Below are 574,053 nucleotides of genomic sequence, written 5' to 3'. Positions count from 1 at the left end.
TGAAGTATTGGAACAGACTGCTTCTCTTTCAGAGAAACGCATGTGAGTTTCTGGTGAATGCTTGTAAGTAGCTTAAGGCACTTTCAATGAAAGTGATTTTCTCTGAAAGGACAGCATTTAGAAAGTGAAGCAACACTCCATTCACTTCGCACAGTGAATTGAAGTGTTGGAACAGACTGCTTCTCTTTCAGAGAAAAGCATGTGAGTTTCTTGTGAATGCTTGCAAGTTGCTTAAGGCACTTTCAAAGGAAAGTGATTTTCTCTGAAAGGACAGCATTTAGAAAGTGAAGCAACACTCCATTCCCTTCGTGCAGTGAATTGAAGTGTTGGAACAGAGTGCTTCTCTTTCATAGAAACGCATTAGTGTTTCTTGTGAATGCTTGCAAGTTGCTTAAGGCACTTTCAAAGGAAAGTGCTTTTCTCTGAAAGGACATAATTTAGAAAGTGAAGCAACACTCCATTCACTTTGCACAGTGAATTGAAGTGTTGGAACAGACTGCTTCTCTTTCAGAGAAATGCATGTGTGTTTCTGTTGAATGCCTGTAAGTAGTTTAAAACACTTTCAAAGGAAAGTGATTTTCTCTGAAAGGACAGCATTTAGAAAGTGAAGCAACACTCCATTCACTTCGCACATTGAATTGAAGTGTTGGAACAGACTGCTTCTCTTTCAGAGAAATGCATGTGAGTTTTTGTTGAATGCTTGTAAGTAGCATAAGGCACTTTGAAAGGAAAGTGATTTTCTCTGAAAGGACAGCATTTAGAAAGCGAGGCAACACTCCATTCACTTCACACAGTGAATTGAAGTGTTGGAACAAACTGCTTCTCTTTCAGAGAAAGGCATGTGAGTTTCTTCCTAATGCTTGCAAGTAGCTTAAGGCACTTTCAAAGGAAAGTGATTTTCTCTGAAAGGACAGGATTTAGAAAGTGAAGCAACACTCCATTCACTTCGCACAGTGAATTGAAGTGTTGGAACAGACTGCTTCTCTTTCAGAGAAACGCATGTGAGTTTCTTCCTAATGCTTGCAAGTAGCTTAAGGCACTTTCAAAGGAACGTGATTTTCTCTGAAAGGACAGCATTTAGAAGGGTGAAGCAACACTCCATTCACTTCGCACAGTGAATTGAAGTGTTGGAACAGACTGCTTCTCTTTCAGAGAAACGCATGTGAGTTTCTGTTGAATGCTTGTAAGTAGCTTAAGGCACTTTCAAAGGAAAGTGATTTTCTCTGAAAGGACAGCATTTAGAAAGTGAGGCCACGCTCCATTCACTTCACACAGTGAATTGAAGTGTTGGAACAGACTGCTTCTCTTTCAGAGAAACGCATGTGAGTTTCTTCCTAATGCTTGCAAGTAGCTTGAGGCACGTTCAAAGGAAAGTGATTTTCTCTGAAAGGACAGCATTTAGAAAGTGAAGCAACACTCCATTCACTTCGCACAGTGAATTGAAGTGTTGGAACAGACTGCTTCTCTTTCAGAGAAACGCATGTGAGTTTCTGGTGAATGCTTGTAAGTAGCTTCAGGCACTTTCAAAGGAAAGTGATTTTCTCTGAAAGGACAGCATTTAGAAAGTGAGGCAACACTCCATTCACTTCACACAGTGAATTTAAGTGTTGGAACAGACTGCTTCTCTTTCAGAGAAACGCATGTGAGTTTCTTCCTAATGCTTGCAAGTAGCTTTAGGCACTTTCAAAGGAAAGTGATTTTTTCTGAAAGGACAGCATTTAGAAAGTGAAGCAACACTCCATTCACTTCGCACAGTGAATTGAAGTGTTGGAACAGACTGCTTCTCTTTCAGAGAAATGCATGTGAGTTTCTGTTGAATGCTTGTAAGTAGCTTAAGGCACTTTCAAAGGAAAGTGATTTTCTCTGAAAGGACAGCATTTAGAAAGTGAAGCAACACTCCATTCACTTCGCAGAGTGAATTGAAGTATTGGAACAGACTGCTTCTCTTTCAGAGAAACGCATGTGAGATTCTGGTGAATGCTTGTAAGTAGCTAAAGGCACTTTCAATGGAAAGTGATTTTCTCTGAAAGGACAGCATTTAGAAAGTGAAGCAACACTCCATTCACTTCGCACAGTGAACTGAAGTTTTGGAACAGACTGCTTCTCTTTCAGAGAAACGCATGTGAGTTTCTTGTGAATTCTTGCAAGTTGCTTAAGGCACTTTCAAAGGAAAGTGATTTTCTCTGAAAAGACAGCATTTAGAAACTGAAGCAACACTCCATTCACTTCGCACAGTGAATTGAAGTGTTGGAACAGACTGCTTCTCTTTCATACAAACGCATTAGTGTTTCTTGTGAATGCTTGCAATTAGCTTAAGGCACTTTCAAAGGAAAGTGATTTTCTCTGAAAGGACAGCATTTAGAAAGTGAAGCAACACTCCATTCACTTCGCACAGAGAATTGAAGTGTTGGAACAGATTGCTTCTCTTTCAGAGAAATGCATGTGAGTTTCTGTTGAATGCTTGTAAGTAGCTTAAGGCACTTTCAAAGGAAAGTGATTTTCTCTGAAAGGACAGTATTTAGAAAGTGAAGCAACACTCCATTCACTTCACACATTGAATTGAAGTGTTGGAACAGACTGCTTCTCTTTCAGAGAAACGCATGTGAGTTTCTGTTGAATGCTTGTAAGTAGCTTAAGGCACTTTCAAAGGAAAGTGATTTTCTCTGAAAGGACAGCATTTAGAAAGTGAGGCCACGCTCCATTCACTTCACACAGTGAATTGAAGTGTTGGAACAGACTGCTTCTCTTTCAGAGAAACGCATGTGAGTTTCTTCCTAATGCTTGCAAGTAGCTTGAGGCACGTTCAAAGGAAAGTGATTTTCTCTGAAAGGACAGCATTTAGAAAGTGAAGCAACACTCCATTCACTTCGCACAGTGAATTGAAGTGTTGGAACAGACTGCTTGTCTTTCAGAGAAACGCATGTGAGTTTCTGGTGAATGCTTGTAAGTAGCTTCAGGCACTTTCAAAGGAAAGTGATTTTCTCTGAAAGGACAGCATTTAGAAAGTGAGGCAACACTCCATTCACTTCACACAGTGAATTTAAGTGTTGGAACAGACTGCTTCTCTTTCAGAGAAACGCATGTGAGTTTCTTCCTAATGCTTGCAAGTAGCTTTAGGCACTTTCAAAGGAAAGTGATTTTTTCTGAAAGGACAGCATTTAGAAAGTGAAGCAACACTCCATTCACTTCGCACAGTGAATTGAAGTGTTGGAACAGACTGCTTCTCTTTCAGAGAAATGCATGTGAGTTTCTGTTGAATGCTTGTAAGTAGCTAATGGCACTTTCAAAGGAAAGTGATTTTCTCTGAAAGGACAGCATTTAGAAAGTGAAGCAACACTCCATTCACTTCGCAGAGTGAATTGAAGTATTGGAACAGACTGCTTCTCTTTCAGAGAAACGCATGTGAGTTTCTGGTGAATGCTTGTAAGTAGCTTAAGGCACTTTCAATGAAAGTGATTTTCTCTGAAAGGACAGCATTTAGAAAGTGAAGCAACACTCCATTCACTTCGCACAGTGAATTGAAGTGTTGGAACAGACTGCTTCTCTTTCAGAGAAAAGCATGTGAGTTTCTTGTGAATGCTTGCAAGTTGCTTAAGGCACTTTCAAAGGAAAGTGATTTTCTCTGAAAGGACAGCATTTAGAAAGTGAAGCAACACTCCATTCCCTTCGTGCAGTGAATTGAAGTGTTGGAACAGAGTGCTTCTCTTTCATAGAAACGCATTAGTGTTTCTTGTGAATGCTTGCAAGTTGCTTAAGGCACTTTCAAAGGAAAGTGCTTTTCTCTGAAAGGACATAATTTAGAAAGTGAAGCAACACTCCATTCACTTTGCACAGTGAATTGAAGTGTTGGAACAGACTGCTTCTCTTTCAGAGAAATGCATGTGTGTTTCTGTTGAATGCCTGTAAGTAGTTTAAAACACTTTCAAAGGAAAGTGATTTTCTCTGAAAGGACAGCATTTAGAAAGTGAAGCAACACTCCATTCACTTCGCACATTGAATTGAAGTGTTGGAACAGACTGCTTCTCTTTCAGAGAAATGCATGTGAGTTTTTGTTGAATGCTTGTAAGTAGCATAAGGCACTTTGAAAGGAAAGTGATTTTCTCTGAAAGGACAGCATTTAGAAAGCGAGGCAACACTCCATTCACTTCACACAGTGAATTGAAGTGTTGGAACAAACTGCTTCTCTTTCAGAGAAAGGCATGTGAGTTTCTTCCTAATGCTTGCAAGTAGCTTAAGGCACTTTCAAAGGAAAGTGATTTTCTCTGAAAGGACAGGATTTAGAAAGTGAAGCAACACTCCATTCACTTCGCACAGTGAATTGAAGTGTTGGAACAGACTGCTTCTCTTTCAGAGAAACGCATGTGAGTTTCTTCCTAATGCTTGCAAGTAGCTTAAGGCACTTTCAAAGGAACGTGATTTTCTCTGAAAGGACAGCATTTAGAAGGGTGAAGCAACACTCCATTCACTTCGCACAGTGAATTGAAGTGTTGGAACAGACTGCTTCTCTTTCAGAGAAACGCATGTGAGTTTCTGGTGAATGCTTGTAAGTAGCTTAAAGCACTTTCAAAGGAAAGTGATTTTCTCTGAAAGGACAGCATTTAGAAAGTGAAGCAACACTCCATTCACTTCGCACAGTGAATTGAAGTGTTAGAACAGACTGCTTCTCTTTCAGAGAAATGCATGTGAGTTTCTGTTGAATGCTTGTAAGTAGCTTTAGGCACTTTCAAAGGAAAGTGATTTTCTCTGAAAGGACAGCATTTAGAAAGTGAAGCAACACCCCATTCACTTCACACAGAGAATTGAAGTGTTGGAACAGATTGCTTCTCTTTCAGAGAAATGCATGTGAGTTTCTGTTGAATGCTTGTAAGTAGCTTAAGGCACATTCAAAGGAAAGGGATTTTCTATGAAAGGACAGCATTTAGAAAGTGAAGCAACACTATATTCACTTCGCACACTGAATTGAAGTGTTGGAACAGACTGCTTCTCTTTCAGAGAAACGCATGTGAGTTTTTTGTGAATGCTTGAAAGTAGTTTTGGGCACTTTCAATGGAAAGTGATTTTTTTCTGAAAGGACAGCATTTAAAAAGTGAGGCAACACTCCATTCACTTGGCACAGTGAATTGAAGTGTTGGAACAGACTGCTTCTCTTTCAGAGCAACGCATGGGAGTTTCTTCCTAATGCTTGCAAGTAGCTTAAGGCACTTTCAAAGGAAAGTGATTTTCTCTGAAAGGACAGCATTTAGAAAGTGAAGCAACACTCCATTCACTTCTCACAGTGAATTGAAGTGTTGGAACAGACTGCTTCTCTTTCAGAGAAACGCATGTGAGTTTCTGGTGAATGCTTGTAAGTAGCTTAAGGCACTTTGAAAGGAAAGTGATTTTCTCTGAAAGGACAGCATTTAGAAAGTGAGGCAACACACCATTCACTTCACACAGTGAACTGAAGTGTTGGAATAGACTGCTTCTCTTTCAGAGAAACGCATGTGAGTTTCTTTTTAATGCTTGCAAGTAGCTTAAGGCACTTTCAAAGGAAAGTGATATTCTCTGAAAGGACAGCATTTAGAAAGTGAAGCAACACTCCATTCACTTCGCACAGTGAATTGAAGTGTTGGAACAGACTGCTTTTCTTTCAGAGAAACGCATGTGAGTTTCTTCCTAATGCTTGCAAGTAGCTTAAGGCACTTTCAAAGGAAAGTGATTTTCTCTGAAAGGACAGCATTTAGAAAGTGAAGCAGCACTCCATTCACTTCGCACAGAGAATTGAAGTGTTGGAACAGATTGCTTCTCTTTCAGAGAAATGCATGTGATTTTCTGTTGAATGCTTGTAAGTAGCTTAAGGCACATTGAAAGGAAAGGGATTTTCTCTGAAAGGACAGCATTTAGAAAGTGAAGCAACACTATATTCACTTCGCACAGTGAATTGAAGTGTTGGAACAGACTGCTTCTCTTTCACAGAAACCAATGTGAGTTTTTTGTGAATGCTTGAAAGTAGTTTTGGGCACTTTCAATGGAAAGTGATTTTCTCTGAAAGGACAGCATTTAGAAAGTGAGGCAACACTCCATTCACTTCGCACAGTGAATTGAAGTGTTGTAACAGACTGCTTCTCTTTCAGAGAAACGCATGTGTTTTTCTTCCTAATGCTTGCAAGTAGCTTAAGGCACTTTCAAAGGAAAGTGATTTTCTCTGAAAGGACAGCATTTAGAAAGTGAAGCAACACTCCATTCACTTCGCACAGAGAATTGAAGTGTTGGAACAGATTGCTTCTCTTTCAGAGAAATGCATGTGAGTTTCTGTTGAATGCTTGTAAGTAGCTTAAGGCACTTTCAAAGGAAAGTGATTTTCTCTGAAAGGACAGTATTTAGAAAGTGAAGCAACACTCCATTCACTTCACACATTGAATTGAAGTGTTGGAACAGACTGCTTCTCTTTCAGAGAAACGCATGTGAGTTTCTGTTGAATGCTTGTAAAAGCTTAAGGCACTTTCAAAGGAAAGTGATTTTCTCTGAAAGGACAGCATTTAGAAAGTGAGGCCACGCTCCATTCACTTCACACAGTGAATTGAAGTGTTGGAACAGACTGCTTCTCTTTCAGAGAAACGCATGTGAGTTTCTTCCTAATGCTTGCAAGTAGCTTGAGGCACTTTCAAAGGAAAGTGATTTTCTCTGAAAGGACAGCATTTAGAAAGTGAAGCAACACTCCATTCACTTCGCACAGTGAATTGAAGTGTTGGAACAGACTGCTTCTCTTTCAGAGAAACGCATGTGATTTTCTGGTGAATGCTTGTAAGTAGCTTAAGGCACTTTCAAAGGAAAGTGATTTTCTCTGAAAGGACAGCATTTAGAAAGTGAAGCAACACTCCATTCACTTCGCACAGTGAATTGAAGTGTTGGAACAGACTGCTTCTCTTTCAGAGAAACGCATGTGAATTTCTTGTGAATGCTTGCTAGTTGCTCAAGGCACTTTCAAAGGAAAGTGATTTTCTCTGAAAGGACAGCATTTAGAAAGTGAAGCAACACTCCATTCACTTCGCACAGTGAATTGAAGTGTTGGAACAGACTGCTTCTCTTTAAGAGAAACGCATGTGAGTTTTTTGTGAATGCTTGAAAGTAGTTTAAGGCACTTTCAAATGAAAGTGATTTTCTCTGAAAGGACAGCATTTAGAAAGTGAAGCAACACTCCATTCACTTCGCACAGTGAATTGAAGTGTTGTAACAGACTGCTTCTCTTTCAGAGAAACGCATGTGAGTTTCTTCCTAATGCTTGCAAGTAGCTTAAGGCACTTTCAAAGGAAAGTGATTTTCTCTGAAAGGACAGCATTTAGAAAGTGAAGCAACACTCCATTCACTTCGCACAGAGAATTGAAGTGTTGGAACAGATTGCTTCTCTTTCAGAGAAATGCATGTGAGTTTCTGTTGAATGCTTGTAAGTAGCTTAAGGCACATTGAAAGGAAAGGGATTTTCTCTGAAAGGACAGCATTTTGAAAGTGAAGCAACACTATATTCACTTCACACAGTGAATTGAAGTGTTGGAACAGACTGCTTCTCTTTCAGAGAAACCAATGTGAGTTTTTTGTGAATGCTTGAAAGTAGTTTTGGGCACTTTCAATGGAAAGTGATTTTCTCTGAAAGGACAGCATTTAGAAAGTGAGGCAACACTCCATTCACTTCGCACAGTGAATTGAAGTGTTGTAACAGACTGCTTCTCTTTCAGAGAAACGCATGTGTTTTTCTTCCTAATGCTTGCAAGTAGCTTAAGGCACTTTCAAAGGAAAGTGATTTTCTCTGAAAGGACAGCATTTAGAAAGTGAAGCAACACTCCATTCACTTCGCACAGTGAATTGAAGTGTTGGAACAGACTGCTTCTCTTTCATACAAACGCATTAGTGTTTCTTGTGAATGCTTGCAAGTAGCTTAAGGCACTTTCAAAGGAAAGTGATTTTCTCTGAAAGGACAGCATTTAGAAAGTGAAGCAACACTCCATTCACTTCGCACAGAGAATTGAAGTGTTGGAACAGATTGCTTCTCTTTCAGAGAAATGCATGTGAGTTTCTGTTGAATGCTTGTAAGTAGCTTAAGGCACTTTCAAAGGAAAGTGATTTTCTCTGAAAGGACAGTATTTAGAAAGTGAAGCAACACTCCATTCACTTCACACATTGAATTGAAGTGTTGGAACAGACTGCTTCTCTTTCAGAGAAACGCATGTGAGTTTCTGTTGAATGCTTTTAAGTAGCTTAAGGCACTTTCAAAGGAAAGTGATTTTCTCTGAAAGGACAGCATTTAGAAAGTGAGGCCACGCTCCATTCACTTCACACAATGAATTGAAGTGTTGGAACAGACTGCTTCTCTTTCAGAGAAACGCATGTGAGTTTCTTCCTAATGCTTGCAAGTAGCTTGAGGCACTTTCAAAGGAAAGTGATTTTCTCTGAAAGGACAGCATTTAGAAAGTGAAGCAACACTCCATTCACTTCGCACAGTGAATTGAAGTGTTGGAACAGACTGCTTCTCTTTCAGAGAAACGCATGTGAGTTTCTGGTGAATGCTTGTAAGTAGCTTAAGGCACTTTCAAAGGAAAGTGATTTTCTCTGAAAGGACAGCATTTAGAAAGTGAAGCAACACTCCATTCACTTCGCAGAGTGAATTGAAGTATTGGAACAGACTGCTTCTCTTTCAGAGAAACGCATGTGAGTTTCTGGTGAATGCTTGTAAGTAGCTTAAGGCACTTTCAAAGGAAAGTGATTTTCTCTGAAAGGACAGCATTTAGAAAGTGAAGCAACACTCCATTCACTTCGCACAGTGAATTGAAGTGTTGGAACAGACTGCTTCTCTTTCAGAGAAACGCATGTGAGTTTCTTGTGAATGCTTGCAAGTTGCTTAAGGCACTTTCAAAGGAAAGTGATTTTCTCTGAAAGGACAGCATTTAGAAAGTGAAGCAACACTCCATTCACTTCGCACAGTGAATTGAAGTGTTGGAACAGACTGTTTCTCTTTAAGAGAAATGCATGTGAGTTTTTTGTGAATGCTTGAAATTAGTTTAAGGCACTTTCAAAGGAAAGTGATTTTCTCTGAAAGGACAGCATTTAGAAAGTGAGGCAACACTCCATTCACTTCGCACAGAGAATTGAAGTGTTGGAACAGATTGCTTCTCTTTCAGAGAAATGCATGTGAGTTTCTGTTGAATGCTTGTAAGTAGCTTAAGGCACTTTCAAAGGAAAGTGATTTTCTCTGAAAGGACAGTATTTAGAAAGTGAAGCAACACTCCATTCACTTCACACATTGAATTGAAGTGTTGGAACACACTGCTTCTCTTTCAGAGAAACGCATGTGAGTTTTTTGTGAATGCTTGAAAGTAGTTTTGGGCACATTCAATGGAAAGTGTTTTTTTCTGAAAGGACAGCATTTAAAAAGTGAGGCAACACTCCATTCACTTGGCACAGTGAATTGAAGTGTTGGAACAGACTGCTTCTCTTTCAGAGAAACGCATGTGAGTTTCTGTTGAATGCTTGCAAGTAGCTTAAGGCACTTTCAAAGGAAAGTGATTTTCTCTGAAAGGACAGCATTTAGAAAGTGAGGCAACACTCCATTCACTTCACACAGTGAACTGAAGTGTTGGAACAGACTGCTTCTCTTTCAGAGAAACGCATGTGAGTTTCTTTTTAACGCTTGCAAGTAGCTTAAGGCACTTTCAAAGGAAAGTGATATTCTCTGAAAGGACAGCATTTAGAAAGTGAAGCAACACTCCATTCATTTCGCACAGTGAATTGAAGTGTTGGAACAGACTGCTTCTCTTTCAGAGAAATGCATGTGAGTTTCTGTTGAATGCTTGTAAGTAGCTTAAGGCACATTGAAAGGAAAGGGATTTTCTCTGAAAGGACAGCATTTAGAAAGTGAAGCAACACTATATTCACTTCGCACAGTGAATTGAAGTGTTGGAACAGACTGCTTCTCTTTCAGAGAAACCAATGTGAGTTTTTTGTGAATGCTTGAAAGTGGTTTTGGGCACTTTCAATGGAAAGTGATTTTCTCTGAAAGGACAGCATGTAGAAAGTGAGGCAACACTCCATTCACTTTGCACAGTGAATTGAAGTGTTGGAACAGACTGCTTCTCTTTCAGAGAAACGCATGTGTTTTTCTTCCTAATGCTTACAAGTAGCTTAAGGCACTTTCAAAGGAAAGTGATTTTCTCTGAAAGGACAGCATTTAGAAAGTGAAGCAACACTCCATTCACTTCGCACAGTGAATTGAAGTGTTGGAACAGACTGCTTCTCTTTCATACAAACGCATTAGTGTTTCTTGTGAATGCTTGCAAGTAGCTTAAGGCACTTTCAAAGGAAAGTGATTTTATCTGAAAGGACAGCATTTAGAAAGTGAAGCAACACTCCATTCACTTCGCACAGAGAATTGAAGTGTTGGAACAGATTGCTTCTCTTTCAGAGAAATGCATGTGAGTTTCTGTTGAATGCTTGTAAGTAGCTTAAGGCACTTTCAAAGGAAAGTGATTTTCTCTGAAAGGACAGTATTTAGAAAGTGAAGCAACACTCCATTCACTTCACACATTGAATTGAAGTTTTGGAACAGACTGCTTCTCTTTCAGAGAAACGCATGTGAGTTTCTGTTGAATGCTTGTAAGTAGCTTAAGGCTCTTTCAAAGGAAAGTGATTTTCTCTGAAAGGACAGCATTTAGAAAGTGAGGCCATGCTCCATTCACTTCACACAGTGAATTGAAGTGTTGGAACAGACTGCTTCTCTTTCAGAGAAACGCATGTGAGTTTCTTCCTAATGCTTGCAAGTAGCTTAAGGCACTTTCAAAGGAAAGTGATTTTCTCTGAAAGGACAGCATTTAGAAAGTGAAGCAACACTCCATTCACTTCGCACAGTGAATTGAAGTGTTGGAACAGACTGCTTCTCTTTTAGAGAAATGCATGTGAGTTTCTGTTGAATGCTTGTAAGTAGCTTAAGGCACTTTCAAAGGAAAGTGATTTTCTCTGAAAGGACAGCATTTAGAAAGTGAAGCAACACTCCATTCACTTCGCACAGTGAATTGAAGTGTTGGAACAGACTGCTTCTCTTTCAGAGAAACGCATGTGAGTTTCTTGTGAATGCTTGCAAGTTGCTTAAGGCACTTTCAAAGGAAAGTGATTTTCTCTGAAAGGACAGCATTTACAAACTGAAGCAACACTCCATTCACTTCGCACAGTGAATTGAAGTGTTGGAACAGACTGCTTCTCTTTAAGAGAAACGCATGTGAGTTTTTTGTGAATGCTTGAAAGTAGTTTAAGGCACTTTCAAAGGAAAGTGATTTTCTCTGAAAGAACAGCATTTAGAAAGTGAAGCAACACTCCATTCACTTCGCAGAGTGAATTGAAGTATTGGAACAGACTGCTTCTCTTTCAGAGAAACGCATGTGAGTTTCTTGCGAATGCTTGTAAGTAGCTTAAGGCACTTTCAAAGGAAAGTGATTTTCTCTGAAAGGACAGCATTTAGAAAGTGAAGCAACACTCCATTCACTTCGCACAGTGAATTGAAGTGTTGGAACAGACTGCTTCTCTTTCAGAGAAACGCATGTGAGTTTCTTGTGAATGCTTGCAAGTTGCTTAAGGCACTTTCTAAGGAAAGTGATTTTCTCTGAAAGGACAGCATTTACAAACTGAAGCAACACTCCATTCACTTCGCACAGTGAATTGAAGTGTTGGAACAGACTGCTTCTCTTTAAGAGAAACGCATGTGAGTTTTTTGTGAATGCTTGAAAGTAGTTTAAGGCACTTTCAAAGGAAAGTGATTTTCTCTGAAAGGACAGCATTTAGAAAGTGAAGCAACACTCCATTCACTTCGCATAGTGAATTGAAGTGTTGGAACAGACTGCTTCTCTTTCAGAGAAACGCATGTGAGTTTCTGGTGAATGCTTGTAAGTAGCTTAAGGCTCTTTCAATGGAAAGTGATTTTCTCTGAAAGGACAGCATTTCGAAAGTGAAGCAACACTCCATTCACTTGGCACAGTGAATTGAAGTGTTGGAACAGACTGCTTCTCTTTCATAGAAACGCATTAGTGTTTCTTGTGAATGCTTGCAAGTAGCTTAAGGCACTTTCAAAGGAAAGTGATTTTCTCTGAAAGGACAGCATTTAGAAAGTGAAGCAACACTCCATTCACTTCGCACAGAGAATTGAAGTGTTGGAACAGATTGCTTCTCTTTCAGTGAAATGCATGTGAGTTTCTGTTGAATGGTTGTAAGTAGCTTAAGGCACTTTCAAAGGAAAGTGATTTTCTCTGAAAGGACAGCATTTAGAAAGTGAAGCAACACTCCATTCACTTCGCACAGAGAATTGAAGTGTTGGAACAGACTACTTCTCTTTCAGAGAAATGCATGTGAGTTTCTGTTGAATGCTTGTAAGTAGCTTAAGGCACTTTCAAAGGAAAGTGATTTTCTCTGAAAGGACAGCATTTAGAAAGTGAAGCAACACTCCATTCACTTCGCAGAGTGAATTGAAGTATTGGAACAGACTGCTTCTCTTTCAGAGACACGCATGTGAGTTTCTGCTGAATGCTTGTAAGTAGCTTAAGGCACTTTCAAAGGAAAGTGATTTTCTTTGAAAGGACAGCATTTAGAAAGTGAAGCAACACTCCATTCACTTCGCACAGTGAATTGAAGTGTTGGAACAGACTGCTTCTCTTTCAGAGAAATGCATGTGAGTTTCTGTTGAATGCTTGTAAGTAGCTTAAGGCACTTTCAAAGGAAAGTGATTTTCTCTGAAAGGACAGCATTTAGAAAGTGAAGCAACACTCCATTCACTTCGCACAGAGAATTGAAGTGTTGGAACAGACTGCTTCTCTTTCAGAGAAATGCATGTGAGTTTCTGTTGAATGCTTGTAAGTAGCTTAAGGCACATTCAAAGGAAAGGGATTTTCTCTGAAAGGACAGCATTTAGAAAGTGAAGCAATACTATATTCACTTCGCACACTGAATTGAAGTGTTGGAACAGACTGCTTCTCTTTCAGAGAAACGCATGTGAGTTTTTTGTGAATGCTTGAAAGTAGTTTTGGGCACTTTCAATGGAAAGTGATTTTTTCTGAAAGGACAGCATTTAAAAAGTGAGGCAACACTCCATTCACTTGGCACAGTGAATTGAAGTGTTGGAACAGACTGCTTGTCTTTCAGAGAAACGCATGTGAGTTTCTGTTGAATGCTTGCAAGTAGCTTAAGGCACTTTCAAAGGAAAGTGATTTTCTCTGAAAGGACAGCATTTAGAAAGTGAGGCAACACTCCATTCACTTCACACAGTGAACTGAAGTGTTGGAACAGACTGCTTCTCTTTCAGAGAAACGCATGTGAGTTTCTTTTTAATGCTTGCAAGTAGCTTAAGGCACTTTCAAAGGAAAGTGATATTCCCTGAAAGGACAGCATTTAGAAAGTGAAGCAACACTCCATTCACTTCGCACAGTGAATTGAAGTGTTGGAACAGACTGCCTCTCTTTCAGAGAAACGCATGTGAGTTTCTTCCTAATGCTTGCAAGTAGCTTAAGGCACTTTCAAAGGAAAGTGATTTTCTGTGAAAGGACAGCATTTAGAAAGTGAAGCAACACTCCATTCACTTCGCACAGAGAATTGAAGTGTTGGAACATATTGCTTCTCTTTCAGAGAAATGCATGTGAGTTTCTGTTGAATGCTTGTAAGTAGCTTAAGGCACTTTCAAAGGAAAGTGATTTTCTCTGAAAGGACAGTATTTAGAAAGTGAAGCAACACTCCATTCACTTCACACATTGAATTGAAGTGTTGGAACAGACTGCTTCTCTTTCAGAGAAACGCATGTGAGTTTCTGTTGAATGCTTGTAAGTAGCTTAAGGCACTTTCAAAGGAAAGTGATTTTCTCTGAAAGGACAGCATTTAGAAAGTGAGGCCACGCTCCATTCACTTCACACAGTGAATTGAAGTGTTGGAACAGACTGCTTCTCTTTCAGAGAAACGCATGTGAGTTTCTTCCTAATGCTTGCAAGTAGCTTAAGGCACTTTCAAAGGAAAGTGATTTTCTGTGAAAGGACAGCATTTAGAAAGTGAAGCAACACTCCATTCACTTCGCACAGTGAATTGAAGTGTTGGAACAGACTGCTTCTCTTTCAGAGAAATGCATGTGAGTTTCTGTTGAATGCTTGTAAGTAGTTTAAGGCACTTTCAAAGGAAAGTGATTTTCTCTGAAAGGACAGCATTTAGAAAGTGAAGCAACACTCCATTCACTTCGCACAGTGAATTGAAGTGTTGGAACAGACTGCTTCTCTTTCAGAGAAACGCATGTGAGTTTCTTGTGAATGCTTGCAAGTTGCTTAAGGCACTTTCAAAGGAAAGTGATTTTCTCTGAAAGGACAGCATTTACAAACTGAAGCAACACTCCATTCACTTCGCACAGTGAATTGAAGTGTTGGAAAAGACTGCTTCTCTTTAAGAGAAACGCATGTGAGTTTTTTGTGAATGCTTGAATGTAGTTTAAGGCACTTTCAAAGGAAAGTGATTTTCTCTGAAAGGACAGCATTTAGAAAGTGAAGCAACACTCCATTCACTTCGCAGAGTGAATTGAAGTATTGGAACAGACTGCTTCTCTTTCAGAGAAACGCATGTGAGTTTCTGGTGAATGCTTGTAAGTAGCTTAAGGCACTTTCAAAGGAAAGTGATTTTCTCTGAAAGGACAGCATTTAGAAAGTGAAGCAACACTCCATTCACTTCGCACAGTGAATTGAAGTGTTGGAAAGACTGCTTCTCTTTCAGAGAAACGCATGTGAGTTTCTTGTGAATGCTTGCAAGTTGCTTAAGGCACTTTCAAAGGAAAGTGATTTTCTCTGAAAGGACAGCATTTAGAAAGTGAAGCAACACTCCATTCACTTCGCACAGTGAATTGAAGTGTTGGAACAGACTGTTTCTCTTTAAGAGAAATGCATGTGAGTTTTTTGTGAATGCTTGAAATTAGTTTAAGGCACTTTCAAAGGAAAGTGATTTTCTCTGAAAGGACAGCATTTAGAAAGTGAGGCAACACTCCATTCACTTCGCACAGAGAATTGAAGTGTTGGAACAGATTGCTTCTCTTTCAGAGAAATGCATGTGAGTTTCTGTTGAATGCTTGTAAGTAGCTTAAGGCACTTTCAAAGGAAAGTGATTTTCTCTGAAAGGACAGTATTTAGAAAGTGAAGCAACACTCCATTCACTTCACACATTGAATTGAAGTGTTGGAACACACTGCTTCTCTTTCAGAGAAACGCATGTGAGTTTTTTGTGAATGCTTGAAAGTAGTTTTGGGCACATTCAATGGAAAGTGTTTTTTTCTGAAAGGACAGCATTTAAAAAGTGAGGCAACACTCCATTCACTTGGCACAGTGAATTGAAGTGTTGGAACAGACTGCTTCTCTTTCAGAGAAACGCATGTGAGTTTCTGTTGAATGCTTGCAAGTAGCTTAAGGCACTTTCAAAGGAAAGTGATTTTCTCTGAAAGGACAGCATTTAGAAAGTGAGGCAACACTCCATTCACTTCACACAGTGAACTGAAGTGTTGGAACAGACTGCTTCTCTTTCAGAGAAACGCATGTGAGTTTCTTTTTAACGCTTGCAAGTAGCTTAAGGCACTTTCAAAGGAAAGTGATATTCTCTGAAAGGACAGCATTTAGAAAGTGAAGCAACACTCCATTCATTTCGCACAGTGAATTGAAGTGTTGGAACAGACTGCTTCTCTTTCAGAGAAATGCATGTGAGTTTCTGTTGAATGCTTGTAAGTAGCTTAAGGCACATTGAAAGGAAAGGGATTTTCTCTGAAAGGACAGCATTTAGAAAGTGAAGCAACACTATATTCACTTCGCACAGTGAATTGAAGTGTTGGAACAGACTGCTTCTCTTTCAGAGAAACCAATGTGAGTTTTTTGTGAATGCTTGAAAGTGGTTTTGGGCACTTTCAATGGAAAGTGATTTTCTCTGAAAGGACAGCATGTAGAAAGTGAGGCAACACTCCATTCACTTTGCACAGTGAATTGAAGTGTTGGAACAGACTGCTTCTCTTTCAGAGAAACGCATGTGTTTTTCTTCCTAATGCTTACAAGTAGCTTAAGGCACTTTCAAAGGAAAGTGATTTTCTCTGAAAGGACAGCATTTAGAAAGTGAAGCAACACTCCATTCACTTCGCACAGTGAATTGAAGTGTTGGAACAGACTGCTTCTCTTTCATACAAACGCATTAGTGTTTCTTGTGAATGCTTGCAAGTAGCTTAAGGCACTTTCAAAGGAAAGTGATTTTATCTGAAAGGACAGCATTTAGAAAGTGAAGCAACACTCCATTCACTTCGCACAGAGAATTGAAGTGTTGGAACAGATTGCTTCTCTTTCAGAGAAATGCATGTGAGTTTCTGTTGAATGCTTGTAAGTAGCTTAAGGCACTTTCAAAGGAAAGTGATTTTCTCTGAAAGGACAGTATTTAGAAAGTGAAGCAACACTCCATTCACTTCACACATTGAATTGAAGTTTTGGAACAGACTGCTTCTCTTTCAGAGAAACGCATGTGAGTTTCTGTTGAATGCTTGTAAGTAGCTTAAGGCTCTTTCAAAGGAAAGTGATTTTCTCTGAAAGGACAGCATTTAGAAAGTGAGGCCATGCTCCATTCACTTCACACAGTGAATTGAAGTGTTGGAACAGACTGCTTCTCTTTCAGAGAAACGCATGTGAGTTTCTTCCTAATGCTTGCAAGTAGCTTAAGGCACTTTCAAAGGAAAGTGATTTTCTCTGAAAGGACAGCATTTAGAAAGTGAAGCAACACTCCATTCACTTCGCACAGTGAATTGAAGTGTTGGAACAGACTGCTTCTCTTTTAGAGAAATGCATGTGAGTTTCTGTTGAATGCTTGTAAGTAGCTTAAGGCACTTTCAAAGGAAAGTGATTTTCTCTGAAAGGACAGCATTTAGAAAGTGAAGCAACACTCCATTCACTTCGCACAGTGAATTGAAGTGTTGGAACAGACTGCTTCTCTTTCAGAGAAACGCATGTGAGTTTCTTGTGAATGCTTGCAAGTTGCTTAAGGCACTTTCAAAGGAAAGTGATTTTCTCTGAAAGGACAGCATTTACAAACTGAAGCAACACTCCATTCACTTCGCACAGTGAATTGAAGTGTTGGAACAGACTGCTTCTCTTTAAGAGAAACGCATGTGAGTTTTTTGTGAATGCTTGAAAGTAGTTTAAGGCACTTTCAAAGGAAAGTGATTTTCTCTGAAAGAACAGCATTTAGAAAGTGAAGCAACACTCCATTCACTTCGCAGAGTGAATTGAAGTATTGGAACAGACTGCTTCTCTTTCAGAGAAACGCATGTGAGTTTCTTGCGAATGCTTGTAAGTAGCTTAAGGCACTTTCAAAGGAAAGTGATTTTCTCTGAAAGGACAGCATTTAGAAAGTGAAGCAACACTCCATTCACTTCGCACAGTGAATTGAAGTGTTGGAACAGACTGCTTCTCTTTCAGAGAAACGCATGTGAGTTTCTTGTGAATGCTTGCAAGTTGCTTAAGGCACTTTCTAAGGAAAGTGATTTTCTCTGAAAGGACAGCATTTACAAACTGAAGCAACACTCCATTCACTTCGCACAGTGAATTGAAGTGTTGGAACAGACTGCTTCTCTTTAAGAGAAACGCATGTGAGTTTTTTGTGAATGCTTGAAAGTAGTTTAAGGCACTTTCAAAGGAAAGTGATTTTCTCTGAAAGGACAGCATTTAGAAAGTGAAGCAACACTCCATTCACTTCGCATAGTGAATTGAAGTGTTGGAACAGACTGCTTCTCTTTCAGAGAAACGCATGTGAGTTTCTGGTGAATGCTTGTAAGTAGCTTAAGGCTCTTTCAATGGAAAGTGATTTTCTCTGAAAGGACAGCATTTCGAAAGTGAAGCAACACTCCATTCACTTGGCACAGTGAATTGAAGTGTTGGAACAGACTGCTTCTCTTTCATAGAAACGCATTAGTGTTTCTTGTGAATGCTTGCAAGTAGCTTAAGGCACTTTCAAAGGAAAGTGATTTTCTCTGAAAGGACAGCATTTAGAAAGTGAAGCAACACTCCATTCACTTCGCACAGAGAATTGAAGTGTTGGAACAGATTGCTTCTCTTTCAGTGAAATGCATGTGAGTTTCTGTTGAATGGTTGTAAGTAGCTTAAGGCACTTTCAAAGGAAAGTGATTTTCTCTGAAAGGACAGCATTTAGAAAGTGAAGCAACACTCCATTCACTTCGCACAGAGAATTGAAGTGTTGGAACAGACTACTTCTCTTTCAGAGAAATGCATGTGAGTTTCTGTTGAATGCTTGTAAGTAGCTTAAGGCACTTTCAAAGGAAAGTGATTTTCTCTGAAAGGACAGCATTTAGAAAGTGAAGCAACACTCCATTCACTTCGCAGAGTGAATTGAAGTATTGGAACAGACTGCTTCTCTTTCAGAGACACGCATGTGAGTTTCTGCTGAATGCTTGTAAGTAGCTTAAGGCACTTTCAAAGGAAAGTGATTTTCTTTGAAAGGACAGCATTTAGAAAGTGAAGCAACACTCCATTCACTTCGCACAGTGAATTGAAGTGTTGGAACAGACTGCTTCTCTTTCAGAGAAATGCATGTGAGTTTCTGTTGAATGCTTGTAAGTAGCTTAAGGCACTTTCAAAGGAAAGTGATTTTCTCTGAAAGGACAGCATTTAGAAAGTGAAGCAACACTCCATTCACTTCGCACAGAGAATTGAAGTGTTGGAACAGACTGCTTCTCTTTCAGAGAAATGCATGTGAGTTTCTGTTGAATGCTTGTAAGTAGCTTAAGGCACATTCAAAGGAAAGGGATTTTCTCTGAAAGGACAGCATTTAGAAAGTGAAGCAATACTATATTCACTTCGCACACTGAATTGAAGTGTTGGAACAGACTGCTTCTCTTTCAGAGAAACGCATGTGAGTTTTTTGTGAATGCTTGAAAGTAGTTTTGGGCACTTTCAATGGAAAGTGATTTTTTCTGAAAGGACAGCATTTAAAAAGTGAGGCAACACTCCATTCACTTGGCACAGTGAATTGAAGTGTTGGAACAGACTGCTTGTCTTTCAGAGAAACGCATGTGAGTTTCTGTTGAATGCTTGCAAGTAGCTTAAGGCACTTTCAAAGGAAAGTGATTTTCTCTGAAAGGACAGCATTTAGAAAGTGAGGCAACACTCCATTCACTTCACACAGTGAACTGAAGTGTTGGAACAGACTGCTTCTCTTTCAGAGAAACGCATGTGAGTTTCTTTTTAATGCTTGCAAGTAGCTTAAGGCACTTTCAAAGGAAAGTGATATTCCCTGAAAGGACAGCATTTAGAAAGTGAAGCAACACTCCATTCACTTCGCACAGTGAATTGAAGTGTTGGAACAGACTGCCTCTCTTTCAGAGAAACGCATGTGAGTTTCTTCCTAATGCTTGCAAGTAGCTTAAGGCACTTTCAAAGGAAAGTGATTTTCTGTGAAAGGACAGCATTTAGAAAGTGAAGCAACACTCCATTCACTTCGCACAGAGAATTGAAGTGTTGGAACATATTGCTTCTCTTTCAGAGAAATGCATGTGAGTTTCTGTTGAATGCTTGTAAGTAGCTTAAGGCACTTTCAAAGGAAAGTGATTTTCTCTGAAAGGACAGTATTTAGAAAGTGAAGCAACACTCCATTCACTTCACACATTGAATTGAAGTGTTGGAACAGACTGCTTCTCTTTCAGAGAAACGCATGTGAGTTTCTGTTGAATGCTTGTAAGTAGCTTAAGGCACTTTCAAAGGAAAGTGATTTTCTCTGAAAGGACAGCATTTAGAAAGTGAGGCCACGCTCCATTCACTTCACACAGTGAATTGAAGTGTTGGAACAGACTGCTTCTCTTTCAGAGAAACGCATGTGAGTTTCTTCCTAATGCTTGCAAGTAGCTTAAGGCACTTTCAAAGGAAAGTGATTTTCTGTGAAAGGACAGCATTTAGAAAGTGAAGCAACACTCCATTCACTTCGCACAGTGAATTGAAGTGTTGGAACAGACTGCTTCTCTTTCAGAGAAATGCATGTGAGTTTCTGTTGAATGCTTGTAAGTAGTTTAAGGCACTTTCAAAGGAAAGTGATTTTCTCTGAAAGGACAGCATTTAGAAAGTGAAGCAACACTCCATTCACTTCGCACAGTGAATTGAAGTGTTGGAACAGACTGCTTCTCTTTCAGAGAAACGCATGTGAGTTTCTTGTGAATGCTTGCAAGTTGCTTAAGGCACTTTCAAAGGAAAGTGATTTTCTCTGAAAGGACAGCATTTACAAACTGAAGCAACACTCCATTCACTTCGCACAGTGAATTGAAGTGTTGGAAAAGACTGCTTCTCTTTAAGAGAAACGCATGTGAGTTTTTTGTGAATGCTTGAATGTAGTTTAAGGCACTTTCAAAGGAAAGTGATTTTCTCTGAAAGGACAGCATTTAGAAAGTGAAGCAACACTCCATTCACTTCGCAGAGTGAATTGAAGTATTGGAACAGACTGCTTCTCTTTCAGAGAAACGCATGTGAGTTTCTGGTGAATGCTTGTAAGTAGCTTAAGGCACTTTCAAAGGAAAGTGATTTTCTCTGAAAGGACAGCATTTAGAAAGTGAAGCAACACTCCATTCACTTCGCACAGTGAATTGAAGTGTTGGAAAGACTGCTTCTCTTTCAGAGAAACGCATGTGAGTTTCTTGTGAATGCTTGCAAGTTGCTTAAGGCACTTTCAAAGGAAAGTGATTTTCTCTGAAAGGACAGCATTTACAAACTGAAGCAACACTCCATTCACTTCGCACAGAAAATTGAAGTGTTGGAACAGATTGCTTCTCTTTCAGAGAAATGCATGTGAGTTTCTGTTGAATGCTTGTAAGTAGCTTAAGGCACATTGAAAGGAAAAGGATTTTCTCTGAAAGGACAGCATTTAGAAAGTGAAGCAACACTTTATTCACTTCGCACAGTGAATTGAAGTGTTGGAACAGACTGCTTCTCTTTCAGAGAAATGCATGTGAGTTTCTGTTGAATGCTTGTAAGTAGCTTAAGGCACTTTCAATGGAAAGTGATTTTCTCTGAAAGGACAGCATTTAGAAAGTGAAGCAACACTCCATTCACTTCGCAGAGTGAATTGAAGTATTGGAACAGACTGCTTCTCTTTCAGAGAAACGCATGTGAGTTTCTGGTGAATGCTTGTAAGTAGCTTAAGGCACTTTCAAAGGAAAGTGATTTTCTCTGAAATGACAGCATTTAGAAAGTGAAGCAACACAACATTCACTTCGCACAGTGAATTGAAGTGTTGGAATAGACTGCTTCTCTTTCAGAGAAACGCATGTGAGTTTCTTGTGAATGCTTGCAAGTTGCTTAAGGCACTTTCAAAGGAAAGTGATTTTCTCTGAAAGGACAGCATTTACAAACTGAAGCAACATTCCATTCACTTTGCACAGTGAATTGAAGTGTTGGAACAGACTGCTTCTCTTTAAGAGAAACGCATGTGAGTTTTTTGTGAATGCTTGAAAGTAGTTTAAGGCACTTTCAAAGGAAAGTGATTTTCTCTGAAAGACAGCATTTAGAAAGTGAAGCAACACTCCATTCACTTCGCAGAGTGAATTGAAGTATTGGAACAGACAGCTTCTCTTTCAGAGAAACGCATGTGAGTTTCTGGTGAATGCTTGTAAGTAGCTTAAGGCATTTTCATAGGAAAGTGATTTTCTCTGAAAGGACAGCATATAGAAAGTGAAGCAACACTCCATTCACTTCGCACAGTGAATTGAAGTGTTGGAACAGACTGCTTCTCTTTCAGAGAAACGCATGTGAGTTTCTTGTGAATGCTTGCAAGTTGCTTAAGGCACTTTCAAAGGAAAGTGATTTTCTCTGAAAGGACAGCATTTACAAACTGAAGCAACACTCCATTCACTTCGCACAGTGAATTGAAGTGTTGGAACAGACTGCTTCTCTTTAAGAGAAACGCATGTGAGTTTTTTGTGAATGCTTGAAAGTAGTTTAAGGCACTTTCAAATGAAAGTGATTTTCTCTGAAAGGACAGCATTTAGAAAGTGAAGCAACACTCCATTCACTTCGCATAGTGAATTGAAGTGCTGGAACAGACTGCTTCTCTTTCAGAGAAACGCATGTGAGTTTCTGGTGAATGCTTGTAAGTAGCTTAAGGCTCTTTCAAAGGAAAGTGATTTTCTCTGAAAGGACAGCATTTAGAAAGTGAAGCAACACTCCATTCTCTTGGCACAGTGAATTGAAGTGTTGGAACAGACTGCTTCTCTTTCATAGAAACGCATTAGTGTTTCTTGTGAATGCTTGCAAGTAGCTTAAGGCACTTTCAAAGGAAAGTGATTCTCTCTGAAAGGACAGCATTTAGAAAGTGAAGCAACACTCCATTCACTTCGCACAGAGAATTGAAGTGTTGGAACAGATTGCTTCTCTTTCAGTGAAATGCATGTGAGTTTCTGTTGAATGCTTGTAAGTAGCTTAAGGCACTTTCAAAGGAAAGTGATTTTCTCTGAAAGGACAGTATTTAGAAAGTGAAACAACACTCCATTCACTTCGCACAGTGAATTGAAGTATTGGAACAGACTGCTTTTCTTTCAGAGAAACGCATGTGAGTTTCTTGTGAATGCTTGCAAGTTGCTTAAGGCACTTTCAAAGGAAAGTGATTTTCTCTGAAAGGACAGCATTTACAAACTGAAGCAACACTCCATTCACTTCGCACAGTGAATTGAAGTGTTGGAACAGACTGCTTCTCTTTCAGAGAAACGCATGTGAGTTTTTTGTGAATGCTTGAAAATAGTTTAAGGCACTTTCTAAGGAAAGTGATTTTCTCTGAAAGGACAGCATTTAGAAACTGACGCAACACTCCATTCACTTCGCACAGTGAATTGAAGTGTTGGAACAGACTGCTTCTCTTTCAGAGAAACGCATTAGTGTTTCTTGTGAATGCTTGAAAGTAGCTTAAGGCATTTTCATAGGAAAGTGATTTTCTCTGAAAGGACAGCATATAGAAAGTGAAGCAACACTCCATTCACTTCGCACAGTGAATTGAAGTGTTGGAACAGACTGCTTCTCTTTCAGAGAAACGCATGTGAGTTTCTTGTGAATGCTTGCAAGTTGCTTAAGGCACTTTCAAAGGAAAGTGATTTTCTCTGAAAGGACAGCATTTACAAACTGAAGCAACACTCCATTCACTTCGCACAGTGAATTGAAGTGTTGGAACAGACTGCTTCTCTTTAAGAGAAACGCATGTGAGTTTTTTGTGAATGCTTGAAAGTAGTTTAAGGCACTTTCAAATGAAAGTGATTTTCTCTGAAAGGACAGCATTTAGAAAGTGAAGCAACACTCCATTCACTTCGCATAGTGAATTGAAGTGCTGGAACAGACTGCTTCTCTTTCAGAGAAACGCATGTGAGTTTCTGGTGAATGCTTGTAAGTAGCTTAAGGCTCTTTCAAAGGAAAGTGATTTTCTCTGAAAGGACAGCATTTAGAAAGTGAAGCAACACTCCATTCACTTGGCACAGTGAATTGAAGTGTTGGAACAGACTGCTTCTCTTTCATAGAAACGCATTAGTTTTTCTTGTGAATGCTTGCAAGTAGCTTAAGGCACTTTCAAAGGAAAGTGATTCTCTCTGAAAGGACAGCATTTAGAAAGTGAAGCAACACTCCATTCACTTCGCACAGAGAATTGAAGTGTTGGAACAGATTGCTTCTCTTTCAGTGAAATGCATGTGAGTTTCTGTTGAATGCTTGTAAGTAGCTTAAGGCACTTTCAAAGGAAAGTGATTTTCTCTGAAAGGACAGTATTTAGAAAGTGAAACAACACTCCATTCACTTCGCACAGTGAATTGAAGTATTGGAACAGACTGCTTTTCTTTCAGAGAAACGCATGTGAGTTTCTTGTGAATGCTTGCAAGTTGCTTAAGGCACTTTCAAAGGAAAGTGATTTTCTCTGAAAGGACAGCATTTACAAACTGAAGCAACACTCCATTCACTTCGCACAGTGAATTGAAGTGTTGGAACAGACTGCTTCTCTTTCAGAGAAACGCATGTGAGTTTTTTGTGAATGCTTAAAAATAGTTTAAGGCACTTTCTAAGGAAAGTGATTTTCTCTGAAAGGACAGCATTTAGAAACTGACGCAACACTCCATTCACTTCGCACAGTGAATTGAAGTGTTGGAACAGACTGCTTCTCTTTCAGAGAAACGCATTAGTGTTTCTTGTGAATGCTTGAAAGTAGCTTAAGGCACTTTCAAAGGAAAGTGATTTTCTCTGAAAGGACAGCATTTAGAAAGTGAAGCAACACTCCATTCACTTCGCACAGAGAATTGAAGTGTTGGAACAGATTGCTTCTCTTTCAGAGAAATGCATGTGAGTTTCTGTTGAATGCTTGTAAGTAGCTTAAGGCACTTTCAAAGGAAAGTGATTTTTTCTGAAAGGACAGTATTTAGAAAGTGAAGCCACACTCCATTCACTTCACACATTGAATTGAAGTGTTGGAACAGACTGCTTCTCTTTCAGAGAAACGCATGTGAGTTTCTGTTGAATGCTTGTAAGTAGCTTAAGGCACTTTCAAAGGAAAGTAATTTTCTCTGAAAGGACAGCATTTAGAAAGTGAGGCCACGCTCCATTCACTTCACACAGTGAATTGAAGTGTTGGAACAGACTGCTTCTCTTTCAGAGAAACGCATGTGAGTTTCTTCCTAATGCTTGCAAGTAGCTTAAGGCACTTTCAAAGGAAAGTGATTTTCTCTGAAAGGACAGCATTTAGAAAGTGAAGCAACACTCCATTCACTTCACTCAGTGAATTGAAGTGTTGGAACAGACTGCTTCTCTTTCAGAGAAATGCATGTGAGTTTCTGTTGAATGCTTGTAAGTAGCTTAAGGCACTTTCAAAGGAAAGTGATTTTCTCTGAAAGGACAGCATTTAGAAAGTGAAGCAACACTCCATTCACTTCGCAGAGTGAATTGAAGTATTGGAACAGACTGCTTCTCTTTCAGAGAAACGCATGTGAGTTTCTGGTGAATGCTTGTAAGTAGCTTAAGGCACTTTCAAATGAAAGTGATTTTCTCTGAAAGGACAGCATATAGAAAGTGAAGCAACACTCCATTCACTTCGCACAGTGAATTGAAGTGTTGGAACAGACTGCTTCTCTTTCAGAGAAACGCATGTGAGTTTCTTGTGAATGCTTGCAAGTTGCTTAAGGCACTTTCAAAGGAAAGTGATTTTCTCTGAAAGGACAGCATTTACAAACTGAAGCAACACTCCATTCACTTCGCACAGTGAATTGAAGTGTTGGAACAGACTGCTTCTCTTTAAGAGAAACGCATGTGTGTTTTTTGTGAATGCTTGAAAGTACTTTAAGGCACTTTCAATGGAAAGTGATTTTCTCTGAAAGGACAGCATTTAGAAAGTGAAGCAACACTCCATTCACTTCGCACAGAGAATTGAAGTGTTGAAACAGATTGCTTCTCTTTCAGTGAAATGCATGTGAGTTTCTGTTGAATGCTTGTAAGTAGCTTAAGGCACTTTCAAAGGAAAGTGATTTTCTCTGAAAGGACAGTATTTAGAAAGTGAAGCAACACTCCATTCTCTTGGCACAGTGAACTGAAGTATTGGAACAGACTGCTTTTCTTTCAGAGAAACGCATGTGAGTTTCTTGTGAATGCTTGCAAGTTGCTTAAGGCACTTTCAAAGGAAAGTGATTTTCTCTGAAAGGACAGCATTTACAAACTGAAGCAACACTCCATTCACTTCGCACAGTGAATTGAAGTGTTGGAACAGACTGCTTCTCTTTCAGAGAAACGCATGTGAGTTTTTTGTGAATGCTTGAAAGTAGTTTAAGGCACTTTCTAAGGAAAGTGATTTTCTCTGAAAGGACAGCATTTAGAAACTGACACAACACTCCATTCACTTCGCACAGTGAATTGAAGTGTTGTAACAGCCTGCTTCTCTTTCAGAGAAACGCATTAGTGTTTCTTGTGAATGCTTGAAAGTAGCTTAAGGCACTTTCAAAGGAAAGTGATTTTCTCTGAACGGACAGCATTTAGAAAGTGAAGCAACACTCCATTCACTTCGCACAGAGAATTGAAGTGTTGGAACAGATTGCTTGTCTTTCAGAGAAATGCATGTGAGTTTCTGTTGAATGCTTGTAAGTAGCTTAAGGCACTTTCAAAGGAAAGTGATTTTTTCTGAAAGGACAGTATTTAGAAAGTGAAGCCACACTCCATTTACTTCACACATTGAATTGAAGTGTTGGAACAGACTGCTTCTCTTTCAGAGAAACGCATGTGAGTTTCTGTTGAATGCTTGTAAGTAGCTTAAGGCACTTTCAAAGGAAAGTGATTTTCTCTGAAAGGACAGCATTTAGAAAGTGAAGCAACACTCCATTCACTTCGCAGAGTGAATTGAAGTATTGGAACAGACTGCTTCTCTTTCAGAGAAACGCATGTGAGTTTCTGGTGAATGCTTGTAAGTAGCTTAAGGCACTTTCAAATGAAAGTGATTTTCTCTGAAAGGACAGCATATAGAAAGTGAAGCAACACTCCATTCACTTCGCACAGTGAATTGAAGTGTTGGAACAGACTGCTTCTCTTTCAGAGAAACGCATGTGAGTTTCTTGTGAATGCTTGCAAGTTGCTTAAGGCACTTTCAAAGGAAAGTGATTTTCTCTGAAAGGACAGCATTTACAAACTGAAGCAACACTCCATTCACTTCGCACAGTGAATTGAAGTGTTGGAACAGACTGCTTCTCTTTAAGAGAAACGCATGTGTGTTTTTTGTGAATGCTTGAAAGTACTTTAAGGCACTTTCAATGGAAAGTGATTTTCTCTGAAAGGACAGCATTTAGAAAGTGAAGCAACACTCCATTCACTTCGCATAGTGAATTGAAGTGTTGGAACAGACTGCTTCTCTTTCAGAGAAACGCATGTGAGTTTCTGGTGAATGCTTGTAAGTAGCTTAAGGCTCTTTCAAAGGAAAGTGATTTTCTCTGAAAGGACAGCATTTAGAAAGTGAAGCAACACTCCATTCACTTGGCACAGTGAATTGAAGTGTTGGAACAGACTGCTTCTCTTTCATAGAAACGCATTAGTGTTTCTTGTGAATGCTTGCAAGTAGCTTAAGGCACTTTCAAAGGAAAGTGATTTACTCTGAAAGGACAGCATTTAGAAAGTGAAGCAACACTCCATTCACTTCGCACAGAGAATTGAAGTGTTGGAACAGATTGCTTCTCTTTCAGTGAAATGCATGTGAGTTTCTGTTGAATGCTTGTAAGTAGCTTAAGGCACTCTCAAAGGAAAGTGATTTTCTCTGAAAGGACAGTATTTAGAAAGTGAAGCAACACTCCATTCACTTCACACATTGAATTGAAGTGTTGGAACAGACTGCTTCTCTTTCAGAGAAACACATGTGAGTTTCTGTTGAATGCTTGTAAGTAGCTAAAGGCACTTTCAAAGGAAAGTGATTTTCTCTGAAAGGACAGCATTTAGAAAGTGAGGCCACGCTCCATTGAATTCACACAGTGAATTGAAGTGTTGGAACAGACTGCTTCTCTTTCAGAGAAACGCATGTGAGTTTCTTCCTAATGCTTGCAAGTAGCTTAAGGCACTTTCAAAGGAAAGTGATTTTCTCTGAAAGGACAGCATTTAGAAAGTGAAGCAACACTCCATTCACTTCGCACAGTGAATTGAAGTGTTGGAATAGACTGCTTCTCTTCCAGAGCAATGCATGTGAGTTTCTGTTGAATGCTTGTAAGTAGCTTAAGGCACTTTCAAAGGAAAGTGATTTTCTCTGAAAGGACAGCATTTAGAAAGTGAAGCAACACTCCATTCACTTCGCAGATTGAATTGAAGTATTGGAACAGACTGCTTCTCTTTCAGAGAAACGGATGTGAGTTTCTGGTGAATGCTTGTAAGTAGCTTAAGGCACTTTCAAAGGAAAGTGATTTTCTCTGAAAGGACAGCATTTAGAAAGTGAAGCAACACTCCATTCACTTCACACAGTGAATTGAAGTGTTGTAACAGACTGCTTCTCTTTCAGAGAAACGCATGTGAGTTTCTTGTGAATGCTTGCAAGTTGCTTAAGGCACTTTCAAAGGAAAGTGATTTTCTCTGAAAGGACAGCATTTAGAAAGTGAAGCAACACTCCATTCACTTCGCACAGTGAATTGAATTGTTGGAACAGACTGCTTCTCTTTAAGTGAAACGCATGTGAGTTTTTTGTGAATGCTTGAAAGTAGTTTAAGGCACTTTCAAAGGAAAGTGATTTTCTCTGAAAGGACAGCATTTAGAAAGTGAAGCAACACTCCATTCACTTCGCACAGTGAATTGAAGTGTTGGAACAGACTGCTTCTCTTTCAGAGAAACGCATGTGAGTTTCTGGTGAATGCTTGTAAGTAGCTTAAGGCTATTTCAAAGGAAAGTGATTTTCTCTGAAAGGACAGCATTTAGAAAGTGAAGCAACACTCCATTCACTTGGCACAGTGAATTGAAGTGTTGGAACAGACTGCTTCTCTTTCATAGAAACGCATTAGTGTTTCTTGTGAATGCTTGCAAGTAGCTTAAGGCACTTTCAAAGGAAAGTGATTTTCTCTGAAAGGACAGTATTTAGAAAGTGAAGCAACACTCCATTCACTTCGCACAGAGAATTGAAGTGTTGGAACAGATTGCTTCTCTTTCAGAGAAATGCATGTGAGTTTCTGTTGAATGCTTGTAAGTAGCTTAAGGCACTCTCAAAGGAAAGTGATTTTCTCTGAAAGGACAGTATTTAGAAAGTGAAGCAACACTCCATTCACTTCACACATTGAATTGAAGTGTTGGAACAGACTGCTTCTCTTTCAGAGAAACGCATGTGAGTTTCTGTTGAATGCTTGTAAGTAGCTTAAGGCACTTTCAAAGGAAAGTAATTTTCTCTGAAAGGACAGCATTTAGAAAGTGAGGCCACGCTCCATTCACTTCACACAGTGAGTTGAAGTGTTGGAACAGACTGCTTCTCTTTCAGAGAAACGCATGTGAGTTTCTGGTGAATGCTTGTAAGTAGCTTAAGGCTCTTTCAAAGGAAAGTGATTTTCTCTGAAAAGACAGCATTTAGAAAGTGAAGCAACACTCCATTCACTTGGCACAGTGAATTGAAGTGTTGGAACAGACTGCTTCTCTTTCATAGAAACGCATTAGTGTTTCTTGTGAATGCTTGCAAGTAGCTTAAGGCACTTTCAAAGGAAAGTGATTTTCTCTGAAAGGACAGCATTTAGAAAGTGAAGCAACACTCCATTCACTTCGCACAGAGAATTGAAGTGTTGGAACAGATTGCTTCTCTTTCAGAGAAATGCATGTGAGTTTCTGTTGAATGCTTGTAAGTAGCTAAAGGCACTTTCAAAGGAAAGTGATTTTCTCTGAAAGGACAGTATTTAGAAAGTGAAGCAACACTCCATTCACTTCACACATTGAATTGAAGTGTTGGAACAGACTGCTTCTCTTTCAGAGAAACGCATGTGAGTTTCTGTTGAATGCTCTTAAGTAGCTTAAGGCACTTTCAAAGGAAAGTGATTTTCTCTGAAAGGACAGCATTTAGAAAGTGAGGCCACGCTCCATTCACTTCACACAGTGAATTGAAGTGTTGGAACAGACTGCTTCTCTTTCAGAGAAACGCATGTGAGTTTCTTCCTAATGCTTGCAAGTAGCTTAAGGCACTTTTAAAGGAAAGTGATTTTCTCTGAAAGGACAGCATTTAGAAAGTGAAGCAACACTCCATTCACTTCGCACAGTGAATTGAAGTATTGGAACAGACTGCTTCTCTTTCAGAGAAGCGCATGTGAGTTTCTGGTGAATGCTTGTAAGAAGCTTAAGGCACTTTCAAAGGAAAGTGATTTTCTCTGAAAGGACAGCATTTAGAAAGTGAAGCAACACTCCATCCACTTCGCACAGTGAATTGAAGTGTTGGAACAGACTGCTTCTCTTTCAGAGAAACGCATGTGAGTTTCTTGTGAATGCTTGCAGGTTGCTTAAGGTACTTTCAAAGGAAAGTGATTTTCTCTGAAAGGACAGCATTTACAAACTGAAGCAACACTCCATTCACTTCGCACAGTGAATTGAAGTGTTGGAACAGACTGCTTCTCTTTAAGAGAAACGCATGTGAGTTTTTTGTGAATGCTTGAAAGTAGTTTAAGGCACTTTCAAAGGAAAGTGATTTTCTCTGAAAGACAGCATTTAGAAAGTGAAGCAACACTCCATTCACTTCGCAGAGTGAATTGAAGTATTGAAACAGACTGCTTCTCTTTCAGAGAAACGCATGTGAGTTTCTGGTGAATGCTTGTAAGTAGCTTAAGGCACTTTCAAAGGAAAGTGATTTTCTCTGAAAGGACAGCATATAGAAAGTGAAGCAACACTCCATTCACTTGGCACAGTGAATTGAAGTGTTGGAACAGACTGCTTCTCTTTCAGAGAAACGCATGTGAGTTTCTTGTGAATGCTTGCAAGATGCTTAAGGCACTTTCAAAGGAAAGTGATTTTCTCTGAAAGGACAGCATTTACAAACTGAAGCAACACTCCATTCACTTCGCACAGTGAATTGAAGTGTTGGAACAGACTGCTTCTCTTTAAGAGAAACGCATGTGAGTTTTTTGTGAATGCTTGAAAGTAGTTTAAGGCACTTTCAAAGGAAAGTGATTTTCTCTGAAAGGACAGCATTTAGAAAGTGAAGCAACACTCCATTCACTTCGCATAGTGAATTGAAGTGTTGGAACAGACTGCTTCTCTTTCAGAGAAACGCATGTGAGTTTCTGGTGAATGCTTGTAAGTAGCTTAAGGCTCTTTCAAAGGAAAGTGATTTTCTCTGAAAGGACAGCATTTAGAAAGTGAAGCAACACTCCATTCACTTGGCACAGTGAATTGAAGTGTTGGAACAGACTGCTTCTCTTTCATAGAAACGCATTAGTGTTTCTTGTGAATGCTTGCAAGTAGCTTAAGGCACTTTCAAAGGAAAGTGATTTTCTCTGAAAGGACAGCATTTAGAAAGTGAAGCAACACTCCATTCACTTCGCACAGAGAATTGAAGTGTTGGAACAGATTGCTTCTCTTTCAGTGAAATGCATGTGAGTTTCTGTTGAATGCTTGTAAGTAGCTTAAGGCACTTTCAAAGGAAAGTGATTTTCTCTGAAAGGACAGTATTTAGAAAGTGAAGCAACACTCCATTCACTTCACACATTGAATTGAAGTGTTGGAACAGACTGCTTCTCTTTCAGAGAAACGCATGTGAGTTTCTGTTGAATGCTTGTAGGTAGCTTAAGGCACTTTCAAAGGAAAGTGATTTTCTCTGAAAGGACAGCATTTAAAAAGTGAGGCCACGCTCCATTCACTTCACACAGTGAATTGAAGTGTTGGAACAGACTGCTTCTCTTTCAGAGAAACCAATGTGAGTTTCTTCCTAATGCTTGCAAGTAGCTTAAGGCACTTTCAAAGGAAAGTGATTTTCTCTGAAAGGACAGCATTTAGAAAGTGAAGCAACACTCCATTCACTTCGCACAGTGAATTGAAGTGTTGGAACAGACTGCTTCTCTTTCAGAGAAATGCATGTGAGTTTCTGTTGAATGCTTGTAAGTAGCTTAAGGCACTTTCAAAGGAAAGTGATTTTCTCTGAAAGGACAGCATTTAGAAAGTGAAGCAACACTCCATTCACTTTGCAGAGTGAATTGAAGTATTGGAACAGACTGCTTCTCTTTCAGAGAAACGCATGTGAGTTTCTGGTGAATGCTTGTAATTAGCTTAAGGCACTTTCAAAGGAAAGTGATTTTCTCTGAAAGGACACCATTTAGAAAGTGAAGCAACACTCCATTCACTTCGTACAGTGAATTGAAGTGTTGGAACAGACTGTTTCTCTTTCAGAGAAACGCATGTGAGTTTCTTGTGAATGCTTGCAAGTTGCTTAAGGCACTTTCAAAGGAAAGTGATTTTCTCTGAAAGGACAGCATTTACAAACTGAAGCAACACTCCATTCACTTCGCACAGTGAATTGAAGTGTTGGAACAGACTGCTTCTCTTTAAGAGAAACGCATGTGAGTTTTTTTGTGAATGCTTGAAAGTAGTTTAAGGCACTTTCAAAGGAAAGTGATTTTCTCTGAAAGGACAGCATTTAGAAAGTGAAGCAACACTCCATTCACTTCGCCAGTGAATTGAAGTGTTGTAACAGCCTGCTTCTCTTTCAGCGAAACGCATGTGAGTTTTTTGTGAATGCTTGAACGTAGTTTAAGGCACTTTCAAAGGAAAGTGATTTTCTCTGAAAGGACAGCATTTAGAAAGTGAGGCCACGCTCCATTCACTTCACACAGTGAATTGAAGTGTTTGGAACAGACTGCTTCTCTTTCAGAGAAATGCATGTGAGTTTCTGGTGAATGCTTGTAAGTAGCTTAAGGCTCTTTCAAAGGAAAGTGATTTTCTCTGAAAAGACAGCATTTAGAAAGTGAAGCAACACTCCATTCACTTGGCACAGTGAATTGAAGTGTTGGAACAGACTGCTTCTCTTTCATAGAAACGCATTAGTGTTTCTTGTGAATGCTTGCAAGTAGCTTAAGGCACTTTCAATGGAAAGTGATTTTCTCTGAAAGGACAGCATTTAGAAAGTGAAGCAACACTCCATTCACTTCGCACAGAGAATTGAAGTGTTGGAACAGATTGCTTCTCTTTCAGAGAAATGCATGTGAGTTTCTGTTGAATGCTTGTAAGTAGCTAAAGGCACTTTCAAAGGAAAGTGATTTTCTCTGAAAGGACAGTATTTAGAAAGTGAAGCAACACTCCATTCACTTCACACATTGAATTGAAGTTTTGGAACAGACTGCTTCTCTTTCAGAGAAACGCATGTGAGTTTCTGTTGAATGCTCTTAAGTAGCTTAAGGCACTTTCAAAGGAAAGTGATTTTCTCTGAAAGGACAGCATTTGAAAGTGAGGCCACGCTCCATTCACTTCACACAGTGAATTGAAGTGTTGGAACAGACTGCTTCTCTTTCAGAGAAACGCATGTGAGTTTCTTCCTAATGCTTGCAAGTAGCTTAAGGCACTTTTAAAGGAAAGTGATTTTCTCTGAAAGGACAGCATTTAGAAAGTGAAGCAACACTCCATTCACTTCGCACAGTGAATTGAAGTATTGGAACAGACTGCTTCTCTTTCAGAGAAGCGCATGTGAGTTTCTGGTGAATGCTTGTAAGTAGCTTAAGGCACTTTCAAAGGAAAGTGATTTTCTCTGAAAGGACAGCATTTAGAAAGTGAAGCAACACTCCATCCACTTCGCACAGTGAATTGAAGTGTTGGAACAGACTGCTTCTCTTTCAGAGAAACGCATGTGAGTTTCTTGTGAATGCTTGCAAGTTGCTTAAGGTACTTTCAAAGGAAAGTGATTTTCTCTGAAAGGACAGCATTTACAAACTGAAGCAACACTCCATTCACTTCGCACAGTGAATTGAAGTGTTGGAACAGACTGCTTCTCTTTAAGAGAAACGCATGTGAGTTTTTTGTGAATGCTTGAAAGTAGTTTAAGGCACTTTCAAAGGAAAGTGATTTTCTCTGAAAGGACAGCATTTAGAAAGTGAAGCAACACTCCATTCACTTCGCAGAGTGAATTGAAGTATTGGAACAGACCGCTTCTCTTTCAGAGAAACGCATGTGAGTTTCTGGTGAATGCTTGTAAGTAGCTTAAGGCACTTTCAAAGGAAAGTGATTTTCTCTGAAAGGACAGCATATAGAAAGTGAAGCAACACTCCATTTACTTGGCACAGTGAATTGAAGTGTTGGAACAGACTGCTTCTCTTTCAGAGAAACGCATGTGAGTTTCTTGTGAATGCTTGCAAGATGCTTAAGGCACTTTCAAAGGAAAGTGATTTTCTCTGAAAGGACAGCATTTACAAACTGAAGCAACACTCCATTCACTTCGCACAGTGAATTGAAGTGTTGGAACAGACTGCTTCTCTTTAAGAGAAACGCATGTGAGTTTTTTGTGAATGCTTGAAAGTAGTTTAAGGCACTTTCAAAGGAAAGTGATTTTCTCTGAAAGGACAGCATTTAGAAAGTGAAGCAACACTCCATTCACTTCGCATAGTGAATTGAAGTGTTGGAACAGACTGCTTCTCTTTCAGAGAAACGCATGTGAGTTTCTGGTGAATGCTTGTAAGTAGCTTAAGGCTCTTTCAAAGGAAAGTGATTTTCTCTGAAAGGACAGCATTTAGAAAGTGAAGCAACACTCCATTCACTTGGCACAGTGAATTGAAGTGTTGGAACAGACTGCTTCTCTTTCATAGAAACGCATTAGTGTTTCTTGTGAATGCTTGCAAGTAGCTTAAGGCACTTTCAAAGGAAAGTGATTTTCTCTGAAAGGACAGCATTTACAAACTGAAGCAACACTCCATTCACTTCGCACAGTGAATTGAAGTGTTGGAACAGACTGCTTCTCTTTCAGTGAAATGCATGTGAGTTTCTGTTGAATGCTTGTAAGTAGCTTAAGGCACTTTCAAAGGAAAGTGATTTTCTCTGAAAGGACAGTATTTAGAAAGTGAAGCAACACTCCATTCACTTCACACATTGAATTGAAGTGTTGGAACAGACTGCTTCTCTTTCAGAGAAACGCATGTGAGTTTCTGTTGAATGCTTGTAGGTAGCTTAAGGCACTTTCAAAGGAAAGTGATTTTCTCTGAAAGGACAGCATTTAGAAAGTGAGGCCACGCTCCATTCACTTCACACAGTGAATTGAAGTGTTGGAACAGACTGCTTCTCTTTCAGAGAAACGCATGTGAGTTTCTTCCTAATGCTTGCAAGTAGCTTAAGGCACTTTCAAAGGAAAGTGATTTTCTCTGAAAGGACAGCATTTAGAAAGTGAAGCAACACTCCATTCACTTCGCACAGTGAATTGAAGTGTTGGAACAGACTGCTTCTCTTTCAGAGAAATGCATGTGAGTTTCTGTTGAATGCTTGTAAGTAGCTTAAGGCACTTTCAAAGGAAAGTGATTTTCTCTGAAAGGACAGCATTTAGAAAGTGAAGCAACACTCCATTCACTTCGCAGAGTGAATTGAAGTATTGGAACAGACTGCTTCTCTTTCAGAGAAACGCATGTGAGTTTCTGGTGAATGCTTGTAATTAGCTTAAGGCACTTTCAAAGGAAAGTGATTTTCTCTGAAAGGACACCATTTAGAAAGTGAAGCAACACTCCATTCACTTCGTACAGTGAATTGAAGTGTTGGAACAGACTGCTTCTCTTTCAGAGAAACGCATGTGAGTTTCTTGTGAATGCTTGCAAGTTGCTTAAGGCACTTTCAAAGGAAAGTGATTTTCTCTGAAAGGACAGCATTTACAAACTGAAGCAACACTCCATTCACTTCGCACAGTGAATTGAAGTGTTGGAACAGACTGCTTCTCTTTAAGAGAAACGCATGTGAGTTTTTTTGTGAATGCTTGAAAGTAGTTTAAGGCACTTTCAAAGGAAAGTGATTTTCTCTGAAAGGACAGCATTTAGAAAGTGAAGCAACACTCCATTCACTTCGCCAGTGAATTGAAGTGTTGGAACAGCCTGCTTCTCTTTCAGAGAAACGCATGTGAGTTTCTGGTGAATGCTTGTAAATAGCTTAAGGCTCTTTCAAAGGAAAGTGATTTTCTCTGAAAGGACAGCATTTAGAAAGTGAAGCAACACTCCATTCACTTGGCACAGTGAATTGAAGTGTTGGAACAGACTGCTTCTCTTTCATAGAAACGCATAAGTGTTTCTTGTGAATGCTTGCAAGTAGCTTAAGGCACTTTCAAAGGAAAGTGATTTTCTCTGAAAGGACAGCATTTAGAAAGTGAAGCAACACTCCATTCACTTCGCACAGAGAATTGAAGTGTTGGAACAGACTGCTTATCTTTCAGAGAAACACATGTGAGTTTCTGTTGAATGCTTGTAAGTAGCTTAAGGCACTTTCAAAGGAAAGTGATTTTCTCTGAAAGGACAGCATTTAGAAAGTGAGGCAACACTCCATTCACTTCACACTGTGAATTGAAGTGTTGGAACAGACTGCTTCTCTTTCAGAGAAACGCATGTGAGTTTCTTCCTAGTGCTTGCAAGTAGCTTTAGGCACTTTCATAGGAAAGTGATTTTTTCTGAAAGGACAGCATTTAGAAAGTGAAGCAACACTCCATTCACTTCGCACAGTGAATTGAAGTATTGGACCAGAGTGCTTCTCATTCAGAGAAACGCATGTGAGTTTCTGGTGAATGCTTGTAAGTAGCTTAAGGCACTTTCAAAGGAAAGTGATTTTCTCTGAAAGGACAGCATTTAGAAAGTGAAGCAACACTCCATTCACTTCGCACAGTGAATTGAAGTATTGGAACAGACTGCTTTTCTTTCAGAGAAACGCATGTGAGTTTCTTGTGAATGCTTGCAAGTTGCTTAAGGCACTTTCAAAGGAAAGTGATTTTCTCTGAAAGGACAGCATTTACAAACTGAAGCAACACTCCATTCACTTCGCACAGTGAATTGAAGTGTTGGAACAGACTGCTTCTCTTTAAGAGAAACGCATGTGAGTTTTTTGTGAATGCTTGAAAGTAGTATAAGGCACTTTCTAAGGAAAGTGATTTTCTCTGAAAGGACAGCATTTAGAAACTGACGCAACACTCCATTCACTTCGCACAGTGAATTGAAGTGTTGGAACAGACTGCTTCTCTTTCAGAGAAACGCATTAGTGTTTCTTGTGAATGCTTGAAAGTAGCTTAAGGCACTTTCAAAGGAAAGTGATTTTCTCTGAAAGGACAGCATTTAGAAAGTGAAGCAACACTCCATTCACTTCGCACAGTGAATTGAAGTGTTGGAACAGACTGCTTCTCCTTAAGAGAAACGCATGTGAGTTTTTTGTGAATGCTTGAAAGTAGTTTAAGGCACTTTCAAAGGAAAGTGATTTTCTCTGAAAGGACAGCATATAGAAAGTGAAGCAACACTCCATTCACTTCGCAGAGTGATTTGAAGTATTGGAACAGACTGCTTCTCTTTCAGAGAAACGCATGTGAGTTTCTGTTGAATGCTCTTAAGTAGCTTAAGGCACTTTCAAAGGAAAGTGATTTTCTCTGAAAGGACAGCATTTAGAAAGTGAGGCCACGCTCCATTCACTTCACACAGTGAATTGAAGTGTTGGAACAGACTGCTTCTCTTTCAGAGAAACGCATGTGAGTTTCTTCCTAATGCTTGCAAGTAGCTTAAGGCACTTTTAAAAGAAAGTGATTTTCTCTGAAAGGACAGCATTTAGAAAGTGAAGCAACACTCCATTCACTTCGCACAGTGAATTGAAGTATTGGAACAGACTGCTTCTCTTTCAGAGAAGCGCATGTGAGTTTCTGGTGAATGCTTGTAAGAAGCTTAAGGCACTTTCAAAGGAAAGTGATTTTCTCTGAAAGGACAGCATTTAGAAAGTGAAGCAACACTCCATCCACTTCGCACAGTGAATTGAAGTGTTGGAACAGACTGCTTCTCTTTCAGAGAAACGCATGTGAGTTTCTTGTGAATGCTTGCAAGTAGCTTAAGGCACTCTCAAAGGAAAGTGATTTTCTCTGAAAGGACAGTATTTAGAAAGTGAAGCAACACTCCATTCACTTCACACATTGAATTGAAGTGTTGGAACAGACTGCTTCTCTTTCAGAGAAACACATGTGAGTTTCTGTTGAATGCTTGTAAGTAGCTAAAGGCACTTTCAAAGGAAAGTGATTTTCTCTGAAAGGACAGCATTTAGAAAGTGAGGCCACGCTCCATTGAATTCACACAGTGAATTGAAGTGTTGGAACAGACTGCTTCTCTTAAAGAGAAACGCATGTGAGTTTCTTCCTAATGCTTGCAAGTAGCTTAAGGCACTTTCAAAGGAAAGTGATTTTCTCTGAAAGGACAGCATTTAGAAAGTGAAGCAACACTCCATTCACTTCGCACAGTGAATTGAAGTGTTGGAATAGACTGCTTCTCTTCCAGAGCAATGCATGTGAGTTTCTGTTGAATGCTTGTAAGTAGCTTAAGGCACTTTCAAAGGAAAGTGATTTTCTCTGAAAGGACAGCATTTAGAAAGTGAAGCAACACTCCATTCACTTCGCAGATTGAATTGAAGTATTGGAACAGACTGCTTCTCTTTCAGAGAAACGGATGTGAGTTTCTGGTGAATGCTTGTAAGTAGCTTAAGGCACTTTCAAAGGAAAGTGATTTTCTCTGAAAGGACAGCATTTAGAAAGTGAAGCAACACTCCATTCACTTCACACAGTGAATTGAAGTGTTGTAACAGACTGCTTCTCTTTCAGAGAAACGCATGTGAGTTTCTTGTGAATGCTTGCAAGTTGCTTAAGGCACTTTCAAAGCAAAGTGATTTTCTCTGAAAGGACAGCATTTAGAAAGTGAAGCAACACTCCATTCACTTCGCACAGTGAATTGAATTGTTGGAACAGACTGCTTCTCTTTAAGTGAAACGCATGTGAGTTTTTTGTGAATGCTTGAAAGTAGTTTAAGGCACTTTCAAAGGAAAGTGATTTTCTCTGAAAGGACAGCATTTAGAAAGTGAAGCAACACTCCATTCACTTCGCACAGTGAATTGAAGTGTTGGAACAGACTGCTTCTCTTTCAGAGAAACGCATGTGAGTTTCTGGTGAATGCTTGTAAGTAGCTTAAGGCTATTTCAAAGGAAAGTGATTTTCTCTGAAAGGACAGCATTTAGAAAGTGAAGCAACACTCCATTCACTTGGCACAGTGAATTGAAGTGTTGGAACAGACTGCTTCTCTTTCATAGAAACGCATTAGTGTTTCTTGTGAATGCTTGCAAGTAGCTTAAGGCACTTTCAAAGGAAAGTGATTTTCTCTGAAAGGACAGTATTTAGAAAGTGAAGCAACACTCCATTCACTTCGCACAGAGAATTGAAGTGTTGGAACAGATTGCTTCTCTTTCAGAGAAATGCATGTGAGTTTCTGTTGAATGCTTGTAAGTAGCTTAAGGCACTCTCAAAGGAAAGTGATTTTCTCTGAAAGGACAGTATTTAGAAAGTGAAGCAACACTCCATTCACTTCACACATTGAATTGAAGTGTTGGAACAGACTGCTTCTCTTTCAGAGAAACGCATGTGAGTTTCTGTTGAATGCTTGTAAGTAGCTTAAGGCACTTTCAAAGGAAAGTAATTTTCTCTGAAAGGACAGCATTTAGAAAGTGAGGCCACGCTCCATTCACTTCACACAGTGAATTGAAGTGTTGGAACAGACTGCTTCTCTTTCAGAGAAACGCATGTGAGTTTCTGGTGAATGCTTGTAAGTAGCTTAAGGCTCTTTCAAAGGAAAGTGATTTTCTCTGAAAAGACAGCATTTAGAAAGTGAAGCAACACTCCATTCACTTGGCACAGTGAATTGAAGTGTTGGAACAGACTGCTTCTCTTTCATAGAAACGCATTAGTGTTTCTTGTGAATGCTTGCAAGTAGCTTAAGGCACTTTCAAAGGAAAGTGATTTTCTCTGAAAGGACAGCATTTAGAAAGTGAAGCAACACTCCATTCACTTCGCACAGAGAATTGAAGTGTTGGAACAGATTGCTTCTCTTTCAGAGAAATGCATGTGAGTTTCTGTTGAATGCTTGTAAGTAGCTAAAGGCACTTTCAAAGGAAAGTGATTTTCTCTGAAAGGACAGTATTTAGAAAGTGAAGCAACACTCCATTCACTTCACACATTGAATTGAAGTGTTGGAACAGACTGCTTCTCTTTCAGAGAAACGCATGTGAGTTTCTGTTGAATGCTCTTAAGTAGCTTAAGGCACTTTCAAAGGAAAGTGATTTTCTCTGAAAGGACAGCATTTAGAAAGTGAGGCCACGCTCCATTCACTTCACACAGTGAATTGAAGTGTTGGAACAGACTGCTTCTCTTTCAGAGAAACGCATGTGAGTTTCTTCCTAATGCTTGCAAGTAGCTTAAGGCACTTTTAAAGGAAAGTGATTTTCTCTGAAAGGACAGCATTTAGAAAGTGAAGCAACACTCCATTCACTTCGCACAGTGAATTGAAGTATTGGAACAGACTGCTTCTCTTTCAGAGAAGCGCATGTGAGTTTCTGGTGAATGCTTGTAAGAAGCTTAAGGCACTTTCAAAGGAAAGTGATTTTCTCTGAAAGGACAGCATTTAGAAAGTGAAGCAACACTCCATCCACTTCGCACAGTGAATTGAAGTGTTGGAACAGACTGCTTCTCTTTCAGAGAAACGCATGTGAGTTTCTTGTGAATGCTTGCAAGTTGCTTAAGGTACTTTCAAAGGAAAGTGATTTTCTCTGAAAGGACAGCATTTACAAACTGAAGCAACACTCCATTCACTTCGCACAGTGAATTGAAGTGTTGGAACAGACTGCTTCTCTTTAAGAGAAACGCATGTGAGTTTTTTGTGAATGCTTGAAAGTAGTTTAAGGCACTTTCAAAGGAAAGTGATTTTCTCTGAAAGACAGCATTTAGAAAGTGAAGCAACACTCCATTCACTTCGCAGAGTGAATTGAAGTATTGGAACAGACTGCTTCTCTTTCAGAGAAACGCATGTGAGTTTCTGGTGAATGCTTGTAAGTAGCTTAAGGCACTTTCAAAGGAAAGTGATTTTCTCTGAAAGGACAGCATATAGAAAGTGAAGCAACACTCCATTCACTTGGCACAGTGAATTGAAGTGTTGGAACAGACTGCTTCTCTTTCAGAGAAACGCATGTGAGTTTCTTGTGAATGCTTGCAAGATGCTTAAGGCACTTTCAAAGGAAAGTGATTTTCTCTGAAAGGACAGCATTTACAAACTGAAGCAACACTCCATTCACTTCGCACAGTGAATTGAAGTGTTGGAACAGACTGCTTCTCTTTAAGAGAAACGCATGTGAGTTTTTTGTGAATGCTTGAAAGTAGTTTAAGGCACTTTCAAAGGAAAGTGATTTTCTCTGAAAGGACAGCATTTAGAAAGTGAAGCAACACTCCATTCACTTCGCATAGTGAATTGAAGTGTTGGAACAGACTGCTTCTCTTTCAGAGAAACGCATGTGAGTTTCTGGTGAATGCTTGTAAGTAGCTTAAGGCTCTTTCAAAGGAAAGTGATTTTCTCTGAAAGGACAGCATTTAGAAAGTGAAGCAACACTCCATTCACTTGGCACAGTGAATTGAAGTGTTGGAACAGACTGCTTCTCTTTCATAGAAACGCATTAGTGTTTCTTGTGAATGCTTGCAAGTAGCTTAAGGCACTTTCAAAGGAAAGTGATTTTCTCTGAAAGGACAGCATTTAGAAAGTGAAGCAACACTCCATTCACTTCGCACAGAGAATTGAAGTGTTGGAACAGATTGCTTCTCTTTCAGTGAAATGCATGTGAGTTTCTGTTGAATGCTTGTAAGTAGCTTAAGGCACTTTCAAAGGAAAGTGATTTTCTCTGAAAGGACAGTATTTAGAAAGTGAAGCAACACTCCATTCACTTCACACATTGAATTGAAGTGTTGGAACAGACTGCTTCTCTTTCAGAGAAACGCATGTGAGTTTCTGTTGAATGCTTGTAGGTAGCTTAAGGCACTTTCAAAGGAAAGTGATTTTCTCTGAAAGGACAGCATTTAAAAAGTGAGGCCACGCTCCATTCACTTCACACAGTGAATTGAAGTGTTGGAACAGACTGCTTCTCTTTCAGAGAAACCAATGTGAGTTTCTTCCTAATGCTTGCAAGTAGCTTAAGGCACTTTCAAAGGAAAGTGATTTTCTCTGAAAGGACAGCATTTAGAAAGTGAAGCAACACTCCATTCACTTCGCACAGTGAATTGAAGTGTTGGAACAGACTGCTTCTCTTTCAGAGAAATGCATGTGAGTTTCTGTTGAATGCTTGTAAGTAGCTTAAGGCACTTTCAAAGGAAAGTGATTTTCTCTGAAAGGACAGCATTTAGAAAGTGAAGCAACACTCCATTCACTTCGCAGAGTGAATTGAAGTATTGGAACAGACTGCTTCTCTTTCAGAGAAACGCATGTGAGTTTCTGGTGAATGCTTGTAATTAGCTTAAGGCACTTTCAAAGGAAAGTGATTTTCTCTGAAAGGACACCATTTAGAAAGTGAAGCAACACTCCATTCACTTCGTACAGTGAATTGAAGTGTTGGAACAGACTGTTTCTCTTTCAGAGAAACGCATGTGAGTTTCTTGTGAATGCTTGCAAGTTGCTTAAGGCACTTTCAAAGGAAAGTGATTTTCTCTGAAAGGACAGCATTTACAAACTGAAGCAACACTCCATTCACTTCGCACAGTGAATTGAAGTGTTGGAACAGACTGCTTCTCTTTAAGAGAAACGCATGTGAGTTTTTTTGTGAATGCTTGAAAGTAGTTTAAGGCACTTTCAAAGGAAAGTGATTTTCTCTGAAAGGACAGCATTTAGAAAGTGAAGCAACACTCCATTCACTTCGCCAGTGAATTGAAGTGTTGTAACAGCCTGCTTCTCTTTCAGAGAAACGCATGTGAGTTTTTTGTGAATGCTTGAACGTAGTTTAAGGCACTTTCAAAGGAAAGTGATTTTCTCTGAAAGGACAGCATTTAGAAAGTGAGGCCACGCTCCATTCACTTCACACAGTGAATTGAAGTGTTTGGAACAGACTGCTTCTCTTTCAGAGAAATGCATGTGAGTTTCTGGTGAATGCTTGTAAGTAGCTTAAGGCTCTTTCAAAGGAAAGTGATTTTCTCTGAAAAGACAGCATTTAGAAAGTGAAGCAACACTCCATTCACTTGGCACAGTGAATTGAAGTGTTGGAACAGACTGCTTCTCTTTCATAGAAACGCATTAGTGTTTCTTGTGAATGCTTGCAAGTAGCTTAAGGCACTTTCAATGGAAAGTGATTTTCTCTGAAAGGACAGCATTTAGAAAGTGAAGCAACACTCCATTCACTTCGCACAGAGAATTGAAGTGTTGGAACAGATTGCTTCTCTTTCAGAGAAATGCATGTGAGTTTCTGTTGAATGCTTGTAAGTAGCTAAAGGCACTTTCAAAGGAAAGTGATTTTCTCTGAAAGGACAGTATTTAGAAAGTGAAGCAACACTCCATTCACTTCACACATTGAATTGAAGTGTTGGAACAGACTGCTTCTCTTTCAGAGAAACGCATGTGAGTTTCTGTTGAATGCTCTTAAGTAGCTTAAGGCACTTTCAAAGGAAAGTGATTTTCTCTGAAAGGACAGCATTTGAAAGTGAGGCCACGCTCCATTCACTTCACACAGTGAATTGAAGTGTTGGAACAGACTGCTTCTCTTTCAGAGAAACGCATGTGTGTTTCTTCCTAATGCTTGCAAGTAGCTTAAGGCACTTTTAAAGGAAAGTGATTTTCTCTGAAAGGACAGCATTTAGAAAGTGAAGCAACACTCCATTCACTTCGCACAGTGAATTGAAGTATTGGAACAGACTGCTTCTCTTTCAGAGAAGCGCATGTGAGTTTCTGGTGAATGCTTGTAAGTAGCTTAAGGCACTTTCAAAGGAAAGTGATTTTCTCTGAAAGGACAGCATTTAGAAAGTGAAGCAACACTCCATCCACTTCGCACAGTGAATTGAAGTGTTGGAACAGACTGCTTCTCTTTCAGAGAAACGCATGTGAGTTTCTTGTGAATGCTTGCAAGTTGCTTAAGGTACTTTCAAAGGAAAGTGATTTTCTCTGAAAGGACAGCATTTACAAACTGAAGCAACACTCCATTCACTTCGCACAGTGAATTGAAGTGTTGGAACAGACTGCTTCTCTTTAAGAGAAACGCATGTGAGTTTTTTGTGAATGCTTGAAAGTAGTTTAAGGCACTTTCAAAGGAAAGTGATTTTCTCTGAAAGGACAGCATTTAGAAAGTGAAGCAACACTCCATTCACTTCGCAGAGTGAATTGAAGTATTGGAACAGACCGCTTCTCTTTCAGAGAAACGCATGTGAGTTTCTGGTGAATGCTTGTAAGTAGCTTAAGGCACTTTCAAAGGAAAGTGATTTTCTCTGAAAGGACAGCATATAGAAAGTGAAGCAACACTCCATTTACTTGGCACAGTGAATTGAAGTGTTGGAACAGACTGCTTCTCTTTCAGAGAAACGCATGTGAGTTTCTTGTGAATGCTTGCAAGATGCTTAAGGCACTTTCAAAGGAAAGTGATTTTCTCTGAAAGGACAGCATTTACAAACTGAAGCAACACTCCATTCACTTCGCACAGTGAATTGAAGTGTTGGAACAGACTGCTTCTCTTTAAGAGAAACGCATGTGAGTTTTTTGTGAATGCTTGAAAGTAGTTTAAGGCACTTTCAAAGGAAAGTGATTTTCTCTGAAAGGACAGCATTTAGAAAGTGAAGCAACACTCCATTCACTTCGCATAGTGAATTGAAGTGTTGGAACAGACTGCTTCTCTTTCAGAGAAACGCATGTGAGTTTCTGGTGAATGCTTGTAAGTAGCTTAAGGCTCTTTCAAAGGAAAGTGATTTTCTCTGAAAGGACAGCATTTAGAAAGTGAAGCAACACTCCATTCACTTGGCACAGTGAATTGAAGTGTTGGAACAGACTGCTTCTCTTTCATAGAAACGCATTAGTGTTTCTTGTGAATGCTTGCAAGTAGCTTAAGGCACTTTCAAAGGAAAGTGATTTTCTCTGAAAGGACAGCATTTACAAACTGAAGCAACACTCCATTCACTTCGCACAGTGAATTGAAGTGTTGGAACAGACTGCTTCTCTTTCAGTGAAATGCATGTGAGTTTCTGTTGAATGCTTGTAAGTAGCTTAAGGCACTTTCAAAGGAAAGTGATTTTCTCTGAAAGGACAGTATTTAGAAAGTGAAGCAACACTCCATTCACTTCACACATTGAATTGAAGTGTTGGAACAGACTGCTTCTCTTTCAGAGAAACGCATGTGAGTTTCTGTTGAATGCTTGTAGGTAGCTTAAGGCACTTTCAAAGGAAAGTGATTTTCTCTGAAAGGACAGCATTTAGAAAGTGAGGCCACGCTCCATTCACTTCACACAGTGAATTGAAGTGTTGGAACAGACTGCTTCTCTTTCAGAGAAACGCATGTGAGTTTCTTCCTAATGCTTGCAAGTAGCTTAAGGCACTTTCAAAGGAAAGTGATTTTCTCTGAAAGGACAGCATTTAGAAAGTGAAGCAACACTCCATTCACTTCGCACAGTGAATTGAAGTGTTGGAACAGACTGCTTCTCTTTCAGAGAAATGCATGTGAGTTTCTGTTGAATGCTTGTAAGTAGCTTAAGGCACTTTCAAAGGAAAGTGATTTTCTCTGAAAGGACAGCATTTAGAAAGTGAAGCAACACTCCATTCACTTCGCAGAGTGAATTGAAGTATTGGAACAGACTGCTTCTCTTTCAGAGAAACGCATGTGAGTTTCTGGTGAATGCTTGTAATTAGCTTAAGGCACTTTCAAAGGAAAGTGATTTTCTCTGAAAGGACACCATTTAGAAAGTGAAGCAACACTCCATTCACTTCGTACAGTGAATTGAAGTGTTGGAACAGACTGCTTCTCTTTCAGAGAAACGCATGTGAGTTTCTTGTGAATGCTTGCAAGTTGCTTAAGGCACTTTCAAAGGAAAGTGATTTTCTCTGAAAGGACAGCATTTACAAACTGAAGCAATACTCCATTCACTTCGCACAGTGAATTGAAGTGTTGGAACAGACTGCTTCTCTTTAAGAGAAACGCATGTGAGTTTTTTTGTGAATGCTTGAAAGTAGTTTAAGGCACTTTCAAAGGAAAGTGATTTTCTCTGAAAGGACAGCATTTAGAAAGTGAAGCAACACTCCATTCACTTCGCCAGTGAATTGAAGTGTTGGAACAGCCTGCTTCTCTTTCAGAGAAACGCATGTGAGTTTCTGGTGAATGCTTGTAAATAGCTTAAGGCTCTTTCAAAGGAAAGTGATTTTCTCTGAAAGGACAGCATTTAGAAAGTGAAGCAACACTCCATTCACTTGGCACAGTGAATTGAAGTGTTGGAACAGACTGCTTCTCTTTCATAGAAACGCATAAGTGTTTCTTGTGAATGCTTGCAAGTAGCTTAAGGCACTTTCAAAGGAAAGTGATTTTCTCTGAAAGGACAGCATTTAGAAAGTGAAGCAACACTCCATTCACTTCGCACAGAGAATTGAAGAGTTGGAACAGACTGCTTATCTTTCAGAGAAACACATGTGAGTTTCTGTTGAATGCTTGTAAGTAGCTTAAGGCACTTTCAAAGGAAAGTGATTTTCTCTGAAAGGACAGCATTTAGAAAGTGAGGCAACACTCCATTCACTTCACACTGTGAATTGAAGTGTTGGAACAGACTGCTTCTCTTTCAGAGAAACGCATGTGAGTTTCTTCCTAGTGCTTGCAAGTAGCTTTAGGCACTTTCATAGGAAAGTGATTTTTTCTGAAAGAACAGCATTTAGAAAGTGAAGCAACACTCCATTCACTTCGCACAGTGAATTGAAGTATTGGACCAGAGTGCTTCTCATTCAGAGAAACGCATGTGAGTTTCTGGTGAATGCTTGTAAGTAGCTTAAGGCACTTTCAAAGGAAAGTGATTTTCTCTGAAAGGACAGCATTTAGAAAGTGAAGCAACACTCCATTCACTTCGCACAGTGAATTGAAGTATTGGAACAGACTGCTTTTCTTTCAGAGAAACGCATGTGAGTTTCTTGTGAATGCTTGCAAGTTGTTTAAGGCACTTTCAAAGGAAAGTGATTTTCTCTGAAAGGACAGCATTTACAAACTGAAGCAACACTCCATTCACTTCGCACAGTGAATTGAAGTGTTGGAACAGACTGCTTCTCTTTAAGAGAAACGCATGTGAGTTTTTTGTGAATGCTTGAAAGTAGTATAAGGCACTTTCTAAGGAAAGTGATTGTCTCTGAAAGGACAGCATTTAGAAACTGACGCAACACTCCATTCACTTCGCACAGTGAATTGAAGTGTTGGAACAGACTGCTTCTCTTTCAGAGAAACGCATTAGTGTTTCTTGTGAATGCTTGAAAGTAGCTTAAGGCACTTTCAAAGGAAAGTGATTTTCTCTGAAAGGACAGCATTTAGAAAGTGAAGCAACACTCCATTCACTTCGCACAGTGAATTGAAGTGTTGGAACAGACTGCTTCTCCTTAAGAGAAACGCATGTGAGTTTTTTGTGAATGCTTGAAAGTAGTTTAAGGCACTTTCAAAGGAAAGTGATTTTCTCTGAAAGGACAGCATATAGAAAGTGAAGCAACACTCCATTCACTTCGCAGAGTGATTTGAAGTATTGGAACAGACTGCTTCTCTTTCAGAGAAACGCATGTGAGTTTCTGTTGAATGCTCATAAGTAGCTTAAGGCACTTTCAAAGGAAAGTGATTTTCTCTGAAAGGACAGCATTTAGAAAGTGAGGCCACGCTCCATTCACTTCACACAGTGAATTGAAGTGTTGGAACAGACTGCTTCTCTTTCAGAGAAACGCATGTGAGTTTCTTCCTAATGCTTGCAAGTAGCTTAAGGCACTTTTAAAGGAAAGTGATTTTCTCTGAAAGGACAGCATTTAGAAAGTGAAGCAACACTCCATTCACTTCGCACAGTGAATTGAAGTATTGGAACAGACTGCTTCTCTTTCAGAGAAGCGCATGTGAGTTTCTGGTGAATGCTTGTAAGAAGCTTAAGGCACTTTCAAAGGAAAGTGATTTTCTCTGAAAGGACAGCATTTAGAAAGTGAAGCAACACTCCATCCACTTCGCACAGTGAATTGAAGTGTTGGAACAGACTGCTTCTCTTTCAGAGAAACGCATGTGAGTTTCTTGTGAATGCTTGCAAGTTGCTTAAGGTACTTTCAAAGGAAAGTGATTTTCTCTGAAAGGACAGCATTTACAAACTGAAGCAACACTCCATTCACTTCGCACAGTGAATTGAAGTGTTGGAACAGACTGCTTCTCTTTAAGAGAAACGCATGTGAGTTTTTTGTGAATGCTTGAAAGTAGTTTAAGGCACTTTCAAAGGAAAGTGATTTTCTCTGAAAGGACAGCATTTAGAAAGTGAAGCAACACTCCATTCACTTCGCAGAGTGAATTGAAGTATTGGAACAGACTGCTTCTCTTTCAGAGAAACGCATGTGAGTTTCTTCCTAATGCTTGCAAGTAGCTTAAGGCACTTTCAAAGGAAAGTGATTTTCTCTGAAAGGACAGCATTTAGAAAGTGAAGCAACACTCCATTCACTTCGCACAGTGAATTGAAGTGTTGGAACAGACTGCTTCTCTTTCAGAGAAATGCATGTGAGTTTCTGTTGAATGCTTGTAAGTAGCTTAAGGCACTTTCAAAGGAAAGTGATTTTCTCTGAAAGGACAGCATTTAGAAAGTGAAGCAACACTCCATTCACTTCGCAGAGTGAATTGAAGTATTGGAACAGACTGCTTCTCTTTCAGAGAAACGCATGTGAGTTTCTGGTGAATGCTTGTAATTAGCTTAAGGCACTTTCAAAGGAAAGTGATTTTCTCTGAAAGGACACCATTTAGAAAGTGAAGCAACACTCCATTCACTTCGTACAGTGAATTGAAGTGTTGGAACAGACTGCTTCTCTTTCAGAGAAACGCATGTGAGTTTCTTGTGAATGCTTGCAAGTTGCTTAAGGCACTTTCAAAGGAAAGTGATTTTCTCTGAAAGGACAGCATTTACAAACTGAAGCAACACTCCATTCACTTCGCACAGTGAATTGAAGTGTTGGAACAGACTGCTTCTCTTTAAGAGAAACGCATGTGAGTTTTTTTGTGAATGCTTGAAAGTAGTTTAAGGCACTTTCAAAGGAAAGTGATTTTCTCTGAAAGGACAGCATTTAGAAAGTGAAGCAACACTCCATTCACTTCGCCAGTGAATTGAAGTGTTGGAACAGCCTGCTTCTCTTTCAGAGAAACGCATGTGAGTTTCTGGTGAATGCTTGTAAATAGCTTAAGGCTCTTTCAAAGGAAAGTGATTTTCTCTGAAAGGACAGCATTTAGAAAGTGAAGCAACACTCCATTCACTTGGCACAGTGAATTGAAGTGTTGGAACAGACTGCTTCTCTTTCATAGAAACGCATAAGTGTTTCTTGTGAATGCTTGCAAGTAGCTTAAGGCACTTTCAAAGGAAAGTGATTTTCTCTGAAAGGACAGCATTTAGAAAGTGAAGCAACACTCCATTCACTTCGCACAGAGAATTGAAGTGTTGGAACAGACTGCTTATCTTTCAGAGAAACACATGTGAGTTTCTGTTGAATGCTTGTAAGTAGCTTAAGGCACTTTCAAAGGAAAGTGATTTTCTCTGAAAGGACAGCATTTAGAAAGTGAGGCAACACTCCATTCACTTCACACTGTGAATTGAAGTGTTGGAACAGACTGCTTCTCTTTCAGAGAAACGCATGTGAGTTTCTTCCTAGTGCTTGCAAGTAGCTTTAGGCACTTTCATAGGAAAGTGATTTTTTCTGAAAGGACAGCATTTAGAAAGTGAAGCAACACTCCATTCACTTCGCACAGTGAATTGAAGTATTGGAACAGAGTGCTTCTCATTCAGAGAAACGCATGTGAGTTTCTGGTGAATGCTTGTAAGTAGCTTAAGGCACTTTCAAAGGAAAGTGATTTTCTCTGAAAGGACAGCATTTAGAAAGTGAAGCAACACTCCATTCACTTCGCACAGTGAATTGAAGTATTGGAACAGACTGCTTTTCTTTCAGAGAAACGCATGTGAGTTTCTTGTGAATGCTTGCAAGTTGCTTAAGGCACTTTCAAAGGAAAGTGATTTTCTCTGAAAGGACAGCATTTACAAACTGAAGCAACACTCCATTCACTTCGCACAGTGAATTGAAGTGTTGGAACAGACTGCTTCTCTTTAAGAGAAACGCATGTGAGTTTTTTGTGAATGCTTGAAAGTAGTATAAGGCACTTTCTAAGGAAAGTGATTTTCTCTGAAAGGACAGCATTTAGAAACTGACGCAACACTCCATTCACTTCGCACAGTGAATTGAAGTGTTGGAACAGACTGCTTCTCTTTCAGAGAAACGCATTAGTGTTTCTTGTGAATGCTTGAAAGTAGCTTAAGGCACTTTCAAAGGAAAGTGATTTTCTCTGAAAGGACAGCATTTAGAAAGTGAAGCAACACTCCATTCACTTCGCACAGTGAATTGAAGTGTTGGAACAGACTGCTTCTCCTTAAGAGAAACGCATGTGAGTTTTTTGTGAATGCTTGAAAGTAGTTTAAGGCACTTTCAAAGGAAAGTGATTTTCTCTGAAAGGACAGCATATAGAAAGTGAAGCAACACTCCATTCACTTCGCAGAGTGATTTGAAGTATTGGAACAGACTGCTTCTCTTTCAGAGAAACGCATGTGAGTTTCTGTTGAATGCTCTTAAGTAGCTTAAGGCACTTTCAAAGGAAAGTGATTTTCTCTGAAAGGACAGCATTTAGAAAGTGAGGCCACGCTCCATTCACTTCACACAGTGAATTGAAGTGTTGGAACAGACTGCTTCTCTTTCAGAGAAACGCATGTGAGTTTCTTCCTAATGCTTGCAAGTAGCTTAAGGCACTTTTAAAGGAAAGTGATTTTCTCTGAAAGGACAGCATTTAGAAAGTGAAGCAACACTCCATTCACTTCGCACAGTGAATTGAAGTATTGGAACAGACTGCTTCTCTTTCAGAGAAGCGCATGTGAGTTTCTGGTGAATGCTTGTAAGAAGCTTAAGGCACTTTCAAAGGAAAGTGATTTTCTCTGAAAGGACAGCATTTAGAAAGTGAAGCAACACTCCATCCACTTCGCACAGTGAATTGAAGTGTTGGAACAGACTGCTTCTCTTTCAGAGAAACGCATGTGAGTTTCTTGTGAATGCTTGCAAGTTGCTTAAGGTACTTTCAAAGGAAAGTGATTTTCTCTGAAAGGACAGCATTTACAAACTGAAGCAACACTCCATTCACTTCGCACAGTGAATTGAAGTGTTGGAACAGACTGCTTCTCTTTAAGAGAAACGCATGTGAGTTTTTTGTGAATGCTTGAAAGTAGTTTAAGGCACTTTCAAAGGAAAGTGATTTTCTCTGAAAGGACAGCATTTAGAAAGTGAAGCAACACTCCATTCACTTCGCAGAGTGAATTGAAGTATTGGAACAGACTGCTTCTCTTTCAGAGAAACGCATGTGAGTTTCTGGTGAATGCTTGTAAGTAGCTTAAGGCACTTTCAAAGGAAAGTGATTTTCTCTGAAAGGACAGCATATAGAAAGTGAAGCAACACTCCATTCACTTGGCACAGTGAATTGAAGTGTTGGAACAGACTGCTTCTCTTTCAGAGAAACGCATGTGAGTTTCTTGTGAATGCTTGCAAGATGCTTAAGGCACTTTCAAAGGAAAGTGATTTTCTCTGAAAGGACAGCATTTACAAACTGAAGCAACACTCCATTCACTTGGCACAGTGAATTGAAGTGTTGGAACAGACTGCTTCTCTTTCATAGAAACGCATTAGTGTTTCTTGTGAATGCTTGCAAGTAGCTTAAGGCACTTTCAAAGGAAAGTGATTTTCTCTGAAAGGACAGCATTTAGAAAGTGAAGCAACACTCCATTCACTTCGCACAGAGAATTGAAGTGTTGGAACAGATTGCTTCTCTTTCAGTGAAATGCATGTGAGTTTCTGTTGAATGCTTGTAAGTAGCTTAAGGCACTTTCAAAGGAAAGTGATTTTCTCTGAAAGGACAGTATTTAGAAAGTGAAGCAACACTCCATTCACTTCACACATTGAATTGAAGTGTTGGAACAGACTGCTTCTCTTTAAGAGAAACGCATGTTAGTTTCTGTTGAATGCTTGTAGGTAGCTTAAGGCACTTTCAAAGGAAAGTGATTTTCTCTGAAAGGACAGCATTTAAAAAGTGAGGCCACGCTCCATTCACTTCACACAGTGAATTGAAGTGTTGGAACAGACTGCTTCTCTTTCAGAGAAACCAATGTGAGTTTCTTCCTAATGCTTGCAAGTAGCTTAAGGCACTTTCAAAGGAAAGTGATTTTCTCTGAAAGGACAGCATTTAGAAAGTGAAGCAACACTCCATTCACTTCGCACAGTGAATTGAAGTATTGGAACAGACTGCTTCTCTTTCAGAGAAATGCATGTGAGTTTCTGTTGAATGCTTGTAAGTAGCTTAAGGCACTTTCAAAGGAAAGTGATTTTCTCTGAAAGGACAGCATTTAGAAAGTGAAGCAACACTCCATTCACTTCGCAGAGTGAATTGAAGTATTGGAACAGACTGCTTCTCTTTCAGAGAAACGCATGTGAGTTTCTGGTGAATGCTTGTAATTAGCTTAAGGCACTTTCAAAGGAAAGTGATTTTCTCTGAAAGGACACCATTTAGAAAGTGAAGCAACACTCCATTCACTTCGTACAGTGAATTGAAGTGTTGGAACAGACTGTTTCTCTTTCAGAGAAACGCATGTGAGTTTCTTGTGAATGCTTGCAAGTTGCTTAAGGCACTTTCAAAGGAAAGTGATTTTCTCTGAAAGGACAGCATTTACAAACTGAAGCAACACTCCATTCACTTCGCACAGTGAATTGAAGTGTTGGAACAGACTGCTTCTCTTTAAGAGAAACGCATGTGAGTTTTTTTGTGAATGCTTGAAAGTAGTTTAAGGCACTTTCAAAGGAAAGTGATTTTCTCTGAAAGGACAGCATTTAGAAAGTGAAGCAACACTCCATTCACTTCGCCAGTGAATTGAAGTGTTGTAACAGCCTGCTTCTCTTTCAGAGAAACGCATGTGAGTTTTTTGTGAATGCTTGAACGTAGTTTAAGGCACTTTCAAAGGAAAGTGATTTTCTCTGAAAGGACAGCATTTAGAAAGTGAGGCCACGCTCCATTCACTTCACACAGTGAATTGAAGTGTTTGGAACAGACTGCTTCTCTTTCAGAGAAATGCATGTGAGTTTCTGGTGAATGCTTGTAAGTAGCTTAAGGCTCTTTCAAAGGAAAGTGATTTTCTCTGAAAAGACAGCATTTAGAAAGTGAAGCAACACTCCATTCACTTGGCAAAGTGAATTGAAGTGTTGGAACAGACTGCTTCTCTTTCATAGAAACGCATTAGTGTTTCTTGTGAATGCTTGCAAGTAGCTTAAGGCACTTTCAAAGGAAAGTGATTTTCTCTGAAAGGACAGCATTTAGAAAGTGAAGCAACACTCCATTCACTTCGCACAGAGAATTGAAGTGTTGGAACAGATTGCTTCTCTTTCAGAGAAATGCATGTGAGTTTCTGTTGAATGCTTGTAAGTAGCTAAAGGCACTTTCAAAGGAAAGTGATTTTCTCTGAAAGGACAGTATTTAGAAAGTGAAGCAACACTCCATTCACTTCACACATTGAATTGAAGTGTTGGAACAGACTGCTTCTCTTTCAGAGAAACGCATGTGAGTTTCTGTTGAATGCTCTTAAGTAGCTTAAGGCACTTTCAAAGGAAAGTGATTTTCTCTGAAAGGACAGCATTTGAAAGTGAGGCCACGCTCCATTCACTTCACACAGTGAATTGAAGTGTTGGAACAGACTGCTTCTCTTTCAGAGAAACGCATGTGAGTTTCTTCCTAATGCTTGCAAGTAGCTTAAGGCACTTTTAAAGGAAAGTGATTTTCTCTGAAAGGACAGCATTTAGAAAGTGAAGCAACACTCCATTCACTTCGCACAGTGAATTGAAGTATTGGAACAGACTGCTTCTCTTTCAGAGAAGCGCATGTGAGTTTCTGGTGAATGCTTGTAAGTAGCTTAAGGCACTTTCAAAGGAAAGTGATTTTCTCTGAAAGGACAGCATTTAGAAAGTGAAGCAACACTCCATCCACTTCGCACAGTGAATTGAAGTGTTGGAACAGACTGCTTCTCTTTCAGAGAAACGCATGTGAGTTTCTTGTGAATGCTTGCAAGTTGCTTAAGGTACTTTCAAAGGAAAGTGATTTTCTCTGAAAGGACAGCATTTACAAACTGAAGCAACACTCCATTCACTTCGCACAGTGAATTGAAGTGTTGGAACAGACTGCTTCTCTTTAAGAGAAACGCATGTGAGTTTTTTGTGAATGCTTGAAAGTAGTTTAAGGCACTTTCAAAGGAAAGTGATTTTCTCTGAAAGGACAGCATTTAGAAAGTGAAGCAACACTCCATTCACTTCGCAGAGTGAATTGAAGTATTGGAACAGACCGCTTCTCTTTCAGAGAAACGCATGTGAGTTTCTGGTGAATGCTTGTAAGTAGCTTAAGGCACTTTCAAAGGAAAGTGATTTTCTCTGAAAGGACAGCATATAGAAAGTGAAGCAACACTCCATTTACTTGGCACAGTGAATTGAAGTGTTGGAACAGACTGCTTCTCTTTCAGAGAAACGCATGTGAGTTTCTTGTGAATGCTTGCAAGATGCTTAAGGCACTTTCAAAGGAAAGTGATTTTCTCTGAAAGGACAGCATTTACAAACTGAAGCAACACTCCATTCACTTCGCACAGTGAATTGAAGTGTTGGAACAGACTGCTTCTCTTTAAGAGAAACGCATGTGAGTTTTTTGTGAATGCTTGAAAGTAGTTTAAGGCACTTTCAAAGGAAAGTGATTTTCTCTGAAAGGACAGCATTTAGAAAGTGAAGCAACACTCCATTCACTTCGCATAGTGAATTGAAGTGTTGGAACAGACTGCTTCTCTTTCAGAGAAACGCATGTGAGTTTCTGGTGAATGCTTGTAAGTAGCTTAAGGCTCTTTCAAAGGAAAGTGATTTTCTCTGAAAGGACAGCATTTAGAAAGTGAAGCAACACTCCATTCACTTGGCACAGTGAATTGAAGTGTTGGAACAGACTGCTTCTCTTTCATAGAAACGCATTAGTGTTTCTTGTGAATGCTTGCAAGTAGCTTAAGGCACTTTCAAAGGAAAGTGATTTTCTCTGAAAGGACAGCATTTACAAACTGAAGCAACACTCCATTCACTTCGCACAGTGAATTGAAGTGTTGGAACAGACTGCTTCTCTTTCAGTGAAATGCATGTGAGTTTCTGTTGAATGCTTGTAAGTAGCTTAAGGCACTTTCAAAGGAAAGTGATTTTCTCTGAAAGGACAGTATTTAGAAAGTGAAGCAACACTCCATTCACTTCACACATTGAATTGAAGTGTTGGAACAGACTGCTTCTCTTTCAGAGAAACGCATGTGAGTTTCTGTTGAATGCTTGTAGGTAGCTTAAGGCACTTTCAAAGGAAAGTGATTTTCTCTGAAAGGACAGCATTTAGAAAGTGAGGCCACGCTCCATTCACTTCACACAGTGAATTGAAGTGTTGGAACAGACTGCTTCTCTTTCAGAGAAACGCATGTGAGTTTCTTCCTAATGCTTGCAAGTAGCTTAAGGCACTTTCAAAGGAAAGTGATTTTCTCTGAAAGGACAGCATTTAGAAAGTGAAGCAACACTCCATTCACTTCGCACAGTGAATTGAAGTGTTGGAACAGACTGCTTCTCTTTCAGAGAAATGCATGTGAGTTTCTGTTGAATGCTTGTAAGTAGCTTAAGGCACTTTCAAAGGAAAGTGATTTTCTCTGAAAGGACAGCATTTAGAAAGTGAAGCAACACTCCATTCACTTCGCAGAGTGAATTGAAGTATTGGAACAGACTGCTTCTCTTTCAGAGAAACGCATGTGAGTTTCTGGTGAATGCTTGTAATTAGCTTAAGGCACTTTCAAAGGAAAGTGATTTTCTCTGAAAGGACACCATTTAGAAAGTGAAGCAACACTCCATTCACTTCGTACAGTGAATTGAAGTGTTGGAACAGACTGCTTCTCTTTCAGAGAAACGCATGTGAGTTTCTTGTGAATGCTTGCAAGTTGCTTAAGGCACTTTCAAAGGAAAGTGATTTTCTCTGAAAGGACAGCATTTACAAACTGAAGCAACACTCCATTCACTTCGCACAGTGAATTGAAGTGTTGGAACAGACTGCTTCTCCTTAAGAGAAACGCATGTGAGTTTTTTGTGAATGCTTGAAAGAAGTTTAAGGCACTTTCAAAGGAAAGTGATTTTCTCTGAAAGGACAGCATATAGAAAGTGAAGCAACACTCCATTCACTTCGCAGAGTGATTTGAAGTATTGGAACAGACTGCTTCTCTTTCAGAGAAACGCATGTGAGTTTCTGTTGAATGCTTGTAAGTAGCTTAAGGCACTTTCAAAGGAAAGTGATTTTCTCTGAAAGGACAGCATTTAGAAAGTGAAGAAACACTCCATTCCCTTCGTGCAGTGAATTGAAGTGTTGGAACAGAGTGCTTCTCTTTCATAGAAACGCATTAGTGTTTCTTGTGAATGCTTGCATGTTGCTTAAGGCACTTTCAAAGGAAAGTGATTTTCTCTGAAAGGACAGCATTTAGAAAGTGAAGCAATACTCCATTCACTTTGTACAGTGAATTGAAGTGTTGGAACAGACTGCTTCTCTTTCAGAGAAACGCATGTGAGTTTCTGGTGAATGCTTGTAAGTAGCTTAAGGCTCTTTCAAAGGAAAGTGATTTTCTCTGAAAGGACAGCATTTAGAAAGTGAAGCAACACTCCTTTCACTTGGCACAGTGAATTGAAGTGTTGGAACAGACTGCTTCTCTTTCATAGAAACGCATTAGTGTTTCTTGTGAATGCTTGCAAGTTGCTAAAGGCACTTTCAAAGGAAAGTGATTTTCTCTGAAAGGACAGCATTTACAAACTGAAGCAACACTCCATTCACTTCGCACAGTGAATTGAAGTGTTGGAACAGACTGCTTCTCTTTAAGAGAAACGCATGTGAGTTTTTTGTGAATGCTTGAAAGTAGTTTAAGGCACTTTCAAAGGAAAGTGATTTTCTCTGAAAGGACAGCATTTAGAAAGTGAAGCAACACTCCATTCACTTCGCCAGTGAATTGAAGTGTTGGAACAGACTGCTTCTCTTTCATAGAAACGCATTAGTGTTTCTTGTGAATGCTTGCAAGTAGCTTAAGGCACTTTCAGAGGAAAGTGATTTTCTCTGAAAGGACAGCATTTAGAAAGTGAAGCAACACTCCATTCACTTCGCACAGAGAACTGAAGTGTTGGAACAGATTGCTTCTCTTTCAGAGAAATGCATGTGAGTTTCTGTTGAATGCTTGTAAGTAGCTTAAGGCACTTTCAAAGGAAAGTGATTTTCTCTGAAAGGACAGCATTTAGAAAGTGAAGCAACACTCCACTCACTTCGCACATTGAATTGAAGTGTTGGAACAGACTGCTTATCTTTCAGAGAAACGCATGTGAGTTTCTGTTGAATGCTTGTAAGTAGCTTAAGGCACTTTCAAAGGAAATTGATTTTCTCTGAAAGGACAGCATTTAGAAAGTGAGGCAACACTCCATTCACTTCACACTGTGAATTGAAGTGTTGGAACAGACTGTTTCTCTTTCAGAGAAACGCATGTGAGTTTCTTCCTAGTGCTTGCAAGTAGCTTTAGGGACTTTCAAAGGAAAGTGATTTTTTCTGAAAGGACAGCATTTAGAAAGTGAAGCAACACTCCATTCACTTCGCAGAGTGAATTGAAGTATTGGACCAGACTGCTTCTCTTTCAGAGAAACGCATGTGAGTTTCTGGTGAATGCTTGTAAGTAGCTTAAGGCACTTTCAAAGGAAAGTGATTTTCTCTGAAAGGACAGCATTTAGAAAGTGAAGCAACACTCCATTCACTTCGCACAGTGAATTGAAGTGTTGGAACAGACTGCTTCTCCTTAAGAGAAACGCATGTGAGTTTTTTGTGAATGCTTGAAAGTAGTTTAAGGCACTTTCAAAGGAAAGTGATTTTCTCTGAAAGGACAGCATATAGAAAGTGAAGCAACACTCCATTCACTTCGCAGAGTGATTTGAAGTATTGGAACAGACTGCTTCTCTTTCAGAGAAACGCATGTGAGTTTCTGTTGAATGCTTGTAAGTAGCTTAAGGCACTTTCAAAGGAAAGTGATTTTCTCTGAAAGGACAGCATTTAGAAAGTGAAGCAACACTCCATTCACTTCGCACACTGAATTGAAGTGTTGGAACAGACTGCTTCTCTTTCAGAGAAATGCATGTGAGTTTCTTGTGAATGCTTGCAAGTTGCTTAAGGCACTTTCAAAGGAAAGTGATTTTCTCTGAAAGGACAGCATTTACAAACTGAAGCAACACTCCATTCACTTCGCACAGTGAATTGAAGTGTTGGAACAGACTGCTTCTCTTTCAGAGAAACGCATGTGAGTTTCTGGTGAATGCTTGTAAGTAGCTTAAGGCTCTTTCAAAGGAAAGTGATTTTCTCTGAAAGGACAGCATTTAGAAAGTGAAGCAACACTCCATTCACTTGGCACAGTGAATTGAAGTGTTGGAACAGACTGCTTCTCTTTCAGAGAAACGCATGTGAGTTTCTTCCTAATGCTTGCAAGTAGCTTAAGGCACTTTCAAAGGAAAGTGATTTTCTCTGAAAGGACAGCATTTAGAAAGTGAGGCAACACTCCATTCACTTCGCACAGTGAATTGAAGTGTTGGAACAGACTGCTTCTCTTTCAGAGAAATGCATGTGAGTTTCTTCCTAATGCTTGCAAGTAGCTTAAGGCACTTTCAAAGGAAAGTGATTTTCTCTGAAAGGACAGCATTTAGAACGTGAAGAAACACTCCATTCACTTCGCACAGTGAATGGAAGTGTTGGAACCGACTGCTTCTCTTTCAGAGAAACGCATGTGAGTTTCTGGTGAATGCTTGTAAGAAGCTTAAGGCACTTTCAAAGGAAAGTGATTTTCTCTGAAAGGACAGCATTTAGAAAGTGAAGCAACACTCCACTCACTTCGCACAGTGAATTGAAGTGTTGGAACAGACTGCTTCTCTTTCAGAGAAACGCATTAGTGTTTCTTGTGAATGCTTGCAAGTTGCTTAAGGCACTTTCAAAGGAAAGTGATTTTCTCTGAAAGGACAGCATTTAGAAAGTGAAGAAACACTCCATTCCCTTCGTGCAGTGAATTGAAGTGTTGGAACAGAGTGCTTCTCTTTCATAGAAACGCATTAGTGTTTCTTGTGAATGCTTGCATGTTGCTTAAGGCACTTTCAAAGGAAAGTGATTTTCTCTGAAAGGACAGCATTTAGAAAGTGAAGAAACACTCCATTCCCTTCGTGCAGTGAATTGAAGTGTTGGAACAGAGTGCTTCTCTTTCATAGAAACGCATTAGTGTTTCTTGTGAATGCTTGCATGTTGCTTAAGGCACTTTCAAAGGAAAGTGATTTTCTCTGAAAGGACAGCATTTAGAAAGTGAAGCAATACTCCATTCACTTTGTACAGTGAATTGAAGTGTTGGAACAGACTGCTTCTCTTTCAGAGAAACGCATGTGAGTTTCTGGTGAATGCTTGTAAGTAGCTTAAGGCTCTTTCAAAGGAAAGTGATTTTCTCTGAAAGGACAGCATTTAGAAAGTGAAGCAACACTCCATTCACTTCGCACAGTGAATTGAAGTGTTGGAACAGACTGCTTCTCTTTCATAGAAACGCATTAGTGTTTCTTGTGAATGCTTGCAAGTTGCTAAAGGCACTTTCAAAGGAAAGTGATTTTCTCTGAAAGGACAGCATTTACAAACTGAAGCAACACTCCATTCACTTCGCACAGTGAATTGAAGTGTTGGAACAGACTGCTTCTCTTTAAGAGAAACGCATGTGAGTTTTTTGTGAATGCTTGAAAGTAGTTTAAGGCACTTTCAAAGGAAAGTGATTTTCTCTGAAAGGACAGCATTTAGAAAGTGAAGCAACACTCCATTCACTTCGCCAGTGAATTGAAGTGTTGGAACAGACTGCTTCTCTTTCATAGAAACGCATTAGTGTTTCTTGTGAATGCTTGCAAGTAGCTTAAGGCACTTTCAGAGGAAAGTGATTTTCTCTGAAAGGACAGCATTTAGAAAGTGAAGCAACACTCCATTCACTTCGCACAGAGAACTGAAGTGTTGGAACAGATTGCTTCTCTTTCAGAGAAATGCATGTGAGTTTCTGTTGAATGCTTGTAAGTAGCTTAAGGCACTTTCAAAGGAAAGTGATTTTCTCTGAAAGGACAGCATTTAGAAAGTGAAGCAACACTCCACTCACTTCGCACATTGAATTGAAGTGTTGGAACAGACTGCTTATCTTTCAGAGAAACGCATGTGAGTTTCTGTTGAATGCTTGTAAGTAGCTTAAGGCACTTTCAAAGGAAATTGATTTTCTCTGAAAGGACAGCATTTAGAAAGTGAGGCAACACTCCATTCACTTCACACTGTGAATTGAAGTGTTGGAACAGACTGCTTCTCTTTCAGAGAAACGCATGTGAGTTTCTTCCTAGTGCTTGCAAGTAGCTTTAGGGACTTTCAAAGGAAAGTGGTTTTTTCTGAAAGGACAGCATTTAGAAAGTGAAGCAACACTCCATTCACTTCGCAGAGTGAATTGAAGTATTGGACCAGACTGCTTCTCTTTCAGAGAAACGCATGTGAGTTTCTGGTGAATGCTTGTAAGTAGCTTAAGGCACTTTCAAAGGAAAGTGATTTTCTCTGAAAGGACAGCATTTAGAAAGTGAAGCAACACTCCATTCACTTCGCACAGTGAATTGAAGTGTTGGAACAGACTGCTTCTCCTTAAGAGAAACGCATGTGAGTTTTTTGTGAATGCTTGAAAGTAGTTTAAGGCACTTTCAAAGGAAAGTGATTTTCTCTGAAAGGACAGCATATAGAAAGTGAAGCAACACTCCATTCACTTCGCAGAGTGATTTGAAGTATTGGAACAGACTGCTTCTCTTTCAGAGAAACGCATGTGAGTTTCTGGTGAATGCTTGTAAGTAGCTTAAGGCACTTTCAAAGGAAAGTGATTTTCTCTGAAAGGACAGCATTTAGAAAGTGAAGCAACACTCCATTCACTTCGCACAGTGAATTGAAGTGTTGGAACAGACTGCTTCTCTTTCAGAGAAATGCATGTGAGTTTCTTGTGAATGCTTGCAAGTTGCTTAAGGCACTTTCAAAGGAAAGTGATTTTCTCTGAAAGGACAGCATTTACAAACTGAAGCAACACTCCATTCACTTCGCACAGTGAATTGAAGTGTTGGAACAGACTGCTTCTCTTTCAGAGAAACGCATGTGAGTTTCTGGTGAATGCTTGTAAGTAGCTTAAGGCTCTTTCAAAGGAAAGTGATTTTCTCTGAAAGGACAGCATTTAGAAAGTGAAGCAACACTCCATTCACTTGGCACAGTGAATTGAAGTGTTGGAACAGACTGCTTCTCTTTCATAGAAACGCATTAGTGTTTCTTGTGAATGCTTGCAAGTAGCTTAAGGCACTTTCAAAGGAAAGTGATTTTCTCTGAAAGGACAGCATTTAGAAAGTGAAGCAACACTCCATTCACTTCGCACAGAGAATTGAAGTGTTGGAACAGACTGCTTCTCTTTCAGAGAAACGCATGTGAGTTTCTGGTGAATGCTTGTAAGTAGCTTCAGGCACTTTCAAAGGAAAGTGATTTTCTCTGAAAGGACAGCATTTAGAAAGTGAAGAAACACTCCATTCCCTTCGTGCAGTGAATTGAAGTGTTGGAACAGAGTGCTTCTCTTTCATAGAAACGCATTAGTGTTTCTTGTGAATGCTTGCATGTTGCTTAAGGCACTTTCAAAGGAAAGTGATTTTCTCTGAAAGGACAGCATTTAGAAAGTGAAGCAATACTCCATTCACTTTGTACAGTGAATTGAAGTGTTGGAACAGACTGCTTCTCTTTCAGAGAAACGCATGTGAGTTTCTGGTGAATGCTTGTAAGTAGCTTAAGGCTCTTTCAAAGGAAAGTGATTTTCTCTGAAAGGACAGCATTTAGAAAGTGAGGCAACACTCCATTCACTTCGCACAGTGAATTGAAGTGTTGGAACAGACGGCTTCTCTTTCAGAGAAATGCATGTGAGTTTCTTCCTAATGCTTGCAAGTAGCTTAAGGCACTTTCAAAGGAAAGTGATTTTCTCTGAAAGGACAGCATTTAGAAAGTGAAGCAACACTCCATTCACTTCGTGCAGTGAATTGAAGTGTTGGAACAGAGTGCTTCTCTTTCATAGAAACGCATTAGTGTTTCTTGTGAATGCTTGCAAGTTGCTTAAGGCACTTTCAAAGGAAAGTGATTTTCTCTGAAAGGACATAATTTAGAAAGGGAAACAACACTCCATTCACTTCGCATAGTGAATTGAAGTGTTGGAACAGACTGCTTCTCTTTCAGAGAAATGCATGTGAGTTTCTGTTGAATGCTTGTAAGTAGCTTAAGGCACTTTCAAAGGAAAGTGATTTTCTCTGAAAGGACAGCATTTAGAAAGTGAAGCAACACTCCATTCACTTCGCAGAGTGAATTGAAGTGTTGGAACAGACTGCTTCACTTTCAGAGAAATGCATGTGAGTTTCTGTTGAATGCTTGTAAGTAGCTTAAGGCACTTTCAAAGGAAAGTGATCTTCTCTGAGATGACAGCATTTAGAAAGTGAGGCAACACTCCATTCACTTCACACAGTGAATTGAAGTGTTGGAACAGACTGCTTCTCTTTCAGAGAAACGCATGTGTGTTTCTTCCTAATGCTTGCAAGTAGTTTAAGGCACTTTGAAAGGAAAGTGATTTTCTCAGAAAGGACAGCATTTAGAAAGTGAAGCAACACTCCATTCACTTCGCACAGTGAATTGAAGTGTTTGAACAGACTGCTTCTCTTTCAGAGAAACGCATGTGAGTTTCTTCCTAATGCTTGCAAGTAGCTTAAGGCACTTTCAAAGGAAAGTGATTTTCTCTGAAAGGACAGCATTTAGAAAGTGAAGCAACACTCCATTCACTTCGCACAGTGAATTGAAGTGTTGGAACAGACTGCTTCTCTTTCAGAGAAACGCATGTGAGTTTCTGGTGAATGCTTGTAAGTAGCTTAAGGCACTTTCAAAGGAAAGTGATTTTCTCTGAAAGGACAGCATTTAGAAAGTGAAGCAACACTCCATTCACTTCGAACAGTGAATTGAAGTGTTGGAACAGACTGCTTCTCTTTCAGAGAAATGCATGTGAGTTTCTGGTGAATGCTTGTAAGTAGCTTAAGGCACTTTCAAAGGAAAGTGATTTTCTCTGAAAGGACAGCATTTAGAAAGTGAGGCAGCACTCCATTCACTTCGCACAGTGAATTGAAGTGTTGGAACAGACTGCTTCTCTTTCAGAGAAACGCATGTGAGTTTCTTCCTAATGCTTGCAAGTAGCTTAAGGCACTTTCAAAGGAAAGTGATTTTCTCTGAAAGGACAGCATTTAGAAAGTGAGGCAACACTCCATTCACTTCGCACAGTGAATTGAAGTGTTGGAACAGACTGCTTCTCTTTCAGAGAAATGCATGTGAGTTTCTTCCTAATGCTTGCAAGTAGCTTAAGGCACTTTCAAAGGAAAGTGATTTTCTCTGAAAGGACAGCATTTAGAACGTGAAGAAACACTCCATTCACTTCGCACAGTGAATGGAAGTGTTGGAACCGACTGCTTCTCTTTCAGAGAAACGCATGTGAGTTTCTGGTGAATGCTTGTAAGAAGCTTAAGGCACTTTCAAAGGAAAGTGATTTTCTCTGAAAGGACAGCATTTAGAAAGTGAAGCAACACTCCATTCACTTCGCACAGTGAATTGAAGTGTTGGAACAGACTGCTTCTCTTTCAGAGAAACGCATTAGTGTTTCTTGTGAATGCTTGCAAGTTGCTTAAGGCACTTTCAAAGGAAAGTGATTTTCTCTGAAAGGACAGCATTTAGAAAGTGAAGCAACACTCCATTCACTTCGCTCAGTGAATTGAAGTGTTGGAACAGACTGCTTCTCCTTAAGAGAAACGCATGTGAGTTTTTTGTGAATGCTTGAAAGTAGTTTAAGGCACTTTCAAAGGAAAGTGATTTTCTCTGAAAGGACAGCATATAGAAAGTGAAGCAACACTCCATTCACTTCGCAGAGTGATTTGAAGTATTGGAACAGACTGCTTCTCTTTCAGAGAAACGCATGTGAGTTTCTTTTGAATGCTTGTAAGTAGCTTAAGGCACTTTCAAAGGAAAGTGATTTTCTCTGAAAGGACAGCATTTAGAAAGTGAAGCAACACTCCATTCACTTCGCACAGTGAATTGAAGTGTTGGAACAGACTGCTTCTCTTTCAGAGAAATGCATGTGAGTTTCTTGTGAATGCTTGCAAGTTGCTTAAGGCACTTTCAAAGGAAAGTGATTTTCTCTGAAAGGACAGCATTTACAAACTGAAGCAACACTCCATTCACTTCGCAGAGTGAATTGAAGTATTGGAACAGACTGCTTCTCTTTCAGAGAAACGCATGTGAGTTTCTGGTGAATGCTTGTAAGTAGCTTAAGGCACTTTCAAAGGAAAGTGATTTTCTCTGAAAGGACAGCATATAGAAAGTGAAGCAACACTCCATTCACTTGGCACAGTGAATTGAAGTGTTGGAACAGACTGCTTCTCTTTCAGAGAAACGCATGTGAGTTTCTTGTGAATGCTTGCAAGATGCTTAAGGCACTTTCAAAGGAAAGTGATTTTCTCTGAAAGGACAGCATTTACAAACTGAAGCAACACTCCATTCACTTCGCACAGTGAATTGAAGTGTTGGAACAGACTGCTTCTCTTTAAGAGAAACGCATGTGAGTTTTTTGTGAATGCTTGAAAGTAGTTTAAGGCACTTTCAAAGGAAAGTGATTTTCTCTGAAAGGACAGCATTTAGAAAGTGAAGCAACACTCCATTCACTTCGCATAGTGAATTGAAGTGTTGGAACAGACTGCTTCTCTTTCAGAGAAACGCATGTGAGTTTCTGGTGAATGCTTGTAAGTAGCTTAAGGCTCTTTCAAAGGAAAGTGATTTTCTCTGAAAGGACAGCATTTAGAAAGTGAAGCAACACTCCATTCACTTGGCACAGTGAATTGAAGTGTTGGAACAGACTGCTTCTCTTTCATAGAAACGCATTAGTGTTTCTTGTGAATGCTTGCAAGTAGCTTAAGGCACTTTCAAAGGAAAGTGATTTTCTCTGAAAGGACAGCATTTAGAAAGTGAAGCAACACTCCATTCACTTCGCACAGAGAATTGAAGTGTTGGAACAGATTGCTTCTCTTTCAGTGAAATGCATGTGAGTTTCTGTTGAATGCTTGTAAGTAGCTTAAGGCACTTTCAAAGGAAAGTGATTTTCTCTGAAAGGACAGTATTTAGAAAGTGAAGCAACACTCCATTCACTTCGCACAGTGAATTGAAGTGTTGGAACAGACTGCTTCTCTTTCAGAGAAACGCATGTGAGTTTCTGTTGAATGCTTGTAGGTAGCTTAAGGCACTTTCAAAGGAAAGTGATTTTCTCTGAAAGGACAGCATTTAAAAAGTGAGGCCACGCTCCATTCACTTCACACAGTGAATTGAAGTGTTGGAACAGACTGCTTCTCTTTCATAGAAACCAATGTGAGTTTCTTCCTAATGCTTGCAAGTAGCTTAAGGCACTTTCAAAGGAAAGTGATTTTCTCTGAAAGGACAGCATTTAGAAAGTGAAGCAACACTCCATTCACTTCGCACAGTGAATTGAAGTGTTGGAACAGACTGCTTCTCTTTCAGAGAAATGCATGTGAGTTTCTGTTGAATGCTTGTAAGTAGTTTAAGGCACTTTCAAAGGAAAGTGATTTTCTCTGAAAGGACAGCATTTAGAAAGTGAGGCCACGCTCCATTCACTTCACACAGTGAATTGAAGTGTTGGAACAGACTGCTTCTCTTTCAGAGAAACGCATGTGAGTTTCTGTTGAATGCTTGTAAGTAGCTTAAGGCACTTTCAAAGGAAAGTAATTTTCTCTGAAAGGACAGCATTTAGAAAGTGAGGCCACGCTCCATTCACTTCACACAGTGAATTGAAGTGTTGGAACAGACTGCTTCTCTTTCAGAGAAACCAATGTGAGTTTCTTCCTAATGCTTGCAAGTAGCTTAAGGCACTTTCAAAGGAAAGTGATTTTCTCTGAAAGGACAGCATTTAGAAAGTGAAGCAACACTCCATTCACTTCGCACAGTGAATTGAAGTGTTGGAACAGACTGCTTCTCTTTCAGAGAAATGCATGTGAGTTTCTGTTGAATGCTTGTAAGTAGTTTAAGGCACTTTCAAAGGAAAGTGATTTTCTCTGAAAGGACAGCATTTAGAAAGTGAAGCAACACTCCATTCACTTCGCACATTGAATTGAAGTGTTGGAACAGACTGCTTCTCTTTCAGAGAAACGCATGTGAGTTTCTGTTGAATGCTTGTAAGTAGCTTAAGGCACTTTCAAAGGAAAGTAATTTTCTCTGAAAGGACAGCATTTAGAAAGTGAGGCCACGCTCCATTCACTTCACACAGTGAATTGAAGTGTTGGAACAGACTGCTTCTCTTTCAGAGAAACGCATGTGAGTTTCTGGTGAATGCTTGTAAGTAGCTTAAGGCTCTTTCAAAGGAAAGTGATTTTCTCTGAAAAGACAGCATTTAGAAAGTGAAGCAACACTCCATTCACTTGGCACAGTGAATTGAAGTGTTGGAACAGACTGCTTCTCTTTCATAGAAACGCATTAGTGTTTCTTGTGAATGCTTGCAAGTAGCTTAAGGCACTTTCAAAGGAAAGTGATTTTCTCTGAAAGGACAGCATTTAGAAAGTGAAGCAACACTCCATTCACTTCGCACAGAGAATTGAAGTGTTGGAACAGATTGCTTCTCTTTCAGAGAAATGCATGTGAGTTTCTGTTGAATGCTTGTAAGTAGCTAAAGGCACTTTCAAAGGAAAGTGATTTTCTCTGAAAGGACAGTATTTAGAAAGTGAAGCAACACTCCATTCACTTCACACATTGAATTGAAGTGTTGGAACAGACTGCTTCTCTTTCAGAGAAACGCATGTGAGTTTCTGTTGAATGCTCTTAAGTAGCTTAAGGCACTTTCAAAGGAAAGTGATTTTCTCTGAAAGGACAGCATTTAGAAAGTGAGGCCACGCTCCATTCACTTCACACAGTGAATTGAAGTGTTGGAACAGACTGCTTCTCTTTCAGAGAAACGCATGTGAGTTTCTTCCTAATGCTTGCAAGTAGCTTAAGGCACTTTTAAAGGAAAGTGATTTTCTCTGAAAGGACAGCGTTTAGAAAGTGAAGCAACACTCCATTCACTTCGCACAGTGAATTGAAGTATTGGAACAGACTGCTTCTCTTTCAGAGAAGCGCATGTGAGTTTCTGGTGAATGCTTGTAAGAAGCTTAAGGCACTTTCAAAGGAAAGTGATTTTCTCTGAAAGGACAGCATTTAGAAAGTGAAGCAACACTCCATCCACTTCGCACAGTGAATTGAAGTGTTGGAACAGACTGCTTCTCTTTCAGAGAAACGCATGTGAGTTTCTTGTGAATGCTTGCAAGTTGCTTAAGGTACTTTCAAAGGAAAGTGATTTTCTCTGAAAGGACAGCATTTACAAACTGAAGCAACACTCCATTCACTTCGCACAGTGAATTGAAGTGTTGGAACAGACTGCTTCTCTTTAAGAGAAACGCATGTGAGTTTTTTGTGAATGCTTGAAAGTAGTTTAAGGCACTTTCAAAGGAAAGTGATTTTCTCTGAAAGACAGCATTTAGAAAGTGAAGCAACACTCCATTCACTTCGCAGAGTGAATTGAAGTATTGGAACAGACTGCTTCTCTTTCAGAGAAACGCATGTGAGTTTCTGGTGAATGCTTGTAAGTAGCTTAAGGCACTTTCAAAGGAAAGTGATTTTCTCTGAAAGGACAGCATATAGAAAGTGAAGCAACACTCCATTCACTTGGCACAGTGAATTGAAGTGTTGGAACAGACTGCTTCTCTTTCAGAGAAACGCATGTGAGTTTCTTGTGAATGCTTGCAAGATGCTTAAGGCACTTTCAAAGGAAAGTGATTTTCTCTGAAAGGACAGCATTTACAAACTGAAGCAACACTCCATTCACTTCGCACAGTGAATTGAATTGTTGGAACAGACTGCTTCTCTTTAAGAGAAACGCATGTGAGTTTTTTGTGAATGCTTGAAAGTAGTTTAAGGCACTTTCAAAGAAAAGTGATTTTCTCTGAAAGGACAGCATTTAGAAAGTGAAGCAACACTCCATTCACTTCGCATAGTGAATTGAAGTGTTGGAACAGACAGCTTCTCATTCAGAGAAACGCATGTGAGTTTCTAGTGAATGCTTGTAAGTAGCTTAAGGCTCTTTCAAAGGAAAGTGATTTTCTCTGAAAGGACAGCATTTAGAAAGTGAAGCAACACTCCATTCACTTGGCACAGTGAATTGAAGTGTTGGAACAGACTGCTTCTCTTTCATAGAAACGCATTAGTGTTTCTTGTGAATGCTTGCAAGTAGCTTAAGGCACTTTCAAAGGAAAGTGATTTTCTCTGAAAGGACAGCATTTAGAAAGTGAAGCAACACTCCATTCACTTCGCACAGAGAATTGAAGTGTTGGAACAGATTGCTTCTCTTTCAGTGAAATGCATGTGAGTTTCTGTTGAATGCTTGTAAGTAGCTTAAGGCACTTTCAAAGGAAAGTGATTTTCTCTGAAAGGACAGTATTTAGAAAGTGAAGCAACACTCCATTCACTTCACACATTGAATTGAAGTGTTGGAACAGACTGCTTCTCTTTCAGAGAAACGCATGTGAGTTTCTGTTGAATGCTTGTAGGTAGCTTAAGGCACTTTCAAAGGAAAGTGATTTTCTCTGAAAGGACAGCATTTAAAAAGTGAGGCCACGCTCCATTCACTTCACACAGTGAATTGAAGTGTTGGAACAGACTGCTTCTCTTTCAGAGAAACCAATGTGAGTTTCTTCCTAATGCTTGCAAGTAGCTTAAGGCACTTTCAAAGGAAAGTGATTTTCTCTGAAAGGACAGCATTTAGAAAGTGAAGCAACACTCCATTCACTTCGCACAGTGAATTGAAGTGTTGGAACAGACTGCTTCTCTTTCAGAGAAGTGCATGTGAGTTTTTTGTGAATGCTTGAAAGTAGTTTAAGGCACTTTCAAAGGAAAGTGATTTTCTCTGAAAGGACAGCATTTAGAAAGTGAGGCAACACTCCATTCACTTCGCACAGGGAATTGAAGTGTTGGAACAGACGGCTTCTCTTTCAGAGAAATGCATGTGAGTTTCTTCCTAATGCTTGCAAGTAGCTTAAGGCACTTTCAAAGGAAAGTGATTTTCTCTGAAAGGACAGCATTTAGAAAGTGAAGCAACACTCCATTCACTTCGTGCAGTGAATTGAAGTGTTGGAACAGAGTGCTTCTCTTTCATAGAAACGCATTAGTGTTTCTTGTGAATGCTTGCAAGTTGCTTAAGGCACTTTCAAAGGAAAGTGATTTTCTCTGAAAGGACATAATTTAGAAAGGGAAACAACACTCCATTCACTTCGCATAGTGAATTGAAGTGTTGGAACAGACTGCTTCTCTTTCAGAGAAATGCATGTGAGTTTCTGTTGAATGCTTGTAAGTAGCTTAAGGCACTTTCAAAGGAAAGTGATCTTCTCTGAGATGACAGCATTTAGAAAGTGAGGCAACACTCCATTCACTTCACACAGTGAATTGAAGTGTTGGAACAGACTGCTTCTCTTTCAGAGAAACGCATGTGTGTTTCTTCCTAATGCTTGCAAGTAGTTTAAGGCACTTTGAAAGGAAAGTGATTTTCTCAGAAAGGACAGCATTTAGAAAGTGAAGCAACACTCCATTCACTTCGCACAGTGAATTGAAGTGTTTGAACAGACTGCTTCTCTTTCAGAGAAACGCATGTGAGTTTCTTCCTAATGCTTGCAAGTAGCTTAAGGCACTTTCAAAGGAAAGTGATTTTCTCTGAAAGGACAGCATTTAGAAAGTGAAGCAACACTCCATTCACTTCGCACAGTGAATTGAAGTGTTGGAACAGACTGCTTCTCTTTCAGAGAAACGCATGTGAGTTTCTGGTGAATGCTTGTAAGTAGCTTAAGGCACTTTCAAAGGAAAGTGATTTTCTCTGAAAGGACAGCATTTAGAAAGTGAAGCAACACTCCATTCACTTCGAACAGTGAATTGAAGTGTTGGAACAGACTGCTTCTCTTTCAGAGAAATGCATGTGAGTTTCTGGTGAATGCTTGTAAGTAGCTTAAGGCACTTTCAAAGGAAAGTGATTTTCTCTGAAAGGACAGCATTTAGAAAGTGAGGCAGCACTCCATTCACTTCGCACAGTGAATTGAAGTGTTGGAACAGACTGCTTCTCTTTCAGAGAAACGCATGTGAGTTTCTTCCTAATGCTTGCAAGTAGCTTAAGGCACTTTCAAAGGAAAGTGATTTTCTCTGAAAGGACAGCATTTAGAAAGTGAGGCAACACTCCATTCACTTCGCACAGTGAATTGAAGTGTTGGAACAGACTGCTTCTCTTTCAGAGAAATGCATGTGAGTTTCTTCCTAATGCTTGCAAGTAGCTTAAGGCACTTTCAAAGGAAAGTGATTTTCTCTGAAAGGACAGCATTTAGAACGTGAAGAAACACTCCATTCACTTCGCACAGTGAAATGAAGTGTTGGAACCGACTGCTTCTCTTTCAGAGAAACGCATGTGAGTTTCTGGTGAATGCTTGTAAGAAGCTTAAGGCACTTTCAAAGGAAAGTGATTTTCTCTGAAAGGACAGCATTTAGAAAGTGAAGCAACACTCCATTCACTTCGCACAGTGAATTGAAGTGTTGGAACAGACTGCTTCTCTTTCAGAGAAACGCATTAGTGTTTCTTGTGAATGCTTGCAAGTTGCTTAAGGCACTTTCAAAGGAAAGTGATTTTCTCTGAAAGGACAGCATTTAGAAAGTGAAGCAACACTCCATTCACTTCGCTCAGTGAATTGAAGTGTTGGAACAGACTGCTTCTCTTTCAGAGAAATGCATGTGAGTTTCTGTTGAATGCTTGTAAGTAGCTTAAGGCACTTTCAAAGGAAAGTGATTTTCTCTGAAAGGACAGCATTTAGAAAGTGAAGCAACACTCCATTCACTTCGCACAGTGAATTGAAGTGTTAGAACAGACTGCTTCTCTTTCAGAGAAACGCATGTGAGTTTCTTCCTAATGCTTGCAAGTAGCTTAAGGCACTTTCAAAGGAAAGTGATTTTCTCAGAAAGGACAGCATTTAGAAAGTGAAGCAACACTCCATTCACTTCGCACAGTGAATTGAAGTGTTGGAACAGACTGCTTCTCTTTCAGAGAAACGCATGTGAGTTTCTTCCTAATGCTTGCAAGTAGCTTAAGGCACTTTCAAAGGAAAGTGATTTTCTCTGAAAGGACAGCATTTAGAAAGTGAAGCAACACTCCATTCACTTCGCACAGTGAATTAAAGTGTTGGAACAGACTGCTTCTCTTTCAGAGAAACGCATGTGTGTTTCTTCCTAATGCTTGCAGTAGCTTAAGGCACTTTCAAAGGAAAGTGATTTTCTCTGAAAGGACAGCATTTAGAAAGTGAAGCAACACTCCATTCACTTCGCACAGTGAATTGAAGTGTTGGAACAGACTGCTTCTCTTTCAGAGAAACGCATGTAAGTTTCTTCCTAATGCTTGCAAGTAGCTTAAGGCACTTTCAAAGGAAAGTGATTTTCTCTGAAAGGACAGCATTTAGAAAGTGAAGCAACACTCAATTCACTTCGCAGAGTGAATTGAAGTATTGGAACAGACTGCTTCTCTTTCAGAGAAACGCATGTGAGTTTCTGGTGAATGCTTGTAAGTAGCTTAAGGCACTTTCAAAGGAAAGTGATTTTCTCTGAAAGGACAGCTTTTAGAAACTGAAGCAACACTCCATTCACTTCGCACAGTGAATTGAAGTGTTGGAACAGACTGCTTCTCTTTCAGAGAAACGCATGTGAGTTTGTTGTGAATTCTTGCAAGTTGCTTAAGGCACTTTCAAAGGAAAGTGATTTTCTCTGAAAGGACAGCATTTAGAAACTGAAGCAACACTCCATTCACTTCGCACAGTGAATTGAATTTTTGGAACAGACTGCTTCTCTTTAAGAGAAACGCATGTGAGTTTTTTGTGAATGCTTGAAAGTAGTTTAAGGCACTTTCAAAGGAAAGTGATTTTCTCTTAAAGGACAGCAAATAGAAAGTGAAGCAACACTCCATTCACTTCGCACAGTGAATTGAAGTGTTGGAACAGACTGCTTCTCTTTCAGAGAAACGCATGTGAGTTTCTTCCTAATGCTTGCAAGTAGCTTAAGGCACTTTCAAAGGAAAGTGATTTTCTCTGAAAGGACAGCATTTAGAAAATGAAGCAACACTCCATTCACTTCGCACAGTGAATTGAAGTGTTGGAACCGACTGCTTCTCTTTCAGAGAAACGCATGTGAGTTTCTGGTGAATGCTTTTAAGAAGCTTAAGGCACTTTCAAAGGAAAGTGATTTTCTCTGAAAGGACAGCATTTAGAAAGTGAAGCAACACTCCATTCACTTCGTGCAGTGAATTGAAGTGTTGGAACAGAGTGCTTCTCTTTCATAGAAACGCATTAGTGTTTCTTGTGAATGCTTGTAAATTGCTTAAGGCACTTTCAAAGGAAAGTGATTTTCTCTGAAAGGACATAATTTAGAAAGTGAAGCAACACTCCATTCACTTCGCACAGTGAATTGAAGTGTTGGAACAGACTGCTTCTCTTTCAGATAAATGCATGTGAGTTTCTGTTGAATGCTTGTAAGTAGCTTAAGGCACTTTCAAAGGAAAGTGATTTTCTCTGAAAGGACAGCACTTAGAAAGTGAAGCAACACTCCATTCACTTCGCAGAGTGAATTGAAGTGTTGGAACGGACTGCTTCACTTTCAGAGAAATGCATGTGAGTTTCTGTTGAATGCTTGTAAGTAGCTTAAGGCACTTTCAAAGGAAAGTGATTTTCTCTGAGATGACAGCATTTAGAAAGTGAGGCAACACTCCATTCACTTCACACAGTGAATTAAAGTGTTGGAACAGACTGCTTGTCTTTCAGAGAAACGCATGTGAGTTTCTTCCTAATGCTTGCAAGTAGCTTAATGCACTTTCAAAGGAAAGTGATTTTCTCAGAAAGGACAGCATTTAGAAAGTGAAGCAACACTCCATTCACTTCGCACAGTGAATTGAAGTGTTGGAACAGACTGCTTCTCTTTCAGAGAAACGCATGTGAATTTCTTCCTAATGCTTGCAAGTAGCTTAATGCACTTTCAAAGGAAAGTGATTTTCTCAGAAAGGACAGCATTTAGAAAGTGAAGCAACTCTCCTTTCACTTCGCACAGTGAATTGAAGTGATGGAACAGACTGCTTCTCTTTCAGAGAAACGCATGTGAGTTTCTGTTGAATGCTTGTAAGTAGCTTAAGGCACTTTGAAAGGAAAGTGATTTTCTCTGAAAGGACAGCATTTAGAAAGTGAAGCAACACTCCATTCACTTCGCAGAGTGAATTGAAGTATTGGAACAGACTGCTTCTCTTTCAGAGAAACGCATGTGATTTTCTGGTGAATGCTTGTAAGTAGCTTAAGGCACTTTCAAAGGAAAGTGATTTTCTCTGAAAGGACAGCATTTAGAAAGTGAAGCAACACTCCATTCACTTCGCACAGTGAATTGAAGTGTTGGAACAGACTGCTTCTCTTTCAGAGAAACGCATGTGAGTTTCTGTTGAATGCTTGTAAGTAGCTTAAGGCACTTTCAAAGGAAAGTGATTTTCTCTGAAAGGACAGCATTTAGAAAGTGAAGCAACACTCCATTCACTTCGTGCAGTGAATTGAAGTGTTGGAACAGAGTGCTTCTCTTTCATAGAAACGCATTAGTGTTTCTTGTGAATACTTCAAGTTGCTTAAGGCACTTTCAAAGGAAAGTGATTTTCTCTGAAAGGACATAATTTAGAAAGTGAAGCAACACTCCATTCACTTCGCACAGTGAATTGAAGTGTTGGAACAGACTGCTTCTCTTTCAGAGAAACGCATGTGAGTTTGTTGTGAATTCTTGCAAGTTGCTTAAGGCACTTTCAAAGGAAAGTGATTTTCTCTGAAAGGACAGCACTTAGAAAGTGAAGCAACACTCCATTCACTTCGCACAGTGAATTGAAGTATTGGAACGGACTGCTTCACTTTCAGAGAAACGCATGTGAGTTTCTGTTGAATGCTTGTAAGTAGCTTAAGGCACTTTCAAAGGAAAGTGATTTTCTCTGAGATGACAGCATTTAGAAAGTGAGGCAACACTCCATTCACTTCACACAGTGAATTGAAGTGTTGGAACAGACTGCTTGTCTTTCTGAGAAACGCATGTGAGTTTCTTCCTAATGCTTGCAAGTAGCTTAAGGCACTTTCAAAGGAAAGTGATTTTCTCAGAAAGGACAGCATTTAGAAAGTGAAGCAACACTCCATTCACTTCGCACAGTGAATTGAAGTGTTGGAACAGACTGCTTCTCTTTCAGAGAAACGCATGTGAATTTCTTCCTAATGCTTGCAAGTAGCTTAAGGCACTTTCAAAGGAAAGTGATTTTCTCAGAAAGGACAGCATTTAGAAAGTGAAGCAACACTCCATTCACTTCGCAGAGTGAATTGAAGTGTTGGAACAGACTGCTTCTCTTTCAGAGAAACGCATGTGAGTTTCTGGTGAATGCTTGTAAGTAGCTTAAGGCACTTTCAAAGGAAAGTGATTTTCTCTGAAAGGACAGCATTTAGAAAGTGAAGCAACACTCCCTTCACTTCGAACAGTGAATTGAAGTGTTGGAACAGACTGCTTCTCTTTCAGAGAAATGCATTTGAGTTTCTGTTGAATGCTTGTAAGTAGCTTAAGGCACTTTCAAAGGAAAGTGATTTTCTCTGAAAGGACAGCATTTAGAAAGTGAGGCAGCACTCCATTCACTTCGCACAGTGAATTGAAGTGTTGGAACAGACTGCTTCTCTTTCAGAGAAACGCATGTGAGTTTCTTCCTAATGCTTGCAAGTAGCTTAAGGCACTTTCAAAGGAAAGTGATTTTCTCTGAAAGGACAGCATTTAGAAAGTGAAGCAACACTCCCTTCACTTCGCACAGTGAATTGAAGTGTTGGAACAGACTGCTTCTCTTTCAGAGAAACGCATGTGAGTTTCTGTTGAATGCTTGTAAGTAGCTTAAGGCACTTTCAAAGGAAAGTGATTTTCTCTGAAAGGACAGCATTTAGAAAGTGAAGCAACACTCCATTCACTTCGCAGAGTGAATTGAAGTATTGGAACAGACTGCTTCTCTTTCAGAGAAACGCATGTGAGTTTGTTGTGAATTCTTGCAAGTTTCTTAAGGCACTTTCAAAGGAAAGTGATTTTCTCTGAAAGGACAGCATTTAGAAACTGAAGCAACACTCCATTCACTTCGCACAGTGAATTGAAGACTGCTTCTCTTTAAGAGAAACGCATGTGAGTTTTTTGTGAATGCTTGAAAGTAGTTTAAGGCACTTTCAAAGGAAAGTGATTTTCTCTTAAAGGACAGCATTTAGAAAGTGAAGCAACACTCCATTCACTTCGCACAGTGAATTGAAGTGTTGGAACAGACTGCTTCTCTTTCAGAGAAACGCATGTGAGTTTCTGTTGAATGCTTGTAAGTAGCTTAAGGCACTTTCAAAGGAAAGTGATTTTCTCTGAAAGGACAGCATTTAGAAAGTGAAGCAACACTCCATTCCCTTCGTGCAGTGAATTGAAGTGTTGGAACAGAGTGCTTCTCTTTCATAGAAACGCATTAGTGTTTCTTGTGAATGCTTGCAAGTTGCTTAAGGCACTTTCAAAGGAAAGTGATTTTCTCTGAAAGGACATAATTTAGAAAGTGAAGCAACACTCCATTCTCTTCGCACAGTGAATTGAAGTGTTAGAACAGACTGCTTCTCTTTCAGAGAAACGCATGTGAGTTTCTTCCTAATGCTTGCAAGTAGCTTAAGGCACTTTCAAAGGAAAGTGATTTTCTCTGAAAGGACAGCATTTAGAAAGTGAAGCAACACTCCATTCACTTCGCACAGTGAATTAAAGTGTTGGAACAGACTGCTTCTCTTTCAGAGAAACGCATGTGTGTTTCTTCCTAATGCTTGCAGTAGCTTAAGGCACTTTCAAAGGAAAGTGATTTTCTCTGAAAGGACAGCATTTAGAAAGTGAAGCAACACTCCATTCACTTCGCACAGTGAATTGAAGTGTTGGAACAGACTGCTTCTCTTTCAGAGAAACGCATGTAAGTTTCTTCCTAATGCTTGCAAGTAGCTTAAGGCACTTTCAAAGGAAAGTGATTTTCTCTGAAAGGACAGCATTTAGAAAGTGAAGCAACACTCAATTCACTTCGCAGAGTGAATTGAAGTATTGGAACAGACTGCTTCTCTTTCAGAGAAACGCATGTGAGTTTCTGGTGAATGCTTGTAAGTAGCTTAAGGCACTTTCAAAGGAAAGTGATTTTCTCTGAAAGGACAGCTTTTAGAAACTGAAGCAACACTCCATTCACTTCGCAGAGTGAATTGAAGTATTGGAACAGACTGCTTCTCTTTCAGAGAAACGCATGTGATTTTCTGGTGAATGCTTGTAAGTAGCTTAAGGCACTTTCAAAGGAAAGTGATTTTCTCTGAAAGGACAGCATTCAGAAAGTGAAGCAACACTCCATTCACTTCGCACAGTGAATTGAATTGTTGGAACAGACTGCTTCTCTTTAAGAGAAACGCATGTGAGTTTTTTGTGAATGCTTGAAAGTAGTTTAAGGCACTTTCAAAGGAAAGTGATTTTCTCTTAAAGACAGCAAATAGAAAGTGAAGCAACACTCCATTCACTTCGCACAGTGAATTGAAGTGTTGGAACAGACTGCTTCTCTTTCAGAGAAACGCATGTGAGTTTCTTCCTAATGCTTGCAAGTAGCTTAAGGCACTTTCAAAGGAAAGTGATTTTCTCTGAAAGGACAGCATTTAGAAAATGAAGCAACACTCCATTCACTTCGCACAGTGAATTGAAGTGTTGGAACCGACTGCTTCTCTTTCAGAGAAACGCATGTGAGTTTCTGGTGAATGCTTTTAAGAAGCTTAAGGCACTTTCAAAGGAAAGTGATTTTCTCTGAAAGGACAGCATTTAGAAAGTGAAGCAACACTCCATTCACTTCGTGCAGTGAATTGAAGTGTTGGAACAGAGTGCTTCTCTTTCATAGAAACGCATTAGTGTTTCTTGTGAATGCTTGTAAATTGCTTAAGGCACTTTCAAAGGAAAGTGATTTTCTCTGAAAGGACATAATTTAGAAAGTGAAGCAACACTCCATTCACTTCGCACAGTGAATTGAAGTGTTGGAACAGACTGCTTCTCTTTCAGATAAATGCATGTGAGTTTCTGTTGAATGCTTGTAAGTAGCTTAAGGCACTTTCAAAGGAAAGTGATTTTCTCTGAAAGGACAGCACTTAGAAAGTGAAGCAACACTCCATTCACTTCGCAGAGTGAATTGAAGTGTTGGAACGGACTGCTTCACTTTCAGAGAAACGCATGTGAGTTTCTGTTGAATGCTTGTAAGTAGCTTAAGGCACTTTCAAAGGAAAGTGATTTTCTCTGAGATGACAGCATTTAGAAAGTGAGGCAACACTCCATTCACTTCACACAGTGAATTAAAGTGTTGGAACAGACTGCTTGTCTTTCAGAGAAACGCATGTGAGTTTCTTCCTAATGCTTGCAAGTAGCTTAATGCACTTTCAAAGGAAAGTGATTTTCTCAGAAAGGACAGCATTTAGAAAGTGAAGCAACACTCCATTCACTTCGCACAGTGAATTGAAGTGTTGGAACAGACTGCTTCTCTTTCAGAGAAACGCATGTGAATTTCTACCTAATGCTTGCAAGTAGCTTAATGCACTTTCAAAGGAAAGTGATTTTCTCAGAAAGGACAGCATTTAGAAAGTGAAGCAACTCTCCTTTCACTTCGCACAGTGAATTGAAGTGATGGAACAGACTGCTTCTCTTTCAGAGAAACGCATGTGAGTTTCTGTTGAATGCTTGTAAGTAGCTTAAGGCACTTTGAAAGGAAAGTGATTTTCTCTGAAAGGACAGCATTTAGAAAGTGAAGCAACACTCCATTCACTTCGCAGAGTGAATTGAAGTATTGGAACAGACTGCTTCTCTTTCAGAGAAACGCATGTGATTTTCTGGTGAATGCTTGTAAGTAGCTTAAGGCACTTTCAAAGGAAAGTGATTTTCTCTGAAAGGACAGCATTTAGAAAGTGAAGCAACACTCCATTCACTTCGCACAGTGAATTGAAGTGTTGGAACAGACTGCTTCTCTTTCAGAGAAACGCATGTGAGTTTCTGTTGAATGCTTGTAAGTAGCTTAAGGCACTTTCAAAGGAAAGTGATTTTCTCTGAAAGGACAGCATTTAGAAAGTGAAGCAACACTCCATTCACTTCGTGCAGTGAATTGAAGTGTTGGAACAGAGTGCTTCTCTTTCATAGAAACGCATTAGTGTTTCTTGTGAATACTTCAAGTTGCTTTAGGCACTTTCAAAGGAAAGTGATTTTCTCTGAAAGGACATAATTTAGAAAGTGAAGCAACACTCCATTCACTTCGCACAGTGAATTGAAGTGTTGGAACAGACTGCTTCTCTTTCAGAGAAACGCATGTGAGTTTGTTGTGAATTCTTGCAAGTTGCTTAAGGCACTTTCAAAGGAAAGTGATTTTTTCTGAAAGGACAGCATTTAGAAAGTGAAGCAACACTCCATTCACTTCGCACAGTTAATTGAAGTGTTGGAACAGACTGCTTCTCTTTAAGAGAAACGCATGTGAGTTTTTTGTGAATGCTTGAAAGTAGTTTAAGGCACTTTAAAGGAAAGTGATTTTCTCTTAAAGGACAGCATTTAGAAAGTGAAGCAGCACTCCATTCAATTCGCCCAGTGAATTGAAGTGTTGGAACTGACTGCTTCTCTTTCAGAGAAACGCATGTGAGTTTCTGTTGAATGCTTGTAAGTAGCTTAAGGCACTTCCAAAGAAAGTGATTTTCTCTGAAAGGACAGAATTTAGAAAGTGAAGCAACACACCATTCCCTTCGTGCAGTGAATTGAAGTGTTGGAACAGAGTGCTTCTCTTTCATAAAAACGCATTAGTGTTTCTTGTGAATGCTTGTAAGTTGCTTAAGGCACTTTCAAAGGAAAGTGATTTTCTCTGAAAGGACATAATTTAGAAAGTGAAGCAACACTCCATTCACTTCGCACAGTGAATTGATGTGTTGGAACAGACTGCTTCTCTTTCAGATAAATGCATGTGAGTTTCTGTTGAATGCTTGTAAGTAGCTTAAGGCACTTTCAAAGGAAAGTGATTTTCTCTGAAAGGACAGCACTTAGAAAGTGAAGCAACACTCCATTCACTTCGCACAGTGAATTGAAGTATTGGAACGGACTGCTTCACTTTCAGAGAAACGCATGTGAGTTTCTGTTGAATGCTTGTAAGTAGCTTAAGGCACTTTCAAAGGAAAGTGATTTTCTCTGAGATGACAACATTTAGAAAGTGAGGCAACACTCCATTCACTTCACACAGTGAATTGAAGTGTTGGAACAGACTGCTTGTCTTTCTGAGAAACGCATGTGAGTTTCTTCCTAATGCTTGCAAGTAGCTTAAGGCACTTTCAAAGGAAAGTGATTTTCTCAGAAAGGACAGCATTTAGAAAGTGAAGCAACACTCCATTCACTTCGCACAGTGAATTGAAGTGTTGGAACAGACTGCTTCTCTTTCAGAGAAACGCATGTGAATTTCTTCCTAATGCTTGCAAGTAGCTTAAGGCACTTTCAAAGGAAAGTGATTTTCTCAGAAAGGACAGCATTTAGAAAGTGAAGCAACACTCCATTCACTTCGCAGAGTGAATTGAAGTGTTGGAACAGACTGCTTCTCTTTCAGAGAAACGCATGTGAGTTTCTGGTGAATGCTTGTAAGTAGCTTAAGGCACTTTCAAAGGAAAGTGATTTTCTCTGAAAGGACAGCATTTAGAAAGTGAAGCAACACTCCCTTCACTTCGAACAGTGAATTGAAGTGTTGGAACAGACTGCTTCTCTTTCAGAGAAATGCATTTGAGTTTCTGTTGAATGCTTGTAAGTAGCTTAAGGCACTTTCAAAGGAAAGTGATTTTCTCTGAAAGGACAGCATTTAGAAAGTGAGGCAGCACTCCATTCACTTCGCACAGTGAATTGAAGTGTTGGAACAGACTGCTTCTCTTTCAGAGAAACGCATGTGAGTTTCTTCCTAATGCTTGCAAGTAGCTTAAGGCACTTTCAAAGGAAAGTGATTTTCTCTGAAAGGACAGCATTTAGAAAGTGAAGCAACACTCCCTTCACTTCGCACAGTGAATTGAAGTGTTGGAACAGACTGCTTCTCTTTCAGAGAAACGCATGTGAGTTTCTGTTGAATGCTTGTAAGTAGCTTAAGGCACTTTCAAAGGAAAGTGATTTTCTCTGAAAGGACAGCATTTAGAAAGTGAAGCAACACTCCATTCACTTCGCAGAGTGAATTGAAGTATTGGAACAGACTGCTTCTCTTTCAGAGAAACGCATGTGAGTTTGTTGTGAATTCTTGCAAGTTTCTTAAGGCACTTTCAAAGGAAAGTGATTTTCTCTGAAAGGACAGCATTTAGAAACTGAAGCAACACTCCATTCACTTCGCACAGTGAATTGAAGACTGCTTCTCTTTAAGAGAAACGCATGTGAGTTTTTTGTGAATGCTTGAAAGTAGTTTAAGGCACTTTCAAAGGAAAGTGATTTTCTCTTAAAGGACAGCATTTAGAAAGTGAAGCAACACTCCATTCACTTCGCACAGTGAATTGAAGTGTTGGAACAGACTGCTTCTCTTTCAGAGAAACGCATGTGAGTTTCTGTTGAATGCTTGTAAGTAGCTTAAGGCACTTTCAAAGGAAAGTGATTTTCTCTGAAAGGACAGCATTTAGAAAGTGAAGCAACACTCCATTCCCTTCGTGCAGTGAATTGAAGTGTTGGAACAGAGTGCTTCTCTTTCATAGAAACGCATTAGTGTTTCTTGTGAATGCTTGCAAGTTGCTTAAGGCACTTTCAAAGGAAAGTGATTTTCTCTGAAAGGACATAATTTAGAAAGTGAAGCAACACTCCATTCTCTTCGCACAGTGAATTGAAGTGTTGGAACAGACTGCTTCTCTTTCAGAGAAACGCATGTGAGTTTCTGTTGAATGCTTGTAAGTAGCTTAAGGCACTTTGAAAGGAAAGTGATTTTCTCTGAAAGGACAGCATTTACAAAGTGAAGCAACACTCCATTCACTTCGCAGAGTGAATTGAAGTATTGGAACAGACTGCTTCTCTTTCAGAGAAACGCATGTGAGTTTCTGGTGAATGCTTGTAAGTAGCTTAAGGCACTTTCAAAGGAAAGTGATTTTCTCTGAAAGGACAGCATTTAGAAAGTGAAGCAACACTCCATTCACTTCGCACAGTGAATTGAAGTGTTGGAACAGACTGCTTCTCTTTCAGAGAAACGCATGTGAGTTTGTTGTGAATTCTTGCAAGTTGCTTAAGGCACTTTCAAAGGAAAGTGATTTTCTCTGAAAGGAGAGCATTTAGAAACTGAAGCAACACTTCATTCACTTCGCACAGTGAATTGAAGACTGCGTCTCTTTAAGAGAAACGCATGTGAGTTTCTGTTCAATGCTTGTAAGTAGCTTAAGGCACTTTAAAATGAAAGTGATTTTCTCTGAGATGACAGCATTTAGAAAGTGAGGCAACACTCCATTCACTTCACACAGTGAATTGAAGTGTTGGAACAGACTGCTTGTCTTTCAGAGAAACGCATGTGAGTTTCTTCCTAATGCTTGCAAGTAGCTTAAGGCACTTTCAAAGGAAAGTGATTTTCTCAGAAAGGACAGCATTTAGAAAGTGAAGCAACACTCCATTCACTTCGCACAGTGAATTGAAGTGTTGGAACAGACTGCTTCTCTTTCAGAGAAACGCATGTGAGTTTCTGTTGAATGCTTGTAAGTAGCTAAAGGCACTTTCAAAGGAAAGTGATTTTCTCTGAAAGGACAGCATTTAGAAAGTGAAGCAACACTCCATTCACTTAGTGCAGTGAATTGAAGTGTTGGAACAGAGTGCTTCTCTTTCATAGAAACGCATTAGTGTTTCTTGTGAATGCTTGCAAGTTGCTTAAGGCACTTTCAAAGGAAAGTGATTTTCTCTGAAAGGACATAATTTAGAAAGTGAAGCAACACTCCATTCACTTCGCACAGTGAATTGAAGTGTTGGAACAGACTGCTTCTCTTTCAGAGAAACGCATGTGAGTTTGTTGTGAATTCTTGCAAGTTGCTTAAGGCACTTTCAAAGGAAAGTGATTTTCTCTGAAAGGACAGCATTTAGAAAGTGAAGCAACACTCCATTCACTTCGCACAGTGAATTGAAGACTGCTTCTCTTTAAGAGAAATGCATGTGAGTTTTTTGTGAATGCTTGAAAGTAGTTTAAGGCACTTTCAAAGGAAAGTGATTTTCTCTTAAAGAACAGCATTTAGAAAGTGAAGCAACACTCCATTCACTTCGCACAGTGAATTGAAGTGTTGGAACAGACTGCTTCTCTTTCAGAGAAACGCATGTGAGTTTCTGTTGAATGCTTGTAAGTAGCTTAAGGCACTTTCAAAGGAAAGTGATTTTCTCTGAAAGGACAGCATTTAGAAAGTGAAGCAACACTCCATTCCCTTCGTGCAGTGAATTGAAGTGTTGGAACAGAGTGCTTCTCTTTCATTGAAACGCATTAGTGTTTCTTGTGAATGCTTGCAAGTTGCTTAAGGCACTTTCAAAGGAAAGTGATTTTCTCTGAAAGGACATAATTTAGAAAGTGAAGCAACACTCCATTCTCTTCGCACAGTGAATTGAAGTGTTGGAACAGACTGCTTCTCTTTCAGAGAAACGCATGTGAGTTTGTTGTGAATTCTTGCAAGTAGCTTAAGGCACTTTCAAAGAAAAGTGATTTTCTCTGAAAGGACAGCATTTAGAAAGGGAAGCAACACTCCCTTCACTTCGCACAGTGAATTGAAGTGTTGGAACAGACTGCTTCTCTTTCAGAGAAACGCATGTGAGTTTCTGTTGAATGCTTGTAAGTAGCTTAAGGCACTTTCAAAGGAAAGTGATTTTCTCTGAAAGGACAGCATTTAGAAAGTGAAGCAACACTCCATTCACTTCGCAGAGTGAATTGAAGTATTGGAACAGACTGCTTCTCTTTCAGAGAAACGCATGTGAGTTTCTGGTGAATGCTTGTAAGTAGCTTAAGGCACTTTCAAAGGAAAGTGATTTTCTCTTAAAGGACAGCATTTAGAAAGTGAAGCAACACTCCATTCACTTCGCACAGTGAATTGAAGTGTTGGAACTGACTGCTTCTCTTTCAGAGAAACGCATGTGAGTTTCTGTTGAATGCTTGTAAGTAGCTTAAGGCACTTCCAAAGAAAGTGATTTTCTCTGAAAGGACAGCATTTAGAAAGTGAAGCAACACTCCATTCCCTTCGTGCAGTGAATTGAAGTGTTGGAACAGAGTGCTTCTCTTTCATAGAAACGCATTAGTGTTTCTTGTGAATGCTTGCAAGTTGCTTAAGGCACTTTCAAAGGAAAGTGATTTTCTCTGAAAGGACATAATTTAGAAAGTGAAGGAACACTCCATTCACTTCGCACAGTGAATTGAAGTGTTGGAACAGACTGCTTCTCTTTCAGAGAAATGCATGTGAGTTTCTGTTGAATGCTTGTAAGTAGTTTAAGGCAATTTCAAAGGAAAGTGATTTTCTCTGAAAGGACAGCATTTAGAAAGTGAAGCAACACTCCATTCACTTCGCACAGTGAATTGAAGTGTTGGAACAGACTGCTTCACTTTCAGAGAAACGCATGTGAGTTTCTGTTGAATGCTTGTAAGTAGCTTAAGGCACTTTCAAAGGAAAGTGATTTTCTCTGAGAGGACAGCATTTTGAAAGTGAGGCAACACTCCATTCACTTCACACAGTGAATTGAAGTGTTGGAACAGTCTGCTTCTCTTTCAGAGAAACGCATGTGAGTTTCTTCCTAATGCTTGCAAGTAGCTTAAGGCACTTTCAAAGGAAAGTGATTTTCTCAGAAAGGACAGCATTTAGAAAGTGAAGCAACACTCCATTCACTTCGCACAGTGAATTGAAGTGTTGGAACAGACTGCTTGTCTTTCAGAGAAACGCATGTGAGTTTCTTCCTAATGCTTGCAAGTAGCTTAAGGCACTTTCAAAGGAAAGTGATTTTCTCTGAAAGGACAGCATTTAGAAAGTGAAGCAACACTCCATTCACTTCGCAGAGTGAATTGAAGTATTGGAACAGACTGCTTCTCTTTCAGAGAAACGCATGTGAGTTTCTGGTGAATGCTTGTAAGTAGCTTAAGGCACTTTCAAAGGAAAGTGATTTTCTCTGAAAGGACAGCATTTAGAAAGTGAAGCAACACTCCATTCACTTCCCACAGTGAATTGAAGTGTTGGAACAGACTGCTTCTCTTTCAGAGAAACGCATGTGAGTTTGTTGTGAATTCTTGCAAGTTGCTTGAGGCACTTTCAAAGGAAAGTGATTTTCTCTGAAAGGACAGCATTTAGAAACTGAAGCAACACTCCATTCACTTCGCACAGTGAATTGAAGACTGCTTCTCTTTAATAGAAACGCATGTGAGTTTTTTGTGAATGCTTGAAAGTAGTTTAAGGCACTTTCAAAGGAAAGTGATTTTCTCTTAAAGGACAGCATTTAGAAAGTGAAGCAACACTCCATTCACTTCGCACAGTGAATTGAAGTGTTGGAACAGACTGCTTCTCTTTCAGAGAAACGCATGTGAGTTTCTGGTGAATGCTTGTAAGTAGCTTAAGGCACTTTCAAAGGAAAGTGATTTTCTCTGAAAGGACAGCATTTAGAAAGTGAAGCAACACTCCCTTCACTTCGTGCAGTGAATTGAAGTGTTGGAACAGAGTGCTTCTCTTTCATAGAAACGCATTAGTGTTTCTTGTGAATGCTTGCAAGTTGCTTAAGGCACTTTCAAAGGAAAGTGATTTTCTCTGAAAGGACATAATTTAGAAAGTGAAGCAACACTCCATTCACTTCGCACAGTGAATTGAAGTGTTGGAACAGACTGCTTCTCCTTCAGAGAAACGCATGTGAGTTTCTGTTGAATGCTTGTAAGTAACTTAAGGCACTTTCAAAGGAAAGTGATTTTCTCTGAGATGACAGCATTTAGAAAGTGAGGCAACACTCCATTCAAATTGCACAGTGAATTGAAGTGTTGGAACAGACTGCTTCTCTTTCATAGAAACGCTTTAGTGTTTCTTGTGAATGCTTGCAAGTAGTTTAAGGCACTTTCAAAGGAAAGTGATTTTCCCAGAAAGGACAGCATTTAGAAAGTGAAGCAACACTCCATTCACTTCGCACAGTGAATTGAAGTGTTGGAACAGACTGCTTCTCTTTCAGAGAAACGCATGTGAGTTTCTGGTGAATGCTTGTAAGAAGCTTAAGGCACTTTCAAAGGAAAGTGATTTTCTCTGAAAGGACAGCATTTAGAAAGTGAAGCAACACTCCATTTACTTCGTGCAGTGAATTGAAGTGTTGGAACAGAGTGCTTCTCTTTCATAGAAACGCATTAGTGTTTCTTGTGAATGCTTGTAAGTTGCTTAAGGCACTTTCAAAGGAAAGTGATTTTCTCTGAAAGGACATAATTTAGAAAGTGAAGCAACACTCCATTCACTTCGCACAGTGAATTGAAGTGTTGGAACAGACTGCTTCTCTTTCAGATAAATGCATGTGAGTTTCTGTTGAATGCTTGTAAGTAGCTTAAGGCACTTTCAAAGGAAAGTGATTTTCTCTGAAAGGACAGCACTTAGAAAGTGAAGCAACACTCCATTCACTTCGCACAGTGAATTGAAGTGTTGGAACGGACTGCTTCACTTTCAGAGAAACGCATGTGAGTTTCTGTTGAATGCTTGTAAGTAGCTTAAGGCACTTTCAAAGGAAAGTGATTTTCTCTGAGATGACAGCATTTAGAAAGTGAGGCAACACTCCATTCACTTCACACAGTGAATTGAAGTGTTGGAACAGACTGCTTGTCTTTCAGAGAAACGCATGTGAGTTTCTTCCTAATGCTTGCAAGTAGCTTAAGGCACTTTCAAAGGAAAGTGATTTTCTCAGAAAGGGCAGCATTTAGAAAGTGAAGCAACACTCCATTCACTTCGCACAGTGAATTGAAGTGTTGGAACAGACTGCTTCTCTTTCAGAGAAACGCATGTGAATTTCTTACTAATGCTTGCAAGTAGCTTAAGGCATTTTCAAAGGAAAGTGATTTTCTCAGAAAGGACAGCATTTAGAAAGTGAAGCAACACTCCATTCACTTCGCACAGTGAATTGAAGTGTTGGAACAGACTGCTTCTCTTTCAGAGAAACGCATGTGAGTTTCTGGTGAATGCTTGTAAGTAGCTTAAGGCACTTTCAAAGGAAAGTGATTTTCTCTGAAAGGACAGCATTTAGAAAGTGAAGCAACACTCCATTCACTTCGAACAGTGAATTGAAGTGTTGGAACAGACTGCTTCTCTTTCAGAGAAATGCATGTGAGTTTCTGGTGTATGCTTGTAAGTAGCTTAAGGCACTTTCAAAGGAAAGTGATTTTCTCTGAAAGGACAGCATTTAGAAAGTGAGGCAGCACTCCATTCACTTCACACAGTGAATTGAAGTGTTGGAACAGACTGCTTCTCTTTCAGAGAAACGCATGTGAGTTTCTTCCTAATGCTTGCAAGTAGCTTAAGGCACTTTCAAAGGAAAGTGATTTTCTCTGAAAGGACAGCATTTAGAACGTGAAGCAACACTCCATTCACTTCGCACAGTGAATGGAAGTGTTGGAACCGACTGCTTCTCTTTCAGAGAAATGCATGTGAGTTTCTGGTGAATGCTTGTAAGAAGCTTAAGGCACTTTCAAAGGAAAGTGATTTTCTCTGAAAGGAAAGCATTTAGAAAGTGAAGCAACACTCCATTCACTTCGTGCAGTGAATTGAAGTGTTGGAACAGACTGCTTCTCTTTCAGAGAAACGCATTAGTGTTTCTTGTGAATGCTTGCAAGTTTCTTAAGGCACTTTCAAAGGAAAGTGATTTTCTCTGAAAGGACATAATTTAGAAAGTGAAGCAACACTCCATTCACTTCGCACAGTGAATTGAGGTGTTGGAACAGACTGCTTCTCTTTCAGAGAAATGCATGTGAGTTTCTATTGAATGCTTGTAAGTAGCTTAAGGCACTTTCAAAGGAAAGTGATTTTCTCTGAAAGGACAGCATTTAGAAAGTGAACAACACTCCCTTCAGTTCGCACAGTGAATTGAAGTGTTGGAACAGACTGCTTCTCTTTCAGAGAAACGCATGTGAGTTTCTTCCTAATGCTTGCAAGTAGCTTAAGGCACTTTCAAAGGAAAGTGATTTTCTCTGAAAGGACAGCATTTAGAAAATGAAGCAACACTTCATTCACTTCGCACAGTGAATTGAAGTGTTGGAACCAACTGCTTCTCTTTCAGAGAAACGCATGTGAGTTTCTGGTGAATGCTTGTAAGAAGCTTAAGGCACTTTCAAAGGAAAGTGATTTTCTCTGAAAGGACAGCATTTAGAAAGTGAAGCAACACTCCATTTACTTCGTGCAGTGAATTGAAGTGTTGGAACAGAGTGCTTCTCTTTCATAGAAACGCATTAGTGTTTCTTGTGAATGCTTGTAAGTTGCTTAAGGCACTTTCAAAGGAAAGTGATTTTCTCTGAAAGGACATAATTTAGAAAGTGAAGCAACACTCCATTCACTTCGCACAGTGAATTGAAGTGTTGGAACAGACTGCTTCTCTTTCAGATAAATGCATGTGAGTTTCTGTTGAATGCTTGTAAGTAGCTTAAGGCACTTTCAAAGGAAAGTGATTTTCTCTGAAAGGACAGCACTTAGAAAGTGAAGCAACACTCCATTCACTTCGCACAGTGAATTGAAGTGTTGGAACGGACTGCTTCACTTTCAGAGAAACGCATGTGAGTTTCTGTTGAATGCTTGTAAGTAGCTTAAGGCACTTTCAAAGGAAAGTGATTTTCTCTGAGATGACAGCATTTAGAAAGTGAGGCAACACTCCATTCACTTCACACAGTGAATTGAAGTGTTGGAACAGACTGCTTGTCTTTCAGAGAAACGCATGTGAGTTTCTTCCTAATGCTTGCAAGTAGCTTAAGGCACTTTCAAAGGAAAGTGATTTTCTCAGAAAGGGCAGCATTTAGAAAGTGAAGCAACACTCCATTCACTTCGCACAGTGAATTGAAGTGTTGGAACAGACTGCTTCTCTTTCAGAGAAACGCATGTGAATTTCTTACTAATGCTTGCAAGTAGCTTAAGGCATTTTCAAAGGAAAGTGATTTTCTCAGAAAGGACAGCATTTAGAAAGTGAAGCAACACTCCATTCACTTCGCACAGTGAATTGAAGTGTTGGAACAGACTGCTTCTCTTTCAGAGAAACGCATGTGAGTTTCTGGTGAATGCTTGTAAGTAGCTTAAGGCACTTTCAAAGGAAAGTGATTTTCTCTGAAAGGACAGCATTTAGAAAGTGAAGCAACACTCCCTTCACTTCGAACAGTGAATTGAAGTGTTGGAACAGACTGCTTCTCTTTCAGAGAAATGCATGTGAGTTTCTGTTGAATGCTTGTAAGTAGCTTAAGGCACTTTCAAAGGAAAGTGATTTTCTCTGAAAGGACAGCATTTAGAAAGTGAGGCAACACTCCATTCACTTCACACAGTGAATTGAAGTGTTGGAACAGACTGCTTCTCTTTCAGAGAAACGCATGTGAGTTTCTTCCTAATGCTTGCAAGTAGCTTAAGGCACTTTCAAAGGAAAGTGATTTTCTCTGAAAGGACAGCATTTAGAAAGTGAAGCAACACTCCCTTCACTTCGCACAGTGAATTGAAGTGTTGGAACAGACTGCTTCTCTTTCAGAGAAACGCATGTGAGTTTCTGTTGAATGCTTGTAAGTAGCTTAAGGCACTTTGAAAGCAAAGTGATTTTCTCTGAAAGGACAGCATTTACAAAGTGAAGCAACACTCCATTCACTTCGCAGAGTGAATTGACGTATTGGAACAGACTGCTTCTCTTTCAGAGAAACGCATGTGAGTTTCTTCCTAATGCTTGCAAGTAGCTTAAGGCACTTTCAAAGGAAAGTGATTTTCTCTGAAAGGACAGCATTTAGAAAGTGAAGCAACACTCCCTTCACTTCGCACAGTGAATTGAAGTGTTGGAACAGACTGCTTCTCTTTCAGAGAAACGCATGTGAGTTTCTGTTGAATGCTTGTAAGTAGCTTAAGGCACTTTCAAAGGAAAGTGATTTCCTCTGAAAGGACAGCATTTAGAAAGTGAAGCAACACTCCATTCAGTTCGTGCAGTGAATTGAAGTGTTGGAACAGAGTGCTTCTCTTTCATAGAAACGCCTTAGTGTTTCTTGTGAATGCTTGCAAGTTGCTTAAGGCACTTTCAAAGGAAAGTGATTTTCTCTGAAAGGACATAATTTAGAAAGTGAAGCAACACTCCATTCACTTCGCACAGTGAATTGAAGTGTTGGAACAGACTGCTTCTCCTTCAGAGAAACGCATGTGAGTTTCTGTTGAATGCTTGTAAGTAGCTTAAGGCACTTTCAAAGGAAAGTGATTTTCTCTGAAAGGACAGCATTTAGAAAGTGAAGCAACACTCCATTCACTTCGTGCAGTGAATTGAAGTGTTGGAACAGAGTGCTTCTCTTTCATAGAAACGCATTAGTGTTTCTTGTGAATGCTTGCAAGTTGCTTAAGGCACTTTCAAAGGAAAGTGATTTTCTCAGAAAGGGCAGCATTTAGAAAGTGAAGCAACACTCCATTCACTTCGCACAGTGAATTGAAGTGTTGGAACAGACTGCTTCTCTTTCAGAGAAACGCATGTGAATTTCTTACTAATGCTTGCAAGTAGCTTAAGGCATTTTCAAAGGAAAGTGATTTTCTCAGAAAGGACAGCATTTAGAAAGTGAAGCAACACTCCATTCACTTCGCACAGTGAATTGAAGTGTTGGAACAGACTGCTTCTCTTTCAGAGAAACGCATGTGAGTTTCTGGTGAATGCTTGTAAGTAGCTTAAGGCACTTTCAAAGGAAAGTGATTTTCTCTGAAAGGACAGCATTTAGAAAGTGAAGCAACACTCCCTTCACTTCGAACAGTGAATTGAAGTGTTGGAACAGACTGCTTCTCTTTCAGAGAAATGCATGTGAGTTTCTGTTGAATGCTTGTAAGTAGCTTAAGGCACTTTCAAAGGAAAGTGATTTTCTCTGAAAGGACAGCATTTAGAAAGTGAGGCAACACTCCATTCACTTCACACAGTGAATTGAAGTGTTGGAACAGACTGCTTCTCTTTCAGAGAAACGCATGTGAGTTTCTTCCTAATGCTTGCAAGTAGCTTAAGGCACTTTCAAAGGAAAGTGATTTTCTCTGAAAGGACAGCATTTAGAAAGTGAAGCAACACTCCCTTCACTTCGCACAGTGAATTGAAGTGTTGGAACAGACTGCTTCTCTTTCAGAGAAACGCATGTGAGTTTCTGTTGAATGCTTGTAAGTAGCTTAAGGCACTTTGAAAGCAAAGTGATTTTCTCTGAAAGGACAGCATTTACAAAGTGAAGCAACACTCCATTCACTTCGCAGAGTGAATTGACGTATTGGAACAGACTGCTTCTCTTTCAGAGAAACGCATGTGAGTTTCTTCCTAATGCTTGCAAGTAGCTTAAGGCACTTTCAAAGGAAAGTGATTTTCTCTGAAAGGACAGCATTTAGAAAGTGAAGCAACACTCCCTTCACTTCGCACAGTGAATTGAAGTGTTGGAACAGACTGCTTCTCTTTCAGAGAAACGCATGTGAGTTTCTGTTGAATGCTTGTAAGTAGCTTAAGGCACTTTCAAAGGAAAGTGATTTCCTCTGAAAGGACAGCATTTAGAAAGTGAAGCAACACTCCATTCAGTTCGTGCAGTGAATTGAAGTGTTGGAACAGAGTGCTTCTCTTTCATAGAAACGCCTTAGTGTTTCTTGTGAATGCTTGCAAGTTGCTTAAGGCACTTTCAAAGGAAAGTGATTTTCTCTGAAAGGACATAATTTAGAAAGTGAAGCAACACTCCATTCACTTCGCACAGTGAATTGAAGTGTTGGAACAGACTGCTTCTCCTTCAGAGAAACGCATGTGAGTTTCTGTTGAATGCTTGTAAGTAGCTTAAGGCACTTTCAAAGGAAAGTGATTTTCTCTGAAAGGACAGCATTTAGAAAGTGAAGCAACACTCCATTCACTTCGTGCAGTGAATTGAAGTGTTGGAACAGAGTGCTTCTCTTTCATAGAAACGCATTAGTGTTTCTTGTGAATGCTTGCAAGTTGCTTAAGGCACTTTCAAAGGAAAGTGATTTTCTCTGAAAGGACATAATTTAGAAAGTGAAGCAACACTCCATTCACTTCGCACAGTGAATTGAAGTGTTGGAACAGACTGCTTCTCCTTCAGAGAAACGCATGTGAGTTTGTTGTGAATTCTTGCAAGTTGCTTAAGGCACTTTCAAAGGAAAGTGATTTTCTCTGAAAGGACAGCATTTAGAAAGTGAAGCAACACTCCATTCACTTCGCACAGTGAATTGAAGTGTTGGAACAGACTGCTTCTCTTTAAGAGAAACACATGTGAGTTTTTTATGAATGCTTGAAAGTAGCTTAAGGCACCTTCAAAGGAAAGTGATTTTCTCTGAAAGGACAGCATTTAGAAAGTGAAGCAACACTCCATTCACTTCGCACAGTGAATTGAAGTGTTGGAACAGACTGCTTCACTTTCAGAGAAACGCATGTGAGTTTCTGTTGAATGCTTGTAAGTAGCTTAAGGCACTTTCAAAGGAAAGTGATTTTCTCTGAGAGGACAGCATTTAGAAAGTGAGGCAACACTCCATTCACTTCACACAGTGAATTGAAGTGTTGGAACAGACTGCTTCTCTTTCAGAGAAACGCATGTGAGTTTCTTCCTAATGCTTGCAAGTAGCTTAAGGCACTTTCAAAGGAAAGTGATTTTCTCAGAAAGGACATAATTTAGAAAGTGAAGCAACACTCCATTCACTTCGCACAGTGAATTGAAGTGTTGGAACCGACTGCTTCTCTTTCAGAGAAACGCATGTGTGTTTCTTCCTAATGCTTGCAAGTAGCTTAAGGCACTTTCAAAGGAAAGTGATTTTCTCTGAAAGGACAGCATTTAGAAAGTGAAGCAACACTCCATTCACTTCGCACATTGAATTGAAGTGTTGGAACCGACTGCTTCTCTTTCAGAGAAACGCATGTGAGTTTCTGTTGAATGCTTGTAAGTAGCTTAAGGCACTTTGAAAGGAAAGTGATTTTCTCTGAAAGGACAGCATTTAGAAAGTGAAGCAACACTCCATTCACTTCGCAGAGTGAATTGAAGTATTGGAACAGACTGCTTCTCTTTCAGAGAAACGCATGTGAGTTTCTGGTGAATGCTTGTAAGTAGCTTAAGGCACTTTCAAAGGAAAGTGATTTTCTCTGAAAGGACAGCATTTAGAAAGTGAAGCAACACTCCATTCACTTCGTGCAGTGAATTGAAGTGTTGGAACAGAGTGCTTCTCTTTCATAGAAACGCATTACTGTTTCTTGTGAATGCTTGCAAGTTGCTTAAGGCACTTTCAAAGGAAAGTGATTTTCTCTGAAAGGACAGCATTTAGAAAGTGAAGCAACACTCCATTCACTTCGCACAGTGAATTGAAGTGTTGGAACAGACTGCTTCTCTTTAAGAGAAACGCATGTGAGTTTTTTGTGAATGCTTGAAAGTAGCTTAAGGCACTTTCAAAGGAAAGTGATTTTCTCTGAAAGGACAGCATTTAGAAAGTGAAGCAACACTCCATTCACTTCGCACAGTGAATTGAAGTGTTGGAACAGACTGCTTCACTTTCAGAGAAACGCATGTGAGTTTCTGTTGAATGCTTGTAAGTAGCTTAAGGCACTTTCAAAGGAAAGTGATTTTCTCTGAGAGGACAGCATTTAGAAAGTGAGGCAACACTCCATTCACTTCACACAGTGAATTGAAGTGTTGGAACAGACTGCTTCTCTTTCAGAGAAACGCATGTGAGTTTCTTCCTAATGCTTGCAAGTAGCTTAAGGCACTTTCAAAGGAAAGTGATTTTCTCAGAAAGGACATAATTTAGAAAGTGAAGCAACACTCCATTCACTTCGCACAGTGAATTGAAGTGTTGGAACCGACTGCTTCTCTTTCAGAGAAACGCATGTGAGTTTCTTCCTAATGCTTGCAAGTAGCTTAAGGCACTTTCAAAGGAAAGTGATTTTCTCTGAAAGGACAGCATTTAGAAAGTGAAGCAACACTCCATTCACTTCGCACATTGAATTGAAGTGTTGGAACAGACTGCTTCTCTTTCAGAGAAACGCATGTGAGTTTCTGTTGAATGCTTGTAAGTAGCTTAAGGCACTTTGAAAGGAAAGTGATTTTCTCTGAAAGGACAGCATTTAGAAAGTGAAGCAACACTCCATTCACTTCGCAGAGTGAATTGAAGTATTGGAACAGACTGCTTCTCTTTCAGAGAAACGCATGTGAGTTTCTGGTGAATGCTTGTAAGTAGCTTAAGGCACTTTCAAAGGAAAGTGATTTTCTCTGAAAGGACAGCATTTAGAAACTGAAGCAACACTCCATTCACTTCGCACAGTGAATTGAAGTGTTGGAACAGACTGCTTCTCTTTCAGAGAAACGCATGTGAGTTTGTTGTGAATTCTTGCAAGTTGCTTAAGGCACTTTCAAAGGAAAGTGATTTTCTCAGAAAGGACAGCATTTAGAAAGTGAAGCAACACTCCATTCACTTCGCACAGTGAATTGAAGTGTTGGAACAGACTGCTTCTCTTTAAGAGAAATGCATGTGAGTTTCTGGTGAATGCTTGTTAGTAGCTTAAGGCACTTTCAAAGGAAAGTGATTTTCTCTGAAAGGACAGCATTTAGAAAGTGAGGCAGCACTCCATTCACTTCACACAGTGAATTGAAGTGTTGGAACAGACTGCTTCTCTTTCAGAGAAACGCATGTGAGTTTCTTCCTAATGCTTACAAGTAGCTTAAGGCACTTTCAAAGGGAAGTGATTTTCTCTGAAAGGACAGCATTTGGAAAGTGAAGCAACACTCCATTCCCTTCGTGCAGTGAGTTGAAGTGTTGGAACAGACTGCTTCTCTTTCAGAGAAACGCATTAGTGTTTCTTGTGAATGCTTGCAAGTTGCTTAAGGCACTTTCAAAGGAAAGTGATTTTCTCTGAAAGGACATAATTTAGAAAGTGATGCAACACTCCATTCACTTCGCACAGTGAATTGAAGTGTTGGAACTGACTGCTTCTCTTTCAGAGAAATGCATGTGAGTTTCTGTTGAATGCTTGTAAGTAGCTTAAGGCACTTTCAAAGGAAAGTGATTTTCTCTGAAAGGACAGCATTTAGAAAGTGAAGCAACACTCCATTCACTTCGCACAGTGAATTGAAGTGTTGGAACAGACTGCTTCTCTTTCAGAGAAACGCATGTGAGTTTCTTCCTAATGCTTGCAAGTAGCTTAAGGCACTTTCAAAGGAAAGTGATTTTCTCAGAAAGGACAGCATTTAGAAAGTGAAGCAACACTCCATTCACTTCGCACAGTGAATCGAAGTGTTGGAACAGACTGCTTCTCTTTCAGAGAAACGCATGTGAGTTTCTTCCTAATGCTTGCAAGTAGCTTAAGGCACTTTCAAAGGAAAGTGATTTTCTCTGAAAGGACAGCATTTACAAAGTGAAGCAACACTCCATTCACTTCGCACAGTGAATTGAAGTGTTGGAACAGACTGCTTCTCTTTCAGAGAAACGCATGTGAGTTTCTGATGAATGCTTGGAAGTAGCTTAAGGCACTTTCAAAGGAAAGTGATTTTCTTTGAAAGGACAGCATTTAGAAAGTGAAGAAACACTCCATTCACTTCGCACAGTGAATTGAAGTGTTGGAACAGACTGCTTCTCTTTCAGAGAAACGCATGTGAGTTTCTTCTAATGCTTGCAAGTAGCTTAAGGCACTTTCAAAGGAAAGTGATTTTCTCTGAAAGGACAGCATTTAGAAAGTGAAGCAACACTCCATTCACTTCGCACATTGAATTGAAGTGTTGGAACAGACTGCTTCTCTTTCAGAGAAACGCATGTGAGTTTCTGGTGAATGCTTGTAAGTAGCTTAAGGCACTTTCAAAGGAAAGTGATTTTCTCTGAAAGGACAGCATTTAGAAAGTGAAGCAACACTCCATTCACTTCGCACATTGAATTGAAGTGTTGGAACAGACTGCTTCTGTTTCAGAGAAACGCATGTGAGTTTGTTGTGAATTCTTGCAAGTTGCTTAAGGCACTTTCAAAGGAAAGTGATTTTCCCTGAAAGGACAGCATTTAGAAACTGAAGCAACACTCCATTCACTTCGCACAGTTAATTGAAGTGTTGGAACAGACTGCTTCTCTTTCAGAGAAACGCATGTGAGTTTTTTGTGAATGCTTGAAAGTAGTTTAAGGCACTTTCAAAGGAAAGTGATTTTCTCTTAAAGGACAGCATTTAGAAAGTGAAGCAACACTCCATTCCCTTCGTGCAGTGAATTGAAGTGTTGGAACAGAGTGCTTCTCTTTCATAGAAATGCATTAGTGTTTCTTGTGAATGCTTGCAAGTTGCTAAAGGCACTTTCAAAGGAAAGTGATTTTCTCTGAAAGGACAGCATTTAGAAAGTGAAGCAACACTCCATTCACTTCGCACAGTGAATTGAAGTGTTGGAACAGACTGCTTCTCTTTCAGAGAAGCGCATGTGAGTTTTTTGTGAATGCTTGAAAGTAGTTTAAGGCACTTTCAAAGGAAAGTGATTTTCTCTGAAAGGACAGCATTTAGAAAGTGAAGCAACACTCCATTCACTTCGCACAGTGAATTGAAGTGTTGGAACAGACTGCTTCTCTTTCAGAGAAACGCATGTGAGTTTCTTCCTAATGCTTGCAAGTAGCTTAAGGCACTTTCAAAGGAAAGTGATTTTCTCTGAAAGGACAGCATTTAGAAACTGAAGCAACACTCCATTCACTTCGCACAGTTAATTGAAGTGTTGGAACAGACTGCTTCTCTTTCAGAGAAACGCATGTGAGTTTTTTGTGAATGCTTGAAAGTAGTTTAAGGCACATTCAAAGGAAAGTGATTTTCTCTTAAAGGACAGCATTTAGAAAGTGAAGTAACACTCCATTCCCTTCGTGCAGTGAATTGAAGTGTTGGAACAGAGTGCTTCTCTTTCATAGAAACGCATTAGTGTTTCTTGTGAATGCTTGCAAGTTGCTAAAGGCACTTTCAAAGGAAAGTGATTTTCTCTGAAAGGACAGCATTTAGAAAGTGAAGCAACACTCCATTCACTTCGCACAGTGAATTGAAGTGTTGGAACAGACTGCTTCTCTTTCAGAGAAGCGCATGTGAGTTTTTTGTGAATGCTTGAAAGTAGTTTAAGGCACTTTCAAAGGAAAGTGATTTTCTCTGAAAGGACAGCATTTAGAAAGTGAAGCAACACTCCATTCACTTCGCACAGTGAATTGAAGTGTTGGAACAGACTGCTTCTCTTTCAGAGAAACGCAGGTGAGTTTCTTCCTAATGCTTGCAAGTAGCTTAAGGCACTTTCAAAGGAAAGTGATTTTCTCTGAAAGGACAGCATTTAGAAAATGAAGCAACACTCCATTCACTTCGCACAGTGAATTGAAGTGTTGGAACCGACTGCTTCTCTTTCAGAGAAACGCATGTGAGTTTCTGGTGAATGCTTGTAAGAAGCTTAAGGCACTTTCAAAGGAAAGTGATTTTCTCTGAAAGGACAGCATTTAGAAAGTGAAGCAACACTCCATTCACTTCGTGCAGTGAATTGAAGTGTTGGAACAGAGTGCTTCTCTTTCATAGAAATGCATTAGTGTTTCTTGTGAATGCTTATAAGTTGCTTAAGGCACTTTCAAAGGAAAGTGATTTTCTCTGAAAGGACATAATTTAGAAAGTGAAGCAACACTCCATTCACTTCGCACAGTGAATTGAAGTGTTGGAACAGACTGCTTCTCTTTCAGAGAAACGCATGTGAGTTTCTGTTGAATGCTTGTAAGTAGCTTAAGGCACTTTGAAAGGAAAGTGATTTTCTCTGAAAGGACAGCATTTAGAAAGTGAAGCAACACTCCATTCACTTCGCAGAGTGAATTGAAGTATTGGAACAGACTGCTTCTCTTTCAGAGAAACGCATGTGAGTTTCTGTTGAATGCTTGTAAGTAGCTTAAGGCACTTTCAAAGGAAAGTGATTTTCTCTGAGATGACAGCATTTAGAAAGTGAGGCAACACTCCATTCACTTCGCACAGTGAATTGAAGTGTTGGAACAGACTGCTTGTCTTTCAGAGAAACGCATGTGAGTTTCTTCCTAATGCTTGCAAGTAGCTTAAGGCACTTTCAAAGGAAAGTGATTTTCTCAGAAAGGACAGCATTTAGAAAGTGAAGCAACACTCCATTCACTTCGCACAGTGAATTGAAGTGTTGGAACAGACTGCTTCTCTTTCAGAGAAACGCATGTGAATTTCTTCCTAATGCTTGCAAGTAGCTTAAGGCACTTTCAAAGGAAAGTGATTTTCTCAGAAAGGACAGCATTTAGAAAGTGAAGCAACACTCCATTCACTTCGCACAGTGAATTGAAGTGTTGGAACAGACTGCTTCTCTTTCAGAGAAACGCATGTGAGTTTCTGGTGAATGCTTGTAAGTAGCTTAAGGCACTTTCAAAGGAAAGTGATTTTCTCTGAAAGGACAGCATTTAGAAGGTGAAGCAACACTCCCATCACTTCGAACAGTGAATTGAAGTGTTGGAACAGACTGCTTCTCTTTCAGAGAAATGCATGTGAGTTTCTGTTGAATGCTTGAAAGTAGCTTAAGGCACTTTCAAAGGAAAGTGATTTTCTCTGAAAGGACAGCATTTAGAAAGTGAGGCAACACTCCATTCACTTCACACAGTGAATTGAAGTGTTGGAACAGACTGCTTCTCTTTCAGAGAAACGCATGTGTGTTTCTTCCTAATGCTTGCAAGTAGCTTAAGGCACTTTCAAAGGAAAGTGATTTTCTCTGAAAGGACAGCATTTAGAAAGCGAAGCAACACTCCATTCACTTCGCACAGTGAATTGAAGTGTTGGAACAGACTGCTTCTCTTTCAGAGAAACGCATGTGTGTTTCTTCCTAATGCTTGCAAGTAGCTTAAGGCACTTTCAAAGGAAAGTGATTTTCTCTGAAAGGACAGCATTTAGAAAGTGAAGCAACACTCCATTCACTTCGTGCAGTGAATTGAAGTGTTGGAACAGAGTGCTTCTCTTTCATAGAAACGCATTAGTGTTTCTTGTGAATGCTTGCAAGTTGCTTAAGGCACTTTCAAAGGAAAGTGATTTTCTCTGAAAGGACATAATTTAGAAAGTGAAGCAACACTCCATTCACTTCGCACAGTGAATTGAAGTGTTGGAACAGACTGCTTCTCTTTCAGAGAAACGCATGTGAGTTTCTGGTGAATGCTTGTAAGTAGCTTAAGGCACTTTCAAAGAAAGTGATTTTCTCTGAAAGGACAGCATTTAGAAAGTGAAGCAACACTCCATTCACTTCGCACAGTGAATTGAAGTGTTGGAACAGACTGCTTCTCTTTCAGAGAAACGCATGTGAGTTTGTTGTGAATTCTTGCAAGTTGCTTAAGGCACTTTCAAAGGAAAGTGATTTTCTCTGAAAGGACAGCATTTAGAAACTGAAGCAACACTCCATTCACTTCGCACAGTGAATTGAAGTATTGGAACAGACTGCTTCTCTTTAAGAGAAACGCATGTTAGTTTTTTGTGAATGCTTGAAAGTAGTTTAAGGCCCTTTCAAAGGAAAATGATTTTCTCTTAAAGGACAGAATTTAGAAAGTGAAGCAACACTCCATTCACTTCGCACAGTGAATTGAAGTGTTGGAACAGACTGCTTCTCTGTCAGAGAAACGCATGTGAGTTTCTGTTGAATGCTTGTAAGTAGCTTAAGGCACTTTCAAAGGAAAGTGATTTTCTCTGAAAGGACAGCATTTAGAAAGTGAAGCAACACTCCATTCCCTTCGTGCAGTGAATTGAAGTGTTGGAACAGAGTGCTTCTCTTTCATAGAAACGCATTAGTGTTTCTTGTGAATGCTTGCAAGTTGCTTAAGGCACTTTCAAAGGAAAGTGATTTTCTCTGAAAGGACATAATATAGAAAGTGAAGCAACACTCCATTCACTTCGCACAGTGAATTGAAGTGTTGGAACAGACTGCTTCTCTTTCAGAGAAACGCATGTGAGTTTCTGGTGAATGCTTTTAAGTAGCTTAAGGCACTTTCAAAGGAAAGTGATTTTCTCTGAAAGGACAGCATTTAGAAAGTGAAGCAACACTCCATTCACTTCGCACAGTGAATTGAAGTGTTGGAACAGACTGCTTCTCTTTCAGAGAAGCGCATGTGAGTTTTTTGTGAATGCTTGAAAGTAGTTTAAGGCACTTTCAAAGGAAAGTGATTTTCTCTGAAAGGACAGCATTTAGAAAGTGAAGCAACACTCCATTCACTTCGCACAGTGAATTGAAGTGTTGGAACAGACTGCTTCTCTTTCAGAGAAACGCAGGTGAGTTTCTTCCTAATGCTTGCAAGTAGCTTAAGGCACTTTCAAAGGAAAGTGATTTTCTCTGAAAGGACAGCATTTAGAAAATGAAGCAACACTCCATTCACTTCGCACAGTGAATTGAAGTGTTGGAACCGACTGCTTCTCTTTCAGAGAAACGCATGTGAGTTTCTGGTGAATGCTTGTAAGAAGCTTAAGGCACTTTCAAAGGAAAGTGATTTTCTCTGAAAGGACAGCATTTAGAAAGTGAAGCAACACTCCATTCACTTCGTGCAGTGAATTGAAGTGTTGGAACAGAGTGCTTCTCTTTCATAGAAATGCATTAGTGTTTCTTGTGAATGCTTATAAGTTGCTTAAGGCACTTTCAAAGGAAAGTGATTTTCTCTGAAAGGACATAATTTAGAAAGTGAAGCAACACTCCATTCACTTCGCACAGTGAATTGAAGTGTTGGAACAGACTGCTTCTCTTTCAGAGAAACGCATGTGAGTTTCTGTTGAATGCTTGTAAGTAGCTTAAGGCACTTTGAAAGGAAAGTGATTTTCTCTGAAAGGACAGCATTTAGAAAGTGAAGCAACACTCCATTCACTTCGCAGAGTGAATTGAAGTATTGGAACAGACTGCTTCTCTTTCAGAGAAACGCATGTGAGTTTCTGTTGAATGCTTGTAAGTAGCTTAAGGCACTTTCAAAGGAAAGTGATTTTCTCTGAGATGACAGCATTTAGAAAGTGAGGCAACACTCCATTCACTTCGCACAGTGAATTGAAGTGTTGGAACAGACTGCTTGTCTTTCAGAGAAACGCATGTGAGTTTCTTCCTAATGCTTGCAAGTAGCTTAAGGCACTTTCAAAGGAAAGTGATTTTCTCAGAAAGGACAGCATTTAGAAAGTGAAGCAACACTCCATTCACTTCGCACAGTGAATTGAAGTGTTGGAACAGACTGCTTCTCTTTCAGAGAAACGCATGTGAATTTCTTCCTAATGCTTGCAAGTAGCTTAAGGCACTTTCAAAGGAAAGTGATTTTCTCAGAAAGGACAGCATTTAGAAAGTGAAGCAACACTCCATTCACTTCGCACAGTGAATTGAAGTGTTGGAACAGACTGCTTCTCTTTCAGAGAAACGCATGTGAGTTTCTGGTGAATGCTTGTAAGTAGCTTAAGGCACTTTCAAAGGAAAGTGATTTTCTCTGAAAGGACAGCATTTAGAAGGTGAAGCAACACTCCCATCACTTCGAACAGTGAATTGAAGTGTTGGAACAGACTGCTTCTCTTTCAGAGAAATGCATGTGAGTTTCTGTTGAATGCTTGAAAGTAGCTTAAGGCACTTTCAAAGGAAAGTGATTTTCTCTGAAAGGACAGCATTTAGAAAGTGAGGCAACACTCCATTCACTTCACACAGTGAATTGAAGTGTTGGAACAGACTGCTTCTCTTTCAGAGAAACGCATGTGTGTTTCTTCCTAATGCTTGCAAGTAGCTTAAGGCACTTTCAAAGGAAAGTGATTTTCTCTGAAAGGACAGCATTTAGAAAGCGAAGCAACACTCCATTCACTTCGCACAGTGAATTGAAGTGTTGGAACAGACTGCTTCTCTTTCAGAGAAACGCATGTGTGTTTCTTCCTAATGCTTGCAAGTAGCTTAAGGCACTTTCAAAGGAAAGTGATTTTCTCTGAAAGGACAGCATTTAGAAAGTGAAGCAACACTCCATTCACTTCGTGCAGTGAATTGAAGTGTTGGAACAGAGTGCTTCTCTTTCATAGAAACGCATTAGTGTTTCTTGTGAATGCTTGCAAGTTGCTTAAGGCACTTTCAAAGGAAAGTGATTTTCTCTGAAAGGACATAATTTAGAAAGTGAAGCAACACTCCATTCACTTCGCACAGTGAATTGAAGTGTTGGAACAGACTGCTTCTCTTTCAGAGAAACGCATGTGAGTTTCTGGTGAATGCTTGTAAGTAGCTTAAGGCACTTTCAAAGAAAGTGATTTTCTCTGAAAGGACAGCATTTAGAAAGTGAAGCAACACTCCATTCACTTCGCACAGTGAATTGAAGTGTTGGAACAGACTGCTTCTCTTTCAGAGAAACGCATGTGAGTTTGTTGTGAATTCTTGCAAGTTGCTTAAGGCACTTTCAAAGGAAAGTGATTTTCTCTGAAAGGACAGCATTTAGAAACTGAAGCAACACTCCATTCACTTCGCACAGTGAATTGAAGTATTGGAACAGACTGCTTCTCTTTAAGAGAAACGCATGTTAGTTTTTTGTGAATGCTTGAAAGTAGTTTAAGGCCCTTTCAAAGGAAAATGATTTTCTCTTAAAGGACAGAATTTAGAAAGTGAAGCAACACTCCATTCACTTCGCACAGTGAATTGAAGTGTTGGAACAGACTGCTTCTCTGTCAGAGAAACGCATGTGAGTTTCTGTTGAATGCTTGTAAGTAGCTTAAGGCACTTTCAAAGGAAAGTGATTTTCTCTGAAAGGACAGCATTTAGAAAGTGAAGCAACACTCCATTCCCTTCGTGCAGTGAATTGAAGTGTTGGAACAGAGTGCTTCTCTTTCATAGAAACGCATTAGTGTTTCTTGTGAATGCTTGCAAGTTGCTTAAGGCACTTTCAAAGGAAAGTGATTTTCTCTGAAAGGACATAATATAGAAAGTGAAGCAACACTCCATTCACTTCGCACAGTGAATTGAAGTGTTGGAACAGACTGCTTCTCTTTCAGAGAAACGCATGTGAGTTTCTGGTGAATGCTTTTAAGTAGCTTAAGGCACTTTCAAAGGAAAGTGATTTTCTCTGAAAGGACAGCATTTAGAAAGTGAAGCAACACTCCATTCACTTCGCACAGTGAATTGAAGTGTTGGAACAGACTGCTTCTCTTTCAGAGAAATGCATGTGAGTTTCTGGTGAATGCTTTTAAGTAGCTTAAGGCACTTTCAAAGGAAAGTGATTTTCTCTGAAAGGACAGCATTTAGAAAGTGAAGCAACACTCCATTCACTTCGCACAGTGAATTGAAGTGTTGGAACAGACTGCTGCTCTTTCAGAGAAACGCATGTGAGTTTCTGTTGAATGCTTGTAAGTAGCTTAAGGCACTTTGAAAGGAAAGTGATTTTCTCTGAAAGGACAGCATTTAGAAAGTGAGGCAACACTCCATTCACTTCGCACAGTGAATTGAAGTGTTGGAACAGACTGCTTCTCTTTCAGAGAAACGCATGTGAGTTTCTTCCTAATGCTTGCAAGTAGCTTAAGGCACTTTCAAATGAAAGTGATTTTCTCTGAAAGGAAAGCATTTTGAAAGTGAAGCAACACTCCATTCACTTCGCACAGTGAATTGAAGTGTTGGAACAGACTGCTTCTCTTACATAGAAACGCTTTAGTGTTTCTTGTGAATGCTTGCAAGTAGCTTAAGGCACTTTCAAAGGAAAGTGATTTTCTCTGAAAGGACAGCATTTAGAAAGTGAAGCAACACTCCATTCACTTCGCACAGAGAATTGAAGTGTTGGAACAGATTGCTTCTCTTTCAGAGAAATGCATGTGAGTTTCTGTTGAATGCTTGTAAGTAGCTTAAGGCACTTTCAAAGGAAAGTGATTTTCTCTGAAAGGACAGAATTTAGAAAGTGAAGCAATACTCCATTCTCTTCGCACATTGAATTGAAGTGTTGGAACAGACTGCTTCTCTTTCAGAGAAACGCATGTGAGTTTCTGTTGAATGCTTGTAAGTAGCTTAAGGCACTTTCAAAGGAAAGTGATTTTCTCTGAAAGGACAGCATTTCGAAAGTGAGGCAGCACTCCATTCACTTCACACAGTGAATTGAAGTGTTGGAACAGACTGCTTCTCTTTCAGAGAAACGCATGTGAGTTTCTTCCTAATGCTTGCAAGTAGCTTAAGGCACTTTCAAAGGAAAGTGATTTTCTCTGAAAGCACAGCATTTAGAAAGCGAAGCAACACTCCATTCACTTCGCACAGTGAATTGAAGTGTTGGAACAGACTGTTTCTCTTTCAGAGAAACGCATGTGAGTTTCTTCCTAATGCTTGCAAGTAGCTTAAGGCACTTTCAAAGGAAAGTGATTTTCTCTGAAAGGACAGCATTTAGAAAGTGAAGCAACACTCCATTCACTTCGCACATTGAATTGAAGTGTTGGAACAGACTGCTTCTCTTTCAGAGAAACGCATGTGAGTTTCTGTTGAATGCTTGTAAGTAGCTTAAGGCACTTTGAAAGGAAAGTGATTTTCTCTGAAAGGACAGCATTTAGAAAGTGAAGCAACACTCCATTCACTTCGCAGAGTGAATTGAAGTATTGGAACAGACTGCTTCTCTTTCAGAGAAACGCATGTGAGTTTCTGGTGAATGCTTGTAAGTAGCTTAAGGCACTTTCAAAGGAAAGTGATTTTCTCTGAAAGGACAGCATTTAGAAAGTGAAGCAACACTCCATTCACTTCGCACAGTGAATTGAAGTGTTGGAACAGACTGCTTCTCTTTCAGAGAAACGCATGTGAGTTTCTGTTGAATGCTTGTAAGTAGCTTAAGGCACTTTCAAATGAAAGTGATTTTCTCTGAAAGGACAGCATTTAGAAAGTGAAGCAACACTCCATTCACTTCGTGCAGTGAATTGAAGTGTTGGAACAGAGTGCTTCTCTTTCATAGAAACGCATTAGTGTTTCTTGTGAATGCTTGCAAGTTGCTTAAGGCACTTTCAAAGGAAAGTGATTTTCTCTGAAAGGACATAATTTAGAAAGTGAAGCAACACTCCATTCACTTCGCACAGTGAATTGAAGTGTTGGAACAGACTGCTTCTCTTTCAGAGAAACGCATGTGAGTTTGTTGTGAATTCTTGCAAGTTGCTTAAGGCACTTTCAAAGGAAAGTGATTTTCTCTGAAAGGACAGCATTTAGAAACTGAAGCAACACTCCATTCACTTCGCACAGTGAATTGAAGTGTTGGAACAGACTGCTTCACTTTCAGAGAAACGCATGTGAGTTTCTGTTGAATGCTTGTAAGTAGCTTAAGGCACTTTCAAAGGAAAGTGATTTTCTCTGAAAGGACAGCATTTAGAAAGTGAAGCAACACTCCATTCCCTTCGTGCAGTGAATTGAAGTGTTGGAACAGAGTGCTTCTCTTTCATAGAAACGCATTAGTGTTTCTTGTGAATGCTTGCAAGTTGCTTAAGGCACTTTCAAAGGAAAGTGATTTCCTCTGAAAGGACATAATTTAGAAAGTGAAGCAACACTCCATTCACTTCGCACAGTGAATTGAAGTGTTGGAACAGACTGCTTCTCTTTCAGAGAAATGCATGTGAGTTTCTGTTGAATGCTTTTAAGTAGCTTAAGGCACTTTCAAAGGAAAGTGATTTTCTCTGAAAGGACAGCATTTAGAAAGTGAAGCAACACTCCATTCACTTCGCACAGTGAATTGAAGTGTTGGAACAGACTGCTTCACTTTCAGAGAAACGCATGTGAGTTTCTGTTGAATGCTTGTAAGTAGCTTAAGGCACTTTCAAAGGAAAGTGATTTTCTCTGAGAGGACAGAATTTAGAAAGTGAGGCAACACTCCATTCACTTCACACAGTGAATTGAAGTGTTGGAACAGACTGCTTCTCTTTCAGAGAAATGCATGTGAGTTTCTTCCTAATGCTTGCAAGTAGCTTAAGGCACTTTCAAAGGAAAGTGATTTTCTCTGAAAGGACAGCATTTAGAAAGTGAAGCAACACTCCATTCCCTTTGCACAGTGAATTGAAGTGTTGGAACAGAGTGCTTCTCTTTCAGAGAAACGCATGTGAGTTTCTTCCTAATGCTTGCAAGTAGCTTAAGGCACTTTCAAAGGAAAGTGATTTTCTCTGAAAGGACAGCATTTAGAAAGTGAAGCAACACTCCATTCACTTCGCACATTGAATTGAAGTGTTGGAACAGAGTGCTTCTCTTTCAGAGAAACGCATGTGAGTTTCTGTTGAATGCTTGTAAGTAGCTTAAGGCACTTTGAAAGCAAAGTGATTTTCTCTGAAAGGACAGCATTTAGAAAGTGAAGCAACACTCCATTCACTTCGCAGAGTGAATTGAAGTATTGTTACAGACTGCTTCTCTTTCAGAGAAACGCATGAGAGTTTCTGGTGAATGCTTGTAAGTAGCTTAAGGCACTTTCAAAGAAAGTGATTTTCTCTGAAAGGACAGCATTTAGAAAGTGAAGCAACACTCCATTCACTTCGCAAAGTGAATTGAAGTGTTGGAACAGACTGCTTCTCTTTCAGAGAAACGCATGTGAGTTTGTTGTGAATTCTTGCAAGTTGCTTAAGGCACTTTCAAAGGAAAGTGATTTTCTCTTAAAGGACAGAATTTAGAAAGTGAAGCAACACTCCATTCACTTCGCACAGTGAATTGAAGTGTTGGAACAGACTGCTTCTCTGTCAGAGAAACGCATGTGAGTTTCTGTTGAATGCTTGTAAGTAGCTTAAGGCACTTTCAAAGGAAAGTGATTTTCTCTGAAAGGACAGCATTTAGAAAGTGAAGCAACACTCCATTCCCTTCGTGCAGTGAATTGAAGTGTTGGAACAGAGTGCTTCTCTTTCATAGAAACGCATTAGTGTTTCTTGTGAATGCTTGCAAGTTGCTTAAGGCACTTTCAAAGGAAAGTGATTTTCTCTGAAAGGACATAATTTAGAAAGTGAAGCAACACTCCATTCACTTCGCACAGTGAATTGAAGTGTTGGAACAGACTGCTTCTCTTTCAGAGAAACGCATGTGAGTTTCTGGTGAATGCTTTTAAGTAGCTTAAGGCACTTTCAAAGGAAAGTGATTTTCTCTGAAAGGACAGCATTTAGAAAGTGAAGCAACACTCCATTCACTTCGCACAGTGTATTGAAGTGTTGGAACAGACTGCTTCTCTTTCAGAGAAATGCATGTGAGTTTCTGGTGAATGCTTTTAAGTAGCTTAAGGCACTTTCAAAGGAAAGTGATTTTCTCTGAAAGGACAGCATTTAGAAAGTGAAGCAACACTCCATTCACTTCGCACAGAGAATTGAAGTGTTGGAACAGATTGCTTCTCTTTCAGAGAAATGCATGTGAGTTTCTGTTGAATGCTTGTAAGTAGCTTAAGGCACTTTCAAAGGAAAGTGATTTTCTCTGAAAGGACAGAATTTAGAAAGTGAAGCAACACTCCATTCTCTTCGCACATTGAATTGAAGTGTTGGAACAGACTGCTTCTCTTTCAGAGAAACGCATGTGAGTTTCTGTTGAATGCTTGTAAGTAGCTTAAGGCACTTTCAAAGGAAAGTGATTTTCTCTGAAAGGACAGCATTTCGAAAGTGAGGCAGCACTCCATTCACTTCACACAGTGAATTGAAGTGTTGGAACAGACTGCTTCTCTTTCAGAGAAACGCATGTGAGTTTCTTCCTAATGCTTGCAAGTAGCTTAAGGCACTTTCAAAGGAAAGTGATTTTCTCTGAAAGCACAGCATTTAGAAAGCGAAGCAACACTCCATTCACTTCGCACAGTGAATTGAAGTGTTGGAACAGACTGTTTCTCTTTCAGAGAAACGCATGTGAGTTTCTTCCTAATGCTTGCAAGTAGCTTAAGGCACTTTCAAAGGAAAGTGATTTTCTCTGAAAGGACAGCATTTAGAAAGTGAAGCAACACTCCATTCACTTCGCACATTGAATTGAAGTGTTGGAACAGACTGCTTCTCTTTCAGAGAAACGCATGTGAGTTTCTGTTGAATGCTTGTAAGTAGCTTAAGGCACTTTCAAAGGAAAGTGATTTTCTCTGAAAGGACAGCATTTAGAAAGTGAAGCAACACTCCATTCACTTCGCACAGAGAATTGAAGTGTTGGAACAGATTGCTTCTCTTTCAGAGAAATGCATGTGAGTTTCTGTTGAATGCTTGTAAGTAGCTTAAGGCACTTTCAAAGGAAAGTGATTTTCTCTGAAAGGACAGAATTTAGAAAGTGAAGCAACACTCCATTCTCTTCGCACATTGAATTGAAGTGTTGGAACAGACTGCTTCTCTTTCAGAGAAACGCATGTGAGTTTCTGTTGAATGCTTGTAAGTAGCTTAAGGCACTTTCAAAGGAAAGTGATTTTCTCTGAAAGGACAGCATTTTGAAAGTGAGGCAGCACTCCATTCACTTCACACAGTGAATTGAAGTGTTGGAACAGACTGCTTCTCTTTCAGAGAAACGCATGTGAGTTTCTTCCTAATGCTTGCAAGTAGCTTAAGGCACTTTCAAAGGAAAGTGATTTTCTCTGAAAGCACAGCATTTAGAAAGCGAAGCAACACTCCATTCACTTCGCACAGTGAATTGAAGTGTTGGAACAGACTGTTTCTCTTTCAGAGAAACGCATGTGAGTTTCTTCCTAATGCTTGCAAGTAGCTTAAGGCACTTTCAAAGGAAAGTGATTTTCTCTGAAAGGACAGCATTTAGAAAGTGAAGCAACACTCCATTCACTTCGCACATTGAATTGAAGTGTTGGAACAGACTGCTTCTCTTTCAGAGAAACGCATGTGAGTTTCTGTTGAATGCTTGTAAGTAGCTTAAGGCACTTTGAAAGGAAAGTGATTTTCTCTGAAAGGACAGCATTTAGAAAGTGAAGCAACACTCCATTCACTTCGCAGAGTGAATTGAAGTATTGGAACAGACTGCTTCTCTTTCAGAGAAACGCATGTGAGTTTCTGGTGAATGCTTGTAAGTAGCTTAAGGCACTTTCAAAGGAAAGTGATTTTCTCTGAAAGGACAGCATTTAGAAAGTGAAGCAACACTCCATTCACTTCGCACAGTGAATTGAAGTGTTGGAACAGACTGCTTCTCTTTCAGAGAAACGCATGTGAGTTTCTGTTGAATGCTTTCAAGTAGCTTAAGGCACTTTCAAATGAAAGTGATTTTCTCTGAAAGGACAGCATTTAGAAAGTGAAGCAACACTCCATTCACTTCGTGCAGTGAATTGAAGTGTTGGAACAGAGTGCTTCTCTTTCATAGAAACGCATTAGTGTTTCTTGTGAATGCTTGCAAGTTGCTTAAGGCACTTTCAAAGGAAAGTGATTTTCTCTGAAAGGACATAATTTAGAAAGTGAAGCAACACTCCATTCACTTCGCACAGTGAATTGAAGTGTTGGAACAGACTGCTTCTCTTTCAGAGAAACGCATGTGAGTTTGTTGTGAATTCTTGCAAGTTGCTTAAGGCACTTTCAAAGGAAAGTGATTTTCTCTGAAAGGACAGCATTTAGAAACTGAAGCAACACTCCATTCACTTCGCACAGTGAATTGAAGTGTTGGAACAGACTGCTTCACTTTCAGAGAAACGCATGTGAGTTTCTGTTGAATGCTTGTAAGTAGCTTAAGGCACTTTCAAAGGAAAGTGATTTTCTCTGAAAGGACAGCATTTAGAAAGTGAAGCAACACTCCATTCCCTTCGTGCAGTGAATTGAAGTGTTGGAACAGAGTGCTTCTCTTTCATAGAAACGCATTAGTGTTTCTTGTGAATGCTTGCAAGTTGCTTAAGGCACTTTCAAAGGAAAGTGATTTCCTCTGAAAGGACATAATTTAGAAAGTGAAGCAACACTCCATTCACTTCGCACAGTGAATTGAAGTGTTGGAACAGACTGCTTCTCTTTCAGAGAAATCCATGTGAGTTTCTGTTGAATGCTTTTAAGTAGCTTAAGGCACTTTCAAAGGAAAGTGATTTTCTCTGAAAGGACAGCATTTAGAAAGTGAAGCAACACTCCATTCACTTCGCACAGTGAATTGAAGTGTTGGAACAGACTGCTTCACTTTCAGAGAAACGCATGTGAGTTTCTGTTGAATGCTTGTAAGTAGCTTAAGGCACTTTCAAAGGAAAGTGATTTTCTCTGAGAGGACAGAATTTAGAAAGTGAGGCAACACTCCATTCACTTCACACAGTGAATTGAAGTGTTGGAACAGACTGCTTCTCTTTCAGAGAAATGCATGTGAGTTTCTTCCTAATGCTTGCAAGTAGCTTAAGGCACTTTCAAAGGAAAGTGATTTTCTCTGAAAGGACAGCATTTAGAAAGTGAAGCAACACTCCATTCCCTTTGCACAGTGAATTGAAGTGTTGGAACAGACTGCTTCTCTTTCAGAGAAACGCATGTGAGTTTCTTCCTAATGCTTGCAAGTAGCTTAAGGCACTTTGAAAGGAAAGTGATTTTCTCTGAAAGGACAGCATTTAGAAAGTGAAGCAACACTCCATTCACTTCGCACATTGAATTGAAGTGTTGGAACAGAGTGCTTCTCTTTCAGAGAAACGCATGTGAGTTTCTGTTGAATGCTTGTAAGTAGCTTAAGGCACTTTGAAAGCAAAGTGATTTTCTCTGAAAGGACAGCATTTAGAAAGTGAAGCAACACTCCATTCACTTCGCAGAGTGAATTGAAGTATTGTTACAGACTGCTTCTCTTTCAGAGAAACGCATGAGAGTTTCTGGTGAATGCTTGTAAGTAGCTTAAGGCACTTTCAAAGAAAGTGATTTTCTCTGAAAGGACAGCATTTAGAAAGTGAAGCAACACTCCATTCACTTCGCAAAGTGAATTGAAGTGTTGGAACAGACTGCTTCTCTTTCAGAGAAACGCATGTGAGTTTGTTGTGAATTCTTGCAAGTTGCTTAAGGCACTTTCAAAGGAAAGTGATTTTCTCTTAAAGGACAGAATTTAGAAAGTGAAGCAACACTCCATTCACTTCGCACAGTGAATTGAAGTGTTGGAACAGACTGCTTCTCTGTCAGAGAAACGCATGTGAGTTTCTGTTGAATGCTTGTAAGTAGCTTAAGGCACTTTCAAAGGAAAGTGATTTTCTCTGAAAGGACAGCATTTAGAAAGTGAAGCAACACTCCATTCCCTTCGTGCAGTGAATTGAAGTGTTGGAACAGAGTGCTTCTCTTTCATAGAAACGCATTAGTGTTTCTTGTGAATGCTTGCAAGTTGCTTAAGGCACTTTCAAAGGAAAGTGATTTTCTCTGAAAGGACATAATTTAGAAAGTGAAGCAACACTCCATTCACTTCGCACAGTGAATTGAAGTGTTGGAACAGACTGCTTCTCTTTCAGAGAAACGCATGTGAGTTTCTGGTGAATGCTTTTAAGTAGCTTAAGGCACTTTCAAAGGAAAGTGATTTTCTCTGAAAGGACAGCATTTAGAAAGTGAAGCAACACTCCATTCACTTCGCACAGTGTATTGAAGTGTTGGAACAGACTGCTTCTCTTTCAGAGAAATGCATGTGAGTTTCTGGTGAATGCTTTTAAGTAGCTTAAGGCACTTTCAAAGGAAAGTGATTTTCTCTGAAAGGACAGCATTTAGAAAGTGAAGCAACACTCCATTCACTTCGCACAGTGAATTGAAGTGTTGGAACAGACTGCTGCTCTTTCAGAGAAACGCATGTGAGTTTCTGTTGAATGCTTGTAAGTAGCTTAAGGCACTTTGAAAGGAAAGTGATTTTCTCTGAAAGGACAGCATTTAGAAAGTGAGGCAACACTCCATTCACTTCGCACAGTGAATTGAAGTGTTGGAACAGACTGCTTCTCTTTCAGAGAAACGCATGTGAGTTTCTTCCTAATGCTTGCAAGTAGCTTAAGGCACTTTCAAATGAAAGTGATTTTCTCTGAAAGGACAGCATTTTGAAAGTGAAGCAACACTCCATTCACTTCGCACAGTGAATTGAAGTGTTGGAACAGACTGCTTCTCTTACATAGAAACGCTTTAGTGTTTCTTGTGAATGCTTGCAAGTAGCTTAAGGCACTTTCAAAGGAAAGTGATTTTCTCTGAAAGGACAGCATTTAGAAAGTGAAGCAACACTCCATTCACTTCGCACAGAGAATTGAAGTGTTGGAACAGACTGCTTCTCTTTCAGAGAAATGCATGTGAGTTTCTGTTGAATGCTTGTAGGTAGCTTAAGGCACTTTCAAAGGAAAGTGATTTTCTCTGAAAGGACAGAATTTAGAAAGTGAAGCAACACTCCATTCTCTTCGCACATTGAATTGAAGTGTTGGAACAGACTGCTTCTCTTTCAGAGAAACGCATGTGAGTTTCTGTTGAATGCTTGTAAGTAGCTTAAGGCACTTTCAAAGGAAAGTGATTTTCTCTGAAAGGACAGCATTTCGAAAGTGAGGCAGCACTCCATTCACTTCACACAGTGAATTGAAGTGTTGGAACAGACTGCTTCTCTTTCAGAGAAACGCATGTGAGTTTCTTCCTAATGCTTGCAAGTAGCTTAAGGCACTTTCAAAGAAAAGTGATTTTCTCTGAAAGCACAGCATTTAGAAAGCGAAGCAACACTCCATTCACTTCGCACAGTGAATTGAAGTGTTGGAACAGACTGTTTCTCTTTCAGAGAAACGCATGTGAGTTTCTTCCTAATGCTTGCAAGTAGCTTAAGGCACTTTCAAAGGAAAGTGATTTTCTCTGAAAGGACAGCATTTAGAAAGTGAAGCAACACTCCATTCACTTCGCACATTGAATTGAAGTGTTGGAACAGACTGCTTCTCTTTCAGAGAAACGCATGTGAGTTTCTGTTGAATGCTTGTAAGTAGCTTAAGGCACTTTGAAAGGAAAGTGATTTTCTCTGAAAGGACAGCATTTAGAAAGTGAAGCAACACTCCATTCACTTCGCAGAGTGAATTGAAGTATTGGAACAGACTGCTTCTCTTTCAGAGAAACGCATGTGAGTTTCTGGTGAATGCTTGTAAGTAGCTTAAGGCACTTTCAAAGGAAAGTGATTTTCTCTGAAAGGACAGCATTTAGAAAGTGAAGCAACACTCCATTCACTTCGAACAGTGAATTGAAGTGTTGGAACAGACTGCTTCTCTTTCAGAGAAACGCATGTGAGTTTCTGTTGAATGCTTGTAAGTAGCTTAAGGCACTTTCAAATGAAAGTGATTTTCTCTGAAAGGACAGCATTTAGAAAGTGAAGCAACACTCCATTCACTTCGTGCAGTGAATTGAAGTGTTGGAACAGAGTGCTTCTCTTTCATAGAAACACATTAGTGTTTCTTGTGAATGCTTGCAAGTTGCTTAAGGCACTTTCAAAGGAAAGTGATTTTCTCTGAAAGGACATAATTTAGAAAGTGAAGCAACACTCCATTCACTTCGCACAGTGAATTGAAGTGTTGGAACAGACTGCTTCTCTTTCAGAGAAACGCATGTGAGTTTGTTGTGAATTCTTGCAAGTTGCTTAAGGCACTTTCAAAGGAAAGTGATTTTCTCTGAAAGGACAGCATTTAGAAACTGAAGCAACACTCCATTCACTTCGCACAGTGAATTGAAGTGTTGGAACAGACTGCTTCACTTTCAGAGAAACGCATGTGAGTTTCTGTTGAATGCTTGTAAGTAGCTTAAGGCACTTTCAAAGGAAAGTGATTTTCTCTGAAAGGACAGCATTTAGAAAGTGAAGCAACACTCCATTCCCTTCGTGCAGTGAATTGAAGTGTTGGAACAGAGTGCTTCTCTTTCATAGAAACGCATTAGTGTTTCTTGTGAATGCTTGCAAGTTGCTTAAGGCACTTTCAAAGGAAAGTGATTTCCTCTGAAAGGACATAATTTAGAAAGTGAAGCAACACTCCATTCACTTCGCACAGTGAATTGAAGTGTTGGAACAGACTGCTTCTCTTTCAGAGAAATGCATGTGAGTTTCTGTTGAATGCTTTTAAGTAGCTTAAGGCACTTTCAAAGGAAAGTGATTTTCTCTGAAAGGACAGCATTTAGAAAGTGAAGCAACACTCCATTCACTTCGCACAGTGAATTGAAGTGTTGGAACAGACTGCTTCACTTTCAGAGAAACGCATGTGAGTTTCTGTTGAATGCTTGTAAGTAGCTTAAGGCACTTTCAAAGGAAAGTGATTTTCTCTGAGAGGACAGAATTTAGAAAGTGAGGCAACACTCCATTCACTTCACACAGTGAATTGAAGTGTTGGAACAGACTGCTTCTCTTTCAGAGAAATGCATGTGAGTTTCTTCCTAATGCTTGCAAGTAGCTTAAGGCACTTTCAAAGGAAAGTGATTTTCTCTGAAAGGACAGCATTTAGAAAGTGAAGCAACACTCCATTCCCTTTGCACAGTGAATTGAAGTGTTGGAACAGACTGCTTCTCTTTCAGAGAAACGCATGTGAGTTTCTTCCTAATGCTTGCAAGTAGCTTAAGGCACTTTCAAAGGAAAGTGATTTTCTCTGAAAGGACAGCATTTAGAAAGTGAAGCAACACTCCATTCACTTCGCACATTGAATTGAAGTGTTGGAACAGAGTGCTTCTCTTTCAGAGAAACGCATGTGAGTTTCTGTTGAATGCTTGTAAGTAGCTTAAGGCACTTTGAAAGCAAAGTGATTTTCTCTGAAAGGACAGCATTTAGAAAGTGAAGCAACACTCCATTCACTTCGCAGAGTGAATTGAAGTATTGTTACAGACTGCTTCTCTTTCAGAGAAACGCATGAGAGTTTCTGGTGAATGCTTGTAAGTAGCTTAAGGCACTTTCAAAGAATGTGATTTTCTCTGAAAGGACAGCATTTAGAAAGTGAAGCAACACTCCATTCACTTCGCAAAGTGAATTGAAGTGTTGGAACAGACTGCTTCTCTTTCAGAGAAACGCATGTGAGTTTGTTGTGAATTCTTGCAAGTTGCTTAAGGCACTTTCAAAGGAAAGTGATTTTCTCTTAAAGGACAGAATTTAGAAAGTGAAGCAACACTCCATTCACTTCGCACAGTGAATTGAAGTGTTGGAACAGACTGCTTCTCTGTCAGAGAAACGCATGTGAGTTTCTGTTGAATGCTTGTAAGTAGCTTAAGGCACTTTCAAAGGAAAGTGATTTTCTCTGAAAGGACAGCATTTAGAAAGTGAAGCAACACTCCATTCCCTTCGTGCAGTGAATTGAAGTGTTGGAACAGAGTGCTTCTCTTTCATAGAAACGCATTAGTGTTTCTTGTGAATGCTTGCAAGTTGCTTAAGGCACTTTCAAAGGAAAGTGATTTTCTCTGAAAGGACATAATTTAGAAAGTGAAGCAACACTCCATTCACTTCGCACAGTGAATTGAAGTGTTGGAACAGACTGCTTCTCTTTCAGAGAAACGCATGTGAGTTTCTGGTGAATGCTTTTAAGTAGCTTAAGGCACTTTCAAAGGAAAGTGATTTTCTCTGAAAGGACAGCATTTAGAAAGTGAAGCAACACTCCATTCACTTCGCACAGTGTATTGAAGTGTTGGAACAGACTGCTTCTCTTTCAGAGAAATGCATGTGAGTTTCTGGTGAATGCTTTTAAGTAGCTTAAGGCACTTTCAAAGGAAAGTGATTTTCTCTGAAAGGACAGCATTTAGAAAGTGAAGCAACACTCCATTCACTTCGCACAGTGAATTGAAGTGTTGGAACAGACTGCTGCTCTTTCAGAGAAACGCATGTGAGTTTCTGTTGAATGCTTGTAAGTAGCTTAAGGCACTTTGAAAGGAAAGTGATTTTCTCTGAAAGGACAGCATTTAGAAAGTGAGGCAACACTCCATTCACTTCGCACAGTGAATTGAAGTGTTGGAACAGACTGCTTCTCTTTCAGAGAAACGCATGTGAGTTTCTTCCTAATGCTTGCAAGTAGCTTAAGGCACTTTCAAAGGAAAGTGATTTTCTCTGAAAGGACAGCATTTTGAAAGTGAAGCAACACTCCATTCACTTCGCACAGTGAATTGAAGTGTTGGAACAGACTGCTTCTCTTTCATAGAAACGCTTTAGTGTTTCTTGTGAATGCTTGCAAGTAGCTTAAGGCACTTTCAAAGGAAAGTGATTTTCTCTGAAAGGACAGCATTTAGAAAGTGAAGCAACACTCCATTCACTTCGCACAGAGAATTGAAGTGTTGGAAGAGATTGCTTCTCTTTCAGAGAAATGCATGTGAGTTTCTGTTGAATGCTTGTAAGTAGCTTAAGGCACTTTCAAAGGAAAGTGATTTTCTCTGAAAGGACAGCATTTAGAAAGTGAAGCAACACTCCATTCTCTTCGCACATTGAATTGAAGTGTTGGAACAGACTTCTTCTTTTTCAGAGAAACGCATGTGAGTTTCTGTTGAATGCTTGTAAGTAGCTTAAGGCACTTTCAAAGGAAAGTGATTTTCTCTGAAAGGACAGCATTTCGAAAGTGAGGCAGCACTCCATTCACTTCACACAGTGAATTGAAGTGTTGGAACAGACTGCTTCTCTTTCAGAGAAACGCATGTGAGTTTCTTCCTAATGCTTGCAAGTAGCTTAAGGCACTTTCAAAGGAAAGTGATTTTCTCTGAAAGCACAGCATTTAGAAAGCGAAGCAACACTCCATTCACTTCGCACAGTGAATTGAAGTGTTGGAACAGACTGTTTCTCTTTCAGAGAAACGCATGTGAGTTTCTTCCTAATGCTTGCAAGTAGCTTAAGGCACTTTCAAAGGAAAGTGATTTTCTCTGAAAGGACAGCATTTAGAAAGTGAAGCAACACTCCATTCACTTCGCACATTGAATTGAAGTGTTGGAACAGACTGCTTCTCTTTCAGAGAAACGCATGTGAGTTTCTGTTGAATGCTTGTAAGTAGCTTAAGGCACTTTGAAAGGAAAGTGATTTTCTCTTAAAGGACAGCATTTAGAAAGTGAAGCAACACTCCATTCACTTCGCAGAGTGAATTGAAGTATTGGAACAGACTGCTTCTCTTTCAGAGAAACGCATGTGAGTTTCTGGTGAATGCTTGTAAGTAGCTTAAGGCACTTTCAAAGGAAAGTGATTTTCTCTGAAAGGACAGCATTTAGAAAGTGAAGCAACACTCCATTCACTTCGCACAGTGAATTGAAGTGTTGGAACAGACTGCTTCTCTTTCATAGAAACGCTTTAGTGTTTCTTGTGAATGCTTGCAAGTAGCTTAAGGCACTTTCAAAGGAAAATGATTTTCTCTGAAAGGACAGCATTTAGAAAGTGAAGCAACACTCCATTCACTTCGCACAGAGAATTGAAGTGTTGGAAGAGATTGCTTCTCTTTCAGAGAAATGCATGTGAGTTTCTGTTGAATGCTTGTAAGTAGCTTAAGGCACTTTCAAAGGAAAGTGATTTTCTCTGAAAGGACAGCATTTAGAAAGTGAAGCAACACTCCATTCTCTTCGCACATTGAATTGAAGTGTTGGAACAGACTGCTTCTTTTTCAGAGAAACGCATGTGAGTTTCTGTTGAATGCTTGTAAGTAGCTTAAGGCACTTTCAAAGGAAAGTGATTTTCTCTGAAAGGACAGCATTTAGAAAGTGAAGCAACACTCCATTCACTTCGCACAGTGAATTGAAGTGTTGGAACAGACTGCTTCTCTTTCAGAGAAACGCATGTGAGTTTCTGTTGAATGCTTGTAAGTAGCTTAAGGCACTTTGAAAGGAAAGTGATTTTCTCTGAAAGGACAGCATTTAGAAAGTGAGGCAATACTCCATTCACTTCGCACAGTGAATTGAAGTGTTGGAACAGACTGCTTCTCTTTCAGAGAAACGCATGTGAGTTTCTTCCTAATGCTTGCAAGTAGCTTAAGGCACTTTCAAAGGAAAGTGATTTTCTCTGAAAGGACAGCATTTAGAAAGTGAAGCAACACTCCATTCACTTCGCACAGTGAATTGAAGTGTTGGAACAGACTGCTTCTCTTTCATAGAAACGCTTTAGTGTTTCTTGTGAATGCTTGCAAGTAGCTTAAGGCACTTTCAAAGGAAAGTGATTTTCTCTGAAAGGACAGCATTTAGAAAGTGAAGCAACACTCCATTCACTTCCCACAGAGAATTGAAGTGTTGGAACAGATTGCTTCTCTTTCAGAGAAATGCATGTGAGTTTCTGTTGAATGCTTGTAAGTAGCTTAAGGCACTTTCAAAGGAAAGTGATTTTCTCTGAAAGGACAGCATTTAGAAAGTGAAGCAACACTCCATTCACTTCGCACATTGAATTGAAGTGTTGGAACAGACTGCTTCTCTTTCACAGAAACCAATGTGAGTTTCTGTTGAATGCTTGTAAGTAGCTTAAGGCACTTTCAAAGGAAAGTGATTTTCTCTGAAAGGACAGCATTTAGAAAGTGAGGCTACACTCCATTCACTTCACACAGTGAATTGAAGTGTTGGAACAGACTGCTTCTCTTTCAGAGAAACGCATGTGAGTTTCTTCCTAATGCTTGCAAGTAGCTTTAGGCACTTTCAAAGGATAGTGATTTTTTCTGAAAGGACAGCATTTAGAAAGTGAAGAAACACTCCATTCACTTCGCACAGTGAATGGAAGTGTTGGAACAGACTGCTTCTCTTTCAGAGAAACGCATGTGAGTTTCTTCCTAATGCTTGCAAGTAGCTTAAGGCACTTTCAAAGGAAAGTGAATTTCTCAGAAAGGACAGCATTTAGAAAGTGAAGCAACACTCCATTCACTTCACACAGTGAATTGAAGTGTTGGAACAGACTGCTTCTCTTTCAGAGAAACGCATGTGAGTTTCTTCCTAATGCTTGCTAGTAGCTTAAGGCACTTTCAAAGGAAAGTGATTTTCTCTGAAAGGACAGGATTTAGAAAGTGAAGCAACACTCCATTCACTTCGCACAGTGAATTGAAGTGTTGGAACAGACTGCTTCTCTTTCAGAGAAACGCATGTGAGTTTCTTCCTAATGCTTGCAAGTAGCTTAAGGCACTTTCAAAGGAAAGTGATTTTCTCTGAAAGGACAGCATTTAGAAAGTGAAGCAACACTCCATTCACTTCGCACAGTGAATTGAAGTGTTGGAACAGACTGCTTCTCTTTCAGAGAAATGCATGTGAGTTTTTGGTGAATGCTTGTAAGTAGCTTAAGGCACTTTCAAAGGAAAGTGATTTTCTCTGAAAGGACAGCATTTAGAAAGTGAAGCAACACTCCATTCACTTCGCACAGTGAATTGAAGTGTTAGAACAGCCTGCTTCTCTTTCAGAGAAATGCATGTGAGTTTCTGTTGAATGCTTGTAAGTAGCTTAAGGCACTTTCAAAGGAAAGTGATTTTCTCTGAAAGGACAGCATTTAGAAAGTGAAGCAACAGTCCATTCACTTCGCACAGAGAATTGAAGTGTTGGAACAGATTGCTTCTCTTTCAGAGAAATGCATGTGAGTTTCAGTTGAATGGTTGTAATTAGCTTAAGGCACATTCAAAGGAAAGTGATTTTCTCTGAAAGGACAGCATTTAGAAAGTGAAGCAACACTATATTCACTTCGCACACTGAATTGAAGTGTTGGAACAGACTGCTTCTCTTTCAGAGAAACGCATGTGAGTTTTTTGTGAATGCTTGAAAGTAGTTTTGGGCACTTTCAATGGAAAGTGATTTTCTCTGAAAGGACAGCATTTAGAAAGTGAGGCAACACTCCATTCACTTCGCACAGTGAATTGAAGTGTTGGAACAGACTGCTTCTCTTTCAGAGAAACGCATGTGAGTTTCTTCCTAATGCTTGCAAGTAGCTTAAGGCACTTTCAAAGGAAAGTGATTTTCTCTGAAAGGACAGCATTTAGAAAGTGAAGCAACACTCCATTCACTCCGCACAGTGAATTGAAGTGTTAGAACAGACTGCTTCTCTTTCATAGAAACGCATTAGTGTTTCTTGTGAATGCTTGCAAGTAGCTTAAGGCACTTTCAAAGGAAAGTGATTTTCTCTGAAAGACAGCATTTATAAAGTGAAGCAACACTCCATTCACTTCGCACAGAGAATTGAAGTGTTGGAACAGATTGCTTCTCTTTCAGAGAAATGCATGTGAGTTTCTGTTGAATGCTTGTAAGTAGCTTAAAGCACTTTCAAAGGAAAGTGATTTTCTCTGAAAGGAAAGCATTTAGAAAGTGAAGCAACACTCCATTCACTTCGCACATTGAATTGAAGTGTTGGAACAGACTGCTTCTCTTTCAGAGAAACGCATGTGAGTTTCTGTTGAATGCTTGTAAGTAGCTTAAGGCACTTTCAAAGGAAAGTGATTTTCTCTGAAAGGACAGCATTTAGAAAGTGAGGCAAAACTCCATTCACTTCACACAGTGAATTGAAGTGTTGGAACAGACTGCTTCTCTTTCAGAGAAACGCATGTGAGTTTCTTCCTAATGCTTGCAAGTAGCTTTAGGCACTTTCAAAGGAAAGTGATTTTTTCTGAAAGGACAGCATTTAGAAAGTGAAGCAACACTCCATTCACTTCGCACAGTGAATTGAAGTGTTGGAACAGACTGCTTCTCTTTCAGAGAAACGCATGTGAGTTTCTTCCTAATGCTGGCAAGTAACTTAAGGCACTTTCAAAGGAAAGTGATTTTCTCAAAAGGACAGCATTTAGAAAGTGAAGCAACACTCCATTCACTTCGCACAGTGAATTGAAGTGTTGGAACAGACTGCTTCTCTTTCAGAGAAACGCATGTGAGTTTCTTCCTAATGCTTGCAAGTAGCTTAAGGCACTTTCAAAGGAAAGTGATTTTCTCTGAAAGGACAGCATTTAGAAAGTGAAGCAACACTCCATTCACTTCGCACAGTGAATTGAAGTGTTGGAACAGACTGCTTCTCTTTCAGAGAAACGCATGTGAGTTTCTGGTGAATGCTTGTAAGTAGCTTAAGGCACTTTCAAAGGAAAGTGATTTTCTCTGAAAGGACAGCATTTAGAAAGTGAAGCAACACTCCCTTCACTTCGAACAGTGAATTGAAGTGTTGAAATAGACTGCTTCTCTTCAGAGAAATGCATGTGAGTTTCTGTTGAATGCTTGTAAGTAGCTTAAGGCACTTTCAAAGGAAAGTGATTTTCTCTGAAAGGACAGCATTTAGAAAGTGAGGCAAAACTCCATTCACTTCACACAGTGAATTGAAGTGTTGGAACAGACTGCATCTCTTTCAGAGTAACGCATGGGAGTTTCTTCCTAATGCTTGCAAGTAGCTTAAAGCATTTTCAAAGGAAAGTGATTTTCTCAGAAAGGACAGCATTTAGAAAGTGAAGCAACACTGCATTCACTTCGCACAGTGAATTGAAGTGTTAGAACAGACTGCTTCTCTTTCAGAGAAACGCATGTGAGTTTCTTCCTAATGCTTGCAAGTAGCTTAAGGCACTTTCAAAGGAAAGTGATTTTCTCTGAAAGGACAGCATTTAGAAAGTGAAGCAACACTCCATTCACTTCGCACATTGAATTGAAGTGTTGGAACAGACTGCTTCTCTTTCAGAGAAACGCATGTGAGTTTCTGTTGAATGCTTGTAAGTAGCTTAAGGCACTTTCAAAGGAAAGTGATTTTCTCTGAAAGGACAGCATTTAGAAAGTGAGGCAACACTCCATTCACTTCACACAGTGAATTGAAGTGTTGGAACAGACTGCTTCTCTTTCAGAGAAACGCATGGGATTTTCTTCCTAATGCTTGCAAGTAGCTTAAGGCATATTCAAAGGAAAGTGATTTTCTCTGAAAGGACAGCATTTAGAAAGTGAAGCAACACTGCATTCACTTCGCACAGTGAATTGAAGTGTTGGAACAGACTGCTTCTCTTTCAGAGAAACGCATGTGAGTTTCTTCCTAATGCTTGCAAGTAGCTTAAGGCACTTTCAAAGGAAAGTGATTTTCTCTGAAAGGACAGCATTTAGAAAGTGAAGCAACACTCCATTCACTTCGCACATTGAATTGAAGTGTTGGAACAGACTGCTTCTCTTTCAGAGAAACGCATGTGAGTTTCTGTTGAATGCTTGTAAGTAGCTTAAGGCACTTTCAAATGAAAGTGATTTTCTCTGAAAGGACAGCATTTATAAAGTGAAGCAACACTCCATTCACTTCGCACAGAGAATTGAAGTGTTGGAACAGATTGCTTCTCTTTCAGAGAAATGCATGTGAGTTTCTGTTGAATGCTTGTAAGTAGCTTAAAGCACTTTCAAAGGAAAGTGATTTTCTCTGAAAGGAAAGCATTTAGAAAGTGAAGCAACACTCCATTCACTTCGCACATTGAATTGAAGTGTTGGAACAGACTGCTTCTCTTTCAGAGAAACGCATGTGAGTTTCTGTTGAATGCTTGTAAGTAGCTTAAGGCACTTTCAAAGGAAAGTGATTTTCTCTGAAAGGACAGCATTTAGAAAGTGAGGCAAAACTCCATTCACTTCACACAGTGAATTGAAGTGTTGGAACAGACTGCTTCTCTTTCAGAGAAACGCATGTGAGTTTCTTCCTAATGCTTGCAAGTAGCTTTAGGCACTTTCAAAGGAAAGTGATTTTTTCTGAAAGGACAGCATTTAGAAAGTGAAGCAACACTCCATTCACTTCGCACAGTGAATTGAAGTGTTGGAACAGACTGCTTCTCTTTCAGAGAAACGCATGTGAGTTTCTGTTGAATGCTTGTAAGTAGCTTAAGGCACTTTCAAAGGAAAGTGATTTTCTCTGAAAGGACAGCATTTAGAAAGTGAGGCAACACTCCATTCACTTCACACAGTGAATTGAAGTGTTGGAACAGACTGCTTCTCTTTCAGAGAAACGCATGGGATTTTCTTCCTAATGCTTGCAAGTAGCTTAAGGCATATTCAAAGGAAAGTGATTTTCTCTGAAAGGACAGCATTTAGAAAGTGAAGCAACACTGCATTCACTTCGCACAGTGAATTGAAGTGTTGGAACAGACTGCTTCTCTTTCAGAGAAACGCATGTGAGTTTCTTCCTAATGCTTGCAAGTAGCTTAAGGCACTTTCAAAGGAAAGTGATTTTCTCTGAAAGGACAGCATTTAGAAAGTGAAGCAACACTCCATTCACTTCGCACATTGAATTGAAGTGTTGGAACAGACTGCTTCTCTTTCAGAGAAACGCATGTGAGTTTCTGTTGAATGCTTGTAAGTAGCTTAAGGCACTTTCAAATGAAAGTGATTTTCTCTGAAAGGACAGCATTTATAAAGTGAAGCAACACTCCATTCACTTCGCACAGAGAATTGAAGTGTTGGAACAGATTGCTTCTCTTTCAGAGAAATGCATGTGAGTTTCTGTTGAATGCTTGTAAGTAGCTTAAAGCACTTTCAAAGGAAAGTGATTTTCTCTGAAAGGAAAGCATTTAGAAAGTGAAGCAACACTCCATTCACTTCGCACATTGAATTGAAGTGTTGGAACAGACTGCTTCTCTTTCAGAGAAACGCATGTGAGTTTCTGTTGAATGCTTGTAAGTAGCTTAAGGCACTTTCAAAGGAAAGTGATTTTCTCTGAAAGGACAGCATTTAGAAAGTGAGGCAAAACTCCATTCACTTCACACAGTGAATTGAAGTGTTGGAACAGACTGCTTCTCTTTCAGAGAAACGCATGTGAGTTTCTTCCTAATGCTTGCAAGTAGCTTTAGGCACTTTCAAAGGAAAGTGATTTTTTCTGAAAGGACAGCATTTAGAAAGTGAAGCAACACTCCATTCACTTCGCACAGTGAATTGAAGTGTTGGAACAGACTGCTTCTCTTTCATAGAAACGCTTTAGTGTTTCTTGTGAATGCTTGCAAGTAGCTTAAGGCACTTTCAAAGGAAAGTGATTTTCTCTGAAAGGACAGCATTTAGAAAGTGAAGCAACACTCCATTCACTTCGCACAGAGAATTGAAGTGTTGGAAGAGATTGCTTCTCTTTCAGAGAAATGCATGTGAGTTTCTGTTGAATGCTTGTAAGTAGCTTAAGGCACTTTCAAAGGAAAGTGATTTTCTCTGAAAGGACAGCATTTAGAAAGTGAAGCAACACTCCATTCTCTTCGCACATTGAATTGAAGTGTTGGAACAGACTGCTTCTTTTTCAGAGAAACGCATGTGAGTTTCTGTTGAATGCTTGTAAGTAGCTTAAGGCACTTTCAAAGGAAAGTGATTTTCTCTGAAAGGACAGCATTTCGAAAGTGAGGCAGCACTCCATTCACTTCACACAGTGAATTGAAGTGTTGGAACAGACTGCTTCTCTTTCAGAGAAACGCATGTGAGTTTCTTCCTAATGCTTGCAAGTAGCTTAAGGCACTTTCAAAGGAAAGTGATTTTCTCTGAAAGCACAGCATTTAGAAAGCGAAGCAACACTCCATTCACTTCGCACAGTGAATTGAAGTGTTGGAACAGACTGCTTCTCTTTCAGAGAAACGCATGTGAGTTTCTGTTGAATGCTTGTAAGTAGCTTAAGGCACTTTGAAAGGAAAGTGATTTTCTCTTAAAGGACAGCATTTAGAAAGTGAAGCAACACTCCATTCACTTCGCAGAGTGAATTGAAGTATTGGAACAGACTGCTTCTCTTTCAGAGAAACGCATGTGAGTTTCTGGTGAATGCTTGTAAGTAGCTTAAGGCACTTTCAAAGGAAAGTGATTTTCTCTGAAAGGACAGCATTTAGAAAGTGAAGCAACACTCCATTCACTTCGCACAGTGAATTGAAGTGTTGGAACAGACTGCTTCTCTTTCAGAGAAACGCATGTGAGTTTCTGTTGAATGCTTGTAAGTAGCTTAAGGCACTTTGAAAGGAAAGTGATTTTCTCTGAAAGGACAGCATTTAGAAAGTGAGGCAATACTCCATTCACTTCGCACAGTGAATTGAAGTGTTGGAACAGACTGCTTCTCTTTCAGAGAAACGCATGTGAGTTTCTTCCTAATGCTTGCAAGTAGCTTAAGGCACTTTCAAAGGAAAGTGATTTTCTCTGAAAGGACAGCATTTAGAAAGTGAAGCAACACTCCATTCACTTCGCACAGTGAATTGAAGTGTTGGAACAGACTGCTTCTCTTTCATAGAAACGCTTTAGTGTTTCTTGTGAATGCTTGCAAGTAGCTTAAGGCACTTTCAAAGGAAAGTGATTTTCTCTGAAAGGACAGCATTTAGAAAGTGAAGCAACACTCCATTCACTTCCCACAGAGAATTGAAGTGTTGGAACAGATTGCTTCTCTTTCAGAGAAATGCATGTGAGTTTCTGTTGAATGCTTGTAAGTAGCTTAAGGCACTTTCAAAGGAAAGTGATTTTCTCTGAAAGGACAGCATTTAGAAAGTGAAGCAACACTCCATTCACTTCGCACATTGAATTGAAGTGTTGGAACAGACTGCTTCTCTTTCAGAGAAACGAATGTGAGTTTCTGTTGAATGCTTGTAAGTAGCTTAAGGCACTTTCAAAGGAAAGTGATTTTCTCTGAAAGGACAGCATTTAGAAAGTGAGGCAACACTCCATTCACTTCACACAGTGAATTGAAGTGTTGGAACAGACTGCTTCTCTTTCAGAGAAACGCATGTGAGTTTCTTCCTAATGCTTGCAAGTAGCTTTAGGCACTTTCAAAGGATAGTGATTTTTTCTGAAAGGACAGCATTTAGAAAGTGAAGAAACACTCCATTCACTTCGCACAGTGAATGGAAGTGTTGGAACAGACTGCTTCTCTTTCAGAGAAACGCATGTGAGTTTCTTCCTAATGCTTGCAAGTAGCTTAAGGCACTTTCAAAGGAAAGTGAATTTCTCAGAAAGGACAGCATTTAGAAAGTGAAGCAACACTCCATTCACTTCACACAGTGAATTGAAGTGTTGGAACAGACTGCTTCTCTTTCAGAGAAACGCATGTGAGTTTCTTCCTAATGCTTGCTAGTAGCTTAAGGCACTTTCAAAGGAAAGTGATTTTCTCTGAAAGGACAGGATTTAGAAAGTGAAGCAACACTCCATTCACTTCGCACAGTGAATTGAAGTGTTGGAACAGACTGCTTCTCTTTCAGAGAAACGCATGTGAGTTTCTTCCTAATGCTTGCAAGTAGCTTAAGGCACTTTCAAAGGAAAGTGATTTTCTCTGAAAGGACAGCATTTAGAAAGTGAAGCAACACTCCATTCACTTCGCACAGTGAATTGAAGTGTTGGAACAGACTGCTTCTCTTTCAGAGAAACGCATGTGAGTTTTTGGTGAATGCTTGTAAGTAGCTTAAGGCACTTTCAAAGGAAAGTGATTTTCTCTGAAAGGACAGCATTTAGAAAGTGAAGCAACACTCCATTCACTTCGCACAGTGAATTGAAGTGTTAGAACAGCCTGCTTCTCTTTCAGAGAAATGCATGTGAGTTTCTGTTGAATGCTTGTAAGTAGCTTAAGGCACTTTCAAAGGAAAGTGATTTTCTCTGAAAGGACAGCATTTAGAAAGTGAAGCAACAGTCCATTCACTTCGCACAGAGAATTGAAGTGTTGGAACAGATTGCTTCTCTTTCAGAGAAATGCATGTGAGTTTCAGTTGAATGGTTGTAATTAGCTTAAGGCACATTCAAAGGAAAGTGATTTTCTCTGAAAGGACAGCATTTAGAAAGTGAAGCAACACTATATTCACTTCGCACACTGAATTGAAGTGTTGGAACAGACTGCTTCTCTTTCAGAGAAACGCATGTGAGTTTTTTGTGAATGCTTGAAAGTAGTTTTGGGCACTTTCAATGGAAAGTGATTTTCTCTGAAAGGACAGCATTTAGAAAGTGAGGCAACACTCCATTCACTTCGCACAGTGAATTGAAGTGTTGGAACAGACTGCTTCTCTTTCAGAGAAACGCATGTGAGTTTCTTCCTAATGCTTGCAAGTAGCTTAAGGCACTTTCAAAGGAAAGTGATTTTCTCTGAAAGGACAGCATTTAGAAAGTGAAGCAACACTCCATTCACTCCGCACAGTGAATTGAAGTGTTAGAACAGACTGCTTCTCTTTCATAGAAACGCATTAGTGTTTCTTGTGAATGCTTGCAAGTAGCTTAAGGCACTTTCAAAGGAAAGTGATTTTCTCTGAAAGACAGCATTTATAAAGTGAAGCAACACTCCATTCACTTCGCACAGAGAATTGAAGTGTTGGAACAGATTGCTTCTCTTTCAGAGAAATGCATGTGAGTTTCTGTTGAATGCTTGTAAGTAGCTTAAAGCACTTTCAAAGGAAAGTGATTTTCTCTGAAAGGAAAGCATTTAGAAAGTGAAGCAACACTCCATTCACTTCGCACATTGAATTGAAGTGTTGGAACAGACTGCTTCTCTTTCAGAGAAACGCATGTGAGTTTCTGTTGAATGCTTGTAAGTAGCTTAAGGCACTTTCAAAGGAAAGTGATTTTCTCTGAAAGGACAGCATTTAGAAAGTGAGGCAAAACTCCATTCACTTCACACAGTGAATTGAAGTGTTGGAACAGACTGCTTCTCTTTCAGAGAAACGCATGTGAGTTTCTTCCTAATGCATGCAAGTAGCTTTAGGCACTTTCAAAGGAAAGTGATTTTTTCTGAAAGGACAGCATTTAGAAAGTGAAGCAACACTCCATTCACTTCGCACAGTGAATTGAAGTGTTGGAACAGACTGCTTCTCTTTCAGAGAAACGCATGTGAGTTTCTTCCTAATGCTGGCAAGTAACTTAAGGCACTTTCAAAGGAAAGTGATTTTCTCAAAAGGACAGCATTTAGAAAGTGAAGCAACACTCCATTCACTTCGCACAGTGAATTGAAGTGTTGGAACAGACTGCTTCTCTTTCAGAGAAACGCATGTGAGTTTCTTCCTAATGCTTGCAAGTAGCTTAAGGCACTTTCAAAGGAAAGTGATTTTCTCTGAAAGGACAGCATTTAGAAAGTGAAGCAACACTCCATTCACTTCGCACAGTGAATTGAAGTGTTGGAACAGACTGCTTCTCTTTCAGAGAAACGCATGTGAGTTTCTGGTGAATGCTTGTAAGTAGCTTAAGGCACTTTCAAAGGAAAGTGATTTTCTCTGAAAGGACAGCATTTAGAAAGTGAAGCAACACTCCCTTCACTTCGAACAGTGAATTGAAGTGTTGAAATAGACTGCTTCTCTTCAGAGAAATGCATGTGAGTTTCTGTTGAATGCTTGTAAGTAGCTTAAGGCACTTTCAAAGGAAAGTGATTTTCTCTGAAAGGACAGCATTTAGAAAGTGAGGCAAAACTCCATTCACTTCACACAGTGAATTGAAGTGTTGGAACAGACTGCATCTCTTTCAGAGAAACGCATGGGAGTTTCTTCCTAATGCTTGCAAGTAGCTTAAAGCATTTTCAAAGGAAAGTGATTTTCTCAGAAAGGACAGCATTTAGAAAGTGAAGCAACACTGCATTCACTTCGCACAGTGAATTGAAGTGTTAGAACAGACTGCTTCTCTTTCAGAGAAACGCATGTGAGTTTCTTCCTAATGCTTGCAAGTAGCTTAAGGCACTTTCAAAGGAAAGTGATTTTCTCTGAAAGGACAGCATTTAGAAAGTGAAGCAACACTCCATTCACTTCGCACATTGAATTGAAGTGTTGGAACAGACTGCTTCTCTTTCAGAGAAACGCATGTGAGTTTCTGTTGAATGCTTGTAAGTAGCTTAAGGCACTTTCAAAGGAAAGTGATTTTCTCTGAAAGGACAGCATTTAGAAAGTGAGGCAACACTCCATTCACTTCACACAGTGAATTGAAGTGTTGGAACAGACTGCTTCTCTTTCAGAGAAACGCATGGGATTTTCTTCCTAATGCTTGCAAGTAGCTTAAGGCATATTCAAAGGAAAGTGATTTTCTCTGAAAGGACAGCATTTAGAAAGTGAAGCAACACTGCATTCACTTCGCACAGTGAATTGAAGTGTTGGAACAGACTGCTTCTCTTTCAGAGAAACGCATGTGAGTTTCTTCCTAATGCTTGCAAGTAGCTTAAGGCACTTTCAAAGGAAAGTGATTTTCTCTGAAAGGACAGCATTTAGAAAGTGAAGCAACACTCCATTCACTTCGCACATTGAATTGAAGTGTTGGAACAGACTGCTTCTCTTTCAGAGAAACGCATGTGAGTTTCTGTTGAATGCTTGTAAGTAGCTTAAGGCACTTTCAAATGAAAGTGATTTTCTCTGAAAGGACAGCATTTATAAAGTGAAGCAACACTCCATTCACTTCGCACAGAGAATTGAAGTGTTGGAACAGATTGCTTCTCTTTCAGAGAAATGCATGTGAGTTTCTGTTGAATGCTTGTAAGTAGCTTAAAGCACTTTCAAAGGAAAGTGATTTTCTCTGAAAGGAAAGCATTTAGAAAGTGAAGCAACACTCCATTCACTTCGCACATTGAATTGAAGTGTTGGAACAGACTGCTTCTCTTTCAGAGAAACGCATGTGAGTTTCTGTTGAATGCTTGTAAGTAGCTTAAGGCACTTTCAAAGGAAAGTGATTTTCTCTGAAAGGACAGCATTTAGAAAGTGAGGCAAAACTCCATTCACTTCACACAGTGAATTGAAGTGTTGGAACAGACTGCTTCTCTTTCAGAGAAACGCATGTGAGTTTCTTCCTAATGCTTGCAAGTAGCTTTAGACACTTTCAAAGGAAAGTGATTTTTTCTGAAAGGACAGCATTTAGAAAGTGAAGCAACACTCCATTCACTTCGCACAGTGAATTGAAGTGTTGGAACAGACTGCTTCTCTTTCAGAGAAACGCATGTGAGTTTCTTCCTAATGCTGGCAAGTAACTTAAAGCACTTTCAAAGGAAAGTGATTTTCTCAAAAGGACAGCATTTAGAAAGTGAAGCAACACTCCATTCACTTCGCACAGTGAATTGAAGTGTTGGAACAGACTGCTTCTCTTTCAGAGAAACGCATGTGAGTTTCTTCCTAATGCTTGCAAGTAGCTTAAGGCACTTTCAAAGGAAAGTGATTTTCTCAGAAAGGACAGCATTTAGAAAGTGAAGCAACACTCCATTCACTTCGCACAGTGAATTGAAGTGTTGGAACAGACTGCTTCTCTTTCAGAGAAACGCATGTGAGATTCTTCCTAATGCTTGCAAGTAGCTTAAGGCACTTTCAAAGGAAAGTGATTTTCTCTGAAAGGACAGCATTGAGAAAGTGAAGCAACACTCCATTCACTTCGCACAGTGAATTGAAGTGTTGGAACAGACTGCTTCTCTTTCAGAGAAACGCATGTGAGTTTCTTCCTAATGCTTGCAAGTAGCTTAAGGCACTTTCAAAGAAAGTGATTTTCTCTGAAAGGACAGCATTTAGAAAGTGAAGCAACACTCCATTCACTTCACACAGTGAATTGAAGTGTTGGAACAGACTGCTTCTCTTTCAGAGAAACGCATGTGAGTTTCTGGTGAATGCTTGTAAGTAGCTTAAGGCACTTTCAAAGGAAAGTGATTTTCTCTGAAAGGACAGCATTTAGAAAGTGAAGCAACACTCCATTCACTTCGCACAGTGAATTGAAGTGTTAGAACATTCTGCTTCTCTTTCAGAGAAATGCATGTGAGTTTCTGTTGAATGCTTGTAAGTAGCTTAAGGCACTTTCAAAGGAAAGTGATTTTCTCTGAAAGGACAGCATTTAGAAAGTGAAGCAACACTCCATTCACTTCGCACAGAGAATTGAAGTGTTGGAACAGATTGCTTCTCTTTCAGAGAAATGCATGTGAGTTTCAGTTGAATGCTTGTAAGTAGCTTAAGGCACTTTCAAAGGAAAGTGATTTTCTCTGAAAGGACAGCATTTAGAAAGTGAAGCAACACTATATTCACTTCGCACACTGAATTGAAGTGTTGGAACAGACTGCTTCTCTTTCAGAGAAACGCATGTGAGTTTTTTGTGAATGCTTGAAAGTAGTTTTGGGCACTTTCAATGGAAAGTGATTTTCTCTGAAAGGACAGCATTTAGAAAGTGAGGCAACACTCCATTCACTTTGCACAGTGAATTGAAGTGTTGGAACAGACTGCTTCTCTTTCAGAGAAACGCATGTGAGTTTCTTCCTAATGCTTGCAAGTAGCTTAAGGCACTTTCAAAGGAAAGTGATTTTCTCTGAAAGGACAGCATTTAGAAAGTGAAGCAACACTCCCTTCACTCCGCACAGTGAATTGAAGTGTTGGAACAGACTGCTTCTCTTTCATAGAAACGCATTAGTGTTTCTTGTGAATGCTTGCAAGTAGCTTAAGGCACTTTCAAAGGAAAGTGATTTTCTCTGAAAGGACAGCACTTAGAAAGTGAAGCAATACTCCATTCACTTCGCACAGTGAATTGAAGTGTTGGAACAGACTGCTTCTCGTTAGAGAAACGCATGTGAGTTTCTGGTGAATGCTTGTAAGTAGCTTAAGGCACTTTCAAAGGAAAGTGATTTTCTCTGAAAGGACAGCATTTAGAAAATGAAGCAACACTCCATTCACTTCGCACAGTGAATTGAAGTGTTAGAACATACTGCTTCTCTTTCAGAGAAATGCATGTGAGTTTCTGTTGAATGCTTGTAAGTAGCTTAAGGCCCTTTCAAAGGAAAGTGATTTTCTCTGAAAGGACAGCATTTAGAAAGTGAAGCAACACACCATTCACTTCACACAGAGAATTGAAGTGTTGGAACAGATTGCTTCTCTTTCAGAGACATGCATGTGAGTTTCTGTTGAATGCTTGTAAGTAGCTTAAGGCACATTCAAAGGAAAGTGATTTTCTCTGAAAGGACAGCATTTAGAAAGTGAAGCAACACTATATTCACTTCGCACACTGAATTGAAGTGTTGGAACAGACTGCTTCTCTTTCAGAGAAACGCATGTGAGTTTTTTGTGAATGCTCGAAAGTAGTTTTGGGCACTTTCAATGGAAAGTGATTTTCTCTGAAAGGACAGCATTTAGAAAGTGAGGCAACACTCCATTCACTTCGCACAGTGAATTGAAGTGTTGGAACAGACTGCTTCTCTTTCAGAGAAACGCATGTGAGTTTCTTCCTAATGCTTGCAAGTAGCTTAAGGCACTTTCAAAGGAAAGTGATTTTCTCTGAAAGGACAGCATTTAGAAAGTGAAGCAACACTCCATTCACTTCGCACAGTGAATTGAAGTGTTGGAACAGACTGCTTCTCTTTCATAGAAACTCATTAGTGTTTCTTTTGAATGCTTGCAAGTAGCTTAAGGCACTTTCAAAGGAAAGTGATTTTCTCTGAAAGGACAGCATTTAGAAAGTGAAGGAACACTCCATTCACTTCGCACAGAGAATTGAAGTGTTGGAACAGACTGCTTCTATTTCAGAGAAATGCATGTGAGTTTCTGTTGAATGCTTGTAAGTAGCTTAAGGCACTTTCAAAGGAAAGTGATTTTCTCTGAAAGGACAGCATTTAGAAAGTGAAGCAACACTCCATTCACTTCGCACATTGAATTGAAGTGTTGGAACAGACTGCTTCTCTTTCAGAGAAACGCATGTGAGTTTCTGTTGAATGCTTGTAAGTAGCTTAAGGCACTTTCAAAGGAAAGTGATTTTCTCTGAAAGGACAGCATTTAGAAAGTGAGGCAACACTCCATTCACTTCACACAGTGAATTGAAGTGTTGGAACAGACTGCTTCTCTTTCAGAGAAACGCATGTGAGTTTCTTCCTAATGCTTGCAAGTAGCTTTAGGCACTTTCAAAGGATAGTGATTTTTTCTGAAAGGACAGCATTTAGAAAGTGAAGCAACACTCCATTCACTTCGCACAGTGAATTGAAGTGTTGGAACAGACTGCTTCTCTTTCAGAGAAACGCATGTGAGTTTCTTCCTAACGCTTGCAAGTAGCTTAAGGCACTTTCGAAGGAAAGTGATTTTCTCAGAAAGGACAGCATTTAGAAAGTGAAGCAACACTCCATTCACTTCGCACAGTGAATTGAAGTGTTGGAACAGACTGCTTCTCTTTCAGAGAAACGCATGTGAGTTTCTTCCTAATGCTGGCAAGTAGCTTAAGGCACTTTCAAAGGAAAGTGATTTTCTCTGAAAGGACAGCATTTAAAAAGTGAGGCAACACTCCATTCACTTCGCACAATGAATTGAAGTGTTGGAACAGAGTGCTTCTCTTTCAGAGAAACGCATGTGAGTTTCTTCCTAATGCTTGCAAGTAGCTTAAGGCACTTTCAAAGGAAAGTGATTTTCTCTGAAAGGACAGCATTTAGAAAGTGAAGCAACACTATATTCACTTCGCACACTGAATTGAAGTGTTGGAACAGACTGCTTCTCTTTCAGAGAAACGCATGTGAGTTTTTTGTGAATGCTCGAAAGTAGTTTTGGGCACTTTCAATGGAAAGTGATTTTCTCTGAAAGGACAGCATTTAGAAAGTGAGGCAACACTCCATTCACTTCGCACAGTGAATTGAAGTGTTGGAACAGACTGCTTCTCTTTCAGAGAAACGCATGTGAGTTTCTTCCTAATGCTTGCAAGTAGCTTAAGGCACTTTCAAAGGAAAGTGATTTTCTCTGAAAGGACAGCATTTAGAAAGTGAAGCAACACTCCATTCACTTCGCACAGTGAATTGAAGTGTTGGAACAGACTGCTTCTATTTCAGAGAAATGCATGTGAGTTTCTGTTGAATGCTTGTAAGTAGCTTAAGGCACTTTCAAAGGAAAGTGATTTTCTCTGAAAGGACAGCATTTAGAAAGTGAAGCAACACTCCATTCACTTCGCACAGTGAATTGAAGTGTTGGAACAGACTGCTTCTCTTTCATAGAAACGCATTAGTGTTTCTTGTGAATGCTTGCAAGTAGCTTAAGGCACTTTCAAAGGAAAGTGATTTTCTCTGAAAGGACAGCATTTAGAAAGTGAAGGAACACTCCATTCACTTCGCACAGAGAATTGAAGTGTTGGAACAGACTGCTTCTATTTCAGAGAAATGCATGTGAGTTTCTGTTGAATGCTTGTAAGTAGCTTAAGGCACTTTCAAAGGAAAGTGATTTTCTCTGAAAGGACAGCATTTAGAAAGTGAAGCAACACTCCATTCACTTCGCACATTGAATTGAAGTGTTGGAACAGACTGCTTCTCTTTCAGAGAAACGCATGTGAGTTTCTGTTGAATGCTTGTAAGTAGCTTAAGGCACTTTCAAAGGAAAGTGATTTTCTCTGAAAGGACAGCATTTAGAAAGTGAGGCAACACTCCATTCACTTCACACAGTGAATTGAAGTGTTGGAACAGACTGCTTCTCTTTCAGAGAAACGCATGTGAGTTTCTTCCTAATGCGTGCAAGTAGCTTTAGGCACTTTCAAAGGATAGTGATTTTTTCTGAAAGGACAGCATTTAGAAAGTGAAACAAGACTCCATTCACTTCGCACAGTGAATTGAAGTGTTGGAACAGACTGCTTCTCTTTCAGAGAAACGCATGTGTGTTTCTTCCTAACGCTTGCAAGTAGCTTAAGGCACTTTCAAAGGAAAGTGATTTTCTCAGAAAGGACAGCATTTAGAAAGTGAAGCAACACTCCATTCACTTCGCACAGTGAATTGAAGTGTTGGAACAGACTGCTTCTCTTTCAGAGAAACGCATGTGAGTTTCTTCCTAATGCTTGCAAGTAGCTTAAGGCACTTTCAAAGGAAAGTGATTTTCTCTGAAAGGACAGCATTGAGAAAGTGAAGCAACACTCCATTCACTTCGCACAGTGAATTGAAGTGTTGGAACAGACTGCTTCTCTTTCAGAGAAACGCATGTGAGTTTGTGGTGAATGCTTGTAAGTAGCTTAAGGCACTTTCAAAGGAAAGTGATTTTCTCTGAAAGGACAGCAGTTAAAAAGTGAGGCAACACTCCATTCACTTCGCACAATGAATTGAAGTGTTGGAACAGAGTGCTTCTCTTTCAGAGAAACGCATGTGAGTTTCTTCCTAATGCTTGCAAGTAGCTTAAGGCACTTTCAAAGGAAAGTGATTTTCTCTGAAAGGACAGCATTTAGAAAGTGAAGCAACACTATATTCACTTCGCTCACTGAATTGAAGTGTTGGAACAGACTGCTTCTCTTTCAGAGAAACGCATGTGAGTTTTTTGTGAATGCTCGAAAGTAGTTTTGGGCACTTTCAATGGAAAGTGATTTTCTCTGAAAGGACAGCATTTAGAAAGTGAGGCAACACTCCATTCACTTCGCACAGTGAATTGAAGTGTTGGAACGGACTGCTTCTCTTTCAGAGAAACGCATGTGAGTTTCTTCCTAATGCTTGCAAGTAGCTTAAGGCACTTTCAAAGGAAAGTGATTTTCTCTGAAAGGACAGCATTTAGAAAGTGAAGCAACACTCCATTCACTTCGCACAGTGAATTGAAGTGTTGGAACAGACTGCTTCTCTTTCATAGAAACGCATTAGTGTTTCTTGTGAATGCTTGCAAGTAGCTTAAGGCACTTTCAAAGGAAAGTGATTTTCTCTGAAAGGACAGCATTTAGAAAGTGAAGCAACACTCCATTCACTTCGCACAGAGAATTGAAGTGTTGGAACAGATTGCTTCTCTTTCAGAGAAATGCATGTGAGTTTCTGCTGAATGCTTGTAAGTAGCTTAAGGCACTTTCAAAGGAAAGTGATTTTCTCTGAGAGGACAGCATTTAGAAAGTGAGGCAACACTCCATTCACTTCACACAGTGAATTGAAGTGTTGGAACAGACTGCTTCTCTTTCAGAGAAACGCATGTGAGTTTCTTCCTAATGCTTGCAAGTAGCTTAAGGCACTTTCAAAGGAAAGTGATTTTCTCAGAAAGGACAGCATTTAGAAAGTGAAGCAACACTCCATTCACTTCGCACAGTGAATTGAAGTGTTGGAACAGACTGCTTCTCTTTCAGAGAAACGCATGTGAGTTTCTTCCTAATGCTTGCAAGTAGCTTAAGGCACTTTCAAAGGAAAGTGATTTTCTCTGAAAGGACAGCATTTAGAAAGTGAAGCAACACTCCATTCACTTCGCACAGTGAATTGAAGTATTGGAACAGACTGCTTCTCTTTCAGAGAAACGCATGTGAGTTTCTGGTGAATGCTTGTAAGTAGCTTAAGGCACTTTCAAAGGAAAGTGATTTTCTCTGAAAGGACAGCATTTAGAAAGTGAAGCAACACTCCATTCACTTCGCACAGTGAATTGAAGTGTTGGAACAGACTGCTTCTCTTTCAGAGAAACGCATGTGAGTTTGTTGTGAATTCTTGCAAGTTCCTTAAGGCACTTTCAAAGGAAAGTGATTTTCTCTGAAAGGACATAATTTAGAAAGTGAAGCAACACTCCATTCACTTCGCACAGTGAATTGAAGTGTTGGAACAGACTGCTTCTCTTTCAGAGAAATGCATGTGAGTTTCTGTTGAATGCTTGTAAGTAGCTTAAGGCACTTTCAAAGGAAAGTGATTTTCTCTGAAAGGACAGCATTTAGAAAGTGAAGCAACACTCCATTCACTTCGCACAGTGAATTGAAGTGTTGGAACAGACTGCTTAACTTTCAGAGAAACGCATGTGAGTTTCTGTTGAATGCTTGTAAGTAGCTTAAGGCACTTTCAAAGGAAAGTGATTTTCTCTGAGAGGACAGCATTTAGAAAGTGAGGCAACACTCCATTCACTTCACACAGTGTATTGAAGTGTTGGAACAGACTGCTTCTCTTTCAGAGAAACGCATGTGAGTTTCTTCCTAATGCTTGCAAGTAGCTTAAGGCACTTTCAAAGGAAAGTGATTTACTCTGAAAGAACAGCCTTTAGAAAGTGAAGCAACACTCCATTCACTTCGCACAGTGAATTGAAGTGTTGGAACGGACTGCTTCTCTTTCAGAGAAACGCATGTGAGTTTCTGTTAAATGCTTGTAAGTAGCTTAAGGCACTTTCAAAGGAAAGTGATTTTCTCTGAAAGGACAGCATTTAGAAAGTGAAGCAACACTCCATTCACTTCGCACAGTGAATTGAAGTGTTGGAACAGACTGCTTAACTTTCAGAGAAACGCATGTGAGTTTCTGTTGAATGCTTGTAAGTAGCTTAAGGCACTTTCAAAGGAAAGTGATTTTCTCTGAGAGGACAGCATTTAGAAAGTGAGGCAACACTCCATTCACTTCACACAGTGTATTGAAGTGTTGGAACAGACTGCTTCTCTTTCAGAGAAACGCATGTGAGTTTCTTCCTAATGCTTGCAAGTAGCTTAAGGCACTTTCAAAGGAAAGTGATTTTCTCAGAAAGGACAGCATTTAGAAAGTGAAGCAACACTCCATTCACTTCGCACAGTGAATTGAAGTGTTGGAACAGACTGCTTCTCTTTCAGAGAAACGCATGTGAGTTTCTTCCTAATGCTTGCAAGTAGCTTAAGGCACTTTCAAAGGAAAGTGATTTTCTCTGAAAGGACAGCATTTAGAAAGTGAAACAACACTCCATTCACTTCGCACAGTGAATTGAAGTGTTGGAACAGACTGTTTCTCTTTCAGAGAAACGCATGTGAGTTTCTGGTGAATGCTTGTAAGTAGCTTAAGGCACTTTCAAAGGAAAGTGATTTTCTCTTAAAGGACAGCATTTAGAAAGTGAAGCAACACTCCCTTCACTTCGAACAGTGAATTGAAGTGTTGGAACAGACTGCTTCTCTTTTAGAGAAATGCATGTGAGTTTCTGTTGAATGCTTGTAAGTAGCTTAAGGCACTTTCAAAGGAAAGTGATTTTCTCTGAAAGGACAGCATTTAGAAAGTGAGGCAACACTCCATTCACTTCACACAGTGAATTGAAGTGTTGGAACAGACTGCTTCTCTTTCAGAGAAACGCATGTGAGTTTCTTCCTAATGCTTGCAAGTAGCTTAAGGCACTTTCAAAGGAAAGTGATTTTCTCTGAAAGGACAGCATTTAGAAAGTGAAGCAACACTCCATTCACTTCGCACAGTGAATTGAAGTGTTGGAACAGACTGCTTCTCTTTCAGAGAAACGCATGTGAGTTTGTTGTGAATTCTTGCAAGTTGCTTAAGGCACTTTCAAAGGAAAGTGATTTTCTCTGAAAGGACAGCATTTAGAAACTGAAGCAACACTCCATTCACTTCGCACAGTGAATTGAAGTGTTGGAACAGACTGCATCTCTTTCAGAGAAACGCATGTGAGTTTTTTGTGAATGCTTGAAAGTAGTTTAAGGCACTTTCAAAGGAAAGTGATTTTCTCTTAAAGGACAGCATTTAGAAACTGAAGCAACACTCCATTCACTTCGCACAGTGAATTGAAGTGTTGGAACAGACTGCTTCTCTTTCAGAGAAACGCATGTGAGTTTCTGTTGAATGCTTGTAAGTAGCTTAAGGCACTTTCAAAGGAAAGTGATTTTCTCTGAAAGGACATAATTTAGAAAGTGAAGCAACACTCCATTCCCTTCGTGCAGTGAATTGAAGTGTTGGAACAGAGTGCTTCTCTTTCATAGAAACGCATTAGTGTTTCTTGTGAATGCTTGCAAGTTGCTTAAGGCACTTTCAAAGGAAAGTGATTTTCTCTGAAAGGACATAATTTAGAAAGTGAAGCAACACTCCGTTTATTTCGCACAGTGAATTGAAGTGTTGGAACAGACTGCTTCTCTTTCAGAGAAACGCATGTGAGTTTGTTGTGAATTCTTGGAAGTTGCTTAAGGCACTTTCAAAGGAAAGTGATTTTCTCTGAAAGGACAGCATTTAGAAACTGAAGCAACACTCCATTCACTTCGCACAGTGAATTGAAGTGTTGGAACAGACTGCTTCTCTTTAAGAGAAACGGATGTGAGTTTTTTGTGAATGCTTGAAAGTAGTTTAAGGCATTTTCAAAGGAAAGTGATTTTCTCTTAAAGGACAGCATTTAGAAAGTGAAGCAACACTCCATTCACTTCGCACTGTGAATTGAAGTATTGGAACAGACTGCTTCTCTTTCAGAGAAACGCATGTGAGTTTCTGGTGAATGCTTGTAAGTAGCTTAAGGCACTTTCAAAGGAAAGTGATTTTCTCTGAAAGGACAGCATTTAGAAAGTGAAGCAACACTCCATTCACTTCGCACAGTGAATTGAAGTGTTGGAACAGACTGCTTCTCTTTCAGAGAAACGCATGTGAGTTTGTTGTGAATTCTTGCAAGTTCCTTAAGGCACTTTCAAAGGAAAGTGATTTTCTCTGAAAGGACATAATTTAGAAAGTGAAGCAACACTCCATTCACTTCGCACAGTGAATTGAAGTGTTGGAACAGACTGCTTCTCTTTCAGAGAAATGCATGTGAGTTTCTGTTGAATGCTTGTAAGTAGCTTAAGGCACTTTCAAAGGAAAGTGATTTTCTCTGAAAGGACAGCATTTAGAAAGTGAAGCAACACTCCATTCACTTCGCACAGTGAATTGAAGTGTTGGAACAGACTGCTTAACTTTCAGAGAAACGCATGTGAGTTTCTGTTGAATGCTTGTAAGTAGCTTAAGGCACTTTCAAAGGAAAGTGATTTTCTCTGAGAGGACAGCATTTAGAAAGTGAGGCAACACTCCATTCACTTCACACAGTGTATTGAAGTGTTGGAACAGACTGCTTCTCTTTCAGAGAAACGCATGTGAGTTTCTTCCTAATGCTTGCAAGTAGCTTAAGGCACTTTCAAAGGAAAGTGATTTTCTCAGAAAGGACAGCATTTAGAAAGTGAAGCAACACTCCATTCACTTCGCACAGTGAATTGAAGTGTTGGAACAGACTGCTTCTCTTTCAGAGAAACGCATGTGAGTTTCTTCCTAATGCTTGCAAGTAGCTTAAGGCACTTTCAATGGAAAGTGATTTTCTCTGAAAGGACAGCATTTAGAAAGTGAAGCAACACTCCATTCACTTCGCACAGTGAATTGAAGTGTTGGAACAGACTGCTTCTCTTTCAGAGAAACGCATGTGAGTTTCTTCCTAATGCTTGCAAGTAGCTTAAGGCACTTTCAAAGGAAAGTGATTTTCTCTGAAAGGACAGCATTTAGAAAGTGAAACAACACTCCATTCACTTCGCACAGTGAATTGAAGTGTTGGAACAGACTGTTTCTCTTTCAGAGAAACGCATGTGAGTTTCTGGTGAATGCTTGTAAGTAGCTTAAGGCACTTTCAAAGGAAAGTGATTTTCTCTTAAAGGACAGCATTTAGAAAGTGAAGCAACACTCCCTTCACTTCGAACAGTGAATTGAAGTGTTGGAACAGACTGCTTCTCTTTTAGAGAAATGCATGTGAGTTTCTGTTGAATGCTTGTAAGTAGCTTAAGGCACTTTCAAAGAAAGTGATTTTCTCTGAAAGGACAGCATTTAGAAAGTGAGGCAACACTCCATTCACTTCACACAGTGAATTGAAGTGTTGGAACAGACTGCTTCTCTTTCAGAGAAACGCATGTGAGTTTCTTCCTAATGCTTGCAAGTAGCTTAAGGCACTTTCAAAGGAAAGTGATTTTCTCTGAAAGGACAGCATTTAGAAAGTGAAGCAACACTCCATTCACTTCGCACAGTGAATTGAAGTGTTGGAACAGACTGCTTCTCTTTCAGAGAAACGCATGTGAGTTTGTTGTGAATTCTTGCAAGTTGCTTAAGGCACTTTCAAAGGAAAGTGATTTTCTCTGAAAGGACAGCATTTAGAAACTGAAGCAACACTCCATTCACTTCGCACAGTGAATTGAAGTGTTGGAACAGACTGCATCTCTTTCAGAGAAACGCATGTGAGTTTTTTGTGAATGCTTGAAAGTAGTTTAAGGCACTTTCAAAGGAAAGTGATTTTCTCTTAAAGGACAGCATTTAGAAACTGAAGCAACACTCCATTCACTTCGCACAGTGAATTGAAGTGTTGGAACAGACTGCTTCTCTTTCAGAGAAACGCATGTGAGTTTCTTCCTAATGCTTGCAAGTAGCTTAAGGCACTTTCAATGGAAAGTGATTTTCTCTGAAAGGACAGCATTTAGAAAGTGAAGCAACACTCCATTCACTTCGCACAGTGAATTGAAGTGTTGGAACAGACTGCTTCTCTTTCAGAGAAACGCATGTGAGTTTCTTCCTAATGCTTGCAAGTAGCTTAAGGCACTTTCAAAGGAAAGTGATTTTCTCTGAAAGGACAGCATTTAGAAAGTGAAACAACACTCCATTCACTTCGCACAGTGAATTGAAGTGTTGGAACAGACTGTTTCTCTTTCAGAGAAACGCATGTGAGTTTCTGGTGAATGCTTGTAAGTAGCTTAAGGCACTTTCAAAGGAAAGTGATTTTCTCTTAAAGGACAGCATTTAGAAAGTGAAGCAACACTCCCTTCACTTCGAACAGTGAATTGAAGTGTTGGAACAGACTGCTTCTCTTTTAGAGAAATGCATGTGAGTTTCTGTTGAATGCTTGTAAGTAGCTTAAGGCACTTTCAAAGGAAAGTGATTTTCTCTGAAAGGACAGCATTTAGAAAGTGAGGCAACACTCCATTCACTTCACACAGTGAATTGAAGTGTTGGAACAGACTGCTTCTCTTTCAGAGAAACGCATGTGAGTTTCTTCCTAATGCTTGCAAGTAGCTTAAGGCACTTTCAAAGGAAAGTGATTTTCTCTGAAAGGACAGCATTTAGAAAGTGAAGCAACACTCCATTCACTTCGCACAGTGAATTGAAGTGTTGGAACAGACTGCTTCTCTTTCAGAGAAACGCATGTGAGTTTGTTGTGAATTCTTGCAAGTTGCTTAAGGCACTTTCAAAGGAAAGTGATTTTCTCTGAAAGGACAGCATTTAGAAACTGAAGCAACACTCCATTCACTTCGCACAGTGAATTGAAGTGTTGGAACAGACTGCATCTCTTTCAGAGAAACGCATGTGAGTTTTTTGTGAATGCTTGAAAGTAGTTTAAGGCACTTTCAAAGGAAAGTGATTTTCTCTTAAAGGACAGCATTTAGAAACTGAAGCAACACTCCATTCACTTCGCACAGTGAATTGAAGTGTTGGAACAGACTGCTTCTCTTTCAGAGAAACGCATGTGAGTTTCTGTTGAATGCTTGTAAGTAGCTTAAGGCACTTTCAAAGGAAAGTGATTTTCTCTGAAAGGACAGCATTTAGAAAGTGAAGCAACACTCCATTCCCTTCGTGCAGTGAATTGAAGTGTTGGAACAGAGTGCTTCTCTTTCATAGAAACGCATTAGTGTTTCTTGTGAATGCTTGCAAGTTGCTTAAGGCACTTTCAAAGGAAAGTGATTTTCTCTGAAAGGACATAATTTAGAAAGTGAAGCAACACTCCGTTTACTTCGCACAGTGAATTGAAGTGTTGGAACAGACTGCTTCTCTTTCAGAGAAACGCATGTGAGTTTGTTGTGAATTCTTGGAAGTTGCTTAAGGCACTTTCAAAGGAAAGTGATTTTCTCTGAAAGGACAGCATTTAGAAACTGAAGCAACACTCCATTCACTTCGCACAGTGAATTGAAGTGTTGGAACAGACTGCTTCTCTTTAAGAGAAACGGATGTGAGTTTTTTGTGAATGCTTGAAAGTAGTTTAAGGCACTTTCAAAGGAAAGTGATTTTCTCTTAAAGGACAGCATTTAGAAAGTGAAGCAACACTCCATTCACTTCGCACTGTGAATTGAAGTATTGGAACAGACTGCTTCTCTTTCAGAGAAACGCATGTGAGTTTCTGGTGAATGCTTGTAAGTAGCTTAAGGCACTTTCAAAGGAAAGTGATTTTCTCTGAAAGGACAGCATTTAGAAAGTGAAGCAACACTCCATTCACTTCGCACAGTGAATTGAAGTGTTGGAACAGACTGCTTCTCTTTCAGAGAAATGCATGTGAGTTTCTGTTGAATGCTTGTAAGTAGCTTAAGGCACTTTCAAAGGAAAGTGATTTTCTCTGAAAGGACAGCATTTAGAAAGTGAAGCAACACTCCATTCACTTCGCACAGTGAATTGAAGTGTTGGAACAGACTGCTTAACTTTCAGAGAAACGCATGTGAGTTTCTGTTGAATGCTTGTAAGTAGCTTAAGGCACTTTCAAAGGAAAGTGATTTTCTCTGAGAGGACAGCATTTAGAAAGTGAGGCAACACTCCATTCACTTCACACAGTGTATTGAAGTGTTGGAACAGACTGCTTCTCTTTCAGAGAAACGCATGTGAGTTTCTTCCTAATGCTTGCAAGTAGCTTAAGGCACTTTCAAAGGAAAGTGATTTTCTCAGAAAGGACAGCATTTAGAAAGTGAAGCAACACTCCATTCACTTCGCACAGTGAATTGAAGTGTTGGAACAGACTGCTTCTCTTTCAGAGAAACGCATGTGAGTTTCTTCCTAATGCTTGCAAGTAGCTTAAGGCACTTTCAAAGGAAAGTGATTTTCTCTGAAAGGACAGCATTTAGAAAGTGAAGCAACAATCCATTCACTTCGCACAGTGAATTGAAGTGTTGGAACAGACTGCTTCTCTTTCAGAGAAACGCATGTGAGTTTCTGGTGAATGCTTGTAAGTAGCTTAAGGCACTTTCAAAGGAAAGTGATTTTCTCTTAAAGGACAGCATTTAGAAAGTGAAGCAACACTCCCTTCACTTCGAACAGTGAATTGAAGTGTTGGAACAGACTGCTTCTCTTTTAGAGAAATGCATGTGAGTTTCTGTTGAATGCTTGTAAGTAGCTTAAGGCACTTTCAAAGGAAAGTGATTTTCTCTGAAAGGACAGCATTTAGAAAGTGAGGCAACACTCCATTCACTTCACACAGTGAATTGAAGTGTTGGAACAGACTGCTTCTCTTTCAGAGAAACGCATGTGAGTTTCTGGTGAATGCTTGTAAGTAGCTTAAGGCACTTTCAAAGGAAAGTGATTTTCTCTGAAAGGACAGCATTTAGAAAGTGAAGCAACACTCCATTCACTTCGCACAGTGAATTGAAGTGTTGGAACAGACTGCTTCTCTTTCAGAGAAACGCATGTGAGTTTGTTGTGAATTCTTGCAAGTTCCTTAAGGCACTTTCAAAGGAAAGTGATTTTCTCTGAAAGGACATAATTTAGAAAGTGAAGCAACACTCCATTCACTTCGCACAGTGAATTGAAGTGTTGGAACAGACTGCTTCTCTTTCAGAGAAATGCATGTGAGTTTCTGTTGAATGCTTGTAAGTAGCTTAAGGCACTTTCAAAGGAAAGTGATTTTCTCTGAAAGGACAGCATTTAGAAAGTGAAGCAACACTCCATTCACTTCGCACAGTGAATTGAAGTGTTGGAACAGACTGCTTAACTTTCAGAGAAACGCATGTGAGTTTCTGTTGAATGCTTGTAAGTAGCTTAAGGCACTTTCAAAGGAAAGTGATTTTCTCTGAGAGGACAGCATTTAGAAAGTGAGGCAACACTCCATTCACTTCACACAGTGTATTGAAGTGTTGGAACAGACTGCTTCTCTTTCAGAGAAACGCATGTGAGTTTCTTCCTAATGCTTGCAAGTAGCTTAAGGCACTTTCAAAGGAAAGTGATTTTCTCAGAAAGGACAGCATTTAGAAAGTGAAGCAACACTCCATTCACTTCGCACAGTGAATTGAAGTGTTGGAACAGACTGCTTCTCTTTCAGAGAAACGCATGTGAGTTTCTTCCTAATGCTTGCAAGTAGCTTAAGGCACTTTCAAAGGAAAGTGATTTTCTCTGAAAGGACAGCATTTAGAAAGTGAAGCAACACTCCATTCACTTCGCACAGTGAATTGAAGTGTTGGAACAGACTGCTTCTCTTTCAGAGAAACGCATGTGAGTTTCTGGTGAATGCTTGTAAGTAGCTTAAGGCACTTTCAAAGGAAAGTGATTTTCTCTTAAAGGACAGCATTTAGAAAATGAAGCAACACTCCCTTCACTTCGAACAGTGAATTGAAGTGTTGGAACAGACTGCTTCTCTTTTAGAGAAATGCATGTGAGTTTCTGTTGAATGCTTGTAAGTAGCTTAAGGCACTTTCAAAGGAAAGTGATTTTCTCTGAAAGGACAGCATTTAGAAAGTGAGGCAACACTCCATTCACTTCACACAGTGAATTGAAGTGTTGGAACAGACTGCTTCTCTTTCAGAGAAACGCATGTGAGTTTCTTCCTAATGCTTGCAAGTAGCTTAAGGCACTTTCAAAGGAAAGTGATTTTCTCTGAAAGGACAGCATTTAGAAAGTGAAGCAACACTCCATTCACTTCGCACAGTGAATTGAAGTGTTGGAACAGACTGCTTCTCTTTCAGAGAAACGCATGTGAGTTTGTTGTGAATTCTTGCAAGTTGCTTAAGGCACTTTCAAAGGAAAGTGATTTTCTCTGAAAGGACAGCATTTAGAAACTGAAGCAACACTCCATTCACTTCGCACAGTGAATTGAAGTGTTGGAACAGACTGCATCTCTTTCAGAGAAACGCATGTGAGTTTTTTGTGAATGCTTGAAAGTAGTTTAAGGCACTTTCAAAGGAAAGTGATTTTCTCTTAAAGGACAGCATTTAGAAAGTGAAGCAACACTCCATTCACTTCGCACAGTGAATTGAAGTGTTGGAACAGACTGCTTCTCTTTCAGAGAAACGCATGTGAGTTTCTGTTGAATGCTTGTAAGTAGCTTAAGGCACTTTCAAAGGAAAGTGATTTTCTCTGAAAGGACAGCATTTAGAAAGTGAAGCAACACTCCATTCCCTTCGTGCAGTGAATTGAAGTGTTGGAACAGAGTGCTTCTCTTTCATAGAAACGCATTAGTGTTTCTTGTGAATGCTTGCAAGTTGCTTAAGGCACTTTCAAAGGAAAGTGATTTTCTCTGAAAGGACATAATTTAGAAAGTGAAGCAACACTCCTTTTACTTCGCACAGTGAATTGAAGTGTTGGAACAGACTGCTTCTCTTTCAGAGAAACGCATGTGAGTTTGTTGTGAATTCTTGCAAGTTGCTTAAGGCACTTTCAAAGGAAAGTGATTTTCTCTGAAAGGACAGCATTTAGAAACTGAAGCAACACTCCATTCACTTCGCACAGTGAATTGAAGTGTTGGAACAGACTGCTTCTCTTTCATAGAAACGGATGTGAGTTTTTTGTGAATGCTTGAAAGTAGTTTAAGGCACTTTCAAAGGAAAGTGATTTTCTCTTAAAGGACAGCATTTAGAAAGTGAAGCAGCACTCCATTCACTTCGCACAGTGAATTGAAGTGTTGGAACAGACTGCTTCTCTTTCAGAGAAACGCATGTGAGTTTCTGTTGAATGCTTGTAAGTAGCTTAAGGCACTTTCAAAGGAAAGTGATTTTCTCTGAAAGGACAGCATTTAGAAAGTGAAGCAACACTCCATTCCCTTCGTGCAGTGAATTGAAGTGTTGGAACAGAGTGCTTCTCTTTCATAGAAACGTATTAGTGTTTCTTGTGACTGCTTGCAAGTTGCTTGAGGCACTTTCAAAGGAAAGTGATTTTCTCTGAAAGGACAAAATTTAGAAAGTGAAGCAACACTCCATTCACTTCGCACAGTGAATTGAAGTGTTGGAACAGACTGCTTCTCTTTCAGAGAAATGCATGTGAGTTTCTGTTGAATGCTTGTAAGTAGCTTAAGGCACTTTCAAAAGAAAGTGATTTTCTCTGAAAGGACAGAATTTAGAAAGTGACGCAACACTCCATTCACTTCGCACAGTGAATTGAAGTGTTGGAACAGACTGCATCACTTTCAGAGAAACGCATGTGAGTTTCTGTTGAATGCTTGTAAGTAGCTTAAGGCACTTTCAAAGGAAAGTGATTTTCTCTGAGAGGACAGCATTTAGAAAGTGAGGCAACACTCCATTCACTTCACACAGTGAATTGAAGTGTTGGAACAGACTGCTTCTCTTTCAGAGAAACGCATGTGAGTTTCTTCCCAATGCTTGCAAGTAGCTTAAGGCACTTTCAAAGGAAAGTGATTTTCTCAGAAACTACAGCATTTAGAAAGTGAAGCAACACTCCATTCACTTCGCACAGTGAATTGAAGTGTTGGAACAGACTGCTTCTCTTTCAGAGAAACGCATGTGAGTTTCTGTTGAATGCTTGTAAGTACCTTAAGGCACTTTCAAAGGAAAGTGATTTTCTCTGAAAGGACAGCATTTAGAAAGTGAAGGAACACTCCCTTCACTTCAAACAGTGAATTGAAGTGTTGGAACAGACTGCTTCTCTTTCAGAGAAATCCATGTGAGTTTCTGTTGAATGCTTGTAAATAGCTTAAGGCACTTTCAAAGGAAAGTGATTTTCTCTGAAAGGACAGCATTTAGAAAGTGAGGCAACACTCCATTCACTTCACACAGTGAATTGAAGTGTTGGAACAGACTGCTTCTCTTTCAGAGAAACTCAAGTGAGTTTCTTCCTAATGCTTGCAAGTAGCTTAAGGCACTTTCAAAGGAAAGTGATCTTCTCTGAAAGGACAGTATTTAGAAAGTGAAGCAACACTCCATTCACTTCGCACAGTGACTTGAAGTGTTGGAACAGACTGCTTCTCTTTCAGAGAAACGCATGTGAGTTTCTTCCTAATGCTTGCAAGTAGCTTAAGGCACTTTCAAAGGAAAGTGATTTTCTCTGAAAGGACAGCATTTAGAAAGTGAAGCAACACTCCATTCACTTCGCACAGTGAATTGAAGTATTGGAACAGACTGCTTCTCTTTCAGAGAAACGCATGTGAGTTTCTGGTGAATGCTTGTAAGTAGCTTAAGGCACTTTCAAAGGAAAGCGATTTTCTCTGAAAGGACAGGATTTAGAAAGTGAAGCAACACTCCATTCACTTCGCACAATGAATTGAAGTGTTGGAACAGACTGCTTCTCTTTCAGAGAAACGCATGTGAGTTTTTTGTGAATGCTTGAAAGTAGTTTAAGGCACTTTCAAAGGAAAGTGATTTTCTCTGAAAGGACAGCATTTAGAAAGTGAAGCAACACTCCATTCACTTCGCACAGTGAATTGAAGTGTTGGAACAGACTGCTTCACTTTCAGAGAAACGCATGTGAGTTTCTGTTGAATGCTTGTAAGTAGCTTAAGGCACTTTCAAAGGAAAGTGATTTTCTCTGAGAGGACAGCATTTAGAAAGTGAGGCAACACTCCATTCACTTCACACAGTGAATTGAAGTGTTGGAACAGACTGCTTCTCTTTCAGAGAAACGCATGTGAGTTTCTTCCCAATGATTGCAAGTAGCTTAAGGCACTTTCAAAGGAAAGTGATTTTCTCAGAAAGGACAGCATTTAGAAAGTGAAGCAACACTCCATTCACTTCGCACAGTGAATTGAAGTGTTGGAACAGACTGCTTCTCTTTCAGAGAAACGCATGTGAGTTTCTGTTGAAAGCTTGTAAGTAGCTTAAGGCACTTTCAAAGGAAAGTGATTTTCTCTGAAAGGACAGCATTTAGAAAGTGAAGGAACACTCCCTTCACTTCAAACAGTGAATTGAAGTGTTGGAACAGACTGCTTCTCTTTCAGAGAAATGCATGTGAGTTTCTGTTGAATGCTTGTAAATAGCTTAAGGCACTTTCAAAGGAAAGTGATTTTCTCTGAAAGGACAGCATTTAGAAAGTGAGGCAACACTCCATTCACTTCACACAGTGAATTGAAGTGTTGGAACAGACTGCTTCTCTTTCAGAGAAACTCATGTGAGTTTCTTCCTAATGCTTGCAAGTAGCTTAAGGCACTTTCAAAGGAAAGTGATTTTCTCTGAAAGGACAGTATTTAGAAAGTGAAGCAACACTCCATTCACTTCGCACAGTGACTTGAAGTGTTGGAACAGACTGCTTCTCTTTCAGAGAAACGCATGTGAGTTTCTTCCTAATGCTTGCAAGTAGCTTAAGGCACTTTCAAAGGAAAGTGATTTTCTCTGAAAGGACAGCATTTAGAAAGTGAAGCAACACTCCATTCACTTCGCAGAGTGAATTGAAGTATTGGAACAGACTGCTTCTCTTTCAGAGAAACGCATGTGAGTTTCTGGTGAATGCTTGTAAGTAGCTTAAGGCACTTTCAAAGGAAAGCGATTTTCTCTGAAAGGACAGCATTTAGAAAGTGAAGCAACACTCCATTCACTTCGCACAGTGAATTGAAGTGTTGGAACAGACTGCTTCTCTTTCAGAGAAACGCATGTGAGTTTTTTGTGAATGCTTGAAAGTAGTTTAAGGCACTTTCAAAGGAAAGTGATTTTCTCTTAAAGGACAGCATTTAGAAAGTGAAGCAACACTCCATTCACTTCGCACAGTGAATTGAAGTGTTGGAACAGACAGCTTCTCTTTCAGAGAAACGCATGTGAGTTTCTGTTGAATGCTTGTAAGTAGCTTAAGGCACTTTCAAAGGAAAGTGATTTTCTATGAAAGGACAGCATTTAGAAAGTGAAGCAACACTCCATTCCCTTCGTGCAGTGAATTGAAGTTTTGGAACAGAGTGCTTCTCTTTCATAGAAACGCATTAGTGTTTCTTGTGAATGCTTGCAAGTTGCTTAAGGCACTTTCAAAGGAAAGTGATTTTCTCTGAAAGGACAGCATTTTGAAAGTGAAGCAACACTCCATTCACTTCGCACAGTGAATTGAAGTGTTGGAAGAGACTGCTTCTCTTTCAGAGAACCGCATGTGAGTTTCTGGTGAATGCTTGTAAGTAGCTTAAGGCACTTTCAAAGGAAAGTGATTTTCTCTGAAAGGACAGCATTTAGAAAGTGAAGCAACACTCCATTCACTTCGCACAGAGAATTGAAGTGTTGGAACAGACTGCTTCTCTTTCAGAGAAACGCATGTGAGTTTTTTGTGAATGCTTGAAAGTTGTTTTGGGCACTTTCAATGGAAAGTGATTTTCTCTGAAAGGACAGCATTCAGAAAGTGAGGCAACACTCCATTCATTTCGAACAGTGAATTGAAGTGTTGAAACAGACTGCTTCTCTTTCAGAGAAACGCATATGAGTTTCTTCCTAATGCTTGCAAGTAGCTGAAGGCACTTTCAAAGGAAAGTGATTTTCTCTGAAAGGACAGCATTTAGAAAGTGAAGCAACACTCCATTCACTTCGCACAGTGAATTGAAGTGTTGGAACAGACTGCTTCTCTTTCATAGAAACGCATTAGTGTTTCTTGTGAATGCTTGCAAGTAGCTTAAGGCACGTTCAAGGGAAAGTGATTTTCTCTGAAAGAACAGCATTCAGAAAGTGAAGCAACACTCCATTCACTTCGCACAGTGAATTGAAGTGTTGGAACAGACTGCTTCTCTTTCAGAGAAACGCATGTGAGTTTCTGTTAAATGCTTGTAAGTAGCTTAAGGCACTTTCAAAGGAAAGTGATTTTCTCTGAAAGGACAGCATTTAGAAAGTGAGGAAACACTCTATTCACTTCACAAAGTGAATTGAAGTGTTGGAACAGACTGCTTCTCTTTCAGAGAACCGCATGTGAGTTTCTGAGAATGCTTGTAAGTAGCTTAAGGCACTTTCAAAGGAAAGTGATTTTCTCTGAAAGGACAGCATTTAGAAAGTGAAGCAACACTCCATTCACTTCGCACAGTTAATTGAAGTGTTAGAACAGACTGCTTCTCTTTCAGAGAAATGCATGTGAGTTTCTGTTGAATGCTTGTAAGTAGCTTAAGGCACTTTCAAAGGAAAGTGATTTTCTCTGAAAGGACAGCATTTAGAAAGTGAAGCAACACTCCATTCACTTCGCACAGATTATTGAAGTTTTGGAACAGATTTCTTCTCTTTCAGAGAAATGCATGTGAGTTTCTGTTGAATGCTTGTAAGTAGCTTAAGGCTCATTCAAAGGAAAGGGATTTTCTCTGAAAGGACAGCATTTAGAAAGTGAAGCAACACTATATTCACTTCGCACACTGAATTGAAGTGTTGGAACAGACTGCTTCTCTTTCAGAGAAACGCATGTGAGTTTTTTGTGAATGCTTGAAAGTAGTTTTGGGCACTTTCAATGGAAAGTGATTTTCTCTGAAAGGACAGCATTTAGAAAGTGAGGGAACACTCCATTCACTTCGCACAGTGAATTGAAGTGTTGGAACAGACTGCTTCTCTTTCAGAGCAACGCATGTGAGTTTCTTCCTAATGCTTGCAAGTAGCTTAAGGCACTTTCAAAGGAAAGTGATTTTCTCTGAAAGGACAGCATTTAGAAAGTGAAGCAACACTCCAAACACTTCGCACAGTGAATTGAAGTGTTGGAACAGACTGCTTCTCTTTCAGAGAAACGCATGTGAGTTTCTGGTGAATGCTTGTAAGTAGCTTAAGGCACTTTCAAAGGAAAGTCATTTTCTCTGAAAGGACAGCATTTAGAAAGTGAGGCAACACTCCTTTCACTTCACACAGTGAACTGAAGTGTTGGAACAGACTGCTTCTCTTTCAGAGAAACGCATGTGAGTTTCTTTTTAATGCTTGCAAGTAGCTTAAGGCACTTTCAAAGGAAAGTGATATTCTCTGAAAGGACAGCATTTAGAAAGTGAAGCAACACTCCATTCACTTCGCACAGTGAATTGAAGTGTTGGAACAGACTGCTTCTCTTTCAGAGAAACGCATGTGAGTTTCTTCCTAATGCTTGCAAGTAGCTTAAGGCACTTTCAAAGGAAAGTGATTTTCTCTGAAAGGACAGCATTTAGAAAGTGAAGCAACACTCCATTCACTTCGCACAGAGAATTGAAGTGTTGGAAAAGATTGCTTCTCTTTCAGAGAAATGCATGTGAGTTTCTGTTGAATGCTTGTAAGTAGCTTAAGGCACATTCAAAGGAAAGGGATTTTCTCTGAAAGGACAGCATTTAGAAAGTGAAGCAACACTATATTCACTTCGCACAGTGAATTGAAGTGTTGGAACAGACTGCTTCTCTTTCAGAGAAACCAATGTGAGTTTTTTGTGAATGCTTGAAAGTAGTTTTGGGCACTTTCAATGGAAAGTGATTTTCTCTGAAAGGACAGCATTTAGAAAGTGAGGCAACACTCCATTCACTTCGCACAGTGAATTGAAGTGTTGGAACAGACTGCTTCTCTTTCAGAGAAACGCATGTGAGTTTCTTCCTAATGCTTGCAAGTAGCTTAAGGCACTTTCAAAGGAAAGTGATTTTCTCTGAAAGACAGCATTTAGAAAGTGAAGCAACACTCCATTCACTTCGCACAGTGAATTGAAGTGTTGGAACAGACTGCTTCTCTTTCATACAAATGCATTAGTGTTTCTTGTGAATGCTTGCAAGTAGCTTAAGGCACTTTCAAAGGAAAGTGATTTTCTCTGAAAGGACAGCATTTAGAAAGTGAAGCAACACTCCATTCATTTCGCACAGAGAACTGAAGTGTTGGAACAGATTGCTTCTCTTTCAGAGAAATGCATGTGAGTTTCTGTTGAATGCTTGTAAGTAGCTTAAGGCACTTTCAAAGGAAAGTGATTTTTTCTGAAAGGACAGTATTTAGAAAGTGAAGCAACACTCCTTTCACTTCACACATTGAATTGAAGTGTTGGAATAGACTGCTTCTCTTTCAGAGAAACGCATGTGAGTTTCTGTTGAATGCTTGTAAGTAGCTTAAGGCACTTTCAAAGGAAAGTGATTTTCTCTGAAAGGACAGCATTTAGAAAGTGAGGCCACGCTCCATTCACTTCACACAGTGAATTGAAGTGTTGGAACGGACTGCTTCTCTTTCAGAGAAACGCATGTGAGTTTCTTCCTAATGCTTGCAAGTAGCTTAAGGCACTTTCAAAGGAAAGTGATTTTCTCTGAAAGGACAGCATTTAGAAAGTGAAGCAACACTCCATTAACTTCGCAGAGTGAATTGAAGTATTGGAACAGACTGCTTCTCTTTCAGAGAAACGCATGTGAGTTTCTTCCTAATGCTTGCAAGTAGCTTAAGGCACATTCAAAGGAAAGTGATTTTCTCTGAAAGGACAGCATTTAGAAAGTGAAGCAACACTCCATTCACTTCTCAGAGTGAATTGAAGTATTGGAACAGACTGCTTCTCTTTCAGAGAAACGCATGTGAGTTTCTGGTGAATGCTTGTAAGTAGCTTAAGGCACTTTCAAAGGAAAGTGATTTTCTCTGAAAAGACAGCATTTAGAAAGTGAGGGTACACTCCATTCACTTTACACAGTGAATTGAAGTGTTGGAACAGACTGCTTCTCTTTCAGAGCAACACATGTGAGTTTCTTTCTAATTCTTGCAAGTAGCTTAAGGCACTTTCAAAGGAAAGTGATTTTCTCTGAAAGGACAGCATTTAGAAAGTGAAGCAACACTCCATTCACTTCGCACAGTGAATTGAAGTGTTGGAACAGACTGCTTCTCTTTCAGAGAAACGCATGTGAGTTTCTGGTGAATGCTTGTAAGTAGCTTAAGGCACATTCAAAGTAAAGGGATTTTCTCTGAAAGGACAGCATTTAGAAAGTGAAGCAACACTATATTCACTTCGCACAGTGAATTGTAGTGTTGGAACAGACTGCTTCTCTTTCATAGAAACCAATGTGAGTTTTTTGTGAATGCTTGAAAGTAGTTTTGGGCACTTTCAATGGAAAGTGATTTTCTCTGAAAGGACAGCATTTAGAAAGTGAGGCAACACTCCATTCACTTCGCACAGTGAATTGAAGTGTTGGAGCAGACTGCTTCTCTTTCAGAGAAACGCATGTGAGTTTCTTCCTAATGCTTGCAAGTAGTTTAAGGCACTTTCAAAGGAAAGTGATTTTCTCTGAAAGGACAGCATTTAGAAAGTGAAGCAACACTCCATTCACTTCGCACAGTGAATTGAAGTGTTGGAACAGACTGCTTCTCTTTCATACAAACGCATTAGTGTTTCTTGTGAATGCTTGCAAGTAGCTTAAGGCATTTTCAAAGGAAAGTGATTTTCTCTGAAAGGACAGCATTTAGAAAGTGAAGCAACACTCCATTCTTTTCGCACAGAGAATTGAAGTGTTGGAACAGATTGCTTCTCTTTCAGAGAAATGCATGTGAGTTTCTGTTGAATGCTTGTAAGTAGCTTAAGGCACTTTCAAAGGAAAGTGATTTTCTCTGAAAGGACAGTATTTAGAAAGGGAAGCAACACTCCTTTCACTTCACACATTGAATTGAAGTGTTTTAACAGACTGCTTCTCTTTCAGAGAAACGCATGTGAGTTTCTGTTGAATGCTTGTAAGTAGCTTAAGGCACTTTCAAAGGAAAGTGATTTTCTCTGAAAGGACAGCATTTATAAAGTGAGACCACGCTCCATTCACTTCACACAGTGAATTGAAGTGTTGGAACGGACTGCTTCTCTTTCAGAGAAACGCATGTGAGTTTCTTCCTAATGCTTGCAAGTAGCTTAAGGCACTTTCAAAGGAAAGTGATTTTCTCTGAAAGGACAGCATTTAGAAAGTGAAGCAACACTCCATTCACTTCGCAGAGTGAATTGAAGTATTGGAACAGACTGCTTCTCTTTCAGAGAAACGCATGTGAGTTTCTGGTGAATGCTTGTAAGTAGCTTAAGGCACTTTCAAAGGAAAGTGATTTTCTCTGAAAGGACAGCATTTAGAAAGTGAAGCAACACTCCATTCACTTCGCACAGTGAATTGAAGTGTTAGAACAGACTGCTTCTCTTTCAGAGAAATGCATGTGAGTTTCTGTTGAATGCTTGTAAGTAGCTTAAGGCACTTTCAAAGGAAAGTGATTTTCTCTGAAAGGACAGCATTTAGAAAGTGAAGCAACACTCCATTCACTTCGCACAGAGAATTGAAGTGTTGGAACAGATTGCTTCTCTTTCAGAGAAATGCATGTGAGTTTCTGTTGAATCCTTGTAAGTAGCTTAAGGCACATTCAAAGGAAAGGGATTTTCTCTGAAAGGACAGCATTTAGAAAGTGAAGCAACACTATATTCACTTCGCACAGTGAATTGAAGTGTTGGAACAGACTGCTTCTCTTTCATAGAAACCAATGTGAGTTTTTTGTGAATGCTTGAAAGTAGTTTTGGGCACTTTCAATGGAAAGTGATTTTCTCTGAAAGGACAGCATTTAGAAAGTGAGGCAACACTCTATTCACTTCGCACAGTGAATTGAAGTGTTGGAACAGACTGCTTCTCTTTCAGAGAAACGCATGTGAGTTTCTTCCTAATGCTTGCAAGTAGCTTAAGGCACTTTCAAAGGAAAGTGATTTTCTCTGAAAGGACAGCATTTAGAAAGTGAAGCAACACTCCATTCACTTCGCACAGTGAATTGAAGTGTTGGAACAGACTGCTTCTCTTTCATACAAACGCATTAGTGTTTCTTGTGAATGCTTGCAAGTAGCTTAAGGCACTTTCAAAGGAAAGTGATTTTCTCTGAAAGGACAGCATTTAGAAAGTGAAGCAACACTCCATTCATTTCGCACAGAGAACTGAAGTGTTGGAACAGACTGCTTCTCTTTCAGAGAAACGCATGTGAGTTTTTTGTGAATGCTTGAAAGTAGTTTTGGGCACTTTCAATGGAAAGTGATTTTCTCTGAAAAGACAGCATTTAGAAAGTGAGGGTACACTCCATTCACTTCGCACAGTGAATTGAAGTGTTGGAACAGACTGCTTCTCTTTCAGAGCAACACATGTGAGTTTCTTCCTAATTCTTGCAAGTAGCTTAAGGCACTTTCAAAGGAAAGTGATTTTCTCTGAAAGGACAGCATTTAGAAAGTGAAGCAACACTCCATTCACTTCGCACAGTGAATTGAAGTGTTGGAACAGACTGCTTCTCTTTCAGAGAAACGCATGTGAGTTTCTGGTGAATGCTTGTAAGTAGCTTAAGGCACATTCAAAGGAAAGGGATTTTCTCTGAAAGGACAGCATTTAGAAAGTGAAGCAACACTATATTCACTTCGCACAGTGAATTGAAGTGTTGGAACAGACTGCTTCTCTTTCATAGAAACCAATGTGAGTTTTTTGTGAATGCTTGAAAGTAGTTTTGGGCACTTTCAATTGAAAGTGATTTTCTCTGAAAGGACAGCATTTAGAAAGTGAGGCAACACTCCATTCACTTCGCACAGTGAATTGAAGTGTTGGAGCAGACTGCTTCTCTTTCAGAGAAACACATGTGAGTTTCTTCCTAATGCTTGCAAGTAGCTTAAGGCACTTTCAAAGGAAAGTGATTTTCTCTGAAAGGACAGCATTTAGAAAGTGAAGCAACACTCCATTCACTTCGCACAGTGAATTGAAGTGTTGGAACAGACTGCTTCTCTTTCATACAAACGCATTAGTGTTTCTTGTGAATGCTTGCAAGTAGCTTAAGGCACTTTCAAAGGAAAGTGATTTTCTCTGAAAGGACAGCATTTAGAAAGTGAAGCAACACTCCATTCATTTCGCACAGAGAATTGAAGTGTTGGAACAGATTGCTTCTCTTTCAGAGAAATGCATGTGAGTTTCTGGTGAATGCTTGTAAGTAGCTTAAGGCACTTTCAAAGGAAAGTGATTTTCTCTGAAAGGACAGCATTTAGAAAGTGAAGCAACACTCCATTCACTTCGCACAGTGAATTGAAGTGTTAGAACAGACTGCTTCTCTTTCAGAGAAATGCATGTGAGTTTCTGTTGAATGCTTGTAAGTAGCTTAAGGCACTTTCAAAGGAAAGTGATTTTCTCTGAAAGGACAGCATTTAGAAAGTGAAGCAACACTCCATTCACTTCGCACAGAGAATTGAAGTGTTGGAACAGATTGCTTCTCTTTCAGAGAAATGCATGTGAGTTTCTGTTGAATCCTTGTAAGTAGCTTAAGGCACATTCAAAGGAAAGGGATTTTCTCTGAAAGGACAGCATTTAGAAAGTGAAGCAACACTATATTCACTTCGCACAGTGAATTGAAGTGTTGGAACAGACTGCTTCTCTTTCATAGAAACCAATGTGAGTTTTTTGTGAATGCTTGAAAGTAGTTTTGGGCACTTTCAATGGAAAGTGATTTTCTCTGAAAGGACAGCATTTAGAAAGTGAGGCAACACTCTATTCACTTCGCACAGTGAATTGAAGTGTTGGAACAGACTGCTTCTCTTTCAGAGAAACGCATGTGAGTTTCTTCCTAATGCTTGCAAGTAGCTTAAGGCACTTTCAAAGGAAAGTGATTTTCTCTGAAAGGACAGCATTTAGAAAGTGAAGCAACACTCCATTCACTTCGCACAGTGAATTGAAGTGTTGGAACAGACTGCTTCTCTTTCATACAAACGCATTAGTGTTTCTTGTGAATGCTTGCAAGTAGCTTAAGGCACTTTCAAAGGAAAGTGATTTTCTCTGAAAGGACAGCATTTAGAAAGTGAAGCAACACTCCATTCATTTCGCACAGAGAACTGAAGTGTTGGAACAGACTGCTTCTCTTTCAGAGAAACGCATGTGAGTTTTTTGTGAATGCTTGAAAGTAGTTTTGGGCACTTTCAATGGAAAGTGATTTTCTCTGAAAAGACAGCATTTAGAAAGTGAGGGTACACTCCATTCACTTCGCACAGTGAATTGAAGTGTTGGAACAGACTGCTTCTCTTTCAGAGCAACACATGTGAGTTTCTTCCTAATTCTTGCAAGTAGCTTAAGGCACTTTCAAAGGAAAGTGATTTTCTCTGAAAGGACAGCATTTAGAAAGTGAAGCAACACTCCATTCACTTCGCACAGTGAATTGAAGTGTTGGAACAGACTGCTTCTCTTTCAGAGAAACGCATGTGAGTTTCTGGTGAATGCTTGTAAGTAGCTTAAGGCACATTCAAAGGAAAGGGATTTTCTCTGAAAGGACAGCATTTAGAAAGTGAAGCAACACTATATTCACTTCGCACAGTGAATTGAAGTGTTGGAACAGACTGCTTCTCTTTCATAGAAACCAATGTGAGTTTTTTGTGAATGCTTGAAAGTAGTTTTGGGCACTTTCAATTGAAAGTGATTTTCTCTGAAAGGACAGCATTTAGAAAGTGAGGCAACACTCCATTCACTTCGCACAGTGAATTGAAGTGTTGGAGCAGACTGCTTCTCTTTCAGAGAAACACATGTGAGTTTCTTCCTAATGCTTGCAAGTAGCTTAAGGCACTTTCAAAGGAAAGTGATTTTCTCTGAAAGGACAGCATTTAGAAAGTGAAGCAACACTCCATTCACTTCGCACAGTGAATTGAAGTGTTGGAACAGACTGCTTCTCTTTCATACAAACGCATTAGTGTTTCTTGTGAATGCTTGCAAGTAGCTTAAGGCACTTTCAAAGGAAAGTGATTTTCTCTGAAAGGACAGCATTTAGAAAGTGAAGCAACACTCCATTCATTTCGCACAGAGAATTGAAGTGTTGGAACAGATTGCTTCTCTTTCAGAGAAATGCATGTGAGTTTCTGTTGAATGCTTGTAAGTAGCTTAAGGCACTTTCAAAGGAAAGTGATTTTCTCTGAAAGGACAGTATTTAGAAAGGGAAGCAACACTCCTTTCACTTCACACATTGAATTGAAGTGTTGGAACAGACTGCTTCTCTTTCAGAGAAACGCATGTGAGTTTCTGTTGAATGCTTGTAAGTAGCTTAAGGCACTTTCAAAGGAAAGTGATTTTCTCTGAAAGGACAGCATTTATAAAGTGAGACCACGCTCCATTCACTTCACACAGTGAATTGAAGTGTTGGAACGGACTGCTTCTCTTTCAGAGAAACGCATGTGAGTTTCTTCCTAATGCTTGCAAGTAGCTTAAGGCACTTTCAAAGGAAAGTGATTTTCTCTGAAAGGACAGCATTTAGAAAGTGAAGCAACACTCCATTCACTTCGCAGAGTGAATTGAAGTATTGGAACAGACTGCTTCTCTTTCAGAGAAACGCATGTGAGTTTCTTCCTAATGCTTGCAAGTAGCTTAAGGCACTTTCAAAGGAAAGTGATTTTCTCTGAAAGGACAGCATTTAGAAAGTGAAGCAACACTCCATTCACTTCGCAGAGTGAATTGAAGTATTGGAACAGACTGCTTCTCTTTCAGAGAAACGCATGTGAGTTTCTGGTGAATGCTTGTAAGTAGCTTAAGGCACTTTCAAAGGAAAGTGATTTTCTCTGAAAGGACAGCATTTAGAAAGTGAAGCAACACTCCATTCACTTCGCACAGTGAATTGAAGTGTTAGAACAGACTGCTTCTCTTTCAGAGAAATGCATGTGAGTTTCTGTTGAATGCTTGTAAGTAGCTTAAGGCACTTTCAAAGGAAAGTGATTTTCTCTGAAAGGACAGCATTTAGAAAGTGAAGCAACACTCCATTCACTTCGCACAGAGAATTGAAGTGTTGGAACAGATTGCTTCTCTTTCAGAGAAATGCATGTGAGTTTCTGTTGAATCCTTGTAAGTAGGTTAAGGCACATTCAAAGGAAAGGGATTTTCTCTGAAAGGACAGCATTTAGAAAGTGAAGCAACACTATATTCACTTCCAACACTGAATTGAAGTGTTGGAACAGACTGCTTCTCTTTCAGAGAAACGCATGTGAGTTTTTTGTGAATGCTTGAAAGTAGTTTTGGGCACTTTCAATGGAAAGTGATTTTCTCTGAAAAGACCGCATTTAGAAAGTGAGGGTACACTCCATTCACTTCGCACAGTGAATTGAAGTGTTGGAACAGACTGCTTCTCTTTCAGAGCAACACATGTGAGTTTCTTCCTAATGCTTGCAAGTAGCTTAAGGCACTTTCAAAGGAAAGTGATTTTCTCTGAAAGGACAGCATTTAGAAAGTGAAGCAACACTCCATTCACTTCGCACAGTGAATTGAAGTGTTGGAACAGACTGCTTCTCTTTCAGAGAAACGCATGTGAGTTTCTGGTTAATGCTTGTAAGTAGCTTAAGGCACTTTCAAAGGAAAGTGATTTTCTCTGAAAGGACAGCATTTATAAAGTGAAGCAACACTCCATTCTCTTCACACATTGAATTGAAGTGTTGGAACAGACGGCTTCTCTTTCAGAGAAACGCATGTGAGTTTCTGTTGAATGCTTGTAAGTAGCTTAAGGCACTTTCAAAGGAAAGTGATTTTCTCTGAAAGGACAGCATTTAGAAAGTGAGGCAACACTCCTTTCACTTCACACAGTGAACTGAAGTGTTGGAACAGACTGCTTCTCTTTCAGAGAAACGCATGTGAGTTTCTTTTTAATGCTTGCAAGTAGCTTAAGGCACTTTCAAAGGAAAGTGATATTCTCTGAAAGGACAGCATTTAGAAAGTGAAGCAACACTCCATTCACTTCGCACAGTGAATTGAAGTGTTGGAACAGACTGCTTCTCTTTCAGAGAAACGCATGTGAGTTTCTTCCTAATGCTTGCAAGTAGCTTAAGGCACTTTCAAAGGAAAGTGATTTTCTCTGAAAGGACAGCATTTAGAAAGTGAAGCAACACTCCATTCACTTCGCACAGAGAATTGAAGTGTTGGAAAAGATTGCTTCTCTTTCAGAGAAATGCATGTGAGTTTCTGTTGAATGCTTGTAAGTAGCTTAAGGCACATTCAAAGGAAAGGGATTTTCTCTGAAAGGACAGCATTTAGAAAGTGAAGCAACACTATATTCACTTCGCACAGTGAATTGAAGTGTTGGAACAGACTGCTTCTCTTTCATAGAAACCAATGTGAGTTTTTTGTGAATGCTTGAAAGTAGTTTTGGGCACTTTCAATGGAAAGTGATTTTCTCTGAAAGGACAGCATTTAGAAAGTGAGGCAACACTCCATTCACTTCGCACAGTGAATTGAAGTGTTGGAACAGACTGCTTCTCTTTCAGAGAAACGCATGTGAGTTTCTTCCTAATGCTTGCAAGTAGCTTAAGGCACTTTCAAAGGAAAGTGATTTTCTCTGAAAGGACAGCATTTAGAAAGTGAAGCAACACTCCATTCACTTCGCACAGTGAATTGAAGTGTTGGAACAAACTGCTTCTCTTTCATACAAACGCATTAGTGTTTCTTGTGAATGCTTGCAAGTAGCTTAAGGCACTTTCAAAGGAAAGTGATTTTCTCTGAAAGGACAGCATTTAGAAAGTGAAGCAACACTCCTTTCACTTCACACATTGAATTGAAGTGTTGGAACAGACTGCTTCTCTTTCAGAGAAACGCATGTGAGTTTCTGTTGAATGCTTGTAAGTAGCTTAAGGCACTTTCAAAGGAAAGTGATTTTCTCTGAAAGGACAGCATTTAGAAAGTGAGGCCACGCTCCATTCACTTCACACAGTGAATTGAAGTGTTGGAACGGACTGCTTCTCTTTCAGAGAAACGCATGTGAGTTTCTTCCTAATGCTTGCAAGTAGCTTAAGGCACTTTCAAAGGAAAGTGATTTTCTCTGAAAGGACAGCATTTAGAAAGTGAAGAAACACTCCATTCACTTCGCACAGTGAATTGAAGTATTGGAACAGACTGCTTCTCTTTCAGAGAAACGCATGTGAGTTTCTTCCTAATGCTTGCAAGTAGCTTAAGGCACTTTCAAAGGAAAGTGATTTTCTCTGAAAGGACAGCATTTAGAAAGTGAAGCAACACTCCATTCACTTCGCAGAGTGAATTGAAGTATTGGAACAGACTGCTTCTCTTTCAGAGAAACGCATGTGAGTTTCTGTTGAATGCTTGTAAGTAGCTTAAGGCACTTTCAAAGGAAAGTGATTTTCTCTGAAAGGACAGCATTTAGAAAGTGAAGCAACACTCCATTCACTTCGCACAGTGAATTGAAGTGTTAGAACAGACTGCTTCTCTTTCAGAGAAATGCATGTGAGTTTCTGTTGAATGCTTGTAAGTAGCTTAAGGCACTTTCAAAGGAAAGTGATTTTCTCTGAAAGGACAGCATTTAGAAAGTGAAGCAACACTCCATTCACTTCGCACAGAGAATTGAAGTGTTGGAACAGATTGCTTCTCTTTCAGAGAAATGCATGTGAGTTTCTGTTGAATCCTTGTAAGCAGCTTAAGGCACATTCAAAGGAAAGGGATTGTCTCTGAAAGGACAGCATTTGAAAGTGAAGCAACACTATATTCACTTCGCACACTGAATTGAAGTGTTGGAACAGACTGCTTCTCTTTCAGAGAAACGCATGTGAGTTTTTTGTGAATGCTTGAAAGTACTTTTGGGCACTTTCAATGGAAAGTGATTTTCTCTGAAAAGACAGCATTTAGAAAGTGAGGGTACACTCCATTCACTTCGCACAGTGAATTGAAGTGTTGGAACAGACTGCTTCTCTTTCAGAGCAACACATGTGAGTTTCTTCCAAATGCTTGCAAGTAGCTTAAGGCACTTTCAAAGGAAAGTGATTTTCTCTGAAAGGACAGCATTTAGAAAGTGAAGCAACACTCCATTCACTTCGCACAGTGAATTGAAGTGTTGGAACAGACTGCTTCTCTTTCAGAGAAACGCATGTGAGTTTCTTCCTAATGCTTGCAAGTAGCTTAAGGCACTTTCAAAGGAAAGTGATTTTCTCTGAAAGGACAGCATTTAGAAAGTGAAGCAAGACTCCATTCACTTCGCACAGTGAATTGAAGTGTTGGAACAGACTGCTTCTCTTTCAGAGAAACGCATGTGAGTTTCTGGTTAATGCTTGTAAGTAGCTTAAGGCACTTTTAAAGGAAAGTGATTTTCTCTGAAAGGACAGCATTTATAAAGTGAAGCAACACTCCATTCTCTTCACACATTGAATTGAAGTGTTGGAACAGACGGCTTCTCTTTCAGAGAAACGCATGTGAGTTTCTTCCTAATGCTTGCAAGTAGCTTAAGGCACTTTCAAAGGAAAGTGATTTTCTCTGAAAGGACAGCATTTAGAAAGTGAAGCAACACTCCATTCACTTCGCACATTGAATTGAAATGTTGGAACAGACTGCTTCTCTTTCAGAGAAACGCATGTGAGTTTCTGTTGAATGCTTGTAAGTAGCATAAGGCACTTTCAAAGGAAAGTGATTTTCTCTGAAAGGACAGCATTTAGAAAGCGAGGCAACACTCCATTCACTTCACACAGTGAATTGAAGTGTTGGAACAAACTGCTTCTCTTTCAGAGAAACGCATGTGAGTTTCTTCCTAATGCTTGCAAGTAGCTTAAGGAACTTTCAAAGGAAAGTGATTTTCTCTGAAAGGACAGCATTTAGAAAGTGAAGCAACACTCCATTCACTTCGCACAGTGAATTGAAGTGTTAGAACAGACAGCTTCTCTTTCAGAGAAATGCATGTGAGTTTCTGTTGAATGCTTGTAAGTAGCTTAAGGCACTTTCAAAGGAAAGTGATTTTCTCTGAAAGGACAGCATTTAGAAAGTGAAGCAACACTCCATTCACTTCGCACAGAGAATTGAAGTGTTGGAACAGATTGCTTCTCTTTCAGAGAAATGCATGTGAGTTTCTGTTGAATGCTTGTAAGTAGCTTAAGGCACATTCAAAGGAAAGGGATTTTCTCTGAAAGGACAGCATTTAGAAAGTGAAGCAACACTATATTCACTTCGCACACTGAATTGAAGTGTTGGAACAGACTGCTTCTCTTTCAGAGAAACGCATGTGAGTTTTTTGTGAATGCTTGAAAGTAGTTTTGGGCACTTTCAATGGAAAGTGATTTTCTCTGAAAGGACAGCATTTAGAAAGTGAGGGAACACTCCATTCACTTCGCACAGTGAATTGAAGTGTTGGAACAGACTGCTTCTCTTTCAGAGCAACGCATGTGAGTTTCTTCCTAATGCTTGCAAGTAGCTTAAGGCACTTTCAAAGGAAAGTGATTTTCTCTTTAAGGACAGCATTTAGAAAGTGAAGCAACACTCCATTCACTTCGCACAGTGAATTGAAGTGTTGGAACAGACTGCTTCTCTTTCAGAGAAACGCATGTGAGTTTCTGGTTAATGCTTGTAAGTAGCTTAAGGCACTTTTAAAGGAAAGTGATTTTCTCTGAAAGGACAGCATTTATAAAGTGAAGCAACACTCCATTCTCTTCACACATTGAATTGAAGTGTTGGAACAGACGGCTTCTCTTTCAGAGAAACGCATGTGAGTTTCTGTTGAATGCTTGTAAGTAGCTTAAGGCACTTTCAAAGGAAAGTGATTTTCTCTGAAAGGACAGCATTTAGAAAGTGAGGCAACACTCCATTCACTTCACACAGTGAACTGAAGTGTTGGAACAGACTGCTTCTCTTTCAGAGAAACGCATGTGAGTTTCTTTTTAATGCTTGCAAGTAGCTTAAGGCACTTTCAAAGGAAAGTGATATTCTCTGAAAGGACAGCATTTAGAAAGTGAAGCAACGCTCCATTCCCTTCGCACAGAGAATTGAAGTGTTGGAACAGATTGCTTCTCTTTCAGAGAAATGCATGTGAGTTTCTGTTGAATGCTTGTAAGTAGCTTAAGGCACATTCAAAGGAAAGGGATTTTCTCTGAAAGGACAGCATTTAGAAAGTGAAGCAACACTATATTCACTTCGCACAGTGAATTGAAGTGTTGGAACAGACTGCTTCTCTTTCAGAGAAACCAATATGAGTTTTTTGTGAATGCTTGAAAGTAGTTTTGGGCACTTTCAATGGAAAGTGATTTTCTCTGAAAGGACAGCATTTAGAAAGTGAGGCAACACTCCATTCACTTCGCACAGTGAATTGAAGTGTTGGAACAGACTGCTTCTCTTTCAGAGAAACGCATGTGAGTTTCTTCCTAATGCTTGCAAGTAGCTTAAGGCACTTTCAAAGGAAAGTGATTTTCTCTGAAAGGACAGCATTTAGAAAGTGAAGCAACACTCCATTCACTTCGCACAGTGAATTGAAGTGTTGGAACAGACTGCTTCTCTTTCATTCAAACGCATTAGTGTTTCTTGTGAATGCTTGCAAGTAGCTTAAGGCACTTTCAAAGGAAAGTGATTTTCTCTGAAAGGACAGCATTTAGAAAGTGAAGCAACACTCCTTTCACTTCGCACAGTGAATTGAAGTGTTGGAACAGACTGCTTCTCTTTCATACAAACGCATTAGTGTTTCTTGTGAATGCTTGCAAGTAGCTTAAAGCCCTTTCAATGGAAAGTGATTTTCTCTGAAAGGACAGCATTTAGAAAGTGAAGCAACACTCCATTCACTTCGCACAGAGAATTGATGTGTTGGAACAGATTGCTTCTCTTTCAGAGAAATGCATGTGAGTTTCTGTTGAATGCTTGTAAGTACCTTAAGGCACTTTCAAAGGAAAGTGATTTTCTCTGAAAGGACAGCATTTAGAAAGTGAAGCAACACTCCATTCACTTCGCTGAGTGAATTGAAGTATTGGAACAGACTGCTTCTCTTTCAGAGAAACGCATGTGAGTTTCTGGTGAATGCTTGTAAGTAGCTTAAGCCACTTTCAAAGGAAAGTGATTTTCTCTGAAAGGACAGCATTTAGAAAGTGAAGCAACACTCCATTCACTTCGCAGAGTGAATTGAAGTATTGGAACAGACTGCTTTTCTTTCAGAGAAACGCATGTGAGTTTCTGGTGAATGCTTGTAAGTAGCTTAAGGCACTTTCAAAGGAAAGTGATTTTCTCTGAAAGGACAGCATTTAGAAAGTGAAGCAACACTCCATTCACTTCGCACAGTGAATTGAAGTGTTGGAACAGACTGCTTCTCTTTCAGAGAAACGCATGTGAGTTTCTTGTGAATGCTTGCAAGTTGCTTAAGGCACTTTCAAAGGAAAGTGATTTTCTCTGAAAGGACAGCATTTACAAACTGAAGCAACACTCCATTCACTTCGCACAGTGAATTGAAGTGTTGGAACAGACTGCTTCTCTTTAAGAGAAACGCATGTGAGTTTTTTGTGAATGCTTGAAAGTAGTTTAAGGCACTTTCAAAGGAAAGTGATTTTCTCTGAAAGGACAGCATTTAGAAAGTAAAGCAACACTCCATTCACTTCGCACAGTGAATTGAAGTGTTGGAAGAGACTGCTTCTCTTTCAGAGAAACGCATGTGAGTTTCTGGTGAATGCTTGTAAGTAGCTTAAGGCTCTTTCAAAGGAAAGTGATTTTCTCTGAAAGGACAGCATTTAGAAAGTGAAGCAACACTCCATTCCCTTCGCGCAATGAATTGAAGTTTTGGAACAGACTGCTTCTCTTTCATAGAAACGCATTAGTGTTTCTTGTGAATGCTTGCAATTAGCTTAAGGCACTTTCAAAGGAAAGTGATTTTCTCTGAAAGGACAGCATTTAGAAAGTGAAGCAACACTCCATTCACTTCACACATTGAATTGAAGTGTTGGAACAGACTGCTTCTCTTTCAGAGAAACGCATGTGAGTTTCTGTTGAATGCTTGTAAGTAGCTTAAGGCACTTTCAAAGGAAAGTGATTTTCTCTGAAAGGACAGCATTTAGAAAGTGAGGCAACACTCCATTCATTTCGAACAGTGAATTGAAGTGTTGGAACAGACTGCTTCTCTTTCAGAGAAACGCATATGAGTTTCTTCCTAATGCTTGCAAGTAGCTGAAGGCACTTTCAAAGGAAAGTGATTTTCTCTGAAAGGACAGCATTTAGAAAGTGAAGCAACACTCCATTCACTTCGCACAGTGAATTGAAGTGCTGGAACAGACTGCTTCTCTTTCATAGAAACGCATTAGTGTTTCTTGTGAATGCTTGCAAGTAGCTTAAGGCACTTTCAAGGGAAAGTGATTTTCTCTGAAAGAACAGCATTCAGAAAGTGAAGCAACACTCCATTCACTTCGCACAGTGAATTGAAGTGTTGGAACAGACTGCTCTCTTTCAGAGAAACGCATGTGAGTTTCTGTTAAATGCTTGTAAGTAGCTTAAGGCACTTTCAAAGGAAAGTGATTTTCTCTGAAAGGACAGCATTTAGAAAGTGAGGCAACACTCTATTCACTTCACAAAGTGAATTGAAGGGTTGGAACAGACTGCTTCTCTTTCAGAGAAACGCATGTGAGTTTTTTCCTAATGCTTGCAAGTAGCTTAAGGCACTATCAAAGGAAAGTGATTTTCTCTGAAAGGACAGCATTTTGAAAGTGAAGCAACACTCCATTCACTTCGCACAGTGAATTGAAGTGTTGGAAGAGACTGCTTCTCTTTCAGAGAACCGCATGTGAGTTTCTGGTGAATGCTTGTAAGTAGCTTAAGGCACTTTCAAAGGAAAGTGATTTTCTCTGAAAGGACAGCATTTAGAAAGTGAAGCAACACTATATTCACTTCGCACACTGAATTGAAGTGTTGGAACAGACTGCTTCTCTTTCAGAGAAACGCATGTGAGTTTTTTGTGAATGCTTGAAAGTTGTTTTGGGCACTTTCAATGGAAAGTGATTTTCTCTGAAAGGACAGCATTTAGAAAGTGAGGCAACACTCCATTCATTTCGAACAGTGAATTGAAGTGTTGGAACAGACTGCTTCTCTTTCAGAGAAACGCATATGAGTTTCTTCCTAATGCTTGCAAGTAGCTGAAGGCACTTTCAAAGGAAAGTGATTTTCTCTGAAAGGACAGCATTTAGAAAGTGAAGCAACACTCCATTCACTTCGCACAGTGAATTGAAGTGCTGGAACAGACTGCTTCTCTTTCATAGAAACGCATTAGTGTTTCTTGTGAATGCTTGCAAGTAGCTTAAGGCACTTTCAAGGGAAAGTGATTTTCTCTGAAAGAACAGCATTCAGAAAGTGAAGCAACACTCCATTCACTTCGCACAGTGAATTGAAGTGTTGGAACAGACTGCTTCTCTTTCAGAGAAACGCATGTGAGTTTCTGTTAAATGCTTGTAAGTAGCTTAAGGCACATTCAAAGGAAAGGGATTTTCTCTGAAAGGACAGCATTTAGAAAGTGAAGCAACACTATATTCACTTCGCACACTGAATTGAAGTGTTGGAACAGACTGCTTCTCTTTCAGAGAAACGCATGTGAGTTTTTTGTGAATGCTTGAAAGTAGTTTTGGGCACTTTCAATGGAAAGTGATTTTCTCTGAAAGGACAGCATTTAGAAAGTGAGGGAACACTCCATTCACTTCGCACAGTGAATTGAAGTGTTGGAACAGACTGCTTCTCTTTCAGAGCAACGCATGTGAGTTTCTTCCTAATGCTTGCAAGTAGCTTAAGGCACTTTCAAAGGAAAGTGATTTTCTCTTTAAGGACAGCATTTAGAAAGTGAGGCAACACTCCATTCACTTCGCACAGTGAATTGAAGTGTTGGAACAGACTGCTTCTCTTTCAGTGAAACGCATGTGAGTTTCTGGTTAATGCTTGTAAGTAGCTTAAGGCACTTTCAAAGGAAAGTGATTTTCTCTGAAAGGACAGCATTTATAAAGTGAAGCAACACTCCATTCTCTTCACACATTGAATTGAAGTGTTGGAACAGACGGCTTCTCTTTCAGAGAAACGCATGTGAGTTTCTGTTGAATGCTTGTAAGTAGCTTAAGGCACTTTCAAAGGAAAGTGATTTTCTCTGAAAGGACAGCATTTAGAAAGTGAGGCAACACTCCATTCACTTCACACAGTGAACTGAAGTGTTGGAACAGACTGCTTCTCTTTCAGAGAAACGCATGTGAGTTTCTTTTTAATGCTTGCAAGTAGCTTAAGGCACTTTCAAAGGAAAGTGATATTCTCTGAAAGGACAGCATTTAGAAAGTGAAGCAACACTCCATTCCCTTCGCACAGAGAATTGAAGTGTTGGAACAGATTGCTTCTCTTTCAGAGAAATGCATGTGAGTTTCTGTTGAATGCTTGTAAGTAGCTTAAGGCACATTCAAAGGAAAGGGATTTTCTCTGAAAGGACAGCATTTAGAAAGTGAAGCAACACTATATTCACTTCGCACAGTGAATTGAAGTGTTGGAACAGACTGCTTCTCTTTCAGAGAAACCAATATGAGTTTTTTGTGAATGCTTGAAAGTAGTTTTGGGCACTTTCAATGGAAAGTGATTTTCTCTGAAAGGACAGCATTTAGAAAGTGAGGCAACACTCCATTCACTTCGCACAGTGAATTGAAGTGTTGTAACAGACTGCTTCTCTTTCAGAGAAACGCATGTGAGTTTCTTCCTAATGCTTGCAAGTAGCTTAAGGCACTTTCAAAGGAAAGTGATTTTCTCTGAAAGGACAGCATTTAGAAAGTGAAGCAACACTCCATTCACTTCGCACAGTGAATTGAAGTGTTGGAACAGACTGCTTCTCTTTCATACAAACGCATTAGTGTTTCTTGTGAATGCTTGCAAGTAGCTTAAGGCCCTTTCAATGGAAAGTGATTTTCTCTGAAAGGACAGCATTTAGAAAGTGAAGCAACACTCCATTCACTTCGCACAGAGAATTGATGTGTTGGAACAGATTGCTTCTCTTTCAGAGAAATGCATGTGAGTTTCTGTTGAATGCTTGTAAGTACCTTAAGGCACTTTCAAAGGAAAGTGATTTTCTCTGAAAGGACAGCATTTAGAAAGTGAACAACACTCCATTGACTTCGCACAGTGATTTGAAGTGTTGGAACAGACTGCTTCTCTTTCAGAGAAATGCATGTGAGTTTCTGTTGAATGCTTGTAAGTAGCTTAAGGCACTTTCAAAGGAAAGTGATTTTCTCTGAAAGGACAGCATTTAGAAAGTGAGGCAACACTCCATTCATTTCGCAGAGTGAATTGAAGTATTGGAACAGACTGCTTCACTTTCAGAGAAACGCATGTGAGTTTCTGGTGAATGCTTGTAAGTAGCTAAAGGCACTTTCAAAGGAAAGTGATTTTCTCTGAAAGGACAGCATTTAGAAAGTGAAGCAACACTCCATTCACTTCGCACAGTGAATTGAAGTGTTGGAACAGACTGCTTCTCTTTCAGAGAAACGCATGTGAGTTTCTTGTGAATGCTTGCAAGTAGTTTAAGGCACTTTCAAAGGAATGTGATTTTCTCTGAAAGGACAGCATTTAGAAAGTGAAGCAACACTCCATTCACTTCAGACAGAGAATTGAAGTATTGGAACAGATTGCTTCTCTTTCAGAGAAATGCATGTGAGTTTCTGTTGAATGCTTGTAAGTAGCTTAAGGCACTTTCAAAGGAAAGTGATTTTCTCTGAAAGGACAGCATTTAGAAAGTGAAGTAACACTCCATTCACTTCGCACATTGAATTGAAGTGTTGGAACAGACTGCTTCTCTTTCAGAGAAACGCATGTGAGTTTCTGTTGAATGCTTGTAAGTAGCTTAAGGCACTTTCAAAGGAAAGTGATTTTCTCTGAAAGGACAGCATTTAGAAAGTGAGGCAACACTCCATTCACTTCACACAGTGAATTGAAGTGTTGGAACAGACTGCTTCTCTTTCAGAGAAACGCATGTGAGTTTCTTCCTAATGCTTGCAAGTAGCTTTAGGCACTTTCAAAGGAAAGTGATTTTTTCTGAAAGGACAGCATTTAGAAAGTGAAGCAACACTCCATTCACTTCGCTGAGTGAATTGAAGTATTGGAACAGACTGCTTCTCTTTCAGAGAAACGCATGTGAGTTTCTGGTGAATGCTTGTAAGTAGCTTAAGCCACTTTCAAAGGAAAGTGATTTTCTCTGAAAGGACAGCATTTAGAAAGTGAAGCAACACTCCATTCACTTCGCAGAGTGAATTGAAGTATTGGAACAGACTGCTTTTCTTTCAGAGAAACGCATGTGAGTTTCTGGTGAATGCTTGTAAGTAGCTTAAGGCACTTTCAAAGGAAAGTGATTTTCTCTGAAAGGACAGCATTTAGAAAGTGAAGCAACACTCCGTTCACTTCGCACAGTGAATTGAAGTGTTGGAACAGACTGCTTCTGTTTCAGAGAAACGCATGTGAGTTTCTTGTGAATGCTTGCAAGTAGCTTAAGGCACTTTCAAAGGAAAGTGATTTTCTCTGAAAGGACAGCATTTACAAACTGAAGCAACACTCCATTCACTTCGCACAGTGAATTGAAGTGTTGGAACAGACTGCTTCTCTTTAAGAGAAACGCATGTGAGTTTTTTGTGAATGCTTGAAAGTAGTTTAAGGCACTTTCAAAGAAAAGTGATTTTCTCTGAAAGGACAGCATTTAGAAAGTAAAGCAACACTCCATTCACTTCGCACAGTTAATTGAAGTGTTGGAAGAGACTGCTTCTCTTTCAGAGAAACGCATGTGAGTTTCTGGTGAATGCTTGTAAGTAGCTTAAGGCTCTTTCAAAGGAAAGTGATTTTCTCTGAAAGGACAGCATTTAGAAAGTGAAGCAACACTCCATTCCCTTCGCGCAATGAATTGAAGTTTTGGAACAGACTGCTTCTCTTTCATAGAAACGCATTAGTGTTTCTTGTGAATGCTTGCAAGTAGCTTAAGGCCCTTTCAAAGGAAAGTGATTTTCTCTGAAAGGACAGCATTTAGAAAGTGAAGCAACACTCCATTCACTTCGCACAGAGAATTGAAGTGTTGGAACAGATTGCTCCTCTTTCAGAGAAATGCATGTGAGTTTCTGTTTAATGCTTGTAAGTAGCTTAAGGCACATTCAAAGGAAAGGGATTTTCTCTGAAAGGACAGCATTTAGAAAGTGAAGCACACTATATTCACTTCGCACAGTGAATTGAAGTGTTGGAACAGACTGCTTCTCTTTCAGAGAAACGCATGTGAGTTTTTTGTGAATGCTTGAAAGTTGTTTTGGGCACTTTCAATGGAAAGTGATTTTCTCTGAAAGGACAGCATTTAGAAAGTGAGGCAACATTCCATTCATTTCGAACAGTGAATTGAAGTGTTGGAACAGACTGCTTCTCTTTCAGAGAAACGCATATGAGTTTCTTCCTAATGCTTGCAAGTAGCTGAAGGCACTTTCAAAGGAAAGTGATTTTCTCTGAAAGGAGAGCATTTAGAAAGTGAAGCAACACTCCATTCACTTCGCACAGTGAATTGAAGTGTTGGAACAGACTGCTTCTCTTTCATAGAAACGCATTAGTGTTTCTTGTGAATGCTTGCAAGTAGCTTAAGGCACTTTCAAGGGAAAGTGATTTTCTCTGAAAGAACAGCATTCAGAAAGTGAAGCAACACTCCATTCACTTCGCACAGTGAATTGAAGTGTTGGAACAGACTGCTCTCTTTCAGAGAAACGCATGTGAGTTTCTGTTAAATGCTTGTAAGTAGCTTAAGGCACTTTCAAAGGAAAGTGATTTTCTCTGAAAGGACAGCATTTAGAAAGTGAGGCAACAACTATTCACTTCACAAAGTGAATTGAAGTGTTGGAACAGACTGCTTCTCTTTCAGAGAAACGCATGTGAGTTTTTTCCTAATGCTTGCAAGTAGCTTAAGGCACTATCAAAGGAAAGTGATTTTCTCTGAAAGGACAGCATTTTGAAAGTGAAGCAACACTCCATTCACTTCGCACAGTGAATTGAAGTGTTGGAAGAGACTGCTTCTCTTTCAGAGTACCGCATGTGAGTTTCTGGTGAATGCTTGTAAGTAGCTTAAGGCACTTTCAAAGGAAAGTGATTTTCTCTGAAAGGACAGCATTTAGAAAGTGAAGCAACACTATATTCACTTCGCACACTGAATTGAAGTGTTGGAACAGACTGCTTCTCTTTCAGAGAAACGCATGTGAGTTTTTTGTGTTTGCTTGAAAGTTGTTTTGGGCACTTTCAATGGAAAGTGATTTTCTCTGAAAGGACAGCATTTAGAAAGTGAGGCAACACTCCATTCATTTCGAACAGTGAATTGAAGTGTTGGAACAGACTGCTTCTCTTTCAGAGAAACGCATATGAGTTTCTTCCTAATGCTTGCAAGTAGCTGAAGGCACTTTCAAAGGAAAGTGATTTTCTCTGAAAGGACAGCATTTAGAAAGTGAAGCAACACTCCATTCACTTCGCACAGTGAATTGAAGTGCTGGAACAGACTGCTTCTCTTTCATAGAAACGCATTAGTGTTTCTTGTGAATGCTTGCAAGTAGCTTAAGGCACTTTCAAGGGAAAGTGATTTTCTCTGAAAGAACAGCATTCAGAAAGTGAAGCAACACTCCATTCACTTCGCACAGTGAATTGAAGTGTTGGAACAGACTGCTTCTCTTTCAGAGAAACGCATGTGAGTTTCTGTTAAATGCTTGTAAGTAGCTTAAGGCACTTTCAAAGGAAAGTGATTTTCTCTGAAAGGACAGCATTTAGAAAGTGAGGCAACACTCTATTCACTTCACAAAGTGAATTGAAGTGTTGGAACAGACTGCTTCTCTTTCAGAGAACCGCATGTGAGTTTCTGAGAATGCTTGTAAGTAGCTTAAGGCACTTTCAAAGGAAAGTGATTTTCTCTGAAAGGACAGCATTTAGAAAGTGAAGCAACACTCCATTCACTTCGCACAGTGAATTGAAGTGTTAGAACAGACTGCTTCTCATTCAGAGAAATGCATGTGAGTTTCTGTTGAATGCTTGTAAGTAGCTTAAGGCACTTTCAAAGGAAAGTGATTTTCTCTGAAATGACAGCATTTAGAAAGTGAAGCAACACTCCATTCACTTCGCACAGATTATTGAAGTTTTGGAACAGATTTCTTCTCTTTCAGAGAAATGCATGTGAGTTTCTGTTGAATGCTTGTAAGTAGCTTAAGGCACATTCAAAGGAAAGGGATTTTCTCTGAAAGGACAGCATTTAGAAAGTGAAGCAACACTATATTCACTTCGCACACTGAATTGAAGTGTTGGAACAGACTGCTTCTCTTTCAGAGAAACGCATGTGAGTTTTTTGTGAATGCTTGAAAGTAGTTTTGGGCACTTTCAATGGAAAGTGATTTTCTCTGAAAGGACAGCATTTAGAAAGTGAGGGAACACTCCATTCACTTCGCACAGTGAATTGAAGTGTTGGAACAGACTGCTTCTCTTTCAGAGCAACGCATGTGAGTTTCTTCCTAATGCTTGGAAGTAGCTTAAGGCACTTTCAAAGGAAAGTGATTTTCTCTGAAAGGACAGCATTTAGAAAGTGAAGCAACACTCCATTCACTTCGCACAGTGAATTGAAGTGTTGGAACAGACTGCTTCTCTTTCAGAGAAACGCATGTGAGTTTCTGGTGAATGCTTGTAAGTAGCTTAAGGCACTTTCAAAGGAAAGTGATTTTCTCTGAAAGGACAGCATTTAGAAAGTGAGGCAACACTCCATTCCCTTCACACAGTGAACTGAAGTGTTGGAACAGATTTCTTCTCTTTCAGAGAAACGCATGTGAGTTTCTGGTGAATGCTTGCAAGTAGCTTAAGGCACTTTCAAAGGAAAGTGATATTCTCTGAAAGGACAACATTTAGAAAGTGAAGCAACACTCCATTCACTTCGCACAGTGAATTGAAGTGTTGGAACAGACTGCTTCTCTTTCAGAGAAACGCATGTGAGTTTCTTCCTAATGCTTGCAAGTAGCTTAAGGCACTTTCAAAGGAAAGTGATTTTCTCTGAAAGGACAGCATTTAGAAAGTGAAGCAACACTCCATTCACTTCGCACAGAAAATTGAAGTGTTGGAAAAGATTGCTTCTCTTTCAGAGAAATGCATGTGAGTTTCTGTTGAATGCTTGTCAGTAGCTTAAGGCACATTCAAAGGAAAGGGATTTTCTCTGAAAGGACAGCATTTAGAAAGTGAAGCAACACTATATTCACTTCGCAGAGTGAATTGAAGTGTTGGAACAGACTGCTTCTCTTTCATAGAAACCAATGTGAGTTTTTTGTGAATGCTTGAAAGTAGTTTTGGGCACTTTCAATGGAAAGTGATTTTCTCTGAAAGGACAGCATTTAGAAAGTGAGGCAACACTCCATTCACTTCGCACAGTGAATTGAAGTGTTGGAACAGACTGCTTCTCTTTCAGAGAAACGCATGTGAGTTTCTTCCTAATGCTTGCAAGTAGCTTAAGGCACTTTCAAAATAAAGTGATTTTCTCTGAAAGGACAGTATTTAGAAAGTGAAGCAACACTCCATTCACTTCGCACAGTGAATTGAAGTGTTGGAACAGACTGCTTCTCTTTCATACAAACGCATTAGTGTTTCTTGTGAATGCTTGCAAGTAGCTTAAGGCACTTTCAAAGGAAAGTGATTTTCTCTGAAAGGACAGCATTTAGAAAGTGAAGCAACACTCCATTCATTTCGCACATAGAACTGAAGTGTTGGAACAGATTGCTTCTCTTTCAGAGAAATGCATGTGAGTTTCTGTTGAATGCTTGTAAGTAGCTTAAGGCACTTTCAAAGGAAAGTGATTTTCTCTGAAAGGACAGTATTTAGAAAGTGAAGCAACACTCCTTTCACTTCACACATTGAATTGAAGTGTTGGAACAGAGTGCTTCTCTTTCAGAGAAACGCATGTGAGTTTCTGTTGAATGCTTGTAAGTAGCTTAAGGCACTTTCAAAGGAAAGTGATTTTCTCTGAAAGGACAGCATTTAGAAAGTGAGGCCACGCTCCATTCACTTCACACAGTGAATTGAAGTGTTGGAACGGACTGCTTCTCTTTCAGAGAAACGCATGTGAGTTTCTTCCTAATGCTTGCAAGTAGCTTAAGGCACTTTCAAAGGAAAGTGATTTTCTCTGAAAGGACAGCATTTAGAAAGTGAAGCAACACTCCATTCACTTCGCAGAGTGAATTGAAGTATTGGAACAGACTGCTTCTCTTTCAGAGAAACGCATGTGAGTTTCTTCCTAATGCTTGCAAGTAGCTTAAGGCACTTTCAAAGGAAAGTGATTTTCTCTGAAAGGACAGCATTTAGAAAGTGAAGCAACACTCCATTCACTTCTCAGAGTGAATTGAAGTATTGGAACAGACTGCTTCTCTTTCAGAGAAACGCATGTGAGTTTCTGGTGAATGCTTGTAAGTAGCTTAAGGCACTTTCAAAGGAAAGTGATTTTCTCTGAAAGGACAGCATTTAGAAAGTGAAGCAACACTACATTCACTTCGCACAGTGAATTGAAGTGTTAGAACAGACTGCTTCTCTTTCAGAGAAATGCATGTGAGTTTCTGTTGAATGCTTGTAAGTAGCTTAAGGCACTTTCAAAGGAAAGTGATTTTCTCTGAAAGGACAGCATTTAGAGAGTGAAGCAACACTGCATTCATTTCGCACAGAGAATTGAAGTGTTGGAACAGATTGCTTCTCTTTCAGAGAAATGCATGTGAGTTTCTGTTGAATCCTTGTAAGTAGCTTAAGGCACATTCAAAGGAAAGGGATTTTCTCTGAAAGGACAGCATTTAGAAAGTGAAGCAACACTATATTCACTTCGCACACTGAATTGAAGTGTTGGAACAGACTGCTTCTCTTTCAGAGAAACGCATGTGAGTTTTTTGTGAATGCTTGAAAGTAGTTTTGGGCACTTTCAATGGAAAGTGATTTTCTCTGAAAAGACAGCATTTAGAAAGTGAGGGTACACTCCATTCACTTCGCACAGTGAATTGAAGTGTTGGAACAGACTGCTTCTCTTTCAGAGCAACACATGTGAGTTTCTTCCTAATTCTTGCAAGTAGCTTAAGGCACTTTCAAAGGAAAGTGATTTTCTCTGAAAGGACAGCATTTAGAAAGTGAAGCAACACTCCATTCACTTCGCACAGTGAATTGAAGTGTTGGAACAGACTGCTTCTCTTTCAGAGAAACGCATGTGAGTTTCTGGTGAATGCTTGTAAGTAGCTTAAGGCACATTCAAAGGAAAGGGATTTTCTCTGAAAGGACAGCATTTAGAAAGTGAAGCATCACTATATTCACTTCGCACAGTGAATTGAAGTGTTGGAACAGACTGCTTCTCTTTCATAGAAACCAATGTGAGTTTTTTGTGAATGCTTGAAAGTAGTTTTGGGCACTTTCAATGGAAAGTGATTTTCTCTGAAAGGACAGCATTTAGAAAGTGAGGCAACACTCCATTCACTTCGCACAGTGAATTGAAGTGTTGGAGCAGACTGCTTCTCTTTCAGAGAAACGCATGTGAGTTTCTTCCTAATGCTTGCAAGTAGCTTAAGGCACTTTCAAAGGAAAGTGATTTTCTCTGAAAGGACAGCATTTAGAAAGTGAAGCAACACTCCATTCACTTCGCACAGTGAATTGAAGTGTTGGAACAGACTGCTTCTCTTTCATACAAACGCATTAGTGTTTCTTGTGAATGCTTGCAAGTAGCTTAAGGCACTTTCAAAGGAAAGTGATTTTCTCTGAAAGGACAGCATTTAGAAAGTGAAGCAACACTCCATTCTCTTCACACATTGAATTGAAGTGTTGGAACAGACGGCTTCTCTTTCAGAGAAACGCATGTGAGTTTCTGTTGAATGCTTGTAAGTAGCTTAAGGCACTTTCAAAGGAAAGTGATTTTCTCTGAAAGGACAGCATTTAGAAAGTGAGGCAACACTCCTTTCACTTCACACAGTGAACTGAAGTGTTGGAACAGACTGCTTCTCTTTCAGAGAAACACATGTGAGTTTCTTTTTAATGCTTGCAAGTAGCTTAAGGCACTTTCAAAGGAAAGTGATATTCTCTGAAAGGACAGCATTTAGAAAGTGAAGCAACACTCCATTCACTTCGCACAGTGAATTGAAGTGTTGGAACAGACTGCTTCTCTTTCAGAGAAACGCACGTGAGTTTCTTCCTAATGCTTGCAAGTAGCTTAAGGCACTTTCAAAGGAAAGTGATTTTCTCTGAAAGGACAGCATTTAGAAAGTGAAGCAACACTCCATTCACTTCGCACAGAGAATTGAAGTGTTGGAAAAGATTGCTTCTCTTTCAGAGAAATGCATGTGAGTTTCTGTTGAATGCTTGTAAGTAGCTTAAGGCACATTCAAAGGAAAGGGATTTTCTCTGAAAGGACAGCATTTAGAAAGTGAAGCAACACTATATTCACTTCGCACAGTGAATTGAAGTGTTGGAACAGACTGCTTCTCTTTCATAGAAACCAATGTGAGTTTTTTGTGAATGCTTGAAAGTAGTTTTGGGCACTTTCAATGGAAAGTGATTTTCTCTGAAAGGACAGCATTTAGAAAGTGAGGCAACACTCCATTCACTTCGCACAGTGAATTGAAGTGTTGGAACAGACTGCTTCTCTTTCAGAGCAACGCATGTGAGTTTCTTCCTAATGCTTGCAAGTAGCTTAAGGCACTTTCAAAGGAAAGTGATTTTCTCTTTAAGGACAGCATTTAGAAAGTGAAGCAACACTCCATTCACTTCGCACAGTGAATTGAAGTGTTGGAACAAACTGCTTCTCTTTCATACAAACGCATTAGTGTTTCTTGTGAATGCTTGCAAGTAGCTTAAGGCACTTTCAAAGGAAAGTGATTTTCTCTGAAAGGACAGCATTTAGAAAGTGAAGCAACACTCCATTCATTTCGCACAGAGAATTGAAGTGTTGGAACAGATTGCTTCTCTTTCAGAGAAATGCATGTGAGTTTCTGTTGAATGCTTGTAAGTAGCTTAAGGCACTTTCAAAGGAAAGTGATTTTCTCTGAAAGGACAGTATTTAGAAAGTGAAGCAACACTCCTTTCACTTCACACATTGAATTGAAGTGTTGGAACAGACTGCTTCTCTTTCAGAGAAACGCATGTGAGTTTCTGTTGAATGCTTGTAAGTAGCTTAAGGCACTTTCAAAGGAAAGTGATTTTCTCTGAAAGGACAGCATTTAGAAAGTGAGGCCACGCTCCATTCACTTCACACAGTGAATTGAAGTGTTGGAACGGATTGCTTCTCTTTCAGAGAAACGCATGTGAGTTTCTTCCTAATGCTTGCAAGTAGCTTAAGGCACTTTCAAAGGAAAGTGATTTTCTCTGAAAGGACAGCATTTAGAAAGTGAAGCAACACTCCATTCACTTCGCAGAGTGAATTGAAGTATTGGAACAGACTGCTTCTCTTTCAGAGAAACGCATGTGAGTTTCTTCCTAATGCTTGCAAGTAGCTTAAGGCACTTTCAAAGGAAAGTGATTTTCTCTGAAAGGACAGCATTTAGAAAGTGAAGCAACACTCCATTCACTTCGCAGAGTGAATTGAAGTATTGGAACAGACTGCTTCTCTTTCAGAGAAATGCATGTGAGTTTCTGTTGAATGCTTGTAAGTAGCTTAAGGCACTTTCAAAGGAAAGTGATTTTCTCTGAAAGGACAGCATTTAGAAAGTGAAGCAACACTCCATTCACTTCGCACAGTGAATTGAAGTGTTAGAACAGACTGCTTCTCTTTCAGAGAAATGCATGTGAGTTTCTGTTGAATGCTTGTAAGTAGCTTAAGGCACTTTCAAAGGAAAGTGATTTTCTCTGAAAGGACAGCATTTAGAAAGTGAAGCAACACTCCATTCACTTCGCACAGAGAATTGAAGTGTTGGAACAGATTGCTTCTCTTTCAGAGAAATGCATGTGAGTTTCTGTTGAATCCTTGTAAGCAGCTTAAGGCACATTCAAAGGAAAGGGATTTTCTCTGAAAGGACAGCATTTAGAAAGTGAAGCAACACTATATTCACTTCGCACACTGAATTGAAGTGTTGGAACAGACTGCTTCTCTTTCAGAGAAACGCATGTGAGTTTTTTGTGAATGCTTGAAAGTAGTTTTGGGCACTTTCAATGGAAAGTGATTTTCGCTGAAAAGACAGCATTTAGAAAGTGAGGGTACACTCCATTCACTTCGCACAGTGAATTGAAGTGTTGGAACAGACTGCTTCTCTTTCAGAGCAACACATGTGAGTTTCTTCCTAATTCTTGCAAGTAGCTTAAGGCACTTTCAAAGGAAAGTGATTTTCTCTGAAAGGACAGCATTTAGAAAGTGAAGCATCACTATATTCACTTCGCACAGTGAATTGAAGTGTTGGAACAGACTGCTTCTCTTTCATAGAAACCAATGTGAGTTTTTTGTGAATGCTTGAAAGTAGTTTTGGGCACTTTCAATGGAAAGTGATTTTCTCTGAAAGGACAGCATTTAGAAAGTGAGGCAACACTCCATTCACTTCGCACAGTGAATTGAAGTGTTGGAGCAGACTGCTTCTCTTTCAGAGAAACGCATGTGAGTTTCTTAATAATGCTTGCAAGTAGCTTAAGGCACTTTCAAAGGAAAGTGATTTTCTCTGAAAGGACAGCATTTAGAAAGTGAAGCAACACTCCATTCTCTTCACACATTGAATTGAAGTGTTGGAACAGACGGCTTCTCTTTCAGAGAAACGCATGTGAGTTTCTGTTGAATGCTTGTAAGTAGCTTAAGGCACTTTCAAAGGAAAGTGATTTTCTCTGAAAGGACAGCATTTAGAAAGTGAGGCAACACTCCTTTCACTTCACACAGTGAACTGAAGTGTTGGAACAGACTGCTTCTCTTTCAGAGAAACACATGTGAGTTTCTTTTTAATGCTTGCAAGTAGCTTAAGGCACTTTCAAAGGAAAGTGATATTCTCTGAAAGGACAGCATTTAGAAAGTGAAGCAACACTCCATTCACTTCGCACAGTGAATTGAAGTGTTGGAACAGACTGCTTCTCTTTCAGAGAAACGCACGTGAGTTTCTTCCTAATGCTTGCAAGTAGCTTAAGGCACTTTCAAAGGAAAGTGATTTTCTCTGAAAGGACAGCATTTAGAAAGTGAAGCAACACTCCATTCACTTCGCACAGAGAATTGAAGTGTTGGAAAAGATTGCTTCTCTTTCAGAGAAATGCATGTGAGTTTCTGTTGAATGCTTGTAAGTAGCTTAAGGCACATTCAAAGGAAAGGGATTTTCTCTGAAAGGACAGCATTTAGAAAGTGAAGCAACACTATATTCACTTCGCACAGTGAATTGAAGTGTTGGAACAGACTGCTTCTCTTTCATAGAAACCAATGTGAGTTTTTTGTGAATGCTTGAAAGTAGTTTTGGGCACTTTCAATGGAAAGTGATTTTCTCTGAAAGGACAGCATTTAGAAAGTGAGGCAACACTCCATTCACTTCGCACAGTGAATTGAAGTGTTGGAACAGACTGCTTCTCTTTCAGAGCAACGCATGTGAGTTTCTTCCTAATGCTTGCAAGTAGCTTAAGGCACTTTCAAAGGAAAGTGATTTTCTCTTTAAGGACAGCATTTAGAAAGTGAAGCAACACTCCATTCACTTCGCACAGTGAATTGAAGTGTTGGAACAAACTGCTTCTCTTTCATACAAACGCATTAGTGTTTCTTGTGAATGCTTGCAAGTAGCTTAAGGCACTTTCAAAGGAAAGTGATTTTCTCTGAAAGGACAGCATTTAGAAAGTGAAGCAACACTCCATTCATTTCGCACAGAGAATTGAAGTGTTGGAACAGATTGCTTCTCTTTCAGAGAAATGCATGTGAGTTTCTGTTGAATGCTTGTAAGTAGCTTAAGGCACTTTCAAAGGAAAGTGATTTTCTCTGAAAGGACAGTATTTAGAAAGTGAAGCAACACTCCTTTCACTTCACACATTGAATTGAAGTGTTGGAACAGACTGCTTCTCTTTCAGAGAAACGCATGTGAGTTTCTGTTGAATGCTTGTAAGTAGCTTAAGGCACTTTCAAAGGAAAGTGATTTTCTCTGAAAGGACAGCATTTAGAAAGTGAGGCCACGCTCCATTCACTTCACACAGTGAATTGAAGTGTTGGAACGGATTGCTTCTCTTTCAGAGAAACGCATGTGAGTTTCTTCCTAATGCTTGCAAGTAGCTTAAGGCACTTTCAAAGGAAAGTGATTTTCTCTGAAAGGACAGCATTTAGAAAGTGAAGCAACACTCCATTCACTTCGCAGAGTGAATTGAAGTATTGGAACAGACTGCTTCTCTTTCAGAGAAACGCATGTGAGTTTCTTCCTAATGCTTGCAAGTAGCTTAAGGCACTTTCATAGGAAAGTGATTTTCTCTGAAAGGACAGCATTTAGAAAGTGAAGCAACACTCCATTCACTTCGCAGAGTGAATTGAAGTATTGGAACAGACTGCTTCTCTTTCAGAGAAACGCATGTGAGTTTCTGTTGAATGCTTGTAAGTAGCTTAAGGCACTTTCAAAGGAAAGTGATTTTCTCTGAAAGGACAGCATTTAGAAAGTGAAGCAACACTCCATTCACTTCGCACAGTGAATTGAAGTGTTAGAACAGACTGCTTCTCTTTCAGAGAAATGCATGTGAGTTTCTGTTGAATGCTTGTAAGTAGCTTAAGGCACTTTCAAAGGAAAGTGATTTTCTCTGAAAGGACAGCATTTAGAAAGTGAAGCAACACTCCATTCACTTCGCACAGAGAATTGAAGTGTTGGAACAGATTGCTTCTCTTTCAGAGAAATGCATGTGAGTTTCTGTTGAATCCTTGTAAGCAGCTTAAGGCACATTCAAAGGAAAGGGATTTTCTCTGAAAGGACAGCATTTAGAAAGTGAAGGAACACTATATTCACTTCGCACACTGAATTGAAGTGTTGGAACAGACTGCTTCTCTTTCAGCGAAACGCATGTGAGTTTTTTGTGAATGCTTGAAAGTACTTTTGGGCACTTTCAATGGAAAGTGATTTTCTCTGAAAAGACAGCATTTAGAAAGTGAGGGTACACTCCATTCACTTCGCACAGTGAATTGAAGTGTTGGAACAGACTGCTTCACTTTCAGAGCAACACATGTGAGTTTCTTCCTAATGCTTGCAAGTAGCTTAAGGCACTTTCAAAGGAAAGTGATTTTCTCTGAAAGGACAGCATTTAGAAAGTGAAGCAACACTCCATTCACTTCGCACAGTGAATTGAAGTGTTGGAACAGACTGCTTCTCTTTCAGAGAAACGCATGTGAGTTTCTTCCTAATGCTTGCAAGTAGCTTAAGGCACTTTCAAAGGAAAGTGATTTTCTCTGAAAGGACAGCATTTAGAAAGTGAAGCAAGACTCCATTCACTTCGCACAGTGAATTGAAGTGTTGGAACAGACTGCTTCTCTTTCAGAGAAACGCATGTGAGTTTCTGGTGAATGCTTGTAAGTAGCTTAAGGCACTTTCAAAGGAAAGTGATTTTCTCTGAAAGGACAGCATTTAGAAAGTGAAGCAACACTCCATTCACTTCGCACAGTGAATTGAAGTGTTAGAACAGACAGCTTCTCTTTCAGAGAAATGCATGTGAGTTTCTGTTGAATGCTTGTAAGTAGCTTAAGGCACTTTCAAAGGAAAGTGATTTTCTCTGAAAGGACAGCATTTAGAAAGTGAAGCAACACTCCATTCACTTCGCACAGAGAATTGAAGTGTTGGATCAGATTGCTTCTCTTTCAGAGAAATGCATGTGAGTTTCTGTTGAATGCTTGTAAGTAGCTTAAGGCACATTCAAAGGAAAGGGATTTTCTCTGAAAGGACAGCATTTAGAAAGTGAAGCAACACTATATTCACTTCGCACACTGAATTGAAGTGTTGGAACAGACTGCTTCTCTTTCAGAGAAACGCATGTGAGTTTTTTGTGAATGCTTGAAAGTAGTTTTGGGCACTTTCAATGGAAAGTGATTTTCTCTGAAAGGACAGCATTTAGAAAGTGAGGGAACACTCCATTCACTTCGCACAGTGAATTGAAGTGTTGGAACAGACTGCTTCTCTTTCAGAGCAACGCATGTGAGTTTCTTCCTAATGCTTGCAAGTAGCTTAAGGCACTTTCAAAGGAAAGTGATTTTCTCTTTAAGGACAGCATTTAGAAAGTGAAGCAACACTCCATTCACTTCGCACAGTGAATTGAAGTGTTGGAACAGACTGCTTCTCTTTCAGAGAAACGCATGTGAGTTTCTGGTTAATGCTTGTAAGTAGCTTAAGGCACTTTTAAAGGAAAGTGATTTTCTCTGAAAGGACAGCATTTATAAAGTGAAGCAACACTCCATTTTCTTCACACATTGAATTGAAGTGTTGGAACAGACGGCTTCTCTTTCAGAGAAACGCATGTGAGTTTCTGTTGAATGCTTGTAAGTAGCTTAAGGCACTTTCAAAGGAAAGTGATTTTCTCTGAAAGGACAGCATTTAGAAAGTGAGGCAACACTCCATTCACTTCACACAGTGAACTGAAGTGTTGGAACAGACTGCTTCTCTTTCAGAGAAACGCATGTGAGTTTCTTTTTAATGCTTGCAAGTAGCTTAAGGCACTTTCAAAGGAAAGTGATATTCTCTGAAAGGACAGCATTTAGAAAGTGAAGCAACACTCCATTCACTTCGCACAGAGAATTGAAGTGTTGGAACAGATTGCTTCTCTTTCAGAGAAATGCATGTGAGTTTCTGTTGAATGCTTGTAAGTAGCTTAAGGCACATTCAAAGGAAAGGGATTTTCTCTGAAAGGACAGCATTTAGAAAGTGAAGCAACACTATATTCACTTCGCACAGTGAATTGAAGTGTTGGAACAGACTGCTTCTCTATCAGAGAAACCAATATGAGTTTTTTGTGAATGCTTGAAAGTAGTTTTGGGCACTTTCAATGGAAAGTGATTTTCTCTGAAAGGACAGCATTTAGAAAGTGAGGCAACACTCCATTCACTTCGCACAGTGAATTGAAGTGTTGGAACAGACTGCTTCTCTTTCAGAGAAACGCATGTGAGATTCTTCCTAATGCTTGCAAGTAGCTTAAGGCACTTTCAAAGGAAAGTGATTTTCTCTGAAAGGACAGCATTTAGAGTGTGAAGCAACACTCCATTCACTTCGCACAGTGAATTGAAGTTTTGGAACAGACTGCTTCTCTTTCATAGAAACGCATTAGTGTTTCTTGTGAATGCTTGCAAGTAGCTTAAGGCCCTTTCAATGGAAAGTGATTTTCTCTGAAAGGACAGCATTTAGAAAGTGAAGCAACACTCCATTCACTTCGCACAGAGAATTGATGTGTTGGAACAGATTGCTTCTCTTTCAGAGAAATGCATGTGTGTTTCTGTTGAATGCTTGTAAGTACCTTAAGGCACTTTCAAAGGAAAGTGATTTTCTCTGAAAGGACAGCATTTAGAAAGTGAAGCAACACTCCATTCACTTCGCACAGTGAATTGAAGTGTTGGAACAGACTGCTTCTCTTTCAGAGAAATGCATGTGAGTTTCTGTTGAATGCTTGTAAGTAGCTTAAGGCACTTTCAAAGGAAAGTGATTTTCTCTGAAAGGACAGCATTTAGAAAGTGAGGCAACACTCCATTCACTTCGCAGAGTGAATTGAAGTATTGGAACAGACTGCTTCACTTTCAGAGAAACGCATGTGAGTTTCTGGTGAATGCTTGTAAGTAGCTAAAGGCACTTTCAAAGGAAAGTGATTTTCTCTGAAAGGACAGCATTTAGAAAGTGAAGCAACACTCCATTCACTTCGCACAGTGAATTGAAGTGTTGGAACAGACTGCTTCTCTTTCAGAGAAACGCATGTGAGTTTCTTGTGAATGATTGCAAGTTGCTTAAGGCACTTTCAAAGGAAAGTGATTTTCTCTGAAAGGACAGCATTTACAAACTGAAGCAACACTCCATTCACTTCGTACAGTGAATTGAAGTGTTGGAAAAGACTGCTTCTCTTTAAGAGAAACGCATGTGAGTTTTTTGTGAATGCTTGAAAGTAGTTTAAGGCACTTTCAAAGGAAAGTGATTTTCTCTGAAAGGACAGCATTTAGAAAGTGAAGCAACACTCCATTCACTTCGCACAGAGAATTGAAGTATTGGAACAGATTGCTTCTCTTTCAGAGAAATGCATGTGAGTTTCTGTTGAATGCTTGTAAGTAGCTTAAGGCACTTTCAAAGGAAAGTGATTTTCTCTGAAAGGACAGCATTTAGAAAGTGAAGCAACACTCCATTCACTTCGCACATTGAACTGAAGTGTTGGAACAGACTGCTTCTCTTTCAGAGAAACGCATGTGAGTTTCTGTTGAATGCTTGTAAGTAGCTTAAGGCACTTTCAAAGGAAAGTGATTTTCTCTGAAAGGACAGCATTTAGAAAGTGAGGCAACACTCCATTCACTTCACACAGTGAATTGAAGTGTTGGAACAGACTGCTTCTCTTTCAGAGAAACGAATGTGAGTTTCTTCCTAATGCTTGCATGTAGCTTTAGGCACTTTCAAAGGAAAGTGATTTTCTCTGAAAGGACAGCATTTAGAAAGTGAAGCAACACTCCATTCACTTCGCTGAGTGAATTGAAGTATTGGAACAGACTGCTTCTCTTTCAGAGAAACGCATGTGAGTTTCTGGTGAATGCTTGTAAGTAGCTTAAGGCACTTTCAAAGGAAAGTGATTTTCTCTGAAAGGACAGCATTTAGAAAGTGAAGCAACACTCCATTCACTTCGCAGAGTGAATTGAAGTATTGGAACAGACTGCTTTTCTTTCAGAGAAACGCATGTGAGTTTCTGGTGAATGCTTGTAAGTAGCTTAAGGCACTTTCAAAGGAAAGTGATTTTCTCTGAAAGGACAGCATTTAGAAAGTGAAGCAACACTCCATTCACTTCGCACAGTGAATTGAAGTGTTGGAACAGACTGCTTCTCTTTAAGAGAAACGCATGTGAGTTTTTTGTGAATGCTTGAAAGTAGTTTAAGGCACTTTCAAAGGAAAGTGATTTTCTCTGAAAGGACAGCATTTAGAAAGTGAAGCAACACTCCATTCACTTCGCACAGTGAATTGAAGTGTTGGAACAGACTGCTTGTCTTTCAGAGAAACACATGTGAGTTTCTGGTGAATGCTTGTAAGTAGCTTAAAGCTCTTTCAAAGGAAAGTGATTTTCTCTGAAAGGACAGCATTTAGAAAGTGAAGCAACACTCCATTCCCTTCGCGCAATGAATTGAAGTTTTGGAACAGACTGCTTCTCTTTCATAGAAACGCATTAGTGTTTCTTGTGAATGCTTGCAAGTAGCTTAAGGCACTTTCAAAGGAAAGTGATTTTCTCTGAAAGGACAGCATTTAGAAAGTGAAGCAACACTCCATTCACTTCGCACAGAGAATTGAAGTGTTGGAACAGATTGCTCCTCTTTCAGAGAAATGCATGTGAGTTTCTGTTTAATGCTTGTAAGTAGCTTAAGGCACATTCAAAGGAAAGGGATTTTCTCTGAAAGGACAGCATTTAGAAAGTGAAGCAACACTATATTCACTTCGCACAGTGAATTGAAGTGTTGGAACAGACTGCTTCTCTTTCAGAGAAACGCATGTGAGTTTTTTGTGAATGCTTGAAAGTTGATTTGGGCACTTTCAATGGAAAGTGATTTTCTCTGAAAGGACAGCATTTAGAAAGTGAGGCAACACTCCATTCATTTCGAACAGTGAATTGAAGTGTTGGAACAGACTGCTTCTCTTTCAGAGAAACGCATATGAGTTTCTTCCTAATGCTTGCAAGTAGCTGAAGGCACTTTCAAAGGAAAGTGATTTTCTCTGAAAGGACAGCATTTAGAAAGTGAAGCAACACTCCATTCACTTCGAACAGTGAATTGAAGTGTTGGAACAGACTGCTTCTCTTTCATAGAAACGCATTAGTGTTTCTTGTGAATGCTTGCAAGTAGCTTAAGGCACTTTCAAGGGAAAGTGATTTTCTCTGAAAGAACAGCATTCAGAAAGTGAAGCAACACTCCATTCACTTCGCACAGTGAATTGAAGTGTTGGAACAGACTGCTTCTCTTTCATAGAAACGCATTAGTGTTTCTTGTGAATGCTTGCAAGTAGCTTAAGGCCCTTTCAATGGAAAGTGATTTTCTCTGAAAGGACAGCATTTAGAAAGTGAAGCAACACTCCATTCACTTCGCACAGAGAATTGATGTGTTGGAACAGATTGCTTCTCTTTCAGAGAAATGCATGTGTGTTTCTGTTGAATGCTTGTAAGTACCTTAAGGCACTTTCAAAGGAAAGTGATTTTCTCTGAAAGGACAGCATTTAGAAAGTGAAGCAACACTCCATTCACTTCGCACAGTGAATTGAAGTGTTGGAACAGACTGCTTCTCTTTCAGAGAAATGCATGTGAGTTTCTGTTGAATGCTTGTAAGTAGCTTAAGGCACTTTCAAAGGAAAGTGATTTTCTCTGAAAGGACAGCATTTAGAAAGTGAGGCAACACTCCATTCACTTCGCAGAGTGAATTGAAGTATTGGAACAGACTGCTTCACTTTCAGAGAAACGCATGTGAGTTTCTGGTGAATGCTTGTAAGTAGCTAAAGGCACTTTCAAAGGAAAGTGATTTTCTCTGAAAGGACAGCATTTAGAAAGTGAAGCAACACTCCATTCACTTCGCACAGTGAATTGAAGTGTTGGAACAGACTGCTTCTCTTTCAGAGAAACGCATGTGAGTTTCTTGTGAATGATTGCAAGTTGCTTAAGGCACTTTCAAAGGAAAGTGATTTTCTCTGAAAGGACAGCATTTACAAACTGAAGCAACACTCCATTCACTTCGTACAGTGAATTGAAGTGTTGGAAAAGACTGCTTCTCTTTAAGAGAAACGCATGTGAGTTTTTTGTGAATGCTTGAAAGTAGTTTAAGGCACTTTCAAAGGAAAGTGATTTTCTCTGAAAGGACAGCATTTAGAAAGTGAAGCAACACTCCATTCACTTCGCACAGAGAATTGAAGTATTGGAACAGATTGCTTCTCTTTCAGAGAAATGCATGTGAGTTTCTGTTGAATGCTTGTAAGTAGCTTAAGGCACTTTCAAAGGAAAGTGATTTTCTCTGAAAGGACAGCATTTAGAAAGTGAAGCAACACTCCATTCACTTCGCACATTGAACTGAAGTGTTGGAACAGACTGCTTCTCTTTCAGAGAAACGCATGTGAGTTTCTGTTGAATGCTTGTAAGTAGCTTAAGGCACTTTCAAAGGAAAGTGATTTTCTCTGAAAGGACAGCATTTAGAAAGTGAGGCAACACTCCATTCACTTCACACAGTGAATTGAAGTGTTGGAACAGACTGCTTCTCTTTCAGAGAAACGAATGTGAGTTTCTTCCTAATGCTTGCATGTAGCTTTAGGCACTTTCAAAGGAAAGTGATTTTCTCTGAAAGGACAGCATTTAGAAAGTGAAGCAACACTCCATTCACTTCGCTGAGTGAATTGAAGTATTGGAACAGACTGCTTCTCTTTCAGAGAAACGCATGTGAGTTTCTGGTGAATGCTTGTAAGTAGCTTAAGGCACTTTCAAAGGAAAGTGATTTTCTCTGAAAGGACAGCATTTAGAAAGTGAAGCAACACTCCATTCACTTCGCAGAGTGAATTGAAGTATTGGAACAGACTGCTTTTCTTTCAGAGAAACGCATGTGAGTTTCTGGTGAATGCTTGTAAGTAGCTTAAGGCACTTTCAAAGGAAAGTGATTTTCTCTGAAAGGACAGCATTTAGAAAGTGAAGCAACACTCCATTCACTTCGCACAGTGAATTGAAGTGTTGGAACAGACTGCTTCTCTTTAAGAGAAACGCATGTGAGTTTTTTGTGAATGCTTGAAAGTAGTTTAAGGCACTTTCAAAGGAAAGTGATTTTCTCTGAAAGGACAGCATTTAGAAAGTGAAGCAACACTCCATTCACTTCGCACAGTGAATTGAAGTGTTGGAACAGACTGCTTGTCTTTCAGAGAAACACATGTGAGTTTCTGGTGAATGCTTGTAAGTAGCTTAAAGCTCTTTCAAAGGAAAGTGATTTTCTCTGAAAGGACAGCATTTAGAAAGTGAAGCAACACTCCATTCCCTTCGCGCAATGAATTGAAGTTTTGGAACAGACTGCTTCTCTTTCATAGAAACGCATTAGTGTTTCTTGTGAATGCTTGCAAGTAGCTTAAGGCACTTTCAAAGGAAAGTGATTTTCTCTGAAAGGACAGCATTTAGAAAGTGAAGCAACACTCCATTCACTTCGCACAGAGAATTGAAGTGTTGGAACAGATTGCTCCTCTTTCAGAGAAATGCATGTGAGTTTCTGTTTAATGCTTGTAAGTAGCTTAAGGCACATTCAAAGGAAAGGGATTTTCTCTGAAAGGACAGCATTTAGAAAGTGAAGCAACACTATATTCACTTCGCACAGTGAATTGAAGTGTTGGAACAGACTGCTTCTCTTTCAGAGAAACGCATGTGAGTTTTTTGTGAATGCTTGAAAGTTGATTTGGGCACTTTCAATGGAAAGTGATTTTCTCTGAAAGGACAGCATTTAGAAAGTGAGGCAACACTCCATTCATTTCGAACAGTGAATTGAAGTGTTGGAACAGACTGCTTCTCTTTCAGAGAAACGCATATGAGTTTCTTCCTAATGCTTGCAAGTAGCTGAAGGCACTTTCAAAGGAAAGTGATTTTCTCTGAAAGGACAGCATTTAGAAAGTGAAGCAACACTCCATTCACTTCGAACAGTGAATTGAAGTGTTGGAACAGACTGCTTCTCTTTCATAGAAACGCATTAGTGTTTCTTGTGAATGCTTGCAAGTAGCTTAAGGCACTTTCAAGGGAAAGTGATTTTCTCTGAAAGAACAGCATTCAGAAAGTGAAGCAACACTCCATTCACTTCGCACAGTGAATTGAAGTGTTGGAACAGACTGCTTCTCTTTCAGAGAAACGCATGTGAGTTTATGTTAAATGCTTGTAAGTAGCTTAAGGCACTTTCAAAGGAAAGTGATTTTCTCTGAAAGGACAGCATTTAGAAAGTGAGGCAACACTCTATTCACTTCACAAAGTGAATTGAAGTGTTGGAACAGACTGCTTCTCTTTGAGAGAACCGCATGTGAGTTTCTGAGAATGCTTGTAAGTAGCTTAAGGCACTTTCAAAGGAAAGTGATTTTCTCTGAAAGGACAGCATTTAGAAAGTGAAGCAACACTCCATTCACTTCGCACAGTGAATTGAAGTGTTAGAACAGACTGCTTCTCTTTCAGAGAAATGCATGTGAGTTTCTGTTGAATGCTTGTAAGTAGCTTAAGGCACTTTCAAAGGAAAGTGATTTTCTCTGAAAGGACAGCATTTAGAAAGTGAAGCAACACTCCATTCACTTCGCACAGATTATTGAAGTTTTGGAACAGATTTCTTCTCTTTCAGAGAAATGCATGTGAGTTTCTGTTGAATGCTTGTAAGTAGCTTAAGGCACATTCAAAGGAAAGGGATTTTCTCTGAAAGGACAGCATTTAGAAAGTGAAGCAACACTATATTCACTTCGCACACTGAATTGAAGTGTTGGAACAGACTGCTTCTCTTTCAGAGAAACGCATGTGAGTTTTTTGTGAATGCTTGAAAGTAGTTTTGGGCACTTTCAATGGAAAGTGATTTTCTCTGAAAGGACAGCATTTAGAAAGTGAGGGAACACTCCATTCACTTCGCACAGTGAATTGAAGTGTTGGAACAGACTGCTTCTCTTTCAGAGCAACGCATGTGAGTTTCTTCCTAATGCTTGCAAGTAGCTTAAGGCACTTTCAAAGGAAAGTGATTTTCTCTGAAAGGACAGCATTTAGAAAGTGAAGCAACACTCCAAACACTTCGCACAGTGAATTGAAGTGTTGGAACAGACTGCTTCTCTTTCAGAGAAACGCATGTGAGTTTCTGGTGAATGCTTGTAAGTAGCTTAAGGCACTTTCAAAGGAAAGTGATTTTCTCTGAAAGGACAGCATTTAGAAAGTGAGGCAACACTCCATTCACTTCACACAGTGAACTGAAGTGTTGGAACAGATTTCTTCTCTTTCAGAGAAACGCATGTGATTTTCTGGTGAATGCTTGCAAGTAGCTTAAGGCACTTTCAAAGGAAAGTGATATTCTCTGAAAGGACAGCATTTAGAAAGTGAAGCAACACTCCATTCACTTCGCACAGTGAATTGAAGTGTTGGAACAGACTGCTTCTCTTTCAGAGAAACGCATGTGAGTTTCTTCCTAATGCTTGCAAGTAGCTTAAGGCACTTTCAAAGGAAAGTGATTTTCTCTGAAAGGACAGCATTTAGAAAGTTAAGCAACACTCCATTCACTTCGCACAGAGAATTGAAGTGTTGGAAAAGATTGCTTCTCTTTCAGAGAAATGCATGTGAGTTTCTGTTGAATGCTTGTAAGTAGCTTAAGGCACATTCAAAGGAAAGGGATTTTCTCTGAAAGGACAGCATTTAGAAAGTGAAGCAACACTATATTCACTTCGCACAGTGAATTGAAGTGTTGGAACAGACTGCTTCTCTTTCATAGAAACCAATGTGAGTTTTTTGTGAATGCTTGAAAGTAGTTTTGGGCACTTTCAATGGAAAGTGATTTTCTCTGAAAGGAGAGCATTTAGAAAGTGAGGCAACACTCCATTCACTTCGCACAGTGAATTGAAGTGTTGGAACAGACTGCTTCTCTTTCAGAGAAACGCATGTGAGTTTCTTCCTAATGCTTGCAAGTAGCTTAAGGCACTTTCAAAGGAAAGTGATTTTCTCTGAAAGGACAGCATTTAGAAAGTGAAGCAACACTCCATTCACTTCGCACAGTGAATTGAAGTGTTGGAACAGACTGCTTCTCTTTCATTCAAACGCATTAGTGTTTCTTGTGAATGCTTGCAAGTAGCTTAAGGCACTTTCAAAGGAAAGTGATTTTCTCTGAAAGGACAGCATTTAGAAAGTGAAGCAACACTCCATTCATTTCGCACAGAGAACTGAAGTGTTGGAACAGATTGCTTCTCTTTCAGAGAAATGCATGTGAGTTTCTGTTGAATGCTTGTAAGTAGCTTAAGGCACTTTCAAAGGAAAGTGATTTTCTCTGAAAGGACAGTATTTAGAAAGTGAAGCAACACTCCTTTCACTTCACACATTGAATTGAAGTGTTGGAACAGACTGCTTCTCTTTCAGAGAAACGCATGTGAGTTTCTGTTGAATGCTTGTAAGTAGCTTAAGGCACTTTCAAAGGAAAGTGATTTTCTCTGAAAGGACAGCATTTAGAAAGTGAGGCCACGCTCCATTCACTTCACACAGTGAATTGAAGTGTTGGAACGGACTGCTTCTCTTTCAGAGAAATGCATGTGAGTTTCTTCCTAATGCTTGCAAGTAGCTTAAGGCACTTTCAAAGGAAAGTGATTTTCTCTGAAAGGACAGCATTTAGAAAGTGAAGCAACGCTCCATTCACTTCGCAGAGTGAATTGAAGTGTTGGAAAAGATTGCTTCTCTTTCAGAGAAATGCATGTGAGTTTCTGTTGAATGCTTGTAAGTAGCTTAAGGCACATTCAAAGGAAAGTGATTTTCTCTGAAAGGACAGCATTTAGAAAGTGAAGCAACACTATATTCACTTCGCACAGTGAATTGAAGTGTTGGAACAGACTGCTTCTCTTTCATAGAAACCAATGTGAGTTTTTTGTGAATGCTTGAAAGTAGTTTTGGGCACTTTCAATGGAAAGTGATTTTCTCTGAAAGGAGAGCATTTAGAAAGTGAGGCAACACTCCATTCACTTCGCACAGTGAATTGAAGTGTTGGAACAGACTGCTTCTCTTTCAGAGAAACGCATGTGAGTTTCTTCCTAATGCTTGCAAGTAGCTTAAGGCACTTTCAAAGGAAAGTGATTTTCTCTGAAAGGACAGCATTTAGAAAGTGAAGCAACACTCCATTCACTTCGCACAGTGAATTGAAGTGTTGGAACAGACTGCTTCTCTTTCATTCAAACGCATTAGTGTTTCTTGTGAATGCTTGCAAGTAGCTTAAGGCACTTTCAAAGGAAAGTGATTTTCTCTGAAAGGACAGCATTTAGAAAGTGAAGCAACACTCCATTCATTTCGCACAGAGAACTGAAGTGTTGGAACAGATTGCTTCTCTTTCAGAGAAATGCATGTGAGTTTCTGTTGAATGCTTGTAAGTAGCTTAAGGCACTTTCAAAGGAAAGTGATTTTCTCTGAAAGGACAGTATTTAGAAAGTGAAGCAACACTCCTTTCACTTCACACATTGAATTGAAGTGTTGGAACAGACTGCTTCTCTTTCAGAGAAACGCATGTGAGTTTCTGTTGAATGCTTGTAAGTAGCTTAAGGCACTTTCAAAGGAAAGTGATTTTCTCTGAAAGGACAGCATTTAGAAAGTGAGGCCACGCTCCATTCACTTCACACAGTGAATTGAAGTGTTGGAACGGACTGCTTCTCTTTCAGAGAAACGCATGTGAGTTTCTTCCTAATGCTTGCAAGTAGCTTAAGGCACTTTCAAAGGAAAGTGATTTTCTCTGAAAGGACAGCATTTAGAAAGTGAAGCAACACTCCATTCACTTCGCACAGTGAATTGAAGTGTTGGAAAAGATTGCTTCTCTTTCAGAGAAATGCATGTGAGTTTCTGTTGAATGCTTGTAAGTAGCTTAAGGCACATTCAAAGGAAAGGGATTTTCTCTGAAAGGACAGCATTTAGAAAGTGAAGCAACACTATATTCACTTCGCACAGTGAATTGAAGTGTTGGAACAGACTGATTCTCTTTCATAGAAACCAATGTGAGTTTTTTGTGAATGCTTGAAAGTAGTTTTGGGCACTTTCAATGGAAAGTGATTTTCTCTGAAAGGACAGCATTTAGAAAGTGAGGCAACACTCCATTCACTTCGCACAGTGAATTGAAGTGTTGGAACAGACTGCTTCTCTTTCATAGAAACGCATGTGAGTTTCTTCCTAATGCTTGCAAGTAGCTTAAGGCACTTTCAAAGGAAAGTGATTTTCTCTGAAAGGACAGCATTTAGAAAGTGAAGCAACACTCCATTCACTTCGCACAGTGAATTGAAGTGTTGGAACAGACTGCTTCTCTTTCATACAAACGCATTAGTGTTTCTTGTGAATGCTTGCAAGTAGCTTAAGGCACTTTCAAAGGAAAGTGATTTTCTCTGAAAGGACAGCATTTAGAAAGTGAAGCAACACTCCATTCATTTAGCACAGAGAATTGAAGTGTTGGAACAGATTGCTTCTCTTTCAGAGAAATGCATGTGAGTTTCTGTTGAATGCTTGTAAGTAGCTTAAGGCACTTTCAAAGGAAAGTGATTTTCTCTGAAAGGACAGTATTTAGAAAGTGAAGCAACACTCCTTTCACTTCACACATTGAATTGAAGTGTTGGAACAGACTGCTTCTCTTTCAGAGAAACGCATGTGAGTTTCTGTTGAATGCTTGTAAGTAGCTTAAGGCACTTTCAAAGGAAAGTGATTTTCTCTGAAAGGACAGCATTTAGAAAGTGAGGCAACGCTCCATTCACTTCACACAGTGAATTGAAGTGTTGGAACGGACTGCTTCTCTTTCAGAGAAACGCATGTGAGTTTCTTCCTAATGCTTGCAAGTAGCTTAAGGCACTTTCAAAGGAAAGTGATTTTCTCTGAAAGGACAGCATTTAGAAAGTGAAGCAACACTCCATTCACTTCGCAGAGTGAATTGAAGTATTGGAACAGACTGCTTCTCTTTCAGAGAAACGCATGTGAGTTTCTTCCTAATGCTTGCAAGTAGCTTAAGGCACTTTCAAAGGAAAGTGATTTTCTCTGAAAGGACAGCATTTAGAAAGTGAAGCAACACTCCATTCACTTCGCCGAGTGAATTGAAGTATTGGAACAGACTGCTTCTCTTTCAGAGAAACACATGTGAGTTTCTGGTGAATGCTTGTAAGTAGCTTAAGGCACTTTCAAAGGAAAGTGATTTTCTCTGAAAGGACAGCATTTAGAAAGTGAAGCAACACTCCATTCACTTCGCACAGTGAATTGAAGTGTTAGAACAGACTGCTTCTCTTTCAGAGAAATGCATGTGAGTTTCTGTTGAATGCTTGTAAGTAGCTTAAGGCACTTTCAAAGGAAAGTGATTTTCTCTGAAAGGACAGCATTTAGAAAGTGAAGCAACACTCCATTCACTTCGCACAGAGAATTGAAGTGTTGGAAAAGATTGCTTCCCTTTCAGAGAAATGCATGTGAGTTTCTGTTGAATGCTTGTAAGTAGCTTAAGGCACATTCAAAGGAAAGGGATTTTCTCTGAAAGGACAGCATTTAGAAAGTGAAGCAACACTATATTCACTTCGCACAGTGAATTGAAGTGTTGGAACAGACTGCTTCTCTTTCATAGAAACCAATGTGAGTTTTTTGTGAATGCTTGAAAGTAGTTTTGGGCACTTTCAATGGAAAGTGATTTTCTCTGAAAGGACAGCATTTAGAAAGTGAGGCAACACTCCATTCACTTCGCACAGTGAATTGAAGTGTTGGAACAGACTGCTTCTCTTTCATAGAAACGCATGTGAGTTTCTTCCTAATGCTTGCAAGTAGCTTAAGGCACTTTCAAAGGAAAGTGATTTTCTCTGAAAGGACAGCATTTAGAAAGTGAAGCAACACTCCATTCACTTCGCACAGTGAATTGAAGTGTTGGAACAGACTGCTTCTCTTTCATACAAACGCATTAGTGTTCCTTGTGAATGCTTGCAAGTAGCTTAAGGCACTTTCAAAGGAAAGTGATTTTCTCTGAAAGGACAGCATTTAGAAAGTGAAGCAACACTCCATTCATTTAGCACAGAGAATTGAAGTGTTGGAACAGATTGCTTCTCTTTCAGAGAAATGCATGTGAGTTTCTGTTGAATGCTTGTAAGTAGCTTAAGGCACTTTCAAAGGAAAGTGATTTTCTCTGAAAGGACAGTATTTAGAAAGTGAAGCAACACTCCTTTCACTTCACACATTGAATTGAAGTGTTGGAACAGACTGCTTCTCTTTCAGAGAAACGCATGTGAGTTTCTGTTGAATGCTTGTAAGTAGCTTAAGGCACTTTCAAAGGAAAGTGATTTTCTCTGAAAGGACAGCATTTAGAAAGTGAGGCCACGCTCCATTCACTTCACACAGTGAATTGAAGTGTTGGAACGGACTGCTTCTCTTTCAGAGAAACGCATGTGAGTTTCTTCCTAATGCTTGCAAGTAGCTTAAGGCACTTTCAAAGGAAAGTGATTTTCTCTGAAAGGACAGCATTTAGAAAGTGAAGCAACACTCCATTCACTTCGCAGAGTGAATTGAAGTATTGGAACAGACTGCTTCTCTTTCAGAGAAACGCATGTGAGTTTCCTCCTAATGCTTGCAAGTAGCTTAAGGCACTTTCAAAGGAAAGTGATTTTCTCTGAAAGGACAGCATTTAGAAAGTGAAGCAACACTCCATTCACTTCGCAGAGTGAATTGAAGTATTGGAACAGACTGCTTCTCTTTCAGAGAAACACATGTGAGTTTCTGGTGAATGCTTGTAAGTAGCTTAAGGCACTTTCAAAGGAAAGTGATTTTCTCTGAAAGGACAGCATTTAGAAAGTGAAGCAACACTCCATTCACTTCGCACAGTGAATTGAAGTGTTAGAACAGACTGCTTCTCTTTCAGAGAAATGCATGTGAGTTTCTGTTGAATGCTTGTAAGTAGCTTAAGGCACTTTCAAAGGAAAGTGATTTTCTCTGAAAGGACAGCATTTAGAAAGTGAAGCAACACTCCATTCACTTCGCACAGAGAATTGAAGTGTTGGAACAGATTGCTTCTCTTTCAGAGAAATGCATGTGAGTTTCTGTTGAATCCTTGTAAGTAGCTTAAGGCACATTCAAAGGAAAGGGATTTTCTCTGAAAGGACAGCATTTAGAAAGTGAAGCAACACTATATTCACTTCGCACACTGAATTGAAGTGTTGGAACAGACTGCTTCTCTTTCAGAGAAACGCATGTGAGTTTTTTGTGAATGCTTGAAAGTAGTTTTGGGCACTTTCAATGGAAAGCGATTTTCTCTGAAAAGACAGCATTTAGAAAGTGAGGGTACACTCCATTCACTTCGCACAGTGAATTGAAGTGTTGGAACAGATTGCTTCTCTTTCAGAGAAACGCATGTGAGTTTCTCGTGAATGCTTGTAAGTAGCTTAAGGCACTTTCAAAGGAAAGTGATTTTCTCTGAAAGGACAGCATTTAGAAAGTGAAGCAACACTCCATTCACTTCGCACAGTGAATTGAAGTGTTGGAACAGACTGCTTCTCTTTCAGAGAAACGCATGTGAGTTTCTGGTGAATGCTTGTAAGTAGCTTAAGGCACATTCAAAGGAAAGGGATTTTCTCTGAAAGGACAGCATTTAGAAAGTGAAGCAACACTATATTCACTTCGCACAGTGAATTGAAGGGTTGGAACAGACTGCTTCTCTTTCATAGAAACCAATGTGAGTTTTTTGTGAATGCTTGAAAGTAGTTTTGGGCACTTTCAATGGAAAGTGATTTTCTCTGAAAGGACAGCATTTAGAAAGTGAGGCAACACTCCATTCACTTCGCACAGTGAATTGAAGTGTTGGAACAGACTGCTTCTCTTTCAGAGAAACGCATGTGAGTTTCTTCCTAATGCTTGCAAGTAGCTTAAGGCACTTTCAAAGGAATGTGATTTTCTCTGAAAGGACAGCATTTAGAAAGTGAAGCAACACTCCATTCACTTCGCACAGTGAATTGAAGTGTTGGAACAGACTGCTTCTCTTTCATACAAACGCATTAGTGTTTCTTGTGAATGCTTGCAAGTAGCTTAAGGCACTTTCAAAGGAAAGTGATTTTCTCTGAAAGGACAGCATTTAGAAAGTGAAGCAACACTCCATTCATTTCGCACAGAGAATTGAAGTGTTGGAACAGATTGCTTCTCTTTCAGAGAAATGCATGTGAGTTTCTGTTGAATGCTTGTAAGTAGCTTAAGGCACTTTCAAAGGAAAGTGATTTTCTCTGAAAGGACAGTATTTAGAAAGGGAAGCAACACTCCTTTCACTTCACACATTGAATTGAAGTGTTGGAACAGACTGCTTCTCTTTCAGAGAAACGCATGTGAGTTTCTGTTGAATGCTTGTAAGTAGCTTAAGGCACTTTCAAAGGAAAGTGATTTTCTCTGAAAGGACAGCATTTAGAAAGTGAGGCCACGCTCCATTCACTTCACACAGTGAATTGTAGTGTTGGAACGGACTGCTTCTCTTTCAGAGAAACGCATATGAGTTTCTTCCTAATGCTTGCAAGTAGCTTAAGGCACTTTCAAAGGAAAGTGATTTTCTCTGAAAGGACAGCATTTAGAAAGTGAAGCAACACTCCATTCACTTCGCAGAGTGAATTGAAGTATTGGAACAGACTGCTTCTCTTTCAGAGAAACGCATGTGAGTTTCTTCCTAATGCTTGCAAGTAGCTTAAGGCACTTTCAAAGGAAAGTGATTTTCTCTGAAAGGACAGCATTTAGAAAGTGAAGCAACACTCCATTCACTTCGCAGAGTGAATTGAAGTATTGGAACAGACTGCTTCTCTTTCAGAGAAACGCATGTGAGTTTCTGGTGAATGCTTGTAAGTAGCTTAAGGCACTTTCAAAGGAAAGTGATTTTCTCTGAAAGGACAGCATTTAGAAAGTGAAGCAACACTCCATTCACTTCGCACAGTGAATTGAAGTGTTAGAACAGACTGCTTCTCTTTCAGAGAAATGCATGTGAGTTTCTGTTGAATGCTTGTAAGTAGCTTAAGGCACTTTCAAAGGAAAGTGATTTTCTCTGAAAGGACAGCATTTAGAAAGTGAAGCAACACTCCATTCACTTCGCACAGAGAATTGAAGTGTTGGAACAGATTGCTTCTCTTTCAGAGAAATGCATGTGAGTTTCTGTTGAATCCTTGTAAGTAGCTTAAGGCACATTCAAAGGAAAGGGATTTTCTCTGAAAGGACAGCATTTAGAAAGTGAAGCAACACTATATTCACTTCGCACACTGAATTGAAGTGTTGGAACAGACTGCTTCTCTTTCATAGAAACCAATGTGAGTTTTTTGTGAATGCTTGAAAGTAGTTTTGGGCACTTTCAATGGAAAGTGATTTTCTCTGAAAAGACAGCATTTAGAAAGTGAGGGTACACTCCATTCACTTCGCACAGTGAATTGAAGTGTTGGAACAGACTGCTTCTCTTTCAGAGCAACACATGTGAGTTTCTTCCTAATGCTTGCAAGTAGCTTAAGGCACTTTCAAAGGAAAGTGATTTTCTCTGAAAGGACAGCATTTAGAAAGTGAAGCAACACTCCATTCACTTCGCACAGTGAATTGAAGTGTTGGAACAGACTGCTTCTCTTTCAGAGAAACGCATGTGAGTTTCTGGTGAATGCTTGTAAGTAGCTTAAGGCACTTTCAAAGGAAAGTGATTTTCTCTGAAAGGACAGCATTTATAAAGTGAAGCAACACTCCATTCTCTTCACACATTGAATTGAAGTGTTGGAACAGACGGCTTCTCTTTCAGAGAAACGCATGTGAGTTTCTGTTGAATGCTTGTAAGTAGCTTAAGGCACTTTCAAAGGAAAGTGATTTTCTCTGAAAGGACAGCATTTAGAAAGTGAGGCAACACTCCTTTCACTTCACACAGTGAACTGAAGTGTTGGAACAGACTGCTTCTCTTTCAGAGAAACGCATGTGAGTTTCTTTTTAATGCTTGCAAGTAGCTTAAGGCACTTTCAAAGGAAAGTGATATTCTCTGAAAGGACTGCATTTAGAAAGTGAAGCAACACTCCATTCACTTCGCACAGTGAATTGAAGTGTTGGAACAGACTGCTTCTCTTTCAGAGAAACGCATGTGAGTTTCTTCCTAATGCTTGCAAGTAGCTTAAGGCACTTTCAAAGGAAAGTGATTTTCTCTGAAAGGACAGCATTTAGAAAGTGAAGCAACACTCCATTCACTTCGCACAGAGAATTGAAGTGTTGGAACAGATTGCTTCTCTTTCAGAGAAATGCATGTGAGTTTCTGTTGAATGCTTGTAAGTAGCTTAAGCCACATTCAAAGGAAAGGGATTTTCTCTGAAAGGACAGCATTTAGAAAGTGAAGCAACACTATATTCACTTTGCACAGTGAATTGAAGTGTTGGAACAGACTGCTTCTCTTTCAGAGAAACAAATGTGAGTTTTTTGTGAATGCTTGAAAGTAGTTTTGGGCACTTTCAATGGAAAGTGATTTTCTCTGAAAGGACAGCATTTATAAAGTGAGGCAACACTCCATTCACTTCGCACAGTGAATTGAAGTGTTGGAACAGACTGCTTCTCTTTCAGAGAAACGCATGTGAGTTTCTTCCTAATGCTTGCAAGTAGCTTAAGGCACTTTCAAAGGAAAGTGTTTTTCTCTGAAAGGACAGCATTTAGAAAGTGAAGCAACACTCCATTCACTTCGCACAGTGAATTGAAGTGTTGGAACAGACTGCTTCTCTTTCATACAAACGCATTAGTGTTTCTTGTGAATGCTTGCAAGTAGATTAAGGCACTTTCAAAGGAAAGTGATTTTCTCTGAAATGACAGCATTTAGAAAGTGAAGCAACACTCCATTCACTTCGCACAGAGAATTGAAGTGTTGGAACAGATTGCTTCTCTTTCAGAGAAATGCATGTGAGTTTCTGTTGAATGCTTGTAAGTAGCTTAAGGCACTTTTAAAGGAAAGTGATTTTCTCTGAAAGGACAGTATTTAGAAAGTGAAGCAACACTCCATTCACTTCACACATTGAATTGAAGTGTTGGAACAGACTGCTTCTCTTTCAGAGAAACGCATGTGAGTTTCTGTTGAATGCTTGTAAGTAGCTTAAGGCACTTTCAAAGGAAAGTGATTTTCTCTGAAAGGACAGCATTTTGAAAGTGAGGCCACGCTCCATTCACTTTACACAGTGAATTGAAGTGTTGGAACGGACTGCTTCTCTTTCAGATAAACGCATGTGAATTTCTTCCTAATGCTTGCAAGTAGCTTAAGGCACTTTCAAAGGAAAGTGATTTTCTCTGAAAGGACAGCATTTAGAAAGTGAAGCAACACTCCATTCACTTCGCAGAGTGAATTGAAGTATTGGAACAGACTGCTTCTATTTCAGAGAAACGCATGTGAGTTTCTGGTGAATGCATGTAAGTAGCTTAAGGCACTTTCAAAGGAAAGTGATTTTCTCTGAAAGGACAGCATTTAGAAAGTGAAGCAACACTCCATTCACTTCGCACAGTGAATTGAAGTGTTGGAACAGACTGCTTCTCTTTCAGAGAAACGCATGTGAGTTTCTTGCGAATGCTTGCAAGTTGCTTAAGGCACTTTCAAAGGAAAGTGATTTTCTCTGAAAGGACAGCATTTACAAACTGAAGCAACACTCCATTCACTTCGCAAAGTGAATTGAAGTGTTGGAACAGACTGCTTCTCTTTAAGAGAAACGCATGTGAGTTTTTTGTGAATGCTTGAAAGTAGTTTAAGGCACTTTCAAAGGAAAGTGATTTTCTGTGAAAGGACAGCATTTAGAAAGTGAAGCAACACTCCATTCACTTCGCACAGTGAATTGAAGTGTTGGAACGGACTGCTTCTCTTTCAGAGAAACGCATGTGAGTTTCTGGTGAATGCTTGTAAGTAGCTTAAGGCTCTTTCAAAGGAAAGTGATTTTCTCTGAAAGGACAGTATTTAGAAAGTGAAGCAATACTCCATTCACTTCGCACAGTGAATTGAAGTGTTGGAACAGACTGCTTCTCTTTCATAGAAACGCATTAGTGTTTTTTGTGAATGCTTGCAAGTAGCTTAAGGCACTTTCAAAGGAAAGTGATTTTCTCTGAAAGGACAGCATTTAGAAAGTGAGGCAACACTCCATTCACTTCACACAGTGAATTGAAGTGTTGGAACAGACTGCTTCTCTTTCAGAGAAACACATGTGAGTTTCTTCCTAATGCTTGCAAGTAGCTTAAGGCACTTTCAAAGGAAAGTGATTTTCTCTGAAAGCACAGGATTTAGAAAGTGAAGCAACACTCCAATCACTTCGCACAGTGAATTGAAGTGTTGGAACAGACTGCTTCTCTTTCAGAGAACCGCATGTGAGTTTCTGGTGAATGCTTGTAAGTAGCTTAAGGCACTTTCAAAGGAAAGTGATTTTCTCTGAAAGGACAGCATTTAGAAAGTGAAGCAACACTCCATTCACTTCGCACAGTGAATTGAAGTGTTAGAACAGACTGCTTCTCTTTCAGAGAAATGCATGTGAGTTTCTGATGAATGCTTGTAAGTAGCTCAAGGCACTTTCAAAGGAAAGTGATTTTCTCTGAAAGGACAGCATTTAGAAAGTGAAGCAACACTCCATTCACTTCGCACAGAGAATTGAAGTGTTGGAACAGATTTCTTGTCTTTCAGAGAAATGCATGTGAGTTTCTCTTGAATGCTTCTAAGTAGCTTATGGCACATTCAAAGGAAAGGGATTTTCTCTGAAAGGACAGCATTTAGAAAGTGAAGCAACACTATATTCACTTCGCACACTGAATTGAAGTGTTGGAACAGACTGCTTCTCTTTCAGAGAAACGCATGTGAGTTTTTTGTGAATGCTTGAAAGTAGTTTTGGGCACTTTCAATGGAAAGTGATTTTCTCTGAAAGGACAGCATTTAGAAAGTGAGGGAACACTCCATTCACTTCGCACAGTGAATTGAAGTGTTGGAACAGACTGCTTCTCTTTCAGAGCAACGCATGTGAGTTTCTTCCTCATGCTTGCAAGTAGCTTAAGGCACTTTCAAAGGAAAGTGATTTTCTATGAAAGGACAGCATTTAGAAAGTGAAGCAACACTCCATTCACTTCGCACAGTGAATTGAAGTGTTGGAACAGACTGCTTCTCTTTCAGAGAAACGCATGTGAGTTTCTGGTGAATGCTTGTATGTAGCTTAAGGCACTTTCAAAGGAAAGTGATTTTCTCTGAAAGGACAGCATTTAGAAAGTGAGGCAACACTCCATTCACTTCACACAGTGAACTGAAGTGTTGGAACAGATTTCTTCTCTTTCAGAGAAACGCATGTGAGTTTCTGGTGAATGCTTGGAAGTACCTTAAGGCACTTTCAAAGGAAAGTGATATTCTCTGAAAGGACAGCATTTAGAAAGTGAAGCAACACTCCATTCACTTCGCACAGTGAATTGAAGTGTTGGAACAGACTGCTTCTCTTTCAGAGAAACGCATGTGAATTTCTTCCTAATGCTTGCAAGTAGCTTAAGGCACTTTCAAAGGAAAGTGATTTTCTCTGAAAGGACAGCATTTAGAAAGTGAAGCAACACTATATTCACTTCGCACAGTGAATTGAAGTGTTGGAACAGACTGCTTCTCTTTCATAGAAACCAATGTGAGTTTTTTGTGAATGCTTGAAAGTAGTTTTGGGCACTTTCAATGGAAAGTGATTTTCTCTGAAAAGACAGCATTTAGAAAGTGAGGCAACACTCCATTCACTTCGCACAGTGAATTGAAGTGTTGGAACAGACGGCTTCTCTTTCAGAGAAACGCATTTGAGTTTCCTCCTAATGCTTGCAAGTAGCTTAAGGCACTTTCAAAGGAAAGTGATTTTCTCTGAAAGGACAGCATTTAGAAAGTGAAGCAACACTCCATTCACTTCGCACAGTGAATTGAAATGTTGGAACAGACTGCTTCTCTTTCATACAAACGCATTAGTGTTTCTTGTGAATGCTTGCAAGTAGCTTAAGGCACTTTCAAAGGAAAGTGATTTTCTCTCAAAGGACAGCATTTAGAAAGTGAGGCCACGCTCCATTCACTTCACACAGTGAATTGAAGTGTTGGAACGGACTGCTTCTCTTTCAGAGAAACGCATGTGAGTTTCTTCCTAATGCTTGCAAGTAGCTTAAGGCACTTTCAAAGGAAAGTGATTTTCTCTGAAAGGACAGCATTTAGAAAGTGAAGCAACACTCCATTCACTTCGCAGAGTGAATTGAAGTATTGGAACAGACTGCTTCTCTTTCAGAGAAACACATGTGAGTTTCTTCCTAATGCTTGCAAGTAGCTTAAGGCACTTTCAAAGGAAAGTGATTTTCTCTGAAAGGACAGCATTTAGAAAGTGAAGCAACACTCCATTCACTTCGCAGAGTGAATTGAAGTATTGGAACAGACTGCTTCTCTTTCAGAGAAACGCATGTGAGTTTCTGGTGAATGCTTGTAAGTAGCTTAAGGCACTTTCAAAGGAAAGTGATTTTCTCTGAAAGGACAGCATTTAGAAAGTGAAGCAACACTCAATTCACTTCGCACAGTGAATTGAAGTGTTGGAACAGACTGCTTCTCTTTAAGAGAAACGCATGTGAGTTTTTTGTGAATGCTTGAAAGTAGTTTAAGGCAATTTCAAAGGAAAGTGATTTTCTCTGAAAGGACAGCATTTAGAAAGTGAAGCAACACTCCATTCACTTTGCACAGTGAATTGAAGTGTTAGAACAGACTGCTTCTCTTTCAGAGAAATGCATGTGAGTTTCTGTTGAATGCTTGTAAGTAGCTTAAGGCACTTTCAAAGGAAAGTGATTTTCTCTGAAAGGACAGCATTTAGAAAGTGAAGCAACACTCCATTCACTTCGCACAGAGAATTGAAGTGTTGGAACAGATTGCTTCTCTTTCAGAGAAATGCATGTGAGTTTCTGTTGAATCCTTGTAAGTAGCTTAAGGCACATTCAAAGGAAAGGGATTTTCTCTGAAAGGACAGCATTTAAAAAGTGAAGTAACACTATATTCACTTCGCACACTGAATTGAAATGTTGGAACAGACTGCTTCTCTTTCAGAGAAACGCATGTGAGTTTTTTGTGAATGCTTGAAAGTAGTTTTGGGCACTTTCAATGGAAAGTGATTTTCTCTGAAAAGACAGCATTTAGAAAGTGAGGGTACACTCCATTCACTTCGCACAGTGAATTGAAGTGTTGGAACAGACTGCTTCTCTTTCAGAGCAACGCATGTGAGTTTCTTCCTAATGCTTGCAAGTAGCTTAAGGCACTTTCAAAGGAAAGTGATTTTCTCTGAAAGGACAGCATTTAGAAAGTGAAGCAACACTCCATTCACTTCGCACAGTGAATTGAAGTGTTGGAACAGACTGCTTCTCTTTCAGAGAAACGCATGTGAGTTTCTGGTGAATGCTTGTAAGTAGCTTAAGGCACTTTCAAAGGAAAGTGATTTTCTCTGAAAGGACAGCATTTATAAAGTGAAGCAACACTCCATTCTCTTCACACATTGAATTGAAGTGTTGGAACAGACGGCTTCTCTTTCAGAGAAACGCATGTGAGTTTCTGTTGAATGCTTGTAAGTAGCTTAAGGCACTTTCAAAGGAAAGTGATTTTCTCTGAAAGGACAGCATTTAGAAAGTGAGGCAACACTCCATTCACTTCACACAGTGAACTGAAGTGTTGGAACAGACTGCTTCTCTTTCAGAGAAACGCATGTGAGTTTCTTTTTAATGCTTGCAAGTAGCTTAAGGCACTTTCAAAGGAAAGTGATATTCTCTGAAAGGACAGCATTTAGAAAGTGAAGCAACACTCCATTCACTTCGCACAGAGAATTGAAGTGTTGGAACAGACTGCTTCTCTTTCAGAGAAACGCATGTGAGTTTCTTCCTAATGCTTGCAAGTAGCTTAAGGCACTTTCAAAGGAAAGTGATTTTCTCTGAAAGGACAGCATTTAGAAAGTGAAGCAACACTCCATTCACTTCGCACAGAGAATTGAAGTGTTGGAACAGATTGCTTCTCTTTCAGAGAAATGCATGTGAGTTTCTGTTGAATGCTTGTAAGTAGCTTAAGCCACATTCAAAGGAAAGGGATTTTCTCTGAAAGGACAGAATTTAGAAAGTGAAGCAACACTATATTCACTTTGCACAGTGAATTGAAGTGTTGGAACAGACTGCTTCTCTTTCAGAGAAACCAATGTGAGTTTTTTGTGAATGCTTGAAAGTAGTTTTGGGCACTTTCAATGGAAAGTGATTTTCTCTGAAAGGACAGCATTTAGAAAGTGAGGCAACACTCAATTCACTTCGCACAGTGAATTGAAGAGTTGGAACAGACTGCTTCTCTTTCAGAGAAACGCATGTGAGTTTCTTCCTAATGCTTGCAAGTAGCTTAAGGCACTTTCAAAGGAAAGTGATTTTCTCTGAAAGGACAGCATTTAGAAAGTGAAGCAACACTCCATTCACTTCGCACAGTGAATTGAAGTGTTGGAACAGACTGCTTCTCTTTCATACAAATGCATTAGTGTTTCTTGTGAATGCTTGCAAGTAGATTAAGGCACTTTCAAAGGAAAGTGATTTTCTCTGAAATGACAGCATTTAGAAAGTGAAGCAACACTCCATTCACTTCGCACAGAGAATTGAAGTGTTGGAACAGATTGCTTCTCTTTCAGAGAAATGCATGTGAGTTTCTGTTGAATGCTTGTAAGTAGCTTAAGGCACTTTCAAAGGAAAGTGATTTTCTCTGAAAGGACAGTATTTAGAAAGTGAAGCAACACTCCATTCACTTCACACATTGAATTGAAGTGTTGGAACAGACTGCTTCTCTTTCAGAGAAACGCATGTGAGTTTCTGTTGAATGCTTGTAAGTAGCTTAAGGCACTTTCAAAGGAAAGTGATTTTCTCTGAAAGGACAGCATTTTGAAAGTGAGGCCACGCTCCATTCACTTCACACAGTGAATTGAAGTGTTGGAACGGACTGCTTCTCTTTCAGAGAAACGCATTTGAGTTTCTTCCTAATGCTTGCAAGTAGCTTAAGGCACTTTCAAAGGAAAGTGATTTTCTCTGAAAGGACAGCATTTAGAAAGTGAAGCAACACTCCATTCACTTCGCACAGTGAATTGAAGTGTTGGAACAGACTGCTTCTCTTTCAGAGAAACACATGTGAGTTTCTGTTGAATGCTTGTAAGTAGCTTAAGGCACTTTCAAAGGAAAGTGATTTTCTCTGAAAGGACAGCATTTTGAAAGTGAAGCAACACTCCATTCACTTCGCAGAGTGAATTGAAGTATTGGAACACACTGCTTCTCTTTCAGAGAAACGCATGTGAGTTTCTGGTGAATGCTTGTAAGTAGCTTAAGGCACTTTCAAAGGAAAGTGATTTTCTCTGAAAGGACAGCATTTAGAAAGTGAAGCAACACTCCATTCACTTCGCACAGTTAATTGAAGTGTTGGAACAGACTGCTTCTCTTTCAGAGAAACGCATGTGAGTTTCTTGTGAATGCTTGCAAGTTGCTTAAGGAACTTTCAAAGGAAAGTGATTTTCTCTGAGAGGACAGCATTTACAAACTGAAGCAACACTCCATTCACTTCGCACAGTGAATTGAAGTGTTGGAACAGACTGCTTCTCTTTAAGAGAAACGCATGTGAGTTTTTTGTGAATGCTTGAAAGTAGTTTAAGGCCCTTTCAAAGGAAAGTGATTTTCTCTGAAAGGACAGCATTTAGAAAGTGAAGCAACACTCCATTCACTTCGCACAGTGAATTGAAGTGTTGGAACGGACTGCTTCTCTTTCAGAGAAGCGCATGTGAGTTTCTGGTGAATGCTTGTAAGTAGCTTAAGGCACTTTCAAAGGAAAGTGATTTTCTCTGAAAGGACAGCATTTAGAAAGTGAAGCAACACTCCATTCATTTCGCACAGAGAATTGAAGTGTTGGAACAGATTGCTTCTCTTTCAGAGAAATGCATGTGAGTTTCTGTTGAATGCTTGTAAGTAGCTTAAGGCACTTTCAAAGGAAAGTGATTTTCTCTGAAAGGACAGTATTTAGAAAGTGAAGCAACACTCCTTTCACTTCACACATTGAATTGAAGTGTTGGAACAGACTGCTTCTCTTTCAGAGAAACGCATGTGAGTTTCTGTTGAATGCTTGTAAGTAGCTTAAGGCACTTTCAAAGGAAAGTGATTTTCTCTGAAAGGACAGCATTTAGAAAGTGAGGCCACGCTCCATTCACTTCACAAAGTGAATTGAAGTGTTGGAACGGACTGCTTCTCTTTCAGAGAAACGCATGTGAGTTTCTTCCTAATGCTTGCAAGTAGCTTAAGGCACTTTCAAAGGAAAGTGATTTTCTCTGAAAGGACAGCATTTAGAAAGTGAAGCAACACTCCATTCCCTTCGCAGAGTGAATTGAAGTATTGGAACAGACTGCTTCTCTTTCAGAGAAACGCATGTGAGTTTCTTCCTAATGCTTGCAAGTAGCTTAAGGCACTTTCAAAGGAAAGTGATTTTCTCTGAAAGGACAGCATTTAGAAAGTGAAGCAACACTCCATTCACTTCGCAGAGTGAATTGAAGTATTGGAACGGACTGCTTCTCTCAGAGAAACGCATGTGAGTTTCTGGTGAATGCTTGTAAGAAGCTTAAGGCACTTTCAAAGGAAAGTGATTTTCTCTGAAAGGACAGCATTTAGAAAGTGAAGCAACACTCCATTCACTTCGCACAGTGAATTGAAGTGTTGGAACAGACTGCTTCTCTTTCAGAGAAACGCATGTGAGTTTCTTGTGAATGCTTGCAAGTTGCTTAAGGCACTTTCAAAGGAAAGTGATTTTCTCTGAAAGGACAGCATTTACAAACTGAAGCAACACTCCATTCACTTCGCACAGTGAATTGAAGTGTTGGAACAGACTGCTTCTCTTTAAGAGAAACGCATGTGAGTTTTTTGTGAATGCTTGAAAGTAGTTTAAGGCACTTTCAAAGGAAAGTGATTTTCTCTGAAAGGACAGCATTTAGAAAGTGAAGCAACACTCCATTCACTTCGCACAGTGAATTGAAGTGTTGGAACAGACTGCTTCTCTTTCATAGAAACCAATGTGAGTTTTTTGTGAATGCTTGAAAGTAGTTTTGGGCACTTTCAATGGAAAGTGATTTTCTCTGAAAGGACAGCATTTAGAAAGTGAGGCAACACTCCATTCACTTCGCACAGTGAATTGAAGTGTTGGAACAGACTGCTTCTCTTTCAGAGAAACGCATGTGAGTTTCTTCCTAATGCTTGCAAGTAGCTTAAGGCACTTTCAAAGGAAAGTGATTTTCTCTGAAAGGACAGCATTTAGAAAGTGAAGCAACACTCCATTCACTTCGCACAGTGAATTGAAGTGTTGGAACAGACTGCTTCTCTTTCATACAAACGCATTAGTGTTTCTTGTGAATGCTTGCAAGTAGCTTAAGGCACTTTCAAAGGAAAGTGATTTTCTCTGAAAGGACAGCATTTAGAAAGTGAAGCAACACTCCATTCATTTCGCACAGAGAATTGAAGTGTTGGAACAGATTGCTTCCCTTTCAGAGAAATGCATGTGAGTTTCTGTTGAATGCTTGTAAGTAGCTTAAGGCACTTTCAAAGGAAAGTGATTTTCTCTGAAAGGACAGTATTTAGAAAGGGAAGCAACACTCCTTTCACTTCACACATTGAATTGAAGTGTTGGAACAGACTGCTTCTCTTTCAGAGAAACGCATGTGAGTTTCTGTTGAATGCTTGTAAGTAGCTTAAGGCACTTTCAAAGGAAAGTGATTTTCTCTGAAAGGACAGCATTTAGAAAGTGAGGCCACGCTCCATTCACTTCACACAGTGAATTGAAGTGTTGGAACGGACTGCTTCTCTTTCAGAGAAACGCATGTGAGTTTCTTCCTAATGCTTGCAAGTAGCTTAAGGCACTTTCAAAGGAAAGTGATTTTCTCTGAAAGGACAGCATTTAGAAAGTGAAGCAACACTCCATTCACTTCGCAGAGTGAATTGAAGTATTGGAACAGACTGCTTCTCTTTCAGAGAAACGCATGTGAGTTTCTTCCTAATGCTTGCAAGTAGCTTAAGGCACTTTCAAAGGAAAGTGATTTTCTCTGAAAGGACAGCATTTAGAAAGTGAAGCAACACTCCATTCACTTCGCAGAGTGAATTGAAGTATTGGAACAGACTGCTTCTCTTTCAGAGAAACGCATGTGAGTTTCTGGTGAATGCTTGTAAGTAGCTTAAGGCACTTTCAAAGGAAAGTGATTTTCTCTGAAAGGACAGCATTTAGAAAGTGAAGCAACACTCCATTCACTTCGCACAGTGAATTGAAGTGTTAGAACAGACTGCTTCTCTTTCAGAGAAATGCATGTGAGTTTCTGTTGAATGCTTGTAAGTAGCTTAAGGCACTTTCAAAGGAAAGTGATTTTCTCTGAAAGGACAGCATTTAGAAAGTGAAGCAACACTCCATTCACTTCGCACAGAGAATTGAAGTGTTGGAACAGATTGCTTCTCTTTCAGAGAAATGCATGTGAGTTTCTGTTGAATCCTTGTAAGTAGCTTAAGGCACATTCAAAGGAAAGGGATTTTCTCTGAAAGGACAGCATTTAGAAAGTGAAGCAACACTATATTCACTTCGCACACTGAATTGAAGTGTTGGAACAGACTGCTTCTCTTTCATAGAAACCAATGTGAGTTTTTTGTGAATGCTTGAAAGTAGTTTTGGGCACTTTCAATGGAAAGTGATTTTCTCTGAAAGGACAGCATTTAGAAAGTGAGGCAACACTCCATTCACTTCGCACAGTGAATTGAAGTGTTGGAACAGACGGCTTCTCTTTCAGAGAAACGCATTTGAGTTTCCTCCTAATGCTTGCAAGTAGCTTAAGGCACTTTCAAAGGAAAGTGATTTTCTCTGAAAGGACAGCATTTAGAAAGTGAAGCAACACTCCATTCACTTCGCACAGTGAATTGAAATGTTGGAACAGACTGCTTCTCTTTCATACAAACGCATTAGTGTTTCTTGTGAATGCTTGCAAGTAGCTTAAGGCACTTTCAAAGGAAAGTGATTTTCTCTCAAAGGACAGCATTTAGAAAGTGAGGCCACGCTCCATTCACTTCACACAGTGAATTGAAGTGTTGGAACGGACTGCTTCTCTTTCAGAGAAACGCATGTGAGTTTCTTCCTAATGCTTGCAAATAGCTTAAGGCACTTTCAAAGGAAAGTGATTTTCTCTGAAAGGACAGCATTTAGAAAGTGAAGCAACACTCCATTCACTTCGCAGAGTGAATTGAAGTATTGGAACAGACTGCTTCTCTTTCAGAGAAACACATGTGAGTTTCTTCCTAATGCTTGCAAGTAGCTTAAGGCACTTTCAAAGGAAAGTGATTTTCTCTGAAAGGACAGCATTTAGAAAGTGAAGCAACACTCCATTCACTTCGCAGAGTGAATTGAAGTATTGGAACAGACTGCTTCTCTTTCAGAGAAACGCATGTGAGTTTCTGGTGAATGCTTGTAAGTAGCTTAAGGCACTTTCAAAGGAAAGTGATTTTCTCTGAAAGGACAGCATTTAGAAAGTGAAGCAACACTCAATTCACTTCGCACAGTGAATTGAAGTGTTGGAACAGACTGCTTCTCTTTAAGAGAAACGCATGTGAGTTTTTTGTGAATGCTTGAAAGTAGTTTAAGGCAATTTCAAAGGAAAGTGATTTTCTCTGAAAGGACAGCATTTAGAAAGTGAAGCAACACTCCATTCACTTTGCACAGTGAATTGAAGTGTTAGAACAGACTGCTTCTCTTTCAGAGAAATGCATGTGAGTTTCTGTTGAATGCTTGTAAGTAGCTTAAGGCACTTTCAAAGGAAAGTGATTTTCTCTGAAAGGACAGCATTTAGAAAGTGAAGCAACACTCCATTCACTTCGCACAGAGAATTGAAGTGTTGGAACAGATTGCTTCTCTTTCAGAGAAATGCATGTGAGTTTCTGTTGAATCCTTGTAAGTAGCTTAAGGCACATTCAAAGGAAAGGGATTTTCTCTGAAAGGACAGCATTTAGAAAGTGAAGTAACACTATATTCACTTCGCACACTGAATTGAAGTGTTGGAACAGACTGCTTCTCTTTCAGAGAAACGCATGTGAGTTTTTTGTGAATGCTTGAAAGTAGTTTTGGGCACTTTCAATGGAAAGTGATTTTCTCTGAAAAGACAGCATTTAGAAAGTGAGGGTACACTCCATTCACTTCGCACAGTGAATTGAAGTGTTGGAACAGACTGCTTCTCTTTCAGAGCAACGCATGTGAGTTTCTTCCTAATGCTTGCAAGTAGCTTAAGGCACTTTCAAAGGAAAGTGATTTTCTCTGAAAGGACAGCATTTAGAAAGTGAAGCAACACTCCATTCACTTCGCACAGTGAATTGAAGTGTTGGAACAGACTGCTTCTCTTTCAGAGAAACGCATGTGAGTTTCTGGTGAATGCTTGTAAGTAGCTTAAGGCACTTTCAAAGGAAAGTGATTTTCTCTGAAAGGACAGCATTTATAAAGTGAAGCAACACTCCATTCTCTTCACACATTGAATTGAAGTGTTGGAACAGACGGCTTCTCTTTCAGAGAAACGCATGTGAGTTTCTGTTGAATGCTTGTAAGTAGCTTAAGGCACTTTCAAAGGAAAGTGATTTTCTCTGAAAGGACAGCATTTAGAAAGTGAGGCAACACTCCATTCACTTCACACAGTGAACTGAAGTGTTGGAACAGACTGCTTCTCTTTCAGAGAAACGCATGTGAGTTTCTTTTTAATGCTTGCAAGTAGCTTAAGGCACTTTCAAAGGAAAGTGATATTCTCTGAAAGGACAGCATTTAGAAAGTGAAGCAACACTCCATTCACTTCGCACAGAGAATTGAAGTGTTGGAACAGACTGCTTCTCTTTCAGAGAAACGCATGTGAGTTTCTTCCTAATGCTTGCAAGTAGCTTAAGGCACTTTCAAAGGAAAGTGATTTTCTCTGAAAGGACAGCATTTAGAAAGTGAAGCAACACTCCATTCACTTCGCACAGAGAATTGAAGTGTTGGAACAGATTGCTTCTCTTTCAGAGAAATGCATGTGAGTTTCTGTTGAATGCTTGTAAGTAGCTTAAGCCACATTCAAAGGAAAGGGATTTTCTCTGAAAGGACAGAATTTAGAAAGTGAAGCAACACTATATTCACTTTGCACAGTGAATTGAAGTGTTGGAACAGACTGCTTATCTTTCAGAGAAACCAATGTGAGTTTTTTGTGAATGCTTGAAAGTAGTTTTGGGCACTTTCAATGGAAAGTGATTTTCTCTGAAAGGACAGCATTTAGAAAGTGAGGCAACACTCAATTCACTTCGCACAGTGAATTGAAGTGTTGGAACAGACTGCTTCTCTTTCAGAGAAACGCATGTGAGTTTCTTCCTAATGCTTGCAAGTAGCTTAAGGCACTTTCAAAGGAAAGTGATTTTCTCTGAAAGGACAGCATTTAGAAAGTGAAGCAACACTCCATTCACTTCGCACAGTGAATTGAAGTGTTGGAACAGACTGCTTCTCTTTCATACAAATGCATTAGTGTTTCTTGTGAATGCTTGCAAGTAGATTAAGGCACTTTCAAAGGAAAGTGATTTTCTCTGAAATGACAGCATTTAGAAAGTGAAGCAACACTCCATTCACTTCGCACAGAGAATTGAAGTGTTGGAACAGATTGCTTCTCTTTCAGAGAAATGCATGTGAGTTTCTGTTGAATGCTTGTAAGTAGCTTAAGGCACTTTCAAAGGAACGTGATTTTCTCTGAAAGGACAGTATTTAGAAAGTGAAGCAACACTCCATTCACTTCACACATTGAATTGAAGTGTTGGAACAGACTGCTTCTCTTTCAGAGAAACGCATGTGAGTTTCTGTTGAATGCTTGTAAGTAGCTTAAGGCACTTTCAAAGGAAAGTGATTTTCTCTGAAAGGACAGCATTTTGAAAGTGAGGCCACGCTCCATTCACTTCACACAGTGAATTGAAGTGTTGGAACGGACTGCTTCTCTTTCAGAGAAATGCATGTGAGTTTCTTCCTAATGCTTGCAAGTAGCTTAAGGCACTTTCAAAGGAAAGTGATTTTCTCTGAAAGGACAGCATTTAGAAAGTGAAGCAACACTCCATTCACTTCGCACAGTGAATTGAAGTGTTGGAACAGACTGCTTCTCTTTCAGAGAAACACATGTGAGTTTCTGTTGAATGCTTGTAAGTAGCTTAAGGCACTTTCAAAGGAAAGTGATTTTCTCTGAAAGGACAGCATTTTGAAAGTGAAGCAACACTCCATTCACTTCGCAGAGTGAATTGAAGTATTGGAACACACTGCTTCTCTTTCAGAGAAACGCATGTGAGTTTCTTGTGAATGCTTGCAAGTTGCTTAAGGAACTTTCAAAGGAAAGTGATTTTCTCTGAGAGGACAGCATTTACAAACTGAAGCAACACTCCATTCACTTCGCACAGTGAATTGAAGTGTTGGAACAGACTGCTTCTCTTTAAGAGAAACGCATGTGAGTTTTTTGTGAATGCTTGAAAGTAGTTTAAGGCACTTTCAAAGGAAAGTGATTTTCTCTGAAAGGACAGCATTTAGAAAGTGAAGCAACACTCCATTCACTTCGCACAGTGAATTGAAGTGTTGGAACGGACTGCTTCTCTTTCAGAGAAACGCATGTGAGTTTCTGGTGAATGCTTGTAAGTAGCTTAAGGCACTTTCAAAGGAAAGTGATTTTCTCTGAAAGGACAGCATTTAGAAAGTGAAGCAACACTCCATTCATTTCGCACAGAGAATTGAAGTGTTGGAACAGATTGCTTCTTTTTCAGAGAAATGCATGTGAGTTTCTGTTGAATGCTTGTAAGTAGCTTAAGGCACTTTCAAAGGAAAGTGATTTTCTCTGAAAGGACAGTATTTAGAAAGTGAAGCAACACTCCTTTCACTTCACACATTGAATTGAAGTGTTGGAACAGACTGCTTCTCTTTCAGAGAAACGCATGTGAGTTTCTGTTGAATACTTGTAAGTAGATTAAAGCACTTTCAAAGGAAAGTGATTTTCTCTGAAAGGACAGCATTTAGAAAGTGAGGCCACGCTCCATTCACTTCACAAAGTGAATTGAAGTGTTGGAACGGACTGCTTCTCTTTCAGAGAAACGCATGTGAGTTTCTTCCTAATGCTTGCAAGTAGCTTAAGGCACTTTCAAAGGAAAGTGATTTTCTCTGAAAGGACAGCATTTAGAAAGTGAAGCAACACTCCATTCACTTCGCACAGTGAATTGAAGTGTTGGAACAGACTGCTTCTCTTTCAGAGAAACGCATGTGAGTTTCTTGTGAATGCTTGCAAGTTGCTTAAGGCACTTTCAAAGGAAAGTGATTTTCTCTGAAAGGACAGCATTTACAAACTGAAGCAACACTCCATTCACTTCGCACAGTGAATTGAAGTGTTGGAACAGACTGCTTCTCTTTAAGAGAAACGCATGTGAGTTTTTTGTGAATGCTTGAAAGTAGTTTAAGGCACTTTCAAAGGAAAGTGATTTTCTCTGAAAGGACAGCATTTAGAAAGTGAAGCAACACTCCATTCACTTCGCACAGTGAATTGAAGTGTTGGAACAGACTGCTTCTCTTTCATAGAAACCAATGTGAGTTTTTTGTGAATGCTTGAAAGTAGTTTTGGGCACTTTCAATGGAAAGTGATTTTCTCTGAAAGGACAGCATTTAGAAAGTGAGGCAACACTCCATTCACTTCGCACAGTGAATTGAAGTGTTGGAACAGACTGCTTCTCTTTCAGAGAAACGCATGTGAGTTTCTTCCTAATGCTTGCAAGTAGCTTAAGGCACTTTCAAAGGAAAGTGATTTTCTCTGAAAGGACAGCATTTAGAAAGTGAAGCAACACTCCATTCACTTCGCACAGTGAATTGAAGTGTTGGAACAGACTGCTTCTCTTTCATACAAACGCATTAGTGTTTCTTGTGAATGCTTGCAAGTAGCTTAAGGCACTTTCAAAGGAAAGTGATTTTCTCTGAAAGGACAGCATTTAGAAAGTGAAGCAACACTCCATTCATTTCGCACAGAGAATTGAAGTGTTGGAACAGATTGCTTCTCTTTCAGAGAAATGCATGTGAGTTTCTGTTGAATGCTTGTAAGTAGCTTAAGGCACTTTCAAAGGAAAGTGATTTTCTCTGAAAGGACAGTATTTAGAAAGGGAAGCAACACTCCTTTCACTTCACACATTGAATTGAAGTGTTGGAACAGACTGCTTCTCTTTCAGAGAAACGCATGTGAGTTTCTGTTGAATGCTTGTAAGTAGCTTAAGGCACTTTCAAAGGAAAGTGATTTTCTCTGAAAGGACAGCATTTAGAAAGTGAGGCCACGCTCCATTCACTTCACACAGTGAATTGAAGTGTTGGAACGGACTGCTTCTCTTTCAGAGAAACGCATGTGAGTTTCTTCCTAATGCTTGCAAGTAGCTTAAGGCACTTTCAAAGGAAAGTGATTTTCTCTGAAAGGACAGCATTTAGAAAGTGAAGCAACACTCCATTCACTTCGCAGAGTGAATTGAAGTATTGGAACAGACTGCTTCTCTTTCAGAGAAACGCATGTGAGTTTCTTCCTAATGCTTGCAAGTAGCTTAAGGCACTTTCAAAGGAAAGTGATTTTCTCTGAAAGGACAGCATTTAGAAAGTGAAGCAACACTCCATTCACTTCGCAGAGTGAATTGAAGTATTGGAACAGACTGCTTCTCTTTCAGAGAAACGCATGTGAGTTTCTGGTGAATGCTTGTAAGTAGCTTAAGGCACTTTCAAAGGAAAGTGATTTTCTCTGAAAGGACAGCATTTAGAAAGTGAAGCAACACTCCATTCACTTCGCACAGTGAATTGAAGTGTTAGAACAGACTGCTTCTCTTTCAGAGAAATGCATGTGAGTTTCTGTTGAATGCTTGTAAGTAGCTTAAGGCACTTTCAAAGGAAAGTGATTTTCTCTGAAAGGACAGCATTTAGAAAGTGAAGCAACACTCCATTCACTTCGCACAGAGAATTGAAGTGTTGGAACAGATTGCTTCTCTTTCAGAGAAATGCATGTGAGTTTCTGTTGAATCCTTGTAAGTAGCTTAAGGCACATTCAAAGGAAAGGGATTTTCTCTGAAAGGACAGCATTTAGAAAGTGAAGCAACACTATATTCACTTCGCACACTGAATTGAAGTGTTGGAACAGACTGCTTCTCTTTCATAGAAACCAATGTGAGTTTTTTGTGAATGCTTGAAAGTAGTTTTGGGCACTTTCAATGGAAAGTGATTTTCTCTGAAAAGACAGCATTTAGAAAGTGAGGGTACACTCCATTCACTTCGCACAGTGAATTGAAGTGTTGGAACAGACTGCTTCTCTTTCAGAGCAACACATGTGAGTTTCTTCCTAATGCTTGCAAGTAGCTAAAGGCACTTTCAAAGGAAAGTGATTTTCTCTGAAAGGACAGCATTTAGAAAGTGAAGCAACACTCCATTCACTTCGCACAGTGAATTGAAGTGTTGGAACAGACTGCTTCTCTTTCAATGAAACGCATGTGAGTTTCTGGTGAATGCTTGTAAGTAGCTTAAGGCACTTTCAAAGGAAAGTGATTTTCTCTGAAAGGACAGCATTTATAAAGTGAAGCAACACTCCATTCTCTTCACACATTGAATTGAAGTGTTGGAACAGACGGCTTCTCTTTCAGAGAAACGCATGTGAGTTTCTGTTGAATGCTTGTAAGTAGCTTAAGGCACTTTCAAAGGAAAGTGATTTTCTCTGAAAGGACAGCATTTAGAAAGTGAGGCAACACTCCTTTCACTTCACACAGTGAACTGAAGTGTTGGAACAGACTGCTTCTCTTTCAGAGAAACGCATGTGAGTTTCTTTTTAATGCTTGCAAGTAGCTTAAGGCACTTTCAAAGGAAAGTGATATTCTCTGAAAGGACTGCATTTAGAAAGTGAAGCAACACTATATTCACTTCGCACAGTGAATTGAAGTGTTGGAACAGACTGCTTCTCTTTCAGAGAAACAAATGTGAGTTTTTTGTGAATGCTTGAAAGTAGTTTTGGGCACTTTCAATGGAAAGTGATTTTCTCTGAAAGGACAGCATTTATAAAGTGAGGCAACACTCCATTCACTTCGCACAGTGAATTGAAGTGTTGGAACAGACTGCTTCTCTTTCAGAGAAACGCATGTGAGTTTCTTCCTAATGCTTGCAAGTAGCTTAAGGCACTTTCAAAGGAAAGTGTTTTTCTCTGAAAGGACAGCATTTAGAAAGTGAAGCAACACTCCATTCACTTCGCACAGTGAATTGAAGTGTTGGAACAGACTGCTTCTCTTTCATACAAACGCATTAGTGTTTCTTGTGAATGCTTGCAAGTAGATTAAGGCACTTTCAAAGGAAAGTGATTTTCTCTGAAATGACAGCATTTAGAAAGTGAAGCAACACTCCATTCACTTCGCACAGAGAATTGAAGTGTTGGAACAGATTGCTTCTCTTTCAGAGAAATGCATGTGAGTTTCTGTTGAATGCTTGTAAGTAGCTTAAGGCACTTTTAAAGGAAAGTGATTTTCTCTGAAAGGACAGTATTTAGAAAGTGAAGCAACACTCCATTCACTTCACAAATTGAATTGAAGTGTTGGAACAGACTGCTTCTCTTTCAGAGAAACGCATGTGAGTTTCTGTTGAATGCTTGTAAGTAGCTTAATGCACTTTCAAAGGAAAGTGATTTTCTCTGAAAGGACAGCATTTTGAAAGTGAGGCCACGCTCCATTCACTTTACACAGTGAATTGAAGTGTTGGAACGGACTGCTTCTCTTTCAGATAAACGCATGTGAGTTTCTTCCTAATGCTTGCAAGTAGCTTAAGGCACTTTCAAAGGAAAGTGATTTTCTCTGAAAGGACAGCATTTAGAAAGTGAAGCAACACTCCATTCACTTCGCAGAGTGAATTGAAGTATTGGAACAGACTGCTTCTATTTCAGAGAAATGCATGTGAGTTTCTGGTGAATGCATGTAAGTAGCTTAAGGCACTTTCAAAGGAAAGTGATTTTCTCTGAAAGGACAGCATTTAGAAAGTGAAGCAACACTCCATTCACTTCGCACAGTGAATTGAAGTGTTGGAACAGACTGCTTCTCTTTCAGAGAAACGCATGTGAGTTTCTTGCGAATGCTTGCAAGTTGCTTAAGGCACTTTCAAAGGAAAGTGATTTTCTCTGAAAGGACAGCATTTACAAACTGAAGCAACACTCCATTCACTTCGCAAAGTGAATTGAAGTGTTGGAACAGACTGCTTCTCTTTAAGAGAAACGCATGTGAGTTTTTTGTGAATGCTTGAAAGTAGTTTAAGGCACTTTCAAAGGAAAGTGATCTTCTGTGAAAGGACAGCATTTAGAAAGTGAAGCAACACTCCATTCACTTCGCACAGTGAATTGAAGTGTTGGAACGGACTGCTTCTCTTTCAGAGAAACGCATGTGAGTTTCTGGTGAATGCTTGTAAGTAGCTTAAGGCTCTTTCAAAGGAAAGTGATTTTCTCTGAAAGGACAGCATTTAGAAAGTGAAGCAACACTCCATTCACTTCGCACAGTGAATTGAAGTGTTGGAACAGACTGCTTCTCTTTCATAGAAACGCATTAGTGTTTTTTGTGAATGCTTGCAAGTAGCTTAAGGCACTTTCAAAGGAAAGTGATTTTCTCTGAAAGGACAGCATTTAGAAAGTGAGGCAACACTCCATTCACTTCACACAGTGAATTGAAGTGTTGGAACAGACTGCTTCTCTTTCAGAGAAACGCATGTGAGTTTCTTCCTAATGCTTGCAAGTAGCTTAAGGCACTTTCAAAGGAAAGTGATTTTCTCTGAAAGCACAGGATTTAGAAAGTGAAGCAACACTCCATTCACTTCGCACAGTGAATTGAAGTGTTGGAACAGACTGCTTCTCTTTCAGAGAACCGCATGTGAGTTTCTGGTGAATGCTTGTAAGTAGCTTAAGGCACTTTCAAAGGAAAGTGATTTTCTCTGAAAGGACAGCATTTAGAAAGTGAAGCAACACTCCATTCACTTCGCACAGTGAATTGAAGTGTTAGAACAGACTGCTTCTCTTTCAGAGAAATGCATGTGAGTTTCTAATGAATGCTTGTAAGTAGCTTAAGGCACTTTCAAAGGAAAGTGATTTTCTCTGAAAGGACAGCATTTAGAAAGTGAAGCAACACTCCATTCACTTCGCACAGAGAATTGAAGTGTTGGAACAGATTTCTTGTCTTTCAGAGAAATGCATGTGAGTTTCTCTTGAATGCTTCTAAGTAGCTTATGGCACATTCAAAGGAAAGGGATTTTCTCTGAAAGGACAGCATTTAGAAAGTGAAGCAACACTATATTCACTTCGCACACTGAATTGAAGTGTTGGAACAGACTGCTTCTCTTTCAGAGAAACGCATGTGAGTTTTTTGTGAATGCTTGAAAGTAGTTTTGGGCACTTTCAATGGAAAGTGATTTTCTCTGAAAGGACAGCATTTAGAAAGTGAGGGAACACTCCATTCACTTCGCACAGTGAATTGAAGTGTTGGAACAGACTGCTTCTCTTTCAGAGCAACGCATGTGAGTTTCTTCCTAATGCTTGCAAGTAGCTTAAGGCACTTTCAAAGGAAAGTGATTTTCTATGAAAGGACAGCATTTAGAAAGTGAAGCAACACTCCATTCACTTCGCACAGTGAATTGAAGTGTTGGAACAGACTGCTTCTCTTTCAGAGAAACGCATGTGAGTTTCTGGTGAATGCTTGTATGTAGCTTAAGGCACTTTCAAAGGAAAGTGATTTTCTCTGAAAGGACAGCATTTAGAAAGTGAGGCAACACTCCATTCACTTCACACAGTGAACTGAAGTGTTGGAACAGATTTCTTCTCTTTCAGAGAAACGCATGTGAGTTTCTGGTGAATGCTTGGAAGTACCTTAAGGCACTTTCAAAGGAAAGTGATATTCTCTGAAAGGACAGCATTTAGAAAGTGAAGCAACACTCCATTCACTTCGCACAGTGAATTGAAGTGTTGGAACAGACTGCTTCTCTTTCAGAGAAACGCATGTGAATTTCTTCCTAATGCTTGCAAGTAGCTTAAGGCACTTTCAAAGGAAAGTGATTTTCTCTGAAAGGACAGCATTTAGAAAGTGAAGCAACACTATATTCACTTCGCACAGTGAATTGAAGTGTTGGAACAGACTGCTTCTCTTTCATAGAAACCAATGTGAGTTTTTTGTGAATGCTTGAAAGTAGTTTTGGGCACTTTCAATGGAAAGTGATTTTCTCTGAAAAGACAGCATTTAGAAAGTGAGGCAACACTCCATTCACTTCGCACAGTGAATTGAAGTGTTGGAACAGACGGCTTCTCTTTCAGAGAAACGCATTTGAGTTTCCTCCTAATGCTTGCAAGTAGCTTAAGGCACTTTCAAAGGAAAGTTATTTTCTCTGAAAGGACAGCATTTAGAAAGTGAAGCAACACTCCATTCACTTCGCACAGTGAATTGAAATGTTGGAACAGACTGCTTCTCTTTCATACAAACGCATTAGTGTTTCTTGTGAATGCTTGCAAGTAGCTTAAGGCACTTTCAAAGGAAAGTGATTTTCTCTCAAAGGACAGCATTTAGAAAGTGAGGCCACGCTCCATTCACTTCACACAGTGAATTGAAGTGTTGGAACGGACTGCTTCTCTTTCAGAGAAACGCATGTGAGTTTCTTCCTAATGCTTGCAAGTAGCTTAAGGCACTTTCAAAGGAAAGTGATTTTCTCTGAAAGGACAGCATTTAGAAAGTGAAGCAACACTCCATTCACTTCGCAGAGTGAATTGAAGTATTGGAACAGACTGCTTCTCTTTCAGAGAAACACATGTGAGTTTCTTCCTAATGCTTGCAAGTAGCTTAAGGCACTTTCAAAGGAAAGTGATTTTCTCTGAAAGGACAGCATTTAGAAAGTGAAGCAACACTCCATTCACTTCACACAGTGAACTGAAGTGTTGGAACAGACTGCTTCTCTTTCAGAGAAACGCATGTGAGTTTCTTTTTAATGCTTGCAAGTAGCTTAAGGCACTTTCAAAGGAAAGTGATATTCTCTGAAAGGACAGCATTTAGAAAGTGAAGCAACACTCCATTCACTTCGCACAGAGAATTGAAGTGTTGGAACAGACTGCTTCTCTTTCAGAGAAACGCATGTGAGTTTCTTCCTAATGCTTGCAAGTAGCTTAAGGCACTTTCAAAGGAAAGTGATTTTCTCTGAAAGGACAGCATTTAGAAAGTGAAGCAACACTCCATTCACTTCGCACAGAGAATTGAAGTGTTGGAACAGATTGCTTCTCTTTCAGAGAAATGCATGTGAGTTTCTGTTGAATGCTTGTAAGTAGCTTAAGCCACATTCAAAGGAAAGGGATTTTCTCTGAAAGGACAGAATTTAGAAAGTGAAGCAACACTATATTCACTTTGCACAGTGAATTGAAGTGTTGGAACAGACTGCTTCTCTTTCAGAGAAACCAATGTGAGTTTTTTGTGAATGCTTGAAAGTAGTTTTGGGCACTTTCAATGGAAAGTGATTTTCTCTGAAAGGACAGCATTTAGAAAGTGAGGCAACACTCAATTCACTTCGCACAGTGAATTGAAGTGTTGGAACAGACTGCTTCTCTTTCAGAGAAACGCATGTGAGTTTCTTCCTAATGCTTGCAAGTAGCTTAAGGCACTTTCAAAGGAAAGTGATTTTCTCTGAAAGGACAGCATTTAGAAAGTGAAGCAACACTCCATTCACTTCGCACAGTGAATTGAAGTGTTGGAACAGACTGCTTCTCTTTCATACAAATGCATTAGTGTTTCTTGTGAATGCTTGCAAGTAGATTAAGGCACTTTCAAAGGAAAGTGATTTTCTCTGAAATGACAGCATTTAGAAAGTGAAGCAACACTCCATTCACTTCGCACAGAGAATTGAAGTGTTGGAACAGATTGCTTCTCTTTCAGAGAAATGCATGTGAGTTTCTGTTGAATGCTTGTAAGTAGCTTAAGGCACTTTCAAAGGAAAGTGATTTTCTCTGAAAGGACAGTATTTAGAAAGTGAAGCAACACTCCTTTCACTTCACACATTGAATTGAAGTGTTGGAACAGACTGCTTCTCTTTCAGAGAAACGCATGTGAGTTTCTGTTGAATGCTTGTAAGTAGCTTAAGGCACTTTCAAAGGAAAGTGATTTTCTCTGAAAGGACAGCATTTAGAAAGTGAGGCCACGCTCCATTCACTTCACAAAGTGAATTGAAGTGTTGGAACGGACTGCTTCTCTTTCAGAGAAACGCATGTGAGTTTCTTCCTAATGCTTGCAAGTAGCTTAAGGCACTTTCAAAGGAAAGTGATTTTCTCTGAAAGGACAGCATTTAGAAAGTGAAGCAACACTCCATTCCCTTCGCAGAGTGAATTGAAGTATTGGAACAGACTGCTTCTCTTTCAGAGAAACGCATGTGAGTTTCTTCCTAATGCCTGCAAGTAGCTTAAGGCACTTTCAAAGGAAAGTGATTTTCTCTGAAAGGACAGCATTTAGAAAGTGAAGCAACACTCCATTCACTTCGCAGAGTGAATTGAAGTATTGGAACGGACTGCTTCTCTTTCAGAGAAACGCATGTGAGTTTCTGGTGAATGCTTGTAAGTAGCTTAAGGCACTTTCAAAGGAAAGTGATTTTCTCTGAAAGGACAGCATTTAGAAAGTGAAGCAACACTCCATTCACTTCGCACAGTGAATTGAAGTGTTGGAACAGACTGCTTCTCTTTCAGAGAAACGCATGTGAGTTTCTTGTGAATGCTTGCAAGTTGCTTAAGGCACTTTCAAAGGAAAGTGATTTTCTCTGAAAGGACAGCATTTACAAACTGAAGCAACACTCCATTCACTTCGCACAGTGAATTGAAGTGTTGGAACAGACTGCTTCTCTTTAAGAGAAACGCATGTGAGTTTTTTGTGAATGCTTGAAAGTAGTTTAAGGCACTTTCAAAGGAAAGTGATTTTCTCTGAAAGGACAGCATTTAGAAAGTGAAGCAACACTCCATTCACTTCGCACAGTGAATTGAAGTGTTAGAACAAACTGCTTCTCTTTCAGAAAAATGCATGTGAGTTTCTGTTGAATGCTTGTAAGTAGCTTAAGGCACTTTCAAAGGAAAGTGATTTTCTCTGAAAGGACAGCATTTAGAAAGTGAAGCAACACTCCATTCACTTCGCACAGAGAATTGAAGTGTTGGAACAGATTGCTTCTCTTTCAGAGAAATGCATGTGAGTTTCTGTTGAATCCTTGTAAGTAGCTTAAGGCACATTCAAAGGAAAGGGATTTTCTCTGAAAGGACAGCATTTAGAAAGTGAAGCAACACTATATTCACTTCGCACACTGAATTGAAGTGTTGGAACAGACTGCTTCTCTTTCAGAGAAACGCATGTGAGTTTTTTGTGAATGCTTGAAAGTAGTTTTGGGCACTTTCAATGGAAAGTGATTTTCTCTGAAAAGACAGCATTTAGAAAGTGAGGGTACACTCCATTCACTTCGCACAGTGAATTGAAGTGTTGGAACAGACTGCTTCTCTTTCAGAGCAACGCATGTGAGTTTCTTCCTAATGCTTGCAAGTAGCTTAAGGCACTTTCAAAGGAAAATGATTTTCTCTGAAAGGACAGCATTTAGAAAGTGAAGCAACACTCCATTCACTTCGCACAGTGAATTGAAGTGTTGGAACAGACTGCTTCTCTTTCAGAGAAACACATGTGAGTTTCTGGTGAATGCTTGTAAGTAGCTTAAGGCACTTTCAAAGGAAAGTGATTTTCTCTGAAAGGACAGCATTTATAAAGTGAAGCAACACTCCATTCTCTTCACACATTGAATTGAAGTGTTGGAACAGACGGCTTCTCTTTCAGAGAAACGCATGTGAGTTTCTGTTGAATGCTTGTAAGTAGCTTAAGGCACTTTCAAAGGAAAGTGATTTTCTCTGAAAGGACAGCATTTAGAAAGTGAGGCAACACTCCATTCACTTCACACAGTGAACTGAAGTGTTGGAACAGACTGCTTCTCTTTCAGAGAAACGCATGTGAGTTTCTTTTTAATGCTTGCAAGTAGCTTAAGGCACTTTCAAAGGAAAGTGATATTCTCTGAAAGGACAGCATTGAGAAAGTGAAGCAACACTCCATTCACTTCGCACAGTGAATTGAAGTGTTGGAACAGACTGCTTCTCTTTCAGAGAAACGCATGTGAGTTTCTTCCTAATGCTTGCAAGTAGCTTAAGGCACTTTCAAAGGAAAGAGATTTTCTCTGAAAGGACAGCATTTAGAAAGTGAAGCAACACTCCATTCACTTCGCACAGAGAATTGAAGTGTTGGAACAGATTGCTTCTCTTTCAGAGAAATGCATGTGAGTTTCTGTTGAATGCTTGTAAGTAGCTTAAGCCACATTCAAAGGAAAGGGATTTTCTCTGAAAGGACAGAATTTAGAAAGTGAAGCAACACTATATTCACTTAGCACAGTGAATTGAAGTGTTGGAACAGACTGCTTCTCTTTCAGAGAAACCAATGTGAGTTTTTTGTGAATGCTTGAAAGTAGTTTTGGGCACTTTCAATGGAAAGTGATTTTCTCTGAAAGGACAGCATTTAGAAAGTGAAGCAACACTCCATTCACTTTGCACAGAGAATTGAAGTGTTGGAACAGACTGCTTCTCTTTCATACAAACGCATTAGTGTTTCTTGTGAATGCTTGCAAGTAGATTAAGGCACTTTCAAAGGAAAGTGATTTTCTCTGAAATGACAGCATTTAGAAAGTGAAGCAACACTCCATTCACTTCGCACAGAGAATTAAAGTGTTGGAACAGATTGCTTCTCTTTCAGAGAAATGCATGTGAGTTTCTGTTGAATGCTTGTAAGTAGCTTAAGGCACTTTCAAAGGATAGTGATTTTCTCTTAAAGGACAGTATTTAGAAAGTGAAGCAACACTCCATTCACTTCACACATTGAATTGAATTGTTGGAACAGACTGCTTCTCTTTCAGAGAAACGCATGTGAGTTTCTGTTGAATGCTTGTAAGTAGCTTAAGGCACTTTCAAAGGAAAGTGATTTTCTCTGAAAGGACAGCATTTTGAAAGTGAGGCCACGCTCCATTCACTTCACACAGTGAATTGAAGTGTTGGAACGGACTGCTTCTCTTTCAGAGAAACGCATGTGAGTTTCTTCCTAATGCTTGCAAGTAGCTTAAGGCACTTTCAAAGGAAAGTGATTTTCTCTGAAAGGACAGCATTTAGAAAGTGAAGCAACACTCCATTCACTTCGTACAGTGAATTGAAGTGTTGGAACAGACTGCTTCTCTTTCAGAGAAATGCATGTGAGTTTCTGTTGAATGCTTGTAAGTAGCTTAAGGCACTTTCAAAGGAAAGTGATTTTCTCTGAAAGGACAGCATTTTGAAAGTGAAGCAACACTCCATTCACTTCACAGAGTGAATTGAAGTGTTGGAACACACTGCTTCTCTTTCAGAGAAACGCATGTGAGTTTCTGGTGAATGCTTGTAAGTAGCTTAAGGCACTTTCAAAGGAAAGTGATTTTCTCTGAAAGGACAGCATTTAGAAAGTGAAGCAACACTCCATTCACTTCGCACAGTGAATTGAAGTGTTGGAACAGACTGCTTCTCTTTCAGAGAAACGCATGTGAGTTTCTTGTGAATGCTTGCAAGTTGCTTAAGGCACTTTCAAAGGAAAGTGATTTTCTCTGAAAGGACAGCATTTAGAAAGTGAAGCAACACTCCACTCACTTCGCACAGTGAATTGAAGTGTTGGAACAGACTGCCTCTCTTTAAGAGAAACGCATGTGAGTTTTTTGTGAATGCTTGAAAGTAGTTTAAGGCACTTTCAAAGGAAAGTGATTTTCTCTGAAAGGACAGCATTTAGAAAGTGAAGCAACACTCCATTCACTTCGCACAGTGAATTGAAGTGTTGGAACGGACTGCTTCTCTTTCAGAGAAACGCATGTGAGTTTCTGGTGAATGCTTTTAAGTAGCTTAAGGCTCTTTCAAAGGAAAGTGATTTTCTCTGAAAGGACAGCATTTAGAAAGTGAAGCAACACTCCATTCACTTCGCACAGTGAATTGAAGTGTTGGAACAGACTGCTTCTCTTTCATAGAAACGCATTAGTGTTTTTTGTGAATGCTTGCAAGTAGCTTAAGGGACTTTCAAAGGAAAGTGATTTTCTCTGAAAGGACAGCATTTAGAAAGTGAAGCAATACTACATTCACTTCGCACATTGAATTGAAGTGTTGGAACAGACTGCTTCTCTTTCAGAGAAACGCATGTGAGTTTCTGTTGAATGCTTGTAAGTAGCTTAAGGCACTTTCAAAGGAAAGTGATTTTCTCTGAAAGGACAGTATTTAGAAAGTGAAGCAACACTCCTTTCACTTCACACATTGAATTGAAGTGTTGGAACAGACTGGTTCTCTTTCAGAGAAACGCATGTGAGTTTCTGTTGAATGCTTGTAAGTAGCTTAAGGCACTTTCAAAGGAAAGTGATTTTCTCTGAAAGGACAGCATTTAGAAAGTGAGGCCACGCTCCATTCACTTCACACAGTGAATTGAAGTGTTGGAACGGACTGCTTCTCTTTCAGAGAAACGCATGTGAGTTTCTTCCTAATGCTTGCAAGTAGCTTAAGGCACTTTCAAAGGAAAGTGATTTTCTCTGAAAGGACAGCATTTAGAAAGTGCAGCAACACTCCATTCACTTCGCAGAGTGAATTGAAGTATTGGATCAGACTGCTTCTCTTTCAGAGAAACGCATGTGAGTTTCTTCCTAATGCTTGCAAGTAGCTTAAGGCACTTTCAAAGGAAAGTGATTTTCTCTGAAAGGACAGCATTTACAAACTGAAGCAACACTCCATTCACTTCGCACAGTGAATTGAAGTGTTGGAACAGACTGCTTCTCTTTAAGAGAAACGCATGTAAGTTTTTTGTGAATGCTTGATAGTAGTTTTGGGCACTTTCAATGGAAAGTGATTTTCTCTGAAAAGACAGCATTTAGAAAGTGAGGGTACACTCCATTCACTTCGCACAGTGAATTGAAGTGTTAGAACAGACTGCTTCTCTTTCAGAGAAATGCATGTGAGTTTTTGTTGAATGCTTGTAAGTAGCTTAAGGCACTTTCAAAGGAAAGTGATTTTCTCTGAAAGGACAGCATTTAGAAAGTGAAGCAACACTCCATTCACTTCGCACAGAGAATTGAAGTGTTGGAACAGATTGCTTCTCTTTCAGAGAAATGCATGTTAGTTTCTGTTGAATCCTTGTAAGTAGATTAAGGCACATTCAAAGGAAAGGGATTTTCTCTGAAAGGACAGCATTTAGAAAGTGAAGCAACACTATATTCACTTCGCACACTGAATTGAAGTGTTGGAACAGACTGCTTCTCTTTCAGAGAAACGCATGTGACTTTTTTGTGAATGCTTGAAAGTAGTTTTGGGCACTTTCAATGGAAAGTGATTTTCTCTGAAAAGACAGCATTTAGAAAGTGAGGGTACACTCCATTCACTTCGCACAGTGAATTGAAGTGTTGGAACAGACTGCTTCTCTTTCAGAGCAACGCATGTGAGTTTCTTCCTAATGCTTGCAAGTAGCTTAAGGCACTTTCAAAGGAAAGTGATTTTCTCTGAAAGGACAGCATTTAGAAAGTGAAGCAACACTCCATTCACTTCGCACAGTGAATTGAAGTGTTGGAACAGACTGCTTCTCTTTCAGAGAAACGCATGTGAGTTTCTGGTGAATGCTTGTAAGTAGCTTAAGGCACTTTCAAAGGAAAGTGATTTTCTCTGAAAGGACAGCATTTATAAAGTGAAGCAACACTCCATTCTCTTCACACATTGAATTGAAGTGTTGGAACAGACGGCTTCTCTTTCAGAGAAACGCATGTGAGTTTCTGTTGAATGCTTGTAAGTAGCTTAAGGCACTTTCAAAGGAAAGTGATTTTCTCTGAAAGGACAGCATTTAGAAAGTGAGGCAACACTCCATTCACTTCACACAGTGAACTGAAGTGTTGGAACAGACTGCTTCTCTTTCAGAGAAACGCATGTGAGTTTCTTTTTATTGCTTGCAAGTAGCTTAAGGCACTTTCAAAGGAAAGTGATATTCTCTGAAAGGACAGCATTTAAAAGTGAAGCAACACTCCATTCACTTCGCACAGTGAATTGAAGTGTTGGAACAGACTGCTTCTCTTTCAGAGAAACGCATGTGAGTTTCTTCCTAATGCTTGCAAGTAGCTTAAGGCACTTTCAAAGGAAAGTGATTTTCTCTGAAAGGACAGCATTTAGAAAGTGAAGCAACACTCCATTCACTTCGCACAGAGAATTGAAGTGTTGGAACAGATTGCTTCTCTTTCAGAGAAATGCATATGAGTTTCTGTTGAATGCTTGTAAGTAGCTTAAGCCACATTCAAAGGAAAGTGATTTTCTCTGAAAGGACAGCATTTAGAAAGTGAAGCAACACTATATTCACTTTGCACAGTGAATTGAAGTGTTGGAACAGACTGCTTCTCTTTCAGAGAAACCAATGTGAGTTTTTTGTGAATGCTTGAAAGTAGTTTTGGGCACTTTCAATGGAAAGTGATTTTCTCTGAAAGGACAGCATTTAGAAAGTGAGGCAACACACCATTCACTTCGCACAGTGAATTGAAGTGTTGGAACAGACTGCTTCTCTTTCAGAGAAACGCATGTGAGTTTCTTCCTAATGCTTGCAAGTAGCTTAAGGCACTTTCAAAGGAAAGTGATTTTCTCTGAAAGGACAGCATTTAGAAAGTGAAGCAACACTCCATTCACTTCGCACAGTGAATTGAAGTGTTGGAACAGACTGCTTCTCTTTCATACGAACGCATTAGTGTTTCTTGTGAATGCTTGCAAGTAGATTAAGGCACTTTCAAAGGAAAGTGATTTTCTCTGAAATGACAGCATTTAGAAAGTGAAGGAACACTCCATTCACTTCGCACAGAGAATTGAAGTGTTGGAACAGATTGCTTCTCTTTCAGAGAAATGCATGTGAGTTTCTGTTGAATGCTTGTAAGTAGCTTAAGGCACTTTCAAAGGAAAGTGATTTTCTCTGAAAGGACAGCATTTAGAAAGTGAAGCAACACTATATTCACTTCGCACACTGAATTGAAGTGTTGGAACAGACTGCTTCTCTTTCAGAGAAACCAATGTGAGTTTTTTGTGAATGCTTGAAAGTAGTTTTGGGCACTTTCAATGGAAAGTAATTTTCTCTGAAAGGACAGCATTTAGAAAGTGAGGCAACACTCCATTCACTTCGCACAGTGAATTGAAGTGTTGGAACAGACTGCTTCTCTTTCAGAGAAACGCATGTGAGTTTCTTCCTAATGCTTGCAAGTAGCTTAAGGCACTTTCAAAGGAAAGTGATTTTCTCTGAAAGGACAGCATTTAGAAAGTGAAGCAACACTCCATTCACTTCGCACAGTGAATTGAAGTGTTGGAACAGACTGCTTCTCTTTCATACAAACGCATTAGTGTTTCTTGTGAATGCTTGCAAGTAGATTAAGGCACTTTCAAAGGAAAGTGATTTTCTCTGAAATGACAGCATTTAGAAAGTGAAGCAACACTCCATTCACTTCGCACAGAGAATTGAAGTGTTGGAAGAGATTGCTTCTCTTTCAGAGAAATGCATGTGAGTTTCTGTTGAATGCTTGTAAGTAGCTTAAGGCACTTTCAAAGGAAAGTGATTTTCTCTGAAAGGACAGTATTTAGAAAGTGAAGCAACACTCCATTCACTTCACACATTGAATTGAAGTGTTGGAACAGACTGCTTCTCTTTCAGAGAAACGCATGTGAGTTTCTGTTGAATGCTTGTAAGTAGCTTAAGGCACTTTCAAAGGAAAGTGATTTTCTCTGAAAGGACAGCATTTTGAAAGTGAGGCCATGCTCCATTCACTTCACACAGTGAATTGAAGTGTTGGAACGGACTGCTTCTCTTTCAGAGAAACGCATGTGAGTTTCTTCCTAATGCTTGCAAGTAGCTTAAGGCACTTTCAAAGGAAAGTGATTTTCTCTGAAAGGACAGCATTTAGAAAGTGAAGCAACACTCCATTCACTTCGCACAGTGAATTGAAGTGTTGGAACAGACTGCTTCTCTTTCAGAGAAATGCATGTGAGTTTCTGTTGAATGCTTGTAAGTAGCTTAAGGCACTTTCAAAGGAAAGTGATTTTCTCTGAAAGGACAGCATTTTGAAAGTGAAGCAACACTCCATTCACTTCGCACAGTGAATTGAAGTGTTGGAACAGACTGCTTCTCTTTCATACAAACGCATTAGTGTTTCTTGTGAATGCTTGCAAGTAGCTTAAGGCACTTTCAAAGGAAAGTAATTTTCTCTGAAAGGACAGCATTTAGAAAGTGAAGCAACACTCCATTCATTTCGCACAGAGAATTGAAGTGTTGGAACAGATTGCTTCTCTTTCAGAGAAATGCATGTGAGTTTCTGTTGAATGCTTGTAAGTAGCTTAAGGCACTTTCAAAGGAAAGTGATTTTCTCTGAAAGGACAGTATTTAGAAAGTGAAGCAACACTCCTTTCACTTCACACATTGAATTGAAGTGTTGGAACAGACTGCTTCTCTTTCAGAGAAACGCATGTGAGTTTCTGTTGAATGCTTGTAAGTAGCTTAAGGCACTTTCAAACGAAAGTGATTTTCTCTGAAAGGACAGCATTTAGAAAGTGAGGCCACGCTCCATTCACTTCACACAGTGAATTGAAGTGTTGGAACGGACTGCTTCTCTTTCAGAGAAACGCATGTGAGTTTCTTTCTAATGCTTGCAAGTAGCTTAAGGCACTTTCAAAGGAAAGTGATTTTCTCTGAAAGGACAGCATTTAGAAAGTGAAGCAACACTCCATTCACTTCGCAGAGTGAATTGAAGTATTGGAACAGACTGCTTCTCTTTCAGAGAAACGCATGTGAGTTTCTTCCTAATGCTTGCAAGTAGCTTAAGGCACTTTCAAAGGAAAGTGATTTTCTCTGAAAGGACAGCATTTAGAAAGTGAAGCAACACTCCATTCACTTCGCAGAGTGAATTGAAGTATTGGAACAGACTGCTTCTCTTTCAGAGAAACGCATGTGAGTTTCTGGTGAATGCTTGTAAGTAGCTTAAGGCACTTTCAAAGGAAAGTGATTTTCTCTGAAAGGACAGCATTTAGAAAGTGAAGCAACACTCCATTCACTTCGCACAGTGAATTGAAGTGTTGGAACAGACTGCTTCTCTTTCAGAGAAACGCATGTGAGTTTCTTGTGAATCCTTGCAAGTTGCTTAAGGCACTTTCAAAGGAAAGTGATTTTCTCTGAAAGGACAGCATTTACAAACTGAAGCAACACTCCATTCACTTCGCACAGTGAATTGAAGTGTTGGAACAGACTGCTTCTCTTTAAGAGAAACGCATGTGAGTTTTTTGTGAATGCTTGAAAGTAGTTTAAGGCACTTTCAAAGGAAAGTGATTTTCTCTGAAAGGACAGCATTTAGAAAGTGAAGCAACACTCCATTCACTTCGCACAGTGAATTGAAGTGTTAGAACAGACTGCTTCTCTTTCAGAGAAATGCATGTGAGTTTCTGTTGAATGATTGTAAGTAGCTTAAGACACTTTCAAAGGAAAGTGATTTTCTCTGAAAGGACAGCATTTAGAAAGTGAAGCAACACTCCATTCACTTCGCACAGAGAATTGAAGTGTTGGAACAGATTGCTTCTCTTTCAGAGAAATGCATGTGAGTTTCTGTTGAATCCTTGTAAGTAGCTTAAGGCACATTCAAAGGAAAGGGATTTTCTCTGAAAGGACAGCATTTAGAAAGTGAAGCAACACTATATTCACTTCGCACACTGAATTGAAGTGTTGGAACAGACTGCTTCTCTTTCAGAGAAACGCATGTGACTTTTTTGTGAATGCTTTAAAGTAGTTTTGGTCACTTTCAATGGAAAGTGATTTTCTCTGAAAAGACAGCATTTAGAAAGTGAGGGTACACTCCATTCACTTCGCACAGTGAATTGAAGTGTTGGAACAGACTGCTTCTCTTTCAGAGCAACGCATGTGAGTTTCTTCCTAATGCTTGCAAGTAGCTTAAGGCACTTTCAAAGGAAAGTGATTTTCTCTGAAAGGACAGCATTTAGAAAGTGAAGCAACACTCCATTCACATCGCACAGTGAATTGAAGTGTTGGAACAGACTGCTTCTCTTTCAGAGAAACGCATGTGAGTTTCTGGTGAATGCTTGTAAGTAGCTTAAGGCACTTTCAAAGGAAAGTGATTTTCTCTGAAAGGACAGCATTTATAAAGTGAAGCAACACTCCATTCTCTTCACACATTGAATTGAAGTGTTGGAACAGACGGCTTCTCTTTCAGAGAAACGCATGTGAGTTTCTGTTGAATGCTTGTAAGTGGCTTAAGGCACTTTCAAAGGAAAGTGATTTTCTCTGAAAGGACAGCATTTAGAAAGTGAGGCAACACTCCATTCACTTCACACAGTGAACTGAAGTGTTGGAACAGACTGCTTCTCTTTCAGAGAAACGCATGTGAGTTTTTTTTTAATGCTTGCAAGTAGCTTAAGGCACTTTCAAAGGAAAGTGATATTCTCTGAAATGACAGCATTTAGAAAGTGAAGCAACACTCCATTCACTTCGCACAGTGAATTGAAGTGTTGGAACAGACTGCTTCTCTTTCAGAGAAACGCATGTGAGTTTCTTCCTAATGCTTGCAAGTAGCTTAAGGCACTTTCAAAGGAAAGTGATTTTCTCTGAAAGGACAGCATTTAGAAAGTGAAGCAACACTCCATTCACTTCGCACAGAGAATTGAAGTGTTGGAACAGATTGCTTCTCTTTCAAAGAAATGCATGTGAGTTTCTGTTGAATGCTAGTAAGTAGCTTAAGCCACATTCAAAGGAAAGTGATTTTCTCTGAAAGGACAGCATTTAGAAAGTGAAGCAACACTATATTCACTTTGCACAGTGAATTGAAGTGTTGGAACAGACTGCTTCTCTTTCAGAGAAACCAAGTGAGTTTTTTGTGAATGCTTGAAAGTTGTTTTGGGCACTTTCAATGGAAAGTGATTTTCTCTGAAAGGACAGCATTTAGAAAGTGAGGCAACACTCCATTCACTTCGCACAGTGAATTGAAGTGTTGGAACAGACTGCTTCTCTTTTAGAGAAACGCATGTGAGTTTCTTCCTAATGCTTGCAAGTAGCTTAAGGCACTTTCAAAGGAAAGTGATTTTCTCTGAAAGGACAGCATTTAGAAAGTGAAGCAACACTCCATTCACTTCGCACAGTGAATTGAAGTGTTGGAACAGACTGCTTCTCTTTCATACAAACGCATTAGTGTTTCTTCTGAATGCTTGCAAGTAGATTAAGGCACTTTCAAAGGAAAGTGATTTTCTCTGAAATGACAGCATTTAGAAAGTGAAGCAACACTCCATTCACTTCACACAGAGAATTGAAGTGTTGGAACAGATTGCTTCTCTTTCAGAGAAATGCATGTGAGTTTCTGTTGAATGCTTGTAAGTAGCTTAAGGCACTTTCAAAGGAAAGTGATTTTCTCTGAAAGGACAGTATTTAGAAAGTGAAGCAACACTCCATTCACTTCACACATTGAATTGAAGTGTTGGAACAGACTGCTTCTCTTTCAGAGAAACGCATGTGAGTTTCTGTTGAATGCTTGTAAGTAGCTTAAGGCACTTTCAAAGGAAAGTGATTTTCTCTGAAAGGACAGCATTTTGAAAGTGAGGCCACGCTCCATTCACTTCACACAGTGAATTGAAGTGTTGGAACGGACTGCTTCTCTTTCAGAGAAACGCATGTGAGTTTCTTCTTTATGCTTGCAAGTAGCTTAAGGCACTTTCAAAGGAAAGTGATTTTCTCTGAAAGGACAGCATTTAGAAAGTGAAGCAACACTCCATTCACTTCGCACAGTGAATTGAAGTGTTGGAACAGACTGCTTCTCTTTCAGAGAAATGCATGTGAGTTTCTGTTGAATGCTTGTAAGTAGCTTAAGGCACTTTCAAAGGAAAGTGATTTTCTCTGAAAGGACAGCATTTTGAAAGTGAAGCAACACTCCATTCACTTCGCAGAGTGAATTGAAGTATTGGAACACACTGCTTCTCTTTCAGAGAAACGCATGTGAGTTTCTGGTGAATGCTTGTAAGTAGCTTAAGGCACTTTCAAAGGAAAGTGATTTTCTCTGAAAGGACAGCATTTAGAAAGTGAAGCAACACTCCATTCACTTCGCACAGTGAATTGAAGTGTTGGAACAGACTGCTTCTCTTTCAGAGAAACGCATGTGAGCTTTTGTGAATGCTTGAAAGTAGTTTAAGGCACTTTCAAAGGAAAGTGATTTTCTCTGAAAGGACAGCATTTAGAAAGTGAAGCAACACTCCATTCACTTCGCACAGTGAATTGAAGTGTTGGAACGGACTGCTTCTCTTTCAGAGAAACGCATGTGAGTTTCTGGTGAATGCTTGTAAGTAGCTTAAGGCTCTTTCAAAGGAAAGTGATTTTCTCTGAAAGGACAGCATTTAGAAAGTGAAGCAACACTCCATTCACTTCGCACAGTGAATTGAAGTGTTGGAACAGACTGCTTCTCTTTCATAGAAACGCATTAGTGTTTTTTGTGAATGCTTGCAAGTAGCTTAAGGAACTTTCAAAGGAAAGTGATTTTCTCTGAAAGGACAGCATTTAGAAAGTGAAGCAATACTCCATTCACTTCGCACATTGAATTGAAGTGTTGGAACAGACTGCTTCTCTTTCAGAGAAACGCATGTGAGTTTCTGTTGAATGCTTGTAAGTAGCTTAAGGCACTTTCAAAGGAAAGTGATTTTCTCTGAAAGGACAGCATTTAGAAAGTGAGGCAACACTCCATTCACTTCGCACAGTGAATTGAAGTGTTGGAACAGACTGCTTCTCTTTCAAAGAAACGCATGTGAGTTTCTTCCTAATGCTTGCAAGTAGCTTAAGGCACTTTCAAAGAAAGTGATTTTCTCTGAAAGGACAGCATTTAGAAAGTGAAGCAACACTCCATTCACTTCGCACAGTGAATTGAAGTGTTGGAACAGACTGCTTCTCTTTCAGAGAAACGCATGTGAGTTTCTGGTGAATGCTTGTAAGTAGCTTAAGGCACTTTCAAAGGAAAGTGATTTTCTCTGAAAGGACAGCATTTAGAAAGTGAGGCAACACTCCATTCACTTCACACAGTGAACTGAAGTGTTGGAACAGACTGCTTCTCTTTCAGAAAAACGCATGTGAGTTTCTTTTTAATGCTTGCAAGTAGCTTAAGGCACTTTCAAAGGAAAGTGATATTCTCTGAAAGGACAGCATTTAGAAAGTGAAGCAACACTCCATTCACTTCGCACAGTGAATTGAAGTGTTGGAACAGACTGCTTCTCTTTCAGAGAAACGCATGTGAGTTTCTTCCTAATGCTTGCAAGTAGCTTAAGGCACTTTCAAAGGAAAGTGATTTTCTCTGAAAGGACAGCATTTAGAAAGTGAAGCAACACTCCATTCACTTCGCACAGAGAATTGAAGTGTTGGAACAGATTGCTTCTCTTTCAGAGAAATGCATGTGAGTTTCTGTTGAATGCTAGTAAGTAGCTTAAGCCACATTCAAAGGAAAGTGATTTTCTCTGAAAGGACAGCATTTAGAAAGTGAAGCAACACTATATTCACTTTGCACAGTGAATTGAAGTGTTGGAACAGACTGCTTCTCTTTCAGAGAAACCAATGTGAGTTTTTTGTGAATGCTTGAAAGTTGTTTTGGGCACTTTCAATGGAAAGTGATTTTCTCTGAAAGGACAGCATTTAGAAAGTGAGGCAACACTCCATTCACTTCGCACAGTGAATTGAAGTGTTGGAACAGACTGCTTCTCTTTCAGAGAAACGCATGTGAGTTTCTTCCTAATGCTTGCAAGTAGCTTAAGGCACTTTCAAAGGAAAGTGATTTTCTCTGAAAGGACAGCATTTAGAAAGTGAAGCAACACTCCATTCACTTCGCACAGTGAATTGAAGTGTTGGAACAGACTGCTTCTCTTTCATACAAACGCATTAGTGTTTCTTGTGAATGCTTGCAAGTAGATTAAGGCACTTTCAAAGGAAAGTGATTTTCTCTGAAATGACAGCATTTAGAAAGTGAAGCAACACTCCATTCACTTCGCACAGAGAATTGAAGTGTTGGAACAGATTGCTTCTCTTTCAGAGAAATGCATGTGAGTTTCTGTTGAATGCTTGTAAGTAGCTTAAGGCACTTTCAAAGGAAAGTGATTTTCTCTGAAAGGACAGTATTTAGAAAGTGAAGCAACACTCCATTCACTTCACACATTGAATTGAAGTGTTGGAACACACTGCTTCTCTTTCAGAGAAACGCATGTGAGTTTCTGTTGAATGCTTGTAAGTAGCTTAAGGCACTTTCAAAGGAAAGTGATTTTCTCTGAAAGGACAGCATTTTGAAAGTGAGGCCACGCTCCATTCACTTCACACAGTGAATTGAAGTGTTGGAACGGACTGCTTCTCTTTCAGAGAAACGCATGTGAGTTTCTTCCTAATGCTTGCAAGTAGCTTAAGGCACTTTCAAAGGAAAGTGATTTTCTCTGAAAGGACAGCATTTAGAAAGTGAAGCAACACTCCATTCACTTCGCACAGTGAATTGAAGTGTTGGAACAGACTGCTTCTCTTTCAGAGAAATGCATGTGAGTTTCTGTTGAATGCTTGTAAGTAGCTTAAGGCACTTTCAAAGGAAAGTGATTTTCTCTGAAAGGACAGCATTTTGAAAGTGAAGCAACACTCCATTCACTTCGCAGAGTGAATTGAAGTATTGGAACACACTGCTTCTCTTTCAGAGAAACGCATGTGAGTTTCTGGTGAATGCTTGTAAGTAGCTTAAGGCACTTTCAAAGGAAAGTGATTTTCTCTGAAAGGACAGCATTTAGAAAGTGAAGCAACACTCCATTCACTTCGCACAGTGAATTGAAGTGTTGGAACAGACTGCTTCTCTTTCAGAGAAACGCATGTGAGTTTCTTTTTAATGCTTGCAAGTAGCTTAAGGCACTTTCAAAGGAAAGTGATATTCTCTGAAATGACAGCATTTAGAAAGTGAAGCAACACTCCATTCACTTCGCACAGTGAATTGAAGTGTTGGAACAGACTGCTTCTCTTTCAGAGAAACGCATGTGAGTTTCTTCCTAATGCTTGCAAGTAGCTTAAGGCACTTTCAAAGGAAAGTGATTTTCTCTGAAAGGACAGCATTTAGAAAGTGAAGCAACACTCCATTCACTTCGCACAGAGAATTGAAGTGTTGGAACAGATTGCTTCTCTTTCAAAGAAATGCATGTGAGTTTCTGTTGAATGCTAGTAAGTAGCTTAAGCCACATTCAAAGGAAAGTGATTTTCTCTGAAAGGACAGCATTTAGAAAGTGAAGCAACACTATATTCACTTTGCACAGTGAATTGAAGTGTTGCAACAGACTGCTTCTCTTTCAGAGAAACCAAGTGAGTTTTTTGTGAATGCTTGAAAGTTGTTTTGGGCACTTTCAATGGAAAGTGATTTTCTCTGAAAGGACAGCATTTAGAAAGTGAGGCAACACTCCATTCACTTCGCACAGTGAATTGAAGTGTTGGAACAGACTGCTTCTCTTTTAGAGAAACGCATGTGAGTTTCTTCCTAATGCTTGCAAGTAGCTTAAGGCACTTTCAAAGGAAAGTGATTTTCTCTGAAAGGACAGCATTTTGAAAGTGAAGCAACACTCCATTCACTTCGCACAGTGAATTGAAGTGTTGGAACAGACTGCTTCTCTTTCATACAAACGCATTAGTGTTTCTTCTGAATGCTTGCAAGTAGATTAAGGCACTTTCAAAGGAAAGTGATTTTCTCTGAAATGACAGCATTTAGAAAGTGAAGCAACACTCCATTCACTTCACACAGAGAATTGAAGTGTTGGAACAGATTGCTTCTCTTTCAGAGAAATGCATGTGAGTTTCTGTTGAATGCTTGTAAGTAGCTTAAGGCACTTTCAAAGGAAAGTGATTTTCTCTGAAAGGACAGTATTTAGAAAGTGAAGCAACACTCCATTCACTTCACACATTGAATTGAAGTGTTGGAACAGACTGCTTCTCTTTCAGAGAAACGCATGTGAGTTTCTGTTGAATGCTTGTAAGTAGCTTAAGGCACTTTCAAAGGAAAGTGATTTTCTCTGAAAGGACAGCATTTAGAAAGTGAGGCAACACTCCATTCACTTCACACAGTGAATTGAAGTGTTGGAACAGACTGCTTCTCTTTCAGAGAAACGCATGTGAGTTTCTTCCTAATGCTTGCAAGTAGCTTAAGGCACTTTCAAAGGAAAGTGATTTTCTCTGAAAGGACAGGATTTAGAAAGTGAAGCAACACTCCATTCACTTCGCACAGTGAATTGAAGTGTTGGAACAGACTGCTTCTCTTTCAGAGAAACGCATGTGAGTTTCTTCCTAATGCTTGCAAGTAGCTTAAGGCACTTTCAAAGAAAGTGATTTTCTCTGAAAGGACAGCATTTAGAAAGTGAAGCAACACTCCATTCACTTCGCACAGTGAATTGAAGTGTTGGAACAGACTGCTTCTCTTTCAGAGAAACGCATGTGAGTTTCTGGTGGATGCTTGTAAGTAGCTTAAGGCACTTTCAAAGGAAAGTGATTTTCTCTGAAAGGACAGCATTTAGAAAGTGAAGCAACACTCCATTCACTTCGCACAGTGAATTGAAGTGTTGGAACAGACTGCTTCTCTTTCAGAGAAACGCATGTGAGTTTCTTGTGAATGCTTGCAAGTTGCTTAAGGCACTTTCAAAGGAAAGTGATTTTCTCTGAAAGGACAGCATTTACAAACTGAAGCAACACTCCATTCACTTCGCACAGTGAATTGAAGTGTTGGAACAAACTGCTTCTCTTTAAGAGAAACGCATGTGAGCTTTTGTGAATGCTTGAAAGTAGTTTAAGGCACTTTCAAAGGAAAGTGATTTTCTCTGAAAGGACAGCATTTAGAAAGTGAAGCAACACTCCATTCACTTCGCACAGTGAATTGAAGTGTTGGAACGGACTGCTTCTCTTTCAGAAAAACGCATGTGAGTTTCTGGTGAATGCTTGTAAGTAGCTTAAGGCTCTTTCAAAGGAAAGTGATTTTCTCTGAAAGGACAGCATTTAGAAAGTGAAGCAACACTCCATTCACTTCGCACAGTGAATTGAAGTGTTGGAACAGACTGCTTCTCTTTCATAGAAACGCATTATTGTTTTTTGTGAATGCTTGCAAGTAGCTTAAGGAACTTTCAAAGGAAAGTGATTTTCTCTGAAAGGACAGCATTTAGAAAGTGAAGCAATACTCCACTCACTTCGCACATTGAATTGAAGTGTTGGAACAGACTGCTTCTCTTTCAGAGAAACGCATGTGAGTTTCTGTTGAATGCTTGTAAGTAGCTTAAGGCACTTTCAAAGGAAAGTGATTTTCTCTGAAAGGACAGCATTTAGAAAGTGAGGCAACACTCCATTCACTTCACACAGTGAATTGAAGTGTTGGAACAGACTGCTTCTCTTTCAGAGAAACGCATGTGAGTTTCTTCCTAATGCTTGCAAGTAGCTTAAGGCACTTTCAAAGGAAAGTGATTTTCTCTGAAAGGACAGGATTTAGAAAGTGAAGCAACACTCCATTCACTTCGCACAGTGAATTGAAGTGTTGGAACAGACTGCTTCTCTTTCAGAGAAACGCATGTGAGTTTCTTCCTAATGCTTGCAAGTAGCTTAAGGCACTTTCAAAGAAAGTGATTTTCTCTGAAAGGACAGCATTTAGAAAGTGAAGCAACACTCCATTCACTTCGCACAGTGAATTGAAGTGTTGGAACAGACTGCTTCTCTTTCAGAGAAACGCATGTGAGTTTCTGGTGAATGCTTGTAAGTAGCTTAAGGCACTTTCAAAGGAAAGTGATTTTCTCTGAAAGGACAGCATTTAGAAAGTGAGGCAACACTCCATTCACTTCACACAGTGAACTGAAGTGTTGGAACAGACTGCTTCTCTTTCAGAGAAACGCATGTGAGTTTCTTTTTAATGCTTGCAAGTTGCTTAAGGCACTTTCAAAGGAAAGTGATTTTCTCTGAAAGGACAGCATTTACAAACTGAAGCAACACTCCATTCACTTCGCACAGTGAATTGAAGTGTTGGAACAAACTGCTTCTCTTTAAGAGAAACGCATGTGAGCTTTTGTGAATGCTTGAAAGTAGTTTAAGGCACTTTCAAAGGAAAGTGATTTTCTCTGAAAGGACAGCATTTAGAAAGTGAAGCAACACACCATTCACTTCGCACAGTGAATTGAAGTGTTGGAACGGACTGCTTCTCTTTCAGAAAAACGCATGTGAGTTTCTGGTGAATGCTTGTAAGTAGCTTAAGGCTCTTTCAAAGGAAAGTGATTTTCTCTGAAAGGACAGCATTTAGAAAGTGAAGCAACACTCCATTCACTTCGCACAGTGAATTGAAGTGTTGGAACAGACTGCTTCTCTTTCATAGAAACGCATTATTGTTTTTTGTGAATGCTTGCAAGTAGCTTAAGGAACTTTCAAAGGAAAGTGATTTTCTCTGAAAGGACAGCATTTAGAAAGTGAAGCAATACTCCACTCACTTCGCACATTGAATTGAAGTGTTGGAACAGACTGCTTCTCTTTCAGAGAAACGCATGTGAGTTTCTGTTGAATGCTTGTAAGTAGCTTAAGGCACTTTCAAAGGAAAGTGATTTTCTCTGAAAGGACAGCATTTAGAAAGTGAGGCAACACTCCATTCACTTCACACAGTGAATTGAAGTGTTGGAACAGACTGCTTCTCTTTCAGAGAAACGCATGTGAGTTTCTTCCTAATGCTTGCAAGTAGCTTAAGGCACTTTCAAAGGAAAGTGATTTTCTCTGAAAGGACAGGATTTAGAAAGTGAAGCAACACTCCATTCACTTCGCACAGTGAATTGAAGTGTTGGAACAGACTGCTTCTCTTTCAGAGAAACGCATGTGAGTTTCTTCCTAATGCTTGCAAGTAGCTTAAGGCACTTTCAAAGAAAGTGATTTTCTCTGAAAGGACAGCATTTAGAAAGTGAAGCAACACTCCATTCACTTCGCACAGTGAATTGAAGTGTTGGAACAGACTGCTTCTCTTTCAGAGAAACGCATGTGAGTTTCTGGTGAATGCTTGTAAGTAGCTTAAGGCACTTTCAAAGGAAAGTGATTTTCTCTGAAAGGACAGCATTTAGAAAGTGAGGCAACACTCCATTCACTTCACACAGTGAACTGAAGTGTTGGAACAGACTGCTTCTCTTTCAGAGAAACGCATGTGAGTTTCTTTTTAATGCTTGCAAGTAGCTTAAGGCACTTTCAAAGGAAAGTGATATTCTCTGAAAGGACAGCATTTAGAAAGTGAAGCAACACTCCATTCACTTCGCACAGTGAATTGAAGTGTTGGAACAGACTGCTTCTCTTTCAGAGAAACGCATGTGTGTTTCTTCCTAATGCTTGCAAGTAGCTTAAGGCACTTTCAAAGGAAAGTGATTTTCTCTGAAAGGACAGCATTTAGAAAGTGAAGCAACACTCCATTCACTTCGCACAGAGAATTGAAGTGTTGTAACAGATTGCTTCTCTTTCAGAGAAATGCATGTGAGTTTCTATTGAATGCTAGTAAGTAGCTTAAGCCACATTCAAAGGAAAGTGATTTTCTCTGAAAGGACAGCATTTAGAAAGTGAAGCAACACTATATTCACTTTGCAGAGTGAATTGAAGTGTTGGAACAGACTGCTTCTCTTTCAGAGAAACCAATGTGAGTTTTTTGTGAATGCTTGAAAGTTGTTTTGGGCACTTTCAATGGAAAGTGATTTTCTCTGAAAGGACAGCATTTAGAAAGTGAGGCAACACTCCATTCACTTCGCACAGTGAATTGAAGTGTTGGAACAGACTGCTTCTCTTTCAGAGAAACGCATGTGAGTTTCTTCCTAATGCTTGCAAGTAGCTTAAGGCACTTTCAAAGGAAAGTGATTTTCTCTGAAAGGACAGCATTTAGAAAGTGAAGCAACACTCCATTCACTTCGCACAGTGAATTGAAGTGTTGGAACAGACTGCTTCTCTTTCATACAAACGCATTAGTGTTTCTTGTGAATGCTTGCAAGTAGATTAAGGCACTTTCAAAGGAAAGTGATTTTCTCTGAAATGACAGCATTTAGAAAGTGAAGCAACACTCCATTCACTTCGCACAGAGAATTGAAGTGTTGGAACAGATTGCTTCTCTTTCAGAGAAATGCATGTGAGTTTCTGTTGAATGCTTGTAAGTAGCTTAAGGCACTTTCAAAGGAAAGTGATTTTCTCTGAAAGGACAGTATTTAGAAAGTGAAGCAACACTCCATTCACTTCACACAGTGAATTGAAGTGTTGGAACGGACTGCTTCTCTTTCAGAGAAACGCATGTGAGTTTCTTCCTAATGCTTGCAAGTAGCTTAAGGCACTTTCAAAGGAAAGTGATTTTCTCTGAAAGGACAGCATTTAGAAAGTGAAGCAACACTCCATTCACTTCGCACAGTGAATTGAAGTGTTGGAACAGACTGCTTCTCTTTCAGAGAAATGCATGTGAGTTTCTGTTGAATGCTTGTAAGTAGCTTAAGGCACTTTCAAAGGAAAGTGATTTTCTCTGAAAGGACAGCATTTTGAAAGTGAAGCAACACTCCATTCACTTCGCAGAGTGAATTGAAGTATTGGAACAGACTGCTTCTCTTTCAGAGAAACGCATGTGAGTTTCTGGTGAATGCTTGTAAGTAGCTTAAGGCACTTTCAAAGGAAAGTGATTTTCTCTGAAAGGACAGCATTTAGAAAGTGAAGCAACACTCCATTCACTTCGCACAGTGAATTGAAGTGTTGGAACCACTGCTTCTCTTTCAGAGAAACGCATGTGAGTTTCTTGTGAATGCTTGCAAGTTGCTTAAGGCACTTTCAAAGGAAAGTGATTTTCTCTGAAAGGACAGCATTTACAAACTGAAGCAACACTTCATTCACTTCGCACAGTGAATTGAAGTGTTGGAACAGACTGCTTCTCTTTAAGAAAAATGCATGTGAGCTTTTGTGAATGCTTGAAAGTAGTTTAAGGCACGTTCAAAGGAAAGTGATTTTCTCTGAAAGGACAGCATTTAGAAAGTGAAGCAACACTCCATTCACTTCGCACAGTGAATTGAAGTGTTGGAACGGACTGCTTCTCTTTCAGAAAAACGCATGTGAGTTTCTGGTGAATGCTTGTAAGTAGCTTAAGGCTCTTTCAAAGGAAAGTGATTTTCTCTGAAAGGACAGCATTTAGAAAGTGAAGCAACACTCCATTCACTTTGCACAGTGAATTGAAGTGTCTGAACAGACTGCTTCTCTTTCATAGAAATGCATTATTGTTTTTTGTGAATGCTTGCAAGTAGCTTAAGGAACTTTCAAAGGAAAGTGATTTTCTCTGAAAGGACAGCATTTAGAAAGTGAAGCAATACTCCATTCACTTCGCACATTGAATTGAAGTGTTGGAACAGACTGCTTCTCTTTCAGAGAAACGCATGTGAGTTTCTGTTGAATGCTTGTAAGTAGCTTAAGGCACTTTCAAAGGAAAGTGATTTTCTCTGAAAGGACAGCATTTAGAAAGTGAGGCAACACTCCATTCACTTCACACAGTGAATTGAAGTGTTGGAACAGACTGCTTCTCTTTCAGAGAAACGCATGTGAGTTTCTTCCTAATGCTTGCAAGTAGCTTAAGGCACTTTCAAAGGAAAGTGATTTTCTCTGAAAGGACAGGATTTAGAAAGTGAAGCAACACTCCATTCACTTCGCACAGTGAATTGAAGTGTTGGAACAGACTGCTTCTCTTTCAGAGAAACGCATGTGAGTTTCTTCCTAATGCTTGCAAGTAGCTTAAGGCACTTTCAAAGAAAGTGATTTTCTCTGAAAGGACAGCATTTAGAAAGTGAAGCAACACTCCATTCACTTCGAACAGTGAATTGAAGTGTTGGAACAGACTGCTTCTCTTTCAGAGAAACGCATGTGAGTTTCTGGTGAATGCTTGTAAGTAGCTTAAGGCACTTTCAAAGGAAAGTGATTTTCTCTGAAAGGACAGCATTTAGAAAGAAAAGCAACACTCCATTCACTTCGTACAGTGAATTGAAGTGTTGGAGCAGACTGCTTCTCTTTCAGAGAAACGCATGTGAGTTTCTGTTGAATGCTTGTAAGTAGCTTAAGGCACTTTCAAAGGAAAGTGATTTTCTCTGAAAGGACAGAATTTAGAAAGTGAAGCAACACTCCATTCACTTCGCACAGAGAATTGAAGTGTTGGAACAGATTGCTTCTCTTTCAGAGAAATGCATGTGAGTTTCTGTTGAATGCTTGTAAGTAGCTTAAGGCACTTTCAAAGGAAAGTGATTTTCTCTGAAAGGACAGTATTTAGAAAGTGAAGCAACACTCCATTCACTTCACACATTGAATTGAAGTGTTGGAACAGACTGCTTCTCTTTCAGAGAAACGCATGTGAGTTTCTGTTGAATGCTTGTAAGTAGCTTAAGGCACTTTCAAAGGAAAGTGATTTTCTCTGAAAGGACAGCATTTTGAAAGTGAGGCCACGCTCCATTCACTTCACACAGTGAATTGAAGTGTTGGAACGGACTGCTTCTCTTTCAGAGAAACGCATGTGAGTTTCTTCCTAATGCTTGCAAGTAGCTTAAGGCACTTTCAAAGGAAAGTGATTTTCTCTGAAAGGACAGCATTTAGAAAGTGAAGCAACACTCCATTCACTTCGCACAGTGAATTGAAGTGTTGGAACAGACTGCTTCTCTTTCAGAGAAATGCATGTGAGTTTCTGTTGAATGCTTGTAAGTAGCTTAAGGCACTTTCAAAGGAAAGTGATTTTCTCTGAAAGGACAGCATTTTGAAAGTGAAGCAACACTACATTCACTTCGCAGAGTGAATTGAAGTATTGGAACACACTGCTTCTCTTTCAGAGAAACGCATGTGAGTTTCTGGTGAATGCTTGTAAGTAGCTTAAGGCACTTTCAAAGGAAAGTGATTTTCTCTGAAAGGACAGCATTTAGAAAGTGAAGCAACACTCCATTCACTTCGCACAGTGAATTGAAGTGTTGGAACAGACTGCTTCTCTTTCAGAGAAACGCATGTGAGTTTCTTGTGAATGCTTGCAAGTTGCTTAAGGCACTTTCAAAGGAAAGTGATTTTCTCTGAAATGACAGCATTTACAAACTGAAGCAACACTTCATTCACTTCGCACAGTGAATTGAAGTGTTGGAACAGACTGCTTCTCTTTAAGAGAAACGCATGTGAGCTTTTGTGAATGCTTGAAAGTAGTTTAAGGCACTTTCAAAGGAAAGTGATTTTCTCTGAAAGGACAGCATTTAGAAAGTGAAGCAACACTCCATTCACTTCGCACAGTGAATTGAAGTGTTGGAACGGACTGCTTCTCTTTCAGAAAAACGCATGTGAGTTTCTGGTGAATGCTTGTAAGTAGCTTAAGGCTCTTTCAAAGGAAAGTGATTTTCTCTGAAAGGACAGCATTTAGAAAGTGAAGCAACACTCGATTCACTTTGCACAGTGAATTGAAGTGTTGGAACAGACTGCTTCTCTTTCATAGAAATGCATTATTGTTTTTTGTGAATGCTTGCAAGTAGCTTAAGGAACTTTCAAAGGAAAGTGATTTTCTCTGAAAGGACAGCATTTAGAAAGTGAAGCAATACTCCATTCACTTCGCACATTGAATTGAAGTGTTGGAACAGACTGCTTCTCTTTCAGAGAAACGCATGTGAGTTTCTGTTGAATGCTTGTAAGTAGCTTAAGGCACTTTCAAAGGAAAGTGATTTTCTCTGAAAGGACAGCATTTAGAAAGTGAGGCAACACTCCATTCACTTCACACAGTGAATTGAAGTGTTGGAACAGACTGCTTCTCTTTCAGAGAAACGCATGTGAGTTTCTTCCTAATGCTTGCAAGTAGCTTAAGGCACTTTCAAAAGAAAGTGATTTTCTCTGAAAGGACAGGATTTAGAAAGTGAAGCAACACTCCATTCACTTCGCACAGTGAATTGAAGTGTTGGAACAGACTGCTTCTCTTTCAGAGAAACGCATGTGAGTTTCTTCCTAATGCTTGCAAGTAGCTTAAGGCACTTTCAAAGAAAGTGATTTTCTCTGAAAGGACAGCATTTAGAAAGTGAAGCAACACTCCATTCACTTCGAACAGTGAATTGAAGTGTTGGAACAGACTGCTTCTCTTTCAGAGAAACGCATGTGAGTTTCTGGTGAATGCTTGTAAGTAGCTTAAGGCACTTTCAAAGGAAAGTGATTTTCTCTGAAAGGACAGCATTTAGAAAGAAAAGCAACACTCCATTCACTTCGTACAGTGAATTGAAGTGTTGGAGCAGACTGCTTCTCTTTCAGAGAAACGCATGTGAGTTTCTGTTGAATGCTTGTAAGTAGCTTAAGGCACTTTCAAAGGAAAGTGATTTTCTCTGAAAGGACAGCATTTAGAAAGTGAAGCAACACTCCATTCACTTCGCACAGAGAATTGAAGTGTTGGAACAGATTGCTTCCCTTTCAGAGAAATGCATGTGAGTTTCTTTTGAATGCTTGTAAGTAGCTTAAGGCACATTCAAAGGAAAGGGATTTTCTCTGAAAGGACAGCTTTTAGAAAGTGAAGCAACACTATATTCACTTCGCACACTGAATTGAAGTGTTGGAACAGACTGCTTCTCTTTCAGAGAAACGCATGTGAGTTTTTTGTGAATGCTTGAAAGTAGTTTTGGGCACTTTCAATGGAAAGTGATTTTCTCTGAAAGGACAGCATTTAGAAAGTGAGGGAACACTCCATTCACTTCGCACAGTGAATTGAAGTGTTGGAACAGACTGCTTCTCTTTCAGAGCAACGCATGTGAGTTTCTTCCTAATGCTTGCAAGTAGCTTAAGGCACTTTCAAAGGAAAGTGATTTTCTCTGAAAGGACAGCATTTAGAAAGTGAAGCAACACTCCATTCACTTCGCACAGTGAATTGAAGTGTTGGAACAGACTGCTTCTCTTTCAGAGAAACGCATGTGAGTTTCTGGTGAATGCTTGTAAGTAGCTTAAGGCACTTTCAAAGGAAAGTGATTTCTCTGAAAGGACAGCATTTACAAAGTGAAGCAACACTCCATTCTCTTCACACATTGAATTGAAGTGTTGGATCAGATGGCTTCTCTTTCAGAGAAACGCATGTGAGTTTCTTTTTAATGCTTGCAAGTAGCTTAAGGCACTTTCAAAGGAAAGTGATATTCTCTGAAAGGACAGCATTTAGAAAGTGAAGCAACACTCCATTCACTTCGCACAGAGAATTGAAGTGTTGGAACAGATTGCTTCTCTTTCAGAGAAATGCATGTGAGTTTCTGTTGAATGCTTGTAAGTAGCTTAAGCCACATTCAAAGGAAAGTGATTTTCTCTGAAAGGACAGCATTTAGAAAGTGAAGCAATACTCCATTCACTTCGCACATTGAATTGAAGTGTTGGAACCGACTGCTTCTCTTTCAGAGAAACGCATGTGAGTTTCTGGTGAATGCTTGTAAGTAGCTTAAGGCACTTTCAAAGGAAAGTGATTTTCTCTGAAAGGACAGCATTTAGAAAGTGAAGCAACACTCCATTCACTTCGTACAGTGAATTGAAGTGTTGGAACAGACTGCTTCTCTTTCAGAGAAACGCATGTGAGTTTCTGGTGAATGCTTGTAAGTAGCTTAAGGCACTTTCAAAGGAAAGTGATTTTCTCTGAAAGGACAGCATTTAGAAAGTGAAGCAACACTCCATTCACTTTGCACAGAGAATTGAAGTGTTGGAACAGATTGCTTCTCTTTCAGAGAAATGCATGTGAGTTTCTTTTGAATGCTTGTAAGTAGCTTAAGGCACATTCAAAGAAAAGGGATTTTCTCTGAAAGGACAGCTTTTAGAAAGTGAAGCAACACTATATTCACTTCGCACACTGAATTGAAGTGTTGGAACAGACTGCTTCTCTTTCAGAGAAACGCATGTGAGTTTTTTGTGAATGCTTGAAAGTAGTTTTGGGCACTTTCAATGGAAAGTGATTTTCTCTGAAGGGACAGCATTTAGAAAGTGAGGGAACACTCCATTCACTTCGCACAGTGAATTGAAGTGTTGGAACAGACTGCTTCTATTTCAGAGCAACGCATGTTAGTTTCTTCCTAATGCTTGCAAGTAGCTTAAGGCACTTTCAAAGGAAAGTGATTTTCTCTGAAAGGACAGCATTTACAAAGTGAAGCAACACTCCATTCTCTTCACACACTGAATTGAAGTGCTGGATCAGACGGCTTCTATTTCAGAGAAACGCATGTGAGTTTCTTTTTAATGCTTGCAAGTAGCTTAAGGCACTTTCAAAGGAAAGTGATATTCTCTGAAAGGACAGCATTTAGAAAGTGAAGCAACACTCCATTCACTTCGCACAGAGAATTGAAGTGTTGGAACAGATTGCTTCTCTTTCAGAGAAATGCATGTGAGTTTCTGTTGAATGCTTGTAAGTAGCTTAAGGCACATTCAAAGGAAAGGGATTTTCTCTGAAAGGACAGCATTTAGAAAGTGAAGCAACACTATATTCACTTCGCACAGTGAATTGAAGTGTTGGAACAGACTGCTTCTCTTTCAGAGAAACCAATGTGAGTTTTTTGTGAATGCTTGAAAGTAGTTTTGGGCACTTTCAATGGAAAGTGATTTTCTCTGAAAGGACAGCATTTAGAAAGTGAGGCAACACTCCATTCACTTCGCACAGTGAATTGAAGTGTTGGAACAGACTGCTTCTCTTTCAGAGAAATGCATGTGAGTTTCTTCCTAATGCTTGCAAGTAGCTTAAGGCACTTTCAAAGGAAAGTGATTTTCTCTGAAAGGACAGCATTTAGAAAGTGAAGCAACACTCCATTCACTTCGCACAGTGAATTGAAGTGTTGGAACAGACTGCTTCTCTTTCATACAAACGCATTAGTGTTTCTTGTGAATGCTTGCAAGTAGCTTAAGGCACTTTCAAAGGAAAGTGATTTTCACTGAAAGGACAGCATTTAGAAAGTGAAGCAACACTCCATTCACTTCGCACAGTGAATTGAAGTGTTGGAACAGACTGCTTCTCTTTCATACAAACGTATTAGTGTTTCTTGTGAATGCTTGCAAATAGCTTAAGGCACTTTCAAAGGAAAGTGATTTTCTCTGAAAGGACAGCATTTAGAAAGTGAAGCAACACTCCATTCACTTCGCACAGAGAATTGAAGTGTTGGAACAGATTGCTTCTCTTTCAGAGAAATGCATGTGAGTTTCTGTTGAATGCTTGTAAGTAGCTTAAGGCACTTTCAAAGGAAAGTGATTTTCTCTGAAAGGACAGTATTTAGAAAGTGAAGCAACACTCCATTCACTTCACACATTGAATTGAAGTGTTGGAACAGACTGCTTCTCTTTCAGAGAAACGCATGTGAGTTTCTGTTGAATGCTTGTAAGTAGCTTAAGGCACTTTCAAAGGAAAGTGATTTTCTCTGAAAGGACAGCATTTAGAAAGTGAGGCCACGCTCCATTCACTTCACACAGTGAATTGAAGTGTTGGAACAGACTGCTTCTCTTTCAGAGTAACGCATGTGAGTTTCTTCCTAATGCTTGCAAGTAGCTTAAGGCACTTTCAAAGGAAAGTGATTTTCTCTGAAAGGACAGCATTTAGAAAGTGAAGCAACACTCCATTCACTTCGCACAGTGAATTGAAGTGTTGGAACAGACTGCTTCTCTTTCAGAGTAATGCATGTGAGTTTCTGTTGAATGCTTGTAAGTAGCTTAAGGCACTTTCAAAGGAAAGTGATTTTCTCTGAAAGGACAGCATTTAGAAAGTGAAGCAACACTCCATTCACTTCGCAGAGTGAATTGAAGTATTGGAACAGACTGCTTCTCTTTCAGAGAAACGCATGTGAGTTTCTGGTGAATGCTTGTAAGTAGCTTAAGGCACTTTGAAAGGAAAGTGATTTTCTCTGAAAGGACAGCATTTAGAAAGTGAAGCAACACTCCATTCACTTCGCACAGTGAATTGAAGTGTTGGAACAGACTGCTTCTCTTTCAGAGAAACGCATGTGAGTTTCTTGTGAATGCTTGCAAGTTGCTTAAGGAACTTTCAAAGGAAAGTGATTTTCTCTGAAAGGACAGCATTTAGAAAGTGAAGCAACACTCCATTCACTTCGAACAGTGAATTGAAGTGTTGGAACAGACTGCTTCTCTTTAAGAGAAACGCATGTGAGTTTTTTGTGAATGCTTGAAAGTAGTTTAAGGCACTTTCGAAGGAAAGTGATTTTCTCTGAAAGGACAGCATTTAGAAAGTGAAGCAACACTCCATTCCCTTCGCACAGAGAATTGAAGTGTTGGAACAGATTGCTTCTCTTTCAGAGAAATGCATGTGAGTTTCTGTTGAATGCTTGTAAGTAGCTTAAGGCACTTTCAAAGGAAAGTGATTTTCTCTGAAAGGACAGTATTTAGAAAGTGAAGCAACACTCCATTCACTTCACACATTGAATTGAAGTGTTGGAACAGACTGCTTCTCTTTCAGAGAAACGCATGTGAGTTTCTGTTGAATGCTTGTAAGTAGCTTAAGGCACTTTCAAAGGAAAGTGATTTTCTCTGAAAGGACAGCATTTAGAAAGTGAAGAAACACTCCATTCACTTCGCAGAGTGAATTGAAGTATTGGAACAGACTGCTTCTCTTTCAGAGAAACGCATGTGAGTTTCTGGTGAATGCTTGTAAGTAGCTTAAGGCACTTTCAAAGGAAAGTGATTTTCTCTGAAAGGACAGCATTTAGAAAGTGAAGCAACACTCCATTCACTTCGCACAGTGAATTGAAGTGTTGGAACAGACTGCTTCTCTTTCAGAGAAACGCATGTGAGTTTCTTGTGAATGCTTGCAAGTTGCTTAAGGCACTTTCAAAGGAAAGTGATTTTCTCTGAAAGGACAGCATTTAGAAAGTGAAGCAACACTCCATTCACTTCGCACAGTGAATTGAAGTGTTGGAACAGACTGCTTCTCTTTAAGAGAAACGCATGTGAGTTTTTTGTGAATGCTTGAAAGTAGTTTAAGGCACTTTCAAAGGAAAGTGATTTTCTCTGAAAGGACAGCATTTAGAAAGTGAAGCAACACTCCATTCACTTCGCACAGAGAATTGAAGTGTTGGAACAGATTGCTTCTCTTTCAGAAAAATGCATGTGAGTTTCTGTTGAATGCTTGTAAGTAGCTTAAGGCACTTTCAAAGGAAAGTGATTTTCTCTGAAAGGACAGTATTTAGAAAGTGAAGCAACACTCCATTCACTTCACACATTGAATTGAAGTGTTGAAACAGACTGCTTCTCTTTCAGAGAAACGCATGTGAGTTTCTGTTGAATGCTTGTAAGTAGCTTAAGGCACTTTCAAAGGAAAGTGATTTTCTCTGAAAGGACAGCATTTAGAAAGTGAGGCCACGCTCCATTCACTTCACACAGTGAATTGAAGTGTTGGAACAGACTGCTTCTCTTTCAGAGTAACGCATGTGAGTTTCTTCCTAATGCTTGCAAGTAGCTTAAGGCACTTTCAAAGGAAAGTGATTTTCTCTGAAAGGACAGCATTTAGAAAGTGAAGCAACACTCCATTCACTTCGTACAGTGAATTGAAGTGTTGGAACAGACTGCTTCTCTTTCAGAGAAACGCATGTGAGTTTCTGGTGAATGCTTGTAAGTAGCTTAAGGCACTTTCAAAGGAAAGTGATTTTCTCTGAAAGGACAGCATTTAGAAAGTGAAGCAACACTCCATTCACTTCGCACAGTGAATTGAAGTGTTGGAACAGACTGCTTCTCTTTCAGAGAAACGCATGTGAGTTTCTTGTGAATGCTTGCAAGTTGCTTAAGGAACTTTCAAAGGAAAGTGATTTTCTCTGAAAGGACAGCATTTAGAAAGTGAAGCAACACTCCATTCACTTCGAACAGTGAATTGAAGTGTTGGAACAGACTGCTTCTCTTTAAGAGAAACGCATGTGAGTTTTTTGTGAATGCTTGAAAGTAGTTTAAGGCACTTTCGAAGGAAAGTGATTTTCTCTGAAAGGACAGCATTTAGAAAGTGAAGCAACACTCCATTCACTTCGCACAGAGAATTGAAGTGTTGGAACAGATTGCTTCTCTTTCAGAGAAATGCATGTGAGTTTCTGTTGAATGCTTGTAAGTAGCTTAAGGCACATTCAAAGGAAAGGGATTTTCTCTGAAAGGACAGCATTTAGAAAGTGAAGCAACACTATATTCACTTCGCACACTGAATGGAAGTGTTGGAACAGACTGCTTCTCTTTCAGAGAAACGCATGTGAGTTTTTTGTGAATGCTTGAAAGTAGTTTTGGGCACTTTAAATGGAAAGTGATTTTCTCTGAAAGGACAGCATTTAGAAAGTGAGGGAACCCTCCATTCACTTCGCACAGTGAATTGAAGTGTTGGAACAGACTGCTTCTCTTTCAGAGCAACGCATGTGAGTTTCTTCCTAATGCTTGCAAGTAGCTTAAGGCACTTTCAAAGGAAAGTGATTTTCTCTGAAAGGACAGCATTTAGAAAGTGAAGCAACACTCCATTCACTTCGCACAGTGAATTGAAGTGTTGGAACAGACTGCTTCTCTTTCAGAGAAACGCATGTGAGTTTCTGGTGAATGCTTGTAAGTAGCATAAGGCACTTTCAAAGGAAAGTGATTTTCTCTGAAAGGACAGCATTTATAAAGTGAAGCAACACTCCATTCTCTTCACACATTGAATTGAAGTGTTGGAACAGACGGCTTCTCTTTCAGAGAAACGCATGTGAGTTTCTGTTGAATGCTTGTAAGTAGCTTAAGGCACTTTCAAATGAAAGTGATTTTCTCTGAAAGGACAGCATTTAGAAAGTGAGGCAACACTCCATTCACTTCACACAGTGAACTGAAGTGTTGGAACACACTGCGTCTCTTTCAGAGAAACGCATGTGAGTTTCTTTTTAATGCTTGCAAGTAGCTTAAGGCACTTTCAAAGGAAAGTGATATTCTCTGAAAGGACAGCATTTAGAAAGTGAAGCAACACTCCATTCACTTCGCACAGAGAATTGAAGTGTTGGAACAGATTGCTTCTCTTTCAGAGAAATGCATGTGAGTTTCTGTTGAATGCTTGTAAGTAGCTTAAGGCACATTCAAAGGAAAGGGATTTTCTCTGAAAGGACAGCATTTAGAAAGTGAAGCAACACTATATTCACTTCGCACACTGAATGGAAGTGTTGGAACAGACTGCTTCTCTTTCAGAGAAACGCATGTGAGTTTTTTGTGAATGCTTGAAAGTAGTTTTGGGCACTTTAAATGGAAAGTGATTTTCTCTGAAAGGACAGCATTTAGAAAGTGAGGGAAAACTCCATTCACTTCGCACAGTGAATTGAAGTGTTGGAACAGACTGCTTCTCTTTCAGAGCAACGCATGTGAGTTTCTTCCTAATGCTTGCAAGTAGCTTAAGGCACTTTCAAAGGAAAGTGATTTTCTCTGAAAGGACAGCATTTAGAAAGTGAAGCAACACTCCATTCACATCGCACAGTGAATTGAAGTGTTGGAACAGACTGCTTCTCTTTCAGAGAAACGCATGTGAGTTTCTGGTGAATGCTTGTAAGTAGCTTAAGGCACTTTCAAAGGAAAGTGATTTTCTCTGAAAGGACAGCATTTATAAAGTGAAGCAACACTCCATTCTCTTCACACATTGAATTGAAGTTTTGGAACAGACGGCTTCTCTTTCAGAGAAACGCATGTGAGTTTCTGTTGAATGCTTGTAAGTAGCTTAAGGCACTTTCAAATGAAAGTGATTTTCTCTGAAAGGACAGCATTTAGAAAGTGAGGCAACACTCCATTCACTTCACACAGTGAACTGAAGTGTTGGAACACACTGCGTCTCTTTCAGAGAAACGCATGTGAGTTTCTTTTTAATGCTTGCAAGTAGCTTAAGGCACTTTCAAAGGAAAGTGATATTCTCTGAAAGGACAGCATTTAGAAAGTGAAGCAACACTCCATTCACTTCGCACAGAGAATTGAAGTGTTGGAACAGATTGCTTCTCTTTCAGAGAAATGCATGTGAGTTTCTGTTGAATGCTTGTAAGTAGCTTAAGGCACATTCAAAGGAAAGGGATTTTCTCTGAAAGGACAGCATTTAGAAAGTGAAGCAACACTCCATTCACTTCGAACAGTGAATTGAAGTGTTGGAACAGACTGCTTCTCTTTAAGAGAAACGCATGTGAGTTTTTTGTGAATGCTTGAAAGTAGTTTCAGGCACTTTCGAAGGAAAGTGATTTTCTCTGAAAGGACAGCATTTAGAAAGTGAAGCAACACTCCATTCACTTCGCACAGAGAATTGAAGTGTTGGAACAGATTGCTTCTCTTTCAGAGAAATGCATGTGAGTTTCTCTTGAATGCTTGTAAGTAGCTTAAGGCACTTTCAAAGGAAAGTGATTTTCTCTGAAAGGACAGTATTTAGAAAGTGAAGCAACACTCCATTCACTTCACACATTGAATTGAAGTGTTGGAACAGACTGCTTCTCTTTCAGAGAAACGCATGTGAGTTTCTGGTGAATGCTTGTAAGTAGCTTAAGGCACTTTCAAAGGAAAGTGATTTTCTCTGAAAGGACAGCATTTAGAAAGTGAAGCAACACTCCATTCACTTCGCAGAGTGAATTGAAGTATTGGAACAGACTGCTTCTCTTTCAGAGAAACGCATGTGAGTTTCTGGTGAATGCTTGTAAGTAGCTTAAGGCACTTTCAAAGGAAAGTGATTTTCTCTGAAAGGACAGCATTTAGAAAGTGAAGCAACACTCCATTCACTTCGCACAGTGAATTGAAGTGTTGGAACAGACTGCTTCTCTTTCAGAGAAACGCATGTGAGTTTCTTGTGAATGCTTGCAAGTTGCTTAAGGCACTTTCAAAGGAAAGTGATTTTCTCTGAAAGGACAGCATTTAGAAAGTGAAGCAACACTCCATTCACTTCGCACAGTGAATTGAAGTGTTGGAACAGACTGCTTCTCTTTAAGAGAAACGCATGTGAGTTTTTTGTGAATGCTTGAAAGTAGTTTAAGGCACTTTCAAAGGAAAGTGATTTTCTCTGAAAGGACAGCATTTAGAAAGTGAAGCAACACTCCATTCACTTCGCACAGAGAATTGAAGTGTTGGAACAGATTGCTTCTCTTTCAGAAAAATGCATGTGAGTTTCTGTTGAATGCTTGTAAGTAGCTTAAGGCACTTTCAAAGGAAAGTGATTTTCTCTGAAAGGACAGTATTTAGAAAGTGAAGCAACACTCCATTCACTTCACACATTGAATTGAAGTGTTGAAACAGACTGCTTCTCTTTCAGAGAAACGCATGTGAGTTTCTGTTGAATGCTTGTAAGTAGCTTAAGGCACTTTCAAAGGAAAGTGATTTTCTCTGAAAGGACAGCATTTAGAAAGTGAGGCCACGCTCCATTCACTTCACACAGTGAATTGAAGTGTTGGAACAGACTGCTTCTCTTTCAGAGTAACGCATGTGAGTTTCTTCCTAATGCTTGCAAGTAGCTTAAGGCACTTTCAAAGGAAAGTGATTTTCTCTGAAAGGACAGCATTTAGAAAGTGAAGCAACACTCCATTCACTTCGCACAGTGAACTGAAGTATTGGAACAGACTGCTTCTCTTTCAGAGAAACGCATGTGAGTTTCTGGTGAATGCTTGTAAGTAGCTTAAGGCACTTTCAAAGGAAAGTGATTTTCTCTGAAAGGACAGCATTTAGAAAGTGAAGCAACACTCCATTCACTTCGCACAGTGAATTGAAGTGTTGGAACAGACTGCTTCTCTTTCAGAGAAACGCATGTGAGTTTCTTGTGAATGCTTGCAAGTTGCTTAAGGAACTTTCAAAGGAAAGTGATTTTCTCTGAAAGGACAGCATTTAGAAAGTGAAGCAACACTCCATTCACTTCGAACAGTGAATTGAAGTGTTGGAACAGACTGCTTCTCTTTAAGAGAAACGCATGTGAGTTTTTTGTGAATGCTTGAAAGTAGTTTAAGGCACTTTCGAAGGAAAGTGATTTTCTCTGAAAGGACAGCATTTAGAAAGTGAAGCAACACTCCATTCACTTCGCACAGAGAATTGAAGTGTTGGAACAGATTGCTTCTCTTTCAGAGAAATGCATGTGAGTTTCTGTTGAATGCTTGTAAGTAGCTTAAGGCACATTCAAAGGAAAGGGATTTTCTCTGAAAGGACAGCATTTAGAAAGTGAAGCAACACTATATTCACTTCGCACACTGAATGGAAGTGTTGGAACAGACTGCTTCTCTTTCAGAGAAACGCATGTGAGTTTTTTGTGAATGCTTGAAAGTAGTTTTGGGCACTTTAAATGGAAAGTGATTTTCTCTGAAAGGACAGCATTTAGAAAGTGAGGGAACACTCCATTCACTTCGCACAGTGAATTGAAGTGTTGGAACAGACTGCTTCTCTTTCAGAGCAACGCATGTGAGTTTCTTCCTAATGCTTGCAAGTAGCTTAAGGCACTTTCAAAGGAAAGTGATTTTCTCTGAAAGGACAGCATTTAGAAAGTGAAGCAACACTCCATTCACTTCGCACAGTGAATTGAAGTGTTGGAACAGACTGCTTCTCTTTCAGAGAAACGCATGTGAGTTTCTGGTGAATGCTTGTAAGTAGCTTAAGGCACTTTCAAAGGAAAGTGATTTTCTCTGAAAGGACAGCATTTATAAAGTGAAGCAACACTCCATTCTCTTCACACATTGAATTGAAGTGTTGGAACAGACGGCTTCTCTTTCAGAGAAACGCATGTGAGTTTCTGTTGAATGCTTGTAAGTAGCTTAAGGCACTTTCAAATGAAAGTGATTTTCTCTGAAAGGACAGCATTTAGAAAGTGAGGCAACACTCCATTCACTTCACACAGTGAACTGAAGTGTTGGAACACACTGCGTCTCTTTCAGAGAAACGCATGTGAGTTTCTTTTTAATGCTTGCAAGTAGCTTAAGGCACTTTCAAAGGAAAGTGATATTCTCTGAAAGGACAGCATTTAGAAAGTGAAGCAACACTCCATTCACTTCGCACAGAGAATTGAAGTGTTGGAACAGATTGCTTCTCTTTCAGAGAAATGCATGTGAGTTTCTGTTGAATGCTTGTAAGTAGCTTAAGGCACATTCAAAGGAAAGGGATTTTCTCTGAAAGGACAGCATTTAGAAAGTGAAGCAACACTATATTCACTTCGCACACTGAATGGAAGTGTTGGAACAGACTGCTTCTCTTTCAGAGAAACGCATGTGAGTTTTTTGTGAATGCTTGAAAGTAGTTTTGGGCACTTTAAATGGAAAGTGATTTTCTCTGAAAGGACAGCATTTAGAAAGTGAGGGAAAACTCCATTCACTTCGCACAGTGAATTGAAGTGTTGGAACAGACTGCTTCTCTTTCAGAGCAACGCATGTGAGTTTCTTCCTAATGCTTGCAAGTAGCTTAAGGCACTTTCAAAGGAAAGTGATTTTCTCTGAAAGGACAGCATTTAGAAAGTGAAGCAACACTCCATTCACTTCGCACAGTGAATTGAAGTGTTGGAACAGACTGCTTCTCTTTCATACAAACGCATTAGTGTTTCTTGTGAATGCTTGCAAGTAGCTTAAGGCACTTTCAAAGGAAAGTGATTTTCACTGAAAGGACAGCATTTAGAAAGTGAAGCAACACTCCATTCATTTCGCACAGTGAATTGAAGTGTTGGAACAGACTGCTTGTCTTTCATACAAACGCATTAGTGTTTCTTGTGAATGCTTGCAAGTAGCTTAAGGCACTTTCAAAGGAAAGTGATTTTCTCTGAAAGGACAGCATTTAGAAAGTGAAGCAACACTCCATTCACTTCGCACAGAGAATTGAAGTGTTGGAACAGATCGCTTCTCTTTCAGAGAAATGCATGTGAGTTTCTGTTGAATGCTTGTAAGTAGCTTAAGGCACTTTCAAAGGAAAGTGATTTTCTCTGAAAGGACAGTATTTAGAAAGTGAAGCAACACTCCATTCACTTCACACATTGAATTGAAGTGTTGGAACAGACTGCTTCACTTTCAGAGAAACGCATGTGAGTTTCTGTTGAATGCTTGTAAGTAGCTTAAGGAACTTTCAAAGGAAAGTGATTTTCTCTGAAAGGACAGCATTTAGAAAGTGAGGCCACGCTCCATCACTTCACACAGTGAATTGAAGTGTTGGAACAGACTGCTTCTCTTTCAGAGAAACGCATGTGAGTTTCTGGTGAATGCTTGTAAGTAGCTTAAGGCACTTTCAAAGGAAAGTGATTTTCTCTGAAAGGACAGCATTTAGAAAGTGAAGCAACACTCCATTCACTTCGCAGAGTGAATTGAAGTATTTGAACAGACTGCTTCTCTTTCAGAGAAACGCATGTGAGTTTCTTTTTAATGCTTGCAAGTAGCTTAAGGCACTTTCAAAGGAAAGTGATATTCTCTGAAAGGACAGCATTTAGAAAGTGAAGCAACACTCCATTCACTTCGCACAGAGAATTGAAGTGTTGGAACAGATTGCTTCTCTTTCAGAGAAATGCTTGTGAGTTTCTGTTGAATGCTTGTAAGTAGCTTAAGGCACATTCAAAGGAAAGGGATTTTCTCTGAAAGGACAGCATTTAGAAAGTGAAGCAACACTATATTCACTTCGCACAGTGAATTGAAGTGTTGGAACAGACTGCTTCTCTTTCAGAGAAACCAATGTGAGTTTTTTGTGAATGCTTGAAAGTAGTTTTGGGCACTTTCAATGGAAAGTGATTTTCTCTGAAAGGACAGCATTTAGAAAGTGAGGCAACACTCCATTCACTTCGCACAGTGAATTGAAGTGTTGGAACAGACTGCTTCTCTTTCAGAGAAACGCATGTGAGTTTCTTCCTAATGCTTGCAAGTAGCTTAAGGCACTTTCAAAGGAAAGTGATTTTCTCTGAAAGGACAGCATTTAGAAAGTGAAGCAACACTCCATTCACTTCGCACAGAGAATTGAAGTGTTGGAACAGATTGCTTCTCTTTCAGAGAAATGCATGTGAGTTTCTGTTGAATGCTTGTAAGTAGCTTAAGCCACATTCAAAGGAAAGTGATTTTCTCTGAAAGGACAGCATTTAGAAAGTGAAGCAATACTCCATTCACTTCGCACATTGAATTGAAGTGTTGGAACCGACTGCTTCTCTTTCAGAGAAACGCATGTGAGTTTCTGGTGAATGCTTGTAAGTAGCTTAAGGCACTTTCAAAGGAAAGTGATTTTCTCTGAAAGGACAGCATTTAGAAAGTGAAGCAACACTCCATTCACTTCGTACAGTGAATTGAAGTGTTGGAACAGACTGCTTCTCTTTCAGAGAAACGCATGTGAGTTTCTGGTGAATGCTTGTAAGTAGCTTAAGGCACTTTCAAAGGAAAGTGATTTTCTCTGAAAGGACAGCATTTAGAAAGTGAAGCAACACTCCATTCACTTCGCACAGAGAATTGAAGTGTTGGAACAGATTGCTTCTCTTTCAGAGAAATGCATGTGAGTTTCTTTTGAATGCTTGTAAGTAGCTTAAGGCACATTCAAAGAAAAGGGATTTTCTCTGAAAGGACAGCTTTTAGAAAGTGAAGCAACACTATATTCACTTCGCACACTGAATTGAAGTGTTGGAACAGACTGCTTCTCTTTCAGAGAAACGCATGTGAGTTTTTTGTGAATGCTTGAAAGTAGTTTTGGGCACTTTCAATGGAAAGTGATTTTCTCTGAAGGGACAGCATTTAGAAAGTGAGGGAACACTCCATTCACTTCGCACAGTGAATTGAAGTGTTGGAACAGACTGCTTCTCTTTCAGAGCAACGCATGTTAGTTTCTTCCTAATGCTTGCAAGTAGCTTAAGGCACTTTCAAAGGAAAGTGATTTTCTCTGAAAGGACAGCATTTACAAAGTGAAGCAACACTCCATTCTCTTCACACACTGAATTGAAGTGCTGGATCAGACGGCTTCTCTTTCAGAGAAACGCATGTGAGTTTCTTTTTAATGCTTGCAAGTAGCTTAAGGCACTTTCAAAGGAAAGTGATATTCTCTGAAAGGACAGCATTTAGAAAGTGAAGCAACACTCCATTCACTTCGCACAGAGAATTGAAGTGTTGGAACAGATTGCTTCTCTTTCAGAGAAATGCATGTGAGTTTCTGTTGAATGCTTGTAAGTAGCTTAAGGCACATTCAAAGGAAAGGGATTTTCTCTGAAAGGACAGCATTTAGAAAGTGAAGCAACACTATATTCACTTCGCACAGTGAATTGAAGTGTTGGAACAGACTGCTTCTCTTTCAGAGAAACCAATGTGAGTTTTTTGTGAATGCTTGAAAGTAGTTTTGGGCACTTTCAATGGAAAGTGATTTTCTCTGAAAGGACAGCATTTAGAAAGTGAGGCAACACTCCATTCACTTCGCACAGTGAATTGAAGTGTTGGAACAGACTGCTTCTCTTTCAGAGAAACGCATGTGAGTTTCTTCCTAATGCTTGCAAGTAGCTTAAGGCACTTTCAAAGGAAAGTGATTTTCTCTGAAAGGACAGCATTTAGAAAGTGAAGCAACACTCCATTCACTTCGCACAGTGAATTGAAGTGTTGGAACAGACTGCTTCTCTTTCATACAAACGCATTAGTGTTTCTTGTGAATGCTTGCAAGTAGCTTAAGGCACTTTCAAAGGAAAGTGATTTTCACTGAAAGGACAGCATTTAGAAAGTGAAGCAACACTCCATTCACTTCGCACAGTGAATTGAAGTGTTGGAACAGACTGCTTCTCTTTAATACAAACGTATTAGTGTTTCTTGTGAATGCTTGCAAATAGCTTAAGGCACTTTCAAAGGAAAGTGATTTTCTCTGAAAGGACAGCATTTAGAAAGTGAAGCAACACTCCATTCACTTCGCACAGAGAATTGAAGTGTTGGAACAGATTGCTTCTCTTTCAGAGAAATGCATGTGAGTTTCTGTTGAATGCTTGTAAGTAGCTTAAGGCACTTTCAAAGGAAAGTGATTTTCTCTGAAAGGACAGTATTTAGAAAGTGAAGCAACACTCCATTCACTTCACACATTGAATTGAAGTGTTGGAACAGACTGCTTCTCTTTCAGAGAAACGCATGTGAGTTTCTGTTGAATGCTTGTAAGTAGCTTAAGGCACTTTCAAAGGAAAGTGATTTTCTCTGAAAGGACAGCATTTAGAAAGTGAAGCAACACTCCATTCACTTCGCACAGTGAATTGAAGTGTTGGAACAGACTGCTTCTCTTTCAGAGTAATGCATGTGAGTTTCTGTTGAATGCTTGTAAGTAGCTTAAGGCACTTTCAAATGAAAGTGATTTTCTCTGAAAGGACAGCATTTAGAAAGTGAAGCAACACTCCATTCACTTCGCAGAGTGAATTGAAGTATTGGAACAGACTGCTTCTCTTTCAGAGAAACGCATGTGAGTTTCTGGTGAATGCTTGTAAGTAGCTTAAGGCACTTTCAAAGGAAAGTGATTTTCTCTGAAAGGACAGCATTTAGAAAGTGAAGCAACACTCCATTCACTTCGCACAGTGAATTGAAGTGTTGGAACAGACTGCTTCTCTTTCAGAGAAACGCATGTGAGTTTCTTGTGAATGCTTGCAAGTTGCTTAAGGAACTTTCAAAGGAAAGTGATTTTCTCTGAAAGGACAGCATTTAGAAAGTGAAGCAACACTCCATTCACTTCGAACAGTGAATTGAAGTGTTGGAACAGACTGCTTCTCTTTAAGAGAAACGCATGTGAGTTTTTTGTGAATGCTTGAAAGTAGTTTAAGGCACTTTCGAAGGAAAGTGATTTTCTCTGAAGGGACAGCATTTAGAAAGTGAAGCAACACTCCATTCACTTCGCACAGAGAATTGAAGTGTTGGAACAGATTGCTTCTCTTTCAGAGAAATGCATGTGAGTTTCTGTTGAATGCTTGTAAATAGCTTAAGGCACTTTCAAAGGAAAGTGATTTTCTCTGAAAGGACAGTATTTAGAAAGTGAAGCAACACTCCATTCACTTCACACATTGAATTGAAGTGTTGGAACAGACTGCTTCTCTTTCAGAGAAACGCATGTGAGTTTCTGTTGAATGCTTGTAAGTAGCTTAAGGCACTTTCAAAGGAAAGTGATTTTCTCTGAAAGGACAGCATTTAGAAAGTGAGGCCACGCTCCATTCACTTCACACAGTGAATTGAAGTGTTGGAACAGACTGCTTCTCTTTCAGAGTAACGCATGTGAGTTTCTTCCTAATGCTTGCAAGTAGCTTAAGGCACTTTCAAAGGAAAGTGATTTTCTCTGAAAGGACAGCATTTAGAAAGTGAAGCAACACTCCATTCACTTCGCACAGTGAATTGAAGTGTTGGAACAGACTGCTTCTCTTTCAGAGTAATGCATGTGAGTTTCTGTTGAATGCTTGTAAGTAGCTTAAGGCACTTTCAAAGGAAAGTGATTTTCTCTGAAAGGACAGCATTTAGAAAGTGAAGCAACACTCCATTCACTTCGCAGAGTGAATTGAAGTATTGGAACAGACTGCTTCTCTTTCAGAGAAACGCATGTGAGTTTCTGGTGAATGCTTGTAAGTAGCTTAAGGCACTTTCAAAGGAAAGTGATTTTCTCTGAAAGGACAGCATTTAGAAAGTGAAGCAACACTCCATTCACTTCGCACAGTGAATTGAAGTGTTGGAACAGACTGCTTCTCTTTCAGAGAAACGCATGTGAGTTTCTTGTGAATGCTTGCAAGTTGCTTAAGGCACTTTCAAAGGAAAGTGATTTTCTCTGAAAGGACATCATTTAGAAAGTGAAGCAACACTCCATTCACTTCGCACAGTGAATTGAAGTGTTGGAACAGACTGCTTCTCTTTAAGAGAAACGCATGTGAGTTTTTTGTGAATGCTTGAAAGTAGTTTAAGGCACTTTCAAAGGAAAGTGATTTTCTCTGAAAGGACAGCATTTAGAAAGTGAAGCAACACTCCATTCACTTCGCACAGAGAATTGAAGTGTTGGAACAGATTGCTTCTCTTTCAGAAAAATGCATGTGAGTTTCTGTTGAATGCTTGTAAGTAGCTTAAGGCACTTTCAAAGGAAAGTGATTTTCTCTGAAAGGACAGTATTTAGAAAGTGAAGCAACACTCCATTCACTTCACACATTGAATTGAAGTGTTGAAACAGACTGCTTCTCTTTCAGAGAAACGCATGTGAGTTTCTGTTGAATGCTTGTAAGTAGCTTAAGGCACTTTCAAAGGAAAGTGATTTTCTCTGAAAGGACAGCATTTAGAAAGTGAGGCCACGCTCCATTCACTTCACACAGTGAATTGAAGTGTTGGAACAGACTGCTTCTCTTTCAGAGTAACGCATGTGAGTTTCTTCCTAATGCTTGCAAGTAGCTTAAGGCACTTTCAAAGGAAAGTGATTTTCTCTGAAAGGACAGCATTTAGAAAGTGAAGCAACACTCCATTCACTTCGCAGAGTGAATTGAAGTATTGGAACAGACTGCTTCTCTTTCAGAGAAACGCATGTGAGTTTCTGGTGAATGCTTGTAAGTAGCTTAAGGCACTTTCAAAGGAAAGTGATTTTCTCTGAAAGGACAGCATTTAGAAAGTGAAGCAACACTCCATTCACTTCGCACAGTGAATTGAAGTGTTGGAACAGACTGCTTCTCTTTCAGAGAAACGCATGTGAGTTTCTTGTGAATGCTTGCAAGTTGCTTAAGGAACTTTCAAAGGAAAGTGATTTTCTCTGAAAGGACAGCATTTAGAAAGTGAAGCAACACTCCATTCACTTCGAACAGTGAATTGAAGTGTTGGAACAGACTGCTTCTCTTTAAGAGAAACGCATGTGAGTTTTTTGTGAATGCTTGAAAGTAGTTTAAGGCACTTTCGAAGGAAAGTGATTTTCTCTGAAAGGACAGCATTTAGAAAGTGAAGCAACACTCCATTCACTTCGCACAGAGAATTGAAGTGTTGGAACAGATTGCTTCTCTTTCAGAGAAATGCATGTGAGTTTCTGTTGAATGCTTGTAAGTAGCTTAAGGCACATTCAAAGGAAAGGGATTTTCTCTGAAAGGACAGCATTTAGAAAGTGAAGCAACACTATATTCACTTCGCACACTGAATGGAAGTGTTGGAACAGACTGCTTCTCTTTCAGAGAAACGCATGTGAGTTTTTTGTGAATGCTTGAAAGTAGTTTTGGGCACTTTCAATGGAAAGTGATTTTCTCTGAAAGGACAGCATTTAGAAAGTGAGGGAACACTCCATTCACTTCGCACAGTGAATTGAAGTGTTGGAACAGACTGCTTCTCTTTCAGAGCAACGCATGTGAGTTTCTTCCTAATGCTTGCAAGTAGCTTAAGGCACTTTCAAAGGAAAGTGATTTTCTCTGAAAGGACAGCATTTAGAAAGTGAAGCAACACTCCATTCACTTCGCACAGTGAATTGAAGTGTTGGAACAGACTGCTTCTCTTTCAGAGAAACGCATGTGAGTTTCTGGTGAATGCTTGTAAGTAGCTTAAGGCACTTTCAAAGGAAAGTGATTTTCTCTGAAAGGACAGCATTTATAAAGTGAAGCAACACTCCATTCTCTTCACACATTGAATTGAAGTGTTGGAACAGACGGCTTCTCTTTCAGAGAAACGCATGTGAGTTTCTGTTGAATGCTTGTAAGTAGCTTAAGGCACTTTCAAATGAAAGTGATTTTCTCTGAAAGGACAGCATTTAGAAAGTGAGGCAACACTCCATTCACTTCACACAGTGAACTGAAGTGTTGGAACACACTGCGTCTCTTTCAGAGAAACGCATGTGAGTTTCTTTTTAATGCTTGCAAGTAGCTTAAGGCACTTTCAAAGGAAAGTGATATTCTCTGAAAGGACAGCATTTAGAAAGTGAAGCAACACTCCATTCACTTCGCACAGAGAATTGAAGTGTTGGAACAGATTGCTTCTCTTTCAGAGAAATGCATGTGAGTTTCTGTTGAATGCTTGTAAGTAGCTTAAGGCACATTCAAAGGAAAGGGATTTTCTCTGAAAGGACAGCATTTAGAAAGTGAAGCAACACTATATTCACTTCGCACACTGAATGGAAGTGTTGGAACAGACTGCTTCTCTTTCAGAGAAACGCATGTGAGTTTTTTGTGAATGCTTGAAAGTAGTTTTGGGCACTTTAAATGGAAAGTGATTTTCTCTGAAAGGACAGCATTTAGAAAGTGAGGGAAAACTCCATTCACTTCGCACAGTGAATTGAAGTGTTGGAACAGACTGCTTCTCTTTCAGAGCAACGCATGTGAGTTTCTTCCTAATGCTTGCAAGTAGCTTAAGGCACTTTCAAAGGAAAGTGATTTTCTCTGAAAGGACAGCATTTAGAAAGTGAAGCAACACTCCATTCACTTCGCACAGTGAATTGAAGTGTTGGAACAGACTGCTTCTCTTTCAGAGAAACGCATGTGAGTTTCTGGTGAATGCTTGTAAGTAGCTTAAGGCACTTTCAAAGGAAAGTGATTTTCTCTGAAAGGACAGCATTTATAAAGTGAAGCAACACTCCATTCTCTTCACACATTGAATTGAAGTGTTGGAACAGACGGCTTCTCTTTCAGAGAAACGCATGTGAGTTTCTGTTGAATGCTTGTAAGTAGCTTAAGGCACTTTCAAATGAAAGTGATTTTCTCTGAAAGGACAGCATTTAGAAAGTGAGGCAACACTCCATTCACTTCACACAGTGAACTGAAGTGTTGGAACACACTGCGTCTCTTTCAGAGAAACGCATGTGAGTTTCTTTTTAATGCTTGCAAGTAGCTTAAGGCACTTTCAAAGGAAAGTGATATTCTCTGAAAGGACAGCATTTAGAAAGTGAAGCAACACTCCATTCACTTCGCACAGAGAATTGAAGTGTTGGAACAGATTGCTTCTCTTTCAGAGAAATGCATGTGAGTTTCTGTTGAATGCTTGTAAGTAGCTTAAGGCACATTCAAAGGAAAGGGATTTTCTCTGAAAGGACAGCATTTAGAAAGTGAAGCAACACTATATTCACTTCGCACAGTGAATTGAAGTGTTGGAACAGACAGCTTCTCTTTCAGAGAAACCAATGTGAGTTTTTTGTGAATGCTTGAAAGTAGTTTTGGGCACTTTCAATGGAAAGTGATTTTCTCTGAAAGGACAGCATTTAGAAAGTGAGGCAACCCTCCATTCACTTCGCACAGTGAATTGAAGTGTTGGAACAGACTGCTTCTCTTTCAGAGAAACGCATGTGAGTTTCTTCCTAATGCTTGCAAGTAGCTTAAGGCACTTTCAAAGGAAAGTGATTTTCTCTGAAAGGACAGCATTTAGAAAGTGAAGCAACACTCCATTCACTTCGCACAGTGAATTGAAGTGTTGGAACAGACTGCTTCTCTTTCATACAAACGCATTAGTGTTTCTTGTGAATGCTTGCAAGTAGCTTAAGGCACTTTCAAAGGAAAGTGATTTTCACTGAAAGGACAGCATTTAGAAAGTGAAGCAACACTCCATTCATTTCGCACAGTGAATTGAAGTGTTGGAACAGACTGCTTGTCTTTCATACAAACGCATTAGTGTTTCTTGTGAATGCTTGCAAGTAGCTTAAGGCACTTTCAAAGGAAAGTGATTTTCTCTGAAAGGACAGCATTTAGAAAGTGAAGCAACACTCCATTCACTTCGCACAGAGAATTGAAGTGTTGGAACAGATCGCTTCTCTTTCAGAGAAATGCATGTGAGTTTCTGTTGAATGCTTGTAAGTAGCTTAAGGCACTTTCAAAGGAAAGTGATTTTCTCTGAAAGGACAGTATTTAGAAAGTGAAGCAACACTCCATTCACTTCACACATTGAATTGAAGTGTTGGAACAGACTGCTTCTCTTTCAGAGAAACGCATGTGAGTTTCTGTTGAATGCTTGTAAGTAGCTTAAGGAACTTTCAAAGGAAAGTGATTTTCTCTGAAAGGACAGCATTTAGAAAGTGAGGCCACGCTCCATCACTTCACACAGTGAATTGAAGTGTTGGAACAGACTGCTTCTCTTTCAGAGAAACGCATGTGAGTTTCTGGTGAATGCTTGTAAGTAGCTTAAGGCACTTTCAAAGGAAAGTGATTTTCTCTGAAAGGACAGCATTTAGAAAGTGAAGCAACACTCCATTCACTTCGCACAGTGAATTGAAGTGTTGGAACAGACTGCTTCTCTTTCAGAGAAACGCATGTGAGTTTCTTGTGAATGCTTGCAAGTTGCTTAAGGCACTTTCAAAGGAAAGTGATTTTCTCTGAAAGGACAGCATTTAGAAAGTGAAGCAACACTCCATTCACTTCGAACAGTGAATTGAAGTGTTGGAACAGACTGCTTCTCTTTAAGAGAAACGCATGTGAGTTTTTTGTGAATGCTTGAAAGTAGTTTAAGGCACTTTCAAAGGAAAGTGATTTTCTCTGAAAGGACAGCATTTAGAAAGTGAAGCAACACTCCATTCACTTCGCACAGAGAATTGAAGTGTTGGAACAGACTGCTTCTCTTTCAGAGAAACCAATGTGAGTTTTTTGTGAATGCTTGAAAGTAGTTTTGGGCACTTTCAATGGAAAGTGATTTTCTCTGAAAGGACAGCATTTAGAAAGTGAGGCAACACTCCATTCACTTCGCACAGTGAATTGAAGTGTTGGAACAGACTGCTTCTCTTTCAGAGAATCGCATGTGAGTTTCTTCCTAATGCTTGCAAGTAGCTTAAGGCACTTTCAAAGGAAAGTGATATTCTCTGAAAGGACAGCATTTAGAAAGTGAAGCAACACTCCATTCACTTCGCACAGTGAATTGAAGTGTTGGAACAGACTGCTTCTCTTTCAGAGAAACGCATGTGAGTTTCTTGTGAATGCTTGCAAGTTGCTTAAGGCACTTTCAAAGGAAAGTGATTTTCTCTGAAAGAACAGCATTTAGAAAGTGAAGCAACACTCCATTCACTTCGCACAGAGAATTGAAGTGTTGGAACAGATTGCTTCTCTTTCAGAGAAATGCATGTGAGTTTCTGTTGAATGCTTGTAAGTAGCTTAAGGCACATTCAAAGGAAAGGGATTTTCTCTGAAAGGACAGCATTTAGAAAGTGAAGCAACACTATATTCACTTCGCACACTGAATTGAAGTGTTGGAACAGACTGCTTCTCTTTCAGAGAAACGCATGTGAGTTTTTTGTAAATGCTTGAAAGTAGTTTTGGGCACTTTCAATGGAAAGTGATTTTCTCTGAAAGGACAGCATTTAGAAAGTGAGGGAACACTCCATTCATTTCGCACAGTGAATTGAAGTGTTGGAACAGACTGCTTCTCTTTCAGAGCAACGCATGTGAGTTTCTTCCTAATGCTTGCAAGTAGCTTAAGGCACTTTCAAAGGAAAGTGATTTTCTCTGAAAGGACAGCATTTAGAAAGTGAAGCAACACTCCATTCACTTCGCACAGTGAATTGAAGTGTTTGAACAGACTGCTTCTCTTTCAGAGAAACGCATGTGAGTTTCTGGTGAATGCTTGTAAGTAGCTTAAGGCACTTTCAAAGGAAAGTGATTTTCTCTGAAAGGACAGCATTTATAAAGTGAAGCAACACTCCATTCTCTTCACACATTGAATTGAAGTGTTGGAACAGACGGCTTCTCTTTCAGAGAAACGCATGTGAGTTTCTGTTGAATGCTTGTAAGTAGCTTAAGGCACTTTCAAATGAAAGTGATTTTCTCTGAAAGGACAGAATTTAGAAAGTGAGGCAACACTCCATTCACTTCACACAGTGAACTGAAGTGTTGGAACAGACTGCTTCTCTTTCAGAGAAACGCATGTGAGTTTCTTTTTAATGCTTGCAAGTAGCTTAAGGCACTTTCAAAGGAAAGTGATATTCTCTGAAAGGACAGCATTTAGAAAGTGAAGCAACACTCCATTCACTTCGCACAGAGAATTGAAGTGTTGTAACAGATTGCTTCTCTTTCAGAGAAATGCATGTGAGTTTCTGTTGAATGCTTGTAAGTAGCTTAAGGCACTTTCAAAGGAAAGTGATTTCCTCTGAAAGGACAGCATTTAGAAAGTGAAGCAACACTCCATTCACTTCGCACAGTGAATTGAAGTGTTGGAACAGACTGCTTCTCTTTCAGAGAAACCAATGTGAGTTTTTTGTGAATGCATGAAAGTAGTTTTGGGCACTTTCAATGGAAAGTGATTTTCACTGAAAGGACAGCATTTAGAAAGTGAAGCAACACTCCATTCACTTCGCACAGTGAATTGAAGTGTTGGAACAGACTGCTTCTCTTTCAGAGAAACGCATTAGTGTTTCTTGTGAATGCTTGCAAGTAGCTTAAGGCACTTTCAAAGGAAAGTGATTTTCTCTGAAAGGACAGCATTTAGAAAGTGAAGCAACACTCCATTCCCTTCGCACAGAGAATTGAAGTGTTGGAACTGATTGTTTCTCTTTCAGAGAAATGCATGTGAGTTTCTGTTGAATGCTTGTAAGTAGCTTAAGGCACTTTCAAAGGAAAGTGATTTTCTCTGAAAGGACAGCATTTAGAAAGTGAAGCAACACTCCATTCACTTCACACATTGAATTGAAGTGTTGGAACAGACTGCTTCTCTTTCAGAGAAACGCATGTGAGTTTCTGTTGAATGCTTGTAAGTAGCTTAAGGCACTTTCAAAGGAAAGTGATTTTCTCTGAAAGGACAGCATTTAGAAAGTGAGGCCACGCTCCATTCACTTCACACAGTGAATTGAAGTGTTGGAACAGACTGCTTCTCTTTCAGAGAAACGCATGAGAGTTTCTTCTTAATGCTTGCAAGTAGCTTAAGGCACTTTCAAAGGAAAGTGATTTTCTCTGAAAGGACAGCATTTAGAAAGTGAAGCAACACTCCATTCACTTCGCACAGTGAATTGAAGTGTTGGAACAGACTGCTTCTCTTTCAGAGAAATGCATGTGAGTTTCTGTTGAATGCTTGTAAGTAGCTTAAGGCACTTTCAAAGGAAAGTGATTTTCTCTGAAAGGACAGCATTTAGAAAGTGAAGCAACACTCCATTCACTTCGCAGAGTGAATTGAAGTATTGGAACAGACTGCTTCTCTTTCAGAGAAACGCATGTGAGTTTCTGGTGAATGCTTGTAAGTAGCTTAAGGCACTTTCAAAGGAAAGTGATTTTCTCTGAAAGGACAGCATTTAGAAAGTGAAGCAACACTCCATTCACTTCGCACAGTGAATTGAAGTGTTGGAACAGACTGCTTCTCTTTCAGAGAAACGCATGTGAGTTTCTTGTGAATGCTTGCAAGTTGCTTAAGGCACTTTCAAAGGAAAGTGATTTTCTCTGAAAGGACAGCATTTAGAAAGTGAAGCAACACTCCATTCACTTCGCAGAGTGAATTGAAGTATTGGAACAGACTGCTTCTCTTTCAGAGAAACGCATGTGAGTTTCTGGTGAATGCTTGTAAGTAGCATAAGGCACTTTCAAAGGAAAGTGATTTTCTCTGAAAGGACAGCATTTAGAAAGTGAGGCCACGCTCCATTCACTTCACACAGTGAATTGAAGTGTTGGAACAGACTGCTTCTCTTTCAGAGAAACGCATGTGAGTTTCTTCCTAATGCTTGCAAGTAGCTTAAGGCACTTTCAAAGGAAAGTGATTTTCTCTGAAAGGACAGCATTTAGAAAGTGAAGCAACACTCCATTCACTTCGCACAGTGAATTGAAGTGTTGGAACAGACTGCTTCTCTTTCAGAGAAATGCATGTGAGTTTCTGTTGAATGCTTGTAAGTAGCTTAAGGCACTTTCAAAGAAAAGTGATTTTCTCTGAAAGGACAGCATTTAGAAAGTGAAGCAACACTCCATTCACTTCGCAGAGTGAATTGAAGTATTGGAACAGACTGCTTCTCTTTCAGAGAAACGCATGTGAGTTTTTGGTGAATGCTTGTAAGTAGCTTAAGGCACTTTCAAAGGAAAGTGATTTTCTCTGAAAGGACAGCATTTAGAAAGTGAAGCAACACTCCATTCTCTTCGCACAGTGAATTGAAGTGTTGGAACAGACTGCTTCTCTTTCAGAGAAACGCATGTGAGTTTCTTGTGAATGCTTGCAAGTTGCTTAAGGCACTTTCAAAGGAAAGTGATTTTCTCTGAAAGGACAGCATTTAGAAAGTGAAGCAACACTCCATTCCCTTCGCACAGAGAATTGAAGTGTTGGAACAGATTGCTTCTCTTTCAGAGAAATGCATGTGAGTTTCTGTTGAATGCTTGTAAGTAGCTTAAGGCACTTTCAAAGGAAAGTGATTTTCTCTGAAAGGACAGTATTTAGAAAGTGAAGCAACACTCCATTCACTTCACACATTGAATTGAAGTGTTGAAACAGACTGCTTCTCTTTCAGAGAAACGCATGTGAGTTTCTGTTGAATGCTTGTAAGTAGCTTAAGGCACTTTCAAAGGAAAGTGATTTTCTCTGAAAGGACAGCATTTAGAAAGTGAGGCCACGCTCCATTCACTTCACACAGTGAATTGAAGTGTTGGAACAGACTGCTTCTCTTTCAGAGAAACGCATGTGAGTTTCTTCCTAATGCTTGCAAGTAGCTTAAGGCACTTTCAAAGGAAAGTGATTTTCTCTGAAAGGACAGCATTTAGAAAGTGAAGCAACACTCCATTCACTTCGCACAGTGAATTGAAGTGTTGGAACAGACTGCTTCTCTTTCAGAGAAATGCATGTGAGTTTCTGTTGAATGCTTTTAAGTAGCTTAAGGCACTTTCAAAGGAAAGTGATTTTCTCTGAAAGGACAGCATTTAGAAAGTGAAGCAACACTCCATTCACTTCGCACAGTGAATTGAAGTGTTGGAACAGACTTCTTCTCTTTCATACAAACGCATTAGTGTTTCTTGTGAATGCTTGCTAGTAGCTTAAGGCACTTTCAAAGGAAAGTGATTTTCACTGAAAGGACAGCATTTAGAAAGTGAAGCAACACTCCATTCACTTCGCACAGTGAATTGAAGTGTTGGAACAGACTGCTTCTCTTTCATACAAACGTTTTAGTGTTTCTTGTGAATGCTTGCAAGTAGCTTAAGGCACTTTCAAAGGAAAGTGATTTTCTCTGAAAGGACAGCATTTCGAAAGTGAAGCAACACTCCATTCCCTTCGCACAGAGAATTGAAGTGTTGGAACAGATTGCTTCTCTTTCAGAGAAATGCATGTGAGTTTCTGTTGAATGCTTGTAAGTAGCTTAAGGCACTTTCAAAGGAAAGGGATTTTCTCTGAAAGGACAGTATTTAGAAAGTGAAGCAACACTCCATTCACTTCACACATTGAATTGAAGTGTTGGAACAGACTGCTTCTCTTTCAGAGAAACGCATGTGAGTTTCTGTTGAATGCTTGTAAGTAGCTTAAGGCACTTTCAAAGGAAAGTGATTTTCTCTGAAAGGACAGCATTTAGAAAGTGAGGCCACGCTCCATTCACTTCACACAGTGAATTGAAGTGTTGGAACAGACTGCTTCTCTTTCAGAGAAACGCATGTGAGTTTCTTCCTAATGCTTGCAAGTAGCTTAAGGCACTTTCAAAGGAAAGTGATTTTCTCTGAAAGGACAGCATTTAGAAAGTGAAGCAACACTCCATTCACTTCGCACAGTGAATTGAAGTGTTGGAACAGACTGCTTCTCTTTCAGAGAAATGCATGTGAGTTTCTGTTGAATGCTTGTAAGAAGCTTAAGGCACTTTCAAAGGAAAGTGATTTTCTCTGAAAGGACAGCATTTAGAAAGTGAAGCAACACTCCATTCACTTCCCACAGTGAATTGAAGTATTGGAACAGACTGCTTCTCTTTCAGAGAAACGCATGTGAGTTTCTGGTGAATGCTTGTAAGTAGCTTAAGGCACTTTCAAAGGAAAGTGATTTTCTCTGAAAGGACAGCATTTAGAAAGTGAAGCAACACTCCATTCCCTTCGCACAGAGAATTGAAGTGTTGGAACAGATTGCTTCTCTTTCAGAGAAATGCATGTGAGTTTCTGTTGAATGCTTGTAAGTAGCTTAAGGCACTTTCAAAGGAAAGTGATTTTCTCTGAAAGGACAGTATTTAGAAAGTGAAGCAACACTCCATTCATTTCACACATTGAATTGAAGTGTTGGAACAGACTGCTTCTCTTTCAGAGAAACGCATGTGAGTTTCTGTTGAATGCTTGTAAGTAGCTTAAGGCACTTTCAAAGGAAAGTGATTTTCTCTGAAGGACAGCATTTAGAAAGTGAGGCCACGCTCCATTCACTTCGTGCAGTGAATTGAAGTGTTGGAACAGACTGCTTCTCTTTCAGAGAAACGCATGTGAGTTTCTTCCTAATGCTTGCAAGTAGCTTAAGGCACTTTCAAAGGAAAGTGATTTTCTCTGAAAGGACAGCATTTAGAAAGTGAAGCAACACTCCATTCACTTCGCAGAGTGAATTGAAGTATTGGAACAGACTGCTTCTCTTTCAGAGAAACGCATGTGAGTTTCTGGTGAATGCTTGTAAGTAGCTTAAGGCACTTTCAAAGGAAAGGGATTTTCTCTGAAAGGACAGCATTTAGAAAGTGAAGCAACACTCCATTCACTTCGTACAGTGAATTAAAGTGTTGGAACAGACTGCTTCTCTTTCAGAGAAACGCATGTGAGTTTCTTGTGAATGCTTGCAAGTTGCTTAAGGCACTTTCAAAGGAAAGTGATTTTCTCTGAAAGGACAGCATTTAGAAAGTGAAGCAACACTCCATTCACTTCGAAAAGTGAAGTGAAGTGTTGGAACAGACTGCTTCTCTTTAAGAGAAACGCATGTGAGTTTTTTGTGAATGCTTGAAAGTAGTTTAAGGCACTTTCAAAGGAAAGTGATTTTCTCTGAAAGGACAGCATTTAGAAAGTGAAGCAACACTCCATTCACTTCGCACAGTGAATTGAAGTGTTGGAACAGACTGCTTCTCTTTCAGAGAAACGCATGTGAGTTTCTGGTGAATGCTTGTAAGTAGCCTAAGGCTCTTTCAAAGGAAAGTGATTTTCTCTGAAAGGACAGCATTTAGAAAGTGAAGCAACACTCCGTTCACTTCGCACAGTGAATTGAAGTGTTGGAACAGACTGCTTCTCTTTCATAGAAACGCATTAGTGTTTCTTGTGAATGCTTGCAAGTAGCTTAAGGCACTTTCAAAGGAAAGTGATTTTCTCTGAAAGGACAGCATTTAGAAAGTGAAGCAACACTCCATTCACTTCGCACAGAGAATTGAAGTGTTGGAACAGATTGCTTCTCTTTCAGAGAAATGCATGTGAGTTTCTGTTGAATGCTTGTAAGTAGCTTAAGGCACTTTCAAAGGAAAGTGATTTTCTCTGAAAGGACAGCATTTAGAAAGTGAAGCAACACTCCATTCACTTCGCAGAGTGAATTGAAGTATTGGAACAGACTGCTTCTCTTTCAGAGAAACGCATGTGAGTTTCTGGTGAATGCTTGTAAGTAGCTTAAGGCACTTTCAAAGGAAAGTGATTTTCTCTGAAAGGACAGCATTTAGAAAGTGAAGCAACACTCCATTCACTTCGCACAGTGAATTGAAGTGTTGGAACAGACTGCTTCTCTTTCAGAGAAACGCATGTGAGTTTCTTGTGAATGCTTGCAAGTTGCTTAAGGCACTTTCAAAGGAAAGTGATTTTCTCTGAAAGGACAGCATTTAGAAAGTGAAGCAACACTCCATTCACTTCGCAGAGTGAATTGAAGTATTGGAACAGACTGCTTCTCTTTCAGAGAAACGCATGTGAGTTTCTGGTGAATGCTTGTAAGTAGCATAAGGCACTTTCAAAGGAAAGTGATTTTCTCTGAAAGGACAGCATTTAGAAAGTGAGGCCACGCTCCATTCACTTCACCCAGTGAATTGAAGTGTTGGAACAGACTGCTTCTCTTTCAGAGAAACGCATGTGAGTTTCTTCCTAATGCTTGCAAATAGCTTAAGGCACTTTCAAAGGAAAGTGATTTTCTCTGAAAGGACAGCATTTAGAAAGTGAAGCAACACTCCATTCACTTCGCACAGTGAATTGAAGTGTTGGAACAGACTGCTTCTCTTTCAGAGAAATGCATGTGAGTTTCTGTTGAATGCTTGTAAGTAGCTTAAGGCACTTTCAAAGGAAAGTGATTTTCTCTAAAAGGACAGCATTTAGAAAGTGAAGCAACACTCCATTCACTTCGCACAGTAAATTGAAGTGTTGGAACAGACTGCTTCTCTTTCATACAAACGCATTAGTGTTTCTTGTGAATGCTTGCAAGTAGCTTAAGGCACTTTCAAAGGAAAGTGATTTTCACTGAAAGGACAGCATTTAGAAAGTGAAGCAATACTCCATTCCCTTCACACAGTGAATTGAAGTGTTGGAACAGACTGCTTCTCTTTCAGAGAAACGCATGTGAGTTTCTTCCTAATGCTTGCAAGTAGCTTAAGGCACTTTCAAAGAAAGTGATTTTCTCTGAAAGGACAGCATTTAGAAAGTGAAGCAACACTCCATTCACTTCGCACAGTGAATTGAAGTGTTGGAACAGACTGCTTCTCTTTCAGAGAAATGCATGTGAGTTTCTGTTGAATGCTTGTAAGAAGCTTAAGGCACTTTCAAAGGAAAGTGATTTTCTCTGAAAGGACAGCATTTAGAAAATGAAGCAACACTCCATTCACTTCGCACAGTGAATTGAAGTATTGGAACAGACTGCTTCTCTTTCAGAGAAACGCATGTGAGTTTCTGGTGAATGCTTGTAAGTAGCTTAAGGCACTTTCAAAGGAAAGTGATTTTCTCTGAAAGGACAGCATTTAGAAAGTGAAGCAACACTCCATTCATTTCACACATTGAATTGAAGTGTTGGAACAGACTGCTTCTCTTTCAGAGAAACGCATGTGAGTTTCTGTTGAATGCTTGTAAGTAGCTTAAGGCACTTTCAAAGGAAAGTGATTTTCTCTGAAAGGACAGCATTTAGAAAGTGAGGCCACGCTCCATTCACTTCGTGCAGTGAATTGAAGTGTTGGAACAGACTGCTTCTCTTTCAGAGAAACGCATGTGAGTTTCTTCCTAATGCTTGCAAGTAGCTTAAGGCACTTTCAAAGGAAAGTGATTTTCTCTGAAATGACAGCATTTAGAAAGTGAAGCAACACTCCATTCACTTCGCAGAGTGAATTGAAGTATTGGAACAGACTGCTTCTCTTTCAGAGAAACGCATGTGAGTTTCTGGTGAATGCTTGTAAGTAGCTTAAGGCACTTTCAAAGGAAAGGGATTTTCTCTGAAAGGACAGCATTTAGAAAGTGAAGCAACACTCCATTCACTTCGTACAGTGAATTAAAGTGTTGGAACAGACTGCTTCTCTTTCAGAGAAACACATGTGAGTTTCTTGTGAATGCCTGCAAGTTGCTTAAGGCACTTTCAAAGGAAAGTGATTTTCTCTGAAAGGACAGCATTTAGAAAGTGAAGCAACACTCCATTCACTTCGAAAAGTGAAGTGAAGTGTTGGAACAGACTGCTTCTCTTTAAGAGAAACACATGTGAGTTTTTTGTGAATGCTTGAAAGTAGTTTAAGGCACTTTCAAAGGAAAGTGATTTTCTCTGAAAGGACAGCATTTAGAAAGTGAAGCAACACTCCATTCACTTCGCACAGTGAATTGAAGTGTTGGAACAGACTGCTTCTCTTTCAGAGAAACGCATGTGAGTTTCTGGTGAATGCTTGTAAGTAGCTTAAGGCTCTTTCAACGGAAAGTGATTTTCTCTGAAAGGACAGCATTTAGAAAGTGAAGCAACACTCCGTTCACTTCGCACAGTGAATTGAAGTGCTGGAACAGACTGCTTCTCTTTCATAGAAACGCATTAGTGTTTCTTGTGAATGCTTGCAAGTAGCTTAAGGCACTTTCAAAGGAAAGTGATTTTCTCTGAAAGGACAGCATTTAGAAAGTGAAGCAACACTCCATTCACTTCGCACAGAGAATTGAAGTGTTGGAACAGATTGCTTCTCTTTCAGAGAAATGCATGTGAGTTTCTGTTGAATGCTTGTAAGTAGCTTAAGGCACTTTCAAAGGAAAGTGATTTTCTCTGAAAGGACAGCATTTAGAAAGTGAAGCAACACTCCATTCACTTCGCAGAGTGAATTGAAGTATTGGAACAGACTGCTTCTCTTTCAGAGAAATGCATGTGAGTTTCTGGTGAATGCTTGTAAGTAGCTTAAGGCACTTTCAAAGGAAAGTGATTTTCTCTGAAAGGACAGCATTTAGAAAGTGAAGCAACACTCCATTCACTTCGCACAGTGAATTGAAGTGTTGGAACAGACTGCTTCTCTTTCAGAGAAACGCATGTGAGTTTCTTGTGAATGCTTTCAAGTTGCTATAGGCACTTTCAAAGGAAAGTGATTTTCTCTGAAAGGACAGCATTTAGAAAGTGAAGCAACACTCCATTCACTTCGCAGAGTGAATTGAAGTATTGGAACAGACTGCTTCTCTTTCAGAGAAACGCATGTGAGTTTCTGGTGAATGCTTGTAAGTAGCATAAGGCACTTTCAAAGGAAAGTGATTTTCTCTGAAAGGACAGCATTTAGAAAGTGAGGCCACGCTCCATTCACTTCACACAGTGAATTGAAGTGTTGGAACAGACTGCTTCTCTTTCAGAGAAACGCATGTGAGTTTCTTCCTAATGCTTGCAAATAGCTTAAGGCACTTTCAAAGGAAAGTGATTTTCTCTGAAAGGACAGCATTTAGAAAGTGAAGCAACACTCCATTCACTTCGCACAGTGAATTGAAGTGTTGGAACAGACTGCTTCTCTTTCAGAGAAATGCATGTGAGTTTCTGTTGAATGCTTGTAAGTAGCTTAAGGCACTTTCAAAGGAAAGTGATTTTCTCTAAAAGGACAGCATTTAGAAAGTGAAGCAACACTCCATTCACTTCGCACAGTAAATTGAAGTGTTGGAACAGACTGCTTCTCTTTCATACAAACGCATTAGTGTTTCTTGTGAATGCTTGCAAGTAGCTTAAGGCACTTTCAAAGGAAAGTGATTTTCACTGAAAGGACAGCATTTAGAAAGTGAAGCAATACTCCATTCCCTTCACACAGTGAATTGAAGTGTTGGAACAGACTGCTTCTCTTTCAGAGAAACGCATGTGAGTTTCTTCCTAATGCTTGCAAGTAGCTTAAGGCACTTTCAAAGGAAAGTGATTTTCTCTGAAAGGACAGCATTTAGAAAGTGAAGCAACACTCCATTCACTTCGCACAGTGAATTGAAGTGTTGGAACAGACTGCTTCTCTTTCAGAGAAATGCATGTGAGTTTCTGTTGAATGCTTGTAAGTAGCTTAAGGCACTTTCAAAGAAAAGTGATTTTCTCTGAAAGGACAGCATTTAGAAAGTGAAGCAACACTCCATTCACTTCGCAGAGTGAATTGAAGTATTGGAACAGACTGCTTCTCTTTCAGAGAAACGCATGTGAGTTTTTGGTGAATGCTTGTAAGTAGCTTAAGGCACTTTCAAAGGAAAGTGATTTTCTCTGAAAGGACAGCATTTAGAAAGTGAAGCAACACTCCATTCACTTCGCAGAGTGAATTGAAGTATTGGAACAGACTGCTTCTCTTTCAGAGAAACGCATGTGAGTTTCTGGTGAATGCTTGTAAGTAGCTTAAGGCACTTTCAAAGGAAAGTGATTTTCTCTGAAAGGACAGCATTTAGAAAGTGAAGCAACACTCCATTCACTTCGCACAGTGAATTGAAGTGTTGGAACAGACTGCTTCTCTTTCAGAGAAACGCATGTGAGTTTCTTGTGAATGCTTGCAAGTTGCTTAAGGCACTTTCAAAGGAAAGTGATTTTCTCTGAAAGGACAGCATTTAGAAAGTGAAGCAACACTCCATTCACTTCGCAGAGTGAATTGAAGTATTGGAACAGACTGCTTCTCTTTCAGAGAAACGCATGTGAGTTTCTGGTGAATGCTTGTAAGTAGCATAAGGCACTTTCAAAGGAAAGTGATTTTCTCTGAAAGGACAGCATTTAGAAAGTGAGGCCACGCTCCATTCACTTCACACAGTGAATTGAAGTGTTGGAACAGACTGCTTCTCTTTCAGAGAAACGCATGTGAGTTTCTTCCTAATGCTTGCAAATAGCTTAAGGCACTTTCAAAGGAAAGTGATTTTCTCTGAAAGGACAGCATTTAGAAAGTGAAGCAACACTCCATTCACTTCGCACAGTGAATTGAAGTGTTGGAACAGACTGCTTCTCTTTCAGAGAAATGCATGTGAGTTTCTGTTGAATGCTTGTAAGTAGCTTAAGGCACTTTCAAAGGAAAGTGATTTTCTCTAAAAGGACAGCATTTAGAAAGTGAAGCAACACTCCATTCACTTCGCACAGTAAATTGAAGTGTTGGAACAGACTGCTTCTCTTTCATACAAACGCATTAGTGTTTCTTGTGAATGCTTGCAAGTAGCTTAAGGCACTTTCAAAGGAAAGTGATTTTCACTGAAAGGACAGCATTTAGAAAGTGAAGCAATACTCCATTCCCTTCACACAGTGAATTGAAGTGTTGGAACAGACTGCTTCTCTTTCAGAGAAACGCATGTGAGTTTCTTCCTAATGCTTGCAAGTAGCTTAAGGCACTTTCAAAGGAAAGTGATTTTCTCTGAAAGGACAGCATTTAGAAAGTGAAGCAACACTCCAGTCACTTCGCACAGTGAATTGAAGTGTTGGAACAGACTGCTTCTCTTTCATACAAACGTTTTAGTGTTTCTTGTGAATGCTTGCAAGTAGCTTAAGGCACTTTCAAAGGAAAGTGATTTTCTCTGAAAGGACAGCATTTCGAAAGTGAAGCAACACTCCATTCCCTTCGCACAGAGAATTGAAGTGTTGGAACAGATTGCTTCTCTTTCAGAGAAATGCATGTGAGTTTCTGTTGAATGCTTGTAAGTAGCTTAAGGCACTTTCAAAGGAAAGGGATTTTCTCTGAAAGGACAGTATTTAGAAAGTGAAGCAACACTCCATTCACTTCACACATTGAATTGAAGTGTTGGAACAGACTGCTTCTCTTTCAGAGAAACGCATGTGAGTTTCTGTTGAATGCTTGTAAGTAGCTTAAGGCACTTTCAAAGGAAAGTGATTTTCTCTGAAAGGACAGCATTTAGAAAGTGAGGCCACGCTCCATTCACTTCACACAGTGAATTGAAGTGTTGGAACAGACTGCTTCTCTTTCAGAGAAACGCATGTGAGTTTCTTCCTAATGCTTGCAAGTAGCTTAAGGCACTTTCAAAGGAAAGTGATTTTCTCTGAAAGGACAGCATTTAGAAAGTGAAGCAACACTCCATTCACTTCGCACAGTGAATTGAAGTGTTGGAACAGACTGCTTCTCTTTCAGAGAAATGCATGTGAGTTTCTGTTGAATGCTTTTAAGTAGCTTAAGGCACTTTCAAAGGAAAGTGATTTTCTCTGAAAGGACAGCATTTAGAAAGTGAAGCAACACTCCATTCACTTCGCACAGTGAATTGAAGTGTTGGAACAGACTGCTTCTCTTTCATACAAACGCATTAGTGTTTCTTGTGAATGCTTGCTAGTAGCTTAAGGCACTTTCAAAGGAAAGTGATTTTCACTGAAAGGACAGCATTTAGAAAGTGAAGCAACACTCCATTCACTTCGCACAGTGAATTGAAGTGTTGGAACAGACTGCTTCTCTTTCATACAAACGTTTTAGTGTTTCTTGTGAATGCTTGCAAGTAGCTTAAGGCACTTTCAAAGGAAAGTGATTTTCTCTGAAAGGACAGCATTTCGAAAGTGAAGCAACACTCCATTCCCTTCGCACAGAGAATTGAAGTGTTGGAACAGATTGCTTCTCTTTCAGAGAAATGCATGTGAGTTTCTGTTGAATGCTTGTAAGTAGCTTAAGGCACTTTCAAAGGAAAGGGATTTTCTCTGAAAGGACAGTATTTAGAAAGTGAAGCAACACTCCATTCACTTCACACATTGAATTGAAGTGTTGGAACAGACTGCTTCTCTTTCAGAGAAACGCATGTGAGTTTCTGTTGAATGCTTGTAAGTAGCTTAAGGCACTTTCAAAGGAAAGTGATTTTCTCTGAAAGGACAGCATTTAGAAAGTGAGGCCACGCTCCATTCACTTCACACAGTGAATTGAAGTGTTGGAACAGACTGCTTCTCTTTCAGAGAAACGCATGTGAGTTTCTTCCTAATGCTTGCAAGTAGCTTAAGGCACTTTCAAAGGAAAGTGATTTTCTCTGAAAGGACAGCATTTAGAAAGTGAAGCAACACTCCATTCACTTCGCACAGTGAATTGAAGTGTTGGAACAGACTGCTTCTCTTTCAGAGAAATGCATGTGAGTTTCTGTTGAATGCTTGTAAGAAGCTTAAGGCACTTTCAAAGGAAAGTGATTTTCTCTGAAAGGACAGCATTTAGAAAGTGAAGCAACACTCCATTCACTTCGCACAGTGAATTGAAGTATTGGAACAGACTGCTTCTCTTTCAGAGAAACGCATGTGAGTTTCTGGTGAATGCTTGTAAGTAGCTTAAGGCACTTTCAAAGGAAAGTGATTTTCTCTGAAAGGACAGCATTTAGAAAGTGAAGCAACACTCCATTCCCTTCGCACAGAGAATTGAAGTGTTGGAACAGATTGCTTCTCTTTCAGAGAAATGCATGTGAGTTTCTGTTGAATGCTTGTAAGTAGCTTAAGGCACTTTCAAAGGAAAGTGATTTTCTCTGAAAGGACAGTATTTAGAAAGTGAAGCAACACTCCATTCATTTCACACATTGAATTGAAGTGTTGGAACAGACTGCTTCTCTTTCAGAGAAACGCATGTGAGTTTCTGTTGAATGCTTGTAAGTAGCTTAAGGCACTTTCAAAGGAAAGTGATTTTCTCTGAAAGGACAGCATTTAGAAAGTGAGGCCACGCTCCATTCACTTCGTGCAGTGAATTGAAGTGTTGGAACAGACTGCTTCTCTTTCAGAGAAACGCATGTGAGTTTCTTCCTAATGCTTGCAAGTAGCTTAAGGCACTTTCAAAGGAAAGTGATTTTCTCTGAAAGGACAGCATTTAGAAAGTGAAGCAACACTCCATTCACTTCGCAGAGTGAATTGAAGTATTGGAACAGACTGCTTCTCTTTCAGAGAAACGCATGTGAGTTTCTGGTGAATGCTTGTAAGTAGCTTAAGGCACTTTCAAAGGAAAGTGATTTTCTCTGAAAGGACAGCATTTAGAAAGTGAAGCAACACTCCATTCACTTCGAAAAGTGAAGTGAAGTGTTGGAACAGACTGCTTCTCTTTAAGAGAAACGCATGTGAGTTTTTTGTGAATGCTTGAAAGTAGTTTAAGGCACTTTCAAAGGAAAGTGATTTTCTCTGAAAGGACAGCATTTAGAAAGTGAAGCAACACTCCATTCACTTTGCACAGTGAATTGAAGTGTTGGAACAGACTGCTTCTCTTTCAGAGAAACGCATGTGAGTTTCTGGTGAATGCTTGTAAGTAGCTTAAGGCTCTTTCAAAGGAAAGTGATTTTCTCTGAAAGGACAGCATTTAGAAAGTGAATCAACACTCTGTTCACTTCGCACAGTGAATTGAAGTGTTGGAACAGACTGCTTCTCTTTCATAGAAACGCATTAGTGTTTCTTGTGAATGCTTGCAAGTAGCTTAAGGCACTTTCAAAGGAAAGTGATTTTCTCTGAAAGGACAGCATTTAGAAAGTGAAGCAACACTCCATTCACTTCGCACAGAGAATTGAAGTGTTGGAACAGATTGCTTCTCTTTCAGAGAAATGCATGTGAGTTTCTGTTAAAAGCTTGTAAGTAGCTTAAGGCACTTTCAAAGGAAAGTGATTTTCTCTGAAAGGACAGCATTTAGAAAGTGAAGCAACACTCCATTCACTTCGCACTTTGAATTGAAGTGTTGGAACAGACTGCTTCTCTTTCAGAGAAATGCATCTGAGTTTCTGTTGAATGCTTGTAAGTAGCTTAAGGCACTTTCAAAGGAAAGTGATTTTCTCTGAAAGGACAGCATTTAGAAAGTGAAGCAACACTCCATTCACTTCACACAGTGAATTGAAATGTTGGAACAGACTGCTTCTCTTTCAGAGAAACGCATGTGAATTTCTTCCTAATGCTTGCAAGTAGCTTTAGGCACTTTCAAAGGAAAGTGATTTTTTCTGAAAGGACAAAATTTAGAAAGTGAAGCAACACTCCATTCACTTCGCAGAGTGAATTGAAGTATTGGAACAGACTGCTTCTCTTTCAGAGAAACACATGTGAGTTTCTGGTGAATGCTTGTAAGTAGCTTAAGGCACTTTCAAAGGAAAGTGATTTTCTCTGAAAGGACAGCATTTAGAAAGTGAATCAACACTCCATTCACTTCGCAGAGTGAATTGAAGTATTGGAACAGACTGCTTTTCTTTCAGAGAAACGCATGGGAGTTTCTTTTTAATGCTTGCAAGTAGCTTAAGGCACTTTCAAAGGAAAGTGATTTTCTCTGAAAGGACAGCATTTACAAACTGAAGCAACACTCCATTCACTTCGCACAGTGAATTGAAGTGTTGGAACAGACTGCTTCTCTTTCACAGAAACGCATTAGTGTTTCTTGTGAATGCTTGCAAGTAGCTTAAGGCACTTTCAAAGGAAAGTGATTTTCTCTGAAAGGACAGCATTTAGAAAGTGAAGCAACACTCCATTCACTTCGCACGGAGAATTGAAGTGTTGGAACAGATTGCTCCTCTTTCAGAGAAATGCATGTGAGTTTCTGTTGAATGCTTGTAAGTAGCTTAAGGCACATTCAAAGGAAAGGGATTTTCTCTGAAAGGACAGCATTTAGAAAGTGAAGCAACACTATATTCACTTCGCACAGTGAATTGAAGTGTTGGAACAGACTGCTTCTCTTTCAGAGAAACGCATGTGAGTTTTTTGTGAATGTTTGAAAGTTGTTTTGGGCACTTTCAATGGAAAGTGATTTTCTCTGAAAGGACAGCATTTAGAAAGTGAGGCAACACTCCATTCATTTCGCACAGTGAATTCAAGTGTTGGAACAGACTGCTTCTCTTTCAGAGAAACGCATGTGAGTTTCTTCCTAATGCTTGCAAGTAGCTTAAGGCACTTTCAAAGGAAAGTGATTTTCTCTGAAAGGACAGCATTTAGAAAGTGAAGCAACACTCCATTCACTTCGCACAGTGAATTGAAGTGTTGGAACAGACTGCTTCTCTTTCATACAAACGCATTAGTGTTTCTTGTGAATGCTTGCAAGTAGCTTAAGGCACTTTCAAAGGAAAGTGATTTTCTCTGAAAGAACAGCATTTAGAAAGTGAAGCAACACTCCATTCACTTCGCACAGTGAATTGAAGTGTTGGAAAAGACTGCTTCTCTTTCAGAGAAACGCATGTGAGTTTCTGATAAATGCTTGTAAGTAGCTTAAGGCACTTTCAAAGGAAAGTGATTTTCTCTGAAAGGACAGCATTTAGAAAGTGAGGCAACACTCTATTCACTTCACACAGTGAATTGAAATGTTGGAACAGACTGCTTCTCTTTCAGAGAAACGCATGTGAGTTTTTTCCTAATGCTTGCAAGTAGCTTAAGGCACTATCAAAGGAAAGTGATTTTCTCTGAAAGGACAGCATTTAGAAAGTGAAACAACACTCCATTCACTTCGCACAGAGAATTGAAGTGTTGGAACAGATTGCTCCTCTTTCAGAGAAATGCATGTGAGTTTCTGTTGAATGCTTGTAAGTAGCTTAAGGCACATTCAAAGGAAAAAGATTTTCTCTGAAAGGACAGCATTTAGAAAGTGAAGCAACACTATATTCACTTCGCACAGTGAATTGAAGTGTTGGAACAGACTGCTTCTCTTTCAGAGAAACGCATGTGAGTTTTTTGTGAATGCTTGGAAGTTGTTTTGGGCACTTTCAATGGAAAGTGATTTTCTCTGAAAGGACAGCATTTAGAAAGTGAGGCAACACTCCATTCATTTCGCACAGTGAATTGAAGTGTTGGAACTGACTGCTTCTCTTTAAGAGAAACGCATGTTAGTTTCTTCCTAATGCTTAAAGTAGCTTAAGGCACTTTCAAAGGAAAGTGATTTTCTCTGAAAGGACAGCATTTAGAAAGTGAAGCAACACTCCATTCACTTCGCACAGTGAATTGAAGTGTTGGAATAGACTGCTTCTCTTTCATACAAACGCATTAGTGTTTCTTGTGAATGCTTGCAAGTAGCTTAAGGCACTTTCAAAGGAAAGTGATTTTCTCTGAAAGAACAGCATTTAGAAAGTGAAGCAACACTCCATTCACTTCGCACAGTGAATTGAAGTGTTGGAACAGACTGCTTCTCTTTCAGAGAAACGCATGTGAGTTTTTGTTGAATGCTTGTAAGTAGCATAAGGCACTTTGAAAGGAAAGTGATTTTCTCTGAAAGGACAGCATTTAGAAAGCGAGGCAACACTCCATTCACTTCACACAGTGAATTGAAGTGTTGGAACAAACTGCTTCTCTTTCAGAGAAACGCATGTGAGTTTCTTCTTAATGCTTGCAAGTAGCTTAAGGCACTTTCAAAGGAAAGTGATTTTCTCTGAAAGGACAGGATTTAGAAAGTGAAGCAACACTCCATTCACTTCGTGCAGTGAATTGCAGTGTTGGAACAGACTGCTTCTCTTTCAGAGAAACGCATGTGAGTTTCTTCCTAATGCTTGCAAGTAGCTTAAGGCACTTTCAAAGGAAAGTGATTTTCTCTGAAAGGACAGCATTTAGAAAGTGAAGCAACACTCCATTCACTTCGCACAGTGAATTGAAGTGTTGGAACAGACTGCTTCTCTTTCAGAGAAACGCATGTGAGTTTCTGGTGAATGCTTGTAAGTAGCTTAAGGCACTTACAAAGGAAAGTGATTTTCTCTGAAAGGACAGCATTTAGAAAGTGAAGCAACACTCCATTCCCTTCGCACAGAGAATTGAAGTGTTGGAACAGATTGCTTCTCTTTCAGAGAAATGCATGTGAGTTTCTGTTGAATGCTTGTAAGTAGCTTAAGGCACATTCAAAGGAAAGGGATTTTCTCTGAAAGGACAGCATTTAGAAAGTGAAGCAACACTATATTCACTTCGCACACTGAATTGAAGTGTTGGAACAGACTGCTTCTCTTTCAGAGAAACGCATGTGAGTTTTTTGTGAATGCTTGAAAGTAGTTTTGGGCACTTTCAATGGAAAGTGATTTTCTCTGAAAGGACAGCATTTAGAAAGTGAGGCAACACTCCATTCACTTTTCACAGTGAATTGAAGTGTTGGAACAGACTGCTTCTCTTTCAGAGAAACGCATGTGAGTTTCTTCCTAATGCTTGCAAGTAGCTTAAGGCACTTTCAAAGGAAAGTGATTTTCTCTGAAAGGACAGCATTTAGAAAGTGAAGCAACACTCCATTCACTTCGCACAGTGAATTGAAGTGTTGGAACAGACTGCTTCTCTTTCATACAAACGCATTAGTGTTTCTTGTGAATGCTTGCAAGTAGCTTAAGGCACTTTCAAAAAAAAGTGATTTTCTCTGAAAGGACAGCATTTAGAAAGTGAAGCAACACTCCATTCACTTCGCACAGAGAATTGAAGTGTTGGAACAGATTGCTTCTCTTTCAGAGAAATGCATGTGAGTTTCTGTTGAATGCTTGTAAGTAGCTTAAGGCACTTTCAAAGGAAAGTGATTTTCTCTGAAAGGACAGTATTTAGAAAGTGAAGCAACACTACATTCACTTCACACATTGAATTGAAGTGTTGGAACAGACTGCTTCTCTTTCAGAGAAACGCATGTGAGTTTCTGGTGAATGCTTGTAAGTAGCTTAAGGCACTTTCAAAGGAAAGTGATTTTCTCTGAAAGGACAGCATTTAGAAAGTGAGGCCACGCTCCATTCACTTCACACAGTGAATTGAAGTGTTGGAACAGACTGCTTCTCTTTCAGAGAAACGCATGTGAGTTTCTTCCTAATGCTTGCAAGTAGCTTAAGGCACTTTCAAAGGAAAGTGATTTTCTCTGAAAGGACAGCATTTAGAAAGTGAAGCAACACTCCATTCACTTCGCACAGTGAATTGAAGTGTTGGAACAGACTGCTTCTCTTTCAGAGAAATGCATGTGAGTTTCTGTTGAATGCTTGTACGTAGCTTAAGGCACTTTCAAAGGAAAGTGATTTTCTCTGAAAGGACAGCATTTAGAAAGTGAGGCAACACTCCATTCACTTCGCAGAGTGAATTGAAGTATTGGAACAGACTGCTTCTCTTTCAGAGAAACGCATGTGAGTTTCTGGTGAATGCTTGTAAGTAGCTAAAGGCACTTTCAAAGGAAAGTGATTTTCTCTGAAAGGACAGCATTTAGAAAGTGAAGCAACACTCCATTCACTTCGCACAGTGAATTGAAGTGTTGGAACAGACTGCTTCTCTTTCAGAGAAACGCATGTGAGTTTCTTGTGAATGCTTGCAAGTTGCTTAAGGCACTTTCAAAGGAAAGTGATTTTCTCTGAAAGGACAGCATTTACAAACTGAAGCAACACTCCATTCACTTCGCACAGTGAATTGAAGTGTTGGAACAGACTGCTTCTCTTTAAGAGAAACGCAGGTGAGTTTCTGGTGAATGCTTGTAAGTAGCTTAAGGCTCTTTCAAAGGAAAGTGATTTTCTCTGAAAGGACAGCATTTAGAAAGTGAAGCAACACTCCATTCACTTCGCACAGTGAATTGAAGTGTTGGAACAGACTGCTTCTCTTTCATAGAAACGCATTAGTGTTTCTTGTGAATGCTTGCAAGTAGCTTAAGGCACGTTCAAAGGAAAGTGATTTTCTCTGAATGGACAGCATTTAGAAAGTGAAGCAACACTCCATTCACTTCGCACAGAGAATTGAAGTATTGGAAGAGATTGCTTCTCTTTCAGAGAAATGCATGTGAGTTTCTGTTGAATGCTTGTAAGTAGCTTAAGGCACTTTCAAAGGAAAGTGATTTTCTCTGAAAGGACAGCATTTAGAAAGTGAAGCAACACTCCATTCACTTCGCACATTGAATTGAAGTGTTGGAACAGACTGCTTCTCTTTCAGACAAACGCATGTGAGTTTCTGTTGAATGCTTGTAAGTTGCTTAAGGCACTTTCAAAGGAAAGTGATTTTCTCTGAAAGGACAGCATTTAGAAAGTGAGGCAACACTCCATTCACTTCACACAGTGAATTGAAGTGTTGGAACAGACTGCTTCTCTTTCAGAGAAACGCATGTGAGTTTCTTGTGAATGCTTCCATGGTGCTTAAGGCACTTTCAAAGGAAAGTGATTTTCTCTGAAAGGACAGCATTTACAAACTGAAGCAGCACTCCATTCACTTCGCACAGTGAATTGAAGTGTTGGAACAGACTGCTTCTCTTTCAGAGAAATGCATGTGAGTTTCTGTTGAATGCATGTAAGTAGCTTAAGGCTCTTTCAAAGGAAAGTGATTTTATCTGAAAGGACAGCATTTAGAAAGTAAAGCAACACTCCATTCCCTCCGCGCAATGAATTGAAGTGTTGGAACAGACTGCTTCTCTTTCATAGAAACGCATTAGTGTTTCTTGTGAATGCTTGCAAGTAGCTTAAGGCACTTTCAAAGGAAAGTGATTTTCTCTGAAAGGACAGCATTTAGAAAGTGAAGCAACACTCCATTCACTTCGCACAGAGAATTGAAGTGTTGGAAGAGATTGCTCCTCTTTCAGAGAAATGCATGTGAGTTTCTGTTGAATGCTTGTAAGTAGCTTAAGGCACATTCAAAGGAAAGGGATTTTCTCTGAAAGGACAGCATTTAGAAAGTGAAGCAACACTCCATTCACTTCGCAAAGAGAATTGAAGTGTTGGAACAGATTGCTCCTCTTTCAGAGAAATGCATGTGAGTTTCTGTTGAATGCTTGTAAGTAGCTTAAGGCACTTTCAAAGGAAAGTGATTTTCTCTGAAAGGACAGCATTTAGAAAGTGAAGCAACACTCCATTCACTTCACACAGTGAACTGAAGTGTTGGAACAGATTTCTTCTCTTTCAGAGAAACGCATGTGAGTTTCTTTTTAATGCTTGCAAGTAGCTTAAGGCACTTTCAAAGGAAAGTGATATTCTCTGAAAGGACAGCATTTAGAAAGTGAGGCAACACTCTATTCACTTCACACAGTGAATTGAAGTGTTGGAACAGACTGCTTCTCTTTCAGAGAAACGCATGTGAGTTTTTTCCTAATGCTTGCAAGTAGCTTAAGGAACTATCAAAGGAAAGTGATTTTCTCTGAAAGGACAGCATTTAGAAAGTGAAGCAACACTCCATTCACTTCGCACAGTGAATTGAAGTGTTGGAACAGACTGCTTCTCTTTCAGAGAAACGCATGTGAGTTTCTTCCTAATGCTTGCAAGTAGCTTAAGGCACTTTCAAAGGAAAATGATTTTCTCTGAAAGGACAGCATTTAGAAAGTGAAGCAACACTCCATTCACTTCGCACAGTGAATTGAAGTGTTAGAACAGACTGCTTCTCTTTCACAGAAATGCATGTGAGTTTCTGTTGAATGCTTGTAAGTAGCTTAAGGCACTTTCAAAGGAAAGTGATTTTCTCTGAAAGGACAGCATTTAGAAAGTGAAGCAACACTCCATTCACTTCGCACAGAGAATTGAAGTGTTGGAACAGATTGCTTCTCTTTCAGAGAAATGCATGTGAGTTTCTGTTGAATGCTTGTAAGTAGCTTAAGGCACATTCAAAGGAAAGGGATTTTCTCTGAAAGGACAGCATTTAGAAAGTGAAGCAACACTATATTCCCTTCGCACACTGAATTGAAGTGTTGGAACAGACTGCTTCTCTTTCAGAGAAATGCATGTGAGTTTTTTGTGAATGCTTGAAAGTAGTTTTGGGCACTTTCAAAGGAAAGTGATTTTCTCTGAAAGGACAGCATTTAGAAAGTGAGGGAACACTCCATTCACTTCACACAGTGAATTGAAGTGTTGGAACAGACTGCTTCTCTTTGAGAGCAACGCATGTGAGTTTCTTCCTAATGCTTGCAAGTAGCTTAAGGCACTTTCAAAGGAAAGTGATTTTCTCTGAAAGGACAGCATTTAGAAAGTGAAGCAACACTCCATTCACTTCGCATAGTGAATTGAAGTGTTGGAACAGACTGCTTCTCTTTCAGAGAAACGCACGTGAGTTTCTGGTGAATGCTTGTAAGTAGCTTAAGGCACTTTCAAAGGAAAGTGATTTTCTCTGAAAGGACAGCATTTATAAAGTGAAGCAACACTCCATTCCCTTCACACATTGAATTGAAGTGTTGGAACAGACGGCTTCTCTTTCAGAGAAACGCATGTGAGATTCTGTTGAATGCTTGTAAGTAGCTTAAGGCACTTTCAAAGGAAAGTGATTTTCTCTGAAAGGACAGCATTTAGAAAGTGAGGCAACACTCCATTCACTTCACACAGTGAACTGAAGTGTTGGAACAGACTGCTTCTCTTTCAGAGAAATGCATGTGAGTTTCTTTTTAATGCTTGCAAGTAGCTTAAGGCACTTTCAAAGGAAAGTGATTTTCTCTGAAAGGACAGCATTTAGAAAGTGAAGCAACACTCCATTCACTTCACACAGTGAACTGAAGTGTTGGAACAGATTTCTTCTCTTTCAGAGAAACGCATGTGAGTTTCTTTTTAATGCTTGCAAGTAGCTTAAGGCACTTTCAAAGGAAAGTGATATTCTCTGAAAGGACAGCATTTAGAAAGTGAGGCAACACTCTATTCACTTCAGACAGTGAATTGAAGTGTTGGAACAGACTGCTTCTCTTTCAGAGAAACGCATGTGAGTTTTTTCCTAATGCTTGCAAGTAGCTTAAGGAACTATCAAAGGAAAGTGATTTTCTCTGAAAGGACAGCATTTAGAAAGTGAAGCAACACTCCATTCACTTCGCACAGTGAATTGAAGTGTTGGAACAGACTGCTTCTCTTTCAGAGAAACGCATGTGAGTTTCTTCCTAATGCTTGCAAGTAGCTTAAGGCACTTTCAAAGGAAAATGATTTTCTCTGAAAGGACAGCATTTAGAAAGTGAAGCAACACTCCATTCACTTCGCACAGAGAATTGAAGTGTTGGAACAGATTTCTTCTCTTTCAGAGAAATGCATGTGAGTTTCTGTTGAATGCTTTTAAGTAGCTTAAGGCACATTCAAAGGAAAGGGATTTTTTCTGAAAGGACAGCATTTAGAAAGTGAAGCAACACTATATTCACTTCGCACACTGAATTGAAGTGTTGGAACAGACTGCTTCTCTTTCAGAGAAACGCATGTGAGTTTTTTGTGAATGCTTGAAAGTAGTTTTGGGCACTTTCAATGGAAAGTGATTTTCTCTGAAAGGACAGCATTTAGAAAGTGAGGGAACACTCCATTCACTTCGCACAGTGAATTGAAGTGTTGGAACAGACTGCTTCTCTTTCAGAGAAACGCATGTGAGTTTCTTGTGAATGCTTCCATGGTGCTTAAGGCACTTTCAAAGGAAAGTGATTTTCTCTGAAAGGACAGCATTTACAAACTGAAGCAACACTCCATTCACTTCGCACAGTGAATTGAAGTGTTGGAACAGACTGCTTCTCTTTCAGAGAAATGCATGTGAGTTTCTGTTGAATGCATGTAAGTAGCTTAAGGCTCTTTCAAAGGAAAGTGATTTTATCTGAAAGGACAGCATTTAGAAAGTAAAGCAACACTCCATTCCCTCCGCGCAATGAATTGAAGTGTTGGAACAGACTGCTTCTCTTTCATAGAAACGCATTAGTGTTTCTTGTGAATGCTTGCAAGTAGCTTAAGGCACTTACAAAGGAAAGTGATTTTCTCTGAAAGGACAGCATTTAGAAAGTGAAGCAACACTCCATTCACTTCGCACAGAGAATTGAAGTGTTGGAAGAGATTGCTCCTCTTTCAGAGAAATGCATGTGAGTTTCTGTTGAATGCTTGTAAGTAGCTTAAGGCACATTCAAAGGAAAGGGATTTTCTCTGAAAGGACAGCATTTAGAAAGTGAAGCAACACTCCATTCACTTCGCAAAGAGAATTGAAGTGTTGGAACAGATTGCTCCTCTTTCAGAGAAATGCATGTGAGTTTCTGTTGAATGCTTGTAAGTAGCTTAAGGCACTTTCAAAGGAAAGTGATTTTCTCTGAAAGGACAGCATTTAGAAAGTGAAGCAACACTCCATTCACTTCACACAGTGAACTGAAGTGTTGGAACAGATTTCTTCTCTTTCAGAGAAACGCATGTGAGTTTCTTTTTAATGCTTGCAAGTAGCTTAAGGCACTTTCAAAGGAAAGTGATATTCTCTGAAAGGACAGCATTTAGAAAGTGAGGCAACACTCTATTCACTTCACACAGTGAATTGAAGTGTTGGAACAGACTGCTTCTCTTTCAGAGAAACGCATGTGAGTTTCTTCCTAATGCTTGCAAGTAGCTTAAGGCACTTTCAAAGGAAAATGATTTTCTCTGAAAGGACAGCATTTAGAAAGTGAAGCAACACTCCATTCACTTCGCACAGTGAATTGAAGTGTTAGAACAGACTGCTTCTCTTTCACAGAAATGCATGTGAGTTTCTGTTGAATGCTTGTAAGTAGCTTAAGGCACTTTCAAAGGAAAGTGATTTTCTCTGAAAGGACAGCATTTAGAAAGTGAAGCAACACTCCATTCACTTCGCACAGAGAATTGAAGTGTTGGAACAGATTGCTTCTCTTTCAGAGAAATGCATGTGAGTTTCTGTTGAATGCTTGTAAGTAGCTTAAGGCACATTCAAAGGAAAGGGATTTTCTCTGAAAGGACAGCATTTAGAAAGTGAAGCAACACTATATTCCCTTCGCACACTGAATTGAAGTGTTGGAACAGACTGCTTCTCTTTCAGAGAAATGCATGTGAGTTTTTTGTGAATGCTTGAAAGTAGTTTTGGGCACTTTCAAAGGAAAGTGATTTTCTCTGAAAGGACAGCATTTAGAAAGTGAGGGAACACTCCATTCACTTCACACAGTGAATTGAAGTGTTGGAACAGACTGCTTCTCTTTGAGAGCAACGCATGTGAGTTTCTTCCTAATGCTTGCAAGTAGCTTAAGGCACTTTCAAAGGAAAGTGATTTTCTCTGAAAGGACAGCATTTAGAAAGTGAAGCAACACTCCATTCACTTCGCATAGTGAATTGAAGTGTTGGAACAGACTGCTTCTCTTTCAGAGAAACGCACGTGAGTTTCTGGTGAATGCTTGTAAGTAGCTTAAGGCACTTTCAAAGGAAAGTGATTTTCTCTGAAAGGACAGCATTTATAAAGTGAAGCAACACTCCATTCCCTTCACACATTGAATTGAAGTGTTGGAACAGACGGCTTCTCTTTCAGAGAAACGCATGTGAGATTCTGTTGAATGCTTGTAAGTAGCTTAAGGCACTTTCAAAGGAAAGTGATTTTCTCTGAAAGGACAGCATTTAGAAAGTGAGGCAACACTCCATTCACTTCACACAGTGAACTGAAGTGTTGGAACAGACTGCTTCTCTTTCAGAGAAATGCATGTGAGTTTCTTTTTAATGCTTGCAAGTAGCTTAAGGCACTTTCAAAGGAAAGTGATTTTCTCTGAAAGGACAGCATTTAGAAAGTGAAGCAACACTCCATTCACTTCACACAGTGAACTGAAGTGTTGGAACAGATTTCTTCTCTTTCAGAGAAACGCATGTGAGTTTCTTTTTAATGCTTGCAAGTAGCTTAAGGCACTTTCAAAGGAAAGTGATATTCTCTGAAAGGACAGCATTTAGAAAGTGAGGCAACACTCTATTCACTTCAGACAGTGAATTGAAGTGTTGGAACAGACTGCTTCTCTTTCAGAGAAACGCATGTGAGTTTTTTCCTAATGCTTGCAAGTAGCTTAAGGAACTATCAAAGGAAAGTGATTTTCTCTGAAAGGACAGCATTTAGAAAGTGAAGCAACACTCCATTCACTTCGCACAGTGAATTGAAGTGTTGGAACAGACTGCTTCTCTTTCAGAGAAACGCATGTGAGTTTCTTCCTAATGCTTGCAAGTAGCTAAAGGCACTTTCAATGGAAAATGATTTTCTCTGAAAGGACAGCATTTAGAAAGTGAAGCAACACTCCATTCACTTCGCACAGAGAATTGAAGTGTTGGAACAGATTTCTTCTCTTTCAGAGAAATGCATGTGAGTTTCTGTTGAATGCTTTTAAGTAGCTTAAGGCACATTCAAAGGAAAGGGATTTTTTCTGAAAGGACAGCATTTAGAAAGTGAAGCAACACTATATTCACTTCGCACACTGAATTGAAGTGTTGGAACAGACTGCTTCTCTTTCAGAGAAACGCATGTGAGTTTTTTGTGAATGCTTGAAAGTAGTTTTGGGCACTTTCAATGGAAAGTGATTTTCTCTGAAAGGACAGCATTTAGAAAGTGAGGGAACACTCCATTCACTTCGCACAGTGAATTGAAGTGTTGGAACAGACTGCTTCTCTTTCAGAGAAACGCATGTGAGTTTCTTGTGAATGCTTCCATGGTGCTTAAGGCACTTTCAAAGGAAAGTGATTTTCTCTGAAAGGACAGCATTTACAAACTGAAGCAACACTCCATTCACTTCGCACAGTGAATTGAAGTGTTGGAACAGACTGCTTCTCTTTCAGAGAAATGCATGTGAGTTTCTGTTGAATGCATGTAAGTAGCTTAAGGCTCTTTCAAAGGAAAGTGATTTTATCTGAAAGGACAGCATTTAGAAAGTAAAGCAACACTCCATTCCCTCCGCGCAATGAATTGAAGTGTTGGAACAGACTGCTTCTCTTTCATAGAAACGCATTAGTGTTTCTTGTGAATACTTGCAAGTAGCTTAAGGCACTTACAAAGGAAAGTGATTTTCTCTGAAAGGACAGCATTTAGAAAGTGAAGCAACACTCCATTCACTTCGCACAGAGAATTGAAGTGTTGGAAGAGATTGCTCCTCTTTCAGAGAAATGCATGTGAGTTTCTGTTGAATGCTTGTAAGTAGCTTAAGGCACATTCAAAGGAAAGGGATTTTCTCTGAAAGGACAGCATTTAGAAAGTGAAGCAACACTCCATTCACTTCGCAAAGAGAATTGAAGTGTTGGAACAGATTGCTCCTCTTTCAGAGAAATGCATGTGAGTTTCTGTTGAATGCTTGTAAGTAGCTTAAGGCACTTTCAAAGGAAAGTGATTTTCTCTGAAAGGACAGCATTTAGAAAGTGAAGCAACACTCCATTCACTTCACACAGTGAACTGAAGTGTTGGAACAGATTTCTTCTCTTTCAGAGAAACGCATGTGAGTTTCTTTTTAATGCTTGCAAGTAGCTTAAGGCACTTTCAAAGGAAAGTGATATTCTCTGAAAGGACAGCATTTAGAAAGTGAGGCAACACTCTATTCACTTCACACAGTGAATTGAAGTGTTGGAACAGACTGCTTCTCTTTCAGAGAAACGCATGTGAGTTTCTTCCTAATGCTTGCAAGTAGCTTAAGGCACTTTCAAAGGAAAATGATTTTCTCTGAAAGGACAGCATTTAGAAAGTGAAGCAACACTCCATTCACTTCGCACAGTGAATTGAAGTGTTAGAACAGACTGCTTCTCTTTCACAGAAATGCATGTGAGTTTCTGTTGAATGCTTGTAAGTAGCTTAAGGCACTTTCAAAGGAAAGTGATTTTCTCTGAAAGGACAGCATTTAGAAAGTGAAGCAACACTCCATTCACTTCGCACAGAGAATTGAAGTGTTGGAACAGATTGCTTCTCTTTCAGAGAAATGCATGTGAGTTTCTGTTGAATGCTTGTAAGTAGCTTAAGGCACATTCAAAGGAAAGGGATTTTCTCTGAAAGGACAGCATTTAGAAAGTGAAGCAACACTATATTCCCTTCGCACACTGAATTGAAGTGTTGGAACAGACTGCTTCTCTTTCAGAGAAATGCATGTGAGTTTTTTGTGAATGCTTGAAAGTAGTTTTGGGCACTTTCAAAGGAAAGTGATTTTCTCTGAAAGGACAGCATTTAGAAAGTGAGGGAACACTCCATTCACTTCACACAGTGAATTGAAGTGTTGGAACAGACTGCTTCTCTTTCAGAGAAACGCATGTGAGTTTCTTCCTAATGCTTGCAAGTAGCTTAAGGCACTTTCAAAGGAAAGTGATTTTCTCTGAAAGGACAGCATTTAGAAAGTGAAGCAACACTCCATTCACTTCGCATAGTGAATTGAATTGTTGGAACAGACTGCTTCTCTTTCAGAGAAACGCACGTGAGTTTCTGGTGAATGCTTGTAAGTAGCTTAAGGCACTTTCAAAGGAAAGTGATTTTCTCTGAAAGGACAGCATTTATAAAGTGAAGCAACACTCCATTCCCTTCACACATTGAATTGAAGTGTTGGAACAGACGGCTTCTCTTTCAGAGAAACGCATGTGAGATTCTGTTGAATGCTTGTAAGTAGCTTAAGGCACTTTCAAAGGAAAGTGATTTTCTCTGAAAGGACAGCATTTAGAAAGTGAGGCAACACTCCATTCACTTCACACAGTGAACTGAAGTGTTGGAACAGACTGCTTCTCTTTCAGAGAAATGCATGTGAGTTTCTTTTTAATGCTTGCAAGTAGCTTAAGGCACTTTCAAAGGAAAGTGATTTTCTCTGAAAGGACAGCATTTAGAAAGTGAAGCAACACTCCATTCACTTCACACAGTGAACTGAAGTGTTGGAACAGATTTCTTCTCTTTCAGAGAAACGCATGTGAGTTTCTTTTTAATGCTTGCAAGTAGCTTAAGGCACTTTCAAAGGAAAGTGATATTCTCTGAAAGGACAGCATTTAGAAAGTGAGGCAACACTCTATTCACTTCACACAGTGAATTGAAGTGTTGGAACAGACTGCTTCTCTTTCAGAGAAACGCATGTGAGTTTTTTCCTAATGCTTGCAAGTAGCTTAAGGAACTATCAAAGGAAAGTGATTTTCTCTGAAAGGACAGCATTTAGAAAGTGAAGCAACACTCCATTCACTTCGCACAGTGAATTGAAGTGTTGGAACAGACTGCTTCTCTTTCAGAGAAACGCATGTGAGTTTCTTCCTAATGCTTGCAAGTAGCTTAAGGCACTTTCAAAGGAAAATGATTTTCTCTGAAAGGACAGCATTTAGAAAGTGAAGCAACACTCCATTCACTTCGCACAGAGAATTGAAGTGTTGGAACAGATTTCTTCTCTTTCAGAGAAATGCATGTGAGTTTCTGTTGAATGCTTGTAAGTAGCTTAAGGCACATTCAAAGGAAAGGGATTTTCTCTGAAAGGACAGCATTTAGAAAGTGAAGCAACACTATATTCACTTCGCACACTGAATTGAAGTGTTGGAACAGACTGCTTCTCTTTCAGAGAAACGCATGTGAGTTTTTTGTGAATGCTTGAAAGTAGTTTTGGGCACTTTCAATGGAAAGTGATTTTCTCTGAAAGGACAGCATTTAGAAAGTGAGGGAACACTCCATTCACTTCGCACAGTGAATTGAAGTGTTGGAACAGACTGCTTCTCTTTCAGAGCAACGCATGTGAGTTTCTTCCTAATGCTTGCAAGTAGCTTAAGGCACTTTCAAAGGAAAGTGATTTTCTCTGAAAGGACAGCATTTAGAAAGTGAAGCAACACTCCATTCACTTCGCACAGTGAATTGAAGTGTTGGAACAGACTGCTTCTCTTTCATACAAACGCATTAGTGTTTCTTGTGAATGCTTGCAAGTAGCTTAAGGCACTTTCAAAGGAAAGTGATTTTCTCTGAAAGGACAGCATTTAGAAAGTGAAGCAACACTCCATTCATTTCGCACAGAGAATTTAAGTGTTGGAACAGATTGCTTCTCTTTCAGAGAAATGCATGTGAGTTTCTGTTGAATGCTTGTAAGTAGCTTAAGGCACTTTCAAAGGAAAGTGATTTTCTCTGAAAGGACAGGATTTAGAAAGTGAAGCAACACTCCATTCACTTCGCACAGTGAATTGAAGTGTTGGAACAGACTGCTTCTCTTTCAGAGAAACGCATGTGAGTTTCTTCCTAATGCTTGCAAGTAGCTTAAGGCACTTTCAAAGGAAAGTGATTTTCTCTGAAAGGACAGCATTTAGAAAGTGAAGCAACACTCCATTCACTTCGCACAGTGAATTGAAGTGTTGGAACAGACTGCTTCTCTTTCAGAGAAACGCATGTGAGTTTCTGGTGAATGCTTGTAAGTAGCTTAAGGCACTTTCAAAGGAAAGTGATTTTCTCTGAAAGGACAGCATTTAGAAAGTGAAGCAACACTCCATTCACTTCGTACAGTGAATTGAAGTGTTGGAACAGACTGCTTCTCTTTCAGAGAAACGCATGTGAGTTTCTGGTGAATGCTTGTAAGTAGCTTAAGGCACTTTCAAAGGAAAGTGATTTTCTCTGAAAAGACAGCATTTAGAAAGTAAAGCAACACTCCATTCACTTCGCACAGAGAATTGAAGTGTTGGAACAGATTGCTTCTCTTTCAGAGAAATGCATGTGAGTTTCTTTTGAATGCTTGTAAGTAGCTTAAGGCACATTCAAAGGAAAGGGATTTTCTCTGAAAGGACAGCTTTTAGAAAGTGAAGCAACACTATATTCACTTTGCACACTGAATTGAAATGTTGGAACAGACTGCTTCTCTTTCAGAGAAACGCATGTGAGTTTTTTGTGAATGCTTGAAAGTAGTTTTGGGCACTTTCAATGGAAAGTGATTTTCTCTGAAAGGACAGCATTTAGAACGTGAGGGAACACTCCATTCACTTCGCACAGTGAATTGAAGTGTTGGAACAGACTGCTTCTCTTTCAGAGCAACGCATGTGAGTTTCTTCCTAATGCTTGCAAGTAGCTTAAGGCACTTTCAAAGGAAAGTGATTTTCTCTGAAAGGACAGCATTTAGAAAGTGAAGCAACACTCCATTCACTTCGCACAGTGAATTGAAGTCTTGGAACAGACTGCTTCTCTTTCAGAGAAACGCATGTGAGTTTCTGGTGAATGCTTGTAAGTAGCTTAAGGCACTTTCAAAGGAAAGTGATTTTCTCTGAAAGGACAGCATTTACAAACTGAAGCAACACTCCATTCTCTTCACACATTGAATTGAAGTGTTGGATCAGACGGCTTCTCTTTCAGAGAAACGCATGTGAGTTTCTTTTTAATGCTTGCAAGTAGCTTAAGGCACTTTCAAAGGAAAGTGATATTCTCTGAAAGGACAGCATTTAGAAAGTGAAGCAACACTCCATTCACTTCGCACAGAGAATTGAAGTGTTGGAACAGATTGCTTCTCTTTCAGAGAAATGCATGTGAGTTTCTGTTGAATGCTTGTAAGTAGCTTAAGGCACATTCAAAGGAAAGGGATTTTCTCTGAAAGGACAGCATTTAGAAAGTGAAGCAACACTATATTCACTTCGCACACTGAATTGAAGTGTTGGAACAGACTGCTTCTCTTTCAGAGAAACCAATGTGAGTTTTTTGTGAATGCTTGAAAGTAGTTTTGGGCACTTTCAATGGAAAGTGATTTTCTCTGAAAGGACAGCATTTAGAAAGTGAGGCAACACTCCATTCACTTCGCACAGTGAATTGAAGTGTTGGAACAGACTGCTTCTCTTTCAGAGAAACGCATGTGAGTTTCTACCTAATGCTTGCAAGTAGCTTAAGGCACTTTCAAAGGAAAGTGATTTTCTCTGAAAGGACAGCATTTAGAAAGTGAAGCAACACTCCATTCACTTCGCACAGTGAATTGAAGTGTTGGAACAGACTGCTTCTCTTTCATACAAACGCATTAGTGTTTCTTGTGAATGCTTGCAAGTAGCTTAAGGCACTTTCAAAGGAAAGTGATTTTCACTGAAAGGACAGCATTTAGAAAGTGAAGCAACACTCCATTCACTTCGCACAGTGAACTGAAGTGTTGGAACAGACTGCTTCTCTTTCATACAAACATATTAGTGTTTCTTGTGAATGCTTGCAAATAGCTTAAGGCACTTTCAAAGGAAAGTGATTTTCTCTGAAAGGACAGCATTTAGAAAGTGAAGCAACACTCCATTCACTTCGTACAGTGAATTGAAGTGTTGGAACAGACTGCTTCTCTTTCAGAGTAATGCATGTGAGTTTCTGGTGAATGCTTGTAAGTAGCTTAAGGCACTTTCAAAGGAAAGTGATTTTCTCTGAAAGGACAGCATTTAGAAAGTGAAGCAACACTCCATTCACTTCGCACAGTGAATTGAAGTGTTGGAACAGACTGCTTCTCTTTCAGAGAAACGCATGTGAGTTTCTTGTGAATGCTTGCAAGTTGCTTAAGGCACTTTCAAAGGAAAGTGATTTTCTCTGAAAGGACAGCATTTAGAAAGTGAAGCAACACTCCATTCACTTCGAACAGTGAATTGAAGTGTTGGAACAGACTGCTTCTCTTTAAGAGAAACGCATGTGAGTTTTTTTTGAATGCTTGAAAGTATTTTAAGGCACTTTCAAAGGAAAGTGATTTTCTCTGAAAGGACAGCATTTAGAAAGTGAAGCAACACTCCATTCACTTCGCACAGAGAATTGAAGTGTTGGAACAGATTGCTTCTCTTTCAGAGAAATGCATGTGAGTTTCTGTTGAATGCTTGTAAGTAGCTTAAGGAACTTTCAAAGGAAAGTGATTTTCTCTGAAAGGACAGTATTTAGAAAGTGAAGCAACACTCCATTCACTTCACACATTGAATTGAAGTGTTGAAACAGACTGCTTCTCTTTCAGAGAAACGCATGTGAGTTTCTGTTGAATGCTTGTAAGTAGCTTAAGGCACTTTCAAAGGAAAGTGATTTTCTCTGAAAGGACAGCATTTAGAAAGTGAGGCCACGCTCCATTCACTTCACACAGTGAATTGAAGTGTTGGAACAGACTGCTTCTCTTTCAGAGTAACGCATGTGAGTTTCTTCCTAATGCTTGCAAGTAGCTTAAGGCACTTTCAAAGGAAAGTGATTTTCTCTGAAAGGACAGCATTTAGAAAGTGAAGCAACACTCCATTCACTTCGCACAGTGAATTGAAGTGTTGGAACAGACTGCTTCTCTTTCAGAGAAACGCATGTGAGTTTCTGGTGAATGCTTGTAAGTAGCTTAAGGCACTTTCAAAGGAAAGTGATTTTCCCTGAAAGGACAGCATTTACAAACTGAAGCAACACTCCATTCTCTTCACACATTGAATTGAAGTGTTGGATCAGATGGCTTCTCTTTTAGAGAAACGCATGTGAGTTTCTTTTTAATGCTTGCAAGTAGCTTAAGGCACTTTCAAAGGAAAGTGATATTCTCTGAAAGGACAGCATTTAGAAAGTGAAGCAACACTCCATTCACTTCGCACAGAGAATTGAAGTGTTGGAACAGATTGCTTCTCTTTCAGAGAAATGCATGTGAGTTTCTGTTGAATGCTTGTAAGTAGCTTAAGGCACTTTCAAAGGAAAGGGATTTTCTCTGAAAGGACAGCATTTAGAAAGTGAAGCAACACTATATTCACTTCGCACAGTGAATTGAAGTGTTGGAACAGACTGCTTCTCTTTCAGAGAAACCAATGTGAGTTTTTTGTGAATGCTTGAAAGTAGTTTTGGGCACTTTCAATGGAAAGTGATTTTCTCTGAAAGGACAGCATTTAGAAAGTGAGGCAACACTCCATTCACTTCGCACAGTGAACTGAAGTGTTGGAACAGACTGCTTCTCTTTCAGAGAAACGCATGTGAGTTTCTTCCTAATGCTTGCAAGTAGCTTAAGGCACTTTCAAAGGAAAGTGATTTTCTCTGAAAGGACAGCATTTAGAAAGTGAAGCAACACTCCATTCACTTCGCACAGTGAATTGAAGTGTTGGAACAGACTGCTTCTCTTTCACACAAACGCATTAGTGTTTCTTGTGAATGCTTGCAAGTAGCTTAAGGCACTTTCAAAGGAAAGTGATTTTCACTGAAAGGACAGCATTTAGAAAGTGAAGCAACACTCCATTCACTTCGCACAGTGAATTGAAGTGTTGGAACAGACTGCTTCTCTTTCATACAAACATATTAGTGTTTCTTGTGAATGCTTGCAAATAGCTTAAGGCACTTTCAAAGGAAAGTGATTTTCACTGAAAGGACAGCATTTAGAAAGTGAAGCAACACTCCATTCTCTTCACACATTGAATTGAAGTGTTGGAACAGACTGCTTCTCTTTAAGAGAAACGCATGTGAGTTTTTTGTGAATGCTTGAAAGTAGTTTAAGGCACTTTCAAAGGAAAGTGATTTTCTCTGAAAGGACAGCATTTAGAAAGTGAAGCAACACTCCATTCACTTCGCACAGAGAATTGAAGTGTTGGAACAGATTGCTTCTCTTTCAGAGAAATGCATGTGAGTTTCTGTTGAATGCTTGTAAGTAGCTTAAGGCACTTTCAAAGGAAAGTGATTTTCTCTGAAAGGACAGTATTTAGAAAGTGAAGCAACACTCCATTCACTTCACACATTGAATTGAAGTGTTGAAACAGACTGCTTCTCTTTCAGAGAAACACATGTGAGTTTCTGTTGAATGCTTGTAAGTAGCTTAAGGCACTTTCAAAGGAAAGTGATTTTCTCTGAAAGGACAGCATTTAGAAAGTGAGGCCACGCTCCATTCACTTCTCACAGTGAATTGAAGTGTTGGAACAGACTGCTTCTCTTTCAGAGTAACGCATGTGAGTTTCTTCCTAATGCTTGCAAGTAGCTTAAGGCACTTTCAAAGGAAAGTGATTTTCTCTGAAAGGACAGCATTTAGAAAGTGAAGCAACACTCCATTCACTTCGCACAGTGAATTGAAGTGTTGAAACAGACTGCTTCTCTTTCAGAGAAATGCATGTGAGTTTCTGTTGAATGATTGTAAGTAGCTTAAGGCACTTTCAAAGGAAAGTGATTTTCTCTGAAAGGACAGCATTTAGAAAGTGAAGCAACACTCCATTCACTTCGCACAGTGAATTGAAGTGTTGGAACAGACTGCTTCTCTTTCAGAGAAACGCATGTGAGTTTCTTGTGAATGCTTGCCAGTTGCTTAAGGAACTTTCAAAGGAAAGTGATTTTCTCTGAAAGGACAGCATTTAGAAAGTGAAGCAACACTCCATTCCCTTCGCACAGAGAATTGAAGTGTTGGAACAGACTGCTTCTCTTTAAGAGAAACGCATGTGAGTTTTTTGTGAATGCTTGAAAGTAGTTTAAGGCACTTTCAAAGGAAAGTGATTTTCTCTGAAAGGACAGCATTTAGAAAGTGAAGCAACACTCCATTCATTTCGCACAGAGAATTGAAGTCTTGGAACATATTGCTTCTCTTTCAGAGAAATGCATGTGAGTTTCTGTTGAATGCTTGTAAGTAGCTTAAGGCACATTCAAAGGAAAGGGATTTTCTCTGAAAGGACAGCATTTAGAAAGTGAAGCAACACTATATTCACTTCGCACACTGAATGGAAGTGTTGGAACAGACTGCTTCACTTTCAGAGAAACGCATGTGAGTTTTTTGTGAATGCTTGAAAGTAGTTTTGGGCACTTTAAATGGAAAGTGATTTTCCCTGAAAGGACAGCATTTAGAAAGTGAGGGAACACTCCATTCACTTCGCACAGTGAATTGAAGTGTTGGAACAGACTGCTTCTCTTTCAGAGCAACGCATGTGAGTTTCTTCCTAATGCTTGCAAGTAGCTTAAGGCACTTTCAAAGGAAAGTGATTTTCTCTGAAAGGACAGCATTTAGAAAGTGAAGCAACACTCCATTCACTTCGCATAGTGAATTGAATTGTTGGAACAGACTGCTTCTCTTTCAGAGAAACGCACGTGAGTTTCTGGTGAATGCTTGTAAGTAGCTTAAGGCACTTTCAAAGGAAAGTGATTTTCTCTGAAAGGACAGCATTTATAAAGTGAAGCAACACTCCATTCTCTTCACACATTGAATTGAAGTGTTGGAACAGACGGCTTCTCTTTCAGAGAAACGCATGTGAGTTTCTGTTGAATGCTTGTAAGTAGCTTAAGGCACTTTCAAATGAAAGTGATTTTCTCTGAAAGGACAGAATTTAGAAAGTGAGGCAACACTCCATTCACTTCAAACAGTGAACTGAAGTGTTGGAACAGACTGCGTCTCTTTCAGAGAAACGCATGTGAGTTTCTTTTTAATGCTTGCAAGTAGCTTAAGGCACTTTCAAAGGAAAGTGATATTCTCTGAAAGGACAGCATTTAGAAAGTGAAGCAACACTCCATTCACTTCGCAGAGAATTGAAGTGTTGGAACAGATTGCTTCTCTTTCAGAGAAATGCATGTGAGTTTCTGTTGAATGCTTGTAAGTAGCTTAAGGCACATTCAAAGGAAAGGGATTTTCTCTGAAAGGACAGCATTTAGAAAGTGAAGCAACACTATATTCACTTCGCACAGTGAATTGAAGTGTTGGAACAGACTGCTTCTCTTTCAGAGAAACCAATGTGAGTTTTTTGTGAATGCTTGAAAGTAGTTTTGGGCACTTTCAATGGAAAGTGATTTTCTCTGAAAGGACAGCATTTAGAAAGTGAGGCAACACTCCATTCACTTCGCACAGTGAATTGAAGTGTTGGAACAGACTGCTTCTCTTTCAGAGAAATGCATGTGAGTTTCTTCCTAATGCTTGCAAGTAGCTTAAGGCACTTTCAAAGGAAAGTGATTTTCTCTGAAAGGACAGCATTTAGAAAGTGAAGCAACACTCCATTCACTTCGCACAGTGAATTGAAGTGTTGGAACAGACTGCTTCTCTTTCATACAAACGCATTAGTGTTTCTTGTGAATGCTTGCAAGTAGCTTAAGGCACTTTCAAAGGAAAGTGATTTTCACTGAAAGGACAGCATTTAGAAAGTGAAGCAACACTCCATTCACTTCGCACAGTGAATTGAAGTGTTGGAACAGACTGCTTCTCTTTCATACAAACGCATTAATGTTTCTTGTGAATGCTTGCAAGTAGCTTAAGGCACTTTCAAAGGAAAGTGATTTTCTCTGAAAGGACAGCATTTAGAAAGTGAAGCAACACTCCATTCACTTCGCACAGAGAATTGAAGTGTTGGAACAGATCGCTTCTCTTTCAGAGAAATGCATGTGAGTTTCTGTTGAATGCTTGTAAGTAGCTTAAGGCACTTTCAAAGGAAAGTGATTTTCTCTGAAAGGACAGTATTTAGAAAGTGAAGCAACACTCCATTCACTTCACACATTGAATTGAAGTGTTGGAACAGACTGCTTCTCTTTCAGAGAAACGCATGTGAGTTTCTGTTGAATGCTTGTAAGTAGCTTAAGGAACTTTCAAAGGAAAGTGATTTTCTCTGAAAGGACAGCATTTAGAAAGTGAGGCCACGCTCCATCACTTCACACAGTGAATTGAAGTGTTGGAACAGACTGCTTCTCTTTCAGAGAAACGCATGTGAGTTTCTGTTGAATGCTTGTAAGTAGCTTAAGGCACTTTCAAAGGAAAGTGATTTTCTCTGAAAGGACAGCATTTAGAAAGTGAAGCAACACTCCATTCACTTCGCAGAGTGAATTCAAGTATTTGAACAGACTGCTTCTCTTTCAGAGAAACGCATGTGAGTTTCTGGTGAATGCATGTAAGTAGCTTAAGGCACTTTCAAAGGAAAGTGATTTTCTCTGAAAGGACAGCATTTAGAAAGTGAAGCAACACTCCATTCACTTCGCACAGTGAATTGAAGTGTTGGAACAGACTGCTTCTCTTTCAGAGAAACGCATGTGAGTTTCTTGTGAATGCTTGCAAGTTGCTTAAGGCACTTTCAAAGGAAAGTGATTTTCTCTGAAAGGACAGCATTTAGAAAGTGAAGCAACACTGCATTCACTTCGAACAGTGAATTGAAGAGTTGGAACAGACTGCTTCTCTTTAAGATTAACGCATGTGAGTTTTTTGTGAATGCTTGAAAGTAGTTTAAGGCACTTTCAAAGGAAAGTGATTTTCTCTGAAAGGACAGCATTTAGAAAGTGAAGCAACACTCCATTCACTTCGCACAGTGAATTGAAGTGTTGGAACAGACTGCTTCTCTTTCAGAGAAACCAATGTGAGTTTTTTGTGAATGCTTGAAAGTAGTTTTGGGCACTTTCAATGGAATGTGATTTTCTCTGAAAGGACAGCATTTAGAAAGTGAGGCAACACTCCATTCACTTCGCACAGTGAATTGAAGTGTTGGAACAGACTGCTTCTCTTTCAGAGAAACGCATGTGAGTTTCTTCCTAATGCTTGCAAGTAGCTTAAGGCACTTTCAAAGGAAAGTGATTTTCTCTGAAAGGACAGCATTTAGAAAGTGAAGCAACACTCCATTCACTTCGGACAGTGAATTGAAGTGTTGGAACAGACTGCTTCTCTTTCAGAGAAACGCATGTGAGTTTCTTGTGAATGCTTGCAAGTTGCTTAAGGCACGTTCAAAGGAAAGTGATTTTCTCTGAAAGGACAGCATTTAGAAAGTGAAGCAACACTCCATTCACTTCGCACAGAGAATTGAAGTGTTGGAACAGATTGCTTCTCTTTCAGAGAAATGCATGTGAGTTTCTGTTGAATGCTTGTAAGTAGCTTAAGGCACATTCAAAGGAAAGGGATTTTCTCTGAAAGGACAGCATTTAGAAAGTGAAGCAACACTATATTCACTTCGCACACTGAATTGAAGTGTTGGAACAGACTGCTTCTCTTTCAGAGAAACGCATGTGAGTTTTTTGTGAATGCTTGAAAGTAGTTTTGGGCACTTTCAATGGAAAGTGATTTTCTCTGAAAGGACAGCATTTAGAAAGTGAGGCAACACTCCATTCACTTCGCACAGTGAATTGAAGTGTTGGAACAGACTGCTTCTCTTTCAGAGAAACGCATGTGAGTTTCTTCCTAATGCTTGCAAGTAGCTTAAGGCACTTTCAAAGGAAAGTGATTTTCTCTGAAAGGACAGCATTTAGAAAGTGAAGCAACACTCCATTCACTTCGCACAGTGAATTGAAGTGTTGGAACAGACTGCTTCTCTTTCAGAGAAACGCATGTGAGTTTCTGGTGAATGCTTGTAAGTAGCTTAAGGCACTTTCAAAGGAAAGTGATTTTCTCTGAAAGGACAGCATTTATAAAGTGAAGCAACACTCCATTCTCTTCACACATTGAATTGAAGTGTTGGAACAGACTGCTTCTCTTTCAGAGAAACGCATGTGAGTTTCTGTTAAATGCTTGTAAGTAGCTTAAGGCACTTTCAAATGAAAGTGATTTTCTCTGAAAGGACAGCATTTAGAAAGTGAGGCAACACTCCATTCACTTCACACAGTGAACTGAAGTGTTGTAACAGACTGCTTCTCTTTCAGAGAAACGCATGTGAGTTTCTTTTTAATGCTTGCAAGTAGCTTAAGGCACTTTCAAAGGAAAGTGATATTCTCTGAAAGGACAGCATTTAGAAAGTGAAGCAACACTCCATTCACTTCGCACAGAGACTTGAAGTGTTGGAACAGATTGCTTCTCTTTCAGAGAAATGCATGTGAGTTTCTGTTGAATGCTTGTAAGTAGCTTAAGGCACTTTCAAAGGAAAGTGATTTTCTCTGAAAGGACAGCATTTAGAAAGTGAAGCAACACTCCATTCACTTCGCACAGTGAATTGAAGTGTTGGAACAGACTGCTTCTCTTTCAGAGAAACCAATGAGAGTTTTTTGTGAATGCTTGAAAGTAGTTTTGGGCACTTTCAATGGAAAGTGATTTTCACTGAAAGGACAGCATTTAGAAAGTGAAGCAACACTCCATTCACTTCGCACAGTGAATTGAAGTGTTGGAACAGACTGCTTCTCTTTCAGAGAAACGCATTAGTGTTTCTTGTGAATGCTTGCAAGTAGCTTAAGGCACTTTCAAAGGAAAGTGATTTTCTCTGAAAGGACAGCATTTAGAAAGTGAAGCAACACTCCATTCCCTTCGCACAGAGAATTGAAGTGTTGGAACTGATTGTTTCTCTTTCAGAGAAATGCATGTGAGTTTCTGTTGAATGCTTGTAAGTAGCTTAAGGCACTTTCAAAGGAAAGTGATTTTCTCTGAAAGGACAGCATTTAGAAAGTGAAGCAACACTCCATTCACTTCACACATTGAATTGAAGTGTTGGAACAGACTGCTTCTCTTTCAGAGAAACACATGTGAGTTTCTTTTGAATGCTTGTAAGTAGCTTAAGGCACTTTCAAAGGAAAGTGATTTTCTCTGAAAGGACAGCATTTAGAAAGTGAGGCCACGCTCCATCACTTCACACAGTGAATTGAAGTGTTGGAACAGACTGCTTCTCTTTCAGAGAAACGCATGTGAGTTTCTTCCTAATGCTTGCAAGTAGCTTAAGGCACTTTCAAAGGAAAGTGATTTTCTCTGAAAGGACAGCATTTAGAAAGTGAAGCAACACTCCATTCACTTCGCACAGTGAATTGAAGTGTTGGAACAGACTGCTTCTCTTTCATAGAAATGCATGTGAGTTTCTGTTGAATGCTTGTAAGTAGCTTAAGGCACTTTCAAAGGAAAGTGATTTTCTCTGAAAGGACAGCATTTAGAAAGTGAAGCAACACTCCATTCACTTCGCAGAGTGAATTGAAGTATTGGAACAGACTGCTTCTCTTTCAGAGAAACGCATGTGAGTTTCTGGTGAATGCTTGTAAGTAGCTTAAGGCACTTTCAAAGGAAAGTGATTTTCTCTGAAAGGACAGCATTTAGAAAGTGAAGCAACACTCCATTCACTTCGCACAGTGAATTGAAGTGTTGGAACAGACTGCTTCTCTTTCAGAGAAACGCATGTGAGTTTCTGGTGAATGCTTGCAAGTTGCTTAAGGCACTTTCAAAGGAAAGTGATTTTCTCTGAAAAGACAGCATTTAGAAAGTGAAGCAACACTCCATTCCCTTCGCACAGAGAATTGAAGTGTTGGAACAGATTGCTTCTCTTTCAGAGAAACGCATGTGAGTTTCTGTTGAATGCTTGCAAGTGGCTTAAGGCACTTTCAAAGGAAAGTGATTTTCTCTGAAAAGACAGTATTTAGAAAGTGAAGCAACACTCCATTCACTTCACACATTGAATTGAAGTGTTGGAACAGACTGCTTCTCTTTCAGAGAAACGCATGTGAGTTTCTGTTGAATGCTTGTAAGTAGCTTAAGGCACTTTCAAAGGAAAGTGATTTTCTCTGAAAGGACAGCATTTAGAAAGTGAGGCCACGCTCCATTCACTTCACACAGTGAATTGAAGTGTTGGAACAGACTGCTTCTCTTTCAGAGAAACGCATGTGAGTTTCTTCCTAATGCTTGCAAGTAGCTTAAGGCACTTTCAAAGGAAAGTGATTTTCTCTGAAAGGACAGCATTTAGAAAGTGAAGCAACACTCCATTCATTTCGCACAGAGAATTGAAGTCTTGGAACATATTGCTTCTCTTTCAGAGAAATGCATGTGAGTTTCTGTTGAATGCTTGTAAGTAGCTTAAGGCACATTCAAAGGAAAGGGATTTTCTCTGAAAGGACAGCATTTAGAAAGTGAAGCAACACTACATTCACTTCGCACACTGAATGGAAGTGTTGGAACAGACTGCTTCACTTTCAGAGAAACGCATGTGAGTTTTTTGTGAATGCTTGAAAGTAGTTTTGGGCACTTTAAATGGAAAGTGATTTTCCCTGAAAGGACAGCATTTAGAAAGTGAGGGAACACTCCATTCACTTCGCACAGTGAATTGAAGTGTTGGAACAGACTGCTTCTCTTTCAGAGCAACGCATGTGAGTTTCTTCCTAATGCTTGCAAGTAGCTTAAGGCACTTTCAAAGGAAAGTGATTTTCTCTGAAAGGACAGCATTTAGAAAGTGAAGCAACACTCCATTCACTTCGCATAGTGAATTGAATTGTTGGAACAGACTGCTTCTCTTTCAGAGAAACGCACGTGAGTTTCTGGTGAATGCTTGTAAGTAGCTTAAGGCACTTTCAAAGGAAAGTGATTTTCTCTGAAAGGACAGCATTTATAAAGTGAAGCAACACTCCATTCTCTTCACACATTGAATTGAAGTGTTGGAACAGACGGCTTCTCTTTCAGAGAAACGCATGTGAGTTTCTGTTGAATGCTTGTAAGTAGCTTAAGGCACTTTCAAATGAAAGTGATTTTCTCTGAAAGGACAGAATTTAGAAAGTGAGGCAACACTCCATTCACTTCAAACAGTGAACTGAAGTGTTGGAACAGACTGCGTCTCTTTCAGAGAAACGCATGTGAGTTTCTTTTTAATGCTTGCAAGTAGCTTAAGGCACTTTCAAAGGAAAGTGATATTCTCTGAAAGGACAGCATTTAGAAAGTGAAGCAACACTCCATTCACTTCGCAGAGAATTGAAGTGTTGGAACAGATTGCTTCTCTTTCAGAGAAATGCATGTGAGTTTCTGTTGAATGCTTGTAAGTAGCTTAAGGCACATTCAAAGGAAAGGGATTTTCTCTGAAAGGACAGCATTTAGAAAGTGAAGCAACACTATATTCACTTCGCACAGTGAATTGAAGTGTTGGAACAGACTGCTTCTCTTTCAGAGAAACCAATGTGAGTTTTTTGTGAATGCTTGAAAGTAGTTTTGGGCACTTTCAATGGAAAGTGATTTTCTCTGAAAGGACAGCATTTAGAAAGTGAGGCAACACTCCATTCACTTCGCACAGTGAATTGAAGTGTTGGAACAGACTGCTTCTCTTTCAGAGAAATGCATGTGAGTTTCTTCCTAATGCTTGCAAGTAGCTTAAGGCACTTTCAAAGGAAAGTGATTTTCTCTGAAAGGACAGCATTTAGAAAGTGAAGCAACACTCCATTCACTTCGCACAGTGAATTGAAGTGTTGGAACAGACTGCTTCTCTTTCATACAAACGCATTAGTGTTTCTTGTGAATGCTTGCAAGTAGCTTAAGGCACTTTCAAAGGAAAGTGATTTTCACTGAAAGGACAGCATTTAGAAAGTGAAGCAACACTCCATTCACTTCGCACAGTGAATTGAAGTGTTGGAACAGACTGCTTCTCTTTCATACAAACGCATTAATGTTTCTTGTGAATGCTTGCAAGTAGCTTAAGGCACTTTCAAAGGAAAGTGATTTTCTCTGAAAGGACAGCATTTAGAAAGTGAAGCAACACTCCATTCACTTCGCACAGAGAATTGAAGTGTTGGAACAGATCGCTTCTCTTTCAGAGAAATGCATGTGAGTTTCTGTTGAATGCTTGTAAGTAGCTTAAGGCACTTTCAAAGGAAAGTGATTTTCTCTGAAAGGACAGTATTTAGAAAGTGAAGCAACACTCCATTCACTTCACACATTGAATTGAAGTGTTGGAACAGACTGCTTCTCTTTCAGAGAAACGCATGTGAGTTTCTGTTGAATGCTTGTAAGTAGCTTAAGGAACTTTCAAAGGAAAGTGATTTTCTCTGAAAGGACAGCATTTAGAAAGTGAGGCCACGCTCCATCACTTCACACAGTGAATTGAAGTGTTGGAACAGACTGCTTCTCTTTCAGAGAAACGCATATGAGTTTCTGTTGAATGCTTGTAAGTAGCTTAAGGCACTTTCAAAGGAAAGTGATTTTCTCTGAAAGGACAGCATTTAGAAAGTGAAGCAACACTCCATTCACTTCGCAGAGTGAATTCAAGTATTTGAACAGACTGCTTCTCTTTCAGAGAAACGCATGTGAGTTTCTGGTGAATGCATGTAAGTAGCTTAAGGCACTTTCAAAGGAAAGTGATTTTCTCTGAAAGGACAGCATTTAGAAAGTGAAGCAACACTCCATTCACTTCGCACAGTGAATTGAAGTGTTGGAACAGACTGCTTCTCTTTCAGAGAAACGCATGTGAGTTTCTTGTGAATGCTTGCAAGTTGCTTAAGGCACTTTCAAAGGAAAGTGATTTTCTCTGAAAGGACAGCATTTAGAAAGTGAAGCAACACTGCATTCACTTCGAACAGTGAATTGAAGAGTTGGAACAGACTGCTTCTCTTTAAGAGAAACGCATGTGAGTTTTTTGTGAATGCTTGAAAGTAGTTTAAGGCACTTTCAAAGGAAAGTGATTTTCTCTGAAAGGACAGCATTTAGAAAGTGAAGCAACACTCCATTCACTTCGCACAGTGAATTGAAGTGTTGGAACAGACTGCTTCTCTTTCAGAGAAACCAATGTGAGTTTTTTGTGAATGCTTGAAAGTAGTTTTGGGCACTTTCAATGGAATGTGATTTTCTCTGAAAGGACAGCATTTAGAAAGTGAGGCAACACTCCATTCACTTCGCACAGTGAATTGAAGTGTTGGAACAGACTGCTTCTCTTTCAGAGAAACGCATGTGAGTTTCTTCCTAATGCTTGCAAGTAGCTTAAGGCACTTTCAAAGGAAAGTGATTTTCTCTGAAAGGACAGCATTTAGAAAGTGAAGCAACACTCCATTCACTTCGGACAGTGAATTGAAGTGTTGGAACAGACTGCTTCTCTTTCAGAGAAACGCATGTGAGTTTCTTGTGAATGCTTGCAAGTTGCTTAAGGCACGTTCAAAGGAAAGTGATTTTCTCTGAAAGGACAGCATTTAGAAAGTGAAGCAACACTCCATTCACTTCGCACAGAGAATTGAAGTGTTGGAACAGATTGCTTCTCTTTCAGAGAAATGCATGTGAGTTTCTGTTGAATGCTTGTAAGTAGCTTAAGGCACATTCAAAGGAAAGGGATTTTCTCTGAAAGGACAGCATTTAGAAAGTGAAGCAACACTATATTCACTTCGCACACTGAATTGAAGTGTTGGAACAGACTGCTTCTCTTTCAGAGAAACGCATGTGAGTTTTTTGTGAATGCTTGAAAGTAGTTTTGGGCACTTTCAATGGAAAGTGATTTTCTCTGAAAGGACAGCATTTAGAAAGTGAGGCAACACTCCATTCACTTCGCACAGTGAATTGAAGTGTTGGAACAGACTGCTTCTCTTTCAGAGAAACGCATGTGAGTTTCTTCCTAATGCTTGCAAGTAGCTTAAGGCACTTTCAAAGGAAAGTGATTTTCTCTGAAAGGACAGCATTTAGAAAGTGAAGCAACACTCCATTCACTTCGCACAGTGAATTGAAGTGTTGGAACAGACTGCTTCTCTTTCAGAGAAACGCATGTGAGTTTCTGGTGAATGCTTGTAAGTAGCTTAAGGCACTTTCAAAGGAAAGTGATTTTCTCTGAAAGGACAGCATTTATAAAGTGAAGCAACACTCCATTCTCTTCACACATTGAATTGAAGTGTTGGAACAGACTGCTTCTCTTTCAGAGAAACGCATGTGAGTTTCTGTTAAATGCTTGTAAGTAGCTTAAGGCACTTTCAAATGAAAGTGATTTTCTCTGAAAGGACAGCATTTAGAAAGTGAGGCAACACTCCATTCACTTCACACAGTGAACTGAAGTGTTGTAACAGACTGCTTCTCTTTCAGAGAAACGCATGTGAGTTTCTTTTTAATGCTTGCAAGTAGCTTAAGGCACTTTCAAAGGAAAGTGATATTCTCTGAAAGGACAGCATTTAGAAAGTGAAGCAACACTCCATTCACTTCGCACAGAGACTTGAAGTGTTGGAACAGATTGCTTCTCTTTCAGAGAAATGCATGTGAGTTTCTGTTGAATGCTTGTAAGTAGCTTAAGGCACTTTCAAAGGAAAGTGATTTTCTCTGAAAGGACAGCATTTAGAAAGTGAAGCAACACTCCATTCACTTCGCACAGTGAATTGAAGTGTTGGAACAGACTGCTTCTCTTTCAGAGAAACCAATGAGAGTTTTTTGTGAATGCTTGAAAGTAGTTTAGGGCACTTTCAATGGAAAGTGATTTTCACTGAAAGGACAGCATTTAGAAAGTGAAGCAACACTCCATTCACTTCGCACAGTGAATTGAAGTGTTGGAACTGATTGTTTCTCTTTCAGAGAAATGCATGTGAGTTTCTGTTGAATGCTTGTAAGTAGCTTAAGGCACTTTCAAAGGAAAGTGATTTTCTCTGAAAGGACAGCATTTAGAAAGTGAAGCAACACTCCATTCACTTCACACATTGAATTGAAGTGTTGGAACAGACTGCTTCTCTTTCAGAGAAACACATGTGAGTTTCTGTTGAATGCTTGTAAGTAGCTTAAGGCACTTTCAAAGGAAAGTGATTTTCTCTGAAAGGACAGCATTTAGAAAGTGAGGCCACGCTCCATCACTTCACACAGTGAATTGAAGTGTTGGAACAGACTGCTTCTCTTTCAGAGAAACGCATGTGAGTTTCTTCCTAATGCTTGCAAGTAGCTTAAGGCACTTTCAAAGGAAAGTGATTTTCTCTGAAAGGACAGCATTTAGAAAGTGAAGCAACACTCCATTCACTTCGCACAGTGAAATGAAGTGTTGGAACAGACTGCTTCTCTTTCATAGAAATGCATGTGAGTTTCTGTTGAATGCTTGTAAGTAGCTTAAGGCACTTTCAAAGGAAAGTGATTTTCTCTGAAAGGACAGCATTTAGAAAGTGAAGCAACACTCCATTCACTTCGCAGAGTGAATTGAAGTATTGGAACAGACTGCTTCTCTTTCAGAGAAACGCATGTGAGTTTCTGGTGAATGCTTGTAAGTAGCTTAAGGCACTTTCAAAGGAAAGTGATTTTCTCTGAAAGGACAGCATTTAGAAAGTGAAGCAACACTCCATTCACTTCGCACAGTGAATTGAAGTGTTGGAACAGACTGCTTCTCTTTCAGAGAAACGCATGTGAGTTTCTGGTGAATGCTTGCAAGTTGCTTAAGGCACTTTCAAAGGAAAGTGATTTTCTCTGAAAAGACAGCATTTAGAAAGTGAAGCAACACTCCATTCCCTTCGCACAGAGAATTGAAGTGTTGGAACAGATTGCTTCTCTTTCAGAGAAACGCATGTGAGTTTCTGTTGAATGCTTGCAAGTGGCTTAAGGCACTTTCAAAGGAAAGTGATTTTCTCTGAAAAGACAGTATTTAGAAAGTGAAGCAACACTCCATTCACTTCACACATTGAATTGAAGTGTTGGAACAGACTGCTTCTCTTTCAGAGAAACGCATGTGAGTTTCTGTTGAATGCTTGTAAGTAGCTTAAGGCACTTTCAAAGGAAAGTGATTTTCTCTGAAAGGACAGCATTTAGAAAGTGAGGCCACGCTCCATTCACTTCACACAGTGAATTGAAGTGTTGGAACAGACTGCTTCTCTTTCAGAGAAACGCATGTGAGTTTCTTCCTAATGCTTGCAAGTAGCTTAAGGCACTTTCAAAGGAAAGTGATTTTCTCTGAAAGGACAGCATTTAGAAAGTGAAGCAACACTCCATTCACTTCGCACAGTGAATTGAAGTGTTGGAACACACTGCTTCTCTTTCAGAGAAATGCATGTGAGTTTCTGTTGAATGCTTGTAAGTAGCTTAAGGCACTTTCAAAGGAAAGTGATTTTCTCTGAAAGGACAGCATTTAGAAAGTGAAGCAACACTCCATTCACTTCGCAGAGTGAATTGAAGTATTGAAACAGACTGCTTCTCTTTCAGAGAAACGCATGTGAGTTTCTGGTGAATGCTTGTAAGTAGCTTAAGGCACTTTCAAAGGAAAGTGATTTTCTCTGAAAGGACAGCATTTAGAAAGTGAAGCAACACTCCATTCACTTCGCACAGTGAATTGTTGTGTTGGAACAGACTGCTTCTCTTTCAGAGAAACGCATGTGAGTTTCTTGTGAATGCTTGCAAATTGCTTAAGGCACTTTCAAAGGAAAGTGATTTTCTCTGAAAGGACAGCATTTAGAAAGTGAAGCAACACTCCATTCACTTCGCAGAGTGAATTGAAGTATTGGAACAGACTGCTTCTCTTTCAGAAAACGCATGTGAGTTTCTGGTGAATGCTTGTAAGTAGCTTAAGGCACTTTCAAAGGAAAGTGATTTTCTCTGAAAGGACAGCATTTAGAAAGTGAAGCAACACTCCATTCACTTCGCACAGTGAATTGAAGTGTTGGAACAGACTGCTTCTCTTTCAGAGAAACGCATGTGAGTTTCTTGTGAATGCTTGCAAGTTGCTTAAGGCACTTTCAAAGGAAAGTGATTTTCTCTGAAAGGACAGCATTTAGAAAGTGAAGCAACACTCCATTCCCTTCGCACAGAGAATTGAAGTGTTGGAACAGATTGCTTCTCTTCCAGAGAAATGCATGTGAGTTTCTGTTGAATGCTTGTAAATAGCTTAAGGCACTTTCAAAGGAAAGTGATTTTCTCTGAAAGGACAGTATTTAGAAAGTGAAGCAACACTCCATTCACTTCACACATTGAATTGAAGTGTTGGAACAGACTGCTTCTCTTTCAGAGAAACGCATGTGAGTTTCTGTTGAATGCTTGTAAGTAGCTTAAGGCACTTTCAAAGGAAAGTGATTTTCTCTGAAAGGACAGCATTTAGAAAGTGAGGCCACGCTCCATTCACTTCACACAGTGAATTGAAGTGTTGGAACAGACTGCTTCTCTTTCAGAGAAACGCATGTGAGTTTCTTCCTAATGCTTGCAAGTAGCTTAAGGCACTTTCAAAGGAAAGTGATTTTCTCTGAAAGGACAGCATTTAGAAAGTGAAGCAACACTCCATTCACTTCGCACAGTGAATTGAAGTGTTGGAACAGACTGCTTCTCTTTCATACAAACGCATTAGTGTTTCTTGTGAATGCTTGCAAGTAGCTTAAGGCACTTTCAAAGGAAAGTGATTTTCACTGAAAGGACAGCATTAAGAAAGTGAAGCAACACTCCATTCCCTTCACACAGTGAATTGAAGTGTTGGAACAGACTGCTTCTCTTTCAGAGAAACGCATGTGAGTTTCTGTTGAATGCTTGTAAGTAGCTTAAGGCACTTTCAAAGGAAAGTGATTTTCTCTGAAAGGACAGCATTTAGAAAGTGAGGCCACGCTCCATTCACTTCACACAGTGAATTGAAGTGTTGGAACAGACTGCTTCTCTTTCAGAGAAACGCATGTGAGTTTCTTCCTAATGCTTGCAAGTAGCTTAAGGCACTTTCAAAGGAAAGTGATTTTCTCTGAAAGGACAGCATTTAGAAAGTGAAGCAACACTCCATTCACTTCGCACAGTGAATTGAAGTGTTGGAACAGACTGCTTCTCTTTCAGAGAAATGCATGTGAGTTTCTGTTGAATGCTTGTAAGTAGCTTAAGGCACTTTCAAAGGAAAGTGATTTTCTCTGAAAGGACAGCATTTAGAAAGTGAAGCAACACTCCATTCTCTTCGCACAGTGAATTGAAGTGTTGGAACAGACTGCTTCTCTTTCATACAAACGCATTAGTGTTTCTTGTGAATGCTTGCAAGTAGCTTAAGGCACTTTCAAAGGAAAGTGATTTTCACTGAAAGGACAGCATTTAGAAAGTGAAGCAACACTCCATTCCCTTCACACAGTGAATTGAAGTGTTGGAACAGACTGCTTCTCTTTCAGAGAAACGCATGTGAGTTTCTTCCTAATGCTTGCAAGTAGCTTAAGGCACTTTCAAAGGAAAGTGATTTTCTCTGAAAGGACAGCATTTAGAAAGTGAAGCAACACTCCATTCACTTCGCACAGTGAATTGAAGTGTTGGAACAGACTGCTTCTCTTTCAGAGAAATGCATGTGAGTTTCTGTTGAATGCTTGTAAGTAGCTTAAGGCACTTTCAAAGGAAAGTGATTTTCTCTGAAAGGACAGCATTTAGAAAGTGAAGCAACACTCCATTCACTTCGCACAGTGAATTGAAGTATTGGAACAGACTGCTTCTCTTTCAGAGAAACGCATGTGAGTTTTTGGTGAATGCTTGTAAGTAGCTTAAGGCACTTTCAAAGGAAAGTGATTTTCTCTGAAAGGACAGCATTTAGAAAGTGAAGCAACACTCCATTCACTTCGCACAGTGAATTGAAGTGTTGGAACAGACTGCTTCTCTTTCAGAGAAACGCATGTGAGTTTCTTGTGAATGCTTGCAAGTTGCTTAAGGCACTTTCAAAGGAAAGTGATTTTCTCTGAAAGGACAGCATTTAGAAAGTGAAGCAACACTCCATTCCCTTCGCACAGAGAATTGAAGTGTTGGAACAGATTGCTTCTCTTTCAGAGAAATGCATGTGAGTTTCTGTTGAATGCTTGTAAGTAGCTTAAGGCACTTTCAAAGGATAGTGATTTTCTCTGAAAGGACAGCATTTAGAAAGTGAAGCAACACTCCATTCACTTCGCACAGTGAATTGAAGTGTTGGAACAGACTGCTTTTCTTTCAGAGAAACGCATGTGAGTTTCTGTTGAATGATTGTAAGTAGCTTAAGGCACTTTCAAAGGAAAGTGATTTTCTCTGAAAGGACAGCATTTAGAAAGTGAGGCCACGCTCCATTCACTTCACACAGTGAATTGAAGTGTTGGAACAGACTGCTTCTCTTTCAGAGAAACGCATGTGAGTTTCTTCCTAATGCTTGCAAGTAGCTTAAGGCACTTTCAAAGGAAAGTGATTTTCTCTGAAAGGACAGCATTTAGAAAGTGAAGCAACACTCCATTCACTTCGCACAGTGAATTGAAGTGTTGGAACAGACTGCTTCTCTTTCATACAAACGCATTAGTGTTTCTTGTGAATGCTTGCAAGTAGCTTAAGGCACTTTCAAAGGAAAGTGATTTTCACTGAAAGGACAGCATTTAGAAAGTGAAGCAACACTCCATTCCCTTCACACAGTGAAATGAAGTGTTGGAACAGACTGCTTCTCTTTCAGAGAAACGCATGTGAGTTTCTTGTGAATGCTTGCAAGTTGCTTAAGGCACTTTCAAAGGAAAGTGATTTTCTCTGAAAGGACAGCATTTAGAAAGTGAAGCAACACTCCATTCCCTTCGCACAGAGAATTGAAGTGTTGGAACAGATTGCTTCTCTTCCAGAGAAATGCATGTGAGTTTCTGTTGAATGCTTGTAAATAGCTTAAGGCACTTTCAAAGGAAAGTGATTTTCTCTGAAAGGACAGTATTTAGAAAGTGAAGCAACACTCCATTCACTTCACACATTGAATTGAAGTGTTGGAACAGACTGCTTCTCTTTCAGAGAAACGCATGTGAGTTTCTGTTGAATGCTTGTAAGTAGCTTAAGGCACTTTCAAAGGAAAGTGATTTTCTCTGAAAGGACAGCATTTAGAAAGTGAGGCCACGCTCCATTCACTTCACACAGTGAATTGAAGTGTTGGAACAGACTGCTTCTCTTTCAGAGAAATGCATGTGAGTTTCTTCCTAATGCTTGCAAGTAGCTTAAGGCACTTTCAAAGGAAAGTGATTTTCTCTGAAAGGACAGCATTTAGAAAGTGAAGCAACACTCCATTCACTTCGCACAGTGAATTGAAGTGTTGGAACAGACTGCTTCTCTTTCAGAGAAATGCATGTGAGTTTCTGTTGAATGCTTGTAAGTAGCTTAAGGCACTTTCAAAGGAAAGTGATTTTCTCTGAAAGGACAGCATTTAGAAAGTGAAGCAACACTCCATTCACTTCGCACAGTGAATTGAAGTGTTGGAAAAGACTGCTTCTCTTTCATACAAACGCATTAGTGTTTCTTGTGAATGCTTGCAAGTAGCTTAAGGCACTTTCAAAGGAAAGTGATTTTCACTGAAAGGACAGCATTTAGAAAGTGAAGCAACACTCCATTCCCTTCACACAGTGAATTGAAGTGTTGGAACAGACTGCTTCTCTTTCAGAGAAATGCATGTGAGTTTCTGTTGAATGCTTGTAAGTACCTTAAGGCACTTTCAAAGGAAAGTGATTTTCTCTGAAAGGACAGCATTTAGAAAGTGAAGCAACACTCCATTCACTTCGCACAGTGAATTGAAGTGTTGGAACAGATTGCTTCTCTTTCAGAGAAATGCATGTGAGTTTCTGTTGAATGCTTGTAAGTAGCTTAAGGCACTTTCAAAGGAAAGTGATTTTCTCTGAAAGGACAGCATTTAGAAAGTGAATCAACACTCCATTCACTTCGCACAGTGAATTGAAGTATTGGAACAGACTGCTTCTCTTTCAGAGAAACGCATGTGAGTTTTTGGTGAATGCTTGTAAGTAGCTTAAGGCACTTTCAAAGGAAAGTGATTTTCTCTGAAAGGACAGCATTTAGAAAGTGAAGCAACACTCCATTCACTTCGCACAGTGAATTGAAGTGTTGGAACAGACTGCTTCTCTTTCAGAGAAACGCATGTGAGTTTCTTGTGAATGCTTGCAAGTTGCTTAAGGCACTTTCAAAGGAAAGTGATTTTCTCTGAAAGGACAGCATTTAGAAAGTGAAGCAACACTCCATTCCCTTCGCACAGAGAATTGAAGTGTTGGAACAGATTGCTTCTCTTTCAGAGAAATGCATGTGAGTTTCTGTTGAATGCTTGTAAGTAGCTTAAGGCACTTTCAAAGGAAAGTGATTTTCTCTGAAAGGACAGTATTTAGAAAGTGAAGCAACACTCCATTCACTTCACACATTGAATTGAAGTGTTGGAACAGACTGCTTCTCTTTCAGAGAAACGCATGTGAGTTTCTGTTGAATGCTTGTAAGTAGCTTAAGGCACTTTCAAAGGAAAGTGATTTTCTCTGAAAGGACAGCATTTAGAAAGTGAGGCCACGCTCCATTCACTTCACACAGTGAATTGAAGTGTTGGAACAGACTGCTTCTCTTTCAGAGAAACGCATGTGAGTTTCTTCCTAATGCTTGCAAGTAGCTTAAGGCACTTTCAAAGGAAAGTGATTTTCTCTGAAAGGACAGCATTTAGAAAGTGAAGCAACACTCCATTCACTTCGCACAGTGAATTGAAGTGTTGGAACAGACTGCTTCTCTTTCAGAGAAATGCATGTGAGTTTCTGTTGAATGCTTTTAAGTAGCTTAAGGCACTTTCAAAGGAAAGTGATTTTCTCTGAAAGGACAGCATTTAGAAAGTGAAGCAACACTCCATTCACTTCGCACAGTGAATTGAAGTGTTGGAACAGACTGCTTCTCTTTCATACAAACGCATTAGTGTTTCTTGTGAATGCTTGCAAGTAGCTTAAGGCACTTTCAAAGGAAAGTGATTTTCACTGAAAGGACAGCATTTAGAAAGTGAAGCAACACTCCATTCACTTTGCACAGTGAATTGAAGTGTTGGAACAGACTGCTTCTCTTTCATACAAACGTTTTAGTGTTTCTTGTGAATGCTTGCAAGTAGCTTAAGGCACTTTCAAAGGAAAGTGATTTTCTCTGAAAGGACAGCATTTCGAAAGTGAAGCAACACTCCATTCCCTTCGCACAGAGAATTGAAGTGTTGGAACAGATTGCTTCTCTTTCAGAGAAATGCATGTGAGTTTCTGTTGAATGCTTGTAAGTAGGTTAAGGCACTTTCAAAGGAAAGTGATTTTCTCTGAAAGGACAGTATTTAGAAAGTGAAGCAACACTCCATTCACTTCACACATTGAATTGAAGTGTTGGAACAGACTGCTTCTCTTTCAGAGAAACGCATGTGAGTTTCTGTTGAATGCTTGTAAGTAGCTTAAGGCACTTTCAAAGGAAAGTGATTTTCTCTGAAAGGACAGCATTTAGAAAGTGAGGCCACGCTCCATTCACTTCACACAGTGAATTGAAGTGTTGGAACAGACTGCTTCTCTTTCAGAGAAACGCATGTGAGTTTCTTCCTAATGCTTGCAAGTAGCTTAAGGCACTTTCAAAGGAAAGTGATTTTCTCTGAAAGGACAGCATTTAGAAAGTGAAGCAACACTCCATTCCCTTCGCACAGAGAATTGAAGTGTTGGAACAGATTGCTTCTCTTCCAGAGAAATGCATGTGAGTTTCTGTTGAATGCTTGTAAATAGCTTAAGGCACTTTCAAAGGAAAGTGATTTTCTCTGAAAGGACAGTATTTAGAAAGTGAAGCAACACTCCATTCACTTCACACATTGAATTGAAGTGTTGGAACAGACTGCTTCTCTTTCAGAGAAACGAATGTGAGTTTCTGTTGAATGCTTGTAAGTAGCTTAAGGCACTTTCAAAGGAAAGTGATTTTCTCTGAAAGGACAGCATTTAGAAAGTGAGGCCACGCTCCATTCACTTCACACAGTGAATTGAAGTGTTGGAACAGACTGCTTCTCTTTCAGAGAAACGCATGTGAGTTTCTTCCTAATGCTTGCAAGTAGCTTAAGGCACTTTCAAAGGAAAGTGATTTTCTCTGAAAGGACAGCATTTAGAAAGTGAAGCAACACTCCATTCACTTCGCACAGTGAATTGAAGTGTTGGAACAGACTGCTTCTCTTTCATACAAACGCATTAGTGTTTCTTGTGAATGCTTGCAAGTAGCTTAAGGCACTTTCAAAGGAAAGTGATTTTCACTGAAAGGACAGCATTTAGAAAGTGAAGCAACACTCCATTCCCTTCACACAGTGAAATGAAGTGTTGGAACAGACTGCTTCTCTTTCAGAGAAACGCATGTGAGTTTCTTGTGAATGCTTGCAAGTTGCTTAAGGCACTTTCAAAGGAAAGTGATTTTCTCTGAAAGGACAGCATTTAGAAAGTGAAGCAACACTCCATTCCCTTCGCACAGAGAATTGAAGTGTTGGAACAGATTGCTTCTCTTCCAGAGAAATGCATGTGAGTTTCTGTTGAATGCTTGTAAATAGCTTAAGGCACTTTCAAAGGAAAGTGATTTTCTCTGAAAGGACAGTATTTAGAAAGTGAAGCAACACTCCATTCACTTCACACATTGAATTGAAGTGTTGGAACAGACTGCTTCTCTTTCAGAGAAACGCATGTGAGTTTCTGTTGAATGCTTGTAAGTAGCTTAAGGCACTTTCAAAGGAAAGTGATTTTCTCTGAAAGGACAGCATTTAGAAAGTGAGGCCACGCTCCATTCACTTCACACAGTGAATTGAAGTGTTGGAACAGACTGCTTCTCTTTCAGAGAAACGCATGTGAGTTTCTTCCTAATGCTTGCAAGTAGCTTAAGGCACTTTCAAAGGAAAGTGATTTTCTCTGAAAGGACAGCATTTAGAAAGTGAAGCAACACTCCATTCACTTCGCACAGTGAATTGAAGTGTTGGAACAGACTGCTTCTCTTTCAGAGAAATGCATGTGAGTTTCTGTTGAATGCTTGTAAGTAGCTTAAGGCACTTTCAAAGGAAAGTGATTTTCTCTGAAAGGACAGCATTTAGAAAGTGAAGCAACACTCCATTCACTTCGCACAGTGAATTGAAGTGTTGGAACAGACTGCTTCTCTTTCATACAAACGCATTAGTGTTTCTTGTGAATGCTTGCAAGTAGCTTAAGGCACTTTCAAAGGAAAGTGATTTTCACTGAAAGGACAGCATTTAGAAAGTGAAGCAACACTCCATTCCCTTCACACAGTGAATTGAAGTGTTGGAACAGACTGCTTCTCTTTCAGAGAAACGCATGTGAGTTTCTTCCTAATGCTTGCAAGTAGCTTAAGGCACTTTCAAAGGAAAGTGATTTTCTCTGAAAGGACAGCATTTAGAAAGTGAAGCAACACTCCATTCACTTCGCACAGTGAATTGAAGTGTTGGAACAGACTGCTTCTCTTTCAGAGAAATGCATGTGAGTTTCTGTTGAATGCTTGTAAGTAGCTTAAGGCACTTTCAAAGGAAAGTGATTTTCTCTGAAAGGACAGCATTTAGAAAGTGAAGCAACACTCCATTCACTTCGCACAGTGAATTGAAGTATTGGAACAGACTGCTTCTCTTTCAGAGAAACGCATGTGAGTTTTTGGTGAATGCTTGTAAGTAGCTTAAGGCACTTTCAAAGGAAAGTGATTTTCTCTGAAAGGACAGCATTTAGAAAGTGAAGCAACACTCCATTCACTTCGCACAGTGAATTGAAGTGTTGGAACAGACGGCTTCTCTTTCAGAGAAACGCATGTGAGTTTCTTGTGAATGCTTGCAAGTTGCTTAAGGCACTTTCAAAGGAAAGTGATTTTCTCTGAAAGGACAGCATTTAGAAAGTGAAGCAACACTCCATTCCCTTCGCACAGAGAATTGAAGTGTTGGAACAGATTGCTTCTCTTTCAGAGAAATGCATGTGAGTTTCTGTTGAATGCTTGTAAGTAGCTTAAGGCACTTTCAAAGGAAAGTGATTTTCTCTGAAAGGACAGTATTTAGAAAGTGAAGCAACACTCCATTCACTTCACACATTGAATTGAAGTGTTGGAACAGACTGCTTCTCTTTCAGAGAAACGCATGTGAGTTTCTGTTGAATGCTTGTAAGTAGCTTAAGGCACTTTCAAAGGAAAGTGATTTTCTCTGAAAGGACAGCATTTAGAAAGTGAGGCCACGCTCCATTCACTTCACACAGTGAATTGAAGTGTTGGAACAGACTGCTTCTCTTTCAGAGAAACGCATGTGAGTTTCTTCCTAATGCTTGCAAGTAGCTTAAGGCACTTTCAAAGGAAAGTGATTTTCTCTGAAAGGACAGCATTTAGAAAGTGAAGCAACACTCCATTCACTTCGCACAGTGAATTGAAGTGTTGGAACAGACTGCTTCTCTTTCAGAGAAATGCATGTGAGTTTCTGTTGAATGCTTTTAAGTAGCTTAAGGCACTTTCAAAGGAAAGTGATTTTCTCTGAAAGGACAGCATTTAGAAAGTGAAGCAACACTCCATTCACTTCGCACAGTGAATTGAAGTGTTGGAACAGACTGCTTCTCTTTCATACAAACGCATTAGTGTTTCTTGTGAATGCTTGCAAGTAGCTTAAGGCACTTTCAAAGGAAAGTGATTTTCACTGAAAGGACAGCATTTAGAAAGTGAAGCAACACTCCATTCACTTCGCACAGTGAATTGAAGTGTTGGAACAGACTGCTTCTCTTTCATACAAACGTTTTAGTGTTTCTTGTGAATGCTTGCAAGTAGCTTAAGGCACTTTCAAAGGAAAGTGATTTTCTCTGAAAGGACATCATTTCGAAAGTGAAGCAACACTCCATTCCCTTCGCACAGAGAATTGAAGTGTTGGAACAGATTGCTTCTCTTTCAGAGAAATGCATGTGAGTTTCTGTTGAATGCTTGTAAGTAGCTTAAGGCACTTTCAAAGGAAAGTGATTTTCTCTGAAAGGACAGTATTTAGAAAGTGAAGCAACACTCCATTCACTTCACACATTGAATTGAAGTGTTGGAACAGACTGCTTCTCTTTCAGAGAAACGCATGTGAGTTTCTGTTGAATGCTTGTAAGTAGCTTAAGGCACTTTCAAAGGAAAGTGATTTTCTCTGAAAGGACAGCATTTAGAAAGTGAGGCCACGCTCCATTCACTTCACACAGTGAATTGAAGTGTTGGAACAGACTGCTTCTCTTTCAGAGAAACGCATGTGAGTTTCTTCCTAATGCTTGCAAGTAGCTTAAGGCACTTTCAAAGGAAAGTGATTTTCTCTGAAAGGACAGCATTTAGAAAGTGAAGCAACACTCCATTCACTTCCCACAGTGAATTGAAGTGTTGGAACAGACTGCTTCTCTTTCAGAGAAATGCATGTGAGTTTCTGTTGAATGCTTGTAAGAAGCTTAAGGCACTTTCAAAGGAAAGTGATTTTCTCTGAAAGGACAGCATTTAGAAAGTGAAGCAACACTCCATTCACTTCGCAGAGTGAATTGAAGTATTGGAACAGACTGCTTCTCTTTCAGAGAAACGCATGTGAGTTTCTGGTGAATGCTTGCAAGTAGCTTAAGGCACTTTCAAAGGAAAGTGATTTTCTCTGAAAGGACAGCATTTAGAAAGTGAAGCAACACTCCATTCACTTCGCACAGTGAATTGAAGTGTTGGAACAGACTGCTTCTCTTTCAGAGAAACGCATGTGAGTTTCTTGTGAATGCTTGCAAGTTGCTTAAGGCACTTTCAAAGGAAAGTGATTTTCTCTGAAAGGACAGCATTTAGAAAGTGAAGCAACACTCCATTCACTTCGCAGAGTGAATTGAAGTATTGGAACAGACTGCTTCTCTTTCAGAGAAACGCATGTGAGTTTCTGGTGAATGCTTGTAAGTAGCTTAAGGCACTTTCAAAGGAAAGTGATTTTCTCTGAAAGGACAGCATTTAGAAAGTGAAGCAACACTCCATTCACTTCGCACAGTGAATTGAAGTGTTGGAACAGACTGCTTCTCTTTCAGAGAAACGCATGTGAGTTTCTTGTGAATGCTTGCAAGTTGCTTAAGGCACTTTCAAAGGAAAGTGATTTTCTCTGAAAGGACAGCATTTAGAAAGTGAAGCAACACTCCATTCCCTTCGCACAGAGAATTGAAGTGTTGGAACAGATTACTTCTCTTCCAGAGAAATGCATGTGAGTTTCTGTTGAATGCTTGTAAATAGCTTAAGGCACTTTCAAAGGAAAGTGATTTTCTCTGAAAGGACAGTATTTAGAAAGTGAAGCAACACTCCATTCACTTCACACATTGAATTGAAGTGTTGGAACAGACTGCTTCTCTTTCAGAGAAACGCATGTGAGTTTCTGGTGAATGCTTGTAAGTAGCTTAAGGCACTTTCAAAGGAAAGTGATTTTCTCTGAAAGGACAGCATTTAGAAAGTGAGGCCACGCTCCATTCACTTCACACAGTGAATTGAAGTGTTGGAACAGACTGCTTCTCTTTCAGAGAAATGCATGTGAGTTTCTTCCTAATGCTTGCAAGTAGCTTAAGGCACTTTCAAAGGAAAGTGATTTTCTCTGAAAGGACAGCATTTAGAAAGTGAAGCAACACTCCATTCACTTCGCACAGTGAATTGAAGTGTTGGAACAGACTGCTTCTCTTTCAGAGAAATGCATGTGAGTTTCTGTTGAATGCTTTTAAGTAGCTTAAGGCACTTTCAAAGGAAAGTGATTTTCTCTGAAACGACAGCATTTAGAAAGTGAAGCAACACTCCATTCACTTCGCACAGTGAATTGAAGTGTTGGAACAGACTGCTTCTCTTTCATACAAACGCATTAGTGTTTCTTGTGAATGCTTGCAAGTAGCTTAAGGCACTTTCAAAGGAAAGTGATTTTCACTGAAAGGACAGCATTTAGAAAGTGAAGCAACACTCCATTCACTTCGCACAGTGAATTGAAGTGTTGGAACAGACTGCTTCTCTTTCATACAAACGTTTTAGTGTTTCTTGTGAATGCTTGCAAGTAGCTTAAGGCACTTTCAAAGGAAAGTGATTTTCTCTGAAAGGACATCATTTCGAAAGTGAAGCAACACTCCATTCCCTTCGCACAGAGAATTGAAGTGTTGGAACAGATTGCTTCTCTTTCAGAGAAATGCATGTGAGTTTCTGTTGAATGCTTGTAAGTAGCTTAAGGCACTTTCAAAGGAAAGTGATTTTCTCTGAAAGGACAGTATTTAGAAAGTGAAGCAACACTCCATTCACTTCACACATTGAATTGAAGTGTTGGAACAGACTGCTTCTCTTTCAGAGAAACGCATGTGAGTTTCTGTTGAATGCTTGTAAGTAGCTTAAGGCACTTTCAAAGGAAAGTGATTTTCTCTGAAAGGACAGCATTTAGAAAGTGAGGCCACGCTCCATTCACTTCACACAGTGAATTGAAGTGTTGGAACAGACTGCTTCTCTTTCAGAGAAACGCATGTGAGTTTCTTCCTAATGCTTGCAAGTAGCTTAAGGCACTTTCAAAGTAAAGTGATTTTCTCTGAAAGGACAGCATTTAGAAAGTGAAGCAACACTCCATTCACTTCCCACAGTGAATTGAAGTGTTGGAACAGACTGCTTCTCTTTCAGAGAAATGCATGTGAGTTTCTGTTGAATGCTTGTAAGAAGTTTAAGGCACTTTCAAAGGAAAGTGATTTTCTCTGAAAGGACAGCATTTAGAAAGTGAAGCAACACTCCATTCACTTCGCAGAGTGAATTGAAGTATTGGAACAGACTGCTTCTCTTTCAGAGAAACGCATGTGAGTTTCTGGTGAATGCTTGCAAGTAGCTTAAGGCACTTTCAAAGGAAAGTGATTTTCTCTGAAAGGACAGCATTTAGAAAGTGAAGCAACACTCCATTCACTTCGCACAGTGAATTGAAGTGTTGGAACAGACTGCTTCTCTTTCAGAGAAACGCATGTGAGTTTCTTGTGAATGCTTGCAAGTTGCTTAAGGCACTTTCAAAGGAAAGTGATTTTCTCTGAAAGGACAGCATTTAGAAAGTGAAGCAACACTCCATTCACTTCGCAGAGTGAATTGAAGTATTGGAACAGACTGCTTCTCTTTCAGAGAAACGCATGTGAGTTTCTGGTGAATGCTTGTAAGTAGCTTAAGGCACTTTCAAAGGAAAGTGATTTTCTCTGAAAGGACAGCATTTAGAAAGTGAAGCAACACTCCATTCACTTCGCACAGTGAATTGAAGTGTTGGAACAGACTGCTTCTCTTTCAGAGAAACGCATGTGAGTTTCTTGTGAATGCTTGCAAGTTGCTTAAGGCACTTTCAAAGGAAAGTGATTTTCTCTGAAAGGACAGCATTTAGAAAGTGAAGCAACACTCCATTCCCTTCGCACAGAGAATTGAAGTGTTGGAACAGATTACTTCTCTTCCAGAGAAATGCATGTGAGTTTCTGTTGAATGCTTGTAAATAGCTTAAGGCACTTTCAAAGGAAAGTGATTTTCTCTGAAAGGACAGTATTTAGAAAGTGAAGCAACACTCCATTCACTTCACACATTGAATTGAAGTGTTGGAACAGACTGCTTCTCTTTCAGAGAAACGCATGTGAGTTTCTGGTGAATGCTTGTAAGTAGCTTAAGGCACTTTCAAAGGAAAGTGATTTTCTCTGAAAGGACAGCATTTAGAAAGTGAGGCCACGCTCCATTCACTTCACACAGTGAATTGAAGTGTTGGAACAGACTGCTTCTCTTTCAGAGAAACGCATGTGAGTTTCTTCCTAATGCTTGCAAGTAGCTTAAGGCACTTTCAAAGGAAAGTGATTTTCTCTGAAAGGACAGCATTTAGAAAGTGAAGCAACACTCCATTCACTTCGCACAGTGAATTGAAGTGTTGGAACAGACTGCTTCTCTTTCAGAGAAATGCATGTGAGTTTCTGTTGAATGCTTTTAAGTAGCTTAAGGCACTTTCAAAGGAAAGTGATTTTCTCTGAAACGACAGCATTTAGAAAGTGAAGCAACACTCCATTCACTTCGCACAGTGAATTGAAGTGTTGGAACAGACTGCTTCTCTTTCATACAAACGCATTAGTGTTTCTTGTGAATGCTTGCAAGTAGCTTAAGGCACTTTCAAAGGAAAGTGATTTTCACTGAAAGGACAGCATTTAGAAAGTGAAGCAACACTCCATTCACTTCGCACAGTGAATTGAAGTGTTGGAACAGACTGCTTCTCTTTCATACAAACGTTTTAGTGTTTCTTGTGAATGCTTGCAAGTAGCTTAAGGCACTTTCAAAGGAAAGTGATTTTCTCTGAAAGGACAGCATTTCGAAAGTGAAGCAACACTCCATTCCCTTCGCACAGAGAATTGAAGTGTTGGAACAGATTGCTTCTCTTTCAGAGAAATGCATGTGAGTTTCTGTAGAATGCTTGTAAGTAGCTTAAGGCACTTTCAAAGGAAAGTGATTTTCTCTGAAAGGACAGTATTTAGAAAGTGAAGCAACACTCCATTCACTTCACACATTGAATTGAAGTGTTGGAACAGACTGCTTCTCTTTCAGAGAAACGCATGTGAGTTTCTGTTGAATGCTTGTTAGTAGCTTAAGGCACTTTCAAAGGAAAGTGATTTTCTCTGAAAGGACAGCATTTAGAAAGTGAGGCCACGCTCCATTCACTTCACACAGTGCATTGAAGTGTTGGAACAGACTGCTTCTCTTTCAGAGAAACGCATGTGAGTTTCTTCCTAATGCTTGCAAGTAGCTTAAGGCACTTTCAAAGGAAAGTGATTTTCTCTGAAAGGACAGCATTTAGAAAGTGAAGCAACACTCCATTCACTTCGCACAGTGAATTGAAGTGTTGGAACAGACTGCTTCTCTTTCAGAGAAATGCATGTGAGTTTCTGTTGAATGCTTGTAAGAAGCTTAAGGCACTTTCAAAGGAAAGTGATTTTCTCTGAAAGGACAGCATTTAGAAAGTGAAGCAACACTCCATTCACTTCGCAGAGTGAATTGAAGTATTGGAACAGACTGCTTCTCTTTCAGAGAAACGCATGTGAGTTTCTGGTGAATGATTGCAAGTTGCTTAAGGCACTTTCAAAGGAAAGTGATTTTCTCTGAAAGGACAGCATTTAGAAAGTGAAGCAACACTCCATTCCCTTCGCACAGAGAATTGAAGTGTTGGAACAGATTGCTTCTCTTTCAGAGAAATGCATGTGAGTTTCTGTTGAATGCTTGTAAGTAGCTTAAGGCACTTTCAAAGGAAAGTGATTTTCTCTGAAAGGACAGTATTTAGAAAGTGAAGCAACACTCCATTCACTTCACACATTGAATTGAAGTGTTGGAACAGACTGCTTCTCTTTCAGAGAAACGCATGTGAGTTTCTGTTGAATGCTTGTAAGTAGCTTAAGGCACTTTCAAAGTAAAGTGATTTTCTCTGAAAGGACAGCATTTAGAAAGTGAGGCCACGCTCCATTCACTTCACACAGTGAATTGAAGTGTTGGAACAGACTGCTTCTCTTTCAGAGAAACGCATGTGAGTTTCTTCCTAATGCTTGCAAGTAGCTTAAGGCACTTTCAAAGGAAAGTGATTTTCTCTGAAAGGACAGCATTTAGAAAGTGAAGCAACACTCCATTCACTTCGCACAGTGAATTGAAGTGTTGGAACAGACTGCTTCTCTCTCAGAGAAATGCATGTGTGTTTCTGTTGAATGCTTGTAAGTAGCTTAAGGCACTTTCAAAGGAAAGTGATTTTCTCTGAAAGGACAGCATTTAGAAAGTGAAGCAACACTCCATTCACTTCGCACAGTGAATTGAAGTGTTGGAACAGACTGTTTCTCTTTCAGAGAAACACATGTGAGTTTCTTGTGAATGCTTTCAAGTTGCTTAAGGCACTTTCAAAGGAAAGTGATTTTCTCTGAAAGGACAGCATTTAGAAAGTGAAGCAACACTCCATTCACTTCGCAGAGTGAATTGAAGTATTGGAACAGACTGCTTCTCTTTCAGAGAAACGCATGTGAGTTTCTGGTGAATGCTTGTAAGTAGCTTAAGGCACTTTCAAAGGAAAGTGATTTTCTCTGAAAGGACAGCATTTAGAAAGTGAAGCAACACTCCATTCACTTCGCACAGTGAATTGAAGTGTTGGAACAGACTGCTTCTCTTTCAGAGAAACGCATGTGAGTTTCTTGTGAATGCTTGCAAGTTGCTTAAGGCACTTTCAAAGGAAAGTGATTTTCTCTGAAAGGACAGCATTTAGAAAGTGAAGCAACACTCCATTCCCTTCGCACAGAGAATTGAAGTGTTGGAACAGATTGCTTCTCTTTCAGAGAAATGCATGTGAGTTTCTGTTGAATGCTTGTAAGTAGCTTAAGGCACTTTCAAAGGAAAGTGATTTTCTCTGAAAGGACAGTATTTAGAAAGTGAAGCAACACTCCATTCACTTCACACATTGAATTGAAGTGTTGGAACAGACTGCTTCTCTTTCAGAGAAACGCATGTGAGTTTCTGTTGAATGCATGTAAGTAGCTTAAGGCACTTTCAAAGGAAAGTGATTTTCTCTGAAAGGACAGCATTTAGAAAGTGAGGCCACGCTCCATTCACTTCGTGCAGTGAATTGAAGTGTTGGAACAGACTGCTTCTCTTTCAGAGAAACGCATGTGAGTTTTTTCCTAATGCTTGCAAGTAGCTTAAGGCACTTTCAAAGGAAAGTGATTTTCTCTGAAAGGACAGCATTTAGAAAGTGAAGCAACACTCCATTCACTTCGCAGAGTGAATTGAAGTATTGGAACAGACTGCTTCTCTTTCAGAGAAACGCATGTGAGTTTCTGGTGAATGCTTGTAAGTAGCTTAAGGCACTTTCAAAGGAAAGTGATTTTCTCTGAAAGGACAGCATTTAGAAAGTGAAGCAACACTCCATTCACTTCGCACAGTGAATTGAAGTGTTGGAACAGACTGCTTCTCTTTCAGAGAAACGCATGTGAGTTTCTTGTGAATGCTTGCAAGTTGCTTAAGGTACTTTCAAAGGAAAGTGATTTTCTCTGAAAGGACAGCATTTAGAAAGTGAAGCAACACTCCATTCACTTCGCAGAGTGAATTGAAGTGTTGGAACAGACTGCTTCTCTTTCAGAGAAACGCATGTGAGTTTCTGGTGAATGCTTGTAAGTAGCTTAAGGCACTTTCAAAGGAAAGTGATTTTCTCTGAAAGGACAGCATTTAGAAAGTGAGGCCACGCTCCATTCACTTCGTGCAGTGAATTGAAGTGTTGGAACAGACTGCTTCTCTTTCAGAGAAATGCATGTGAGTTTCTGTTGAATGCTTGTAAGTAGCTTAAGGCACTTTCAAAGGAAAGTGATTTTCTCTGAAAGGACAGCATTTAGAAAGTGAAGCAACACTCCATTCACTTCGCACAGTGAATTGAAGTATTGGAACAGACTGCTTCTCTTTCAGAGAAACGCATGTGAGTTTTTGGTGAATGCTTGTAAGTAGCTTAAGGCACTTTCAAAGGAAAGTGATTTTCTCTGAAAGGACAGCATTTAGAAAGTGAAGCAACACTCCATTCACTTCGCACAGTGAATTGAAGTGTTGGAACAGACGGCTTCTCTTTCAGAGAAACGCATGTGAGTTTCTTGTGAATGCTTGCAAGTTGCTTAAGGCACTTTCAAAGGAAAGTGATTTTCTCTGAAAGGACAGCATTTAGAAAGTGAAGCAACACTCCATTCCCTTCGCACAGAGAATTGAAGTGTTGGAACAGATTGCTTCTCTTTCAGAGAAATGCATGTGAGTTTCTGTTGAATGCTTGTAAGTAGCTTAAGGCACTTTCAAAGGAAAGTGATTTTCTCTGAAAGGACAGTATTTAGAAAGTGAAGCAACACTCCATTCACTTCACACATTGAATTGAAGTGTTGGAACAGACTGCTTCTCTTTCAGAGAAACGCATGTGAGTTTCTGTTGAATGCTTGTAAGTAGCTTAAGGCACTTTCAAAGGAAAGTGATTTTCTCTGAAAGGACAGCATTTAGAAAGTGAGGCCACGCTCCATTCACTTCACACAGTGAATTGAAGTGTTGGAACAGACTGCTTCTCTTTCAGAGAAACGCATGTGAGTTTCTTCCTAATGCTTGCAAGTAGCTTAAGGCACTTTCAAAGGAAAGTGATTTTCTCTGAAAGGACAGCATTTAGAAAGTGAAGCAACACTCCATTCACTTCGCACAGTGAATTGAAGTGTTGGAACAGACTGCTTCTCTTTCAGAGAAATGCATGTGAGTTTCTGTTGAATGCTTTTAAGTAGCTTAAGGCACTTTCAAAGGAAAGTGATTTTCTCTGAAAGGACAGCATTTAGAAAGTGAAGCAACACTCCATTCACTTCGCACAGTGAATTGAAGTGTTGGAACAGACTGCTTCTCTTTCATACAAACGCATTAGTGTTTCTTGTGAATGCTTGCAAGTAGCTTAAGGCACTTTCAAAGGAAAGTGATTTTCACTGAAAGGACAGCATTTAGAAAGTGAAGCAACACTCCATTCACTTCGCACAGTGAATTGAAGTGTTGGAACAGACTGCTTCTCTTTCATACAAACGTTTTAGTGTTTCTTGTGAATGCTTGCAAGTAGCTTAAGGCACTTTCAAAGGAAAGTGATTTTCTCTGAAAGGACATCATTTCGAAAGTGAAGCAACACTCCATTCACTTCGCACAGTGAATTGAAGTGTTGGAACAGACTGCTTCTCTCTCAGAGAAATGCATGTGTGTTTCTGTTGAATGCTTGTAAGTAGCTTAAGGCACTTTCAAAGGAAAGTGATTTTCTCTGAAAGGACAGCATTTAGAAAGTGAAGCAACACTCCATTCACTTCGCACAGTGAATTGAAGTGTTGGAACAGACTGTTTCTCTTTCAGAGAAACACATGTGAGTTTCTTGTGAATGCTTTCAAGTTGCTTAAGGCACTTTCAAAGGAAAGTGATTTTCTCTGAAAGGACAGCATTTAGAAAGTGAAGCAACACTCCATTCACTTCGCAGAGTGAATTGAAGTATTGGAACAGACTGCTTCTCTTTCAGAGAAACGCATGTGAGTTTCTGGTGAATGCTTGTAAGTAGCTTAAGGCACTTTCAAAGGAAAGTGATTTTCTCTGAAAGGACAGCATTTAGAAAGTGAAGCAACACTCCATTCACTTCGCACAGTGAATTGAAGTGTTGGAACAGACTGCTTCTCTTTCAGAGAAACGCATGTGAGTTTCTTGTGAATGCTTGCAAGTTGCTTAAGGCACTTTCAAAGGAAAGTGATTTTCTCTGAAAGGACAGCATTTAGAAAGTGAAGCAACACTCCATTCCCTTCGCACAGAGAATTGAAGTGTTGGAACAGATTGCTTCTCTTTCAGAGAAATGCATGTGAGTTTCTGTTGAATGCTTGTAAGTAGCTTAAGGCACTTTCAAAGGAAAGTGATTTTCTCTGAAAGGACAGTATTTAGAAAGTGAAGCAACACTCCATTCACTTCACACATTGAATTGAAGTGTTGGAACAGACTGCTTCTCTTTCAGAGAAACGCATGTGAGTTTCTGTTGAATGCATGTAAGTAGCTTAAGGCACTTTCAAAGGAAAGTGATTTTCTCTGAAAGGACAGCATTTAGAAAGTGAGGCCACGCTCCATTCACTTCGTGCAGTGAATTGAAGTGTTGGAACAGACTGCTTCTCTTTCAGAGAAACGCATGTGAGTTTTTTCCTAATGCTTGCAAGTAGCTTAAGGCACTTTCAAAGGAAAGTGATTTTCTCTGAAAGGACAGCATTTAGAAAGTGAAGCAACACTCCATTCACTTCGCAGAGTGAATTGAAGTATTGGAACAGACTGCTTCTCTTTCAGAGAAACGCATGTGAGTTTCTGGTGAATGCTTGTAAGTAGCTTAAGGCACTTTCAAAGGAAAGTGATTTTCTCTGAAAGGACAGCATTTAGAAAGTGAAGCAACACTCCATTCACTTCGCACAGTGAATTGAAGTGTTGGAACAGACTGCTTCTCTTTCAGAGAAACGCATGTGAGTTTCTTGTGAATGCTTGCAAGTTGCTTAAGGTACTTTCAAAGGAAAGTGATTTTCTCTGAAAGGACAGCATTTAGAAAGTGAAGCAACACTCCATTCACTTCGCAGAGTGAATTGAAGTGTTGGAACAGACTGCTTCTCTTTCAGAGAAACGCATGTGAGTTTCTGGTGAATGCTTGTAAGTAGCTTAAGGCACTTTCAAAGGAAAGTGATTTTCTCTGAAAGGACAGCATTTAGAAAGTGAGGCCACGCTCCATTCACTTCGTGCAGTGAATTGAAGTGTTGGAACAGACTGCTTCTCTTTCAGAGAAATGCATGTGAGTTTCTGTTGAATGCTTGTAAGTAGCTTAAGGCACTTTCAAAGGAAAGTGATTTTCTCTGAAAGGACAGCATTTAGAAAGTGAAGCAACACTCCATTCACTTCGCACAGTGAATTGAAGTATTGGAACAGACTGCTTCTCTTTCAGAGAAACGCATGTGAGTTTTTGGTGAATGCTTGTAAGTAGCTTAAGGCACTTTCAAAGGAAAGTGATTTTCTCTGAAAGGACAGCATTTAGAAAGTGAAGCAACACTCCATTCACTTCGCACAGTGAATTGAAGTGTTGGAACAGACGGCTTCTCTTTCAGAGAAACGCATGTGAGTTTCTTGTGAATGCTTGCAAGTTGCTTAAGGCACTTTCAAAGGAAAGTGATTTTCTCTGAAAGGACAGCATTTAGAAAGTGAAGCAACACTCCATTCCCTTCGCACAGAGAATTGAAGTGTTGGAACAGATTGCTTCTCTTTCAGAGAAATGCATGTGAGTTTCTGTTGAATGCTTGTAAGTAGCTTAAGGCACTTTCAAAGGAAAGTGATTTTCTCTGAAAGGACAGTATTTAGAAAGTGAAGCAACACTCCATTCACTTCACACATTGAATTGAAGTGTTGGAACAGACTGCTTCTCTTTCAGAGAAACGCATGTGAGTTTCTGTTGAATGCTTGTAAGTAGCTTAAGGCACTTTCAAAGGAAAGTGATTTTCTCTGAAAGGACAGCATTTAGAAAGTGAGGCCACGCTCCATTCACTTCACACAGTGAATTGAAGTGTTGGAACAGACTGCTTCTCTTTCAGAGAAACGCATGTGAGTTTCTTCCTAATGCTTGCAAGTAGCTTAAGGCACTTTCAAAGGAAAGTGATTTTCTCTGAAAGGACAGCATTTAGAAAGTGAAGCAACACTCCATTCACTTCGCACAGTGAATTGAAGTGTTGGAACAGACTGCTTCTCTTTCAGAGAAATGCATGTGAGTTTCTGTTGAATGCTTTTAAGTAGCTTAAGGCACTTTCAAAGGAAAGTGATTTTCTCTGAAAGGACAGCATTTAGAAAGTGAAGCAACACTCCATTCACTTCGCACAGTGAATTGAAGTGTTGGAACAGACTGCTTCTCTTTCATACAAACGCATTAGTGTTTCTTGTGAATGCTTGCAAGTAGCTTAAGGCACTTTCAAAGGAAAGTGATTTTCACTGAAAGGACAGCATTTAGAAAGTGAAGCAACACTCCATTCACTTCGCACAGTGAATTGAAGTGTTGGAACAGACTGCTTCTCTTTCATACAAACGTTTTAGTGTTTCTTGTGAATGCTTGCAAGTAGCTTAAGGCACTTTCAAAGGAAAGTGATTTTCTCTGAAAGGACATCATTTCGAAAGTGAAGCAACACTCCATTCCCTTCGCACAGAGAATTGAAGTGTTGGAACAGATTGCTTCTCTTTCAGAGAAATGCATGTGAGTTTCTGTTGAATGCTTGTAAGTAGCTTAAGGCACTTTCAAAGGAAAGTGATTTTCTCTGAAAGGACAGTATTTAGAAAGTGAAGCAACACTCCATTCACTTCACACATTGAATTGAAGTGTTGGAACAGACTGCTTCTCTTTCAGAGAAACGCATGTGAGTTTCTGTTGAATGCTTGTAAGTAGCTTAAGGCACTTTCAAAGGAAAGTGATTTTCTCTGAAAGGACAGCATTTAGAAAGTGAGGCCACGCTCCATTCACTTCACACAGTGAATTGAAGTGTTGGAACAGACTGCTTCTCTTTCAGAGAAACGCATGTGAGTTTCTTCCTAATGCTTGCAAGTAGCTTAAGGCACTTTCAAAGGAAAGTGATTTTCTCTGAAAGGACAGCATTTAGAAAGTGAAGCAACACTCCATTCACTTCCCACAGTGAATTGAAGTGTTGGAACAGACTGCTTCTCTTTCAGAGAAATGCATGTGAGTTTCTGTTGAATGCTTGTAAGAAGCTTAAGGCACTTTCAAAGGAAAGTGATTTTCTCTGAAAGGACAGCATTTAGAAAGTGAAGCAACACTCCATTCACTTCGCAGAGTGAATTGAAGTATTGGAACAGACTGCTTCTCTTTCAGAGAAACGCATGTGAGTTTCTGGTGAATGCTTGCAAGTAGCTTAAGGCACTTTCAAAGGAAAGTGATTTTCTCTGAAAGGACAGCATTTAGAAAGTGAAGCAACACTCCATTCACTTCGCACAGTGAATTGAAGTGTTGGAACAGACTGCTTCTCTTTCAGAGAAACGCATGTGAGTTTCTTGTGAATGCTTGCAAGTTGCTTAAGGCACTTTCAAAGGAAAGTGATTTTCTCTGAAAGGACAGCATTTAGAAAGTGAAGCAACACTCCATTCACTTCGCAGAGTGAATTGAAGTATTGGAACAGACTGCTTCTCTTTCAGAGAAACGCATATGAGTTTCTGGTGAATGCTTGTAAGTAGCTTAAGGCACTTTCAAAGGAAAGTGATTTTCTCTGAAAGGACAGCATTTAGAAAGTGAAGCAACACTCCATTCACTTCGCACAGTGAATTGAAGTGTTGGAACAGACTGCTTCTCTTTCAGAGAAACGCATGTGAGTTTCTTGTGAATGCTTGCAAGTTGCTTAAGGCACTTTCAAAGGAAAGTGATTTTCTCTGAAAGGACAGCATTTAGAAAGTGAAGCAACACTCCATTCCCTTCGCACAGAGAATTGAAGTGTTGGAACAGATTACTTCTCTTCCAGAGAAATGCATGTGAGTTTCTGTTGAATGCTTGTAAATAGCTTAAGGCACTTTCAAAGGAAAGTGATTTTCTCTGAAAGGACAGTATTTAGAAAGTGAAGCAACACTCCATTCACTTCACACATTGAATTGAAGTGTTGGAACAGACTGCTTCTCTTTCAGAGAAACGCATGTGAGTTTCTGGTGAATGCTTGTAAGTAGCTTAAGGCACTTTCAAAGGAAAGTGATTTTCTCTGAAAGGACAGCATTTAGAAAGTGAGGCCACGCTCCATTCACTTCACACAGTGAATTGAAGTGTTGGAACAGACTGCTTCTCTTTCAGAGAAACGCATGTGAGTTTCTTCCTAATGCTTGCAAGTAGCTTAAGGCACTTTCAAAGGAAAGTGATTTTCTCTGAAAGGACAGCATTTAGAAAGTGAAGCAACACTCCATTCACTTCGCACAGTGAATTGAAGTGTTGGAACAGACTGCTTCTCTTTCAGAGAAATGCATGTGAGTTTCTGTTGAATGCTTTTAAGTAGCTTAAGGCACTTTCAAAGGAAAGTGATTTTCTCTGAAACGACAGCATTTAGAAAGTGAAGCAACACTCCATTCACTTCGCACAGTGAATTGAAGTGTTGGAACAGACTGCTTCTCTTTCATACAAACGCATTAGTGTTTCTTGTGAATGCTTGCAAGTAGCTTAAGGCACTTTCAAAGGAAAGTGATTTTCACTGAAAGGACAGCATTTAGAAAGTGAAGCAACACTCCATTCACTTCGCACAGTGAATTGAAGTGTTGGAACAGACTGCTTCTCTTTCATACAAACGTTTTAGTGTTTCTTGTGAATGCTTGCAAGTAGCTTAAGGCACTTTCAAAGGAAAGTGATTTTCTCTGAAAGGACAGCATTTCGAAAGTGAAGCAACACTCCATTCCCTTCGCACAGAGAATTGAAGTGTTGGAACAGATTGCTTCTCTTTCAGAGAAATGCATGTGAGTTTCTGTAGAATGCTTGTAAGTAGCTTAAGGCACTTTCAAAGGAAAGTGATTTTCTCTGAAAGGACAGTATTTAGAAAGTGAAGCAACACTCCATTCACTTCACACATTGAATTGAAGTGTTGGAACAGACTGCTTCTCTTTCAGAGAAACGCATGTGAGTTTCTGTTGAATGCTTGTTAGTAGCTTAAGGCACTTTCAAAGGAAAGTGATTTTCTCTGAAAGGACAGCATTTAGAAAGTGAGGCCACGCTCCATTCACTTCACACAGTGCATTGAAGTGTTGGAACAGACTGCTTCTCTTTCAGAGAAACGCATGTGAGTTTCTTCCTAATGCTTGCAAGTAGCTTAAGGCACTTTCAAAGGAAAGTGATTTTCTCTGAAAGGACAGCATTTAGAAAGTGAAGCAACACTCCATTCACTTCGCACAGTGAATTGAAGTGTTGGAACAGACTGCTTCTCTTTCAGAGAAATGCATGTGAGTTTCTGTTGAATGCTTGTAAGAAGCTTAAGGCACTTTCAAAGGAAAGTGATTTTCTCTGAAAGGACAGCATTTAGAAAGTGAAGCAACACTCCATTCACTTCGCAGAGTGAATTGAAGTATTGGAACAGACTGCTTCTCTTTCAGAGAAACGCATGTGAGTTTCTGGTGAATGATTGCAAGTTGCTTAAGGCACTTTCAAAGGAAAGTGATTTTCTCTGAAAGGACAGCATTTAGAAAGTGAAGCAACACTCCATTCCCTTCGCACAGAGAATTGAAGTGTTGGAACAGATTGCTTCTCTTTCAGAGAAATGCATGTGAGTTTCTGTTGAATGCTTGTAAGTAGCTTAAGGCACTTTCAAAGGAAAGTGATTTTCTCTGAAAGGACAGTATTTAGAAAGTGAAGCAACACTCCATTCACTTCACACATTGAATTGAAGTGTTGGAACAGACTGCTTCTCTTTCAGAGAAACGCATGTGAGTTTCTGTTGAATGCTTGTAAGTAGCTTAAGGCACTTTCAAAGTAAAGTGATTTTCTCTGAAAGGACAGCATTTAGAAAGTGAGGCCACGCTCCATTCACTTCACACAGTGAATTGAAGTGTTGGAACAGACTGCTTCTCTTTCAGAGAAACGCATGTGAGTTTCTTCCTAATGCTTGCAAGTAGCTTAAGGCACTTTCAAAGGAAAGTGATTTTCTCTGAAAGGACAGCATTTAGAAAGTGAAGCAACACTCCATTCACTTCGCACAGTGAATTGAAGTGTTGGAACAGACTGCTTCTCTCTCAGAGAAATGCATGTGTGTTTCTGTTGAATGCTTGTAAGTAGCTTAAGGCACTTTCAAAGGAAAGTGATTTTCTCTGAAAGGACAGCATTTAGAAAGTGAAGCAACACTCCATTCACTTCGCACAGTGAATTGAAGTGTTGGAACAGACTGTTTCTCTTTCAGAGAAACACATGTGAGTTTCTTGTGAATGCTTTCAAGTTGCTTAAGGCACTTTCAAAGGAAAGTGATTTTCTCTGAAAGGACAGCATTTAGAAAGTGAAGCAACACTCCATTCACTTCGCAGAGTGAATTGAAGTATTGGAACAGACTGCTTCTCTTTCAGAGAAACGCATGTGAGTTTCTGGTGAATGCTTGTAAGTAGCTTAAGGCACTTTCAAAGGAAAGTGATTTTCTCTGAAAGGACAGCATTTAGAAAGTGAAGCAACACTCCATTCACTTCGCACAGTGAATTGAAGTGTTGGAACAGACTGCTTCTCTTTCAGAGAAACGCATGTGAGTTTCTTGTGAATGCTTGCAAGTTGCTTAAGGCACTTTCAAAGGAAAGTGATTTTCTCTGAAAGGACAGCATTTAGAAAGTGAAGCAACACTCCATTCCCTTCGCACAGAGAATTGAAGTGTTGGAACAGATTGCTTCTCTTTCAGAGAAATGCATGTGAGTTTCTGTTGAATGCTTGTAAGTAGCTTAAGGCACTTTCAAAGGAAAGTGATTTTCTCTGAAAGGACAGTATTTAGAAAGTGAAGCAACACTCCATTCACTTCACACATTGAATTGAAGTGTTGGAACAGACTGCTTCTCTTTCAGAGAAACGCATGTGAGTTTCTGTTGAATGCTTGTAAGTAGCTTAAGGCACTTTCAAAGGAAAGTGATTTTCTCTGAAAGGACAGCATTTAGAAAGTGAGGCCACGCTCCATTCACTTCGTGCAGTGAATTGAAGTGTTGGAACAGACTGCTTCTCTTTCAGAGAAACGCATGTGAGTTTTTTCCTAATGCTTGCAAGTAGCTTAAGGCACTTTCAAAGGAAAGTGATTTTCTCTGAAAGGACAGCATTTAGAAAGTGAAGCAACACTCCATTCACTTCGCAGAGTGAATTGAAGTATTGGAACAGACTGCTTCTCTTTCAGAGAAACGCATGTGAGTTTCTGGTGAATGCTTGTAAGTAGCTTAAGGCACTTTCAAAGGAAAGTGATTTTCTCTGAAAGGACAGCATTTAGAAAGTGAAGCAACACTCCATTCACTTCGCACAGTGAATTGAAGTGTTGGAACAGACTGCTTCTCTTTCAGAGAAATGCATGTGAGTTTCTTGTGAATGCTTGCAAGTTGCTTAAGGTACTTTCAAAGGAAAGTGATTTTCTCTGAAAGGACAGCATTTAGAAAGTGAAGCAACACTCCATTCACTTCGCAGAGTGAATTGAAGTGTTGGAACAGACTGCTTCTCTTTCAGAGAAACGCATGTGAGTTTCTGGTGAATGCTTGTAAGTAGCTTAAGGCACTTTCAAAGGAAAGTGATTTTCTCTGAAAGGACAGCATTTAGAAAGTGAGGCCACGCTCCATTCACTTCGTGCAGTGAATTGAAGTGTTGGAACAGACTGCTTCTCTTTCAGAGAAACGCATGTGAGTTTTTTCCTAATGCTTGCAAGTAGCTTAAGGCACTTTCAAAGGAAAGTGATTTTCTCTGAAAGGACAGCATTTAGAAAGTGAAGCAACACTCCATTCACTTCGCACAGTGAATTGAAGTGTTGGAACAGACTGCTTCTCTTTCAGAGAAACGCATGTGAGTTTCTTCCTAATGCTTGCAAGTAGCTTAAGGCACTTTCAACGGAAAGTGATTTTCTCTGAAAGGACAGCATTTAGAAAGTGAAGCAACACTCCATTCACTTCGCACAGTGAATTGAAGTGTTGGAACAGACTGCTTCTCTTTCAGAGTAATGCATGTGAGTTTCTGTTGAATGCTTGTAAGAAGCTTAAGGCACTTTCAAAGGAAAGTGATTTTCTCTGAAAGGACAGCATTTAGAAAGTGAAGAAACACTCCATTCACTTCGCAGAGTGAATTGAAGTATTGGAACAGACTGCTTCTCTTTCAGAGAAACGCATGTGAGTTTCTGGTGAATGCTTGTAAGTAGCTTAAGGCACTTTCAAAGGAAAGTGATTTTCTCTGAAAGGACAGCATTTAGAAAGTGAAGCAACACTCCATTCACTTCGCACAGTGAATTGAAGTGTTGGAACAGACTGCTTCTCTTTCAGAGAAACGCATGTGAGTTTCTTGTGAATGCTTGCAAGTTGTTTAAGGCACTTTCAAAGGAAAGTGATTTTCTCTGAAAGGACAGCATTTAGAAAGTGAAGCAACACTCCATTCACTTCGCAGAGTGAATTGAAGTATTGGAACAGACTGCTTCTCTTACAGAGAAACGCATGTGAGTTTCTGGTGAATGCTTGTAAGTAGCTTAAGGCACTTTCAAAGGAAAGTGATTTTCTCTGAAAGGACAGCATTTAGAAAGTGAAGCAACACTCCATTCACTTCGCACAGTGAATTGAAGTGTTGGAACAGACTGCTTGTCTTTCAGAGAAACGCATGTGAGTTTCTTGTGAATGCTTGCAAGTTGCTTAAGGCACTTTCAAAGGAAAGTGATTTTCTCTGAAAGGACAGCATTTAGAAAGTGAAGCAACACTCCATTCCCTTCGCACAGAGAATTGAAGTGTTGGAACAGATTACTTCTCTTCCAGAGAAATGCATGTGAGTTTCTGTTGAATGCTTGTAAATAGCTTAAGGCACTTTCAAAGGAAAGTGATTTTCTCTGAAAGGACAGTATTTAGAAAGTGAAGCAACACTCCATTCACTTCACACATTGAATTGAAGTATTGGAACAGAATGTTTCTCTTTCAGAGAAACGCATGTGAGTTTCTGTTGAATGCTTGTAAGTAGCTTAAGGCACTTTCAAAGGAAAGTGATTTTCTCTGAAAGGACAGCATTTAGAAAGTGAGGCCACGCTCCATTCACTTCACACAGTGAATTGAAGTGTTGGAACAGACTGCTTCTCTTTCAGAGAAACACATGTGAGTTTCTTCCTAATGCTTGCAAGTAGCTTAAGGCACTTTCAAAGGAAAGTGATTTTCTCTGAAAGGACAGCATTTAGAAAGTGAAGCAACACTCCATTCACTTCGCACAGTGAATTGAAGTGTTGGAACAGACTGCTTCTCTTTCAGAGAAATGCATGTGAGTTTCTGTTGAATGCTTTTAAGTAGCTTAAGGCACTTTCAAAGGAAAGTGATTTTCTCTGAAAGGACAGCATTTAGAAAGTGAAGCAACACTCCATTCACTTCGCACAGTGAATTGAAGTATTGGAACAGACTGCTTCTCTTTCATACAAATGCATTAGTGTTTCTTGTGAATGCTTGCAAGTAGCTTAAGGCACTTTCAAAGGAAAGTGATTTTCACTGAAAGGACAGCATTTAGAAAGTGAAGCAACACTCCATTCACTTCGCACAGTGAATTGAAGTGTTGGAACAGACTGCTTCTCTTTCATACAAACGTTTTAGTGTTTCTTGTGAATGCTTGCAAGTAGCTTAAGGCACTTTCAAAGGAAAGTGATTTTCTCTGAAAGGACAGCATTTCGAAAGTGAAGCAACACTCCATTCCCTTCGCACAGAGAATTGAAGTGTTGGAACAGATTGCTTCTCTTTCAGAGAAATGCATGTGAGTTTCTGTAGAATGCTTGTAAGTAGCTTAAGGCACTTTCAAAGGAAAGTGATTTTCTCTGAAAGGACAGTATTTAGAAAGTGAAGCAACACTCCATTCACTTCGCACAGTGAATTGAAGTGTTGGAACAGACTGCTTCTCTTTCAGAGAAACGCATGTGAGTTTCTGTTGAATGCTTGTTAGTAGCTTAAGGCACTTTCAAAGGAAAGTGATTTTCTCTGAAAGGACAGCATTTAGAAAGTGAGGCCACGCTCCATTCACTTCACACAGTGCATTGAAGTGTTGGAACAGACTGCTTCTCTTTCAGAGAAACGCATGTGAGTTTCTTCCTAATGCTTGCAAGTAGCTTAAGGCACTTTCAAAGGAAAGTGATTTTCTCTGAAAGGACAGCATTTAGAAAGTGAAGCAACACTCCATTCACTTCGCACAGTGAATTGAAGTGTTGGAACAGACTGCTTCTCTTTCAGAGAAATGCATGTGAGTTTCTGTTGAATGCTTGTAAGAAGCTTAAGGCACTTTCAAAGGAAAGTGATTTTCTCTGAAAGGACAGCATTTAGAAAGTGAAGCAACACTCCATTCACTTCGCAGAGTGAATTGAAGTATTGGAACAGACTGCTTCTCTTTCAGAGAAACGCATGTGAGTTTCTGGTGAATGATTGCAAGTTGCTTAAGGCACTTTCAAAGGAAAGTGATTTTCTCTGAAAGGACAGCATTTAGAAAGTGAAGCAAAACTCCATTCCCTTCGCACAGAGAATTGAAGTGTTGGAACAGATTGCTTCTCTTTCAGAGAAATGCATGTGAGTTTCTGTTGAATGCTTGTAAGTAGCTTAAGGCACTTTCAAAGGAAAGTGATTTTCTCTGAAAGGACAGTATTTAGAAAGTGAAGCAACACTCCATTCACTTCACACATTGAATTGAAGTGTTGGAACAGACTGCTTCTCTTTCAGAGAAACGCATGTGAGTTTCTGTTGAATGCTTGTAAGTAGCTTAAGGCACTTTCAAAGTAAAGTGATTTTCTCTGAAAGGACAGCATTTAGAAAGTGAGGCCACGCTCCATTCACTTCACACAGTGAATTGAAGTGTTGGAACAGACTGCTTCTCTTTCAGAGAAACGCATGTGAGTTTCTTCCTAATGCTTGCAAGTAGCTTAAGGCACTTTCAAAGGAAAGTGATTTTCTCTGAAAGGACAGCATTTAGAAAGTGAAGCAACACTCCATTCACTTCGCAGAGTGAATTGAAGTATTGGAACAGACTGCTTCTCTTTCATACAAACGTTTTAGTGTTTCTTGTGAATGCTTGCAAGTAGCTTAAGGCACTTTCAAAGGAATGTGATTTTCTCTGAAAGGACAGCATTTCGAAAGTGAAGCAACACTCCATTCCCTTCGCACAGAGAATTGAAGTGTTGGAACAGATTGCTTCTCTTTCAGAGAAATGCATGTGAGTTTCTGTTGAATGCTTGTAAGTAGCTTAAGGCACTTTCAAAGGAAAGTGATTTTCTCTGAAAGGACAGCATTTAGAAAGTGAAGCAACACTCCATTCACTTCGCAGAGTGAATTGAAGTATTGGAACAGACTGCTTCTCTTTCAGAGAAACGCATGTGAGTTTCTGGTGAATGCTTGTAAGTAGCTTAAGGCACTTTCAAAGGAAAGTGATTTTCTCTGAAAGGACAGCATTTAGAAAGTGAAGCAACACTCCATTCACTTCGCACAGTGAATTGAAGTGTTGGAACAGACTGCTTCTCTTTCAGAGAAACGCATGTGAGTTTCTGGTGAATGCTTGCAAGTTGCTTAAGGCACTTTCAAAGGAAAGTGATTTTCTCTGAAAGGACAGCATTTAGAAAGTGAGGCCACACTCCATTCACTTCGTGCAGTGAATTGAAGTGTTGGAACAGACTGCTTCTCTTTCAGAGAAACGCATGTGAGTTTCTTCCTAATGCTTGCAAGTAGCTTAAGGCACTTTCAAAGGAAAGTGATTTTCTCTGAAAGGACAGCATTTAGAAAGTGAAGCAACACTCCATTCACTTCGCACAGTGAATTGAAGTGTTGGAACAGACTGCTTCTCTTTCAGAGAAATGCATGTGAGTTTCTGTTGAATGCTTGTAAGTAGCTTAAGGCACTTTCAAAGGAAAGTGATTTTCTCTGAAAGGACAGCATTTAGAAAGTGAAGCAACACTCCATTCACTTCGCAGAGTGAATTGAAGTATTGGAACAGACTGCTTCTCTTTCAGAGAAACGCATGTGAGTTTCTGGTGAATGCTTGTAAGTAGCTTAAGGCACTTTCAAAGGAAAGTGATTTTCTCTGAAAGGACAGCATTTAGAAAGTGAAGCAACACTCCATTCACTTCGTACAGTGAATTGAAGTGTTGGAACAGACTGCTTCTCTTTCAGAGAAACGCATGTGAGTTTCTTGTGAATGCTTGCAAGTTGCTTAAGGCACTTTCAAAGGAAAGTGATTTTCTCTGAAAGGACAGCATTTAGAAAGTGAAGCAACACTCCATTCACTTCGAAAAGTGAAGTGAAGTGTTTGAACAGACTGCTTCTCTTTAAGAGAAACGCATGTGAGTTTTTTGTGAATGCTTGAAAGTAGTTTAAGGCACTTTCAAAGGAAAGTGATTTTCTCTGAAAGGACAGCATTTAGAAAGTGAAGCAACACTCCATTCACTTCGCACAGTGAATTGAAGTGTTGGAACAGACTGCTTCTCTTTCAGAGAAACGCATGTGAGTTTCTGGTGAATGCTTGTAAGTAGCTTAAGGCTCTTTCAAAGGAAAGTGATTTTCTCTGAAAGGACAGCATTTAGAAAGTGAAGCAACACTCCATTCACTTCGCACAGTGAATTGAAGTGTTGGAACAGACTGCTTCTCTTTCATAGAAACGCATTAGTGTTTCTTGTGAATGCTTGCAAGTAGCTTAAGGCACTTTCAAAGGAAAGTGATTTTCTCTGAAAGGACAGCATTTAGAAAGTGAAGCAACACTCCATTCACTTCGCACAGAGAATTGAAGTGTTGGAACAGATTGCTTCTCTTTCAGAGAAATGCATGTGAGTTTCTGTTGAATGCTTGTAAGTAGCTTAAGGCACTTTCAAAGGAAAGTGATTTTCTCTGAAAGGACAGCATTTAGAAAGTGAAGTAACACTCCATTCACTTCGCACTTTGAATTGAAGTGTTGGAACAGACTGCTTCTCTTTCAGAGAAACGCATGTGAGTTTCTGTTGAATGCTTGTAAGTAGCTTAAGGCACTTTCAAAGGAAAGTGATTTTCTCTGAAAGGACAGCATTTAGAAAGTGAAGCAACACTCCATTCACTTCACACAGTGAATTGAAGTGTTGGAACAGACTGCTTCTCTTTCAGAGAAACGCATGTGAATTTCTTCCTAATGCTTGCAAGTAGCTTTAGGCACTTTCAAAGGAAAGTGATTTTTTCTGAAAGGACAGCATTTAGAAAGTGAAGCAACACTCCATTCACTTCGCAGAGTGAATTGAAGTATTGGAACAGACTGCTTCTCTTTCAGAGAAACACATGTGAGTTTCTGGTGAATGCTTGTAAGTAGCTTAAGGCACTTTCAAAGGAAAGTGATTTTCTCTGAAAGGACAGCATTTAGAAAGTGAAGCAACACTCCATTCACTTCGCAGAGTGAATTGAAGTATTGGAACAGACTACTTTTCTTTCAGAGAAACGCATGTGAGTTTCTTTTTAATGCTTGCAAGTAGCTTAAGGCACTTTCAAAGGAAAGTGATTTTCTCTGAAAGGACAGCATTTACAAACTGAAGCAACACTCCATTCACTTCGCACAGTGAATTGAAGTGTTGGAACAGACTGCTTCTCTTTCAGAGAAACGCATGTGAGTTTTTTGTGAATGCTTGAAAGTAGTTTAAGGCACTTTCAAAGGAAAGTGATTTTCTCTGAAAGGACAGCATTTAGAAAGTGAAGCAACACTCCATTCACTTCGCACAGTGAATTGAAGTGTTGGAACAGACTGCTTCTCTTTCATAGAAACGCATTAGTGTTTCTTGTGAATGCTTGCAAGTAGCTTAAGGCACTTTCAAAGGAAAGTGATTTTCTCTGAAAGGACAGCATTTAGAAAGTGAAGCAACACTCCATTCACTTCGCACGGAGAATTGAAGTGTTGGAACAGATTGCTCCTCTTTCAGAGAAATGCATGTGAGTTTCCGTTGAATGCTTGTAAGTAGCTTAAGGCACATTCAAAGGAAAGGGATTTTCTCTGAAAGGACAGCATTTAGAAAGTGAAGCAACACTATATTCACTTCGCACAGTGAATTGAAGTGTTGGAACAGACTGCTTCTCTTTCAGAGAAACGCATGTGAGTTTTTTGTGAATGTTTGAAAGTTGTTTTGGGCACTTTCAATGGAAAGTGATTTTCTCTGAAAGGACAGCATTTAGAAAGTGAGGCAACACTCCATTCATTTCGCACAGTGAATTGAAGTGTTGGAACAGACTGCTTCTCTTTCAGAGAAACGCATGTGAGTTTCTTCCTAATGCTTGCAAGTAGCTTAAGGCACTTTCAAAGGAAAGTGATTTTCTCTGAAAGGACAGCATTTAGAAAGTGAAGCAACACTCCATTCACTTCGCACAGTGAATTGAAGTGTTGGAACAGACTGCTTCTCTTTCATACAAACGCATTAGTGTTTCTTGTGAATGCTTGCAAGTAGCTTAAGGCACTTTCAAAGGAAAGTGATTTTCTCTGAAAGAACAGCATTTAGAAAGTGAAGCAACACTCCATTCACTTCGCACAGTGAATTGAAGTGTTGGAACAGACTGCTTCTCTTTCAGAGAAACGCATGTGAGTTTCTGTTAAATGCTTGTAAGTAGCTTAAGGCACTTTCAAAGGAAAGTGATTTTCTCTGAAAGGACAGCATTTAGAAAGTGAGGCAACACTCTATTCACTTCACACAGTGAATTGAAGTGTTGGAACAGACTGCTTCTCTTTCAGAGAAACGCATGTGAGTTTTTTCCTAATGCTTGCAAGTAGCTTAAGGCACTATCAAAGGAAAGTGATTTTCTCTGAAAGGACAGCATTTAGAAAGTGAAGCAACACTCCATTCACTTCGCACAGAGAATTGAAGTGTTGGAACAGATTGCTCCTCTTTCAGAGAAATGCATGTGAGTTTCTGTTGAATGCTTGTAAGTAGCTTAAGGCACATTCAAAGGAAAGGGATTTTCTCTGAAAGGACAGCATTTAGAAAGTGAAGCAACACTATATTCACTTCGCACAGTGAATTGAAGTGTTGGAACAGACTGCTTCTCTTTCAGAGAAACGCATGTGAGTTTTTTGTGAATGCTTGAAAGTTGTTTTGGGCACTTTCAATGGAAAGTGATTTTCTCTGAAAGGACAGCATTTAGAAAGTGAGGCAACACTCCATTCATTTCGCACAGTGAATTGAAGTGTTGGAACAGACTGCTTCTCTTTCATACAAACGCATTAGTGTTTCTTGTGAATGCTTGCAAGTATCTTAAGGCACTTTCAAAGGAAAGTGATTTTCTCTGAAAGGACAGCATTTAGAAAGTGAAGCAACACTCCATTCACTTCGCACAGAGAATTGAAGTGTTGGAACAGATTGCTTCTCTTTCAGAGAAATGCATGTGAGTTTCTGTTGAATGCTTGCAAGTAGCTTAAGGCACTTTCAAAGGAAAGTGATTTTCTCTGAAAGGACAGTATTTAGAAAGTGAAGCAACACTCCATTCACTTCACACATTGAATTGAAATGTTGGAACAGACTGCTTCTCTTTCAGAGAAACGCATGTGAGTTTCTGTTGAATGCTTGTAAGTAGCTTAAGGCACTTTCAAAGGAAAGTGATTTTCTCTGAAAGGACAGCATTTAGAAAGTGAGGCCACGCTCCATTCACTTCACACAGTGAATTGAAGTGTTGGAACAGACTGCTTCTCTTTCAGAGAAACGCATGTGAGTTTCTTCCTAATGCTTGCAAGTAGCTTAAGGCACTTTCAAAGGAAAGTGATTTTCTCTGAAAGGACAGCATTTAGAAAGTGAAGCAACACTCCATTCACTTCGCACAGTGAATTGAAGTGTTGGAACAGACTGCTTCTCTTTCAGAGAAACGCATGTGAGTTTCTTGTGAATGCTTGCAAGTTGCTTAAGGCACTTTCAAAGGAAAGTGATTTTCTCTGAAAGGACAGCATTTAGAAAGTGAGGCCACACTCCATTCACTTCGTGCAGTGAATTGAAGTGTTGGAACAGACTGCTTCTCTTTCAGAGAAACGCATGTGAGTTTCTTCCTAATGCTTGCAAGTAGCTTAAGGCACTTTCAAAGGAAAGTGATTTTCTCTGAAAGGACAGGATTTAGAAAGTGAAGCAACACTCCATTCACTTCGCACAGTGAATTGAAGTGTTGGAACAGACTGCTTCTCTTTCAGAGAAATGCATGTGAGTTTCTGTTGAATGCTTGTAAGTAGCTTAAGGCACTTTCAAAGTAAAGTGATTTTCTCTGAAAGGACAGCATTTAGAAAGTGAAGCAACACTCCATTCACTTCGCAGAGTGAATTGAAGTATTGGAACAGACTGCTTCTCTTTCAGAGAAACGCATGTGAGTTTCTGGTGAATGCTTGTAAGTAGCTTAAGGCACTTTCAAAGGAAAGTGATTTTCTCTGAAAGGACAGCATTTAGAAAGTGAAGCAACACTCCATTCACTTCGTACAGTGAATTGAAGTGTTGGAACAGACTGCTTCTCTTTCAGAGAAACGCATGTGAGTTTCTTGTGAATGCTTGCAAGTTGCTTAAGGCACTTTCAAAGGAAAGTGATTTTCTCTGAAAGGACAGCATTTAGAAAGTGAAGCAACACTCCATTCACTTCGAAAAGTGAAGTGAAGTGTTTGAACAGACTGCTTCTCTTTAAGAGAAACGCATGTGAGTTTTTTGTGAATGCTTGAAAGTAGTTTAAGGCACTTTCAAAGGAAAGTGATTTTCTCTGAAAGGACAGCATTTAGAAAGTGAAGCAACACTCCATTCACTTCGCACAGTGAATTGAAGTGTTGGAACAGACTGCTTCTCTTTCAGAGAAACGCATGTGAGTTTCTGGTGAATGCTTGTAAGTAGCTTAAGGCTCTTTCAAAGGAAAGTGATTTTCTCTGAAAGGACAGCATTTAGAAAGTGAAGCAACACTCCATTCACTTCGCACAGTGAATTGAAGTGTTGGAACAGACTGCTTCTTTTTCATAGAAACGCATTAGTGTTTCTTGTGAATGCTTGCAAGTAGCTTAAGGCACTTTCAAAGGAAAGTGATTTTCTCTGAAAGGACAGCATTTAGAAAGTGAAGCAACACTCCATTCACTTCGCACAGAGAATTGAAGTGTTGGAACAGATTGCTTCTCTTTCAGAGAAATGCATGTGAGTTTCTGTTGAATGCTTGTAAGTAGCTTAAGGCACTTTCAAAGGAAAGTGATTTTCTCTGAAAGGACAGCATTTAGAAAGTGAAGTAACACTCCATTCACTTCGCACTTTGAATTGAAGTGTTGGAACAGACTGCTTCTCTTTCAGAGAAACGCATGTGAGTTTCTGTTGAATGCTTGTAAGTAGCTTAAGGCACTTTCAAAGGAAAGTGATTTTCTCTGAAAGGACAGCATTTAGAAAGTGAAGCAACACTCCATTCACTTCACACAGTGAATTGAAGTGTTGGAACAGACTGCTTCTCTTTCAGAGAAACGCATGTGAATTTCTTCCTAATGCTTGCAAGTAGCTTTAGGCACTTTCAAAGGAAAGTGATTTTTTCTGAAAGGACAGCATTTAGAAAGTGAAGCAACACTCCATTCACTTCGCAGAGTGAATTGAAGTATTGGAACAGACTGCTTCTCTTTCAGAGAAACACATGTGAGTTTCTGGTGAATGCTTGTAAGTAGCTTAAGGCACTTTCAAAGGAAAGTGATTTTCTCTGAAAGGACAGCATTTAGAAAGTGAAGCAACACTCCATTCACTTCGCAGAGTGAATTGAAGTATTGGAACAGACTACTTTTCTTTCAGAGAAACGCATGTGAGTTTCTTTTTAATGCTTGCAAGTAGCTTAAGGCACTTTCAAAGGAAAGTGATTTTCTCTGAAAGGACAGCATTTACAAACTGAAGCAACACTCCATTCACTTCGCACAGTGAATTGAAGTGTTGGAACAGACTGCTTCTCTTTAAGAGAAACGCATGTGAGTTTTTTGTGAATGCTTGAAAGTAGTTTAAGGCACTTTCAAAGGAAAGTGATTTTCTCTGAAAGGACAGCATTTAGAAAGTGAAGCAACACTCCATTCACTTCGCACAGTGAATTGAAGTGTTGGAACAGACTGCTTCTCTTTCATAGAAACGCATTAGTGTTTCTTGTGAATGCTTGCAAGTAGCTTAAGGCACTTTCAAAGGAAAGTGATTTTCTCTGAAAGGACAGCATTTAGAAAGTGAAGCAACACTCCATTCACTTCGCACGGAGAATTGAAGTGTTGGAACAGATTGCTCCTCTTTCAGAGAAATGCATGTGAGTTTCCGTTGAATGCTTGTAAGTAGCTTAAGGCACATTCAAAGGAAAGGGATTTTCTCTGAAAGGACAGCATTTAGAAAGTGAAGCAACACTATATTCACTTCGCACAGTGAATTGAAGTGTTGGAACAGACTGCTTCTCTTTCAGAGAAACGCATGTGAGTTTCTTGTGAATGCTTGCAAGTTGCTTAAGGCACTTTCAAAGGAAAGTGATTTTCTCTGAAAGGACAGCATTTAGAAAGTGAAGCAACACTCCATTCACTTCGAAAAGTGAAGTGAAGTGTTTGAACAGACTGCTTCTCTTTAAGAGAAACGCATGTGAGTTTTTTGTGAATGCTTGAAAGTAGTTTAAGGCACTTTCAAAGGAAAGTGATTTTCTCTGAAAGGACAGCATTTAGAAAGTGAAGCAACACTCCATTCACTTCGCACAGTGAATTGAAGTGTTGGAACAGACTGCTTCTCTTTCAGAGAAACGCATGTGAGTTTCTGGTGAATGCTTGTAAGTAGCTTAAGGCTCTTTCAAAGGAAAGTGATTTTCTCTGAAAGGACAGCATTTAGAAAGTGAAGCAACACTCCATTCACTTCGCACAGTGAATTGAAGTGTTGGAACAGACTGCTTCTTTTTCATAGAAACGCATTAGTGTTTCTTGTGAATGCTTGCAAGTAGCTTAAGGCACTTTCAAAGGAAAGTGATTTTCTCTGAAAGGACAGCATTTAGAAAGTGAAGCAACACTCCATTCACTTCGCACAGAGAATTGAAGTGTTGGAACAGATTGCTTCTCTTTCAGAGAAATGCATGTGAGTTTCTGTTGAATGCTTGTAAGTAGCTTAAGGCACTTTCAAAGGAAAGTGATTTTCTCTGAAAGGACAGCATTTAGAAAGTGAAGTAACACTCCATTCACTTCGCACTTTGAATTGAAGTGTTGGAACAGACTGCTTCTCTTTCAGAGAAACGCATGTGAGTTTCTGTTGAATGCTTGTAAGTAGCTTAAGGCACTTTCAAAGGAAAGTGATTTTCTCTGAAAGGACAGCATTTAGAAAGTGAAGCAACACTCCATTCACTTCACACAGTGAATTGAAGTGTTGGAACAGACTGCTTCTCTTTCAGAGAAACGCATGTGAATTTCTTCCTAATGCTTGCAAGTAGCTTTAGGCACTTTCAAAGGAAAGTGATTTTTTCTGAAAGGACAGCATTTAGAAAGTGAAGCAACACTCCATTCACTTCGCAGAGTGAATTGAAGTATTGGAACAGACTGCTTCTCTTTCAGAGAAACACATGTGAGTTTCTGGTGAATGCTTGTAAGTAGCTTAAGGCACTTTCAAAGGAAAGTGATTTTCTCTGAAAGGACAGCATTTAGAAAGTGAAGCAACACTCCATTCACTTCGCAGAGTGAATTGAAGTATTGGAACAGACTACTTTTCTTTCAGAGAAACGCATGTGAGTTTCTTTTTAATGCTTGCAAGTAGCTTAAGGCACTTTCAAAGGAAAGTGATTTTCTCTGAAAGGACAGCATTTACAAACTGAAGCAACACTCCATTCACTTCGCACAGTGAATTGAAGTGTTGGAACAGACTGCTTCTCTTTAAGAGAAACGCATGTGAGTTTTTTGTGAATGCTTGAAAGTAGTTTAAGGCACTTTCAAAGGAAAGTGATTTTCTCTGAAAGGACAGCATTTAGAAAGTGAAGCAACACTCCATTCACTTCGCACAGTGAATTGAAGTGTTGGAACAGACTGCTTCTCTTTCATAGAAACGCATTAGTGTTTCTTGTGAATGCTTGCAAGTAGCTTAAGGCACTTTCAAAGGAAAGTGATTTTCTCTGAAAGTACAGCATTTAGAAAGTGAAGCAACACTCCATTCACTTCGCACGGAGAATTGAAGTGTTGGAACAGATTGCTCCTCTTTCAGAGAAATGCATGTGAGTTTCCGTTGAATGCTTGTAAGTAGCTTAAGGCACATTCAAAGGAAAGGGATTTTCTATGAAAGGACAGCATTTAGAAAGTGAAGCAACACTATATTCACTTCGCACAGTGAATTGAAGTGTTGGAACAGACTGCTTCTCTTTCAGAGAAACGCATGTGAGTTTTTTGTGAATGTTTGAAAGTTGTTTTGGGCACTTTCAATGGAAAGTGATTTTCTCTGAAAGGACAGCATTTAGAAAGTGAGGCAACACTCCATTCATTTCGCACAGTGAATTGAAGTGTTGGAACAGACTGCTTCTCTTTCAGAGAAACGCATGTGAGTTTCTTCCTAATGATTGCAAGTAGCTTAAGGCACTTTCAAAGGAAAGTGATTTTCTCTGAAAGGACAGCATTTAGAAAGTGAAGCAACACTCCATTCACTTCGCACAGTGAATTGAAGTGTTGGAACAGACTGCTTCTCTTTCATACAAACGCATTAGTGTTTCTTGTGAATGCTTGCAAGTAGCTTAAGGCACTTTCAAAGGAAAGTGATTTTCTCTGAAAGAACAGCATTTAGAAAGTGAAGCAACACTCCATTCACTTCGCACCGTGAATTGAAGTGTTGGAACAGACTGCTTCTCTTTCAGAGAAACGCATGTGAGTTTCTGTTAAATGCTTGTAAGTAGCTTAAGGCACTTTCAAAGGAAAGTGATTTTCTCTGAAAGGACAGCATTTAGAAAGTGAAGCAACACTCTATTCACTTCACACAGTGAATTGAAGTGTTGGAACAGACTGCTTCTCTTTCAGAGAAACGCATGTGAGTTTTTTCCTAATGCTTGCAAGTAGCTTAAGGCACTATCAAAGGAAAGTGATTTTCTCTGAAAGGACAGCATTTAGAAAGTGAAGCAACACTCCATTCACTTCGCACAGAGAATTGAAGTGTTGGAACAGATTGCTCCTCTTTCAGAGAAATGCATGTGAGTTTCTGTTGAATGCTTGTAAGTAGCTTAAGGCACATTCAAAGGAAAGGGATTTTCTCTGAAAGGACAGCATTTAGAAAGTGAAGCAACACTATATTCACTTCGCACAGTGAATTGAAGTGTTGGAACAGACTGCTTCTCTTTCAGAGAAACGCATGTGAGTTTTTTGTGAATGCTTGAAAGTTGTTTTGGGCACTTTCAATGGAAAGTGATTTTCTCTGAAAGGACAGCATTTAGAAAGTGAGGCAACACTCCATTCATTTCGCACAGTGAATTGAAGTGTTGGAACAGACTGCTTCTCTTTCATACAAACGCATTAGTGTTTCTTGTGAATGCTTGCAAGTATCTTAAGGCACTTTCAAAGGAAAGTGATTTTCTCTGAAAGGACAGCATTTAGAAAGTGAAGCAACACTCCATTCACTTCGCACAGAGAATTGAAGTGTTGGAACAGATTGCTTCTCTTTCAGAGAAATGCATGTGAGTTTCTGTTGAATGCTTGCAAGTAGCTTAAGGCACTTTCAAAGGAAAGTGATTTTCTCTGAAAGGACAGTATTTAGAAAGTGAAGCAACACTCCATTCACTTCACACATTGAATTGAAATGTTGGAACAGACTGCTTCTCTTTCAGAGAAACGCATGTGAGTTTCTGTTGAATGCTTGTAAGTAGCTTAAGGCACTTTCAAAGGAAAGTGATTTTCTCTGAAAGGACAGCATTTAGAAAGTGAGGCCACGCTCCATTCACTTCACACAGTGAATTGAAGTGTTGGAACAGACTGCTTCTCTTTCAGAGAAACGCATGTGAGTTTCTTCCTAATGCTTGCAAGTAGCTTAAGGCACTTTCAAAGGAAAGTGATTTTCTCTGAAAGGACAGCATTTAGAAAGTGAAGCAACACTCCATTCACTTCGCACAGTGAATTGAAGTGTTGGAACAGACTGCTTCTCTTTCAGAGAAACGCATGTGAGTTTCTTGTGAATGCTTGCAAGTTGCTTAAGGCACTTTCAAAGGAAAGTGATTTTCTCTGAAAGGACAGCATTTACAAACTGAAGCAACACTCCATTCACTTCGCACAGTGAATTGAAGTGTTGGAACAGACTGCTTCTCTTTCAGAGAAACGCATGTGAGTTTCTTGTGAATGCTTGCAAGTTGCTTAAGGTACTTTCAAAGGAAAGTGATTTTCTCTGAAAGGACAGCATTTAGAAAGTGAAGCAACACTCCATTCACTTCGCAGAGTGAATTGAAGTGTTGGAACAGACTGCTTCTCTTTCAGAGAAACGCATGTGAGTTTCTGGTGAATGCTTGTAAGTAGCTTAAGGCACTTTCAAAGGAAAGTGATTTTCTCTGAAAGGACAGCATTTAGAAAGTGAGGCCACGCTCCATTCACTTCGTGCAGTGAATTGAAGTGTTGGAACAGACTGCTTCTCTTTCAGAGAAACGCATGTGAGTTTTTTCCTAATGCTTGCAAGTAGCTTAAGGCACTTTCAAAGGAAAGTGATTTTCTCTGAAAGGACAGCATTTAGAAAGTGAAGCAACACTCCATTCACTTCGCACAGTGAATTGAAGTGTTGGAACAGACTGCTTCTCTTTCAGAGAAATGCATGTGAGTTTCTGTTGAATGCTTGTAAGTAGCTTAAGGCACTTTCAAAGGAAAGTGATTTTCTCTGAAAGGACAGCATTTAGAAAGTGAGGCCACGCTCCATTCACTTCACACAGTGAATTGAAGTGTTGGAACAGACTGCTTCTCTTTCAGAGAAACGCATGTGAGTTTCTTCCTAATGCTTGCAAGTAGCTTAAGGCACTTTCAACGGAAAGTGATTTTCTCTGAAAGGACAGCATTTAGAAAGTGAAGCAACACTCCATTCACTTCGCACAGTGAATTGAAGTGTTGGAACAGACTGCTTCTCTTTCAGAGTAATGCATGTGAGTTTCTGTTGAATGCTTGTAAGAAGCTTAAGGCACTTTCAAAGGAAAGTGATTTTCTCTGAAAGGACAGCATTTAGAAAGTGAAGCAACACTCCATTCACTTCGCAGAGTGAATTGAAGTATTGGAACAGACTGCTTCTCTTTCAGAGAAACGCATGTGAGTTTCTGGTGAATGCTTGTAAGTAGCTTAAGGCACTTTCAAAGGAAAGTGATTTTCTCTGAAAGGACAGCATTTAGAAAGTGAAGCAACACTCCATTCACTTCGCACAGTGAATTGAAGTGTTGGAACAGACTGCTTCTCTTTCAGAGAAACGCATGTGAGTTTCTTGTGAATGCTTGAAAGTTGCTTAAGGCACTTTCAAAGGAAAGTGATTTTCTCTGAAAGGACAGCATTTAGAAAGTGAAGCAACACTCCATTCACTTCGCACAGTGAATTGAAGTATTGGAACAGACTGCTTCTCTTTCAGAGAAACGCATGTGAGTTTCTGGTGAATGCTTGTAAGTAGCTTAAGGCACTTTCAAAGGAAAGTGATTTTCTCTGAAAGGACAGCATTTAGAAAGTGAAGCAACACTCCATTCACTTCGCACAGTGAATTGAAGTGTTGGAACAGACTGCTTCTCTTTCAGAGAAACGCATGTGAGTTTCTTGTGAATGCTTGCAAGTTGCTTAAGGCACTTTCAAAGGAAAGTGATTTTCTCTGAAAGGACAGCATTTAGAAAGTGAAGCAACACTCCATTCCCTTCGCACAGAGAATTGAAGTGTTGGAACAGATTACTTCTCTTCCAGAGAAATGCATGTGAGTTTCTGTTGAATGCTTGTAAATAGCTTAAGGCACTTTCAAAGGAAAGTGATTTTCTCTGAAAGGACAGTATTTAGAAAGTGAAGCAACACTCCATTCACTTCACACATTGAATTGAAGTATTGGAACAGACTGCTTCTCTTTCAGAGAAACGCATGTGAGTTTCTGTTGAATGCTTGTAAGTAGCTTAAGGCACTTTCAAAGGAAAGTGATTTTCTCTGAAAGGACAGCATTTAGAAAGTGAGGCCACGCTCCACTCACTTCACACAGTGAATTGAAGTGTTGGAACAGACTGCTTCTCTTTCAGAGAAACGCATGTGAGTTTCTTCCTAATGCTTGCAAGTAGCTTAAGGCACTTTCAAAGGAAAGTGATTTTCTCTGAAAGGACAGCATTTAGAAAGTGAAGCAACACTCCATTCACTTCGCACAGTGAATTGAAGTGTTGGAACAGACTGCTTCTCTTTCAGAGAAATGCATGTGAGTTTCTGTTGAATGCTTTTAAGTAGCTTAAGGCACTTTCAAAGGAAAGTGATTTTCTCTGAAAGGACAGCATTTAGAAAGTGAAGCAACACTCCATTCACTTCGCACAGTGAATTGAAGTATTGGAACAGACTGCTTCTCTTTCATACAAATGCATTAGTGTTTCTTGTGAATGCTTGCAAGTAGCTTAAGGCACTTTCAAAGGAAAGTGATTTTCACTGAAAGGACAGCATTTAGAAAGTGAAGCAACACTCCATTCACTTCGCACAGTGAATTGAAGTGTTGGAACAGACTGCTTCTCTTTCATACAAACGTTTTAGTGTTTCTTGTGAATGCTTGCAAGTAGCTTAAGGCACTTTCAAAGGAAAGTGATTTTCTCTGAAAGGACAGCATTTCGAAAGTGAAGCAACACTCCATTCCCTTCGCACAGAGAATTGAAGTGTTGGAACAGATTGCTTCTCTTTCAGAGAAATGCATGTGAGTTTCTGTAGAATGCTTGTAAGTAGCTTAAGGCACTTTCAAAGGAAAGTGATTTTCTCTGAAAGGACAGTATTTAGAAAGTGAAGCAACACTCCATTCACTTCGCACAGTGAATTGAAGTGTTGGAACAGACTGCTTCTCTTTCAGAGAAACGCATGTGAGTTTCTGTTGAATGCTTGTTAGTAGCTTAAGGCACTTTCAAAGGAAAGTGATTTTCTCTGAAAGGACAGCATTTAGAAAGTGAGGCCACGCTCCATTCACTTCACACAGTGCATTGAAGTGTTGGAACAGACTGCTTCTCTTTCAGAGAAACGCATGTGAGTTTCTTCCTAATGCTTGCAAGTAGCTTAAGGCACTTTCAAAGGAAAGTGATTTTCTCTGAAAGGACAGCATTTAGAAAGTGAAGCAACACTCCATTCACTTCGCACAGTGAATTGAAGTGTTGGAACAGACTGCTTCTCTTTCAGAGAAATGCATGTGAGTTTCTGTTGAATGCTTGTAAGTAGCTTAAGGCACTTTCAAAGGAAAGTGATTTTCTCTGAAAGGACAGCATTTAGAAAGTGAGGCCACGCTCCATTCACTTCACACAGTGAATTGAAGTGTTGGAACAGACTGCTTCTCTTTCAGAGAAACGCATGTGAGTTTCTTCCTAATGCTTGCAAGTAGCTTAAGGCACTTTCAACGGAAAGTGATTTTCTCTGAAAGGACAGCATTTAGAAAGTGAAGCAACACTCCATTCACTTCGCACAGTGAATTGAAGTGTTGGAACAGACTGCTTCTCTTTCAGAGTAATGCATGTGAGTTTCTGTTGAATGCTTGTAAGAAGCTTAAGGCACTTTCAAAGGAAAGTGATTTTCTCTGAAAGGACAGCATTTAGAAAGTGAAGCAACACTCCATTCACTTCGCAGAGTGAATTGAAGTATTGGAACAGACTGCTTCTCTTTCAGAGAAACGCATGTGAGTTTCTGGTGAATGCTTGTAAGTAGCTTAAGGCACTTTCAAAGGAAAGTGATTTTCTCTGAAAGGACAGCATTTAGAAAGTGAAGCAACACTCCATTCACTTCGCACAGTGAATTGAAGTGTTGGAACAGACTGCTTCTCTTTCAGAGAAACGCATGTGAGTTTCTTGTGAATGCTTGAAAGTTGCTTAAGGCACTTTCAAAGGAAAGTGATTTTCTCTGAAAGGACAGCATTTAGAAAGTGAAGCAACACTCCATTCACTTCGCACAGTGAATTGAAGTATTGGAACAGACTGCTTCTCTTTCAGAGAAACGCATGTGAGTTTCTGGTGAATGCTTGTAAGTAGCTTAAGGCACTTTCAAAGGAAAGTGATTTTCTCTGAAAGGACAGCATTTAGAAAGTGAAGCAACACTCCATTCACTTCGCACAGTGAATTGAAGTGTTGGAACAGACTGCTTCTCTTTCAGAGAAACGCATGTGAGTTTCTTGTGAATGCTTGCAAGTTGCTTAAGGCACTTTCAAAGGAAAGTGATTTTCTCTGAAAGGACAGCATTTAGAAAGTGAAGCAACACTCCATTCCCTTCGCACAGAGAATTGAAGTGTTGGAACAGATTACTTCTCTTCCAGAGAAATGCATGTGAGTTTCTGTTGAATGCTTGTAAATAGCTTAAGGCACTTTCAAAGGAAAGTGATTTTCTCTGAAAGGACAGTATTTAGAAAGTGAAGCAACACTCCATTCACTTCACACATTGAATTGAAGTATTGGAACAGACTGCTTCTCTTTCAGAGAAACGCATGTGAGTTTCTGTTGAATGCTTGTAAGTAGCTTAAGGCACTTTCAAAGGAAAGTGATTTTCTCTGAAAGGACAGCATTTAGAAAGTGAGGCCACGCTCCACTCACTTCACACAGTGAATTGAAGTGTTGGAACAGACTGCTTCTCTTTCAGAGAAACGCATGTGAGTTTCTTCCTAATGCTTGCAAGTAGCTTAAGGCACTTTCAAAGGAAAGTGATTTTCTCTGAAAGGACAGCATTTAGAAAGTGAAGCAACACTCCATTCACTTCGCACAGTGAATTGAAGTGTTGGAACAGACTGCTTCTCTTTCAGAGAAATGCATGTGAGTTTCTGTTGAATGCTTTTAAGTAGCTTAAGGCACTTTCAAAGGAAAGTGATTTTCTCTGAAAGGACAGCATTTAGAAAGTGAAGCAACACTCCATTCACTTCGCACAGTGAATTGAAGTATTGGAACAGACTGCTTCTCTTTCATACAAATGCATTAGTGTTTCTTGTGAATGCTTGCAAGTAGCTTAAGGCACTTTCAAAGGAAAGTGATTTTCACTGAAAGGACAGCATTTAGAAAGTGAAGCAACACTCCATTCACTTCGCACAGTGAATTGAAGTGTTGGAACAGACTGCTTCTCTTTCATACAAACGTTTTAGTGTTTCTTGTGAATGCTTGCAAGTAGCTTAAGGCACTTTCAAAGGAAAGTGATTTTCTCTGAAAGGACAGCATTTCGAAAGTGAAGCAACACTCCATTCCCTTCGCACAGAGAATTGAAGTGTTGGAACAGATTGCTTCTCTTTCAGAGAAATGCATGTGAGTTTCTGTAGAATGCTTGTAAGTAGCTTAAGGCACTTTCAAAGGAAAGTGATTTTCTCTGAAAGGACAGTATTTAGAAAGTGAAGCAACACTCCATTCACTTCGCACAGTGAATTGAAGTGTTGGAACAGACTGCTTCTCTTTCAGAGAAACGCATGTGAGTTTCTGTTGAATGCTTGTTAGTAGCTTAAGGCACTTTCAAAGGAAAGTGATTTTCTCTGAAAGGACAGCATTTAGAAAGTGAGGCCACGCTCCATTCACTTCACACAGTGCATTGAAGTGTTGGAACAGACTGCTTCTCTTTCAGAGAAACGCATGTGAGTTTCTTCCTAATGCTTGCAAGTAGCTTAAGGCACTTTCAAAGGAAAGTGATTTTCTCTGAAAGGACAGCATTTAGAAAGTGAAGCAACACTCCATTCACTTCGCACAGTGAATTGAAGTGTTGGAACAGACTGCTTCTCTTTCAGAGAAATGCATGTGAGTTTCTGTTGAATGCTTGTAAGAAGCTTAAGGCACTTTCAAAGAAAGTGAATTTCTCTGAAACGACAGCATTTAGAAAGTGAAGCAACACTCCATTCACTTCGCAGAGTGAATTGAAGTATTGGAACAGACTGCTTCTCTTTCAGAGAAACGCATGTGAGTTTCTGGTGAATGATTGCAAGTTGCTTAAGGCACTTTCAAAGGAAAGTGATTTTCTCTGAAAGGACAGCATTTAGAAAGTGAAGCAAAACTCCATTCCCTTCGCACAGAGAATTGAAGTGTTGGAACAGATTGCTTCTCTTTCAGAGAAATGCATGTGAGTTTCTGTTGAATGCTTGTAAGTAGCTTAAGGCACTTTCAAAGGAAAGTGATTTTCTCTGAAAGGACAGTATTTAGAAAGTGAAGCAACACTCCATTCACTTCACACATTGAATTGAAGTGTTGGAACAGACTGCTTCTCTTTCAGAGAAACGCATGTGAGTTTCTGTTGAATGCTTGTAAGTAGCTTAAGGCACTTTCAAAGTAAAGTGATTTTCTCTGAAAGGACAGCATTTAGAAAGTGAGGCCACGCTCCATTCACTTCACACAGTGAATTGAAGTGTTGGAACAGACTGCTTCTCTTTCAGAGAAACGCATGTGAGTTTCTTCCTAATGCTTGCAAGTAGCTTAAGGCACTTTCAAAGGAAAGTGATTTTCTCTGAAAGGACAGCATTTAGAAAGTGAAGCAACACTCCATTCACTTCGCAGAGTGAATTGAAGTATTGGAACAGACTGCTTCTCTTTCATACAAACGTTTTAGTGTTTCTTGTGAATGCTTGCAAGTAGCTTAAGGCACTTTCAAAGGAATGTGATTTTCTCTGAAAGGACAGCATTTCGAAAGTGAAGCAACACTCCATTCCCTTCGCACAGAGAATTGAAGTGTTGGAACAGATTGCTTCTCTTTCAGAGAAATGCATGTGAGTTTCTGTTGAATGCTTGTAAGTAGCTTAAGGCACTTTCAAAGGAAAGTGATTTTCTCTGAAAGGACAGCATTTAGAAAGTGAAGCAACACTCCATTCACTTCGCAGAGTGAATTGAAGTATTGGAACAGACTGCTTCTCTTTCAGAGAAACGCATGTGAGTTTCTGGTGAATGCTTGTAAGTAGCTTAAGGCACTTTCAAAGGAAAGTGATTTTCTCTGAAAGGACAGCATTTAGAAAGTGAAGCAACACTCCATTCACTTCGCACAGTGAATTGAAGTGTTGGAACAGACTGCTTCTCTTTCAGAGAAACGCATGTGAGTTTCTTGTGAATGCTTGCAAGTTGCTTAAGGCACTTTCAAAGGAAAGTGATTTTCTCTGAAAGGACAGCATTTAGAAAGTGAGGCCACACTCCATTCACTTCGTGCAGTGAATTGAAGTGTTGGAACAGACTGCTTCTCTTTCAGAGAAACGCATGTGAGTTTCTTCCTAATGCTTGCAAGTAGCTTAAGGCACTTTCAAAGGAAAGTGATTTTCTCTGAAAGGACAGGATTTAGAAAGTGAAGCAACACTCCATTCACTTCGCACAGTGAATTGAAGTGTTGGAACAGACTGCTTCTCTTTCAGAGAAATGCATGTGAGTTTCTGTTGAATGCTTGTAAGTAGCTTAAGGCACTTTCAAAGGAAAGTGATTTTCTCTGAAAGGACAGCATTTAGAAAGTGAAGCAACACTCCATTCACTTCGCAGAGTGAATTGAAGTATTGGAACAGACTGCTTCTCTTTCAGAGAAACGCATGTGAGTTTCTGGTGAATGCTTGTAAGTAGCTTAAGGCACTTTCAAAGGAAAGTGATTTTCTCTGAAAGGACAGCATTTAGAAAGTGAAGCAACACTCCATTCACTTCGTACAGTGAATTGAAGTGTTGGAACAGACTGCTTCTCTTTCAGAGAAACGCATGTGAGTTTCTTGTGAATGCTTGCAAGTTGCTTAAGGCACTTTCAAAGGAAAGTGATTTTCTCTGAAAAGACAGCATTTAGAAAGTGAAGCAACACTCCATTCACTTCGAAAAGTGAAGTGAAGTGTTTGAACAGACTGCTTCTCTTTAAGAGAAACGCATGTGAGTTTTTTGTGAATGCTTGAAAGTAGTTTAAGGCACTTTCAAAGGAAAGTGATTTTCTCTGAAAGGACAGCATTTAGAAAGTGAAGCAACACTCCATTCACTTCGCACAGTGAATTGAAGTGTTGGAACAGACTGCTTCTCTTTCAGAGAAACGCATGTGAGTTTCTGGTGAATGCTTGTAAGTAGCTTAAGGCTCTTTCAAAGGAAAGTGATTTTCTCTGAAAGGACAGCATTTAGAAAGTGAAGCAACACTCCATTCACTTCGCACAGTGAATTGAAGTGTTGGAACAGACTGCTTCTCTTTCATAGAAACGCATTAGTGTTTCTTGTGAATGCTTGCAAGTAGCTTAAGGCACTTTCAAAGGAAAGTGATTTTCTCTGAAAGGACAGCATTTAGAAAGTGAAGCAACACTCCATTCACTTCGCACAGAGAATTGAAGTGTTGGAACAGATTGCTTCTCTTTCAGAGAAATGCATGTGAGTTTCTGTTGAATGCTTGTAAGTAGCTTAAGGCACTTTCAAAGGAAAGTGATTTTCTCTGAAAGGACAGCATTTAGAAAGTGAAGTAACACTCCATTCACTTCGCACTTTGAATTGAAGTGTTGGAACAGACTGCTTCTCTTTCAGAGAAACGCATGTGAGTTTCTGTTGAATGCTTGTAAGTAGCTTAAGGCACTTTCAAAGGAAAGTGATTTTCTCTGAAAGGACAGCATTTAGAAAGTGAAGCAACACTCCATTCACTTCACACAGTGAATTGAAGTGTTGGAACAGACTGCTTCTCTTTCAGAGAAACGCATGTGAATTTCTTCCTAATGCTTGCAAGTAGCTTTAGGCACTTTCAAAGGAAAGTGATTTTTTCTGAAAGGACAGCATTTAGAAAGTGAAGCAACACTCCATTCACTTCGCAGAGTGAATTGAAGTATTGGAACAGACTACTTTTCTTTCAGAGAAACGCATGTGAGTTTCTTTTTAATGCTTGCAAGTAGCTTAAGGCACTTTCAAAGGAAAGTGATTTTCTCTGAAAGGACAGCATTTACAAACTGAAGCAACACTCCATTCACTTCGCACAGTGAATTGAAGTGTTGGAACAGACTGCTTCTCTTTAAGAGAAACGCATGTGAGTTTTTTGTGAATGCTTGAAAGTAGTTTAAGGCACTTTCAAAGGGAAGTGATTTTCTCTGAAAGGACAGCATTTAGAAAGTGAAGCAACACTCCATTCACTTCGCAGAGTGAATTGAAGTGTTGGAACAGACTGCTTCTCTTTCAGAGAAACGCATGTGAGTTTCTGGTGAATGCTTGTAAGTAGCTTAAGGCACTTTCAAAGGAAAGTGATTTTCTCTGAAAGGACAGCATTTAGAAAGTGAGGCCACGCTCCATTCACTTCGTGCAGTGAATTGAAGTGTTGGAACAGACTGCTTCTCTTTCAGAGAAACGCATGTGAGTTTTTTCCTAATGCTTGCAAGTAGCTTAAGGCACTTTCAAAGGAAAGTGATTTTCTCTGAAAGGACAGCATTTAGAAAGTGAAGCAACACTCCATTCACTTCGCACAGTGAATTGAAGTGTTGGAACAGACTGCTTCTCTTTCAGAGAAATGCATGTGAGTTTCTGTTGAATGCTTGTAAGTAGCTTAAGGCACTTTCAAAGGAAAGTGATTTTCTCTGAAAGGACAGCATTTAGAAAGTGAGGCCACGCTCCATTCACTTCACACAGTGAATTGAAGTGTTGGAACAGACTGCTTCTCTTTCAGAGAAACGCATGTGAGTTTCTTCCTAATGCTTGCAAGTAGCTTAAGGCACTTTCAACGGAAAGTGATTTTCTCTGAAAGGACAGCATTTAGAAAGTGAAGCAACACTCCATTCACTTCGCACAGTGAATTGAAGTGTTGGAACAGACTGCTTCTCTTTCAGAGTAATGCATGTGAGTTTCTGTTGAATGCTTGTAAGAAGCTTAAGGCACTTTCAAAGGAAAGTGATTTTCTCTGAAAGGACAGCATTTAGAAAGTGAAGCAACACTCCATTCACTTCGCAGAGTGAATTGAAGTATTGGAACAGACTGCTTCTCTTTCAGAGAAACGCATGTGAGTTTCTGGTGAATGCTTGTAAGTAGCTTAAGGCACTTTCAAAGGAAAGTGATTTTCTCTGAAAGGACAGCATTTAGAAAGTGAAGCAACACTCCATTCACTTCGCACAGTGAATTGAAGTGTTGGAACAGACTGCTTCTCTTTCAGAGAAACGCATGTGAGTTTCTTGTGAATGCTTGAAAGTTGCTTAAGGCACTTTCAAAGGAAAGTGATTTTCTCTGAAAGGACAGCATTTAGAAAGTGAAGCAACACTCCATTCACTTCGCACAGTGAATTGAAGTATTGGAACAGACTGCTTCTCTTTCAGAGAAACGCATGTGAGTTTCTGGTGAATGCTTGTAAGTAGCTTAAGGCACTTTCAAAGGAAAGTGATTTTCTCTGAAAGGACAGCATTTAGAAAGTGAAGCAACACTCCATTCACTTCGCACAGTGAATTGAAGTGTTGGAACAGACTGCTTCTCTTTCAGAGAAACGCATGTGAGTTTCTTGTGAATGCTTGCAAGTTGCTTAAGGCACTTTCAAAGGAAAGTGATTTTCACTGAAAGGACAGCATTTAGAAAGTGAAGCAACACTCCATTCCCTTCGCACAGAGAATTGAAGTGTTGGAACAGATTACTTCTCTTCCAGAGAAATGCATGTGAGTTTCTGTTGAATGCTTGTAAATAGCTTAAGGCACTTTCAAAGGAAAGTGATTTTCTCTGAAAGGACAGTATTTAGAAAGTGAAGCAACACTCCATTCACTTCACACATTGAATTGAAGTATTGGAACAGACTGCTTCTCTTTCAGAGAAACGCATGTGAGTTTCTGTTGAATGCTTGTAAGTAGCTTAAGGCACTTTCAAAGGAAAGTGATTTTCTCTGAAAGGACAGCATTTAGAAAGTGAGGCCACGCTCCATTCACTTCACACAGTGAATTGAAGTGTTGGAACAGACTGCTTCTCTTTCAGAGAAACGCATGTGAGTTTCTTCCTAATGCTTGCAAGTAGCTTAAGGCACTTTCAAAGGAAAGTGATTTTCTCTGAAAGGACAGCATTTAGAAAGTGAAGCAACACTCCATTCACTTCGCACAGTGAATTGAAGTGTTGGAACAGACTGCTTCTCTTTCAGAGAAATGCATGTGAGTTTCTGTTGAATGCTTTTAAGTAGCTTAAGGCACTTTCAAAGGAAAGTGATTTTCTCTGAAAGGACAGCATTTAGAAAGTGAAGCAACACTCCATTCACTTCGCACAGTGAATTGAAGTATTGGAACAGACTGCTTCTCTTTCATACAAATGCATTAGTGTTTCTTGTGAATGCTTGCAAGTAGCTTAAGGCACTTTCAAAGGAAAGTGATTTTCACTGAAAGGACAGCATTTAGAAAGTGAAGCAACACTCCATTCACTTCGCACAGTGAATTGAAGTGTTGGAACAGACTGCTTCTCTTTCATACAAACGTTTTAGTGTTTCTTGTGAATGCTTGCAAGTAGCTTAAGGCACTTTCAAAGGAAAGTGATTTTCTCTGAAAGGACAGCATTTCGAAAGTGAAGCAACACTCCATTCCCTTCGCACAGAGAATTGAAGTGTTGGAACAGATTGCTTCTCTTTCAGAGAAATGCATGTGAGTTTCTGTAGAATGCTTGTAAGTAGCTTAAGGCACTTTCAAAGGAAAGTGATTTTCTCTGAAAGGACAGTATTTAGAAAGTGAAGCAACACTCCATTCACTTCGCACAGTGAATTGAAGTGTTGGAACAGACTGCTTCTCTTTCAGAGAAACGCATGTGAGTTTCTGTTGAATGCTTGTTAGTAGCTTAAGGCACTTTCAAAGGAAAGTGATTTTCTCTGAAAGGACAGCATTTAGAAAGTGAGGCCACGCTCCATTCACTTCACACAGTGCATTGAAGTGTTGGAACAGACTGCTTCTCTTTCAGAGAAACGCATGTGAGTTTCTTCCTAATGCTTGCAAGTAGCTTAAGGCACTTTCAAAGGAAAGTGATTTTCTCTGAAAGGACAGCATTTAGAAAGTGAAGCAACACTCCATTCACTTCGCACAGTGAATTGAAGTGTTGGAACAGACTGCTTCTCTTTCAGAGAAATGCATGTGAGTTTCTGTTGAATGCTTGTAAGAAGCTTAAGGCACTTTCAAAGGAAAGTGAATTTCTCTGAAACGACAGCATTTAGAAAGTGAAGCAACACTCCATTCACTTCGCAGAGTGAATTGAAGTATTGGAACAGACTGCTTCTCTTTCAGAGAAACGCATGTGAGTTTCTGGTGAATGATTGCAAGTTGCTTAAGGCACTTTCAAAGGAAAGTGATTTTCTCTGAAAGGACAGCATTTAGAAAGTGAAGCAAAACTCCATTCCCTTCGCACAGAGAATTGAAGTGTTGGAACAGATTGCTTCTCTTTCAGAGAAATGCATGTGAGTTTCTGTTGAATGCTTGTAAGTAGCTTAAGGCACTTTCAAAGGAAAGTGATTTTCTCTGAAAGGACAGTATTTAGAAAGTGAAGCAACACTCCATTCACTTCACACATTGAATTGAAGTGTTGGAACAGACTGCTTCTCTTTCAGAGAAACGCATGTGAGTTTCTGTTGAATGCTTGTAAGTAGCTTAAGGCACTTTCAAAGTAAAGTGATTTTCTCTGAAAGGACAGCATTTAGAAAGTGAGGCCACGCTCCATTCACTTCACACAGTGAATTGAAGTGTTGGAACAGACTGCTTCTCTTTCAGAGAAACGCATGTGAGTTTCTTCCTAATGCTTGCAAGTAGCTTAAGGCACTTTCAAAGGAAAGTGATTTTCTCTGAAAGGACAGCATTTAGAAAGTGAAGCAACACTCCATTCACTTCGCAGAGTGAATTGAAGTATTGGAACAGACTGCTTCTCTTTCATACAAACGTTTTAGTGTTTCTTGTGAATGCTTGCAAGTAGCTTAAGGCACTTTCAAAGGAATGTGATTTTCTCTGAAAGGACAGCATTTCGAAAGTGAAGCAACACTCCATTCCCTTCGCACAGAGAATTGAAGTGTTGGAACAGATTGCTTCTCTTTCAGAGAAATGCATGTGAGTTTCTGTTGAATGCTTGTAAGTAGCTTAAGGCACTTTCAAAGGAAAGTGATTTTCTCTGAAAGGACAGCATTTAGAAAGTGAAGCAACACTCCATTCACTTCGCAGAGTGAATTGAAGTATTGGAACAGACTGCTTCTCTTTCAGAGAAACGCATGTGAGTTTCTGGTGAATGCTTGTAAGTAGCTTAAGGCACTTTCAAAGGAAAGTGATTTTCTCTGAAAGGACAGCATTTAGAAAGTGAAGCAACACTCCATTCACTTCGCACAGTGAATTGAAGTGTTGGAACAGACTGCTTCTCTTTCAGAGAAACGCATGTGAGTTTCTTGTGAATGCTTGCAAGTTGCTTAAGGCACTTTCAAAGGAAAGTGATTTTCTCTGAAAGGACAGCATTTAGAAAGTGAGGCCACACTCCATTCACTTCGTGCAGTGAATTGAAGTGTTGGAACAGACTGCTTCTCTTTCAGAGAAACGCATGTGAGTTTCTTCCTAATGCTTGCAAGTAGCTTAAGGCACTTTCAAAGGAAAGTGATTTTCTCTGAAAGGACAGGATTTAGAAAGTGAAGCAACACTCCATTCACTTCGCACAGTGAATTGAAGTGTTGGAACAGACTGCTTCTCTTTCAGAGAAATGCATGTGAGTTTCTGTTGAATGCTTGTAAGTAGCTTAAGGCACTTTCAAAGGAAAGTGATTTTCTCTGATAGGACAGCATTTAGAAAGTGAAGCAACACTCCATTCACTTCGCAGAGTGAATTGAAGTATTGGAACAGACTGCTTCTCTTTCAGAGAAACGCATGTGAGTTTCTGGTGAATGCTTGTAAGTAGCTTAAGGCACTTTCAAAGGAAAGTGATTTTCTCTGAAAGGACAGCATTTAGAAAGTGAAGCAACACTCCATTCACTTCGTACAGTGAATTGAAGTGTTGGAACAGACTGCTTCTCTTTCAGAGAAACGCATGTGAGTTTCTTGTGAATGCTTGCAAGTTGCTTAAGGCACTTTCAAAGGAAAGTGATTTTCTCTGAAAGGACAGCATTTAGAAAGTGAAGCAACACTCCATTCACTTCGAAAAGTGAAGTGAAGTGTTTGAACAGACTGCTTCTCTTTAAGAGAAACGCATGTGAGTTTTTTGTGAATGCTTGAAAGTAGTTTAAGGCACTTTCAAAGGAAAGTGATTTTCTCTGAAAGGACAGCATTTAGAAAGTGAAGCAACACTCCATTCACTTCGCACAGTGAATTGAAGTGTTGGAACAGACTGCTTCTCTTTCAGAGAAACGCATGTGAGTTTCTGGTGAATGCTTGTAAGTAGCTTAAGGCACTTTCAAAGGAAAGTGATTTTCTCTGAAAGGACAGCATTTAGAAAGTGAAGCAACACTCCATTCACTTCGCACAGTGAATTGAAGTGTTGGAACAGACTGCTTCTCTTTCATAGAAACGCATTAGTGTTTCTTGTGAATGCTTGCAAGTAGCTTAAGGCACTTTCAAAGGAAAGTGATTTTCTCTGAAAGGACAGCATTTAGAAAGTGAAGCAACACTCCATTCACTTCGCACAGAGAATTGAAGTGTTGGAACAGATTGCTTCTCTTTCAGAGAAATGCATGTGAGTTTCTGTTGAATGCTTGTAAGTAGCTTAAGGCACTTTCAAAGGAAAGTGATTTTCTCTGAAAGGACAGCATTTAGAAAGTGAAGTAACACTCCATTCACTTCGCACTTTGAATTGAAGTGTTGGAACAGACTGCTTCTCTTTCAGAGAAACGCATGTGAGTTTCTGTTGAATGCTTGTAAGTAGCTTAAGGCACTTTCAAAGGAAAGTGATTTTCTCTGAAAGGACAGCATTTAGAAAGTGAAGCAACACTCCATTCACTTCACACAGTGAATTGAAGTGTTGGAACAGACTGCTTCTCTTTCAGAGAAACGCATGTGAATTTCTTCCTAATGCTTGCAAGTAGCTTTAGGCACTTTCAAAGGAAAGTGATTTTTTCTGAAAGGACAGCATTTAGAAAGTGAAGCAACACTCCATTCACTTCGCAGAGTGAATTGAAGTATTGGAACAGACTGCTTCTCTTTCAGAGAAACACATGTGAGTTTCTGGTGAATGCTTGTAAGTAGCTTAAGGCACTTTCAAAGGAAAGTGATTTTCTCTGAAAGGACAGCATTTAGAAAGTGAAGCAACACTCCATTCACTTCGCAGAGTGAATTGAAGTATTGGAACAGACTACTTTTCTTTCAGAGAAACGCATGTGAGTTTCTTTTTAATGCTTGCAAGTAGCTTAAGGCACTTTCAAAGGAAAGTGATTTTCTCTGAAAGGACAGCATTTACAAACTGAAGCAACACTCCATTCACTTCGCACAGTGAATTGAAGTGTTGTAACAGACTGCTTCTCTTTAAGAGAAACGCATGTGAGTTTTTTGTGAATGCTTGAAAGTAGTTTAAGGCACTTTCAAAGGAAAGTGATTTTCTCTGAAAGGACAGCATTTAGAAAGTGAAGCAACACTCCATTCACTTCGCACAGTGAATTGAAGTGTTCTAACAGACTGCTTCTCTTTCATAGAAACGCATTAGTGTTTCTTGTGAATGCTTGCAAGTAGCTTAAGGCACTTTCAAAGGAAAGTGATTTTCTCTGAAAGGACAGCATTTAGAAAGTGAAGCAACACTCCATTCACTTCGCACGGAGAATTGAAGTGTTGGAACAGATTGCTCCTCTTTCAGAGAAATGCATGTGAGTTTCCGTTGAATGCTTGTAAGTAGCTTAAGGCACATTCAAAGGAAAGGGATTTTCTCTGAAAGGACAGCATTTAGAAAGTGAAGCAACACTATATTCACTTCGCACAGTGAATTGAAGTGTTGGAACAGACTGCTTCTCTTTCAGAGAAACGCATGTGAGTTTTTTGTGAATGTTTGAAAGTTGTTTTGGGCACTTTCAATGGAAAGTGATTTTCTCTGAAAGGACAGCATTTAGAAAGTGAGGCAACACTCCATTCATTTCGCACAGTGAATTGAAGTGTTGGAACAGACTGCTTCTCTTTCAGAGAAACGCATGTGAGTTTCTTCCTAATGCTTGCAAGTAGCTTAAGGCACTTTCAAAGGAAAGTGATTTTCTCTGAAAGGACAGCATTTAGAAAGTGAAGCAACACTCCATTCACTTCGCACAGTGAATTGAAGTGTTGGAACAGACTGCTTCTCTTTCATACAAACGCATTAGTGTTTCTTGTGAATGCTTGCAAGTAGCTTAAGGCACTTTCAAAGGAAAGTGATTTTCTCTGAAAGAACAGCATTTAGAAAGTGAAGCAACACTCCATTCACTTCGCACAGTGAATTGAAGTGTTGGAACAGACTGCTTCTCTTTCAGAGAAACGCATGTGAGTTTCTGTTAAATGCTTGTAAGTAGCTTAAGGCACTTTCAAAGGAAAGTGATTTTCTCTGAAAGGACAGCATTTAGAAAGTGAGGCAACACTCTATTCACTTCACACAGTGAATTGAAGTGTTGGAACAGACTGCTTCTCTTTCAGAGAAACGCATGTGAGTTTTTTCCTAATGCTTGCAAGTAGCTTAAGGCACTATCAAAGGAAAGTGATTTTCTCTGAAAGGACAGCATTTAGAAAGTGAAGCAACACTCCATTCACTTCGCACAGAGAATTGAAGTGTTGGAACAGATTGCTCCTCTTTCAGAGAAATGCATGTGAGTTTCTGTTGAATGCTTGTAAGTAGCTTAAGGCACATTCAAAGGAAAGGGATTTTCTCTGAAAGGACAGCATTTAGAAAGTGAAGCAACACTATATTCACTTCGCACAGTGAATTGAAGTGTTGGAACAGACTGCTTCTCTTTCAGAGAAACGCATGTGAGTTTTTTGTGAATGCTTGAAAGTTGTTTTGGGCACTTTCAATGGAAAGTGATTTTCTCTGAAAGGACAGCATTTAGAAAGTGAGGCAACACTCCATTCATTTCGCACAGTGAATTGAAGTGTTGGAACAGACTGCTTCTCTTTCACACAAACGCATTAGTGTTTCTTGTGAATGCTTGCAAGTATCTTAAGGCACTTTCAAAGGAAAGTGATTTTCTCTAAAAGGACAGCATTTAGAAAGTGAAGCAACACTCCATTCACTTCGCACAGAGAATTGAAGTGTTGGAACAGATTGCTTCTCTTTCAGAGAAATGCATGTGAGTTTCTGTTGAATGCTTGCAAGTAGCTTAAGGCACTTTCAAAGGAAAGTGATTTTCTCTGAAAGGACAGTATTTAGAAAGTGAAGCAACACTCCATTCACTTCACACATTGAATTGAAATGTTGGAACAGACTGCTTCTCTTTCAGAGAAACGCATGTGAGTTTCTGTTGAATGCTTGTAAGTAGCTTAAGGCACTTTCAAAGGAAAGTGATTTTCTCTGAAAGGACAGCATTTAGAAATTGAGGCCACGCTCCATTCACTTCACACAGTGAATTGAAGTGTTGGAACAGACTGCTTCTCTTTCAGAGAAACGCATGTGAGTTTCTTCCTAATGCTTGCAAGTAGCTTAAGGCACTTTCAAAGGAAAGTGATTTTCTCTGAAAGGACAGCATTTAGAAAGTGAAGCAACACTCCATTCACTTCGCACAGTGAATTGAAGTGTTGGAACAGACTGCTTCTCTTTCAGAGAAACGCATGTGAGTTTCTTGTGAATGCTTGCAAGTTGCTTAAGGCACTTTCAAAGGAAAGTGATTTTCTCTGAAAGGACAGCATTTACAAACTGAAGCAACACTCCATTCACTTCGCACAGTGAATTGAAGTGTTGGAACAGACTGCTTCTCTTTCAGAGAAACGCATGTGAGTTTTTTGTGAATGCTTGAAAGTTGTTCTGGGCACTTTCAATGGAAAGTGATTTTCTCTGAAAGGACAGCATTTAGAAAGTGAGGCAACACTCCATTCATTTCGCACAGTGAATTGAAGTGTTGGAACAGACTGCTTCTCTTTCAGAGAAACGCATGTGAGTTTCTTTTTAATGCTTGCAAGTAGCTTAAGGCACTTTCAAAGGAAAGTGATATTCTCTGAAAGGACAGCATTTAGAAAGTGAAGAAACACTCCATTCACTTCGCACAGAGAATTGAAGTGTTGGAACAGATTGCTTCTCTTTCAGAGAAATGCATGTGAGTTTCTGTTGAATGCTTGTAAGTAGCTTAAGGCACATTCAAAGGAAAGGGATTTTCTCTGAAAGGACAGCATTTAGAAAGTGAAGCAACACTATATTCACTTCGCACAGTGAATTGAAGTGTTGGAACAGACTGCTTCTCTTTCAGAGAAACCAATGTGAGTTTTTTGTGAATGCTTGAAAGTAGTTTTGGCCACTTTCAAAGGAAAGTGATTTTCTCTGAAAGGACAGCATTTAGAAAGTGAGGTAACACTCCATTCACTTTGCACAGTGAATTGAAGTGTTGGAACAGACTGCTTCTCTTTCAGAGAAACGCATGTGAGTTTCTTCCTAATGCTTGCAAGTAGCTTAAGGCACTTTCAAAGGAAAGTGATTTTCTCTGAAAGGACAGCATTTAGAAAGTGAAGCAACACTCCATTCACTTCGCACAGTGAATTGAAGTGTTGGAACAGACTGCTTCTCTTTCAGAGAAATGCATGTGAGTTTCTGTTGAATGCTTGTAAGTAGCTTAAGGCAATTTCAAAGGAAAGTGATTTTCTCTGAAAGGACAGCATTTAGAAAGTGAGGCCACGCTCCATTCACTTCACACAGTGAATTGAAGTGTTGGAACAGACTGCTTCTCTTTCAGAGAAACGCATGTGAGTTTCTTGTGAATGCTTGCAAGTAGCTTAAGGCACTTTCAAAGGAAAGTGATTTTCTCTGAAAGGACAGCATTTAGAAAGTGAGGCCACACTCCATTCACTTCGTGCAGTGAATTGAAGTGTTGGAACAGACTGCTTCTCTTTCAGAGAAACGCATGTGAGTTTCTTCCTAATGCTTGCAAGTAGCTTAAGGCACTTTCAAAGGAAAGTGATTTTCTCTGAAAGGACAGGATTTAGAAAGTGAAGCAACACTCCATTCACTTCGCACAGTGAATTGAAGTGTTGGAACAGACTGCTTCTCTTTCAGAGAAATGCATGTGAGTTTCTGTTGAATGCTTGTAAGTAGCTTAAGGCACTTTCAAAGGAAAGTGATTTTCTCTGAAAGGACAGCATTTAGAAAGTGAAGCAACACTCCATTCACTTCGCAGAGTGAATTGAAGTATTGGAACAGACTGCTTCTCTTTCAGAGAAACGCATGTGAGTTTCTGGTGAATGCTTGTAAGTAGCTTAAGGCACTTTCAAAGGAAAGTGATTTTCTCTGAAAGGACAGCATTTAGAAAGTGAAGCAACACTCCATTCACTTCGTACAGTGAATTGAAGTGTTGGAACAGACTGCTTCTCTTTCAGGGAAACGCATGTGAGTTTCTTGTGAATGCTTGCAAGTTGCTTAAGGCACTTTCAAAGGAAAGTGATTTTCTCTGAAAGGACAGCATTTAGAAAGTGAAGCAACACTCCATTCACTTCGAAAAGTGAAGTGAAGTGTTGGAACAGACTGCTTCTCTTTAAGAGAAACGCATGTGAGTTTTTTGTGAATGCTTGAAAGTAGTTTAAGGCACTTTCAAAGGAAAGTGATTTTCTCTGAAAGGACAGCATTTAGAAAGTGAAGCAACACTCCATTCACTTCGCACAGTGAATTGAAGTGTTGGAACAGACTGCTTCTCTTTCAGAGAAACGCATGTGAGTTTCTGGTGAATGCTTGTAAGTAGCTTAAGGCTCTTTCAAAGGAAAGTGATTTTCTCTGAAAGGACAGCATTTAGAAAGTGAAGCAACACTCCATTCACTTCGCACAGTGAATTGAAGTGTTGGAACAGACTGCTTCTCTTTCATAGAAACGCATTAGTGTTTCTTGTGAATGCTTGCAAGTAGCTTAAGGCACTTTCAAAGGAAAGTGATTTTCTCTGAAAGGACAGCATTTAGAAAGTGAAGCAACACTCCATTCACTTCGCACAGAGAATTGAAGTGTTGTAACAGATTGCTTCTCTTTCAGAGAAATGCATGTGAGTTTCTGTTGAATGCTTGTAAGTAGCTTAAGGCACTTTCAAAGGAAAGTGATTTTCTCTGAAAGGACAGCATTTAGAAAGTGAAGTAACACTCCATTCACTTCGCACTTTGAATTGAAGTGTTGGAACAGACTGCTTCTCTTTCAGAGAAACGCATGTGAGTTTCTGTTGAATGCTTGTAAGTAGCTTAAGGCACTTTCAAAGGAAAGTGATTTTCTCTGAAAGGACAGCATTTAGAAAGTGAGGCAACACTCTATTCACTTCACACAGTGAATTGAAGTGTTGGAACAGACTGCTTCTCTTTCAGAGAAACGCATGTGAGTTTTTTCCTAATGCTTGCAAGTAGCTTAAGGCACTATCAAAGGAAAGTGATTTTCTCTGAAAGGACAGCATTTAGAAAGTGAAGCAACACTCCATTCACTTCGCACAGAGAATTGAAGTGTTGGAACAGATTGCTCCTCTTTCAGAGAAATGCATGTGAGTTTCTGTTGAATGCTTGTAAGTAGCTTAAGGCACATTCAAAGGAAAGGGATTTTCTCTGAAAGGACAGCATTTAGAAAGTGAAGCAACACTATATTCACTTCGCACAGTGAATTGAAGTGTTGGAACAGACTGCTTCTCTTTCAGAGAAACGCATGTGAGTTTTTTGTGAATGCTTGAAAGTTGTTTTGGGCACTTTCAATGGAAAGTGATTTTCTCTGAAAGGACAGCATTTAGAAAGTGAGGCAACACTCCATTCATTTCGCACAGTGAATTGAAGTGTTGGAACAGACTGCTTCTCTTTCACACAAACGCATTAGTGTTTCTTGTGAATGCTTGCAAGTATCTTAAGGCACTTTCAAAGGAAAGTGATTTTCTCTAAAAGGACAGCATTTAGAAAGTGAAGCAACACTCCATTCACTTCGCACAGAGAATTGAAGTGTTGGAACAGATTGCTTCTCTTTCAGAGAAATGCATGTGAGTTTCTGTTGAATGCTTGCAAGTAGCTTAAGGCACTTTCAAAGGAAAGTGATTTTCTCTGAAAGGACAGTATTTAGAAAGTGAAGCAACACTCCATTCACTTCACACATTGAATTGAAATGTTGGAACAGACTGCTTCTCTTTCAGAGAAACGCATGTGAGTTTCTGTTGAATGCTTGTAAGTAGCTTAAGGCACTTTCAAAGGAAAGTGATTTTCTCTGAAAGGACAGCATTTAGAAATTGAGGCCACGCTCCATTCACTTCACACAGTGAATTGAAGTGTTGGAACAGACTGCTTCTCTTTCAGAGAAACGCATGTGAGTTTCTTCCTAATGCTTGCAAGTAGCTTAAGGCACTTTCAAAGGAAAGTGATTTTCTCTGAAAGGACAGCATTTAGAAAGTGAAGCAACACTCCATTCACTTCGCACAGTGAATTGAAGTGTTGGAACAGACTGCTTCTCTTTCAGAGAAACGCATGTGAGTTTCTTGTGAATGCTTGCAAGTTGCTTAAGGCACTTTCAAAGGAAAGTGATTTTCTCTGAAAGGACAGCATTTACAAACTGAAGCAACACTCCATTCACTTCGCACAGTGAATTGAAGTGTTGGAACAGACTGCTTCTCTTTCAGAGAAACGCATGTGAGTTTTTTGTGAATGCTTGAAAGTTGTTCTGGGCACTTTCAATGGAAAGTGATTTTCTCTGAAAGGACAGCATTTAGAAAGTGAGGCAACACTCCATTCATTTCGCACAGTGAATTGAAGTGTTGGAACAGACTGCTTCTCTTTCAGAGAAACGCATGTGAGTTTCTTTTTAATGCTTGCAAGTAGCTTAAGGCACTTTCAAAGGAAAGTGATATTCTCTGAAAGGACAGCATTTAGAAAGTGAAGAAACACTCCATTCACTTCGCACAGAGAATTGAAGTGTTGGAACAGATTGCTTCTCTTTCAGAGAAATGCATGTGAGTTTCTGTTGAATGCTTGTAAGTAGCTTAAGGCACATTCAAAGGAAAGGGATTTTCTCTGAAAGGACAGCATTTAGAAAGTGAAGCAACACTATATTCACTTCGCACAGTGAATTGAAGTGTTGGAACAGACTGCTTCTCTTTCAGAGAAACCAATGTGAGTTTTTTGTGAATGCTTGAAAGTAGTTTTGGGCACTTTCAAAGGAAAGTGATTTTCTCTGAAAGGACAGCATTTAGAAAGTGAGGTAACACTCCATTCACTTTGCACAGTGAATTGAAGTGTTGGAACAGACTGCTTCTCTTTCAGAGAAACGCATGTGAGTTTCTTCCTAATGCTTGCAAGTAGCTTAAGGCACTTTCAAAGGAAAGTGATTTTCTCTGAAAGGACAGCATTTAGAAAGTGAAGCAACACTCCATTCACTTCGCACAGTGAATTGAAGTGTTGGAACAGACTGCTTCTCTTTCAGAGAAATGCATGTGAGTTTCTGTTGAATGCTTGTAAGTAGCTTAAGGCAATTTCAAAGGAAAGTGATTTTCTCTGAAAGGACAGCATTTAGAAAGTGAGGCCACGCTCCATTCACTTCACACAGTGAATTGAAGTGTTGGAACAGACTGCTTCTCTTTCAGAGAAACGCATGTGAGTTTCTTGTGAATGCTTGCAAGTAGCTTAAGGCACTTTCAAAGGAAAGTGATTTTCTCTGAAAGGACAGCATTTAGAAAGTGAGGCCACACTCCATTCACTTCGTGCAGTGAATTGAAGTGTTGGAACAGACTGCTTCTCTTTCAGAGAAACGCATGTGAGTTTCTTCCTAATGCTTGCAAGTAGCTTAAGGCACTTTCAAAGGAAAGTGATTTTCTCTGAAAGGACAGGATTTAGAAAGTGAAGCAACACTCCATTCACTTCGCACAGTGAATTGAAGTGTTGGAACAGACTGCTTCTCTTTCAGAGAAATGCATGTGAGTTTCTGTTGAATGCTTGTAAGTAGCTTAAGGCACTTTCAAAGGAAAGTGATTTTCTCTGAAAGGACAGCATTTAGAAAGTGAAGCAACACTCCATTCACTTCGCAGAGTGAATTGAAGTATTGGAACAGACTGCTTCTCTTTCAGAGAAACGCATGTGAGTTTCTGGTGAATGCTTGTAAGTAGCTTAAGGCACTTTCAAAGGAAAGTGATTTTCTCTGAAAGGACAGCATTTAGAAAGTGAAGCAACACTCCATTCACTTCGTACAGTGAATTGAAGTGTTGGAACAGACTGCTTCTCTTTCAGGGAAACGCATGTGAGTTTCTTGTGAATGCTTGCAAGTTGCTTAAGGCACTTTCAAAGGAAAGTGATTTTCTCTGAAAGGACAGCATTTAGAAAGTGAAGCAACACTCCATTCACTTCGAAAAGTGAAGTGAAGTGTTGGAACAGACTGCTTCTCTTTAAGAGAAACGCATGTGAGTTTTTTGTGAATGCTTGAAAGTAGTTTAAGGCACTTTCAAAGGAAAGTGATTTTCTCTGAAAGGACAGCATTTAGAAAGTGAAGCAACACTCCATTCACTTCGCACAGTGAATTGAAGTGTTGGAACAGACTGCTTCTCTTTCAGAGAAACGCATGTGAGTTTCTGGTGAATGCTTGTAAGTAGCTTAAGGCTCTTTCAAAGGAAAGTGATTTTCTCTGAAAGGACAGCATTTAGAAAGTGAAGCAACACTCCATTCACTTCGCACAGTGAATTGAAGTGTTGGAACAGACTGCTTCTCTTTCATAGAAACGCATTAGTGTTTCTTGTGAATGCTTGCAAGTAGCTTAAGGCACTTTCAAAGGAAAGTGATTTTCTCTGAAAGGACAGCATTTAGAAAGTGAAGCAACACTCCATTCACTTCGCACAGAGAATTGAAGTGTTGTAACAGATTGCTTCTCTTTCAGAGAAATGCATGTGAGTTTCTGTTGAATGCTTGTAAGTAGCTTAAGGCACTTTCAAAGGAAAGTGATTTTCTCTGAAAGGACAGCATTTAGAAAGTGAAGTAACACTCCATTCACTTCGCACTTTGAATTGAAGTGTTGGAACAGACTGCTTCTCTTTCAGAGAAACGCATGTGAGTTTCTGTTGAATGCTTGTAAGTAGCTTAAGGCACTTTCAAAGGAAAGTGATTTTCTCTGAAAGGACAGCATTTAGAAAGTGAAGCAACACTCCATTCACTTCACACAGTGAATTGAAGTGTTGGAACAGACTGCTTCTCTTTCAGAGAAACGCATGTGAATTTCTTCCTAATGCTTGCAAGTAGCTTTAGGCACTTTCAAAGGAAAGTGATTTTTTCTGAAAGGACAGCATTTAGAAAGTGAAGCAACACTCCATTCACTTCGCAGAGTGAATTGAAGTATTGGAACAGACTGCTTCTCTTTCAGAGAAACACATGTGAGTTTCTGGTGAATGCTTGTAAGTAGCTTAAGGCACTTTCAAAGGAAAGTGATTTTCTCTGAAAGGACAGCATTTAGAAAGTGAAGCAACACTCCATTCACTTCGCAGAGTGAATTGAAGTATTGGAACAGACTACTTTTCTTTCAGAGAAACGCATGTGAGTTTCTTTTTAATGCTTGCAAGTAGCTTAAGGCACTTTCAAAGGAAAGTGATTTTCTCTGAAAGGACAGCATTTACAAACTGAAGCAACACTCCATTCACTTCGCACAGTGAATTGAAGTGTTGGAACAGACTGCTTCTCTTTAAGAGAAACGCATGTGAGTTTTTTGTGAATGCTTGAAAGTAGTTTAAGGCACTTTCAAAGGAAAGTGATTTTCTCTGAAAGGACAGCATTTAGAAAGTGAAGCAACACTCCATTCACTTCGCACAGTGAATTGAAGTGTTGGAACAGACTGCTTCTCTTTCATAGAAACGCATTAGTGTTTCTCGTGAATGCTTGCAAGTAGCTTAAGGCACTTTCAAAGGAAAGTGATTTTCTCTGAAAGGACAGCATTTAGAAAGTGAAGCAACACTCCATTCACTTCGCACGGAGAATTGAAGTGTTGGAACAGATTGCTCCTCTTTCAGAGAAATGCATGTGAGTTTCCGTTGAATGCTTGTAAGTAGCTTAAGGCACATTCAAAGGAAAGGGATTTTCTCTGAAAGGACAGCACTTAGAAAGTGAGGCAACACTCCATTCATTTCGCACAGTGAATTGAAGTGTTGGAACAGACTGCTTCTCTTTCAGAGAAACGCATGTGAGTTTCTTCCTAATGCTTGCAAGTAGCTTAAGGCACTTTCAAAGGAAAGTGATTTTCTCTGAAAGGACAGCATTTAGAAAGTGAAGCAACACTCCATTCACTTCGCACAGTGAATTGAAGTGTTGGAACAGACTGCTTCTCTTTCATACAAACGCATTAGTGTTTCTTGTGAATGCTTGCAAGTAGCTTAAGGCACTTTCAAAGGAAAGTGATTTTCTCTGAAAGAACTGCATTTAGAAAGTGAAGCAACACTCCATTCACTTCGCACAGTGAATTGAAGTGTTGGAACAGACTGGTTCTCTTTCAGAGAAACGCATGTGAGTTTCTGTTAAATGCTTGTAAGTAGCTTAAGGCACTTTCAAAGGAAAGTGATTTTCTCTGAAAGGACAGCATTTAGAAAGTGAGGCAACACTCTATTCACTTCACACAGTGAATTGAAGTGTTGGAACAGACTGCTTCTCTTTCAGAGAAACGCATGTGAGTTTTTTCCTAATGCTTGCAAGTAGCTTAAGGCACTATCAAAGGAAAGTGATTTTCTCTGAAAGGACAGCATTTAGAAAGTGAAGCAACACTCCATTCACTTCGCACAGAGAATTGAAGTGTTGGAACAGATTGCTCCTCTTTCAGAGAAATGCATGTGAGTTTCTGTTGAATGCTTGTAAGTAGCTTAAGGCACATTCAAAGGAAAGGGATTTTCTCTGAAAGGACAGCATTTAGAAAGTGAAGCAACACTATATTCACTTCGCACAGTGAATTGAAGTGTTGGAACAGACTGCTTCTCTTTCAGAGAAACGCATGTGAGTTTCTTCCTAATGCTTGCAAGTAGCTTAAGGCACTTTCAAAGGAAAGTGATTTTCTCTGAAAGGACAGCATTTAGAAAGTGAAGCAACACTCCATTCACTTCGCACAGTGAATTGAAGTGTTGGAACAGACTGCTTCTCTTTCAGAGAAACGCATGTGAGTTTCTTGTGAATGCTTGCAAGTTGCTTAAGGCACTTTCAAAGGAAAGTGATTTTCTCTGAAAGGACAGCATTTACAAACTGAAGCAACACTCCATTCACTTCGCACAGTGAATTGAAGTGTTGGAACAGACTGCTTCTCTTTCAGAGAAACGCATGTGAGTTTTTTGTGAATGCTTGAAAGTTGTTCTGGGCACTTTCAATGGAAAGTGATTTTCTCTGAAAGGACAGCATTTAGAAAGTGAGGCAACACTCCATTCATTTCGCACAGTGAATTGAAGTGTTGGAACAGACTGCTTCTCTTTCAGGGAAACGCATGTGAGTTTCTTTTTAATGCTTGCAAGTAGCTTAAGGCACTTTCAAAGGAAAGTGATATTCTCTGAAAGGACAGCATTTAGAAAGTGAAGAAACACTCCATTCACTTCGCACAGAGAATTGAAGTGTTGGAACAGATTGCTTCTCTTTCAGAGAAATGCATGTGAGTTTCTGTTGAATGCTTGTAAGTAGCTTAAGGCACATTCAAAGGAAAGGGATTTTCTCTGAAAGGACAGCATTTAGAAAGTGAAGCAACACTATATTCACTTCGCACAGTGAATTGAAGTGTTGGAACAGACTGCTTCTCTTTCAGAGAAACCAATGTGAGTTTTTTGTGAATGCTTGAAAGTAGTTTTGGGCACTTTCAATGGAAAGTGATTTTCTCTGAAAGGACAGCCTTTAGAAAGTGAGGTAACACTCCATTCACTTTGCACAGTGAATTGAAGTGTTGGAACAGACTGCTTCTCTTTCAGAGAAACGCATGTGAGTTTCTTCCTAATGCTTGCAAGTAGCTTAAGGCACTTTCAAAGGAAAGTGATTTTCTCTGAAAGGACAGCATTTAGAAAGTGAAGCAACACTCCATTCACTTCGCACAGTGAATTGAAGTGTTGGAACAGACTGCTTCTCTTTCAGAGAAATGCATGTGAGTTTCTGTTGAATGCTTGTAAGTAGCTTAAGGCACTTTCAAAGGAAAGTGATTTTCTCTGAAAGGACAGCATTTAGAAAGTGAGGCCACGCTCCATTCACTTCACACAGTGAATTGAAGTGTTGGAACAGACTGCTTCTCTTTCAGAGAAACGCATGTGAGTTTCTTCCTAATGCTTGCAAGTAGCTTAAGGCACTTTCAAAGGAAAGTGATTTTCTCTGAAAGGACAGCATTTAGAAAGTGAAGCAACACTCCATTCACTTCGCACAGTGAATTGAAGTATTGGAACAGACTGCTTCTCTTTCAGAGAAATGCATGTGAGTTTCTGTTGAATGCTTGTAAGTAGCTTAAGGCACTTTCAAAGGAAAGTGATTTTCTCTGAAAGGACAGCATTTAGAAAGTGAGGCAACACTCCATTCACTTCGCAGAGTGAATTGAAGTATTGGAACAGACTGCTTCTCTTTCAGAGAAACGCATGTGTGTTTCTGGTGAATGCTTGTAAGTAGCTAAAGGCACTTTCAAAGGAAAGTGATTTTCTCTGAAAGGACAGCATTTAGAAAGTGAAGCAACACTCCATTCACTTCGCACAGTGAATTGAAGTATTGGAACAGACTGCTTCTCTTTCAGAGAAACGCATGTGAGTTTCTTGTGAATGCTTGCAAGTTGCTTAAGGCACTTTCAAAGGAAAGTGATTTTCTCTGAAAGGACAGCATTTACAAACTGAAGCAACACTCCATTCACTTCGCACAGTGAATTGAAGTGTTGGAACAGACTGCTTCTCTTTCAGAGAAACGCATGTGAGTTTTTTGTGAATGCTTGAAAGTTGTTTTGGGCACTTTCAATGGAAAGTGATTTTCTCTGAAAGGACAGCATTTAGAAAGTGAGGCAACACTCCATTCATTTCGCACAGTGAATTGAAGTGTTGGAACTGACTGCTTCTCTTTCAGAGAAACGCATGTGAGTTTCTTCCTAATGCTTGCAAGTAGCTTAAGGCACTTTCAAAGGAAAGTGATTTTCTCTGAAAGGACAGCATTTAGAAAATGAGGCAACACTCCATTCACTTCACACAGTGAACTGAAGTGTTGGAACAGACTGCTTCTCTTTCAGAGAAACGCATGTGAGTTTCTTTTTAATGCTTGCAAGTAGCTTAAGGCACTTTCAAAGGAAAGTGATATTCTCTGAAAGGACAGCATTTAGAAAGTGAAGCAACACTCCATTCACTTCGCACAGAGAATTGAAGTGTTGGAACAGATTGCTTCTCTTTCAGAGAAATGCATGTGAGTTTCTGTTGAATGCTTGTAAGTAGCTTAAGGCACATTCAAAGGAAAGGGATTTTCTCTGAAAGGACAGCATTTAGAAAGTGAAGCAACACTATATTCACTTTGCACAGTGAATTGAAGTGTTGGAACAGACTGCTTCTCTTTCAGAGAAACCAATGTGAGTTTTTTGTGAATGCTTGAAAGTAGTTTTGGGCACTTTCAATGGAAAGTGATTTTCTCTGAAAGGACAGCATTTAGAAAGTGAGGCAACACTCCATTCACTTTGCACAGTGAATTGAACTGTTGGAACAGACTGCTTCTCTTTCAGAGAAACGCATGTGAGTTTCTTCCTAATGCTTGCAAGTAGCTTAAGGCACTTTCAAAGGAAAGTGATTTTCTCTGAAAGGACAGCATTTAGAAAGTGAAGCAGCACTCCATTCACTTCGCACAGTGAATTGAAGTGTTAGAACAGACTGCTTCTCTTTCATACAAACGCATTAGTGTTTCTTGTGAATGCTTGTAAGTAGCTTAAGGCACATTCAAAGGAAAGTGATTTTCTCTGAAAGGACAGCATTTAGAAAGTGAAGCAACACTCCATTCACTTCGCACAGTGAATTGAAGTGTTGGAACAGACTGCTTCTCTTTCATAGAAACGCATTACTGTTTCTTGTGAATGCTTGCAAGTAGCTTAAGGCACTTTCAAAGGAAAGTGATTTTCTCTGAAAGGACAGCATTTAGAAAGTGAAGCAACACTCCATTCACTTCGCACAGAGAATTGAAGTGTTGGAACAGATTGCTTCTCTTTCAGAGAAATGCATGTGAGTTTCTTGTGAATGCTTGTAAGTAGCTTAAGGCACTTTCAAAGAAAGTGATTTTCTCTGAAAGGACAGCATTTAGAAAGTGAGGCAACACTCCATTCACATCGCACAGTGAATTGAAGTGTTGGAACAGACTGCTTCTCTTTCAGAGAAACGCATGTGAGTTTCTTGTGAATGCTTGCAAGTTGTTTTGGGCACTTTCAATGGAAAGTGATTTTCTCTGAAAGGACAGCATTTAGAAAGTGAGGCAACACTCCATTCATTTCGCACAGTGAATTGAAGTGTTGGAACAGACTGCTTCTCTTTCAGAGAAACGCATGTGAGTTTCTTCCTAATGCTTGCAAGTAGCTTAAGGCACTTACAAAGGAAAGTGATTTTCTCTGAAAGGACAGCATTTAGAAAGTGAAGCAACACTCCATTCACTTCGCACAGTGAATTGAAGTGTTGGAACAGACTGCTTCTCTTTCATACAAACGCATTAGTGTTTCTTGTGAATGCTTGCAAGTAGCTTAAGGCACTTTCAAAGGAAAGTGATTTTCTCTGAAAGAACAGCATTTAGAAAGTGAAGCAACACTCCATTCACTTCGTACAGTGAATTGAAGTGTTGGAACAGACTGCTTCTCTTTCAGAGAAACGCATGTGAGTTTCTGTTAAATGCTTGTAAGTAGCTTAAGGCACTTTCAAAGGAAAGTGATTTTCTCTGAAAGGACAGCATTTAGAAAGTGAGGCAACACTCTATTCACTTCACACAGTGAATTGAAGTGTTGGAACAGACTGCTTCTCTTTCAGAGAAACGCATGTGAGTTTTTTCCTAATGCTTGCAAGTAGCTTAAGGCACTATCAAAGGAAAGTGATTTTCTCTGAAAGGACAGCATTTAGAAAGTGAAGCAACACTCCATTCACTTCGCACATTGAATTGAAGTGTTGGAACAGACTGCTTCTCTTTCACAGAAACGCATGTGAGTTTTTGTTGAATGCTTGTAAGTAGCATAAGGCACTTTGAAAGGAAAGTGATTTTCTCTGAAAGGACAGCATTTAGAAAGCGAGGCAACACTCCATTCACTTCACACAGTGAATTGAAGTGTTGGAACAAACTGCTTCTCTTTCAGAGAAACGCATGTGAGTTTCTTCTTAATGCTTGCAAGTAGCTTAAGGCACTTTCAAAGGAAAGTGATTTTCTCTGAAAGGACAGGATTTAGAAAGTGAAGCAACACTCCATTCACTTCGTACAGTGAATTGCAGTGTTGGAACAGACTGCTTCTCTTTCAGAGAAACGCATGTGAGTTTCTTCCTAATGCTTGCAAGTAGCTTAAGGCACTTTCAAAGGAAAGTGATTTTCTCTGAAAGGACAGCATTTAGAAAGTGAAGCAACACTCCATTCACTTCGCACAGTGAATTGAAGTGTTGGAACAGACTGCTTCTCTTTCAGAGAAACGCATGTGAGTTTCTGGTGAATGCTTGTAAGTAGCTTAAGGCACTTTCAAAGGAAAGTGATTTTCTCTGAAAGGACAGCATTTAGAAAGTGAAGCAACACTCCATTCACTTCGCACAGTGAATTGAAGTGTTAGAACAGACTGCTTCTCTTTCAGAGAAATGCATGTGAGTTTCTGGTGAATGCTTGTAAGTAGCTTAAGGCACTTTCAAAGGAAAGTGATTTTCTCTGAAAGGACAGCATTTAGAAAGTGAAGCAACACTCCATTCACTTCGCACAGAGAATTGAAGTGTTGGAACAGATTGCTTCTCTTTCAGAGAAATGCATGTGAGTTTCTGTTGAATGCTTGTAAGTAGCTTAAGGCACATTCAAAGGAAAGGGATTTTCTCTGAAAGGACAGCATTTAGAAAGTGAAGCAACACTATATTCACTTCGCACACTGAATTGAAGTGTTGGAACAGACTGCTTCTCTTTCAGAGAAACGCATGTGAGTTTTTTGTGAATGCTTGAAAGTAGTTTTGGGCACTTTCAATGGAAAGTGATTTTCTCTGAAAGGACAGCCTTTAGAAAGTGAGGGAACACTCCATTCACTTCGCACAGTGAACTGAAGTGTTGGAACAGACTGCTTCTCTTTCAGAGAAACGCATGTGAGTTTCTTCCTAATGCTTGCAAGTAGCTTAAGGCACTTTCAAAGGAAAGTGATTTTCTCTGAAAGGACAGCATTTAGAAAGTGAAGCAACACTCCATTCACTTCGCACAGTGAATTGAAGTGTTGGAACAGACTGCTTCTCTTTCATACAAACGCATTAGTGTTTCTTGTGAATGCTTGCAAGTAGCTTAAGGCACTTTCAAAGGAAAGTGATTTTCTCTGAAAGGACAGCATTTAGAAAGTGAAGCAACACTCCATTCACTTCGCACAGAGAATTGAAGTGTTGGAACAGATTGCTTCTCTTTCAGAGAAATGCATGTGAGTTTCTGTTGAATGCTTGTAAGTAGCTTAAGGCACTTTCAAAGGAAAGTGATTTTCTCTGAAAGGACAGTATTTAGAAAGTGAAGCAACACTCCATTCACTTCACACATTGAATTGAAGTGTTGGAACAGACTGCTTCTCTTTCAGAGAAACGCATGTGAGTTTCTGTTGAATGCTTGTAAGTAGCTTAAGGCACTTTCAAAGGAAAGTGATTTTCTCTGAAAAGACAGCATTTAGAAAGTGAGGCCACGCTCCATTCACTTCACACAGTGAATTGAAGTGTTGGAACAGACTGCTTCTCTTTCAGAGAAACGCATGTGAGTTTCTTCCTAATGCTTGCAAGTAGCTTAAGGCACTTTCAAAGGAAAGTGATTTTCTCTGAAAGGACAGCATTTAGAAAGTGAAGCAACACTCCATTCACTTCGCACAGTGAATTGAAGTGTTGGAACAGACTGCTTCTCTTTCAGTGAAATGCATGTGAATTTCTGTTGAATGCTTGTAAGTAGCTTAAGGCACTTTCAAAGGAAAGTGATTTTCTCTGAAAGGACAGCATTTAGAAAGTGAAGCAACACTCCATTCACTTCGCACAGAGAATTGAAGTATTGGAAGAGATTGCTTTTCTTTCAGAGAAATGCATGTGAGTTTCTGTTGAATGCTTGTAAGTAGCTTAAGGCACTTTCAAAGGAAAGTGATTTTCTCTGAAAGGACAGCATTTAGAAAGTGAAGCAACACTCCATTCACTTCGCACATTGAATTGAAGTATTGGAACAGACTGCATCTCTTTCAGAGAAACGCATGTGAGTTTCTGTTGAATGCTTGTAAGTTGCTTAAGGCACTTTCAAAGGAAAGTGATTTTCTCTGAAAGGACAGCATTTAGAAAGTGAAGCAACACTCCATTCACTTCGCACAGTGAATTGAAGTGTTGGAACAGACTGCTTCTCTTTCAGAGAAACGCATGTGAGTTTCTGTTAAATGCTTGTAAGTAGCTTAAGGCACTTTCAAAGGAAAGTGATTTTCTCTGAAAGGACAGCATTTAGAAAGTGAGGCAACACTCTATTCACTTCACACAGTGAATTGAAGTGTTGGAACAGACTGCTTCTCTTTCAGAGAAACGCATGTGAGTTTTTTCCTAATGCTTGCAAGTAGCTTAAGGCACTTTCAAAGGAAAGTGATTTTCTCTGAAAGGACAGCATTTAGAAAGTGAAGCAACACTCCATTCACTTCGCACAGTGAATTGAAGTGTTGGAACAGACTGCTTCTCTTTCATACAAACGCATTAGTGTTTCTTGTGAATGCTTGCAAGTAGCTTAAGGCACTTTCAAAGGAAAGTGATTTTCTCTGAAAGAACAGCATTTAGAAAGTGAAGCAACACTCCATTCACTTCGCACAGTGAATTGAAGTGTTGGAACAGACTGCTTCTCTTTCAGAGAAACGCATGTGAGTTTCTGTTAAATGCTTGTAAGTAGCTTAAGGCACTTTCAAAGGAAAGTGATTTTCTCTGAAAGGACAGCATTTAGAAAGTGAGGCAACACTCTATTCACTTTACACAGTGAATTGAAGTGTTGGAACAGACTGCTTCTCTTTCAGAGAAACGCATGTGAGTTTTTTCCTAATGCTTGCAAGTAGCTTAAGGCACTATCAAAGGAAAGTGATATTCTCTGAAAGGACAGCATTTAGAAAGTGAAGCAACACTCCATTCACTTCGCACATTGAATTGAAGTGTTGGAACAGACTGCTTCTCTTTCAGAGAAACGCATGTGAGTTTTTGTTGAATGCTTGTAAGTAGCATAAGGCACTTTGAAAGGAAAGTGATTTTCTCTGAAAGGACAGCATTTAGAAAGCGAGGCAACACTCCATTCACTTCACACAGTGAATTGAAGTGTTGGAACAAACTGCTTCTCTTTCAGAGAAACGCATGTGAGTTTCTTCTTAATGCTTGCAAGTAGCTTAAGACACTTTCAAAGGAAAGTGATTTTCTCTGAAAGGACAGCATTTAGAAAGTGAAGCAACACTCCATTCACTTCGCACAGAGAAGTGAAGTGATGGAACAGATTGCTTCTCTTTCAGAGAAATGCATGTGAGTTTCTGTTGAATGCTTGTAAGTAGCTTAAGGCACATTCAAAGGAAAGGGATTTTCTCTGAAAGGACAGCATTTAGAAAGTGAAGCAACACTATATTCACTTCGCACACTGAATTGAAGTGTTGGAACAGACTGCTTCTCTTTCAGAGAAACGCATGTGAGTTTTTGTGAATGCTTGAAAGTAGTTTTGGGCACTTTCAATGGAAAGTGATTTTCTCTGAAAGGACAGCCTTTAGAAAGTGAGGGAACACTCCATTCACTTCGCACAGTGAACTGAAGTGTTGGAACAGACTGCTTCTCTTTCAGAGCAACGCATGTGAGTTTCTTCCTAATTCTTGCAAGTAGCTTAAGGCACTTTCAAAGGAAAGTGATTTTCTATGAAAGGACAGCATTTAGAAAGTGAAGCAACACTCCATTCACTTCGCACAGTGAATTGAAGTGTTGGAACAGACTGCTTCTTCTTCAGAGAAACGCATGTGAGTTTCTGTTGAATGCTTGTAAGTAGCTTAAGGCACTTTCAAAGGAAAGTGATTTTCTCTGAAAGGACAGCATTTAGAAAGTGAGGCCACACTCCATTCACTTCGTGCAGTGAATTGAAGTGTTGGAACAGACTGCTTCTCTTTCAGAGAAACGCATGTGAGTTTCTTCCTAATGCTTGCAAGTAGCTTAAGGCACTTTCAAAGGAAAGTGATTTTCTCTGAAAGGACAGGATTTAGAAAGTGAAGCAACACTCCATTCACTTCGCACAGTGAATTGAAGTGTTGGAACAGACTGCTTCTCTTTCAGAGAAATGCATGTGAGTTTCTGTTGAATGCTTGTAAGTAGCTTAAGGCACTTTCAAAGGAAAGTGATTTTCTCTGAAAGGACAGCATTTAGAAAGTGAAGTAACACTCCATTCACTTCGCACTTTGAATTGAAGTGTTGGAACAGACTGCTTCTCTTTCAGAGAAACGCATGTGAGTTTCTGTTAAATGCTTGTAAGTAGCTTAAGGCACTTTCAAAGGAAAGTGATTTTCTCTGAAAGGACAGCATTTAGAAAGTGAAGCAACACTCCATTCACTTCACACAGTGAATTGAAGTGTTGGAACAGACTGCTTCTCTTTCAGAGAAACGCATGTGAATTTCTTCCTAATGCTTGCAAGTAGCTTTAGGCACTTTCAAAGGAAAGTGATTTTTTCTGAAAGGACAGCATTTAGAAAGAGAAGCAACACTCCATTCACTTCACAGAGTGAATTGAAGTATTGGAACAGACTGCTTCTCTTTCAGAGAAACACATGTGAGTTTCTGGTGAATCCTTGTAAGTAGCTTAAGGCACTTTCAAAGGAAAGTGATTTTCTCTGAAAGGACAGCATTTAGAAAGTGAAGCAACACTCCATTCACTTCGCAGAGTGAACTGAAGTATTGGAACAGACTACTTTTCTTTCAGAGAAACGCATGTGAGTTTCTTTTTAATGCTTGCAAGTAGCTTAAGGCACTTTCAAAGGAAAGTGATTTTCTCTGAAAGGACAGGATTTACAAACTGAAGCAACACTCCATTCACTTCGCACGGAGAATTGAAGTGTTGGAACAGATTGCTCCTCTTTCAGAGAAATGCATGTGAGTTTCCGTTGAATGCTTGTAAGTAGCTTAAGGCACATTCCAAGGAAAGGGATTTTCTCTGAAAGGACAGCATTTAGAAAGTGAAGCAACACTATATTCACTTCGCACAGTGAATTGAAGTGTTGGAACAGACTGCTTCTCTTTCAGAGAAACGCATGTGAGTTTTTTGTGAATGTTTGAAAGTTGTTTTGGGCACTTTCAATGGAAAGTGATTTTCTCTGAAAGGACAGCATTTAGAAAGTGAGGCAACACTCCATTCATTTCGCACAGTGAATTGAAGTGTTGGAACAGACTGCTTCTCTTTCAGAGAAACGCATGTGAGTTTCTTCCTAATGCTTGCAAGTAGCTTAAGGCACTTTCAAAGGAAAGTGATTTTCTCTGAAAGGACAGCATTTAGAAAGTGAAGCAACACTCCATTCACTTCGCACAGTGAATTGAAGTGTTGGAACAGACTGCTTCTCTTTCATACAAACGCATTAGTGTTTCTTGTGATGCTTGCAAGTAGCTTAAGGCACTTTCAAAGGAAAGTGATTTTCTCTGAAAGAACAGCATTTAGAAAGTGAAGCAACACTCCATTCACTTCGCACAGTGAATTGAAGTGTTGGAACAGACTGCTTCTCTTTCAGAGAAACGCATGTGAGTTTCTGTTAAATGCTTGTAAGTAGCTTAAGGCACTTTCAAAGGAAAGTGATTTTCTCTGAAAGGACAGCATTTAGAAAGTGAGGCAACACTCTATTCACTTCACACAGTGAATTGAAGTGTTGGAACAGACTGCTTCTCTTTCAGAGAAACGCATGTGAGTTTTTTCCTAATGCTTGCAAGTAGCTTAAGGCACTATCAAAGGAAAGTGATTTTCTCTGAAAGGACAGCATTTAGAAAGTGAAGCAACACTCCATTCACTTCGCACAGAGAATTGAAGTGTTGGAACAGATTGCTCCTCTTTCAGAGAAATGCATGTGAGTTTCTGTTGAATGCTTGTAAGTAGCTTAAGGCACATTCAAAGGAAAGGGATTTTCTCTGAAAGGACAGCATTTAGAAAGTGAAGCAACACTATATTCACTTCGCACAGTGAATTGAAGTGTTGGAACAGACTGCTTCTCTTTCAGAGAAACGCATGTGAGTTTTTTGTGAATGCTTGAAAGTTGTTTTGGGCACTTTCAATGGAAAGTGATTTTCTCTGAAAGGACAGCATTTAGAAAGTGAGGCAACACTCCATTCATTTCGCACAGTGAATTGAAGTGTTGGAACAGACTGCTTCTCTTTCAGAGAAACGCATGTGAGTTTCTTCCTAATGCTTGCAAGTAGCTTAAGGCACTTTCAAAGGAAAGTGATTTTCTCTGAAAGGACAGCATTTAGAAAGTGAAGCAACACTCCATTCACTTCGCACAGTGAATTGAAGTGTTGGAACAGACTGCTTCTCTTTCATACAAATGCATTAGTGTTTCTTGTGAATGCTTGCAAGTAGCTTAAGGCACTTTCAAAGGAAAGTGATTTTCTCTGAAAGAACAGCATTTAGAAAGTGAAGCAACACTCCATTCACTTCGCACAGTGAATTGAAGTGTTGGAACAGACTGCTTCTCTTTCAGAGAAACGCATGTGAGTTTCTGTTAAATGCTTGTAAGTAGCTTAAGGCACTTTCAAAGGAAAGTGATTTTCTCTGAAAGGACAGCATTTAGAAAGTGAGGCAACACTCTATTCACTTTACACAGTGAATTGAAGTGTTGGAACAGACTGCTTCTCTTTCAGAGAAACGCATGTGAGTTTTTTCCTAATGCTTGCAAGTAGCTTAAGGCACTATCAAAGGAAAGTGATTTTCTCTGAAAGGACAGCATTTAGAAAGTGAAGCAACACTCCATTCACTTCGCACATTGAATTGAAGTGTTGGAACAGACTGCTTCTCTTTCAGAGAAACGCATGTGAGTTTTTGTTGAATGCTTGTAAGTAGCATAAGGCACTTTGAAAGGAAAGTGATTTTCTCTGAAAGGACAGCATTTAGAAAGCGAGGCAACACTCCATTCACTTCACACAGTGAATTGAAGTGTTGGAACAAACTGCTTCTCTTTCAGAGAAACGCATGTGAGTTTCTTCTTAATGCTTGCAAGTAGCTTAAGGCACTTTCAAAGAAAGTGATTTTCTCTGAAAGGACAGCATTTAGTAAGTGAATCAACACTCCATTCCCTTCGTGCAGTGAATTGAAGTGTTGGAACAGACTGCTTCTCTTTCAGAGAAACGCATGTGAGTTTCTTCCTAATGCTTGCAATTAGCTTAAGGCACTTTCAAAGGAAAGTGATTTTCTCTGAAAGGAGAGCATTTAGAAAGTGAAGCAACACTCCATTCACTTCGCAGAGTGAATTGAAGTATTGGAACAGACTGCTTCTCTTTCAGAGAAACACATGTGAGTTTCTGGTGAATGCTTGTAAGTAGCTTAAGGCACTTTCAAAGGAAAGTGATTTTCTCTGAAAGGACAGCATTTAGAAAGTGAAGCAACACTCCATTCACTTCGAACAGTGAATTGAAGTGTTAGAACAGACTGCTTCTCTTTCAGAGAAATGCATGTGAGTTTCTGTTGAATGCTTGTAAGTAGCTTAAGGCACTTTCAAAGGAAAGTGATTTTCTCTGAAAGGACAGCATTTAGAAAGTGAAGCAACACTCCATTCACTTCGCACAGAGAAGTGAAGTGATGGAACAGATTGCTTCTCTTTCAGAGAAATGCATGTGAGTTTCTGTTGAATGCTTGTAAGTAGCTTAAGGCACATTCAAAGGAAAGGGATTTTCTCTGAAAGGACAGCATTTAGAAAGTGAAGCAACACTATATTCACTTCGCACACTGAATTGAAGTGTTGGAACAGACTGCTTCTCTTTCAGAGAAACGCATGTGAGTTTTTTGTGAATGCTTGAAAGTAGTTTTGGGCACTTTCAATGGAAAGTGATTTTCTCTGAAAGGACAGCCTTTAGAAAGTGAGGGAACACTCCATTCACTTCGCACAGTGAACTGAAGTGTTGGAACAGACTGCTTCTCTTTCAGAGCAACGCATGTGAGTTTCTTCCTAATTCTTGCAAGTAGCTTAAGGCACTTTCAAAGGAAAGTGATTTTCTATGAAAGGACAGCATTTAGAAAGTGAAGCAACACTCCATTCACTTCGCACAGTGAATTGAAGTGTTGGAACAGACTGCTTCTTCTTCAGAGAAACGCATGTGAGTTTCTGTTGAATGCATGTAAGTAGCTTAAGGCACTTTCAAAGGAAAGTGATTTTCTCTGAATGGACAGCATTTAGAAAGTGAGGCCACACTCCATTCACTTCGTGCAGTGAATTGAAGTGTTGGAACAGACTGCTTCTCTTTCAGAGAAACGCATGTGAGTTTCTTCCTAATGCTTGCAAGTAGCTTAAGGCACTTTCAAAGGAAAGTGATTTTCTCTGAAAGGACAGGATTTAGAAAGTGAAGCAACACTCCATTCACTTCGCACAGTGAATTGAAGTGTTGGAACAGACTGCTTCTCTTTCAGAGAAATGCATGTGAGTTTCTGTTGAATGCTTGTAAGTAGCTTAAGGCACTTTCAAAGGAAAGTGATTTTCTCTGAAAGGACAGCATTTAGAAAGTGAAGCAACACTCCATTCACTTCGCAGAGTGAATTGAAGTATTGGAACAGACTGCTTCTCTTTCAGAGAAATGCATGTGAGTTTCTGGTGAATGCTTGTAAGTAGCTTAAGGCACTTTCAAAGGAAAGTGATTTTCTCTGAAAGGACAGAATTTAGAAAGTGAAGCAACACTCCATTCACTTCGTACAGTGAATTGAAGTGTTGGAACAGACTGCTTCTCTTTCAGAGAAACGCATGTGAGTTTCTTGTGAATGCTTGCAAGTTGCTTAAGGCACTTTCAAAGGAAAGTGATTTTCTCTGAAAGGACAGCATTTAGAAAGTGAAGCAACACTCCATTCACTTCGAAAAGTGAAGTGAAGTGTTGGAACAGACTGCTTCTCTTTAAGAGAAACGCATGTGAGTTTTTTGTGAGCGCTTGAAAGTAGTTTAAGGCACTTTCAAAGGAAAGTGATTTTCTCTGAAAGGACAGCATTTAGAAAGTGAAGCAACACTCCATTCACTTCGCACAGTGAATTGAAGTGTTGGAACAGACTGCTTCTCTTTCAGAGACACGCATGTGAGTTTCTGGTGAATGCTTGTAAGTAGCTTAAGGCTCTTTCAAAGGAAAGTGATTTTCTCTGAAAGGACAGCATTTAGAAAGTGAAGCAACACTCCATTCACTTCGCACAGTGAATTGAAGTGTTGGAACAGACTGCTTCTCTTTCATAGAAACGCATTAGTGTTTCTTGTGAATGCTTGCAAGTAGCTTAAGGCACTTTCAAAGGAAAGTGATTTTCTCTGAAAGGACAGCATTTAGAAAGTGAAGCAACACTCCATTCACTTCGCACAGAGAATTGAAGTGTTGGAACAGATTGCTTCTCTTTCAGAGAAATGCATGTGAGTTTCTGTTGAATGCTTGTAAGTAGCTTAAGGCACTTTCAAAGAAAGTGATTTTCTCTGAAAGGACAGCATTTAGAAAGTGAAGTAACACTCCATTCACTTCGCACTTTGAATTGAAGTGTTGGAACAGACTGCTTCTCTTTCAGAGAAACACATGTGAGTTTCTGTTGAATGCTTGTAAGTAGCTTAAGGCACTTTCAAAGGAAAGTGATTTTCTCTGAAAGGACAGCATTTAGAAAGTGAAGCAACACTCCATTCACTTCACACAGTGAATTGAAGTGTTGGAACAGACTGCTTCTCTTTCAGAGAAACACATGTGAATTTCTTCCTAATGCTTGCAAGTAGCTTTAGGCACTTTCAAAGGAAAGTGATTTTTTCTGAAAGGACAGCATTTAGAAAGTGAAGCAACACTCCATTCACTTCGCAGAGTGAATTGAAGTATTGGAACAGACTGCTTTTATTTCAGAGAAACGCATGTGAGTTTCTTTTTAATGCTTGCAAGTAGCTTAAGGCACTTTCAAAGGAAAGTGATTTTCTCTGAAAGGACAGCATTTACAAACTGAAGCAACACTCCATTCACTTCGCACAGTGAATTGAAGTGTTGGAACAGACTGCTTCTCTTTAAGAGAAACGCATGTGAGTTTTTTGTGAATGCTTGAATGTAGTTTAAGGCACTTTCAAAGGAAAGTGATTTTCTCTGAAAGGACAGCATTTAGAAAGTGAAGCAACACTCCATTCACTTCGCACAGTGAATTGAAGTGTTGGAACAGACTGCTTCTCTTTCATAGAAACGCATTAGTGTTTCTTGTGAATGCTTGCAAGTAGCTTAAGGCACTTTCAAAGGAAAGTGATTTTCTCTGAAAGGACAGCATTTAGAAAGTGAAGCAACACTCCATTCACTTCTCACGGAGAATTGAAGTGTTGGAACAGATTGCTCCTCTTTCAGAGAAATGCATGTGAGTTTCTGTTGAATGCTTGTAAGTTGCTTAAGGCACATTCAAAGGAAAGGGATTTTCTCTGAAAGGACAGCATTTAGAAAGTGAAGCAACACTATATTCACTTCGCACAGTGAATTGAAGTGTTGGAACAGACTGCTTCTCTTTCAGAGAAACGCATGTGAGTTTTTTGTGAATGTTTGAAAGTTGTTTTGGGCACTTTCAATGGAAAGTGATTTTCTCTGAAAGGACAGCATTTAGAAAGTGAGGCAACACTCCATTCATTTCGCACAGTGAATTGAAGTGCTGGACCAGACTGCTTCTCTTTCAGAGAAACGCATGTGAGTTTCTTCCTAATGCTTGCAAGTAGCTTAAGGCACTTTAAAAGGAAAGTGATTTTCTCTGAAAGGACAGCATTTAGAAAGTGAAGCAACACTCCATTCACTTCGCACAGTGAATTGAAGTGTTGGAACAGACTGCTTCTCTTTCATACAAACGCATTAGTGTTTCTTGTGAATGCTTGCAAGTAGCTTAAGGCACTTTCAAAGAAAGTGATTTTCTCTGAAAGAACAGCATTTAGAAAGTGAAGCAACACTCCATTCACTTCGCACAGTGAATTGAAGTGTTGGAACAGACTGCTTCTCTTTCAGAGAAACGCATGTGAGTTTCTGTTAAATGCTTGTAAGTAGCTTAAGGCACTTTCAAAGGAAAGTGATTTTCTCTGAAAGGACAGCATTTAGAAAGTGAGGCAACACTCTATTCACTTCACACAGTGAATTGAAGTGTTGGAACAGACTGCTTCTCTTTCAGAGAAACGCATGTGAGTTTTTTCCTAATGCTTGCAAGTAGCTTAAGGCACTATCAAAGGAAAGTGATTTTCTCTGAAAGGACAGCATTTAGAAAGTGAAGCAACACTCCATTCACTTCGCACAGAGAATTGAAGTGTTGGAACAGATTGCTCCTCTTTCAGAGAAATGCATGTGAGTTTCTGTTGAATGCTTGTAAGTAGCTTAAGGCACATTCAAAGGAAAGGGATTTTCTCTGAAAGGACAGCATTTAGAAAGTGAAGCAACACTATATTCACTTCGCACAGTGAATTGAAGTGTTGGAACAGACTGCTTCTCTTTCAGAGAAACGCATGTGAGTTTTTTGTGAATGCTTGAAAGTTGTTTTGGGCACTTTCAATGGAAAGTGATTTTCTCTGAAAGGACAGCATTTAGAAAGTGAGGCAACACTCCATTCATTTCGCACAGTGAATTGAAGTGTTGGTACAGACTGCTTCTCTTTCAGAGAAACGCATGTGAGTTTCTTCCTAATGCTTGCAAGTAGCTTAAGGCACTTTCAAAGGAAAGTGATTTTCTCTGAAAGGACAGCATTTAGAAAGTGAAGCAACACTCCATTCACTTCGCACAGTGAATTGAAGTGTTGGAACAGACTGCTTCTCTTTCATACAAACGCATTAGTGTTTCTTGTGAATGCTTGCAAGTAGCTTAAGGCACTTTCAAAGGAAAGTGATTTTCTCTGAAAGAACAGCATTTAGAAAGTGAAGCAACACTCCATTCACTTCGCACAGTGAATTGAAGTGTTGGAACAGACTGCTTCTCTTTCAGAGAAACGCATGTGAGTTTCTGTTAAATGCTTGTAAGTAGCTTAAGGCACTTTCAAAGGAAAGTGATTTTGTCTGAAAGGACAGCATTTAGAAAGTGAGGCAACACTCTATTCACTTCACACAGTGAATTGAAGTGTTGGAACAGACTGCTTCTCTTTCAGAGAAACGCATGTGAGTTTTTTCCTAATGCTTGCAAGTAGCTTAAGGCACTATCAAAGGAAAGTGATTTTCTCTGAAAGGACAGCATTTAGAAAGTGAAGCAACACTCCATTCACTTCGCACATTGAATTGAAGTGTTGGAACAGACTGCTTCTCTTTCAGAGAAACGCATGTGAGTTTTTGTTGAATGCTTGTAAGTAGCATAAGGCACTTTGAAAGGAAAGTGATTTTCTCTGAAAGGACAGCATTTAGAAAGCGAGGCAACACTCCATTCACTTTACACAGTGAATTGAAGTGTTGGAACAAACTGCTTCTCTTTCAGAGAAACGCATGTGAGTTTCTTCTTAATGCTTGCAAGTAGCTTAAGGCACTTTCAAAGGAAAGTGATTTTCTCTGAAAGGACAGGATTTAGAAAGTGAAGCAACACTCCATTCCCTTCGTGCAGTGAATTGAAGTGTTGGAACAGACTGCTTCTCTTTCAGAGAAACGCATGTGAGTTTCTTCCTAATGCTTGCAAGTAGCTTAAGGCACTTTCAAAGGAAAGTGATTTTCTCTGAAAGGACAGCATTTAGAAAGTGAAGCAACACTCCATTCACTTCGCAGAGTGAATTGAAGTATTGGAACAGACTGCTTCTCTTTCAGAGAAACGCATGTGAGTTTCTGGTGAATGCTTGTAAGTAGCTTAAGGCACTTTCAAAGGAAAGTGATTTTCTCTGAAAGGACAGTATTTAGAAAGTGAAGCAACACTCCATTCACTTCGCACAGTGAATTGAAGTGTTAGAACAGACTGCTTCTCTTTCAGAGAAATGCATGTGAGTTTCTGTTGAATGCTTGTAAGTAGCTTAAGGCACTTTCAAAGGAAAGTGATTTTCTCTGAAAGGACAGCATTTAGAAAGTGAAGCAACACTCCATTCACTTCGCACAGAGAATTGAAGTGATGGAACAGATTGCTTCTCTTTCAGAGAAATGCATGTGAGTTTCTGTTGAATGCTTGTAAGTAGCTTAAGGCACATTCAAAGGAAAGGGATTTTCTCTGAAAGGACAGCATTTAGAAAGTGAAGCAACACTATATTCACTTCGCACACTGAATTGAAGTGTTGGAACAGACTGCTTCTCTTTCAGAGAAACGCATGTGAGTTTTTTGTGAATGCTTGAAAGTAGTTTTGGGCACTTTCAATGGAAAGTGATTTTCTCTGAAAGGACAGCCTTTAGAAAGTGAGGGAACACTCCATTCACTTCGCACAGTGAACTGAAGTGTTGGAACAGACTGCTTCTCTTTCAGAGCAACGCATGTGAGTTTCTTCCTAATTCTTGCAAGTAGCTTAAGGCACTTTCAAAGGAAAGTGATTTTCTATGAAAGGACAGCATTTAGAAAGTGAAGCAACACTCCATTCTCTTCACACATTGAATTGAAGTGTTGGAACAGACGGCTTCTCTTTCAGAGAAACGCATGTGAGTTTCTGTTGAATGCTTGTAAGTAGCTTAAGGCACTTTCAAAGGAAAGTGATTTTCTCTGAAAGGACAGCATTTAGAAAATTAGGCAACACTCCATTCACTTCACACAGTGAACTGAAGTGTTGGAACAGACTGCTTCTCTTTCAGAGAAACGCATGTGAGTTTCTTTTTAATGCTTGCAAGTAGCTTAAGGCACTTTCAAAGGAAAGTGATATTCTCTGAAAGGACAGCATTTAGAAAGTGAAGCAACACTCCATTCACTTCGCACAGAGAATTGAAGTGTTGGAACAGATTGCTTCTCTTTCAGAGAAATGCATGTGAGTTTCTGTTGAATGCTTGTAAGTAGCTTAAGGCACATTCAAAGGAAAGGGATTTTCTCTGAAAGGACAGCATTTAGAAAGTGAAGCAACACTATATTCACTTCGCACAGTGAATTGAAGTGTTGGAACAGACTGCTTCTCTTTCAGAGAAACCAATGTGAGTGTTTTGTGAATGCTTGAAAGTAGTTTTGGGCACTTTCAATGGAAAGTGATTTTCTCTGAAAGGACAGCATTTAGAAAGTGAGGCAACACTCCATTCACTTTGCACAGTGAATTGAAGTGTTGGAACAGACTGCTTCTCTTTCAGAGAAACGCATGTGAGTTTCTTCCTAATGCTTGCAAGTAGCTTAAGGCACTTTCAAAGGAAAGTGATTTTCTCTGAAAGGACAGCATTTAGAAAGTGAAGCAACACTCCATTCACTTCGCACAGTGAATTGAAGTGTTGGAACAGACTGCTTCTCTTTCAGAGAAACGCATGTGAGTTTCTTCCTAATGCTTGCAAGTAGCTTAAGGCACTTTCAAAGGAAAGTGATTTTCTCTGAAAGGACAGCATTTAGAAAGTGAAGCAACACTCCATTCACTTCGCACAGTGAATTGAAGTGTTGGAACAGACTGCTTCTCTTTCATAGAAACGCATTAGTGTTTCTTGTGAATGCTTGCAAGTAGCTTAAGGCACTTTCAAAGGAAAGTGATTTTCTCTGAAAGGACAGCATTTAGAAAGTGAAGCAACACTCCATTCACTTCGCACAGAGAATTGAAGTGTTGGAACAGATTGCTTCTCTTTCAGAGAAATGCATGTGAGTTTCTGTTGAATGCTTGCAAGTAGCTTAAGGCACTTTCAAAGGAAAGTGATTTTCTCTGAAAGGACAGTATTTAGAAAGTGAAGCAACACTCCATTCACTTCACACATTGAATTGAAGTGTTGGAACAGACTGCTTCTCTTTCAGAGAAACGCATGTGAGTTTCTGTTGAATGCTTGTAAGTAGCTTAAGGCACTTTCAAAGGAAAGTGATTTTCTCTGAAAGGACAGCATTTAGAAAGTGAGGCCACGCTCCATTCACTTCACACAGTGAATTGAAGTGTTGGAACAGACTGCTTCTCTTTCAGAGAAACGCATGTGAGTTTCTTCCTAATGCTTGCAAGTAGCTTAAGGCACTTTCAAAGGAAAGTGATTTTCTCTGAAAGGACAGCATTTAGAAAGTGAAGCAACACTCCATTCACTTCGCACAGTGAATTGAAGTGTTGGAACAGACTGCTTCTCTTTCAGAGAAATGCATGTGAGTTTCTGTTGAATGCTTGTAAGTAGCTTAAGGCACTTTCAAAGGAAAGTGATTTTCTCTGAAAGGTCAGCATTTAGAAAGTGAGGCAACACTCCATTCACTTCGCAGAGTGAATTGAAGTATTGGAACAGACTGCTTCTCTTTCAGAGAAACGCATGTGAGTTTCTTGTGAATGCTTGTAAGTAGCTAAAGGAACTTTCTAAGGAAAGTTATTTTCTCTGAAAGGACAGCATTTAGAAAGTGAAGCAACACTCCATTCACTTCGCACAGTGAATTGAAGTGTTGGAACAGACTGCTTCTCTTTCAGAGAAACGCATGTGAGTTTCTTGTGAATGCTTGCAAGTTGCTTAAGGCACTTTCAAAGGAAAGTGATTTTCTCTGAAAGGACAGCATTTACAAACTGAAGCAACACTCCATTCACTTCGCACAGTGAATTGAAGTGTTGGAACAGACTGCTTTTCTTTCAGAGAAACGCATGTGAGTTTTTTGTTAATGCTTGAAAGTTGTTCTGGGCACTTTCAATGGAAAGTGATTTTCTCTGAAAGGACAGCATTTAGAAAGTGAGGCAACACTCCATTCATTTCGCACAGTGAATTGAAGTGTTGGAACAGACTGCTTCTCTTTCAGAGAAACGCATGTGAGTTTCTTTTTAATGCTTGCAAGTAGCTTAAGGCACTTTCAAAGGAAAGTGATATTCTCTGAAAGGACAGCATTTAGAAAGTGAAGAAACACTCCATTCACTTCGCACAGAGAATTGAAGTGTTGGAACAGATTGCTTCTCTTTCAGAGAAATGCATGTGAGTTTCTGTTGAATGCTTGTAAGTAGCTTAAGGCACATTCAAAGGAAAGGGATTTTCTCTGAAAGGACAGCATTTAGAAAGTGAAGCAACACTATATTCACTTCGCACAGTGAATTGAAGTGTTGGAACAGACTGCTTCTCTTTCAGAGAAACCAATGTGAGTTTTTTGTGAATGCTTGAAAGTAGTTTTGGGCACTTTCAATGGAAAGTGATTTTCTCTGAAAGGACAGCATTTAGAAAGTGAGGTAACACTCCATTCACTTTGCACAGTGAATTGAAGTGTTGGAACAGACTGCTTCTCTTTCAGAGAAACGCATGTGAGTTTCTTCCTAATGCTTGCAAGTAGCTTAAGGCACTTTCAAAGGAAAGTGATTTTCTCTGAAAGGACAGCATTTAGAAAGTGAAGCAACACTCCATTCACTTCGCACAGTGAATTGAAGTGTTGGAACAGACTGCTTCTCTTTCAGAGAAATGCATGTGAGTTTCTGTTGAATGCTTGTAAGTAGCTTAAGGCACTTTCAAAGGAAAGTGATTTTCTCTGAAAGGACAGCATTTAGAAAGTGAGGCCACGCTCCATTCACTTCACACAGTGAATTGAAGTGTTGGAACAGACTGCTTCTCTTTCAGAGAAACGCATGTGAGTTTCTTCCTAATGCTTGAAAGTAGCTTAAGGCACTTTCAAAGGAAAGTGATTTTCTCTGAAATGACAGCATTTAGAAAGTGAAGCAACACTCCATTCACTTCGCACAGTGAATTGAAGTATTGGAACAGACTGCTTCTCTTTCAGAGAAATGCATGTGAGTTTCTGTTGAATGCTTGTAAGTAGCTTAAGGCACTTTCAAAGGAAAGTGATTTTCTCTGAAAGGACAGCATTTAGAAAGTGAGGCAACACTCCATTCACTTCGCAGAGTGAATTGAAGTATTGGAACAGACTGCTTCTCTTTCAGAGAAACGCATGTGAGTTTCTGGTGAATGCTTGTAAGTAGCTAAAGGCACTTTCAAAGGAAAGTGATTTTCTCTGAAAGGACAGCATTTAGAAAGTGAAGCAACACTACATTCACTTCGCACAGTGAATTGAAGTGTTGGAACAGACTGCTTCTCTTTCAGAGAAACGCATGTGAGTTTCTTGTGAATGCTTGCAAGTTGCTTAAGGCACTTTCAAAGGAAAGTGATTTTCTCTGAAAGGACAGCATTTAGAAAGTGAAGCAACACTCCATTCACTTCGCACAGTGAATTGAAGTGTTGGAACAGACTGCTTCTCTTTCAGAGAAACGCATGTGAGTTTCTTTTTAATGCTTGCAAGTAGCTTAAGGCACTTTCAAAGGAAAGTGATATTCTCTGAAAGGACAGCATTTAGAAAGTGAAGCAACACTCCATTCACTTCGCACAGAGAATTGAAGTGTTGGAACAGATTGCTTCTCTTTCAGAGAAATGCATGTGAGTTTCTGTTGAATGCTTGTAAGTAGCTTAAGGCACATTCAAAGGAAAGGGATTTTCTCTGAAAGGACAGCATTTAGAAAGTGAAGCAACACTATATTCACTTCGCACAGTGAATTGAAGTGTTGGAACAGACTGCTTCTCTTTCAGAGAAACCAATGTGAGTTTTTTGTGAATGCTTGAAAGTTGTTTTGGGCACTTTCAATGGAAAGTGATTTTCTCTGAAAGGACAGCATTTAGAAAGTGAGGCAACACTCCATTCACTTTGCACAGTGAATTGAACTGTTGGAACAGACTGCTTCTCTTTCAGAGAAACGCATGTGAGTTTCTTCCTAATGCTTGCAAGTAGCTTAAGGCACTTTCAAAGGAAAGTGATTTTCTCTGAAAGGACAGCATCTAGAAAGTGAAGCAGCACTCCATTCACTTCGCACAGTGAATTGAAGTGTTGGAACAGACTGCTTCTCTTTCATACAAACGCATTAGTGTTTCTTGTGAATGCTTGCAAGTAGCTTAAGGCACATTCAAAGGAAAGTGATTTTCTCTGAAAGGACAGCATTTAGAAAGTGAAGCAACACTCCATTCACTTCGCACAGTGAATTGAAGTGTTGGAACAGACTGCTTCTCTTTCATAGAAACGCATTACTGTTTCTTGTGAATGCTTGCAAGTAGCTTAAGGCACTTTCAAAGGAAAGTGATTTTCTCTGAAAGGACAGGATTTAGAAAGTGAAGCAACACTCCATTCACATCGTACAGTGAATTGCAGTGTTGGAACAGACTGCTTCTCTTTCAGAGAAACGCATGTGAGTTTCTTCCTAATGCTTGCAAGTAGCTTAAGGCACTTTCAAAGGAAAGTGATTTTCTCTGAAAGGACAGCATTTAGAAAGTGAAGCAACACTCCATTCTCTTCGCACAGTGAATTGAAGTGTTGGAACAGACTGCTTCTCTTTCAGAGAAACGCATGTGAGTTTCTGGTGAATGCTTGTAAGTAGCTTAAGGCACTTTCAAAGGAAAGTGATTTTCTCTGAAAGGACAGCATTTAGAAAGTGAAGCAACACTCCATTCACTTCGCACACTGAATTGAAATGTTAGAACAGACTGCTTCTCTTTCAGAGAAATGCATGTGAGTTTCTGTTGAATGCTTGTAAGTAGCTTAAGGCACTTTCAAAGGAAAGTGATTTTCTCTGAAAGGACAGCATTTAGAAAGTGAAGCAACACTCCATTCACTTCGCACAGAGAATTGAAGTGTTGGAACAGATTGCTTCTCTTTCAGAGAAATGCATGTGAGTTTCTGTTGAATGCTTGTAAGTAGCTTAAGCCACATTCAAAGGAAAGGGATTTTCTCTGAAAGGACAGCATTTAGAAAGTGAAGCAACACTATATTCACTTCGCACACTGAATTGAAGTGTTGGAACAGACTGCTTCTCTTTCAGAGAAACGCATGTGAGTTTTTTGTGAATGCTTGAAAGTAGTTTTGGGCACTTTCAATGGAAAGTGATTTTCTCTGAAAGGACAGCCTTTAGAAAGTGAGGGAACACTCCATTCACTTCGCACAGTGAACTGAAGTGTTGGAACAGACTGCTTCTCTTTCAGAGAAACGCATGTGAGTTTCTTCCTAATGCTTGCAAGTAGCTTAAGGCACTTTCAAAGGAAAGTGATTTTCTCTGAAAGGACAGTATTTAGAAAGTGAAGCAACACTCCATTCACTTCACACATTGAATTGAAGTGTTGGAACAGACTGCTTCTCTTTCAGAGAAACGCATGTGAGTTTCTGTTGAATGCTTGTAAGTAGCTTAAGGCACTTTCAAAGGAAAGTGATTTTCTCTGAAAAGACAGCATTTAGAAAGTGAGGCCACGCTCCATTCACTTCACACAGTGAATTGAAGTGTTGGAACAGACTGCTTCTCTTTCAGAGAAACGCATGTGAGTTTCTTCCTAATGCTTGCAAGTAGCTTAAGGCACTTTCAAAGGAAAGTGATTTTCTCTGAAAGGACAGCATTTAGAAAGTGAAGCAACACTCCATTCACTTTGCACAGTGAATTGAAGTGTTGGAACAGACTGCTTCACTTTCAGTGAAATGCATGTGAATTTCTGTTGAATGCTTGTAAGTAGCTTAAGGCACTTTCAAAGGAAAGTGATTTTCTCTGAAAGGACAGCATTTAGAAAGTGAAGCAACACTCCATTCACTTCGCACAGAGAATTGAAGTATTGGAAGAGATTGCTTCTCTTTCAGAGAAATGCATGTGAGTTTCTGTTGAATGCTTGTAAGTAGCTTAAGGCACTTTCAAAGGAAAGTGATTTTCTCTGAAAGGACAGCATTTAGAAAGTGAAGCAACACTCCATTCACTTCGCACATTGAATTGAAGTATTGGAACAGACTGCTTCTCTTTCAGAGAAACGCATGTGAGTTTCTGTTGAATGCTTGTAAGTTGCTTAAGGCACTTTCAAAGGAAAGTGATTTTCTCTGAAAGGACAGCATTTAGAAAGTGAGGCAACACTCCATTCACTTCACACAGTGAATTGAAGTGTTGGAACAGACTGCTTCTCTTTCAGAGAAACGCATGTGAGTTTCTTGTGAATGCTTCCATGTTGCTTAAGGCACTTTCAAAGGAAAGTGATTTTCTCTGAAAGGACAGCATTTACAAACTGAAGCAACACTCCATTCACTTCGCACAGTGAATTGAAGTGTTGGAACAGACTGCTTCTCTTTAAGAGAAACGCATGTGAGTTTTTTGTGAATCCTTGAAAGTAGTTTAAGGCACTTTCAAAGGAAAGTGATTTTCTCTGAAAGGACAGCATTTAGAAAGTGAAGCAATACTCCATTCACTTTGTACAGTGAATTGAAGTGTTGGAACATACTGCTTCTCTTTCAGAGAAATGCATGTGAGTTTCTGTTGAATGCATGTAAGTAGCTTAAGGCTCTTTCAAAGGAAAGTGATTTTATCTGAAAGGACAGCATTTAGAAAGTAAAGCAACACTCCATTCCCTCCGCGCAATGAATTGAAGTGTTGGAACAGACTGCTTCTCTTTCATAGAAACGCATTAGTGTTTCTTGTGAATGCTTGCAAGTAGCATAAGGCACTTTCAAAGGAAAGTGATTTTCTCTGAAAGGACAGCATTTAGAAAGTGAAGCAACACTCCATTCACTTCGCACAGAGAATTGAAGTGTTGGAAGAGATTGCTCCTCATTCAGAGAAATGCATGTGAGTTTCTGTTGAATGCTTGTAAGTAGCTTAAGGCACATTCAAAGGAAAGGGATTTTCTCTGAAAGGACAGCATTTAGAAAGTGAAGCAACACTCCATTCACTTCGCACAGAGAATTGAAGTGTTGGAACAGATTGCTCCTCTTTCAGAGAAATGCATGTGAGTTTCTGTTGAATGCTTGTAAGTAGCTTAAGGCACTTTCAAAGGAAAGTGATTTTCTCTGAAAGGACAGCATTTAGAAAGTGAAGCAACACTCCATTCACTTCACACAGTGAACTGAAGTGTTGGAACAGATTTCTTCTCTTTCAGAGAAACGCATGTGAGTTTCTTTTTAATGCTTGCAAGTAGCTTAAGGCACTTTCAAAGGAAAGTGATATTCTCTGAAAGGACAGCATTTAGAAAGTGAGGCAACACTCTATTCACTTCACACAGTGAATTGAAGTGTTGGAACAGACTGCTTCTCTTTCAGAGAAACGCATGTGAGTTTTTTCCTAATGCTTGCAAGTAGCTTAAGGAACTATCAAAGTAAAGTGATTTTCTCTGAAAGGACAGCATTTAGAAAGTGAAGCAACACTCCATTCACTTCGCACAGTGAATTGAAGTGTTGGAACAGACTGCTTCTCTTTCAGAGAAACGCATGTGAGTTTCTTCCTAATGCTTGCAAGTAGCTTAAGGCACTTTCAAAGGAAAATGATTTTCTCTGAAAGGACAGCATTTAGAAAGTGAAGCAACACTCCATTCACTTCGCACAGTGAATTGAAGTGTTAGAACAGACTGCTTCTCTTTCAGAGAAATGCATGTGAGTTTCTGTTGAATGCTTGTAAGTAGCTTAAGGCACTTTCAAAGGAAAGTGATTTTCTCTGAAAGGACAGCATTTAGAAAGTGAAGCAACACTCCATTCACTTCGCACAGAGAATTGAAGTGTTGGAACAGATTGCTTCTCTTTCAGAGAAATGCATGTGAGTTTCTGTTGAATGCTTGTAAGTAGCTTAAGGCACATTCAAAGGAAAGGGATTTTCTCTGAAAGGACAACATTTAGAAAGTGAAGCAACACTATATTCCCTTCGCACACTGAATTGAAGTGTTGGAACAGACTGCTTCTCTTTCAGAGAAATGCATGTGAGTTTTTTGTGAATGCTTGAAAGTAGTTTTGGGCACTTTCAAAGGAAAGTGATTTTCTCTGAAAGGACAGCATTTAGAAAGTGAGGGAACACTCCATTCACTTCACACAGTGAATTGAAGTGTTGGAACAGACTGCTTCTCTTTCAGAGAAATGCATGTGAGTTTCTTTTTTAAGCTTGCAAGTAGCTTAAGGCACTTTCAAAGTAGAGTGATTTTCTCTGAAAGGACAGCATTTAGAAAGTGAAGCAACACTCCATTCACTTCACACAGTGAACTGAAGTGTTGGAACAGATTTCTTCTCTTTCAGAGAAGCGCATGTGAGTTTCTTTTTAATGCTTGCAAGTAGCTTAAGGCACTTTCAAAGGAAAGTGATATTCTCTGAAAGGACAGCATTTAGAAAGTGAGGCAACACTCTATTCACTTCACACAGTGAATTGAAGTGTTGGAACAGACTGCTTCTCTTTCAGAGAAACGCATGTGAGTTTTTTTTCTAATGCTTGCAAGTAGCTTAAGGAACTATCAAAGGAAAGTGATTTTCTCTGAAAGGACAGCATTTAGAAAGTGAAGCAACACTCCATTCACTTCGCACAGTGAATTGAAGTGTTGGAACAGACTGCTTCTCTTTCAGAGAAACGCATGTGAGTTTCTTCCTAATGCTTGCAAGTAGCTTAAGGCACTTTCAAAGGAAAATGATTTTCTCTGAAAGGACAGCATTTAGAAAGTGAAGCAACACTCCATTCACTTCGCACAGTGAATTGAAGTGTTAGAACAGACTGCTTCTCTTTCAGAGAAATGCATGTGAGTTTCTGTTGAATGCTTGTAAGTAGCTTAAGGCACTTTCAAAGGAAAGTGATTTTCTCTTAAAGGACAGCATTTAAAAAGTGAAGCAACACTCCATTCACTTCGCACAGAGAATTGAAGTGTTGGAACAGATTGCTTCTCTTTCAGAGAAATGCATGTGAGTTTCTGTTGAATGCTTGTAAGTAGCTTAAGGCACATTCAAAGGAAAGGGATTTTCTCTGAAAGGACAGCATTTAGAAAGTGAAGCAACACTATATTCCCTTCGCACACTGAATTGAAGTGTTGGAACAGACTGCTTCTCTTTCAGAGAAATGCTTGTGAGTTTTTTGTGAATGCTTGAAAGTAGTTTTGGGCACTTTCAAAGGAAAGTGATTTTCTCTGAAAGGACAGCATTTAGAAAGTGAGGGAACACTCCATTCACTTCACACAGTGAATTGAAATGTTGGAACAGACTGCTTCTCTTTGAGAGCAACGCATGTGAGTTTCTTCCTAATGCTTGCAAGTAGCTTAAGGCACTTTCAAAGGAAAGTGATTTTCTCTGAAAGGACAGCATTTAGAAAGTGAAGCAACACTCCATTCACTTCGCATAGTGAATTGAAGTGTTGGAACAGACTGCTTCTCTTTCAGAGAAACGCATGTGAGTTTCTGGTGAATGCTTGTAAGTAGCTTAAGGCACTTTCAAAGGAAAGTGATTTTCTCTGAAAGGACAGCATTTATAAAGTGAAGCAACACTCCATTCTCTTCACACATTGAATTGAAGTGTTGGAACAGACGACTTCTCTTTCAGAGAAACGCATGTGAGATTCTGTTGAATGCTTGTAAGTAGCTTAAGGCACTTTCAAAGGAAAGTGATTTTCTCTGAAAGGACAGCATTTAGAAAGTGAGGCAACACTCCATTCACTTCACACAGTGAACTGAAGTGTTGGAACAGACTGCTTCTCTTTCAGAGAAATGCATGTGAGTTTCTTTTTAATGCTTGCAAGTAGCTTAAGGCACTTTCAAAGGAAAGTGATATTCTCTGAAAGGACAGCATTTAGAAAGTGAAGCAACACTCCATTCACTTCGCACAGTGAATTGAAGTGTTGGAACAGACTGCTTCTCTTTCAGAGAAACGCATGTGAGTTTCTTCCTAATGCTTGCAAGTAGCTTAAGGCACTTTCAAAGGAAAGTGATTTTCTCTGAAAGGACAGCATTTAGAAAGTGAAGCAACACTCCATTCACTTCGCACAGTGAATTGAAGTGTTGGAACAGATTGCTTCTCTTTCAGAGAAATGCATGTGAGTTTCTGTTGAATGCTTGTAAGTAGCTTAAGGCACTTTCAAAGGAAAGTGATTTTCTCTGAAAAGACAGTATTTAGAAAGTGAAGCAACACTCCATTCACTTCACACATTGAATTGAAGTGTTGGAACAGACTGCTTCTCTTTCAGAGAAACGCATGTGAGTTTCTGTTGAATGCTTGTAAGTAGCTTAAGGCACTTTCAAAGGAAAGTGATTTTCTCTGAAAGGACAGCATTTAGAAAGTGAGGCCACGCTCCATTCACTTCACACAGTGAATTGAAGTGTTGGAACGGACTGCTTCTCTTTCAGAGAAACGCATGTGAGTTTTTTCCTAATGCTTGCAAGTAGCTTAAGGCACTTTCAAAGGAAAGTGATTTTCTCTGAAAGGACAGCATTTAGAAAGTGAAGCAACACTCCATTAACTTCTCACAGTGAATTGAAGTGTTGGAACAGACTGCTTCTCTTTCAGAGAAATGCATGTGAGTTTCTGTTGAATGCTTGTAAGTACCTTAAGGCACTTTCAAAGGAAAGTGATTTTCTCTGAAAGGACAGCATTTAGAAAGTGAAGCAACACTCCATTCACTTCGCACAGTGAATTGAAGTGTTGGAACAGATTGCTTCTCTTTCAGAGAAATGCATGTGAGTTTCTGTTGAATGCTTGTAAGTAGCTTAAGGCACTTTCAAAGGAAAGTGATTTTCTCTGAAAGGACAGTATTTAGAAAGTGAAGCAACACTCCATTCACTTCACACATTGAATTGAAGTGATGGAACAGACTGCTTCTCTTTCAGAGAAACGCATGTGAGTTTCTGTTGAATGCTTGTAAGTAGCTTAAGGCACTTTCAAAGGAAAATGATTTTCTCTGAAAGGACAGCATTTAGAAAGTGAGGCCACGCTCCATTCTCTTCACACAGTAATTGAAGTGTTGGAACGGACTGCTTCTCTTTCAGAAAAATGCATGTGAGTTTCTTCCTAATGCTTGCAAGTAGCTTAAGGCACTTTCAAAGGAAAGTGATTTTCTCTGAAAGGACAGCATTTAGAAAGTGAAGCAACACTCCATTCACTTCGCATAGTGAATTGAAGTGTTGGAACAGACTGCTTCTCTTTCAGAGAAACACATGTGAGTTTCTGGTGAATGCTTGTAAGTAGCTTAAGGCACTTTCAAAGGAAAGTGATTTTCTCTGAAAGGACAGCATTTATAAAGTGAAGCAACACTCCATTCTCTTCACACATTGAATTGAAGTGTTGGAACAGACGGCTTCTCTTTCAGAGAAACGCATGTGAGATTCTGTTGAATGCTTGTAAGTAGCTTAAGGCACTTTCAAAGGAAAGTGATTTTCTCTGAAAGGACAGCATTTAGAAAGTGAGGCAACACTCCATTCACTTCACACAGTGAACTGAAGTGTTGGAACAGACTGCTTCTCTTTCAGAGAAATGCATGTGAGTTTCTTTTTAATGTTTGCAAGTAGCTTAAGGCACTTTCAAAGGAAAGTGATATTCTCTGAAAGGACAGCATTTAGAAAGTGAAGCAACACTCCATTCACTTCGCACAGTGAATTGAAGTGTTGGAACAGACTGCTTCTCTTTCAGAGAAACGCATGTGAGTTTCTTCCTAATGCTTGCAAGTAGCTTAAGGCACTTTCAAAGGAAAGTGATTTTCTCTGAAAGGACAGCATTTAGAAAGTGAAGCAACACTCCATTCACTTCGCACAGTGAATTGAAGTGTTGGAATAGATTGCTTCTCTTTCAGAGAAATGCATGTGAGTTTCTGTTGAATGCTTGTAAGTAGCTTAAGGCACTTTCAAAGGAAAGTGATTTTCTCTGAAAGAACAGTATTTAGAAAGTGAAGCAACACTCCATTCACTTCACACATTGAATTGAAGTGTTGGAACAGACTGCTTCTCTTTCAGAGAAACGCATGTGAGTTTCTGTTGAATGCTTGCAGTAGCTTAAGGCACTTTCAAAGGAAAGTGATTTTCTCTGAAAGGACAGCATTTAGAAAGTGAGGCCACGCTCCATTCACTTCACACAGTGAATTGAAGTGTTGGAACGGACTGCTTCTCTTTCAGAGAAACGCATGTGAGTTTCTTCCTAATGCTTGCAAGTAGCTTAAGGCACTTTCAAAGAAAAGTGATTTTCTCTGAAAGGACAGCATTTAGAAAGTGAAGCAACACTCCATTCACTTCTCACAGTGAATTGAAGTGTTGGAACAGACTGCTTCTCTTTCAGAGAAATGCATGTGAGTTTCTGTTGAATGCTTGTAAGTAGCTTAAGGCACTTTCAAAGGAAAGTGATTTTCTCTGAAAGGACAGCATTTAAAAAGTGAAGCAACACTCCATTCACTTCGCACAGTGAATTGAAGTGTTGGAACAGATTGCTTCTCTTTCAGAGAAATGCATGTGAGTTTCTGTTGAATGCTTGTAAGTAGCTTAAGGCACTTTCAAAGGAAAGTGATTTTCTCTGAAAGGACAGTATTTAGAAAGTGAAGCAACACTCCATTCACTTCACACATTGAATTGAAGTGTTGGAACAGACTGCTTCTCTTTCAGAGAAACGCATGTGAGTTTATGTTGAATGCTTGTAAATAGCTTAAGGCACTTTCAAAGGAAAGTGATTTTCTCTGAAAGGAAAGCATTTAGAAAGTGAGGCCACGCTCCATTCACTTCACACAGTGAATTGAAGTGTTGGAACGGACTGCTTCTCTTTCAGAGAAATGCATATGAGTTTCTTCCTAATGCTTGCCAGTAGCTTAAGGCACTTTCAAAGGAAAGTGATTTTCTCTGAAAGGACAGCATTTAGAAAGTGAAGCAACACTCCATTCACTTCTCACAGTGAATTGAAGTGTTGGAACAGACTGCTTCTCTTTCAGAGAAATGCATGTGAGTTTCTGGTGAATGCTTGTAAGTAGCTTAAGGCACTTTCAAAGGAAAGTGATTTTCTCTGAAAGGACAGCATTTAGAAAGTGAAGCAACACTCCATTCACTTCGCACAGTGAATTGAAGTGTTAGAACAGACTGCTTCTCTTTCAGAGAAATGCATGTGAGTTTCTGTTGAATGCTTGTAAGTAGCTTAAGGCACTTTCAAAGGAAAGTGATTTTCTCTGAAAGGACAGCATTTAGAAAGTGAAGCAACACTCCATTCACTTCGCACAGAGAATTGAAGTGTTGGAACAGATTGCTTCTCTTTCAGAGAAATGCATGTGAGTTTCTGTTGAATGCTTGTAAGTAGCTTAAGGCACATTCAAAGGAAAGGGATTTTCTCTGAAAGGACAGTATTTAGAAAGTGAAGCAACACTATATTCACTTCGCACACTGAATTGAAGTGTTGGAACAGACTGCTTCTCTTTCAGAGAAACGCATGTAAGTTTTTTGTGAATGCTTGAAAGTAGTTTTGGGCACTTTCAATGGAAAGTGATTTTCTCTGAAAAGACAGCATTTAGAAAGTGAGGGAACACTCCATTCACTTCGCACAGTGAATTGAAGTGTTGGAACAGACTACTTCTCTTTCAGAGCAACGCATGTGAGTTTCTTCCTAATGCTTGCAAGTAGCTTAAGGCACTTTCAAAGGAAAGTGATTTTCTCTGAAAGGACAGCATTTAGAAAGTGAAGCAACACTCCATTCACTTCGCACAGTGAATTGAAGTGTTGGAACAGACTGCTTCTCTTTCAGAGAAACGCATGTGAGTTTCTGGTGAATGCTTGTAAGTAGCTTAAGGCACTTTCAAAGGAAAGTGATTTTCTCTGAAAGGACAGCATTTATAAAGTGAAGCAACACTCCATTCTCTTCACACATTGAATTGAAGTGTTGGAACAGACGGCTTCTCTTTCAGAGAAACGCATGTGAGTTTCTGTTGAATGCTTGTAAGTAGCTTAAGGCACTTTCAAAGGAAAGTGATTTTCTCTGAAAGGACAGCATTTAGAAAGTGAGGGAACACTCCATTCACTTCACACAGTGAATTGAAGTGTTGGAACAGACTGCTTCTCTTTGAGAGCAACGCATGTGAGTTTCTTCCTAATGCTTGCAAGTAGCTTAAGGCACTTTCAAAGGAAAGTGATTTTCTCTGAAAGGACCGCATTTAGAAAGTGAAGCAACACTCCATTCACTTCGCATAGTGAATTGAAGTGTTGGAACAAACTGCTTCTCTTTCAGAGAAACGCATGTGAGTTTCTGGTGAATGCTTGTAGGTAGCTTAAGGCACTTTCAAAGGAAAGTGATTTTCTCTGAAAGGACAGCATTTATAAAGTGAAGCAACACTCCATTCTCTTCATACATTGAATTGAAGTGTTGGAACAGACGGCTTCTCTTTCAGAGAAACGCATGTGAGATTCTGTTGAATGCTTGTAAGTAGCTTAAGGCACTTTCAAAGGAAAGTGATTTTCTCTGAAAGGACAGCATTTAGAAAGTGAGGCAACACTCCACTCACTTCACACAGTGAACTGAAGTGTTGGAACAGACTGATTCTCTTTCAGAGAAATGCATGTGAGTTTCTTTTTTAAGCTTGCAAGTAGCTTAAGGCACTTTCAAAGGAGAGTGATTTTCTCTGAAAGGACAGCATTTAGAAAGTGAAGCAACACTCCATTCACTTCACACAGTGAACTGAAGTGTTGGAACAGATTTCTTCTCTTTCAGAGAAACGCATGTGAGTTTCTTTTTAATGCTTGCAAGTAGCTTAAGGCACTTTCAAAGGAAAGTGATATTCTCTGAAAGGACAGCATTTAGAAAGTGAGGCAACACTCTATTCAATTCACACAGTGAATTGAAGTGTTGGAACAGACTGCTTCTCTTTCAGAGAAACGCATGTGAGTTTTTTTCTAATGCTTGCAAGTAGCTTAAGGAACTATCAAAGGAAAGTGATTTTCTCTGAAAGGACAGCATTTAGAAAGTGAAGCAACACTCCATTCACTTCGCACAGTGAATTGAAGTGTTGGAACAGACTGCTTCTCTTTCAGAGAAACGCATGTGAGTTTCTTCCTAATGCTTGCAAGTAGCTTAAGGCACTTTCAAAGGAAAATGATTTTCTCTGAAAGGACAGCATTTAGAAAGTGAAGCAACACTCCATTCACTTCGCACAGTGAATTGAAGTGTTAGAACAGACTGCTTCTCTTTCAGAGAAATGCATGTGAGTTTCTGTTGAATGCTTGTAATTAGCTTAAGGCACTTTCAAAGGAAAGTGATTTTCTCTTAAAGGACAGCATTTAGAAAGTGAAGCAACACTCCATTCACTTCGCACAGAGAATTGAAGTGTTGGAACAGATTGCTTCTCTTTCAGAGAAATGCATGTGAGTTTCTGTTGAATGCTTGTAAGTAGCTTAAGGCACATTCAAAGGAAAGGGATTTTCTCTGAAAGGACAGCATTTAGAAAGTGAAGCAACACTATATTCCCTTCGCACACTGAATTGCAGTGTTGGAACAGACTGCTTCTCTTTCAGAGAAATGCTTGTGAGTTTTTTGTGAATGCTTGAAAGTAGTTTTGGGCACTTTCAAAGGAAAGTGATTTTCTCTGAAAGGACAGCATTTAGAAAGTGAGGGAACACTCCATTCACTTCACACAGTGAATTGAAGTGTTGGAACAGACTGCTTCTCTTTGAGAGCAACGCATGTGAGTTTCTTCCTAATGCTTGCAAGTAGCTTAAGGCACTTTCAAAGGAAAGTGATTTTCTCTGAAAGGACAGCATTTAGAAAGTGAAGCAACACTCCATTCACTTCGCATAGTGAATTGAAGTGTTGGAACAGACTGCTTCTCTTTCAGAGAAACGCATGTGAGTTTCTGGTGAATGCTTGTAAGTAGCTTAAGGCACTTTCAAAGGAAAGTGATTTTCTCTGAAAGGACAGCATTTATAAAGTGAAGCAACACTCCATTCTCTTCACACATTGAATTGAAGTGTTGGAACAGACGGCTTCTCTTTCAGAGAAACGCATGTGAGATTCTGTTGAATGCTTGTAAGTAGCTTAAGGCACTTTCAAAGGAAAGTGATTTTCTCTGAAAGGACAGCATTTAGAAAGTGAGGCAACACTCCATTCACTTCACACAGTGAACTGAAGTGTTGGAACAGACTGCTTCTCTTTCAGAGAAATGCATGTGAGTTTCTTTTTAATGCTTGCAAGTAGCTTAAGGCACTTTCAAAGGAAAGTGATATTCTCTGAAAGGACAGCATTTAGAAAGTGAAGCAACACTCCATTCACTTCGCACAGTGAATTGAAATGTTGGAACAGACTGCTTCTCTTTCAGAGAAACGCATGTGAGTTTCTTCCTAATGCTTGCAAGTAGCTTAAGGCACTTTCAAAGGAAAGTGATTTTCTCTGAAAGGACAGCATTTAGAAAGTGAAGCAACACTCCATTCACTTCGCACAGTGAATTGAAGTGTTGGAACAGATTGCTTCTCTTTCAGAGAAATGCATGTGAGTTTCTGTTGAATGCTTGTAAGTAGCTTAAGGCACTTTCAAAGGAAAGTGATTTTCTCTGAAAAGACAGTATTTAGAAAGTGAAGCAACACTCCATTCACTTCACACATTGAATTGAAGTGTTGGAACAGACTGCTTCTCTTTCAGAGAAACGCATGTGAGTTTCTGTTGAATGCTTGTAAGTAGCTTAAGGCACTTTCAAAGGAAAGTGATTTTCTCTGAAAGGACAGCATTTAGAAAGTGAGGCCACGCTCCATTCACTTCACACAGTGAATTGATGTGTTGGAACGGACTGCTTCTCTTTCAGAGAAATGCATGTGAGTTTCTTCCTAATGCTTGCAAGTAGCTTAAGGCACTTTCAAAGGAAAGTGATTTTCTCTGAAAGGACAGCATTTAGAAAGTGAAGCAACACTCCATTCACTTCGCATAGTGAATTGAAGTGTTGGAACAGACTGCTTCTCTTTCAGAGAAACGCATGTGAGTTTCTGGTGAATGCTTGTAAGTAGCTTAAGGCACTTTCAAAGGAAAGTGATTTTCTCTGAAAGGACAGCATTTATAAAGTGAAGCAACACTCCATTCTCTTCACACATTGAATTGAAGTGTTGGAACAGACGGCTTCTCTTTCAGAGAAACGCATGTGAGATTCTGTTGAATGCTTGTAAGTAGCTTAAGGCACTTTCAAAGGAAAGTGATTTTCTCTGAAAGGACAGCATTTAGAAAGTGAGGCAACACTCCATTCACTTCACACAGTGAACTGAAGTGTTGGAACAGACTGCTTCTCTTTCAGAGAAATGCATGTGAGTTTCTTTTTAATGTTTGCAAGTAGCTTAAGGCACTTTCAAAGGAAAGTGATATTCTCTGAAAGGACAGCATTTAGAAAGTGAAGCAACACTCCATTCACTTCGCACAGTGAATTGAAGTGTTGGAACAGACTGCTTCTCTTTCAGAGAAACGCATGTGAGTTTCTTCCTAATGCTTGCAAGTAGCTTAAGGCACTTTCAAAGGAAAGTGATTTTCTCTGAAAGGACAGCATTTAGAAAGTGAAGCAACACTCCATTCACTTCGCACAGTGAATTGAAGTGTTGGAACAGATTGCTTCTCTTTCAGAGAAATGCATGTGAGTTTCTGTTGAATGCTTGTAAGTAGCTTAAGGCACTTTCAAAGGAAAGTGATTTTCTCTGAAAGGACAGTATTTAGAAAGTGAAGCAACACTCCATTCACTTCACACATTGAATTGAAGTGTTGGAACAGACTGCTTCTCTTTCAGAGAAACGCATGTGAGTTTCTGTTGAATGCTTGCAGTAGCTTAAGGCACTTTCAAAGGAAAGTGATTTTCTCTGAAAGGACAGCATTTAGAAAGTGAGGCCACGCTCCATTCACTTCACACAGTGAATTGAAGTGTTGGAACGGACTGCTTCTCTTTCAGAGAAACGCATGTGAGTTTCTTCCTAATGCTTGCAAGTAGCTTAAGGCACTTTCAAAGAAAAGTGATTTTCTCTGAAAGGACAGCATTTAGAAAGTGAAGCAACACTCCATTCACTTCTCACAGTGAATTGAAGTGTTGGAACAGACTGCTTCTCTTTCAGAGAAATGCATGTGAGTTTCTGTTGAATGCTTGTAAGTACCTTAAGGCACTTTCAAAGGAAAGTGATTTTCTCTGAAAGGACAGCATTTAGAAAGTGAAGCAACACTCCATTCACTTCGCACAGTGAATTGAAGTGTTGGAACAGACTGCTTCTCTTTCAGAGAAACGCATGTGAGTTTGTGTTGAATGCTTGTAAATAGCTTAAGGCACTTTCAAAGGAAAGTGATTTTCTCTGAAAGGAAAGCATTTAGAAAGTGAGGCCACGCTCCATTCACTTCACACAGTGAATTGAAGTGTTGGAACGGACTGCTTCTCTTTCAGAGAAATGCATGTGAGTTTCTTCCTAATGCTTGCAAGTAGCTTAAGGCACTTTCAAAGGAAAGTGATTTTCTCTGAAAGGACAGCATTTAGAAAGTGAAGCAGCACTCCATTCACTTCTCACAGTGAATTGAAGTGTTGGAACAGACTGCTTCTCTTTCAGAGAAATGCATGTGAGTTTCTGGTGAATGCTTGTAAGTAGCTTAAGGCACTTTCAAAGGAAAGTGATTTTCTCTGAAAGGACAGCATTTAGAAAGTGAAGCAACACTCCATTCACTTCGCACAGTGAATTGAAGTGTTAGAACAGACTGCTTCTCTTTCAGAGAAATGCATGTGAGTTTCTGTTGAATGCTTGTAAGTAGCTTAAGGCACTTTCAAAGGAAAGTGATTTTCTCTGAAAGGACAGCATTTAGAAAGTGAAGCAACACTCCATTCACTTCGCACAGAGAATTGAAGTGTTGGAACAGATTGCTTCTCTTTCAGAGAAATGCATGTGAGTTTCTGTTGAATGCTTGTAAGTAGCTTAAGGCACATTCAAAGGAAAGGGATTTTCTCTGAAAGGACAGTATTTAGAAAGTGAAGCAACACTATATTCACTTCGCACACTGAATTGAAGTGTTGGAACAGACTGCTTCTCTTTCAGAGAAACGCATGTGAGTTTTTTGTGAATGCTTGAAAGTAGTTTTGGGCACTTTCAATGGAAAGTGATTTTCTCTGAAAAGACAGCATTTAGAAAGTGAGGGAACACTCCATTCACTTCGCACAGTGAATTGAAGTGTTGGAACAGACTGCTTCTCTTTCAGAGCAACGCATGTGAGTTTCTTCCTAATGCTTGCAAGTAGCTTAAGGCACTTTCAAAGGAAAGTGATTTTCTCTGAAAGGACAGCATTTAGAAAGTGAAGCAACACTCCATTCACTTCGCACAGTGAATTGAAATGTTGGAACAGACTGCTTCTCTTTCAGAGAAACGCATGTGAGTTTCTGGTGAATGCTTGTAAGTAGCTTAAGGCACTTTCAAAGGAAAGTGATTTTCTCTTAAAGGACAGCATTTATAAAGTGAAGCAACACTCCATTCTCTTCACACATTGAATTGAAGTGTTGGAACAGACGGCTTCTCTTTCAGAGAAACGCATGTGAGTTTCTGTTGAATGCTTGTAAGTAGCTTAAGGCACTTTCAAAGGAAAGTGATTTTCTCTGAAAGGACAGCATTTAGAAAGTCAGGCAACACTCCATTCACTTCACACAGTGAACTGAAGTGTTGGAACAGACTGCTTCTCTTTCAGAGAAAAGCATGTGAGTTTCTTTTTAATGCTTGCAAGTAGCTTAAGGCACTCTCAAAGGAAAGTGATATTCTCTGAAAGGACAGCATTTAGAAAGTGAAGCAACACTCCATTCACTTCGCACAGTGAATTGAAGTGTTGGAACAGACTGCTTCTCTTTCAGAGAAACGCATGTGAGTTTCTTCCTAATGCTTGCAAGTAGCTTAAGGCACTTTCAAAGGAAAGTGATTTTCTCTGAAAGGACAGCATTTAGAAAGTGAAGCAACACTCCATTCACTTCGCACAGAGAATTGAAGTGTTGGAACAGATTGCTTCTCTTTCAGAGAAATGCATGTGAGTTTCTGTTGAATGCTTGCAAGTTGCTTAAGCCACTTTCAAAGGAAAGTGATTTTCTCTGAAAGGACAGCATTTACAAATGAAGCAACACTCCATTCACTTCGCACAGTGAATTGAAGTGTTGGAACAGACTGCTTCTCTTTAAGAGAAACGCATGTGAGTTTTTTGTGAATGCTTGAAAGTAGTTTAAGGCACTTTCAAAGGAAAGTGATTTTCTCTGAAAGGACAGCATTTAGAAAGTGAAGCAACAGTCCATTCACTTCGCACAGTGAATTGAAGTGTTGGAACAGACTGCTTCTCTTTCAGAGAAACGTATGTGAGTTTCTGGTGAATGCTTGTAAGTAGCTTAAGGCACTTTCAAAGGAAAGTGATTTTCTCTGAAAGGACAGCATTTAGAAAGTGAAGCAACACTCCATTCCCTTCGTGCAGTGAATTGAAGTGTTGGAACAGAGTGTTTCTCTTTCATAGAAACGCATTAGTGTTTCTTGTGAATGCTTGCAAGTTGCTTAAGGCACTTTCATAGGAAAGTGATTTTCAATGAAAGGACAGCATTTAGAAAGTGAAGCAACACTCCATTCACTTTGTACAGTGAATTGAAGTGTTGGAACAGACTGCTTCTCTTTCAGAGAAATGCATGTGAGTTTCTGTTGAATGCTTGTAAGTAGCTTAAGGTTCTTTCAAAGGAAAGTCATTTTCTCTGAAAGGACAGCATTTAGAAAGTAAAGCAACACTCCATTCCCTTCGCGCAATGAATTGAAGTGTTGGAACAGACTGCTTCTCTTTCATAGAAACGCATTAGTGTTTCTTGTGAATGCTTGCAAGTAGCTTAAGGTACATTCGAAGGAAAGGGATTTTCTCTGAAAGGACAGCATTTAGAAAATGAAGCAACACTATATTCACTTCGCACAGTGAATTGAAGTGTTGGAACAGACTGATTCTCTTTCAGAGAAACGCATGTGAGTTTTTTGCGAATGCTTGAAAGTTGTTTTGGGAACTTTCAATGGAAAGTGATTTTCTCTGAAAGGACATCATTTAGAAAGTGAGGCAACACTCCATTCATTTCGCACAGTGAATTGATGTGTTGGAACAGACTGCTTCTCTTTCAGAGAAACGCATGTGAGTTTCTGTTGAATGCTTGTAAGTAGCTTAAGGCACTTTCAAAGGAAAGTGATTTTCTCTGAAAGGACAGCATTTAGAAAGTGAGGCAACACTCCATTCACTTCACACAGTGAACTGAAGTGTTGGAACAGACTGCTTCTCTTTCAGAGAAACGCATGTGAGTTTCTTTTTAATGCTTGCAAGTAGCTTAAGGCACTCTCAAAGGAAAGTGATATTCTCTGAAAGGACAGCATTTAGAAAGTGAAGCAACACTCCATTCACTTCGCACAGTGAATTGAAGTGTTGGAACAGACTGCTTCTCTTTCAGAGAAACGCATGTGTGTTTCTTCCTAATGCTTGCAAGTAGCTTAAGGCACTTTCAAAGGAAAGTGATTTTCTCTGAAAGGACAGCATTTAGAAAGTGAAGCAACACTCCATTCACTTCGCACAGAGAATTGAAGTGTTGGAACAGATTGCTTCTCTTTCTGAGAAATGCATGTGAGTTTCTGTTGAATGCTTGTAAGTAGCTTAAGCCACATTCAAAGGAAAGGGATTTTCTCTGAAAGGACAGCATTTAGAAAGTGCGGCAACACTCCATTCACTTCGCACAGTGAATTGAAGTGTTGGAACAGACTGCTTCTCTTTCAGAGAAACGCATGTGAGTTTCTGTTGAATGCTTGTAAGTAGCTTAAGGCACTTTCAAAGGAAAGTGATTTTCTCTGAAAGGACAGCATTTAGAAAGTGAGGCCACGCTCCATTCACTTCACACAGTGAATTGAAGTGTTGGAACGGACTGCTTCTCTTTCAGAGAAACGCATGTGAGTTTCTTCCTAATGCTTGTAAGTAGCCTAAGGCACTTTCAAAGGAAAGTGATTTTCTCTGAAAGGACAGCATTTAGAAAGTGAGGCAACACTCCATTCACTTCGCACAGTGAATTGAAGTGTTGGAACAGACAGCTTCTCTTTAAGAGAAACGCATGTGAGTTTTTTGTGAATGCTTGAAAGTAGTTTAAGGCACTTTCAAAGGAAAGTGATTTTCTCTGAAAGGACAGCATTTAGAAAGTGAAGCAACACTCCATTCACTTCGCACAGTGAATTGAAGTGTTGGAACAGACTGCTTCTCTTTCAGAGAAACGCATGTGAGTTTCTGGTGAATGCTTGTAAGTAGCTTAAGGCTCTTTCAAAGGAAAGTGATTTTCTCTAAAGGACAGCATTTAGAAAGTGAAGCAACACTATATTCACTTTGCACAGTGAATTGAAGTGTTGGAACAGACTGCTTCTCTTTCAGAGAAACCAATGTGAGTTTTTTGTGAATGCTTGAAAGTAGTTTTGGGCACTTTCAATGGAAAGTGATTTTCTCTGAAAGGACAGCATTTAGAAAGTGCGGCAACACTCCATTCACTTCGCACAGTGAATTGAAGTGTTGGAACAGACTGCTTCTCTTTCAGAGAAACGCATGTGAGTTTCTTCCTAATGCTTGCAAGTAGCTTAAGGCACTTTCAAAGGAAAGTGATTTTCTCTGAAAGGACAGCATTTAGAAAGTGAAGCAACACTCCATTCACTTCGCACAGTGAATTGAAGTGTTGGAACAGACTGCTTCTCTTTCATACAAACGCATTAGTGTTTCTTGTGAATGCTTGCAAGTAGCTTAAGGCACTTTCAAAGGAAAGTGATTTTCTCTGAAAGGACAGCATTTAGAAAGTGAAGCAACACTCCATTCACTTCGCACAGAGAATTGAAGTGTTGGAACAGATTGCTTCTCTTTCAGAGAAATGCATGTGAGTTTCTGTTGAATGCTTGTAAGTAGCTTAAGGCACTTTCAAAGGAAAGTGATTTTCTCTGAAAGGACAGTATTTAGAAAGTGAAGCAACACTCCATTCACTTCACACATTGAATTGAAATGTTGGAACAGACTGCTTCTCTTTCAGAGAAACGCATGTGAGTTTCTGTTGAATGCTTGTAAGTAGCTTAAGGCACTTTCAAAGAAAAGTGATTTTCTCTGAAAGGACAGCATTTAGAAAGTGAGGCCACGCTCCATTCACTTCACACAGTGAATTGAAGTGTTGGAACGGACTGCTTCTCTTTCAGAGAAACGCATGTGAGTTTCTTCCTAATGCTTGTAAGTAGCCTAAGGCACTTTCAAAGGAAAGTGATTTTCTCTGAAAGGACAGCATTTAGAAAGTGAGGCAACACTCCATTCACTTCGCACAGTGAATTGAAGTGTTGGAACAGACAGCTTCTCTTTAAGAGAAACGCATGTGAGTTTTTTGTGAATGCTTGAAAGTAGTTTAAGGCACTTTCAAAGGAAAGTGATTTTCTCTGAAAGGACAGCATTTAGAAAGTGAAGCAACACTCCATTCACTTCGCACAGTGAATTGAAGTGTTGGAACAGACTGCTTCTCTTTCAGAGAAACGCATGTGAGTTTCTGGTGAATGCTTGTAAGTAGCTTAAGGCTCTTTCAAAGGAAAGTGATTTTCTCTGAAAGGACAGCATTTAGAAAGTGAAGTAGCACTCCATTCCCTTCGTGCAGTGAATTGAAGTGTTGGAACAGAGTGTTTCTCTTTCATAGAAACGCATTAGTGTTTCTTGTGAATGCTTGCAAGTAGCTTAAGGCACTTTCAAAGTAAAGTGATTTTCTCTGAAAGGACAGCATTTAGAAAGTGAAGCAACACTCCATTCACTTCGCACATTGAAATGAAGTGTTGGAACAGACTGCTTCTCTTTCAGAGAAACGCATGTGAGTTTCTGGTAAATGCTTGTAAGTAGCTTAAGGCACTTTCAAAGGAAAGTGATTTTCTTTGAAAGGACAGCATTTAGAAAGTGAGGCAACACTCCATTCACTTCACACAGTGAATTGAAGTGTTGGAACAGACTGCTTCTCTTTCAGAGAAACGCATGTGAGTTTCTTCCTAATGCTTGCAAGTAGCTTTAGGCACTTTCAAAGGAAAGTGATTTTCTCTGAAACGACAGCATTTAGAAAGTGAAGCAACACTCCATTCACTTCGCAGAGTGAATTGAAGTATTGGAACAGACTGCTTCTCTTTTAGAGAAACGCATGTGAGTTTCTGGTGAATGCTTGTAAGTAGCTTAAGGCACTTTCAAAGGAAAGTGATTTTCTCTAAAAGGACAGCATTTAGAAAGTGAAGCAACACTCCATTCACTTCGCAGAGTGAATTGAAGTATTGGAACAGACTGCTTTTCTTTCAGAGAAACGCATGTGAGTTTCTGGTGAATGCTTGTAAGTAGCTTAAGGCACTTTCAAAGGAAAGTGATTTTCTCTGAAAGGACAGCATTTAGAAAGTGAAGCAACACTCCATTCACTTCGCACAGTGAATTGAAGTGTTGGAACAGACTCCTTCTCTTTCAGAGAAACGCATGTGAGTTTCTTGTGAATGCTTGCAAGTTGCTTAAGCCACTTTCAAAGGAAAGTGATTTTCTCTGAAAGGACAGCATTTAGAAAGTGAGGCAACACTCCATTCACTTCGCACAGTGAATTGAAGTGTTGGAACAGACTGCTTCTCTTTAAGAGAAACGCATGTGAGTTTTTTGTGAATGCTTGAAAGTAGTTTAAGGCACTTTCAAAGGAAAGTGATTTTCTCTGAAAGGACAGCATTTAGAAAGTGAAGCAACAGTCCATTCACTTCGCACAGTGAATTGAAGTGTTGGAACAGACTGCTTCTCTTTCAGAGAAACGCATGTGAGTTTCTGGTGAATGCTTGTAAGTAGCTTAAGGCACTTTCAAAGGAAAGTGATTTTCTCTGATAGGACAGCATTTAGAAAGTGAAGCAACACTCCATTCCCTTCGTGCAGTGAATTGAAGTGTTGGAACACAGTGTTTCTCTTTCATAGAAACGCATTAGTGTTTCTTGTGAATGCTTGCAAGTTGCTTAAGGCACTTTCATAGGAAAGTGATTTTCAATGAAAGGACAGCATTTAGAAAGTGAAGCAACACTCCATTCACTTTGTACAGTGAATTGAAGTGTTGGAACAGACTGCTTCACTTTCAGAGAAATGCATGTGAGTTTCTGTTGAATGCTTGTAAGTAGCTTAAGGCTCTTTCAAAGGAAAGTCATTTTCTCTGAAAGGACAGCATTTAGAAAGTAAAGCAACACTCCATTCCCTTCGCGCAATGAATTGAAGTGTTGGAACAGACTGCTTCTCTTTCATAGAAACGCATTAGTGTTTCTTGTGAATGCTTGCAAGTAGCTTAAGGTACATTCGAAGGAAAGGGATTTTCTCTGAAAGGACAGCATTTAGAAAGTGAAGCAACACTATATTCACTTCGCACAGTGAATTGAAGTGTTGGAACAGACTGCTTCTCTTTCAGAGAAACGCATGTGAGTTTTTTGCGAATGCTTGAAAGTTGTTTTGGGAACTTTCAATGGAAAGTGATTTTCTCTGAAAGGACAGCATTTAGAAAGTGAGGCAACACTCCATTTCGCACAGTGAATTGATGTGTTGGAACAGACTGCTTCTCTTTCAGAGAAACGCATGTGAGTTTCTGTTGAATGCTTGTAAGTAGCTTAAGGCACTTTCAAAGGAAAGTGATTTTCTCTGAAAGGACAGCATTTAGAAAGTGAGGCAACACTCCATTCACTTCACACAGTGAACTGAAGTGTTGGAACAGACTGCTTCTCTTTCAGAGAAACGCATGTGAGTTTCTTTTTAATGCTTGCAAGTAGCTTAAGGCACTCTCAAAGGAAAGTGATATTCTCTGAAAGGACAGCATTTAGAAAGTGAGGCAACCCTCCATTCACTTCGCACAGTGAATTGAAGTGTTGGAACAGACTGCTTCTCTTTCAGAGAAACGCATGTGAGTTTCTTCCTAATGCTTGCAAGTAGCTTAAGGCACTTTCAAAGGAAAGTGATTTTCTCTGAAAGGACAGCATTTAGAAAGTGAAGCAACACTCCATTCACTTCGCACAGAGAATTGAAGTGTTGGAACAGATTGCTTCTCTTTCAGAGAAATGCATGTGAGTTTCTGTTGAATGCTTGTACGTAGCTTAAGCCACATTCAAAGGAAAGGGATTTTCTCTGAAAGGACAGCATTTAGAAAGTGAAGCAACACTATATTCACTTTGCACAGTGAATTGAAGTGTTGGAACAGACTGCTTCTCTTTCAGAGAAACCAATGTGAGTTTTTTGTGAATGCTTGAAAGTACTTTTGGGCACTTTCAATGGAAAGTGATTTTCTCTGAAAGGACAGCATTTAGAAAGTGCGGCAACACTCCATTCACTTCGCACAATGAATTGAAGTGTTGGAACAGACTGCTTCTCTTTCAGAGAAACGCATGTGAGTTTCTTCCTAATGCTTGCAAGTAGCTTAAGGCACTTTCAAAGGAAAGTGATTTTCTCTGAAAGGACAGCATTTAGAAAGTGAAGCAACACTCCATTCACTTCGCACAGTGAATTGAAGTGTTGGAACAGACTGCTTCTCTTTCATACAAACGCATTAGTGTTTCTTGTGAATGCTTGCAAGTAGCTTAAGGCACTTTCAAAGGAAAGTGATTTTCTCTGAAAGGACAGCATTTAGAAAGTGAAGCAACACTCCATTCACTTCGCACAGAGAATTGAAGTGTTGGAACAGATTGCTTCTCTTTCAGAGAAATGCATGTGAGTTTCTGTTGAATGCTTGTAAGTAGCTTAAGGCACTTTCAAAGGAAAGTGATTTTCTCTGAAAGGACAGTATTTAGAAAGTGAAGCAACACTCCACTCACTTCACACATTGAATTGAAGTGTTGGAACAGACTGCTTCTCTTTCAGAGAAACGCATGTGAGTTTCTGTTGAATGCTTGTAAGTAGCTTAAGGCACTTTCAAAGAAAAGTGATTTTCTCTGAAAGGACAGCATTTAGAAAGTGAGGCCACGCTCCATTCACTTCACACAGTGAATTGAAGTGTTGGAACGGACTGCTTCTCTTTCAGAGAAACGCATGTGAGTTTCTTCCTAATGCTTGCAAGTAGCTTAAGGCACTTTCAAAGGAAAGTGATTTTCTCTGAAAGGACAGCATTTACAAACTGAAGCAACACTCCATTCACTTCGCACAGTGAATTGAAGTGTTGGAACAGACAGCTTCTCTTTAAGAGAAACGCATGTGATATTTTTGTGAATGCTTGAAAGTAGTTTAAGGCACTTTCAAAGGAAAGTGAATTTCTCTGAAAGGACAGCATTTAGAAAGTGAAGCAACACTCCATTCACTTCGCACAGTGAATTGAAGTATTGGAACAGACTGCTTCTCTTTCAGAGAAACGCATGTGAGTTTCTGGTGAATGCTTGTAAGTAGCTTAAGGCTGTTTCAAAGGAAAGTGATTTTCTCTGAAAGGACAGCATTTAGAAAGTGAAGTAGCACTCCATTCCCTTCGTGCAGTGAATTGAAGTGTTGGAACAGAGTGTTTCTCTTTCATAGAAACGCATTAGTGTTTCTTGTGAATGCTTGCAAGTAGCTTAAGGCACTTTCAAAGTAAAGTGATTTTCTCTGAAAGGACAGCATTTAGAAAGTGAAGCAACACTCCATTCACTTCGCACATTGAAATGAAGTGTTGGAACAGACTGCTTCTCTTTCAGAGAAACGCATGTGAGTTTCTGGTAAATGCTTGTAAGTAGCTTAAGGCACTTTCAAAGGAAAGTGATTTTCTCTGAAAGGACAGCATTTAGAAAGTGAGGCAACACTCCATTCACTTCACACAGTGAATTGAAGTGTTGGAACAGACTGCTTCTCTTTCAGAGAAACGCATGTGAGTTTCTTCCTAATGCTTGCAAGTAGCTTTAGGCACTTTCAAAGGAAAGTGATTTTCTCTGAAACGACAGCATTTAGAAAGTGAAGCAACACTCCATTCACTTCGCACAGTGAATTGAAGTATTGGAACAGACTGCTTTACTTTCAGAGAAACGCATGTGAGTTTCTGGTGAATGCTTGTAAGTAGCTTAAGGCACTTTCAAAGGAAAGTGATTTTCTCTGAAAGGACAGCATTTAGAAAGTGAGGCAACACTCCATTCACTTCACACAGTGAATTGAAGTGTTGGAACAGATTGCTTCTCTTTCAAAGAAATGCATGTGAGTTTCTGTTGAATGCTTGTAAGTAGCTTAAGGCACATTCAAAGGAAAGGGATTTTCTCTGAAAGGACAGTATTTAGAAAGTGAAGCAACACTATATTCACTTCGCACACTGAATTGAAGTGTTGGAACAGACTGCTTCTCTTTCAGAGAAACGCATGTGAGTTTTTTGTGAATGCTTGAAAGTAGTTTTGGGCACTTACAATGGAAAGTGATATTCTCTGAAAAGACAGCATTTAGAAAGTGAGGGAACACTCCATTCACTTCGCACAGTGAATTGAAGTGTTGGAACAGACTGCTTCTCTTTCAGAGCAACGCATGTGAGTTTCTTCCTAATGCTTGCAAGTAGCTTAAGGCACTTTCAAAGGAAAGTGATTTTCTCTGAAAGGACAGCATTTAGAAAGTGAAGCAACACTCCATTCACTTCGCACAGTGAATTGAAGTGTTGGAACAGACTGCTTCTCTTTCAGAGAAACCAATGTGAGTTTCTGTTGAATGCTTGTAAGTAGCTTAAGGCACTTTCAAAGGAAAGTGATTTTCTCTGAAAGGACAGCATTTAGAAAGTGAGGCAACACTCCATTCACTTCACACAGTGAACTGAAGTGTTGGAACAGACTGCTTCTCTTTCAGAGAAACGCATGTGAGTTTCTTTTTAATGCTTGCAAGTAGCTTAAGGCACTCTCAAAGGAAAGTGATATTCTCTGAAAGGACAGCATTTAGAAAGTGAAGCAACACTCCATTCACTTCGCACAGTGAATTGAAGTGTTGGAACAGACTGCTTCTCTTTCACAGAAACGCATGTGAGTTTCTTCCTAATGCTTGCAAGTAGCTTAAGGCACTTTCAAAGGAAAGTGATTTTCTCTGAAAGGACAGCATTTAGAAAGTGAAGCAACACTCCATTCACTTCGCACAGAGAATTGAAGTGTTGGAACAGATTGCTTCTCTTTCAGAGAAATGCATGTGAGTTTCTGTTGAATGCTTGCAAGTTGCTTAAGCCACTTTCAAAGGAAAGTGATTTTCTCTGAAAGGACAGCATTTACAAATGAAGCAACACTCCATTCATTTCGCACAGTGAATTGAAGTGTTGGAACAGACTGCTTCTCTTTAAGAGAAACGCATGTGAGTTTTTTGTGAATGATTGAAAGTAGTTTAAGGCACTTTCAAAGGAAAGTGATTTTCTCTGAAAGGACAGCATTTAGAAAGTGAAGCAACAGTCCATTCACTTCGCACAGTGAATTGAATTGTTGGAACAGACTGCTTCTCTTTCAGAGAAACGCATGTGAGTTTCTGGTGAATGCTTGTAAGTAGCTTAAGGCACTTTCAAAGGAAAGTGATTTTCTCTGAAAGGACAGCATTTAGAAAGTTAAGCAACACTCCATTCCCTTCGTGCAGTGAATTGAAGTGTTGGAACAGAGTGTTTCTCTTTCATAGAAACGCATTAGTGTTTCTTGTGAATGCTTGCAAGTTGCTTAAGGCACTTTCATAGGAAAGTGATTTTCAATGAAAGGACAGCATTTAGAAAGTGAAGCAACACTCCATTCACTTTGTACAGTGAATTGAAGTGTTGGAACAGACTGCTTCTCTTTCAGAGAAATGCATGTGAGTTTCTGTTGAATGCTTGTAAGTAGCTTAAGGCTCTTTCAAAGGAAAGTCATTTTCTCTGAAAGGACAGCATTTAGAAAGTAAAGCAACACTCCATTCCCTTCGCGCAATGAATTGAAGTGTTGGAACAGACTGCTTCTCTTTCATAGAAACGCATTAGTGTTTCTTGTGAATGCTTGCAAGTAGCTTAAGGTACATTCGAAGGAAAGGGATTTTCTCTGAAAGGACAGCATTTAGAAAGTGAAGCAACACTATATTCACTTCGCACAGTGAATTGAAGTGTTGGAACAGACTGCTTCTCTTTCAGAGAAACGCATGTGAGTTTTTTGCGAATGCTTGAAAGTTGTTTTGGGAACTTTCAATGGAAAGTGATTTTCTCTGAAAGGACAGCATTTAGAAAGTGAGGCAACACTCCATTCATTTCGCACAGTGAATTGATGTGTTGGAACAGACTGCTTCTCTTTCAGAGAAACGCATGTGAGTTTCTGTTGAATGCTTGTAAGTAGCTTAATGCACTTTCAAAGGAAAGTGATTTTCTCTGAAAGGACAGCATTTAGAAAGTGAGGCAACACTCCATTCACTTCACACAGTGAACTGAAGTGTTGGAACAGACTGCTTCTCTTTCAGAGAAACGCATGTGAGTTTCTTTTTAATGCTTGCAAGTAGCTTAAGGCACTCTCAAAGGAAAGTGATATTCTCTGAAAGGACAGCATTTAGAAAGTGAAGCAACACTCCATTCACTTCGCACAGTGAATTGAAGTGTTGGAACAGACTGCTTCTCTTTCAGAGAAACGCATGTGAGTTTCTTCCTAATGCTTGCAAGTAGCTTAAGGCACTTTCAAAGGAAAGTGATTTTCTCTGAAAGGACAGCATTTAGAAAGTGAAGGAACACTCGATTCACTTCGCACAGAGAATTGAAGTGTTGGAACAGATTGCTTCTCTTTCAGAGAAATGCATGTGAGTTTCTGTTGAATGCTTGTAAGTAGCTTAAGCCACATTCAAAGGAAAGGGATTTTCTCTGAAAGGACAGCATTTAGAAAGTGAAGCAACACTATATTCACTTTGCACAGTGAATTGAAGTGTTGGAACAGACTGCTTCTCTTTCAGAGAAACCAATGTGAGTTTTTTGTGAATGCTTGAAAGTAGTTTTGGGCACTTTCAATGGAAAGTGATTTTCTCTGAAAGACAGCATTTAGAAAGTGCGGCAACACTCCATTCACTTCGCACAGTGAATTGAAGTGTTGGAACAGACTGCTTCTCTTTCAGAGAAACGCATGTGAGTTTCTTCCTAATGCTTGCAAGTAGCTTAAGGCACTTTCAAAGGAAAGTGATTTTCTCTGAAAGGACAGCATTTAGAAAGTGAAGCAACACTCCATTCACTTCGCACAGTGAATAGAAGTGTTGGAACAGACTGCTTCTCTTTCATACAAACGCATTAGTGTTTCTTGTGAATGCTTGCAAGTACCTTAAGGCACTTTCAAAGGAAAGTGATTTTCTCTGAAAGGACAGCATTTAGAAAGTGAAGCAACACTCCATTCACTTCGCACAGAGAATTGAAGTGTTGGAACAGATTGCTTCTCTTTCAGAGAAATGCATGTGAGTTTCTGTTGAATGCTTGTAAGTAGCTTAAGGCACTTTCAAAGGAAAGTGATTTTCTCTGAAAGGACAGTATTTAGAAAGTGAGGCAACACTCCATTCACTTCACACAGTGAACTGAAGTGTTGGAACAGACTGCTTCTCTTTCAGAGAAACGCATGTGAGTTTCTTTTTAATGCTTGCAAGTAGCTTAAGGCACTCTCAAAGGAAAGTGATATTCTCTGAAAGGACAGCATTTAGAAAGTGAAGCAACACTCCATTCACTTCGCACAGTGAATTGAAGTGTTGGAACAGACTGCTTCTCTTTCAGAGAAACGCATGTGAGTTTCTTCCTAATGCTTGCAAGTAGCTTAAGGCACTTTCAAAGGAAAGTGATTTTCTCTGAAAGGACAGCATTTAGAAAGTGAAGCAACACTCCATTCACTTCGCACAGAGAATTGAAGTGTTGGAACAGATTGCTTCTCTTTCAGAGAAATGCATGTGAGTTTCTGTTGAATGCTTGCAAGTTGCTTAAGCCACTTTCAAAGGAAAGTGATTTTCTCTGAAAGGACAGCATTTACAAATGAAGCAACACTCCATTCATTTCGCACAGTGAATTGAAGTGTTGGAACAGACTGCTTCTCTTTAAGAGAAACGCATGTGAGTTTTTTGTGAATGATTGAAAGTAGTTTAAGGCACTTTCAAAGGAAAGTGATTTTCTCTGAAAGGACAGCATTTAGAAAGTGAAGCAACAGTCCATTCACTTCGCACAGTGAATTGAATTGTTGGAACAGACTGCTTCTCTTTCAGAGAAACGCATGTGAGTTTCTGGTGAATGCTTGTAAGTAGCTTAAGGCACTTTCAAAGGAAAGTGATTTTCTCTGAAAGGACAGCATTTAGAAAGTTAAGCAACACTCCATTCCCTTCGTGCAGTGAATTGAAGTGTTGGAACAGAGTGTTTCTCTTTCATAGAAACGCATTAGTGTTTCTTGTGAATGCTTGCAAGTTGCTTAAGGCACTTTCATAGGAAAGTGATTTTCAATGAAAGGACAGCATTTAGAAAGTGAAGCAACACTCCATTCACTTTGTACAGTGAATTGAAGTGTTGGAACAGACTGCTTCTCTTTCAGAGAAATGCATGTGAGTTTCTGTTGAATGCTTGTAAGTAGCTTAAGGCTCTTTCAAAGGAAAGTCATTTTCTCTGAAAGGACAGCATTTAGAAAGTAAAGCAACACTCCATTCCCTTCGCGCAATGAATTGAAGTGTTGGAACAGACTGCTTCTCTTTCATAGAAACGCATTAGTGTTTCTTGTGAATGCTTGCAAGTAGCTTAAGGTACATTCGAAGGAAAGGGATTTTCTCTGAAAGGACAGCATTTAGAAAGTGAAGCAACACTATATTCACTTCGCACAGTGAATTGAAGTGTTGGAACAGACTGCTTCTCTTTCAGAGAAACGCATGTGAGTTTTTTGCGAATGCTTGAAAGTTGTTTTGGGAACTTTCAATGGAAAGTGATTTTCTCTGAAAGGACAGCATTTAGAAAGTGAGGCAACACTCCATTCATTTCGCACAGTGAATTGATGTGTTGGAACAGACTGCTTCTCTTTCAGAGAAACGCATGTGAGTTTCTGTTGAATGCTTGTAAGTAGCTTAATGCACTTTCAAAGGAAAGTGATTTTCTCTGAAAGGACAGCATTTAGAAAGTGAGGCAACACTCCATTCACTTCAAACAGTGAATTGAAGTGCTGGAACAGACTGCTTCTCTTTCAGAGAAACGCATGTGAGTTTCTTTTTAATGCTTGCAAGTAGCTTAAGGCACTCTCAAAGGAAAGTGATATTCTCTGAAAGGACAGCATTTAGAAAGTGAAGCAACACTCCATTCACTTCGCACAGTGAATTGAAGTGTTGGAACAGACTGCTTCTCTTTCAGAGAAACGCATGTGAGTTTCTTCCTAATGCTTGCAAGTAGCTTAAGGCACTTTCAAAGGAAAGTGATTTTCTCTGAAAGGACAGCATTTAGAAAGTGAAGCAACACTCGATTCACTTCGCACAGAGAATTGAAGTGTTGGAACAGATTGCTTCTCTTTCAGAGAAATGCATGTGAGTTTCTGTTGAATGCTTGTAAGTAGCTTAAGCCACATTCAAAGGAAAGGGATTTTCTCTGAAAGGACAGCATTTAGAAAGTGAAGCAACACTATATTCACTTTGCACAGTGAATTGAAGTGTTGGAACAGACTGCTTCTCTTTCAGAGAAACCAATGTGAGTTTTTTGTGAATGCTTGAAAGTAGTTTTGGGCACTTTCAATGGAAAGTGATTTTCTCTGAAAGGACAGCATTTAGAAAGTGCGGCAACACTCCATTCACTTCGCACAGTGAATTGAAGTGTTGGAACAGACTGCTTCTCTTTCAGAGAAACGCATGTGAGTTTCTTCCTAATGCTTGCAAGTAGCTTAAGGCACTTTCAAAGGAAAGTGATTTTCTCTGAAAGGACAGCATTTAGAAAGTGAAGCAACACTCCATTCACTTCGCACAGTGAATAGAAGTGTTGGAACAGACTGCTTCTCTTTCATACAAACGCATTAGTGTTTCTTGTGAATGTTTGCAAGTAGCTTAAGGCACTTTCAAAGGAAAGTGATTTTCTCTGAAAGGACAGCATTTAGAAAGTGAAGCAACACTCCATTCACTTCGCACAGAGAATTGAAGTGTTGGAACAGATTGCTTCTCTTTCAGAGAAATGCATGTGAGTTTCTGTTGAATGCTTGTAAGTAGCTTAAGGCACTTTCAAAGGAAAGTGATTTTCTCTGAAAGGACAGTATTTAGAAAGTGAAGCAACACTCCATTCACTTCACACATTGAATTGAAGTGTTGGAACAGACTGCTTCTCTTTCAGAGAAACGCATGTGAGTTTCTGTTGAATGCTTGTAAGTAGCTTAAGGCACTTTCAAAGAAAAGTGATTTTCTCTGAAATGACAGCATTTAGAAAGTGAGGCCACGCTCCATTCACTTCACACAGTGAATTGAAGTGTTGGAACGGACTGCTTCTCTTTCAGAGAAACGCATGTGAGTTTCTTCCTAATGCTTGCAAGTAGCTTAAGGCACTTTCAAAGGAAAGTGATTTTCTCTGAAAGGACAGCATTTACAAACTGAAGCAACACTCCATTCACTTCGCACAGTGAATTGAAGTGTTGGAACAGACAGCTTCTCTTTAAGAGAAACGCATGTGAGTTTTTTGTGAATGCTTGAAAGTAGTTTAAGGCACTTTCAAAGGAAAGTGATTTTCTCTGAAAGGACAGCATTTAGAAAGTGAAGCAACACTCCATTCACTTCGCACAGTGAATTGAAGTGTTGGAACAGACTGCTTCTCTTTCAGAGAAACGCATGTGAGTTTCTGGTGAATGCTTGTAAGTAGCTTAAGGCTCTTTCAAAGGAAAGTGATTTTCTCTGAAAGGACAGCATTTAGAAAGTGAAGTAGCACTCCATTCCCTTCGTGCAGTGAATTGAAGTGTTGGAACAGAGTGTTTCTCTTTCATAGAAACGCATTAGTGTTTCTTGTGAATGCTTGCAAGTAGCTTAAGGCACTTTCAAAGTAAAGTGATTTTCTCTGAAAGGACAGCATTTAGAAAGTGAAGCAACACTCCATTCACTTCGCACATTGAAATGAAGTGTTGGAACAGACTGCTTCTCTTTCAGAGAAACGCATGTGAGTTTCTGGTAAATGCTTGTAAGTAGCTTAAGGCACTTTCAAAGGAAAGTGATTTTCTCTGAAAGGACAGCATTTAGAAAGTGAGGCAACACTCCATTCACTTCACACAGTGAATTGAAGTGTTGGAACAGACTGCTTCTCTTTCAGAGAAACGCATGTGAGTTTCTTCCTAATGCTTGCAAGTAGCTTTAGGCACTTTCAAAGGAAAGTGATTTTCTCTGAAACGACAGCATTTAGAAAGTGAAGCAACACTCCATTCACTTCGCACAGTGAATTGAAGTATTGGAACAGACTGCTTCTCTTTCAGAGAAACGCATGTGAGTTTCTGGTGAATGCTTGTAAGTAGCTTAAGGCACTTTCAAAGGAAAGTGATTTTCTCTAAAAGGACAGCATTTAGAAAGTGAAGCAACACTCCATTCACTTCGCAGAGTGAATTGAAGTATTGGAACAGACTGCTTTTCTTTCAGAGAAAGGCATGTGAGTTTCTGGTGAATGCTTGTAAGTAGCTTAAGGCACTTTCAAAGGAAAGTGATTTTCTCTGAAAGGACAGCATTTAGAAAGTGAAGCAACACTCCATTCACTTCGCACAGAGAATTGAAGTGTTGGAACAGATTGCTTCTCTTTCAGAGAAATGCATGTGAGTTTCTGTTGAATGCTTGTAAGTAGCTTAAGCCACATTCAAAGGAAAGGGATTTTCTCTGAAAGGACAGCATTTAGAAAGTGAAGCAACACTATATTCACTTTGCACAGTGAATTGAAGTGTTGGAACAGACTGCTTCTCTTTCAGAGAAACCAATGTGAGTTTTTTGTGAATGCTTGAAAGTAGTTTTGGGCACTTTCAATGGAAAGTGATTTTCTCTGAAAGGACAGCATTTAGAAAGTGCGGCAACACTCCATTCACTTCGCACAGTGAATTGAAGTGTTGGAACAGACTGCTTCTCTTTCAGAGAAATGCATGTGAGTTTCTGTTGAATGCTTGTAAGTAGCTTAAGGCTCTTTCAAAGGAAAGTCATTTTCTCTGAAAGGACAGCATTTAGAAAGTAAAGCAACACTCCATTCCCTTCGCGCAATGAATTGAAGTGTTGGAACAGACTGCTTCTCTTTCATAGAAACGCATTAGTGTTTCTTGTGAATGCTTGCAAGTTGCTTAAGGCACTTTCATAGGAAAGTGATTTTCAATGAAAGGACAGCATTTAGAAAGTGAAGCAACACTCCATTCACTTTGTACAGTGAATTGAAGTGTTGGAACAGACTGCTTCTCTTTCAGAGAAATGCATGTGAGTTTCTGTTGAATGCTTGTAAGTAGCTTAAGGCTCTTTCAAAGGAAAGTCATTTTCTCTGAAAGGACAGCATTTAGAAAGTAAAGCAACACTCCATTCCCTTCGCGCAATGAATTGAAGTGTTGGAACAGACTGCTTCTCTTTCATAGAAACGCATTAGTGTTTCTTGTGAATGCTTGCAAGTAGCTTAAGGTACATTCGAAGGAAAGGGATTTTCTCTGAAAGGACAGCATTTAGAAAGTGAAGCAACACTATATTCACTTCGCACAGTGAATTGAAGTGTTGGAACAGACTGCTTCTCTTTCAGAGAAACGCATGTGAGTTTTTTGCGAATGCTTGAAAGTTGTTTTGGGAACTTTCAATGGAAAGTGATTTTCTCTGAAAGGACAGCATTTAGAAAGTGAGGCAACACTCCATTCATTTCGCACAGTGAATTGATGTGTTGGAACAGACTGCTTCTCTTTCAGAGAAACGCATGTGAGTTTCTGTTGAATGCTTGTAAGTAGCTTAATGCACTTTCAAAGGAAAGTGATTTTCTCTGAAAGGACAGCATTTAGAAAGTGAGGCAACACTCCATTCACTTCACACAGTGAACTGAAGTGTTGGAACAGACTGCTTCTCTTTCAGAGAAACGCATGTGAGTTTCTTTTTAATGCTTGCAAGTAGCTTAAGGCACTCTCAAAGGAAAGTGATATTCTCTGAAAGGACAGCATTTAGAAAGTGAAGCAACACTCCATTCACTTCGCACAGTGAATTGAAGTGTTGGAACAGACTGCTTCTCTTTCAGAGAAACGCATGTGAGTTTCTTCCTAATGCTTGCAAGTAGCTTAAGGCACTTTCAAAGGAAAGTGATTTTCTCTGAAAGGACAGCATTTAGAAAGTGAAGCAACACTCGATTCACTTCGCACAGAGAATTGAAGTGTTGGAACAGATTGCTTCTCTTTCAGAGAAATGCATGTGAGTTTCTGTTGAATGCTTGTAAGTAGCTTAAGCCACATTCAAAGGAAAGGGATTTTCTCTGAAAGGACAGCATTTAGAAAGTGAAGCAACACTATATTCACTTTGCACAGTGAATTGAAGTGTTGGAACAGACTGCTTCTCTTTCAGAGAAACCAATGTGAGTTTTTTGTGAATGCTTGAAAGTAGTTTTGGGCACTTTCAATGGAAAGTGATTTTCTCTGAAAGGACAGCATTTAGAAAGTGCGGCAACACTCCATTCACTTCGCACAGTGAATTGAAGTGTTGGAACAGACTGCTTCTCTTTCATACAAACGCATTAGTGTTTCTTGTGAATGCTTGCAAGTAGCTTAAGGCACTTTCAAAGGAAAGTGATTTTCTCTGAAAGGACAGCATTTAGAAAGTGAAGCAACACTCCATTCACTTCGCACAGAGAATTGAAGTGTTGGAACAGATTGCTTCTCTTTCAGAGAAATGCATGTGAGTTTCTGTTGAATGCTTGTAAGTAGCTTAAGGCACTTTCAAAGAAAAGTGATTTTCTCTGAAAGGACAGTATTTAGAAAGTGAAGCAACACTCCATTCACTTCACACATTGAATTGAAGTGTTGGAACAGACTGCTTCTCTTTCAGAGAAACGCATGTGAGTTTCTGTTGAATGCTTGTAAGTAGCTTAAGGCACTTTCAAAGAAAAGTGATTTTCTCTGAAATGACAGCATTTAGAAAGTGAGGCCACGCTCCATTCACTTCACACAGTGAATTGAAGTGTTGGAACGGACTGCTTCTCTTTCAGAGAAACGCATGTGAGTTTCTTCCTAATGCTTGCAAGTAGCTTAAGGCACTTTCAAAGGAAAGTGATTTTCTCTGAAAGGACAGCATTTACAAACTGAAGCAACACTCCATTCACTTCGCACAGTGAATTGAAGTGTTGGAACAGACAGCTTCTCTTTAAGAGAAACGCATGTGAGTTTTTTGTGAATGCTTGAAAGTAGTTTAAGGCACTTTCAAAGGAAAGTGATTTTCTCTTAAAGGTCAGCATTTAGAAAGTGAAGCAACACTCCATTCACTTCGCACAGTGAATTGAAGTGTTGGAACAGACTGCTTCTCTTTCAGAGAAACGCATGTGAGTTTCTGGTGAATGCTTGTAAGTAGCTTAAGGCTCTTTCAAAGGAAAGTGATTTTCTCTGAAAGGACAGCATTTAGAAAGTGAAGTAGCACTCCATTCCCTTCGTGCAGTGAATTGAAGTGTTGGAACAGAGTGTTTCTCTTTCATAGAAACGCATTAGTGTTTCTTGTGAATGCTTGCAAGTTGCTTAAGGCACTTTCAAAGTAAAGTGATTTTCTCTGAAAGGACAGCATTTAGAAAGTGAAGCAACACTCCATTCACTTCGCACATTGAAATGAAGTGTTGGAACAGACTGCTTCTCTTTCAGAGAAACGCATGTGAGTTTCTGGTAAATGCTTGTAAGTAGCTTAAGGCACTTTCAAAGGAAAGTGATTTTCTCTGAAAGGACAGCATTTAGAAAGTGAGGCAACACTCCATTCACTTCACACAGTGAATTGAAGTGTTGGAACAGACTGCTTCTCTTTCAGAGAAACGCATGTGAGTTTCTTCCTAATGCTTGCAAGTAGCTTTAGGCACTTTCAAAGGAAAGTGATTTTCTCTGAAACGACAGCATTTAGAAAGTGAAGCAACACTCCATTCACTTCGCACAGTGAATTGAAGTATTGGAACAGACTGCTTCTCTTTCAGAGAAACGCATGTGAGTTTCTGGTGAATGCTTGTAAGTAGCTTAAGGCACTTTCAAAGGAAAGTGATTTTCTCTAAAAGGACAGCATTTAGAAAGTGAAGCAACACTCCATTCACTTCGCAGAGTGAATTGAAGTATTGGAACAGACTGCTTTTCTTTCAGAGAAAGGCATGTGAGTTTCTGGTGAATGCTTGTAAGTAGCTTAAGGCACTTTCAAAGGAAAGTGATTTTCTCTGAAAGGACAGCATTTAGAAAGTGAAGCAACACTCCATTCACTTCGCACAGAGAATTGAAGTGTTGGAACAGATTGCTTCTCTTTCAGAGAAATGCATGTGAGTTTCTGTTGAATGCTTGTAAGTAGCTTAAGCCACATTCAAAGGAAAGGGATTTTCTCTGAAAGGACAGCATTTAGAAAGTGAAGCAACACTATATTCACTTTGCACAGTGAATTGAAGTGTTGGAACAGACTGCTTCTCTTTCAGAGAAACCAATGTGAGTTTTTTGTGAATGCTTGAAAGTAGTTTTGGGCACTTTCAATGGAAAGTGATTTTCTCTGAAAGGACAGCATTTAGAAAGTGCGGCAACACTCCATTCACTTCGCACAGTGAATTGAAGTGTTGGAACAGACTGATTCTCTTTCAGAGAAACGCATGTGAGTTTCTTCCTAATGCTTGTAAGTAGCTTAAGGCACTTTCAAAGGAAAGTGATTTTCTCTGAAAGGACAGTATTTAGAAAGTGAAGCAACACTCCATTCACTTCACACATTGAATTGAAGTGTTGGAACAGACTGCTTCTCTTTCAGAGAAACGCATGTGAGTTTCTGTTGAATGCTTGTAAGTAGCTTAAGGCACTTTCAAAGAAAAGTGATTTTCTCTGAAAGGACAGCATTTAGAAAGTGAGGCCACGCTCCATTCACTTCACACAGTGAATTGAAGTGTTGAAACGGACTGCTTCTCTTTCAGAGAAACGCATGTGAGTTTCTTCCTAATGCTTGCAAGTAGCTTAAGGCACTTTCAAAGGAAAGTGATTTTCTCTGAAAGGACAGCATTTACAAACTGAAGCAACACTCCATTCACTTCGCACAGTGAATTGAAGTGTTGGAACAGACAGCTTCTCTTTAAGAGAAACGCATGTGAGTTTTTTGTGAATGCTTGAAAGTAGTTTAAGGCACTTTCAAAGGAAAGTGATTTTCTCTGAAAGGACAGCATTTAGAAAGTGAAGCAACACTCCATTCACTTCGCACAGTGAATTGAAGTGTTGGAACAGACTGCTTCTCTTTCAGAGAAACGCATGTGAGTTTCTGGTGAATGCTTGTAAGTAGCTTAAGGCTCTTTCAAAGGAAAGTGATTTTCTCTGAAAGGACAGCATTTAGAAAGTGAAGTAGCACTCCATTCCCTTCGTGCAGTGAATTGAAGTGTTGGAACAGAGTGTTTCTCTTTCATAGAAACGCATTAGTGTTTCTTGTGAATGCTTGCAAGTAGCTTAAGGCACTTTCAAAGTAAAGTGATTTTCTCTGAAAGGACAGCATTTAGAAAGTGAAGCAACACTTCATTCACTTCGCACATTGAAATGAAGTGTTGGAACAGACTGCTTCTCTTTCAGAGAAACGCATGTGAGTTTCTGGTAAATGCTTGTAAGTAGCTTAAGGCACTTTCAAAGGAAAGTGATTTTCTCTGAAAGGACAGCATTTAGAAAGTGAGGCAACACTCCATTCACTTCACACAGTGAATTGAAGTGTTGGAACAGACTGCTTCTCTTTCAGAGAAACGCATGTGAGTTTCTTCCTAATGCTTGCAAGTAGCTTTAGGCACTTTCAAAGGAAAGTGATTTTCTCTGAAACGACAGCATTTAGAAAGTGAAGCAACACTCCATTCACTTCGCAGAGTGAATTGAAGTATTGGAACAGACTGCTTCTCTTTCAGAGAAACGCATGTGAGTTTCTGGTGAATGCTTGTAAGTAGCTTAAGGCACTTTCAAAGGAAAGTGATTTTCTCTAAAAGGACAGCATTTAGAAAGTGAAGCAACACTCCATTCACTTCGCAGAGTGAATTGAAGTATTGGAACAGACTGCTTTTCTTTCAGAGAAACGCATGTGAGTTTCTGGTGAATGCTTGTAAGTAGCTTAAGGCACTTTCAAAGGAAAGTGATTTTCTCTGAAAGGACAGCATTTAGAAAGTGAAGCAACACTCCATTCACTTCGCACAGTGAATTGAAGTGTTGGAACAGACTCCTTCTCTTTCAGAGAAACGCATGTGAGTTTCTTGTGAATGCTTGCAAGTTGCTTAAGGCACTTTCAAAGGAAAGTGATTTTCTCTGAAAGGACAGCATTTACAAATGAAGCAACACTCCATTCACTTCGCACAGTGAATTGAAGTGTTGGAAGAGACTGCTTCTCTTTAAGAGAAACACATGTGAGTTTTTTGTGAATGCTTGAAAGTAGTTTAAGGCACTTTCAAAGGAAAGTGATTTTCTCTGAAAGGACAGCATTTAGAAAGTGAAGCAACAGTCCATTCACTTCGCACAGTGAATTGAAGTGTTGGAACACACTGCTTCTCTTTCAGAGAAACGCATGTGAGTTTCTGGTGAATGCTTGTAAGTAGCTTAAGGCACTTTCAAAGGAAAGTGATTTTCTCTGAAAGGACAGCATTTAGAAAGTGAAGCAACACTCCATTCCCTTCGTGCAGTGAATTGAAGTGTTGGAACAGAGTGTTTCTCTTTCATATAAACGCATTAGTGTTTCTTGTGAATGCTTGCAAGTTGCTTAAGGCACTTTCATAGTAAAGTGATTTTCAATGAAAGGACAGCATTTAGAAAGTGAAGCAACACTCCATTCACTTTGTACAGTGAATTGAAGTGTTGGAACAGACTGCTTCTCTTTCAGAGAAATGCATGTGAGTTTCTGTTGAATGCTTGTAAGTAGCTTAAGGCTCTTTCAAAGGAAAGTCATTTTCTCTGAAAGAACAGCATTTAGAAAGTAAAGCAACACTCCATTCCCTTCGCGCAATGAATTGAAGTGTTGGAACAGACTGCTTCTCTTTCATAGAAACGCATTAGTGTTTCTTGTGAATGCTTGCAATTAGCTTAAGGTACATTCGAAGGAAAGGGATTTTCTCTGAAAGGACAGCATTTAGAAAGTGAAGCAACACTATATTCACTTCGCACAGTGAATTGAAGTGTTGGAACAGACTGCTTCTCTTTCAGAGAAACGCATGTGAGTTTCTGTTGAATGCTTGTAAGTAGCTTAAGGCACTTTCAAAGAAAAGTGATTTTCTCTGAAAGGACAGCATTTAGAAAGTGAGGCCACGCTCCATTCACTTCACACAGTGAATTGAAGTGTTGAAACGGACTGCTTCTCTTTCAGAGAAACGCATGTGAGTTTCTTCCTAATGCTTGCAAGTAGCTTAAGGCACTTTCAAAGGAAAGTGATTTTCTCTGAAAGGACAGCATTTACAAACTGAAGCAACACTCCATTCACTTCGCACAGTGAATTGAAGTGTTGGAACAGACAGCTTCTCTTTAAGAGAAACACATGTGAGTTTTTTGTGAATGCTTGAAAGTAGTTTAAGGCACTTTCAAAGGAAAGTGATTTTCTCTGAAAGGACAGCATTTAGAAAGTGAAGCAACACTCCATTCACTTCGCACAGTGAATTGAAGTGTTGGAACAGACTGCTTCTCTTTCAGAGAAACGCATGTGAGTTTCTGGTGAATGCTTGTAAGTAGCTTAAGGCTCTTTCAAAGGAAAGTGATTTTCTCTGAAAGGACAGCATTTAGAAAGTGAAGTAGCACTCCATTCCCTTCGTGCAGTGAATTGAAGTGTTGGAACAGAGTGTTTCTCTTTCATAGAAACGCATTAGTGTTTCTTGTGAATGCTTGCAAGTAGCTTAAGGCACTTTCAAAGTAAAGTGATTTTCTCTGAAAGGACAGCATTTAGAAAGTGAAGCAACACTTCATTCACTTCGCACATTGAAATGAAGTGTTGGAACAGACTGCTTCTCTTTCAGAGAAACGCATGTGAGTTTCTGGTAAATGCTTGTAAGTAGCTTAAGGCACTTTCAAAGGAAAGTGATTTTCTCTGAAAGGACAGCATTTAGAAAGTGAGGCAACACTCCATTCACTTCACACAGTGAATTGAAGTGTTGGAACAGACTGCTTCTCTTTCAGAGAAACGCATGTGAGTTTCTTCCTAATGCTTGCAAGTAGCTTTAGGCACTTTCAAAGGAAAGTGATTTTCTCTGAAACGACAGCATTTAGAAAGTGAAGCAACACTCCATTCACTTCGCAGAGTGAATTGAAGTATTGGAACAGACTGCTTCTCTTTCAGAGAAACGCATGTGAGTTTCTGGTGAATGCTTGTAAGTAGCTTAAGGCACTTTCAAAGGAAAGTGATTTTCTCTAAAAGGACAGCATTTAGAAAGTGAAGCAACACTCCATTCACTTCGCAGAGTGAATTGAAGTATTGGAACAGACTGCTTTTCTTTCAGAGAAACGCATGTGAGTTTCTGGTGAATGCTTGTAAGTAGCTTAAGGCACTTTCAAAGGAAAGTGATTTTCTCTGAAAGGACAGCATTTAGAAAGTGAAGCAACACTCCATTCACTTCGCACAGTGAATTGAAGTGTTGGAACAGACTCCTTCTCTTTCAGAGAAACGCATGTGAGTTTCTTGTGAATGCTTGCAAGTTGCTTAAGGCACTTTCAAAGGAAAGTGATTTTCTCTGAAAGGACAGCATTTACAAATGAAGCAACACTCCATTCACTTCGCACAGTGAATTGAAGTGTTGGAAGAGACTGCTTCTCTTTAAGAGAAACACATGTGAGTTTTTTGTGAATGCTTGAAAGTAGTTTAAGGCACTTTCAAAGGAAAGTGATTTTCTCTGAAAGGACAGCATTTAGAAAGTGAAGCAACAGTCCATTCACTTCGCACAGTGAATTGAAGTGTTGGAACACACTGCTTCTCTTTCAGAGAAACGCATGTGAGTTTCTGGTGAATGCTTGTAAGTAGCTTAAGGCACTTTCAAAGGAAAGTGATTTTCTCTGAAAGGACAGCATTTAGAAAGTGAAGCAACACTCCATTCAATTCGTGCAGTGAATTGAAGTGTTGGAACAGAGTGTTTCTCTTTCATAGAAACGCATTAGTGTTTCTTGTGAATGCTTGCAAGTTGCTTAAGGCACTTTCATAGTAAAGTGATTTTCAATGAAAGGACAGCATTTAGAAAGTGAAGCAACACTCCATTCACTTTGTACAGTGAATTGAAGTGTTGGAACAGACTGCTTCTCTTTCAGAGAAATGCATGTGAGTTTCTGTTGAATGCTTGTAAGTAGCTTAAGGCTCTTTCAAAGGAAAGTCATTTTCTCTGAAAGAACAGCATTTAGAAAGTAAAGCAACACTCCATTCCCTTCGCGCAATGAATTGAAGTGTTGGAACAGACTGCTTCTCTTTCATAGAAACGCATTAGTGTTTCTTGTGAATGCTTGCAATTAGCTTAAGGTACATTCGAAGGAAAGGGATTTTCTCTGAAAGGACAGCATTTAGAAAGTGAAGCAACACTATATTCACTTCGCACAGTGAATTGAAGTGTTGGAACAGACTGCTTCTCTTTCAGAGAAACGCATGTGAGTTTCTGTTGAATACTTGTAAGTAGCTTAAGGCACTTTCAAAGGAAAGTGATTTTCTCTGAAAGGACAGCATTTAGAAAGTGGGGCAACACTCCATTCACTTCACACAGTGAACTGAAGTGTTGGAACATACTGCTTCTCTTTCAGAGGAACGCATGTGAGTTTCTTTTTAATGCTTGCAAGTAGCTTAAGGCACTCTCAAAGGAAAGTGATATTCTCTGAAAGGACAGCATTTAGAAAGTGAAGCAACACTCCATTCACTTCGCACAGTGAATTGAAGTGTTGGAACAGACTGCTTCTCTTTCAGAGAAACGCATGTGAGTTTCTTCCTAATGCTTGCAAGTAGCTTAAGGCACTTTCAAAGGAAAGTGATTTTCTCTGAAAGGACAGCATTTAGAAAGTGAAGCAACACTCCATTCACTTCGCACAGAGAATTGAAGTGTTGGAACAGATTGCTTCCCTTTCAGAGAAATGCATGTGAGTTTCTGTTGAATGCTTGTAAGTAGCTTAAGCCACATTCAAAGGAAAGGGATTTTCTCTGAAAGGACAGCATTTAGAAAGTGAAGCAACACTATATTCACTTTGCACAGTGAATTGAAGTGTTGGAACAGACTGCTTCTCTTTCAGAGAAACCAATGTGAGTTTTTTGTGAATGCTTGAATGTAGTTTTGGGCACTTTCAATGGAAAGTGATTTTCTCTGAAAGGACAGCATTTAGAAAGTGCGGCAACACTCCATCCACTTCGCACAGTGAATTGAAGTGTTGGAACAGACTGCTTCTCTTTCAGAGAAACGCATGTGAGTTTCTTCCTAATGCTTGCAAGTAGCTTAAGGCACTTTCAAAGGAAAGTGATTTTCTCTGAAAGGACAGCATTTACAAACTGAAGCAACACTCCATTCACTTCGCACAGTGAATTGAAGTGTTGGAACAGACAGCTTCTCTTTAAGAGAAACGCATGTGAGTTTTTTGTGAATGCTTGAAAGTAGTTTAAGGCACTTTCAAAGGAAAGTGATTTTCTCTGAAAGGACAGCATTTAGAAAGTGAAGCAACACTCCATTCACTTCGCACAGTGAATTGAAGTGTTGGAACAGACTGCTTCTCTTTCAGAGAAACGCATGTGAGTTTCTGGTGAATGCTTGTAAGTAGCTTAAGGCTCTTTCAAAGGAAAGTGATTTTCTCTAAAGGACAGCATTTAGAAAGTGAAGTAGCACTCCATTCCCTTCGTGCAGTGAATTGAAGTGTTGGAACAGAGTGTTTCTCTTTCATAGAAACGCATTAGTGTTTCCTGTGAATGCTTGCAAGTAGCTTAAGGCACTTTCAAAGTAAAGTGATTTTCTCTGAAAGGACAGCATTTAGAAAGTGAAGCAACACTCCATTCACTTCGCACATTGAAATGAAGTGTTGGAACAGACTGCTTCTCTTTCAGAGAAACGCATGTGAGTTTCTGGTAAATGCTTGTAAGTAGCTTAAGGCACTTTCAAAGGAAAGTGATTTTCTCTGAAAGGACAGCATTTAGAAAGTGAGGCAACACTCCATTCACTTCACACAGTGAATGGAAGTGTTGGAACAGACTGCTTCTCTTTCAGAGAAACGCATGTGAGTTTCTTCCTAATGCTTGCAAGTAGCTTTAGGCACTTTCAAAGGAAAGTGATTTTCTCTGAAACGACAGCATTTAGAAAGTGAAGCAACACTCCATTCACTTCGCAGAGTGAATTGAAGTATTGGAACAGACTGCTTCTCTTTCAGAGAAACGCATGTGAGTTTCTGGTGAATGCTTGTAAGTAGCTTAAGGCACTTTCAAAGGAAAGTGATTTTCTCTAAAAGGACAGCATTTAGAAAGTGAAGCAACACTCCATTCACTTCGCAGAGTGAATTGAAGTATTGGAACAGACTGCTTTTCTTTCAGAGAAACGCATGTGAGTTTCTGGTGAATGCTTGTAAGTAGCTTAAGGCACTTTCAAAGGAAAGTGATTTTCTCTGAAAGGACAGCATTTAGAAAGTGAAGCAACACTCCATTCATTTCGCACAGTGAATTGAAGTGTTGGAACAGACTCCTTCTCTTTCAGAGAAACGCATGTGAGTTTCTTGTGAATGCTTGCAAGTTGCTTAAGCCACTTTCAAAGGAAAGTGATTTTCTCTGAAAGGACAGCATTTACAAATGAAGCAACACTCCATTCACTTCGCACAGAGAATTGAAGTGTTGGAACAGACTGCTTCTCTTTAAGAGAAACGCATGTGAGTTTTTTGTGAATGCTTGAAAGTAGTTTAAGGCACTTTCAAAGGAAAGTGATTTTCTCTGAAAGGACAGCATTTAGAAAGTGAAGCAACAGTCCATTCACTTCGCACAGTGAATTGAAGTGTTGGAACAGACTGCTTCTCTTTCAGAGAAACGCATGTGAGTTTCTGGTGAATGCTTGTAAGTAGCTTAAGGCTCTTTCAAAGGAAAGTCATTTTCTCTGAAAGGACAGCATTTACAAATGAAGCAACACTCCATTCACTTCGCACAGAGAATTGAAGTGTTGGAACAGACTGCTTCTCTTTCAGAAAAACGCATGTGAGTTTTTTGCGAATGCTTGAAAGTTGTTTTGGGAACTTTCAATGGAAAGTGATTTTCTCTGAAAGGACAGCATTTAGAAAGTGAGGCAACACTCCATTCATTTCGCACAGTGAATTGATGTGTTGGAACAGACTGCTTCTCTTTCAGAGAAACGCATGTGAGTTTTTTGTGAATGCTTGAAAGTACTTTAAGGCACTTTCAAAGGAAAGTGATTTTCTCTGAAAGGACAGCATTTAGAAAGTGAAGCAACACTCCATCCACTTCGCACAGTAAAATGAAGTGTTGGAACAGACTGCTTCTCTTTCAGAGAAATGCATGTGAGTTTCTTGTGAATTCTTTCAAGTTGCTTAAGGCACTTTCAAAGGAAAGTGATTTTCTCTGAAAGGACAGCATTTAGAAAGTGAAGCAACACTCCATTCACTTCGCACAGTGAATTGAAGTGTTGGAACAGACTGCTTCTCTTTCAGAAAAACGCATGTGAGTTTCTGGTGAATGCTTGTAAGTAGCTTAAGGCACTTTCAAAGGAAAGTGATTTTCTCTCAAAGGACATAATTTAGAAAGTGAAGCAACACTCCATTCCCTTCGTGCAATGAATTGAAGTGTTGGAACAGAGTGCTTCTCTTTCATAGAAACGCATTAGTGTTTCTTGTGAATGCTTGCAAGTTGCTTAAGGCACTTTCAAAGGAAAGTGATTTTCTCTGAAAGGACAGCATTTAGAAAGTGAAGCAACACTCCATTCACTTCGCACAGTGAATTGAAGTGTTGGAACAGACTGCTTCTCTTTCAGAAAAACGCATGTGAGTTTCTTTCTAATGCTTGCAAGTAGCTTAAGGCACTTTCAAGGGAAAGTGATTTTCTCTGAAAGGACAGCATTTAGAAAGTGAAGCAACACTCCATCCACTTCGGACAGTGAATTGAAGTGTTGGAACAGACTGCTTCTCTTTCAGAGAAACGCATGTGTGTTTCTTGTGAATTCTTGCAAGTTGCTTAAGGCACTTTCAAAGGAAAGTGATTTTCTCTGAAAGGACAGCATTTAGAAAGTGAAGCAACACTCCATTCACTTCACACAGTGAATTGAAGTGTTGGAACAGACTGCTTCTCTTTCAGAGAAATACATGTGAGTTTCTGGTGAATGCTTGTAAGTAGCTTAAGGCACTTTCAAAGGAAAGTGATTTTCTCTGAAATGAGAGCATTTAGAAAGTGAGGCAACACTCCATTCACTTCACACAGTGAATTGAAGTGCTGGAACAGACTGCTTCTCTTTCAGAGAAACGCATGTGACTTTTTTATGAATGCTTGAAAGTAGTTTAAGGCACTTTCAAAGGAAAGTGATTTTCTCTGAAAGGACAGCATTTAGAAAGTGAGGCAACACTCCATTCACTTCGCACAGTGAATTGAAGTGTTGGAACAGACTGCTTCTCTTTCAGAGAAACGCATGTGAGTTTCTTTCTAATGCTTGCAAGTAGCTTAAGGCACTTTCAAGGGAAAGTGATTTTCTCTGAAAGGACAGCATTTAGAAAGTGAAGCAACAGTCCATCCACTTCGCACAGTGAATTGAAGTGTTGGAACAGACTGCTTCTCTTTCAGAGAAATGCATGTGAGTTTCTGTTGAATGCTTGTAAGTAGCTTAAGGCACTTTCAAAGGAAAGTGATTTCCTCTGAAAGGACAGCATTTAGAAAGTGGAGCAACACTCCATTCACTTCGTGGAGTGAATTGAAGTGTTGGAACAGAGTGCTTCTCTTTCATAGAAACGCCTTAGTGTTTCTTGTGAATGCTTGCAAGTTGCTTAAGGCACTTTCAAAGGAAAGTGATTTTCTCTCAAAGGACATAATTTAGAAAGTGAGGCAACACTCCATTCACTTCGCACAGAGAATTGAAGTGTTGGAACAGATTGCTTCTCTTTCAGAGAAATGCATGTGAGTTTCTGTTGAATGCTTGTAAGTAGCTTAAGTCACATTCAAAGGAAAGGGATTTTCTCTGAAAGGACAGCATTTAGAACGTGAAGCAACACTCCATTCACTTCGCACAGTGAATTGAAGTGTTGGAACAGACTGCTTCTCTTTCAGAGAAACGCATGTGAGTTTTTTGTGAATGCTTGAAAGTAGTTTAAGGCACTTTCAATGGAAAGTGATTTTCTCTGAAAGGACAGCATTTAGAAAGTGAGGCAACACTCCCTTCACTTCGCACATTGAATTGAAGTGTTGGAACAGACTGCTTCTCTTTCAGAGAAACGCATGTGAGTTTCTTCCTAATGCTTAAAAGCAGCTTAAGGCACTTTCAAAGGAAAGTGATTTTCTCTGAAAGGACAGCATTTAGAAAGTGAAGCAACACTCCATTCACTTCGCACAGTGAATTGAAGTGTTGGAACGGACTGCTTCTCTTTCAGAGAAACGCATGTGAGTTTCTTCCTACTGCTTGCAAGTAGCTTAAGGCACTTTCAAAGGAAAGTGATTTTCTCTGAAAGAACAGCCTTTAGAAAGTGAAGCAACACTCCATTCACTTCGCACAGTGAATTGAAGTGTTGGAACAGACTGCTTCTCTTTCAGAGAAACGCATGTGAGTTTCTGTTAAATGCTTGTAAGTAGCTTAAGGCACTTTCAAAGGAAAGTGATTTTCTCTGAAAGGACAGCATTTAGAAAGTGAAGCAACACTCCATTCACTTCGCACAGTGAATTGAAGTGTTGGAACAGACTGCTTCTCTTTCAGAGAAACGCATGTGAGTTTCTGTTGAATGCTTGTAAATAGCTTAAGGCACTTTCAAATTAAAGTGACTTTCTCTGAAATGAGAGCATTTAGAAAGTGAGGCAACACTCCATTCACTTCACACAGTGAATTGAAGTGCTGGAACAGACTGCTTCTCTTTCAGAGAAACGCATGTGAGTTTCTTTCTAATGCTTGCAAGTAGCTTAAGGCACTTTCAAGGGAAAGTGATTTTCTCTGAAAGGACAGCATTTAGAAAGTGAAGCAACAGTCCATCCACTTCGCACAGTGAATTGAAGTGTTGGAACAGACTGCTTCTCTTTCAGAGAAATGCATGTGAGTTTCTGTTGAATGCTTGTAAGTAGCTTAAGGCACTTTCAAAGGAAAGTGATTTCCTCTGAAAGGACAGCATTTAGAAAGTGGAGCAACACTCCATTCACTTCGTGGAGTGAATTGAAGTGTTGGAACAGAGTGCTTCTCTTTCATAGAAACGCCTTAGTGTTTCTTGTGAATGCTTGCAAGTTGCTTAAGGCACTTTCAAAGGAAAGTGATTTTCTCTCAAAGGACATAATTTAGAAAGTGAGGCAACACTCCATTCACTTCGCACAGTGAATTGAAGTGTTGGAACAGACTGCTTCTCTTTCAGAGAAACGCATGTGAGTCTCTTCCTAATGCTTGCAAGTAGCTTAAGGCACTTTCAAATTAAAGTGATTTTCTCTGAAAGGACAGCATTTAGAAAGTGAGGCAAAACTCCATTCACTTCACACAGTGAATTGAAGTGCTGGAACAGACTGCTTCTCTTTCAGAGAAACGCATGTGAGTTTTTTATGAATGCTTGAAAGTAGTTTAAGGCACTTTCAAAGGAAAGTGATTTTCTCTGAAAGGACAGCATTTAGAAAGTGAGGCAACACTCCATTCACTTCGCACAGTGAATTGAAGTGTTGGAACAGACTGCTTCTCTTTCAGAGAAACGCATGTGAGTTTCTTCCTAATGCTTGCAAGTAGCTTAAGGCACTTTCAAGGGAAAGTGATTTTCTCTGAAAGGACAGCATTTAGAAAGTGAAGAAACACTCCATCCACTTCGCACAGTGAATTGAAGTGTTGGAACAGACTGCTTCTCTTTCAGAGAAACGCATGTGAATTTCTTGTGAATTCTTTCAAGTTGCTTAAGGCACTTTCAAAGGAAAGTGATTTTCTCTGAAAGGACAGCATTTAGAAAGTGAAGCAACACTCCATTCACTTCGCACAGTGAATTGAAGTGTTGGAACAGACTGCTTCTCTTTCAGAGAAATGCATGTGAGTTTTTTGTGAATGCTTGAAAGTACTTTAAGGCACTTTCAAAGGAAAGTGATTTTCTCTGAAAGGACAGCATTTAGAAAGTGAAGCAACACTCCATTCACTTCGCACAGTGAATTGAAGTGTTGGAACAGAGTGCTTCTCTTTCAGAGAAACGCATGTAAGTTTCTTCCTAATGCTTGCAAGTAGCTTAAGGCACTTTCAAAGGAAAGTGATTTTCCCTGAAAGGACCGCATTTAGAAAGTGAAGCAACACTCCATTCACTTCGCACAGTGAATTGAAGTGTTGGAACAGACTGCTTCTCTTTCAGAGAAACGCATGTGAGTTTCTGGTGAATGCTTGTAAGTAGCTGAAGGCACTTTCAAAGGAAAGTGATTTTCTCTGAAAGGACAGCATTTAGAAAGTGAAGCAACACTCCATTCCCTTCGTGCAGTGAATTGAAGTGTTGTAACAGAGTGCTTCTCTTTCATAGAAACGCATTAGTGTTTCTTGTGAATGCTTGCAAGTTGCTTAAGGCACTTTCAAAGGAAAGTGATTTTCTCTGAAAGGACAGCATTTAGAAAGTGAAGCAACACTCCATTCACTTTGTACAGTGAATTGAAGTGTTGGAACAGACTGCTTCTCTTTCAGAGAAATGCATGTGAGTTTCTGTTGAATGCTTGTAAGTAGCTTAAGGCTCTTTCAAAGGAAAGTGATTTTCTCTGAAAGGACAGCATTTAGAAAGTAAAGCAACACTCCATTCCCTTCGCGCAATGAATTGAAGTGTTGGAACAGACTGCTTCTCTTTAATAGAAACACATTAGTGTTTCTTGTAAATGCTTGCAAGTAGCATAAGGCACTTTCAAAGGAAAGTGATTTTCTCTGAAAGGACAGCATTTAGAAAGTGAAGCAACACTCCATTCCCTTCGCACAGAGAATTGAAGTGTTGGAACAGATTGCTTCTCTTTCAGAGAAATGTATGTGAGTTTCTGTTGAATGCTTGTAAGTAGCTTAAGTCACATTCAAAGGAAAGGGATTTTCTCTGAAAGGACAGCATTTAGAACGTGAAGCAACACTCCATTCACTTCGCACAGTGAATTGAAGTGTTGGAACAGACTGCTTCTCTTTCAGAGAAACGCATGTGAGTTTTTTGTGAATGCTTGAAAGTAGTTTAAGGCACTTTCAATGGAAAGTGATTTTCTCTGAAAGGACAGCATTTAGAAAGTGAGGCAACACTCCCTTCACTTCGCACAGTGAATTGAAGTGTTGGAACACACTGCTTCTCTTTCAGAGAAACGCATGTGAGTCTCTTCCTAATGCTTGCAAGTAGCTTAAGGCACTTTCAAATTAAAGTGATTTTCTCTGAAAGGACAGCATTTAGAAAGTGAGGCAAAACTCCATTCACTTCACACAGTGAATTGAAGTGCTGGAACAGACTGCTTCTCTTTCAGAGAAACGCATGTGAGTTTTTTATGAATGCTTGAAAGTAGTTTAAGGCACTTTCAAAGGAAAGTGATTTTCTCTGAAAGGACAGCATTTAGAAAGTGAGGCAACACTCCATTCACTTCGCACAGTGAATTGAAGTGTTGGAACAGACTGCTTCTCTTTCAGAGAAACGCATGTGAGTTTCTTCCTAATGCTTGCAAGTAGCTTAAGGCACTTTCAAGGGAAAGTGATTTTCTCTGAAAGGACAGCATTTAGAAAGTGAAGAAACACTCCATCCACTTCGCACAGTGAATTGAAGTGTTGGAACAGACTGCTTCTCTTTCAGAGAAACGCATGTGAATTTCTTGTGAATTCTTTCAAGTTGCTTAAGGCACTTTCAAAGGAAAGTGATTTTCTCTGAAAGGACAGCATTTAGAAAGTGAAGCAACACTCCATTCACTTCGCACAGTGAATTGAAGTGTTGGAACAGACTGCTTCTCTTTCAGAGAAATGCATGTGAGTTTTTTGTGAATGCTTGAAAGTACTTTAAGGCACTTTCAAAGGAAAGTGATTTTCTCTGAAAGGACAGCATTTAGAAAGTGAAGCAACACTCCATTCACTTCGCACAGTGAATTGAAGTGTTGGAACAGAGTGCTTCTCTTTCAGAGAAACGCATGTAAGTTTCTTCCTAATGCTTGCAAGTAGCTTAAGGCACTTTCAAAGGAAAGTGATTTTCCCTGAAAGGACAGCATTTAGAAAGTGAAGCAACACTCCATTCACTTCGCACAGTGAATTGAAGTGTTGGAACAGACTGCTTCTCTTTCAGAGAAACGCATGTGAGTTTCTGGTGAATGCTTGTAAGTAGCTGAAGGCACTTTCAAAGGAAAGTGATTTTCTCTGAAAGGACAGCATTTAGAAAGTGAAGCAACACTCCATTCCCTTCGTGCAGTGAATTGAAGTGTTGTAACAGAGTGCTTCTCTTTCATAGAAACGCATTAGTGTTTCTTGTGAATGCTTGCAAGTTGCTTAAGGCACTTTCAAAGGAAAGTGATTTTCTCTGAAAGGACAGCATTTAGAAAGTGAAGCAACACTCCATTCACTTTGTACAGTGAATTGAAGTGTTGGAACAGACTGCTTCTCTTTCAGAGAAATGCATGTGAGTTTCTGTTGAATGCTTGTAAGTAGCTTAAGGCTCTTTCAAAGGAAAGTGATTTTCTCTGAAAGGACAGCATTTAGAAAGTAAAGCAACACTCCATTCCCTTCGCGCAATGAATTGAAGTGTTGGAACAGACTGCTTCTCTTTAATAGAAACACATTAGTGTTTCTTGTAAATGCTTGCAAGTAGCATAAGGCACTTTCAAAGGAAAGTGATTTTCTCTGAAAGGACAGCATTTAGAAAGTGAAGCAACACTCCATTCCCTTCGCACAGAGAATTGAAGTGTTGGAACAGATTGCTTCTCTTTCAGAGAAATGTATGTGAGTTTCTGTTGAATGCTTGTAAGTAGCTTAAGTCACATTCAAAGGAAAGGGATTTTCTCTGAAAGGACAGCATTTAGAACGTGAAGCAACACTCCATTCACTTCGCACAGTGAATTGAAGTGTTGGAACAGACTGCTTCTCTTTCAGAGAAACGCATGTGAGTTTTTTGTGAATGCTTGAAAGTAGTTTAAGGCACTTTCAATGGAAAGTGATTTTCTCTGAAAGGACAGCATTTAGAAAGTGAGGCAACACTCCCTTCACTTCGCACAGTGAATTGAAGTGTTGGAACAGACTGCTTCTCTTTCAGAGAAACGCATGTGAGTTTCTTCCTAATGCTTGCAAGCAGCTTAAGGCACTTTCAAAGGAAAGTGATTTTCTCTGAAAGGACAGCATTTAGAAAGTGAAGCAACACTCCATTCACTTCGCACAGTGAATTGAAGTGTTGGAACGGACTGCTTCTCTTTCAGAGAAACGCATGTGAGTTTCTTCCTACTGCTTGCAAGTAGCTTAAGGCACTTTCAAAGGAAAGTGATTTTCTCTGAAAGAACAGCCTTTAGAAAGTGAAGCAACACTCCATTCACTAAGCACAGTGAATTGAATTGTTGGAACAGACTGCTTCTCTTTCAGAGAAACGCATGTGAGTTTCTGTTGAATGCTTGTAAGTAGCTTAAGTCACATTCAAAGGAAAGGGATTTTCTCTGAAAGGACAGCATTTAGAACGTGAAGCAACACTCCATTCACTTCGCACAGTGAATTGAAGTGTTGGAACAGACTGCTTCTCTTTCAGAGAAACGCATGTGAGTTTTTTGTGAATGCTTGAAAGTAGTTTAAGGCACTTTCAATGGAAAGTGATTTTCTCTGAAAGGACAGCATTTAGAAAGTGAGGCAACACTCCCTTCACTTCGCACATTGAATTGAAGTGTTGGAACAGACTGCTTCTCTTTCAGAGAAACGCATGTGAGTTTCTTCCTAATGCTTAAAAGCAGCTTAAGGCTCTTTCAAAGGAAAGTGATTTTCTCTGAAAGGACAGCATTTAGAAAGTAAAGCAACACTCCATTCCCTTCGCGCAATGAATTGAAGTGTTGGAACAGACTGCTTCTCTTTCATAGAAACACATTAGTGTTTCTTGTAAATGCTTGCAAGTAGCATAAGGCACTTTCAAAGGAAAGTGATTTTCTCTGAAAGGACAGCATTTACAAACTGAAGCAACACTCCATTCCCTTCGCACAGAGAATTGAAGTGTTGGAACAGATTGCTTCTCTTTCAGAGAAATGTATGTGAGTTTCTGTTGAATGCTTGTAAGTAGCTTAAGTCACATTCAAAGGAAAGGGATTTTCTCTGAAAGGACAGCATTTAGAACGTGAAGCAACACTCCATTCACTTCGCACAGTGAATTGAAGTGTTGGAACAGACTGCTTCTCTTTCAGAGAAACGCATGTGAGTTTTTTGTGAATGCTTGAAAGTAGTTTAAGGCACTTTCAATGGAAAGTGATTTTCTCTGAAAGGACAGCATTTAGAAAGTGAGGCAACACTCCCTTCACTTCGCACAGTGAATTGAAGTGTTGGAACAGACTGCTTCTCTTTCAGAGAAACGCATGTGAGTTTCTTCCTAATGCTTGCAAGCAGCTTAAGGCACTTTCAAAGGAAAGTGATTTTCTCTGAAAGGACAGCATTTAGAAAGTGAAGCAACACTCCATTCACTTCGCACAGTGAATTGAAGTGTTGGAACGGACTGCTTCTCTTTCAGAGAAACGCATGTGAGTTTCTTCCTACTGCTTGCAAGTAGCTTAAGGCACTTTCAAAGGAAAGTGATTTTCTCTGAAAGAACAGCCTTTAGAAAGTGAAGCAACACTCCATTCACTAAGCACAGTGAATTGAATTGTTGGAACAGACTGCTTCTCTTTCAGAGAAACACATGTGAGTTTCTGTTGAATGCTTGTAAGTAGCTTAAGTCACATTCAAAGGAAAGGGATTTTCTCTGAAAGGACAGCATTTAGAACGTGAAGCAACACTCCATTCACTTCGCACAGTGAATTGAAGTGTTGGAACAGACTGCTTCTCTTTCAGAGAAACGCATGTGAGTTTTTTGTGAATGCTTGAAAGTAGTTTAAGGCACTTTCAATGGAAAGTGATTTTCTCTGAAAGGACAGCATTTAGAAAGTGAGGCAACACTCCCTTCACTTCGCACATTGAATTGAAGTGTTGGAACAGACTGCTTCTCTTTCAGAGAAACGCATGTGAGTTTCTTCCTAATGCTTAAAAGCAGCTTAAGGCACTTTCAAAGGAAAGTGATTTTCTCTGAAAGGACAGCATTTAGAAAGTGAAGCAACACTCCATTCACTTCGCACAGTGAATTGAAGTGTTGGAACGGACTGCTTCTCTTTCAGAGAAACGCATGTGAGTTTCTTCCTACTGCTTGCAAGTAGCTTAAGGCACTTTCAAAGGAAAGTGATTTTCTCTGAAAGAACAGCCTTTAGAAAGTGAAGCAACACTCCATTCACTTCGCACAGTGAATTGAAGTGTTGGAACAGACTGCTTCTCTTTCAGAGAAACGCATGTGAGTTTCTGTTAAATGCTTGTAAGTAGCTTAAGGCACTTTCAAAGGAAAGTGATTTTCTCTGAAAGGACAGCATTTAGAAAGTGAAGCAACACTCCATTCACTTCGCACAGTGAATTGAAGTGTTGGAACAGACTGCTTCTCTTTCAGAGAAACGCATGTGAGTTTCTGTTGAATGCTTGTAAATAGCTTAAGGCACTTTCAAATTAAAGTGACTTTCTCTGAAATGAGAGCATTTAGAAAGTGAGGCAACACTCCATTCACTTCACACAGTGAATTGAAGTGCTGGAACAGACTGCTTCTCTTTCAGAGAAACGCATGTGAGTTTTTTATGAATGCTTGAAAGTAGTTTAAGGCACTTTCAAAGGAAAGTGATTTTCTCTGAAAGGACAGCATTTAGAAAGTGAGGCAACACTCCATTCACTTCGCACAGTGAATTGAAGTGTTGGAACAGACTGCTTCTCTTTCAGAGAAACGCATGTGAGTTTCTTTCTAATGCTTGCAAGTAGCTTAAGGCACTTTCAAGGGAAAGTGATTTTCTCTGAAAGGACAGCATTTAGAAAGTGAAGCAACAGTCCATCCACTTCGCACAGTGAATTGAAGTGTTGGAACAGACTGCTTCTCTTTCAGAGAAATGCATGTGAGTTTCTGTTGAATGCTTGTAAGTAGCTTAAGGCACTTTCAAAGGAAAGTGATTTCCTCTGAAAGGACAGCATTTAGAAAGTGGAGCAACACTCCATTCACTTCGTGGAGTGAATTGAAGTGTTGGAACAGAGTGCTTCTCTTTCATAGAAACGCCTTAGTGTTTCTTGTGAATGCTTGCAAGTTGCTTAAGGCACTTTCAAAGGAAAGTGATTTTCTCTCAAAGGACATAATTTAGAAAGTGAGGCAACACTCCCTTCACTTCGCACAGTGAATTGAAGTGTTGGAACAGACTGCTTCTCTTTCAGAGAAACGCATGTGAGTCTCTTCCTAATGCTTGCAAGTAGCTTAAGGCACTTTCAAATTAAAGTGATTTTCTCTGAAAGGACAGCATTTAGAAAGTGAGGCAAAACTCCATTCACTTCACACAGTGAATTGAAGTGCTGGAACAGACTGCTTCTCTTTCAGAGAAACGCATGTGAGTTTTTTATGAATGCTTGAAAGTAGTTTAAGGCACTTTCAAAGGAAAGTGATTTTCTCTGAAAGGACAGCATTTAGAAAGTGAGGCAACACTCCATTCACTTCGCACAGTGAATTGAAGTGTTGGAACAGACTGCTTCTCTTTCAGAGAAACGCATGTGAGTTTCTTCCTAATGCTTGCAAGTAGCTTAAGGCACTTTCAAGGGAAAGTGATTTTCTCTGAAAGGACAGCATTTAGAAAGTGAAGAAACACTCCATCCACTTCGCACAGTGAATTGAAGTGTTGGAACAGACTGCTTCTCTTTCAGAGAAACGCATGTGAATTTCTTGTGAATTCTTTCAAGTTGCTTAAGGCACTTTCAAAGGAAAGTGATTTTCTCTGAAAGGACAGCATTTAGAAAGTGAAGCAACACTCCATTCGCTTCGCACAGTGAATTGAAGTGTTGGAACAGACTGCTTCTCTTTCAGAGAAATGCATGTGAGTTTTTTGTGAATGCTTGAAAGTACTTTAAGGCACTTTCAAAGGAAAGTGATTTTCTCTGAAAGGACAGCATTTAGAAAGTGAAGCAACACTCCATTCACTTCGCACAGTGAATTGAAGTGTTGGAACAGAGTGCTTCTCTTTCAGAGAAACGCATGTAAGTTTCTTCCTAATGCTTGCAAGTAGCTTAAGGCACTTTCAAAGGAAAGTGATTTTCCCTGAAAGGACAGCATTTAGAAAGTGAAGCAACACTCCATTCACTTCGCACAGTGAATTGAAGTGTTGGAACAGACTGCTTCTCTTTCAGAGAAACGCATGTGAGTTTCTGGTGAATGCTTGTAAGTAGCTGAAGGCACTTTCAAAGGAAAGTGATTTTCTCTGAAAGGACAGCATTTAGAAAGTGAAGCAACACTCCATTCCCTTCGTGCAGTGAATTGAAGTGTTGTAACAGAGTGCTTCTCTTTCATAGAAACGCATTAGTGTTTCTTGTGAATGCTTGCAAGTTGCTTAAGGCACTTTCAAAGGAAAGTGATTTTCTCTGAAAGGACAGCATTTAGAAAGTGAAGCAACACTCCATTCACTTTGTACAGTGAATTGAAGTGTTGGAACAGACTGCTTCTCTTTCAGAGAAATGCATGTGAGTTTCTGTTGAATGCTTGTAAGTAGCTTAAGGCTCTTTCAAAGGAAAGTGATTTTCTCTGAAAGGACAGCATTTAGAAAGTAAAGCAACACTCCATTCCCTTCGCGCAATGAATTGAAGTGTTGGAACAGACTGCTTCTCTTTCATAGAAACACATTAGTGTTTCTTGTAAATGCTTGCAAGTAGCATAAGGCACTTTCAAAGGAAAGTGATTTTCTCTGAAAGGACAGCATTTAGAAAGTGAAGCAACACTCCATTCCCTTCGCACAGAGAATTGAAGTGTTGGAACAGATTGCTTCTCTTTCAGAGAAATGTATGTGAGTTTCTGTTGAATGCTTGTAAGTAGCTTAAGTCACATTCAAAGGAAAGGGATTTTCTCTGAAAGGACAGCATTTAGAACGTGAAGCAACACTCCATTCACTTCGCACAGTGAATTGAAGTGTTGGAACAGACTGCTTCTCTTTCAGAGAAACGCATGTGAGTTTTTTGTGAATGCTTGAAAGTAGTTTAAGGCACTTTCAATGGAAAGTGATTTTCTCTGAAAGGACAGCATTTAGAAAGTGAGGCAACACTCCCTTCACTTCGCACAGTGAATTGAAGTGTTGGAACAGACTGCTTCTCTTTCAGAGAAACGCATGTGAGTTTCTTCCTAATGCTTGCAAGCAGCTTAAGGCACTTTCAAAGGAAAGTGATTTTCTCTGAAAGGACAGCATTTAGAAAGTGAAGCAACACTCCATTCACTTCGCACAGTGAATTGAAGTGTTGGAACGGACTGCTTCTCTTTCAGAGAAACGCATGTGAGTTTCTTCCTACTGCTTGCAAGTAGCTTAAGGCACTTTCAAAGGAAAGTGATTTTCTCTGAAAGAACAGCCTTTAGAAAGTGAAGCAACACTCCATTCACTAAGCACAGTGAATTGAATTGTTGGAACAGACTGCTTCTCTTTCAGAGAAACGCATGTGAGTTTCTGTTAAATGCTTGTAAGTAGCTTAAGGCACTTTCAAAGGAAAGTGATTTTCTCTGAAACGACAGCATTTAGAAAGTGAAGCAACACTCCATTCACTTCGCACAGTGAATTGAAGTGTTGGAACAGACTGCTTCTCTTTCAGAGAAACGCATGTGAGTTTCTGTTGAATGCTTGTAAGTAGCTTAAGGCACTTTCAAATTAAAGTGACTTTCTCTGAAAGGAGAGCATTTAGAAAGTGAGGCAACACTCCATTCACTTCACACAGTGAATTGAAGTGCTGGAACAGACTGCTTCTCTTTCAGAGAAACGCATGTGAGTTTTTTATGAATGCTTGAAAGTAGTTTAAGGCACTTTCAAAGGAAAGTGATTTTCTCTGAAAGGACAGCATTTAGAAAGTGAGGCAACACTCCATTCACTTCGCACAGTGAATTGAAGTGTTGGAACAGACTGCTTCTCTTTCAGAGAAACGCATGTGAGTTTCTTTCTATTGCTTGCAAGTAGCTTAAGGCACTTTCAAGGGAAAGTGATTTTCTCTGAAAGGACAGCATTTAGAAAGTGAAGCAACACTCCATCCACTTCGCACTGTGAATTGAAGTGTTGGAACAGACTGCTTCTCTTTCAGAGAAACACATGTGAGTTTCTTGTGAATTCTTGCAAGTTGCTTAAGGCACTTTCAAAGGAAAGACATTTTCTCTGAAAGGACAGCATTTAGAAAGTGAAGCAACACTCCATTCACTTCGCACAGTGAATTGAAGTGTTGGAACAGACTGCTTCTCTTTCAGAGAAACGCATGTGAGTTTTTTGTGAATGCTTGAAAGTAGTTCAAGGCACTTTCAAAGGAAAGTGATTTTCTCTGAAAGGACAGCATTTAGAAAGTGAAGCAACACTCCATTCACTTCCCACAGTGAATTGAAGTGTTGGAACAGACTGCTTCTCTTTCAGAGAAACGCATGTAAGTTTCTTCCTAATGCTTGCAAGTAGCTTAAGGCACTTTCAAAGGAAAGTGATTTTCTCTGAAAGGACAGCATTTAGAAAGTGAAGCAACACTCCATTCACTTCGCACAGTGAATTGAAGTGTTGGAACAGACTGCTTCTCTTTCAGAGAAACGCATGTGAGTTTCTGGTGAATGCTTGTAAGTAGCTTAAGGCACTTTCAAAGGAAAGTGATTTTCTCTGAAAGGACAGCATTTAGAAAGTGAAGCAACACTCCATTCCCTTCGTGCAGTGAATTGAAGTGCTGTAACAGAGTGCTTCTCTTTCATAGAAACGCATTAGTGTTTCTTGTGAATGCTTGCAAGTTGCTTAAGGCACTTTCAAAGGAAAGTGATTTTCTCTGAAAGGACAGCATTTAGAAAGTGAAGCAACACTCCATTCACTTTGTACAGTGAATTGAAGTGTTGGAACAGACTGCTTCTCTTTCAGAGAAATGCATGTGAGTTTCTGTTAAATGCTTGTAAGTAGCTTAAGGCTCTTTCAAAGGAAAGTGATTTTCTCTGAAAGGACAGCATTTAGAAAGTAAAGCAACACTCCATTCCCTTCGCGCAATGAATTGAAGTGTTGGAACAGACTGCTTCTCTTTCATAGAAACACATTAGTGTTTCTTGTAAATGCTTGCAAGTAGCATAAGGCACTTTCAAAGGAAAGTGATTTTCTCTGAAAGGACAGCATTTAGAAAGTGAAGCAACACTCCATTCCCTTCGCACAGAGAATTGAAGTGTTGGAACAGATTGCTTCTCTTTCAGAGAAATGCATGTGAGTTTCTGTTGAATGCTTGTAAGTAGCTTAAGTCACATTCAAAGGAAAGGGATTTTCTCTGAAAGGACAGCATTTAGAACGTGAAGCAACACTCCATTCACTTCGCACAGTGAATTGAAGTGTTGGAACAGACTGCTTCTCTTTCAGAGAAACGCATGTGAGTTTCTTCCTAATGCTTGCAAGCAGTTTAAGGCACTTTCAAAGGAAAGTGATTTTCTCTGAAAGGACAGCATTTAGAAAGTGAAGCAACACTCCATTCACTTCGCACAGTGAATTGAAATGTTGGAACGGACTGCTACTCTTTCAGAGAAACGCATGTGAGTTTCTTCCTACTGCTTGCAAGTAGCTTAAGGCACTTTCAAAGGAAAGTGATTTTCTCTGAAAGGACAGCATTTAGAAAGTGAGGCAACACTCCATTCACTTCGCACAGTGAATTGAAGTGTTGGAACAGACTGCTTCTCTTTCAGAGAAACGCATGTGAGTTTCTGTTAAATGCTTGTAAGTAGCTTAAGGCACTTTCAAAGGAAAGTGATTTTCTCTGAAACGACAGCATTTAGAAAGTGAAGCAACACTCCATTCACTTCGCACAGTGAATTGAAGTGTTGGAACAGACTGCTTCTCTTTCAGAGAAACGCATGTGAGTTTCTGTTGAATGCTTGTAAGTAGCTTAAGGCACTTTCAAATTAAAGTGACTTTCTCTGAAAGGAGAGCATTTAGAAAGTGAGGCAACACTCCATTCACTTCACACAGTGAATTGAAGTGCTGGAACAGACTGCTTCTCTTTCAGAGAAACGCATGTGAGTTTTTTATGAATGCTTGAAAGTAGTTTAAGGCACTTTCAAAGGAAAGTGATTTTCTCTGAAAGGACAGCATTTAGAAAGTGAGGCAACACTCCATTCACTTCGCACAGTGAATTGAAGTGTTGGAACAGACTGCTTCTCTTTCAGAGAAACGCATGTGAGTTTCTTTCTAATGCTTGCAAGTAGCTTAAGGCACTTTCAAGGGAAAGTGATTTTCTCTGAAAGGACAGCATTTAGAAAGTGAAGCAACACTCCATCCACTTCGCACAGTGAATTGAAGTGTTGGAACAGACTGCTTCTCTTTCAGAGAAACGCATGTGAGTTTCTTGTGAATTCTTGCAAGTTGCTTAAGGCACTTTCAAAGTAAAGTGATTTTCTCTGAAAGGACAGCATTTAGAAAGTGAAGCAACACTCCATTCACTTCGCACAGTGAATTGAAGTGTTGGAACAGACTGCTTCTCTTTCAGAGAAACGCATGTGAGTTTTTTGTGAATGCTTGAAAGTAGTTCAAGGCACTTTCAAAGGAAAGTGATTTTCTCTGAAAGGACAGCATTTAGAAAGTGAAGCAACACTCCATTCACTTCGCACAGTGAATTGAAGTGTTGGAACAGACTGCTTCTCTTTCAGAGAAACGCATGTAAGTTTCTTCCTAATGCTTGCAAGTAGCTTAAGGCACTTTCAAAGGAAAGTGATTTTCTCTGAAAGGACAGCATTTAGAAAGTGAAGCAACACTCCATTCACTTCGCACAGTGAATTGAAGTGTTGGAACAGACTGCTTCTCTTTCAGAGAAACGCATGTGAGTTTCTGGTGAATGCTTGTAAGTAGCTTAAGGCACTTTCAAAGGAAAGTGATTTTCTCCGAAAGGACAGCATTTAGAAAGTGAAGCAACACTCCATTCCCTTCGTGCAGTGAATTGAAGTGTTGGAACAGAGTGCTTCTCTTTCATAGAAACGCATTAGTGTTTCTTGTGAATGCTTGCAAGTTGCTTAAGGCACTTTCAAAGGAAAGTGATTTTCTCTGAAAGGACAGCATTTAGAAAGTGAAGCAACACTCCATTCACTTTGTGCAGTGAATTGAAGGGTTGGAACAGACTGCTTCTCTTTCAGAGAAATGCATGTGAGTTTCTGTTGAATGCTTGTAAGTAGCTTAAGGCTCTTTCAAAGGAAAGTGATTTTCTCTGAAAGGACAGCATTTAGAAAGTAAAGCAACACTCCATTCCCTTCGCGCAATGAATTGAAGTGTTGGAACAGACTGCTTCTCTTTCATAGAAACGAATTAGTGTTTCTTGTAAATGCTTGCAAGTAGCTTAAGGCACTTTCAAAGGAAAGTGATTTTCTCTGAAAGGACAGCATTTAGAAAGTGAAGCAACACTCCATTCCCTTCGCACAGAGAATTGAAGTGTTGGAACAGATTGCTTCTCTTTCAGAGAAATGCATGTGAGTTTCTGTTGAATGCTTGTAAGTAGCTTAAGTCACATTCAAAGGAAAGGGATTTTCTCTGAAAGGACAGCATTTAGAACGTGAAGCAACATTCCATTCACTTCGCACAGTGAATTGAAGTGTTGGAACAGACTGCTTCTCTTTCAGAGAAACGCATGTGAGTTTTTTGTGAATGCTTGAAAGTAGTTTAAGGCACTTTCAATGGAAAGTGATTTTCTCTGAAAGGACAGCATTAAGAATGTGAGGCAACACTCCCTTCACTTCGAACAGTGAATTGAAGTGTTGGAACAGACTGCTTCTCTTTCAGAGAAACTCATGTGAGTTTCTTCCTAATGCTTGCAAGCAGCTTAAGGCACTTTCAAAGGAAAGTGATTTTCTCTGAAAGGACAGCATTTAGAAAGTGAAGCAACACTCCATTCACTTCGCACAGTGAATTGAAGTGTTGGAACGGACTGCTTCTCTTTAAGAGAAACGCATGTGAGTTTCTTCCTAATGCTTGCAAGTAGCTTAAGGCACTTTCAAAGGAAAGTGATTTTCTCTGAAAGAACAGCATTTAGAAAGTGAAGCAACACTCCATTCACTTCGCACAGTGAATTGAAGTGTTGGAACAGACTGCTTCTCTTTCAGAGAAACGCATGTGAGTTTCTGTTAAATGCTTGTAAGTAGCTTAAGGCACTTTCAAAGGAAAGTGATTTTCTCTGAAAGGACAGCATTTAGAAAGTGAGGCAACACTCCCTTCACTTCGAACAGTGAATTGAAGTGTTGGAACAGACTGCTTCTCTTTCAGAGAAACGCATGTGAGTTTCTTCCTAATGCTTGCAAGTAGCTTAAGGCACTATCAAAGGAAAGTGATTTTCTCTGAAACGACAGCATTTAGAAAGTGAAGAAACACTCCATTCACTTCGCACAGTGAATTGAAGTGTTGGAACAGACTGCTTCTCTTTCAGAGAAACGCATGTGAGTTTTTTATGAATGCTTGAAAGTAGTTAAAGGCACTTTCAAAGGAAAGTGATTTTCTCTGAAACGACAGCATTTAGAAAGTGAGGCAACTCACTTCACACAGTGAATTGAAGTGTTGGAACCGACTGCTTCTCTTTCAGAGAAACGCATGTGAGTTTCTGGTGAATGCTTGTAAGTAGCTTAAGGCACTTTCAAAGGAAAGTCATTTCCTCTGAAAGGACAGCATTTAGAAAGTGAAGCAACACTCCATTCACTTCGTGCAGTGAATTGAATTGTTGGAACAGAGTGCTTCTCTTTCATAGAAACGCCTTAGTGTTTCTTGTGAATGCTTGCAAGTTGCTTAAGGCACTTTCAAAGGAATGTGATTTTCTCTGAAAGGACATAATTTAGAAAGTGAAGCAACACTCCATTCACTTTGTACAGTGAATTGAAGTGTTGGAACAGACTGCTTCTCTTTCAGAGAAATGCATGTGAGTTTCTGTTGAATGCTTGTAAGTAGCTTAAGGCTCTTTCAAAGGAAAGTGATTTTCTCTGAAAGGACAGCATTTAGAAAGTAAAGCAACACTCCATTCCCTTCGCGCAATGAATTGAAGTGTTGGAACAGACTGCTTCTCTTTCATAGAAACACATTAGTGTTTCGTGTAAATGCTTGCAAGTAGCTTAAGGCACTTTCAAAGAAAAGTGATTTTCTCTGAAAGGACAGCATTTAGAAAGTGAAGCAACACTCCATTCACTTCGCACAGTGAATTGAAGTGTTGGAACAGACTGCTTCTCTTTCAGAGAAACGCATGTAAGTTTCTTCCTAATGCTTGCAAGTAGCTTAAGGCACTTTCAAAGGAAAGTGATTTTCTCTGAAAGGACAGCATTTAGAAAGTGAAGCAACACTCCATTCCCTTCGCACAGAGAATTGAAGTGTTGGAACAGATTGCTTCTCTTTCAGAGAAATGCATGTGAGTTTCTGTTGAATGCTTGTAAGTAGCTTAAGTCACATTCAAAGGAAAGGGATTTTCTCTGAAAGGACAGCATTTAGAACGTGAAGCAACACTCCATTCACTTCGCACAGTGAATTGAAGTGTTGGAACGGACTGCTTCTCTTTAAGAGAAACGCATGTGAGTTTCTTCCTAATGCTTGCAAGTAGCTTAAGGCACTTTCAAAGGAAAGTGATTTTCTCTGAAACGACAGCATTTAGAAAGTGAAGAAACACTCCATTCACTTCGCACAGTGAATTGAAGTGTTGGAACAGACTGCTTCTCTTTCAGAGAAACGCATGTGAGTTTTTTATGAATGCTTGAAAGTAGTTAAAGGCACTTTCAAAGGAAAGTGATTTTCTCTGAAACGACAGCATTTAGAAAGTGAGGCAACTCACTTCACACAGTGAATTGAAGTGTTGGAACCGACTGCTTCTCTTTCAGAGAAACGCATGTGAGTTTCTGGTGAATGCTTGTAAGTAGCTTAAGGCACTTTCAAAGGAAAGTGATTTCCTCTGAAAGGATAGCATTTAGAAAGTGAAGCAACACTCCATTCACTTCGCACAGTGAATTGAAGTGTTGGAACAGACTGCTTCTCTTTCAGAGAAACGCATGTGAGTTTCTTCCTAATGCTTGCAAGCAGCTTAAGGCACTTTCAAAGGAAAGTGATTTTCTCTGAAAGGACAGCATTTAGAAAGTGAAGCAACACTCCATTCACTTCGCACAGTGAATTGAAGTGTTGGAACGGACTGCTTCTCTTTCAGAGAAACGCATGTGAGTTTCTTCCTAATGCTTGCAAGTAGCTTAAGGCACTTTCAAAGGAAAGTGATTTTCTCTGAAAGAACAGTTTTAGAATGTGAAGCATCACACCATTCACTTCGTACAGTGAATTGAAGTGTTGGAACAGACTTCTTCTCTTTCAGAGAAACGCATGTGATTTTCTGTTAAATGCTTGTAAGTAGCTTAAGGCACTTTCAAAGGAAAGTGATTTTCTCTGAAAGGACAGCATTTAGAAAGTGAAGCAACACTCCATTCACTTCACACAGTGAATTGAAGTGTTGGAACAGACTGCTTCTCTTTCAGAGAAACGCATGTGAGTTTCTGTTGAATGCTTGTAAATAGATTAAGGCACTTTCAAATTGAAGTGATTTTCTCTGAAAGGACAGCATTTAGAAAGTGAGGCAACACTCCATTCACTTCACACAGTGAATTGAAGTGCTGGAACAGACTGCTTCTCTTTCAGAGAAACGCATGTGAGTTTCTTATGAATGCTTGAAAGTAGTTTAAGGCACTTTCAAAGGAAAGTGATTTTCTCTGAAAGGACAGCATTTAGAAAGTGAGGCAACACTCCATTCACTTCGCACAGTGAATTGAAGTGTTGGAACAGACTGCTTCTCTTTCAGAGAAACGCATGTGAGTTTTTCCTAATGCTTGCAAGTAGCTTAAGGCACTTTCAAGGGAAAGTGATTTTCTCTGAAAGGACAGCATTTAGAAAGTGAAGCAACACTCCATCCACTTCGCACAGTGAATTGAAGTGTTGGAACAGACTGCTTCTCTTTCAGAGAAACGCATGTGAGTTTCTTGTGAATTCTTGCAAGTAGCTTAAGGCACTTTCAAAGGAAAGTGATTTTCTCTGAAAGGAGAGCATTTAGAAAGTGAAGCAACACTCCATTCACTTCGCACAGTGAATTGAAGTGTTGGAACAGACTGCTTCTCTTTCAGAGAAACGCATGTGAGTTTTTTGTGAATGCTTGAAAGTAGTTTAAGGCACTTTCAAAGGAAAGTGATTTTCTCTGAAAGGACAGCATTTAGAAAGTGAAGCAACACTCCATTCACTTCGCACAGTGAATTGAAGTGTTGGAACAGACTGCTTCTCTTTAAGAGAAACGCATGTAAGTTTCTTCCTAATGCTTGCAAGTAGCTTAAGGCACTTTCAAAGGAAAGTGATTTTCTCTGAAAGGACAGCATTTAGAAAGTGAAGCAACACTCCATTCACTTCGCACAGTGAATTGAAGTGTTGGAACACACTGCTTCTCTTTCAGAGAAATGCATGTGAGTTTCTGGTGAATGCTAGTAAGTAGCTTAAGGTTCTTTCAAAGGAAAGTGATTTTCTCTGAAAGGACAGCATTTAGAAAGTAAAGCAAAACTCCATTCCCTTCGCGCAATGAATTGAAGTGTTGGAACAGACTGCTTCTCTTTCATAGAAACACATTAGTGTTTCTTGTAAATGCTTGCAAGTAGCTTAAGGCACTTTCAAAGGAAAGTGAATTTCTCTGAAAGGACAGCATTTCGAAAGTGAAACAACACTCCATTCCCTTCGCACAGAGAATTGAAGTGTTGGAACAGATTGCTCCTCTTTCAGAGAAATGCATGTGAGTTTCTGTTGAATGCTTGTAAGTAGCTTAAGTCACATTCAAAGGAAAGGGATTTTCTCTGAAAGGACAGCATTTAGAACGTGAAGCAACACTCCATTCACTTCGCACAGTGAATTGAAGTGTTGGAACAGACTGCTTCTCTTTCAGAGAAACGCATGTGAGTTTTTTGTGAATGCTTGAAAGTAGTTTAAGGCACTTTCATTGGAAAGTGATTTTCTCTGAAAGGACAGCATTTAGAAAGTGAGGCAACACTCCCTTCACTTCGCACAGTGAATGGAAGTGTTGGAACAGACTGCTTCTCTTTCAGAGAAACGCATGTGAGTTTCTTCCTAATGCTTGCAAGCAGCTTAAGGCACTTTCAAAGGAAAGTGATTTTCTCTGAAAGGACAGCATTTAGAAAGTGAAGCAACACTCCATTCACTTCGCACAGTGAATTGAAGTGTTGGAACGGACTGCTACTCTTTCAGAGAAACGCATGTGAATTTCTCCCTAATGCTTGCAAGTAGCTTAAGGCACTTTCAAAGGAAAGTGATTTTCTCTGAAAGAACAGCATTTAGAAAGTGAAGCAACACTCCATTCACTTCGCACAGTGAATTGAAGTGTTGGAACAGACTGCTTCTCTTTCAGAGAAACGCATGTGAGTTTCTGTTAAATGCTTGTAAGTAGCTTAAGGCACTTTCAAAGGAAAGTGATTTTCTCTGAAAGGACAGCATTTAGAAAGTGAGGCAACACTCTATTCACTTCACACAGTGAATTGAAGTGTTGGAACAGACTGCTTCTCTTTCAGAGAAACGCATGTGAGTTTTTTCCTAATGCTTGCAAGTAGCTTAAGGCACTATCAAAGGAAAGTGATTTTCTCTGAAAGGACAGCATTTAGAAAGTGAGGCAACACTCCATTCACTTCGTACAGTGAATTGAAGTGTTGGAACAGACTGCTTCTCTTTCAGAGAAACGCATGTGAGTTGTTTATGAATGCTTGAAAGTAGTTTAAGGCACTTTCAAAGGAAAGTGATTTTCTCTGAAACGACAGCATTTAGAAAGTGAAGCAACACTCCATTCACTTCGCAGAGTGAATTGAAGTATTTGAACAAACTGCTTCTCTTTCAGAGAAACGCATGTGAGTTTCTGGTGAATGCTTGTAAGTAACTTAAGGCACTTTCAAAGGAAAGTGATTTTCTCTGAAAGGACAGCATTTAGAAAGTGAAGCAACACTCCATTCACTTCGCACAGTGAATTGAAGTGTTGGAACAGACTGCTACTCTGTCAAAGAAACGCATGTGAGTTTCTTGTGAATGCTTGCAAGTTGCTTAAGGCATTTTCAAAGGAAAGTGATTTTCTCTGAAAGGACAGCATTTACAAACTGAAGCAACACTCCATTCACTTCGCACAGTGAATTGAAGTGTTGGAACAGACTGCTTCTCTTTAAGAGAAACACATGTGAGTTTTTTGTGAATGCTTGTAAGTAGCTTAAGGCACTTTCAAAGGAAAGTGATTTTCTCTGAAAGGACAGCATTTAGAAAGTGAAGCAACACTCCATTCACTTCGCACAGTGAATTGAAGTGTTGGAACGGACTGCTTCTCTTTCAGAGAAAGGCATGTGAGGTTCTTCCTAATGCTTGCAAGTAGCTTAAGGCACTATCAAAGGAAAGTGATTTTCTCTGAAAGGACAGCATTTAGAAAGTGAAGCAACACTCCATTCACTTCGCACAGTGAATTGAAGTGTTGGAACAGACTGCTTCTCTTTCATAGAAACGCATTAGTGTTTCTTGTGAATGCTTGCAAGTAGATTAAGGCACTTTCAAAGGAAAGTGATTTTCTCTGAAAGGACAGCATTTAGAAAGTGAAGCAACACTCCATTCACTTCGCACAGAGAATTGAAGTGTTGGAACAGATTGCTTCTCTTTCAGAGAAATGCATGTGAGTTTCTGTTGAATGCTTGTAAGTAGCTTAAGGCACTTTCAAAGGAAAGTGATTTTCTCTGAAAAGACAGCATTTAGAAAGTGAAGCAACACTCCATTCACTTCGCACATTGAATTGAAGTGTTGGAACAGACTGTTTCTCTTTCAGAGAAACGCATGTGAGTTTCTGTTGAATGCTTGTAAGTAGCTTAAGGCACTTTCAAAGGAAAGTGAATTTCTCTGAAAGGACAGCATTTCGAAAGTGAAGCAACACTCCATTCCCTTCGCACAGAGAATTGAAGTGTTGGAACAGATTGCTTCTCTTTCAGAGAAATGCATGTGAGTTTCTGTTGAATGCTTGTAAGTAGCTTAAGTCACATTCAAAGGAAAGGGATTTTCTCTGAAAGGACAGCATTTAGAACGTGAAGCAACACTCCATTCACTTCGCACAGTGAATTGAAGTGTTGGAACAGACTTCTTCTCTTTCAGAGAAACGCATGTGAGTTTTTTGTGAATGCTTGAAAGCAGTTTAAGGCACTTTCATTGGAAAGTGATTTTCTCTGAAAGGACAGCATTTAGAAAGTGAGGCAACACTCCCTTCACTTCGCACAGTGAATTGAAGTGTTGGAACAGACTGCTTCTCTTTCAGAGAAACGCATGTGAGTTTCTTCCTAATGCTTGCAAGCAGCTTAAGGCACTTTCAAAGGAAAGTGATTTTCTCTGAAAGGACAGCATTTAGAAAGTGAAGCAACACTCCATTCACTTCGCACAGTGAATTGAAGTGTTGGAACGGACTGCTACTCTTTCAGAGAAACGCTTGTGAGTTTCTTCCTAATGCTTGCAAGTAGCTTAAGGCACTTTCAAAGGAAAGTGATTTTCTCTGAAAGAACAGCATTTAGAAAGTGAAGCAACACTCCATTCACTTCGCACAGTGAATTGAAGTGTTGGAACAGACTGCTTCTCTTTCAGAGAAACGCATGTGAGTTTCTGTTAAATGCTTGTAAGTAGCTTAAGGCACTTTCAAAGGAAAGTGATTTTCTCTGAAAGGACAGCATTTAGAAAGTGAGGCAACACTCTATTCACTTCACACAGTGAATTGAAGTGTTGGAACAGACTGCTTCTCTTTCAGAGAAACGCATGTGAGTTTTTTCCTAATGCTTGCAAGTAGCTTAAGGCACTATCAAAGGAAAGTGATTTTCTCTGAAAGGACAGCATTTAGAAAGTGAGGCAACACTCCATTCACTTCGCACAGTGAATTGAAGTGTTGGAACAGACTGCTTCTCTTTCAGAGAAACGCATGTGAGTTGTTTATGAATGCTTGAAAGTAGTTTAAGGCACTTTCAAAGGAAAGTGATTTTCTCTGAAACGACAGCATTTAGAAAGTGAAGCAACACTCCAATCACTTCGCAGAGTGAATTGAAGTATTTGAACAAACTGCTTCTCTTTCAGAGAAACGCATGTGAGTTTCTGGTGAATGCTTGTAAGTAACTTAAGGCACTTTCAAAGGAAAGTGATTTTCTCTGAAGGACAGCATTTAGAAAGTGAAGCAACACTCCATTCACTTCGCACAGTGAATTGAAGTGTTGGAACAGACTGCTTCTCTTTCAGAGAAACGCATGTGAGTTTCTTGTGAATGCTTGCAAGTTGCTTAAGGAATTTTCAAAGGAAAGTGATTTTCTCTGAAAGGACAGCATTTACAAACTGAAGCAACACTCCATTCACTTCGCACAGTGAATTGAAGTGTTGGAACAGACTGCTTCTCTTTAAGAGAAACGCATGTGAGTTTTTTGTGAATGCTTGTAAGTAGCTTAAGGCACTTTCAAAGGAAAGTGATTTTCTCTGAAAGGACAGCATTTAGAAAGTGAAGCAACACTCCATTCACTTCGCACAGTGAATTAAAGTGTTGGAACGGACTGCTTCTCTTTCAGAGAAACGCATGTGAGGTTCTTCCTAATGCTTGCAAGTAGCTTAAGGCACTGTCAAAGGAAAGTGATTTTCTCTGAAAGGACAGCATTTAGAAAGTGAAGCAACACTCCATTCACTTCGCACAGTGAATTGAAGTGTTGGAACAGACTGCTTCTCTTTCATAGAAACGCATTAGTGTTTCTTGTGAATGCTTGCAAGTAGCTTAAGGCACTTTCAAAGAAAAGTGATTTTCTCTGAAAGGACAGCATTTAGAAAGTGAAGCAACACTCCATTCACTTCGCACAGAGAATTGAAGTGTTGGAACAGATTGCTTCTCTTTTAGAGAAATGCATGTGAGTTTCTGTTGAATGCTTGTAAGTAGCTTAAGGCACTTTCAAAGGAAAGTGATTTTCTCTGAAAAGACAGCATTTAGAAAGTGAAGCAACACTCCATTCACTTCGCACATTGATTGAAGTGTTGGAACAGACTGTTTCTCTTTCAGAGAAACGCATGTGAGTTTCTGTTGAATGCTTGTAAGTAGCTTAAGGCACTTTCAAAGGAAAGTGATTTTCTCTGAAAGGACAGCATTTAGAAAATGAGGCAACACTCCATTCATTTCGCACAGTGAATTGAAGTGTTGGAACAGACTGCTTCTCTTTCAGAGAAACGCATGTGAGTTTCTTCCTAATGCTTGCAAGTAGCTTTAGGCACTTTCAAAGGAAAGTGATTTTTTCTGAAAGGACAGCATTTAGAAAGTGAAGCAACACTCCATTCACTTCGCAGAGTGAATTGAAATATTGGAACAGACTGCTTCTCTTTCAGAGAAACGCATGTGAATTTCTGGTGAATGCTTGTAAGTAGCTTAAGGCACTTTCAAAGGAAAGTGATTTTCTCTGAAAGGACAGCATTTAGAAAGTGAAGCAACACTCCATTCACTTCGAAGAGTGAATTGAAGTATTGGAATAGACTGCTTTTCTTTCAGAGAAACGCATGTGAGTTTCTGGTGAATGCTTGTAAGTAGCTTAAGGCACTTTCAAAGGAAAGTGATTTTCTCTGAAAGGACAGCATTTAGAAAGTGAAGCAACACTCCATTCACTTCGCACAGTGAATTGAAGTGTTGGAACAGACTGCTTCTCTTTCAGAGAAACGCATGTGAGTTTCTTGTGAATGCTTGCAAGTTGCTTAAGGCACTTTCAAAGGAAAGTGATTTTCTCTGAAAGGACAGCATTTACAAACTGAAGCAACACTCCATTCACTTCGCACAGTTAATTGAAGTGTTGGAACAGACTGCTTCTCTTTAAGAGAAACGCATGTGAGTTTTTTGTGAATGCTTGAAAGTAGTTTAAGGCACTTTCAAAGGAAAGTGATTTTCTCTGAAAGGACAGCATTTAGAAAGTGAAGCAACACTCCATTCACTTCGCACAGTGAATTGAAGTGTTGGAACAGACTGCTTCTCTTTCAGAGAAACGCATGTAAGTTTCTTCCTAATGCTTGCAAGTAGCTTAAGGCACTTTCAAAGGAAAGTGATTTTCTCTGAAAGGACAGCATTTAGAAAGTGAAGCAACACTCCATTCACTTCGCACAGTGAATTGAAGTGTTGGAACAGACTGCTTCTCTTTCAGAGAAACGCATGTGATTTTCTGTTAAATGCTTGTAAGTAGCTTAAGGCACTTTCAAAGGAAAGTGATTTTCTCTGAAAGGACAGCATTTAGAAAGTGAAGCAACACTCCATTCACTTCACACAGTGAATTGAAGTGTTGGAACAGACTGCTTCTCTTTCAGAGAAACGCATGTGAGTTTCTGTTGAATGCTTGTAAGTAGATTAAGGCACTTTCAAATTGAAGTGATTTTCTCTGAAAGGACAGCATTTAGAAAGTGAGGCAACACTCCATTCACTTCACACAGTGAATTGAAGTGCTGGAACAGACTGCTTCTCTTTCAGAGAAACGCATGTGAGTTTTTTATGAATGCTTGAAAGTAGTTTAAGGCACTTTCAAAGGAAAGTGATTTTCTCTGAAAGGACAGCATTTAGAAAGTGAGGCAACACTCCATTCACTTCGCACAGTGAATTGAAGTGTTGGAACAGACTGCTTCTCTTTCAGAGAAACGCATGTGAGTTCTTCCTAATGCTTGCAAGTAGCTTAAGGCATTTTCAAGGGAAAGTGATTTTCTCTGAAAGGACAGCATTTAGAAAGTGAAGCAACACTCCATCCACTTCGCACAGTGAATTGAAGTGTTGGAACAGACTGCTTCTCTTTCAGAGAAACGCATGTGACTTTCTTCTGAATTCTTGCAAGTAGCTTAAGGCACTTTCAAACGAAAGTGATTTTCTCTGAAAGAAGAGCATTTAGAATGTGAAGCAACACTCCATTCACTTCGCACAGTGAATTGAAGTGTTGGAACAGACTGCTTCTCTTTCAGAGAAACGCATGTGAGTTTTTTGTGAATGCTTGAAAGTAGTTTAAGGCACTTTCAAAGGAAAGCGATTTTCTCTGAAAGGACAGCATTTAGAAAGTGAAGCAACACTCCATTCACTTCGCACAGTGAATTGAAGTGTTGGAACAGACTGCTTCTCTTTCAGAGAAACGCATGTAAGTTTCTTCCTAATGCTTGCAAGTAGCTTAAGGCACTTTCAAAGGAAAGTGATTTTCTCTGAAAGGACAGCATTTAGAAAGTGAAGCAACACTCCATTCACTTCGCACAGTGAATTGAAGTGTTGGAACACACTGCTTCTCTTTCAGAGAAATGCATGTGAGTTTCTGGTGAATGCTAGTAAGTAGCTTAAGGTTCTTTCAAAGGAAAGTGATTTTCTCTGAAAGGACAGCATTTAGAAAGTAAAGCAACACTCCATTCCCTTCGCGCAATGAATTGAAGTGTTGGAACAGACTGCTTCTCTTTCATAGAAACACATTAGTGTTTCTTGTAAATGCTTGCAAGTAGCTTAAGGCACTTTCAAAGGAAAGTGATTTTCTCTGAAAGGACAGCATTTAGAAAGTGAAGCAACACTCCATTCCCTTCGCACAGAGAATTGAAGTGTTGGAACAGATTGCTTCTCTTTCAGAGAAATGCATGTGAGTTTCTGTGGAATGCTTGTAAGTAGCTTAACACATTCAAAGGAAAGGGATTTTCTCTGAAAGGACAGCATTTAGAACGTGAAGCAACATCCATTCACTTCGCACAGTGAATTGAAGTGTTGGAACAGACTTCTTCTCTTTCAGAGAAACGCATGTGAGTTTTTTGTGAATGCTTGAAAGTAGTTTAAGGCACTTTCATTGGAAAGTGATTTTCTCTGAAAGGACAGCATTTAGAAAGTGAGGCAACACTCCCTTCACTTCGCACAGTGAATTGAAGTGTTGGAACAGACTGCTTCTCTTTCAGAGAAACGCATGTGAGTTTCTTCCTAATGCTTGCAAGCAGCTTAAGGCACTTTCAAAGGAATGTGATTTTCTCTTAAAGGACAGCATTTAGAAAGTGAAGCAACACTCCATTCACTTCGCACAGTGAATTGAAGTGTTGGAACAGACTGTTTCTCTTTCAGAGAAACGCATGTGAGTTTCTGTTGAATGCTTGTAAGTAGCTTAAGGCACTTTCAAAGGAAAGTGATTTTCTCTGAAAGGACAGCATTTAGAAAGTGAGGCAACACTCCATTCACTTCGCACAGTGAATTGAAGTGTTGGAACAGACTGCTTCTCTTTCAGAGAAACGCATGTGAGTTTCTTCCTAATGCTTGCAAGTAGCTTTAGGCACTTTCAAAGGAAAGTGATTTTCTCTGAAAGGACAGCATTTAGAAAGTGAAGCAACACTCCATTCCCTTCGTGCAGTGAATTGAAGTGTTGGAACAGAGTGCTTCTCTTTCAGAGAAACGCATTTGTGTTTCTTGTGAATGCTTGCAAGTTGCTTAAGGCACTTTCAAAGGAAAGTGATTTTCTCTGAAAGGACAGCATTTAGAAAGTGAAGCAACACTCCATTCACTTTGTACAGTGAATTGAAGTGTTGGAACAGACTGCTTCTCTTTCAGAGAAATGCATGTGAGTTTCTGTTGAATGCTTGTAAGTAGCTTAAGGCTCTTTCAAAGGAAAGTGATTTTCTCTGAAAGGACAGCATTTAGGAAGTAAAGCAACACTCCATTCCCTTCGCGCAATGAATTGAAGTGTTGGAACAGAGTGCTTCTCTTTCATAGAAACGCCTTAGTGTTTCTTGTGAATGCTTGCAAGTAGCTTAAGGCACTTTCAAAGGAAAGTGATTTTCTCTGAAAGGACAGCATTTAGAATGTGAGGAAACACTCCATTCACTTCACTCAGTGAACTGATGTGTTGGAACAGACTGCTTCTCTTTCAGAGAAACGCATGTGAGTTTTTTATGAATGCTTGAAAGTAGTTTAAGGCACTTTCAAAGGAAAGTGATTTTCTCTGAAAGGACAGCATTTAGAAAGTGAGGCAACACTCCATTCACTTCGCACAGTGATTTGAAGTGTTGGAACAGACTGCTTCTCTTTCAGAGAAACGCATGTGAGTTCTTCCTAATGCTTGCAAGTAGCTGAAGGCACTTTCAAGGGAAAGTGATTTTCTCTGAAAGGACAGCATTTAGAAAGTGAAGCAACACTCCATCCACTTCGCACAGTGAATTGAAGTGTTGGAACAGACTGCTTCTCTTTCAGAGAAACGCATGTGAGTTTCTTGTGAATTCTTGCAAGTAGCTTAAGGCACTTTCAAAGGAAAGTGATTTTCTCTGAAAGGAGAGCATTTAGAAAGTGAAGCAACAATCCATTCACTTCGCACAGTGAATTGAAGTGTTGGAACAGACTGCTTCTCTTTCAGAGAAACGCATGTGAGTTTTTTGTGAATGCTTGAAAGTAGTTTAAGGCACTTTCAAAGTAAAGTGATTTTCTCTGAAAGGACAGCATTTAGAAAGTGAAGCAACACTCCATTCACTTCGCACAGTGAATTGAAGTGTTGGAACGGACTGCTACTCTTTCAGAGAAACGCATGTGAGTTTCTTCCTAATGCTTGCAAGTAGCTTAAGGCACTTTCAAAGGAAAGTGATTTTCTCTGAAAGAACAGCATTTAGAAAGTGAAGCAACACTCCATTCACTTCGCACAGTGAATTGAAGTGTTGGAACAGACTGCTTCTCTTTCAGAGAAACGCATGTGAGTTTCTGTTAAATGCTTGTAAGTAGCTTAAGGCACTTTCAAAGGAAAGTGATTTTCTCTGAAAGGACAGCATTTAGAAAGTGAGGCAACACTCCATTCACTTTGCACAGTGAATTGAAGTGTTGGAACAGACTGCTTCTCTTTCAGAGAAACCCATGTGAGTTTCTTCCTAATGCTTGCAAGTAGCTTTAGGCACTTTCAAAGGAAAGTGATTTTTTCTGAAAGGACAGCATTTACAAAGTGAAGCAACACTCCATTCACTTCGCACAGTGAATTGAAGTGTTGGAACAGACTGCTTCTCTTTAAGAGAAACGCATGTGAGTATTTTGTGAATGCTTGAAAGTAGTTTAAGGCACTTTCAAAGGAAAGTGATTTTCTCTGAAAGGACAGCATTTAGAAAGTGAAGCAACACTCCATTCACTTCGCACAGTGAATTGAAGTGTTGGAACAGACTGCTTCTCTTTCAGAGAAACGCATGTGAGTTTCTGTTGAATGCTTGTAAGTAGCTTAAGGCACTTTCAAAGGAAAGTGATTTTCTCTGAAAGGACAGCATTTAGAAAGTGAAGCAACACTCCATTCCCTTCGTGCAGTGAATTGAAGTGTTGGAACAGAGTGCTTCTCTTTCAGAGAAACGCATTTGTGTTTCTTGTGAATGCTTGCAAGTTGCTTAAGGCACTTTCAAAGGAAAGTGATTTTCTCTGAAAGGACAGCATTTAGAAAGTGAAGCAACACTCCATTCACTTTGTACAGTGAATTGAAGTGTTGGAACAGACTGCTTCTCTTTCAGAGAAATGCATGTGAGTTTCTGTTGAATGCTTGTAAGTAGCTTAAGGCTCTTTCAAAGGAAAGTGATTTTCTCTGAAAGGACAGCATTTAGAAAGTAAAGCAACACTCCATTCCCTTCGCGCAATGAATTTAAGTGTTGGAACAGACTGCTTCTCTTTCATAGAAACGCATTAGTGTTTCTTGTGAATGCTTGCAAGTAGCTTAAGGCACTTTCAAAGGAAAGTGATTTTCTCTGAAAGGACAGCATTTAGAATGTGAGGAAACACTCCATTCACTTCACTCAGTGAACTGATGTGTTGGAACACACTGCTTCTCTTTCAGAGAAACGCATGTGAGTTTTTTATGAATGCTTGAAATAGTTTAAGGCACTTTCAAAGGAAAGTGATTTTCTCTGAAAGGACAGCATTTAGAAAGTGAGGCAACACTCCATTCACTTCGCACAGTGATTTGAAGTGTTGGAACAGACTGCTGCTCTTTCAGAGAAATGCATGTGAGTTCTTCCTAATGCTTGCAAGTAGCTGAAGGCACTTTCAAGGGAAAGTGATTTTCTCTGAAAGGACAGCATTTAGAAAGTGAAGCAACACTCCATCCACTTCGCACAGTGAATTGAAGTGTTGGAACAGACTGCTTCTCTTTCAGAGAAACGCATGTGAGTTTCTTGTGAATTCTTGCAAGTAGCTTAAGGCACTTTCAAAGGAAAGTGATTTTCTCTGAAAGGAGAGCATTTAGAAAGTGAAGCAACAATCCATTCACTTCGCACAGTGAATTGAAGTGTTGGAACAGACTGCTTCTCTTTCAGAGAAACGCATGTGAGTTTTTTGTGAATGCTTGAAAGTAGTTTAAGGCACTTTCAAAGTAAAGTGATTTTCTCTGAAAGGACAGCATTTAGAAAGTGAAGCAACACTCCATTCACTTCGCACAGTGAAATGAAGTGTTGGAACAGACTGCTTCTCTTTCAGAGAAACGCATGTAAGTTTCTTCCTAATGCTTGCAAGTAGCTTAAGGCACTTTCAAAGGAAAGTGATTTTCTCTGAAAGGACAGCATTTAGAAAGTGAAGCAACACTCCATTCACTTCGCACAGTGAATTGAAGTGTTGGAACACACTGCTTCTCTTTCAGAGAAATGCATGTGAGTTTCTGGTGAATGCTAGTAAGTAGCTTAAGGTTCTTTCAAAGGAAAGTGATTTTCTCTGAAAGGACAGCATTTAGAAAGTAAAGCAACACTCCATTCCCTTCGCGCAATGAATTGAAGTGTTGGAACAGACTGCTTCTCTTTCATAGAAACACATTAGTGTTTCTTGTAAATGCTTGCAAGTAGCTTAAGGCACTTTCAAAGGATAGTGATTTTCTCTGAAAGGATAGCATTTCGAAAGTGAAGCAACACTCCATTCCCTTCGCACAGAGAATTGAAGTGTTGGAAAAGATTGCTTCTCTTTCAGAGAAATGCATGTGAGTTTCTGTTGAATGCTTGTAAGTAGCTTAAGGCTCTTTCAAAGGAAAGTCATTTTCTCTGAAAGGACAGCATTTAGAAAGTGAAGCAACACTCCATTCACTTCGCACAGTGAATTGAAGTGTTGGAACAGACTCCTTCTCTTTCAGAGAAATGCATGTGAGTTTCTTGTGAATGCTTGCAAGTTGCTTAAGCCACTTTCAAAGGAAAGGGATTTTCTCTGAAAGACAGCATTTAGAAAGTGAAGCAACACTATATTCACTTCGCACAGTGAATTGAAGTGTTGGAACAGACTGCTTCTCTTTCTGAGAAACGCATGTGAGTTTTTTGCGAATGCTTGAAAGTTGTTTTGGGAACTTTCAATGGAAAGTGATTTTCTCTGAAAGGACAGCATTTAGAAAGTGAGGCAACACTCCATTCATTTCGCACAGTGAATTGATGTGTTGGAAAAGACTGCTTCTCTTTCAGAGAAACGCATGTGAGTTTCTTCCTAATGCTTGCAAGTAGCTTAAGGCACTTTCAAAGGAAAGTGATTTTCTCTGAAAAGACAGCATTTAGAAAGTGAAGCAACACTCCATTCACTTCGCACAGTGAATTGAAGTGTTGGAACAGACTGCTTCTCTTTCATAGAAACGCATTAGTGTTTCTTGTGAATGCTTGCAAGTAGCTTAAGGCACTTTCAAAGGAAAGTGATTTTCTCTGAAAGGACAGCATTTAGAAAGTGAAGCAACACTCCATTCACTTCGCACAGTGAATTGAAGTGTTGGAACAGACTGCTTCTCTTTCAGAGAAACGCATGTGAGTTTTTTATGAATGCTTGAAAGTAGTTTAAGGCACTTTCAAAGGAAAGTGATTTTCTCTGAAAGGACAGCATTTAGAAAGTGAGGCAACACTCCATTCACTTCGCACAGTGAATTGATGTGTTGGAACAGACTGCTTCTCTTTCAGAGAAACGCATGTGAGTTTCTTCCTAATGCTTGCAAGTAGCTTAAGGCACTTTCAAGGGAAAGTGATTTTCTCTGAAAGGACAGCATTTAGAAAGTGAAGCAACACTCCATCCACTTCGCACAGTGAAATGAAGTGTTGGAACAGACTGCTTCTCTTTCAGAGAAACGCATGTGAGTTTCTTGTGAATTCTTTCAAGTTGCTTAAGGCACTTTCAAAGGAAAGTGATTTTCTCTGAAACGACAGCATTTAGAAAGTGAAGCAACACTCCATTCACTTCGCACAGTGAATTGAAGTGTTGGAACAGACTGCATCTCTTTCAGAGAAACGCATGTGAGTTTTTTGTGAATGCTTGAAAGTACTTTAAGGCACTTTCAAAGGAAAGTGATTTTCTCTGAAAGGACAGCATTTAGAAAGTGAAGCAACACTCCATTCCCTTCGTGCAATGAATTGAAGTGTTGGAACAGAGTGCTTTTCTTTCATAGAAACGCATTAGTGTTTCTTGTGAATGCTTGCAAGTTGCTTAAGGCACTTTCAAAGGAAAGTGATTTTCTCTGAAAGGACAGCATTTAGAAAGTGAAGCAACACTCCATTCACTTTGTACAGTGAATTGAAGTGTTGGAACAGACTGCTTCTCTTTCAGAGAAATGCATGTGAGTTTCTGTTGAATGCTTGTAAGTAGTTTAAGGCTCTTTCAAAGGAAAGTGATTTTCTCTGAAAGGACAGCATTTAGAAAGTAAAGCAACACTCCATTCCCTTCGCACAGAGAATTGAAGTGTTGGAACAGATTGCTTCTCTTTCAGAGAAATGCATGTGAGTTTCTGTTGAATGCTTGTAAGTAGCTTAAGTCACATTCAAAGGAAAGGGATTTTCTCTGAAAGGACAGCATTTAGAACGTGAAGCAACACTCCATTCACTTCGCACAGTGAATTGAAGTGTTGGAACAGACTGCTTCTCTTTCTGAGAAACGCATGTGAGTTTTTTGCGAATGCTTGAAAGTTGTTTTGGGAACTTTCAATGGAAAGTGATTTTCTCTGAAAGGACAGCATTTTGAAAGTGAGGCAACACTCCATTCATTTCGCACAGTGAATTGATGTGTTGGAAAAGACTGCTTCTCTTTCAGAGAAACGCATGTGAGTTTCTTCCTAATGCTTGCAAGTAGCTTAAGGCACTTTCAAAGGAAAGTGATTTTCTCTGAAAAGACAGCATTTAGAAAGTGAAGCAACACTCCATTCACTTCGCACAGTGAATTGAAGTGTTGGAACAGACTGCTTCTCTTTCATAGAAACGCATTAGTGTTTCTTGTGAATGCTTGCAAGTAGCTTAAGGCACTTTCAAAGGAAAGTGATTTTCTCTGAAAGGACAGCATTTAGAAAGTGAAGCAACACTCCATTCACTTCGCACAGTGAATTGAAGTGTTGGAACAGACGGCTTCTCTTTCAGAGAAACGCATGTGAGTTTTTTATGAATGCTTGAAAGTAGTTTAAGGCACTTTCAAAGGAAAGTGATTTTCTCTGAAAGGACAGCATTTAGAAAGTGAGGCAACACTCCATTCACTTCGCACAGTGAATTGATGTGTTGGAACAGACTGCTTCTCTTTCAGAGAAACGCATGTGAGTTTCTTCCTAATGCTTGCAAGTAGCTTAAGGCACTTTCAAGGGAAAGTGATTTTCTCTGAAAGGACAGCATTTAGAAAGTGAAGCAACACTCCATCCACTTCGCACAGTGAAATGAAGTGTTGGAACAGACTGCTTCTCTTTCAGAGAAACGCATGTGAGTTTCTGTGAATTCTTTCAAGTTGCTTAAGGCACTTTCAAAGGAAAGTGATTTTCTCTGAAACGACAGCATTTAGAAAGTGAAGCAACACTCCATTCACTTCGCACAGTGAATTGAAGTGTTGGAACAGACTGCATCTCTTTCAGAGAAACGCATGTGAGTTTTTTGTGAATGCTTGAAAGTACTTTAAGGCACTTTCAAAGGAAAGTGATTTTCTCTGAAAGGACAGCATTTAGAAAGTGAAGCAACACTCCATTCCCTTCGTGCAATGAATTGAAGTGTTGGAACAGAGTGCTTCTCTTTCATAGAAACGCATTAGTGTTTCTTGTGAATGCTTGCAAGTTGCTTAAGGCACTTTCAAAGGAAAGTGATTTTCTCTGAAAGGACAGCATTTAGAAAGTGAAGCAACACTCCATTCACTTTGTACAGTGAATTGAAGTGTTGGAACAGACTGCTTCTCTTTCAGAGAAATGCATGTGAGTTTCTGTTGAATGCTTGTAAGTAGTTTAAGGCTCTTTCAAAGGAAAGTGATTTTCTCTGAAAGGACAGCATTTAGAAAGTAAAGCAACACTCCATTCCCTTCGCACAGAGAATTGAAGTGTTGGAACAGATTGCTTCTCTTTCAGAGAAATGCATGTGAGTTTCTGTTGAATGCTTGTAAGTAGCTTAAGTCACATTCAAAGGAAAGGGATTTTCTCTGAAAGGACAGCATTTAGAACGTGAAGCAACACTCCATTCACTTCGCACAGTGAATTGAAGTGTTGGAACAGACTGCTTCTCTTTCAGAGAAACGCATATGAGTTTTTTGTGAATGCTTGAAAGTAGTTTAAGGCACTTTCAATGGAAAGTGATTTTCTCTGAAAGGACAGCATTTAGAAAGTGAGGCAACACTCCCTTCACTTCGCACAGTGAATTGAAGTGTTGGAACAGACTGCTTCTCTTTCAGAGAAACGCATGTGAGTTTCTTCCTAATGCTTGCAAGCAGCTTAAGGCACTTTCAAAGGAAAGTGATTTTCTCTGAAAGGACAGCATTTAGAAAGTGAAGCAACACTCCATTCACTTCGCACAGTGAATTGAAGTGTTGGAACGGACTGCTTCTCTTTCAGAGAAACGCATGTGAGTTTCTGTTGAATGCTTGTAAGTAGCTTAAGGCACTTTCAAATTAAAGTGATTTTCTCTGAAAGGACAGCATTTAGAAAGTGAGGCAACACTCCATTCACTTCACACAGTGAATTGAAGTGTTGGAAGAGACTGCTTCTCTTTCAGAGAAACGCATGTGAGTTTTTTATGAATGCTTGAAAGTAGTTTAAGGCACTTTCAAAGGAAAGTGATTTTCTCTGAAATGACAGCATTTAGAAAATGAGGCAACACTCCATTCACTTCGCACAGTGAATTGAAGTGTTGGAACAGACTGCTTCTCTTTCAGAGAAACGCATGTGAGTTTCTTTCTAATGCTTGCTAGTAGCTTAAGGCACTTTCAAGGGAAAGTGATTTTCTCTGAAAGGACAGCATTTAGAAAGTGAAGCAACACTCCATCCACTTCGGACAGTGAATTGAAGTGTTGGAATAGACTGCTTCTCTTTCAGAGAAACGCATGTGAGTTTCTTGTGAATTCTTGCAAGTTGCTTAAGGCACTTTCAAAGGAAAGTGATTTTCTCTGAAAGGACAGAATTTAGAAAGTGAAGCAACACTCCATTCACTTCGCACAGTGAATTGAAGTGTTGGAACAGACTGCTTCTCTTTCAGAGAAATGCATGTGAGTTTCTGTTGAATGCTTGTAAGTAGCTTAAGGCACTTTCAAAGGAAAGTGATTTCCTCTGAAAGGACAGCATTTAGAAAGTGGAGCAACACTCCATTCACATCGTGCAGTGAATTGAAGTGTTGGAACAGACTGCTTCTCTTTCAGAGAAACGCCTTAGTGTTTCTTGTGAATGCTTGCAAGTTGCTTAAGGCACTTTCAAAGGAAAGTGATTTTCTCTCAAAGGACATAATTTAGAAAGTGAGGCAACACTCCATTCACTTCGCACAGTGAATTGAAGTGTTGGAACAGACTGCTTCTCTTTCAGAGAAACGCATGTGAGTTTCTTCCTAATGCTTGCAAGTAGCTTAAGGCACTTTCAAATTAAAGTGATTTTCTCTGAAAGGACAGCATTTAGAAAGTGAGGCAACACTCCATTCACTTCACACAGTGAATTGAAGTGCTGGAACAGACTGCTTCTCTTTCAGAGAAACGCATGTGAGTTTTTTATGAATGCTTGAAAGTAGTTTAAGGCACTTTCAAAGGAAAGTGATTTTCTCTGAAAGGACAGCATTTAGAAAGTGAGGCAACACTCCATTCACTTCGCAGAGTGAATTGAAGTGTTGGAACAGACTGCTTCTCTTTCAGAGAAACGCATGTGAGTTTCTTCCTAATGCTTGCAAGTAGCTTAAGGCACTTTCAAGGGAAAGTGATTTTCTCTGAAAGGACAGCATTTAGAAAGTGAAGCAACACTCCATCCACTTCGCACAGTGAATTGAAGTGTTGGAACAGAGTGCTTCTCTTTCAGAGAAACGCATGTGAGTTTGTTGTGAATGCTTGCAAGTAGCTTAAGGCACTTTCAAAGGAAAGTGATTTTCTCTGAAAGGACAGCATTTAGAAAGTGAAGCAACACTCCATTCACTTCGCACAGTGAATTGAAGTGTTGGAACAGACTGCTTCTCTTTCCGAGAAACGCATGTGAGTTTCTTCCTAATGCTTGCAAGTAGCTTAAGGCACTTTCAAATTAAAGTGATTTTCTCTGAAAGGACAGCATTTAGAAAGTGAAGCCACGCTCCGTTCACTTCGCACAGTGAATTGAAGTGTTGGAACAGAGTGCTTCTCTTTCAGAGAAACGCATGTAAGTTTCTTCCTAATGCTTGCAAGTAGCTTAAGGCACTTTCAAAGGAAAGTGATTTTCTCTGAAAGGACAGCATTTAGAAAGTGAAGCAACACTCCATTCACTTCGCACAGTGAATTGAAGTGTTGGAACAGACTGCTTCTCTTTCAGAGAAACGCATGTGAGTTTCTGGTGAATGCTTGTAAGTAGCTTAAGGCACTTTCAAAGGAAAGTGATTTTCTCCGAAAGGAGAGCATTTAGAAAGTGAAGCAACACTCCATTCCCTTCGTGCAATGAATTGAAGTGTTGGAACAGAGTGCTTCTCTTTCATAGAAACGCATTAGTGTTTCTTGTGAATGCTTGCAAGTTGCTTAAGGCACTTTCAAAGGAAAGTGATTTTCTCTGAAAGGACAGCATTTAGAAAGTGAAGCAACACTCCATTCACTTTGTACAGTGAATTGAAGTGTTGGAACAGACTGCTTCTCTTTCAGAGAAATGCATGTGAGTTTCTGTTGAATGCTTGTAAGTAGTTTAAGGCTCTTTCAAAGGAAAGTGATTTTCTCTGAAAGGACAGCATTTAGAAAGTGAAGCAACACTCCATTCCCTTCGCACAGAGAATTGAAGTGTTGGAACAGATTGCTTCTCTTTCAGAGAAATGCATGTGAGTTTCTGTTGAATGCTTGTAAATAGCTTAAGTCACATTCAAAGGAAAGGGATTTTCTCTGAAAGGACAGCATTTAGAACGTGAAGCAACACTCCATTCACTTCGCACAGTGAATTGAAGTGTGGGAACAGACTGCTTCACTTTCAGAGAAACGCATATGAGTTTTTTGTGAATGCTTGAAAGTAGTTTAAGGCACTTTCAATGGAAAGTGATTTTCTCTGAAAGGACAGCATTTAGAAAGTGAGGCAACACTCCCTTCACTTCGCACAGTGAATTGAAGTGTTGGAACAGACTGCTTCTCTTTCAGAGAAACGCATGTGAGTTTCTTCCTAATGCTTGCAAGCAGCTTAAGGCACTTTCAAAGGAAAGTGATTTTCTCTGAAAGGACAGCATTTAGAAAGTGGAGCAACACTCCATTCACATCGTGCAGTGAATTGAAGTGTTGGAACAGACTGCTTCTCTTTCAGAGAAACGCCTTAGTGTTTCTTGTGAATGCTTGCAAGTTGCTTAAGGCACTTTCAAAGGAAAGTGATTTTCTCTCAAAGGACATAATTTAGAAAGTGAGGCAACACTCCATTCACTTCGCACAGTGAATTGAAGTGTTGGAACAGACTGCTTCTCTTTCAGAGAAACGCATGTGAGTTTCTTCCTAATGCTTGCAAGTAGCTTAAGGCACTTTCAAATTAAAGTGATTTTCTCTGAAAGGGCAGCATTTAGAAAGTGAGGCAACACTCCATTCACTTCACACAGTGAATTGAAGTGCTGGAACAGACTGCTTCTCTTTCAGAGAAACGCATGTGAGTTTTTTATGAATGCTTGAAAGTAGTTTAAGGCACTTTCAAAGGAAAGTGATTTTCTCTGAAAGGACAGCATTTAGAAAGTGAGGCAACACTCCATTCACTTCGCAGAGTGAATTGAAGTGTTGGAACAGACTGCTTCTCTTTCAGAGAAACGCATGTGAGTTTCTTCCTAATGCTTGCAAGTAGCTTAAGGCACTTTCAAGGGAAAGTGATTTTCTCTGAAAGGACAGCATTTAGAAAGTGAAGCAACACTCCATCCACTTCGCACAGTGAATTGAAGTGTTGGAACAGAGTGCTTCTCTTTCAGAGAAACGCATGTGAGTTTGTTGTGAATGCTTGCAAGTAGCTTAAGGCACTTTCAAAGGAAAGTGATTTTCTCTGAAAGGACAGCATTTAGAAAGTGAAGCAACACTCCATTCACTTCGCACAGTGAATTGAAGTGTTGGAACAGACTGCTTCTCTTTCCGAGAAACGCATGTGAGTTTCTTCCTAATGCTTGCAAGTAGCTTAAGGCACTTTCAAATTAAAGTGATTTTCTCTGAAAGGACAGCATTTAGAAAGTGAAGCCACGCTCCGTTCACTTCGCACAGTGAATTGAAGTGTTGGAACAGAGTGCTTCTCTTTCAGAGAAACGCATGTAAGTTTCTTCCTAATGCTTGCAAGTAGCTTAAGGCACTTTCAAAGGAAAGTGATTTTCTCTGAAAGGACAGCATTTAGAAAGTGAAGCAACACTCCATTCACTTCGCACAGTGAATTGAAGTGTTGGAACAGACTGCTTCTCTTTCAGAGAAACGCATGTGAGTTTCTGGTGAATGCTTGTAAGTAGCTTAAGGCACTTTCAAAGGAAAGTGATTTTCTCCGAAAGGAGAGCATTTAGAAAGTGAAGCAACACTCCATTCCCTTCGTGCAATGAATTGAAGTGTTGGAACAGAGTGCTTCTCTTTCATAGAAACGCATTAGTGTTTCTTGTGAATGCTTGCAAGTTGCTTAAGGCACTTTCAAAGGAAAGTGATTTTCTCTGAAAGGACAGCATTTAGAAAGTGAAGCAACACTCCATTCACTTTGTACAGTGAATTGAAGTGTTGGAACAGACTGCTTCTCTTTCAGAGAAATGCATGTGAGTTTCTGTTGAATGCTTGTAAGTAGTTTAAGGCTCTTTCAAAGGAAAGTGATTTTCTCTGAAAGGACAGCATTTAGAAAGTGAAGCAACACTCCATTCCCTTCGCAAAGAGAATTGAAGTGTTGGAACAGATTGCTTCTCTTTCAGAGAAATGCATGTGAGTTTCTGTTGAATGCTTGTAAATAGCTTAAGTCACATTCAAAGGAAAGGGATTTTCTCTGAAAGGACAGCATTTAGAACGTGAAGCAACACTCCATTCACTTCGCACAGTGAATTGAAGTGTGGGAACAGACTGCTTCTCTTTCAGAGAAACGCATGTGAGTTTCTTCCTAATGCTTGCAAGCAGCTTAAGGCACTTTCAAAGGAAAGTGATTTTCTCTGAAAGGACAGCATTTAGAAAGTGAAGCAACACTCCATTCACTTCGCACAGTGTATTGAAGTGTTGGAACGGACTGCTTCTCTTTCAGAGAAACGCATGTGAGTTTCTGTTGAATGCTTGTAAGTAGCTTAAGGCACTTTCAAATTAAAGTGATTTTCTCTGAAAGGACAGCATTTAGAAAGTGAGGCAACACTCCATTCACTTCACACAGTGAATTGAAGTGTTGGAACAGACTGCATCTCTTTCAGAGAAATGCATGTGAGTTTTTTATGAATGCTTGAAAGTAGTTTAAGGCACTTTCAAAGGAAAGTGATTTTCTCTGAAATGACAGCATTTAGAAAGTGAGGCAACACTCCATTCACTTCGCACAGTGAATTGAAGTGTTGGAACAGACTGCTTCTCTTTCAGAGAAACGCATGTGAGTTTCTTTCTAATGCTTGCAAGTAGCTTAAGGCACTTTCAAGGGAAAGTGATTTTCTCTGAAAGGACAGCATTTAGAAAGTGAAGCAACACTCCATCCACTTCGGACAGTGAATTGAAGTGTTGGAACAGACTGCTTCTCTTTCAGAGAAACGCATGTGAGTTTCTTGTGAATTCTTGCAAGTTGCTTAAGGCACTTTCAAAGGAAAGTGATTTTCTCTGAAAGGACAGCATTTAGAAAGTGAAGCAACACTCCATTCACTTCGCACAGTGAATTGAAGTGTTGGAACAGACTGCTTCTCTTTCAGAGAAATGCATGTGAGTTTCTGTTGAATGCTTGTAAGTAGCTTAAGGCACTTTCAAAGGAAAGTGATTTCCTCTGAAAGGACAGCATTTAGAAAGTGGAGCAACACTCCATTCACTTCGTGCAGTGAATTGAAGTGTTGGAACAGAGTGCTTCTCTTTCATAGAAACGCCTTAGTGTTTCTTGTGAATGCTTGCAAGTTGCTTAAGGCACTTTCAAAGGAAAGTGATTTTCTCTCAAAGGACATAATTTAGAAAGTGAGGCAACACTCCATTCACTTCGCACAGTGAATTGAAGTGTTGGAACAGACTGCTTCTCTTTCCGAGAAACGCATGTGAGTTTCTTCCTAATGCTTGCAAGTAGCTTAAGGCACTTTCAAATTAAAGTGATTTTCTCTGAAAGGACAGCATTTAGAAAGTGAGGCAACACTCCATTCACTTCACACAGTGAATTGAAGTTCTGGAACAGACTGCTTCTCTTTCAGATAAACGCATGTGAGTTTTTTATGAATGCTTGAAAGTAGTTTAAGGCACTTTCAAAGGAAAGTGATTTTCTCTGAAAGGACAGCATTTAGAAAGTGAGGCAACACTCCATTCACTTCGCACAGTGAATTGAAGTGTTGGAACAGACTGCTTCTCTTTCAGAGAAACGCATGTGAGTTTCTTCCTAATGCTTGCAAGTAGCTTAAGGCACTTTCAAGGGAAAGTGATTTTCTCTGAAAGGACAGCATTTAGAAAGTGAAGCAACACTCCATCCACTTCGCACAGTGAATTGAAGTGTTGGAACAGACTGCTTCTCTTTCAGAGAAACGCATGTGAGTTTCTTGTGAATTCATGCAAGTTGCTTAAGGCACTTTCAAAGGAAAGTGATTTTCTCTGAAAGGACAGCATTTAGAAAGTGAAGCAACACTCCATTCACTTCGCACAGTGAATTGAAGTGTTGGAACAGAGTGTTTCTCTTTCAGAGAAACGCATGTGAGTTTCTGGTGAATGCTTGTAAGTAGCTTAAGGCACTTTCAAAGGAAAGTGATTTTCTCTGAAAGGACAGCATTTAGAAAGTGAAGCAACACTCCATTCCCTTCGTGCAGTGAATTGAAGTGTTGTAACAGAGTGCTTCTCTTTCATAGAAACGCATTAGTGTTTCTTGTGAATGCTTGCAAGTTGCTTAAGGCACTTTCAAAGGAAAGTGATTTTCTCTGAAAGGACAGCATTTAGAAAGTGAAGCAACACTCCATTCACTTTGTACAGTGAATTGAAGTGTTGGAACAGACTGCTTCTCTTTCAGAGAAATGCATGTGAGTTTCTGTTGAATGCTTGTAAGTAGCTTAAGGCTCTTTCAAAGGAAAGTGATTTTCTCTGAAAGGACAGCATTTAGAAAGTAAAGCAACACTCCATTCCCTTCGCGCAATGAATTGAAGTGTTGGAACAGACTGCTTCTCTTTCATAGAAACACATTAGTGTTTCTTGTAAATACTTGCAAGTAGCTTAAGGCACTTTCAAAGGAAAGTGATTTTCCTGAAAGGACAGCATTTAGAAAGTGAAGCAACACTCCATTCCCTTCGCACAGAGAATTGAAGTGTTGGAACAGATTGCTTCTCTTTCAGAGAAATGCATGTGAGTTTCTGTTGAATGCTTGTAAGTAGCTTAAGTCACATTCAAAGGAAAGGGATTTTCTCTGAAAGAACAGCATTTAGAATGTGAAGCAACACTCCATTCACTTCGCACAGTGAATTGAAGTGTTGGAACAGACTGCTTCTCTTTCAGAGAAATGCATGTGAGTTTTTTGTGAATGCTTGAAAGTAGTTTAAGGCACTTTCAATGGAAAGTGATTTTCTCTGAAAGGACAGCATTTAGAAAGTGAGGCAACACTCCCTTCACTTCGCACAGTGAATTGAAGTGTTGGAACAGACTGCTTCTCTTTCAGAGAAACGCATGTGAGTTTCTTCCTAATGCTTGAAAGCAGCTTAAGGCACTTTCAAAGGAAAGTGATTTTCTCTGAAAGGACAGCATTTAGAAAGTGAAGCAACACTCCATTCACTTCGCACAGTGAATTGAAGTGTTGGAACAGACTGCTTCTCTTTCAGAGAAACACATGTGAGTTTCTTCCTACTGCTTGCAAGTAGCTTAAGGCACTTTCAAAGGAAAGTGATTTTCTCTGAAAGAACAGCCTTTAGAAAGTGAAGCAACACTCCATTCACTTCGCACAGTGAATTGAAGTGTTGGAACAGACTGCTTCTCTTTCAGAGAAACGCATGTGATTTTCTGTTAAATGCTTGTAAGTAGCTTAAGGCACTTTCAAAGGAAAGTGATTTTCTCTGAAACGACAGCATTTAGAAAGTGAAGCAACACTCCATTCACTTCGCACAGTGAATTGAAGTGTTGGAACAGACTGCTTCTCTTTCAGAGAAACGCATGTGAGTTTCTGTTGAATGCTTGTAAGTAGCTTAAGGCACTTTCAAATTAAAGTGACTTTCTCTGAAATGAGAGCATTTAGAAAGTGAGGCAACACTCCATTCACTTCACACAGTGAATTGAAGTGCTGGAACAGACTGCTTCTCTTTCAGAGAAACGCATGTGAGTTTTTTATGAATGCTTGAAAGAAGTTTAAGGCACTTTCAAAGGAAAGTGATTTTCTCTGAAAGGACAGCATTTAGAAAGTGAGGCAACACTCCATTCACTTCGCACAGTGAATTGAAGTGTTGGAACAGACTGCTTCTCTTTCAGAGAAACGCATGTTAGTTTCTTTCTAATGCTTGCAAGTAGCTTAAGGCACTTTCAAGGGAAAGTGATTTTCTCTGAAAGGACAGCATTTAGAAAGTGAAGCAACACTCCATCCACTTCGCACAGTGAATTGAAGTGTTGGAACAGACTGCTTCTCTTTCAGAGAAATGCATGTGAGTTTCTGTTGAATGCTTGTAAGTAGCTTAAGGCACTTTCAAAGGAAAGTGATTTCCTCTGAAAGGACAGCATTTAGAAAGTGGAGCAACACTCCATTCACTTCGTGCTGTGAATTGAAGTGTTGGAACAGAGTGCTTCTCTTTCATAGAAACGCCTTAGTGTTTCTTGTGAATGCTTGCAAGTTGCTTAAGGCACTTTCAAAGGAAAGTGATTTTCTCTCAAAGGACATAATTTAGAAAGTGAGGCAACACTCCATTCATTTCGCACAGTGAATTGAAGTGTTGGAACAGACTGCTTCTCTTTCAGAGAAACGCATGTGAGTTTCTTCCTAATGCTTGCAAGTAGCTTAAGGCACTTTCAAATTAAAGTGATTTTCTCTGAAAGGACAGCATTTAGAAAGTGAGGCAACACTCCATTCACTTCACACAGTGAATTGAAGTGTTGGAACAGACTGCTTCTCTTTCAGAGAAACGCATGTGAGTTTCTTTCTAATGCTTGCAAGTAGCTTAAGGCACTTTCAAGGGAAAGTGATTTTCTCTGAAATGACAGCATTTAGAAAGTGAGGCAACACTCCATTCACTTCGCACAGTGAATTGAAGTGTTGGAACAGACTGCTTCTCTTTCAGAGAAACGCATGTGAGTTTCTTTCTAATGCTTGCAAGTAGCTTAAGGCACTTTCAAGGGAAAGTGATTTTCTCTGAAAGGACAGCATTTAGAAAGTGAAGCAACACTCCATCCACTTCGGACAGTGAATTGAAGTGTTGGAACAGACTGCTTCTCTTTCAGAGAAACGCATGTGAGTTTCTTGTGAATTCTTGCAAGTTGCTTAAGGCACTTTCAAAGGAAAGTGATTTTCTCTGAAAGGACAGCATTTAGAAAGTGAAGCAACACTCCATTCACTTCGCACAGTGAATTGAAGTGTTGGAACAGACTGCTTCTCTTTCAGAGAAATGCATGTGAGTTTCTGTTGAATGCTTGTAAGTAGCTTAAGGCACTTTCAAAGGAAAGTGATTTCCTCTGAAAGGACAGCATTTAGAAAGTGGAGCAACACTCCATTCACTTCGTGCAGTGAATTGAAGTGTTGGAACAGAGTGCTTCTCTTTCATAGAAACGCCTTAGTGTTTCTTGGGAATGCTTGCAAGTTGCTTAAGGCACTTTCAAAGGAAAGTGATTTTCTCTCAAAGGACATAATTTAGAAAGTGAGGCAACACTCCATTCACTTCGCACAGTGAATTGAAGTGTTGGAACAGACTGCTTCTCTTTCCGAGAAACGCATGTGAGTTTCTTCCTAATGCTTGCAAGTAGCTTAAGGCACTTTCAAATTAAAGTGATTTTCTCTGAAAGGACAGCATTTAGAAAGTGAGGCAACACTCCATTCACTTCACACAGTGAATTGAAGTTCTGGAACAGACTGCTTCTCTTTCAGATAAACGCATGTGAGTTTTTTATGAATGCTTGAAAGTAGTTTAAGGCACTTTCAAAGGAAAGTGATTTTCTCTGAAAGGACAGCATTTAGAAAGTGAGGCAACACTCCATTCACTTCGCACAGTGAATTGAAGTGTTGGAACAGACTGCTTCTCTTTCAGAGAAACGCATGTGAGTTTCTTCCTAATGCTTGCAAGTAGCTTAAGGCACTTTCAAGGGAAAGTGATTTTCTCTGAAAGGACAGCATTTAGAAAGTGAAGCAACACTCCATCCACTTCGCACAGTGAATTGAAGTGTTGGAACAGACTGCTTTTCTTTCAGAGAAACGCATGTGAGTTTCTTGTGAATTCATGCAAGTTGCTTAAGGCACTTTCAAAGGAAAGTGATTTTCTCTGAATGGACAGCATTTAGAAAGTGAAGCAACACTCCATTCACTTCGCACAGTGAATTGAAGTGTTGGAACAGAGTGTTTCTCTTTCAGAGAAACGCATGTGAGTTTCTGGTGAATGCTTGTAAGTAGCTTAAGGCACTTTCAAAGGAAAGTGATTTTCTCTGAAAGGACAGCATTTAGAAAGTGAAGCAACACTCCATTCCCTTCGTGCAGTGAATTGAAGTGTTGTAACAGAGTGCTTCTCTTTCATAGAAACGCATTAGTGTTTCTTGTGAATGCTTGCCAGTTGCTTAAGGGACTTTCAAAGGAAAGTGATTTTCTCTGAAAGGACAGCATTTAGAAAGTGAAGCAACACTCCATTCACTTTGTACAGTGAATTGAAGTGTTGGAACAGACTGCTTCTCTTTCAGAGAAATGCATGTGAGTTTCTGTTGAATGCTTGTAAGTAGCTTAAGGCTCTTTCAAAGGAAAGTGATTTTCTCTGAAAGGACAGCATTTAGAAAGTAAAGCAACACTCCATTCCCTTCGCGCAATGAATTGAAGTGTTGGAACAGACTGCTTCTCTTTCATAGAAACACATTAGTGTTTCTTGTAAATACTTGCAAGTAGCTTAAGGCACTTTCAAAGGAAAGTGATTTTCCTGAAAGGACAGCATTTAGAAAGTGAAGCAACACTCCATTCCCTTCGCACAGAGAATTGAAGTGTTGGAACAGATTGCTTCTCTTTCAGAGAAATGCATGTGAGTTTCTGTTGAATGCTTGTAAGTAGCTTAAGTCACATTCAAAGGAAAGGGATTTTCTCTGAAAGAACAGCATTTAGAACGTGAAGCAACACTCCATTCACTTCGCACAGTGAATTGAAGTGTTGGAACAGACTGCTTCTCTTTCAGAGAAATGCATGTGAGTTTTTTGTGAATGCTTGAAAGTAGTTTAAGGCACTTTCAATGGAAAGTGATTTTCTCTGAAAGGACAGCATTTAGAAAGTGAGGCAACACTCCCTTCACTTCGCACAGTGAATTGAAGTGTTGGAACAGACTGCTTCTCTTTCAGAGAAACGCATGTGAGTTTCTTCCTAATGCTTGAAAGCAGCTTAAGGCACTTTCAAAGGAAAGTGATTTTCTCTGAAAGGACAGCATTTAGAAAGTGAAGCAACACTCCATTCACTTCGCACAGTGAATTGAAGTGTTGGAACAGACTGCTTCTCTTTCAGAGAAACACATGTGAGTTTCTTCCTACTGCTTGCAAGTAGCTTAAGGCACTTTCAAAGGAAAGTGATTTTCTCTGAAAGAACAGCCTTTAGAAAGTGAAGCAACACTCCATTCACTTCGCACAGTGAATTGAAGTGTTGGAACAGACTGCTTCTCTTTCAGAGAAACGCATGTGATTTTCTGTTAAATGCTTGTAAGTAGCTTAAGGCACTTTCAAAGGAAAGTGATTTTCTCTGAAACGACAGCATTTAGAAAGTGAAGCAACACTCCATTCACTTCGCACAGTGAATTGAAATGTTGGAACAGACTGCTTCTCTTTCAGAGAAACGCATGTGAGTTTCTGTTGAATGCTTGTAAGTAGCTTAAGGCACTTTCAAATTAAAGTGACTTTCTCTGAAATGAGAGCATTTAGAAAGTGAGGCAACACTCCATTCACTTCACACAGTGAATTGAAGTGCTGGAACAGACTGCTTCTCTTTCAGAGAAACGCATGTGAGTTTTTTATGAATGCTTGAAAGTAGTTTAAGGCACTTTCAAAGGAAAGTGATTTTCTCTGAAAGGACAGCATTTAGAAAGTGAGGCAACACTCCATTCACTTCGCACAGTGAATTGAAGTGTTGGAACAGACTGCTTCTCTTTCAGAGAAACGCATGTGAGTTTCTTTCTAATGCTTGCAAGTAGCTTAAGGCACTTTCAAGGGAAAGTGATTTTCTCTGAAAGGACAGCATTTAGAAAGTGAAGCAACACTCCATCCACTTCGCACAGTGAATTGAAGTGTTGGAACAGACTGCTTCTCTTTCAGAGAAATGCATGTGAGTTTCTGTTGAATGCTTGTAAGTAGCTTAAGGCACTTTCAAAGGAAAGTGATTTCCTCTGAAAGGACAGCATTTAGAAAGTGGAGCAACACTCCATTCACTTCGTGCTGTGAATTGAAGTGTTGGAACAGAGTGCTTCTCTTTCATAGAAACGCCTTAGTGTTTCTTGTGAATGCTTGCAAGTTGCTTAAGGCACTTTCAAAGGAAAGTGATTTTCTCTCAAAGGACATAATTTAGAAAGTGAGGCAACACTCCATTCATTTCGCACAGTGAATTGAAGTGTTGGAACAGACTGCTTCTCTTTCAGAGAAACGCATGTGAGTTTCTTCCTAATGCTTGCAAGTAGCTTAAGGCACTTTCAAATTAAAGTGATTTTCTCTGAAAGGACAGCATTTAGAAAGTGAGGCAACACTCCATTCACTTCACACAGTGAATTGAAGTGTTGGAACAGACTGCTTCTCTTTCAGAGAAACGCATGTGAGTTTCTTTCTAATGCTTGCAAGTAGCTTAAGGCACTTTCAAGGGAAAGTGATTTTCTCTGAAAGGACAGCATTTAGAAAGTGAAGCAACACTCCATTCACTTCGCACAGTGAATTGAAGTGTTGGAACAGACTGCTTCTCTTTCAGAGAAACGCATGTGAGTTTCTTGTGAATTCTTTCAAGTTGCTTAAGGCACTTTCAAAGGAAAGTGATTTTCTCTGAAAGGACAGCATTTAGAAAGTGAAGCAACACTCCATTCACTTCGCACAGTGAATTGAAGTGTTGGAACAGAGTGCTTCTCTTTCAGAGAAACGCATGTAAGTTTCTTCCTAATGCTTGCAAGTAGCTTAAGGCACTTTCAAATGAAAGTGATTTTCCCTGAAAGGACAGCATTTAGAAAGTGAAGCAACACTCCATTCACTTCGCACAGTGAATTGAAGTGTTGGAACAGACTGCTTCTCTTTCAGAGAAATGCATGTGAGTTTCTGTTGAATGCATGTACGTAGCTTAAGGCTCTTTCAAAGGAAAGTGATTTTCTCTGAAAGGACAGCATTTAGAAAGTAAAGCAACACTCCATTCCCTTCGCGCAATGAATTGAAGTGTTGGAACAGACTGCTTCTCTTTCATAGAAACACATTAGTGTTTCTTGTAAATGCTTGCAAGTAGCATAAGGCACTTTCAAAGGAAAGTGATTTTCTCTGAAAGGACAGCATTTAGAAAGTGAGGCAACACTCCCTTCACTTCGCACAGTGAATTGAAGTGTTGGAACAGACTGCTTCTCTTTCAGAGAAACGCATGTGAGTTTCTTCCTAATGCTTGCAAGCAGCTTAAGGCACTTTCAAAGGAAAGTGATTTTCTCTGAAAGGACAGCATTTAGAAAGTGAAGCAACACTCCATTCACTTCGCACAGTGAATTGAAGTGTTGGAACGGACTGCTTCTCTTTCAGAGAAACGCATGTGAGTTTCTTCCTACTGCTTGCACGTAGCTTAAGGCACTTTCAAAGGAAAGTGATTTTCTCTGAAAGAACAGCCTTTAGAAAGTGAAGCAACACTCCATTCACTTTGTACAGTGAATTGAAGTGTTGGAACAGACTGCTTCTCTTTCAGAGAAACGCATGTGAGTTTCTGTTGAATGCTTGTAAGTAGCTTAAGGCACTTTCAAATTAAAGTGACTTTCTCTGAAAGGAGAGCATTTAGAAAGTGAGGCAACACTCCATTCACTTCACACAGTGAATTGAAGTGCTGGAACAGACTGCTTCTCTTTCAGAGAAACGCATGTGAGTTTTTTATGAATGCTTGAAAGTAGTTTAAGGCACTTTCAAAGGAAAGTGATTTTCTCTGAAAGGACAGCATTTAGAAAGTGAGGCAACACTCCATTCACTTCGCACAGTGAATTGAAGTGTTGGAACAGACTGCTTCTCTTTCAGAGAAACACATGTGAGTTTCTTTCTAATGCTTGCAAGTAGCTTAAGGCACTTTCAAGGGAAAGTGATTTTCTCTGAAAGGACAGCATTTAGAAAGTGAAGCAACAGTCCATTCACTTCGCACAGTGAATTGAAGTGTTGGAACAGACTACTTCTCTTTCAGAGAAACGCGTGTGAGTTTCTTGTGAATTCTTGCAAGTTGCTTAAGGCACTTTCAAAGGAAAGTGATTTTCTCTGAAAGGACAGCATTTAGAAAGTGAAGCAACACTCCATTCACTTCGCACAGTGAATTGAAGTGTTGGAACAGACTGCTTCTCTTTCAGAGAAACGCATGTGAGTTTTTTGTGAATGCTTGAAAGTAGTTCAAGGCACTTTCAAAGGAAAGTGATTTTCTCTGAAAGGACAGCATTTAGAAAGTGAAGCAACACTCCATTCACTTCGCACAGTGAATTGAAGTGTTGGAACAGACTGCTTCTCTTTCAGAGAAACGCATGTAAGTTTCTTCCTAATGCTTGCAAGTAGCTTAAGGCACTTTCAAAGGAAAGTGATTTTCTCTGAAAGGACAGCATTTAGAAAGTGAAGCAACACTCCATTCACTTCGCACAGTGAATTGAAGTGTTGGAACAGACTGCTTCTCTTTCAGAGAAACGCATGTGAGTTTCTGGTGAATGCTTGTAAGTAGCTTAAGGCACTTTCAAAGGAAAGTGATTTTCTCTGAAAGGACAGCATTTAGAAAGTGAAGCAACACTCCATTCCCTTCGTGCAGTGAATTGAAGTGTTGGAACAGACTGCTTCTCTTTCAGAGAAATGCATGTGAGTTTCTGTTGAATGCTTGTAAGTAGCTTAAGGCTCTTTCAAAGGAAAGTGATTTTCTCTGAAAGGACAGCATTTAGAAAGTAAAGCAACACTCCATTCCCTTAGCGCAATGAATTGAAGTGTTGGAACAGACTGCTTCGCTTTCATAGAAACGCATTAGTGTTTCTTGTAAATGCTTGCAAGTAGCTTAAGGCACTTTCAAAGGAAAGTGATTTTCTCTGAAAGGACAGCATTTAGAAAGTGAAGCAACACTCCATTCCCTTCGCACAGAGAATTGAAGTGTTGGAACAGATTGCTTCTCTTTCAGAGAAATGCATGTGAGTTTCTGTTGAATGCTTGTAAGTAGCTTAAGTCACATTCAAAGGAAAGGGATTTTCTCTGAAAGGACAGCATTTAGAACGTGAAGCAACACTCCATTCACTTCGCACAGTGAATTGAAGTGTTGGAACAGACTGCTTCTCTTTCAGAGAAACGCATGTGAGTTTTTTGTGAATGCTTGAAAGTAGTTTAAGGCACTTTCAATGGAAAGTGATTTTCTCTGAAAGGACAGCATTTAGAAAGTGAGGCAACACTCCCTTCACTTCGAACAGTGAATTGAAGTGTTGGAAGAGACTGCTTCTCTTTCAGAGAAACTCATGTGAGTTTCTTCCTAATGCTTGCAAGCAGCTTAAGGCACTTTCAAAGGAAAGTGATTTTCTCTGAAAGGACAGCATTTAGAAAGTGAAGCAACACTCCATTCACTTCGCACAGTGAATTGAAGTGTTGGAACGGACTGCTTCTCTTTCAGAGAAACGCATGTGAGTTTCTTCCTAATGCTTGCAAGTAGCTTAAGGCACTTTCAAAGGAAAGTGATTTTCTCTGAAAGAACAGCATTTAGAAAGTGAAGCAACACTCCATTCACTTCGCACAGTGAATTGAAGTGTTGGAACAGACTGCTTCTCTTTCAGAGAAACGCATGTGAGTTTCTGTTAAATACTTGTAAGTAGCTTAAGGCACTTTCAAAGGAAAGTGATTTTCTCTGAAAGGACAGCATTTAGAAAGTGAGGCAACACTCCCTTCACTTCGAACAGTGAATTGAAGTGTTGGAACAGACTGCTTCTCTTTCAGAGAAACGCATGTGAGTTTCTTCCTAATGCTTGCAATTAGCTTAAGGCACTATCAAAGGAAAGTGATTTTCTCTGAAAGGACAGCATTTAGAAAGTGAAGCAACACTCCATTCACTTCGCACAGTGAATTGAAGTGTTGGAACAGACTGCTTCTCTTTCAGAGAAACGCATGTGAGTTTTTTATGAATGCTTGAAAGTAGTTAAAGGCACTTTCAAAGGAAAGTGATTTTCTCTGAAACGACAGCATTTAGAAAGTGAGGCAACTCACTTCACACAGTGAATTGAAGTGTTGGAACCGACTGCTTCTCTTTCAGAGAAATGCATGTGAGTTTCTGGTGAATGCTTGTAAGTAGCTTAAGGCACTTTCAAAGGAAAGTGATTTCCTATGAAAGGACAGCATTTAGAAAGTGAAGCAACACTCCATTCACTTCGTGCAGTGAACTGAAGTGTTGGAACAGAGTGCTTCTCTTTCATAGAAACACCTTAGTGTTTCTTGTGAATGCTTGCAAGTTGCTTAAGGCACTTTCAAAGGAATGTGATTTTCTCTGAAAGGACATAATTTAGAAAGTGAAGCAACACTCCATTCACTTTGTACAGTGAATTGAAGTGTTGGAACAGACTGCTTCTCTTTCAGAGAAATGCATGTGAGTTTCTGTTGAATGCTTGTAAGTAGCTTAAGGCTCTTTCAAATGAAAGTGATTTTCTCTGAAATGACAGCATTTAGAAAGTAAAGCAACACTCCATTCCCTTCGCGCAATGAATTGAAGTGTTGGAACAGACTGCTTCTCTTTCATAGAAACACATTAGTGTTTCGTGTAAATGCTTGCAAGTAGCTTAAGGCACTTTCAAAGGAAAGTGATTTTCTCTGAAAGGACAGCATTTAGAAAGTGAAGCAACACTCCATTCCCTTCGCACAGAGAATTGAAGTGTTGGAACAGATTGCTTCTCTTTCAGAGAAATGCATGTGAGTTTCTGTTGAATGCTTGTAAGAAGCTTAAGTCACATTCAAAGGAAAGGGATTTTCTCTGAGAGGACAGCATTTAGAACGTGAAGCAACACTCCATTCACTTCGCACAGTGAATTGAAGTGTTGGAACAGACTGCTTCTCTTTCATAGAAACACATTAGTGTTTCTTGTAAATGCTTGCAAGTAGCATAAGGCACTTTAAAGGAAAGTGATTTTCTCTGAAAGGACAGCATTTAGAAAGTGAGGCAACTCTCCCTTCACTTCGCACAGTGAATTGAAGTGTTGGAACAGACTGCTTCTCTTTCAGAGAAACGCATGTGAGTTTCTTCCTAATGCTTGCAAGCAGCTTAAGGCACTTTCAAAGGAAAGTGATTTTCTCTGAAAGGACAGCATTTAGAAAGTGAAGCAACACTCCATTCACTTCGCACAGTGAATTGAAGTGTTGGAACGGACTGCTTCTCTTTCAGAGAAACGCATGTGAGTTTCTTCCTACTGCTTGCACGTAGCTTAAGGCACTTTCAAAGGAAAGTGATTTTCTCTGAAAGGACAGCATTTAGAAAGTGAAGCAACACTCCATTCACTTTGTACAGTGAATTGAAGTGTTGGAACAGACTGCTTCTCTTTCAGAGAAACGCATGTGAGTTTCTGTTGAATGCTTGTAAGTAGCTTAAGGCACTTTCAAATTAAAGTGACTTTCTCTGAAAGGAGAGCATTTAGAAAGTGAGGCAACACTCCATTCACTTCCCACAGTGAATTGAAGTGCTGGAACAGACTGCTTCTCTTTCAGAGAAACGCATGTGAGTTTTTTATGAATGCTTGAAAGTAGTTTAAGGCACTTTCAAAGGAAAGTGATTTTCTCTGAAAGAACAGCATTTAGAAAGTGAAGCAACACTCCATTCACTTCGCACAGTGAATTGAAGTGCTGGAACAGACTGCTTCTCTTTCAGAGAAACGCATGTAAGTTTCTTCCTAATGCTTGCAAGTAGCTTAAGGCACTTTCAAAGGAAAGTGATTTTCTCTGAAAGGACAGCATTTAGAAAGTGAAGCAACACTCCATTCACTTCGCACAGTGAATTGAAGTGTTGGAACAGACTGCTTCTCTTTCAGAGAAACGCATGTGAGTTTCTGGTGAATGCTTGTAAGTAGCTTAAGGCACTTTCAAAGGAAAGTGATTTTCTCTGAAAGGACAGCATTTAGAAAGTGAAGCAACACTCCATTCCCTTCGTGCAGTGAATTGAAGTGTTGGAACAGACTGCTTCTCTTTCAGAGAAATGCATGTGAGTTTCTGTTGAATGCTTGTAAGTAGCTTAAGGCTCTTTCAAAGGAAAGTGATTTTCTCTGAAAGGACAGCATTTAGAAAGTAAAGCAACACTCCATTCCCTTAGCGCAATGAATTGAAGTGTTGGAACAGACTGCTTGTCTTTCATAGAAACGCATTAGTGTTTCTTGTAAATGCTTGCAAGTAGCTTAAGGCACTTTCAAAGGAAAGTGATTTTCTCTGAAAGGACAGCATTTAGAAAGTGAAGCAACACTCCATTCCCTTCGCACAGAGAATTGAAGTGTTGGAACAGATTGCTTCTCTTTCAGAGAAATGCATGTGAGTTTCTGTTGAATGCTTGTAAGTAGCTTAAGTCACATTCAAAGGGAAGGGATTTTCTCTGAAAGGACAGCATTTAGAACGTGAAGGAACACTCCATTCACTTCGCACAGTGAATTGAAGTGTTGGAACAGACTGCTTCTCTTTCAGAGAAACGCATGTGAGTTTTTTGTGAATGCTTGAAAGTAGTTTAAGGCACTTTCAATGGAAAGTGATTTTCTCTGAAAGGACAGCATTTAGAAATTGAGGCAACACTCCCTTCACTTCGAACAGTGAATTGAAGTGTTGGAAGAGACTGCTTCTCTTTCAGAGAAACTCATGTGAGTTTCTTCCTAATGCTTGCAAGCAGCTTAAGGCACTTTCAAAGGAAAGTGATTTTCTCTGAAAGGACAGCATTTAGAAAGTGAAGCAACACTCCATTCACTTCGCACAGTGAATTGAAGTGTTGGAACAGACTGCTTCTCTTTCATAGAAACACATTAGTGTTTCTTGTAAATGCTTGCAAGTAGCATAAGGCACTTTAAAGGAAAGTGATTTTCTCTGAAAGGACAGCATTTAGAAAGTGAGGCAACTCTCCCTTCACTTCGCACAGTGAATTGAAGTGTTGGAACAGACTGCTTCTCTTTCAGAGAAACGCATGTGAGTTTCTTCCTAATGCTTGCAAGCAGCTTAAGGCACTTTCAAAGGAAAGTGATTTTCTCTGAAAGGACAGCATTTAGAAAGTGAAGCAACACTCCATTCACTTCGCACAGTGAATTGAAGTGTTGGAACGGACTGCTTCTCTTTCAGAGAAACGCATGTGAGTTTCTTCCTACTGCTTGCACGTAGCTTAAGGCACTTTCAAAGGAAAGTGATTTTCTCTGAAAGAACAGCCTTTAGAAAGTGAAGCAACACTCCATTCACTTTGTACAGTGAATTGAAGTGTTGGAACAGACTGCTTCTCTTTCAGAGAAACGCATGTGAGTTTCTGTTGAATGCTTGTAAGTAGCTTAAGGCACTTTCAAATTAAAGTGACTTTCTCTGAAAGGAGAGCATTTAGAAAGTGAGGCAACACTCCATTCACTTCCCACAGTGAATTGAAGTGCTGGAACAGACTGCTTCTCTTTCAGAGAAACGCATGTGAGTTTTTTATGAATGCTTGAAAGTAGTTTAAGGCACTTTCAAAGGAAAGTGATTTTCTCTGAAAGGACAGCATTTAGAAAGTGAAGCAACACTCCATTCACTTCGCACAGTGAATTGAAGTGCTGGAACAGACTGCTTCTCTTTCAGAGAAACGCATGTAAGTTTCTTCCTAATGCTTGCAAGTAGCTTAAGGCACTTTCAAAGGAAAGTGATTTTCTCTGAAAGGACAGCATTTAGAAAGTGAAGTAACACTCCATTCACTTCGCACAGTGAATTGAAGTGTTGGAACAGACTGCTTCTCTTTCAGAGAAACGCATGTGAGTTTCTGGTGAATGCTTGTAAGTAGCTTAAGGCACTTTCAAAGGAAAGTGATTTTCTCTGAAAGGACAGCATTTAGAAAGTGAAGCAACACTCCATTCCCTTCGTGCAGTGAATTGAAGTGTTGGAACAGACTGCTTCTCTTTCAGAGAAATGCATGTGAGTTTCTGTTGAATGCTTGTAAGTAGCTTAAGGCTCTTTCAAAGGAAAGTGATTTTCTCTGAAAGGACAGCATTTAGAAAGTAAAGCAACACTCCATTCCCTTAGCGCAATGAATTGAAGTGTTGGAACAGACTGCTTCTCTTTCATAGAAACGCATTAGTGTTTCTTGTAAATGCTTGCAAGTAGCTTAAGGCACTTTCAAAGGAAAGTGATTTTCTCTGAAAGGACAGCATTTAGAAAGTGAAGCAACACTCCATTCCCTTCGCACAGAGAATTGAAGTGTTGGAACAGATTGCTTCTCTTTCAGAGAAATGCATGTGAGTTTCTGTTGAATGCTTGTAAGTAGCTTAAGTCACATTCAAAGGGAAGGGATTTTCTCTGAAAGGACAGCATTTAGAACGTGAAGGAACACTCCATTCACTTCGCACAGTGAATTGAAGTGTTGGAACAGACTGCTTCTCTTTCAGAGAAACGCATGTGAGTTTTTTGTGAATGCTTGAAAGTAGTTTAAGGCACTTTCAATGGAAAGTGATTTTCTCTGAAAGGACAGCATTTAGAAATTGAGGCAACACTCCCTTCACTTCGAACAGTGAATTGAAGTGTTGGAAGAGACTGCTTCTCTTTCAGAGAAACTCATGTGAGTTTCTTCCTAATGCTTGCAAGCAGCTTAAGGCACTTTCAAAGGAAAGTGATTTTCTCTGAAAGGACAGCATTTAGAAAGTGAAGCAACACTCCATTCACTTCGCACAGTGAATTGAAGTGTTGGAACGGACTGCTTCTCTTTCAGAGAAACGCATGTGAGTTTCTTCCTAATGCTTGCAAGTAGCTTAAGGCTCTTTCAAAGGAAAGTGATTTTCTCTGAAAGAACAGCATTTAGAAAGTGAAGCAACACTCCATTCACTTCGCACAGTGAATTGAAGTGTTGGAACAGACTGCTTCTCTTTCAGAGAAACGCATGTGAGTTTCTGTTAAATGCTTGTAAGTAGCTTAAGGCACTTTCAAAGGAAAGTGATTTTCTCTGAAAGGACAGCATTTAGAAAGTGAGGCAACACTCCCTTCACTTCGAACAGTGAATTGAAGTGTTGGAACAGACTGCTTCTCTTTCAGAGAAACGCATGTGAGTTTCTTCCTAATGCTTGCAATTAGCTTAAGGCACTATCAAAGGAAAGTGATTTTCTCTGAAAGGACAGCATTTAGAAAGTGAAGCAACACTCCATTCACTTCGCACAGTGAATTGAAGTGTTGGAACAGACTGCTTCTCTTTCAGAGAAACGCATGTGAGTTTTTTATGAATGCTTGAAAGTAGTTAAAGGCACTTTCAAAGGAAAGTGATTTTCTCTGAAACGACAGCATTTAGAAAGTGAGGCAACTCACTTCACACAGTGAATTGAAGTGTTGGAACCGACTGCTTCTCTTTCAGAGAAACGCATGTGAGTTTCTGGTGAATGCTTGTAAGTAGCTTAAGGCACTTTCAAAGGAAAGTGATTTCCTCTGAAAGGACAGCATTTAGAAAGTGAAGCAACACTCCATTCACTTCCTGCAGTGAATTGAAGTGTTGGAACAGAGTGCTTCTCTTTCATAGAAACACCTTAGTGTTTCTTGTGAATGCTTGCAAGTTGCTTAAGGCACTTTCAAAGGAATGTGATTTTCTCTGAAAGGACATAATTTAGAAAGTGAAGCAACACTCCATTCACTTTGTACAGTGAATTGAAGTGTTGGAACAGACTGCTTCTCTTTCAGAGAAATGCATGTGAGTTTCTGTTGAATGCTTGTAAGTAGCTTAAGGCTCTTTCAAAGGAAAGTGATTTTCTCTGAAATTACAGCATTTAGAAAGTAAAGCAACACTCCATTCCCTTCGCGCAATGAATTGAAGTGTTGGAACAGACTGCTTCTCTTTCATAGAAACACATTAGTGTTTCGTGTAAATGCTTGCAAGTAGCTTAAGGCACTTTCAAAGGAAAGTGATTTTCTCTGAAAGGACAGCATTTAGAAAGTGAAGCAACACTCCATTCCCTTCGCACAGAGAATTGAAGTGTTGGAACAGATTGCTTCTCTTTCAGAGAAATGCATGTGAGTTTCTGTTGAATGCTTGTAAGAAGCTTAAGTCACATTCAAAGGAAAGGGATTTTCTCTGAGAGGACAGCATTTAGAACGTGAAGCAACACTCCATTCACTTCGCCCAGTGAATTGAAGTGTTGGAACAGACTGCTTCTCTTTCATAGAAACACATTAGTGTTTCTTGTAAATGCTTGCAAGTAGCATAAGGCACTTTAAAGGAAAGTGATTTTCTCTGAAAGGACAGCATTTAGAAAGTGAGGCAACTCTCCCTTCACTTCGCACAGTGAATTGAAGTGTTGGAACAGACTGCTTCTCTTTCAGAGAAACGCATGTGAGTTTCTTCCTAATGCTTGCAAGCAGCTTAAGGCACTTTCAAAGGAAAGTGATTTTCTCTGAAAGGACAGCATTTAGAAAGTGAAGCAACACTCCATTCACTTCGCACAGTGAATTGAAGTGTTGGAACGGACTGCTTCTCTTTCAGAGAAACGCATGTGAGTTTCTTCCTACTGCTTGCACGTAGCTTAAGGCACTTTCAAAGGAAAGTGATTTTCTCTGAAAGAACAGCCTTTAGAAAGTGAAGCAACACTCCATTCACTTTGTACAGTGAATTGAAGTGTTGGAACAGACTGCTTCTCTTTCAGAGAAACGCATGTGAGTTTCTGTTGAATGCTTGTAAGTAGCTTAAGGCACTTTCAAATTAAAGTGACTTTCTCTGAAAGGAGAGCATTTAGAAAGTGAGGCAACACTCCATTCACTTCCCACAGTGAATTGAAGTGCTGGAACAGACTGCTTCTCTTTCAGAGAAACGCATGTGAGTTTTTTATGAATGCTTGAAAGTAGTTTAAGGCACTTTCAAAGGAAAGTGATTTTCTCTGAAAGGACAGCATTTAGAAAGTGAAGCAACACTCCATTCACTTCGCACAGTGAATTGAAGTGCTGGAACAGACTGCTTCTCTTTCAGAGAAACGCATGTAAGTTTCTTCCTAATGCTTGCAAGTAGCTTAAGGCACTTTCAAAGGAAAGTGATTTTCTCTGAAAGGACAGCATTTAGAAAGTGAAGCAACACTCCATTCACTTCGCACAGTGAATTGAAGTGTTGGAACAGACTGCTTCTCTTTCAGAGAAACGCATGTGAGTTTCTGGTGAATGCTTGTAAGTAGCTTAAGGCACTTTCAAAGGAAAGTGATTTTCTCTGAAAGGACAGCATTTAGAAAGTGAAGCAACACTCCATTCCCTTCGTGCAGTGAATTGAAGTGTTGGAACAGACTGCTTCTCTTTCAGAGAAATGCATGTGAGTTTCTGTTGAATGCTTGTAAGTAGCTTAAGGCTCTTTCAAAGGAAAGTGATTTTCTCTGAAAGGACAGCATTTAGAAAGTAAAGCAACACTCCATTCCCTTAGCGCAATGAATTGAAGTGTTGGAACAGACTGCTTGTCTTTCATAGAAACGCATTAGTGTTTCTTGTAAATGCTTGCAAGTAGCTTAAGGCACTTTCAAAGGAAAGTGATTTTCTCTGAAAGGACAGCATTTAGAAAGTGAAGCAACACTCCATTCCCTTCGCACAGAGAATTGAAGTGTTGGAACAGATTGCTTCTCTTTCAGAGAAATGCATGTGAGTTTCTGTTGAATGCTTGTAAGTAGCTTAAGTCACATTCAAAGGGAAGGGATTTTCTCTGAAAGGACAGCATTTAGAACGTGAAGGAACACTCCATTCACTTCGCACAGTGAATTGAAGTGTTGGAACAGACTGCTTCTCTTTCAGAGAAACGCATGTGAGTTTTTTGTGAATGCTTGAAAGTAGTTTAAGGCACTTTCAATGGAAAGTGATTTTCTCTGAAAGGACAGCATTTAGAAATTGAGGCAACACTCACTTCACTTCGAACAGTGAATTGAAGTGTTGGAAGAGACTGCTTCTCTTTCAGAGAAACTCATGTGAGTTTCTTCCTAATGCTTGCAAGCAGCTTAAGGCACTTTCAAAGGAAAGTGATTTTCTCTGAAAGGACAGCATTTAGAAAGTGAAGCAACACTCCATTCACTTCGCACAGTGAATTGAAGTGTTGGAACAGACTGCTTCTCTTTCATAGAAACACATTAGTGTTTCTTGTAAATGCTTGCAAGTAGCATAAGGCACTTTAAAGGAAAGTGATTTTCTCTGAAAGGACAGCATTTAGAAAGTGAGGCAACTCTCCCTTCACTTCGCACAGTGAATTGAAGTGTTGGAACAGACTGCTTCTCTTTCAGAGAAACGCATGTGAGTTTCTTCCTAATGCTTGCAAGCAGCTTAAGGCACTTTCAAAGGAAAGTGATTTTCTCTGAAAGGACAGCATTTAGAAAGTGAAGCAACACTCCATTCACTTCGCACAGTGAATTGAAGTGTTGGAACGGACTGCTTCTCTTTCAGAGAAACGCATGTGAGTTTCTTCCTACTGCTTGCACGTAGCTTAAGGCACTTTCAAAGGAAAGTGATTTTCTCTGAAAGAACAGCCTTTAGAAAGTGAAGCAACACTCCATTCACTTTGTACAGTGAATTGAAGTGTTGGAACAGACTGCTTCTCTTTCAGAGAAACGCATGTGAGTTTCTGTTGAATGCTTGTAAGTAGCTTAAGGCACTTTCAAATTAAAGTGACTTTCTCTGAAAGGAGAGCATTTAGAAAGTGAGGCAACACTCCATTCACTTCCCACAGTGAATTGAAGTGCTGGAACAGACTGCTTCTCTTTCAGAGAAACGCATGTGAGTTTTTTATGAATGCTTGAAAGTAGTTTAAGGCACTTTCAAAGGAAAGTGATTTTCTCTGAAAGGACAGCATTTAGAAAGTGAAGCAACACTCCATTCACTTCGCACAGTGAATTGAAGTGCTGGAACAGACTGCTTCTCTTTCAGAGAAACGCATGTAAGTTTCTTCCTAATGCTTGCAAGTAGCTTAAGGCACTTTCAAAGGAAAGTGATTTTCTCTGAAAGGACAGCATTTAGAAAGTGAAGCAACACTCCATTCACTTCGCACAGTGAATTGAAGTGTTGGAACAGACTGCTTCTCTTTCAGAGAAACGCATGTGAGTTTCTGGTGAATGCTTGTAAGTAGCTTAAGGCACTTTCAAAGGAAAGTGATTTTCTCTGAAAGGACAGCATTTAGAAAGTGAAGCAACACTCCATTCCCTTCGTGCAGTGAATTGAAGTGTTGGAACAGACTGCTTCTCTTTCAGAGAAATGCATGTGAGTTTCTGTTGAATGCTTGTAAGTAGCTTAAGGCTCTTTCAAAGGAAAGTGATTTTCTCTGAAAGGACAGCATTTAGAAAGTAAAGCAACACTCCATTCCCTTAGCGCAATGAATTGAAGTGTTGGAACAGACTGCTTCTCTTTCATAGAAACGCATTAGTGTTTCTTGTAAATGCTTGCAAGTAGCTTAAGGCACTTTCAAAGGAAAGTGATTTTCTCTGAAAGGACAGCATTTAGAAAGTGAAGCAACACTCCATTCCCTTCGCACAGAGAATTGAAGTGTTGGAACAGATTGCTTCTCTTTCAGAGAAATGCATGTGAGTTTCTGTTGAATGCTTGTAAGTAGCTTAAGTCACATTCAAAGGGAAGGGATTTTCTCTGAAAGGACAGCATTTAGAACGTGAAGGAACACTCCATTCACTTCGCACAGTGAATTGAAGTGTTGGAACAGACTGCTTCTCTTTCAGAGAAACGCATGTGAGTTTTTTGTGAATGCTTGAAAGTAGTTTAAGGCACTTTCAATGGAAAGTGATTTTCTCTGAAAGGACAGCATTTAGAAATTGAGGCAACACTCCCTTCACTTCGAACAGTGAATTGAAGTGTTGGAAGAGACTGCTTCTCTTTCAGAGAAACTCATGTGAGTTTCTTCCTAATGCTTGCAAGCAGCTTAAGGCACTTTCAAAGGAAAGTGATTTTCTCTGAAAGGACAGCATTTAGAAAGTGAAGCAACACTCCATTCACTTTGTACAGTGAATTGAAGTGTTGGAACAGACTGCTTCTCTTTCAGAGAAATGCATGTGAGTTTCTGTTGAATGCTTGTAAGTAGCTTAAGGCTCTTTCAAAGGAAAGTGATTTTCTCTGAAATTACAGCATTTAGAAAGTAAAGCAACACTCCATTCCCTTCGCGCAATGAATTGAAGTGTTGGAACAGACTGCTTCTCTTTCATAGAAACACATTAGTGTTTCGTGTAAATGCTTGCAAGTAGCTTAAGGCACTTTCAAAGGAAAGTGATTTTCTCTGAAAGGACAGCATTTAGAAAGTGAAGCAACACTCCATTCCCTTCGCACAGAGAATTGAAGTGTTGGAACAGATTGCTTCTCTTTCAGAGAAATGCATGTGAGTTTCTGTTGAATGCTTGTAAGAAGCTTAAGTCACATTCAAAGGAAAGGGATTTTCTCTGAGAGGACAGCATTTAGAACGTGAAGCAACACTCCATTCACTTCGCCCAGTGAATTGAAGTGTTGGAACAGACTGCTTCTCTTTCATAGAAACACATTAGTGTTTCTTGTAAATGCTTGCAAGTAGCATAAGGCACTTTAAAGGAAAGTGATTTTCTCTGAAAGGACAGCATTTAGAAAGTGAGGCAACTCTCCCTTCACTTCGCACAGTGAATTGAAGTGTTGGAACAGACTGCTTCTCTTTCAGAGAAACGCATGTGAGTTTCTTCCTAATGCTTGCAAGCAGCTTAAGGCACTTTCAAAGGAAAGTGATTTTCTCTGAAAGGACAGCATTTAGAAAGTGAAGCAACACTCCATTCACTTCGCACAGTGAATTGAAGTGTTGGAACGGACTGCTTCTCTTTCAGAGAAACGCATGTGAGTTTCTTCCTACTGCTTGCACGTAGCTTAAGGCACTTTCAAAGGAAAGTGATTTTCTCTGAAAGAACAGCCTTTAGAAAGTGAAGCAACACTCCATTCACTTTGTACAGTGAATTGAAGTGTTGGAACAGACTGCTTCTCTTTCAGAGAAACGCATGTGAGTTTCTGTTGAATGCTTGTAAGTAGCTTAAGGCACTTTCAAATTAAAGTGACTTTCTCTGAAAGGAGAGCATTTAGAAAGTGAGGCAACACTCCATTCACTTCCCACAGTGAATTGAAGTGCTGGAACAGACTGCTTCTCTTTCAGAGAAACGCATGTGAGTTTTTTATGAATGCTTGAAAGTAGTTTAAGGCACTTTCAAAGGAAAGTGATTTTCTCTGAAAGGACAGCATTTAGAAAGTGAAGCAACACTCCATTCACTTCGCACAGTGAATTGAAGTGCTGGAACAGACTGCTTCTCTTTCAGAGAAACGCATGTAAGTTTCTTCCTAATGCTTGCAAGTAGCTTAAGGCACTTTCAAAGGAAAGTGATTTTCTCTGAAAGGACAGCATTTAGAAAGTGAAGCAACACTCCATTCACTTCGCACAGTGAATTGAAGTGTTGGAACAGACTGCTTCTCTTTCAGAGAAACGCATGTGAGTTTCTGGTGAATGCTTGTAAGTAGCTTAAGGCACTTTCAAAGGAAAGTGATTTTCTCTGAAAGGACAGCATTTAGAAAGTGAAGCAACACTCCATTCCCTTCGTGCAGTGAATTGAAGTGTTGGAACAGACTGCTTCTCTTTCAGAGAAATGCATGTGAGTTTCTGTTGAATGCTTGTAAGTAGCTTAAGGCTCTTTCAAAGGAAAGTGATTTTCTCTGAAAGGACAGCATTTAGAAAGTAAAGCAACACTCCATTCCCTTAGCGCAATGAATTGAAGTGTTGGAACAGACTGCTTGTCTTTCATAGAAACGCATTAGTGTTTCTTGTAAATGCTTGCAAGTAGCTTAAGGCACTTTCAAAGGAAAGTGATTTTCTCTGAAAGGACAGCATTTAGAAAGTGAAGCAACACTCCATTCCCTTCGCACAGAGAATTGAAGTGTTGGAACAGATTGCTTCTCTTTCAGAGAAATGCATGTGAGTTTCTGTTGAATGCTTGTAAGTAGCTTAAGTCACATTCAAAGGGAAGGGATTTTCTCTGAAAGGACAGCATTTAGAACGTGAAGGAACACTCCATTCACTTCGCACAGTGAATTGAAGTGTTGGAACAGACTGCTTCTCTTTCAGAGAAACGCATGTGAGTTTTTTGTGAATGCTTGAAAGTAGTTTAAGGCACTTTCAATGGAAAGTGATTTTCTCTGAAAGGACAGCATTTAGAAATTGAGGCAACACTCACTTCACTTCGAACAGTGAATTGAAGTGTTGGAAGAGACTGCTTCTCTTTCAGAGAAACTCATGTGAGTTTCTTCCTAATGCTTGCAAGCAGCTTAAGGCACTTTCAAAGGAAAGTGATTTTCTCTGAAAGGACAGCATTTAGAAAGTGAAGCAACACTCCATTCACTTCGCACAGTGAATTGAAGTGTTGGAACAGACTGCTTCTCTTTCATAGAAACACATTAGTGTTTCTTGTAAATGCTTGCAAGTAGCATAAGGCACTTTAAAGGAAAGTGATTTTCTCTGAAAGGACAGCATTTAGAAAGTGAGGCAACTCTCCCTTCACTTCGCACAGTGAATTGAAGTGTTGGAACAGACTGCTTCTCTTTCAGAGAAACGCATGTGAGTTTCTTCCTAATGCTTGCAAGCAGCTTAAGGCACTTTCAAAGGAAAGTGATTTTCTCTGAAAGGACAGCATTTAGAAAGTGAAGCAACACTCCATTCACTTCGCACAGTGAATTGAAGTGTTGGAACGGACTGCTTCTCTTTCAGAGAAACGCATGTGAGTTTCTTCCTACTGCTTGCACGTAGCTTAAGGCACTTTCAAAGGAAAGTGATTTTCTCTGAAAGAACAGCCTTTAGAAAGTGAAGCAACACTCCATTCACTTTGTACAGTGAATTGAAGTGTTGGAACAGACTGCTTCTCTTTCAGAGAAACGCATGTGAGTTTCTGTTGAATGCTTGTAAGTAGCTTAAGGCACTTTCAAATTAAAGTGACTTTCTCTGAAAGGAGAGCATTTAGAAAGTGAGGCAACACTCCATTCACTTCCCACAGTGAATTGAAGTGCTGGAACAGACTGCTTCTCTTTCAGAGAAACGCATGTGAGTTTTTTATGAATGCTTGAAAGTAGTTTAAGGCACTTTCAAAGGAAAGTGATTTTCTCTGAAAGGACAGCATTTAGAAAGTGAAGCAACACTCCATTCACTTCGCACAGTGAATTGAAGTGCTGGAACAGACTGCTTCTCTTTCAGAGAAACGCATGTAAGTTTCTTCCTAATGCTTGCAAGTAGCTTAAGGCACTTTCAAAGGAAAGTGATTTTCTCTGAAAGGACAGCATTTAGAAAGTGAAGCAACACTCCATTCACTTCGCACAGTGAATTGAAGTGTTGGAACAGACTGCTTCTCTTTCAGAGAAACGCATGTGAGTTTCTGGTGAATGCTTGTAAGTAGCTTAAGGCACTTTCAAAGGAAAGTGATTTTCTCTGAAAGGACAGCATTTAGAAAGTGAAGCAACACTCCATTCCCTTCGTGCAGTGAATTGAAGTGTTGGAACAGACTGCTTCTCTTTCAGAGAAATGCATGTGAGTTTCTGTTGAATGCTTGTAAGTAGCTTAAGGCTCTTTCAAAGGAAAGTGATTTTCTCTGAAAGGACAGCATTTAGAAAGTAAAGCAACACTCCATTCCCTTAGCGCAATGAATTGAAGTGTTGGAACAGACTGCTTCTCTTTCATAGAAACGCATTAGTGTTTCTTGTAAATGCTTGCAAGTAGCTTAAGGCACTTTCAAAGGAAAGTGATTTTCTCTGAAAGGACAGCATTTAGAAAGTGAAGCAACACTCCATTCCCTTCGCACAGAGAATTGAAGTGTTGGAACAGATTGCTTCTCTTTCAGAGAAATGCATGTGAGTTTCTGTTGAATGCTTGTAAGTAGCTTAAGTCACATTCAAAGGGAAGGGATTTTCTCTGAAAGGACAGCATTTAGAACGTGAAGGAACACTCCATTCACTTCGCACAGTGAATTGAAGTGTTGGAACAGACTGCTTCTCTTTCAGAGAAACGCATGTGAGTTTTTTGTGAATGCTTGAAAGTAGTTTAAGGCACTTTCAATGGAAAGTGATTTTCTCTGAAAGGACAGCATTTAGAAATTGAGGCAACACTCCCTTCACTTCGAACAGTGAATTGAAGTGTTGGAAGAGACTGCTTCTCTTTCAGAGAAACTCATGTGAGTTTCTTCCTAATGCTTGCAAGCAGCTTAAGGCACTTTCAAAGGAAAGTGATTTTCTCTGAAAGGACAGCATTTAGAAAGTGAAGCAACACTCCATTCACTTCGCACAGTGAATTGAAGTGTTGGAACGGACTGCTTCTCTTTCAGAGAAACGCATGTGAGTTTCTTCCTAATGCTTGCAAGTAGCTTAAGGCTCTTTCAAAGGAAAGTGATTTTCTCTGAAAGAACAGCATTTAGAAAGTGAAGCAACACTCCATTTACTTCGCACAGTGAATTGAAGTGTTGGAACAGACTGCTTCTCTTTCAGAGAAACGCATGTGAGTTTCTGTTAAATGCTTGTAAGTAGCTTAAGGCACTTTCAAAGGAAAGTGATTTTCTCTGAAAGGACAGCATTTAGAAAGTGAGGCAACACTCCCTTCACTTCGAACAGTGAATTGAAGTGTTGGAACAGACTGCTTCTCTTTCAGAGAAACGCATGTGAGTTTCTTCCTAATGCTTGCAATTAGCTTAAGGCACTATCAAAGGAAAGTGATTTTCTCTGAAAGGACAGCATTTAGAAAGTGAAGCAACACTCCATTCACTTCGCACAGTGAATTGAAGTGTTGGAACAGACTGCTTCTCTTTCAGAGAAACGCATGTGAGTTTTTTATGAATGCTTGAAAGTAGTTAAAGGCACTTTCAAAGGAAAGTGATTTTCTCTGAAACGACAGCATTTAGAAAGTGAGGCAACTCACTTCACACAGTGAATTGAAGTGTTGGAACCGACTGCTTCTCTTTCAGAGAAACGCATGTGAGTTTCTGGTGAATGCTTGTAAGTAGCTTAAGGCACTTTCAAAGGAAAGTGATTTCCTCTGAAAGGACAGCATTTAGAAAGTGAAGCAACACTCCATTCACTTCCTGCAGTGAATTGAAGTGTTGGAACAGAGTGCTTCTCTTTCATAGAAACACCTTAGTGTTTCTTGTGAATGCTTGCAAGTTGCTTAAGGCACTTTCAAAGGAATGTGATTTTCTCTGAAAGGACATAATTTAGAAAGTGAAGCAACACTCCATTCACTTTGTACAGTGAATTGAAGTGTTGGAACAGACTGCTTCTCTTTCAGAGAAATGCATGTGAGTTTCTGTTGAATGCTTGTAAGTAGCTTAAGGCTCTTTCAAAGGAAAGTGATTTTCTCTGAAATTACAGCATTTAGAAAGTAAAGCAACACTCCATTCCCTTCGCGCAATGAATTGAAGTGTTGGAACAGACTGCTTCTCTTTCATAGAAACACATTAGTGTTTCGTGTAAATGCTTGCAAGTAGCTTAAGGCACTTTCAAAGGAAAGTGATTTTCTCTGAAAGGACAGCATTTAGAAAGTGAAGCAACACTCCATTCCCTTCGCACAGAGAATTGAAGTGTTGGAACAGATTGCTTCTCTTTCAGAGAAATGCATGTGAGTTTCTGTTGAATGCTTGTAAGTAGCTTAAGTCACATTCAAAGGAAAGGGATTTTCTCTGAGAGGACAGCATTTAGAACGTGAAGCAACACTCCATTCACTTCGCACAGTGAATTGAAGTGTTGGAACAGACTGCTTCTCTTTCATAGAAACACATTAGTGTTTCTTGTAAATGCTTGCAAGTAGCATAAGGCACTTTAAAGGAAAGTGATTTTCTCTGAAAGGACAGCATTTAGAAAGTGAGGCAACACTCCCTTCACTTCGCACAGTGAATTGAAGTGTTGGAACAGACTGCTTCTCTTTCAGAGAAACGCATGTGAGTTTCTTCCTAATGCTTGCAAGCAGCTTAAGGCACTTTCAAAGGAAAGTGATTTTCTCTGAAAGGACAGCATTTAGAAAGTGAAGCAACACTCCATTCACTTCGCACAGTGAATTGAAGTGTTGGAACGGACTGCTTCTCTTTCAGAGAAACGCATGTGAGTTTCTTCCTACTGCTTGCACGTAGCTTAAGGCACTTTCAAAGGAAAGTGATTTTCTCTGAAAGAACAGCCTTTAGAAAGTGAAGCAACACTCCATTCACTTTGTACAGTGAATTGAAGTGTTGGAACAGACTGCTTCTCTTTCAGAGAAACGCATGTGAGTTTCTGTTGAATGCTTGTAAGTAGCTTAAGGCACTTTCAAATTAAAGTGACTTTCTCTGAAAGGAGAGCATTTAGAAAGTGAGGCAACACTCCATTCACTTCCCACAGTGAATTGAAGTGCTGGAACAGACTGCTTCTCTTTCAGAGAAACGCATGTGAGTATTTTATGAATGCTTGAAAGTAGTTTAAGGCACTTTCAAAGGAAAGTGATTTTCTCTGAAAGGACAGCATTTAGAAAGTGAAGCAACACTCCATTCACTTCGCACAGTGAATTGAAGTGTTGGAACAGACTGCTTCTCTTTCAGAGAAACGCATGTGAGTTTCTTTCTAATGCTTGCAAGTAGCTTAAGGCACTTTCAAGGGAAAGTGATTTTCTCTGAAAGGACAGCATTTAGAAAGTGAAGCAACACTCCATCCACTACGCACAGTGAATTGAAGTGTTGGAACAGACTGCTTCTCTTTCAGAGAAACGCATGTGAGTTTCTTGTGAATTCTTGCAAGTTGCTTAAGGCACTTTCAAAGGAAAGTGATTTTCTCTGAAAGGACAGCATTTAGAAAGTGAAGCAACACTCCATTCACTTCGCACAGTGAATTGAAGTGTTGGAACAGACTGCTTCTCTTTCAGAGAAACGCATGTAAGTTTCTTCCTAATGCTTGCAAGTAGCTTAAGGCACTTTCAAAGGAAAGTGATTTTCTCTGAAAGGACAGCATTTAGAAAGTGAGGCAACACTCCATTCACTTCGCACAGTGAATTGAAGTGTTGGAACAGACTGCTTCTCTTTCAGAGAAACCAATGTGAGTTTCTGGTGAATGCTTGTAAGTAGCTTAAGGCACTTTCAAAGGAAAGTGATTTTCTCTGAAAGGACAGCATTTAGAAAGTGAAGCAACACTCCATTCCCTTCGTGCAGTGAATTGAAGTGTTGGAACAGAGTGCTTCTCTTTCATAGAAACGCATTAGTGTTTCTTGTGAATGCTTGCAAGTTGCTTAAGGCACTTTCAAAGGAAAGTGATTTTCTCTGAAAGGACAGCATTTAGAAAGTGAAGCAACACTCCATTCACTTTGTACAGTGAATTGAAGTGTTGGAACAGACTGCTTCTCTTTCAGAGAAATGCATGTGAGTTTCTGTTGAATGCTTGTAAGTAGCTTAAGGCTCTTTCAAAGGAAAGTGATTTTCTCTGAAAGGACAGCATTTAGAAAGTAAAGCAACACTCCATTCCCTTAGCGCAATGAATTGAAGTGTTGGAACAGACTGCTTCTCTTTCATAGAAACGCATTAGTGTTTCTTGTAAATGCTTGAAGTAGCTTAAGGCACTTTCAAAGGAAAGTGATTTTCTCTGAAAGGACAGCATTTAGAAAGTGAAGCAACACTCCATTCCCTTCGCACAGAGAATTGAAGTGTTGGAACAGATTGCTTCTCTTTCAGAGAAATGCATGTGAGTTTCTGTTGAATGCTTGTAAGTAGCTTAAGTCACATTCAAAGGAAAGGGATTTTCTCTGAAAGGACAGCATTTAGAACGTGAAGCAACACTCCATTCACTTCGCACAGTGAATTGAAGTGTTGGAACAGACTGCTTCTCTTTCAGAGAAACGCATGTGAGTTTTTTGTGAATGCTTGAAAGTAGTTTAAGGCACTTTCAATGGAAAGTGATTTTCTCTGAAAGGACACAATTTAGAAAGAGAGGCAACACTCCCTTCACTTCGAACAGTGAATTGAAGTGTTGGAAGAGACTGCTTCTCTTTCAGAGAAACTCATGTGAGTTTCTTCCTAATGCTTGCAAGCAGCTTAAGGCACTTTCAAAGGAAAGTGATTTTCTCTGAAAGGACAGCATTTAGAAAGTGAAGCAACACTCCATTCACTTCGCACAGTGAATTGAAGTGTTGGAACGGACTGCTTCTCTTTCAGAGAAACGCATGTGAGTTTCTTCCTAATGCTTGCAAGTAGCTTAAGGCACTTTCAAAGGAAAGTGATTTTCTCTGAAAGAACAGCATTTAGAAAGTGAAGCAACACTCCATTCACTTCGCACAGTGAATTGAAGTGTTGGAACAGACTGCTTCTCTTTCAGAGAAACGCATGTGAGTTTCTGTTAAATGCTTGTAAGTAGCTTAAGGCACTTTCAAAGGAAAGTGATTTTCTCTGAAAGGACAGCATTTAGAAAGTGAGGCAACACTCCCTTCACTTCGAACAGTGAATTGAAGTGTTGGAACAGACTGCTTCTCTTTCAGAGAAACGCATGTGAGTTTCTTCCTAATGCTTGCAAGTAGCTTAAGGCACTATCAAAGGAAAGTGATTTTCTCTGAAAGGACAGCATTTAGAAAGTGAAGCAACACTCCATTCACTTCGCACAGTGAATTGAAGTGTTGGAACAGACTGCTTCTCTTTCAGAGAAACGCATGTGAGTTTTTTATGAATGCTTGAAAGTAGTTAAAGGCACTTTCAAAGGAAAGTGATTTTCTCTGAAACGACAGCATTTAGAAAGTGAGGCAACTCACTTCACACAGTGAATTGAAGTGTTGGAACCGACTGCTTCTCTTTCAGAGAAACGCATGTGAGTTTCTGGTGAATGCTTGTAAGTAGCTTAAGGCTCTTTCAAAGGAAAGTGATTTTCTCTGAAATGACAGCATTTAGAAAGTGAAGCAACACTCCATTCCCTTCGCACAGAGAATTGAAGTGTTGGAACAGATTGCTTCTCTTTCAGAGAAATGCATGTGAGTTTCTGTTGAATGCTTGTAAGTAGCTTAAGTCACATTCAAAGGAAAGGGATTTTCTCTGAGAGGACAGCATTTAGAACGTGAAGCAACACTCCATTCACTTCGCACAGTGAATTGAAGTGTTGGAATAGACTGCATCTCTTTCAGAAAAACGCATGTGAGTTTTTTGTGAATGCTTGAAAGTAGTATAAGGCACTTTCAATGGAAAGTGATTTTCTCTGAAAGGACAGCATTTAGAAAGTGAGGCAACACTCCCTTCACTTCGCACAGTGAATTGAAGTGTTGGAACAGACTGCTTCTCTTTCAGAGAAACGCATGTGAGTTTCTTCATAATGCTTGCAGGCAGCTCAAGGCACTTTCAAAGGAAAGTGATTTTCTCTGAAAGGACAGCATTTAGAAAGTGAAGCAACACTCCATTCACTTCGCACAGTGAATTGAAGTTTTGGAACGGACTGCTTCTCTTTCAGAGAAACGCATGTGAGTTTCTTCCTACTGCTTGCAAGTAGCTTAAGGCACTATCAAAGGAAAGTGATTTTCTCTGAAAGGACAGCATTTAGAAAGTGAGGCAACACTCCATTCACTTCGCACAGTGAATTGAAGTGTTGGAACAGACTGCTTCTCTTTCAGAGAAACGCATGTGAGTTGTTTATGAATGCTTGAAAGTAGTTTAAGGCACTTTCAAAGGAAAGTGATTTTCTCTGAAACGACAGCATTTAGAAAGTGAAGCAACACTCCATTCACTTCGCAGAGTGAATTGAAGTATTTGAACAAACTGCTTCTCTTTCAGAGAAACGCATGTGAGTTTCTGGTGAATGCTTGTAAGTAACTTAAGGTACTTTCAAAGGAAAGTGATTTTCTCTGAAAGGACAGCATTTAGAAAGTGAAGCAACACTCCATTCACTTCGCACAGTGAATTGAAGTGTTGGAACAGACTGCTTCTCTTTAAGAGAAACGCATGTGAGTTTTTTGTGAATGCTTGTAAGTAGCTTAAGGCACTTTCAAAGGAAAGTGATTTTCTCTGAAAGGACAGCATTTAGAAAGTGAAGCAACACTCCATTCACTTCGCACAGTGAATTGAAGTGTTGGAACGGACTGCTTCTCTTTCAGAGAAACGCATGTGAGGTTCTTCCTAATGCTTGCAAGTAGCTTAAGGCACTATCAAAGGAAAGTGATTTTCTCTGAAAGGACAGCATTTAGAAAGTGAAGCAACACTCCATTCACTTCGCACAGTGAATTGAAGTTTTGGAACAGACTGCTTCTCTTTCATAGAAACGCATTAGTTTTTCTTGTGAATGCTTGCAAGTAGATTAAGGCACTTTCAAAGGAAAGAGATTTTCTCTGAAAGGACAGCATTTAGAAAGTGAAGCAACACTCCATTCACTTCGCACAGAGAATTGAAGTGTTGGAATAGATTGCTTCTCTTTCAGAGAAATGCATGTGAGTTTCTGTTGAATGCTTGTAAGTAGCTTAAGGCACTTTCAAAGGAAAGTGATTTTCTTTGAAAAGGCAGCATTTAGAAAGTGAAGCAACACTCCATTCACTTTGCACATTGAATTGAAGTGTTGGAACAGACTGTTTCTCTTTCAGAGAAACGCATGTGAGTTTCTGTTGAATGCTTGTAAGTAGCTTAAGGCACTTTCAAAGGAAAGTGATTTTCTCTGAAAGGACAGCATTTAGAAAGTGAGGCAACACTCTATTCACTTCACACAGTGAATTGAAGTGTTGGAACAGACTGCTTCTCTTTCAGAGAAACGCGTGTGAGTTTATTCCTAATGCTTGCAAGTAGCTTAAGGCACTATCAAAGGAAAGTGATTTTCTCTGAAAGGACAGCATTTAGAAAGTGAAGCAACACTCCATTCACTTCGCACAGTGAATTGAAGTGTTGGAACAGACTGCTTCTCTTTCAGAGAAACGCATGTGAGTTTTTTATGAATGCTTGAAAGTAGTTTAAGGCACTTTCAAAGGAAAGTGATTTTCTCTGAAACGACAGCATTTAGAAAGTGAGGCAACACTCCATTCACTTCGCACAGTGAATTGAAGTGTTGGAACCGACTGCTTCTCTTTCAGAGAAACGCATGTGAGTTTCTGGTGAATGCTTGTAAGAAGCTTAAGGCACTTTCAAAGGAAAGTGATTTTCTCTGAAATGACAGCATTTAGAAAGTGAGGCAACACTCCATTCACTTCACACAGTGAACTGAAGTGTTGGAACAGACTGCTTCTCTTTCAGAGAAATGCATGTGAGTTTCTGTTGAATGCTTGTAAGTAGCTTAAGTCACATTCAAAGGAAAGGGATTTTCTCTGAGAGGACAGCATTTAGAACGTGAAGCAACACTCCATTCACTTCGCACAGTGAATTGAAGTGTTGGAACAGACTGCATCTCTTTCAGAAAAACGCATGTGAGTTTTTTGTGAATGCTTGAAAGTAGTATAAGGCACTTTCAATGGAAAGTGATTTTCTCTGAAAGGACAGCATTTAGAAAGTGAAGCAACACTCCCTTCACTTCGCACAGTGAATTGAAGTGTTGGAACAGACTGCTTCTCTTTCAGAGAAACGCATGTGAGTTTCTTCCTAATGCTTGCAGGCAGCTCAAGGCACTTTCAAAGGAAAGTGATTTTCTCTGAAAGGACAGCATTTAGAAAGTGAAGCAACACTCCATTCACTTCGCACAGTGAATTGAAGTTTTGGAACGGACTGCTTCTCTTTCAGAGAAACGCATGTGAGTTTCTTCCTACTGCTTGCAAGTAGCTTAAGGCACTTTCAAAGGAAAGTGATTTTCTCTGAAAGAACAGCCTTTAGAAAGTGAAGCAACACTCCATTCACTTCGCACAGTGAATTGAAGTGTTGGAACAGACTGCTTCTCTTTCAGAGAAACGCATGTGAGTTTCTGTTAAATGCTTGCAAGTAGCTTAAGGCACTATCAAAGGAAAGTGATTTTCTCTGAAAGGACAGCATTTAGAAAGTGAGGCAACACTCCATTCACTTCGCACAGTGAATTGAAGTGTTGGAACAGACTGCTTCTCTTTCAGAGAAACGCATGTGAGTTGTTTATGAATGCTTGAAAGTAGTTTAAGGCACTTTCAAAGGAAAGTGATTTTCTCTGAAACGACAGCATTTAGAAAGTGAAGCAACACTCCATTCACTTCGCAGAGTGAATTGAAGTATTTGAACAAACTGCTTCTCTTTCAGAGAAACGCATGTGAGTTTCTGGTGAATGCTTGTAAGTAACTTAAGGTACTTTCAAAGGAAAGTGATTTTCTCTGAAAGGACAGCATTTAGAAAGTGAAGCAACACTCCATTCACTTCGCACAGTGAATTGAAGTGTTGGAACAGACTGCTTCTCTTTAAGAGAAACGCATGTGAGTTTTTTGTGAATGCTTGTAAGTAGCTTAAGGCACTTTCAAAGGAAAGTGATTTTCTCTGAAAGGACAGCATTTAGAAAGTGAAGCAACACTCCATTCACTTCGCACAGTGAATTGAAGTGTTGGAACGGACTGCTTCTCTTTCAGAGAAACGCATGTGAGGTTCTTCCTAATGCTTGCAAGTAGCTTAAGGCACTATCAAAGGAAAGTGATTTTCTCTGAAAGGACAGCATTTAGAAAGTGAAGCAACACTCCATTCACTTCGCACAGTGAATTGAAGTGTTGGAACAGACTGCTTCTCTTTCATAGAAACGCATTAGTGTTTCTTGTGAATGCTTGCAAGTAGATTAAGGCACTTTCAAAGGAAAGAGATTTTCTCTGAAAGGACAGCATTTAGAAAGTGAAGCAACACTCCATTCACTTCGCACAGAGAATTGAAGTGTTGGAACAGATTGCTTCTCTTTCAGAGAAATGCATGTGAGTTTCTGTTGAATGCTTGTAAGTAGCTTAAGGCACTTTCAAAGGAAAGTGATTTTCTCTGAAAAGGCAGCATTTAGAAAGTGAAGCAACACTCCATTCACTTCGCACATTGAATTGAAGTGTTGGAACAGACTGTTTCTCTTTCAGAGAAACGCATGTGAGTTTCTGTTGAATGCTTGTAAGTAGCTTAAGGCACTTTCAAAGGAAAGTGATTTTCTCTGAAAGGACAGCATTTAGAAAGTGAGGCAACACTCTATTCACTTCACACAGTGAATTGAAGTGTTGGAACAGACTGCTTCTCTTTCAGAGAAACGCGTGTGAGTTTATTCCTAATGCTTGCAAGTAGCTTAAGGCACTATCAAAGGAAAGTGATTTTCTCTGAAAGGACAGCATTTAGAAAGTGAGGCAACACTCCATTCACTTCGCAGAGTGAATTGAAGTATTTGAACAAACTGCTTCTCTTTCAGAGAAACGCATGTGAGTTTCTGGTGAATGCTTGTAAGTAACTTAAGGCACTTTCAAAGGAAAGTGATTTTCTCTGAAAGGACAGCATTTAGAAAGTGAAGCAACACTCCATTCACTTCGCACAGTGAATTGAAGTGTTGGAACAGACTGCTTCTCTTTCAGAGAAACGCATGTGAGTTTCTTGTGAATGCTTGCAAGTTGCTTAAGGCATTTTCAAAGGAAAGTGATTTTCTCTGAAAGGACAGCATTTACAAACTGAAAAACACTCCATTCACTTCGCACAGTGAATTGAAGTGTTGGAACAGACTGCTTCTCTTTAAGAGAAACGCATGTGAGTTTTTTGTGAATGCTTGTAAGTAGCTTAAGGCACTTTCAAAGGAAAGTGATTTTCTCTGAAAGGACAGCATTTAGAAAGTGAAGCAACACTCCATTCACTTCGCAGAGTGAATTGAAGTATTGGAACAGACTGCTTCTCTTTCAGAGAAACGCATGTGAGTTTCTGGTGAATGCTTGTAAGTAGCTTAAGTCACTTTCAAAGGAAAGTGATTTTCTCTGAAAGGACAGCATTTAGAAAGTGACGCAACGTTCCATTCACTTCGAAGAGTGAATTGAAGTATTGGAATAGACTGCTTTTCTTTCAGAGAAACGCATGTGAGTTTCTGGTGAATGCTTGTAAGTAGCTTAAGGCACTTTCAAAGGAAAGTGATTTTCTCTGAAAGGACAGCATTTAGAAAGTGAAGCAACACTCCATTCACTTCGCACAGTGAATTGAAGTGTTGGAACAGACTGCTTCTCTTTCAGAGAAACGCATGTGAGTTTCTTGTGAATGCTTGCAAGTTGCTTAAGGCACTTTCAAAGGAAAGTGATTTTCTCTGAAAGGACAGCATTTACAAACTGAAGCAACACTCCATTCACTTCGCACTGTTAATTGAAGTGTTGGAACAGACTGCTTCTCTTTAAGAGAAACGCATGTGAGTTTTTTGTGAATGCTTGAAAGTAGTTTAAGGCACTTTCAAAGGAAAGTGATTTTCTCTGAAAGGACAGCATTTAGAAAGTGAAGCAACACTCCATTCACTTCGCACAGTGAATTGAAGTGTTGGAACAGACTGCTTCTCTTTCAGAGAAACGCATGTAAGTTTCTTCCTAATGCTTGCAAGTAGCTTAAGGCACTTTCAAAGGAAAGTGATTTTCTCTGAAAGGACAGCATTTAGAAAGTGAAGCAACACTCCATTCACTTCGCACAGTGAGTTGAAGTGTTGGAACAGACTGCTTCTCTTTCAGAGAAACGCATGTGATTTTCTGTTAAATGCTTGTAAGTAGCTTAAGGCACTTTCAAAGGAAAGTGATTTTCTCTGAAAGGACAGCATTTAGAAAGTGAAGCAACACTCCATTCACTTCACACAGTGAATTGAAGTGTTGGAACAGACTGCTTCTCTTTCAGAGAAACGCATGTGAGTTTCTGTTGAATGCTTGTAAGTAGATTAAGGCACTTTCAAATTGAAGTGATTTTCTCTGAAAGGACAGCATTTAGAAAGTGAAGCAACACTCCATTCACTTCACACAGTGAATTGAAGTGCTGGAACAGACTGCTTCTCTTTCAGAGAAACGCATGTGAGTTTTTTATGAATGCTTGAAAGTAGTTTAAGGCACTTTCTAAGAAAAGTGATTTTCTCTGAAAGGACAGCATTTAGAAAGTGAGGCAACACTCCATTCACTTCGCACAGTGAATTGAAGTGTTGGAACAGACTGCTTCTCTTTCAGAGAAACGCATGTGAGTTTTTTGTGAATGCTTGAAAGTAGTTTAAGGCACTTTCAAAGGAAAGTGATTTTCTCTGAAAGGACAGCATTTAGAAAGTGAAGCAACACTCCATTCACTTCGCACAGTGAATTGAAGTGTTGGAACAGACTGCTTCTCTTTCAGAGAAACGCATGTAAGTTTCTTCCTAATGCTTGCAAGTAGCTTAAGGCACTTTCAAAGGAAAGTGATTTTCTCTGAAAGGACAGCATTTAGAAAGTGAAGCAACACTCCATTCACTTCGCACAGTGAATTGAAGTGTTGGAACACACTGCTTCTCTTTCAGAGAAATGCATGTGAGTTTCTGGTGAATGCTAGTAAGTAGCTTAAGGTTCTTTCAAAGGAAAGTGATTTTCTCTGAAAGGACAGCATTTAGAAAGTAAAGCAACACTCCATTCACTTCGCGCAATGAATTGAAGTGTTGGAACAGACTGCTTCTCTTACATAGAAACACATTAGTGTTTCTTGTAAATGTTTGCAAGTAGCTTAAGGCACTTTCAAAGGAAAGTGATTTTCTCTGAAAGGACAGCATTTCGAAAGTGAAGCAACACTCCATTCCCTTCGCACAGAGAATTGAAGTGTTGGAACAGATTGCTTCTCTTTCAGAGAAATGCATGTGAGTTTCTGTTGAATGCTTGTAAGTAGCTTAAGTCACATTCAAAGGAAAGGGATTTTCTCTGAAAGGACAGCATTTAGAACGTGAAGCAACATCCATTCACTTCGCACAGTGAATTGAAGTGTTGGAACAGACTTCTTCTCTTTCAGAGAAACGCATGTGAGTTTTTTGTGAATGCTTGAAAGTAGTTTAAGGCACTTTCAAGGGAAAGTGATTTTCTCTGAAAGGACAGCATTAGAAAGTGAGGCAACACTCCCTTCACTTCGCACAGTGAATTGAAGTGTTGGAACAGACTGCTTCTCTTTCAGAGAAACGCATGTGAGTTTCTTCCTAATGCTTGCAAGCAGCTTAAGGCACTTTCAAAGGAAAGTGATTTTCTCTTAAAGGACAGCATTTAGAAAGTGAAGCAACACTCCATTCACTTCGCACAGTGAATTGAAGTGTTGGAACGGACTGCTTCTCTTTCAGAGAAACGCATGTGATTTTTTTCCTAATGCTTGCAAGTAGCTTAAGGCACTATCAAAGGAAAGTGATTTTCTCTGAAAGGACAGCATTTAGAAAGTGAGGCAACACTCCATTCACTTCGCACAGTGAATTGAAATGTTGGAACAGACTGCTTCTCTTTCAGAGAAACGCATGTGAGTTTTTTATGAATGCTTGAAAGTAGTTTAAGGCACTTTCAAAGGAAAGTGATTTTCTCTGAAACGACAGCATTTAGAAAGTGAAGCAACACTCCATTCACTTCGCAGAGTGAATTGAAGTATTTGAACAAACTGCTTCTCTTTCAGAGAAACGCATGTGAGTTTCTGGTGAATGCTTGTAAGTAACTTAAGGCACTTTCAAAGGAAAGTGATTTTCTCTGAAAGGACAGCATTTAGAAAGTGAAGCAACACTCCATTCACTTCGCACAGTGAATTGAAGTGTTGGAACAGACTGCTTCTCTTTCAGAGAAACGCATGTGAGTTTCTTGTGAATGCTTGCAAGTTGCTTAAGGCATTTTCAAAGGAAAGTGATTTTCTCTGAAAGGACAGCATTTACAAACTGAAGCAACACTCCATTCACTTCGCACAGTGAATTGAAGTGTTGGAACAGACTGCTTCTCTTTAAGAGAAACGCATGTGAGTTTTTTGTGAATGCTTGTAAGTAGCTTAAGGCACTTTCAAAGGAAAGTGATTTTCTCTGAAAGGACAGCATTTAGAAAGTGAAGCAACACTCCATTCACTTCGCACAGTGAATTGAAGTGTTGGAACGGACTGCTTCTCTTTCAGAGAAACGCATGTGAGTTTCTTCCTAATGCTTGCAAGTAGCCTAAGGCACTATCAAAGGAAAGTGATTTTCTCTGAAAGGACAGCATTTAGAAAGTGAAGCAACACTCCATTCACTTCGCACAGTGAATTGAAGTGTTGGAACAGACTGCTTCTCTTTCATAGAAACGCATTAGTGTTTCTTGTGAATGCTTGCAAGTAGATTAAGGCACTTTCAAAGGAAAGTGATTTTCTCTGAAAGGACAGCATTTAGAAAGTGAAGCAACACTCCATTCACTTCGCACAGAGAATTGAAGTGTTGGAACAGATTGCTTCTCTTTCAGAGAAATGCATGTGAGTTTCTGTTGAATGCTTGTAAGTAGCTTAAGGCACTTTCAAAGGAAAGTGATTTTCTCTGAAAAGACAGCATTTAGAAAGTGAAGCAACACTCCATTCACTTCGCACATTGAATTGAAGTGTTGGAACAGACTGTTTCTCTTTCAGAGAAACGCATGTGAGTTTCTGTTGAAATCTTGTAAGTAGCTTAAGGCACTTTCAAAGGAAAGTGATTTTCTCTGAAAGGACAGCATTTAGAAAGTGAGGCAACACTCCATTCACTTCGCACAGTGAATTGAAGTGTTGGAACAGACTGCTTCTCTTTCAGAGAAACGCATGTGAGTTTCTTCCTAATGCTTGCAATTAGCTTTAGGCACTTTCAAAGGAAAGTGATTTTTTCTGAAAGGACAGCATTTAGAAAGTGAAGCAACACTCCATTCACTTCGCACAGTGAATTGAAGTGTTGGAACAGACTGCTTCTCTTTAAGAGAAACGCATGTGAGTTTTTTGTGAATGCTTGAAAGTAGTTTAAGGCACTTTCAAAGGAAAGTGATTTTCTCTGAAAGGACAGCATTTAGAAAGTGAAGCAACACTCCATTCACTTCGCACAGTGAATTGAAGTGTTGGAACAGACTGCTTCTCTTTCAGAGAAACGCATGTGAGTTTCTGTTGAATGCTTGTAAGTAGCTTAAGGCACTTTCAAAGGAAAGTGATTTTCTCTGAAAGGACAGCATTTAGAAAGTGAAGCAACACTCCATTCCCTTCGTGCAGTGAATTGAAGTGTTGGAACAGAGTGCTTCTCTTTCATAGAAACGCATTTGTGTTTCTTGTGAATGCTTGCAAGTTGCTTAAGGCACTTTCAAAGGAAAGTGATTTTCTCTGAAAGGACAGCATTTAGAAAGTGAAGCAACACTCCATTCACTTGGTACAGTGAATTGAAGTGTTGGAACAGACTGCTTCTCTTTCAGAGAAATGCATGTGAGTTTCTGTTGAATGCTTGTTAGTAGCTTAAGGCTCTTTCAAAGGAAAGTGATTTTCTCTGAAAGGACAGCATTTAGAAAGTAAAGCAACACTCCATTCCCTTCGTGCAATGAATTGAAGTGTTGGAACAGACTGCTTCTCTTTCATAGAAACGCATTAGTGTTTCTTGTGAATGCTTGCAAGTAGCTTAAGGCACATTCAAAGGAAAGTGATTTTCTCTGAAAGGACAGCATTTAGAATGTGAGGAAACACTCCATTCACTTCACTCAGTGAACTGATGTGTTGGAACAGACTGCTTCTCTTTCAGAGAAACGCATGTGAGTTTTTTATGAATGCTTGAAAGTAGTTTAAGGCACTTTCAAAGGAAAGTGATTTTCTCTGAAAGGACAGCATTTAGAAAGTGAGGCAACACTCCATTCACTTCGCACAGTGAATTGAAGTGTTGGAACAGACTGCTTTTCTTTCAGAGAAACGCATGTGAGTTCTTCCTAATGCTTGCAAGTAGCTTAAGGCACTTCCAAGGGAAAGTGATTTTCTCTGAAAGGACAGCATTTAGAAAGTGAAGCAACACTCCATCCACTTCGCACAGTGAATTGAAGTGTTGGAACAGACTGCTTCTCTTTCAGAGAAACGCATGTGAGTTTCTTGTGAATTCTTGCAAGTAGCTTAAAGCACTTTCAAAGGAAAGTGATTTTCTCTGAAAGGAGAGCATTTAGAAAGTGAAGCAACACTCCATTCACTTCGCACAGTGAATTGAAGTGTTGGAACAGACTGCTTCTCTTTCAGAGAAACGCATGTGAGTTTTTGTGAATGCTTGAAATTAGTTTAAGGCACTTTCAAAGGAAAGTGATTTTCTCTGAAAGGACAGCATTTAGAAAGTGAAGCAACACTCCATTCACTTCGCACAGTGAATTGAAGTGTTGGAACAGACTGCTTCTCTTTCAGAGAAACGCATGTAAGTTTCTTCCTAATGCTTGCAAGTAGCTTAAGGCACTTTCAAAGGAAAGTGATTTTCTCTGAAAGGACAGCATTTAGAAAGTGAAGCAACACTCCATTCACTTCGCACAGTGAATTGAAGTGTTGGAACACACTGCTTCTCTTTCAGAGAAATGCATGTGAGTTTCTGGTGAATGCTAGTAAGTAGCTTAAGGTTCTTTCAAAGGAAAGTGATTTTCTCTGAAAGGACAGCATTTAGAAAGTAAAGCAACACTCCATTCCCTTCGCGCAATGAATTGAAGTGTTGGAACAGACTGCTTCTCTTTCATAGAAACACATTAGTGTTTCTTGTAAATGCTTGCAAGTAGCTTAAGGCACTTTCAAAGGAAAGTGATTTTCTCTGAAAGGACAGCATTTCGAAAGTGAAGCAACACTCCATTCCCTTCGCACAGAGAATTGAAGTGTTGGAACAGATTGCTTCTCTTTCAGAGAAATGCATGTGAGTTTCTGTTGAATGCTTGTAAGTAGCTTAAGTCACATTCAAAGGAAAGGGATTTTCTCTGAAAGGACAGCATTTAGAACGTGAAGCAACATCCATTCACTTCGCACAGTGAATTGAAGTGTTGGAACAGACTTCTTCTCTTTCAGAGAAACGCATGTGAGCTTTTTGTGAATGCTTGAAAGTAGTTTAAGGCACTTTCATTGGAAAGTGATTTTCTCTGAAAGGACAGCATTTAGAAAGTGAGGCAACACTCCCTTCACTTCGCACAGTGAATTGAAGTGTTGGAACAGACTGCTTTTCTTTCAGAGAAACGCATGTGAGTTTCTTCCTAATGCTTGCAAGCAGCTTAAGGCACTTTCAAAGGAAAGTGATTTTCTCTTAAAGGACAGCATTTAGAAAGTGAAGCAACACTCCATTCACTTCGCACAGTGAATTGAAGTGTTGGAACAGACTGCTTCTCTTTCAGAGAAACGCATGTGAGTTTCTTCCTAATGCTTGCAAGTAGCTTAAGGCACTTTCAAAGGAAAGTGATTTTCTCTGAAAGAACAGCATTTAGAAAGTGAAGCAACACTCCATTCACTTCGCACAGTGAATTGAAGTGTTGGAACAGACTGCTTCTCTTTCAGAGAAACGCATGTGAGTTTCTGTTAAATGCTTGTAAGTAGCTTAAGGCACTTTCAAAGGAAAGTGATTTTCTCTGAAAGGACAGCATTTAGAAAGTGAGGCAACACTCTATTCACTTCACACAGTGAATTGAAGTGTTGGGACAGACTGCTTCTCTTTCAGAGAAACGCATGTGAGTTTTTTCCTAATGCTTGCAAGTAGCTTAAGGCACTATCAAAGGAAAGTGATTTTCTCTGAAAGGACAGCATTTAGAAAGTGAGGCAACACTCCATTCACTTCGCACAGTGAATTGAAGTGTTGGAACAGACTGCTTCTCTTTCAGAGAAACGCATGTGAGTTTTTTATGAATGCTTGAAAGTAGTTTAAGGCACTTTCAAAGGAAAGTGATTTTCTCTGAAACGACAGCATTTAGAAAGTGAAGCAACAGTCCATTCACTTCGCAGAGTGAATTGAAGTATTTGAACAAACTGCTTCTCTTTCAGAGAAACGCATGTGAGTTTCTGGTGAATGCTTGTAAGTAACTTAAGGCACTTTCAAAGGAAAGTGATTTTCTCTGAAAGGACAGCATTTAGAAAGTGAAGCAACACTCCATTCACTTCGCACAGTGAATTGAAGTGTTGGAACAGACTGCTTCTCTTTCAGAGAAACGCATGTGAGTTTCTTGTGAATGCTTGCAAGTTGCTTAAGGCATTTTCAAAGGAAAGTGATTTTCTCTGAAAGGACAGCATTTACAAACTGAAGCAACACTCCATTCACTTCGCACAGTGAATTGAAGTGTTGGAACAGACTGCTTCTCTTTAAGAGAAACGCATGTGAGTTTTTTTTGAATGCTTGTAAGTAGCTTAAGGCACTTTCAAAGGAAAGTGATTTTCTCTGAAACGACAGCATTTAGAAAGTGAAGCAACACTCCATTCACTTCGCACAGTGAATTGAAGTGTTGGAACAGACTGCTTCTCTTTCATAGAAACGCATTAGTGTTTCTTGTGAATGCTTGCAAGTAGATGAAGGCACTTTCAAAGGAAAGTGATTTTCTCTGAAAGGACAGCATTTAGAAAGTGAAGCAACACTCCATTCACTTCGCACATTGAATTGAAGTGTTGGAACAGACTGTTTCTCTTTCAGAGAAACGCATGTGAGTTTCTGTTGAATGCTTGTAAGTAGCTTAAGGCACTTTCAAAGGAAAGTGATTTTCTCTGAAAGGACAGCATTTAGAAAGTGAGGCAACACTCCATTCACTTCGCACAGTGAATTGAAGTGTTGGAACAGACTGCTTCTCTTTCAGAGAAACGCATGTGAGTTTCTTCCTAATGCTTGCAAGTAGCTTTAGGCACTTTCAAAGGAAAGTGATTTTTTCTGAAAGGACAGCATTTAGAAAGTGAAGCAACACTCCATTCACTTCGCACAGTGAATTGAAGTGTTGGAACAGACTGCTTCTCTTTAAGAGAAACGCATGTGAGTTTTTTGTGAATGCTTGAAAGTAGTTTAAGGCACTTTCAAAGGAAAGTGATTTTCTCTGAAAGGACAGCATTAAGAAAGTGAAGCAACACTCCATTCACTTCGCACAGTGAATTGAAGTGTTGGAACAGACTGCTTCTCTTTCAGAGAAACGCATGTGAGTTTCTGTTGAATGCTTGTAAGTAGCTTAAGGCACTTTCAAAGGAAAGTGATTTTCTCTGAAAGGACAGCATTTAGAAAGTGAAGCAACACTCCATTCCCTTCGTGCAGTGAATGAAGTGTTGGAACAGAGTGCTTCTCTTTCATAGAAACGCATTTGTGTTTCTTGTGAATGCTTGCAAGTTGCTTAAGGCACTTTCAAAGGAAAGTGATTTTCTCTGAAAGGACAGCATTTACAAACTGAAGCAACACTCCATTCACTTTGTACAGTGAATTGAAGTGTTGGAACAGACTGCTTCTCTTTCAGAGAAATGCATGTGACTTTCTGTTGAATGCTTGTAATTAGCTTAAGGCTCTTTCAAAGGAAAGTGATTTTCTCTGAAAGGACAGCATTTAGAAAGTAAAGCAACACTCCATTCCCTTCGCGCAATGAATTGAAGTGTTGGAATAGACTGCTTCTCTTTCATAGAAACGCATTAGTGTTTCTTGTGAATGCTTGCAAGTAGCTTAAGGCACTTTCAAAGGAAAGTGATTTTCTCTGAAAGAACAGCATTTAGAATGTGAGGAAACACTCCATTCACTTCACTCAGTGAACTGATGTGTTGCAACAGACTGCTTCTCTTTCAGAGAAACGCATGTGAGTTTCTTTTTAATGCTTGCAAGTAGCTTAAGGCACTATCAAAGGAAAGTGATTTTCTCTGAAAGGACAGCATTTAGAAAGTGAGGCAACACTCCATTCACTTCGCACAGTGAATTGAAGTGTTGGAACAGACTGCTTCTCTTTCAGAGAAATGCATGTGAGTTTTTTATGAATGCTTGAAAGTAGTTTAAGGCACTTTCAAAGGAAAGTGATTTTCTCTGAAACGACAGCATTTAGAAAGTGAAGCAACACTCCATTCACTTCGCAGAGTGAATTGAAGTATTTGAACAAACTGCTTCTCTTTCAGAGAAACGCATGTGAGTTTCTGGTGAATGCTTGTAAGTAACTTAAGGCACTTTCAAAGGAAAGTGATTTTCTCTGAAAGGACAGCATTTAGAAAGTGAAGCAACACTCCATTCACTTCGCACAGTGAATTGAAGTGTTGGAACAGACTGCTTCTCTTTAAGAGAAACGCATGTGAGTTTTTTGTGAATGCTTGTAAGTAGCTTAAGGCACTTTCAAAGGAAAGTGATTTTCTCTGAAAGGACAGCATTTAGAAAGTGAAGCAACACTCCATTCACTTCGCACAGTGAATTGAAGTGTTGGAACGGACTGCTTCTCTTTCAGAGAAACGCATGTGAGGTTCTTCCTAATGATTGCAAGTAGCTTAAGGCACTATCAAAGGAAAGTGATTTTCTCTGAAAGGACAGCATTTAGAAAGTGAAGCAACACTCCATTCACTTCGCACAGTGAATTGAAGTGTTGGAACAGACTGCTTCTCTTTCATAGAAACGCATTAGTGTTTCTTGTGAATGCTTGCAAGTAGATTAAGGCACTTTCAAAGGAAAGTGATTCTCTCTGAAAGGACAGCATTTAGAAAGTGAAGCAACACTCCATTCACTTCGCACAGAGAATTGAACTGTTGGAACAGATTGCTTCTCTTTCAGAGAAATGCATGTGAGTTTCTGTTGAATGCTTGTAAGTAGCTTAAAGCACTTTCAAAGGAAAGTGATTTTCTCTGAAAAGACAGCATTTAGAAAGTGAAGCAACACTCCATTCACTTCGCACATTGAATTGAAGTGTTGGAACAGACTGTTTCTCTTTCAGAGAAACGCATGTGAGTTTCTGTTGAATGCTTGTAAGTAGCTTAAGGCACATTCAAAAAAAAGGGATTTTCTCTGAAAGGACAGCATTTAGAAAGTGAAGCAACACTCCATTCACTTCGCACAGTGAATTGAAGTGTTGGAACAGACTGCTTCTCTTTCAGAGAAACGCATGTGAGTTTCTTCCTAATGCTTGCAAGTAGCTTTAGGCACTTTCAAAGGAAAGTGATTTTTTCTGAAAGGACAGCATTTAGAAAGTGAAGCAACACTCCATTCACTTCGCAGAGTGAATTGAAGTATTGGAACAGACTGCTTCTCTTTCAGAGAAACGCATGTGAGTTTCTGGTGAATGCTTGTAAGTAGCTTAAGGCACTTTCAAAGGAAAGTGATTTTCTCTGAAAGGACAGCATTTAGAAAGTGAAGCAACACTCCATTCACTACGAAGAGTGAATTGAAGTATTGGAATAGACTGCTTTTCTTTCAGAGAAACGCATGTGAGTTTCTGGTGAATGCTTGTAAGTAGCTTAAGGCACTTTCAACGGAAAGTGATTTTCTCTGAAAGGACAGCATTTAGAAAGTGAAGCAACACTCCATTCACTTCGCACAGTGAATTGAAGTGTTGGAACAGACTGCTTCTCTTTCAGAGAAACGCATGTGAGTTTCTTGTGAATGCTTGCAAGTTGCTTAAGGCACTTTCAAAGGAAAGTGATTTTCTCTGAAAGGACAGCATTTACAAACTGAAGCAACACTCCATTCACTTCGCACAGTGAATTGAAGTGTTGGAACAGACTGCTTCTCTTTAAGAGAAACGCATGTGAGTTTTTTGTGAATGCTTGAAAGTAGTTTAAGGCACTTTCAAAGGAAAGTGATTTTCTCTGAAAGGACAGCATTTAGAAAGTGAAGCAACACTCCATTCACTTCGCACAGTGAATTGAAGTGTTGGAAGAGACTGCTTCTCTTTCAGAGAAATGCATGTGAGTTTCTGTTGAATGCTTGTAAGTAGCTTAAGGCTCTTTCAAAGGAAAGTGATTTTCTCTGAAAGGACAGCATTTAGAAAGTAAAGCAACACTCCATTCCCTTCGCGCAATGAATTGAAGTGTTGGAACAGACTGCTTCTCTTTCATAGAAACGCATTAGTGTTTCTTGTGAATGTTTGCAAGTAGCTTAAGGCACTTTCAAAGGAAAGTGATTTTCTCTGAAAGGACAGCATTTAGAATGTGAGGAAAGACTCCATTCACTTCACTCAGTGAACTGATGTGTTGGAACAGACTGCTTCTCTTTCAGAGAAACGCATGTGAGTTTCTTTTTAATGCTTGCAAGTAGCTTAAGGCACTTTCAAAGGAAAGTGATTTTCTCTGAAAGGACAGCATTTAGAAAGTGAAGCAACACTCCATTCACTTCGCACAGTGAATTGAAGTGTTGGAACAGACTGCTTCTCTTTAAGAGAAACGCATGTGAGTTTTTTGTGAATGCTTGAAAGTAGTTTAAGGCACTTTCAAAGGAAAGTGATTTTCTCTGAAAGGACAGCATTTAGAAAGTGAAGCAACACTCCATTCACTTCGCACAGTGAATTGAAGTGTTGGAACAGACTGCTTCTCTTTCAGAGAAACGCATGTGAGTTTCTGGTGAATGCTTGTAAGTAGCTTAAGGCTCTTTCAAAGGAAAGTGATTTTCTCTGAAAGGACAGCATTTAGAAAGTGAAGCAACACTCCATTCACTTCGCACAGTGAATTGAAGTGTTGGAACAGACTGCTTCTCTTTCATAGATACGCATTAGTGTTTCTTGTGAATGCTTGCAAGTAGATTAAGGCACTTTCAAAGGAAAGTGATTTTCTCTGAAAGGACAGCATTTAGAAAGTGAAGCAACACTCCATTCACTTCGCACACAGAATTGAAGTGTTGGAACAGATTGCTTCTCTTTCAGAGAAATGCATGTGAGTTTCTGTTGAATGCTTGTAAGTAGCTTAAGGCACTTTCAAAGGAAAGTGATTTTCTCTGAAAAGACAGCATTTAGAAAGTGAAGCAACACTCCATTCACTTCGCACATTGAATTGAAGTGTTGGAACAGACTGTTTCTCTTTCAGAGAAACGCATGTGAGTTTCTGTTGAATGCTTGTAAGTAGCTTAAGGCACTTTCAGAGGAAAGTGATTTTCTCTGAAAGGACAGCATTTAGAAAGTGAGGCAACACTCCATTCACTTCGCACAGTGAATTGAAGTGTTGGAACAGACTGCTTCTCTTTCAGAGAAACGCATGTGAGTTTCTTCCTAATGCTTGCAAGTAGCTTTAGGCACTTTCAAAGGAAAGTGATTTTTTCAGAAAGGAGAGCATTTAGAAAGTGAAGCAACACTCCATTCACTTCGCAGAGTGAATTGAAGTATTGGAACACACTGCTTCTCTTTCAGAGAAACGCATGTGAGTTTCTGGTGAATGCTTGTAAGTAGCTTAAGGCACTTTCAAGGAAAGTGATTTTCTCTGAAAGGACAGCATTTAGAAAGTGAAGCAACACTCCATTCACTTCGAAGAGTGAATTGAAGTATTGGAACAGACTGCTTTTCTTTCAGAGAAACGCATGTGAGTTTCTGGTGAATGCTTGTAAATAGCTTAAGGCACTTTCAAAGGAAAGTGATTTTCTCTGAAAGGACAGCATTTAGAAAGTAAAGCAACACTCCATTCACTTCGCACAGTGAATTGAAGTGTTGGAACGGACTGCTTCTCTTTCAGAGAAACGCATGTGAGTTTCTTGTGAATTCTTGCAAGTTGCTTAAGGCACTTTCAAAGGAAAGTGATTTTCTCTGAAAGGACAGCATTTAGAAAGTGAAGCAACACTCCATTCACTTCGCACAGTGAATTGAAGTGTTGGAACAGACTGCTTCTCTTTCAGAGAAACGCATGTGAGTTTTTTGTGAATGCTTGAAAGTAGTTCAAGGCCCTTTCAAAGGAAAGTGATTTTCTCTGAAAGGACAGCATTTAGAAAGTGAAGCAACACTCCATTCACTTCGCACAGTGAATTGAAGTGTTGGAACAGACTGCTTCTCTTTCAGAGAAATGCATGTGAGTTTCTGTTGAATGCTTGTAAGTAGCTTAAGGCTCTTTCAAAGGAAAGTGATTTTCTCTGAAAGGACAGCATTTAGAAAGTAAAGCAACACTCCATTCCCTTCGCGCAATGAATTGAAATGTTGGAACAGACTGCTTCTCTTTCATAGAAACGCATTAGTGTTTCTTGTGAATGTTTGCAAGTAGCTTAAGGCACTTTCAAAGGAAAGTGATTTTCTCTGAAAGGACAGCATTTAGAATGTGAGGAAAGACTCCATTCACTTCACTCAGTGAACTGATGTGTTGGAACAGACTGCTTCTCTTTCAGAGAAACGCATGTGAGTTTCTTTTTAATGCTTGCAAGTAGCTTAAGGCACTTTCAAAGGAAAGTGATTTTCTCTGAAAGGACAGCATTTAGAAAGTGAAGCAACACTCCATTCACTTCGCACAGTGAATTGAAGTGTTGGAACAGACTGCTTCTCTTTAAGAGAAACGCATGTGAGTTTTTTGTGAATGCTTGAAAGTAGTTTAAGGCACTTTCAAAGGAAAGTGATTTTCTCTGAAAGGACAGCATTTAGAAAGTGAAGCAACACTCCATTCACTTCGCACAGTGAATTGAAGTGTTGGAACAGACTGCTTCTCTTTCAGAGAAACGCATGTGAGTTTCTGGTGAATGCTTGTAAGTAGCTTAAGGCTCTTTCAAAGGAAAGTGATTTTCTCTGAAAGGACAGCATTTAGAAAGTGAAGCAACACTCCATTCACTTCGCACAGTGAATTGAAGTGTTGGAACAGACTGCTTCTCTTTCATAGATACGCATTAGTGTTTCTTGTGAATGCTTGCAAGTAGATTAAGGCACTTTCAAAGGAAAGTGATTTTCTCTGAAAGGACAGCATTTAGAAAGTGAAGCAACACTCCATTCACTTCGCACACAGAATTGAAGTGTTGGAACAGATTGCTTCTCTTTCAGAGAAATGCATGTGAGTTTCTGTTGAATGCTTGTAAGTAGCTTAAGGGACTTTCAAAGGAAAGTGATTTTCTCTGAAAAGACAGCATTTAGAAAGTGAAGCAACACTCCATTCACTTCGCACATTGAATTGAAGTGTTGGAACAGACTGTTTCTCTTTCAGAGAAACGCATGTGAGTTTCTGTTGAATGCTTGTAAGTAGCTTAAGGCACTTTCAGAGGAAAGTGATTTTCTCTGAAAGGACAGCATTTAGAAAGTGAGGCAACACTCCATTCACTTCGCACAGTGAATTGAAGTGTTGGAACAGACTGCTTCTCTTTCAGAGAAACGCATGTGAGTTTCTTCCTAATGCTTGCAAGTAGCTTTAGGCACTTTCAAAGGAAAGTGATTTTTTCAGAAAGGAGAGCATTTAGAAAGTGAAGCAACACTCCATTCACTTCGCAGAGTGAATTGAAGTATTGGAACACACTGCTTCTCTTTCAGAGAAACGCATGTGAGTTTCTGGTGAATGCTTGTAAGTAGCTTAAGGCACTTTCAAGGAAAGTGATTTTCTCTGAAAGGACAGCATTTAGAAAGTGAAGCAACACTCCATTCACTTCGAAGAGTGAATTGAAGTATTGGAACAGACTGCTTTTCTTTCAGAGAAACGCATGTGAGTTTCTGGTGAATGCTTGTAAGTAGCTTAAGGCACTTTCAAAGGAAAGTGATTTTCTCTGAAAGGACAGCATTTAGAAAGTAAAGCAACACTCCATTCACTTCGCACAGTGAATTGAAGTGTTGGAACGGACTGCTTCTCTTTCAGAGAAACGCATGTGAGTTTCTTGTGAATTCTTGCAAGTTGCTTAAGGCACTTTCAAAGGAAAGTGATTTTCTCTGAAAGGACAGCATTTAGAAAGTGAAGCAACACTCCATTCACTTCGCACAGTGAATTGAAGTGTTGGAACAGACTGCTTCTCTTTCAGAGAAACGCATGTGAGTTTTTTGTGAATGCTTGAAAGTAGTTCAAGGCCCTTTCAAAGGAAAGTGATTTTCTCTGAAAGGACAGCATTTAGAAAGTGAAGCAACACTCCATTCACTTCGCACAGTGAATTGAAGTGTTGGAACAGACTGCTTCTCTTTCAGAGAAACGCATGTAAGTTTCTTCCTAATGCTTGCAAGAAGCTTAAGGCACTTTCAAAGGAAAGTGATTTTCTCTGAAAGGACAGCATTTAGAAAGTGAAGCAACACTCCATTCACTTCGCACAGTGAATTGAAGTGTGGGAACAGACTGCTTCTCTTTCAGAGAAACGCATGTGAGTTTCTGGTGAATGCTTGTAAGTAGCTTAAGGCACTTTCAAAGGAAAGTGATTTTCTCTGAAAGGACAGCATTTAGAAAGTGAGGCAACACTCCATTCACTTCGCACAGTGAATTGAAGTGTTGGAACAGACTGCTTCTCTTTCAGAGAAACACATGTGAGTTTCTTCCTAATGCTTGCAAGTAGCTTTAGGCACTTTCAAATGAAAGTGATTTTTTCTGAAAGGACAGCATTTAGAAAGTGAAGCAACACTCCATTCGCTTCGCAGAGTGAATTGAAGTATTGGAACAGACTGCTTCTCTTTCAGAGAAACGCATGTGAGTTTCTGGTGAATGCTTGCAAGTAGCTTAAGGCACTTTCAAAGGAAAGTGATTTTCTCTGAAAGGACAGCATTCAGAAAGTGAAGCAACACTCCATTCACTTCGAAGAGTGAATTGAAGTATTGGAACAGACTGCTTTTCTTTCAGAGAAACGCATGTGAGTTTCTGGTGAATGCTTGTAAGTAGCTTAAGGCACTTTCAAAGGAAAGTGATTTTCTCTGAAAGGACAGCATTTAGAAAGTGAAGCAACACTCCATTCACTTCGCACAGTGAATTGAAGTGTTGGAACAGACTGCTTCTCTTTCAGAGAAACGCATGTGAGTTTCTTGTGAATGCTTGCAAGTTGCTTAAGGCACTTTCAAAGGAAAGTGATTTTCTCTGAAAGGACAGCATTTACAAACTGAAGCAACACTCCATTCACTTCGCACAGTGAATTGAAGTGTTGGAACAGACTGCCTCTCTTTAAGAGAAACGCATGTGAGTTTTTTGTGAATGCTTGAAAGTAGTTTAAGGCACTTTCAAAGGAAAGTGATTTTCTCTGAAAGGACAGCATTTAGAAAGTGAAGCAACACTCCATTCACTTCGCACAGTGAATTGAAGTGTTGGAACAGACTGCTTCTCTTTCAGAGAAACGCATGTGAGTTTGTGTTGAATGCTTGTAAGTAGCTTAAGGCACTTTCAAAGGAAAGTGATTTTCTCTGAAAGGACAGCATTTAGAAAGTGAAGCAACACTCCATTCCCTTCGTGCAGTGAATTGAAGTGTTGGAACAGAGTGCTTCTCTTTCATAGAAACGCATTTGTGTTTCTTGTGAATGCTTGCAAGTTGCTTAAGGCACTTTCAAAGGAAAGTGATTTTCTCTGAAAGGACAGCATTTAGAAAGTGAAGCAACACTCCATTCACTTTGTACAGTGAATTGAAGTGTTGGAACAGACTGCTTCTCTTTTAGAGAAATGCATGTGAGTTTCTGTTGAATGCTTGTAAGTAGCTTAAGGCTCTTTCAAAGGAAAGTGAATTTCTCTGAAAGGACAGCATTTAGAAAGTAAAGCAACACTCCATTCCCTTCGCGCAATGAATTGAAGTGTTGGAACAGACTGCTTCTCTTTCATAGAAACGCATTAGTGTTTCTTGTGAATGCTTGCAAGTAGCTTAAGGCACTATCAAAGGAAAGTGATTTTCTCTGAAAGGACAGCATTTAGAAAGTGAGGGAACACTCCATTCACTTCACTCAGTGAACTGATGTGTTGGAACAGACTGCTTCTCTTTCAGAGAAACACATGTGAGTTTCTTTTTAATGCTTGCAAGTAGCTTAAGGCACTTTCAAAGGAAAGTGATTTTCTCTGAAAGGACAGCATTTCGAAAGTGAAGCAACACTCCATTCACTTCGCACAGTGAATTGAAGTGTTGGAACAGACTGCTTCTCTTTCAGAGAAACGCATGTGAGTTTCTTCCTAATGCTTGCAAGTAGCTTAAGGCACTTTCAAAGGAAAGTGATTTTCTCTGAAAGGACAGCATTTAGAAAGTGAAGCAACACTCCATTCACTTCGCACAGTGAATTGAAGTGTTGGAACAGACTGCTTCACTTTCATAGAAACGCATTAGTGTTTCTTGTGAATGCTTGCAAGTAGATTAAGGCACTTTCAAAGGAAAGTGATTTTCTCTGAAAGGACAGCATTTAGAAAGTGAAGCAACACTCCATTCACTTCGCACATTGAATTGAAGTGTTGGAACAGACTGTTTCTCTTTCAGAGAAACGCATGTGAGTTTCTGTTGAATGCTTGTAAGTAGCTTAAGGCACTCTCAAAGGAAAGTGATTTTCTTGAAAGGACAGCATTTAGAAAGTGAGGCAACACTCCATTCACTTCGCACAGTGAATTGAAGTGTTGGAACAGACTGCTTCTCTTTCAGAGAAACGCATGTGAGTTTCTTCCTAATGCTTGCAAGTAGCTTTAGGCACTTTCAAAGGAAAGTGATTTTTTCAGAAAGGAGAGCATTTAGAAAGTGAAGCAACACTCCATTCACTTCGCAGAGTGAATTGAAGTATTGGAACACACTGCTTCTCTTTCAGAGAAACGCATGTGAGTTTCTGGTGAATGCTTGTAAGTAGCTTAAGGCACTTTCAAGGAAAGTGATTTTCTCTGAAAGGACAGCATTTAGAAAGTGAAGCAACACTCCATTCACTTCGAAGAGTGAATTGAAGTATTGGAACAGACTGCTTTTCTTTCAGAGAAACGCATGTGAGTTTCTGGTGAATGCTTGTAAGTAGCTTAAGGCACTTTCAAAGGAAAGTGATTTTCTCTGAAAGGACAGCATTTAGAAAGTAAAGCAACACTCCATTCACTTCGCACAGTGAATTGAAGTGTTGGAACGGACTGCTTCTCTTTCAGAGAAACGCATGTGAGTTTCTTGTGAATTCTTGCAAGTTGCTTAAGGCACTTTCAAAGGAAAGTGATTTTCTCTGAAAGGACAGCATTTAGAAAGTGAAGCAACACTCCATTCACTTCGCACAGTGAATTGAAGTGTTGGAACAGACTGCTTCTCTTTCAGAGAAACGCATGTGAGTTTTTTGTGAATGCTTGAAAGTAGTTCAAGGCCCTTTCAAAGGAAAGTGATTTTCTCTGAAAGGACAGCATTTAGAAAGTGAAGCAACACTCCATTCACTTCGCACAGTGAATTGAAGTGTTGGAACAGACTGCTTCTCTTTCAGAGAAACGCATGTAAGTTTCTTCCTAATGCTTGCAAGAAGCTTAAGGCACTTTCAAAGGAAAGTGATTTTCTCTGAAAGGACAGCATTTAGAAAGTGAAGCAACACTCCATTCACTTCGCACAGTGAATTGAAGTGTGGGAACAGACTGCTTCTCTTTCAGAGAAACGCATGTGAGTTTCTGGTGAATGCTTGTAAGTAGCTTAAGGCACTTTCAAAGGAAAGTGATTTTCTCTGAAAGGACAGCATTTAGAAAGTGAGGCAACACTCCATTCACTTCGCACAGTGAATTGAAGTGTTGGAACAGACTGCTTCTCTTTCAGAGAAACACATGTGAGTTTCTTCCTAATGCTTGCAAGTAGCTTTAGGCACTTTCAAATGAAAGTGATTTTTTCTGAAAGGACAGCATTTAGAAAGTGAAGCAACACTCCATTCGCTTCGCAGAGTGAATTGAAGTATTGGAACAGACTGCTTCTCTTTCAGAGAAACGCATGTGAGTTTCTGGTGAATGCTTGCAAGTAGCTTAAGGCACTTTCAAAGGAAAGTGATTTTCTCTGAAAGGACAGCATTCAGAAAGTGAAGCAACACTCCATTCACTTCGAAGAGTGAATTGAAGTATTGGAACAGACTGCTTTTCTTTCAGAGAAACGCATGTGAGTTTCTGGTGAATGCTTGTAAGTAGCTTAAGGCACTTTCAAAGGAAAGTGATTTTCTCTGAAAGGACAGCATTTAGAAAGTGAAGCAACACTCCATTCACTTCGCACAGTGAATTGAAGTGTTGGAACAGACTGCTTCTCTTTCAGAGAAACGCATGTGAGTTTCTTGTGAATGCTTGCAAGTTGCTTAAGGCACTTTCAAAGGAAAGTGATTTTCTCTGAAAGGACAGCATTTACAAACTGAAGCAACACTCCATTCACTTCGCACAGTGAATTGAAGTGTTGGAACAGACTGCCTCTCTTTAAGAGAAACGCATGTGAGTTTTTTGTGAATGCTTGAAAGTAGTTTAAGGCACTTTCAAAGGAAAGTGATTTTCTCTGAAAGGACAGCATTTAGAAAGTGAAGCAACACTCCATTCACTTCGCACAGTGAATTGAAGTGTTGGAACAGACTGCTTCTCTTTCAGAGAAACGCATGTGAGTTTCTGTTGAATGCTTGTAAGTAGCTTAAGGCACTTTCAAAGGAAAGTGATTTTCTCTGAAAGGACAGCATTTAGAAAGTGAAGCAACACTCCATTCCCTTCGTGCAGTGAATTGAAGTGTTGGAACAGAGTGCTTCTCTTTCATAGAAACGCATTTGTGTTTCTTGTGAATGCTTGCAAGTTGCTTAAGGCACTTTCAAAGGAAAGTGATTTTCTCTGAAAGGACAGCATTTAGAAAGTGAAGCAACACTCCATTCACTTTGTACAGTGAATTGAAGTGTTGGAACAGACTGCTTCTCTTTTAGAGAAATGCATGTGAGTTTCTGTTGAATGCTTGTAAGTAGCTTAAGGCTCTTTCAAAGGAAAGTGAATTTCTCTGAAAGGACAGCATTTAGAAAGTAAAGCAACACTCCATTCCCTTCGCGCAATGAATTGAAGTGTTGGAACAGACTGCTTCTCTTTCATAGAAACGCATTAGTGTTTCTTGTGAATGCTTGCAAGTAGCTTAAGGCACTATCAAAGGAAAGTGATTTTCTCTGAAAGGACAGCATTTAGAAAGTGAGGGAACACTCCATTCACTTCACTCAGTGAACTGATGTGTTGGAACAGACTGCTTCTCTTTCAGAGAAACGCATGTGAGTTTCTTTTTAATGCTTGCAAGTAGCTTAAGGCACTTTCAAAGGAAAGTGATTTTCTCTGAAAGGACAGCATTTCGAAAGTGAAGCAACACTCCATTCACTTCGCACAGTGAATTGAAGTGTTGGAACAGACTGCTTCTCTTTCAGAGAAACGCATGTGAGTTTCTTCCTAATGCTTGCAAGTAGCTTAAGGCACTTTCAAAGGAAAGTGATTTTCTCTGAAAGGACAGCATTTAGAAAGTGAAGCAACACTCCATTCACTTCGCACAGTGAATTGAAGTGTTGGAACAGACTGCTTCACTTTCATAGAAACGCATTAGTGTTTCTTGTGAATGCTTGCAAGTAGATTAAGGCACTTTCAAAGGAAAGTGATTTTCTCTGAAAGGACAGCATTTAGAAAGTGAAGCAACACTCCATTCACTTCGCACATTGAATTGAAGTGTTGGAACAGACTGTTTCTCTTTCAGAGAAACGCATGTGAGTTTCTGTTGAATGCTTGTAAGTAGCTTAAGGCACTCTCAAAGGAAAGTGATTTTCTTGAAAGGACAGCATTTAGAAAGTGAGGCAACACTCCATTCACTTCGCACAGTGAATTGAAGTGTTGGAACAGACTGCTTCTCTTTCAGAGAAACGCATGTGAGTTTCTTCCTAATGCTTGCAAGTAGCTTTAGGCACTTTCAAAGGAAAGTGATTTTTTCTGAAAGGACAGCATTTAGAAAGTGAAGCAACACTCCATTCACTTCGCAGAGTGAATTGAAGTATTGGAACAGACTGCTTCTCTTTCAGAGAAACGCATGTGAGTTTCTGGTGACTGCTTGTAAGTAGCTTAAGGCACTTTCAAAGGAACGTGATTTTCTCTGAAAGGACAGCATTTAGAAAGTGAAGCAACACTCCATTCACTTCGAAGAGTGAATTGAAGTATTGGAACAGACTGCTTTTCTTTCAGAGAAACGCATGTGAGTTTCTGGTGAATGCTTGTAAGTAGCTTAAGGCACTTTCAAAGGAAAGTGATTTTCTCTGAAAGGACAGCATTTAGAAAGTGAAGCAACACTCCATTCACTTCGCACAGTGAATTGAAGTGTTGGAACAGACTGCTTCTCTTTCAGAGAAATGCATGTGAGTTTCTTGTGAATGCTTGCAAGTTGCTTAAGGCACTTTCAAAGGAAAGTGATTTTCTCTGAAAGGACAGCAATTACAAACTGAAGCAACACTCCATTCACTTCGCACAGTGAATTGAAGTGTTGGAACAGACTGCTTCTCTTTCAGAGAAACGCATGTGAGTTTCTGTTGAATGCTTGTAAGTAGCTTAAGGCACTTTCAAAGGAAAGTGATTTTCTCTGAAAGGACAGCATTAGAAAGTGAGGCCACACTCCATTCACTTCACACAGTGAATTGAAGTGTTGGAACAGACTGCTTCTCTTTCAGAGAAACGTATGTGAGTTTCTTCCTAATGCTTGCAATTAGCTTAAGGCACTTTCAAAGGAAAGTGATTTTCTCTGAAAGGACAGCATTTAGAAAGTGAATCAACACTCCATTCACTTCGCACAGAGAATTGAAGTGTTAGAACAGATTGCTTCTCTTTCAGAGAAATGCATGTGAGTTTCTGTTGAATGCTTGTAAGTAGCTTAAGGCACTTTCAAAGGAAAGTGATTTTCTCTGAAAGGACAGCATTTACAACGTGAAGCAACACTCCATTCACTTCGCACAGTGAATTGAAGTGTTGGAACAGACTGCTTCTCTTTCAGAGAAACGCATGTGAGTTTCTGGTGAATGTTTGTAAGTAGCTTAAGGCACTTTCAAAGGAAAGTGATTTTCTCTGAAAGAACAGCATTTAGAAAGTGAAGCAACACTCCATTCACTTCGCACAGTGAATTGAAGTGTTGGAACAGACTGTTTCTCTTTCAGAGAAATGCATGTGAGTTTCTGTTGAATGCTTGTAAGTAGCTTAAGGCACTTTCAAAGGAAAGTGATTTTCTCTGAAAGGACAGCATTTAGAAAGTGAAGCAACACTCCATTCACTTCGCAGAGTGAATTGAAGTATTGGAACAGACTGCTTCTCTTTCAGAGAAACGCATGTGAGTTTCTGGTGAATGCTTGTAAGTAGCTTAAGGCACTTTCAAAGGAAAGTGATTTTCTCTGAAAGGACAGCATTTAGAAAGTGAAGCAACACTCCATTCACTTCGCACAGTGAATTGAAGTGTTGGAACAGACTGCTTCTCTTTCAGAGAAACGCATGTGAGTTTTTTATGAATGCTTGAAAGTAGTTAAAGGCACTTTCAAAGGAAAGTGATTTTCTCTGAAACGACAGCATTTAGAAAGTGAGGCAACACTCCATTCACTTCGCACAGTGAATTGAAGTGTTGGAACAGACTGCTTCTCTTTCAGAGAAACGCATGTGAGTTTCTGGTGAATGCTTGTAAGTAGCTTAAGGCACTTTCAAAGGAAAGTGATTTCCTCTGAAAGGACAGCATTTAGAAAGTGAGGCAACACTCCATTCACTTCGTGCTGTGAATTGAAGTGTTGGAGCAGAGTGCTTCTCTTTCATAGAAACGCTTTAGTGTTTCTTGTGAATGCTTGCAAGTTGCTTAGGGCACTTTCAAAGGAAAGTGATTTTCTCTGAAAGGACATAATTTAGAAAGTGAGGCAACACTCCATTCACTTTGTACAGTGAATTGAAGTGTTGGAACAGACTGCTTCTCTATCAGAGAAATGCATGTGAGTTTCTGTTGAATGCTTGTAAGTGGCTTAAGGCTCATTCAAAGGAAAGTGATTTTCTCTGAAAGGACAGCATTTGGAAAGTAAAGCAACACTCCATTCACTTCGCACAGTGAATTGAAGTGTTGGAGCAGACTGCTTCTCTTTCAGAGAAACGCATGTGAGTTTTTTATGAACGCTTGAAAGTAGTTTAAGGCACTTTCAAAGGAAAGTGATTTTCTCTGAAAAGACAGCATTTAGAAAGTGAGGCAACACTCCATTCACTTCGCACAGTGAATTTAAGTGTTGGAACTGACTGCTTCTCTTTCAGAGAAACGCATGTGAGTTTCTGGTGAATGCTTGTAAGTAGCTTAAGGCACTTTCAAAGGAAAGTGATTTCCTCTGAAAGGACAGCATTTAGAAAGTGAAGCAACACTCCATTCACTTCGTGCAGTGAATTGAAGTATTGGAACAGAGTGCTTCTCTTTCATAGAAACGCCTTAGTGTTTCTTGTGAATGCTTGCAAGTTGCTTAAGGCACTTTCAAAGGAAAGTGATTTTCTCTGAAAGGACATAATTTAGAAAGTGAAGCAACACTCCATTCACTTCGCACAGTGAATTGAAGTGTTGGAACAGACTGCTTCTCTTTCAGAGAAACGCATGTGAGTTTTTGTTGAATGCTTGTAAGTAGCTTAAGTCACATTCAAAGGAAAGGGATTTTCTCTGAAAGGACAGCATTTAGAACATGAAGCAACACTCCATTCACTTCGCACAGTGAATTGAAGTGTTGGAACAGACTGCTTCTCTTTCAGAAAAATGCATGTGAGTTTTTTGTGAATGCTTGAAAGTAGTTTAAGGCACTTTCAAAGGAAAGTGATTTTCTCTGAAAGGACAGCATTTAGAAAGTGAAGCAACACTCCATTCACTTCGCACAGTGAATTGAAGTGTTGGGACGGACTGCTTCTCTTTCAGAGAAACGCATGTGTGTTTCTTCCTAATGCTTGCAAGCAGTTTAAGGCACTTTCAAAGGAAAGTCATTTTCTCTGAAACGACAGCATTTAGAAAGTGAGGCAAAACTCCATTCACTTCGCACAGTGAATTGAAGTGTTGGAACCGACTGCTTCTCTTTCAGAGAAACGCATGTGAGTTTCTGGTGAATGCTTGTAAGTAGCTTAAGGCACTTTCAAAGGAAAGTGATTTTCTCTGAAAGGACAGCATTTAGAAAGTAAAGCAACACTCCATTCCCTTCGCGCAATGAATTGAAGTGTTGGAGCAGACTGCTTCTCTTTCATAGAAACGCATTAGTGTTTCTTGTGAATGCTTGCAAGTAGCTTAAGGCACTTTCAAAGGAAAGTGATTTTCTCTGAAAGGACAGCATTTAGAAAGTGAGGAAACACTCCATTCACTTCACTCAGTGAACTGATGTTTTGGAACAGACTGCTTCTCTTTCAGAGAAACGCATGCGAGTTTCTTTTTAATGCTTGCAAGTAGCTTAAGGCACTTTCAAAGGAAAGTGATTTTCTCTGAAAGGACAGCATTTAGAAAGTGAAGCAACACTCCATTCACTTCGCACTGTGAATTGAAGTGTTGGAACAGACTGCTTCTCTTTCAGAGAAACGCATGTGAGTTTTTTATGAATGCTTGAAAGTAGTTTAAGGCACTTTCAAAGGAAAGTGATTTTCTCTGAAACGACAGCATTTAGAAAGTGAGGCAACACTCCATTCACTTCGCACAGTGAATTGAAGTGTTGGAACCGACTGCTTCACTTTCAGAGAAACGCATGTGAGTTTCTGGTGAATGCTTGTAATTAGCTTAAGGCACTTTCAAAGGAAAGTGATTTCCTCTGAAAGGACAGCATTTAGAAAGTGAAGCAACACTCCATTCACTTCGTGCAGTGAATTGAAGTGTTGGAACAGAGTGCTTCTCTTTCATAGAAACGCCTTAGTGTTTCTTGTGAATGCTTGCAAGTTGCTTAAGGCACTTTCAAAGGAAAGTGATTTTCTCTGAAAGGACATAATTTAGAAAGTGAAGCAACACTCCATTCACTTCGCACAGTGAATTGAAGTGTTGGAACAGACTGCTTCTCTTTCAGAGTAACGCATGTGAGTTTCTCTTGAATGCTTGTAAGTAGCTTAAGTCACATTCAAAGGAAAGGGATTTTCTCTGAAAGGACAGCATTTAGAACGTGAAGCAACACTCCATTCACTTTGCACAGTGAATTGAAGTGTTGGAACAGACTGCTTCTCTTTCAGAGAAACGCATGTGAGTTTTTTGTGAATGCTTGAAAGTAGTTTAAGGCACTTTCAATGGAAAGTGATTTTCTCTGAAAGGACAGCATTTAGAAAGTGAGGCAAACTCCCTTCACTTCGCACAGTGAATTGAAGTGTTGGAACGGACTGCTTCTCTTTCAGAGAAACACATGTGAGTTTCTTCCTAATGCTTGCAAGTAGCTTAAGGCACTTTCAAAGGAAAGTGATTTTCTCTGAAAGGACAGCATTTAGAAAGTGAAGCAACACTCCATTCACTTCGCACAGTGAATTGAAGTTTTGGAACAGACTGCTTCTCTTTCAGAGAAACGCATGTGAGTTTCTGTTGAATGCTTGTAAGTAGCTTAAGGCACTTTCAAATTAAAGTGATTTTCTTTGAAAGGACAGCATTTAGAAAGTGAGGCAACACTCCATTCACTTCACACAGTGAATTGAAGTGCTGGAACCGACTCCTTCTCTTTCAGAGAAACGCATGTGAGTTTCTGGTGAATGCTTGTCAGTAGCTTAAGGCACTTTCAAAGGAAAGTGATTTCCTCTGAAAGGACAGCATTTAGAAAGTGAAGCAACACTCCATTCACTTCGTGCAGTGAATTGAAGTGTTGGATCAGAGTGCTTCTCTTTCATCGAAACGCCTTAGTGTTTCTTGTGAATGCTTGCAAGTTGCTTAAGGCACTTTCAAAGGGAAGTAATTTTCTCTGAAAGGACATAATTTAGAAAGTGAAGCAACGCTCCATTCACTTCGCACAGTGAACTGAAGTGTTGGAACAGACTGCTTCTCTTTCAGAGAAACGCATGTGAGTTTCTGTTGAATGCTTGTAAGTAGCTTAAGTCACATTCAAAGGAAAGGGATTTTCTCTGAAAGGACAGCATTTAGAACGTGAAGCAACACTCCCTTCACTTCGCACAGTGAATTGAAGTGTTGGAACAGACTGCTTCTCTTTCAGAGAAACGCATGTGAGTTTCTTCCTAATGCTTGCAAGCAGCTTAAGGCACTTTCAAAGGAAAGTGATTTTCTCTGAAAGGACAGCATTTAGAAAGTGAAGCAACACTCCATTCACTTCGCACAGTGAATTGAAGTGTTGGAACGGACTGCTTCTCTTTCAGAGAAACGCATGTGAGTTTCTTCCTAATGCTTGCAAGTAGCTTAAGGCACTTTCAAAGGAAAGTGATTTTCTCTGAAAGGACAGCATTTAGAAAGTGAAGCAACACTCCATTCACTTCGCACAGTGAATTGAAGTGTTGGAACAGACTGCTTCTCTTTCAGAGAAATGCATGTGATTTTCCGTTGAATGCTTGTAAGTAGCTTAAGGCACTTTCAAATTAAAGTGATTTTCTCTGAAAGGACAGCATTTAGAAAGTGAGGCAACACTCCATTCACTTCACACAGTGAATTGAAGTGCTGGAACAAACTGCTTCTCTTTCAGAGAAACGCATGTGAGTTTTTTATGAATGCTTGAAAGTAGTTTAAGGCACTTTCAAAGGAAAGTGATTTTCTCTGAAAGGACAGCATTTAGAAAGTGAGGCAACACTCCATTCACTTCGCACAGTGAATTGAAGTGTTGGAACAGACTGCTTCTCTTTCAGAGAAACGCATGTGAGTTTCTTTCTAATGCTTGCAAGTAGCTTAAGGCACTTTCAAGGGAAAGTGATTTTCTCTGAAAGGACAGCATTTAGAAAGTGAAGCAACACTCCATCCACTTCGCACAGTGAATTGAAGTGTTGAAACAGACTGCTTCTCTTTCAGAGAAACGCTTGTGAGTTTCTTGTGAATTCTTGCAAGTTGCTTAAGGCACTTTCAAAGGAAAGTGATTTTCTCAGAAAGGACAGCATTTAGAAAGTGAATCAACACTCCATTCACTTCGCACAGTGAATTGAAGTGTTGGAACAGACTGCTTCTCTTTCAGAGAAACGCATGTGAGTTTTTTGTGAATGCTTGAAAATAGTTTAAGGCACTTTCAAAGGAAAGTGATTTTCTCTGAAAGGACAGCATTTAGAAAGTGAAGCAACACTCCATTCATTTCGCACAGTGAATTGAAGTGTTGGAACAGACTGCTTCTCTTTCAGAGAAACGCATGTAAGTTTCTTCCTAATGCTTGCAAGTAGCTTAAGGCACTTTCAAAGGAAAGTGATTTTCTCTGAAAGGACAGCATTTAGAAAGTGAAGCAACACTCCATTCACTTCGCACAGTGAATTGAAGTGTTGGAACAGACTGCTTCTCTTTCAGAGAAACGCATGTGAGTTTCTGGTGAATGCTTGTAAGTAGCTTAAGGCACTTTCAAAGGAAAGTGATTTTCTCTGAAAGGACAGCATTTAGAAAGTGAAGCAACACTCCATTCCCTTCGTGCAGTGAATTGAAGTGTTGGAACAGAGTGCTTCTCTTTCATAGAAACGGATTAGTGTTTCTTGTGAATGCTTGCAAGTTGCTTAAGGCACTTTCAAAGGAAAGTGATTTTCTCTGAAAGGACAGCATTTAGAAAGTGAAGCAACACTCCATTCACTTTGTACAGTGAATTGAAGTGTTGGAACAGACTGCTTCTCTTTCAGAGAAATGCATGTGAGTTTCTGTTGAATGCTTGAGAGTAGCTTAAGGCTCTTTCAAAGGAAAGTGATTTTCTCTGAAAGGACAGCATTTAGAAAGTAAAGCAACACTCCATTCCCTTCGCGCAATGAATTGAAGTGTTGGAACAGACTGCTTCTCTTTCATAGAAACGCCTTAGTGTTTCTTGTGAATGCTTGCAAGTAGCTTAAGGCACTTTCAAAGGAAAGTGATTTTCTCTGAAAGGACAGCATTTAGAAAGTGAAGCAACACTCCATTCCCTTCGCACAGAGAATTGAAGTGTTGGAACAGATTGCTTCTCTTTCAGAGAAATGCATGTGAGTTTCTGTTGAATGCTTGTAAGTAGCTTAAGTCACATTCAAAGGAAAGGGATTTACTCTGAAAGGACAGCATTTAGAACGTGAAGCAACACTCCATTCACTTCGCACAGTGAATTGAAGTGTTGGAACAGACTGCTTCTCTTTCAGAGAAACGCATGTGAGTTTTTTGTGAATGCTTGAAAGTAGTTTAAGGCACTTTCAATGGAAAGTGATTTTCTCTGAAAGGACAGCATTTAGAAAGTGAGGCAACACTCCCTTCACTTCGCACAGTGAATTGAAGTGTTGGAACAGACTGCTTCTCTTTCAGAGAAACGCATGTGAGTTTCTTCCTAATGCTTGCAAGCAGCTTAAGGCACTTTCAAAGGAAAGTGATTTTCTCTGAAAGGACAGCATTTAGAAAGTGAAGCAAAACTCCATTCACTTCGCACAGTGAATTGAAGTGTTGGAACGGACTGCTTCTCTTTCAGAGAAACGCATGTGAGTTTCTTCCTAATGCTTGCAAGTAGCTTAAGGCACTTTCAAAGGAAAGTGATTTTCTCTGAAAGAACAGCATTTAGAAAGTGAAGCAACACTCCATTCACTTCGCACAGTGAATTGAAGTGTTGGAACAGACTGCTTCTCTTTCAGAGAAACGCATGTGAGTTTCTGTTAAATGCTTGTAAGTAGCTTAAGGCACTTTCAAAGGAAAGTGATTTTCTCTGAAAGGACAGCATTTAGAAAGTGAGGCAACACTCTATTCACTTCACACAGTGAATTGAAGTGTTGGAACAGACTGCTTCTCTTTCAGAAAAACGCAAGTGAGTTTTTTCATAATGCTTGCCTGTAGCTTAAGGCACTATCAAAGGAAAGTGATTTTCTCTGAAAGGACAGCATTTAGAAAGTGAAGCAACACTCCATTCACTTCGCACAGTGAATTGAAGTGTTGGAACAGACTGCTTCTCTTTCAGAGAAACGCATGTGAGTCTTTTATGAATGCTTGAAAGTAGTTTAAGGCACTTTCAAAGAAAAGTGGTTTTCTCTGAAACGACAGCATTTAGAAAGTGAGGCAACACTCCATTCACTTCACACAGTGAATTGAAGTGTTGGAACCGACTGCTTTTCTTTCAGAGAAACGCATGTGAGTTTCTGGTGAATGCTTGTAAGTAGCTTAAGGCACTTTCAAAGGAAAGTGATTTCCTCTGAAAGGACAGCATTTAGAAAGTGAAGCAACACTCCATTCACTTCGTGCAGTGAATTGAAGTGTTGGAACAGAGTGCTTCTCTTTCATAGAAACGCCTTAGTGTTTCTTGTGAATGCTTGGAAGTTGCTTAAGGCACTTTCAAAGGAAAGTGATTTTCTCTGAAAGGACATAATTTAGAAAGTGAAGCAACACTCCATTCACTTCGCACATTGAACTGAAGTGTTGGAACAGACTGCTTCTCTTTCAGAGAAACGCATGTGAGTTTCTGTTGAATGCTTGTAAGTAGCTTAAGTCACATTCAAAGGAAAGGGATTTTCTCTGAAAGGACAGCATTTAGAACGTGAAGCAACACTCCATTCACTTCGCACAGTGAATTGAAGTGTTGGAACAGACTGCTTCTCTTTCAGAGAAACGCATGTGAGTTTTTTGTGAATGCTTGAAAGTAGTTTAAGGCACTTTCAATGGAAAGTGATTTTCTCTGAAAGGACAGCATTTAGAAAGTGAGGCAACACTCCCTTCACTTCGCACAGTGAATTGAAGTGTTGGAACAGACTGCTTCTCTTTCAGAGAAACGCATGTGAGTTTCTTCCTAATGCTTGCAAGCAGCTTAAGGCACTTTCAAAGGAAAGTGATTTTCTCTGAAAGGACAGCATTTAGAAAGTGAAGCAACACTCCATTCACTTCGCACAGTGAATTGAAGTGTTGGAACGGACTGCTTCTCTTTCAGAGAAACGCATGTGAGTTTCTTCCTAATGCTTGCAAGTAGCTTAAGGCACTTTCAAAGGAAAGTGATTTTCTCTGAAAGGACAGCATTTAGAAAGTGAAGCAACACTCCATTCACTTCTCACAGTGAATTGAAGTGTTGGAACAGACTGCTTCTCTTTCAGAGAAATGCATGTGAGTTTCCGTTGAATGCTTGTATGTAGCTTAAGGCACTTTCAAATTAAAGTGATTTTCTCTGAAAGGACAGCATTTAGAAAGTGAGGCAACACTCCATTCACTTCACACAGTGAATTGAAGTGCTGGAACAAACTGCTTCTCTTTCAGAGAAACGCATGTGAGTTTTTTATGAATGCTTGAAAGTAGTTTAAGGCACTTTGAAAGGAAAGTGATTTTCTCTGAAAGGACAGCATTTAGAAAGTGAGGCAACACTCCATTCACTTCGCACAGTGAATTGAAGTGTTGGAACAGACTGCTTCCCTTTCAGAGAAACGCATGTGAGTTTCTTTCTAATGCTTGCAAGTAGCTTAAGGCACTTTCAAAGGAAAGTGATTTTCGCTGAAAGGACAGCATTTAGAAAGTGAAGCAACACTCCATTCCCTTCGTGCAGTGAATTGAAGTGTTGGAACAGAGTGCTTCTCTTTCATAGAAACAGATTAGTGTTTCTTGTGAATGCTTGCAAGTTGCTTAAGGCACTTTCAAAGGAAAGTGATTTTCTCTGAAAGGACAGCATTTAGAACGTGAAGCAACACTCCATTCACTTTGTACAGTGAATTGAAGTGTTGGAACAGACTGCTTCTCTTTCAGAGAAATGCATGTGAGTTTCTGTTGAATGCTTGAGAGTAGCTTAAGGCTCTTTCAAAGGAAAGTGATTTTCTCTGAAAGGACAGCATTTAGAAAGTAAAGCAACACTCCATTCCCTTCGCGCAATGAATTGAAGTGTTGGAACAGACTGCTTCTCTTTCAGAGAAACGCATTAATGTTTCTTGTAAATGCTTGCAAGTAGCTTAAGGCACTTTCAAAGGAAAGTGATTTTCTCTGAAAGGACAGCATTTAGAATGTGAAGCAACACTGCATTCCCTTCGCACAGAGAATTGAAGTGTTGGAACAGATTGCTTCTCTTTCAGAGAAATGCATGTGAGTTTCTGTTGAATGCTTGTAAGTAGCTTAAGTCACATTCAAAGGAAAGGGATTTTCTCTGAAAGGACAGCATTTAGAACGTGAAGCAACACTCCATTCACTTCGCACAGTGAATTGAAGTGTTGGAACAGACTGCTTCTCTTTCAGAGAAACGCATGTGAGTTTTTTGTGAATGCTTGAAAGTAGTTTAAGGCACTTTCAATGGAAAGTGATTTTCTCTGTAAGGACAGCATTTAGAAAGTGAGGTAACACTCCCTTCACTTCGCACAGTGAATTGAAGTGTTGGAACAGACTGCTTCTCTTTCACAGAAACGCATGTGAGTTTCTTCCTAATGCTTGCAAGCAGCTTAAGGCACTTTCAAAGGAAAGTGATTTTCTCTGAAAGGACAGCATTTAGAAAGTGAAGCAACACTCCATTCACTTCGCACAGTGAATTGAAGTGTTGGAACGGACTGCTTCTCTTTCAGAGAAACGCATGTGTGTTTCTTCCTAATGCTTGCAAGTAGCTTAAGGCACTTTCAAAGGAAAGTGATTTTCTCTGAAAGAACAGCATTTAGAAAGTGAAGCAACACTCCATTCACTTCGCACAGTGAATTGAAGTGTGGGAACAGACTGCTTCTCTTTCAGAGAAACGCATGTGAGTTTCTGTTAAATGCTTGTAAGTAGCTTAAGGCACTTTCAAAGGAAAGTGATTTTCTCTGAAAGGACAGCATTTAGAAAGTGAGGCAACACCCTATTCACTTCACACAGTGAATTGATGTGTTGGAACAGACTGCTTCTCTTTCAGAGAAACGCATGTGAGTTTTTTCATAATGCTTGCCTGTAGCTTAAGGCACTATCAAAGGAAAGTGATTTTCTCTGAAAGGACAGCATTTAGAAAGTGAAGAAACACTCCATTCACTTCGCACAGTGAATTGAAGTGTTGGAACAGACTGCTTCTCTTTCAGAGAAACGCATGTGAGTTTTTTATGAATGCTTGAAAGTAGTTTAAGGCACTTTCAAAGAAAAGTGGTTTTCTCTGAAAGGACAGCATTTAGAAAGTGAAGCAACACTCCATTCCCTTCGTGCAGTGAATTGAAGTGTTGGAACAGAGTGCTTCTCTTTCATAGAAACGCCTTAGTGTTTCTTGTGAATGCTTGCAAGTTGCTTAAGGCACTTTCAAAGGAAAGTGATTTTCTCTGAAAGGACATAATTTAGAAAGTGAATAACACTCCATTCACTTCGCACAGTGAACTGAAGTGTTGGAACAGACTGCTTCTCTTTCAGAGAAACGCATGTGAGTTTCTGTTGAATGCTTGTAAGTAGCTTAAGTCACATTCAAAGGAAAGGGATTTTCTCTAAAAGGACAGCATTTAGAACGTGAAGCAACACTCCATTTTCTTCGCACAGTGAATTGAAGTGTTGGAACAGACTGCTTCTCTTTCAGAGAAACGCATGTGAGTTTCTGTTAAATGCTTGTAAGTAGCTTAAGGCACTTTCAATGGAAAGTGATTTTCTCTGAAAGGACAGCATTTAGAAAGTGAGGCAACACTCCCTTCACTTCGCACAGTGAATTGAAGTGTTGGAACAGACTGCTTCTCTTTCAGAGAAACGCATGTGAGTTTCTTCCTAATGCTTGCAAGCAGCTTAAGGCACTTTCAAAGGAAAGTGATTTTCTCTGAAAGGACAGCATTTAGAAAGTGAAGCAACACTCCATTCACTTCGCACAGTGAATTGAAGTGTTGGAACGGACTGCTTCTCTTTCAGAGAAACGCATGTGAGTTTCTTCCTAATGCTTGCAAGTAGCTTAAGGCACTTTCAAAGGAAAGTGATTTTCTCTGAAAGGACAGCATTTAGAAAGTGAAGCAACACTCCATTCACTTCGCACAGTGAATTGAAGTGTTGGAACAGACTGCTTCTCTTTCAGAGAAATGCATGTGAGTTTCCGTTGAATGCTTGTAAGTAGCTTAAGGCACTTTCAAATTAAAGTGATTTTCTCTGAAAGGACAGCATTTAGAAAGTGAGGCAACACTCCATTCACTTCACACAGTGAATTGAAGTGCTGGAACAAACTGCTTCTCTTTCAGAGAAACGCATGTGAGTTTTTTATGAATGCTTGAAAGTAGTTTAAGGCACTTTCAAAGGAAAGTGATTTTCTCTGAAAGGACAGCATTTAGAAAGTGAGGCAACACTCCATTCACTTCGCACAGTGAATTGAAGTGTTGGAACAGACTGCTTCTCTTTCAGAGAAACGCATGTGAGTTTCTTTCTAATACTTGCAAGTAGCTTAAGGCACTTTCAAGGGAAAGTGATTTTCTCTGAAAGGACAGCATTTAGAAAGTGAAGTAACACTCCATCCACTTCGCACAGTGAATTGAAGTGTTGAAACAGACTGCTTCTCTTTCAGAGAATCGCATGTGAGTTTCTTGTGAATTCTTGCAAGTTGCTTAAGGCACTTTCACAGGAAAGTGATTTTCTCTGAAAGGACAGCATTTAGAAAGTGAATCAACACTCCATTCACTTCGCACAGTGAATTGAAGTGTTGGAACAGACTGCTTCTCTTTCAGAGAAACGCATGTGAGTTTTTTGTGAATGCTTGAAAGTAGTTTAAGGCACTTTCAAAGGAAAGTGATTTTCTCTGAAAGGACAGCATTTAGAAAGTGAAGCAACACTCCATTCATTTCGCACAGTGAATTGAAGTGTTGGAACAGACTGCTTCTCTTTCAGAGAAACGCATGTAAGTTTCTTCCTAATGCTTGCAAGTAGCTTAAGGCACTTTCAAAGGAAAGTGATTTTCTCTGAAAGGACAGCATTTAGAAAGTGAAGCAACACTCCATTCACTTCGCACAGTAAATTGAAGTGTTGGAACAGACTGCTTCTCTTTCAGAGAAACGCATGTGAGTTTCTGGTGAATGCTTGTAAGTAGCTTAAGGCACTTTCAAAGGAAAGTGATTTTCTCTGAAAGGACAGCATTTAGAAAGTGAAGCAACACTCCATTCCCTTCGTGCAGTGAATTGAAGTGTTGGAACAGAGTGCTTCTCTTTCATAGAAACGGATTAGTGTTTCTTGTGAATGCTTGCAAGTTGCTTAAGGCACTTTCAAAGGAAAGTGATTTTCTCTGAAAGGACAGCATTTAGAAAGTGAAGCAACACTCCATTCACTTTGTACAGTGAATTGAAGTGTTGGAACAGACTGCTTCTCTTTCAGTGAAACGCATGTGAGTTTCTTCCTAATGCTTGCAAGTAGCTTAAGGCACTTTCAACGGAAAGTGATTTTCTCTGAAAGAACAGCATTTAGAAAGTGAAGCAACACTCCATTCACTTCGCACAGTGAATTGAAGTGTTGGAACAGACTGCTTCTCTTTCAGAGAAACGCATGTGAGTTTCTGTTAAATGCTTGTAAGTAGCTTAAGGCACTTTCAAAGGAAAGTGATTTTCTCTGAAAGGACAGCATTTAGAAAGTGAGGCAACACTCTATTCACTTCACACAGTGAATTGAAGTGTTGGAACAGACTGCTTCTCTTTCAGAGAAACGCATGTGAGTTTTTTCATAATGCTTGCCTGTAGCTTAAGGCACTATCAAAGGAAAGTGATTTTCTCTGAAAGGACAGCATTTAGAAAGTGAAGCAACACTCCATTCACTTCGCACAGTGAATTGAAGTGTTGGAACAGACTGCTTCTCTTTCAGAGAAACGCTTGTGAGTTTTTTATGAATGCTTGAAAGTAGTTTAAGGCACTTTCAAAGAAAAGTGGTTTTCTCTGAAAGGACAGCATTTAGAAAGTGAGGCAACACTCCATTCACTTCACACAGTGAATTGAAGTGTTGGAACAGACTGCTTTTCTTTCAGAGAAACGCATGTGAGTTTCTGGTGAATGCTTGTAAGTAGCTTAAGGCACTTTCAAAGGAAAGTGATTTCCTCTGAAAGGACAGCATTTAGAAAGTGAAGCAACACTCCATTCACTTCGTGCAGTGAATTGAAGTGTTGGAACAGACTGCTTCTCTTTCAGAGAAACGCCTTAGTGTTTCTTGTGAATGCTTGCAAGTTGCTTAAGGCACTTTCAAAGGAAAGTGATTTTCTCTGAAAGGACATAATTTAGAAAGTGAAGCAACACTCCATTCACTTCACACAGTGAATTGAAGTGTTGGAACAGACTGCTTCTCTTTCAGAGAAACGCATGTGAGTTTCTGTTAAATGCTTGTAAGTAGCTTAAGGCACTTTCAAAGGAAAGTGATTTCCTCTGAAAGGACAGCATTTAGAAAGTGAAGCAACACTCCATTCACTTCGCACAGTGAATTGAAGTGTTGGAACAGACTGCTTCTCTTTCAGAGAAACGCATGTGAGTTTCTTCCTAATGCTTGCAAGCAGCTTAAGGCACTTTCAAAGGAAAGTGATTTTCTCTGAAAGGACAGCATTTAGAAAGTGAAGCAACACTCCATTCACTTCGCACAGTGAATTGAAGTGTTGGAACGGACTGCTTCTCTTTCAGAGAAACGCATGTGAGTTTCTTCCTAATGCTTGCAAGTAGCTTAAGGCACTTTCAAAGGAAAGTGATTTTCTCTGAAAGAACAGCATTTAGAAAGTGAAGCAACACTCCATTCACTTCGCACAGTGAATTGAAGTGTTGGAACAGACTGCTTCTCTTTCAGAGAAACGCATGTGAGTTTCTGTTAAATGCTTGTAAGTAGCTTAAGGCACTTTCAAAGGAAAGTGATTTTCTCTGAAAGGACAGCATTTAGAAAGTGAAGCAACACTCCATTCACTTCGCACAGTGAACTGAAGTGTTGGAACAGACTGCTTCTCTTTATGAGAAACGCATGTGAGTTTCTGTTGAATGCTTGTAAGTAGCTTAAGGCACTTTCAAATTAAAGTGATTTTCTCTGAAAGGACAGCATTTAGAAAGTGAGGCAACACTCCATTCACTTCACACAGTGAATTGAAGTGCTGGAACAGACTGCTTCTCTTTCAGAGAAATGCATGTGAGTTTTTTATGAATGCTTGAAAGTAGTTTAAGTCACTTTCAAAGGAAAGTGATTTTCTCTGAAAGGACAGCATTTAGAAAGTGAGGCAACACTCCATTCACTTCGCACAGTGAATTGAAGTGTTGGAACAGAATGCTTCTCTTTCAGAGAAACGCATGTGTGTTCTTCCTAATGCTTGCAAGTAGCTTAAGGCACTTTCAAGGGAAAGTGATTTTCTCTGAAAGGACAGCATTTAGAAAGTGAAGCAACACTCCATCCACTTCGCACAGTGAATTGAAGTGTTGGAACAGACTGCTTCTCTTTCAGAGAAACGCATGTGAGTTTCTTGTGAATTCTTGCAAGTTGCTTAAGGCACTTTCAAAGGAAAGTGATTTTCTCTGAAAGGACAGCATTTAGAAAGTGAAGCAACACTCCATTCACTTCGCACAGTGAATTGAAGTGTTGGAACAGACTGCTTCTCTTTCAGAGAAACGCATGTAAGTTTCTTCCTAATGCTTGCAAGTAGCTTAAGGCACTTTCAAAGGAAAGTGATTTTCTCTGAAAGGACAGCATTTAGAAAGTGAAGCAACACTCCATTCACTTCGCACAGTGAATTGAAGTGTTGGAACACACTGCTTCTCTTTCAGAGAAATGCATGTGAGTTTCTGGTGAATGCTTGAGAGTAGCTTAAGGCTCTTTCAAAGGAAAGTGATTTTCTCTGAAAGGACAGCATTTAGAAAGTAAAGCAACACTCCATTCCCTTCGCGCAATGAATTGAAGTGTTGGAACAGACTGCTTCTCTTTCAGAGAAACGCATTAATGTTTCTTGTAAATGCTTGCAAGTAGCTTAAGGCACTTTCAAAGGAAAGTGATTTTCTCTGAAAGGACAGCATTTAGAATGTGAAGCAACACTGCATTCCCTTCGCACAGAGAATTGAAGTGTTGGAACAGATTGCTTCTCTTTCAGAGAAATGCATGTGAGTTTCTGTTGAATGCTTGTAAGTAGCTTAAGTCACATTCAAAGGAAAGGGATTTTCTCTGAAAGGACAGCATTTAGAACGTGAAGCAACACTCCATTCACTTCGCACAGTGAATTGAAGTGTTGGAACAGACTGCTTCTCTTTCAGAGAAACGCATGTGAGTTTTTTGTGAATGCTTGAAAGTAGTTTAAGGCACTTTCAATGGAAAGTGATTTTCTCTGAAAGGACAGCATTTAGAAAGTGAGGTAACACTCCCTTCACTTCGCACAGTGAATTGAAGTGTTGGAACAGACTGCTTCTCTTTCACAGAAACGCATGTGAGTTTCTTCCTAATGCTTGCAAGCAGCTTAAGGCACTTTCAAAGGAAAGTGATTTTCTCTGAAAGGACAGCATTTAGAAAGTGAAGCAACACTCCATTCACTTCGCACAGTGAATTGAAGTGTTGGAACGGACTGCTTCTCTTTCAGAGAAACGCATGTGAGTTTCTTCCTAATGCTTGCAAGTAGCTTAAGGCACTTTCAAAGAAAAGTGATTTTCTCTGAAAGAACAGCATTTAGAAAGTGAAGCAACACTCCATTCACTTCGCACAGTGAATTGAAGTGTGGGAACAGACTGCTTCTCTTTCAGAGAAACGCATGTGAGTTTCTGTTAAATGCTTGTAAGTAGCTTAAGGCACTTTCAAAGGAAAGTGATTTTCTCTGAAAGGACAGCATTTAGAAAGTGAGGCAACACCCTATTCACTTCACACAGTGAATTGATGTGTTGGAACAGACTGCTTCTCTTTCAGAGAAACGCATGTGAGTTTTTTCATAATGCTTGCCTGTAGCTTAAGGCACTATCAAAGGAAAGTGATTTTCTCTGAAAGGACAGCATTTAGAAAGTGAAGCAACACTCCATTCACTTCGCACAGTGAATTGAAGTGTTGGAACAGACTGCTTCTCTTTCAGAGAAACGCATGTGAGTTTTTTATGAATGCTTGAAAGTAGTTTAAGGCACTTTCAAAGAAAAGTGGTTTTCTCTGAAAGGACAGCATTTAGAAAGTGAGGCAACACTCCATTCCCTTCGTGCAGTGAATTGAAGTGTTGGAACAGAGTGCTTCTCTTTCATAGAAACGCCTTAGTGTTTCTTGTGAATGCTTGCAAGTTGCTTAAGGCACTTTCAAAGGAAAGTGATTTTCTCTGAAAGGACATAATTTAGAAAGTGAAGAAACACTCCATTCACTTCGCACAGTGAACTGAAGTGTTGGAACAGACTGCTTCTCTTTCAGAGAAACGCATGTGAGTTTCTGTTGAATGCTTGTAAGTAGCTTAAGTCACATTCAAAGGAAAGGGATTTTCTCTAAAAGGACAGCATTTAGAACGTGAAGCAACACTCCATTTTCTTCGCACAGTGAATTGAAGTGTTGGAACAGACTGCTTCTCTTTCAGAGAAACGCATGTGAGTTTTTTGTGAATGCTTGAAAGTAGTTTAAGGCACTTTCAATGGAAAGTGATTTTCTCTGAAAGGACAGCATTTAGAAAGTGAGGCAACACTCCCTTCACTTCGCACAGTGAATTGAAGTGTTGGAACAGACTGCTTCTCTTTCAGAGAAACGCATGTGAGTTTCTTCCTAATGCTTGCAAGCAGCTTAAGGCACTTTCAAAGGATAGTGATTTTCTCTGAAAGGACAGCATTTAGAAAGTGAAGCAACACTCCATTCACTTCGCACAGTGAATTGAAGTGTTGGAACGGACTGCTTCTCTTTCAGAGAAACGCATGTGAGTTTCTTCCTAATGCTTGCAAGTAGCTTAAGGCACTTTCAAAGGAAAGTGATTTTCTCTGAAAGGACAGCATTTAGAAAGTGAAGCAACACTCCATTCACTTCGCACAGTGAATTGAAGTGTTGGAACAGACTGCTTCTCTTTCAGAGAAATGCATGTGAGTTTCCGTTGAATGCTTGTAAGTAGCTTAAGGCACTTTCAAATTAAAGTGATTTTCTCTGAAAGGACAGCATTTAGAAAGTGAGGCAACACTCCATTCACTTCACACAGTGAATTGAAGTGCTGGAACAAACTGCTTCTCTTTCAGAGAAACGCATGTGAGTTTTTTATGAATGCTTGAAAGTAGTTTAAGGCACTTTCAAAGGAAAGTGATTTTCTCTGAAAGGACAGCATTTAGAAAGTGAGGCAACACTCCATTCACTTCGCACAGTGAATTGAAGTGTTGGAACAGACTGCTTCTCTTTCAGAGAAACGCATGTGAGTTTCTTTCTAATACTTGCAAGTAGCTTAAGGCACTTTCAAGGGAAAGTGATTTTCTCTGAAAGGACAGCATTTAGAAAGTGAAGCAACACTCCATCCACTTCGCACAGTGAATTGAAGTGTTGAAACAGACTGCTTCTCTTTCAGAGAATCGCATGTGAGTTTCTTGTGAATTCTTGCAAGTTGCTTAAGGCACTTTCAAAGGAAAGTGATTTTCTCTGAAAGGACAGCATTTAGAAAGTGAATCAACACTCCATTCACTTCGCACAGTGAATTGAAGTGTTGGAACAGACTGCTTCTCTTTCAGAGAAACGCATGTGAGTTTTTTGTGAATGCTTGAAAGTAGTTTAAGGCACTTTAAGGAAAGTGATTTTCTCTGAAAGGACAGCATTTAGAAAGTGAAGCAACACTCCATTCATTTCGCACAGTGAATTGAAGTGTTGGAACAGACTGCTTCTCTTTCAGAGAAACGCATGTAAGTTTCTTCCTAATGCTTGCAAGTAGCTTAAGGCACTTTCAAAGGAAAGTGATTTTCTCTGAAAGGACAGCATTTAGAAAGTGAAGCAACACTCCATTCACTTCGCACAGTGAATTGAAGTGTTGGAACAGACTGCTTCTCTTTCAGAGATACGCATGTGAGTTTCTGGTGAATGCTTGTAAGTAGCTTAAGGCACTTTCAAAGGAAAGTGATTTTCTCTGAAAGGACAGCATTTAGAAAGTGAAGCAACACTCCATTCCCTTCGTGCAGTGAATTGAAGTGTTGGAACAGAGTGCTTCTCTTTCATAGAAACGGATTAGTGTTTCTTGTGAATGCTTGCAAGTTGCTTAAGGCACTTTCAAAGGAAAGTGATTTTCTCTGAAAGGACAGCATTTAGAAAGTGAAGCAACACTCCATTCACTTTGTACAGTGAATTGAAGTGTTGGAACAGACTGCTTCTCTTTCAGAGAAACGCATGTGAGTTTCTTCCTAATGCTTGCAAGTAGCTTAAGGCACTTTCAACGGAAAGTGATTTTCTCTGAAAGAACAGCATTTAGAAAGTGAAGCAACACTCCATTCACTTCGCACAGTGAATTGAAGTGTTGGAACAGACTGCTTCTCTTTCAGAGAAACGCATGTGAGTTTCTGTTAAATGCTTGTAAGTAGCTTAAGGCACTTTCAAAGGAAAGTGATTTTCTCTGAAAGGACAGCATTTAGAAAGTGAGGCAACACTCTATTCACTTCACACAGTGAATTGAAGTGTTGGAACAGACTGCTTCTCTTTCAGAGAAACGCATGTGAGTTTTTTCATAATGCTTGCCTGTAGCTTAAGGCACTATCAAAGGAAAGTGATTTTCTCTGAAAGGACAGCATTTAGAAAGTGAAGCAACACTCCATTCACTTCGCACAGTGAATTGAAGTGATGGAACAGACTGCTTCTCTTTCAGAGAAACGCTTGTGAGTTTTTTATGAATGCTTGAAAGTAGTTTAAGGCACTTTCAAAGAAAAGTGGTTTTCTCTGAAAGGACAGCATTTAGAAAGTGAGGCAACACTCCATTCACTTCACACAGTGAATTGAAGTGTTGGAACAGACTGCTTCTCTTTCAGAGAAACGCATGTGAGTTTCTGTTAAATGCTTGTAAGTATCTTAAGGCACTTTCAAAGGAAAGTGATTTCCTCTGAAAGGACAGCATTTAGAAAGTGAAGCAACACTCCATTCACTTCGCACAGTGAATTGAAGTGTTGGAACAGACTGCTTCTCTTTCAGAGAAACGCATGTGAGTTTCTTCCTAATGCTTGCAAGCAGCTTAAGGCACTTTCAAAGGAAAGTGATTTTCTCTGAAAGGACAGCATTTAGAAAGTGAAGCAACACTCCATTCACTTCGCACAGTGAATTGAAGTGTTGGAACGGACTGCTTCTCTTTCAGAGAAACGCATGTGAGTTTCTTCCTAATGCTTGCAAGTAGCTTAAGGCACTTTCAAAGGAAAGTGATTTTCTCTGAAAGAACAGCATTTAGAAAGTGAAGCAACACTCCATTCACTTCGCACAGTGAATTGAAGTGTTGGAACAGACTGCTTCTCTTTCAGAGAAACGCATGTGAGTTTCTGTTAAATGCTTGTAAGTAGCTTAAGGCACTTTCAAAGGAAAGTGATTTTCTCTGAAAGGACAGCATTTAGAAAGTGAAGCAACACTCCATTCACTTCGCACAGTGAACTGAAGTGTTGGAACAGACTGCTTCTCTTTATGAGAAACGCATGTGAGTTTCTGTTGAATGCTTGTAAGTAGCTTAAGGCACTTTCAAATTAAAGTGATTTTCTCTGAAAGGACAGCATTTAGAAAGTGAGGCAACACTCCATTCACTTCACACAGTGAATTGAAGTGCTGGAACAGACTGCTTCTCTTTCAGAGAAACGCATGTGAGTTTTTTATGAATGCTTGAAAGTAGTTTAAGTCACTTTCAAAGGAAAGTGATTTTCTCTGAAAGGACAGCATTTAGAAAGTGAGGCAACACTCCATTCACTTCGCACAGTGAATTGAAGTGTTGGAACAGAATGCTTCTCTTTCAGAGAAACGCATGTGTGTTCTTCCTAATGGTTGCCTGTAGCTTAAGGCACTTTCAAGGGAAAGTGATTTTCTCTGAAAGGACAGCATTTAGAAAGTGAAGCAACACTCCATCCACTTCGCACAGTGAATTGAAGTGTTGGAACAGACTGCTTCTCTTTCAGAGAAACGCATGTGAGTTTCTTGTGAATTCTTGCAAGTTGCTTAAGGCACTTTCAAAGGAAAGTGATTTTCTCTGAAAGGACAGCATTTAGAAAGTGAAGCAACACTCCATTCACTTCGCACAGTGAATTGAAGTGTTGGAACAGACTGCTTCTCTTTCAGAGAAACGCATGTAAGTTTCTTCCTAATGCTTGCAAGTAGCTTAAGGCACTTTCAAAGGAAAGTGATTTTCTCTGAAAGGACAGCATTTAGAAAGTGAAGCAACACTCCATTCACTTCGCACAGTGAATTGAAGTGTTGGAACACACTGCTTCTCTTTCAGAGAAATGCATGTGAGTTTCTGGTGAATGCTTGTAAGTAGCTTAAGGCTCTTTCAAAGGAAAGTGATTTTCTCTGAAAGGACAGCATTTAGAATGTAAAGCAACACTCCATTCCCTTCGCGCAATGAATTGAAGTGTTGGAACAGACTGCTTCTCTTTCATAGAAACGCATTAGTGTTTCTTGTAAATGCTTGCAAGTAGCTTAAGGCACTTTCAAAGGAAAGTGATTTTCTCTGAAAGGACAGCATTTAGAAAGTGAAGCAACACTCCATTCCCTTCGCACAGAGAATTGAAGTGTTGGAACAGATTGCTTCTCTTTCAGAGAAATGCATGTGAGTTTCTGTTGAATGCTTGTAAGTAGCTTAAGTCACATTCAAAGGAAAGGGATTTTCTCTGAAAGGACAGCATTTAGAACGTGAAGCAAAACTCCATTCACTTCGCACAGTGAATTGAAGTGTTGGAACAGACTGCTTCTCTTTCAGAGAAACGCATGTGAGTTTTTTGTGAATGCTTGAAAGTAGTTTAAGGCACTTTCAAAGGAAAGTGATTTTCTCTGAAAGGACAGCATTTAGAAAGTGGGGCAACACTCCCTTCACTTCGCACAGTGAATTGAAGTGTTGGAACAGACTGCTTCTCTTTCAGAGAAACGCATGTGAGTTTCTTCCTAATGCTTGCAAGCAGCTTAAGGCACTTTCAAAGGAAAGTGATTTTCTCTGAAAGGACAGCATTTAGAAAGTGAAGCAACACTCCATTCACTTCGCACAGTGAATTGAAGTGTTGGAACGGACTGCTTCTCTTTCAGAGAAATGCATGTGAGTTTCTTCCTAATGCTTGCAAGTAGCTTAAGGCACTTTCAAAGGAAAGTGATTTTCTCTGAAAGAACAGCATTTAGAAAGTGAAGCAACACTCCATTCACTTCGCACACTGAATTGAAGTGTTGGAACAGACTGCTTCTCTTTCAGAGAAACGCATGTGAGTTTCTGTTAAATGCTTGTAAGTAGCTTAAGGCACTTTCAAAGGAAAGTGATTTTCTCTGAAAGGACAGCATTTAGAAAGTGAGGCAACACTCTATTCCCTTCACACAGTGAATTGAAGTGTTGGAACAGACTACTTCTCTTTCAGAGAAACGCATGTGAGTTTTTTCCTAATGCTTGCAAGTAGCTTAAGGCACTATCAAAGGAAATTGATTTTCTCTGAAAGGACAGCATTTAGAAAGTGAAGCAACACTCCATTCACTTCGCACAGTGAATTGAAGTGTTGGAACAGACTGCTTCTCTTTCATAGAAACGCCTTAGTGTTTCTTGTGAATGCTTGCAAGTTGCTTAAGGCACTTTCAAAGGAAAGTGATTTTCTCTAAAAGGACATAATTTAGAAAGTGAAGCAACACTCCATTCACTTCGCACAGTGAATTGAAGTGTTGGAACAGACTGCTCCTCTTTCAGAGAAACGCATGTGAGTTTCTTCCTAATGCTTGCAAGCAGCTTAAGGCACTTTCAAAGGAAAGTGATTTTCTCTGAAAGGACAGCATTTAGAAAGTGAGGCAACACTCCATTCACTTCACACAGTGAATTGCAGTGTTGGAACAGACTGCTTCTCTTTCAGAGAAACGCATGTGAGTTTCTTCCTAATGCTTGCAAGTAGCTTAAGTCACATTCAAAGGAAAGGGATTTTCTTTGAAAGGACAGCATTTAGAACGTGAAGCAACACTCCATTCACTTCGCACTGTGAATTGAAGTGTTGGAACAGACTGCTTCTCTTTCAGAGAAACGCATGTGAGTTTTTTGTGAATGCTTGAAAGTAGTTTAAGGCACTTTCAATGGAAAGTGATTTTCTCTGAAAGGACAGCATTTAGAAAGTGAAGCAACACTCCCTTCACTTCGCACAGTGAATTGAAGTGTTGGAACAGACTGCTTCTCTTTCAGAGAAACGCATGTGAGTTTCTTCCTAATGCTTGCAAGCAGCTTAAGGCACTTTCAAAGGAAAGTGATTTTCTCTGAAAGGACAGCATTTAGAAAGTGAAGCAACACTCCATTCACTTCGCACAGTGAATTGAAGTGTTGGAACGGACTGCTTCTCTTTCAGAGAAACGCATGTGAGTTTCTTCCTAATGCTTGCAAGTAGCTTAAGGCACTTTCAAAGGAAAGTGATTTTCTCTGAAAGGACAGCATTTAGAAAGTGAAGCAACACTCCATTCACTTCGCACAGTGAATTGAAGTGTTGGAACAGACTGCTTCTCTTTCAGAGAAATGCATGTGAGTTTCCGTTGAATGCTTGTATGTAGCTTAAGGCACTTTCAAATTAAAGTGATTTTCTCTGAAAGGACAGCATTTAGAAAGTGAGGCAACACTCCATTCACTTCACACAGTGAATTGAAGTGCTGGAACAAACTGCTTCTCTTTCAGAGAAACGCATGTGAGTTTTTTATGAATGCTTGAAAGTAGTTTAAGGCACTTTCAAAGGAAAGTGATTTTCTCTGAAAGGACAGCATTTAGAATGTGAGGCAACACTCCATTCACTTCGCACAGTGAATTGAAGTGTTGGAACAGACAGCTTCCCTTTCAGAGAAACGCATGTGAGTTTCTTTCTAATGCTTGCAAGTAGCTTAAGGCACTTTCAAAGGAAAGCGATTTTCTCTGAAAGGACAGCATTTAGAAAGTGAAGCAACACTCCATTCCCTTCGTGCAGTGAATTGAAGTGTTGGAACAGAGTGCTTCTCTTTCATAGAAACAGATTAGTGTTTCTTGTGAATGCTTGCAAGTTGCTTAAGGCACTTTCAAAGGAAAGTGATTTTCTCTGAAAGGACAGCATTTAGAAAGTGAAGCAACACTCCATTCACTTTGTACAGTGAATTGAAGTGTTGGAACAGACTGCTTCTCTTTCAGAGAAATGCATGTGAGTTTCTGTTGAATGCTTGAGAGTAGCTTAAGGCTCTTTCAAAGGAAAGTGATTTTCTCTGAAAGGACAGCATTTAGAAAGTAAAGCAACACTCCATTCCCTTCGCGCAATGAATTGAAGTGTTGGAACAGACTGCTTCTCTTTCATAGAAACGCATTAGCGTTTCTTGTAAATGCTTGCAAGTAGCTTAAGGCACTTTCAAAGGAAAGTGATTTTCTCTGAAAGGACAGCATTTAGAATGTGAAGCAACACTGCATTCCCTTCGCACAGAGAATTGAAGTGTTGGAACAGATTGCTTCTCTTTCAGAGAAATGCATGTGAGTTTCTGTTGAATGCTTGTAAGTAGCTTAAGTCACATTCAAAGGAAAGGGATTTTCTCTGAAAGGACAGCATTTAGAACGTGAAGCAACACTCCATTCACTTCGCACAGTGAATTGAAGTGTTGGAACAGACTGCTTCTCTTTCAGAGAAACGCATGTGAGTTTTTTGTGAATGCTTGAAAGTAGTTTAAGGCACTTTCAATGGAAAGTGATTTTCTCTGAAAGGACAGCATTTAGAAAGTGAAGCAACACTCCCTTCACTTCGCACAGTGAATTGAAGTGTTGGAACAGACTGCTTCTCTTTCACAGAAACGCATGTGAGTTTCTTCCTAATGCTTGCAAGCAGCTTAAGGCACTTTCAAAGGAAAGTGATTTTCTCTGAAAGGACAGCATTTAGAAAGTGAAGCAACACTCCATTCACTTCGCACAGTGAATTGAAGTGTTGGAACGGACTGCTTCTCTTTCAGAGAAACGCATGTGAGTTTCTTCCTAATGCTTGCAAGTAGCTTAAGGCACTTTCAAAGGAAAGTGATTTTCTCTGAAAGAACAGCATTTAGAAAGTGAAGCAACACTCCATTCACTTCGCACAGTGAATTGAAGTGTGGGAACAGACTGCTTCTCTTTCAGAGAAACGCATGTGAGTTTCTGTTAAATGTTTGTAAGTAGCTTAAGGCACTTTCAAAGGAAAGTGATTTTCTCTGAAAGGACAGCATTTAGAAAGTGAGGCAACACCCTATTCACTTCACACAGTGAATTGATGTGTTGGAACAGACTACTTCTCTTTCAGAGAAACGCATGTGAGTTTTTTCATAATGCTTGCCTGTAGCTTAAGGCACTATCAAAGGAAAGTGATTTTCTCTGAAAGGACAGCATTTAGAAAGTGAAGCAACACTCCATTCACTTCGCACAGTGAATTGAAGTGTTGGAACAGACTGCTTCTCTTTCAGAGAAACGCATGTGAGTTTTTTATGAATGCTTGAAAGTAGTTTAAGGCACTTTCAAAGAAAAGTGGTTTTCTCTGAAAGGACAGAATTTAGAAAGTGAAGCAACACTCCATTCACTTCGTGCAGTGAATTGAAGTGTTGGAACAGAGTGCTTCTCTTTCATAGAAACGCCTTAGTGTTTCTTGTGAATGCTTGCAAGTTGCTTAAGGCACTTTCAAAGGAAAGTGATTTTCTCTGAAAGGACATAATTTAGAAGGTGAAGCAACACTCCATTCACTTCGCACAGTGAACTGAAGTGTTGGAACAGACTGCTTCTCTTTCAGAGAAACGCATGTGAGTTTCTGTTGAATGCTTGTAAGTAGCTTAAGTCACATTCAAAGGAAAGGGATTTTCTCTAAAAGGACAGCATTTAGAACGTGAAGCAACACTCCATTCACTTCGCACAGTGAATTGAAGTGTTGGAACAGACTGCTTCTCTTTCAGAGAAACGCATGTGAGTTTTTTGTGAATGCTTGAAAGTAGTTTAAGGCACTATCAATGGAAAGTGATTTTCTCTGAAAGGACAGCATTTAGAAAGTGAGGCAACACTCCCTTCACTTCGCACAGTGAATTGAAGTGTTGGAACAGACTGCTTCTCTTTCAGAGAAATGCATGTGAGTTTCCCTTGAATGCTTGTAAGTAGCTTAAGGCACTTTCAAATTAAAGTGATTTTCTCTGAAAGGACAGCATTTAGAAAGTGAGGCAACACTCCATTCACTTCACACAGTGAATTGAAGTGCTGGAACAAACTGCTTCTCTTTCAGAGAAACGCATGTGAGTTTTTTATGAATGCTTGAAAGTAGTTTAAGGCACTTTCAAAGGAAAGTGATTTTCTCTGAAAGGACAGCATTTAGAAAGTGAGGCAACACTCCATTCACTTCGCACAGTGAATTGAAGTGTTGGAACAGACTGCTTCTCTTTCAGAGAAACGCATGTGAGTTTCTTTCTAATAATTGCAAGTAGCTTAAGGCACTTTCAAGGGAAAGTGATTTTCTCTGAAAGGACAGCATTTAGAAAGTGAAGCAACACTCCATCCACTTCGCACAGTGAATTGAAGTGTTGAAACAGACTGCTTCTCTTTCAGAGAAACGCATGTGAGTTCCTTGTGAATTCTTGCAAGTTGCTTAAGGCACTTTCAAAGGAAAGTGATTTTCTCTGAAAGGACAGCATTTAGAAAGTGAATCAACACTCCATTCACTTCGCACAGTGAATTGAAGTGTTGGAACAGACTGCTTCTCTTTCAGAGAAACGCATGTGAGTTTTTTGTGAATGCTTGAAAGTAGTTTAAGGCACTTTCAAAGGAAAGTGATTTTCTCTGAAAGGACAGCATTTAGAAAGTGAAGCAACACTCCATTCATTTCGCACAGTGAATTGAAGTGTTGGAACAGACTGCTTCTCTTTCAGAGAAACGCATGTAAGTTTCTTCCTAATGCTTGCAAGTAGCTTAAGGCACTTTCAAAGGAAAGTGATTTTCTCTGAAAGGACAGCATTTAGAAAGTGAAGCAACACTCCATTAACTTCGCACAGTGAATTGAAGTGTTGGAACAGACTGCTTCTCTTTCAGAGAAACGCATGTGAGTTTCTGGTGAATGCTTGTAAGTAGCTTAAGGCACTTTCAAAGGAAAGTGATTTTCTCTGAAAGGACAGCATTTAGAAAGTGAAGCAACACTCCATTCCCTTCGTGCAGTGAATTGAAGTGTTGGAACAGAGTGCTTCTCTTTCATAGAAACGGATTAGTGTTTCTTGTGAATGCTTGCAAGTTGCTTAAGGCACTTTCAAAGGAAAGTGATTTTCTCTGAAAGGACAGCATTTAGAAAGTGAAGCAACACTCCATTCACTTTGTACAGTGAATTGAAGTGTTGGAACAGACTGCTTCTCTTTCAGAGAAACGCATGTGAGTTTCTTCCTAATGCTTGCAAGTAGCTTAAGGCACTTTCAACGGAAAGTGATTTTCTCTGAAAGAACAGCATTTAGAAAGTGAAGCAACACTCCATTCACTTCGCACAGTGAATTGAAGTGTTGGAACAGACTGCTTCTCTTTCAGAGAAACGCATGTGAGTTTCTGTTAAATGCTTGTAAGTAGCTTAAGGCACTTTCAAAGGAAAGTGATTTTCTCTGAAAGGACAGCATTTAGAAAGTGAGGCAACACTCTATTCACTTCACACAGTGAATTGAAGTGTTGGAACAGACTGCTTCTCTTTCAGAGAAACGCATGTGAGTTTTTTCATAATGCTTGCCTGTAGCTTAAGGCACTATCAAAGGAAAGTGATTTTCTCTGAAAGGACAGCATTTAGAATGTGAAGCAACACTCCATTCACTTCGCACAGTAAATTGAAGTGTTGGAACAGACTGCTTCTCTTTCAGAGAAACGCATGTGAGTTTTTTATGAATGCTTGAAAGTAGTTTAGGGCACTTTCAAAGAAAAGTGGTTTTCTCTGAAAGGACAGCATTTAGAAAGTGAGGCAACACTCCATTCACTTCACACAGTGAATTGAAGTGTTGGAACCGACTGCTTTTCTTTCAGAGAAACGCATGTGAGTTTCTGGTGAATGCTTGTAAGTAGCTTAAGGCACTTTCAAAGGAAAGTGATTTCCTCTGAAAGGACAGCATTTAGAAAGTGAAGCAACACTCCATTCACTTCGCACAGTGAATTGAAGTGTTGGAACAGACTGCTTCTCTTTCAGAGAAACGCATGTGAGTTTCTGTTGAATGCTTGTAAGTAGCTTAAGGCACTTTCAAAGGAAAGTGATTTTCTCTGAAAGGACAGCATTTAGAAAGTGAGGCAACACTCCATTCACTTCACACAGTGAATTGAAGTGCTGGAACAGACTGCTTCTCTTTCAGTGAAACGCATGTGAGTTTTTTATGAATGCTTGAAAGTAGTTTAAGGCACTTTCAAAGGAAAGTGATTTTCTCTGAAAGGACAGCATTTAGAAAGTGAGGCAACACTCCATTCACTTCGCACAGTGAATTGAAGTGTTGGAACAGACTGCTTCTCTTTCAGAGAAACGCATGTGAGTTTCTTCCTAATGCTTGCAAGTAGCTTAAGGCACTTTCAAGGGAAAGTGATTTTCTCTGAAAGGACAGCATTTAGAAAGTGAAGCAACACTCCATTCCCTTCGTGCAGTGAATTGAAGTGTTGGAACAGAGTGCTTCTCTTTCATAGAAACAGATTAGTGTTTCTTGTGAATGCTTGCAAGTTGCTTAAGGCACTTTCAAAGGAAAGTGATTTTCTCTGAAAGGACAGCATTTAGAAAGTGAAGCAACACTCCATTCACTTTGTACAGTGGATTGAAGTGTTGGAACAGACTGCTTCTCTTTCAGAGAAATGCATGTGAGTTTCTGTTGAATGCTTGAGAGTAGCTTAAGGCTCTTTCAAAGGAAAGTGATTTTCTCTGAAAGGACAGCATTTAGAAAGTAAAGCAACACTCCATTCCCTTCGCGCAATGAATTGAAGTGTTGGAACAGACTGCTTCTCTTTCATAGAAACGCATTAGTGTTTCTTGTAAATGCTTGCAAGTAGCTTAAGGCACTTTCAAAGGAAAGTGATTTTCTCTGAAAGGACAGCATTTAGAATGTGAAGCAACACTGCATTCCCTTCGCACAGAGAATTGAAGTGTTGGAACAGATTGCTTCTCTTTCAGAGAAATGCATGTGAGTTTCTGTTGAATGCTTGTAAGTAGCTTAAGTCACATTCAAAGGAAAGGGATTTTCTCTGAAAGGACAGCATTTAGAACGTGAAGCAACACTCCATTCACTTCGCACAGTGAATTGAAGTGTTGGAACAGACTGCTTCTCTTTCAGAGAAACGCATGTGAGTTTTTTGTGAATGCTTGAAAGTTGTTTAAGGCACTTTCAATGGAAAGTGATTTTCTCTGAAAGGACAGCATTTAGAAAGTGAGGCAACACTCCCTTCACTTCGCACAGTGAATTGAAGTGTTGGAACAGACTGCTTCTCTTTCACAGAAACGCATGTGAGTTTCTTCCTAATGCTTGCAAGCAGCTTAAGGCACTTTCAAAGGAAAGTGATTTTCTCTGAAAGGACAGCATTTAGAAAGTGAAGCAACACTCCATTCACTTCGCACAGTGAATTGAAGTGTTGGAACGGACTGCTTCTCTTTCAGAGAAACGCATGTGAGTTTCTTCCTAATGCTTGCAAGTAGCTTAAGGCACTTTCAAAGGAAAGTGATTTTCTCTGAAAGAACAGCATTTAGAAAGTGAAGCAACACTCCATTCACTTCGCACAGTGAATTGAAGTGTGGGAACAGACTGCTTCTCTTTCAGAGAAACGCATGTGAGTTTCTGTTAAATGTTTGTAAGTAGCTTAAGGCACTTTCAAAGGAAAGTGATTTTCTCTGAAAGGACAGCATTTAGAAAGTGAGGCAACACCCTATTCACTTCACACAGTGAATTGATGTGTTGGAACAGACTACTTCTCTTTCAGAGAAACGCATGTGAGTTTTTTCATAATGCTTGCCTGTAGCTTAAGGCACTATCAAAGGAAAGTGATTTTCTCTGAAAGGACAGCATTTAGAAAGTGAAGCAACACTCCATTCACTTCGCACAGTGAATTGAAGTGTTGGAACAGACTGCTTCTCTTTCAGAGAAACGCATGTGAGTTTTTTATGAATGCTTGAAAGTAGTTTAAGGCACTTTCAAAGAAAAGTGGTTTTCTCTGAAAGGACAGAATTTAGAAAGTGAAGCAACACTCCATTCACTTCGTGCAGTGAATTGAAGTGTTGGAACAGAGTGCTTCTCTTTCATAGAAACGCCTTAGTGTTT

This window comes from Myodes glareolus, chromosome 17 (genome assembly GCF_982192425.1).
Source record: "Myodes glareolus chromosome 17, mMyoGla1.1, whole genome shotgun sequence".
In the NCBI taxonomy this organism is placed as follows: Eukaryota; Metazoa; Chordata; class Mammalia; order Rodentia; family Cricetidae; genus Myodes; species Myodes glareolus.
Note: the sequence above shows the minus strand (reverse complement) of the source record.